General features: G+C 40.6%; 1 protein-coding gene across 11 annotated transcripts; it reads right to left on the reverse strand.

Annotated features, from left to right (window-relative positions):
* Nucleotides 1-42,654: 42,654 nt before the first annotated feature.
* Nucleotides 42,655-439,085, reverse strand: ARID1B (AT-rich interaction domain 1B). 11 transcript variants are annotated; one of them, XM_081035470.1, is made up of 23 exons: nucleotides 437,498-439,084; nucleotides 389,577-389,771; nucleotides 319,496-319,645; nucleotides 288,711-288,821; nucleotides 209,844-209,882; nucleotides 199,167-199,208; nucleotides 158,674-158,917; nucleotides 132,086-132,175; nucleotides 112,595-112,774; nucleotides 99,613-99,940; nucleotides 97,444-97,572; nucleotides 82,027-82,172; nucleotides 75,419-75,510; nucleotides 74,529-74,687; nucleotides 68,889-69,098; nucleotides 64,919-65,123; nucleotides 59,559-59,697; nucleotides 59,133-59,305; nucleotides 55,552-55,702; nucleotides 52,836-52,932; nucleotides 50,652-51,432; nucleotides 48,259-48,389; nucleotides 42,655-45,807 (listed from the first exon to the last, which is right to left on the reverse strand). In XM_081035470.1, the coding sequence occupies exons 1-23, from the start codon at nucleotides 439,061-439,063 to the stop codon at nucleotides 44,086-44,088; spliced, it is 7,080 nt and encodes a 2,359-aa protein (XP_080891596.1). In that variant the 5' UTR covers nucleotides 439,064-439,084; the 3' UTR covers nucleotides 42,655-44,085. The 11 variants fall into 11 exon arrangements, with proteins under 11 accessions (XP_080891596.1, XP_080891593.1, XP_080891603.1 ...); XM_081035467.1 differs by having other exon boundaries at nucleotides 75,419-75,528; XM_081035477.1 differs by lacking the exon at nucleotides 74,529-74,687 and having other exon boundaries at nucleotides 437,498-439,085.
* Between the last annotated feature and the right edge of the window lie 128,458 nt (nucleotides 439,086-567,543).

Here is a 567,543-nt window from a genome sequence, read left to right on the forward strand (position 1 = left end):
CTGCCCCTTGCCTCCCACCCCAGTGTGGTTGGAAGACGTCATCCCTTCCTCCCACATCCCAAGCTAGATGCCAGGGAGAGGCAGGCAACGAGCCCAGAAAACCCCCAATTCCTCATCCTCTTGTCCTTTCACTGATTCTAAGACACTCATTGAATAAAATAGAGCAACAGACACTGCTTTTATTGGACCATCGTGTGGAATTTTTTGGGACATCATTTCCAAACTGAGTTCCCCAGTGTCAATAGGTGTTACATGAAAAAATTATTCTTGTCATAAGTAAGTTTGGGAAATTTACAGGTGAATTTGCATCAGGACTTCTCTGAATCTTTAATATAAGGTGCTTTGTGTATCTTACAAAAGGGATAAGGTACACCGGTCTTTCAAATGAATGTTTCCATTTTTAAAGTGGTGTTTTGTGGAACACCTTGGAAGAAGTTTCTGGAATACTTTTTGTCCTGGATACACAGCACATGGTTTTCAGCCACTTGAACGTCCTAAAGGCAGTTTCTCATCCTTAAGAAAAAGGTGGGAAGATTGAGGAGCTAGCCCTCTGTGTTTCTACCAGGCCCAAACCAGTTTTCTTTGAAAAGGGAAACAATTTTGTTATTTTTTTTCAATTTTGTACCTATTCAATGACCTACAGGGGGTTTGGCTTCAAGAGCGAGGATGATGGTCCTGAGTTCTCCAGCCTGGGGGGGAAGGAGGGGACCCCAGGTCAGTCTGCACCTTGCCTGGTGGCAGACACGCTTGTGCCTTTCCATGCTGTGCTAGTATTTTGGCAGACATTCATTAGAGGTCAATAAAAATTAAATAAATGAAATGGGGCTTCACTGTGGAGACATTTCATTATTTCATTAAGCATACTATTGTGTCCAGGTGCTTTGCCAAATGGAGAGCTAGTTATGGGTTCATCTGACTCCTAACTGCTGGTAAAATAAGCAGGAGATTCATTCTTCTGATGTTCCTTTCTCTTTGTACAGCCCCCCCCAGACAGCTGCAGGAGAAGTAGCCACGATGGGCTGCCGGAAACGTTAACCTTCCATGTTTTCAAAAGGCAGATGGGATCTTCTAATCAATCTTTCTCTTGAAGGTTCTCCAGCCTGACTAGAATTAAGAGAAGGTGAGAGTGGCAGGTGAGGTAGTGGGGTGGGCAATGGGAGGAAGTGGGAACTCTCTGGGTCCTCCAGCTTGGCTAGGCTTTCAGAGCCCCTTGGGCCTCTGGAGCTATGGTCCAGAGTGGGGACTGCACTTTTGCATTATAAGCTTCCTGGAAAACATGGTAGGGGGACCCCACAACCTTTGGGAGATCTGTGCATTCATCTTCAGTCAAGCCCCACAAGGGTATAAAGTTCAAGGAGCTTCGAAGATGCAGAAAAGCAGTCAGTTCTGGCTGTGGTAGGGACCCAACAGTGAGCAGTGCTGTGGGCAGAGAGAGGGGGTCCTGTCTCGGTATCATGGGAATAGCTAATTTCAGTAAAGGGTCCAATGATAATAGAGATGCTCTTCAGAATAAACCCATACATAGATGGTCGGTCGATTTTCAACAGAAGTGCAAAGGCAATTTAATGGCAATTTAAAGGCAATTTAATGAAGGAAAGGATAATCTTTCCAATAAATGATGCTGGAACAACTGGACAGCCATATGTCAAAAAAAGAACCTCCATCTAAATCTCACATGATATACAAAAATTAACTCAAAATGCATCGTGGATCTCAATGTAAAGCCTTAAGCTATAAAACTTCTAGAAGAAAACATAAGTAAAAATTTTGTGACCTTGGTATAGGCCAAGTTTTTTAGCTATGACAAAAAATGCATGACTCACAAGAGAAAAAGAAAATGATAAATTGACCTTCATCAAGATTAAAAATGTCTACTTTTCAAAAGATATTAAAAGAACGAAAAGACAGGCGATAGACTGGGAGAAAATATTTATAAATTACCTAATTAAAATTTTGTTTATCGATTACTTAGTATTTGCCAAGTATTCTTACAGAGGTTTTACAAGTGATTATGCCATTCAACCTCTGAAGGAAGGTATTATGAGCCAGATTTTAGAGATGATTTAACCGGCCTTCAGAAAAGTTAAGTACTTGCCTAAGGTCACACAGCTAGGAAGTGGCAGAGTCAGGACTGAAGCTCAAGTTTGCCTGATATCAGTGCCTGTTCTATTCACTGCCTCCACCATCAGATCGGTCTCTTGGACACGCATATACACAGTCCTTGGGCAAGTATTGGTCTTGCCTCCATCCTATTTGTCCTTTATGTTTATGTAATGCTAAGAGATATGCTTCTGTAATTTCCAGTGGCTACTTTGTCTTTTCCCCAGCTTCCCGGCATATTATAAATACTTTCCAGGCATGGATTACAACTGCAGAATCATCCTCTTCTTCAGCAGCTTGGCCAGTCTCACTAACCCTACACAACAATCTAAAACAGGCTGAGTGACAACTCCAGCCCCGGACAAGGAAAGTGGCCCTGGCCTCAACCCCCTCAAGGCCTAAGTGTGGATGAATTTCATCTTGGATAATCTCTAGACCTTCAGGATTGGGGGTGCTTCAAACTCTGATCAGCTGTGAAAATGAGGCCACGTTTAAGGAACAGCATTGTGCTGTGCAAACGGCAGTCCATGCTCTTGGCAAGAAGAAAGACTTGGAACAGGCCACTGATGATTTTTAATTGGATGGGCCTCGTGGCTGTAACAAAAATCAATGTATTTCCGACCCGGCTGGCTGATCCGTCTTGGCTCTGCCGCTCTCCTCTCCATTGCACCCCCCACACCCACCCCTGCCCCCTCCCCCAGGCTCCTCTGGCAGCGGTAGTGGCCAGGGGAACAGATGCCCCAGGCTCCCACCCACAACCCTGCCCCAACTATAGGCCGGGGCCAGTGGGGGAGGGGTGGGGAGAATGGAGGGGCCTCGGGTTTGTGGGGGGGAAGAAGGTGGTATGCGAGGGGGCGGAGGACACAGGTAAATGTGGGGTGCAGGTGGGTGCTGGGTGCAGAAAGGTACCAGGTGTACAGGGTTGCAGGGCTCACTGGCGACGGGGGCCTTGCGGAGGGGCCGGTTAGCGCCCACAGCCTCTCTGCGTGGAGGGTCTGACTTCCGAGGACAGTGCAGATCCCTGCTGAGAATCTGCCACAGCCGGAGGGCCCAGACCCACAGCAGGGGATGGTGAGACGGGGAGCTTTTCATGCTTTTGTTTCTGGCGGGAGTCCCCACTGTGAGATATTAAAACTAAAACAACAGAACTTCACCTCCTGGAGGTCCATGAGGAGCACAGCTCCTCTCCCAGCGGGCAGCTGCTCAGGGTCATTGGGGAGATGACATTATTGGCTGCTTTTCCTTTGTTTTTGTTTTTGCTGGGGGGAGAAGGGGTGGGGCGGGGCAGGAGACTGTGAACAAAGTGGATGAGACAACTGCTCTATGGAGCATTTAATTTTTTTTTCTCTCATTCACGATGATGCAATGAGGAAAGAGTAGAATGACTGTATGCTCGCATTATTGAACCTGGTTTAAAGATTTTTCTCAAGAATGACAATGGCATGGCATCTCTTGGTGTCTGGGAGATGTAGACAGAATGGTCCCTTCTGTCTGTGAGCCTGGAGGGGACCCAAGGCCTGGAGAGCAGGTCCGCCTTCTCAGGAGAGGCCTCAGGGCAGTAACAGCAGCAGGCAGACCCGGTGGGGCCAGGCCTGGCCGCACACAGCAGATGCCGGGCGTGCACAACTGCAGCGGGCAGGGCAGGGCTCGGCACAAGGGAACCCACCAGTGAGCGGCTAGCACTTCAAGTGATGAGTTTTTTGAGGATTTTTGAAAGTCGCTTCTAAACCACAGTACAGCCCCACAGGAAAGAAAAGGGGAAATTCTCTGTAGCATCTGGGGGTTTGCTGCCTGCCATGCCTGTGAATTGTGCCAAGCTGCCACTTTGCTTTCCTAACTGAAAAAGTCCCGGTTTCACATTCAATACCATCAAAAATAATTTAAAACACTTTATGGTGAGCCTAATTACAGTTCCTAATCTTTGTATTGGGTGGGTGTTTAACACACACACACACACACACACACACACACACACACACACACCTGAAGAAGAAAGCTCCGAAGGCATACACCCCCCATCCCCACCGGAAACCTTTGAGCCTGAATCTGGAAGACACCACTGATAGCTACATTATGAGCCCCAGGAAGCTTTGCTTGTAGGCTGGGTTGCATTTCCTACAAAGCTTTTGCTTTTCAGCCACACAAGCTATTTCTCTCTCCAGGCATTGCTTTTGTGGAAATTTATCATATTTTTTCCCTCAGTCCAGAAGTGAATTTTTTTTTAAATTGAAGAAAATCCTTTAAGCTGTTTTGGACTTATTCAAGCATGTAAAAAGGGTATTGTCCACCCATAGTACAGATGCTTAGTATGTTCTCAGATAGCCCAAATAGTTTGACTTTAAAACTTTGAATTGGGCCTCTTTATGTAGCATCTAAAAAAGGTGCCGTTTATGAAGGAAAATACTGCCATGAAATAAAGGATATGGGGAGTAAGTAATCCTGCTGGTTATAGTAATAGATGGAGATTCATAAATCTTAGCTTCTATTCTTGGCTCTAGGAAGAATTTGTGTTCACTGCATTTAGCACGTGGAGGCAACAGGGAGATAGACTCAAGAACTTGAATTTGAAGGAAATAAGATCTTTCTGTAAAAGTTAAATTATGAACTCCATACATAAGAAACAGAGCAAACATGTCCAAAGCCACCTTAAAAACACACACCAATTTTCAAGTCACATTGGGGTCAATCGGGGTCTCAGGGGAGAGTCACAGAGGCAGCTGCTGGTAGCTTATACCCAAGCTCCAGGAAAGGGGCAGAGCACAGGGCAGGGAATGGGGGTACCTCTGGGCCAAGTACTGGAGCATTGTGGGAAGCAGCAGAGTGTCCCTGGCCAGCTGGGATTTCCAACTCTTGCTCTGCCATTTTCTAGCTGAGTGACCTTGAGCCATATTAGCCTTTTTTGGGAAAATGGAGACAACTGTACTCACCTTGCAGAGTCGAAGGAGAAAATACTAAAATGTATATAAATTACTTATCAGGGTCGTGGTAGTGAGCGTTGGGGTGATGTTGGCTGTGGTAGTAATGGTGGGAGTGTCTATGGTGGTGGTCACAGTCATGGTGGGAATGACTACGGTGGTGGTCGTCACAGTCATGGTGAGAGTGTCTATTATGGTGGACACAGTCATGGTGGGAGTGACTATGGTGGTGGTGGAGATGGTAGTAGCTGTAGGCCTATCCTCAATGTGGAAATGGTCTGGCTGGGCTCACAGAGCCTGGTGCCATTAACACTGCCCACTAGCCAAAGACACCAGGAATGCACGAGTATTTGAACAAAGCTGGGTTTTTTGGTATTTGTTGCCAGAAGAGTGACTGAACACAATAGAGAACTTAGCGATGGTGTCGCAGTGAGAGTGTGGTACAAGCACTGATAGGACTTGCGCTCTGGACTGGGTGTCAGAACATTGGAATTTGGGATGATTGGTCATCACTTATGTAGGAGGGGGAGGAGTGGCGAGAAGCTAAGGCCGTGATTGGAAAGAAGTGGTTGTCATTCATACTAGGCGGGAGGGAGAGATGTGGGGTCATTTGTGGTTTAAACAGTGTGCTTGGTTTTTTTGTCTGTGTTCAAATACTGTTTTTGTCTCTCTGCATCCCGGCCACAGAGTGACCTTGTTCAGTGCTGATGTTCAGTGAAACTGCGTTTATTCAACAAAAAAACACCCCAGCCTCGCTGTGAGTGCCAGGCCAGCTCCAGCTGACAGCTGCCAGGGCTGCTTTTGTCTCACCATCTAGCCCCCGGCTCCTTGCTCCAGTTCATCGCTCACCAACTACTCCTTTGATTATAACTGGGATTCCCACAAACGGGGCCTGCAGGGGACATTTGTGGTCACACAGATCTGAGTACTCCAGGTCCCTGCGGTAAGATTAATGTTGAACCATATGAAATTGCCACTCTTGTGGGTCAAAAGCACTCAAATATCGGCAGTTTCACACAATTGAGCCTAACTCCTTCTCACTGTAGGTTAGCGAATTCTCCTTCTGGAGGCCACAGCTGACTCCTGTGAACCCACCGTGAGAGGAAGGACTGTCTCTGGGTATGAACAATTTGGGGTTTCCGATCCTTTGAGGCAGGCAGAGTTTAACCCTAAACCACACCCAAATGATTGAGGTCCTAATGAGGTCCTTTGAGAGAACTCTAGATGGTTCCCTATGGTACCTTCTTCAGCTTATCAGAGGGAATCTGCCTCCATGTAAATGTCCACCATGTCAGTGAATTGATTAACTCACCCAGTTTCAAAACGACTGACCAAGCCTTTGCCCAGGCTTAGGCAGAGTCCACCTTTCCACGTCAAGGGATTGGGTCAGTGGCGGTGGGCGCATGAGGGAAAACAAATGAGAAAAGTCAAGACACAACCACCTGTGGCCAGGGCTTAGAACCAACATTTAACTTGGAAGTGACTAGAATCCACCAAGGAAACCACCCCGGGCAACATAAGCTGCCCAAATGCAAACCACACACCCACTTCCCATGCCCGTGACTTGTCCCCAAGCCCTATTATGACCTCAGTAAAGTTCTAGGGGTGACTGCTGCCTTAATGGATACCTTTCCCTGGCAAGAATCATGGAGCACCTGAGACGGTTAACACAATCAGGTGTACAAAACCACCTGTACTTCGAATGGCACTATCATAAGGGCACTTGCTGAGCCAAGAACGGAAGTAGGGGCGACAGTTTTCCAGCTTCTGCCAGGCTGGGCTGTCCCCACTGGCTTGGGCACTTCTGGCCAGTACTAGTTATCCTTCAGCATGTTGGGGCAGCTGCGATAACAGCCCAGGGTGAGCATGTACCTTTCTGAGCCCAAGTTTGGGGAACAGGAGTATATTAGACACTGTGGCTGCTGTTGCTAATTACCACGACCATGTGGCTTAAAACAACAGAATTGTACTCTCTCATGGTTCAGAGGCCGGAAGACCAAAATCAAAGCAGGGGACCAGGGCGAAAAATCTGTTCCATGTTTCTCCCCCAGCTGCTGGTGGCTACTGGCCAGCCTTGGTTCTTTGGCTTGTAGCCACATCATTCCATCTCTGCTTCTGGCGTCACATGGCCTCCTCCTGTCCTGTGTCTTCTGTCGCAATCTCCCTCTGCCTCTCTCTTATAAGGATACTTCTCATTGGATTTGGTGCCCACTCAAATCATCTAGGGTGCTCTCCTCATCTCAAGACCCTTAATTATATCAGCACAAACCCTTTTCCCAAATAAGGTAACATTCACAGGTTCGGGAGATTAGGACACGGGCACATCTTGTGTGGTCCAGCATTCCGTGCACCACAGGGAGCTGGGAGCAGCCCGCTTCCCTTGCAAGGACCTCTGTGCCCTGGCTCTTCCTTAATGACCCGATGAACATCCCTCAACTGGGCTGGGACTTCATGAACACCCCGGCCTTCTCCAGAGGCAGGTGACTTTGTCCTCATCCCCCCCTGGAAGCCACAGGCACTGGAAGCAGTGCCTCCCTGACGTGGCCAGGATCACCTTTGTAAACCTGCCTGTCTGGCTTCCTTCCCTCCCACCTTCCTTCTCCAGCCCATGAGGACCGTCTGCAAGGTGCTGGGGATGCAGAGAGGGGGACCCAGACCACCTGTGTGGACCCACAGTCTGGAGAGGCAGACAATGCCCCTCCCCTGGGGTTGAGGATACACACATCATGCCCTCGCCCCATCATCCTGACAGATACACGCCGAGGGTGCTCCTGACCTCTGGAATGGCTCCTCGTTCCCTCGACAGTGACTAAGCACCTCTCAGCCACTGCTCCAGCCATTCACGTAAGCGCCGGTGCGGCCTGGATGTCCTGTTCTCCTGGAATGCCCAGGCTGTCCACACAGGCACTGATTTAAGCTACAGTATCACTTGCTTCCAAGTTTATGAGGCAATAAACAGCCCCCGCATATTGATGACCACCAAGGTGTTTGCTCAGCACATTTGCTGTGCGCATTTATTACGAGTGCCTGCTTTAAAGCAAATGAAACTGCAACTATTTTCATTTCCTTTGGTCGGCCATGCCCCTCCCCCAACAGTTGTCTTAATCTGTTTGATCCCTGGTCCCTCTTCCCTTGGCACAGGGACACAGTCCCGTGACCAGCTGAGCCACATGCCTGGTTGCTGAAAACTCACTATCCTCATTCCTTTGGGTCTTGGGGAGCCTCAAAGGGCCCCAACTCATTGCTGGGAGGGCCTTGGAAGTAGGGGGTCATTTTTCTGAGAGCCCCACCCTTGAGGCCTCCTGTCCGGTCTTGTCTCTCCTCCCTGGAGAAGAACATACATGGTAATAATAGAACCTAGCAACTGCTAGCATCCACTCCCCGGGTAGCATAACACACCAAATAAAATTCCTTTTCATCTTGAGGAGCTGGACGCTACAAGGCTGGGCTGCTAGTTCATAAAGATGAATCTTCAGAGCATTTACTAGCTGGAATGCCCCACGAATCCAAACTGGTTTATGTATAAAATATTAGGAAGGTTCGGAGGAGGTGGCGACGCCGGGCAAGATTGATTGCAAATTTTGTGCCAACTGAGCAGTTCCGTGCATGCCAACCAGCGAGAACAACACTTGAAAAATGTATTAGATTATCCAGAACACCACGCTGATTTATAGGCAAGGTAATCCCCATCTCGCCATCCATTTCTGTAATAGAGAGAGATTAGGGCGATAGTGGCACTTCGTTGGGATTTTCCAGCTCAGTCCCCACCCCCAACAGCCCCCAAACCCACAATGAATCATGCAGTAAACTCAAGAGTCAGCACTTTTAACTGGACATTCTGATGTGGAGGGTTTTGAGATCTGAAGCATTTCTGAGTTTGGAATGAAAACTGACTGGATGGGGAATTTATTTTTAAAAATCGAATAATATTGATTGCTTAAAATCACAGTTTCCTAGTGAGAGAGAGTAGGTACGTTCCCCAGGAGCCCTTAGACTGGGTTTTAAACCTGAGGTATATTTGGAGCAACCAGGTGGCTCACTTCCACAGGCACCTCATGTGATCGTTGCCAGTGGTCCCATCTGGACAGAACTGTGGCTCCAAGCACATGGCATTTGGGGCCACCTGAATCAGGAAGAACAAAGCCAGAGCCTGCCTTGAGAAGATGACATGCATTCTTACCTCTGCCACTGATCATTTGTCTATTCAGTAGATGTTAGCCAACACCCAGTATATCGCACTATTGCACACAGGAGATACCAAATATGGCAGCCCCCCTCTGCTGTCTCCTAAGGGTTTTGTGAGACATTGGAGGAAGCAAATCAGGGGCCCTGCCCTCCAGAGCCTTACAATACTGGCTGGGGCTGGGGCACAGGAATCATGAATGAGTAAATACAACGTATGCAGCAAGTTCACAAATTAAATGAATAAGAACTAGCATCTTGTTGAGTCAGGGGTGAGAGAGAGAAACCAAGAACTCCTGGGTATGGGTGAGGGGTGCTTGAAGAGACTTTTCTTTCTGTGCAGAGGGCTGCAGGGAAGCACTGGACATGAGAAGTTGTCTGAGTAGACGTGGCCCATCCACAGGGCCAATATTTTCTGCCTCTGGAAGAATCATGACCCCTAAAAGCTGTTTTCCAAAAGCCCTCTCTTCCAGGGAAATCTCATTCCCAAGTTCATTGCTCTAAGAAATAGTTTAGGGAACTCTCATCTTTTCTTTTAGCTTTTGCACATGCTCAAGGTCAACACTGTTCTAGGACCCCTTGGCAGCTCTAGAAACTCTCCAGCAAAATCACCTGTGCCCAAGCAGGGCTAGAGAGCCTGCCTCTGTACACATCCACTTCATCAACAGATAGATCTCTCAGGCCTGGGAGGAGGTGATGCTCCTGGGGGTGAGAAAAGAGTAAAATCCCACCACCCTGAACCAGCTGCCATAGCTGCATGGGTGAGGGTGGTTCCTGCCCACAGAGCTGACTACAGGAGAGGGACAGGATGACTGCTCTTGGGGGTGACCAACTGTATAGGACTATATGAGATAGGCATATTAGGCACTAATGCTCATGGCACAGACAGTAGGCACAGTCACCAGAAAAGTTAGGTGATAACACTGAGATCCAATTTCTGAAAGAGAGCTTGAGTGGTGACTGGCATCATTACCATCAGTACCATCATCACCACCATCATTCCCAATATATTCCATCACTATCATCAGCAACAGCACCATCACCACCATCACATTACTATCATCAGTACCATCACCACCACCACCACCACCATCTCATCACTGTCCTCACCACCATCACCACCACCACCATCACCACCATCACCACCATCACCACCATCACATCACTGTCATCACCACCATCACCACCATCACCATCACCACCACCACCATCACCACCATCACCATCACCACCATCACCATCACCACCATCACCATCACCACCATCACCATCACCACCATCACCACCACCACCACCACCACCATCACCACCATCACCATCACCACCATCACCACCACCACCACCATCTCATCACTGTCCTCACCACCATCACCACCATCACCACCATCACAATCACCACCATCACCACCATCACATCACTGTCATCACCACCATCACCACCATCACCATCACCACCACCATCACCACCATCACCACCACCACCATCACCACCATCACCACCATCACCATCACCACCATCACCACCATCACCATCACCACCATCACCACCATCACCACCATCACCATCACCACCACACCATCACCATGTTTTCTTGCAGGTACCTGTAGGCCAGGCCCTTTGCTAAGTACTTTGCATGTATCTAGATCAATCCTCACAACAACCCAATGACTGAGTAGCCACTATGATCCCATTTTATAGATGAGGGCATTGAAGATTAAAGAGATCACCCAGATAATAAGTGGCAGAGCAGGAATTCAAGCCCCTGAGGCCTGACCCCCAAAGCCTGAGCATTCACCATATACCAAAGTTTCTTGAAGGTTTGACCTGGAGATGTTAGAAAGATAATCACTCTAGGCTATAGGCAAGCTGCAGGTATAACAAGCATGGGAATTTGCTACATTAATTTGTTCTCTGTATCATTCATTCATTCACTCTCCACTGATCCGGGTAGAGATGGCATGAAGAGGTAGAAGTAGTCCCTCCCTGAAAGAGCTGAGCCATGGCCTTTCAGGAGCCAAATACGGCCCTTGCCTGGGAGGAACACAAAGGTCCCATGTGTCACTTCTTCACTCTGAGAGGCACCAGGGGACCAGGTACAGGAAGTTTCAGCATCCTTCACCCAATGCCTCCTTTCTCTTCTCTTCCCACCATTAGCACTTAAAAAAAAAAAAAAATCTACCCACACAAAACAAAACCCCAATCCATCTTGCCAAAGACATTATCCCTTAGATTTAAAATCCTGTGTAATTCACGAGATATGTAATTCACGTGTGTGCATTTAAACCATCAAAGTGCTTCTAAAAGAGGTACTTGAAATCTTTGGAGCTTTGGGAACTTGAAAAGCTCTGTCTTTGAACCATGGGACTCACACACTTGCCAGGATAGAGACAGTGAAACCCCGAAGGCTGGGCTTGAGATTTAAAACCCTGACATTTCACTTTACAAAGCTCATCGTTAACATCCTCTTCCAGTTAGGACCCCGGGCGCGTAGGGAACTCCCACAGCGTGGCGCGCCTCTCCCGGGGGCTAGAGAAGCAGCCCACGGCGCCCCCTCGGGGACCCCCTGGCGTTGCTCAGCTTGCAGCAGCAGAGGATCCACCCCAGGGCCCCCCGCGAGTCCTGCCCAGGCACCCGCCTTGGCCACCAGGTGGGGCGACACATGTCCGGGACAGAAGTTGCCGTTTCTAAAGGCACCAAAGCGTCACGGAGAGTGCACGCGTCAGTGGGACAAACGCCGCCAAATGTGACGTCAGACTGGTTTGAAACGCGGATTCCGGTGTGTTCTCCCAGCGTGGCTGGATGATGGACCCGGGGCGGCCCCGAATCTGCGCGTGACCAGCAGTAGCCCCCTCCCCCTACGCGCGCACACGGGCACGGGTGGGGCCTGGGCTCACCCAGGCGTGGGACCCCGGCTCCGCGCCCGCTGTGCACTGCGCCCCTGCTCGGGTCCCCGTAAAGCCGAGCGCTTGGAGGAGCAACGGGAGGCGCGGTGGGCGCGCGCGTTGGTGCCAGTGGCGGAGAGGTACCTGTAGTTACACGCAGGGCCGTGGCTCAGGGGGCAGCTCCGTGGCGGGTGGGGTGGGCGCCAGACCCCGGACTCTGCCCAGATCCTTCTCCCCCCCCCCGCTGTACCCCCCTATGCCCCCCACCCGTGCCCAGAAGAGAAGGTACGACTGGTGTTCATCACGCAGCCCACAGGCACCGAAGCTGGGCCTGCTCCCTGGGGGCTGCTGGCCTATGGCCTCTGGTCCCTGGAATCCCGAAGCCCCCCACCCCAGCCACTTTCACACCGTTGAGCAGGGACGTTTGACGCCCTTTCCCACCTTCTGCTCTGCTCAGGACCAGCCTGTGCCCTGCCCCCCAGGCGGCAGGACTCCAGGGTTAGCGACATCTGAGGAACAATGCGTGGCCTGCAGCGCAGCCTGCGCCTAACCAGGAGGGCATCGGCCCGGGGACACATCACCTACCGCCTTCCTCTTCAGTGCTTGGCAGAGTCCTGTTTTCTTCTGGTAACTGAAGGCGGTGGGGGCATTGGTGTAGCCCTCTCCCGGAAGCTGCCTGGCGGGCATGTCTGTCCTCCAGGCTCTGCTCCTGGCTCTACTCAAAGCCATCAGTTAGAAGCTTCCAAGTGCTGAGGAATGCTTTTAGAAAAAAAACATTTTTTTTTTTTTGTTACATTTGAGCAGTGGCATACAATGTTAAATCCTGGGGCTTTGGGTTGCCTTCCAGAGAAATAAAGAAAGCCAAAGTTGATGTGACCAAGTTAAAACTGCCAGGGAGAGGGTGCTGGTCCATGCCCACTGCCTGCTGGTCTCCCCCACCCACCCTCCTGGCCTGCTTTTGCTTGGCTCACCCAACTTCCCTACCACGTCTGAGTGTTTCCCCCGGCACCCTGTTCTTGCCACCAGCAACCTAAGTGGCTCCCAGGTTACCACCCCCAGGTCTGAGTCCTCACCATACCCTTTCCTGGTGACTTCCGCCGTCTTCCATGACTGTTTGGGGAAATTCACCCTGCTGAAAAGGAAGGAAAGCGTCTCTCCTTTCACAGCCCCATCTTTCCAATTTCCTCACTACTTGCAGTGACTACAGCCCCCACACACTCCACCATCAAACACATTTGACCTAGGTTGACCTAGCACATCTTTCTCTCCCACGCTGCTCTAACACCAAATTCAGTCTGATCCACATCCTGCCAATCTTCACCTTGTATGACCGCTCAAATCCACATAATGTTCAAGAAAGGTTGAGTATTGAAGGTCAACAGTGAGAGGAAGGGTAATCCAGGAAAGGGAAGAGCATACAAAAAAGCAAGGGGCAGCATGGGCACCAGTGTTGGGAACCAGCCAGTGGACTGGAGGCCCCTGTTGGGGGGCTCACCGGGCTGCCTGGCCTTTGCCTCAGTGGTTTGGTAACCAACACATCCCTTCTAGTCCTCTGCCCTTCAAAAACCTCCTTTCTCAGCCGTCCTTACATGTATCCAACAGCCCTTGCAGACCAGCTCTATCTTCTGTCCCCATCACTTCTTGGGGAACAATGAGCTTCTGAAGTCCCTCTCCCAGGTGTCAGCCCGACTTCCTGTGCACACACCTGAACAAACTCCAGCTCCCCTGTGCAACTCAAGCCTGCGTCCCCCTTAGCCTTTGGAGGCTGGGATCAGGCCACTGCCTTTCAGGACAAAAGAGGTCCAACCAATCTCTTCCACCTCAGCGTCTCCTCAAAATCTCCTCAGACAGGCAGTTTTCCCACCCCTACCCCCCATCTGAACCCACATCTGGACCTTGACTCCTCAGAGATTGCTTTCATGGAGTAACAGGGTTAGTGTTGCTGAACCAGAAGTTGGGACGCCAGGCAGGAAACGCGAGCTCTGGTGGCCTATTCGTGAAGAACATTTACATTAGTTTCATAAAACAATAGCAATCCCACTGAGAACATGACCACTGCCAACTGCACACAGCAAGGCCTCTTCTTAGAACAAGTCTGGAGAAAGTCCTGGCTGGGCGGTATGTTTTTATCTAAGCTTGTGTTCATGGGGAATAGCACAGCATCTGCCAATGCAAGGGGCCACATATGACAATCCAAGATCTAAGAATTTCCATGAGCCCAGAAATCTTTACTATGTGCCTGTTGATATGTTTCCAATTAAATACAGAGGTTTTGGTAGTAGCCTCCAGCCTTCTAACAAATCACCCAGAAATGGAGAGATTTGACCTGGGAATGTGGGTTCTCCCTTCACCATGGAAACGGGTATTGCAACTACATTGAAGTAAAGCCAGTTGTTGACCAGATCAAGAACTGGTTTTGAGAAGATGGTCCTGGCAGGTTTACCCCTGCCATCAGTGCCTGCCTCGCCTGGCTTCGTTCTTCTTCCCAGCCTATGAGGTGAAGGCTGGGAAGTTCTGTAAGTTGTCTAGGGCTTTCTCTGGGGTTTCCTGAGGGAGCTCCTCCTCCCAACCCCCCAGGTGGAGAAACAAGAGGTTCAAAGATGGATCCTCAAACTGGAGCCTGCATCCCACCCCTTCGTGGATGTGATGCTGGACAAGTCCATTCCTTCTGAGCCTGTTTCCTCAGTGAAGGGAGGAAGAATAACCCAGCCTGGCCCACAATGTCACACGTTTAAAGGGGATAAGGTACGTGAGAGTGATGTGTAAATTATAAAGTGCTGTACAAATATCAATTATTATTGTAGTACTTCACTTCCCCACAGTCCCTTGGGCCTGGAATATGAGCCAGTAACTTACAGAGTAACAAGAATAATGATGAATGATTCTGAAATCCTTACTTCTGTGAGGAGCAATATATCATATGCAGTATTGAATTCGGTCCTCAGTCTATCCTATCAGGAGAGATACCATTGGTGTCTCCATTTAGAGAAGGAGCAGAGGGCTCAAACGCTGGCTTGTCACAGGGGATCGGGGTGGCCAGTCAGACAACTTAGACTTGGTCACTGTTTGGAGAGAAGCCACCTTTCCATAGCTGTGTCCTAACACTGACACATAGCACATGTGTGTGGCACATGCGTGTCCAGTCCCCATTTGGGCTCTCTTGTACCCTGGGCCCTCACTGGGCCAGCAAGAATTGCCCTGTCCAGTGTAGAGGCCGAAGTTCATGCTAAGAAGTCCGGTTCACCAGCCGGAAACAAGACCCAGCTCCAGGTGGCTGAAAGGACACGTGGATAGACAAGGGGTCTCTCAGGTCAGGTGACCTGTCTCTGAGGTATCTTCTGACATTGACCAAAATGATCACCAGGGAGCAATGCCCCTCTCCAAGCCACCCTACGCCTGGCCTTTGGAGTGCAGAGTCCTGGAGTCCCAGCTTGGGCCAGAGGCCCCTCTGTACACCCCTTTGGTACACCCCTCAGTTTACTGCCATCCAAGGATTGGGGATGAGGGGCCTGGAAAATGTCATAGACACTCCCTGCCCTTAATTCGGCAGTGGAACCAGACTGCTATTGCACACCAGACACTCTCCTTCATCTCTGGATCCAGCCCTCTCACCGCCATACTGTAGTCCTCTCTGTGTGTCGTCTGGCCACCCACAAGGTACCTGCTTCTGACGCCAACTTGGGTGGTGCAGGCCCCATCCAGTCAATGCTGCTCTCTATTAATAAAGAGAGCCCCCTCCCTTCCCGAGCTCCTGTCACACCCACCCGGGGCCGAGGCCAAACTGCCCTTCAGGTACACAAAAGTTGGGCCAAGGAAGCTCTCCTCAGTCCAAGGAGATGCCAGCTCTCTGACGCCTTCCCAGGTGCACGGAAAATTCTCCTCTGACCAAATGCAGCTCCGTGAAAGCAGCCGCGAGGCTCGCCACTGTGTGGAGTGTGACGCTTTTAAAGCAAAACCCACCTGCCCCTCAGGCAGGCACTCAATCAGATGCACGTGACTTGGGCTAGCTCAGAGAAGAGGGTCGGCAATGTTGATAACAAGGCACTCAGAGTCCACTTCTTCAGCTGAATGAATTTTTGTAGCTAATTCTGGCTGCCGAATGTCTTCATTTAAAATATACATATACATGTATTTTGTTCAGTATTTTAATTAGGCCCAAAGGAACATACTTTCGAATTTTGGTACACTTCATTTGTTATATTAATGAAAAGCCACTTTAAATCAAGTTTCACGTTGATATTTCATTATGTATGCTGCTCTCACACATCTCTAAAAGAGATTTACGTTACAGGTGGTAACCACAAATACTGGCGGTGGACATGCTGTTAATTTAAAATGCAAAGTTTTCTTCCGAAGTGCAGCAAAAATATAAGGTTATATTCCTCCAGTGCAGCTAACTTCCCTATAAAATGGCTGCACCTCGAATTCCAAGTAGAAACCCTCCCCACCCCCTTGGGAAGCCAGCCTCCAGTCTGTTGGCTCTGCTGTTCACGCCAAGACTTACAGGTCTGAAGACAGAAGTTCAACATAGGGTCAAAGCCCAGATGAAAGGGATCAGCTGCTGACATTGACCGTTAGGCTTCAGCAACTGGGAAGGAAAGGATTTGGGGACTTGGGGACCTTTGTGTCCTGGAACTGCTACGCTGTGGGCTTGACTGTGTCTCATGCCATCTACACACACACACACACTCACATGTATACATGTACACACACAGGCAGGCACACACATACACATGCACACACGCATGCAGGCACACATGTACACACTCACATGTACAGACATGTGTACACATGAACACATACGTGCACACACATGTACATGTGCCGCTGTACTCACATGCACGTGTGTACACACTCATGCACACATCCACACACATGCACACACATGTGCATACACAAGCACACACGTGTGTACACATATGTACACACATGTGTACACAGTGACACACACTCACATGTATGCACACACACTCAGTGATGGTGATTTCATGCATGGTCCTACTCCCCCAACAATGTGGATGGTCTCAAAGGTGCTCTTGGCCTTGCCCTTGGCTGCTGCTGAATGTTTCTATGTTCCAGGCACTGTGCCAAGCATGTTAGCCATATGCCATCTCAGTGAACACACACTGCTGTGCTGTGACGGAGATGGCGCTGCCCCATCCCCATGTGGCAGAGGAGAAAACTGAGACTCACATGGCTGTGGAACTAAGATTTGAGGCCACCACTGACCACCATGTCCCAATGAGGGACAGCAGGTTCTGTTGGGGACAGCCATCCCGGTCCCTGCTGTTGGGATACTGTGACATAAAACTGGGTTGAGTCACTAAAGGCCAGTGCATTAAGGCACAGTCCCATGTAAGGAGGGTGAGTCAAGCTCCCTTCACCACTGGCCAGTGACATTTAGCCTCAAAAACTAGCTCCCTTTTAGACACAGGCTCCTGCACTAAGTCTTACTTCAGGGCTTACGAGCAATTTGTTCTAATCAGGAAGACGATTTTTCTGGACTGCTGAGAATCCTGGGGCACATGATCTAACTCTGAGTCCCTTTCCTTACCTTTCAGGTGAAGGAGGTGAAAAGGAGGACAGTTGTGATAGAAACTCCAATCAGTGGCCCTCGGTGCGTACAGCACTTCGACAGACATCACCTCACTGCACCCTCACGACGACACTACACCAAGGTGTTATTATTAGTCTGTTTTACAGTTCTCAGAGAAGTCAAGTGACATGCCCCAAATCACACGGCAGAGGTGGGTGTCATTGGAGAGCAAAGGAGCCCGCGGAAACCCAAGCTCTCTGCGGACGGACACCTGGGTTTTGTAACTTTCCTAGTGACACTTGGGGTGGGGGGTAGGGGGAACCTAATTGACTTTTGAACGTCTTACAATGGAAAATAGGGATTTCAGACAATATTCTGCTTCTTAATTTTTTAAGAGAACTTTTAAATGTACAGGCAAGAATGCTGGTATTTGGCATCATATGCACTGAAACGGCCTCTTAATAGAAAGTTAAGATGAAAAGGCAGTTTAGTGACTGAAGGAGTTCCACACAAGGCCTAGAATTCATATTTGACCTGACTTTGAAAATCATAATTATTAATAGTAACACACGAGAGCTATAATTTGTTGAGCACCTTCTCATTGTGGCCAGGTTTATCATGTCATCCATTCAAGTTTTACCTACCTGCCTGCTGGTCCCTCCACAGTCACCCTGGCCTGCTTGACTGGGGGTCATGTCAAACTCTTTCCCACCTCAGGGCCTTTGCACATGCTATTCCACCTGCCAGGAATGTTCACCCCTGGGCTTTGCATATGGAAGCTCCTTCTCGTGCTCTGGGACTCAGGGAGCCCTTCTCTAACCATCCGTGGACCCCGCAGGACACTCTCCCAGAGCACTGGCTTTATCTTCCCAGCACCCACCAGAATCCTGGAATGATGTCGTCTCCATATTTGCTTAGTTGTTTTCTTTCTTTCCCACTTATGGTTGTCAGATAAAATACAATATACCCAGTTAAATCTGAGTTTCAAAAATGGGCAGAGGACCTGAACAGACACTTCTCCCAAGACGACATACAGACGGCCAACAGATATATGAAAAAGTGCTCAACTTCACTAGTTAGTACGGAAATACACATCAAATCTACAATGAGATACCACCTCACACGTTAGAATGGTTATCATCAATAAGACAAATAATAACAAATGTTAGAGATGACGTGGAGAAAAAGGAACCCTCACACACTGTTGGTGGGAATGTAAATTGGTGCAGCCGTTATGGAAAACAGTATGGAGGTTCCTCAAAAAATTAAGAATAGAATTACCATACAACTCAGCAATCCCTCTCCTGGGTATCTACCCCCAAAATATGAAAGCATTTACCTGTAAAGATGTATGCACTCTGATGTTCATTGCAGCTTTATTTACGGTGGCCAAGACATGGAAACAACCACAGTGTCCTTCCATAGATGAATGGATAAAGAAGTTGTGGTATATATACACAATGGAATGCTATTCGGCCATAAGAAAAGACGAAATAGTGCCATTTGTGACAACATGGATGGATCTTGAGATTATTATGCTAAGTGAAATAAGTCGGACAGAAAAAGTCAACAGCCATATGATTTCACTGATATGTGGGATATAAAACTGAACGCAACAAAGGAACAAGACAAACAAAGAAACAAAAACTCATAGACACAGACAAGAGTTTAGTGGTTACCAGAGGGCAAGGGGGAAGGGGAGGTGGCAGATGAGGGAAAAAGGGACACATATATGGTGATGTATTATAGAAATGTACACTTAAACCTATCTAATTTTATTAACCAATGTCACCCCAATAAATTTAATAAGAATTTTTGAGTTTCAGGTAAATAACAAATTTTGATACTTACGCTAAAAAAATTCTTTGTTTGCCTGAAATTCAAATCTAACTGGGTATCTTGTATATTCATTTGCTAATTGTGGTGACTCTATTCCCACCAGCCCAAAGGCTACATGAAGAAAGAGGCAATTTGGCCCAACCACATATTCCCAGGGTCCAGCTCACAGTAGGTGCTCAGGAGTTATTTACTGAACACACCTACCAAGAGGCTGTCTGGCGATTCCAACTGGGAGTCGCCAACACCACAGCCCATGCCCTTTATTCTGGATGGTGTGCAGGCCAGTGTCATCCCCCATTAGGCCATGGTGTCACCATCCACACACAGCATATTAACATCCCCCCACCCCGACATCAATCCCAGTCTCCACTGTCAAGAGATTGGGGTCCAGAGCAGATCAGGAAAGATTCAAGTAAACCATCTTTGAGATACTCAAAACTGGACAGAAAACAAGAGAACTGGTATGTGTGTGGGGGGTAAATCTTAGGAGATGAAACTAGACCCTCAGTGTGTGTTGGGGACTTGGGGGAAGAGGAGCTGTGTGTTTGATGGGGGTGTGAGCAGGCAGGGAGGAGACAAGAGGCAGCGGGCATGACCTTGTAGAACAGTATATCCATTAGAGGTGCTGTCACCATGGAGACCAGACAAATGGCGAGCCAACCCAGGGAGGCAGGAATGAGGGCTGTAGGGACAGATGTTCAAGGAGGGCCAGAATTAAATATACATAACATTGCTGAGTGAAGACTCAGAGGTTTCCGGTAACTTCCCAGATACCCAAGGGAGATGTGCAATGAGGGGAGGGGGAAGAATTGCACCAGGAGGCCCTCAGCTGTGACGTGGAAGGCAGGAGGAGTGAAGAAAAGTTCGAGACCATTCTCAGGTGGCATCTGAGCTAGATGTTCAGGAGACGACATCTCCTGATACACAGAACAATCCGTAGGGTAAGTGCCCTTCCTTGGTTTGGGGACAGACACAGAGACTCCGACAGTTACTGCTGGGAGTGGGAACAGCCCCCCACACCACAGCCCTGTCAGCCCCTCCCATTTCGAGTTCCCCAGTCGGGGAGCCCGATGAGAGAGAGCCTTGTGGGAAACACCAGCAAATCTGGGACCATCCCATACTTGGTCCGTCTGACCCTCAAATCCCTCTGAAGTAGAGACATGGGAGGGAGCAGCCGCTTCGTGCAGCTGAAGGAGCAGGCACAGAGCAGTGAACCTCCCCTCCCCCCGTCTTAGCATGTCTTCTGATTATCCCACGCGTGGCAGTGCCCTGGGTGACAACTTGCCAACTTCCTAGGGCCCAACCCCCACCAACCCCTCCTCCTTCTCCAGGCTGGTTGAGCCCACCCGGACAGCTGAGGCTGAAAGTGCTAGATACTCAGTGTCCGGGGCTCCTTGAAGCCAGAGGTGGGCATGCAATGTGGGTCTGCCAGCGATGGAGGTCTGCTGGAGGCTTCTGGAAAGAAGGTCCTCCTGATGAAAAGAGACAGAGAACCCTTTCCCTCACCTTCTCCTTCTCTCTCTGGATGAAGTGAAGGCCAGAGCCTTGGCTGTGTGGAGTGAAAGGGTGGAGGGGCCTGGTCCTCCAGGACCTCAGCGAGTTGGAGAACCCGCTCTGGATCAACTTCTCCAGAATGTACCACCTGTGAGGAGAACAGGCCTGAGCACTGGAGGGGCAGGCAGTGCTCTGGGGGGCTGAATGCCCCAGCCTGCATGGTGACCTCACCTCACTGCCCACCATGTGCCTGTGTCCAGTCAGGGAAACAGGATCCCCACTCCTGGGAGTACTTCAGAGAGTAAGAATTTTGTGCAGACACCAGAGGGCTGAGAGAACAGAGGAGACCACGGCGGGTATCCAGAGCCCAGGAGCTTGGACCCGGGGCAGGTTACGGGATGGGCCATGCTGCTGAGATACTTCCCTGAGGAACCAAACATAGGAAGAGAGTCTGGGCTCTCATCCTCCATCCCAGTCCCCTGCTCCCCACTCTGTCCCCACCCCCTATCCTGCCAAGGGGGCTGGCAACACTAGGGCTGCAAACTCACAGCAGGAGAAGCCTGGGTGGGCCATGTTGCAGGGGATCAAACCCTCTCCATGTGCGTGCCTGGGACGCTCCAGCTGTCGAGGGCAGAATGACAGCCCCTGCCTGAGGTTGTGGGGCACGCGCTGCATGTGCATAAAACTCTTCCTACAGTGAGTGCCTCCAGAGTGGGCCCGGAGCGGCGAGCAGCTACCAATGAAAAACCCCACATCAGTAAACATGCCCAGAGCAGACCTCTGATCCCTTTGCCCCAAGACCTTTCTTTCTCTGGACCCCATGGCTTGCCAAGGTAGGTCCAGGTCCTTAGGGGCCTGCTGCCCTTCCCACTGTGATGCCCTTGCCCTCTCCAGCCTCATCCTGGCCCGCCGCCGCCAGCTCCTACTTTAGGGTCCTGCCTGATGGGCTCCTCACACCTACCCCCAGGAGCTGCCTCCACCTTTGCCCAGAGAAGTCCTGCCTTGTCTTTGGACTCCTTCCCGAATGCCACATCCTTGAAGAGGCTCTCTTGGTCCTATCAACCATGAACAGACTCCTCCTCATCTTACCCCACCTTCCTGGGTTGCCCCCCACCTTCCTGGGTCTCCTGTGGTCCCTCCAAAACCACAGGCTCTGCAAAGCTCCATCTGACCCCCAGCCCCACTTTCCCTCTGGCCTGACATCACCTCCTCCGAGAAGCCCTCCCTGATACACCAACCTGGGAACCTCTCGTTACCCTCAGTCTTTCCCCTTGATAATATGTATTCCCATTTGTAATTGTTTTTTTTCATTTGTCTTTTTGATCACTGTCTGTCTCCTCCATGTCATTGAGGTGCCCTGAGGGCAGCATCCAAGAAGGTTTGTTCCCACTACATACATAGCTCCTGGTTCACAGTAGATACCTATCATCCATGCACCTGCCTACCCATTATATTCTAGGTGCCATGTCTATAATACGTGATACATGTAATATGTACGCTACAAATGTATAAATAATAAATGATTGAGTTGCTCCTTGGACTCCCAGATCACTTTGCTTTAGTCTCTCATTGTATTTTGTCATGATTATAATTATTTGACTAATTGTCCTACTTATTACTGAACACACACCAGCTAGACCAGAAGCTGATCTTCTCTCCGTGTCCACTGTCTGGCGTGGCCCTGGCAGGTGCTGAGTCGCGCCCTGCTGACCTGACCTCAACACTGGGACCCCTCGGGTTTTTCCGTTCTGATTCACAGGCAACAGGGGAGGAAGACAAATTACTGAGCTCCTGCCATTCCGGGCACTGAGCAAAGAACGCCACAAACATTACCTCATTGACTCCAGACCCAGACACATTGAAGTCCCCAGTCACAGATGAGGACACTGGTCGTGAAGGTTTAATTTGCTTGAGGTCTTTCTGACTCCAAAGCAGCCTCCCACCCCAATTTATGCACATGGAAAACTGGAAAACTGGGTTTTCTTAAATTTAAAGAATTATTAAATAGAGCTCTTTAGGAATCGTGGCAAGAGTCTTAGGTGCTGACAATCCTGAAGATTCATAATAATGTGTGTTTGTAAAGTTACCTCTCACTCTGAAAGAATTCGCCCTCCACATCCTGTCTGGCCCTTCCCGGAGCCCCTGGCTCTCCTGCTCCCCGCACCCACAGCCTGCAGCTCTCTGAGAAGAACCTACTTCTTCCCATACTCGGAAATCTGGGAGCTGCCTCTTGGTATCTAAAAGGTACACTTTGTCTGCTGTGACTCTGAGCCTGACCTGAGACATCCGACTTCAGATCCCACATTCAGGAGGCTCGTCTCGGGACCGAGAAGGCCAGGACTGGGACCTGGGCCCGGGGTGAGGGCCTAGGTGCTCGCAGGCCAGCACTTGTGAGCCCTCATGCATGCTCGCAATTACAAAGGCGCTCCATCCGCCATCTTCAGCTGAAAACAACAGAAAACTAATGCATGTCAGCCGCTCACTTCTACAGCTCCGGGTAAGTAAGGAAAATGACAGCATTGCAGGAGTGTCTCGGTTTTTCTCTGTCACTAGCAGCCACCACCCCACACCGGCCTGCAGCCTTGATTTCACTTGTCACAACAAAACAGCTGTTCTCCTGTCCTCGGAGAACACTGGCCAGGGAGAAGTAGCAGGAGCTCCCCAGGCCTGAGGGCCGTTGCCTTAGTGTGTCACTGGTGAGTGTGCGCATGCACACACGTGTGCATGGGGGAGGGGTGAGTGTATTAGGCAGGTTAATGGGTCAATTCTTAGGCCATGTTTTTCTGCTGGCCGTGGCGTGTACTTTGAAAAAGCAGTGCAGTGAGTTCTGCTCCCACAAGAACTCCTATTTTAGGAGATTTTGACCCCAGGCCCTGAGATCCACAAATGGCCAGTGGGAGAAAATTCTTCCTGAAGAAACCCCATTCCAAGAAGGGAACCGGCCTTTGCAGGCCAGCTTCCCAGCGCCGACAAGGCTTGACGTGACCCGGCAGGAGGTGTAATGAGGCTCCACCCAGAGCTGCTGGAAGCTAATGACACGCTTGCAAGTGGACTGAATGTCAGTGGGCAGCTGCCTCCGAGAAGTCCACGCAGAGGCAATGTCTGAAAGGAAGAGAGAGCGAAAGAACCGGGAGTGGTTCTGCACACGGAACGACAACTCACATTTGCTGTAGAAAAATACGAATTAAAAGAACCAAATAAAATTAGGTAACCCCACCGTTTAGTGATGGAACTTGTTAATATTTTGAAGGATGTGCTCCCAGATTGCATAGTCTGTGTGGGTATGTGTACCTGCGTGTGTGTCTGAAAGGGCTTTCTTTGTTCTGGAACCTACTTCTCTTACTTAACAAATTCTTCCATGTTGCATTTATATCCACATCCGAGCCCATCGTGGGCATTTGTCATTATTTCCTCAGCCGATAAGTGGGGGAGATGGACCCCCATTACGCATTTCTGTGGCAGTTCGAACGGCCCACACCCAGGTACCTGGAGTGAGACCAGACACGTTAGTCCTCACCCTTTCCTGGGGAGGGACTGGCTCCCACTCACACCTGGGAGCCTGAAGAGCAGCCTGACTTGATGATTCAAGTGTGAAACTCAACCCTGGCAGATATTGGAAGTTCAGGTTTTCCTGGACTTATGCTAATGGTTTAGAGACCTGGGTAGGCTGCTGATGAGGGAAGGGTAACAAGAGGAAGATTTGAGTTCTTTGAAATGACCTTGGAGTCAAGAGGTCATTTAGTCCAAGGGATTCATTTTGCAGATGGACTGAGGTCAAATTCACAAGACTTAGAGAGGAAAAAAGTGACAGAATTTTTTTTTAAATGACTATAACTCATACAGATTCAATTTTTATAAAAAAATTAATGTTCTGGTGGAAAAATCAACAAAGGATACAAATAGACATTTTCCAAAAGGCAAAATATAAATCTTGCTGGCAAAGAAATGAAAATGAAATGACAAAGGGTTTTTTTTGTCAATTAAATTTTTGGGGGAAAGATACTCAGTGCTGGCTGGGTTCAAGGAGCTAGACCTTTCTGTCCACTTCTATTGGACATGATGTCCCCAGAGTAAACCGTGGCCATATGTCCAAATAGCTTTAAATATAGTCATCTCATTTGATACACTGTTTCTACAGGAATCTATCCTAGGAATTTATCTTAATGAATTAATTAAAGACAGTCACAAAGATTTACCATCTAGGATATTCATTGCAGCATTTTTTTATGATGGTGAAAATCTGGAAAAGACATAAATGTCCAACAATAGGGGATCGGTGAAATAAATGGAGCCCAAAGCAGCCACTAAGATTCAAATTTTAGAAAAATTAATGACGTGAAAAGCCTCATGATATAATTTTAAAATTTGCTTACAAAATTGAACACTTTATTAAAGTGGACATTTATGGATTCCAGAATTACAGGTAATTTTTATTTTAAATATTTAGCTCTATGTTCCCATACTTTTGAAAATGTCTACAGTGGACATACTTTTAACCTCTTATTTTAGGAAAAGGACACAGAAGGGAGGTTGGATTGTGGAGGGTGGATGCAGGGAGTGAAGGAAGTAAATATTTGTGAGATCCTTTGCTAACTGCCATTCCCCATTAACCAGTAGCTTGGTCCACACTGTTCTCTGCAGCCCCCAAGCCCCACAGTGCCAGGCACTGATTTGGTGGCCCTGGGCTCTGGACCCAGGAGTTTAGCCTGTTGGGGGACCCTCCAGGACAAGACAGTGGTGTTGAAGGCCAAGGGCAGCCTGCAGGCCCACTTGCAACTGTTTCAAGTAATAAGGAGACAACTACATGGATTTGGTTGTTTTTTGGCACCCAGTGCCTCTGCCACATTTCCACACTTTTCATTCCAGGGACATTCTGAAGCTTTATTCTCCCAGTGTCCTAACTCCCTGTCCCCTATTCTGACCTGGGAGAGGTGAGTGGGAAGTACTTCCCACTTCTCTACTTCCTCCTGACACCGCCCTCCCTTCCTGACAGGCCAGCTTTCAGGTCTTGGGGTCTTTCCACCAGCCTGTTCCAAAGAAGCAGGAGCACTGAGCCTGGAGCAAGGGGATGGGTGGGGCTCATCAGGCACAAGACATGGAAAGATGAAGAGAAGGTGGCAGCAAAGACACAGAAGAGAAGACGGAAGCCCTGCAATGGAGTCCGACACTCCAGAGAGGTACCTAGCCCCACAGACACGTCCGCCGAAGTCCAGGTGACCAGGAGCTAACAACCCCTCTCCGCGTGGGTGTGGTGACCACTGGGAAGGCTGCACATGGGAAGATGGCAACAGTCGGTGGAAAGAGGCTGCAGAAAGGGTGCATCTGCAGTAAGGCGCAAGCTGGCAGCCTGGTTGTTGGCACTTCCGCTTGTCCCCATTCGATGCCACTCCTAGGAAGTGGATAGGGACCACACCGAAAAGAATTAGAGAAAGAAATTCAGGAACCAAATTCTCCCCAAGTCTAAATTGCGTTACAAACGAGAGGAAATAAACACATCTGCCCTATTAGAAGTATGTTCCTCAAAGGAAATCCTGCGGCGTTCGTTCTGCGGGGACAAAACTCAGGCACGTGGCCACGTTAACCGAAGCTGCTCTGTGCCAGGCGCTCTTCCAGGCTCCGAAGGCCTGGCAGTGGGTGAAACACACCCAGTTCTTGCCCCCCATGTAGCGCTGGGGACATAAATGCAAAATTGGACAGTGTGGTGAAGAGTAAGGGTGAGTGTTGGAAGGGAATGTTGTCATAGAGAGAGGACCTGGAAAGGGGGAGGAAATGTGCCCCTGAGAGATGGGGAGCCGGTAGTCTGGTCGGCTGGGGGTGGGGAGCTGCCAGGCCACAGGCGCAGGAAGCAGCCTGGCCCGTCCCAGGGAGGGGAGCTGCTCCTTACCTGGCTTTTGCCTGTTTCCAGTGGCGTCCATTTGAAGCCAACTACCGGTTCAGTTCTGGAGAAAGTTCCAGCAAAGGGCCCTTGATTGCCCTCTGGAAGGCTAATTAGTCCCAGGAACAGAGCGTCTGTGGGGCCTGCGGGACAGGGGAGCCGTCAGCCAGCACAAATGGGAGAGACAGCATGGGGCTGCCTTCTAATGGCTTTTTGAAGGTTGCTCTGCATTTGATTGACAAATGCCATATGTCCCAGTGCTCAGGGCTTTGCGTCTCCTCTGAGCGCTCTCTCCCTCACCTCTAAAACAAGTTCCTCTTTGCTTTGATTTCACACATACGACTTTACAGTCATTGTTCAGTAAAGGCGGGAAATGCACTAGTCTTAACACCCCGTCCCATGCAGGGTCACTACCTGCTCCCTCCCCTACAGACTGCTGCCAAATCCCCCATCCCTGTGGAGGGCAGAGGGTGGTCAGGGAGGAGCCCTTGCCCCTGCAAGGCACTGCCCCCCTGCTGGAGGAGCTGTGAGTATAGGCCCCAGAAATCCCAAGGGCTCCCAGACTCAGGTGGCTGAAAGCCGGAGGATGGAACAGTTGCCTGGGCCTTGAATAGCCAGCGGCAGAGGGAGTGTGCTGGGCTTCAGGCTCAGGAGACCACCAGACCCCGGTCCATGGGGGCTGCCCCACACCTTCAGCTCCACCATCTCCTGAGCAGGGGCCCCAGCTCCCAGGGAGCACGGAGGAAAGGGCTTTGCCATGCTTCACCCATGTCCTCGAGCTGGAATGTCCCCTTTCTTCCTCATCTCATCATAGCTGACCACAGCCACGACAGCCCTCCGTCCTCATCCTCAGCCCCGCTGACCTTTTCTCCAGGCAATTCTGGAAACGTCTAATTGCTTTTATCAGTCTCTCTCCGAGACACACATTAGAAATCACAAATCGCATTTCCTCACTTAGCTCTGTGGGCTGGAGAGGCTTTGCTGGGAGGACGCGGTGACTCCCGAAGGGTAACTGGGCGAGCGGTGGTGGGGCAGGAAAATTAGAAGCCGGCAAAGCTGCCAGGGAACACAAGTGACAGGCCATCACCGTGCTCTAATGACCACCTGAACGCTTGCTTCACTTGGTCAAAAACAACATCCTCATCCTGCACGACACTCCAACACCTGTTTGACCCTATGTGTCCTTCAGATGCCGTCTTGACTCACTGTCACTGAGGCAGAGTCTTTCTGTTCTTCTGGACCCCCATCCATCCCCAAACAACTTGCTTTCCCCCCACATTAGGGAACCTCGTTTTGTCTGTTGTCATGCACTGTGCACCCCGAACCACCACCACTACCCATTCCACCTGCCCAGTGGAGTCCCAGCGCCCTCAGAAGGCTTATTACTCCGAGGAGCCGTCTGAAACATCAGCAGAGACCATGTTTCATCTGGCCCTACTGCCCTGCGGCACAATGAGGCCTGTCACCATCTGCCATCTGCTGAACCTCGAGAGCCACGTGGACAGCGACAGCCACAGGACGGCAGAGGACAGGGACATGCAGAAGCACACGACACTCACAGTCTGCTCTGCCTCCTCAACAGGTGAGTCCACTGGCCAGTCCCTCGATGGCTGAGGCCTCAGCGAGATTCCAGCAGGAAGGCCTGCGTGGGGACTGGTCCCGGGCCATGGCTGGTGGGTTCTCAGCTGCCACCCGACCGTGGTCCCCATGCATTGTCTGAGTCTGGTGTTCTTTTTGTGAGCCACTTCATATCCTTCTAATGAACCCCATTTCTGCTTGAATTAACTCATGCTGGTTTCTGTTGTTGGCAACCAAGGGCCCTGGCTGCAATGGCAGCTCCTCCCAGGGTGACTGAAAGCATCCATGGCGGGCTGGGGGAGGACTTGGCGCCCTGGGAAGAGCATCTAAGTGTAGGCGTCCTGCTGCTGCCCTCAGCTGGCTCCCTCCAGTGCTGAGCAGGCTCCCAGCCCCGGGTGCACTATCGCGGTTTTCCTGCTAGCGGGTACTGTCGCATTTCTGTTTTTTTCAGGATGCTGACGACTCATGACTCATGGACACTGATGGGATCCTCTTTATTTTCTGCACAAAGGTTGCACCCATCACCTGCCTCCACATACCAGTGAGTGTCACTGACAGGGGCTTTCTGGGTCTGATCAGGGGCCTGAGGCCCTCCCTGGTAACCCGTCTGTACGTCTACCTTCTCTGCGCGGGGCCTGCCCATTGTGGCCACCACATCAGGGCCCAGAGAACCGCTGTCCCCAGACAGATCCTGCTCACTTCCAGGGGCTGGAAGGAGGGTCCTTTGTTCTGGGGGAAGCTCATAGGGGGCCACAGGATACCATCGAGGAAAGAGGAAACACTGCTTTTTGCCTTTCAATAGTGGAATCAACAAATGAACAAGAAGCTAATGAGAAAACAAACTTATAACTACGACTTGGTGTTTTCCCGGTCTCTAACTGTACTTCTTTTGGTGACAATGTCCTTGGAGGACCTTCATATTTCCACAGCGTTGTGCCTTTGATTCCCAGGGTCCCCGCAAACACTCCCTGCACAGCCCCGTGCAGAAGAACCCCAGCTCCCTCACTCAGGACTCAGGTCAGGAAATGGGGTGCCGACGTGCGACCCTGCAGCTGTGGAAATGCTCAGAATCCCGTGTCTGACTCCCTTCACTGAGGAAGAACAAGGTGTGGGGCCTGGGGCTGCATGGCCGTCCATGGAGCAGCAGCCCGAGAAAGCAGGAGGCCCCAGACCCCACGAAGACCCTCCACCCCAATTCTGTGAGGGTGCCACTGGGGCCAGACTGGAAAAACAGTGCACATGACCCATTATCTCAATGAGGATTTGAAGCCACAGGCAGGAGGGTACATCGTGACACGCAAGAGATGCTGCAATAGGGGCTGGCCCGGTGGCTCAGGTGGTTAGAGCTCCATGCTCCTAACTCCGAAGGCTGCCGGTTCGATTCCCACATGGGCCAGTGGGCTCTCAACCACAAGGTTGCCAGATCAATTCCTTGAGTCTCTCAAGGGATGGTAGGCAGCGCCCTCTGCAACTAGCAATGGCAACTGGACCTGGAGGTGAGCTGCGCCCTCCACAACTAAGATTGAAAGGACAACAACTTGACTTGAAAAAAAGTCCTGGAAGTACATACCATTCCCCAGTAAAGTCCTGTTCCCCTTCCCCAATAAAAAATCTTAAAAAAAAAAAAAAGAGATGCTGCAATAGACCACGTGAGTTTCAGACATGAAGACCTGTTTCTCACCCCCCTCCAAACCCTGTAGGAATGCCAAAGTACATATAATGGTGATATGGTATATGGAAAATAAAGGAAGAATGCCACCGAGTTGGAAACGTGGCCTCATTGCCATAGTTGTGAGGCAGACGTGGCTGTGAGACAGCCTGCCACTCCACATGGGCTGAGAGAGACCCCGCCTACGGGTCCCCAACAGGATCTCGGGGACTCCACGCTGGGAGCAGGGCTGGGAGCGAGGCAGGACAATGCCTGTCGGAAGGGCTTAGTTTTGCATCAGAGTAAGCGGCTAGCATTTACCCTGGCCACTAGATTCTTCCTGGAGGAGGCACTTGTCACCAGGAGCAGGGCCCTTGTCCCTGGGAGGGCCACTGGGTGACCCTTTCCAGTTGTGAGGCAAGTAGGTGCCCTTGGTTCTAAGCCGCGGTGACTAACAGGCCACTTTGCCCAAGACGTGGGATTTTCAGAGCTAACTTCAGGAAGTCCGGGCAAGCTGGGACTAGCTGGCCACCTTCTCTGGAGGGAGAAGTGTCCCAGGACTCGCCCTCCCCCGAACCTGACAGAGCTACTCCTTTCCCACACCTCGGGCTGCTGGGGAGACTGGGCCACGAGCCTCCTGAGGTGGGAGCGGCACACAGAGGCCTCCCATTTAGATTTCCTGTGACTAAGACACATCTAATGGACTGAGGTCATTTGTGAGGAAGCACCTCGGGTGTCCCCTGAGACTGGTCCCTTGGGAGGGAGGGAGAAAAGGGAGGAGGGAGGGAGGGGTGAGGACTGGTGCCCTGGGACAGCCGGGGCCTGGGGGCTGCAGGGAGTCCCGGCTCCAGACTCCATGGGGTGGAGTGGAGGGAAGAGCCGTGAACTCAGGGCCCAGGGGCCCAGCATAAACAGTCATTATCTGAAAATACAGGAGGCCTCAAGCCTTGGGGGCGCGGAGTTGGAGGCCCAGCGCCTGCAGACTAACTAACAGAGAAGGACCTGGGAGGGAAAATACATATTTTCACCACTATGAACATTTAAAAATATAGCATATACACATTGTACCAATGTCAGGTTCCTGGTTTTGATATTGTATATGGTTATCTGAGATGTAACCATCGGGGAAAACTGGTGAAGGGTACATGGGACCTCTCCGCACTATTTGTGCAATTTCCTGTGGGTCTAGAATTACTTCAAAATTCAAAAGCCTTCAAAAACGATACGGGATAAAAATTTTTTAAATAAAAACCTAGCCACACCCTAAGTCACAAAAAGTTAACTCCCACAAATTACAAAAGGGAAAAATAAGTTGGGACATCATTTTGTACCCCAGGCCATTGGAGCAGAACTGCAGGTTGCCCAGGAGCTGGCCAGGGGCCGGGCTTGGGGGCAGAAGGGCTGTAGGGAATCCACTACTGCTCCGCTGGCCTTGCAGGGCCCCACGCTGGTGCTCATCCCCAGGCCTAATGTGAAAAGGACACTATGACCAGTAAAGTGGGGACATTTCCATGAGGGCCGCTCACGGAGGTGACTGTGCCTATTAGAGAAGAGCTGTAGCGCTCCAGCCAACACACACACGGACACACACTGACACACTCACATACACGGACACATGCACACTCACACACACACCGATACACATACAGACACACACTCAGACACACACAGACACACACACACCCCATGCTGCTCAGCCACCTCACCTCCATGGAGCGCACTTATTATTTATTGTGGAACCCTCCACTCCAGTGTAGGGGACCAGGGCAGGCCCGAAAGTTACCAGCAAAAAGCAAATTTCCACAAATGGCCTCAAGAAACACACCCAAAGTGCCAAACACAGAATGGACCAGACTTTGTTACTTTGTCGCTTACACCCTCACTTCCACCCTCACTTCCGTCCTCTGCTTCAGGGACCACGGAGCCTCCAGTGAAACAACATTAAAATACAGCAACTGTGAGTTTCCTCTTTCCTCCTTTACTCCTTGCTTTAATACAATCTCCAACAAAATCCATCTCCAATCTAAAAGGTTATGGAGAAAAATAATTGGACATATAAAAGATTCAGAAACCTACAATAAGGCGGCTTATGTGAGCAAGTATTTTTCTGTGAAATTGATTTTCTCCAAGAAAAGGAAAGCTTTATATTCTCAAAGAGACTAGGGAAGAAATCGCATCTATGAAAAGAGCACCATCTGAAATTTTTAAAGTATTGTTTTTAGAAGTAAAACATTAATTCCTCCCTTTCTTAGCACCCCTGAAGCACAAATAGCATATTGGATATTACAGAAAGTCAAACTAATACCTCCAGAAATGCTCTGAGCACTCAGAAGAAAACATAAAGAGGTGAAAATTATGAATCACAAGGAAGGTAAGAAAAAGGGAAGAACACAGTATTTGTTGACGAACCTACACAACAGGGATTCCAGAAGGAAATAATGGAGCCGAGGAGAAGAAATAATAGAAGAGAAACGATCAAATATAGAAATCACATAAGCTACATTCCATGACAATAATGCAAGAGAACGAAAGATTACCAGCAAAGAGAAGCATGGAGGGTAACAATGAAACCACCTTCAAGCTAAAAGAAAGTCGCCCAAGTCACTGTGGGGAGGAGAGGAGGGAATACCGCCATCGCAGGGTCGGAGCCACGGCCACACAGCCGTCAGTGCCGAGGAGTGTTCTCATCAGAACATCGGCAACTTGCATGTGTTTTACAAAATTAAGTGGCAATGAAAATACATATTCCAATGAGGAAGTAGGAAAATAAAGAGCAAAACAACCTGGAGGAAAGAAAGAGGAAGGAGAAGCTCAGAGACTCCTGAGTGAGCAAGGAGCACAGTAAGTGATCCCGGCAGCTTGTCACCTAGCTGTGACAAGGCGGTCGAGGAGAGAGAACCCACCGGATGTCCCCAGATAGGAGGCCAGACAGGAGCAAGGAGGTGGCGAGCAGCCTGTGGAAGGGTAGACGAGGACAAGGAAGGAGTGGCCCTGCGGGGCGCTTGTCTAATGGGAACGCACATATGGGAATAGCTTCCAAAAGGAAGTCACTTTTGTCCATCTTCACTTTTGTCCGTACTCTTGTTGAGACAAACCCGACTCCTAGGCCATGAGCAAATGGCCATGGTGGGTGGTGGCCATGGTGTCCTTTCTTAGAGGGGACAGGCAGGCTTTTGGGGACACCAGGCCACAGCATGCCTGCAGTGGCTGGTTGGTGGGTTGTCCACAGGCCATCCCTGAGCCCCTCCCCCACTGTGGCTGTGTTACATATGGAGCAGGTGAGGGGCATGTAAACCTAGGTGCTCACCTTGGAACGCTCCTTTAGCGTGGAGAGGTTGGTCTTGAGGCACTGGTGGCCACGAGAAGGGACCTGGAGAGAAATATAGGGCCAACAGGAAGGAAGCTGGCAGTCCAAAGGAGACATACACTGGCACATGCCACTGCTGCTTGAGATGAAATCTGTGTCTCCAGAATCCTGCGTTGCTGGGCAACGCAGGATACAGGCACTGTGGATCTATCTAATGCCCCAATTTCTAGGTTTGTCTCACTGACTTAAGACGTGTGGCCTTAAGACCTATGGTTTTAAGGTCTCGTTTCCATCTCCAGGTTGGACGTCTTAACAGAGTTAAGCAGGGTGGAGCACAGACTCCCGTTCTTCTCCCAATAGCCAGGGCATCTTGGAGACCCTGTGTGGCGCTCACTGTCCCCCTCAAAGGCCCAGCCAGCTCCCCACACTTCTGGATTCTTAGTAGCTAAGGTCACTGCCCAGAATGCAGCCTCAAACATGGTGCCAGAGGACAACTCCCACGGTAAAAACACTGTGAATATTGATACATGTTATTTCCTTGATCTGATGATTTTTGAAGAGCAAACTAGGATAATTTTTGCCTGCAGCAGAAGAGACAAGACTGCTGGTCCTACAGGACCTCCCTGGGCCGCTGATAAGCTATAAGTTTCGGGCATCCCCAAGATGGAAATTTGGCCTTAACCTTTTTTTCTGAGGAGCGTCTTAAAGGGACTGTTCTGGACATAGCCTTGAGGTTCCTTCACAGCAGGTCTGAAGGTGCTGAGGGACGTTCCCCTCCCCAAGTGAAACTGCCCTCTCCATGCTCTTGATCTCTTCCTCGCCAAAATGCGTGGACACAGTGCTGTGGCCTACCCACGGGCAGGGCCCACAGCTGTGGACACGGCCGATTTCTGTGCTCTTGAAGTGCCCTCTCCCTGCCTGGATGTCCCCCCACCTGGGGGTTCTCCCATATTCTCTCCTCTTCCTCTCAGCCTTTCCTTTCAATGCTCTTGTTCTGAATTCTGAGCCTGGCTCTCAGATCCCCTCAGGGGACCCTCCTATGCTCACCCCCTCTATGCAGATGACAGCGAGGTCTGCACTGCAGCCTAAATTAGGTTTTTGATTCCAGACCCCTGTGTCCATCTGCCCACTCACTATCTCCCCTAGGGCGCTCCATAAGTGCCACAGACTCAAAGCGCCCCTCGGCAGCTGTAACAAAACAACACAAACATATCATCTTGTTGTGTGTGCTGGAAGTCAGAACAGGGCTTGCGTGGCTAAAACCCAGGTGTCACCAGGGCTGCGTTCCTCTTGAAGGCTCTAGGGGAGAGTGGTGCGTAGCCTTTCTCCAGCTTCCAGATGCTGTCCACATTCCTTGGCTCAGGGCCCCTTCCTCCATCTCCAGGGCATCTCTTGGGCCACCCCTCTGTGTCACACACAGACCCCTCTTCTGTCTCCCTCTTCTGCTTTTAAGGGCCTTGTGCTTACCTCAGGCCCACCTGGGTGATTCGGGGTAACCTCCCTATCCTAAGGTCAGCTGGGAGCAGCCTTCATCTCCTTCTGCCAGCAGCTTAACATGTCTGCAGGTCCTGGACATTTTTAGGGCCACTGTTCTGTCGACCAGACCACCTGCCCAAAGCTTATAGCTGGGTCCCCAGATTTGCCTGCTCAACTACTGTCAACACCATTCTGAGGGACGCCGCCAGGGTCTGACTCTCCCCTGTCCTGTGTCCACCCCATCACTAGAATCTACCTTCCTAATAACCCTCGAATCTGTCCCATCTTTTAAAGGCTGCTAATCCTTCTTTAGCTGAAGGCCACTGCTCTCATCCAGGCCTCGGTGCTCCTTGTGTGAATACTGCCAGCGCCCTGATGGTTTTCAGCCTCCAGTTTCACTCCTCAGACTCCCATGTCTTTCTAACCTGGGGAGCTGATTACACTGCTCCCTTGTTTAAACCTTTCAGCAGCACCAAGGCCAACTTTCTTCAGAGGAACACAGGGCTTTTGGGGTCTTGTCCTCACTTACGTCACCAGTCTCATCTATGGCACTCTATGCTACTCCTCCTTCAGACCACTTCCAAACCTGTAATTGAACAATTCTGGATTTTTTTTAGATCCAGAATGCCCAGAGATCTTCCGTAAGTCTCTCCCACATGAGCCTACTGCCTCAGAGAGAATGCCTTCTCCTTTCCTTAGCCCCATTCCAGTTCCGGCAGTCTCCTATAGGAAGCCCTCCCAGGTTGCCTCCTCCAAGCTGGGCTGGGCTCCTCTCCTGTATCCTCTGCCCACATGTCTGCCAAACGCATCACACTGAACAGTTCTTATCAGCTGATGTGTGTGGCCTCCATTAGGCATGTGACGGCACTCGGTATTTGTTTTTGGAATGAGACGTGCTGTGGTTTAGTACATGCCCATTTCACGCTAGATGATGTGCTTAGGCTTTGACCACTGTTATAACTCTGATGGGAATGACACATAGGCGTAGTTGCAGTGGGGTCTCGCTGTCTCTGGGAGAACACAAAGAACCCTGCTGGCCTGGACAGTGGGGTGGGGTCTGAGGCAGCACCCTGCAGGGCCTTGCACCCCTCACCCCCGTGGCCGGTACAGAGCTGGGTCATGCCCCTCCCCATGCCCTTGCTGGGGTAGGATGGTCAGGAGCTCTCAGTCCTGGAGTGGATGTGGACCTTTCCCAAGGGTGATGGGAGCCTGTGAAATCCCCCCACAGGGCTCCACCAGAGTTTGATTTCATATGTGCTTTTGAGAAAATAGCAAACAACAGACTTCTCACTTCCACAAGGAACCGAGGCAGGAGGCTATGAGGACAGTGCTCTCCAAAAGTATGAGTTCAATTCCCTGGGTAGGTACAAGACCGTGAAAACAACTTACTGGCACTTATGAATCTCACCTGTAAGGTGAGATTATTTAACAACAATTTTTTAACAACAATAAACAATAAGATTGTTTAACAACAATTTTTAACAGCAACCCTCAAAGACAGCTTCTGGGTGGGTGGAAAGAGATGCCACTTCATAAGATTTGATTGCTCAGTACTCCAAGCCCCCGAAGTAATATTGAATTTAATTTCTGAAAACAAGGCCCACCAAGATGAAATTCTACTAATTAACAAAAGCTGATTTTTTTTTTCGAGATGCATTCCAATCTATTTTGCACCAAAGCAGACATCAAACGGCAAATGTGGGGAGAAGGGATTGCACATAAAAAATTGGCTGAGAGAGACCTTCACTCTAAGTTCCCCTTTGGAATTGAAACTCATCTCGATAAATCACTATGGCTCCTGGTCACCAAGAGTCTTCTCCCTTCAGATCTTATGGCCAACAGAAGTAGTGGCCATATGCTCACACCATTTGCTGAAAAAGACACTGAACCAACCAAATAAGCACTGCACATATGGGTAAATGTTGTTTTATCATGCTAGAAAGATATTCATCTTAATTGTGTAGAAGATATGCCATTTTTCTTCCCCACGAACAAATAATCTCTCATATTAGACCCACATTTTTAAAGCTAGGACCCAAACTTAAGCAACTGATGTCCTCCCCACATGTCCCTTGTCACTTGTCATTCCTCAGGTGTCCTGAGTCACAATGGGTGACTAAAACGTGAAACAATAAAGAAAATATTATGAAAGTGACACCTCAAATGCTGTCTTGCAGGACCACCAAAGAGGTCAGTTATTCAGTAGAATATCTAAGAGCCCCCAAGCCAGCAAAGCTTCCCAGAGACCCTAAGAAAGCTCAGGCCTGAAGGTTATGCTGATCCCTATCGGACAGGCCCGTTTCCTGGGTGGTCATTATTTCAATTTTAAAACCTAGTTGGAGTTTGGGTAACTCCAATTTCTTGTCAGTACAGTTGACCCTTGAACAATGCTGGAGTTAGGGGTGCTGCCCGCCATCCGCCACACAATCAAAAATCCGCTTAACTTTTGACTGCCCCAAACCTTGAGTTGTCCCTCAGTATCTGTGGGGCATTGGTTCCAGGACGCCCTGTGAATATGAAGTCCGCAGCTGCCCCAGTCCCCTGGATAAAATGACACAACACAATGCATACAGTTGGCCCTCCACATCCAACCACAGATTGAAAACAGGACAGGGATTTACTGAAAAAATCCTCATAGAAGTGGACCTGCGCAGTTTAAACCTGTGTTGTTCAAGCGTCAACTGTATCATCTACGAATACGAAAGCCCATTACTTTTTAAAGAAATTTAAATTCCAGTACAAGTTTTGTGGTGTATTTGAAGGTTCTGGAGGGCAGAAAATGTGGCTGACACGTCTTGGGAATCTCAGTCCTTAGCAGAGTATCTGTGTCTCGTAGGGACACAGTGATGAATTGCTCACAGGGGGTCACATAACATTTGAGCGTGAGAATGAGAAGGGAGGTCCAAGGAAGGCTTGGATGACAGAGACGCACGCATGACACGGCTGCTCACTCCAGGGAGTGGGTGATAATTCTGTCTGCACCTCAACACGAAACAAACATGCTCCTAGGGACGATGAAGATAAAGAGGTAAGGAGACTCTCAGAACTAAAACAAGGACAGAGCATTCACAGACTTCCCTGATTTTGGTTTAAATTTGGACTGTGTTCCTGTTAACAGAGGCACAGATGTAAACATGTGACATTACGTTTCAATGATGAGATTTCACAAAAGATGTCCCCCCCCCTCCATTCTGTGGCCAATGTACACCATGGCCTCTGTTTTAAAAGCTTCTGTCTCCTCTGGATTTTGCGTCAAGTTGAAAACATTTCTTAGGCAAATACACATTCTTGGAAAGGGGACATCTCAGCTTGGTTGCAACTACTTTGAGTGTCAGCCTCTGCTTCTGTTTTTGGAGCCCGTATGTTATGTTCTAGACCAAGGCTTCTACGAAGAACAACTACTGGCTGTGAAATTCTCTCAAGTGCAAAAACCATCCCACTGTCAAGTGATCCCACTTACCAGGAAGCAGTGTTGTAAATGCTGTCAGTTCTTGCCCGAAAGGTGGCTTTTGTTGAAACAAGGATATCTTCAGGGAACTGAATCCAAGTTTAGGTTCCTGAAGCCTTTGGGAAAACCTCCAGTTTGTGGAACATACAGATCCTGGGCCAGCCCAATACCCAGTTTATGCAGAAGATGAAAGCTGAGCTTATTTACCTGACCTGAAGCTCACCCGGAAATGAAGAACATCCTGAAGGCCACTTCTACAGCCCTCAGAAATATGGCTGATCTCCAGCTAAGTATGAAGACTGAAGTCCTTCTCCTCTAGGGAAGCTCTGCTGTGTGCGTCAGATGAAAAGGAATAGCAAATAAGACATTGTGAGTGGCTACCTGCCATAGTTCACCCCTGAAAAATGTTGCTAGCCATTTTTTTTTAAGAAGTGCAGGACAGGATGTTTATTGCATGACTGTATTCCAGAGCTATGCTTCCCCAGGCCTGCAAAATGAAAGGGGAGGGCTCCCACCACCTCTGGACGTCCAACATCCCCAAACTGACATTCAACAGAGAAATTATGCAGAATCACTCTTGGGGCTAAATGCAGGCAATCAATAGACTAAGACTTCATGGCTTTTACTAGAAAACCAAAAACGACAAAAAAGTCACACAAACTGTGTGACTGGTTATGAAAATGGAAAGCTATTCTTGTAGGCCAGATTGAAAAATTACACGAAATACTCTTTCGAGCAGTGAGCAAAGTGTGTGTGTATGTTTAGGATTACTGTACAGAAATCACTGAAGTTACAAGGTCTTTATAGAGTTATCCTATTTAATCCTCAGCAACCCTGAGGTAGGTGGTTCCCCCATTATTATAGGTGAGGAAACAGGTTCAAGGAATTTAAGTACCTTGCTGAAGGCTTGGGATAGCAAGAGAAGGTTCCAGGATCTCTCCCTCAGTGAGGACATCTTAATTTCAGTTTACGGAATAAGAATACACTGTGGATAAGCAGGGGACTCAGATGTTTAGAAGTCAGGCACGATCTTTGGCTCACGCAGGTATTTCCCAAAGGTCTGTAGCATGTTTACAGGATTGAAAAAAAAAAAAGTTCCGCACCTATGTAAGTCAGAAAATGCTTGGGATAAATGGGCTTCTTTTCTGCAGGATTTCTGAGTCATCTTTAATATAACATGGATTACAGAAGGCTAAGGGAAGAATATGTAAGGCATTTTCTTTTTGAGCTCGCTTCTGTTTCTTAGAATATACTTTGGAATAAGCCGGGGTAAAACTTCAAGTCCCTGACATCAAATCTAGGAAGAAAAATGAGTCTCCTAATTTTGGGACACATGAATGGTCTTCCCCCAACGTCCCCCCCGGAAGTTTCATACATTTAAATCCCAAAGGGAATGAACTTGGTAAACGAACTTCGGCATCTGAGAGGCCTGCATGACTTGGATCATCATCAAACACAAGCAGGACTGGAAGTCAGTGAAAGATGCAACTCAGTGACAGGAAATGGGCATGGGCACATGTGACGCTTTGGGGGACTTAGGAACAAAAGGGCCTTGAATAAGGTCTTCTCGTGCACTTCAGCCAGTTCCTGAATTTCCCAGGGCTTATCATGTAACCTGGGATCACTGGGCACCCTTGGCTACTGTCATTGCTTTTCTCTCCACTCCAGAACACACGAGCAGCTCCTGAGACAAGGAGCAGGAAAGGAACCCAAAGCTTTAGCATCACGTGTTAGAGTGGGGTGGGGCCTGCGACCACGTGTTAGAGGGGGGTGGGGCCTGAGACCACGTGTTAGAGTGGGGTGGGGCCCGAGACCACGTGTTAGAGTGGGGTGGGGCCTGCGACCACGTGTTAGAGGGGGGTGGGGCCTGCGACCACGTGTTAGAGTGGGGTGGGGCCTGCGACCACGTGTTAGAGTGGGGTGGGGCCTGCGACCACGTGTTAGAGTGGGGTGGGGCCTCAGAGACTGTTCACCCCAGCACGTTTCACCGGGCACACAGATGAGCTTACCGATCAGGCTGCAGCTCAGACTTGACTGAGTGTTTTTGATTTTCAGTCCAGAGGGCTTCTCCCCGCACCTGGACTCACTCAGCTAGAACCTCCCGTTATTTTAGTCAACAAAGTGCACTAGGGGTTTTCAATGTATAAACAGTCTATCGGGAAGCAGTTTATTTCTGTAATCGTCTGGCATGAAAGACTACAATGTAATTGAAACAGGGTCTTTTTTCATTAAGGATCCCGGAGCACCGCAGAACCAGCTTGGCACATAGTATGTGCTCCATACTCCACTGAATTCATGAATAAGGGGACTCGCTAGTAGGTTACATGCTATCGCCAAAAATATTTATTGGCGTTTCTAAAAGCTTGTTTGTGAAGTTCTCTGGGGGTGCTGCAGGGGGCAGGGGAGGGCAGGGACTGTCAGGCAGCTGGGCCTCAGCTCTCCAGTTAAAGACGTGAAACAAAACTCAGCAAGAAGAAAAACGGGTTGTTTGGCTCATTTATAATAGTTTCTCTGCTTCCTCGCAGGTGAACAGATATGGGAATTGGTACATGGGGTTTGATAGGAAATGAAAGATTTCCAACAGTTTTTAAATGGATGGATTTCAGGGCAAAGGCCATCTTCTTTTCATAAGAGGTAGTTAATAGCTTTACATTGTATCATCAAGCCGCCAATACCCCCCTTTAAAAAACCATCCTCTATTATCACTTTAAAAAAAAAAACAGCTTAACTAGTTTTTGAATAGGTCACACTCACCAATAAAAACGGATTCTGTATCATTCTCAACCTCAAACAAACATTTGAATAGTTTTTTCTGAGCACATGCCACCCAGTATCTCTTGTGACATCAAAAAAATTCACTCAAATACCAACAGATTCAACTTTATAGCACCATTCCAAAATACTAAACTTTCTTCGCACCTTTATTTTAATCTTTTTTTTTGTACACATTTAAAGTATGGGCATCCTGTAAATTTCTGAAAAGCCTCATAGGAAAAAAAAACAACTAATTTTTAGGACAAAGCAATAACTCAGTTTGTAGGCAAGATGATCTCAGGTGAGCTGTGAGTTCTTCATGGGCTTCTGTCGTCTTGATTCTGGGGTGAGAAATGGAGAAAGGATGCTAACGTCTTCCTGGATTATTCTAGAGTTACGTTGCATGTCAGTATGTAAAAACGTGTTGCTCAATGGTCAGACTCTAGGTATCGATTACAACTCAACCATGACAAGAACAGTCTTTTGTAATGCTTTTACTCTTTTGATTGACAAATGATCTGGAATATTAGATAACTTCAAAGTCTGTATACACCTTTTATTCATACTCTGTAAGAGAGAAATTCGAATAATATTGAATTCCCTCTTACAAATCTCCGTATTTGAAGCTTGGAGCACTAAAATCTGTTCTTAGCAAGCAGTTAAGAGTTCAAGTAGAAATATAATGGGTTTTTAATTCAACATATATTTGGCTGCATTGTTATGTAAGAAGACTGACTAATGTGGGAGTTGATAGATGATGAGGCTGCTTGCAGAAAAAAATGGTTTCCTCGTGACACTAGTGAGTCACGTTTCCCACTCTGATCATACGTGCGTGCTCTGGTCTAACTCTTCCGTGTGCACCTGGGTAACAGGTAGGCGAAAGGACTTGGAGTTTCTGAGTATGCTGTGATCGGTTGGGTGGTGTAAAGAGGTAGAGTCAGGAGGGTGTCCACTAACAGCTTCATTCTGCAGCAGTTTCAAAGAAAGTGATTGTTCCACGGTAACAGTCAATGACCCAGGAAGAAAGAGTTTAAATTAGAAATGCCTAGTATTAAAAAGCTACTGTGTACCAGGTAGGAAGGAATATGAGAATATTAATATGCCCTGAAATAGAAATAATCACTTTGCACTATGTACACCACATACAATATAACATATTCTTTTTAACATTGCACAATATAAATATTATACACGGTGGAGTAAACTAAATGCAAAATAACTTTGAGGCACACAGAAGAAACATGGACTAGATTGAACTCTGATTAAAATGAAAATGGGGTTAGTAAAAGGCAGAGTTTTACAATGTCAGGTCAGTGAGCTCTTGAGGTCTTACCTCACGGGCTAGCAGCCACCTTCCATATATACTGAAAATTCTCACACCTCAGTGTCGTTACAGTTGATTGCTTCAATCAACTAATTAGCTAAATAATTTGAGAAAATCAAACTGTTGCTCCCCACTCTAAAGTAGGTGACCCTAAAAGTCCCTCCCGACCTCAGGATTTTGTAACGAGGGACTGTTAGTAGTTGGCTGTACTTCCCCTATATCTTGTAAATAACTTGTTACTATGAAACCGCTTTAAGGAAACTAGAACAGTATTCAAGAACACCCATCACAGTGCTTAACAAGATTTAATGTACATTTATTCTTAACATGTGGAACATATAAAGATTTTATACTGAATAAATGATATTCATTAAGCCAGAGGAAAAGGAGGAATTTACATCAAGTTTTTTTCTTTTTTTTTAAACTACATTATCTTGAAATACAAATGTGGATTCTCATCACTGAAAAATCTTTGAAGTTGTGTTTCTTCCTTTTAGTTGTATTTTTCTTTTTTTTGACTGTACTGGTAACCATTTTCTAAATCAATCCATATGCAGCCATTTCCACACCTGATTCATGAAGCAAATTGTGATCAGCTGCTCTCCCGAAATAGAGCATGACTTTATACATACAGAAACTTGTACATTACCCTCTTTTTTTTGTGTTTTTTTTTTGTATTTTTTCTTTTTTTTTCTTTTTTGGAGATATGGCCCTAATGAAAAAATATATAAAATAAAAATAAAAAATTATTTAAAATCTACCATCACTTCGTAGTTACCACATCATGAAAAAGAAACTAAAAACTTTGTACTAAAAAAAAAAAAAAAAAAAAAAAAAAAAAGAAAAAAGAAAAGAAAAAAATGAGGGTATGTTTAATGTACAACTTCTATATACATCACAGCCCATAGGCAGTAAAAAAAATATTTAAAAAATGATTAAAGGAATTGTGAAGAACTGTCATGTGGAAGGTCAAAAGACAGACAGCAGACATGACGGTAGTGGTGAGGAAGCAATTTCCGTTGATCGTTGTCAGGTATGTATTTTCAATCTTAACTTAAAAACAAACAGAAAAAAAAAAACCAAAGAAAAAAAACAAACATTTTTGCTCCTAGCCTAATGTAACCATTTTCCTGTGGAGAAACCAGTATCATTTCAGTTTGACTACTGACTGACACACCTCCTTGAGCCCCTATACCTACATCTCTAGAAGTTTCTATTGCACAGAGCTTTGGGCGATGGGATACAGTTTTTATTTCATTATCTGAAGAATAACATGCCTAGGAAATTGATAATTTTTCACCTTTTTGCCTCAGTGTGGTGAACTTTTTCCATCTTAGCATGTTTTGCCACATCTTTTTTCTTTAAAGTCAATTCGCTTCCCAAAAAATGCAATACAACATGGAAAAGAACATTAAAAAGAAAATCTGTGAAAAACAAAAAGTGACCTTTGAATGCATTAGACAGCAACTTTGGTTAAAAAACAAAACAAAACAAAACAAAACAAAAAACCCCAAACAGATGTACTTATACACACAGACAGCAAATATTAATTTCATAACTGTTCGAATTAATTATTTCTTTAATTCCCAATTGGTAAATAGTGAATGGGGCAGAGGAGCAAAGATTTTCTTTTCCTTCTTCCTACGCTGGATAAACAAGAACAGAAAACAGCCAGTTATACGGGAGCCTCTAGTCTTCACTCTCACATGCTGCCTTCTCACGGATGTCATAACTGCCCGATCTGAAACAGTACATCACAGATGACAGACGCGACCAGAGAGTTCAGGACGGCCGATATCGAGATGTCCAGCAACCGACCCTCGTGCAGCAGGAACTCTGAGCGGTTCTCGTCCACCCTGGCCATGGCCAGCAGGGCCTTGGCCGCCCTGCACATCATGTCCACGCTGGGCGGTTCCAGAGGCAGGGGCTGCATGTGCATGAGACTGTGCTGGCTCTGCTGGTACTGGGCCATCGTGACCCCGTCCTCTAGGAAGCTTATCAAGTTTCCAATGCTTCCTTTTTGCACAGCTATTGCCCGTGCTGCCAGCGTGTCCCCTTGGGCAAGGTTCGATAAAAGCGCCATGGACATTTCTCGACAGACTGGGTTTTTGCGATCCCCAACGTACCTAACTAACGTGGCATAGAATTTCTCCTGACGGCTAAACGGAGGCGTGGCCAAGATCAGGTCCACATTATTGTCCTGGATACTGAGTTTACAGAGGGTCTCCAGCACAAGTCTCTGAGGCGACAGGACAGAGTTGGGCCCCACAGTTGGGAAGGGGTCTTGTGCCTCTGCAGACGGGCACACCATCCAGTGCAGCAAGCCATCCAGGATGGGCAAGCAGATGCTTTCCGTGTACGCCGACAAGTCTAGCTGCCCGGAGATGTTGGCTAACGTGACCAACGTGTTATCCCGTAAGACCTCCAGACAGTCCCACCACCACTCGTCTTTGCTGCAGGCCACCCCCTTGTCCTCGTCTTCCTCTTTCTCATAGGTTTGTGGCGCTCGTTTTCTCTCGGGATGCTGGTGGTGAAGGAGAATGAGCTTCCCCAGGATGAGCACCAAGCCTGGATGTTTGGACATCTCGGCGTCGTTGCCAGGCACAAAAGACAAGCTCCGCACAATGTTGGACACACAGATGCAGCGCTTCGCCAGCGAGTCTTGCCAGTGCGCGATGGTGCAGAGCGGGGTCTCGTCCCGGCTCCGTGGCTCGTCCTCCAGCAGCCGGATGTTCCGGTGGCTCTTGGCCTGGTGTATGCCGAAGGGAAACTTGCTGCTTTCAGCGGGGGCGCCCGGGTTCGCGTCCTCGGGCAGTGCCCCTGGCCGGGCCGACAGGACGTCATCAATGGTTGCAATGATGCTCTTCTCTTGCTGTTCTTCTGAATCCCCTTTTCCTTCTTGCTCTTTCTTTCGGCCTGTGGAGCTTAAAGGGGGAGGAGGACGCCTGCGCGGAGGAATTTCCATCTTGCTCTCAAAGTGAGTCTGGATGTGCTCGGTGGTGTCGCCCCCACCCAGCTGCCAGTGCAGAAGTCCGCTGCTGAACTCTTGAACACGCCCCAGCTTGTCAGATCGGTCGACAACAAACAGGTTGTTCTTTTTGACTATCTTGATTGGCAGCTTGTCGAACTTGCTGGCTTGCCTGGGCTTCTCCTTTGGATCTGCAGTGGCCTCGGGAGGAGTCAAGGCCGTGCTGCTCCTCTCCTCCGTGTCTGCCTTTCTGCTGTCTTCCTCCTCGTCCTCGTCCTCGTCCTCCTCCTCAATACATTCAGCATCTTCGTCCTCTTTCCCAGAATCGTCGGCCAAGGACTGGCTGTCACTTCTCGTCATTGCATTGTGGTCAAGTGCTTTTTGGCTGGGGTCTCCCACTTCATATTCCATAAGAATTCCAAAAATGTCAATCAGGCATTTTCTAAAGTACTCTACTAAAAGTTCGAGAAATCCAGACAACTAGAGAGGAGGAGAAGGAGAACAAAAACAGGTACAATGTCATAACATCAGAAATGACTGAGAAGGGTAAAAATCCTGGGTGCTCGTAATACGTTTTTATGGTGACTTTCACACATTTTCATTCATTTCTGGCTAGGCCAAAGAAGAGAAACCACATTCAGTTAGAACTATCTTCCTAAATTTTTCACTATTAACTAAACCAACATTTACCATGTTTCTTATTTGCTGCTTACTTTCCTACTCTATCAATATGAGAACTTACCTGTTATTTTCACATTTTTAAGATTATCACTGAGGGAGTGCTTTGCGGTTCTTCACCTTTTTTCCTGACTTAGATACAATGCATTCGTTATCAGGAGAGCAGGAACGTGGATTTATAGACTCCTTCACCCAAAGTGAAACTGTTTTCTCTCACTTATTTGAGACTTTGCCTACCTGGATTGTTACGGTTACTATTATTAAAACTTTATGGTTATTTTTGTCTCAGGTGTCATAAGTCCCTCTAATTTATGTTCTCCATATGTCGTTGGGAGAAGATAATTTCAGCAACGTAGTAGCTCATAAACACAGAAAATTGAAAACCGATAAATTTCGTCCCTGATAAATGGATTAGAATGTTTCATAGAATGCAGTCTTACATATCAGTTATTCACTGTTCTAGCCGAAAGACAAAAGCCAGGATGAGAACCAGTTTTGTTTCTTTTAAGCAAATGTTTGTATCAACAAAACCAACATGCTCCTTGATTTGCAACTGCTCAGTTCCCTTCCCCACTGCCCTCACCGGCCCATCTAGGGAAAAGGATCAGTACATAAAAAAGGATTCTTTAATGATAATGTTACAGAAATCGACCATACTTTCATACCTTGCTGTCAGGTTCCTGAGTTGGAAACAATTACTAAGTAAAGGGAAACCCAAGGGGCAACCAGAAGTCCTTGTGTTTGGTACGCAGGGACGATTTTTCAAACGCAGGTATGCAAACTTCACTTTTGCCCGAGGGCAAGGGAAGAGGGAGAGCTGCTGAAGCAATTCTGGTTATGACAACGTGTGATCGACAGCAGTTCACCTCACATAAGGATAATTATTCTAGCAAAGATGGTATACATTTTCCTGATACTTATTTTCTGTTAAAATAGACTTCATGCCATGTTTATGACCTTATTAACACACTTCCTATCAACTGTAAAACTATCTTTCTGGGCTCCGATGAAGATTTAAATGAGAGAAGAAAGAGGATGGGGAGGATTCTGGTCCTATTTCTATAGAAGCAGGAATGACATGTTTGGGTTTGTTTTTTCCCCCACCCAAAGCAGAGAGTTGTTCATACACAGCAAGGAAAATGTTTTCACATTTTTGTGCCTAAATATTTCTCTGAAAGTCTGTAGCCCAGTTGACTCTCGGGCACTTTTCCTAATTCTCAGCTCCCCCTTCTCTTTTAGCTATTATGCTGGAAGCTGCTCTACACCTAGCACTGAACAAAGGAAGGATTTAAGCTCTTTCAAAGTAGTGGGCTTTTAAACGACAGCTTCAAAATATTCTGAGAGGCAGAGATGGGAGGGAATGTACCACGCAGTGAGTTTGGTCGTGAGTTCATGACTATTTCAGCTGAATGACAGGTACATGGAGATTCACTAAATGGTGTTCTCCACTTGTATATACAGCTGACCCTTGAACAACATGGGTTTGAACTGTGCAGGCCTAATTATACATGGATTTTTCTCAGTAAATACTGTACTGTTTTGATCTGTGGTGATGGAGTCCTTGGATGCGGAGGGCCGACTGTATGAACTACACCATTTTATGTAGGGGACTGGGGCATCCGTGGATTTGGGTATGTCCTGGGGTCCTGGAACCAAGTCTCCATGGATACTGAGGGACAGCTTAAGTTTTTGGGGGACTCAAAAGGAAGTTTTCAACTGCGCGGGCCCCTGCGTTGTTCAAGGGTCAATTGTATATGTGTAGTATATATTTTTTATAGCATAAAAATTTTTTTAACTTTCACATTTTTTTCAATTAAAAGAAAGATGTGAGGTCCCCTTGGCAAGAAGAGTTATGTTCCATTGCAGCCCACTGCATTTCCAACACTGACTACAGACCAACTTTACGTGACATTTGAATTAATTCCCAGTGGCCTGCTAATATTCATGCTAAGCAGCAATTTAATTTTACTACTATCATCTATTACACACACACACACACACAACATGTGCGCGTGCGTGCATAACTGTTTTCTTATGGGAAATATAGGTATGTGTATAATTATACTAAAGACTGAAATGAATTATTATTCTAGACTAAATTCTTGGACAACCATCCATTGATTGATATTGGTTTATAACAACTACAATGATAAAAAGTGTCATACGTCAAGTGCTGGGCATTAGTTCAAGTATCGTGAGCTACTTAATTTTCTTACTTTAATTTGGTTCTCAGGGGGATGGGTGCTGGCTTACCTGGGAGAGATTGAATGTAGCGACAGTGCTGTCATCATATAGAAGAATATTAATAGTGTCCAAAGCCCAAGTACTTTCAGCCAAAAGACCTGACTTCAGGGACATCATCACACGCCATGCCTCTGGAGTAACTAAAAATGGGGAAGGAACAAGGATATACTATTAACTCTATGAACGAAGAATAGAAAATAAAGGAACAAGAAAAAAGAAGTGGAGTGTTGAGTTAAATACCAATTTTAAATAAATATTCTGGGGAATCGTTAAACACCATCATTTCCCGATTTTAAGTAAGGTGATAGCTATATTAAGAAACTTTGCTTGTTTAACATCTTTTTACATTGTTGTTTAAACATGAGCCAAAGTGGTTCCAGAGGTGGGAGTGGTTAAGCACAAAGGGTCCTTTCTTATCTCCAGTTTCTTTCTTTTACCCCCTAATAGAGCCTGTAATGATGATGCATCAGAGTTTTGATAACTGAGTCAAACCAAAAAACAGTATTTGTCTTCTTCTGCCTGCTCCATTTACAAATGTCTCAACGTGGCATCTTCGGAAGGTTGGCAAGTATGCAGACTATAAGCAAAAATTAATTCCTAAACAGCACTTCTCAGACACAGAGTCTTGGTTTTCCCATGCTGTCCTCTTCTATTTCTGAGCTCCGCCCCTCAGCACTTGCTGTTGACAAATATTAGCAACTTTGATGGTTCAGATTTTTCAAGAGCATGGCTTGAGCCAGGGGATGGGAAATAGAAGGGCTGTACTTTAGTATTCCCCATTCCTGTTACTGAAGAAGACAGAGTGATTAGATAAACCATTTGCAAGATTTGCAATAAGATGGGGCTAGAAGAGGCGCATGATGTGTTGAAAATTTCGGTGGAAGCTGTCTCAGGAAACTGGTGGGAGCTCAGGCTGTGAACAGACATGTGCAATCAGACCTCACCCGAGCACCAGAAAACACCAGATGCCAAACAGTAATCTCGTGTTGGGAGGGGACCGTGGGTTACCACCTTTATTTTAATTTCATCTACTTCTTAAATTTCCTAAGATAGGCATATAATACTTTTATAATAGAAAAAGCAGACTTTCTTTTTAAAATAAGGAACATAAATTTTCCTAGGCTAAAGACAAACACTGGTATAGTGTACTAAGAAATTCTATAAAAATTTAAATGTTTATTTAAACATATACGTACACACAAAGACGTATATGTTTTTACATCTATTTCCATATATAAAATGGTACTCAGCGTCTGTATCTCTTTCTTACCCCCAGCACCCCTCTTGAGATAAAACACCTTAATTTTTTCCCTCCCTTTCTCTCTATATCTCCTTAATGTCCAATGATATAAAACATATTTTAATATCTTTAATTTTCTAATTACTGGAAATTATTTCATGTAAACAGTTTTGAGAATTTTGAGAATGATTTTTTATATGATCGAGATCTGTAATTCCGTTGTGATATTAAAAGTCCTTCAAAAATCAAGCAGAGAAATCATGCAGACAGTCCGTGTATCTGATCAGTACTCAGACCACCCCAAATAGGGTGAATAAGCGGCATCAGTATTCAGCTGAGAGAGTTCCTTGGCCCGGATCTATCTACCAGTGCTGTACGGGCCGCATCAATTCTATAGATCATATCACATCAAATTCCACATACCATATCACCCATCTATCTACCAATCATACTCAGGCTTCTCCCTTTTCCCAAGGAAACTCATTGTCCGTATGTACCGTGTTTCCCCGAAAATAAGACCTAGCCAGAGAATCAGCTCTAATGTGTCTTTGGGAGCAAAAATTAATATAAGACCCGGTCTTATTTTACTGTAAGATACATTATACTTATTATATTATATTAATTATATTATATTATGTAAGACCCGATCTTATAGTAAAATAAGACCGGGTCTTATATAAATTTTTGCTCCAAAAGACGCATTAGGGCTGACTGTCCGGCTAGGTCTTATTTTCGGGGAAACACGGTATGTTGCTACCAAAGTTACAGACTGGCTTGCCTTCAACTGTTCTCAGGCCACCTCAGCGTTTCCTGAGCCTCCCAGATACTGTTACTCATGCGCTGCAAAAAGGAAGTGCTTGGTCAAGATCAGATTTTTAAGCCCCAAACTAGTCCACAGTCGCTGATTCGTTGGTTTCTCACCTGGAGCTCTACTCTCTCACACTAATAACACTCACGTGTGAAAACACCACTTAAATTCACGCTCTTCTCTGGCACTGTTTTTAAATTCAGATTAGTGGCTTCCAACTACTGCTCCTTACAAAATCGTAAGTCATAAGAATTTCATACCTTTGAGATGAACAGGAATTGCATCTAAACTACAATTAAAATTCTAGGTCACAACTGGAATTCATTTCGGGAGCAAAGCCTCGGGAACGCTTACCGATGTCCTTTGAGGTAATCTTTCGCCTTTGTTTCAGGACTGGCTGGGATGCTTCCACGGAGCCAGGAGGAAAGGTAATCTCCCTTCTGATGGGCGGGGGCTGGGGGGGCGGGCCGGCGACCTGGGACGTGGGCACGGAGGGCATGACCTTCTGCATCTTCATGGACGGCAGAAAGGGGGACTTGCTGGGAGACATGCGGCTCTCCAGCGAGCGCTGGAAGGAGGCGGGGCTGGGCGCCCTGGAGATGTGGTTTGGCAGTGAGGGCGGCGTCTGGTAGGACGCCTGCGGCGGGCGCGTGATGGGCTGCATGGGGGCTGACGAGGTCATGTAAGGCTGCCGCTGGCTGACGTGAGAAGGCCACTGGCTCTCGTGATTTATCCTTTGATCAGGTACCATCATGTCATCCGTGCGGCTCATGCCTGGATACGGAGGTGCCTGGGCAGGGCCGCCGGGGCCCTGCCGGTTCTGGTAGGGGTAAGGCATATCATTGCGCGTCGCCCACATGCTCTGCGGAGGCCCCTCGCCCGAGGACGACGGCATGGGAGCGCCCATCATGGGGGGCAGCGCGTGCGGCTGTATCTGCCCCGGGCCCTGCATCCTCTCTCTGGTGTAGGGGTACGGGTACTGCCCCTGGATGGGCCTCCTCTCGGGTCCCGAGTAGGAACTCCCGTACTGGTTGTACACCTCCTGCTGCTGGCTGCCGTACTGCACGTTGTACATGTCCCCCTCGTGGCGTTTGGCTGGAGGCCCGTACATGCCGTCCATATGGCGTCTGTAATTCTGAAATTCACGGAAAGACAGGTCATACCGATGTGCTTTCACAGGTATAGCCACGCACGTAAATTAGGCAAAATCGTCATCACCTGGAGCATGTTCATTTCAAAACGAGTACGGGAAATTCCTCTAACAACTGAGGACCAACAACTCATGAATTCTACTTCGGTATTGTACAATGCCATGCCATGTACCCCAAAGAGGGCTTCCCAGGTTTACTTTCACGTGCTTGAAAGTTTCTGTGGAAAAAACAAAGCTCCTCTCCTGGTACTTGCCAGAGCTGCCACACTGGGGGGTAATGGCTTTGGTGACCACCATGCAGGCAGTGGTAATGGGCTTGCAGCTGCACTAGGCTGACCTCAGGGAGTAGAAGGATCAACCTCGGCGGAATGACTGAGCATTCTGAGGGCCAGCCTGAAAGGTTCCTGCATGAAACAGAATTCTTAGGCCTAATTCACAGAAAAGCCAACAAAACATCTGGCTCCTCAGACTGGACCCGTGCTTCCGTGACACCCACATCGATGGCCCTCGGCCCAACTCCCAGCTTGTCCAGGCCAGACTCTCCCGGCTTCTGAAGACAGAGCTGGGCGCAGCCCCTGCCACCACACTCTGCTCTTCTGGACACCAGGGGCCCAGGCCTGATCAGGAGGGAGTCGTCTGACCGCAGTAAGGTATTGATGTGTGACTCAGTGTTCTCCCACTTTCCTTGAAAATTGTTTAAGATCAGTTGGTTTAATAATACAATTCCCTGTACATACATGCACCAGTAAAATTAAATAGATGTTTAAAACCCCCTCTATTTTACAAGAGATCTTAGACATGGGAGTTATTTAGAAATAGCATTCCTGTGTCTGAAAAGCCACAGTGTGACGTGCAGTTCTCTGCATAAGTGGTGACTGGAAGGTGCAAGCTCAGCATCTCTGAGCTGCCATGCCTGTGAGAACCAGCAAACGCCGATGGAAACAGTCCAGACGTGCAGTCACTAATATCTGATCTCTGAAAAGCCAATCAGTGTTCACTGCTAGCCTAAGACATTTTAGGTTGGTTTTCTACATATCCTCTTTAAAACATAGTGACACATTTCTGTTCTAAAATGGAGTTGGATGTGATAGTACACACAACAGACATGCATTTAAAATATACTGAACTTGGGCTTGTTATTATTTACAAGGGTGCATGTCCTTAACTTCTCACATTATCTTTGTTTCCAAACACCATCTAGCAAGCTATTTTTAATTCGCTGACTTCAAAATCCTGTGAATATTTTCTAGCATAAAAAAAAACACATTGTGGTGGTCCAGTAAATGCTAATCATTTTTGTTATACTTCCTAAAACTCTTCAGAAATAACACAGTACAAGTTGGGGTTTTAAATAGAAAGCACAGAGGCACGCCCGCTCGCCAACTCACCGGCTGCTGTGGATACAGGCCAGGCTGGTGTCCTGCATATGGCGGCTGTCCTGACGCAGGGCCTTGGCCTGGGTACTGCTGCCCGTAAGGTTCATGCCTAGAACGAGGCATTCAGAGAACACTTCATTGACAAAAGACCTCAGGCCAAGAGAGAAACGAACAGTCTATTTCCTGAAACTCTACACCCTCAACAGCTTTTTCTATTTTTCACCTTACACAACTTCCAGGAGGCACTCTGAGTGCAGTGACAATGTAACTTTGAGCTGAAGGGATGGGAACACCCACTTTGGGAACGGCGCCAATCTCCTGGTTAGTAGGTGTGAGAGGAGTCCCGGCCGGACCAACTGGAACCCTCTGCCTTTGGGGAGAGGCCCCACCCATCCACGGAAGCGTGCCCAGCGAGTGTCATACAAGACTGTGATGTGACGTATTAATGAAGGCAAGGAACGACGAAAAGAGTCTAAGAATCAAAGCAGTATTTTCAGGAGTACCCAAACATGGACAGGTAATAGTGGGAAATGTTTCTACTTCTCACTTTTTCATTCTGAATATAAAGTGTTCAGTTCCAAATTTACCCATGATACTGAGTTGGCTAATTGTATACATGTACTACTCAAAATTTCAAGGTCCTGTGACCCTAAAAGGCTAGAGAAAAGAATAACAGTGATGATTTAAATGTACTCCTATTAGATCTCAAAATGGGAATGAACAATACATTTGCTTTTTCAACTGCACCGAGGAATTATAAATACCATAAAAAATAGCATGTTTAAAAAACAATAGATTTGAAAATTTTAAAAATAAACTGGTTTAGTTAGTATATTGATTTTACAGGAAAGAGAGTACTTGGACTGAATATATTCCTAAACTGGTCAGGAAATGAGAATAAGTAATAAAATAAATGAATTTTTTGAATATAACATGTAAAACAGACACAGGAGAACTTTTTGCTAATGACACTGATATCTAGAAGGAAGGTGAAAGGAGGAAAGAAATAAAATTGTTATGCTTAAAATTTAAGCTGAACAAGTAATACTTTTCAGAAGGGAAAACTTAGTAATAAGGTAAACCCCTCTCTCTAATGTGGTAGAGCCAAGATGACTTTTAAACCCAGGTCAAGTAATGTTCTAGAAAGCATTCTAGAAAAACAGAAAAGTACATTTGCTTGGGGTCCTTTAAGAATCTGTGTCTTAGGATGACTGCTCTCCTTCTAATCTCATAAGCCAATACAAACAAACAAACACACACAGTAGCTTTTCCTGGACCCTCAAAACCAACCCAAATCTAAGTAAAACCCTTGCTCCAGTGCACTAAACCTTACACAGAGGTTAACTGGTTAATGGAGATATCACAAATAAATATTCACCACACTTCCTCAGGGTAAGAATTGGAAGTCTGGATTTTTAAATCATTATCAGAAAGTACCACACGCCGTGGGCATGTGATGGCTGTATAATCCCAAGAACCAGGCTCATAGAAAAATGCCAGAAACAAAATTTATTTGGCAAAACAGTGATTTTTCAAACTCTTCCCCCTTTCTATTAAACCAGGCACTACTTAACCTTTGCACTATTTAACCGCTTCCTGTGAGCCAGTCAGTGGGCTGATGACAGGGCGCCATGCTGACCCAGGTGGTCTCTGGGGAACACGTCCCACTGGAGGGTGAAGGAAATGACCGAAACCTTCCCTATCCTAAGGCACGTCAACGTGGCTACAGCTAGAAAAAGAGCCTTCGATTGCGCCATTTTTGTTTTCTTTACAAATCACCAATATTATACCAAAGCTTTGCTCCTGAGCACTTATCTTTTTGGATGTAAAGAACATACTGACCCGGAGAAGGGGCTTTGTAGCAAGTTCTGAACTGGGGCAGAGCTGTGGGGTCTTCTCCACGGGAAGAAACCTACCCAAGCCACCATTTTGGGAAGCAGTTTTCTGTTACCTCTCAGAGACATTTCAGTGACTGTCCTTCTTTCTTATTAAAAATAAACCTGGGTCGCTACTGCAACATGACTTGACGTTTTACTGTCCAGATGTTGTCCTGTGAAGAAGCCCCAGTGAAGCCCGTGCTCTGGCTGTTCTGGAAGGTGCTTACTAAGGAGCAAAATGTTCTTGATAAAATGTGCACGGGGAGGAGAGGAAATGTCTCAAGAAATACCTAGAAGAACTTTCCACAAACTCATGACAACCCGAGTCCTGTGTGGCCACCACCACACAGACCTTTCCTCAGGGAAGAAGTGCAGGTGGCAGGATCAGAGGTGGTGCTGGGCACCCGAGAGTTCTCGGAAGATGCTAAGATGAGCCACGCGTGGAAGCTGCAGGTGTGTCTCAGTGTGGTGACAGAGAGCCTCTGAGTGCTGCGAGGACCGCTGTTACATGGGACAGTCCTGGCACTTGAGTTCTTAGGTGAGTTCTTGAGTTCTTCTCTTGGGAAGACAACTTGCCACGACGGCCTGGCCCCAGCATATTTCTAATTGAAGCTTTTGGGCATTTATTTATTAAGAAAACACTGCTGCACCTGGCTGCCTGGGGACAATGTCCTTGTCCGTGGTCCTGTTATGGCCACCAGCTGAAGGCAGCCACCTGACACTCAGAGTCCTTAGTAACTCCAGCAGGAAAGAAGATACTGCATGTCATCAACTACCAGGGCTCAGAAACATGTTGGGGGGAAAGCACAGTTTCTAGCAAATAGTTTCGTCTTCAGCTTAGCAGAACTCACCTTCGATCATAACTGGTTCCATAGGGAAACTGCTGCCGCTGCCCCATGCCCAGACTGGACATGGCTCCGGAGGAACTTTGGTTGTACATGTCCTGCATGCTGCTACCGGCCATCTGTCCTTGCGTCATGAAGGGCTCACTACTCCCAGGCACTGCAACATTTTAAACAACACACAAAAGGAAGCATTTTCAAAAACCCAAGGGCCCAAACATCCCTTTCTAGTCATTTCTGTTATCCTTCATATGGCAGACACATATGTATCGTATCCTTAATATGACTGACAATAATACGAATGAAAGAGTATCAGGTCTGGAGTCAAGATGCGCCCTGTGGGAGCAGATCTCTAAGATGGATCCCAAGAGCCCCGCACCCCACGTGCACGCCTTGTATAAGCCCCTCCCTTTGCGTGTGGGTAGAAACCCTGAGTATGATGGGATATCGCTCCCATATTATGTTCTTTCACATGGCAATGGGATTTCACAGATGTTAACTAGTTACTCATCAGCTGACTGTGAGTGAACCAAAAGAGAGATTATCCAGGTTTGTCCTTTAAATTTGGATCTAAAGGTCAGAGGTGGACTAAGTCAGAGATCCCCAACTGCTCGTCCTGAAGAAGCACCGCCTGGCAGTGGAGAGGGCCATGTATTAGGAAGGGTGGTAGCCTCTAGTGGCTGCGAAGGCCCCCAGATGACAGTCAACAAGACAACAGGACCTCCTCCCACAACCGAAGGAGGCGAATACTGCCGAAAGCCTGAACAGACTGAGAAGAGGACCCCAAGCTTCTGAGGAGATGGTGTCCTGGCTGACACCTTGATGTCTACTGTGTGAGCTTGGAGCCGAGACCCCACCGGAACTGTGAGATCATGAATTTATATTGTTTTAAGCTGCTAAGTTTGTGGTCATTTGTTATGCAGTAAATTGAAGATGAACCCGGTCCTAGATCCCTGGGTAAGTTAGTACACTTCTGAGTTTATTTCCCTGTCTATAAAATGAGGTTGGTTAACACCACCTCATGGAATGACGGGGAGGAAGAAACAAAATACACTTACAAAGTCCGTTCCCTTCCCTTACAGGAGAAAGAAAGTGAAACCCTTAACATAAACACTCATTCCCTGACTCACTCCAAAATCAGGATAAAGAAAATCACTAGGGAGTTAGCAACAGCTCGAGAATGGATGCGATTCAACTATTTCTAGCGGGTCGAGCAGCAGTTAGGTGGAATATGCAAGTTAGCATCAGCTCAGAGCCTGAAGGAAACTGGGTCAAGCCCAGAAACTAGCCTGTAGGCAAATTACACATTTTAATGCAAATCTTAATTGACACAGTACTACCTCCTTCACCCTACGCAGGTCACTTTTACGTTACACGAGGCAAAGCAGATTACAATTTTGTGAGCTGATCAATGTGTTAGGCAGTGAGAGAAGTGCAAATAGTGAAGCCCAGTAATGGTAGAAGGTGCTTTGCGTTGCGATGTGCTTTGACATACTTGATCATTTGATCTCCATCAACCTGCGGTAGAACCAGTTTGATGTTACTTTTCCATTTTATAGATGTAAAAACAGAGACAGACAGAAATTAAAGGGGGAAAAGTTAAATTGTATAAGTCCCCAATACACAAAGAGTTCCTAAAAATCAATATGAAATTTGACTGACAACCAAATTAGAAAATGGGCAAACACATAAATGAATATTCACAGAAAAAAGAAAAAGAAATGGGTGATAACTATAGGAAAAGATGTGTGACCTCACTAATAATTAAAGAAATCCAAGTTAAAGCAATTACAAAGCCTTTTTTTCCTCCCAGTCTGATTGGCAAACATTAGAAGGACTGGTAACACTCAGTTCTCAGTATGGGGAGAGCACCCACGCACTCTTCGAATGCTCGTGGTAAGAGTATTAAATGGGTATAACCTTTGCCAGCACCCGAACCAGCAGGCTGTGCTTTGGCGATGCCCTACAGAGGCACATCTGTGGGCATTCAGACTGTGACGGCTCCTCCCACATGAGAGTGGGCTGTGACCAGCTGTGACCAATGGGGCACTGGCAAATGTGGGGCAGCCCAGGCTTGTAGGCGCTTGTCAGCTTGGAGTGCCCCACCTTGAGACCCATCCAGTGTCATGAGGTGCCCAAGAAGCTCCATAGAAAGGCTCCACGGAGGAGGCCTCCGGGTAACAGCTCCAGCTAAGCTCTCAGTAGGGCCTCCAGATGACACCAGCCATTCAGGTGACATCCCAGCTCCAGCAGAGCTCTCAGTCAGGCCCCCGAGATAAGGGCAGCTGCCTTAGTCAGTGTCCCAGTGACAACACACGGAGTGAAGAGCCAGCCTGCACACTGCAGAACAGTGCACAGAACAGCTCAGCAGAGCACGCAGGCAGACAGCGGGGCCGAGGGGCCCGTGGCTCCGCAGTCTTAGGCTGGGCGTTCAGTGACGGCCCCACCACACGGTGGGTCACAGCGATGGCAGCAGCAGTGACAAGGACAAAGAGCAAGGTTTCCACTGATGTCGGTCATTAAATAGAAAACCAGAGTACCACCAAGTTCACTGACAGAGTAAGATGAACTGAGGGCTGGAAAGCTTTATTGTAACGGACAGGACTGTGAGAGAATCTGTCTCCTGTGGGTTTTCTGTTTATCTGCTTTAATATGCTACTAAACATACCAACATTGTAAGTTGGGTGAGCTGAAATATACGGGAAATGTGAGACGGAACTTCCTTCTGAGCCAGTGTGTCATTCACACGGTTGACGAAAACAAGTTGTACAGCTGCCTAGTGCCTAGCAAGGTAATCCGCAATCATCCCTCATCCCCCCAAATTTATCTTCGTAATAAGAAAAACGAGGCACAAGGAGACAAAAGACACACAACTCCCGCCATCTAACATAGCATGTAGGGAGAATCCTGGAATGGTTCACAATAATTTTTGAAGCCAGATTCCAAATACTGCTAATTATTTTTCCATGTTATTATTGTCATACTTTCAGAGTCTAAAAATGTGATACAACCACCAACAGCACTAACAAAATGTTCTTTCCAGCACTAAGAAAAATAGCTGCCTCCAACATTCACAAAGCTTTTGAATTTCTGCGTTTATGGATTTATTGCATGTTCTGCAAAATCTCTACTTGGAATAAGCAGCTCTGAAGCTTTCGAAAGGAAAAAGTATAGATTATATTGCTTTATGTAACAAATAAATCTGAAATGTCACACTATACGAAATAGTTTGTGGTTAAATTTACTTTTTGTTTGTTCCCCGCAAGGTCTGCTTTGCCACCACACTCCCCATCACCACCAGGTGCCAGCCTGTGCTGTGCAGCTGAGGGCTCGCTTACTGTGCCAGTCACCCTTCCATGGGCTTCATGACCATTAACGCAATTAATCCTCATGACAGCCTTTGGGCAGGTCCCATTAGTATCCCCATTTCTAGATGAGGAAACCGAGGCACAGAGATGCTAAGTACTTTCCCCAAGGCCAGAAATTTAACAGATCAGGAGCTGGGACTCAAATATGTCTCAAACACACAAGTGAATCAGTGTGGGCTGGCAGAGAGAAGAACGCCTGCACACAAGTCCCTCTGCGTTTACCTTTTCTCATCCCACCAAAGGGGTCCTTGTTGGGCTCATAGGGCATCCTGCCCATCACGTCTGGCATGCTGATGCCCTGCTGGTACGGGGCGCTTGGAGTCATGGAGTTCCGTTTTGGGAACGACGCGTCACTCGCGTCTGAGAATGGGTCGTGCACACTGACTGTACTGCTTCTGAGGAGATGAGAAAAAGAAAGCCAAATGATACAGCAGGAGTTACCTTCAAACACTTATTCAGAAAATATGCCAATCCTGAAATGTGTAAATGTAAAAACTATACAGTGTAAATTACATGAATAAAACTAGTAGTAATCAACATTTGGAAACTTACTAGGGAATACCATTTCTTTATTCTATAAAGTATCCTCCAGAAAATTAAGATAGACAAATCTGATTTTATATGGCTCACACATGTCTTTTAACATACCTTCCACCTTGCATTGGGGTCATCTGTCCATGAGGGGTGGAGGCTGGAGTAGGTGGCTTCAGGTCACCTGGAACCTCTGCCATCGAATTACTGCCAGTTGATTGGGGGGTCTGTGGACCTTGCAAGGATCCTGAATTAGCTGATAATAGTAAGTACCAAGAGAAAAATGGTGAAAAAACCAGAGGTTATCAAAGTTAAGGTCAGCCTTGCTAGTTATTAATACAAAAAAAGAAAAGACACCATCTTATTAGAAATAGCAACAATATCCATTGCTGGTAATGATGTAGTAAATCAGTTGCTCTTACATTTTTTTATAGAGGTATAATGGACATATAATATTATACTAATTTCAGGTGTACAATGCAATAATTTGGTATTTGTATATACTGCAAAATGATCACCATAAGTCCAGTTAACATTTGTCACCATACATAATTACATTTTTTTCCTTGTGAGAACTACCTTACATTGTTTATAGTGAAAAATCAGAAGTTCAGTAAACTATTAGGAAACATATTTCATTTGTGAGCTGTAAAACATATTTATACCTTTTGACTGGGTAATTGCTTTCCTGGGTATTTATCCCAAGAAAATAATCTAATGTAAAGAAAGTTTTAGGCAGAACAATGTTTATTTCAGCGTTGTTTATAATGTCAATAATCTAAATGTCTGAGAATAGGAAAAATAGGATGAAAATTTTGGTATATCAATTTGATGGACTATTGTGTTGTTTTAGAAAAAATTAGAAAAATTAGTTCTGGTCTTAAGCAATGAGCAGTGTTTAAGTTGAAAAGCAGTGATACAAACTAATAATGAGCTTTATATTATATTACAGTGCTTTCTCAACACCTGGATGTGTTTATGCTGTTATTAGTAGTGCCTTTTGCAGCTATGAAATCAGATTTGTTATTACAAATACAATACTCGTTTGGAGTTCTTTAATGTCATTATCAGAGTTCTAAGTCTTGGCTTTAACGATAATTACATTATAATAAAAGAGCTCAAATTGAGCAGATCTTTTCAAATCTTAAGTGAGATTATTGAGAAAAAAAAAAAAATCAACTTCCCCTTATAGGAAAAACTAGTATTTTAAGGGTTTCTGCTCTATCACTGATCACAGTCCTTAACATGTTAGGTGTAATAGATATTGGTTTCATTTATTGATTACTTATTGAATAAATAATGTGCTTACTATATTGTAGGTTCTTTTCTGTGCCTGGATTCCACGCAGGAATCCCTGCCTTCATGCAGTTTACAATAAATACTTTCAGAACTGTATCAAATGGCAGAATTATGGGCTGCTTGTAAGTAATACTATTGTGTATGTTACTCTCTATAGTTCCTGTCCCATGCAGTCTCCAAGGCTCATGACAGTGACCACCATCCACACTGTACTTTAGAGGAACCTGAGTTAAACGGATCACCAGAGATTAGAATGTACTATAAAGGAGTCAGAAATGCAACGGGTCAATATCCCTTCTACTCAGAAAGCCTCAGACAGCTGCACTTGGCCATCTCTCACGAGATCGGGCCTGCCCAGCTCTGGCCTGGTCGGGAATGGGTGCCGATGACTGGCCAATGGGGCTGTGTATCTGTATGACGCCGCCCCTGGTTGCCTAGGATGAACTGACTCAGGCAAGTTATCAGAAACAGTAGCAAGACTTACTTTTAATGTGGGTATCTTTTCAGAGGTAGATATTAAAAAAACAAACAAAAACCTTACTAACTCAGGCTTATAAAACCAAATTTTGGTGAAGGCCTAGAAATGCATATTAAAAAAGTAAATGTAATAAAAGAAAAAAGTAGAGCCTTTTATTAATATATAAGGACAATCCTATAGACATGACTGCCCCATAGAGCTGGCAGGGGAAATAACTGGCATCTATCTAGGGCATCTAAGCCAACGGCCGGCCAGCACGGCGGCCTGCAAGGCTTCCCTGGAAACATGGCTCACAAGGCTGTGATTTCAGAATGACCCTTGTTTACAAGTATTCACATTTACAACTCATAAAAAAAAAAAAAAAAAAAGAAGAAAAAATTCTTCCCTGTTGCCAGAGTTTCTTCCTTTCAGGAAAAAAATGCGACCTCTTAAAGCTCCATTAATAGCAAAGGCTGGCACTCTCTCTAGGATATCCCTACCTTTTGCCAGAAGCTACAAATGTATACTCGAAAGTAAACAATGGAAAGGTTATTGAAGGTTAAGTACATTCACACACTTCAGACTGTACAGCCAGACTCCTAGCTGGGAAGATAATTTACACAGCACGAACCTGGTGCCCTAGTTCTGGCTGGGGTTGTGGGAAGTATGGTGGGGAGAAGGAAGAATAGCTGATCTGTCCCAGGTCTGCAGTGACTAGAGGTCACCCAGAGGGCACCTTTGTTTATAACCCAAGCCCTTTTCTCATTTATCTTCCACTGAGGATTCCCTAGTTGGATCCATGACAGGTTTTGTGACATCACCTGTCAGCTAATAATAGAAGCGCAGTCAGCCACCTGCCAGCAAAGATGGATGGGTTTTTGGTTACAGACTTACTAATTGAATGTGGAGCTTTCCTGCCCCTCCCCTCCCCCACTCTAGTTTACAGGCTGCCCAGGCCACCTGGGGAGGTGATTCCAGAGGCTGTTCATGAAAACTCCACAAACTAAAATTTTAGAGTTTTATTATAACGAGATCCCCACTGGCACCGGAAAGGTGCACCTGTACCCTTGCTCAGGTTTCATCTGGGGGCCTTCTTCTGCTGACTGGGGCAATCTGGATCTCTGTGTGAGAAACCACACAGCCAGTCCACGATGAAGACCCTGATCTACCTTAAAGGGCTGAGGGTGTACAGCTCAGACTCCTAGCGGACAGGGCGGACAGAATTGAACATCACATCCACAGGAGACAAATCAAAAGGGGGATACAGATGGATGACTTGGAATGCTCTCAGAACACAGCCAAACGATCTAAGGATTTAAGTTGGTTCAGAGTGACCATTAACAAAAACAAGCTGGAATATTTCACAGGAATATTGTAATTTAGTTTGCCTGAATGTGCGGGTAAGAAATAAACTACAATTATGTTCTTATGGGAAAACTGACTTCAAAGAACACAAATTTTGGCGGAAAATTAGCTTTTAAAAATGTTGTCGTTATGTGACCCCTGAAATGGCAAATTGTCGGGAATAATTTTTTTCCCCTTCTTTGACAATAAAAACGTTTCAGACATAATTTCCTTAATGATGACTCTGGAATCGGAGAGTACACTGGTTCATGGGCACTGGGGAAACTCTTGGATACGGACTGATGTGCCTCACTACCCCACTGACCCTCCTCGCGTCCGTCTGTCTTGCTGAGCAGTATGTCTTGAGCAGTGCACAGAACACGGATGACGAGCAGACCAGCCCCTGTGCACGCTGGGAGATGCCTCCTGGGCCATGCGCTGACTGAACAGCTAAGCTCGGGAAGCTTTCCTCCACTGCCGCCTGCTTCCTAGGACTTCAGCTCCATTTGGGCCACGGAGAAAAATGGATTATCACAAGTGCACCTGCGATCCAAGCCCTTTTGTGCAGTTAAAACGATAATGCTGCCATAAAGACGGCAGTTTAAAAAGGAAAAAGCTGACTGTTAAGAGAACGGGCCTGTGCTTTCTGCGGGATCTGTACCTCAGCGGGATTTCCTGTCCTGAAGCTGACGCACACTGGGAGAGCTATTCTCCACACACAAGTGTAGGCCATTCAGTGACACGAGTTCTTTCCTGGCAAATAAAATACACCTTTAGATCTTTGCAGACGTCGCCACTTTGGTCCCAACACCCCACTGGGTTTTTATTTTGGAAAAATAGTTTCAGAGCTGTTCATAGGCAGCTTGTTTTACTCTGTGAATGTAATGTTGTGGGATTTTTAAAATTAGATTTCACAGTTTTTCAGGCCCACCATAACTGGCAAATGCTTCAGATATTTAAGGGTGGGGTTAGAGAGGAAGATTTCTACTTGTACTTAGAACTGACAGATGTCAGTCTGGGTATATTCATGACTAGTGCATGTCGGGCCTAAAAAGTATTTATGTGCGATCCTTGATTAGCGACCTTAGGTGTCAGCATTGCCTTCCAGAGAGCAGCTAAACTAAAATGAAGAACAACTTTTTTCTTTGGCTTATAAATACCATCCTCTATGTGTTCACATCTTACCTGTTATAGAGGTATTTCAAATACAGGCAGATGAGTAAGTGGGTACAGGCTAACTCTGAAGCCGGATAGCCTGAAGCAAGCCCAGCTCTTCCACTATCAGTGTGACTTTGGGCAGGTGACTAAGATTTTATGGGCCTTAGTTTTCTTATGGATTTTAAAAGTGTCTGCATCACAGGTCTGATGTGAAGATGAAATGATAAAGCACTTAGAAAAGTGCTTGGCACATTAAGTGCTCAGGAAATATTGGCAATTAGCTACATGATTTTATCCGTCAAGAGGCCTGTGCAATGGGAAGTGGTAGCCCCACCTTATGTGCAGGACAGATGGGTAAGTGACGACCATCACAGGGCTTGGAAGTAGCCAGAAACAGACAAGAGAACAGCAAAAGTGAACTCGAGTGAGTTCACCACTCAAAACTAAGGATGATGCAAATTTCTTCTCATCTCTAGTATTGTATTTATCAGAATGTAATGACTTAGTAATTTCAAATTTGAAGCACTAACAGTAGAACAAAGGCTAGCAGGAGAACTGAAAGAATGGCAGGGCCTCCAGCAGTTGAGTGGAGAGACAAGACAGAAAGCAGGATCAAACTTGGTTTTGCTTATGAGAGTTTAGGTGACTCGCCTGCCATTATTCCTGAGACTCCTGGTCTCCAGGTCAAAGCGATGGACTCCCCTGTCTCAGAAACGTGGCTGTACGGACTTTACCATGACAGTGTGCTGAATACCCTGAGTGGGCAGGGCACATTAAAAATGAAGTCCCAATTCCATTTGACTAGCATATAAATTTGAGCGACGCCGACAGAGGCTGAGCCAACTGCAGTGTGTTCCTTTCCAGGAGTGCAAAAGAACTAGCACAGCTTACTGGGGTACTTATTTTGACAGAATTAGATGGAATATTTCAAAATACCTTGGAATAAAGGTAGATAGCTCAGAATTCCAAAGTCCGTTTTGCCTAAAGAAAATAAAGCTAAAGAGTGGTGTCTTCAAAGTGCTGACCAGAAAGGGTAGTAGGCCCAATTTTATTCCCTCTTTCCCTAGGCACTGCCAACGAGGGTGGTCCAAATAAACAGACAACACATAACACCCCTTGCTCTGGAAGACCCGGCGTTCTGTGTGCTTGGCTGTGGAGAGGCCTCCCCAGAACCTGGCATGGCTGGTGCGGGTGCCCTGGCTGCAGTGCTCCCACTTACCAGGAGATGGCGGCTGCAGCTTGGGCTGCTTCTTGGTCTCCCCGGTGCTGAAGACTTCCGGCGGGGGCTCCTCCCCGCGCTCGATCTTGCACTCAAAGGCAAACAGGTACTGGATATACTGCTTTTTCAGGGAGCTCGCTGCACTGCTTGAAGTGCCAACGTTGAGGTTGGTTGCCAGTTCACGCCACTTCTTGTTTTTATTAACCTAGCAAAAAAAAGAAAAAGAAAATGGCAGGTTCATTGGTTTGCAGCAAAGTGGCTTGTTTAAAGCCAGGAGACAAAAAAAGCGCTTAATGTCTTGGTTTTCTTTTTTTTCATTTGCCTCTTTTAACTAATGCTCATTACTCCCACTCAGTCCTGCAAAGGCAGCATTTACAGTTATAAAACCATTAAGGAGCCTGCTGATAGCTACATAAAAGGCATTGCTCGTGTTGAGATTCTTCTGCCTGGTGCGTCTTCTAACGCCTTGCACTCTTCCAGAGCCGGTGCTGCTTAGAGGTGGAGATTTATCTCAGGAAATGTACACTCTGGCTCACACTCTCCCCGTCCCACCTCTAATTAGAAAAAAAAAAAGGCATCTAAAAACTAATTTAAAACACAGTAACAGAACTATTTTTGCAATTTAAGTGTTTGAGTCTTGATATGAAAAACAATGCTTTCTTCCGACTGCCACCAGCTCCCAGAATGATGAGCCTGTAATTCCAGCCACGTCCATCCTCTCACGTGAGGCTTTCTTGTGCTGCTGGGCAAAGACGACACTCGGTACAAAGGCTAACGAGGCCTCTGTCCAAATGACACCAATGTAAATGCCAGCAAAGCTACCAGCTGACCTACCTGGCAGGCACCTGGGGCTTATGAAGTGGCAGACACACATGGGACAATCCAGGGTTCCCACGTACACGTAGGCTGGAAAGAATACTTATTGCAAAAAAGAAAAGAGAAAAACAAATCCTGAAATGTTACATATGGATTTTAGGCATTATTTGAACCTTTGGATTCCCACTTGGGAACAGAGTTACGAAAGGTTAAACTACATGAATGAAATGTGAAGACCTGCAAATACTGGGGAATATTTTGCCTTTAGATACGTCCTGTGTTCAAAAACATGGTAAGGGTTAAGGAGACAAGTGGTTTTTAATGAAATGTTAATTTTTTGGATTCAAACTTTCTCACAAAGCTCTTTCTATCCATTTACTTAATACTAAATGGTGCAGGATAAGCAAACTACAGAACGCTCACGAAAATGATTGATGCCACTTTGGCACTTAATGCCAGCCTGCAACAAGCAGGCCTGTGGATTGCTTCAGAAATTACACAGAACGCTGCCTGGGAAAAATAAGGCCTGAAGTTCAATATGTGTGGTTGCAGCACCTGCTCCAACCACATCTGATGGTCACCAGTTAGATGGGTCTGAGTGACAAATGCCAAGTGGCCCCACTGCAAATCGCAGCTACATTCAAGCATTGCTCATTAGCTAAGCTAGCAGAGACTCACTTGCAGACCCAGCGTGGTACTGCACACAGCTGAGAGTCAGAGTACGGTATCCAAACAATCTTACAATTCTGTCTGTGATGAGCGGCGCCCAATTGTTTAGTATCCTGGGGAATCTAAAAAAATCTATGTCAGGGTCTAGGTACAGAGGGGAGAGATTAGGGTCCAGGTGCAGAGGGGAGAGGTCAGGAGTCCAGGTGCAGAGGGGAGAAATCAGGGGTCCAGGTGCAGAGGGGAGGGGTCAGGGGCCCAGGTGCAGAGGGGAGAGGTCAGGGGTCCAGGTGCAGAGGGGAAAAGTCAAGGGTCTAGGTACAGAGGGAGAATGGTCAGGGGCCCAGGAGCAGAAGGGAGAGGTCAGGTATCAGGTATAGAAGGGAAAGGTCAAGGGTACAGGCAGAGGGGACAGGTCAGAGGCCCAGGTGCAGAGGGGAGAGGTCCGGGGTCCAGGTGCAGAGGGGAGAGGTCAGGGGTCCAGGTGCAGAGGGGGAGAGGTCAGGGGTCCAGGTGCAGAGGGGAAAAGTCAAGGGTCTAGGTACAGAGGGGGAATGGTCAGGGGCCCAGGAGCAGAAGGGAGAGGTCAGGTATCAGGTATAGAAGGGAAAGGTCAAGGGTACAGGCAGAGGGGACAGGTCAGAGGCCCAGGTGCAGAGGGGAGAGGTCCGGGGTCCAGGTGCAGAGGGGAGAGGTCAGGGGCCCAGGAGCAGAGGGGACAAGTCAGGCGTCCAGGTGCAGAGGGGAGAGGTCGGGGGCCCAGGTGCAGAGGGGAGAGGTCAGGAGCCCAGGTGCAGAGGGGAGAGGTCAGGGGTTCAGCTGCAGAGGGGAGAGGTCAGGGGTCCAGGTGCAGAGGGGAGAGGTCAGGGGCCCAGGAGCAGAGGGGACAAGTCAGGCGTCCAGGTGCAGAGGGGAGAGGTCGGGGGCCCAGGTGCAGAGGGGAGAGGTCAGGGGCCCAGGTGCAGAGGGGAGAGGTCAGGGGTCCAGGTGTGGAGGGGAGAGGTCAGGGGCTCAGGTGCACAGGGGACAGGTCAGGCGTCCAGGTGCGGAGGGGAGAGGTCAGGAGCCCAGGTGCAGAGGGGAGGGGTCAGGGGTCCAGGTGCGGAGGGGAGAGGTCAGGGGCCCAGGTGCGGAGAGGAGAGGTCAGGAGCCCAGGTGCAGAGGGGAGAGGTCAGGGGCCCAGGTGCGGAGAGGAGAGGTCAGGAGCCCAGGTGCAGGGGGGAGGCATGCATCTTGCTCTCTCCCTTTGCTGACCACCGCTCACACTTGGTCTGCAGTGTTTGATTCATTATCAAATTACGCAAAGTCTTGAATCAGCTCCGATTGTTTCAGTTTAGGTCTCAGGTCCATGGTTGGGTGGAGCACCTCAGGGAGGACAGAGCACACAGCCCTCTCCTGCACCCCCGGAGCTGCAGAGCACTGAGACCAGGATGGGCCCTGGGTAATACTTGGGGTTAGATGGCTTGTCCTTGGGTAGTTAGTGACCTGCACCACCAGGGTGGAATGCAGGGTGCCTCACTGTGTATTAGACCCCCTGGGGCCCAGAGTGGCTCCCTTCATTGACTTGGGTGGGAGCCCAGGTGTGAACAGGTTTTCACAGCTTGCAAGTGACTCTAATGCACAGCTGGACCTGAGAACTGCTGGTAGGTGGGAAGAGCACAAGTTTTGGAAGCAGACCTGGCCCTGCCCCCTACCCTGAGAGTCCCTGGGCCACAACACCAGTTTCCTCATCTTTACTTTGGGGGCAGGCGACTCCTGCATGCAGTGAACACCTGCCCCGGTGCCCTTGCGGTACCCTTTCCCATCCCCACTGCAGCACACACTCACCAACTGGACACCATACTCAAGGCAGGGCTAGGACTAGGGTGAGGAAAGTATGGCCTCGAGGCTACCACATTTAAGGGGCCCTCACTCTGAGAGTCAGGTACCTGCACAGCCCTGAAAACAAGCGCCTCCTGGAACTCTGCGCCCCAGGAGCCAGCTGCCCCACTGTAGTCCCAGCCCTGCGAAAAATGAGCACTGACCGCCTTGTTGCACAAGAGGTCAGGGGTCCAGGTGCAGTTTTACAAGTATGACAGCTTTCTTGGTAAATTGCTTGGGACAGAGGTAAACTGTGGATTTGACTTGTATCTGATCCAGACTATTGATTTAGTCATGTGCAAAACACTTCTGGAGTATTCCACAGGATTCCACAGAATTCTACAGCTGTCAGGGACCCTCAAGAGAAATCTAGCCCAAGTGTCTCACTTTACAGATGAGGACTGAGGTCCATATAAATGACCTGTCAAGGTCATACTGTGAATTGGCTGCAAAGCCAGGGTCCTCAGCCCCAGCACTCTGCCCCTCCCCAACATGGACTCCGGTACAGGTGACTTTCTCACAGGCTTAGCTTTTTCTTTGTGAGAACAGTGAGTCTACATATTCATGGAAACTTGATGTGAGAGTTCCCCGGTAACGTCTCCTTGTTCACGTGCTTATTCCATCTCACCTGTGCCAAACCGCCAATCTCTTTGACGCAGACATAGAGCCGGAACAGATCCAGGGGCTTCTTGCCCACTGCAGGCAGACTTGTGACAGGAGAGCCTCTCTCTTCCATGAAGGTAAGGTAGCGGTCAACCCACAGCTTTCTCTCTGGCTCATTCCCCAACTCATACACCTTTGTGATCTTTTCTCCAGTGGTGGTGGATGAGCTGGACTTCTAAAGCCCAGAAGGGGCATTTGGAGATGGGGCAGGGGTGGGCAGAGGGAAAGGGAAGAAGGTAAGAAAAAAGTAATGAGCTACCAAGTACAAAAGGAGGAGAAATTTAAAAACTACTGCTATCACACAACAATTAGGAATGAAGGCTACTAGTTCAGGCACAAACTATACATTTCTTAATTAAGAATTTACTTTGACTTTAAATACAGGCCCAAACTCCCTCTTTTATATACTTAAAAAACAAAACCCCAAATCTTTTTCACTTTATTGATATAATAAGCGTTGAATCCCAGAAGGCAAGGTTCCAATGACGACTCACGTCATGTTTAAAAATAAAAGATGTTAGCTCATAAAATATCACAGTGCACTTAAAATTTCACACGTGGTATTACAGAGCCCAAAAAACTATATGGACCCTACTTTTCCTTGTCAAAATAGTGGCTACTGTGTGTCTTCACTGAAACTCTAAATTGTATGGAGGAACAGCAAATGCATGGTACTTGCTGAAAAATAAAAGATACGTCATATATCACAGGAACTAGTGGTGTGGGCCCTGTGCTCATTCGAGAGCTTTATACATTCATGGACAGCTAAAGCTGTGGCATTTACTCACGATGACGGGCTTTCCCTCCTTAAGAGGTCTTGAACTTCTCTGTCAGGGTGAGGGGCAATTAGATAATTATTTTAATAGCTTTCTTAGGCAGCCATGCTTTAAACATGAACATGTGCTATTTCATACGCCCAGCCTATCTATGGATAAATATATACATTTACTTTATGCACATGGGTTTATGGGCCCATGTGGTTTTTACTGATGCTCTAATTCTTGGTCTTTTATTTTTCTAACTCTATTTGATATTAAAATGTCAAAAGTTGCTGTTTCTGCACATTTGACGCCCACCATCTGGATTACGTGATCTGGGAAGGGAACACTTTTAGTTCCAAACAGCCCAACTGTATTATTTTCTCTTTCTTTTATGTCTCTGTATTTGTGGCAATATTTGTGTACTTGTAGTATTTGCAACTCTGGGGTTATTGTACAAAATCACTTCTGCAGTCCCCATACAATGTCTTTGGAACAGTAATTTACTTCACTTACTCATGTTTACTTACTCGGTTGTCATCTGCAATGGCTAGCCATTATTTGAGATGGAGTTTTTCTTAACTCTTTTCCATTATATCTAGCTTAATGTAATTTTAAACATATTGCTGAAATTCTGGGGGTTAAACATGATTGCCATTGAGGTTTGATGCTACCTTATTGAGCAAGATCTTGATCCCCAATAAAAGTAGGGCCTGAGAAAGGATGCCTGAAAACAAAACCAACGAAGCTGGTGAATGGCAGCGTTCCCTCCAATTAACATGTAATTCTCCAAGCTGTTTTTGCTGAAATTTTAAGCTTTCAGCTTCAGAATTATTCAGGCATAGAGTCTTTACATCAAATCTATAAAAATGGATGATGCAGTTTATGTAAATAAAAAAATGTAGACTGGAAGGATAAAAAAATAGTGTGATCTTTTAGAATAAGTTTTTAACTTTTATTTTCCTATTCTTATTATAACCAAGGAATATTTGACTAGGAGAAGAAACGCTTCTAACACATTGTACGCCACATTCTCCTACTGATAATAGTTCAGGAGCTTTGTCATCATTAATAGGGTACTTATTAATAGGAAGTTTTGAAACGCTAGTATTGAATTTTTTTTCTTTTGGGGAGGTCCTCTAAAAAAGTGGATCCAATATTTTAAAAAAATGAAAATTTGTAATAAGGACACAAGCAAAAAAGCATTCTTACCTAAAAAAATAAAAAAACAACCTCCAGCTTACGTTTCATTTATGGAAAATTGAAAAAGTTTCAGATTTGATTGAAGGATAAGAGAAATAAAAGCAATCATTCCCATTTAAAATTGCTGAGTAGCTCTACCAACATCCTAAACCTAAGACTCGACTGCCGTGTCTGGCCCGGTCCTCTCCAAACCCAAATTGGGGAAGGAAGGGCTCTGGAAGAAGTTGCTCGTGACCCGAGCAGTGAGGGCCTGAGAGTTTGTTACGAAAGGAGTGGGTTCTCCTAACCTGAAACAGGCCTAAAATAATGGTTTAGTTTGACTGTACATATTTTAACTTATCTTTCTCTGTTAAATGAACTTCAGTTTAACTTCTGCATATCTCAATTTGTTCTTTTAAAATGAGAAAAACTTAATGAAGATAATAGTTTTTAATAGAATCATTTTATTTTTCATAGTTTTTGGAGCTTCAAAAAAGCATTTTTATGGAGCCGTATGCGGGAAAATGCATCTCAATGAAAAGAAAGCGGTCGGGCCTCAGTTTATGTGTTAGGTCCTAGAAGAGGCCCCCACAGTGCCTGCTCCCCTTCTCTAAGCCTCAATGCAGGCTTTATCTGCCCTTGGCGGCACTTGGCTCCACGGTGGACAGAAGCCTGTGTTTTGCGTGGGGTTACAGCTTCCACAACCAGGGTTCCTGCTGATCTGGAAATACCAACAGTGGGTGTACGCCGAAGGTACTCAGGTACTCGGTAGGTAGATATTTGTTCTATGAAGGGATACTTAAATGGACGAAAAAGGTCTGAGAAGTCTAGCACCATCCAAATAAGAATGAACAACTGATTAAAATATAATATAAAAAGGATTTCTGTGAGCAAGGTGCTCAGTGAATGTGGACACTATCTAATAAGACTGAAAGCTGCGAGGGGATCGTGCCCATGGCTGGCATTTAACATCTGCATTCCCTGTCTGCCTTTAGGTTGGCTTCCTAGCCGATCACCAGTTAGTATTTGGGTGTCTGAACACAGAAACAGGACATGAAGAGAAACAACAGCCTCAGGAAATAAAGAGTATGCACTCTATCAGGCTCAATGCAGACCTTTCTTGTTCAGACATTAGCTATGATGTGACCTTTGGATAAAAGTCTTACACACTCTACCCATTGACAATGGGCAAACTAGCCCTGCAGCAAGATGGGTTAACTTTTCTTGTATTGTTTCCGTGTTGTGAAAATTGTATCCCACTGCATGAAACTGTCATGGAGGCAAGAAAAAGGAATGGAGATTGCTGAAAAATTATAGCAAGACATTATTATAGTGCCACAAATGTGTTCCTTGCATGAAATTTAATTAAGCCCGTAAGTATGTTTTCCTCAAGTCTTTTAGGCACATTTACATTTCAGCAGTCTTTACCATATGCCCAGTAATATGTGTACGTGCAAATGTTTATTTTTATTTGAGAATGTTTTGTAACAACACAGTGTTGGTCCATAACATGATGTCAAAGCAAAGAGCATCTTCATTATTTAGTTCATCTCAGGCCTGCTATTAGGTAGCCTTTGTTAGGGAGACTTTTAAGAGCAATTTTAAGTACAAATTGACATTCTATCTCAGAAAGAGCAGTTAAATATTCCTAAATTGTATGTATCTGCAGTGATTTGATAGCAGAGATAATCTGAGGTCCTTCATTACAATCTCCTTTGGTTCCTTTCTTGAATTAGCCTCGCATTCCAGAGAATGGCTGTTTTCTCAATATAGAGCAATCATCTAACCTTTTCCACTACTTGGAAGCACAGCTTCTCTTGTCTTTACCTACCAGTGGAGCCAGAGTTTGCTTGTAAATTCTTAAAATGGTTACAGTACAGGAAGAGATAACATATGTAGAAGTATTTAGGAAAAAGAAAAGTAACGTGCAATTTTTTAAAGTGTAACTGTATAATAATCAGAAAATTAATTCAGTTTACTTTTTCCTTATATTTAAGTGGAAAGTGGGGTTTATGCAACTACTAAGTTAAAATACAATAAAGATTCATTTTTTTATTATTCAGAAATTATCAAGGTGGAACGTGAAAACATAATATAGTCTACTAGTAGTTTTTGTTTTTAATAACTTATCAGTCTTATTATCTTAAAATTTTAAAGATTTTCAACCTCTAATATTTTTCCCTCTGAGCCAACATACAAATGTTTTTGAAGAGTTGTAATTTGAGTTCTACCTGTTAACTTGAGAGTATTACTGATTCAAACATGCTTTTCTTACGATTAAAATAAAACCAAACCAAACCAGGGTACATTATGGGGAAAGCCCCGCAATGCTGGCTGCCTTCTGAGACTCAAAGCAGACAATACAAAGGTATCAGAATTAAGGAGCTGCATTCTCCCTTCCCATTAGTTCTGCTTAACCCATCCTAGACACATTTTTCATTTCATCTTGGTTTGTTTCAAAAGTGAAACATATGTCTACAGAGAAGGTACCAGTGAATGTCTGCCCTTTCTTCCTCTGAAAAGGAAAATGCTGGTTAGACTAGAGTTCCACATGAGTTTTACAAACATTTACTGGAACCACCAACTCTGCAAACTATCTGCTTAAAGCGGTGAATGGATAATTAATAGCAGCCTCCTTTTGGGGTTTTGACTAGATTGCCAGACTCTGCACTTAAAGAGTCTTCTTCTCTCCAACTTCTTTTCCTGAGCCATGCTCTCCAACACATTGTCTTACAAAAATTAGAGTGTTAATTAAGTCTTCTTGGCAAGTAATTGCATGTTAAGGTTTTTTTTTTTCTTTAAAAGATCTTTTGATTCCCTATATGAATGTAAAATAAAGGTTACTACAGTGCCGTTCCTCTTTTTTTAATGGCACAGAATTAATTTCTTTAGTAGGAAAACAAAGGCTCTACAGGCAGAAGAACATAAAGGCTAAAATAATTATCTTATATATACATTATCATTTTTGTTTTTTATATGTCATATGGAAAGCAACACTTAATTTCATCAAGATTATCAGCAGTCTTGTGCAGGATATAATTTTTCATCTCAATGGATTCTAATGTAGGCATACATTATTAACCTAAAAACAGCATTCCAAATAGTTATAAGCACTAACATTTCCAAACTTTTCTGTTAATTTCTGACAAGTGGATTGAAACAAAGCAGGGCTGATATTATGCTCAACCGTGCCCAGAGTGTAATATTTATATTTTCAGGTAGGCAGTTTTGAAATAAGATGTTTCAGATAAAACAGTCCATGAAAGATTTAGGCCAGAGGCCAAACTTGTCATTTACTCTGTGGCTGCTATTAGTTCCCATGTAAATGGAGAAGTAACTCGTTTTAAATTTCTTAAGTGCACAATGGATTAGACATTTAAACAAAGTCACTGTGTGAAGGAGTTTGGACCCAGTAACACAATCGCATGCTTGGTACAGAGGTGCTTCTTTATATAGCGGTTTCATTACCAGAAATCAACTTCTATGATGCACATAAACTTTACTCATTTTGTTACTTATATAATCATAAAGAAATCCCTTTCATGGATAAATTACTGAAGAAAAAGTCTTATAAAACAAATAAATAAGCAAGCATTAACGTAGAATTAATTATCAAAAAACCCCAAAAAAACAAAAAAAAACACAAAAAAACCAGAGCCACTTACAGGGCTTGATGGAGTCTTTGGCCAGCCTGGGCTGCTAATGCTATCACTTTCATCTCCATGAAATGAGGAGATGCTAGCAGAGCTGGGGGACATTGGGGAGGGGACTGGCAGGTTGCCGGGGGTTGGGGGCTGAGAAATACCCTGAGAGCTGTAGCTATCCTGTGGTAGAGGAATAAAAAAAAAAAAAATATTGACAACGGTAGGGCAAACTTTATTTAAAATAACAAAAAGTACATCCAGTTTAACAGACTAACTTTTATATATAATAGATATATATAAAAACATGTACAAACACACACACAAACACACACACATATAAAGGTATTAAAACAACATTCTTAATTAGTATAATTTGGTAAGTTTGCTGGATGCTGGATAAGGCCACTAAGCCACCATGCTTACTTCAAGCTTACATGGAATGCTAAGCATGGGTTACCCCTTATGAAAGAAAGAAAGAAAAAAAAAAGCTGTTCACCTTATTTATCAAATAAGGCAGGAAAGCAAAATATTAAGTATGTTGTTGTTGCTGAGGCGGCCAAAACAGGAAGCTATAAACTGAAGGCAGAGAAAATGGCTGCAAGTTTCAAAACCAGGCAAGATCCCTTACTTCTCCCCACCCCCAAAGCATTTCTCTTAGGTGGGTCTTGTCCCTCCACCCCTCTCCCACAACCGTGAGTTAATGCCATCAGAACTAGTAACTTTCAGATCCACACCATGAGGGGGGTGGGGAAAGAAAGAAAGACTACAAACACATGGCACAAAATGAAGGCATGCAGAGAGAAGAAACCAAATGGGAAAAAAAAGTGTCGGCCAACACCAGTGAATAGAGAACAACATGGCAGCTTTAGCAAGGCAGACCCCACACTGCGTGCAGAGGAGAAAGGAAATACCTTCGCCTTGCTCTCAGGCTGTGGAGTTCCTTCTTCTTTACCGTCTGCTTTGAGAGGCAGGGGCAATTTGGATTCACCAGGAGACATCATATCTGCAAGACCCATAGATGCTAATCGAAAACAGGAGAAAGAGTTTAGGATTATACATGTGATTCATCAGGCTGTGCTCCTGCTAACACAAGTTACTGGGTGATGCATGGGGCACTTGAATTTCCCTTGAAGAAAAGAAAAAAGAAATTGTAACTCAGCACCCTAATTTCTGAAATCTAAATAGCATGACATTTTGGGACCCCTTCTTAATCTTAAAAAAAAAAAGAAAAAAATCATTTACTCAAGACCCAAACCACTGAAAGTCAACTTACAGCAGTTAAATATACAGCAAACAGTTATAATATAGTAAGTGACAAGTGGACATAAGCCCAATGTTTAAATTGCTCATCAGGTGTTGAAAGCAAATGCTGGATGTGTATCTTTTTTACCTGGTGACTAGAGGATTTAGTGCTTTCTTAATTTCCTAAATGCACATTACCCATAGTTTGCAAAAATAATTTGATATTTTATATTGTTTCATTTGAAAATCTTATCTACTGCATGTGGCCTAGTCTATAATAATGAAAGACAATCGTACCACATAACTTCAAAAACAATAATCAAAAGTAAGTTTTGAAGGAAAAGATTTCTAATTATTTTGCAATGGGCTGGTTTCCTTTCAGCCTGGTGCATTGTGTATGTTTATCAATTCTCAACCACAGCTCAAATGCCCAGGTCACATACCCACACCAGCTCAAGGGTCAACCTGACAATCCCAGGCAAAACTCACGTTCTATCTCCAGGCTCAGAAACTCGATCAAGTTCATCTAAGCTTCGGAACGAAAACTTCACCAACGAACAACTGACCTATACACATTTACTGCAAATACTAGTAGATACTTTCAAGTTAAAAATATGGCTTTAGATTTCTTTTTAAAGGAAGAACAAGGCTACAGTAGGGACTCAGTGTAGATATCAGGGGAATAACAGCTGAATGTCTATGGGGCCCCACTGTGAAAACCACATGCACAACACTGGGGTGTGAGCACGGCACAAGCAGATGTGCGAGGAGTCGGCGTGAGGAGAGATGGCAGTAGGAAAGGAAGAGGGGAGAGAATTACGAGCCTTAGAAATGAGTGGAGACCAGAAAACATGCCTACTTCCAAATCAAATAAACCTGAGGTTTTATGAATGGGACCCGGTTTACATTCTGCAAATGAAAGTGCTGGCCCAAATGAGGCGTCGGTACAAATGGGGCATGATGTGCTGGAGAAAAAGAGCAGCTTCAGAAAAGGCCCCATAGATTGCCCACTACAAAATGATTATTGCTCATATTCATGTATTACTATGTTTTAGAAAATGATTAGTTTTAATTACAGCAGTGAGAGAGTGAGCAGGGCTCTGGCGAATTTGCTGGCAAGCTTTGTGGTGCTAATTTGCTAATATCGTTAGCATCACTGCAGGTTGAGACCAGAGGTCCTGCCAAGAGCCACCCTGCCACGTGCCCATGAGTTGACAACGGCACGCTCAATGGCGCGCTCTGAAACGCCTGCATTTTCCACGGCCACAGTGGCTTGTTTTCAAAGCCCATTTGCAGCCCAGTCAGCCCTTGAAGTCATTACCACACACACAAATCATAATTGGGATGTTTTTCTTTTTCTTTTTTTTTCCAAATTACTTTCAATACTTAGACTTTAAGAACTGGAACAAAAAGCTTTTTCAAGTGATGCAGCTGCACAGAAAAATCTATTGGGATCAGCTAAAAATGCGGTTATTTTTGTGAATGTGTGAAACCTCAGAGAAGCAGCTGAGAGAGATTACACGAAGAAGACCGCCTTGTTGCTTTCGTGCGGTTTTATCTCTGGGGTCTAGTGAGATATGAACTGGTAAAGCTGTATGTTAAGAAAGACCCTTTTTAGAAGAATAGAAGGGAAAAAAAGCAGGACGAGTGTGGAAAAGGGGGCTTATTCATGAAAGTCCATACGTCCTCGCTGGTTATTCAGAGTAGGTTCAAAGGAATGACAGCCACACAATTCTAGAGGAAATGGCAAGGTCATGGACACGTGGCTTCTGTTAAGTCCTGCTTCTCCAAAGATTACAACAAATAGTTTTCTCAGCATGTATCATAAATCATGCTTAAATATATTTGAAAGAAAATAGCAATATCCTTTTTCATGCATCAAATGTGTTAATGTGCACAAAAGTAATTTTTAAGCATAAAGAGCTAGGTCAATATGTGTTATGATAATTAATGATGATAATTTACACTGATTTAAAAATCAGACTTAGACGAATATAAGCATATATGCTGGTCTGAAATCCCCCAAACTTCTTCATTCTCTGTTATATATTTTATTTATTTATTTATTTTTTAAATTATATTTTATTACAGGGAAGAGTGCGAACGCAGTCCCCCACTACCACAAATTATGCAGTCGAGTTTCCCCCATTTGGGGAAATCGCAGGGGTGAGCACATCCGGAGTGCAATGGATAAGCCTCGCCCTGGGAAAACCACCTTTGTGATCATGATATCTCCCCTGCCAGGTAAGCATCTCTGTTATATATTTTAAAGAGGGCATTTGGGTTATGCAAATTCAAAAACTTTGCATTGCTTTATTATCTTGAGAGATAAATAAGAACAGGATTTAGAGTAATAGTTTTTCTTAGTACTCCTGCCTCACAATGCAAATTTTATTTTACAAAATGGATCATAAGGGCTTTCCTTCCTATGGCTTTTACTCCCTTTGGTTGAAATGCTTATTTTTGACTTCGTAGCAGAATTCTCCACGAACCACTGCAGAGAGCCACATGCCTCCCAGGGCAGTGACACTCCAGGGGCACTATTTTCTTCTCCTTTCCCAGAAGGAAAAGACCACTACTTTCTTAAGGACGTGTTAAACTGAGGCACTGATCTTTCTCCTACTGACACCAGTAATCAGTGTGTAAAGTTCAGGCCAAGAAGGGGCAGTACTGAGTCTGACTGTGGCGGGTGGGGGTTACTGTAAATACCCAGCATGCACTAGCCTCTGGCTTCACCATAGAAATTTAAGAGCTAGAATGATTTCTTAAAGTAAGTGTGGGTCAAGGTCCTAAGGCAGCTATTTCACTGTGGATCTAATATATTCCAAAAGAACATAAAGAACATATGGTGCGAGTAAAACTGAACTGAAACATTCATTCCTACTCTCCCAACTTCCTTTACTAAGTCTCCTTACAAGGCTGCAGAATCATTCCCAGAAGATGGTAAAACAAGACCAGAAAAGCACAAACAGTTCTTTTCTTTTCATGGTAGATAATATGCCATACTCTGCAAAATATTTTATTCCTTGTTTTTGAAAACACAAAAGGGCCTATCTCTGGGTATACATCTGTAGATATTCATGGCTATTTTTATATGTGGCAAATATATAAAGAACACTGTTAACATAACACATACAAGGTAATGAGAAAAGCTCAGGAGAAACACTTCTCTCTACTTAGAGCAGCAAGGCTTTGAAAGAATCCCAGAAAGTTCCCTATGCTGATGCACCTGGGGGGGGGGGGAGTGCAAGTGAGAGACACGACCCCATCATTCCATCACAGTCCCCTCCCCACTCAGCAGTCCCAAAGACACATGCAGCCTGAGGAAAAGCAGCATATTTGCTGAGCATCACTGCTTCACGGAAAGCAACTACTCTCTCTTGTGAGTTGGACTGATGCTCCCAAGAAAGCTCAGCTACTTACGCAGCCACCGATACGTGTGGTATAACTCAGCGTACATTTTCCCCAGTTTAAGAGAGATGGTTTTCATAGTTTATCAAGTCTTTTGTAGTTTTTGGGGGGCAGGACAGCAATTCACCTAAAATCATTAACTTAATCAAACAAAAAAGCCAACAATAGTTATAAGCTACCTAGACAACCAGGAACAATAGTGCTAAAGATCCCAAACTTCCTTTGTGAAGGATCCTAAAATCTCAAGACAGAAAACAGCTATCCGTCTGGCAGATTTATATTCTAAGCATAGTTTTGTAAACCTTTTTTTTTAATTTCAAAACAGCAAATTATTTGGTAAATGGCTAATGCCACACAAAGCTGGCAGCAGTTCTGCTAGGAGGCTGTTGAGCAAAACACCTCTGCCCTGGTGGGTGTGAGGCTTTAGCCTCACCTGAGAATCACCTCAGGAGTCTGTCAGCAATGACGGTTCTCGGGGTATCTCCCGCACCACAGCTCCTGGGGGGCAGCCCCAGGAGTCTGTAGTTCTCATGAGCATTGCAGGCAACTAACAGCTGGCTCTCGATTTCTGAGAACCCTGAAGGAAGGTGTTGATGCTGTGGCATTGACAGGACATTGCTGGGCTGGCAGAAAGACCCGCGACTGGACTCTGACGCGCTCTGTGTGGAGGGGGCCTGGCCCCACAGCCTGCGGCGGCTCATTTCCTCCCTGTAGGTTATGCTGATGGAAATGCCCCCCACACTGTACACTTCCGCTGAGGCAAACTCAGCCCTGCACGAAGGTATGTTTTCTGACATCAGATGTCTTCTTTAAGATGATGGTTTTATGCTCAGACTGATGAATATTATAAAAGAAAACATAAATAAGTACTATGTAACTAACAATACAAGTATCACATGGGGTGCATTTAACAAGGTTATACAGGGCTTATAATTTTGCCCATAGTAATACGTAATTCTAATCTTTTAATCCAAATAATTTTTTTGAAAAAAACCTCTAAAGGAAAAAAATCCCCACAGACTACCATCCTACTTCCCTAGCATTTTCAGTGAAGAAATAGTTGTCACATTCATACTCGCACTGACTCCATTTAAATAATTACTTGCTCACTGAAGCTTGTAGCGATTTGTCACTACACAGGAGGACGTTTTCTGGCCCTGTACACTGTCTACAGCACAACTGCTGGAACTCAGTGAAGAGGATGCTGGCTGCCAGGGGCGTCAGCTGCTAAGTGAGGCTCAGCAAATCCCACTGCCAGCCCGGCCATCGTTTGTATTATCTTCACTTTTTCCAAAAGTATCCCTGGTTGGAGAAAATGCTTTGCTGTCATCACTGGAAATTTATCTCCATGGGTCCAAACCATGGAGACTGATGTAATGATGATCCAAGCCATTTCTGGCCCATCCCTAGAAAAGCTAAGTGGACACCTTCAGGCCCAATCTCTCACTGGGAGCTCACTGTCCCACTCTGGGTTCTTCTGTCATTCCCGTTTCCTTCAGAGACCACGCCAGTTCTAGCAGAGGCACGTGCACTCATCAGCAGATACACAGTGAATGCTAAGTCGTCAATATTCCTTGGATGTGCTGCGTGATTACTTTCTATCAGGTAGCATTTGACTTAATAAAGCTGAAATAAAATCATATAAATGTGCAGAAAAAATTTTGATAAATGTTTAAATTATTAAAAATTCAATGTTTCAAAATGCACAATGCAATAAAAAAAATACTACTAGTCTGTACAAAAGGCTGTGAGGATAAATGGCCTTTCATTGAAAAGATTTCCCCAGTATGAAATAACAAATAGCTGAATTATCTGAATAATAATAATAAAAAAAAACCCCTCTCTGTGAATCTCCATTAAATTGGTTATTTCTTAGGGACACATAAATCTTCTTATGCAGGGCACGGTGCCATCTATTTGTTGTGGGTTATTTTTGTGGCTCTGGAGTCCAAGGGAAAAAGGGAAAAATGAGTATTGCTAATAGTAGGTGAAAATTTATTGTGTCGTTTCAATGCTCTGAAGTAATTTCATTTCAGCAAGCCAGACGAAACACATAATGTCATAACCCAAACACGCTATTACCTGGGACAGTGCTGGAAAGGGAAGGGGAAGCTGCTTCTAGCTAATAGACTGTTCAAAAGCTTGACAATTTTCATTGCAAATGTGAAAACGCCCACCTCCCTGGATGAATGACCACCTGCTTAACATCAGGACGGACCATGATTTATTTAAAAACTTTCATTTGCACTAGTAGTTTCTAGTTTTAACTCTTCCACAAACTTTTAAAGAGAAGTAATCAGGGAAAGGCACTATGAAATTAGATGCTAGAAACTAGTACTCGGAAGCTCAGACAGGCTACAAGCCCAGCCTCTAGCTGTCTCTTCTGCTGACAAACAATAGCTTTGAGGTGGACTTTCAAAGATGGAGAGGTTAGGAAGGCAGAGAAAAGAGAGAACAAAAAAAAGTAAAAAAAGGAACAGGCCTCTAACTCCACAATGTTTTTCTAACACATAAAGCATCACAGGACACGCTCTGGCTACTCACAGATCTGTATTAAGTCAAGGAGAGACTCCTACCCCAAAGTGGCATCTATCACTCTAACAGGGAAGAGAAAGCAACAGGTCGGTTGAATTACTGACCTTTATGTAAAAAACAATTATGTAAAAAACAATAAAGTGTAAGGTAACCCTCAAGTCTTCAAACAGTTGGCTGAGCAAGTTTCCAAGAAGCAGAAAAGCAGTATTTTCCCCTTTTCACCAAACGGTCCAATTGCTTGACTTGCTCTTGTACTTTCAGCGCTGCTCGCCTAAGGGGAGAAGAGGGAGAGGCGGGGCTGCTCTCAGAAGCCCAGAGCCGCCAAGGTTACCTGTGGAGCTGTTCACCATGTTGGGTGTCATGCTGTAGGGCGGTGCCTGGGTGTTCATGAGCCCCGAGTTGTTGTTCATGGGCTGGCTGTAGGGAGAGCTGGAAGCCATAAGTCCACTCTGATTCATGCCCGGGAAACTGCCTTGCCTGTATAGAGAGAAAGCACACGCATACGGATACTGACCACGCACATTATAGTTTGTTTTGACTGGGAGTCATTTCTCACAATGCATTTAGGCAAGGGGTGGGGCCAGTATTTCTCATATTTTCCTTAAAATAATTTATTTCCTGGAGAGAGAGGCTGAACTCTTATTGCTTGGTAATTACTTAATATACTTGTACTATGAAAAAATTCCAGATAATGTAAATTCCAGAAATAAATTACATGTTTTAAAGCATGTCAAGTGTTCCAGGTTATGATTTATATAAAGAAATATAAGCGAGAAAGGTGGAACTTGAAATAAGAACAGGAATTACAAAAGCAAGCAAAATTAATTTCTAATGTTTAAAAAGATCTGACTCTATTAACATTAGCATCCTCACATCAAAAAAACAGAAGTCCAGAAATGAAAAAAAAATAAGCAGTGTGGGAATACTTAAAAAAAAAAATTCATTGACTTAAATTTTCTGATACAATGAATATGGGAGAAAGCATTCCCAAATCCCCTTCAACCCTATTATTTAACCTTCTGAAATTAGATGCTATTAAAACATACCAGTTTCCCTATTTAAAATTACACAGTAAACATTGGGCTTCTACCTTTTTTTGTAGCAGTTCATCTGTGCCAGGAAGGAAAGGGCGCTAGACTGGCTGTCAGTGTCCCTAACAGGCTCCCGCCCTAACAGGCCCACCCTTCCCCACTGCCATGCAGACTCAGGAACCTAACTTTTGGTGGCTTCATTTGGTTCGTTTTGTGTCTATACATAGAAACAAAGCTCTTCACTCTTGCAAAGCGGCAAAGGGCACTCTTTGGTTTGAAGGTGAAAACTGTCACACAGTGTCATTTCTCTAACGGCAGGTAATGGCGGGGTGGGGCGGGGGCGAGATTTAAACAGCAAGGCGGTTTTATTCTCCCAGGAAAATTACAGAAAGGAAGACGATGGCAGTGTGGCAAAATCTTGAAAGTCGAGCTTGACTACCACATAGCAGTCAAGCTTGGCTTATCTGCGCAGTAACTTTAAAAAACTTTTCAAAGTCTTGGCTGCTAATGTTTATTATTAAGAGTAAAGCTAATGGGAAGGGTGAAAATCCAGATACTTTGCTTATCTGTCCAAATTAATTATGATTACAGCCCCCTCCACCGCCACTAAACTATCATTTGGTGGCTCTTAATGGATAATAGTAGAAAATTTTAAAGAGATTCTTTAAAGGATTAACATAAGTCATTAATAAAAATGTAATATACTATTCTTTTTGTGTAGGTATTTTCAGTGGGTTCAACTTTTTTGCTTGTAGAAAAAGTTCAAACATGGTCTGTTTGAAAAGTCAAAGTATCAAAGGTTTGAGTGTTTTTCTTTTAAGTATTATACAAACCATTCAGGGAAATTCTGTACAAACAAACACTTGATGGCTTGGAAAGAACATTCTAGAAGGTTGAAAGACTAATGGTGTGAGTGTGGCTCTGGGAGAGGGGAGTGCTAGTTCACCCTTGAATGCTCCACTCACTGAGATTCCACTCTGAAAAACACCAGGCTGCTGAATCAGAGCTGTAATACCCACTGCAATTCATTAAGGATGGATCTGAGATCATCCAATGGCTTCTGATTAACCTCAGATCGTACATCCTTATAAATACATTGCCCAGCAACTGTACACACATTCCTGTACGGTTAGGATTGTAACATGAGCCTGTGGATAGCTGGCATTACCTCAGACATTCAGGTTTGTTGAGATGTTTTCATTCAAATGAAAGACTAGTAGCATTTATGGAACTGTTTGAAAAGAGAACAAATGGCAACTGTTGGAACAGTTCTCTCAGTTTCTCAGCAGATAAAGCACAGAAGAGCACCCTTAACTTACGAACAGGCAGTGTTTTCTGGGGACTACTTCTGAGGTAGCCATTGCTTCCAAATCTCAGCCCACTTTGCCCTGTCCTTCAAGATGCAGACCACGGGCCACTTCCTCCATGCAACCCATCCCCATGCTCCACTGGGGAGCTCTGCCTTCTGCAGGCTCTGCTTTCATAGCACTTTGCTCTCTTTTGTGTCCTGAAACAATTTAGGTGCATGTTTTGGCCCTTCCAGGTTGTGTGTGGACGCCCCTGACAGGAGCGACTGAACACATGACGGAAACTACAAAATACGTTTTAACTAAATCGATAGAGGACATTTTTATCACTGTACATAGGAATTATGAAAGATGGCCACCTTTTAAAGCTTCCACCAAATTCAGTTTCACATGCAGTGTAACTAACATGTGTGTGAAATTAACAGTTCTTTAAGCACAGTTGTTTATATAACAAGGTAGAAATGAGACTCAGAATATAAAATCTACCAGGCAGATGGTCAGATGAAGTAACCTCAAAGACCACATCTAACTCTAATCTATGATTTCTCTCCCAAGTCTGCACTGTCCATCTTCAATCACCATAAGATGACGAAGGTACACCTTAAAGAGGTTTTTAAGAATACCCTTAAAATAACAAAAAATATAAAGGATGACAGATTTGTGTGTTGGATGTCTGTTGCTGGTTACAATGGTCCTCAGTGAAACTGCATCTATAGTTTTCAAGAGTCTAGTTAAAAAGTGAGGGGTCTTAACTCTGTCACTAGCCACATTTTCCACTGTCACTAGGATCTGGGAGCAAATCACGCTGGCTTTCTGGGTCTCAGTTTTTATATACAAACATGGAGGGACTGTTAATAATTTTAACATTACTACTTTATGAAGAACCTACAAATATGCCTGGCACCATTTCTAGGCACTTCACACATTTAATTTTTAAATTCCTGGAGGAGGGTAGGTGGAATTATGCTCATGTACAAAAAAAATAAAATAAAATAAAGATCAGAAAGATTAAATAACTTGCAGAAAGACACACAGCCAACAAGTGGCAGAAACAGAACTCCCCAAGACTGCTTTCAGTCCATTGTCCTATACTGTTTTCTCTAAGGGCCCTCACACTGCTAACACTGGATGAGACAAAGTGTAATGACATACAGCAGCCTACTGTATACCTTTCTATTTGTCTACCGGATTCATCTTTGGTGGGAGAAAGCTGACAGATCAGAACGGTGGTTTCCCTCTGAGCTTCCTGGAGGGCACCCTTTGGCGAGATGGACTCAGTGAGAGGTGGTGGAAGTAAATAAAATAGCACCCTGGGCAACTGCTTCTGGAAAGGAGTTCATCCTGTGTGCTGCAAGCCTCTGGGGTATCCAAGTGGGGAATGCAGGGCATGTGTGGCCATGAGCACAGCCCCTGGCCGCCTGGCTAAAGTGGGAGAGAGCTAGTCTTTCATCACCGCAGAAGAAATCCTATTTATTATTGCTTTGGAAATTACTGGCAAGACGACTGGTAATTTTGAACAAGCAAGATAGGCTTAATACTAAACAAGAGTTTTCAATGCGCTGCTGAATTTTAGAAATCGAGGCAATTCGTATTGTGGAAGGAAACGTGAGACAGCCGCCTCTATGATTAAGCCGAGCACTCCCACTTACCCTGGTGCATCTACCGTAAAAGGATTTCTGTGGCTCACAACAAAAAGCTTATTTGGTTGGGCTGCCTACCCTTCCTGGGACCACAGCAACCTCGGAAGTCGGTGCCTTTTCAGAGGCAGCACTCACCGACTGCTAAACCCATTCTGACCACAGTGACATTCGAAGGCTCCAAATAGAAGTTGGAGAGCAAAGAAGTCAATCGCTAGACATTTTTTTTTTTCAAAAGGAAACAAGAGCAGGCAGAACAGAACAAAACACCACCAGGCAAAGATACAAACGGAAACAAGGGAAACATTTTCGATATAAATAAGACCCTACCAAAAGGGAAGTGGTAGCTGGAAGAGCAACGTGCCCTACCTTGACCTCTGGGTTTGTGACTCACTAGGGGTTTCTAGTGGGTCTATGGACTGAGGTCATTTTTGTTACAAATTACTGCTGTCCTGATGCCACACATTCTTAGCCTGCAATGGCTGTGGCAATGAATGCCCTATCACATCCCGAGAGGGAATTCGATAGACACTTAAAGGGAACGTTTTGTTGTGGTTATGCTGCTAAGGTACCTCTTGGGCTGTGCCCAGTGAAAATCACTGTGGCAGGTGGTGCCACAAATCACAGGGTGCTGACCAGCGGGCCTGCGCTTACTGGGGCCGGGGCCCACTGGGGAATGGCCAGGCACCATTCCCTCATGTCAAAGCATCACATGCGGGCGTGTCATATAGACATGCGGAGCTGCAGAATAACCAGAAGAACGGTATTTAAATCAGTCTTCGGTGGGGACTAGATGTGTTTAAGATCTGTCATTCAGTGACAAAACCCCCGTTATTGTAACGAGAGTAATTCAGAAGTGGGGCTGCACATGCATTTCCCTCAAGCGATTCTGGTCCTGCATTTCAATACACACACACACACACACACACACACACACACACACACGTAATTTTTATAGGTTCTCCTTTAGTCACTTTGGGAATTTCTTAAACATCATCTGCCAACAAAGGGCTGGCTTGGGGGAAAAAAACCCAGAAACAAACACCAATTTTAAAGTGATAATTTCCAGTGCTCCACTGTGAAGGCAGAAAGTGGAATACATCTTTCCAGTACACTCTGAATTTAGCAGTTTAAATATCAGTATGAAATCCATTTCTAAATATCTTGTTTTTAAGTCAACTGCAATAAAATTTAAAAGTCTGTACATGACTGTGGTACTTTAAAAGAATATTTAGGCCATATGTTTTTAGCAATACCATTATTTTGTTCTCAACAGTGATAGACAAGGAGTGTGAAATACACATCCTGAAAATGAATGGATTTCTGATACAGCTCTTTGGAGAAGAGGATGGACAGACAGAAGAAATACTTTGGAAATAGACACCCACGTGAGTGAAGCCTCTCTGTGCAAGTCCCAGGGGCAGACACACAGAAAGAAGTTCTGCTCTGAAGAGCTCTAGCATGTCCACTGAAAATATCATCCATACGTTCCAAACGAACATAAAAATGTGTGCTTTATTTGAAAACTGTATATGATTGCCACGTATATGTATGTTTTTCTCTACATGGACTGTCATTATAGATGTAGTTTTGAGTTATGAAAGCAGAAAAGATTACTGACTCACTAGGTATATTAGGCTACCCCTGAGATTTGGGGGCACTTTCCCACTTCAACCCAACAGTTATCAGAACCAGGAACCTTTGAAAAGCCCCATTCCGGTAGTCGCTTCTTGGAGAACTCCAATTGTCTATATAACACTACACAAGACGCCCTACTTTAAATGTTGTATAAACACAAAGTATTTTCATGTCTATGTGTCCAGCAACACTTTCGACCTAAGTTACAGGGTGACTCTTCGAAAGCAGTACCAAGAAGGACAAATGCAGCTGAGATTATTTTACATCTGCTATCTGAAGAGGGAAAAACAACTCCTGTGTCTCCAAAACAACACGGTTAAAACAGAAAAGAAGGCTGCCCCAGCCCTGGCCCATTGTTGGAGTGGTGATTCCATCAGTTGGCCTGCAAACACAAATGCATCAGCAATTCTGGGGCAAAATCATGTTATAGTTTCAACAAGCTGGTTGCTCTGGGTAGATCCTGTGCAAGGAAAGTAGCTTCATATGATTCAACCAAAGACAAAGAACACATACAGAGCCAATGACTTAAAATTTACAGGTTTGTATAAAAACGCACAGCCACATGCTATTAAAACAAACCAACTACTGCACCCCTTTCAATCAGGGAGACATGTTAGAAATAACTAAAATGAATTAGAAATACCTTCCATTTGGTTGCTGGTTCCAACCATTTGTTCAAGATAGGTGTTTTAAGATAAGTGTGGGAGGAGAGGGGGAAAGGAGGAGCATAGTAGTTGTCAAACACAAACAAACAAAGTCAAATAAATAACCAGAGCAGTGAGGGTCAAATGACGCCCAGATTGTGGGTAAAGGGGAAGTGCCTGTGCTGTGGGGCTTCTAACTCTGAGGAAGGGATGCTGGCCCCTCCACCCATTACTGCAGATGAGATGTGAGGGACAGAAAGGGGAGTCGGTCAGGTAAGGAGGAAAGGAGGGGGCCTGTGGGTATCCAGGAGCAGAGGACGGCTGGTGGGAAGAGAGGCAGACTAGTAAGAAATGAGAGTGGGGTGGGGGAACCCCAGGTTCTGTGAGGTTTTGTCTATATCCTAAGAGAAAGAGGTTGAGACGAGGTGTTCTTAGGAGAAATGGCATAGAGATTTGTGCATTGTTCTCTGACTGTACTGGAGGCCTGAGGAACGAAGGTCAGCGCACAGGTTGTGTGGCTAGTCCGACAGTCCAGGTAAGAGACAACAGGGCCCTGGAACCAGGACTTGGTGATGAGTGAGACTCTGTGGGGAAAGGAAAGGTGCACCAAGATGGCTCCTGGGTGTCTGTCCGGCTGCACAAGAGGATGGATGGTGGGCCGTCACTGAGAAAACACCGGACAGATCATGAGTTTGGCTTGGGGCGTGTTACCTGATGTGCCCCTCAGTTCCCAAAAGGCAACGTCATGGAGACAGCTGGAGGGACCAGTCTAGAAAGTAGAGAGGAGTCCTTTAGTTCACCTTCCCTCCCTATGCAGGAAGGCCTTTGTAATACTGAGTCTTTTCTCTAAGGTCTCCCCTCCTGTGAACATGACCTTTCCAATGCAGCCCGGTTCCTTAAAGAAAGCTGATGTGTGTAGACTGCCAGCAACAACGCTACAGCAAAATTTGCCATTTTCTACCTAGAAATTAGTAACTGTCCAAACCCTTCAGTAATCGATACATGTAAGTCTTATTTTTTCCCTTTAACAACGGGCAAAGGGGAATGTTATTTTTCAACAGCACTGTGACAAAGGCCCTTTCGACAGGGGCCACAGTTCCCTCAGCATGGTCCCGAGAACGGTCTCTTCGTGGATACATTTAGCGGATCACTCTCCAGAGAACTGCTCCCTGGCCTGTCTTCACCACTGGCCTCTGTAACGTGGTGTTGCTCACAGGGCTTCTCGGTGACTAGAGACATTTCTTCCGGTTGTCTCCACTGTTCTCCACAGAGCTGTATTTTCACCCCTGCATCTTGGTGAAGCTATTTCCACCACGCACTGAGGAATACTGCATAGTCCATCCAGGGTTTCTTAAGAGCCTACAACACCAGAAACATGTTTTCCTTTCCGTTAACTACTTCTTGAACACTTCTCAGAGGGTCCCAACCTGTGATCAGCTCTGCTCCTGGCCTTGTTGCTAAAATGGCACCTGGTGTGCAATTTTAAGATTTAGTACTTGCTTTTCACCTTGATGCAGGTATCCGGTTTGAGCTGTTCCTAAAGCAGCTGACTGCTCGTCACCTTCTCTCTCAAAGCAACCAGGAGAACAAATAGAGCTCAGGGTTTTGAAGTGAAAGATTTCCTTGTCAGCGTATGAAGAGATTGTAGAAAGTGTCTGGCTGCTTGAATTTCGGTAATTGATAATTAAGAATGTTCTCTTCATCTTGAAGGTGGTTTTGGTTTGTTAAGCCCATTGTTCTATAATTATAAATGATTTACTGGCAATTATACAAAATAAATTCAAAGTTTCCCTTTTGAAGATGCTTCATTCAGAGATTTTGACGTCAGCACTTCCCAGGTGACGCCCAGCACTCCGGTACCTCAGGGCAGGGCGCCAATGAAAGCCACAGGGACAACAGTGGGTCCCCAAGCCTGTCTTTTCCCTGCAGGAGGTGACCCCAGAACTTTGTGGGTTCTGGTACACGGAGCTTCCCACTGGCCTCTGCCAAGATGCAAATGGCGCACTTCCTGGTCTGGTGAAAACGATAGCCACTGTCCCGCACAGAAGAAAAATGAGTAGTCACTGACATCCTCCACAGAAAGAAAAAAGTGTCCCCTTTTAATTGCCTTAAAGATCTTTATTTAAAAAAACGTTTATCTTGAGATCATAATGCCATTAAAAAAAGAGCCCCAGTAATTTACAAGGAGGGCCATTCCTTTTCAGTGATGGGAACACCCACCGTTCCCACCAGGACATCCCCTTCTGGGTACAAGGGATAAGGGAGAGAGGGACCTGACCAGGGAAATGGGTCTTCTTCGAGGTACAGGCACCTCAGACATGGCGAGCAGATCAGCTCGACAAATACTGAGCTAAGTAGCAGCCAATCTAAGTGATGTGTTGGGAGTGAGATAATTAAGAATGCACAGATCTCTAGGCATTCATGGGCTTCTTGTACTTTAACGGACCCGTCTCGGCTGAAAAAAACTCCAAAAGAACAGATTTGGGGTCTTGAGATCTCCATCTCATATATTTCACCACAGGAATATTTTGGAAAACCCTTTAACAAAGAATGTGGTAGTCCAGGGTTATAGTGCCAGGAAATATATTAATGTAGTCATTTCTAACTTAAAAAAAAAAATCCTCCTAAAATTCTTATACATTTCCTGAGCTAAATGTGGCCTTCGGACACAGAGTTACTTAATTTAAGCAAAACACTGTTCAAAGTTAGGGTAAAAATGTTGCAGGAAAGTCCTGAAAACTGAGCAAAAACAGTTCTTTATGTCCTCAGTCACCGTGCCCTGAGAAGCAGGAGGGGCAGGACCCAGCAAGTTCTTACCTGGTGAGTATTTCACAATCAAAGGCAACCCAGCAACAGTTAACTTTCAAAGCAAGGAACAAAACCTTTATAGCTGTTTGGTTTGGTGTTTTAATCTATGTAATCGAAGTCGAGTTCAAAATAAGAATGAAGGACAAGATTAACATGAGCTGTAGGGAGCTGCTACCGTGTTTCCCCAAAAATAAGACCTAGCTGGACCATCAGCTCTAATGCGTCTTTTGGAGCAAAGATTAATGTAAGACCTGGTATATTATGTTATATTATATTATGTTATGTTATGTTATATTATATTATATTAGACCCAGTCTTATAGTAAAATAAGACTGGGTCTTATATTAATTTTTGCTCCGAAAGACGCATTAGAGCTGATGGTCCAGCTAGGTCTTATTTTTGGGGAAAACACGGTACCTGCTAAGAGGCCCAATGAGCAGCCAGAGAAGCCAGGCCTCACCTGTGATCTTCACGTGTGCACCCCCAACACTCCCCAAACCCCCAGGCTGGGGGAGATGAAGAAGCAGATCACAGCCTCTGTAGCACTGATAAACTGTTCCTGCCACCTTTGGTCCTGAGCACTGCTGAGGTGACCAGATTTCAGACTGGGAACAACTCAGCACATCCGGTATTGGCCTGAACGCCTTGCAGGTTGGCGGTGAGGCCAATGCTACTTACTACCTGTGAGGTATGTGATTTCCACAGTTCTGCGCTTTAATGACTGGCTGGGCTGTGTAGCTGATGTTTTTCCGGTGATGGGTGGACTATACTTTTGAATCTAGATATGACGGCCCCAGTTTGTCTGGTGTGAGGGTGTGGGTACGTGGGGGCAGAGATGTTAGGAGGGCTGTGAGTGAGACGTGAAGAAAAGTGGACTAGACAAGTCAACAGGGCACTCTGTCCACTGAGGGGAGACTCACCTGGTTAGTAAGAGCCCCGACCCAACCACAGGTATTGTGAAGTATCACGATAGTAAGGGCAGTTCCCGGCTGTGAGGAGCAGACCGGAACAAGGACTGAAGACATTGTGAGTGAAGAAGGCAGGTGCAGGCATGGTTGGGAACCTGGAATATTTCAGTCTAAGGAGGATGCTGACGTCTGAGAAGATGTGAACAGGCAGAAAGTGAGAGGGGCTTCTGGAGGAAAACTGCCATGAGTAAGAGAATGCCAGAGCTGAGCTCCTCCTAATTCTACCCACTGTCCACAGCTCTAGTCCAGCATTTTCCTCATTCAGTGTCCATCTGGAAAGGCATAGACAACGGGGTCTCCGAGTTGGCATAGTGCTGCCCCTTCCCTCTCTGCCTTTCTCTAGCACTCTTCAGAAGCAGGAACCCCAAGTGCCGGTCCTCAGATGTGTCCTGTCCTTCACCAGAACCACCCAGGGCTTTATGAAAACCATGGGCCTATAAGCCTCTCCCTCCCACGGTGGGTGTGAGGCTGTGTGTGTGTTTACAAAATCTCAAGGTAATAGTCGGTCACTTAGGGAACATCACAGACTCTAGCCCACTAAGAGCTGGCTGTACATTTTATACTTTGATCAGTGTTTTACTATTGTTTTCTTATTTGAAGACTGAAAAAATGTACTTTATGGCGGCCCTAATAATTCTATAATTCTGAAAGACTTGATCAAAATCATAATCTTAAAATACCAACATAACATTCATTTAAATTCTAAATTTAGAGGAGAAAAAGGCCTAAAAATTAAAGCACAGGATTTAGATGATAATGCAGAGGCTTACATTTAACTGTAGAAATAAGAACACTATTTAAGCCTTTGAAATCTTTCTCTCCATCTTTCAGTAACATGACTTTTCAAATCATAGCTATTATTTTAAAACCTAATTGTCCAAAATCCAAAGGGCTGAATTCTTTCTTAATACAAAACTCTCACATCCCTTCCGGCCCACGGACCCCACTCTAACTCGACACAGAAGTTCTCGTCTCTTCTCTCCGACATTTGAATGCATGATCTCCATCAATGTATTTCCACACCAGTGGCTCCTGGCCCATCAGCAGAACTGCGTGACACTGGCTTCAGAGGAAAATAATAGAGAAAAAGTGCCTTGTTGGCAAACAGCAACAGGGAGATGAATTATAAATACATCAGTAAAGAACAGTTGCTGGAGGTGTGTGTGGGGTGCACACGAGGCTATGTACCCAAAGGAAGACAGACCCACTGGGGTTTGTAAGTGGAGCTGGTTTGTTTCAAGCAGAGGAAGACCACCCTTCAAACTCTTACAAAACATCCAGCCACGTCAACATCAATATAGCCGGGTTGCTACTGAACCAGCTACCTAATGGCTAAGACTCCATGGAATGTAATTTGCCCTGTTAGAGTGGCTAAGATTCAAAAATAATGTGAATTAACATCCTCAATCTCCTGTTTTACTAAACACAAAAACATTTTAAAACTAACTTCAGTTATCCTAGTTTTTGGTATGACAGAAAGAATTAAAATCCAAGTGTCCAGATTTGGGGTTGTGATATTCTGCATAAAAATTCCCTTCGAGGCAAGCATATGAAGACTTTTCAAACAGACTCATTTTTGCTCAAAACTAAGAAGTCAAAGAGTTTTTCTTCTTGTGACGTTCATTTAGTCAGGGTGAAGTCTTTTGGGGACAGCAAGACGACGACAGATAGCGCTTGTATCAGCACTGGCAGGTGTCTGCATTTATCCGGGTACAAATGCCGACGTTTTTTTCTCTCTGCACGGCTCAGAAGCCTTAGTGTAATAGCTACACCCCAGTCACAAGAACGAATGCAAAATGCTAAAGTGGGCAACCGAAGGATGACAAGGACAGAAATTCAAACCCATCTGTGTGCCATCAATTAAACTGTTGCTTCATCTCAGAAGGTGAGATACGGTTCCAGAAACAAACCACCTCTGCCGTGTGCCAAGTCTAACTGGGAATGTGTGAAATTTCCTTTTAGGTGAAACAAAGGCTGAGCTTACGGGAAAAAAACCAGAGCGCAACCTAAGGAGTAGGATCTCCACTGAGACGCTGGTTAATACTTGGTTTCTAATAGTAGAATTGCCTTTAGACATGAGAGAAAACTAAAATTAAGAGATTTTTTTTTAAAGGGAAATCACAGCGATAGCACTGAGTAGCAGGAAGGGCAGTGGGACCCAGAGGCAAGGCCGGCTCTGCTCTGTGACAAGTGATCCTGAGTGGGCAATGTCACAGGTCGCAGCTTCCTCCACCATCACCTCCAGGGGTAGGCACTGGATGACATCCAAAGCCGCCCCCCAGCTCTGGGAAATGACACCAGAGTAGGTGACTTCATTCCTGTTACATAGACAGAAGTTGCTATTCCCTCTCAGGCATGAAGGAAAGAAGGCATGCTGAAATAAATTCTATTAATCTACAATTGAAACTACATCCTCTTGGAACCTATTCTTATGACAATATTATTATCTTAAAGATCTGTGCCAGAACATTGGCATAAGCCAGCTCCAGGCCTCCAAGACTTGACTGAAGCAGATACAGAGTCGGTGCTGGGGGTGGCAGATCAAGGTACCAAAACCCACTCTGGCCTGACAACCTAGGGCTGGCCAGGCCTCCTGTAAGTTCACTGAAGTCACACATCAGACTTGGAACTCATCTCCAGGGAAACTGTCTGGAAAACTGAAATATCCAAATCCACACATCATGTATATTTAGCAAAGGTGTCAATTATTGAACACTTCCAGCTGCCACCCTGCAGCACACTACATGACAGAGAGAAATTTATTTCATGTGTGTATGTACATGTGTGTGTTTTAAGCATAAAGGTCACTGATAATGGATTTGGTCATGCAAAGCTATCATCACACTCTGTATTTGTAGGCTGGGATTCATGCTGATACTTTTTTAGGAAGCAGCAGCTAAAGTCTTTCCTGAACTTCTGGCTGACTTTGGATCTCTATGCTCAGACGACGTGTCAGAACCCTTCCGACATGACGCTGCATACTGGGCTGAAGACGAAAGTCATTAGCCATCCCTGAACTAGGCTTTTAGTAAGATCACCCAGTGTTTCTAACGCACTATTTCTCATCACTTCAAAGGAATATTACAGTCACTAGAAATGCTTTACACACGGCAATGCATTTTCTGAGTAAAAAATCTATCACTGTGTCTGGGGCGGGGTCCTGGACAAATATAAATTGTTAATTTCAAATAATTGGATATTATTACTCAGCTAATCTACCCGAACCATAAGACTTACTACATTCTATTGCAAATCCTCGTATAATCAAAATAAGGGATTCCTTTGTTGAAAAGGTGAAAAATACAAAACAATTCATCTCTATGTTCCTTATTCAGTGCAGCGGGTGGGTTTTATTGTTGGAGTGCCACTCTAAAAAAAGGACTTAGTAAAACTGCTTCAAACCAGTTACACCTGTGTGCTTTTTCTGTGTATTATGTTCAACTGGCTGAGAAAGCCAGAACATACTGGCCACAATCCTGCATTTTACAGCGAACTTTCTGTTTCTAATTGCACACACACTCTTTCTCAATCACTATTTTCGTCATTGATTTGTGTTTTTCAGATTCGTTCACAGGCTCTAGCCCCTTTGGGATTCTGACCTGAGAAAGAAGTCATTATAACAAATTGTGAACAGTTTTTCTGAAAGACTTGAACCACTTCTTTCTTTCCAAAAGAGAAAGTGACACTAGCGAACTGGCTTTGCAAATTGCCAACTTAACTTAAACCTGACAGAGCTATCAATGGGCAAAGAAAACAAAAACAAAAACAAAACACAGGAGTTTGTTGCAATGAGCTGTTACGTCAAGCAAAAGCATGTTGAAAACCAAACTTAACCCACAGCATTAAAACATATACTATACATGTTTCCTCACATTCAAGTTTCTGCTTAAAAAAAAAAAAAAGGGCACAACAGGTTATGTATGTTGCAAAGTGCAAAGGAAGGAAGATTCCAAACAGAAATAAAACTTTCTTTTCTTTCTTTTTTAGAAAGAGCACTGTAGACATAAAAGACAAAATTCAGAGCTCACAGGGGAAGGGCTGCAAAGATGAGCCTTTGCCAAGTGTGCTGTATAAGATTTACATAGAAATGCCAACATCTTTCTTTTTCTTATTTTTAATTAAGGAGGAGGTGTTGTCTTCTAAGGAAGCTATCTGGATGCTGCTGGCTGAAACGCAGATTTGATCTTCTCGTGCTGGTTAGCTAACATTGATTTTCTGCCCCAGTGGAAGAGATTTTACTCTGATGCATGCCATTTAAATTCATTTTACACAGCTGCTTAATGTGGCTTGGCAAGGCCCAGCCAAACCAGCTTTGTGGGTCTAAATAGGACTCCTGAGTTGGTAAAGGACAGATCCTATGGATTAGCAGCTGATAAATGCTTTTCTCCCCACCACTGCTATCTTCCTACTGACTCATGAAGTGACCTTGAAGGCAGCACAAGAAAGGGAAAAAGAGGAAAAGCCCATTTTCTCCAAATAAGGATGTTCACCTAATTCTCTATTTGTTATTTCATTTTTAGGGTTATGTTTATAGAATTCTGTATTTGTTGGTCCACATTTAGAACCATGTTTACAGGATTTTAGAACTCTCAATTGCAAAATTATCATTTACTCTGCTGTCTACATAAATGTACAGAGTGTAAAACTATTAAAAAGCTCTCCGTGTCATGCATTCATAACAAGTAGGGAAAGCACAGTTCTATAAGCTTAGCCTTTAAACAAACCTAGTTGACTGCTCCCTTTTTTATTTTAACCAAGAATGTGGTATGTTTCTACTGAGACTACCTACGGAACATGATTCAATCTACATAGGATAATTGTTTACTATGTAGTAACTATGATTGTTACTGTGTGCAAAACGGTATCAATCATCATACTTTTGCTTAGTAAATCACTCGGTAATCACATACTTTAAGCACATTCACTAACGTCCAAGGTGACAGCCTGATATTCCATAGGCTTTTAAGAAGGACGAGACACACTTTTTGTTGCTGTATGTAATTCCTGTGTTGTCATTGATAGGAATATGGCAGGCAACACTGTGTTTGGAAAGAAAATTCTGTGTTGGATTATTTGGTTGTATTTTCCTGGTGACTTCAATGTGCTAAACCTCATTGGATGGAGGAAATAATGGCAATCTGTGGCACAGACGTTTGTTCAGTGACGCCGTAATGGAACCCCCGACACGTCCTGTTAATAACCCAAGTCACGTGGCCTGCAGTGAGCCCCTGCACTCTGACTGCAGGGGTGCTTAGGAGCAGGTCATTGGAGTGGCAGGAGTGACAGTAAGTCATAACGGTGCTACACAATACAAGTTCCTGGACAACAAACACGACGACAACAACGGGGGAAAGGACACCAGGGTAGGGGACTTGATGACTGTCACGCAGATTAAAGCTTTTATTCCCTCTCAGGCACAAAGGAAAGAAGGCATGCCGAAAGCCATGCAGAGACGATAGGTGTGGGGGTCAGCATGCAGGCTGCTACCGAACTACCACAGTACAGTACCATTAATAAGACTGAAAAGCAAAACAACAAACAGAAAACCCGAAACAAACAAAAATAAACAACAAGATAACCCCCTTGGAGATGGATTTCCTTTTAGGTCTTTCACTGTCTTGTTCTGGGTGTTACTTTTGCAGCCAGGTGGCACGTTTATTAACAGTTTAAAAAACGCCCAGGCCCCGCAGCGAGTCAGGGTACGTGGCTACCTACCCGTACTGGTCAGGCTGGTGCATCATGGGAGCCTGAGAGTTGCCATAGTTGGGGTGCTGGGAAGAAAACATGGGGCGTCCGCCAGCCCCAGACTGGCTGGGATAAGCAGGCGACCTAATGTGTGGTGGCCTAAAGCAGAACAGAAGAACAACTTCTTTGGATTTGTTCTGTAGAGAAGTCTGAATCCCCCTGTCCATTCTGCCATTTCCACACGTAGGCGTGCAGGGCTACAGAACGTGTCATAATACTCCGTATCACGCAGCTGCCTGGGAGTGGGACTGGCTAACATTCCTTAAACAAAAAATAATGCTGTGGAACAGGGCAAAGGAGAGAGCAGAGTAAGATTCTCAGATTGAATCTCAGTTCACGGTTCTGAAGAACAGCTTTGACTCTGGTAAAAGCCAAAAAATATACAGTCTCCATTTAAATTCCTGGAGAGCTCAAAAGGGCAGTATGTGAAAGTATGGCTTCGGAATGGTCTCCTGGTTACAAAGAGACAATGAAAATGCATGGAGGTGTATTTATATGTTAATTTATATAAAATGATATATAAACTGATTCAGAAAGGGGGCATAGCAAGACTTTTTAATCAAAACCTCTATGGTTATCTTCTTCTCAGATCACTATCCAAAGCTTCATGTCAAATTCAATCAAGTACTTTCTACTTAAAAAGAAAATAATTTGTGCTCTATGAGTTGCAACAATAGGCAATTCATTTAAACCTAAATTAGAACTTCAATTGGACTAGCCAAACCAGTCTTCACAGACAGGTTTATTAAAACATTCCCTAAAGTCCACCGACGTTCAGGTTAGAGGTATAGGGCTGGGGTTCAGAAGATTCTAAGTGTATTGTAGAAGAGAGGGAGGGGTAGGGAGAGAGAGGGAGAGAGTGAGAGGAAGGGAAAGAGGTGGGGGGGAGACGGAGGAAGAGAGGGAATGAAGGAGGGGGAGAAGGGGAAGGAAAAGGAGAGGGGGGAGGGGGGGAGAGAAAGAAAGAGAGAGAGAGAGAGAGAGAGAGAGAGAGAGAGAGAGAGAGGACAGGGGGAGAGAGGGGAGGGAGGAAAGGAGAGAGAGAGGTAGGTAGGGAGGGAGAGAGGGAGAGGGAGGGGGGAGATAGAGAGAGATAAGACAGGGAGATAGAAAGAATGACTGATTTTCATTTTGATTACTCAAGGGAAATGTTTTATTATTTGGAGAAGACTGAAGGGGTCCCTAAAATTCCCAAAATAGCAGCTTCAGAGGAAAAGTAACAAAGGGACACATTTAAACACACACACACACACACACACACACACACACACACACACACACACACAGAGCTTTTATTTCCCTTTGAAAAAATCAGAATCTTCTCTCTTCAAGATACCATATCGCCATACATATCTTTCAGTGTGCTTTGTTTTAAAACGTATTTTAACGTATGTTAAACATAAAACATACTAACATGTGCTTCTTTCAAAACACATTCACTTCGGTCTCATAGATTTTTAATTCAGTATGTTATTTTTATGCAGGTCAAGTGTTTACTTTAAGAATTAGTTTTTTAAAAATCAGGATTAAAAATCAGGATTAAAAACAAGTAATTGAGGATAAAGCCTTCCTCTAGCAACTTAAACTTTCTGAAATATTATCTTTGCTCTATTAACCACATTTTGTTTTGGACAGAGAGAGGTATGCCCAGAAAAGTAAAACATAAGAATATGAAGTATATAAATCTCACACAGATACATTTAGACAAACACACACAATACACATATGTGCATATACAAAGTTTCTGGTTTATAAAGATTTTTATGGTGGGGTAGTAAAAGGGGAAGTTCTTTTCTAGTGTTTTAGGGTTTAACTAGTGTTTAGGCTATAGAATTTCCTGCCCAAACCTTGCTGTTTCAAATGGAACCACACGGAGCCTCCCTGTGCCAAGGGCCTGGGTTGCTGGTGACAATGACAACTCACAGCCACTACAAATAACGGTCCACAACTGACTGGCACATCACTCAGATTCCTTCCTCGATGTCTCAGAGAACAAGGTCTGTGATTTACTTTCCTGAGCTTTATGGCCAAGCAAAATGCCCCTCAACTGCTGTGCACCCACGTGACTCAGGGGCGACGCAGCCCTGAGCAGCACGTGCTCACATGTCCACACACAGACCGCCCGCCCCGACGGCATACCTGCTTTGTGCTGAGTTTGCAGCGGCCTGCATCACTGCGGCGGCTGCCTCCTGTGCCTTACGGTTCACGGTTGGCATTGGTGGCCCCATTCCTGGCCCGCCCTGCTGAGACATGCCAGGAGAACTGGGGGTCATGCTGCTCATATTTCCAGGAAACGGTCTGTTCTGCATCCCAGCCGATGGCATTCGTCCCAGGGGCACAGCACCACATGGCTGGCTTGGCCCTTGTCCATGCATCTGGTTGTTGGCATTGATGCCCATGCCAGGCCCCGGGCCGCTGTAGCTTGCACTGGGCACCCCAGTATACGTTGGGGGCCTGGAGTAGTTACCTAAATAAAAAGCAAACACAAATTAAAGGCTTTTAATTAACTAAAAGCTACTTAATATCTGGACTTGTGAAACCATTCACTGGAAATATGTTTCGTCCACCAATGTGATCAACACACAGTATTAGTCATTATCGCTCTTAACCCTTCCCCTGGTGCTGCTGGTGGGGCTGGCAGTCTCCAGTATGCTCTCTCTGTGCGCTGCGAAGGCAAGAGCTGCACAGGGCACTACAACTCGGAGGGGAAATCCCGGCTGGGGATGGACACGACTGCAGAACAGGCCAGGGTGCTAGCTGGCACTGAATGCTGCTGCAATACACCCAACACCTCACCCTTACACTTAACCAAAGTAATTGTTTCAGTCCCCGGTACTTAGCAAGCACCGCTTGAGGTTGTACCCTTACATCACTACCACACTCAACAGTTATGATGATGGCCTCAGATAGGTAGTGTGTGAGACCCCATGCACGTATGGTCGGACTCAGCCTTCCCAGTCCCATAGGAGGCGTCACGCCAGAACTCCACATTAGTCCAGCACAGTCAGTTTTACCCGGGTGTTGGGAACACTTTTTTTCTGCTTGAGCACCAGATCAAGTGGCCGGTTTGTGCTTGGTGCCATGTCTTATGAAATACAGTTCAAGCATTAGCATGACACTGAGCACAGTGAGATGGTGGCACTTGTGAAGCAGGCATAGCCTGAGACTGAGATGGGAAACCACATCACACCTCCCGTCCTGCTCACACTGGGACACACACGTATGGAGTAGAATGGCAGCTATGATGGCCCACACTGTTCAATAGCTTTTCTTCCTCATTCCACACCTTTTATTTTGATTGAGTGTACATAAATTAAAGGCACACATAATGCCATTCGAGTACTAATCGCTGCTCCCCACTGTGAGCGAGACACTGGGCTAAGTGCTTTGCATCAGCAATTTCCTTCCTTTCTCCAATAACCATATGAGATATAGATATGACCATGATTCCATTTACAAATGAAGACAACCAACAGCTAGTAGGTTAGGATTCAAGCTCAGCCAAACTGACTCCGGAACTCATGTAATTAACCAATAAAATATGCTGCCTTCTGTTGAAATAAATGTAGAAAGTCAAGTGTTTGTAGACTGTGGGTGTTTCTTAATCCGTCCTCACTACTTTCTGGAAGAATCTCCTCATCCATGTAACATAACAGTTCTAGGCACAGGGCATATAGAGTTAAACACCATCCGATTCCTGCGCTCAAGCTCACCATCTGTGTGTATGTGTGCGTGTGTGTGCGTGTGGTGTGGAGTAGCAGGGGTAAGACAAGAACAAATACAAAAGCAAAACAAAAGACGATGCACTGCAAAAAGCAAGAAAACTAAGAGCAAGTGTGCTCTGGGTGTGGGAAGCAGGGGGTCTCCAGTGTCAGGGCGTTAGCAAAGTTTCCTTGAATAAAGCCGCCCCCTTGGGCTGCAACCTCAGGAGTCCGTGTGCGGCAAGCTCTGGGACCTGGGGGGCTGGAGCTGAGTGAAGCCTCCACATTTACGGACTGTATGACCTCAGGTAAGTTGTTTTAATCTTTGTTTCATTCTCTTCTTTGTAAAACAAAGATAATCCTCTCTAATATTGTCTACGTGTAGAGTTGTTGGGGTTAAATGATATACGCGTAACATATGCAAAGTATCTCAAACGGTGTCAAAACGGTAGGGGTCTCATTGTGGATGGGAAGGCAGAGGTCTGGAGAGAGCATGTATGGGAGAGGCCATGGTCAAGGGCAGAGGGCCAGAGGGCACAGCGATTCAAGATGAAGTCCCTGGTGAGCTTTGTGTGGCTGTGTGGTGGGCACAGAGGGCAGGGGCCGATTCAGCAGGGACTTTCTATCAGGCGTCCAAGCTTGGGGTTCCCTCTGCAGATGAGGAGCTTCTCCAGGTTCTCCAGCAGACATTGGATTTGAGTAGTAAGAACAATAAAAGCAGATACTTGCTATGCGCAATGTGCTTAGCTCAGTCCCAGGTTCTTTGTAGTAACTCATTTAACCCTGACATCAAGCCTAAGAGGTCCCTATCCATGAGCATCCTCATTTTAGAGATAAGGAACCTCACGCACAGGATACTGAATAGCTTGTCCCAAGGTCACAGGGCTAATAAGTGGAGGAGCCAGGGTTAGCACCCGGCAGTCTGTACAGTTCAGAGTCCAAGGACACAACTACTGTGCAGCTTTCTCAAGTGCTTAAGGGAGAACCGCACACTCACAAAACAATATCATCAGAATCAGAAAGCCAGGCTTTCTTCAGTCCACACACATAAAGCAGCATCACCTGCAAATCTGAAAGCATTCCACAGACTTTTCAACACTGACTGGCAGCTTACTTTGTTAGGTGCATTACGGGTACTTTCTTACTTGGTTGTCACTGTCCACATAGGTCATGGGCTAGTACACTATAAAGGGCCGGACTATCTCTGTCACAGCTAAATGGCCACTGCGCCCGAATGTGGCCAGAGACACTACAGACACAATGGGACTGCCCATGTTCCAATAAAGCTTTATTTACAAACACAGGTGGTGGGCCAATGTGCATAATCTGCTGACCCCTGCGACAGACCAATCTTGGGACAAGCTCATAAAGTGCTCCAACAGCACAGAAAGTGACTAGCTAAAGCCAGCAGCTTCTTTGACCCTGAATATCCTCCGGAAGGCGAAAGAAAGGGAGAAGAGGAACGAATACAAATGAGGCACTGGCAGGAACTGGAAAGTGGAGGGAAAACAAAAGGGAACAGAAGGAAAGAACCAGAGAAATATGACATAAACTCTCAGGTGCCACTGAGGTGCATGTGAGTCCCTTTTGCAGCCAGCTCCTCAAACTTAAACTGCTTTTCCACAGAGATACTCTACTTTGCAGAAATAATCAACCTTACAGTGTTTCAAGTAAAAGGTAAAAAACGCTCACTGTTTACCAATTTTAACATTCTTTGTAAAAATTAAGTTGCTTCTGAATCTCCCTTCCCACGGGACCACACGTAAGGTCCCCGGCTGTCTTCCCATTGCACCATCTTGGTGGAAAGGGCACCTTATGCTTCTCTGGGTTAGGAGGGACACAGAGCGGCGGGCAGGTTGCTCGGCCCTGCCTCTGCCCCCGCGTCCTCAATGCACCAGATGTTAGAACATGTGTCTCTCTGTGTGAGCCGAATGGACTCCTCCCCCACCTGACCCCATATGCCCTCAAACCCAGATTATCTGATGACATCAGTGAAATCTAGTGCTTCTTTTTGGCTCTTGCTTTTATTAAAAATAAATAAACTCACAGTTTGAATGCAAATGAAAAGAATCCACATATTCATACTATTACTCTGCAGCTAGTTTCCACCCTCCCCCAACACTCATTTGGTGACTCATTTGGTAAGAAACTATATGCAGTGAAAACATATGTGCTCGTTGCTTTCGAAGGAAATGAAATGTCACTTTAATCTTGTTTTAGAAAACAAGCACTTAGACATGGTTATTGCAGACTATGCCCACAATGCAGTTCCGCTACAGAAGAAGGTTCCTGATTTTGTTGAACTCTGTTCATAGCTGGAGTAGAACTGCTTACAGTTGGAACTAGGAAATACTGTCACTCTGGGTGCTTGCAATTTAGGTTTAACTGGCAGTCAGGGGTTGTATTTTAACGAATACAAAGGAAAGAAACGACCGAGGTGTTCAGTTACCCTGTATCCATCCTTCTCATTCGCATTATGTACTAAAGAGAGAAGGGCTATGTTTCAATAGCTTTGCTCAATTCAGCAGCTGATCTTCATCTCCAACACTATGTAATGGGGTGGAGCATGCATTAGAGCACAGCCCCCCACCCCCAACCCACCCCATAGACACGCATGCACGCACACACACATGCCACCAGGCAGAAAGGCCCACTGAGTGCGGGGCTTCCAATCTACTTTTCCTCCATCAGTTGGGCTGACCCAGGAATTGGCACTCAAAAGCACAAGTCAAGGGAATATGTTCTAATTACAGAGGCCTCTATTTGGTAGAAGAAATTCAAAGTCCCCTTTCTTCTCCTGGAAACTTTAAAGACGTTCCTCATTAAACTCAAATGCCCAGATAAAATGATTTCTAAAGGCTTTAAATGGCTTAAGAGGCAGCAAAGAATAAAGCCCGGGCTCTCGAATGTGGGTGTGAATACTGGTTCTGACACTTGCAGGCAGCAAGGCCCTTTCTGAGCATCAGTTTTGCCACCTGTAAAGTAACCATAGTGGGAAATAGGCAGAAAGTGACCAGGACAGTGGCCAGCACAGTTACCCGATACATGATATCTCCTGTCACGATCAACAATCACAATGTTATCAATAACCATTGATATAATCTTTCCCCCAGAATCTTTTAAAAATGTGTGGAAGGAGTGAAAAATGACTCATGCTCCCCACCCCCAATTCTCTGCCTACTCGATAACATATCTTTCTCCCCCAAATAAACAAAAACCAAATATGTAAGCCAAGCCAAACACGAGAAGAAAAGCCAGGGATGAGAAGTGCAATCTTATTTCCATGTTTCTCTAATAGATTAGTAATTTGTTGGCACTAGCTTGGACGCAAAGCAGATGGATCCAGCATTAAGCACAAAGGCAGCAGATGCTGGGCCAGCCTACCTCAGCTGGACGGGCCTTGCAGCCAAGTCCAAGAGCCCACAGTTTTCAAGTGGGTTCATCTTGGCACACCAGCTTTGGAAAATTGGTCACCAAATGAATTCAGATTTCAACCCACCAGGAGTTACATTCAAGCACCGGAGAGAGAAAGCAGGAGCTAGACTCTGTTCACGTCACCGTCATTATTTTAAAAGGATGGCAAGTAATTCTATCCCCGATTCTACAATATTTAAATTTGCTAGTTACAACCAATATTCCAAGCTTACTGCTTTTATTGAACTATTAAATGTTTCCACTCACATAGGAAATTTTGCTTCTCAGTCTCAATCATTCAACAATTACTTATGAACAGGAAACATTCTGTATTATTCCTCCATGCTGTGGAGGGTAAAAATGGTGTACAAATCATGGAATAGATACTTTAATCTGGGTGGGAAAAAATAAATGGATAATTAGCTATATATCATGATAAACATATTTGTAAATTAGCTAAACAGGCATTTATCTTGTTTAGCCAAAGACGTTCACCTCTTTTTATAGCCACCTACTACATAATATTATTTTAAGTCAGGTTTATTGAGTTAGAATTCATACACAAAAACAACCACATCCAGTCCTATAATCACCAGCACAGTCAAGACATGGGGCATTTCTATTATGACAAGAAGCTCCCATTCTGTGGTCAATGTCACCCCCCCGCCCCCCCGCGGTAGCCACCGATCTGATTTCTGCTCCTACAGTCCCGCCTTCTCCACAACGTCATATAAATAGAGTCACACGGTTATAGTCTTTTGTGTCTGGCTCCTTTCACTTAGCATCATGCTTTTGAAATTCATCCATATTGTTGCACATCAGTAGTTTGTTCCCTTTGTTGCTGAATAGTATCCCATTCTGTGGACAGTTGGGTTGTTTCCAGTTTTTGGCAATTATGAATAAAGCCGCTAACATTTGCACACAAGTCTTTGTGTGGACATATGTTTCATTTCTCTTGGAAAAACCCTAGGAATGAGAGTGCTGGATTGTACAGTAAGTGCATATTTAACTTTAGAAGAAACTCCACCAAAAAACGCATGAGTTCTAATTGCTCTGCACCCTTGACATTGCCAATTAAAAACATCTTAGCCATTTCAATAGGTATGTAGTGGGTATCACGGTGGCTTTAATTCTCATTTTCCTAATGACCAATGATTTTGAGCATTTCTCACATGCTTCTCTGCAGGTTACCAATTTAAGCAAGATCTTTAAAACAGAAGTTGTATTTCAAAAATCTTCCAACTCTACCTTCCTACCCAGAGTGATCACACAATGCTGCTCCATTGTGTGAGGTAAGCTGACTTACCTCAAGTAAAGGCATTAAATCCTACTACTTGTGGAAATAGAGATCATTTGTTCTTGAGCTGATATATAAGACACCATTATTTTTCATAGGTCAACAAGCATTTCAAAAAGTCTTCAAAATGTAAAAGTAATAGTATTACACAAAGCTTGTAAAAGAGGGGGAAAAATCCCTATTACCTTACAGTATGACTTTAGCATTTCACTTTTGGTAGTTTTTTCCTACATATGTTACAAAAGTTAACTCCTTTACAAAGTTAATTATATAGTAATGCAAGCTGAATGAAGAAAACATAAAGAGACAAGAATGATCCTTCGTTTCACTTCCCAAAGATAATTCTTAGCACAGTCGCCATCCAGCATCAAGGCAGGGTCAGGAAAGTGCACCAGTGTCTTTGGAATACTTTGTCTTCATCATTTCAGGAATCGTTCTTAAGGCCTTCTTACATGCCAGCTATGTGCTAATGACTGGGGACCCTGCTTACTTACATTCTGGTGACATCAGACAAGCAAATAAATAAATCTAGACAATGTCATGTGGTGCTAAGTACAATGAAGAAAAACACAGCAGGGAGAACTTATACAGAATGGTGAGCGAAGGTCCCTGAGGTGACTGAGGAGAGCCACTCTGGGGAAGCGAGCTGTGTGCGTGTCAGCTGCCACTCTGGCAGCAGAGGCGGATCCTCGGAGAAACAATCATCACCAAAACTGACATCATACACTGGCCGAGGGGACATATGTGCCCAGTCAGATGCCAGGATCTGACTTCAGGGCAGTGAGTGAGGAAGAGGGCACAGGCCCCCAAGGAGCAGGGGTATAACTGTCTGCTGCATGTGTGACCTTCGGAAAGCCACTTGTCACTCCAAAGGTCAGTTTCCTCATCTGCAAAAAGGGTAAAATACAGGATTATCTCAAGCGATTGCTGTGGGGAAAAACTGATACTAACAGTCACTGATGTTGGACAGGGCTAATGAATAGATAAGACTGTGTCAAGGAAGAAACACATAGTGTTCCAATATTAATGAGACAACTTTTTAATCTGTGAAATTATCTTTTTACTATAAATTGTGTCATGTGCCAAATTTTACTTTCATGATTCAACTTTATTTCTCAAAATACAAGAAAAGCATCGACATGACAAATGTAAAAAGCTATTAACCCAATAGCCAGATTTAGTATAAAACAGTAGCAGCGTCTCTATGGTAAAAAAGGAAGGCGTCTCAGAGTCACCCTTGTCACACAGTGCGGGAGGACCTGTGTCCTCCCGTCCCCATCAGCGTCGCTGGGGGCTGCCCAGCCCCACAGAGACTGCAGGGCAACGGCGCCCCCTGGAGGGAGGCCTCTGATTTGCTTCCTGGCCACCGCCTAACAGAAGTTGGAGGAACCCTTCTGAAAGGACACTTCGTACATTTTGTAAATTGTGATTCCATAGGTCATTTCTTTTCAAACAAACGTTTGAAAAAATGGCAGAGCTATGAGACCCAGGACAAGGCTCCCTACTAAGATGACACTGAAGCTGCATGTCCACATCCTGTGTGCCTGCACTGCTGGCCAGCGCTGTGAAGACCGAGACCTGTAGTAGAGTGAAGTCCACCGGCTGCTGAAATGCCACGCCGTGCCTAGTCTTCGGTGAGGGGAGCGAATGCTAGCACCCTTGAGTGCTGCTGACTTGAGTCAGCAATATCAACTGACTATTTAAAATAATTAGCTTCATGCTAGTCAAAATTAAAATTGCTTTATGTTTGTACTTTTTCCTTCCTTTTCTAAATTTTAAGTTGATATGTACTTTGAATTTTCTTTATTTCTTTCCTAATTCCCAGGTTTTGATAAACTCATGTTTATCAGTCTGTCAAAAATTCATGCTTAAATCTTATAACTTGAAGGCTAGATTTGAGCGTGAAAAGACTGCTTTAACTACCTTTTGCTATAAAATGATCCACTTCAATTTATTTTTTCTAATATTAGCAAGCTGGAGATTCAGCATATTTCTTTAACAACAAAGTGGTACAGAATGTGGAATTAATAACATTTGCCTAGCACTGTCAACTTAACCATAAAGTAAGGTTAAGGTAATAGGAAACTGTAAACACATCAAGTGTATTGCAACCCATTTTAAGGAAAAGATGAAATGCGTAAGCTGAGGAGGGAGTGAGCTGCAGCAGCCATTGGAAAGCCAAAGGCCAACATCTTGTCAATCAGCGGCAGGATGGGGGTTGGGGGAGGGTCAGTCTACGTGGCAGACACACCTCACTGGTGCAGAAGAGAGGCCGAATTTAGCTGAATTAAATAATAAGACTGAAGTCCTGGACTTACAAGAGCCGAGACTGAAATCCTGGGTCATGGTGACACTGAGGTTGTCACGGGCCTCTAAGGTACTCTCTAGTAACTAGTCAGTCGCCAAAGAGTGACATTTATATATTGTTCCTCTTGAATTGAAACAGCTGTAAGATTATTAATGTGAAATTCACTTTTTTAGAACTGCATTCATTTCAATGAGGTATCATTTAAAGTTTGCCTTTGCTGAATTTTTGAGAAACATTATTTTAATGACGGGAGAAGGAAGATTTCAGATGACACCTAATTTATTTTAGAGAAAAAAACCTCTAACTTGTCTGAAAAATACCTTTCACCATGTAATTTAGAAATAAAAGGCTTATCAGACTCACCTACTTAGAAGCTCCTTGTTTCCTAAGAGACGCATTGTACAAATTAAGGCATAAAACCAGGGCTGCGTCAGTGTACAAACTGTGCAGCTGTACGTGGTGCTCCACATTCTGTTGCACAAGTGTTGACAACTGGGGGGAATCTAGGCTCAGATTTAGTGTCAGTTGCCGAAGGTAAAACCACTTGCTCATAAGCAAACTAAGGCTAGACCTTCATTTTTTACAATTAGTGACGAATATACAAACAATATTTGCAGACAGTATGGCAGACACTGTTCTAGAGTACACGGAAACAAATAAGACAGGGCTTTTCCTTAAGAAATATAAAGGCTATCAAGATGAAATTGATTTCAGCTCTCATCTTCCTATACAAATTCATTTGTTAATAATTAACATGTCAATTACATAATTTCTTTCTTTTATAAAAGCAAGTCCCCATGGCTCTCTCTACTTGCAAATGCTTTGTAATGGTAGCTATTAAATGTGCTTGCTCGAAGGTAGAAAAGTACTATTTCATAAAATATATTGTAATTAAACATTCTTACACATTTAGATTGGCTTTATCCCATTTGTATATTTAATAATTCAGATTTTACAATATTAATATACATTTCTAAAAATTTCCCTTTCTTAACTTCATAGGAGTTTTTTTTCTTAATCTCTAGTATTGTTGATTTATTTCTAAAATGTTCCTTTTCCTTGAAGACGAGTAGTTTGTCTTGTTTCCCTAGTGGGTCATGGAATGAATGAACCAGTGAGAAGGGGAATATCTAAGGCATGGGAAATGACACACCAATGACTATGTGAGTGGCCTCTGACACCTCCCTCAGTTTGAACCCTGGCTCTGCCACTTATTAGCTGTGGGACCGTGGACAAACTACTTAACCTGCTCATTTGCAAAATGGAGATGATATCATGGGCTTCCCATTAATTAAAAAAATGAGCAAGTTTGCCTGAATTTGAATGCTGGCATGAGCACTGTGTATCCTGGCAAAGTTGTTTACCTGTTGTATGCCTCAGTTTCTTCGTCAGCACAGTGGAGTCATAACAGTACCTGTCATATAGGACGTTGTGAGGATTAAAGGTGTTAACGTGTGAAAAACACTCAGAACAGGACCCAGGTCACAGTAATATTTAATTAATGTTCGATGTTATTACTAAACAATTTTGGAGAAGCTGTTCCTGACAATAAAATGGTTAGCAAAAAGAGATTGTGAAGTATTTTCCCCTGAGATGTCTTCAGAACAAAACTAACCCAGAAGAAAGGCATCTAGTCAGAAACAGAAACAGAAGATGAGACTGATGACGTCTGTGGGTCACTGAACAAGTGATTCTTTCTAGAGATGGTAAAACGTGTAACACAAAGACACAAGCTGAATATTTTACCTATAATTTGAGTAGTTAAAAGAAAGAAGGAAAAAAAACACTTAATTTGGGTCCCTGTTTAAAAGGATCAACAAAGAGAGAAATGTGAAAGAAAGAACGTTTATTGAACTGAGCCATACACATGTAAGCGTAATTTCCTGTCATTTGGTGTTTTTCAAGGAGAGGACAATACAAAGAGGGAAGGTGAACGATTTTGAACACAGAGAGCACCAGGACACTGATTTGAAGCACACAGCTCATGGGGCCAGTGAAAGAACCCAGGAAGGTACACACCTCACAGTGGAATGTGCTGCAGATGTCACCTGGGAGAAGTTCAGGTCCGCAAACATTTTCTTTCAAAGTTAGAAAGTGCCAAGTACGGCAATTATCATCCTTATTTTAAACTGTTTCTAATACCAACCTAAACTCAGTATTGATGCCTTAGAAAAACTTCAAAACAAAAATCCTTATCTCTACAACTAAAATGTTATGTGGCAGATCCAGCGGGCTACACTTACGTCAGAAGCTCCAGAGTTGGAGGAAAATTTAGACTCATAGAACATTAGAATTAGAAGCAAATTCTGAGGTAACATAACCGAATCTTCTCCTCTTCTAGAGGAAAAGTAATTCCCTGAGAGTAAGCAACCGTCTAGGGACACAGCAATTTGTATGAGAACCCTCATGGGTTCAGAACTCTTAAATTAAGAATCTTAACCATCAGCAATTCCGGAAAACTGAGGGTTTTATTCAAAAAAGAAATCCATTCTATAGAAATACCCTCTCTGTGATTAACTCCTGTAGCGTAAGAGCTTCTTCCCTCGTTGTTTACAAAAGACACATCAGATAGTCTGAGGCTCTTCTCCCCTTATTATGAGAACAGGGAAGTGTGAAGTTGCAAGGGTGAATTATTTCAGAGTAGAGAGACAGAGACCAACTTTGAAAATTCCATGAAGCCCTGTGAGTTTTAATGGTTAAGTCCTAGACCTTCAGGAACCCCCAGTTCTGAGGACAAAGTTCTGACCTTGTCCCCAGTTACATTCTGAGCAAAAGCCCCCATTTTTTGTGCCCATCACAACTTATAAACTGTTTTCCAGCCTTCACTAAAGTTTTCTTCTCTTCATGACAGCCAAAGAAACCCAGTTCTGCTACATGTCACAACTATCTGGGGCTGACAGGGAACGGGGCAGACTGTTAGTGTCAAGTGGGACTCATTAGTCAATTCCTAGGGCTCACGGGGATTAACAACATGGAAAACCATTTATGATGCGGTATGAAGAGAATCAAGCAAAAGGCAACGTCTACATCCACTCTGACTCTACGCATGGACAGAGGCAGGATGGGACCACGTACAAAGTGTTATGTTTGGGTGTTCTAATACAGTTTTCCTAACAACAGAAATAGCTGGAATGTAATATAACAAAGCTGTGCAAGGCAAGGAAATGACGCTACTTCTAGTACTGAAGGTGCTTACATTCCTTCAGAAAGAGATCTTTCAAACTAAACAAGATAACTCAATTTTCACACTGCAAAGCATAATACTGTAAAACAGAAGGAAAGCTTTCTTTCCAGGTAAAAAGCTGAGAAGGTGCCTGGGCCTCCTGGTAGAATCGTCTGGCCTTGTAGCTACTTACTCAATGGCTGGAGAGGCTTCAGAAGCTTCAAAAAAGATGGTTGTGAAACAGATGCAAAGGCCTCTGGGAAATAATAAGGCTTTACCACAGCAGACCTGACTTTGCTGTGGAGACACTAAACAGTTTACTACAGCTTCGTAGCGGGAATTCATTATTTTCACTTGGAATATTCCTGGTATTTTCAGAGTGAGGAAACTCTGGGAATTGTGCCAGATTATCTCATTCTCTCTAAATTAATGTCTAATTTAAATAAACAAAATATAAAGAAGGTGCTAAATTCAAACACATTATTGCCAAAAGTGACTTAGGAAAAACTATATATGAATACATATATATCAGGTTAAAAACCTTGATAAAAGAAGTCTACATGTATATGACAAAACACACATCGACTTTCCAGGAAGGCAGAATGTAAAAGGTGCCTTTTGGGCATGGTTCCACTTATTTTTCTACACTTGCCGTATTTTCCTGTTTAAAAGACATGTCCATTTCAGGCTGTACCATCTTCTAAGAGTATAACTCGTAATGACTGGGAAAATTAGAACTACTATTTACCTGATATAGCATTTTGGAGACAAACTGGGAGGAGATTTGATGGGATGACATCTTTCTGAATAGTGAGCATGGTATTGTAAAGATAATTATAGAGAGGGAGGGGGCAAAATCAGAATTCAACATAATGAAACTGAAGTTTTAAATAAAACTTTTTGAGGACAAGACTTGTGTCTTTTTCTCAATAAGCATTTAGAACTGTATTATAGAAACAAGGATTTATTCCTTTATTACTAATCCACGTATGAAGAGCACTTACCACAGTGTCTGATGCATGAATGCTTAATGAAGAATTGCTATAATTATTTTTCCCATCATTGTGGGCAACTAAAGGACTGTGGGTTTGAATTAACCTCACAAAGCTGTCAGGTAGCAAATAATGGGATATTTAAAGATGTTTATAATACTAACATCTTGAAGGACTAACATATTAAAATTTCTATGACCTACTGCAATACATTTTGGAAGAATTAAAAAAAAATTTTTTTTTTACCTTGTGGTCCATACTGGCTCATCTGTGGACCGTAAGTCCCACTGGAGTTACTCTGCTGAAAGCTACTGATTCCAGGATGCATCTGGCCTCCAGGAGAAGGATGAGGCGACATGGATGGTCCTGTCTGTTGAGGTCCATATTGAGACATCTGAGGGTTTCTTTGTGTGCCTGCCATAAAACCTACGTGGGAAATAAATGGAAATATATAAATGCAGGTGACAAAAATGGACATGGAACTGTGTGGAAGGCGGGTGGGGAAAAGGTTGATGCTGTGAGATTCCCCTAAAGAAACAGCTAAAGACATCTCAAACCCAGTGTGGAGGACTTTGGAGAGCCCCTTAGGACTACCCAAGTCCTAACTCTGAACTCTCATTAGAGAGTTCCCGGGAATCCAATGGATCAAGGACTTGAACTAGGGAAAGGAGAAGAGGAAGAAAAAGTAAGTATCCTTATAGACGAGGTCCCTACAGAAATCAATAGTGAGAGCTAGGACCTCCTTTACTGCAAACCCTCCATTCTTGCCAGGATGGACATGGGGTACACGGCCCCTCAGAGCATGCTTGCTCACTTCCTGATCTCTGGGATGCATGTCTCTGGTCACTGAAATATCCTATCCCTCTCTCAAGCCCAGGCCAACACCCAGCTTTCTTCTGCTCATAACTGTTTTTCTCCCCTCTGATCTCCCGGAACAATGACTGTTCACCTTGACTCCTAAACAGTGCTGCAGACCTATGAGTCCCTGATTCAGACCCTCCCTTACAGGTAAACTGTAAACAACAGGAGGGTTTGATGCGTATTCTGTTGTTCTGCCCATGGTCTTCCCATCTGTACCAATGACAACACCACTCACCCAAATGCTCACGTCAGAAACACTGCCGCCATGATTCTTTCCTCCCTCCCTTATTTCCTATGTGTGTCATCATAACAGATCATACTGCAGAACATCCTGTTGCCTCTAATTCTGAAACGTATCTTGAGCTGCTCCTCTTCTCCTCCATTTTCATGTCTACAAATGCCTAGCCCTGGCCACTGCCTTCTTTTCCCACACACTTTTCCCTCTTTAACGCGTTAGAGAGGTCTAACTCATCTCTCTCTCTGCCTCACCCTCCATTTTGTTCCTTTTGGTTCACATTTCACAAACTTGCCAGAATTACCTTTCAGGAATAAAAAAAAGAATTTAGAGCATATCTTTCCCTTGCACAAACCCTTCCCCGCTTGCCCCGATACTGGGAGTAAAATGCAAACACTGGACTGTGGCGTCTGTGGTTGTGTGTGGTATGGCGTCGCTCCCATCACTGTAACCTCATCGGCTATGGGTTTTCCCCTCCTCACTACACTGGTAAGGCCGCTGGCTTTCTGACAGCTCCTAGAAGACGTCTTCTTTCCTTCAACAAAGCCTTGTCCTCTCTGTTCTCCTTCTTAGATAGATGCTCCTCCACTTTCCAGTTCCTTTCCATCCTCCGGGTCAGGTCCGCCTCCCCTGACGGGCCACTGACTGCCAGGAGCTGGCAGTGGCCCTGCCCCTTGTCATTTCTTACTCATTTTTCTTCACAGCACTTTTCATAACATGTCTGATTTTACTTTGGGTTCACTTATCATCTATCTTCCCCACTAAAACACGAGCCTCACGATGGCAAGAGTTCCATCTAGTGCATCCTCAGTGCCCAGCGGACGGGTTGGCACAGGTAGGTATCGAAAACTACTTTGAGCTATCAAAATAGAAGCATGTAAAAGGAGCTACGAAGTACTCATTTAGACAAATCAAGACATGCATCTAAGAAAAAGCTAACATCGCTAAACCACCATACTAACAAAGGGCAGTTGGAAAACCAGCTCTGAGAACCCAGGAGTGTGGGTTGGTGAGAGGCCCCGTGTGTCAGGTGAAGGCATCAGTGCACGGAGGGTGCTGAGAGGAGCCGGCTTCTGCCTACTCCAGAGGACAACCCGGAGCAGAAGCTTCCAGAGAGAGTCTATTGGAAGGGTAAGGTAAAAAGGGAGGGTAAGAAGACACCTGGCTCCAAGGTCAGCTCAAATTTAGGGGGTTACATGGGACAGGGCAATTAAAAAGTGATTTACATCTCAGTAAGAAAAAAAAAAAGATCTTTTAACATTGCTTCTGTCTAAAGAGATAGACATAAAAGTACGTAGCGCTGTTCCTTATTATCCTATTTCATTTATTCACAAAGATAAGCCTTAGGAAATTGGGCTCAATTGGCAGCTTCCAGATATAAATCAGCATAGAAAGTGTTTGCTTTTTCAAATCTGAAAACAAACAAAGTCAGAGCACTAAAATTACTATAAATGAGTGCATCTTAAAATGTTACATGAAATATTTATCTAAGCTTTACTACAAAATTCTCAAGAGCTCCATATAGAGTCCTGTTTAATAAAAAGCATGTTTCAATTCCATATAGATTATGTGGGTTTTTCTTTTTTTCGGAGAATGACTGCTTTCTTCTTCATTAGTGAAGGAAAATACAGGTCCTTTAATTAGCATGAAATTTCACTTCAACCATGAAAGGGCCCATGCGGAAGGATTTAGAACCTCTGATAACATAGTTTGTCCTTAAGTTACTGTTGCCTCTGGGACACTCACTATAGGCTTAAGGTTTGTTCAAACGAGTTCTAAGATTCTTACTTGGGCACATTACTTCTGACTGTTCACTCAGTCCTTACAAATATACATGTCATGTTCCGCTTGAAGTATCTCACTGATCACTGGCATTATGCAGAAAGTCAAGTATGCGAAAAGACTCCAAAGAGGTTGAATGTTAAAAGCTAATCCAAATGAAATGTGTCACAGCATCAAATTCCACATCTCAGGGACAAGGTTATATGGGGTTTGGAATTTACCTCCTTCTATAGAAATTAAAATCGGAAAGCTGATTTTTTTACCTCATGCTTTTGCAATGGCACCACTTCCATGAGCTTCCTGAAATCTTGGTTTGTATTTTCAGTTAGGTGCACTCCTTCCCAGATATTCCCCAAGACAATGAAAGGAGAAGGTGACAAAATTCCCCTCTTTTCTGAGCTACTATCATCTAATGGCAGCCAATTGGGAGCAAAAGGCCTAAAAAAGACTAAATTATAGTTTTGTTTGTGTTACCAGCTCAGAATCTGATAGGGAAAACAGACATGTAAATAAATATAGTGCATTGTGTACTGATCAAATTAGCTGTGTGACCTTAGGCAAATCAAAATGTATCAGAGCTTCAGTTTCCACATCTTAAAATGAAGCTGTAAGTAAGATCAACTGAGATAGCACAAAAGTTCTGTAACCTGTAAAGTGCTGTATAAGAGATAATGATGACAATTTTCTGGTTTATAAGCCGCCATGAATATCTTTTAACTTCTGAATACCTTACACATTCAGATGCAGTTTTCAGCTAGAATGAACAAGCTAGTTACTTCTACATTTGTTTTAAATGTAACTATGTAGAGTCTTTGTTACCCCAGTGCTCATGTAACCGTGTATGAATCCTGAAAGGGTAGAACAGTATATCCCCATCTCCTACCACTGAATTCCCCTCACCAAAGGCAAATTGTGTTTTAGTATATCCGTTCAGAGATATTTCATAATTTGTGTTTGATTCTGTATTTCTCTTGTCACAAGTAAAGCTGAACATTTCATTTAATCGCTGGAGCTGTTTTTATTTCCTTTTCTAGAAAGGATATCATTTGCTGATTGTTCTGTTGGTGACTCTGTGTGTTAACTGGGAAGTATTTCGTCTTGCAGATACAGCTCCTATTACCAGACCGTCGTAGGTCTCTGAAGCTCTTGTATCTGCAGTCCTGTCTTTCAGCCTGATTTACTGGCATAGGCCATACACTGTGTTGGCAGGAAAGTGATGGGATCTGACTTGCACTTTTGAAAGCTAATTCTACTGTAACATGCAGCATGAAGAAAGGACTGGAGGAGACTAAGGCTAAAGGTTAGAAGACCAGTTGACAGGTAGGTAAATTGATGCATAGTATATAATCACAATTAAATGCCCAGAGTAATCCCACTAAAAAAGCACTCGTTATGAATATAACCATATTTTTAAAAGCTTATTGAATATCATAATCTAAACAAACTGACGTAAAGTTAGAAGATAGAAGTTCGTTTAACAAGAAGTATTTCCACTTTTCACCCTAAAGATAAAAACTCTGCATGTCTATTATTGTTTCCTCATCTGTAAAATGGGGAAAGCTGTATCTACTTCATACGGTCGTTGTGGGGATTAAATGAGGTAAGACATGCAAGAAATTATAGCACTGTCTGGCTCACAGTAAGTTTTCAATAATTATTAGCTATTACTCTTATTACATATTCAAAAAAGGGAAGCAAATGAGGCAGGATGGCAGAACAGCAAGGGCGTGAGGCTCGGCTGTGGTCTTGGCCTTCCGTGTTTGCTGTGCAGAATGCAGCACCTAACTTAACCTTTCTGGCCTTGGTTTCCTCTGTTCAATGGGGAGAAGGAAGACATACAGTATTTGTACGGGACTGTTCTAGCTCTAATTTTTTATGATTCTGGTGTAAACAATTTTTTCCTAGAAAAATCAAATTCAGATCTGTAATTTCTACGTATATTTATTTGGAGGAATTCCTTGTGTTGTTTTAACCTTTATTTTGAATGAAATAAATTAAAAATGTTTCCAAAATAAAATTTCAATAAAAAATCTTCCATATTTATGGTGACATTTATTTGATTGTATTTCGCTTCTTTAAGAAAATTATTATAAAGTGTCAGCTTGTGACATAGTTTGTGAATAGAAAAACTGACAGCTGAGTGAGTCAACCTGCTTTTTAAAAAAGGTATAAAATTTTTCTAGTTACAAGCCATCTGAGTTATGAAAACCAAACTTTACTAGAAAGGAAATTCAGAAAATATAAAATGAATTGCCTACATATTATAGACGTATGGTGAACTACTAGATGTATTATGGAATTATATACCCCAAGTAAGTATCTAGCATGGAAAATTCAAACTTTGGGAAAAAGTACTGATTTAAATGATTATTATTTACATTATATAAAGGACTTACCAAAAAATCCATATGAAAATATGATTTATATATTTTATCCGTAACATAAATCCATAGAAGATTTATATAAATGGATATACTATTTTTGAGTCCTTTATTACATGTGCATACAATCACAAACATTTGTACTAACACATTCCAAATGAATCACATTTCTGATATGAAAAATGAGAGCTTCCCTTTAAGACAAAGAGAGCAAAAGCTACATTCTCAGAGAAACTAGGAAACACACACACACAGGCGTCTGTGGGAGTGAGAGGCCGTGTGGGTCCAGGGGTTCTCTTGTACGAAACAGTACCTGCACTTCCTGTCCTGGCTTACAAGATCGTTCTGACAGTCAGATACGGAAAACATATGCAAAAGTGCTTTTCTAAGCTGGAAAACACCATGGAAATGCTATACAAAGCCATTACTATTGCCTTTTTAGTGATGCCACGAGCCTTTCATTCACTGTGTGAGTTCTGATGTAAGCTATCATACTGGTAACTCAATCCATAATAATGTTACCCGGTCTTCTGCCAGCATGTCCCAATTTTACTCTGGCTCTATTGGAACTATGGTAAGAGAGCATTGAAGAAAAGGAAAAGATGTGATCACCATCCTGGAAGAACTAAAATTTATTTGAATAGAAACTAAAACCTATCAATAGGGAACAATGATAAACCAAAACTACAAAGCATTGGACCAGGCACCAGGCACAGGGCTGAGATAGAAACAATGAGCCAATTAATGTCTGCCCTCGTGGAGCTAATTCCAGCAAGTAACTACAAGTAGTGTGTGATGAGTACAAGAAAACTAAAGTACAGGTGCTAGGAGGATATAAGAGGACCCAATTCAGCCTGCGGACAAAGGTTTCCTTGAAAACGTCCTCCTTAAGCTGAGACCTCAACTATGTGTAGGGATGACCCAGACAACTCCTTTAACTAGATAGCTTCTGAGATCCGACTAAGACTAGCAAAGTAGATGTCACAATGTATACTCTTGGAAGCGAAAGTTCCTGCGTTCACCCAAATCCTGGCAGGCACTGGGGCACCCTTTTACTTGGTTAGCTTTTATCAATCGTTAGTTTAACATTTTACCCCTTTCTCAAAGGCCTCCTCTAGCCCAGATGCTAAATGCCAACAAACAACAGGAAAATGCAGCATCACTTCTTACAACGTCCTGCCCTCTCACCGACAAACATCTACAGCCATGCCCCATCCTAAGGATTTTCCTCCTGTCAGAAGAGAAAATAAAAGAAAATCTTTTCCTTGTATCCAAGGTCAGCGCCTTCACTTAGTGCTATGAATCCCCATCCTGGAAGAACTTTCTCCTCTCTCCAGGGATGTGTCAATAGTATTTGTTCAAGAACTACTCACTGACTCTTGATCGCTTAACAGAATGAAGTTCAAACTTACTACCCCAGCATAATAAAGTCTTTTCAAAATCTGGCCCCGCCTATTTCTCCAGCCTCATCATGGCGCACCCACAGCGCTCCCATCGCTCAGACACTCTTACCTCCTTGCAGGCACCAGGTTGCTGTAGACCTGCAAGTCTCCGTGCATTCATTCACTTAACAAAGATTTACTGACTACTTCTCACGTTCCGGGCAATGTGCTAGTCATTGGTCTAATAACAGTTGACCTTTCATGAGCATATATTATGTGCCAATAGCTTTGTTCATTATTAGCTCATTTAAATTTCAAAACAACTATGAAGACATTGAAGCCCACAGAGGTTAATTTGCTGAGGCAACTATCAAACATTTTGTTTACCACAATTCGTAGTTAAGAACTATATTTTCTATGATGATTCAATGTGTATATGTGAGTATATGTTTATATATTCACATGTGGCATTCATACATGAACACTGCATGTTTCACATAACAATTGTGCAATGCACTTTGATATTTTATTCTTTGTTTTGAATTAAAAAACCCACTAGTGGGAGGCACAGTCTGAAAACAGAATGTAAGACTGTCCTCTACTGAAAGTCCACTGCTCCTGTCTTTTCTGACTTTGCCTCCTGAGACCCCCACGGCAGTCCCCAGCCTTCCGGAAAAGCAGACACCTTCATCTGCTTGGGAATCGCCACATGACCGGGGAAAGGAAAGCAGCTATTTGAGGAAGGAACAACTGACAGCTGACAGCCCAACATATCAGAAAATACAAGGCGTTGGTGTTACAGTGGTGAGCATAGCTGCCTTGCAACAGACCAGAAATACGGTTATTTCTATCACCCAAATATCTGCCGAATGCATCTGCTCTGGCCATCTCCACTGGCACTGCAAATTCAAATTCTGGATTCACCACTTATGGTTAGGTGACTTCAGCTAGTTAATAGTTATGTCTAAGTTACCTTTTCTGAAAATTGTGGATGACAACTGAGCCTGCCTCATAAGATTAAATGAGAAAATGGCACATGAAGCATACCGCTCAGTGCTGCACACAGAAGAGAGGCTCAGTAAGTGATAACTGTTAGTATTCATATTATTTTTCTTATAACCTACCATTTATTTCCTGTCTAAATGACTCCAAGTTTCCAAGCTAGCCTCCCTTGCCAGGCTCCCCTATAAACCAGTTACCATGGTAAAGACAGAAAGGGCTGCGACTGCCTGGACCGTGTGGTTAATTCCCCGAGGTGACGAGGCGGAAGCTGTGAGCCTCCTGGCAAATGGCCCCGTGGCGCTGCCCAGGCGGCACGCAGCCCTGTGTTGCTGTGCTAGGCCTGCCAGCCCCACACCTCCGCCACCACAGCCACAGATAGCTGGTAGGGAGCTTTCCTCGCTCAGTTGACTATCCAGAAACCAGTGCCCTTTTCCAGATAGCTAATTCCAGAAATAATTGGCTGACCATGTTATTTGGCTCAGAAAAGCTAAGCTTGTCAGTGTCAGGCCACACACCCAGCGACTACAGTGCTGATTAGTTGTGAGTGGTGTAAGGCCCAGTGTACATCCTTCCTGATCTGGCAGAATCCCTGGGGTTTGCCTATTAAGAAAGAGAGAGGAAGAGAGGGAGGGACAGAGGGAGAGAGGGAGGAAGGGAGGGAGAAATCAGGATTCCTGTCAAGAGCATGAACAGACTCTCAATGTAAAAGCAAGGGTCTTGACTTTTGGTTACCACTGGATCACAAGCACCTACAACACCTAGCTTGATCAACATTAATGCAATGGATGAATCAATCCATTAGGGTTCTTTGTAGGGTTTAAAGGGAGATAGAGTCTGAAGTAAGATTATTCTCTTTCCAGCTATAAACACTCAAGTTGCTGGCCCAGGAGAAAGGAGTCCTGCTCTTTGGCTGGGGGCTTGTCACAGAGCTACGGAGCTCGTGTGGTAACAGCCCCGTCTTGGCCAGGCTTGTTTCGACCACCTAGTAAGAGGGTAATAACTTGCCTTAAAGTGTATTCCAAAGTCACATAGTGTTAATTTAGATATTTAATTATAATTTGATACTTTTTTTGAATGCTATTTTCTATGTATCCAATAGCTACAGGCAGGACTGGTGGGGTTGCCAGGACCTCACCTGGAGTCACTGAGTCTGCAGCTAAGGACTGTTTGCTTTAGGATCATTCGCCCATGGATATTTATATTAGTACCAATGGAAAATTCCTAGACAAACAATCTATTCTTACTACACAGCAGTACAAGCCATGTTACGTCAAGTTAGGGAAAATGCTGCTTCAATCCCTGCTATAGAGACCTATGTCGAACACTAAGCCAATGGCTTTCTTTTCTCATTTTTTTAAAATCCTTTCTTTAAAAATGCAAAATTACTATCTTGGAAAACTGGTCTAAGAGAGAATTAGCATTTCTAAAATATTTATCTGTATTATTATTACATAAGTGAGGTTTCAGGAACTTTCAAATATTTTCTTCAGCACTGTACTGTTTGTAGTTTATTAAGTGGATACTTTTCCCATTAAAAAAATGCTATATCATTATCTTATTTACAAAAAAGAGAAAATTCTCATAGAAAAGAAAGATCCAGTGCTACTGTCTAAACCTCAGCAGATAAAAAAACCACATTAAAAGTAGTTGATTTATGTAGTCATTATAAACAAATCTCATTTTCTATATAGGAGATGAAACGAACGCAGAATATTTTTATGCAGGAGGAGTGAAGAAAAATTCTTTACTGGACAAGACAGAGACAGAGTTTACCTTTAGAAGTACTTCAAAAACTCTCAAAAGTAGAACGAAATTATATTTAACTGAAAAGCACACTTCGGCCTTACAGGCAATTTGGGGTGACATACAGGAAAACAGACAGGAAAGCTCCATGGATCCAAATGGGCGATGACAGGTTGTCACAGCTCCCAAACAGTCACTGATGGATTTAAGAACCAGCCAATGAAAACACATCCCTGAGTTGAAAGGCAGTAGAAAACTGATTTAGAAGTCAAATAAGGAAGGAAACAAAAACAAGAAATTTCAGAAAATGAAAGTGGAAGGCATTGTAACATGGGTCTTTGTCTCCAACTGTGTATCGTTTTCCTTTTCACACGAGGCAACCAATTCTGCAACAGAAGCACTAGAAACTTTAACTGCTGTTGAAAAAATAGAGTTAAGCACGAAGCCCAAACCATGGCTCACCTACCCATGAAAGAGAAAACAGCAAAGAAAGAGCAAGAGTGCCCAGGCTAATGCAGGCGAGCAAGAGAGTAGAGAAGCAATTACAGAAAAATGTGATTTCTCCATTAGAGGTGCGTCTGCAGCTGGCAGAGCTCCAGCACCATCAGGACATCAACAAAACACCCAAGCTTCCAGCAACCACCAAAAAAGCAAAGCACGTGTTTCCTTTGGCACACGGACAATTTATTTCCATGTTGGCATCTGTTAAAAATTCACGGAATAACCGCCTTGTTTCTTCAAGCCAGTTCAGTGAAAGCTGTTCCCCCACGTGTGAAATAATGGTCATGCACACACCACCTCAGCTGAGAGTTTCGGGCTGCAAAGACAGGCAGAGTGATTTCTCATCACAAATAGGTGTCAGGGTCCCATTTGGAGAGAAAAATTGATTTTAAAGAATATTCTGGTTACATTTTAATATCTCCAGTGTTTATTTGCCTGCCTGCTTCTCTTCACGATGTGAACTGCTCTGAGGAAGCGGAAACTAATGACCCGTGCGAGGCTGTAACCCAGGCCCCCCAGAGCTCTCACAGCTGTGCTATCAGGTCAGCTGGCAGAACAGCTCCGTCTCCCTTTCCTGCCACCATGGCTCCCGACATTTGGAGGCACAGACGATGCATCTAAGTTGTCCCCATCCACCCCCACAAAACCCTCTCAGCTACTGCCATCATCTATCATTGGGAAAATGAGAGTCAGGGGAGGGATCAGACTGATTACCCAGATGGTATGTGGGGGCAAAATATCTGGCCTTTCCTTGCACAAATCTTGTGAGTTTTAGCTGCAAAAGTCCACATCAGTGCTGAGAGCAAAGACAACTGCACGCATGTCACTATGCGCTGGAAGAAGCAAAGAAACGACTTTCTCAGGCTTTCAACCAGGCCCTCCCCTGAGTCACTTGTGCCTGATGCTTATGATTAATATTTGCCCAGTGCCTTGCAATTTATAACTTCCGGATACATCTGATTCATGGAACAAATCCATGGGATGCTCGGATCCTCACTTTATATACGAGGAAGCAGAAAGTTAATTAATTTAATCGTCCAAGGTCACAAAACTAGTTAGTGGTAAACCTAGATATTTTGGTTCCAAATTTCTTGAAGATTAAAATGAGGAAAAGCCTGTACTATATGAGACAAGGGAATTTTGAGACGGAACAAGGCCACACGGACCTCATCCTCACAGAGCTCTAGTTGGGGAGGGAGCTCAACTGTTCATCCCAGCAGTGGGTCCCGAGTACTACGAGATGGGGTGTGCGGGTGCCCGGCCCATGGGGCCACACTGAGACCATTCATTTATTCACTCGGCAAATACAGACTCAATAGGTGCCAGGCCATTGAGGACATGAAGGATTAGTAAAGATAGGCAAGGGGACCCCATGTTGGGGTAGAGATGTGGGTGGCAAAAGGGTTGGAAGAGGTTCAGTGTGACGGGAGACTATGTGAGACAGTGGTGTAATGGCAAGGGGGACCGGAAAGGGAGGCTGGGGTGAGATAAGGAAAGGCCTCAGAACCAAGCAAATTAGGACAGCCTTTCTCCAAAGGCAAAGGGAGCTGTTGGAGGCTTTATGAAGGGCATGACATGGTCTTATCAGTCTTTGGGAAAGACCATCTGGATGCAGCATGGAAAACAGACTGTACAGGAACAAAGCTGAGGCAGGAAGAATAGCTGGGAGGTTGCTGAAGGTACATAGGTGGCCTGGGCTAGGGTACTGGCAGTGGGTACCAAGATAGGGGACGTGTGGAAAACATCACAGGAAACCATCACATCAGAATGTGATGACTACTGGGGGGCAGATGGGGGAGAAGAACGCATCAAGCATGTCTCCAGCTTTCCGAATCAGGAAACAGGCAGACAATGGTCTTTCCCTGAGATACAGGTCCATAATGCACAGAAGAAAACACACTGTTATAAAGATCACTCAACGTACAACGTTGAAGTTACCTAAGATCCAGACGTTCTCAAATACTTTCACTGAAGAATAATGAGCCAATTACAAATGAGTGTTAACTACTAAAAATATGGTTAAGTTGGCAATTCAAAAAAAAAATACTGCATATAACAAAGCTAACAAAACTATGCTTCTTTTAAAATATTCTAAAATTTAGACCGATGATTCCTCAACGAATAAAGATCGACTTTTATTGTATGTGATATTTGTTTTCCCAGCTTTTTAGTGACTAGATGTCTGGATAGTAGAGTTAATAGGAATTTAATGATAACTCTAATACAAGTCTTATACTGTTATTTCCTTCATTATTGACTAGCTTTGGCGTGGTCCATCATCCAGCCCAGAGTTCTGAAGCTGAAGAAATTAGAAACGGCTTCCCAGATATTCTCTCTTGTATATAACCTCCCATTTGAGTTCATTTTCATCTGTCACGGATTATAAAAAAAGAGATCCTCAATTAAGAGCAGAGGCTAAATTAATTGCATCTGGGGGAGGGGGCGGACTCATTAATGCCTCAGCACATTGATCTACTACACACACAGCAATACATGAGGAACGTGATGTATTTTCTCTTTTGACAATACCCTTATGCTGCAAAGCAGCATCATTTTATATTTAGTGTGCTTACAATATAAATAAAAACACCTTTGTATAAAAGGGTAATTAGAAAGGTAGACTAGGAGAACATTTTTTGACAACCAGTATACCCTATGAATTATTTCACCATCTGCAGATTTACTATCATACTTAAAACTGAGAGAATCCAATAGAAAGAGAAACAAAGTAATTTCTGTAGTTTGTGAAAACATAAAAAAAAGGTTAAATCCTAATTCTAACTCCTTAACAATTATCCTGGTGGCCTCCTTCATTTTTGTACCAACTTAATCTGTTCTTGACCATTAAGGAGTTAGATCAATTAAGATAGTCAAAATAATTTTTAAACTATCAAAACCAATTTTTCCTGTAAATATCACTATGAAACCTCTAGGAGCATTAAGATGTTTTCACAAATTTTACTTATTTTCATCTAAATATTCCTGGTCATAAAGAGCATGGTTGCGTGGGGCCTGGGGGTAGGCGGAGGTGGCCCTTGGACAATTCATTTAGGGCCAGGCTCCAGGTGTGAGGACTCCAGCTCAGACTGGCACAGTGTCTGTCTGCTTGTAGACACACGTCTGGGAGGCATGGAGGGCAGAAGTGGTACCGTCAATCTGGTACAAGACCAAAATGCCAACAGAGTTTTAACAGAGAGAAAACACATTGCCAAAGAAAATGACCTACATGGTAAACCAAAAGAAGACTTATTAATATGGTAAGCCTTCCTAATGTAAGAATAAGTACCGTGGTTCCCCGAAAATAAGACCTAGCCGGACCATCAGCTCTAATGCGTCTTTTGGAGCAAAGATTAATGTAAGACCTCGTATTATATTATATTATATTATATTATATTATATTATATTATGTCATGTTATATTATATTATATTATGTTATATTATATTATATTAATTATATATTGTTATTGTATTATACCGGATCTTATATAAGACCGGTCTTATATTAAAACAAGACTGGGTCTTATATTAAAACAAGACCGGGTCTTATATTAATTTTTGCTCTAAAAGACACATGAGAGCTGATGGTCCGGCTAGGTCTTATTTTCGGGGAAACATGGTATTTTCCTCTTTGGCTGTTCTGTGTTCTAAAATGATTTGAAACTTCTGAATGGGTGTAAAGCTGAATTATTTTCCATCGTCTGGCTTAATCTTTGTTGCGCGTCTATCGTACACGAGACTGTTGGACACACAGGGATGCAGAGCACAAACGAGATTCGCTCCTGCCCCCACGAGCTTGGTCTAATGTGTAGTGAGACTCTGCACTGATTTTAAGAGGTCACTTTGCTCTTGGCATTAACTAAGAGAAAGATTTACCCTAAGCAAACAGAATGCCTAGAAATTTGAGAAGGAGGTCTACTTAGACTTTGAAAAGAGGCTAAAAATACAACATTAAAGAGTGAGAATAAAATTATACCAAGGCAGTTACCATTTGGGATTAATAGAAGCAAAAATACAAGAACAATGAAGACATGTTCTAGTCGATCGACCCACATTAACACATGTAAGTTTGAAATCTCATATTTTTGAAGTACAGAAATTCTGATTTACCTTTTGTGTAGTGTGTGTGCGTGCACACACACACATGTACATGCCTGAACCCACCCCATCTGATACACACTTTTTCTGGATAATGTCACTATATTTATAAAAATGGAGCTACTGATAAATATCACTGTGAAGCTCATATTCCAAACATGAGAGTGCTGCCATTCTTCTGAAACACAGCTGTCAAGAGCTAAGTTTGGTTTAAATACTTGAGGGGTATAAAACTGCAAAATTTTGTAATTTTTCTCTGTGTTCTGCATCTACCGAGTAAAACACATGACTCGTCTGGCTTGTCTGATGTTGATCCCACAGTAAGAGCCGATTCGCAATCAGGTACAGTGAGCCTGTATGCTTCCACTGCTACTTTGTTTAAACAGGAGAGAGAGAAGAAAGGAGGCTGTTAGGTAGGTGGACAAGAATGAAGGTTGGGGTGGGGGGCTCTTCAATAATTCTGGCACATTTCACCCAGGGTACCCTCTGTACAGACCTGGCGGTCACAGAATGGTGCACGGAAGTGCCTCCAGCTACAGAAGGCATCCCTGGCACACCACGGTCCTGCAGCAGCGTCGGTTCTGTTTGCAATCCGTGTCCACAAGGGAAAGTTCTTAGTGACTCTGCTTTCGTGTATCTCAAGGACTAATTAAATCCTCATTACTACCTTCTAATTATTCAAACACTATGGGATTACACTAAGGAAGTGCCTGCCGGGGCGCCAGATGAAAAGGGTTAAATAACCCAAGTTGATTTTGAGAATCCAGATCTAGCTCAGACCTTCAGAAAACCATCGGCATTGACATGAATATTTAACTAGACACCACTGTGAAAATTAAAAGGGAATTCAATTAAAAGGTTTTCAAAAAATTAATTCTGACCTCTCTACATCTGCCCAAATAAATAAGCCCTCTTGAAACGTTTTCACCTAATTGTTAATCCAATAAACTAGAAGGGCATTTGTGAGGTTCATTAAGCTTAACATTTTACAGGGGTTAAAAATGGGATCATTTTGATGTTAATAATAATTATACAAATTTATCCACTCAGATGATTATTCCATATTCGCTCCAAGCCCTCTTGGAACAAAATCAACAACAACATATTCATAAGCCATTTCCTATTGCTCTTTGCAAATTTTAAGATATATGTACCGTGTTTCCCCAAAAATAAGATGTAGCTGGACCATCAGCTCCTAATGTGTCTTTTGGAACAAAAATTAATATAGTACCTGGTCTTATTTTACGACCAGGTCTTATAATATAATATAATAATAATATAATAATAATATAATACAATACAATACAATACAATACAATACTTGGTCTTAAATTAATTTTTGCTCCATAAGACACATTGGAGCTGATGGTCTGGCTAGGTCTTATTTTTGGGGAAACACAGTATATTAAAGATTAAGAAATAAGGATGGGGTGGCCAGTTAACTCAGTTGGTTAGAGTGCAGTGCTCATAACACCAACATCACAGGTTCGATTCCCGCATGGACCAGTGAGCTGCACCATCCACAACTAGATGAAAACAACAGCTTGCCTTGGAGCTGACAGGTCCTGGAAAAACACACTGTTCTCCAATATTTCCTAATAAAAATTTCAAAAAAAAAAAAAAGAAGAAGAAAGAAAGAAACGAGAGGATAAAACTAATCTAAACTTGTTAGCTACAATTTTCTTGTAAAATTTATTTCAGTATTTTAGGATTTTCTGAACTGTTCTTCCAATGCTTAGGTAGCACAATTTATACTACTTGATTTTTTTTGTTTTTTGGTGAGGTGCTTTAATAGCAATTCTGTATGTCTTTATATGAGGTCTACAGAGAAAGTTTAGTTTAAAATAGAAACCAACGGCAAATGTGTTACAGAACACTAAACTGAAGTTTTGTCCTTTTTTCTTTTAAAGACATCAGGAATGAAGAAGTTAAGCCCAAAGAATTTGAACTAATTGTCTTTTTAAGTTAGTAAGAAGTACCAGCATTCATATAAAATGCAAACAGGAGAGTATTAAATCAAGAGTACTCAATCCTCCATATGGGAAAGTAGATGAAAAAATAGAGGAGCCAATACTACGTAAGAATAAAGAGGTCAGTAAATATCTAAAGTGTGTCCTTTCTTTTTGCAACCAAGATGGCGGTACTCGTATTTACTTGCACATATACTTTTATAGATGAAAAATATAAAATGACAGAAACTCAGTTATTTCTGACTATACATAATGTGCGGAAATAGATTTGTGACTGATGTCCTTTGACAAACTCAATCTAGAACCTCCAGAGGAGGACGTTAAACTGCAGATGGGGCTGGGGGTGGGGAAACTACAGGGCCACGAGCCATCTGGGCCGTGCACTGACTCTGTACTCAACCTTGGGAAGAGGAGGTGCCTTTGCAGTTGCCAGTGTGACTCAGACCCTAGGACAGACTCAGGTCTGCAGAATTCTAAACAGAGTGCACAATTTTTCAATAAATGAATTCTTCCTGATTGAGGATACAAGGACCAAGCAGGAAGGAACGATGGCAGAACCAAGTTCAGCTTCTTGGGCCTGGAGGGACCTAGGCTCTAGAGTTGTATGTCAGACGCCCCATGAGGACTCTGAGGAGTACCCAGAAAACTGCATCTCTAAATAGGAGTAGGCTGCATCTCTTGCTTTGTGTAGTTAGTTGTCTCTGGGCAAGAGTGTTTCTAGATTCTCCGACATTAAAGAAAATCTATCTCCTATGGATATGTTAAAGAAAATGTGTGTATTTGTGGAATATTTCTTAATCTTTTTATTAAAAAAAATAAGTGCAAAAGGAACTAACTATTCAATTTGGTGATTCTAGCACTGAGCAGTACAGAAGCTATGTTCTTTTCTATTAAGGTTCATGGTTTCTGACAAAGAATATATTTTTTTAAATAAGATGCTAACTCACCAATTTATTTTTTCCTCTCTGCTTCTTTCATCACTTCCCTAAATAAGGGGGGAGATAAATCAATTGCAAAGGTATAAATGAAGTTAAATTAAATTTCAAAACATGGGAGTCAATACTGGAGAATTTTCTAGCAAGTATTTTCTTAGATCTACTTTGCACTGTAGGCATTGTTGGTACACATCCAATGATGGTAAAAACAAAGAAGAAAAGTGTTATTATTGTACCAAAGCATTGGAACGACTGTGTCATTTGCCATTAAAACATCTGATCAAATGTCATTAGGACCTAACATTCCTTCCTAGGTTTTAACAAATAACACAGCCATTTAAAAAAATTCTTGCTACCCAACTTTTAAGGAAAGTTAGCAAAGCCTCATCTAAAACTCTTTCTGAAATATGAAGTTTTCCTTTTCGGGGGGTTGCCCAACCAACAAAAGGCACACAAAGGAGGCACATAATGTCTCTCGCACACTCTTTCAGAGAAAGTTTGGGAACGTGTTAGTAAATTTAGATTTAGCAAATTATAAAATTTATATTTGCTATTTGAAGGGCATAGTCTTTATAACTACACAGATTGTTATGTATCCATTATGTGACCAAAACCACACTACATATAATAAAGATAATCAGAGGGAAAAAAGAACAAACTCATCACCATAGTAGTTTCCACATAGTGACATCATAGGACTACCCTAGATTTTGCCATGCAAACATTCATCTTCATTTAAGTTAAAAGTTTAACTATGATTTCTCATCCTTGACATTTGGTTTTCTACATTTTCAAATTTGTTAAACATGTTATCAGTTGGAAGGGGTTGGGGAAGATGTTGTTGGAAGATATGGGAGGAATTTCTCTTATAAGTTCTTAGTGATAAAGGTTAGACTTGTAGTACTTTCAAATAAGGCACGTCTTATCCTTTAGTGCTTGCAAAAGAAGCAGAATTCTCCCAGTGGGATGAGGTACAGGGTCATGGTGCGGGTTAAATGAAATAACACACACCTTCCTCTTAGCTCTGGGTCTGGCCTGAGCAGGCTTTCAGTGCAGGATAATTGCTTTAGTCCTTTTTTCTCTACTCCCCTGACTCAGCAACACATGTAGGTGAAACCCACGGTCAGGAAAGGGAGCTTGGGGAGAATACCCCTTGCATGCTCTCCACGGACTTCTGTAATGCCTTCCAGATGACCAGCACCACATGAGGATTAACACAAAACAAGCAATCTATCTATAATAAAGAGGATGTGAGGTACAAGACTGATGTATAGGAGGTCACAGGGAAAAGTTTAGAGAAACAAATGCACACATCGCACAATTAGTCTCGTTAGAAAGCAGTGGTTCTCAAAGTATGGCCCTCAGATCAGCAGCATCAGCAATACCTGCAAACCTGTCAGCACTGTAGCTTTTCAGTGTCCCACCGCAGACCTACTGACTCAGAAGTCTGGGCTGTGCCCTAGCAATCTCTCTGAACACGCTCTCCCAGGGATTCTTGTGCACCCTAAACTTTGAAAACCATCAGCTATTCCATTATTAAAACATACTGCGGTTTCTTGATATGGGAATGAAAGTATTAACTATACATTAAATTATAATAAAAAAGTTACATATGTAAAGGTGCTAGGAAATGAAAATTTCATTTTATTTCTAGTAAACATTTCATTTCAACAGAAATGATGTGTAGAGCAGGTTAATCTATCTTTCCACCGGCATTACTTTGTAAATACTGTGGTACTGAGTTTTTGACACGCAAAATAACTAAAACCTTCTACTTCTAATAGAAGCAAGTCATCATCTGTATAAATCATACAGAAATAATTATAAACATTCGGAGTCAGAAACCTTTAATACCAGCTATCAAGCTACCGATTTCTGTCTTCTGGGCGAGTGTGAGAGCAGAAGGGGGGAGTGAAGAAAAGTGGCATCTTTCGTGGGTGGGATGGGCAACCCGACTCTCAGGCAATGAAGAGTGACCTGGCACAACATTAGATGGTGCAGAAGGCTTGTAAACCCTGGTCTACACTAACCTGGATTAAAATCGCTACACCACCACCAACAAACGGACCTTGACTACCAAAAGGGAGAAAGAAGACAGAGGTAAACAAATGAAGGCAGAAGGCAATAATATTTGGAGGTCAACATGCAGAATGGAGCTGAAGGTCAAAAGGGTTTGTAGATGTGGGCCAACCGGAATGTTCAAGGGCTTCAGGAAAAGCCCAAGTTCTTTTTTTCTGGCTCTGGCACTAAGTCGCTTCTGAGAATGAAGAAGTCCTAAAAAGAACCTCTACGATCCTCAGTTTCTTTATTATAAATCGAGGTGACTGGACTCCATGATCTTTCAAGTCCGCTCCAGTTCTAAAATCCTACAATTTTATAACACAAGGTCTAACTATGTTTAAATTTTTCTAACTGTGTTTAAATTTTTAATATTAAATATCATGGAACAAATAATTGATCAAAACAGCTAGACATACATACACACACTCTAACAGTTTACTTCACTAGAACCAATATCCAAATTGAATCATTAAGAATCATATTTACACAGCTAGATCAAATATCAGGCTACAGTCATGTATGAACTATGCTTCATGGTTCTATGTGGACATATGTATTCTTTGAGTCTTGAACTGTGCTTTGGTAAAACTTCACCCAATCTGCAAGAATGCATCCTTCTTTTCCATATTTGTTGTTACATGTAGGTTCTTGTTTATTTCATTCATCTGATGAGGAAACATAATATCCTTTAAAAAATTACTTATAAGGATATGCATAGGTCAGCAAATTCATATCAGTCTCATAGACTCAACACACAAAGGTATGTAAGATACAAGTTGCAGACTTACCTCTTTCTTGTGGCATTGGTGACTGGCTCAAGGCAGGATGGGAACTAGATTCCGACTGGCTCCCGGGTGGCTGAGGAGGCATCTGACTGCCTGTAAAACACAGGAGGGAAAGCTTTTGCATGAATACTGCAATTGTGCAAAATAAAGACATAGTTACATGTATTTCATCTTTATTTTCACAAATATGGCCTCTACACAGAAAAAGACATAGCTCAAAAAGCATGATATTTCACTGTGTGTGTGTGTGTGTGTGTGTGTGTGTGTGTGTGTGTAAACGAAGACGAAACATGCATAAACATATTTAGCAAACGACCTCCAAAAAAGTTCAGTTTCTTACTGGATGAGTTCCCAAACTCACAGATAAATCAATGAGTAGCTGAAACCCCCTGACACACACCTCTTTAACGCATTAACAAAATCCAAGACTGATGAGCTGCACCCATCCTGCTGAGTTTGAGCTAGTCCCGGAGTGGGCAGGCACGCACAGTGACCCCCAACTTTTTCATTGTTAATATTTGTTCAACGTAGTAATAGCAACTGATGTATAAAAAAATTATTATTAATCAGATTCAACATAAACTTATGAGAAGACCTCTATTAAAAACATAAAACATCATAGGACTATAAAATGTAGTTTATGTTAGGACTAAAGAAATATTATTCTGCATCTCTTTTGATCTTTACTGCTAATAAAGCAATAGCACAGATTTAGCAACTATTTGATTTCCATTTATTTAATGTGTGCTCAATTTGTTCTTTCAAACTATAATGTAAGCTTCTTGAAAGAGGAATCATGTCTTTTACTCCTTTAATCCTTCTAGTAGCACAACAAATGTTTAATAAATCTTGGTTATTTAATGGCCCTTAATCTAATATGAATTAAAGGAAAAGATACTTATTATTTTACTAATTAAAGAGAGACAATGAGTCATGTGAAGGAAGGAGACAGGATTTTGAAATTTAAGAATCATCAGAGGTACTTTGAGATCTCAACTCATTTTCTGGCTCAGACGTTCAGACGCATTTCTAAGACTAAAAATAAAGAATAAAAAAAGGCAGTTGAACTTAGCACAGTCCTTAAGGCACACGCTCCCATGGCATAGGGACTGGCTATTTTATCTTCTAACTTCTCCCTTTGCTTAAAATGAGTTAGAAAGACAGAAATATACACACATACAGACAGACAGACAGACATGTATCTCCCTGTGTAGCCCTCCGGTGTAGAGTCCGTGATCATGTCAGAACAAGCTAATAACTGCTTTGACACCACAGGACCTACTCCTCCACAGTTTCGTATATTACATTTGAGTAGAGAAGGAAGTTAATGTGCTGAAGATTAGCACCGATTCAACCTGGTGAAGGTCGTGATGCAGAGCCCGGTGTTACACACTGCACAACAACCCTTTCGCAGTTCTGCGTCGCGCCATCTCTGTGAGGCCAGGCAGCCCCTGAACAACCCAGCAGGAGCTCGGTCCCCAGAGTCTCTGAGGACCGTCACTCATGCTAATTCTAATAACGGTGACAGCCAGAGAGGCAGGGAGATCATTTTCCATTTAGAAAACAGCTAGAAATCGTTGTTAAAATGTAACTATAAAAATTCTCAAATTGTTTTTGAGAGTTTAGGCTTCTCACATTGAAAAAAGAATGGAAAACTTATGTGTTTCTGAGTGCTCCGCGGTTCAACGGCCACTCTTTCTCAGCGAAAGTGAAAACCAAGACCTGAATTGATAGACACTGAGAAACGCTGCACTGCGAAACCACTAGGAGTCATTCCCCCAGATTCCAGCCACAGCTAGGGGATAAAGGAACCAGACAAACAGCACAGGATTGGTTTAACCAGCCTTTTACTCCTTGGTATTTGTAGTAAATGAGCATTACCAGCAACTCATTCAATGTAACATAAAAACCACTTAACATGCTGGATGAAAACAATCTGAAGGGCAAACACTGGTCTTCGACTTGGCAACAGATACACAAAAGTGGCTGTGTCCCCTCAGGGCCCCGTGTTTCCTATGGAACACCCTAAGGCCCCAGTCTACAGTCCATTTAGAAATTTAAAGCACTCTGCAGTCAAATCCTGACTTTTAAAAATGTCACTGGGGAATCAACTGCACTAAGACAGGAAGTGCTTACATTATAAAGATTGTTTCTGCATGACAGGCTGGATTCATAGGCTCATGACAGTAAAAACAAACAGTAATTCTCCTTACACAGGACTCCACCACTTATACTATGTACGCCCTAGGCACTGCTCTTACATGCAACATTTCTGCTAAAACACAAAGGCTCTGAGAAACCCATCTCTTGAATTCATAAAATACTGCCACATCCAAGCAGCACTACTAGTTGTTTGGTGCAATTCTAACAGATATCTCGCTAAAGCAATGAGAAAATTCAGTTATTAAATCCACCACTTAAAGAAACAATCAAGAAACTTTTCATGATAAAGACAGATTTGCCCAAACTGTTCTCAATTCTCCATGTGCTTTTACCGCCGTCTTTCCAGCGACAGTTTCAGTTATTAAGACATAACTTCATCCACCATAAGCACAGTCATAGCAGGTGATGACTCAGAAAACATTTTGACAAACACAGTACGGAAGACTCATTTGTGGCCAACGTCCATCTGAAGATGACCGTTCAGAGCCCTTTGAACCAACTGAATCAAGTAAAGACCTTCGAAACCATAGACTTTTATATGATTTATGTTTGTCAGAAGTAAAATGTCCTAAGCAAAGTTTGGTAATTATTTTAAAATATTGCCATACATAGTAAACAAACCAACTTCATGAATAGGCTTTAACATTAAAACTGAGTTTTTAAACAAAGCCCATGTTTTCCCTTCATCTATGTCTTTAATGACATTAAGTACAATGGAAAAAAACTACAACTGGAAAAACCTATGTTGGGAGTGAGAATAAATTTTACCACTTTACACCTATGTATTTGTTCTTCAATAACCACTTTTTATTTTTGATGCTCAGCACAAGTCTATACTATGATTTTTTATATATAAAAACAACTTATTTTTCATTTGTTTTAGACTTCAAGTTGTAAAACCAGAACAAGGAGTCCCCTGAGATCCCTTAGCCCACCTCCCCTAGTGTTCACATCTTATATAACCATAATATAATTAACATGAAGAACTTACCAGGGTATAATATTATTAGGTAAAGATCTTATTTTAATTACACCAAATTTTCCACTTAATGTCTGTTTTTCTGTTCTAGGATCTCACGTGGCTCTTAGGTGTCATCTCTCCTTAGTCTCCTCCAGTCATTAAAGACTCACAGTTTTCCTTTCTTCCTATGACCTTGACACTTTTTGAAGAGTGTTCCTCAATTTAGTTCAGTCTGGTATTTTTTCATCATTGTAATGAGGTTATTCATTTTGGGAAGTGCACCACAAATGTGTCACGTCCTTCTTGGTTCACTCTGTCTAGGGGTACGTTTCGTTTCTGGTGGTTTACTTTACTTACACAGGTAAAGCTGGTGTCTACCAAGTTCCTCCAATATAGTTACTATTTTGCTTCTTGTAGTTGGTTAAGCCTCTTAGGGGAGATATTTGAGCTGCAAATCCGTCTCCTCAAACCTGCACCCACTAATTCTTGCATCCCTAGAGAATCTTGTCTGCAACATTTATTATAGTGGTGTTTGCCAATGGTGAGTCTTTCCTTTCTTCTTTCCTTCCACATTTGTTAATGAGAGTCAATTGTGAGGAAGCACTCTCTCTTCTTCCCCATTTGTGTGTGTATTTATTAGACTATTTCTATGTATCTACCTGGACTCACTCTAGCAGACACGTTATACGATGACCTCCCGTGAGTCAGTCTTGTGTAATCTCCACTGAGGGCAGAACCTGTGACTTGGTTTCTAATCAAAGAATGTAAGAAAAATACAAATATGTTATATGGCAATATTAAAGGGATTTTGCAGGTGTGATTTTGCAAGTCCTCAATCACTGACTCTGAAATAACCAAAAGGGAGACGATCCTGGGTCGGCCTGAGTTTAAGAGGACTTGGGCCTTTGCTGAGCTGACAGATGCCCGATGGCCTCAACCAAGCCAGCTTCCCGGATGTGAACTGAGCCACACGGCAGGGACAGGCAGCCTCCGGCACCTGAGGGCCTCACTCTACAACCACAGGAAGTGAATTCTTCCAGTGACCTAAATGAGACCGGATCAGATTCTTCCCTAGCTGAGCCTCCAGATGGGACCAGGGACCATCCAGCACTTTGCAGCCTTGTGAGACCCTGAGCAGAGGACCCAGCTGAGCTGTGTGTGCCTGGACTCCTGGCCATGGAATCTGTGAGATAATCAATGGGTGTTGTTTTAAGCTGCTGAATTTTCAGTAATTTCTTATAAGAATACACTCATGGATATTTATTTTATTCTATGGATTCAAAGCCAACGTTGACATTATTTTGTTGCTCAAATTGTTTCAGTTTTGGCCATTAGAAGCTCCTCCAAATCTTTATATTTTTGGAACCATAGGTTGCTCCAGACTCATCTTCTGTTTTTTTTTTTTTCAGCCGCAGCCCCATAATCAACCACTTCTCCTAGGAGCCATGGTTTTTCTGTCTACATGGTTTTTGTATTGGAGAATGGCTTAAGATCTGAGCACTAGATCTGCTCATTATTCCTGGGATGTTATTGCTCCTAAGCCCTCTCTGTGAACAGAAAAGGGAATACATGTATGTACATTAACACACACACACACACATCTGTATTTCCGTATTAGTGTATGTGTGTGTAACCATGAGCTTATGCAGATACCTCTAATTCTAGTCCAAAACTAGAGGGTATATTTTGCCTTCTCTCTTTCCTTATTTATAACTTCTTTCTCCACGGGTAAGAAGCCCAATTCTCATTATTTAAATCAATTTTACTTATTTGTTCAATTTTATTATGTACACAAAGTAATTTCGGAACTACTAACCTATAACCTTGTGAAAAACACAGAGTGATTTGTTAGGGCTTGTATTCCCTCCACATCCCAACTGGTTTTAATTGTTTTGATTTTTTTAGGGCATGTGAAATACTTCTATGGTTCTAAAGGTGAGAGTTCTACAAAAAAGATCTCCTCATCCCTGCTTCGGCTATTCCCATTTCTCCTTTCCACCCCTTTCCCATCTGCCCTCTATAAACCAATTTCCTTAGACTTTGTGTATTGTTCCTATATATTTTTTTTGCATAAATGAGAAGATATCTGTTTATTCTCTAATATTATCTTGTTTCTTACATGAAGGGTAGCATATCCTAGATACGTTTTGGGCTCCCCCCCACCACCTAACAGCATGTCCTAGGAAGTATTCCCTATCAGTTTATAACATTCTCATTTTTAAAATAGGTCTTAGCACTCCTTTGTGTGTGTGTGTTCCAGTTTGTTCAACCACTCTCCTATGGATAGGCATTTCAGTTGTTTCCAATTTTTGCCTGCGTATATTTGTATTGTTTGATGTCTATCTTTAGGGTCAATTCCTTAAAGTGGGATTGTTGGGTCGAAAGTTAATGCATTTCCAAATTTCCCTCAATGAAGCTCTGAAGCAATTTACATTCTCACTGGCAATGTTTGACCTGTCTCATATGTGAGAAATGGTATCAGATATTTTCGAGTTTGTATTCCTCTAATTCTGAGTGAGTTTGACTACTCTTTCACGTTTGAGGGCTGTTTTTATATCTCTTCTGGTAAACTGTTTGCTCATGTCTTTCCCCAAATATTTTAATCTGGGTTTTCAGTCCTTTGTCCTGAAATTTTAAAAAATTCTTTATATATTGGAATGCTAGCCCTCTGCCTATGGTATAAATTGTGACTATTTTCTCCTAGTTTCTCACTTGTCTTTAGATTTTGTTTATACTATAAAATTTGTAATGGCATTTATAAAAAAAGTAGTCAAATTTATCAATCTTTATTTTTTTTTTGTCTCTGTATTTTGAGTCCTAGTTAGAAAGCTCTTCTCTGCACCAAGGTTAAAGAGAAATTCACTCCAGTTTTCTTCAAGTATGCGCATGGTTTCATCTTAATCTACTGGAAGTTTATTTTTGTGTGTGGTACGTGATATAGATCTAATTTGATCTTTTACGATGAAAACTTATAAGATCTATTCTCACAGCATGTTTTAATGTCTGGTAAGGCTAGCCCCCAAACCTCCACCCCACTTTTTTCAGTGTTTTCTGGCAGATTTGTTCTTTCTATATCAACTTTAGCAGCAAGTTGTCTATATAAAACAGCTTATTGACATTTTCAGTCATTACACTGATAATTCTAAATTAACTGAGGGAGAATTGATGATTGTCGAGTTTCTCCTTTTCAAGAATAGGACATGCCTTTCATTTGTACAAATCTTTCGTTTCTTTCGGATACATAGAAGTTTTGTACATTTTATGTTGTTTATTCCTAAGCATTTAATCTTTGCTATTACAAGTGAGATTTTCTCTACTAGTATGTCTTTTAAGTTTATTGTTTGTGTAGAGGAGGCTATTGCTTTTGTATATTAATTTTATATCTTGTTGCTACTGCACTGAATTATTTTACAGTTTCAATGGATGTGCCATTGATTCTCTGGGGTTTCCCGGTTTCACTACTACATCACCTGTCAGTAGAGACAGTGTTATTTCTCCTATTACCATCCTACGCCTCACAGTTCTCTGACTGTGCTGGCCAACACCTCTAGAACATTGTTGTATATGGCGGAGACAGTCAGCATCCTTGTCTTGTTTCTATCTCAGTGGAAATGTCTCTACTGGTTTTTCCACTACATGTGAGTACGATACTGGCTTTAAAACGAAGCTATATACGTTTTACTATGTTGAGAAAGTTCCCTCAATTGCTATTTCTGTGGGTTTTCTTTTTTTTTTTATTTTATCATGATTGGGTATTGAACTTTATTAAAGGTGATAATATTTTTCCTAAAATCCACTTATATATTATATAATATTAATAGTGTCGTTAATATTGAACCAACCTTGCCTTCCTAGAATAAATCTCACTTTGCCATGGTGTGTTATTTTCTTAACGTACTGTTGGATTTTATTTTCTATTTTCTTCTTAAGTTTTACACTATGATAGGTTTTGAGGGAAATTTTTCTAATTAAAAATAGCTTTTAAGAACAGGAAACAACCAAAATGTCCTTCGATAGATGAATGGATAAAGAAGTTGTGGTATATATACACAATGGAATACTATTCGGCGTTAAGGAAAGATGATATAGGAGCATTTGTGACAACATGGATGGATCTTGAAAGTACAATGCTAAGTGAAATAAGTCAGACAGAAAAAGCAGAGAACCCTATGATTTCACTGATATGTGGTATATAAACCAAAAAGAATAAGACAAACAAATGAGAAAGAAAAACTCATAGACACAGACAATAATTTAATGGTTACCAGAGGGTAAGGGGGTGGGGGGTGGGTGATGAGGGTAAAGGGGATCAAATATATGGCGATGGAAGGAGAACTGACTCTGGGTGGTGAACACACAATGGGATTTATAGATGATGTAATACAGAATTGTACACCTGAAATCTATGTAAATTTACTAACAATTGTCACCCCAATAAATTTAATAAAAAAAAAAGAACTGATAAAGATTATCATCAAACTAAATATTTTAAGTAACAAAACATGGGGATTTTAGTATATAACAATTGGGTGTAAGTAGGCTAATATGTATAGTTTGGTAAATTAGTACACATCCAGTAAAGTAAAACTTCTAGCAGATGAACAAACATGAATGTATTATAGCTTGGCATACTTCATAGAGCAAGATGTGTGGGCAGTCAGTATTAACAAGTGCACTTTTATATTTCTTAGAGGTAACACAGTCTTATCACTCCCCCGCGGTTCTTACTTTAGTTCTCTGTTTACTGTTGGTCTCATCTCACTACAATGTAAGTTCCATGAGTACAGAAAATTGTCTGTATTGTTCCGTTATATCCCCCAAACCTGACATACAGTAAGCATTCAATAAATATTTGTTGAATAAACAAATGTGTGGTTGATTAATCTAGAAACCAAGCCCAGACTAACAGTTAACTAAACCTTTATAAGTTACCAGTAATCAAATAGTTTTATCTTATTATTCTAGATGAGGAAATAGGCAAACATTTATGTAAACTGCCAGATAGTAAATATTTTAAGCTTTGCAGGCCATATGTTCTCTGTCGCAACTATGCAACTCAGCTGTTGTAGTGCAAAAGCAGCCATAGGCAATACATAAACAAAATAGCATGAATAAAACTTTATTTACAAAGCAGGTGGCGAGCTGGATTTGGCCCAAAGGTGGTAGTTTGCTGACCCCTATTCTAAATGATAGTATCAGTAAAGAAACATTCAGGGACACTTGCTCAAAAAGTCAATAAACATTAAACGGTATTTATTAACGACATATAAACCTGACACACTCCCCCATATTTAATAACTATCAGTAATAACTATCAGTAACAATTTGGTTTGCTTCCTCTTCAAAGCAGAACTAGTGCTGGATTTCTCAGTGTTTAATGCAAACACAGTGCTAAGACTTAAACGGCAAGTGCATTTAGCAGGTACATTTTTAGTTAATTGACTACTTGTAGTTTTATTTTTCCCAACTTTTTGTGGACAGACCGAACCAAACTTATCAGAGCTACTGATCTGATGCAATCATGTAAGTTATACTCTCACACTGCTGTGTTGGGGTAGCAGAAAATAAAGATGAGATGAATAGCATTTCCAGATTAACCCTTTATTGAGGCTAAACTTCCCTGAGTTAATGCCTTTCGAAATCACTACAGCATACAACTACAGAAACCCAATTAAGAACAAAAACACTAACTGAACTACAAGAGCCTCTGGCAAACAAATCATTTATCCCCATCTAAATAATATTGTGCTATCTCTACATAGTACTAAGAGGGAAAGAAATACGCAGAATTTCCGTTTTCAAAAGTTGTAGTTGCCAGGCCAAAAAGCATTTCTTCCCTTCACACTGTTTCAGCAAAAAATAACAATCAGCTAACCCAGTATGGATTTAGTCATCCAAGATGAAATAGTGATATAATTAATCAGAATGGCATATCTCGCATTTGAATGACAGATACTACTTGATCTCAATTTTACTACCAGAAATCTATTCTCCCCTTCCAACTTTAGTACATTAGCTGACATTGGGCAAAAGTAGATAAAGAGAATGCAACATCTGGAATGCTTATTTATTTGTCTCACGAATTCTCACATAGAGATGGTTTCACTTGAATGCAAAAAATGAAGTAAAAACCACTGAGTACTTACTACATAAGTACAAGGCAATGTCCTAAATGATATTCCTCCATTAGAAATTCAAGAGGATTGGCTTCTTAAAGTTAGCATGAAATGATATGTTAAAGCAGAGAAACCTGGACAATTTTGTTGGCCAATCTTCCTCAGTAAGGATCCTTGGGGTGCTTGGGAATCATGAGGTGCTTAGTGACAAAGACTTGGGTGTTATTCATAAATTCCTTGAAATTAACAAGAGCAAGACAGGTTTATTGTTAGAAAAGCAAGGTCTATGAATTCACATGAATGAAATTGCTAGCTGTGGTTGCTCTTGAATTTTGAGAAGAAATAAAGAACACTTCTAGTCACTTTATTAATAACTCTACTATGATCCAGTTCTTTCCCTGTAATGCTGCTACAAAAATCAATATATATTTCATAATTTTTAGCAATTAGCAATTGAACTATTCTTCTACTCTTTAAGAATTCTCAGTGGTGTCACTAACGTTAGTGAGGAGTTAAAGAAAAACTGCTGTAGGAGTTATTGCTACGAATTACACACACATCACGACCAAATCAACTTTCATCTTGCATTTCCCTTTGACTGCATCCAAAACTAAGGCATTGGGTCGCTTTGTTCCAATGTGTCGTCATGCTTTCTTCATATTATGGAAATCAGTTCTGTGTCAAATCTTTACAGTAGAATATGGGTTTCACCTGTCACAGTCTGACTTTACAGATCTTCTAGAAGATATATTTCTTATAAGCTGCCAATCCCACTAGTAAGAGCACTATAACTTCTTCCCTTGGACTGCATTCAGGGGAGTTATTTCTTTAATTTATGAAACACGAATTACTGGTTAGGACCTTTCCTTCCACGGTAAGTGACCATGACAAGTGACACACATGACTGTCAGTGGGCTGCATGCTGGACTCCGTATCTGCAGAAATCTTTGAACATCTTACCTAAGACAGTATCCACACCAGAGTGTGGGGGAGACAGTGCAGCTATGCAATCCAGGCAGCAGGGGCTTCACTGGTCATTTTTTTAGTGAACTTTAAATACCAACCTAACACCCAATGGCAACGGTGTAGGTGAAAAACGAGTTTTCAATAACTGATCCATTCACTGAATGTCCAAGTCTTGGGCATTTATTTAGATGAATTAGAAAGGAAACTTTAATATGCTCCAAAGCAGACATTTAAACTACAGAGTCTGCTCCAGTTCCAGCTTAGTGGTTACAGTTAACACTTTATCTCAAGTAACTGAATGTGGATTTACAATACTTACTATTATGTGCTGTGTTTTAAATAGGCTCTCACTCTTACCAGAGGTGCTGTACTGGGGTATGGAGAGTGGGAGAGGCAGCTGTGAATAGGCTGTCAACACAATTCTTTATTGTGAACTAACCCTACCTCAAGTTAGAGCAGTACAAAACGGAAAGTAACGCTCCCCAGAACCCGTACCCTCCAACGGGAACACAGAAGCGTAACAACATGGTCCCCACCTTGGAGTTAGTCTGAGCCTTGGAACACAAGCCCTTCCATGTCCTATGGCTCAAATGCTCATTCATAATAGCGTTAGATTTTCCAAAAAGCTTACCTGAGATAATGCAATTTGTTGACGTGCCACTGGCCCCTAAGTGTAGATAAATCACCACTGCAGTGGCCTATCTGACATGTGTACTGCGGAGCCGTTAAGGGAGTGTGGGAACTGCCGAGCTGCCTTGAACGAGACAGAACCCTTACAGGAGGCAGAGGTCTTCATTCTACACAAACACTTAAACACCTGCTGGATCGCTCTTTTAAATTATTCCCCCTACTGCAGTCTGAGGGTCTCGAGTCTCTTTATTAACCTCACTGCTAGAGTCCAAGACAGAGTAGCTGCAAAGGCCTATCAGCTGCCAAGTGAAAAACCAAAGCGAATATGGGGCATTCTATTTAAGAATTATGCCTTACAGAGGTTGTACTATGAATATTTTGGGTTTTTTTTGTTTGCTTTTATTACAAAAACCAACTTATTATAACATTATTTCATCTAGCCCACTGGATTCAAGCCAGAATTTTTCCAGTTGTCCTCTTTTATTAATTAAATATATTAAAGTTACCAAATGTGTTTCATATGGAAGTCAGTCTAACAGTCAGATTACCTGAAACTCATTAAAGACCTTTTGGGAAGATACTTTTCTATAGAGAACTCAAGGCAAGAAACTTAAAAGGCTCTCACAAGGCACTCAGCAAGTCAAGTCAGGGAATATTTCAACTTTACTGCTGAGGTCACTACAAGCTTTGACTGAAAAGATAAACCAGAGTCCAAAATTTGTATACGGGAAGATTCTCAGCTTTAGAACATAATGTGCTTGGTGAGGACATTCCTAAGTGACCTGGGAGAAGTGGGGAAGGTAGGTAGCGTCTCTGCTTTGCTGAGGCCTACCTCCCATCCTGCCCTACAGCTGCTGATGGGCGGGCGCGAGCAACATGGCCGAACCTGGCTCACCACCCTGTCCCAGCACCCTTTACTTCACATGTTCTTACTCCAATAACTCTGGGGAAGTGAATAAAAACATTTTCTCTTTGGGAAAAAAAGCCACTAAATAAAAGACGAAACTTTAGTGTAGTTTATAAGCTTTTGTTAACTTTAAGTGTGACGGCATGCATAGGAAATAGGTCTTATGACGCAAAGTGTGATTTGGTTGGAAGCAGGAGCTGCTTTCATCTTTGGGAATCTTGACGGTCTCAGGTCTTCCTCATGAATGCTGGAGAGGCACTAAATATATAAACCACCACACTGAAAATCTGTTGTCTATATTCAGCATATCTCATAAACACACACCATGTTCAATAGCTTTAAAGCTCAGGTGTACAACCCAGAGTTCTTCGGGGGAGTAACGTGTGTCTTACATAACACGGCTTACCTGCCCTCCACTGGAAGTCTAGATGCATAGCTCTCTGTCCTCTATAAGAGCGGAAGGTTCTGAACGTCACTTAGGCAGAAACTGCAGGATAGCTCCCAGCTAAATCTGTTCTAATCTTTGCTCTGATGTGAGAGGCGGGGAGGGGAAGCCAAATAGAGCAGGCAGTTTATATTTCTCTCACTAGGACAAATTAATAAAAACAAAACCTAATTTCCCCCCACTCTAACCTATTCTTATTCCTCCCTCAATATTTTTCCTCTTTCTAAGATTCCTTTTGTGTTTGAGAAGCTTAATATTTGGCTGCCTTCAGAAGAAATGGGTATAGTGACAGATGAAAGACTTGTATTCACTGTATAATTCAGAATAAGGGGAAAAAATCGACTGCTGTGCATTTAAGATTCTAACAACCTTGCAATTTTGTATAGTCGTTTCCCCCACCCGTTCTTTTGAAGAAATCTGCTTTTATTCTGTTAATAACTAACCACAGTTGCAGCAGCATGGATCCGATTAGCAGTTCTTACAGTACAAAGGGGAGAGGGAAAAAAGCTGTGAACAGGGTTGCCAATTTGTCCACCTGGGCCCCCAGGAGAAAGATTAGATGAGGTGCCTGCCTGCCCCCTTTTTTCACTTGATCGCTGCTCCGCACTGCCTAACAGAGACAGGCCTTTTTAAAGCCAAGGCAGTTTCATTCCTTTAATAAAAGTTTCACTCGCCTCCATCCTCGCGTTACAAATTTCTCATTCTGGGTCCCAACATGTCATGACAACTCTCGCTCTAAACATGAGCAGTTATGGCAAGCAGTACTCGCTTGGAATCATTTTGCATCTACAGTAGAAACACACAGAGAAGTGCTTGTATGCCCTGCAGGGATGAGGGCATGCTTTCCAGACGAAGTGGTACCCATGGTCAGTCAGTCCACGGGCATTTCTGTGCTGCTTCTGGATGCGAGATAAGGCAGGAAAAGATACACAGTTTGGGAATGAAATGCTGGAATGTGAGAAAAATAGCACAGAATATATAACTGTGGGACCAACACATAAAATACTGGCATTATAGGCAAGGTGGTTGCTATATATTTTCTATTAAGATACAGAATTGTCAATTTATGCACTAAAATATTATTTTTAAAGGCTTTAAAAATTCACTTATTTGTAATTACACTAAATATTGAGAGCTTATTTTTGTGATAAAACTTTAGACCTTTAAGTCTTTGGTATAAAACGACTTTTAAAAGTAGAGGCAGAAGAAAATAAAGAAAAAGAATAAGAAAAAAAGGCAAAGAGACAGAAAGCTAAAGCACTGTATTATGCCAAAAAATTGAAAGCAGCAGTCCAAGCAAGGGTTCTACCTGAAATCCCTATGTTCTAAGAGGTCGAGTCAACACTTCCTTACTTTATCATTTTAATTTAAAGGTATCAGGGTGGCCAACGCGGGAGGCTGTAGTGATGCTTTCAGGGTTTCTCTTAGGAGCAGAGTGGGGCCAGGACCTGGCCTGGCTGCCGGCCAAGCGAGGCGCTGGGAGCCAAAGGCAGAAGGGGCCAGGTGGGCTGAGCCCAAGTCACACGAGCCTGTGACGTGCAGGGGGCCATCTGAAAGTGCAGGATACAGGCTGTGGCAACATGACAGGAAGAAGACATTCTGGACCACGGCCTCATATATTCCTTATCAATTCTATCAATTCTTTTATATCAGATTTTAAGTAAATGTTCAGCAAGTATACTTTTGAAATGTATCATTTTCATGAATACATGTTTTTATCTTCTTCAATTTGTCACTTTCATGTATCTAGAGCATATTACTCATGTGTTGCTGAAGCGCAAATCCCAGTCATTTGCTAATAGCTCACCACCCCATGTTATCTAGCAAGTGCTGACACTGGCTACTTGGAAAATGGGAATATTATCTGGGTAATGACAAAACTCTCCGCACAGCCAACCTGTTCTTAATTTACCATTTTCTTTGAAGACAGGGTTAGTTATTAATAAGACATTTATTAAAAATAGCGAAATAATGAATATATTGGATATTAAACAGCTCCAGAATTTTGCACCAATATTTATGTGACACCATTTTTGTGTGTGATGGATTAGACTCGGGCAGGGACTACACATGAAGAAATGTGGATCAGACTGACAGCATCAGACTAGGACCATTATTTCAGGTTCTGTTTTAGGGGCAAAGGAAGTAAAATGATCTGTCATAGCCGATTCTCCTTCAGGAGGAAGGGAATTAGAATGATCCCATAAATTGTGAAACAAAATGGCAGAAAGATGGCTCCCAGCCCGCAAAAGAAAGGTTATATAAGTAATCAATTTTAGAACTTTATTTTCTTGGGTTCTTGTTTATTCCCAGAGAACTGTGAGCTCTTTAATTTGGCCACCATTATGGACTGCCGCTTACTCGCCAGGCATTGTTCTTGGCACCAGGAATGAAAAGGAAGCAATGCTCACTGTCCTGCAGAGGCTCCTGGGCCAGGTGGAGGGCAGCTGGACTCCCCGGTATGCAGAGACTTTGCAGAGGGAAAGACACTGGACTTGGGTCTTGAGAAATAAGCAGGAGTTTGCCAGGCCAGCAAGGGGAGGGATGGATATTCCAGGCAAAAGGAATTCAGCTCCACGAGCAAAGATCTGACACAAAGTGATGACTGATAGTGCTGAAAACAGCGAATACTAAATGAGTTCCCTTTGTCCACTTCTAAAGCAAAGCAATGATAAAAAAAACAACACAAAAAAACAAAAAAACACGCAAAAAACTGTACACTCAGGTTCAGCTCTCTAAAAATATCTTTGTCTTTTTTTATGCACAATTTAAATGATTCTTAGATTTTGAGTGAAATGAACTTAAAAGAACACTTGTGGAAACAGGGGATTTATTACTAACTGATTAGGCCTAAGAATGTAACAGTTATTTTATCACAGCAAGTTTTCCCGTGACATTAAAATTTCAATCGAACCACAACCTATTTATACAAAGCTAAGAAAAAATGGCAATAAATGCTGCCCTAAAAAAGCAAACAAATTAGCCATTTATCCCTAAATTTTTCTATGACTTATACATACATGATCATGACTGGGAACACAAGCTCCCTTTTAAAACATGCCCTTGGAACACTTCACGGGAAGTGTTAACTTGTATTGGACACAGTTGGTCTCGTCCATATCTAGAAATACTTTCTTTGCTTGGCTTCTGGAGTGCCACTCTCCCTGGTTTCTCCCCTACACCACTGGCTGTCCCTTTTCCTGGTTTCTACATCTTTGAGTGCTCAAGGGTTCAGTCCTCAGAATCCCTCTCTCAGTATTTCCCAACCTTGGCCAAACATGACAATCACCTAAGAGCTTCTGAGAAATCCTGATGGAGTGTGTCAGTGACCAGAGAGGTCAGCAGCACTGGGGGGACGGAGCGCCAGTCCTTGTTCAGGACGTTTTGCGCAGCCACTGCTGACAACCACTGACCTTCACTCATTCCCTAGGTCAGTGGTGCCCGGACTAGCAATTTCAGCAGCAACTACCATGTTTCCCCCAAAATAAGACCTAGCTGGACCATCAGCTCTAATGTGTCGTTTGGAGCAAAAATTAATATAAGACCCGGTCTTATTTTACTATAATATAAGACCAGGTCTTATGTTAGATAAGACCTGGTCTTATATTCCAAAACACACATTAGAGCTGATTGTCCAGCTACATCTTATTTTCGGGGAAACATGGTAGTAATTACTGGAAATGTAAATTCTCCAGCCCCACCTTGAAGCTACTGAATCAGAAACTGGGTGTGGGGCCCAGCCATCTAGGCTTTCCGAAGCCCTGCAGGTTAATATGATGCAGGCTGGGTACCCTAGGTGATTTCATCTAGAATGCAATGGCTCACCAACTTGCTTCTCCACCCGAGATCTCTACTCCGAGTCCATACTCTTCTTATAACTAGCTGCCGAATCAAAATCTCCATATGGATGCCTGGTAGGCATCTCAAATGTAACATGTTTTAAACCAAACTCTTGATTCCCCCTTCAAGAATGGGCTGCTTCCTTCGTCTTCCACTGTACACAACTACCACTTACCAATTTCTTAGACCAAAACCCTTCTGTCTCCACTACTGCTACCCACACATCCAGCCAGGACCAACGCCCCCCCAGGTACAGCAGGAGCCTCCCAACACATCTCCCTGTTTCCTGTCTGGCCCCCACAGTACACTCTCCATTCGGCGCCAGAATGTCCTTTTAGAGCCTAAACTGGATCATACCATTCCCTGCCTTCACTACCTCCCAATGGCTTCCCATCACACGTAAATTACTAAATCCTAATCATAACCTTCAAAGCTCTATGGACACTGGCCCTTGGTTACCCTCTAATCTGTCTATCCAGTCTGTCTCCATCTCCCCTTCCCCACCATACTCCAGGCCCAGTGATGCCCCTGTGTGTCCCCCGCCCTGCACACCAAACACATTACTGATTCAGGCCCTTTGTACTTGCATTTGCTCTGCCTGGGTACCTCTCTCCCAGACACTCTCATGGCATGCTTCTGCCCTTCATTCGCTGAGTCTACACTTCAAGTATCAATTTCTAAGAGGCACCTTCCCTAATCACTGCTCTCTAAAGAAGCAACCTGATGTTCTTTTCCCTAACAATAAAATACTTATTTGCTTATTTCCTGTCTTTCCCACTAGAATTTAAATTTCATGAGGACAGGGCCCTTTGTCATTTATGCCTAGTGTATTTTCCTCAGTTCTTAGAAACAAGCATGCAGCATAATATGCATTAAGTACTTTGCTCAATTAATGAATGAAAGAAGAGAACAGTAAATTAAGGAATAAAAATGAACAATAAGGGTAGTTGGCCTTCCGCAGGAAATCACCTGATTTATCCAACAGCAAAAGTGCAACATGTTACTTAAAAAAATCAGTGAATTAATACATTTGGCAAGCTCAGCAAGGTCATATAGCTGGCATTCAGCTATAAGCATCTGATGCAGTTTGCAAGTACAAACTCCTATGTCACTTTCTGTTTGAAAGGGAGAATATCAACATTAACAATCCTTGGTTCTATCATTTATAAACATGCATATGTGGATTATTAAAGATTAATGCATTTTAGGATTGGTGTCGGCATTCCGTTTGTCTCATGCCGAAACCAATTCTGTTCTTCATTAGTCAATGACAACCCTTATCACCCTGTTATGGAGAGAAATCAAAGGTACAAGTGTGTGAATTGAGAATAAGCGATGAAACTGATTAGTAAGAGACATAACGGCTATAATCAATCAACACATCATAACCATCCCGGCTCCAGGGTTATCCGAAGATAGGGAAATACACACAACCTTCTCTGTAAAACAGTTTTGTTCCATTCACAACCGCTACTTAGTCCCTTTAGAATATACAGTAACACACATCAGAAGCTTGGGAAATCAACTTTAGGAACATCTTGACTGTAAGTACTATTTATTTGATCACCATTTTCCAAATGATTTTTGAAATTCTCACGTCTATGTTAAAATCTGTTCCCTACAGCTTTTGTACCCCTCCATTCCAAGCCGTCCTCTGAAGTGCAGACAGAAAATACAGCAGGCCAATGCCGGTAGCACTGCAGCAGTGGGGCGCACTGTGGATTCAAGGAGCAACGCCAGTCTGCTCAGCTCAGGACAGGACAACACACAGTAAGCAGGGAGTGTGAAGAGCGTCCTCAGTGAATGGTGCAAACACGATGGGAGAAGGGGGTGTGGACAGCTGCATCAGTAAACACGTCAGTCACTGCTCATCCCACAGAGCAAGAACAAGGCACAAATACTGCCTTGGAGACGCAGGCTTTCCTCTATTTTCACATGCAGAAGACCAAAGAAAGGGAATGGAAAACGAGAGGGGAGTTTAAACTGAACTGCATAACTTAATTGTGACTAAGAGGGGTGCAAAACCAACTGGGATGGGTTATTTTGATAAAATTCTAATGTTTTCTTATTTCTGAATGTGGGGGAAGGAGAAGTGGAAAAGGCTTAGTTGGAAAATTGTTGGAATGGAAGAACTGAAAAGATTTCTGCCTTTGAACAAAAGAAGAAATACTCCTTCCCCAATGATCAGAATACCATACCGGGTGTGCAGCAATGGGGAACCTGCCCTCTAGAAACAGCAGGGGAACGTTCATACCCAAAGTACGATGTTTCTATAACCAGGATCCTGGTCTGAATTTTAAATGAGGATCGTAAAGGGCGAGGCGCTAATAACTAATACCTAAACCATGCAGAGCTGCAATCACATCTTTGTAAAAGACAAAATATATTGTTGCGTTCTGAAGTGTCGCTAAGCATCATTTGGAAAGGATCTGCAATTACAGTTTCATATAACATACAAATATTTTACTTTGTAAGGGAAAAAAATACTGGCTGAAGTTCTCTTTGGTTTGTAGAACTGCTGAATTGATGTTTTCTGGGCTGCCACGGATGTATCAATGGCATTTTGTGTTTAAGAATTTTTTTCCTGCTCAGCTGCCAATAAGCAGCATGCATCTTCCTTGCAACAAGCTGTTGCAGGATTTCTACTTCACTAGAAGCCAAAAAGGAACACTTGATAGATGTTTTAAAATAAGATTACCAGGTAGTGTGACTGCAGACTTTCAAAAAAAAGACTGTCATTGCATGCAGTGCCATTTCAGAGAATCTACTGAAGCTGGCGTGGCAGGAAACTGGTTTAGAACCAAGTGCATGCAGAAACAAATTCATCATTTTACCCTGAGTTTTATTGAGCAAGGAGATTATAAAGTGGAACATTTAATCATTTAGGATGGGTTAGGCTTGACCCGTAAGACTTCAAAAAATCCAAGGGGGATGGATTAAAAAAATAGAGAAATACCGGTTTACATCCTCCGGTGTTCATTTTACAGGTACTAATCTTGACAAATTAGACCAGGAACTATCATTTCCTCTCTCTGAAATCCTTCCTGTTCACTCCAACCTATGACTAACTCCTACCTCCAATTCATTTTTCTCTTTCCCATTCCAGCCTCCTTCCAGAATCTGCTTGTCTGAATGTCAAATTAAGCAAGAAAATTAGCTTTTTGACGAGCATATCTTCTTGTTTGTATCTGCAGCTATATCTGCTCCTATAGAAAGAAGCCTACTTGCTCTCACTCACTAAGGAGAGGCTAAACTGGGGGAGCACTTACATAGAACACCCCCAAACATACCACAGTGCTGCCCAGAGAGACATTTTCCACTAGTTATTTAATCTAGTATGTGCCACCTGTTTTGGAATTCGTTCTCTTGGTGTCTAAGATTTTCCTGAGAGGTAAGAGGTCATTATGGCTGGTTGGTATGCTGGATGCGTCGCTCACCATCCAGGAACCGACATGATAAAGCTCCAGAGAATCGGGCTTCACTGTAGAGTGATGCTTTAGGAATGTGGAAGGGCTATCTCTGGCAAAGCCATTTCTACACGCTTTAAAACCTGTGGTCCTTTTCAGAGGACAGAAACTGACTTGCCAGGTATGAGTCTGCGTGAGAAAGGGGCCCAGAGTGCCTGGTGCTGCGGACGGTGGGGGGCCTGTGGAAACCATTTCTGTCTGGAAGGCAAGTGTGCAGAGCTTCTCATGGGGGACGACGCTCCAGCTGACCGGAGAGGGAAGGAACGGAGAGCTTCAGGGGGAGGGAGGCCGGAATAGAAAAAGATCAGTGCGATGAGGGCAGCTCTTGAAAGATTAATGAAAGACTTCTCCACCTCACCCTCCTTCCTGTGGTTTCTCAGCTCCTAAACTGCCCTATCCCTTACCCTTACTCTCCTTCGTCCAGCACTCAGTCTGGGGTGGTGTGAGGTGGGAGGTGAGACACCTCAAACAGCAAAGCCCATCAAACTTAAAGAGAGGGAGTTTTTCTTTCGTATTTGATGAAACTTTATTTTTGTCCATGATGGCTACACAAATGTCATCGATGAGAATAAACTCTTAGTACTGTGCAGGGTAAGGCACAGCTGCGAAGCATGTCTCTTCTCTTCATGGCAACAGTAATGTGTCGCGAATACCTCATTTTGTACCTTTGGTCCTAATCTATTGTAATCAACAGTCCTGCTGTCACATGAAAGTGACCTGACTCCACCTAAAACTGGACTTGGTACAAATGTCAAATGCTGAAAAACAGAATGGGGGGAAAAATTCTGTTCAGGAATTTGCAGTTGCTATCCTTAGATCTCTGTTAACAAAACTGATAAACTACGCTCAGCAGTCTGAACATTTAAAGTTTTTATAAATAAAAATCTTCGTCAGGCGATGAACAGTTAATGTGTGCCCCATCAGCGCCCCCCAGCGCATGTTCACCCTACTTAATATTTAAACACTGTGGCTGCTTACAGCACATGGAGGAAAAAGCTGACAAAAGCCTTTGGCCAATAAAATAAAAACTAAAAAAAAAACCCTTCGGCTTATTTACATTTTTGCTTTGTTAGTAAACTGGAATGGTTTGTTAGTTGGCTCTGGAGGCAAGACAAGTGAAATGAACATCCACCAACTCTCCGGGCCGCAGCGATGCCTTCTGATGTGCTGCGTCAGCTTCCACTGTGTGTCAGGACGAGCCAGGCCCAGGGTGAGACCCACACAGTACATTCAAGACCCAACCGCTTATTCTCCTGAAGCCACACTAAGCCACTCTAGGATGTAATGCAGGAAGCAGCAAAAGTACAATGTGATGAGATAAGTTATTAGAAGTGAAACAAAATGTTTAATATCATACATTTCGGAATAAACTGCACCCGACATTAGATTTTCTTGATCTAAATGTATATGTATATACATGCACAGCACCAATTAAAAAGATGGAGATATTTCATTTCTTTCTCTAAATATAAATATATCAATATAAAGGAGGGAGAAGAGAAAACAGGAAAATGTATAATGGCACTCGGGGCAGATGTAGCGTATACATTTCTGTTCTCAAATGCTTGTTTAGCTTAAACAACCAGGGCTGAATTCTTTACCTTCTAACTACAGATAGGGTGATGCTGGAGCTCAGTAATGTGCAAATGAAAGAAGAGAATCCATGTGGCTACTTCCCATAGAAAACTTCCATCCTGCTTTGCCACAAGGCAGGAAGGAAAAGCCCAGTTAGTTAGGGATGTGCCAGTGTATCACAGTAGTTGTTCCCATGACACTCACAATGTTTGTGAGCAGCATGATAGGAGGGCACATGTGCAGTGGGTGGAGAAACCGTTTGACAGGCAAGACACAGAGTCAGCCATTCGGGATGCTTTACTGGGCTTTGTTTATCTAGCTCTGGGAGACTTCTCATTAGCTGTCAATTTCATTTACCAGGGCAGAGATGGAGAAAAATGATTGCTCTTTTTAAACAAACCCTGGGAAAGCAACACTGGGAAGAACCCCCAACAACATTCTGGCTTTACCTCATCCCGGCTATCAGCTACACAACAGCTGCGCATTTGAACAATGACTTACTGGAGAGACAATGATTGAAAGAGCCAATCTGTGACACACGGAGAGGCAGTAGCAAGATACCGTGGGAGGTAATGGGAGAGAAGTGAGGTCAGGAAAAACAAGTTAGGCTGGGAATGAGAGGAAGGGAGGGAAGAAAAGAAAGCAAAAGGCTATATACAGAAAAATAAAGAGAAATTCCAAACAGATGTTCCTAAAGCAGCAGTCTTAGTAACTTTCCATGGGTGGGAAACCATGCAATTTCTCCCTGATATTTTTATTTCATTGGTATACACTCAGAAACAAATGACGATAAACTGTAAATTATCTTAGGGTCTAATGTACAAATTAACAAAATTTCAACATGAGGACTAGAGATGAAAAAAGGAGGAGGTGAGATTATGAAATGGGCCTAATTATTCTCTACGGGAAGGTGTCTTTGCATTTAGTTAAATAAAAAAAACCAAAAAAATCAACTTTATAAACGTCTCTCAAGTGTGGTTCTATTAGCTATGACCAAGTTCACAGAAATACATTAAAAAACAAACAAGCAAAAAAGAAGGGCATATAAACTAGGTGGAGGGAAACAGAAGACAAAAATTTTTTCAACGAAAACCTGCATGATTGTAAACAAATCCCCTTAATATAACACCATATAAAATTTATGATGAGCATCTATGAACAAACATTTTAACGAGTATGTTTGACTGTCCCTTGGCTGTGCTATAGTAGGAACGGAGTGGAGAAATAGGTAGTACGGGACTCAAACCACGCACAATGATGACCAAGAGGCCCAGGACAGCGTTCCTTGGTATGGTTCAAGAAAGGGTTCCCCTTCGCCAGGAGCAGCCCGAGGTTTGCTCCCATTTACCGCTCAGGTCCCTGTCCCTGTTCAATGAGCAACCTGCTCAACCTCACGTGCAGCCCTAGCTAGAGCCACTGACAGGGAGGCCGTGGTCTGGTTGTTGTCTCAATACATGCAAAACGTGTGAGGATTCTGAACTGCGTCTGCTAGGAAACTTTATGCTAGACGGCCTGCCTAGTAGCACCTCACACAGAAATCAATTTGCCCACGATCTGAGTGAAGCAAAGATTTAGCTTCCTGTCCTCCCCTTATCTTCTGGTCTCCTCTTAAGCTTCTCAGAACTGAAACTCCAAGAAGAGCAACCTCTGATCTATCTTTTATCCAAGTTAGAAGAAAAATGGATTCCACTTGGTGAAAATATACTCTGCTTCTACAATTAGCTCTAGCGAGTCTGCTGAATAACCTCAGTAAACACAGCAAATTATCACTGCAAATTTCACATACAGTAGTCTTCCCTTGTCCGTGGTTTTGCTCTCCACGGTTTCAGTTACCCGTGGTCAACCGTGGTTTGAAAATATTAAATGGAAAACTCCACACAGAAACAATTCATAAGTTTTAAATTGTGTGCCATTCTGAGTAGCGTGCTTAAATCTTGTGCCACCCTGCTCTGTCCCACCCAGGAAGCAAATCATCCCTTAGTCCTGTGTCTCCACGCTGTAGACGCTCCCATTAGTCACTTAGTAGCTGGTTATCAGATCAACTGTTGCGATATCCCAGTGCTTGTGTTTAAATAACCCTTATTTTACTTAATAGTGGACCCAAAGTGCAAGGGTAGTGATGCTGGTATCACTACCCTTGTATGCCTAAGAGAAGCTGGAAAGTGCTTCCTTTAAGTGAAAAGGTACGTATGCACAGGAAAAAACATAGTGTACAAAGGATTTGGCATTATCTGCAGGCATCCACTGGGGGTTGTGGAATGCGTCTCCCGTGGACAAAAGGAGACTGCTATACACATCTTCTGAACTGCCCAAGGCAACCACTGGATTGAGAATCAGAAGACTGCCGTCTGGACAGTGATGACCCAGGACAAGTGCCCAGGTCCAGTGTGAACAGTAACAATAACCCTAATCACAACAATAGTTAGTTAACACGCACTGAATGCTTCCCATGTACCTGCCACATGTGTATTAACCTTGTAGTCTTTCCAGTAAACCTCTGAGATGTGGTTATTATCTTTACAGATGCAGAGACTGAGGCACAGAGAGGCTCAGAGGCCTGACCAAGGTTACACAGCTGGTAAGTGGCTATATGATGAGGAGGTGAGATCAGATGATTACAGAAGTCCAAACAGCTCAATGCCATTTGTAACTCCACTTGGGAGAAAGGTGAACAAATGCCCAAACTGCTTATCAAATTTTTTAAGAGGTTAGCCCTCTCAGAATAACACTAACATTAAGAAACGTTCTATTTGCCACGTTTTACATAATTCTATTACTATACAGCTTTCCACTCCACAAAGAGAGTTATGGATTTACCTGAACAGCATGCCTCCAAAACAAGTGGACGTTTACTGTGTAATTTCTTCTCCGTATTCAATTTCACTGAATGGTTTTATCAAGTACCATGTAGACATCCCGTAGGTACAGCGGAACTGACTTGGAATGGTGAAACGAAAATGTAGGCCCTTGGCAGTTAGCACGTCTGACACAAGCTTAAAAGATACACTATATGCTTTAAACAGCATTTCCAAGAAATCTGAACACTTTCTATTAAAAACTCACGTTCCCGAAAAGTCAGCAGAGAGAAACACATCCAGGTCCTCCCTCAGTTACTGTGAAGGATGGGCCTCATTTGTGATGGTGGTAATAGGTCCTGTGGAGCGAAATCCACTGACCAACTTCACCTTGCACAAAACACAACTAAGCACCGGACGCCGGGCCCAATTCCCTCAACTGACCTAGCTACCTCCTCTGTAAGATGTGACAGCACGTGGCCAAAGTGAGCTCTTTGGTTGCATTATGAGTTCTCTACCACATCAAAATCCAAACAGTGAAATAAAAGTTATAAAATCCCCATCTGGAATTATAAACACATGTATGAAAATCATCAGATTCTGAACTACCCATGTCAGGGATATTAAATGAAAAACTGTAATATCTTTATGCCTCAGAAAAGTTTTCATTTAGGTTATTAAGAAAAGTCCTTGTGATCTAATTCAGAAAGGAGTGAATTATCTTTTTATCAAATACAACATTTTACATATGACTTTCCAATGTTTAGGTAGGTGATGCCTCAAAATCCATCTGAACACCAAAAATTGTCTAAGGAATTCAGAAATATAGAGGAGTCAGAGCTTTAAAAATGCTCAAAGCAGGTAAATCCAGGTTTTATTACAATTACTATGAGGACAAATAGTTTTGGAAGAACAGTAACATCAAGATGACTTAATCACTAAATACCAAATATTTGAAGGTGATCAGGTCATGAGGGTGGAACCCTGATGAATGCAGTACCCTTATAAAAGACCCGGAGAAATCCCTCATCCCTTCCCCCATGTGAGGACACAACAAGAAGATGGCTGTCTGTGAACCAGGAAGTGGGCTCTCCGTGGGTACTGAAACTGCCAGGGCCTAGATCGTAGGCTTAGCCTCCGAAACTGCGAGGCATACATTGCTGTTGTTTATAAGCCAACATATTACCTTAATCAACATGCATTAAAATTATAGCTATATCCAAAATATGGATGAATTTCAGAAATGCAACATTCTGTCAAGAAAGTAATTGCAGAAGGCCACATACAGCATGTGATTGGGGTGACCATATTTCCTGATTTGCACAGCATCTTCCTGGATTGCACCTGTTGTCCCACTGTAATTATTAACAGCAACCTTACATGCTCAAAAGTGTCTCAGTTTGGATGATAAATTATATAGTCATTCTAAATATGATATGTTTCTATAAAGCTCAAAACTAAATAAAACTAACAATATATACTCTAGGAATGAATGTAATGCATTTCTTTAAAACCGCCCCCCCCAAAAAAACCCCCACAAAAAACAAAAAGAAGGATTAAAAAAATATTCAGAGAGTATCTGAGGCAGAGGGAAGTACAGGGCTGAACGTAATGCAAAACACTCAGGTAGATGCAATATACCAGTGACAACACTCCAGTTAAACAGACGCTGGGCTCATGGGTGAGTCCTCATTTGATAGTTATGTTTCATAATTAGCATGTTACACATGTATATATACTTTATACATACATGTGTAAAGTATATATATTTATATATGTGAAGAATATATGTGTATGGGATGTTTATATACACCCCATATCTAAACATTTTTTTTAAATATAAAAGGTATAAAATGGTAAAAAGGGGCAGAACTCCATCATGCTTTCAAGATAATAGAAAAAAAAACTATCAGAAAATTTATCAGTAATTCAATGTCAATTCTGATAGGTTAGTAAAAAGCACTTTCTGGAATCCACCCATATGGTGTTAGCAAAATTTACACAGAAAAAAATTATATCTAGTTTGCTGACAAAGGAAAGCTAGTTGCTTGGTGGGTCTGAATAGATGAAGTTTGACCTAAGAAAGATGAATGAGGATGAGGCAACTGACCAATAAAAAGTAATAATGCCAAGTACACAATAAAGGAAGCAGAAGGTACAGAAGTAGTATGACTACTGAAACAGCTGAACGCAAGAGTTAACTGGAACATAAAATTCTTGTATCAAAATTAGGTGATGTTTGTATTAGTAACAAGGCCTTGAACGCATGCTGGCAAATTAAGACACTGATAACTATAAATACTAAAACTATTTAAGAAAATAACTGCCATGGTAGAAATTAAATAGAACCATAAAATCTAAGGCCAACAGTAGTCGACAATCTCACCTTGGCGGCACTTAACAGAGGCTCTTATTTAACAGAATCATTACAAAAAATATGCTAGGGGAAAATAATTTTCTGGAATATGTTAAGGTAAACGTGCAAACTGAAGCTATCAGGAGTGGTGATTTCATTAACGGGGTTATATTCACAGTTGAGTATTTTTAGGAACTGGAACTTTTGTATGCATTGGTGTTAATTCATAAAGTTATGCTCCTGATACATGGTCCCATAACTAGATTTTTACATAACAAAAAAAAAGGTAATGGAGCGTATGTTGCTACTGAGGTACACTGGATCGGTCTTTACTACAGAGCAAAACTATAACGATTAAGAAAGTAAGTACCTGGAATACTTGCAGGAGAAATTGGGCCAGATCGTGACTGGTTGCTTCCTACAGGAGAGCCGACAGGAGAAGGTGATGGTCCCCCAGGGATGCTGGAGAGATGGGGGGATGCGTGTGGGGAGAAAGGTGACTGAGCTGGGTTGCTCTGATCCCCTTGGCTGCTCGTGGACCCGGATGCACTGACCGCTGAGCTCAGAGCTGCTTCCGTTCCCGTGGGGAGGTCATCAATGGAGCCAGACAGGTCCTGTGAAAGAAAGAAACAGCGTGTATTTATAGAGTCACACATGTTTGGACCAATATAAAGAAAGAAATAGCGTATATTTATAGAGTAACACATGATTGGACCAATACCTGACCAAAAGACGATTTGCAAGTCAGAACAACACCCCCTTCAACAATGATGTTTTTCTGGGTAACACCCAAAATTCAGAACATATCCACTTGTTATTAGAAAACTTTAATGAGGTCTCTCATAACTTGAACCCGTAAGATCTGATCTATGCCTAAAAAGTGAGTACAGTTGTACTACATAAAACCATCCTACAGCTTAACTTTAAGCTGTCAGCTCCTAGTCCAACAAAGCATTCAAAGGGCCACAGGAAACAACAGTGTTGGTGGTGACTTACCATCTGAATGGAATGTCTGATTCTTATTTTTTAATTCTATTAAACTTATTGGGGTGACATTTGTTAATAAGATTATTTAGGTTTCAAGTGTACAATCTATAATAAGATACATTATCTGTGAACACCACATTGGGTGTTCACCTCCCAAAGTCAAGTGTCTTTCTGTCACCATATACTTGACCCCATGTTACCACCTCTACTCCCTCCCATCCCCTTCCCTTTGGTAACCACCATACTGTTGTCTGTGTCTATGAGTCTGTTTGCTTGTGTCTTATTCATTTGTTGCTTTCTGTTTTATATCCCATATATGAGTGAAATCATATGGTTCTTAAAGTTTCTGTGTTTGAGAATATCATGCTAAGCGAAATAAGTCAGAAAAGGAACGCCTGATTCTTAAATGATCAATTCCATAAATGAAAACTACAGGCTTTGGATCCTTTTAACTAGAAGTCAACTTTGGAAGACTGCTTGAATTTCAAACTAGGATATTCTAATACAATAGCAGTCAAAATTTTAAACAAACCTTGTGGTGTAAAACTCTTACATTTTAAGCAATTGCAAAAGTGCTATTATAACAAAATAGTGGTATGCATATTTTTATATGATATTGTAAAAATAAATCCCTTTGGAGTTATGTTGGTAGAAATGAATCCTTATGTTATACCTTACTTTTATAACAATTTTAAGCTAACCAAACAACTTTTAGTGCCACCTAATTTGATCACATCACCCTGCGAGGCAGTTATTAAAATTCCCACTTGACAGGTAAGAAACTGAGGCTCAGAGAATCAAAGTTATTGTTGAAGGTTACCCTACTGAGGACAGATTGTATCTGCTAAAGATGATGAAGGAAAGATCAGAAGAGAAAGAAGGAAACTGTCTTCGGCACACTCATCCAAGTGAGAGGCGGGCAGAGCCGTAGTTTGGTTTTCCTCTGTGTGGTGGCACTGGGCCTGGCAGAGGCCACCACCCAGGTGCTCAGCAAATCAGTGCTGGCCTGCTGTAATGACTCCCAGGTCACTGAGCCTGCAAATCCAGTGCAGGACGAGAGCCAGGTATGGAATGAGTCCTAAAGGCTGAGTTCTAGTATACAAGGTATTTGTCTTGATAATCTAGGATCAAGTACTGCAGAATGAGATCAGAACTACTAACATCTACAAAGCATCTTTCACCCAAACGGACACCCTCCATTTACTCAATTTTATTAGTGTTTAATTTTACTTCTCTGCTTACTACTGGACTTTCTAAGAAAAGGGCTTTGAAAACAAGTGGAGGAAAGACGCTTAGGATTTGAAGAATGAATCTAGAGCAGGAAGTACAAAAGGGGCCAGGTAGAGCAGGGCTGGTTACAGAGTACCCCAAAATGTCACAGAACAAGTTCAGGATTAAAATCCTAGTCTCCTGCAAAGTTTATCTATTAATCATCTGTTATATAATTAAGTCATTTTTTTTAACATCAAAATTTCCAATAACTAAAAAATACGTTCTGAAGAATAGTTGATGAAAATCTCCCAAAAAGATGTTTTCAAAAAACAGAAATTTCTTACACTAAAAAGAGTAACATCTTTCTGAATAGAGAGTAATCTTCAAAGCCATATAATTGAGCTTATAGATAACAGTAACAGGGTAGATTGAAAATACCCTAAGAAAGGTTATCATTAAATCTCTAAAATGGGGATAAACTGAATCGTATCTTCAGAATTCAGAGAAAAACTACATAAATATTTCTACTCAAGACACATGGCATGCATGATTTTGCACACATTCAGCTGGTAAAACGTATTTAACTTGAAGGCTAGAATAGCTAGATTCAGACTTTTGATCTGAACACAATTTGTGAAGCCCGGTAGACACAGGGGAAGGTTATTAAGCAAGTAACATGCTGCATACAATGTAAAAGTATTCACACTTCAGCAATCAAGGCAATTATCTGAGATCCTGGAAACAAAACTTAAGCTAATAGATGTGCACACATGTACTCAAACTGAAGTCCCTCCCACCCCAGGCTCAATGGCTGGCTTCTCACTGTGCTTAGCCTCAGAGCTGGGGTGGGTGTGGAACACCTCTTAAGTACCCACCCCCAAGGAATGCCCTTCCTACCCAGATGTAGCCAATTCATAAAGTGCAAAGAGACACCCCTGCATGGCTCTTTAAATCAGGGCATTGCAAGCTGCTGGCTAAAATTGGACCCCACCTGACTCTGCTCCACTCACCAAACAAACATTTTTAAATGACTCAAAAAAGAAAAAATCAAGAGTAATATTTTTGATACTTGAAAAATATCTGAAATTCAAAGTTTGGTGTCCGTAATGTTTTACTGGAACACAGCTACAGCCATAAAGAGATACACTCTCTAATATCTAATGAATGTGTATCACCAATAAATAGAGTCAATCAGACAAAAATCAGTTGGAAGGAAATGCTTTATGTGCTTCTTCAGAGAAAAAAAATTGGTTGATAACTACATATAAAGCCATTATCTTCTGTTATACTACATATGGAATTAAACACAGAAAAGACAATATAGATGCAATTTTTAAAAAATCATTATTTGAAGTTAAATAACTTGATGCAAATCTTTCTTCATAAAAAAATAAATTGCTACGTTGAGATTTTTTAAATTCTCTGCATGACCTATAAATTCCTTCCCTGTCCTCCCTTAAAATTCCACGTTATGGTTGAAAAAGTGACACGGATGGGTGTTAAGAGAGCTTCATTCAAGCTGCAAAGGCATGAAAAACATTTCTGTTATTCAACAAGCTGATCAAGGAAGTATCAAGAGAAACATATAAAAACGGTGGCTTTCTTAGTGTTCACATGTCATCAGAATTTCAGTGCTGACTAGACCTCAGTGAAACAGAAGAGTAATAAAAAGATATAATTTCTATATTACTGTTATAGACACGTAACTTTTATATGTAAATTATAGCGAAATATTCTTCCCCTGCAGATGCTTAAGGAAGCCGTATGTATAGCTATCTTAAAACATGTTAATAAAAGAAGTTCAACAGTGGTTTAAACATTCAGCCTAGTTAACAAAGAAGCCCTGTAACTAATACTCCTCTAGAGGACAATTTAGTCAGCAGGGCACCAACTCTATTCTTCTTTTATAAGTACTATCAGACCTATGATGCCTGTAAAGAACAGAGACCTTACTGCATCTCATTCGAACCAAGGCACCTTCAAGCTACAGTGCTTCCATTTATCTTGCTGGAAAGCTGGCAGGTAAGGTAATTGCAGGGAGAACTCTTTTAAGGGGCTGGAGTCCCCCTGCGCACAGCGTTCCTTACATCCTTCCTCTCTATTGATGGAGGGCCCGGTAAGGCAATGGCTTCCTGGGCTCATGCATAGTCAATTCAGTATTTTGCCATGACAATTTGATTTGGCAAAATCTCACTATTAAGTTGGGTTTTCAATGTCTGACATCACTCAGAATACGGAATACTCTCCAGCACACCAAAAATAATACATAACTCCTATCAATGGTTCATTTATTATTAGAAAATCAGTGCCTTAAAAAAAAAAAAGGTTGTTTTACTTTAAAACTTAATTTAAATGAAAGTTCCCTGCAAAGACTTTTCTCTGTAACCATTATCCATCCCTCCACCCTCTGACCGTGGAAAATTTTCATTCAACTCAAGTGACAAGTAGAAGAGACTTCAGCGCGCTTAGAATGAAACGCCACCGGGAGCAATAACAGTGCTATCAGACTCTGACAAGAGAAACACTTATGAATTAACACAGAGCAGAAATATGTTCCTGATTCAATACAATGGGATAGGGTCGGGCAGGGCAGTGACAGAGGAACGTATGTGGGAACACGCCACCAGGAAGGAACACAGAAGAGTTTTTAGAGATCTACATATATACAACGGAGGTGCCAAAAAAATGTACACAAGTGGACACTTTGGTCAACGTTGCTCAAGCAGTAGTTCGCCGTCATCAGAAGTGTCTGGACGCTGATGGTAACCACTATGAGCACCTCTTGTCATTGCAGAAGTCAAACGTGACTTGTATTCATCTTTTGTTATCGGTATATATTGAGTATTACAATTATAATAGTTTTTTCCTGTCTTAAAATGTGTCTACAGTTTTTGGCGTCCTCTGTATATATAAAATAGACACAACATTAAGTATAAACATTCTCTCATATCTACATATTGTATGTGATCCTCCCTAAAAATATTTACATTCATATATATGACTTACTACCTCCAAAGACATCTTTGGTTTTGATGGTATTCAATTGGTCTAGTGAGTTAGCATATTAAACGATAGAACCAGTCACTGCTGGGGGTATCTTACTGCCCCAAAGAACTGGGAATAAGTTAGAAAATTTTACTCCCTTGCTTAATTAAATAAGTGGGCTTTTTAAAAAGCAAATCAACATCAATACAATTAGTTGATGGTATTGGATCAGTCACTGACAGAGAATTGCAAAGCACGGCACACATTGGGGCATCTCTTCCTCAGGAGCGCCCCAAGAGAGCACAAGGATAAACACTGAATTAGAAACAGAGGAGATATTCCAATCAATGAGACCAGTTTAGGTCTCTTGTTTAAGGATTTTAATAGGATACAGTTAATGATTTCTCCCTGTGACTTCCCAGGGGTTTGAAGCTCAGGTTAAAATGCCAGTTCAATGATCTTTAGAAAAGTCGCTCAGTTCTCTTCAAAACAGAAATAGTGTCTCTTATCCTTTTTAGAATAGTAAGTATGACTTTCAGGCATGTAGCTTGTTTTTCTCTCTCCACCTAGACCTAACTTTCAGGCAGGGATTCCTTGTGCCAGGTGTGGTGCTAAAGAGAGGACAGATTAAACTGGTCACTGGTGAATGGCACTGAATTTATAAGCTCTAGAGTAAAATACAGCTGCAAACACTATCAAAAGCAAGCCAACACACGCAAATGTTTCTAAATATTTATCACAAACGCTCTACTGAAAACTATTGACTTCATATTAAAATTTAGCAGTGAATGTTCAGCTCTCTGTTTCCAGTTACCATCCCGGAGACTAAGCACCCAGTCTCATTAGGTGCTTAGCTCTTTAGAAACACATGGTAAAATCACTTCATACCTTCCAGCCTTATTTCAGAACTACCATTTTGGACATGTGATACAAATGCACCTTGAAACTGATAATAGAATTGAGCCAATAATTTGACTGACATAGATACACAAAAGGAAAAACCTCACAATGACTGTTTAATTTCCATGATGTCTGTAGGCTTCTTTTCAGCATGTATGTATGTATGTGTAGTAAATAGTGTATTTCAAGACACCCACAAAAGTCCCTGCTCCTTGCATTTGTCTAGACGGCAAATGAGTTAAAAGCTTAAACTTCCTGTTTAAATAAAAAAACATGCAAACGCACAGACAGACAGACTCCATGAAGAAAATCTTTTGAAGCCCTAATTTGGCCGTAAGACACCTTCTTTCAAAGATGCTTTATATGTAATTATACATATCTTATTTTCTATTTAAACATATGCAAATAACAAATATTTAGCTCTTCATTATAGATGACAATATATGCAAGGCATAGCCTTAAGATGTATGAGGTCAACTGGAAAAAAAAGTTTCATGTTAATTTAAAAAGTCATAAGCTCCACAAATGACAATCTCATATGCAAAGACAGGATGACACAAGGAAAACCAATCAGTCAAAATTCGTCTTAAGTGAGGTAGTCAAGAACTACTTTTTGGGGAAATGACTTTCACCTGATTCACTTGCGTTCTTCCTCCAGCAAACATCCCAGTATGGGTGACTCTCATGTTAAGGGGACAATTAAAGGACAATCAGCTAGACTGATACTTTACAAAAGTAGGATTCAGAGTCAAACATACACTATCGCAAGCAAAAGTTGTTAATAATGGCTATATTCCCTCTGATTTTTAAAAATCAGCACCTAAACTAAAAGCTAGCCTCAAAGGTCCTTGAGTTAAGTCAAGTAATATGAAATGTGCTGCCATTCTAAATTTAGAAGTGGTAAACAGTGTAAGTATGAAATATGCATCATGTAAGGGAATTCTTTCCCATTGCACAGGCCTCAGGGGGATCCTAAATTACCCTGTTTTTGAACTCTGCCCAGGGAGCCTCTGCTCTTCCAGTGTTCACAACAGTGTGGAGACGTTATGTAGGCCAGGAAGAACCACAGACCCTTTACCACAGATGGGCAGTCTTGAGCTTCAAAACAATTTGGTAAGAAAATTTATTTATAGTTTCCTTTTGGTTGTATGGAATTTGGGATTAACTTTCATCTGGAACTAACATGACCCTACTGGGTTATACTCCTAGGACAACCCTCACAAATGCTCACGATGACGACGGTCGTGGGGATTTTAGCAACAACTGCGGCTACCTGTGCTTTAGCACCTTTTAAGTGCCAAGGTTACTGGGCACATCTCCTTACAGGAGGAAACTACAGCTCCCGTTAGCTCCAGTCCCTGGGTCCCACCAGCCCAAATGGTTGTTAAACAATGTCACTGTCCAGTGTAGACAAGACCCTTCCTGACATCAGATCAAGGCCCAAGTCAGTGCTGAGAACACCAGCAAGACTCACACGTGAATAACTGCTGGCTCTTTATGGTATTTTAAAGAAGATACTTATTAATACAAATTTCAGACTACTGGTGAAATTAAAGCTGTATAATTAAGTGAGAATGTTGAATAATCTGGGGAGAGATATTTGCACTGCGTGTTACCCTTCAGAGGGCATGCCCTATCAAACGAAAGTTTGCAGATGGAGCCATGGGATGGGTGGGTGGGTGGGAGGAGGTGGAAAAGAAGGTAGAGAGGAGTTTTCACATGTGGACAACATCTTATATTTAAGTTGGCCTGAAATATGTGACTTTGGACACTTCAATGTCCTTCTTTTGTGGAGTGTCAATGAAGAGACAAACAGCTAAACAGATGACTTCTAATAAAAAGAAATTATCTGAGGAGGGTGAATTAGTAAGGGTGTGGAAGACAGAACAGCATGTCTACAGCCACCACACGTGTCCCCAGGGGCTGCTGTCTGAGCTGGGCCCAGGCTAGGAGCGAAGGTGTGTGTTTTGGACGGGTGGAGGGCAGGAGAAAGGAGGCCCAGAGAACACTGTGTGAAGGCAGGAAGAGCTGTGGGAGGGCATGCCACTCAGGGAGCTAGAAAACAGGCGGGTGGGAGGAGGAGGCTGTAGCGGCCGCCTGAGGGCAGCTGGGAACGACCTCCTGTGCCAGGCCAAGGGTCACAGGTTTATACCTTTAGGAAGGAGGCAGCCCACAGAAGTCGAAAACGTTTTAATATTACCAGAGAAGGAAAACAGAGGCAGTGGGTGCCAAATAAGAAATGTTAAACATTGCAAAGGAAATAAAAACTCGTTTTCAAGTGTGTATGAACAAAGAATGCTTTAAACATGATTAAAATTACTTTTGATAGTAGTGTGCTTTCTAGATTGCAATTATTTCATGAGTCTACATATGATCCTACTCATTTCAGTTGTATGTAAGAATTAATGGATAAAATGAGGTGAAGGATATATATATGTATATATATAGTACCCTTAAAATAGCACAACAGTGTCTAAACACTAATTAGGAGTAACATTTCCTGCTAACAGGTTATATTCTTTATCTATTCTACTCCAAAACCGCCAGTGATGACTCCTGAGACACGCACTTATCAAGAGGAATACCAGCTAATGACACGCCAGAGGAGGGATACAAGTTTATGGGTTGGTGCTTTACAAATATCAATGCCAGGTATGAAACTATAAGTATGACTGGACCGTGTGCTCTGAAAGCAAATTGACAAGCTAACAAGATCTGTAAATATGTGAGATTTAGAGTTTGTCTAAACCTTACCAGTTTTTATTGCTGAAAGCGTATCGTAAATCTTTATAATAGAAAAGCAATCAACACCACCTTTTGCATCTTTCATGGTAAAAGAAAAACAAAAAAACTGTTTAGCTTAGAAAGTACAATGCTTAGCACGTAAAAATTCTGAAAATAAAACTTAAAAATGAAAAGGCAGGAATCCTCAGGAGACATTTATTTCTTCAGTATGTAGCAATGATTTAAAATAGTAAGACCTATATAGGAACTGCAAATAAATTAGCAACCTCAAAAATACAAAACCATAAAAACATACAACTCACAAATTATACTGAGTCTACACGGAATAAAGGGAAGTTTTATTTGTAGAACAATACTAAAACTTTGTTATTTTGACATTTCCCCTAGTCACATGAACCATCTGAACACACATACTTGTTCTACATCTTTCACTGGAATTTTAAAAACTTTTTATTTTGAAATGACTTTGGATTTACACAAAAGTGGCAAAGACCGTACTAACTGTCCTGACAAACCCTATGCCCAGCTTCCCTTAATGTTAACATTTTACATAATGACTAAGGCACATTTATCAAACCTATGAAATTGACATCAGTACAACACTATTATTGAAATTACAGACACTTCATATTTTACCTATTTTTTCAGTAATGTCTTTTTTTGTTCCAGGATCCAACCCAGGATACCATGTTACATTTATTCATGGTATCGCCTTAGTCTACTCCAGTCTGCAATGCTTTCTCAAATATCTCCTTGTTTTTCACAACCTTGACACATGTAGAATGTACTTCAATTTGTGTTGTTGTTTTCTCATCGTTAGGCTGGGGTTATAGATTTGGGGGAAGAATACCACAGAAGCGAAGTGTCCTTTACACAGCACCGTTATCATGTGATACCAACAGGACTTATTACTGTGTTTCCCCGAAAATAAGACCTAGCCGGACCATTAGCTCTAACGTGTCTTTTGCAAAAATTAATAAAATAAGACCGGGTCTTATATAAGACCGGGTATAATATAATATAATATAATATAATATAATATAATATAATATATTATACCAGGTCATTTATAAGACTGGGTATAATATAATAAATGTAACATAACATAAGACTGGGTCTTATATTAATTTTTGCTCCAGAAGACACATTAGAGCTGATGGTCCAGCTCAGTCTTATTTTTGGGGAAACATGGTAGAGGTGGTATTAACTTTGGTCATGTGGTTAAGATGGTTTCTACCAGTTTTCATCACTGTCAAGTTACTTTTTTCCCCTTCCCCTACTCTACTCATGAGAAAGGGAGGGGAATTAAGCTCCACCTCCTAGAGGAGGAATATCAAAGAATTTGTGGAAATTAAAACCATCTTAAATCCATACAGCAATTAATAAATATTTGGGGGAATATATGAAGCTACGCTGTTTAGCCTGCTAATTTTAGTATTTATCAGTGGATCTTGCCTGCAGCATTACTCTGGTGTTCAAATGTTGATTTTCTGTTTCCTTCACCCCTTCAACATTTATTATTTGGAATTCTTCTGTAAGGAAGAGCTGTCCTGCTTTCATTCATTTTTACATGGTCAAGACAATTATTTCCCTTACATTTTTTTGTCTTTGGTGCAACCTAAGTTCCTTTATAAGATGATTAGGTGATACCCTTATCAACACTAAATGATAATGATACTTCCAACTGAGACGCCATGATTATAAAACATTGGAGAAAGATATGTATTTCCCACATAGCTAGTGGTAATATAACTTAATATAGCCACTTCGGACAACAATCTGTAAGCATCTCCTACAGAGGAAGCAGCATTTACCTTATGACCCACAAAGTCCACTCCTAAGTTTGCTGCCTGGCACATGTACAGAAGGAGACACATACAAGCATAGAAGCATTGTTTCAGTATTATAACAGCAAAAACACTAGGGACAATCTAATTTTCCAGCAATATAAAATAGACATGTATTCAGAAAATAGGATACTACAGCAGGAAACTGAATGAGCTAGAACTAAAATTTATATGAATCTCATTAACAATGTTGATAGAAAACAAACAAAACCCCTAATGCAGCAGTATGTCACTAACGCAGGAGAGAAGGCACAAGACAGGAGTGGACCATAAACACGGTCATATAAAATAAGAAAGTCTAGGGCAGTCGCAGGAAGCAAAGACAAGAGACAATGAGAGTGAGAGCAACACTGTGGATTAGCAGGGAGATGGGGAAACAAGAGAGAGTAGAACAACTTCCCGGTCCACACCACCTTCCCGACAGCCAACAGGCTACCATGGCACCTACAGCCCAAGTGACCAGGTCTAACCGGAAATGAACCCTCACACTGTTCACTCCAGGAAGCCTTACTTCCCTCCTAGAGTCTTCGGTAATATCTGGGTAAGGTCTTCCCCGACACCAGCCACCAGACTGAGCTGCAAAGTCCCTTCCTCCATGATCCCACGTCAAATTTATGTACTACAGAACTTCTCGTGTTGAGTTTTAATGAATTGCTGCCATCCGCCACCGTGCAAACTCTGGAGGAAGACGCCTTATATTCAAACCCAGCTTTGCCACTTATGAATGGACCGTGGGAAGAACCTTTCTGTTCTTCACTTTCCTCATCTGTAGGATGGGCAACTATGAGTCCCTGCCGAAAAGAGTTGGTGTGGAGTTCAGTGAGAAATGATAAAGAAAAGGAGCAGTACAGTACGATCTCAGTTAAGTGTGAGCTATTATCATGATAACCACGGGGGAGGCTGTGGGACGGAGCCCTGTGGAACTGGTGACAGTGCGGAGAGCACGGGTATCAAGAGGGAGCACTGAGACAGTGAAGAAGAAGGGAAATCTGAACTGCCCTTGTTTTCCTAATCCCAGTGGATACTGACAAAGGCTCTGCAGGGTCTGTTGGGAACAAGTCAAGGAAGAGGTAAGAATTCTGTTAAGAACAGAACCCCAGACAGCAGCAACCAAAAGAGAAAAGAAATTCTGCGTGAAAGGGGCAGGGTCCCCCGCTGCTTTTTTCAGGTGACCTAGCTGGATCAATCATTCACAAGCTCTTTCATAAGACAAGGACTGCTGCACTGTTTATGAACACAGGTTTTCAACAATATTTCTATCAATGAAATGATAACAAATATTCTATTACTGGAAAGCAGCCAACAGCAGAATGATAAGAAAAACACCCCAAATTACTCACTATTTAAGAATCACAAGTAAAATGTTACCCCAGAGAGACCATTATGCTCTAGTAAAAAGAGTGCCGGATGGAAGCTTGGTGCTGTCATTCACCAGCTGTGGACAAGACAATCTAACCTTTTATTCAGTTGTAAAATGGGGATTATAATGCTTATTTTGTCAATGGGGCAATATAATGAATAAAGCAAGTGATATGGAAACGTTGGAAGACATCACTTTTTAAATATAAGATGATATTGCTTCCTGATGCTAAGTTATGTATTACACACTTCAAATCATGCTTATTTTAAAGAATAAGTTAGAAATAAAATAGAATAACAGTGAAATAACTACTAAGGCCACATCAATTTAAATCACAATTTGCTTTCTTAATGCATATCTCCCTTTATAATACTGCCAGGAAAATATGAAAACAAGAGTTATTTCATTGCTTCAGTATTAAAAAATTTGAAGACAGTTTAAAATTATCTTGTTAAAAATAGAAATAGTTTAATGGCTACAATATACAAAAAGCTGAATTTTTTATATTTTCATAGAAATCATTTTTAAGACTTCTGAGTTCTTTAGAAAAAAGTAGGGAATGCAGAAATTCTTTACGATTAGCCTGACTAGATTACAGATAGAAATGTTTTTCAGTTTATAGTTAAACACGAAATTCAACACATTCAATACTTCCCAAAAGTCAAACTTAAAAATATGCATTTTTCTTATTTTCAGTTATGATTCACAGACTACTTAGATAAGAGGTTTTCAAAATGAGTTGTTTTTCATCTTTGTACAAGGGCAGCTGGTCACTTAACACCTCAAGTGCCAGCACTTGAGTGCAGTTTTACATAATAATTTTCCCTAAGAGCATGTAACCATCTTATAACATATTACTTCAAATACTACTTCTCATAAGGAGGTGGTCATAAACCTCTTCAGGGTTTCCAACAGAAACTTTCAACACCAATGATGATGATGATGATGATGATGATGTGATCAATAAAGGCCTGAGTTAGGTCTTGATGTCCAGCCTGTTTCACACTGAACCACACGACCTCTCGACAGAGTCCTGTGTGCCACGCAAGGGTATCACGGTACCTCACACTTACAAGGCACTGCCTTACTGCTCGGAGCATGTTCCCAGGCCCACAAGTGGAATCAAGTTTTCACCGATGACTGCTTTAGTCCACTATACGGCGGCTTGGAGGAGGCATAAACAACTGAGGTACAGGATTCCAGACAATGGAAGGGGAAAATTTACTTTTCTTGTGCCTTCTGAAACCTTTGAACAGGGAGACCTCAGGAACCTGACTCGCAAGCCCATCACTTTGCTGAGTTCCTCTCTATCGCAGTAAGTCTTAAGTTTCAAAATAAATTGGACTTAAGCTGGTTATCAATCTGAAATCCCTAGAAAGTGCCGTGAAGTCTCCTTCCGAATCTCTGCGTCTTACTCCCCTCCTCTAATGAAACCTGCTTTTAAAATGCATTCATTATATGTTCTTTTTTTTTTTTTGTAACATTGGTATTGGATCGGAACAGCATTCTTTTCTTTACTGGGGGTGGGGAGAGCGGTTACAACGCCTCTGGGCGCTGGAGCCACACAGCTAATTCCAACCCTAGCTCCCCTTTGACCAACACCAAGGACCTGGGCAAAGGAGCCCATAAGCCTCCATTTCTCATCTGTATGTGTTATGGCGACAATAAAAGTAATGACCTCACAATGTTGTTGGGAGAATTAAATGAGTTGCTGTACCTAAATCACTAAGCATGATGCCTTGTACCAGATAAGTGCTCATTAAATATTTACTGTAATGTAGGTTTACAGAGATAACGGAGCAGATAAAAGCAAGAGTTCTGGAGCAGGAATAGCCTGAAACCAATTCCTGGCTCCATCACTTCTTTCCCAATCTTAGGCCAGTTACTTAACCTCACTAAGTCACAGATTCACCAACCTAAAATGGGGAAAATATTACTCACACCATGGTAAGGATTAAATAAAATTATGAAGAAGTAGTAAGCATACAATTAGTGTTTAGTACAGTTGCTATGTATATAAATGTCTACATACATACCTATCAGACATATAGCTTGATTTCTTAACACTGTTTATAATGTAAAATACATTAGGAGCACAGGATAAAGAATTTGTAAATGTCTTAGAAAAATATCTCATTTATAAAGATGGACGAGTAAATAGGAGGGCATGAATGCATGCTCCCATTAACAAATATTTACCAGATAATCAGGTAGTGGCCAGCGAGTACAATAATGATTGTTAACATAACTACTTAAGAGCCTCTGGCACTTCTATAAAGTCAGTGTGACCAATTATAAACAGTGTATGCCAAAGAGAGTACTGACTGGAAAAGGTCAGCAACCCTCGAAGCCTTTGTTCAGATCTGCTCCATCACTTCCTACTGGCGTGAATGAGGCAAGTGAATTCATACCCCAAAGCCTCACCACCGATAAAGTGGGTCTGTCTCAAAGAAGCTGAGAGAACAAAATGAGTTTAATAAAGAATCCATTTAATAAATATTACCCAACATAATTTTGATTTTTATTGTCACAAAGTATGCAGATAGATTTAAAACAAGAACACTAGACGTTAAAAAGGCAAAACAAAATTAGAAACCAACTAAACGTCAATTTAATAGTGAGCTATTTAAAAAGATATAATAATTATTAAAAATAATGTCATTTTTATTGAAAAGATTATCGAGTGAAAATCAGGTAACAGCGAACATCACGATCGCCTTTACGTAAAATAGTATAAAATATCACATGAACATATATACTTACGTGTACATATAAAATATACGCATGTGCATGTATTTTTTTAATGCATAAGAGGTATCAACTGATGCTCAATAAAATTTTAGCCGTGGTTAACTCTGGTGATTGGATGTGGGAGGATTTTCTCTTCTTTATATACTTGAGCAGTTATTTTAACAAATGCTGAAGACTTTTTGTAAAAGAAATAAAACAAAAGGGTACCTTGGAGATTTTAAGAGTCTTTAACACAAAACCATAGCACAACTTGATGAACAGCATATTAACTATGTCCACTCGAAGGCAAACATAAATGAACTTTAAAAAAAGCCCTTTCAAAAGATGTAGAACACTAACAGCAGTCACGTGAAATCATGAGTATTTTCAGAACACATGTTACAACAACACAAACATATATGGTAATGAAACGACAACACAAAGTGGACAAATACAAAACTATGCTCATATGCATAGTTTTCACATTTTATTAGGCTAAGATTTTTAATAAAACTTTCCTCACGGTTTCCATTAGCAAGTCTGTACATACTTAAGGTGGCTGAGAAAACTTAAAAAATCAGAATTGATGTAAACAGAACAAAGCAACAATATAAATACTGATATTAACAGTATGGCCTTGTGACATAGCGAGTCCCAGCCCAACAATCCAACGCTCTCAAACTGACGCACATTCAGCCAAGAGACACAGGTACTTCTAGCTCTGGATCCTACCGAGCTTCCTCTCCACAGTAGCTGGCACAGTGAACCCAAAGTCCCTCCGAAGAAACAGAAGACACCTGCCTATCAATTCTTTAAATAGAATCTAATATAAATTGTTACTACCCTGCTTCCCTGAAAATAAGACCTAGCCAGACCATCAGCTCTAATTCGTCTTTTGAAGCAAAAATTAATAAAGACACGGCGTTATATTAATACTATATTATACTATATTATACCTGGTCTTAAAGTAAGACCGGGTCTTATATTAATCTTTGCTCCAAAAGACGCATTAGAACTGATGGTCTGGCTAGGTCTTATTTTCAGGGAAACACGGTATGTCATTGTTGCAACACTGAAGCAACAGAACCAATTGCTGGAAATACTGAATTCCACCGCTTTAGGTAAATGTAAGTTCCTGTGCGCTAAGTAATTCCACATGGAACACTGCCGTCAAGGGCCTCGTTTTAAGACTTACATGTTCAACATTATCAATTTTCTTGTACTTCCAAAGAAAATGACAATTTTTAACATAATTCTTTGTGAATTGATGCTTTTAAATTTCCTGTTTCATTTGGGTATTGTAGAAGAAAGCAAACAAGCCAGAGTAAACAGGGACTTAAAACATCGAAATGGACTTCAAATAATAACCAGAGGATTATAAAATTATAACCTCAGGTACAGTTGCTGTACGGAGCTCACTTAGCTCCTAGAGAACGCGGTATGACTCCATGATCTCTCCTCCACAGAATCTACCTGTCTCTTCTGGCCTTTCCAGGGCCTGTCCTCTTCTGAATTTTCCCCAACACTGCTAAGTAGATAAGACATTGTAGTAAAGGAAAAGACGGATTTGGGCTCTGAGAATAAAAGCAATGCATTTTTAAAGGCATGTATGTAAAGATTGGTGAGAACTACTTATGAATTAAATAAAGGAGGAGTAAAGGAAAATGCAAAAGGACAACACGCAGAGCAATCTGTTCTGAGCTGAATGAGGGCCAGTGTGCGGCCTCGAGGCGCGGCAGGATTTCTCTGTACAGTGCCAAACTCCACCAGTATTGTTATGGTTAGAAAGGAATTTCTCACAAGAGCTAACAAAGGCAGAAGGTCATAAATAAACCCAGCAGGATTGCCTTGTCAGTTCTCATTATTAGCGCTGCAGGCATTTGCTTTTCTATGGGCTCTTCACAGGTTCATTTAAGTGTAAGAGTTCCTCCTCAAAAATTCACATACTCATAAATAAAAACGGTTCTTCATCTAGCAAAAAAAAATATATACTTACAAAGTAAGTAAGAAAATAAGTAAGCAAGGAAATCAACAAAAGGGCAGAGGCCAAGCAAACGCAGGGCTCAGGCTTGCCTCTGGGAGAACAGGAATGCCTTAACTCAGGCCTTCGCACCCAGCAGCGATGGCGGGCGGGGTGTCTGCTCTGTCCCTGCAACAAAGGTCTGCAGAATTCTATCCGGGCAGGAAATGGAGCTGAGCTCCTAAACGGATGCTGACATGCATTATAAACTGAGGACAGCACAGCTGTGTGATCATTACTGCAATTAGGAAGTGACCGTTAGTGTTAACTTTATTTTAGTGAAGATTTTTAAACAGTAACAACAAAAAGAGGTACAATTCTATTAATGATAGGAAGAGATGCTGCTTTTTAGCTATTAAAAAATTAGGAAGGTATTACTGGTCTTTAGAGATGGACACTACATTCCACATCAGGCACGTGTCTGAGCTCTTATCAGTGTCTCTTAATAGAACAGAATTAGTTTTATAATATATAAAAATAAGATGCAAATCTCAATTCTTTCTCAATTTTATGTCTCTGTATTCTAAGAGGAGTAGAGGATATAAAATTTCCAATTATTCCAATACAGATATTAGTTAAAAGGAGAAAAGATCTGAGAAACTTGATTTCATTTACTGCTACCTTAAAACAAAAATGTACTTTTCTTCAGCAACATGAAAGACATACTTCATGGTGCCATCTATTTTCTTTAAAAAAGAAAAACAAATTAATATTTTAAAATACTATAGCTCAGTATTCTTTAAAACAAATAATAAACGTCAGAAAACAAAACAGAAAATAAAAATCCTTAGTGATGCCAGAGTCAGAGCTAACTAAATTCTAACATTTTGACACATTTCCTTCTAGTCTTTTTTCTTAAATGTAGCAAAAGAGCATACCTTTAAAAGCATAATATCTACGCAAAAATAAATGGGGCATCAATGGACCTACTTGCCATACTCTATCAAGAAAATGAACATTTTGTTTCGCAGATGATTTTCAGTTTTATAATTTATACATTTTTGATGTAATTATAAATTTAAAAAATATAATGAGTGTCCACGTTATCCCCCTGAAGAGAACAATGAAAGAGTCCAAGAGAACAATGCTGTTCTCACAGGCTAGGATGCTGGAACAGCGTTTTGTGTAGTTACTTAGTCACAGAAACTGGGCTAGCATAGCAGGTGCTGGTGTGTGTGTCACAAAAAAAAGTACATTTGCATAATTCCTTGTCCTGGGCTTGCAGCCTTTCATTACCTGCTACTCATGATTATTAGGGTCAAGCTGATGTTGAATTCTTCACAGAGAAAATTCTCCATGTTTGCTTCAGATACTGGCAATTGGTCTATGTTCTCAGCATTCAAGCAGGATTGACCTTGAATAACAACATTATGGTATAGGGAACATGAATAAATACTGAAAAGAGGGGAGTTTAAATGTCCAAGAGAGCTAAGAAACTGACATAGGCCTTACTTTTTACGATGGTGGGGAAACGTGGGTTTTTCTAGAGAACATTTCTGAAACAGCTAATTAACTGCATCAACTGCAGCCTATACAAGAAGTCTGTGGAGTTCAATTTGCAATAGGCTGCAAACATCATATTACATTTCTTGATTAGTAGCTTTAAATCGGGTAGCCCATGATTGACAAAGTTAGGCCATAAAAAGTCCTTAAGAACTTCCTACTGAATATGTCCTCAACAGTAAGGAATAGTCAAAACAAAGTTCCTGACACTGACATGAATTGCATATAAAAAATAAAATGAGCTATTTTTAAACCTCAATAGCTAAGCTATGCTAGGATTAACCAAACTATATCACACCAACTTTTAGAGTTGTTTAGCAGATGTTAATGGGGCTCCCACCCATATTTCAGGTAGAAACATGCTAGAAGATAAACATTAGAACATGGGGAGAGCGATAAAATAAATATGTCATGGGAATGTAACGTACAGCATGGTAAGCGTAATTAATAATACTTTATTGTATATTTGGAAGTTGCTAACAGATCTTAAAAGAGTTTATCACACAAAAAAATTATGTAAATGTATGGTGCGACTGTTAACTAGATTTATTGTGATCATTTCACAGCTTATACAAATATCAAATGATTATGTTGTACACCTGAAACTAATAGGTTATAAGTTGATTATATTATATTTAAATTAAAAAAAAATACAAAGAAAACCCAAAAAAGTGGGGAGAGCAAAGTTTGACTGCCTTGGAAGAGAAACACGATGAATTGTTAGGAATGGCACAGATGTTTCAGAAGTAAAACAAAGCACAAGAAACATTTAGTACCATCCTGTGCTTTTCGAACGCACAACTGAGGTCCAGAGAAGCTAAATTATTTCTATCAAAGATATGCACAGGTTGTATGGACACGGATTACACGAGAATGCAGTTTCCTAAGTATTTTCTTTAATATTAGCATTGATACTGATAGCCTTATCTGACAGTTCAAGGAAGGAGGGAGGGAGGGAGGGAGGGGGAGAGGGGAAGAGAAGGACAGAGGAGAGGGGGGAGAGAGAGAGAGAGAGAGAGAGAGAGAGAGAGAGAGAGAGGAGAGAGAGAACCTATGAGAGCACACATTTATCTACTTCACTGCATTTTCCAATAGTTATCGTTTCACATTATGTATCTAGGCACATGAGTATCTCAAAATCTCGTTTCATTTAGTAAATAAGAACATGACCTTGTAAGTGATAAAAGAAGCAACATGCAAAACCATACAGCGGAGATGTCCCACGGTGGACAACAGCAGGACAATTTAATAGATTTTTTGGCAATTGAAAACAGATCTTCTATTTTCTCATTTCTATCCTTTGGTGTGTCTCACACAGCGTTTTTCCTACTTGTCCAATTTCCTGGATGTGTACATGTGTTCACTCCATCTCCTTGTGGGTGAGTCACAACAGCTGTCACACGCAGGCCTACAGAGCAAGAGGCCATAATGTGGTACAGCGGAGGACAGCAAACTCCCAGAGCCACAGACACAATACCCGCGTCCCGATCCGGGCACCATGCCCACCTCCAACACAGCAAAGGAATTCATCACTAAATTCAGGGGGAATCCAAACAGCAATAAGGAAAACGTATTTTATCACTGAAACTGACAAAGCATCTGATATTTTCATTCTGTCTGCTGACGACCCACAGGATTCACAGGAGTGAAATACAAGAGAAGCAACTTGTGCAGCCCGACTGTTTTGTGAAGTCATACTCCATGAAGTACACCATCTGTGATCTTGCACAGTTCTCAGCCTACAATGGATCCCCAGTGCAATTTGCTATGATAAATAGTTTATTTTATAGAGTTTTGAGTTTTGAAGTATCTGTAATAGTTTTCGGTCTTAAACATATGGGGTACAGCACACAAACTGAATTTGAATTCCTGGGAACAGTGGAATTAACCGTACCTACGGAAAAGCCGGCCATGTGTAATACACAATTACATATAGTAGGACACAAACACAGAAGAAAAAGGGGAATGAAAGAAAGAAAATGGGAGAAAGTAACAAATGACAAGAAAATATAAGCATGGCATCATATGCATAAGAAGTGTTTAGTTTCTGGATGAATGGATGACTAGGTCAATGGCTACATGTGGGAGATACAAGAAGAAAAGGAGACAAAGTTTTGGGCAGATCGGACACATAGTAAACATTATTAAAGATCTTAACCTATCACTGCTAAACTAAACAGTATGGAAAACTCGACATACACACTTGGGCAGGAAAAAAAGTGGCCTTCTGGGCAGATGCAGCCCCACAGAGCCACGGACTCCTGTGCAAGAAAACTGCAGCCCTTTTCCAGGAATGCGGGGAGCAGGGAGACTCTGCCTTGGCCGAGGGTACCTGGTGGGTTCCAAACCCATTTGTGTCCTCCGAGGAGAGCACCAGGTACTCGGTGACAGGGACCCTCCTGGCACCACAGGCAAGCACTGCTTACCTGGTAAGTGAGGAGGAGTAAAGGCTAGCGGTCAGGGCTTTGTGGTGTGACCTTGGTCCACTTCTAATTTCTGCTATTTACTAGCCATTCAGTTTTATACACATAGACTCTCTGAGGCCTCAATTTTTTGAGTAAACAGGTAAAAGTGTTGTTAACCTTACGTTTATAATGCTATAAAAGAAAGGACTTGGAACAATTCTTGGCAAATAGTGAGAGACCATTAAATGACAGCTATTATTACCTTTTTATCCAAACCATTTGTTACGTAAGCCTGACAGCTGTCTCATTAAGTAGGAATGGCTAAATGCATTTATGCATAAGGAAACAGGTCTCAGAGGGTGAGGCGGTCGGACCATGGTTCCAGTCCAGTCTCTGACTTTCAAAGTCCACACTATGTCCACTACTCTAATCCATGTTTTTCTTCTTGTTACTATTCCTACTCCATGCCAAACAAAGGAAAAGACAAAATAAAACCCAGGGTAAAAGAAAACGTGGTTACTCTATCAATGTTTCCAGAAGGTTCCTGGTTTTTCTAGACTGAAAATCATTAATAATCCAAATCTATCTTCTACCTCTCCAAGCAAAAAATTCTTAATTTTGCTTTGATGGAAAATGAAAATCTTCCCCAATGCTTCCGGGTCCTCCAAGGGAAAGAAAGTAGCAAAATACCACCACCCATGTGCTAACCTGAGGACTAAATGTGATCCCTTCTTTGGAATAAAAGACAACCTTGAATCCAGATATAAGCTACCTGTTAAAGACCATAATAACATCCTGCAAGCAGGATGGCTTTTTGGCCTAAAAATGTCATTAAAATTAAAACTTCCTTCATTTAGATAGTCAGATATTTAATGAAAGATATTTTAAAACTACTATGCATTATTTGTCAGGAGATAATTTGAAATTCTGAGATTATACGCAGTCCCCAGAAAATAGTAATTATGTAAGAAAGGATAGCAGAAACAAAGTTAAAAAGAATTGAACTGTAACTTCCTTCTTTTCTGTAGTTCTTAAAAGGTAACTGTTGAGTAATTCATTTCCAATGCAAAGGAAAGAATACTTTTGTGACATCCATCAATTTTAGAATTTCTTTTAATAACTATATGAAAAAGTAAAAACTGATATTGATGTAAATTCCTTGAATAAGGTTTGCTGTTTTCTTCGTACAAAACTTTTAAACATTTTAAAGTAGAGAGATAATATTGTTTTCTGTAGCGAGACTAAAACATGGCTTAGTGTTTTAGTCGCCACTGATTCTTTGAAATATCACTGACTTATTCAGGACATGTTACCCTTGGTATGGGCTGAGGGATGGATAGAATAATGGTGTAGAAGAGGTACAAGAGCACTTCCGGAGTCCAGGGGGGGGTTGAACTGTGATTATACAAGTACGTTCATGTGAGGAAGTGTATCAAGCCACACACTTAAAATCTGTGCACTTTGCTGTATTTATGTTATATTTCTACACTATTTACAGTCAAAAAATCAACTTCTAGACAATTACTCCATAGTCATTTATCATGATGTAGCAGAAAAAAGCAAACAAGAGAACACAAACCAGCCATCTCCAGGCTCCTTGCAGCCCTACCTCACCCGGATATGACAGCTCAGCACTAACATAGGCCACACTCTCCTTCAGTATGCTCCCTGAATCCACCACTTGCGTTTAGAAAAGCAGGAGTCCAGTTTAAATGGAAGTTCCTCTGGGTAGGTAACATTTGACCTCTGACCCCACTACCACAATTGTTGCCATTCTCCAGTGACTTGCCTGCAGGGTTCATTTACCAGTTCTGGGTCATGAACTGCCCATGAAGTCTAGAGTCTATGGAAGCAGTGCTTGATGCATTTGAAAACAACTGAACCCGAAAGACACGTTTCATCAATCAGAGACGGTTTTTTAATATAAAGTAAAAGGAATATAAACCACAGTATTGTCATCATTTACATGAACAAATTCACAGGCATAAACGTATGAAAAGATACATCCCGATTAAAGTACAGAACTAATAATATCCAAAGCTAAAATAGTTCTAATTTTAAATAAAGGACAATTTATTACCTTTGGTGTATTGTATTTGAGAGCACTTTCCATTTGTCTCACAGATTTTCCCCTAAGTTTTCATGAATTTGAACTCCCTTTAACCTACATTCCTCTGGACTGGGTCCAACACGGTTACAGTGGATTGGATAGGGACTCAGAGAAGCACATTTCCACAAATATGATAAAATGCTGCTTTAGTAATCTTTTTTGCTTAAACTACTTTATTCCTTTCACACATACTTAACTAGAACTATTTGCAAGTAACGTCTCTGTTAATTTACACTGACTTTAGTGGAGTATAGATAAGTTGGTGCAAAGGCTTTTTTTGGACTTGAAGGTAATCTTTCAGAATTGAATTCAGTTCTTAATAAAGAACAAAAGACATGTAATTCCCTCTAGTGGTGTTTATTTGTACAGAAAAGGAAGGAAAGAGAGAAGATGCCAAAAAAGAAAAAAGGGAAGGAGAGTGAGAGCTCAAAATGGTAGAGGAAGAAAAGGAGAGAAGCGGAAGACGAGGTTATAGCGAAAGTTGGAGAAGTGCACTCAGGAGGCAGGGACTTAACACCAGAGGTTAGATTATGCCTGGGTCACAGCTCTACGGTGCATTTCATTCCAACTGTTTGGGTGAGGATGAGGGGACAGTGGGGCATGACCCTCTTCAGGATACTCAGGAGCTAAGGAAGCATTTAGAAGTTGTTCCTATGAATCCAGCCGAGCCCTGTACATTTCCCACTTGACTAACTTTGGATTGGTTCCAAGTACTCATGAATGAGAAGATCTGGAAGAGCAAAAATTAAAACAAATGATATTTTTTACTGTGAGCAACAATACACTCAAAACACGGAAGAAATGCTAAGAAGAATGTTTCTACATTGTTAGAAACACACACCAGAGCCTCTAAATGTTTAATTTTCCTCTTTAGTATTATAGATGAACACAGCTAAACAAGCTTTTTGGAGAAATGTGTCAGATTCCCAATGTTTATAAATACGTGAAAATGATTATTATTCTTCAACAGATATATGTAAAGTTACCTTGAACAGCAAGGTCAATTCCTAGGCTAGCCGTACTTGCCTATAACCAGACAGTTATACTGGTCTAACTCAAGAAAAACTTTATCAATCAAACAAGGGGCCAATCACAGAGGTTCTACAAGATAAAGTTGAAAATGGGAGGAATCCAGGCCAACGGTTAGCAAAGGTAACTCTATGGAACGTCCACTGTGGACATGGAGGTATCCAGCTATCCCTGTCTGATACTACAAAACATACAAAATGTGTCACCATCCTACATTTGGATGCCATACTCACAAAGCGACCTCTTCCTGCCTAAGTCCGCCAGCAGGAAAACCACTGCCTTGCCAAGCGGGGTGGTCAGTGAGTCTTCTCCAGAGAGACAGCTCATCCACTGCTTGGTATCCTCCTACTTAAACTGCTTTCCGAGCCTCGCAGGATAGAGAATCAGACCCTGGACCCAAAAACATATGCAAGGTAATGTCACCCTGCGATGAATCCTGAAGAACTAAAACTCTCCTTGGTAACTCCCTGGCCATGTGCAAGTTCTAGCAGGAACAAGTGGTTAGGTCTACTCCTGGTATTAATTCTGTACATAAATAATGACAGGGAGTCTGACTTATTAGAAGTACATTTGATAACAGTTTTTACCTTTTATTTTGTTAACATACACACTTTATAAGTTAATACATTGCTCTTCCATAGACTCTATTGTCACAATAAAAGAGAATTCAATGTACTTTGTACAAGAAACTCACTAATAGCACAACCATCTAAAAAAGTCTCTAACAGAAAACAAATCAGTCTCTGTGATTACCATGCTGGTGATGCAGAAAAAGCACTGGCTTTTTATTACTAGGCACGTGACCTCTATCAGCTATCTAACCCCTGAGCCTATTTCGGCATTTGTAAAAGTGCATTATACCACCTGCCTCTTAAGGTAGTGTATAAAAGAAAAAGCACATGTAAAGTACTTTTCAAGGTGTCTGGCATTGCATGTTGCTCATAAATGTTAGTTCTCTCCCCATTTCTACCCTTATCCAGTATTTCATGCTGGCATGAAAAAACACGAGGGATGGCTCATTCACCTGTACCAGCTGACAGTCTTGGGCACCTGAGTGTAATCTGTTAAGATTCAAAAACGTAAAAGAAGGAAGAGCCACCATATCAAATATTCTCTATAGTCTTCAAACTCTAGAATGAGGGTGGTCCAGCTGGACCTGTCTGTCCTCATTCTGAAATGAAACTTATTTCTTTAAAATATACTTTAAAACATTATCAGATTAAGAGATGCTTTGTATAAAATGACAAACATCATGGAAGGAACAAGATGAGAATCCTGATCAGACACTGTTATCAGTTGCGCACAGTACCCCTTCACGTACTTTCTATGAATGTGGCAGAAAAAGCTCTAAAACCAAGCTCGTGTCTATAGTAACTGACAGCAATTAGAAGAAGGAAACAGAAATGGAGCAAGCACAACAGCAACAGAAAGCAAAAGCACCGAATGGTGTGGTTCCATACTTGGAAAAGGAGTGTCAATTCACCATGATTGCTTTGCAAACATCTGGGTATCTCCAAAAAGTGACAGTGCACGTGGGCTAGCTTTAGCTCCTTTCATATTTACTATCTCACTTTTCCCACTGCAAAGTCAGCGTGTATTAGCTGCTGGAAAAATTTACTATGGTGTCTATCTCAAAAATATTTTCCCACCTACAACTCATTGCTGGTTCGGGAAGACTATAGCATAAACACTTCAATTTAATTGTCCTTAATTGAATTGTCTGCAAGGCAACAAACAGATTTTATATGCTGTGAACAAGTGTAAAGGGTTTAACCAGCTATCTTTTCAATTTGGGGATTATCATGGAAGGACTTGGAGAGAGCAGATATTCTGTATGGATGGGTTAGCGTTATCAGATAAAATATAGGATGGCAGTTAAATTTGTATTTCAGATAAACAACAAATAACTTGTTAGTATTAAGCATGTGCCATGCAATATTTGGAATATACTTATACTAAAATTTTAGTCATTGTTTCTTTGAAATTCAAATTTAACTGGGTGATCTGTGTTTATTGTTGTTCTATTTTGTTTTGTTTTCTGAATCTGAAAACCCTTGGACAGATGGATGGAAAAAGTCATGGCAACCTGGGCTCAAAACCTGAGCCCAATGCCTGGCCTCACCACTGTGCGAAGTGAGGCTGCTGACTTAACCCCTAGGCCCCTCCGTGTCATTCTCTATGAACGGGGGATGAGACCTGCCACTGCTGCCTTGCAGGTTGACATGAGACTCAAATAACAATAATATTACGTTAGCTGCAAACACATGGAGTTTATTACATGCTAGGTACTATTCTAAGTGCTTTACAGGAGGAATTCTCTCAATCTTTACAACTTTTTGAGGTATTTACTATTATTACTCCCACTTAAAATTTTACTATGATACATTCTATTCAAACAGCTAACAATGTAAATTCAAACACAGCTAGGCTCGAGTCTATGCTCTTAATTTACTTCTGTAAAAATAAAAATATGATAAATATATGTGAAAAGATACACAAATAGGAGATGTTCTTACTACTATTAAAGAATTAGAAGGAATAAGATTAGGTAAAAATAGGTAAGATTGTCTCAGTTGGAGGACAGCCTGAGTAGAGCTACAGGAGGAAAAGAGACCCACCCTTCTGCTGTCCAGAGGTTTCCGCAGCAGGGGACGCTGGGAGTTCCACGCTAACATTTTCAAGAAGGCTAAGAATGAAAAGGGCCAGCGACTCCATGGGGAAGAGGCTGTAAAATATCATTTATGAGCTAACTAACCATAGATGGAGAAAATTAACCTTGCTGTGGACAAAGAATTTGTAGAGATGGAAAGGAAGGACAGAACTCAGAGAAGCTCAGAAGAGCCAACTGGCAGGGGGTTAAGGGCTAACTCAAAAATGTGTAAAATAAGCTAGTACATACTTATGACCATCTCAGGACTGTAAATCTATGCTAAGGCGGCACGGTGGCGCCACTGAATGGGATAAGAAAATGAGAGAAATGTAAAAACAAATATTTCTGTTTTTGCCTTAAAGATATTAAAATGCTTTTAAAATAAGTTTAAGTCTGTATTTGTAACTAGGTTGAAACTTTGTGTGTGTGAATTTGTTTTTAATGAAAAGCACTGTTTAAGAAAAATTACTACCGAAACAACTGAATATCGGAAAATGCTGTTTTTTTTCTTCCAGTTTGACCACAGACCTCAGGATTTTTACATTTATTAATCAGAGTATACAACGTATGTGTTCATATAGAGTATTTGGTAAATAATTCTTTACTCCAGACAATTTTCAATCTCAGAAGATACACGCATGCATACTATACCCTATTATAAAGCAAAAATTGAACATTTTCTGCTTTGACATCACAGTTGTTTCTGAATCTAAAGCTGACATGTACGATACATAATTCACCTTAAGAACTGTTTTCATCAACTGATGGGTTGTCTTTACGATGTGCTTATCAGTGTTCTGTTTAGTGTTAGTATCTAGACAAGGAGTTGGCAGCAAAGTTGCTGCTTCACTAATTACATTCTTTTCTAAAAGTTCACCCTGCCTGGGTGTCCAGGTAATTGCAATTAAGTCAGGAATCTGGTAATTAGAAATTCAAGTGCCCTGCCAGGAATAATACACATCCTCTTGATGTGCTGCCCACAAGACCTAATTCACTTGGAAAAGACAGACGCTGATGTGAAGTGGCGGTGTAGATGTTGATTAAGCCACAAGCACTGAAATAAATTTCTCCCCTCACTGTTCTCCCTAAAACCAAATGCATTATATTATCTCATTTAAACTCCTACAAATCATTTGGTAGATCTGGAAATGCACAGGCAAAAGCACAATCACTAATATCCAAAAAGGTTGCTTATTTTCTCACAAAATCTTTCCAAGACAGGGAGGGGAGTTCCAGGCCATTAGGTCTAGCCAGGCAGCAGAGTCGGGGTATGAAGAAAATTTAGGGTCACTTGTATCTTGCTAATCATTATGTCCCCAGGCTTTCCACAGGGCCTAGCCCACTGAAAGTAATAACTTGACTGAACAAGTCTTAGAACCTGTTAACACTCTAATCCCAGAAAACTTTTTGTAACATAAACATTTCTTTCACTTACCAATGTGACTTATTTCCATTAAATGAATCAGATTCTGTCTTCAACCAAATCTCATATGTTACAGTGTACTACTGAATATTTACAAACAAATTCACTAAATAATGAAGGCTTTAGGAAGGAGAGCAAAAACAAATGCATAACTTTTAACCTATCTCTTTAAAAAGCAGTGACTTAGTTTGGCTGATTCTTTTATCTAAACCATTTTCTAGGTAATGGAGTAATTTCACCAATTTCTTTTATATTGGACACCACATAAATCTATTATATAATAAGCTACTATAAATGATAATGTAAAACTTTCATTTATACAATTTACTATTTTCCAAGCACTCACATTTTCTTATTTGATTCTAAAAAGCTAAAGATACACAACTAATCAATATCTTTTTAATATTTAGTCTTTCTTACGGCAAGAGATATTGTTGACACATAATTTTTTTTTTTTTTTTTAACGCAAAACCATGTTTCTAAGTTGCAGCGCCTTTGGTTATAGCTCATTATGTTCAAACATGAGACATCCAGGCCAGGTGTCTAGGACGCTGCGACCTCTCTCCCACAAAAGTCACCAGCCCTAGTCAAAGCATCTCCTCACACCTGCCTGTCTGATGCTCCTCTCCTGTTCCATGGCACTAAGTCTACTGCCCTTCAAAGCCGTCTCACCCCAGATCACACTGCACTTCCCCCTTATGGAGTCTTGTGTCACAGTAACCATTGCACGCTTGTCCTGTGCCACATGGCCCCATTTCTCCAACTGCACTGGAAACTCAATGAGGGCTGGAACCACGTCTCACTCATCCTGGTGTCCTCATGACCCAGCACAGGGTGGCTGAGACAAGAATGTGTGTGCAATAGCTGTCTGCTCTCAGATCACAAGGCCTGCTCCTATCAAACACCACCACATCATCAAAAAGAGTGGCCTTCAGAGTGGCAGGAAATAAACAGCCTAGCACAGGGATCAAGATAAAGTAGTCTCTAAGAGATAGTTGCAGATAATACCTTAGAAGAGAGCCTGCTGTCATTCAGGAGGCATCTGAGCATATCTTAACTTCCTAACCCTACTGGAAGCACAGTGAGGGTTAGGGTAGAGAAAGCCATGGGATCAGATAGGACAGTGACATTGCCGCTTTAGCTTGCATGTAGGTAAGTGCTTGTCCTGCCATTCTACGCCACTGCTTTTCTTAAATTCTGTATAGTTCATCTCGTAGTCACACATTCCCCGCAAAAGTACGAAACCATAAAATATTCCATTAAACTTCAAAAATTCTACAAAAGAAACAAATTAGTAATTTTCATGCCAACATCAGTAATTCCTCTGTAATTAAAAAAAACTATCCCATCCCTGTTATGGAACGTATTGTTGGTATCAACAACCTTTCTAAAATTAATGTTTCTAAACTTTTATTTGATTCTAGAATCAAGTGTGGTAAATATTTATTACTTTTTAAAATTAAAATATTTGTCTATTTTCAAAATGAGGGGAAATTTAAAACATCACTAGATTTGCTTCACATCTGCCTATTTAAGTTGTTGGCTCAATGGAATTCCTCCACAAAAGGACTCAAAACAAGTACAGAGAAATCCTATTTAAAATACATTATTTTTCTCTTATTCTGAAAGAATCGGTGTTGGCAAAGATAAATTCAAAATACTATTATGTGGGTACATAATTTTAAGAAGTAAAATTGAGTTAAAAAAAGACAAAAGACAGTTTGGATTTTTTTATACATCATATTATATCTGGGGTTAATCCACAGAACTTGTTATATATATATGTGTGTGTGTATATATATATATATATATATATATATATATACACACACACACACATAAATATATACATATATAATTTTTTTTAAGTTTATTGGGGTGAAAATCCCATTGTGTGTTCACCACCCAGAGTCAGTTCTCCTTCTATCACCATATATTTGATCCCCCTTACCCTCATCTCCCAACCCCTATAATTTCTTTAAAAATTGATACAAAACTGAATTTCATAAGCAAAGTTTCTCTTGATATATTCCAAAAATAGTCAAATTTCAATCTCAAAATGATGATTTTAAAAATTGTTAAGAAATATTTTTTCTTAGTACTTCAAGTCTATAAAACTAACCAGAATTGCTGGAAACTTCATTTTCTATAATTGGCATGACTGTGAAGATTCCTGAGCTCTTAACCAAACATATCTAGAAGAAGGAAGAAGAAACTGAGATTATGAAACCTTCTTGAGAAGCCCGGGAAGCAGCAACACAGAGCATTCTCCAGCTCCCAGAATGGAATGGACGGCACAGTAAGTCTCCAGTGAGAAATTCCTTCTCCTGCGCTAGAACAAAGCCTCAGGAGCTGTACAACAACATGAGATGGACAGCTCTGCTATAGGTGCTCATCATTTATTTTCAATGTTGTCAGCCAAATACGTTCTATTATATCCCACTTTCATTTTTCCAGACTGCTTTTTTTCCCTTTTTTTTTTTTTTAAAGAAAAAGTTAAGGACACTTTTAGTTCATGTAGAGAAAACCTTTTCATCCCTAAAATCTGACAGCAAATGTGAATCAAACACTGGGAGGCAGAATTCTAAGATGGCCCCCAGGGTTCTCTGGTCTACGCACTCTGCATTATTCCCTCTCCTTGAGTTAAGACTGTGAATGTGACAAATAACGCTCCTGCAATTATGTTATATTACAGGGCAGGAGGTTTGTGAAGATGTAATTAAGGTCTCTAAGCAGCTGATTTTGAATTACTAAAAGATTGTCTGGGTGGGCCTGACCTAATCAGGTCATCCCTTAGGAGAGGTCTGAAGCCAATCTCCTGCCAGCACAGTGTTGTGGAGAGGGCTACGTGGCAGGGAATGGCCATGGTTGACGTCCAGCAAGAAAGTGAAATTCTCAGAACTAGAGTCACAAAAAGGTGAATTCTGACAGCAAACACTGAGCTTGGAAGAGGACACAGTAGTATGGCAGGAGCTTGTTGAGACCACAGCCCCAACAATATCTGGATCTCAATCTTGTGAGACACTCATCTGAAGACCCAGTGACTGGACTGCTGACCCAGGGAAACTGTGAGATAATGAAGAGATGTGGTTTTAAGGTTCTAAATTGGTGGCAAATTTGTTATTCAGCAGTAGAAAAGGAACACATTAGCAACTTCCATTTCCTTTCAAATCTAACCAGAGGGTATCTGTAAGATTCTTGAATTTTGCTTTTTTCAAATGTTAGTTTTCTATCTTTATCAAGAGTATTATAATTAAATTTAAGAAAGACAAAAAGACTGCAAGGAGATACTACAGTGAACATTAAGGCTTGAAATTAAAGGTAATTATTTACATTTATGTTTTCTTCTTAAAGCAAAATAATCGAGCAGCTGTTCCCTAGGGTACTTTGGGCAAGTTCTTCAGGTGAATTTACATGACAAAGACAAACAAAAAACAGTACTTTACCAAAACCGTAAAATAAGATAGTTAAACTAATGATTATTCTCTAGTAAATTGATTAATGACCCATATGTTTTGTAGTGGCACATTATTAGTAGTCACTTGTTATTTCTTAAGGAGACAGCAGAGGGAAGGCAGTATAAATGGCACCATGTGCAGAACCGCGCCGACCTGCCCTCGATGTACTCCCAAAGCCCTGGGTCACCTCCCCACACCTGCCGCAGGTGAGTGTGGAGGAGGCAGCTCTCTGGGGAGTCCTCCTACTCCTGCTCCTGCCAGGTGAGGTACATGCTTCCCAACAGGTCGTTGTGTTTCCGTCTAGGCACATTTATGCTACACATTCTTCCAGTTTTAAAACCTAATAAAATATTGAACCAAGTGATGTACAAATGTGAAAGGAGGGGTGTTGGAAACAACCCTCCTACACAAAAGATGAATGAACTGCTAAAACATCACTAAGAATTGGGCGTGGCTGTCTGTGATAACTGTAAAAGATGGCTGGAGAAGGTGTACACATAAATGTACACTTGTATGTTTTGTGTTAAAATAAAATGTATAATGTATGTACCCTTTTTAAATGATTTGTTTGAACCACTTAACCACCCACACCTGCGTCTAGTATGAGTGCCATCTAGTAAGTAGCCAATTACACTGAGAGAAAGCGATCAGCTCCAACAAAACTTATTTGAGTAGCAGAGTGCAGTCTCTGTCTGCGGCTGACACCCATTCCAACAGGCATGCTTCGTTCTAGACAGGTCCATTACCATTCAATAAGCTGGTTGGAAGCTATTCCCTGATAAATTCATCTATCCTGGAGAGTCATACGGGCTCCGAGAAGCTGGACTGTAGGGCGATGATTCAACAATGTGTGAGGGTCATTTTCTTCATTTTCAAAATTACAACTTCTGTTATTCAACCTGTATTCTCACTGCTTCAGGTACAAGACCAAACAGCACAGCTGGGGACAACACTTTCCCACATCATTACGTGGTAAAGTATGCTGTGCCTGAAAGCTGACAATGTGTGCAAGGCCTCAGACTTCAGTTTGTAACAGTCCATTTCTGCAAACTACTGTTCTGACTGAATTTTCAAAAGAATTACCTATTAGATACACAAAACCAAAACAAAAGCGTAACATTAACATCAAATCATATCAATAACTATGCAGAGAACCACAGAGTACACTTTTGTGAAATACACATACAAGATTATGTATGGCTGTGACAAAAGGAAACAATATGAAACAAAAAATACCACCCTTTCCTTAATTTTCCCCCCATAAAAATACCAATAACTAAGTGTGTGGCATATGAGGACGGTACCACTGATCTGCCTTGGATCCTGTCACTCAAGAATTGTCTGTATACTCTCTCCCCAATTATATTATTATATTCTCCTAGTGTTATAAATATTCATTCTTTTCCTTGCCTTCCTCTAGCTGCATTAATTGACAGATACACAGGCACGGAATCTAGATGCCTCTAAGCCAACACTCAAAAGATACAAAGCATGAAATCCAGAATTGTTGCGTATTACATTTCCGTATAAACTAGAATTCAGTATAAGAGATAACAAATCACAAATACTGTCACCTCAAATAAAAACAATTTCTTTAACAATTTTTTTGCTTAATATGAGAATCTGTTGTATATTCTTTCCGATTAGTATTGACTGAACTCCAAACTGCATTTTTCATTAAAATTTAAACTGATAAAGCAAGCTACCTGGATCTAGTTTCCTTGTGCTCATTTCTAGCTGCTGCTTCAGTTTAAGGCACATTTTCCTTTATTTCACTTTTCCACAAGCCATAAAAAAACTCATTTCTAATTCATCCGTTCGTTCAGCTTAACCTCTCTTCTCAGCAATTAAAGCACTAAGCGCATCCCTCATCTATCACACAGCCAGCTAAATAATGCACCGCGTCCCCCGCTCATCTTTTATCATCCCAAATGACAGGTATTAGCATATCTCCCCAGTCAATTACAGTGCAGCAGAATAATCACAGCATAATTGGGCGAAAGCCACTCTAATCACCAACCCTGCAAACTCGCAGAATAAAAACTGAGTGGCAGTTCAGACAGGCCTTGCTCTTGTCCCTGACTCTAGCCAACAAGCCTGGCAGATCTCCATTTCCTTCCTTTTCAAACTTATCCTTTTATAGAGGTCAACTTACCCATTCGATCCATGTTTTAAAAAAAAGAATATATACATACATGTACATGGGTTGGAACTATTTACAACCTGCATATACATGTGTTGCACTAATACCTGTGTTTCTAGATGTTTGCACTTATTATTAAATAGCACATAATGAAAAATTCCACTGTTCAGAAAACAAAAAGGCATTTCACGACTCCCACGTCATTAGACGTTCTATTTCATGGCTCATATTAAGGTAAAACAAAATATTAAATTTTTTATAAAGGTTACTCATTTACTATCAAAATTGAAGCCCTTCAAATGTCTACAGGATGAAGATATCTTCTGTATCGTAAAAATCAGGATTCCTCTACTTCTTTACACATTATTCATTTATTACAGGAAATGTATTTTTAATGGAATATCTGTTGTTATTCTTATACTGCAGTAGCATACAATATATTTTTTTTAATTATGGTGATATTAAGTACAGGTTAACATGTAACAGAAGCTTATACTTTTGTAAGGGATTAAAAAACAATAAGACAAAATAGGAATGTAATGTGAGAAACTTAGACAAAGAAATTCCAAACTTAAGATACAATAAATATATTTTTTTTCATTCTGAGAAAGGTAAGGAAATTTGTTTGAAATTACTTTTAGAATACTTTTTATGAGTTTATTGACTTTACCATATTTAATGTGTAACGCCCTATGTAGGCCTATATCCAATTCCCATTTAATAATATTGATTCATTTAATACTCCATTCTTCACCTTCGCCCCCTCAATGACACACAAAAAAATCATTCTGAAGTGAAAATTTAATTTGGGAAAGAGTGGACTGAGGTTAAGGGGAATTTCTTTAAAAAACATATATGATTTCTTACAAAGCAGACAAGTAAGTGCTTTAAACTGTCATGTGTAGGTACAAGAAAATGAAATTTTCCCTAAGATTTCATTTATTCTATCTCGATCACGTGCAGCACGAGTCATACTGTTCCCTGTACTTCCTTCTCCTACCACATGTTTGTCACTCCTTTTCCAGAGGAAGTCCACGCCTAAGGTGTGCTCTGGCCTGGAGACAGAAGGCTTCTTCCGCTCAGCCAGAGGAAGTGTCACCACAGCTGGGCAAAGTGAACAGCAAGTCTTGGTGACCTGGCACACTGCGACACACAATGACTGCACGGCCGCTTTGGTGATGCCAAATGAATAAATTACATGGCAAAACCTTCTGCTTCGTGATTCAATAGCAGCCACGAAACCAAGGAAAGTATAAAAATATGCCATTATTGCAACAAAGCAAAGAAGATACGACATTCATTATTTTATTATTTAGAATTTTGTGAAAATTTCAACCACAACTGTGTCGGACAATTCAGTCCTTCAATACACACAAAGACTCTAAGGCAATTATACAACATCAAAAAGCCAACTGTCAAAAGACCAGAGAAAAAGCAGAATTTAGACTCAACAAATAGTCTCCCAGACTTTTTCTTGCTTCCAAATCCTGTTATTTTAAAATTATAATATGAAATGTTTTATTTGCATTATTACTTCAGGAACTCTGCATGTATTTTTCTTGGCATATCTTTGCAAATGTACCCACAGGATACATTACTTCAGTTGTAAAATGGTAATTTTATTGCTTATTGGGGAATATCTGCTACAAGTATTTATCAGTGATACATCTGGTATGCAAGTATTAATTCAACAGGTTTTTCTTCTCAGATCTGATTTATAAAAATCATCTCCTAATGTATTCTTTAATTCATATAAATGTTCTAGTTGGCTTTAAGCATCTTGCAACATATTGGCTCTTTCAACACTAGTCAGTTTGACATTCTCAGCTAACTTGCAAAAATTGACATGGCTTGGGTAAAAGCCAGATTTCAGGCAGTAGGAGGGGAGGAGGAGGGTTTTCACCATCTGAAGAAACAAAACTGGCTTCAAAATCTGGCATTGGAGAGAACCTAAACCACACGCAATGAGAAGCATCCTTCATCCTCCCTGGAATAATTTCCTTGCTCTTTCCCAACAAATCTTAAGCAGCTTGATGTTTATTAATACGGTCACAGTAACTCTATGCTAAGGCATTTTATAGGCGAGCCCAGAAACATGCCTCTAATAATTTGTGCACATCCCAAATGAACAGGTGTTTGAGGGAGGGAATAAGAAGAATATATGCATTTTTATTATTACTAGAAAATTAAGTCCTTGAAAAATAGGGCCAAAATAATGTCCTCAGGAAAAAAATGGGGTCAATCGAACTCCAGAATATACCTGTAAATAAGCTTTCTTTCAGCATACTTCCTCCCTCCCTTAAAAAGATCATTTGAGATCCACAGCCCCTGAGGCCATGTTTAATTCCTATCTTTTTCTACAAAAGAAAACAATGTCAGTCTGACAAAAGGCATGAATTGTACTGTATTATGCTGCCCTCCACGCACTTGGTTATATAATTTGGGCAAACATTTCTGGACAAAAATATACTTACTAGATCTAGTGAGCAACGCCACGCAGTCAGGAAATCCATCTAAAAAGTCTGCCATCTACTATTATCTGACAAAGCATTTGGTCGAGAAGAAACGGAGCTCCTGCCACACGAAGAACCACTGGGTCATGATAAAGTATTTCTGACTTTTCATATAATGTTCTGGAAAGATCATTTTTATAGGGGTATGTGGCTTACTGGGCACTTTCATGCCAGTTACCCTCCACAAACATCTTGTGATCGCCTAATACTTCAAACTGTACACATACTCATTCCAAATGGGATAAACAGCTTTTAAAGAAAAACAGCGTTTCACTATCGAATATAGATCTAAAATGATGTAGGAGAGCCGAAATGCATTGAATTGAACCACATGGAATCGCCAACACCAGACCGTTTGGAGCTGTAAAAACCACAATTCTGTGAGATTCCCTCGGATGCCTGGCTCCAGTGCTGGGAGCACTAGTGACTGGCACTGCTATAATTCTGTAGAAAGGGCACCTGTCTGGGGTACAGACACTTGGATATTGGTTCTACTTTGCCACGAAATTGGGCCTAACATAAGTCACATTACCTCCCTTAGCCTTAATCGTTGTGAAGAAAGAAACTGAAATTAATATGTTGGGTTACTTTTCCTCTTTGAGAAAAATGATTAACAAAAAACTGACCCATGAATCAAAGGGTCTAGAATTAGTCCCAGCAGCTCTAAAGGAAATTAGTAAAGGAGACTAGAGACAGTAGAAAATAAAATTCCCATACATTGTCTCTCTTTTGAAAAATTTTGCCTGTTTTTATTTCATGGAAAAATTTGTTTGTGGACAAAAATATTTATACTTTTCCCAAGATGATGAGAATAGCTTAGACTAGTAAACACTAGCAGGAAGAAATCAGAAGAATAAATAAGGATAGAATTGAAGGTTTGACCTAATAAATCTATGAAAACCTGTAGCATTCGAGGGCTGAAAACAACCTTAATGATAACAAGAAATCAATTTCCCAACCTTGTATTAGGACAAAGTAAATAGGTCTGGTCACTTCCAGTCAAGCAGTCCTAATTACAAAAGAGCAGGAGAAAATTGCTGTTCCATATTTAATCCAAATTCAGAAATTAGGGAAGACCCCAACCACTCCCCAGTAACACTTCCTCATGGCATTCGAGACCTCTCACCAGTAATTCGGCATCTCTTTCTCTCTTCATGGCATATGCTTTGTGCCTTCACAGTCTCTGTCTTTTCTAAATTTTATATTCATGTATTCTCTAAAGACACAGTTGAAAAAGAAGCTAAAGTAGCCTTTAAAAAGATAATTAAACATGACAAGCAAAACGGCATCAAAATATTACCGGGGAATATAAATAAAACATTTCCCCCAAATCTTTCCTAAATAAGAATAAAGCAGATTTGTTTTAAAGTCAAACATGTAAGTGTCTGAACCACCAGCAGATGGCAGAAGGAGAGGATGGGAAATTCTCTAACAAAAGAAGAAAACTCAACATGGATTCCCAACCACGACTTGAGAACTGCTGTGGATTTTTTTTCTCCTCAAATCTTTCTTTCACAGAAGAACAGAAAATTATTTTGCTTTATCAATGTACAGTCTATTATTTTAACTGCAATTCAATCACTGAAACAGTAAAGAATATCCTTATTTTTTTACTTCTCTAAGGATTTCTAACAGATTTTCATTAATAAAAATTTTTACTACAAACATAAATCCTTTATACTATAAAAAGTAATATGAGTTGATAAGATTATGAACTTCAAAAAGAAAATGTTTGCTAGTTTCATTTCAATGACATTGTTACCTTAAATATAGTTTCACGTAAGTTATATTCACACCCACTTAGAGAGTTTAGACAAATAAATTCCCTAGAACACACATCCTGGTAAGAAGAGTTAAGAAAAACCAGAGTTAATGTAGCTTTACGAGAGAAAAAAAATGTGTTTCTCAAAAGAAGATGAATGCATGCTTTCATTGGTTACATTAATAAAAGGAAAAACATTTTAACAGGTAGAATCTTATTATGCAAGACTAAACATTCTAAATTTGAAATACTATATTGATAGCCCCCAGATAAATCAATGAATGAATGAACCATTACAAGACCCCACCAGAAAGACCCCTAATTTCATGAGCCTGTTTAAAACCTTTCAACTCTCAAAATCCAATGAGACATGCCAACTCTGTGTATTTTTTATTTTTACTGAACAGAACATCTCTTGTTTTGTATTACTTTACTAGAACAGCAAATTCCTTGTTCTCATGTACCTGCTTTAATCCTCATGTTTTTCTATCAATTAAAAAAAATAGACTGTTCCAATTGTGATGTGTATTACCGTGTTTCTCCAAAAATAAGACCTAGTTGGACAATCAGCTTTAATGCACCTTTTGGAGCAAAAATTAATAAGACCCAGTATTATATTACAATGTTATGTTATGTTTTATATTATATATCATGTTGTTATGTTATGTTACGTTACTTTACATTACATTACTTCCATTATATTCCCGGGGGAAACACGGTATGTTAAAATGTCTTGTGTCATATGAACACTTGGAATCTCTACTTTCTAGGCTAGCTCTGGCCAAGCTGTATTGGAAGTGTTCTATCCATACACTGTGCCTCCATGGTAGCCACTAGCAGCGAATGACAGACATGAAATCAATGACTTCACCTGCACAACTTGGTTACCAAAGATACTTAACAGTGAGATTAATTGGGCCCAACTGGTTGTCGGTGTCAACCAGAACCATTCAACTACCCAACAAGCATTAACAATGAATGTCTTTCCTTCAGTTGGCTTCTGCAGAGCTACAACATAAAATGCCAGGCTAATACATTACCCCAGACAACAGGAGATCAGGGAGAAAATCCCAGAATAGGAAAAAACGCAGTAGTAATATGTTATCACAGGTTTTTTTGCTTTTAGTAACCACAATTGTTACACCATCTATAGTAATCAGCAATTCTTATTTACTGTGAACCAAGTCAAGTCAATACGGATATAAAAAGATGAACAACATGGAGTCTCTAAATGCAAATCTTGCTCGGGGGAAAGAACATGCCACATAATGCAGCTGGGCCAGGCCATATCATGCTGTTTTCTATATACAAAAGAAAAGAGAAACAAGTTGGCAGAAGAGAAATCCCAAATAAGTTGCAAAGCAGCAGGTGTTGCATGAACTCAGAGAATGAGAGCTCAGATGTCTGCAATACTGAGGGAAGACATCATGGAGGGCGAGGAGTATGAAATGAGTATGGAGGGTAGGGGGAACCTGAAATGCAATGAGAGGCTGGGAAAGCATGCCAGGAAAGGTCAGGCTCAGAAGGGGGTTAGGGGCTCAGTACAGTTATAAGACTATGCTAATTGGGGGTGAGAGGACCAGTAGGAATTTTGATGTTATTTTTCACTAAGGTATTTATTCAACTGAGATATGGATAAAAAGTTATACATAAGAGTAAACAAATTTAGTACTTGCTTTAAAATCTTATTTTTAGATGTTTTAAGCTTAAACTTTTCTCTAAAATAACAATCAATTTTAGGTGCCTAAACCAAATACTAAACATTATTGCCAAAGAGGATAAAAAGTAATATTAAACATTAAGAGGAAATACTAAATATTTTAATTTAAATGTTAAGAGGAAAAATAATGAGACTAAAGTCCTTAAGTCTAGTCCCATCTCTGCTGGTAATGACCTTGAGAACCAAGGCTCCTCTGGCCTTCAAGCTCCCTCATCTCTAACATGGAGGAAGGCTAGACCAAAGGATCCTGAAGATTTCTTGCAGGGATGAAATTTTAGGACTCTAGGAAAATGTAGTTTCAGGAAAAGGCAGAAAGAGGAAAAATGTAGGAGGGAAGAGACAAAATATATAATGGGTCCTGCAACAGAGTTGCATATTAAGGTCTCACTAAGTTTAATATGCTGTCCTAGGATTTGGTTTAAAAGATGGGGGTGGAGGGGCCAGGTGTGCACTCTCCTTCCAGGCGAATTTACCTATTTATAAGGCCTATACCTACCAACTGACTGTGAGCAACGTAAGGGCAGGAGCTGGGATTTAATTTGGTTGTGACTGGAACACAGGGATTCAATAAATATTTAAAGCAGGGATAATGACTAAATTATCCCTGAATGAAGCTAGTTACAAACCCCAAACAACACTCTGATAACATTCAGCGGTTGTATTTCAGTACCCCCAAACTGGCTGGGGAGATGTGGAATTTCAGTAAATCCTGTTCCACGGCCATTTCAAAGTTAAAAGTCAATTACTACTAAATGAAACCCTGTGTTTCTTGTACTATTTCTCATATCCTCCACAACAAAGAAAGAAGATAAAGAAAATGCTACCATGGTCTAATCTTCTTTTTTCCTTTCTTCACTCCCTCTCCCCCTCCGGTTCAAGCCGTTGTTTCTCAGTCCAGTGTGTAGGACACAGCTCCCTGGTCCACGCTGGTATTAGGAGCCTTGCGCTCCCAGGGGCTGAGACAGCCGGTCACCGGTCATCGGTCGGCCGCTCACAGCAGCTCACGGCAGCTCTCGCCGGCTGCCGGCCACTCATGCTGACTGCCAGCCACTCACGCTGGCCACCAGCCACTCCTGGCAGCCCACAGCAGCCCATGGCAGCACAGTGCCAGGGAGTTCACAATCTTAGCTACAGAGGACGCAGCTCACTGGCCCATGTGGGAATCGAACCGGCGACGTCGGCATTAGGAGCACAGCACTCCACCCACCTGAGCCACTTGTGTCTAATCTTAGTAGAAGGGAAATCCTAAACTCTGGAAGATTTTAGAACCTCAACGTTTGATAAACAAGGCCTGTTGAGCCTTCCAATCCACCTAGGGGAGCTGGTGAAACCTGCACAATAAGCTACATCAGACTACACACCTTGAGTCCAAAGGCGGTATCCTCCGAGGTCAGGACTTCAACCTGAAATCATAAGGAAAAAAATGATTTAGGCACTATCAGAGAGCTTCTTTGAGTCTAGCCACAGACACCAGAGCACAGGCATGGCCTGGAACTAAGAGTTCTCAGAAAACCGGCATTCAATTCACGTTAGGTGTCGAGAGAGAGAGATCTAAGAGTCTCTTCAAGAGCAGGGTACAAATCCGGGTCCCTGTCCCGGATTCTAGCTTTATAACTGGGCAAGCTTCTATCAAATTAACACATTTGCCATCATGCTGAAGTAGTGGTATAAGATCCTTAAAATGATCCAGAAAGTTAGGAGAATCATCCTTCTCATTTAGATCAGAAGGTGCTGCATAGACGTTTTGATCTTTCGCTGACAGACAGCGAAGGGAAAGTTATGCTTCGTAAAGCAGTTTCATCACACTTGTGAAGGAGCTAGTCATTTCTTGTCCTGCTCACATCACAGTGGGTAGTCCTCAGTCCCTGGAATGTTGCAGAGCAAGAGTTCCTGAAAGCAATACTCAGGGAAAGGCAGACAGCGTCTAAGCAACAAGTTGTGAAATGATGGCAAAACTTCAAAATTGCCTGTCAGTCTTATGCATTAGAAGACAGAGCTCATTAACATGACTTTTTAAAGCTACACGGAACGAGACGTGTATTGATAATTACTATTTTTTAAACATAATTATTCAGTCTGGTATAAAGCTTTTAACTGACTAGTACAAAGTACCTATATGATGGAAAAGAACAAGGAAAGAAGGCAACAGAACAAATACGAATATTTTTTGAGTGTCTGGGGAAGACAGTGGGGGTGGGGCAGTAACAGACTAGCTGGCTTCACTGTTAGTTTTAAACCTTTTAAAATTAGGCATTTGTAGTAGGTGTTTTAGGTGGAAGGCACATAGGCCTATCCAATGTATCTTGGTATGACAGAATTGGACTCTTCTCTTGGGAGAAGAAAATACAGAAAGGAAGATCATTTCAGTAAGAGTACCATCCAGTACGAAAGTAAAGGGGTCAAAAAACAAATAAGGAACAAATTATATTCTCAACTGCTTTACAGAAAGCGAGGCTCACCCACCACCTGGTTCCTGACAGAGACTGCCTGGCGCACTACACAAGAGAAACGCATGATTAAGTATTGAGACGACGAGCAGCCTCACTGGGATGAAAACCATATGCTGCTGATACCAAATGTGACTTTAGGCTAAAAGTGAAATGTCAATCAACGACAGCACAAAATCATTGTAAAATTCACTGACAGCATTTCTGTTGATACTTTGTTTTCCAAAGCTAATTGTCAGATTTAGAAACAAGATCTTATTATAGACATTTTAAGAGAAAAAAATAACAAGTTACTTGCAATTTAAACACGTGAATTTCCTAAAGTCCTGCCTTCCACAACAATAGGTTACTAAGCTCCAATATCTTGGCGTTGGAGTTTCTAATCAACATTGCAGATTTTAGTTAATGGGAAAGCACAGACAACTTCTCTATAAACACTGTGACATTTAGGCCTGAATTACACACACAGACCATATCTGCATACCTCAGTGTTAGGTACATTCATTCTTGATGTGATATTTTAATACACATACAGATATTTTAAAAATATAACTACAAATCTGCAAAATCATCTCCAGAGTGAGTTCTGCATTTACTCAATGTATTGTAAAAAGACAACGTAGCACGAAAATTCAATAGTAAGTAGAAATCTGTTTAAAGATACAGCTTTACTGACTTAACAGCTTGAGATGACATCACACCCAAGCTTCCCAGAGGAATATGGGGACTTCCCAGGTGGCCATGGCAGTGGCTAAGGACAAAAACAGACCTTGGCAGAGGACGGAAGTGAATTTCAAAAGGTCAGCCTCACCCTCCACCCCAGATTCTATCTCCAGCAGGGCTCAAAGAGGTGTTTTGAAATTCTTAAGTATTAATCAACTGAATTAAAGTAACTTTAAAAAATTATGTTTTGTTCAAAACCACTATGGTTTAAATACATGTGCACTCTAGTTCAGTATCTTTCATATTTTGTTTCTGTAAAATTTTAATCTCGATACCTACAGAAAAACAGCTGATTTTAAAAACATGAAGTTAACCTCAATTTAATAAAAATGAAAGATCAATGTCACAGAAAGGTTTTCATGTTGGATCTAAGAGCATTTTTACCTAAGTTGGAAGGAATCCCCCTCTAGTGGGAGTAAGGGAGTATTTCAACCTTCACACATAATTTACAGGTATAAGTCATTCAGCTTAACTATCAACAGAAATCTGTTAAGCTTTTGTTCATTTTGCCCTAAATTTGAATCTTTAAAAAAAAAAAATAAGTATTTTATATTTCATAAGCCAAAAACACCTGTAATTCCTATATACAAATTAGAAGTTGATTTGTATTTATCTGATAGGATTTTAATTATTAGTCAACCAACACCACCAAATTTGATTTGGCTATAAAGTAGTCGCAATTTTAAGTTAAAACAAAAATGTACAACTGGAAAAAATCAGTATATTCTCAGTGGAAAGATGTACTAACACGGTGGGAGGGCAGAATGCTGCCAGGGCCCATTTACCTGAGCCATCACCAAGCCTGTCTGGATATTTACTACCTGCAATGAATGCCCTGTGCTTAGGGCTGTAAGAGAGAAAAGTGATGCGTTTCACTGAGGTATTGACACCTAGGTGAACTGTACCTAACTGTATCTAAACATTCATTTAGAAAATGAATTCAAATTCAGAAATGAGCAGAGGAGATTATTAACGGTGTTGTCTGTTCTTTTTAAACTTCAGTTTGGGGAGATTTAAAACTGACAGTTTTATAAAATCATCAAGAAAAAAAGGTCAGGGGCGGACGGATGGCTCAGTTTGTTAGAGCATGAGCTCTTAACAACAAGGTTGCTGGTTCAGTGCCCACATGGGATGGTGGGCTATGCCCCCCACCCTGCAACGAAAGATTGAAAACAGCAACTATACTTGGAGCTGAGCTGCGCCCTCCACAACTAGATTAAAGGACAACGACTTGGAGCTGATGGGCCCTGGAGAAACACACTGTTCCCCAATATTCCCCAATAAAATAAAATAAACAAACAAACACAAAAACCAAAAACCAAAACCCTGCGTTTGGACTCTAAGAAGAAAAAAGAAAAAAGGTCACAGGTTTTATGAAACATAAAATTCAGACATAATAAACAATGCTCTCCTTCTCCTTCTCCACACAAGCAAAGATAACTGAATACCCTGGTGAGAGGCAAACCTGACCTCAGTGGTGAGAGGAGTTGTCAGGTCCTTGGGTACAAGGTGTGAGATGTGTGTGTAGGCTAACAAAGCCTTATCTTGGACTTAGGAAGTCTCTAGCAAATCACGCTTGCTCCAAATGATGCTACAAGCAACACTTTATCACACAAATACTGAAAAAGATTTCATTTGTAGAAAACTTCTAAAATCACTATAAAAGTTCAATCCAAGTAGTTCAACAACAGCTAAGCCATTCACAGTTCTTTCAATCCACTCAAGAACAAAAACCATCATTTGGCTTCTCTCTCTCTCAATTACTCTAATAAGCCTACCTTGGCCAAAATTAAAACAAACCACTTTAATTTCCAATCATTCCATTAAGAAAATCAGGGAAATGTGAATTAATGCATTTGGAAGTAAAACTTTTAAAAATCATTTTCAAAGTCCTTTTTACTTTTACCTCTAAAGCAGAGAATACTAATATCTTGCAGCAAAATTATGTCCTATTTTAATAAATTTTTTTTTCTAATATCAGGATCATACTGTCACAAAAAGTGAGAAATGATAATTTATCATCATATATAAAGAATCTTATTAATAATTAAAGGAATGTAAATAAAAACTCCCAACATTCTTATGTTTTTCTCACAACACATTAGTAAAGATTAAAAATTTTGATGATTACAATGTTGAAAAAGGTGTGGGAAATCTCTGAAACCATAGCCTTGCACTGATGATGAGAACTTACATTAGAACAAGTGCAAGCTGGCAGTACCCATCACAATGCACACTCACATGATTCAGTGTTAACCCACCAAGTCCACTAATATTCAAGTGCAAAACTAAAAGATTTATAAAACTGTTTACCAGAGTTGTTTGTAACAGTAAAAAGCTGAAACCAAATGTCCATCAACCAAATGTCCATCAACGAGAGGGTTTAATAAATGATCATGCAGCCAAGCAATACAATATTATGCTGCTGCTAACAAGGAGGCAAATCTGTGTGTGTGGATAAGGAGAGATTTCGATGCCATTACATTATATGAAAGAATCAGAACATTTACAGAGTAACCTAACATTGGTGTTTTAAGAAAAGTAGGGTACGGTAGGTATACTTGTACTCAAATGTTTGATATAGACAGACCACTTCTGGAAAGATATTCAAGAAACACATAACTGATTATCTCAAGGGGGAAACTTATTTTTCATTGCATTTACAATGTAAGAATTTTTTTGGCCAAGTGTATGTGCTTCTTGCTCAATTAAAAGTAATTAGTTAACAAAATAAGCCAACAATAATTTTAAAATATTGCTAAATGTCAACAGTAGTCATTGACATGAAAGTAAACATCTTATCTTTCAAGATGGTAAAGGTAAAAAACGGAGTAGTCAATACTTGTGTGTATAAGCAGATTCCGGGACACTTGGCCTGGGTACGTCAGTGAGAACAACCCCAGAAAACAATTTCCCACATCAGTAGCCCCAAACATATTCATGCCCATTTACTCAGTAATCAATTTGCTAGAGAAAGAAATCTTTGTGACTTAATTTGTCACCAACTACTTCTACACTAAGTATTTGTACTACATCATTATTTGAAATGACAGACAGATCAGAAAAATGTACAAAAATAGGGAATGGTTAAATAAAGCATAGTATATTTATATGCTAGATCATTACATAATCATACAAACTCAGTTTTCAGGAAATATAATATAGGAAAATGCTTATAACATTTCAAGTTTTAAAAGTAGAATAAAAAACAGAAATTCAATGTTATAAATATTCAAATCTGTTCATTTGTTTCCTCCATGCCTTCTAGAATAAGTGCCATTCTGGAAAACGTCTTCCCCACTCCAGGATTTTTGAAATACCCATTCATGTTTTCTTTTAACACATTTGACTATATTATTTTTACGTTTAAATATTTGATCCATCTATAACTTATTTTGAAATAACAAGAGAAGAGGTGACTCAGTTTTAATTTTCCATTTGAATAACTGTGATACAGAATAATCCCTTACTTTCTCCAGTAACCAGAAATACCATGTCTTCATCATAATTAAACATTCAAATGATATAAATTTTGCCTCCGATTCCAGGTAGGGATGGAAAAGCAAAATTACCGCGAGGTATTCAACTCAACGGGAGATGGGAGTAAAAGGGAGGAGATTGAGAATAATCAACAAGAACCTGATGGAATTTGCAGTCACAACATTTGTCCACAAGTGAACTACTAAGAATTCGGATGCTCTCGGGAAAAACAGTTTTTGCCTAAATAATTCGAAAGGCCTAAAACACTATTTTACTTACAAAAACTGCTGTGTCTGCTGTCTGCTTTGGTTGGGCCAAAAAGATCACTATAACAACTAGAAGCAATTCACTGAAGCAGTTTCACCTACATTAAGGAGAAGCAGATTCATAAATGAATGGCACAAAACCATGTCCCAGTATTTGTGACAATTGAAACTGCAGGACAAGCCCCTCCCCTAGTCTCTCCCCCTACAGCTCACACTGAGTTTCAAAGTTTTAACTATAGCAAGCAAGTTGTTTTGTCTTTTTATTATTATTGTTATTTCTTACTGCTAATATTACCATTATCCTACTTTGTTATCCATTAAAAAAAAATAAACACTTAAAAAAACATGTAAAACCTTGCCAGCATTCTTCTCTTACTTACTAATTCTCCTCATTCTCCTTATTAGGACGTACACGCCACATGACAGCTCAAGGACACAGCTTGCTGAAACTGCTCAGCGTTTGCTCAGCTGGTAACAGAACACACAAGGATCTTCTCCGTTAAATGCTACTGTGCAGAACAACCATTCTCTCAATGAATTTAAAATAACTAAAATCTTGTCCCTATATGAGGCACCAGTAAGCATTAGGAACAATGATAAATTTCATCTATACAACCAAAAAGCATTTCTGTTAATACCTTGTATTTCATTTCAAGACAAACAATGGCTATGTGCTAATTATGCACTTCACTAGTGTGTTGCTCACATTCTCTTCTATACTAGGATGTCTTCATATCCGAGGCTATTTGACTTAAAACAAAGGTTGTCATCATTGTGGTCGCACTCCTCTTTCTCACTATGTTCTCCAGCTGAGAGAGGACACCCTGACTTAATGACACGGCTGAGAGAAAAGACACCTTGAGGGCAGAACAGTGTGCAAAAACAGCCACCACTCTGCAATGCCTTTATAGCCCCTTCCGTCAAAAGATGGAGTCTACTTCTCTGCTCCTTTCCTCTGGGCTGGACATAGGATTCGCTTGGCCAGTAGAATGCAGCAACAGGAATCAGCTGTACCACTTCCAAGTCTAAGGTTCAAGCGTCAAGGCATACTTCTAATTATCCTCTTGAAAGTCAACTGGCCACCATGTGAACAAGCCCAGGCTAGCTGGAGAGGAGACATATGGTTCTGTCACCACATCACCTTAGCCAAGAGCCAGTCAACTCCCAGAAGTCGAGCCACTTAGGTGAACAGAAGATTGAAAAAGAGGGGAGCCTAGCAGAAACCGGAACTACCCAGTCCGTCCCCGGCCAAACTGTCATACTGTAGGGCTGTGAGCTACATACATGGTGGTTGTTCTGAGCACTAAGTGATGGGTTGGTCTGTGGCATAGCAAAAGCTGACTGACACATTGTACAGCTTTAAATAAAAGAACTGGAGATGTCCTACATTCACCTGCAGGTAAAAACACTGAGACTAAAGGCAGTTCTGAAAGCACTTATAGTAACTACATAGCCAAGCCCCTCCTCCATCTCCACTCCCTATTTGAAACTTTCCAAGACCATACAGTCTATCTCAGTTCTTTACTATGGCCCACAAGGAGCTACAGTGTGGCTCCTGCTTGCCTCACTGATCCCTTCCTACTGTGTACAATGTTTCAGCTGCACTGGCTTTCTCTCCATTCCTCAAAATGACTCCCCCTCACCTCAGGACCTTTGCACTTGCTGTCCCATTCTCTTGGAACACTGTGCTACCACACTTTCCTATTACTGCTCTCTTCTCATCACTCACACCTCTGTTTAAAGGTTGCCTCCACACAGCCCCTCTCCCTCTCTTGTATTACTACCTGAAATTTGCTTGTTTATCCCCTTACTAAAATGTAAACTCCATAACAGCAGGGACCAATCTCATTCACGGTTGTATGTTTCTTACCTAGAAGAGTGCCTGGAATAGAGTAGGGGCTCAATAAATAACTGTTGAATGAGTAAGTGTGTATGAATGAATGTTGAGGACCGTTAACACCATAACGTATAAATATATGTTTATTAACCCATTTGACACAGCTCATCATGCCACAGTTATAGATGTAACAAGATGTAAAACACGCTCCACCTGTTGTAACCATGGAAGTCAGTCTTATGTACCATTTCGCTGATGATATACACACATGCATTACATACAAGTGTTTTAAAAAAACAAAACCCAGTTTTGCTATATTAATGATATATGTGCACTCAATGCATTTGTCTCTCTAGCCGAGAGGAAAGTTTAAATTCCTTTAAAAAGATTAGGTTTTTTAACGTTATGGCAATGGAGGAAGTATGTTGCTCAGATAGATCTTTTCTCCCTTTTTTCCTGAATTAAATAATAATGATTCATTTAGAATGTACTGTACCAAGGAATGACTACAGTAAATATTTTATAAAGAACACATACAGTTCACAGTCCTTCCAAAGTCAAGTTTTTAAAAGGCAATTTCAATAGATTCGCGCTCTGCATCTCGGCTGCTTGACTACAGCTCAGAGGCAGATGTAAGAGGCCCCTTCACAGGCTGCGGGTCCTTACTGTGAAGGAGGCTAGTGGGCGTACATCGTACAGAACACCACTAGCACTGAGGAGGCTAATCCCATGTCTTCTTGCTCCCAGTACCACACCTATTCCACAGATGGTCTCCTGAAGACAAAGTGGGAGAGGAGCCCAAGTGTAAGCCCGTCGGCTACACAGTTGTCCATGTGGGGGCACTCAGAATGCCCGAAAGAAATCACATGTATAAAAATTCATCATTTGTACACTTCTGGTGTTTATCCAGAAATACGGGGTATGGAATTATGAAAAATATAGACCAATATGTATGGATGGATTGATGATTTCATTTGTTTTTTTCCTAACTCAACCATGTATGTACAAATAATATAAATTTGTAAACAAAACTTTTGAAAACAGATTAGACTTTTAATAAAAGCAACGCTTTCATATTTACCTTTAGCTCTTCCCGTAAATCATATTTTATTAAAGCAGAAAGTATATTATGGTAAAACACTAATTATTCATTACATCATCACTTCTGTGTGATTGCTTTTTCTTTATTCAAGTTAACATCTGTTTCATATTAAGATTTTCTATACTTATTCAGAAGTTCTAAAAGGTTGACGAAGGAAAATATAAAAGTTATAGGAGTCCACACAGTTCAAAGGCTTAAAACTTTTCAATATTTGGTACGTGGAATTTTACCTAAAGTTTATAAAAATTACGATAATACTGTTATCTCATCTTCCATTGCGTCATATACATTGTCAGTTGTTATAATTCAATGCTATTTTAAGCAGTACTTCCCTCTATACCCAAGTATCTACTCATTCGTATGTAGAATGATATACGAAGTTTACCAAATTTACTATATTTATACTATATTCACAAATTTACTATATTATAGTCCAATTAATTCAAATGCTCTAGAAACATAAGCCAGTCATATAAAACTGGTTTTTTAATTTTAATTACATTTCATAAAGAGGAAAATTTCGTATTTTAAAAAGAACTGGAAAAATCTACTAAGATAATAAAATTTGAAAATTTAGTTCAAGTACTATCTGGCCATACGTGCTTAACCCCTTCTCCTGCCCACCATTAAGGTCCGCTCAGAAAAGCAAACTGCAAGTTGTTATACACCGTTAGGCAGCAGAGTTACTGTGGACAGGCTGTGGAGACCCGCAGGTAAAGGCTACGTGAAGTTATCACCCTGTCTAAGGGTAGAAGTTACAACAAAGATGACTTTAACTATTAGATGAGAAGGAAAAGGTGTTTTAAAACAGAAATATTTTTAGATCAACAAATTACACTTCTATTACTGCCCCCAAATGGCTGTTTGCACAGTACTAATTTGATTCCGAGCCATTGATTTCTTTTTCTGCTGCTCTCTCCCCTGTCCACACGTCGCTGGCCCCCCAGCTATCACCAGGGTCTGCACGAAAGAAAAATGACAGATGAAAAAACTTCTGTTTTACCCTAAAATACTTCTAACCAAAACATACTGATTTTAAAAACACTGAAATAGTGGTTACAATCAGACTTTTACGACAGTGCACCTTTAAAGCCTTTCAAAGTTTAAATTAAATTGCTTAGGACTATTTTGATTACCAACTGTAACAGAAAGACAACTCAGTAAAAGAGAGAAAAAGAATATGAGGTCAGTTACATTTAAATTTAACCATAAACCTTTACCTTTTGGCTTAAAACTGATTCTTGTTTTAGATGGGACTTATTTTGAAGAATCTATTTGTTTAAGTAAACTAGTAACTGCAAAACTAAGACGTCCCAGGAAGGCAGCCGCTTGTCACTTCTCATAGTTCTTTAAAGTGCTCGCTCTTCTTCCAAAGCACCTAAACTGACTCCACACCAATCATGTGGCCTCCTTCGTTTTCTCACATAAACTGTTTAAGATTAGTCTTATCTAATGGCAACAATAACGAAAATTTTAAACCAAGAGTGTAAGTATGTGAGGAAACTGAAGCTAGTACAGGAAGTTCTGGAAGAGGCAAATTAAGAAAAAAGTTGATGTTTTCAAGGCAAATAACTGTCAGCATATCACTATTCCATTCTGCCCGTCTTTCTCTCTCCAAAATAAGCATATATTCTTTAAAAAAAAAAAAAAGAAGAAGAAGAAAGAAAAGGCTGTACAAGAAAAAGAGGAAGTCTTCAAAGACAAGTACTAGTTGTGTGAAAAAATTTTGCTACTGAGTTTCTTTTAATGCCATTTTGAGTTTAAAATTGTTCAGTATCAATCTTCTAGAATAAAGGGCCATAAACGCCTTGCCTCTAAAGGCGTTTAGAGTCTTGTAGAGTCGAAAAATATCAGTAATTCAAGAGATGGGCGTTTTAGTACAGAAAATAGGAAGATAATTACACTCATCTGCTCACTTGAGAGCTGGGTGCCTGTGGACACACGAAGCTAAGGTTAGACTGGAAGTAATGAACAGAAACCTGAAACGGCATGACTACGGAACTAAGAATGGCCCCAAGGAGAAGGCAGACGCCACACTTCTTAGGACACTCATCTGTAACTGCTTTATTAAGAAAAACCACTACCTATCAAGGGGCATGTCTTGACATGAAATAATAAAGTCGCTTTTTAAAATGTTAGTGACATGATTACAGTACCCCCCCCCAAAAAAAAAAATAAATTACCAAGGAGGAACTCTCTGCTTCCACATAGACAACAGTATTCTATGGCAAAAGAAAATAGGAGTTAAAAACATGGGATTCAAATACGAGAACTGATTTTTAAAACATAATCTATTGCAACAAAATAATGCAACCCCTTTAGTAAGAGTTTGGCAGTTTCTGATAAGGTAAAAGTAGTCTCAACACATGATCCAGAAAGACACTTCCAGGGATTTACCCCACGAATGAAATGAAAACACGTTCACATGGGAACCCGCACGAGAAGGTTTATAGAGGCTTTATTCGTAATTGTCAAAAACTGCAAACAACCCAAATATCTATCAAGTGGTGAATGGACAAACATAACATGGACCACATCCATACGACAGAAAACTAGTCATCAACAAAAAAGGAATTAATTACCAATATAAGCAACTACATGAGTTATTAAGTAAAAGAAACAAGATTCAAGAGGCTATCTACTATGTGATTCTATTTCTTCGACATTCTGGAAAAAGCAAAACTATAAGGAAAGAAAACAACAGTGGTTGGCAGGAGCTGGGTATAGAGGGAGGGGCTGACTATAAAGGGTCAAGGAGAAGGTGCTGGGACTGAGGCTAACGCTGCGTGAGAAACGTTCTAAGGTTCTATTAGAACACTATTTTTTACATATTATCCTGTTTTGCATTTCACCACATAGTAATCCATAGTACTCTGAAAATGTTAGCTTTTCTAAATATACAGACTAGAATTAAAACAATATTCCATAGTTTCTCATGTTAAAAATGCCTTTGATTTTCATTGTACAGTATATCTTTTGTTCTGTTTTGATAAGATGTTCTAGATCATAAAGTTGAAATTTTCAGTTGATTTCTAGAGATTTCCTGTGTGACTTGGGCATTGCTAGTTTTCTACGGGGGCCAGGGGGTTGGGATTTTTTGGTTAGAAAGTTGAACAACTATAGGTTGTGTTTTGAAGATAGAAAGGGATTACGTGTCTAATGAAAATCTTTGTTATTTAATATAATTGCATATAAATTTGAACTTCAACACGAAAACCAGAAAATCAACATAAAACCAAACTACCGTCAAAACTAAAAGTAGTATATACACGTTGAGACATGAAAATATTACACAACCTTCAAATCAAAACTACAGCAACATTAAAGTAGTATGTGCACGTTAAGACAAGAAAATATTATACAACCTTCAGATCTGAAGCATGACGCTTACCTCTTTCTTCATAATAGTGCCTTCACTTAATGCTCAGAAAGTTTTAAGTTCAATTTTTAAAATACAAATCTTAAAAAACAAACAAAACTCTTACAGGATCACATATTTACGTATCATTCATTGGTAAGTCAGTCCCAATAACTCCAAGAGATGTATGAGGAAATTCAGTTACTGAGCTTATACCATGAAACTACTTTATACTTAGAAAGTAGCAGAAAGCTTGAAATACAGTCTGAAGGTTGAAAAACCGGATTTTTGGTCTGAAACGTCTAGTCTCAGGACGCCCTTTTAACACTTCTAAGTTAAGTCACTTGATTTTGTTCACAGAAATTCTTTACAGCTTTTTAAACAAAAATGAGGTTTCTGAAATAAACAACATACAGCCAAACTGAAAAAGAAACTAGGTCCTTGGCAGTAACATTTATGTCATGTTTTACCAGGAGTTTATAAACAACTCTGGCCAAGGATTTCCAGTGGATTAAATGTTTGCCTAGACCAGTGGTTCTCAACCCTGAACAATTTTGCATGCATTCTCCTCCCCAACCCAGGGGACATCTGGCAATTTTTAGAGACATTTTTGGTCATCACAGTTGGGGGGTAGGGTAAGGTCTGCTCCTGGTACCTAGTGGGCAAATACAACAATGCACAGGATAGCTTCTTTACAACAATGAATTATCGGGCCCAAAATGGCAATGGTACCAAAGCCAAGAAACCCTAGTCTAGATATGGGAAGTCCCAACTACAAATATTCACAAGTGTAAGCACATGAAGACTTGATTCAAATCTTTTTATCCATAGAAATACAGTGTTTGGGATGAAAGGCAGCTCAACTGCTGCAACAGTTAAACTGGGTATCACTGTGTACATGGTGCAAAGGCTATAGAACCAGGTTCCACAAAGCAGAACTACTGAAGTAAAATGCTGCAAAACAAAGTTTTCCTCCAAAAAGAAGCTCTCTAGTTCAGTGACAACTCTGCACAGGTGGATAAGTCTACCTTTATGAAATGTGAGCTCACTGCTATATTTTATTTTTAAAAGGGAGGGTGGGGAGTTTTACCAATTACTATAATTAATATACAAATTCACTATTTAAAAAATAGGGAACTGGGTAAAAGTGGAAAGTAAATAAATCTCTGAGATCACTAACACCTGTTAACACATGTGTATGCATGTGTTTTCATGTGTATCTTATCTACAATCTAAATGCAAAATTAGTCCAATCAGATACCAACTCAAAATCTCATTTGAATCTATTATTTACTTCAAGATTCACTCTGAAAAAACCTGGGGGAGCGCAGGACTCTCATACTCACTAGGTATTTGGTAGGCAAAGTACAACTTCAGAACTTGCCACAAACCAGGCCAAGGCCCAGAGCAAACAGAAACTGTCTTGAAGAGAGTGGGCATAAAAGGCAGTCCAAACTGGTATGTCTTATGCTAAACACTTAGTTGGGTTACGATTTTAAAATCCAAGACTTTCTGGATAACATTGGAATGGTGACTCCTAAGTAAAGCCTGACGTACCTGTAAGTTCAAATGCATTTTCACCAATGGGCTTGGGGGGTGCCCACATAACCATAGAATATACTGGGAGGATGAGAAGTGGAATTGCTGTTTATTCAATTCATGTGATACTGTTTTCAAATTCCATCAGCTTATGTCAAAGTTTGTTCTGTTTTCTAATTACTATACAAGTATCATTTCTGAAATACACGGCCTTTCCATCAATTCAGTATTTACAGAGCTAAGGAGTTAAGAGCTCGTCAATGCCAAACTCAATGACTTGAATCAATTTTACCACTATTACACAGATTGTAGCTCAAAACCTAAAAAGAGCTGCCTAACCTTGGCCCACTGACAGTCACCAGTGACAGTTTATCCTAATACTGCATGTGCTCTTTGCACTCACACTAATGTGAGGAGGGGAGTGCAGTAGTGTGCACCTTGGTGTGTGACTCACCCTTTTTAACAAAACACTCAAACAAATAAGGATTTAACTTAATTTAAAATGGAACTGGTAAGTGTCATAAGGGAGCAGTAACAATCAGGTTAGAAATGTTGCTACTGTAATCTATCGTTTTTATAAAATTCCTCATTTGTATATATGTCACAGTTGAAAATATTACACGTATTCATCTATACAGGTAAAATTATAACATTATAAGGCATAAAGGTAAACAGAAGTACATTAATATTCAGAACTCCTATTCAAGGCCATTTTTCTATATTCCTCAAACCACTAATTTCTTAGATTCTCCCTCTACATCAATACTGATTAACTCAAAACTACATTCCCATAACAGATCCTCTATCCAATTTCCAGGACTCCAAAATAAAGTTGATTTGCGTGATAGAGAGGAAATAGAACTCCCCTACTTAATAGTAAGTTATTTACATAAGCAGGATCAACAGAGTAAATAAAGACTTTAAAAATTATATAGCCCACAGAGTACAATAAAAGAAGTTTAAAAACCAACTAGCCACAGTTGATTACTACTAGTTGGATTAAATGTATGTCTTAGCTAATCTATAGTTTTGTGTCTTTACCTAACTTGAAAATGTCAAAGGTGTCTGGATTGCAACATTCTCCTTAAAACTCCTACAGGAGACCAATGAGAATACCCAATGATCCCAAAGTCTTCACGTCAGAGAAAGGCTGAAAAGCAGAAGGCACTATTACCAAAAGACTCTTTAGCATTTAATTAAGAACAAGAAAGCACGGGCAGGAGAAAAAACTTCACAAGCTTAGACTTTTCTCAGCTGTAAAAAAAAAAAAAAAAAAAAAATGCTGTGAGTTGGTTTTCCCGCCAAGGAAGGTTGATGATGCTGTACTTGGCTCCAAGACGCACTTATTACACAAATGGAAACCTGTCTAAGCAGCCCCAGCCTGAGTCGGTCCGGCTCCTGGCAACTCTGCCCAGGAAGCCGCCAAAGGAGGCGGCAGCCCCGCCTCTTAGCCGGCCCCGCCCCTCAGCCTCCAGCCGAGAGTCCTCCCCCCAAGCCTGGGCTTCCAGCTCCGGCTCAGCCCCGCCCGCCAACCCCGCCCCTCCCCCAGCGCTGCAAGGCCCCGCCCAATGTCTGAGCCCGGGCCGAGCTCGGGCCCCGCCCCTCCCCCGCCAGCCCCGCCCTGTTATTGTCCGCGGGGTTGCGCTGCGGCCCCACCTCCCTCCCTTCGCCCTCTGCCACCTGTAGTGCCCCGTACTGGGGGCCAGCGCCCCGCCCCTGCCAGCGCCCCGCCCCCGCCCCTGCAGCGCCCCGCCCCCGCCGCGCCCCGCCCCTCGCCCACAGGCGGCGGCTCCGCCCAGCATTTGGCGCCCGGCCTCCACATAGGCCCTGCGCCCTTCCTCCCCAGCTTTCCGTGTTTTCCACCATCAAGCACGCGCTTTAATTACGCAAAACGAGTTGCAGCTCAGCCAGCCCTGGAAGTTGGGCGGTGGTGCTTCTTTTGGGGCGGCGGCGAAGGGGTGAAAAGAGATGAACCAAAATGAGTAGGGGGGGACAACACGCAGATTTTGCGGAGCCAAAGGGAAGAGGAGGTTAGGGGGCAAATGAAGCCATTTCGGGTGGGACTAGGGCTAAAAGCGGCACAGGGAAAACGCTCCTGGCCTTTGTCAGTCCGGCGGGTTGTTTCATTTCATGTTCAGCTGTGTCAGCAGAAACTTTACAAAACCATGTTGGACAGGGCATCCGGCACCCCCGGCCTAGGCGCCAATTCTCCGGCTCGCAGCGAGCCGCAGCGGAGGCGGCCAGAGCTCCCACCCCCGGGAAGAAGGGCCCGCGTGCCTCGCAGCCCCGGGAAAATGGCCACGCGGCCCCGGTGCGCGGCCCGGGAGGAAGGACCCGCCCCCGCCCCGCGCCCCTCCCACGCACAGCCCGGGGGGGCGGGGCGGAGGCTGCCTGCCGGGAACCGGGCGGGGGGCGGGAGCGCCGGCTGCCGCGCGCTTTGTTGCACAACCTCGGCCCACGCAGCCCCAGCGGCTCCGGCTCCTCCGAGGCGGCTCCTCCATGGCGCCTCCGAGCAGAAACTCCTTCGCGATTCCCGGGGTTCTAGGCTCCGGGGGAGTTTGTGGACTTGCTTAATCATTCACCCCTCCATCCCCATTTCAGGTTTATTTTTTATACTTTTTTTCCTAAATACTTGTCTGTTTCTAATTGAGTGCCAAATCAAATCAATGGATGTGTACATTGTTGAACATAAGGTCTTGGTTATGAAAAGAAAAAAAAAAGCAGAGTTGTGTTAATGTACAGAAAAAGGAAAAGTTAATATTAAGGTTGGCGGATAGAAAGGGGTCATCTCTCCTTCAAATATTCGATACTCTCCAAAGCCAGTCTCCGGCAACGAATAAAAATAGATTAACTGTTACGATGATGAATGATTAACTCAGAAGCTGACAGGCAGGCAAGCAAAGAAAGACAAGCAGGAGGGAAGCAAGCTAGAGCGAAAGCCACAGAGAGAAGCAGAGTCCGGCCAGCCCGAGGAAGAGGGCCATGCAGGGAGGGGCAATGAGCCCGCACTGGCCAGCGGCTGGCTGTGTCTGAAAGGTCGGCCTTAGCACGCCTTTGAGGGCAGATGTTACAATTTGGAGGAAATTCTTAAATAGAATTTTAAATCACAACTGTGTAACATTTTGAATCAATTTGAGCAAGAGAAATGGCTAAAATCAGGCTTCGTTGTTTATAAGATACCATTTCTCCTTCAGTCCTACCTACTGTTACAGTACTGACAAAATAACAGAAAAACATGCGTGGTGGCATATACTCCAAGAATTCAAAGATTATAAATCCTTATTCAAAAATTTAAAGTTTGGGTTCATAAAAAACCGCTTATGAAATTTATTTTAGATCAAAGCTTTTTAGGTCCCACTTTACAATTACATTGTTATACAACATTTTCCCAATAAAAAGATGAGCCCATGTATATTTTATAGCTTAACTTTAAATTACATCCCTTATGCAATGTTGAACTTATATCAGGGTGTAAAAGAATAACACGTACAATGCTATAAGCAAGGTTTAAAAACAAGAATAAGGAGAACTATTCAAATCCATTTTAGGTCAATTCTTCATCAGCAAAGGAATGTTTTACCGTTAACTTATATTCATCTCACTTATTTTCTGAATATTACTAATTTTCCTAGAAACATACTTTGCTAAATGGTTTTCGATTTTTTCAAGGTTTTTTAAAGCCATAAATAATTGACAATTTCTCAGAAGCAAATTTGTTATACGGATACTCCTCAACCCACGATGGGGTTCCGAGTCTACCTTAAACGTGCTCAGAACACGTATCCCCCCAAAACGCTGGCAACACAGTAACGCTGTAGAGTATTGGTTATTCATCCTTAGCATCACAGGGCTGACTGGGAGCTGCGGCTTGTTTCCCCTCACTGCCCAGCGTCGGGAAAGGCTATCACCGAGTGTATCTCTAGCTCCAGAAAAGATTAAAATATAAAATTTGAAATATGGTTTCTACTGAATGCCTATGGCTGTTATACCACCATGAAGTAAAAAAATTGTAAGTGTAAATCAGGGGCCATCTGTATATGCACTACTCCCTCTTTCTCCTCCTGTCCCTCTCACAGCTACTTTTTGCTTTTTAGCCCTCCAAATTGTGTTAACTGGTATGTATGTATGTATGTATGTACATATGTACATATTTCTGCATGTATGCATGCTTGTTTAAGGGACCTAATGAGATTTTCAGATGGTTCTAGTTCTAATAAGATGAAGGCTGTAATGAGAATAGTCACGATGACAGACCCCAGGTTTCAACGTGGTGGACTGAATAAAAGCATGGTTATGACCTTAACTAGGACCTAATAAGTTTGGTTTGGGACTGTTTACTTTGACATGTTTGTGGTACACCCAAGGAGGAGATTGCCAGCTGGCAGTGGGAGGCAGAGGTCAGGGTACCCGTACCAAAGGCTACAGAATGTGGAGTCATGGGCAATTCAATGATAGTTGAGTTCATGGGAGTGGATGACTGAGCTTATTATAGAAAAGCATGTGGAATGAGATAAGAATAGAGCCTAAAACAGAACCTTCATGAGTTCCAACATGTAAAGGACAAGTTCCTCCCTGCTCTGATGGAAACAGCAGCCACTAAGCTAGAAATGTTAGGATTCTGGAATAGTTTTTTCTCCATATCCAGGAAGAAATCGATTTTAAGAGCTTGAACTCAGGCAAGATTACTGAATTTAAAGCCTCCAAGCACTGCAGGCAAGTTTCTTAGCATCTCTGTACCTCAGCTGCCTCATGTGTAAAGTAAGTACAATGATGACAGTAGATGGTTGTTAGGAGAATTAAATAGCACTTACAAAGAGTTTGCTTTGATCATCATCCAGTTATTCCCTAAATCGTTTTTCAGATTCATCCTAGCATCCATTCCTGTAACCACTGCCTCAGTTGAGGTCCTTATCTCTCCTTTTAAACCCTAGAATACTGTGAAACTGGTTTCCGTGACATCGCGCTCTTTCCCACCCATTATCTTTCACAGTACCCCAGCGTTGTCTTCAGCAAACACAGGTTTGAATACAGTCAAGTGCCACCTAACAATATTTTGGTCACTGATTGGTAGCATACATGACAGTGGTCCCATAAGATTACAGTGGATTATAAGCAAAAAGTTTGTTTGCAATTTTGAAAGAAAAGGCTGGCCTCAAGTATACCGCTGAATTTGCGGCTAGCTCTGGCTGGTTTAAATAGACAAGCAGGCTCAGCATGCTGTCTGCCGGCCTTGTGCCCGCCCTTGGCTAGGGCCAAGCCTGGAGTTGGAGAGGAAATGAGAGAAGAGGGCGGGCAGGAGGGAGCACAGGAGCCTGCTCCACCCACCAGAGCTGGCACACACAGGTGCACTCATGCACACTAAGTCACTTCCCTTCCCTCCATTTCTCTTTTATCTTTCTCCTCCCAGACCTGTTCCTGTCTCTCTGCTCTTACTTCCTCTCTCTCCTCGGCCTCCTTTTATTATTTCTCCTTTATCTCTCTGAATCTCTGTAGATCTCTGCTCTCTTTCTCTCTCCCTTCTTTCTTCTTCCCTCCCTCCTCCAGACTTGTATTCTCCCTCCCCAGGGTGCCTCCCTCCACAGCTCCCCCAAAGCATGAGCATAAGTCCACACTTTATCTTTTATACTGTATTTTTACTGCACCTTTTCTATGTTTAAATGTGTTTAGTTACATAAATATTTACCATCGTGTCCAGCTGCCTACAGTAGTCAGCACAGTGACAGGCTGAATGGGTTTGCGGCGTCGGAGCAATATGCTGTGCCGTAGAGCCTGGGTGTGTAGTGTGTAGACCACATAGGTTTGTGTAAGTACCTCTGTGATGTTTGCACAACGACGAAATCACGTAAGATGCATTTCTCAGAAGGTATCCCTGTCATGAAGAGATTCATGACTCTTGTCACTCTACTCAAAATCCTTCAGAATATCAAGAGTTGGGTGGAGACTCCTGACCTTGGGATAAGGGGCCCTGAGGACCTGTTTCTGATCTGCCTTTTGTCTCCTTGCTCTCATTCTTTAATCACCCTCCTTGGTGACATGTGTGCTGAACCTACCATATTTTTCCACGCCTTTATTCATACTGAGACCTTCATTTTCCCTACCATTATCCTTTTTGGAGTCCCCGTCCTCTCCCCCCCCCGGGGAAAAGCTGGTCGACAAATCGGCTCCTTGAACTCAGGTGGTTGGTAGTATGCTCTGTCACTTTGTGGAAATGATTCATTGTGGAGAACAGAAAACAGTTTCTATCTCGGGATTCGGGAACGGGAAAGCAAAAATCTTCCTGAGAACGGGCGGGAATTCCCGCCCAGAAACCCTAATTTGGACGAATCCTAAATCTTTTTCTTCATTTTCTCCCCTTGAGCTGCAGGACTGACCGGACCTTTTCAACTACAGTCTCATAAAGATGGCCCTCAAAAACCTTGAATTAGGCAAGTCAAAGGCAGAACTGATTTCCTCTTATCACTCCACTGATGTCAAACCAACTTCTGTATTCTCTTTGTTCAGTTAATGACAAACTACCAATCTGCCTAGCTCGAAACTTTGGAATTTGCCCATGTCTTTTTATATTGTTCCAGTTAGAAATCATACTGCTGTCCTCTGTATCTCCGTCATTTCTGCCTTAAATTCAGTCTCCCAAGAACTCCTTATTCTTCGAGACACAGTTCAAATTTAATTTCACAAACACCTTCTGTGTACCTATCATGTGCCAACCATTGTGTGCCAACACTGGATGTTAAAGACGCCTATAGTATCAAATGGCACCTTTTCCTTCCCAATCCAATATCTGTCAGGTGAGCCAGCTCCTCAAAATACTGAATTATAATGAGCTAATTGTTTGTTTTCTACTTTAGCTTGCACGTTCCTAGAAGACGGAGAATGATATATTTTGCTATTTATCTTTTTATTCCTGGCACAATACAGAGACAACACAGTGTTTAGTATACTGAAGATAATCGATGAATTCTGTGGAATAAATGAAATGTAAATTAGGCTTATTACCCTTTAGTTTACAAAGCAGACCTAACTGTTCCACTTGTGATGCCATCTAAAGGTTCTCATTTAACTAAAAGCTAATCTTTTCCTCAAATTTGGAATTCAGATGATCACCCTTCTACCAAAAAGCTGTTAGATTCCATGAAGTTAGAACATCATCCCACACTGTATTGCACAAGGTAACTGTTAGACATTTAGAAATTCTCATGTGAAGTTTTACACTTATAAAGCCTACCAACTGTACTGGGTAAGATGGGGGAAGGGGAGTTTATATCCATAGCAATGTAATTACGAATAATTTTTAACCTGGTCAGTCAGTACAGAAAGACCATCTGTTCCCATGTAATCTAGCAGGACCCAAGTTACCAGTGATTCATAGTAATACTTCCCCTTAGTTTACATCTCTTGCAATGACTAATTTACTAACTATACCAATCAGAGTCATAGAAAGAATTGAAACTTAAGTTTAGCGAACTTATCCTGGGAGGAAATTTCACGAAAGTATCAAGTGAGTTCCCAGAATTGATTGTGGAAGGCCATGATTGGAAAAGAGGTAAGAAAGAGGGGAGACGCGTCACAACAGTAAGAACCTACCCAGAATGTCATCAACAGCATTTCCAGTAATGGACACACAGTGCTTCCAATACTGCCGGACTCCTGACTTCTTTGTGCTTTAATCCAGCAAGAGCTTACGGCCGGCCAAGCCTTAGTCACACATCCCTCCACAGCTTCTAAGATCTGGTCTCCTTGGGATTCAGTAGTGGAAAATACAATGCTGTTTTCACCAAGTTTCATCCTTGGGGGACTGCTCGCCGAAGAAAGCAGGTTTACATACTGAGCCATTAAAAACAAACGAACAAATCCAGCAAATATTCAATACTAGCATCAAAAATACCAAGATGCTCAAAGGTTTTTTTGAGTGCATTAGCAATGCACAAAGTCAAAGTCAAAGCATTGATCTCAAGCACGGCACCGAGTGTAGGATTCCTCCAGTGCTGGCCTGTGTTACTGAATACACCCAGGTGGCTGGCTCCTTTAATTGATTTGCACTTGTCACTTCTAGTCTGTTCAGGTATGCCACTGAATTCCCTTTGTGCTGACATCCACTTTGGCTATGGTGCTGCAAGTTTCTAGTCAGTACAGAAAACAGTAAGTTTATGAGATTGTGTACAACCTTCAATACACGCTCACCCCAAACTCTCGTGCGCTGTTTAATGTGCATGTTGGCTACCAGGCTCTGTTCTACTCAGAACAGAAAGCACTGAGATTCTGGGCCCGTGACAAATACCGTCCTCAGTGACCGTTACGTAACCTGGAAAGTAAGCGCCTTGAGACCAACCGAATGAAGCAGATATAAAGCAGTGCAGTGCTCCTGGCATTTACTTGTTAGCTTTAGGCTGAACTGAGGCCTCAGTTCAGGGCACAACAGCTCTGGTATTGACTGCTTTTCCTGCTAGCGCTCCACGTGAAATGCATAATGCTGAGTCAATACACTTCAGAAAGTACTGGATCTAAATGTTAGGGAACAGAGTTGCTGGCTCCCAGGATCATCTCAGCAGACAAGTAACTTAAGCTGAGATCACACTTTGGAGGCTCTGACTAGCTCTACAAGGTTACAGCATACTGTCGGCAATGTTAGAACAGTAAGATGACTACTTCCGAAGCTTCAGACCCTATTTAAAAACACAATCTTTTACGGTTTTCTATCACACTCTACTTGGGAACATTTGTTGCTTTCATTGGTATTTTGCAGGGATATTTGTAGACTTGAAAGGAATACTGGATATTAAGAGAGTACTTCTTATTTCATAGATGAGGGAAAATGCAAGCCTAGTAGGTTAAACCATTTGTTTAAGGCCACAAACATAGTTATTTGAGAAAAATCAGATTAAAACTCAGGTCTACTGACCCTAGGTGAGGGCTATATCTTCCAATGATGTCTTGTATTTACATTTGGTGAGACCTAGCTACAAACTGAAGAATCTTTAGGCGAGAGTCAGTCAGTGACCACCAAGGCCAGTTGTGTATGTGGAGCCTGTCCACACAGGGTGCCCGCAGTTAGCCTCCAATAAATCTTTCTATGCACCAAAGTGTATCCGCTATTTAAGGGACCGTTCCTGGTTTCTACCCATCTGCTGAGAATGGGAAAGCCCTCATGATCTGCTCCATCTTGCCTCTCCAGTATTCCCCAAACTGCCTGTGTGGAGTTCCTCAACCTACACCACCTCTCTGGGAATCAAGGTATCACCACCAACTGATGACAAAGAGAGCCCCTGCCTAGATGGTGCTGGTACGCTTCCACCCAGTACAGAATCCCCGACATTCTTGAAAACTGTTATTCCTTAAAATTTTACTTTGGGGTACATTTCTTGAAGGCCAGCTCTTAAAACTAAGTGAACTAGCCTCTTTCCAGCCTGGCTCAGCCTGCAACCCTTTCCCCTGGGACCTACTTTATGTAGGATAATTTGAAACCCAGTATCTCCCTGTCTTCACTTCTTAGAACACTACATCTCTTTCAAATATATTCATATTATATATTGATTCTTACTCTACAGAATGCACCAACAAGAAGAAATGAGGTTACACTGTAACAAGGAAAATAGATTAAATATGAGAAAAGCAGCAAGGGTTGATCAATTAATGAATTTAACTGAAAAAGCTAAAAATAGGGGTTGGGGGAAAGTCATAGATTTATAGGAACCTTTAAAAAAATCACATGATGTACTACACTGATGTTTGGACCTCATTTCCAGAGATTCTGCTTTAATTGATCTTGAGTGTGTCCTGGGTATGAGGGGTTTTTAAAGTTCCCAGGTCATGCTAATTTTCAAGAATCATTGCCAAATGTAAATGAATTTGGTTGGAAAATGTTCTAGACCTTCATTATCCAAAGAAATATAAGCCAACAATATGATGCACATAGATAACTGTAAATTTTCTAGGAGCCATATTAAGAGTTTTAAAAAGAAGTTAAATTAACTTTAATAATATATTTTATTTGAGTCAATATATACATACCTTTTCAGCATGTAATCAATATAAATATATTAATGAGATAGTTTACATTCTTTTTTTTCATACCAATGTGCTTCACCAGACCTACGATTACTGGGAACTTTTACAAAATTAAACCTTTGCATTTGTGTGCAGAGCAGTGAATAGAAACATCTGGGCACAGAAGGTAGTGCATTCTGAGTGAGAGACTGGCTCCAAGGGCAACCAAGAGTCTCCTGTGGCTGTGGGGAAATCTTACACTGCAGTGTCCTCAGAATTAGCAGATTTGGGTTATAGGAAATTCAATGTCACATGCCACTGCTCCCCAACCCCCAAATTCCCAACCTCTTGAGAACTGGTACCCTAACGAACAGTATCCTTCAAATAAAGCAATGAAGTACTATACATACCCAATGTTTTTATCCCCTAGATGGGGAACCAGTGGCACCCCATATGGGCACTGATGGTACAGTGTAAAGGCTCTTTTCTTTCTATATATAGAAGTGAAATTGTGTCTCACAAATGCTTCAGGCCTCAACAGAAGTGATGGTGACTCAAAGATATTCTGAGGCGTCACATTTCTGTCACAGGGGAATGTAACTGCTACCAGTTCTGCTAGCCAGGGCTTCTAAATCTCTGGAATCATCTCTCAGGCTGGCTGTTCTGCAATAAAATACAAGATCTAGGAATCGAGCTTTACCATAAGCACACGTGCGGGTACTCTACACTCCTCTCCATACACCTTCCCCTACTTCTCTCTTAACAAAAGAATTGCCTCTCAGAAAGAGGGACAACCACAGATTAACAAAAAAACCACAAAAAGGAAGTATCACTGATACTCATTTTTAAAAGACTACCTGAAGAGCTGAGAGGAAACCTGTTTTTAGAAAGAATATGGAGCTTTAAAGTGAAGCAAACATGGTTTGGATTCTGCCTCCACCATTGGGCAGCTGTGGGGCCCTAGACTGGGCAACCTCTTGCAACATGGAGTTTCTAATGTGTGAAATACACAAAACCATACCTTTGTCTGCGGAGTTGTTGTGAGCACTATACATAATAAGAAAAAAAAAACAGCAAAAGGCCAGACCGAAGTAGTGCTCAATAAATAAGACCAATTATTAAATTTTCAAAGTAGGGGACAGAAAGAGATTAAATAAAAGAATATAAGCGGCATCCCAGTGATAATTATTACTGAAAACCACCATATCTGTAAGCCACCTGCATTTCCATTTTATCAAAAACACCCACTCCATACGGTGAGCACCTAACAACCCCGAATATGTCAGTCATCCCTCCGGGACTCAGAAATCTGACCCAAAGAGAAGTAAGGCCTCGGGAACTTCACTCCCCATTAATCTGGAAGGCACTTGGATATAAAGGTTTTCTAAGTTGATCTATACTATAAATGAATTAAGAGGTTTTAAACTACTTAAGATTAAAAACTTGATTGCATTGTTTATAGATTTTTCATAATCACAAATAGGTCTAATGATATTTTTAAAAGCCCTCAGATGCTTTAGTTGAGAACGGTTTATTTAGTTTTTGTAAGACTGCTGTCTGACCAGCAGGGCCCCACTCTAGTGTCTCTCCCCCGTTCTTTACTGTTCTGTAATTTTTTCACCCTTTTTATTCCTTCAGTGGTTTCCCTGAAATATTGCCATATATATTTAATCAAACAAAAAAATCTCCCTTTTTGGATAGTGAAAGGACTTTGGTTGTAATCTCCCTCGTTTTAGCTTATTCTTGTTGAATAATATTTTACTTCTTTTAATTCCATAAATGAGACTCAATCATTATTTTATATCATGTTGCTTGGCTTTACCTATTTTGTATCTTCTGCTTACTATTCCATCTTGGACATTCTTGCTGGGATACTTTTTCTTTTTCTTGAATTACTTCTTCCAGAAGTTCCCTTAGAGGAACTGAAGAGGTTTTTCAGTGATTAAACTCCCTCAGTTATTTATCTCAAAATTTTTTCTTTTTATCATAACTCTTTAATAGTACTTGCAATAATTTTTCTAAATTCCTACTTCTTCTGGATTCCACAATACTACAGAATTAGCTAGTCTTCAAACTACTTCTTCAAAGGTAACCTGCTCTTTTTCTCTGGCTACTTTCAGGACTTTGTCTTTGATGTTCTACAGTTAAGGTAAGTCTAGGCATATATTTCCTATTTAAACTTGGAGTGCACTGTTTCCTGGATCTGTCAATTCCTTATTTCCATAAATTCTGAGAACTATACCTTTTGAAATATGCAACACAGGTTATCAACCAAGATACGACAGTAGAGAAAGACAACAGACAAATTTTATGGTACTACCTACGTGTTTAATTTCATTTGTAATAAAAGACAAATTATCTGAAAACATCCATATTAACACCTCACAAAAATAAATAAAACACAACTACAATTAAACGATGGACCATAATATCTATAGTGATATGGATGTTCATGAAGCATAGTTCATAAAAGACCACTCTGATGGCAGATAATGTTTTCCTTAAAGACTTCTAAATGAATTTATATTTCATTTTATTTTATACTTCATCATAAAAGTTCCCACAGCACAAAACAATGCAATGTTTCACACCTATTAAGCTCTCTTTTCAACTTTTCTACTTAGTTCATCTTAACTAATCAAACCACAACCACTACATAATTTGTTCTTGGCTCTAACTGCTGACTAAAGGTATAAAATTCACATGGAAGGGAATGATTGACAGAACTTTAATACCTTTTCCACAATTAATTAGAGCTCAAGGGAACTGCAAAATGCTCAAATAGCTAGAGAACTGTCTTATAATTGTGTTCATTTTTCCAATTCTTTAAACATCAATAACATATACATTCTCAATGATAAGAAAACAAAAATTTTGAACAAGCCTAGACACCTGCACCACAATCAAAAGGAAACAAGAAACTAGAACAAATGAAATGGAGAATGGTTACCCTGTTCACTTTTGCCCATTTAATACTTTCCCCCCAAAACAAAATTTAGAAAAACACACATCGTAAAAAAGAGACGGAAACTTGGCGGTATCCTGGCCTCTGGCCCTTCTTCAAGCTGTTGTTAACCAGGGGCAAGTAAACACTGGTTCTTCCCTCTGTTCCTTTGTTCCAAAGGCAAACCACTAAACTCACTAAAAGGGTGGTATTGCTGATCACAATCTACAAATTGACTGCAGAGCCAGAAAGAGTGAAGTAGCAATTTCACAGCGAAGAACAAGAGGTCATACCTACTTCCTTACAGTGAAAGGTTAACCCCTCTGAGGAAAGAGTTTTCACTTTCACGTATGTACAGTATCTCCATTTAGATAATTTACAGAAGTTGTTTTGTTTAAAAACTTATAGGATGCCTTGCTGCATTCGAATACAGTTATTTTTATAGGCAATGAGGCTGAAACATATAAATGTTTACAAAACTAGAGACAGCAGTCTAGAATCTCTACCTATTCACAGGTACCCAAAGACCGGGGTGGGGGAGGGAGTGGGAGATTGAAAATAGGAGTTGAAATCAGTGAATTCTCAATGTGAGTGTGATCACTTTAGATCCAAACAGTTCGCTGTATTTCATTTTAGAGGTTCCTTTATTTCAGGATTCTGTAACACCCCTTATATGAGAAAGGATAAGAATTATCAAAAGACTGCTTCATAAATTACAAAGAATAGCCCCTCACAATCTTTTGGAGAACTATGGCAAACAGGCTGGCTACGTTACATCATATTCTTTGCTCAAGAGGTAGATCAAAACATAGGCTGTGCAAGCATATGGCCTGTATCCAAATCCTGGCACCCTGGGTATTGAGCCAAGAGTCATTTAACCGCTCTGTGCCTCATTTCCCACCTCTGCAAACAGGTATGACAGAAAGAAGTAACAGTATCATACGGCTGCTGTGAGGGATTAAACAAATTGATACATGTGAAGCACACAGAAAAGTATGTTAACTAAAAGTAACATCATTAGCAAATACACATTAATTAAACACCTGAAGTGCTAAAGCATTTTACTTCATTGTCAACAGTGAAGTTTATGAGATGTTTTTGGTGCTGGCACAGATAATGCTTTTATATCTAAGGTAGTGACAGGCAATAAACACTTGTTGAGTGAAACTATATAGACAGACAACCCACTCCAGAAACTGCAGTGTCTCCAACCAGTCCTTTCACCTAAGAGAAACCTATTTTCCATATTTCATGCTGTCATCTAATTTAGGGCCAATTTTTCAACTCTCATGTCTATTTCCTAATTGGCCTCCCTGCCTCTAGTCATCTCATTCGGATCATAAGATTAGCTGTTGTGAGAGTTGCTAACATCTGCTAGGCCCGTGCACACCACTTTTCTCACACTCAGTGGCACCACACCACCTACCTGTTCAACCCATTCCTTTCCCTGCCTCTCACTCCCCGGATGTACCCTCTCTTTTAGTCAAAACCGAACTGCAGTCATCCCTTGGTCCCATGGGGGACTGCTGTTGGAACTCTCCTCAGACACCAAACTCCACAGATGCTCAAGTCCCTTAAATAAAATGCCGTACAGCAATGTGTGCACCATGAGTCTTCCAACGATGTCTTGCACGGTTTCCTATCTACAACCAACACCTGTGAACACTACCGCCTCTGAACGTGACAGCCCCTTCAGCTCACTGACAGGCAGTTCTTTCCTCTCACAAACCCTGTATAAAGAGGAGTGACCGGTATTCACAAATAAGCCTAAAATCTAAATAAACCTGATTTCATTGTTATACTGTTGAGTGAATCACTGACCTTCGTCAAGACCGTCTATATCTAAATTACGGTCTCTCTTTTTTTTTTTATTGGGGAATATTGGGGCATAGAGTGTTTCTCCAGGGCCCATCAGCTCCAAGTCATTGTCCTTCACTCTAGTTGTGGAGGGCGCAGCTCAGCTCCAAATCCAGTTGCTGCTTTCGATCTTTAGTTGCGGAGGGCGCAGCCCACCATCCCAAGCGGGAATAGAAGAAGCAACCTTGTTGTTAAGAGCTCGCACTCTTACCAACTGAGCCATCCAGACACCCCTCCAGCAGCTCAGCGGCAGCTCGTTGTCTTCAATCTAGTTGTGGGGGGCACAGATAACTGGCACATGTGGGAATCGAACCTACAGCCCTGTTGTTCAGAGCTCACACTCTAACCAACTGAGCCATCCGGCCACCCTAAGCTATATTCTTAAACACAATGAAGAAACCCAAACATCCTAATACAGGAGGCAGCATAGTTATTACCAGGCACAGGGGTGCCAGAGTCAAACTAGAACCTGTCACCTCCCAGCACTCACCCATTTACAAACTGTGGGATCTTAGGCAAGTCACTGAAAGAATGGCCAGAAAAAGACACCCGCTGTCATCTGGGAGAGGCTCCCAGAATATAGAGAAATGGGCATCAAGACTGCTAAGTCAGGAATGCTTGGTAAGATTTCTCACAGTCTCCCACCCAGCTCAAAAGGCACACATTGCCTAAAATCCTTCCAGGTAATAACAGGGGCTGCAGGAATGAAAACTCACTGTCACAGCCACTGGGCATCTGTAATGCAGGGACTCATCTCCCGTTCCCCGCACAAGAACGCAGGATACGGTGAGGCCAAAAAGGAACACCCATGGAGCCATAGATAGGGGAGTCATACCACTATATTCTCGCTGGCAGCTGGGCTGGAGACACGAGAAGCAGGTACTGCAACCTGCTGTTCACTTCTCTGCCAACCAACAAACCCCCCAGCACAGCCACGGCAGTTATATTAGTGGCCGATGGCTAACCGGTAACAGCTGATGGCCAACCAGCCACAGCGGATGGCCATCTAATAACCAATCACATGGAATAACGTTTCCGCATGAGACCGAGAGCCTGGAAACTGCTCTCCGGGACTCTGTGCCCACACTCCACCCTTCCAGAGTCTCGCCTCACAATCTACGCGACAAGTGTCTTCCACGAGGGACCCTATGTCAAGAACCCAGCTCACAAGAAAAAGTTTCAGTCCAGTTCAAGTAATGTCCCAGGAGGTATGTGGGGACAAAGCCCCAAAAAGCAGTTTCCAGGCTCTCGGCCTCACATAGAAAGGTGCTGGCTCGGGTAGTAAATGGCCATCAACTGTAATCAGATGGCCGTTAGCTGTGGCTAGTTGGCCGTCAGCTGTAACCCGTAAGCCACTGGCCACTAATATAACTGCCGCGGCTACGCTAGCAGGAAAAAAAAATGGGGGCTAGCAAGAAGATGGTGGCTGGCAAGAGTGGATTGCAGAGAGGCGGATGCTGCCAGAGAGAATATAGTGATATGACTCCCCTACCTATGGCTCTGTGGATGTTCCTTTTTGGCCTCACCATGTCCTGTGTTCTTATGTGGGGAGTGGGACCAGAGACACCGCAGGCCACCCCGCACGACAGGGTATCCCTTGATGTCCACCTACTTCCTGGGCACGGCCAGGGTTCTCAGGGCGCTGTGCTGGACAAATTGTGGCTCACAGCCAAGGTGCTTACAGATTCTCGCTGGCAGCTGGGAGAGACACAGGAAGCAAACATGCGTCTGCACCCCCACAAGGGGTCTTCCTGCACCACAGTCTCGCTGGTGGCTGCGTGACACACAGGAAGCAAACATGCGTCAGTTCTACTACATGGTGGTACGTTTCTAAGCAAACAGTCAAGCGGTCCATCAAATCAGACATGGAAGGCAATACCCCATAGTGCACAGTCATTCGCCAGGGCTGTGCGCCGGCTCTACAACGTGTGCCCTCCCTGTAGGGCGAGGGCTCCAAGTCCTCCCCAACCTGGGGCTGAGGGATGACCCTGATCTCACCTGCATCCTCCTCCCAGGATGCAGCAAGTGTTTCCTCCTAGGACTACAAGTCCCGCGTCTGAGCTGCCTCAATAAGCACTTCCCAGCCCACATGGCTGCAACGACCTTCGTTTTCTTCGGCCTATGCTGGTTGGAGAACCGTCCACAGGGGTCCAGTTCTCTGGCAGTTGCACGGCTTTTTCTATGCTGGCCGGAGAGCCATCCACACCTTCCCACCCCTCCACGGGGGTCCAACTGCTGAGAACAGTGGCCACCCAGCCCCACACACTGTGTGGAGGCCACATGTCTTCCTGCCTAGAGTCAGACATCATTCCTACCTGGCTGGAGTCCTGCTCGCCGCGCCAGATACCCAAGCAGGTGGTGGCCCCGGTGCAAGATGTCCACAACTCTTGGAGCCCACGGCAGCAGCAGACTACCAAAAAGCAGATGACAGCTGCTATGGCCAATAGGGCTGAGTGCCATCTGGAGACTTGAGAGGACCACCAATTCACGGAGGGGTCACGTTTCTCCCAGGCAGATCGCGTTTCCTGCTCCCGGTGCTGCTCCTCATGGGCTTCCCAAGACTGAGTGTCCACACGCACAAACTGCTCCACCGCCCTTCAGAGAGCTTTGGCCGGCACCATACCCTGCTCGCTGCGCCATGTGTCATGCGGGGTCTCTGGTCCTGCTCCCCGCACAAGAACGCAGGATATGGTGAGACCAAAAAGGAACAACAACGGAGCCATAGATAGGGGAGTCATACCACTATATTTTCGCTGGTAGCTGGGTTGGAGACACAGGAAACAGTCTGCTGTCTGCTTCTCTGCCAACCAACCAATGCCCCAGCGTAGCCATGGCAGTTATATTAGTGGCCAACGGCTAACCGGTAACAGCTGATGGCCAACCTGCCACAGCGGACAGCCATCTGATAACAGCTGATGGCCATCTAATAACCGAGCCAGCACCTTTCCATGTGACGCCGAGAGCCTGGAAACTGCTCTTCGGGACTCTGTCCCCACACCATCCTCATCAGGAAATTTTACCTGAGTTAAGTTAAACAGATCAGGGTACAAATCCAGGTTTGCTCACGGGATTTCTAACCTCTCCAACGGACTAGATTATTGCCCCTGATTCCTGAGCATTCACTCTATTTCCCAACCCCTCCACTATACCATAGCCGAGTGCCAGCCAGGGATTTATTACAAAGATCAGGGTAGGGAGGGACTAAGCCCAACCTGGCACTGCTACCAAGAAACAAAACAAAAGCAAGCAAGCAAATCACCACCACAAAAACATCATCAAATGTGATTCCCAGGGGAGACCCTGGGCTCCAACACCTCCCCTATGCCTGCACACCCCCAGGGCGATGGGGCGTGACCTCTCACTGCAGCCTGCTCCACTCCTCAGTCTCCCCTATTCCTTGTGTACAATACTGTTTCTTTGCCTTTTTAAACACCACTTTTCATCCCTCACTGCAGTCACCTGTGTGGGATTGGACTTACTGATGCTAATTAGACTATAAATCAAAACAGGTTCCTGCTTTTCATATGAGCATGCCAGAGCAGAGCCTTTGAACATGGTAACGAGTAACTGGGGGATGAGTGAATGAGTTTGGATAATCCTTAATAGCATCTAGGTTAAAAAGAAAGAAAAGATGACATGTGGTATCTAGAACAGTGGAATTCATAGAGACAGAAAGTAAAGTGCCAGGGGCTTGGGGTAGGGGGTAATGGAGGGTCAGTCCTTAACAGGAAAAGAGTTTCAGTATAAGTAAATAAAAAAAGTCGTGGAGATGGACGGTGGCAATGGTTGAAGGATAATGTGAACGTCCGTGATGCTACAGAACTATACAATTTAAAATGGTTAAAAAACAGTAAGTCACGTGTACTTTACCACAATTAAAAAGAAAAAGAAATAGCAAAGGAAGGAAGTGAGAGGAAAAAGAGAGAGGGAGAGCAGAAGGGAGGATGAAAAGAAAAATAAATATAACTAATATATCTCTTGTTAGTAATACTTATTTCCCAAATTAAAATGTTTTAATAAGCTCTTTGTGTAATTTAAATTTATTTTTTTCTCAACCAGGTCCTCCCTTAACTATTGCTGCAAAAGTTCTCTTGGAACGTCTAATATAGAGATGTTCCAGAAATTCTTCCTTGCAATTCTCTTCTTAAAATAATGTTATTACTCATTACTTATAATTCTCTACTTTCCTTTTATCTTACACTCCAGATCGTAAAGCTCTTCTCTAGAATATCATTCTAAAACAAATCTATAACACAAGCTAAATGGTTCATTTCAAATTAAACAAACTTCCAAAATGTACTGAAACCATTAATGTGTGCTTTAAAAGGTCAGGCTTTCGCGTCCCTCAAGTCGTTGACTCCAGTCTGGCAGCAATCTTCAATATTTATTTTAAAAATGTAAGAACAGAATAAACATATTCTGGAATTCTTTTTTCTTCATTACGAAAGTAATACAAGTGCAAACACATAAATTTAGAAAACTGAGAAAAATTACTAAATCCTTAAACTTAACATTAAATAAACATTTTCCAACTTCCTGAAAATTTTAACCACCATTATCTTTAATTATATAAAATTTCCATTGGAGGGAATGTGTGAAAAGTCATTAAACTCAGCCCCTTCTACAAGTCCTTTAGGTACTTGGCAGTTTTTCACCAGTCTAAATAAGACAACAAGAAACTTGTCTTGTGCACACAGCTCTTCCTGCCCCCAATATTTTTGCATTATTTCCTTAGGACAGATTCTCAGAAGTGGAACTAAAGTTAAAGGAGAGAGCATTTCTCTGCTGCGGGAAAACCGTGTGTGTGTGAGTCGGTACGTACACATGCGCCCACAATACACAGCATTTTTCTGTAGATAATTTGTAACATTTCCTTTTATACAATAAATTAGGATTATTTAAACATGGAAAAAGATTAAAAATTTCTGGTAAAGGGACCTCGTTGTGAATGAAGTCTTTTTCCATTCTGAAATGAAAACATTCAGTTCAGAAATTGTAGCTGTGTGCTAAAAGCCTCTTCATAGAAGAGATAACAGCACAGGCTCCTCTGTAGTTTATTAAAAATATTACATGTTACTGAGTAGTTTCAACAAACTAAAATATTTTTCATTCTGGTTACACATTTCTTATCTTTCCAGTGTTAAAAGAATTTGCAGAAGTTTCCAAATTATTAATAATTGAAATAAATAAAAACTTTGTGTTTATCAGTAACTAGCTTACTTACTAAGAATACGTATTATCCCGGACGTACCCAAAGGATGACTGCTTTATCAGAACTGAAAGTGGCACTCCTCTGCAATAGCAGTCATCCCGAATCTGGGCTTGCCTTATTGGAAAACAGCAGTTTGGAAAGAGGCAAAAAGGGAAATCTACCATAATTACTGAAGAAACCAACACCCTCCCCCAAATGCTTTACAATGGTGAGAAAACATGAGACCATCATTCCACATCTACACAGAATGCTAAATATCAAGCACATAATTATATGCAAAAGAAAAATTAGGACAAAAATCTAAAGTTATGTTATTACTCTACAATATGAAAATGCACAATATTTATTTTCAGTATGTCTTTGGTTCATAGTATGCAGGACATTTTTCATATACTTTACTGTTCTCATAGCCCTATCACACACAGACACAAAACACATCTCCACTTGTAACTAAGAAAAGTTTCTAGAGGCAAAGCAGCCCAACATTTCCATCTCGCGTAACAGGAACTCTCAAACGATGACTCCTTCTGTAAGAACCAAGGAATAAGACTCCAGCTCTGCCTCTCTCTCTAGTCCCCTAGGAGCTATTTCCAGGTTTGCCTCACCATTCCAATGTCAGGGTCTTTTCCTTCGCTATTCCCTCTTTTTGGAACGCTGTAACCTTGGATCTTTGTAAAGCTGGCTCTTTGTCCTTCGGATTTTTAGCTTAAAGGTTTATTTCCTTTGAGAGGTCTTCCCTTACCATGCAACATAAATCAGCCACCTGCTTACTCACTTTCATGTGGTCATATCTAACTGCAAGCACAGCAATCATTACTTCCTGACATTTCTCTGGGTATCTTATTTGTGTACCCCATCTTCCTCCACTGGAAAACAAACTCCCTAAGAGCAGCAACTGAGCTGCTCTTTTCCCATCTGCGTTGCTAGTGCCACATTTCGCAGCAGGCCGTAAGCACCTGCCGGGAATCCCGACAGCCCTCGGTGCGGCTCAGGAGTATTTGTATGCTCACAAGCAGCCAACAGGAAATACCACAACCAAATACAGGTTTCCCTCCACTATCCGAAAGCAGAGCCTACCAGTGAAGCGTTTTGTAAACGGAAACGGCGTAAAACAATTACCAAATATCTATACGGAAAAAAATTTAGAGCATTCCCAGACCACCAAATAACCTACTGAATCTACCAAGCAACAGAGAACAAAAACAGCACTAACATACAGTAAAAGCAGGGGCCACAGAAGAAGTAGACACAAAGCACAGAGGCTCAGACCCAGCTGGAGCTCTGAGGGGCAGTGCTGAGTGGACCCCTCGGGCAGGAGCTTGGCGGGACCACTCCTGCTGCAGGGCGGTGCTGCCTCTACAAGGCTCCCCGTCAAACAAACGCTGAACGCTATTTTCACTTTTCACCTGTTTACACAGAAGCTAAAATCCTCTTTGGATTTCTTCCAGTTAGGGAAAGCAGGTACTAGTGTTGGTCTTTTCTAAATGTGAGGTGGCAGAGGCAAACTTGAGAAAAGCAGAGGGGGAAACCTATATCCTGGTTCCTGCTCGCTCCTTCGACTCGCTGCTTCCAGCATCCGTGTGTATGAAACCCAGGGCAGAAATAAAGGACTGTCCTGAAGCCCCACCCCAGAGCTACTGTCTCTAGTATTTGCTGATTGAGACAATAATGAAGGCGAAAACATGGGAACGACAGTAAATGTACCTTGATTGTACTCATGTGCCAGGTTCAGACACGGGCTCCTGAGACCTTTACAAAAGCACTACTAGACCGGTAGTACTCTGTAGATGAGGAAATTCTAACTCAGAGAAATTAAGAATCCTCTCCAATGTCACACAGCTAGTTAGTTGCATGGTTGGGCTCTACCTGACTGCAATTACATGCTCTTAACTACCATATCCCAGCGATAAATGGGTAAAGTGAAGCTTCTCAATGCAGCCCTAATATACTGGTCATTACTTCCTGCATTTGAACAGCACACAGTACCTGTAAGCACAGAATACGTGATGCATTCCGTCTCCACACAGGTGCGTGCTTTGGGCCCTCCACACTGCGCCTCCTGGGTTGGAAGTTACAGGAATTCTGTGGACACGCCCCATGAAGCTGACAGTATCACTGAAGAGAGGAAAATGCTTGCCCTCTCCCAGCCCCAATTTCTTCCAACTGCTCTGCTGAATAACTTGGAACACATTCTCACACCACTCAAGCTTGCTGTGAGTGCACAGCAATCTTTTCTAAAGAGCCATATTCCACCACAGTTAGAGGTAAAGAATGTTCTTTTCTTCTTTATCAGGCAGAGTAAATACAGTTTGGAGTTATTATTTTGTCACAAAATACAAGATCGGAGAAAACGCAGTGGTGGATTTTTTTACTCTACAGTTAAACACACCAAACTTGTAAGTACTGTGTTGCTTCTATCAGTTTCCTGAATCAACAACTGAGAATGAGATAGCAAACCCCTCTCCTCGGGATGAGTCCAGACAGTGTCAGAACAGACTGTGGAGTCAGACAACTCTGCATTCCCACCATTCTTTGCTCCTGCAACCCCTTGAACTTTTCTCAACTTCTTTCGAAAGAGACAGAGATTGGGAAAGGAAGTGAAAACAGAAAGCTAGTTCCAGGTCAACTACACATTCACTCACAAGCATATCCAGAGCTGCTTTTCTGTCCATACCCAGAAGCAAAGTTGGAAAAATTACCACATTGCATTGGACCTGTAATCCATACTGTCTAGTATTCTGTGACCAACTGGATCACCAAGTGACAGTCTCCAAGATGACATGGTTGCTTTAAGCATTAAACTGAAAAATGTAGGAATATACCCCAAAATGTTTTCCTACGTGAATTTATTCACACCCATTATATTAAAATTTATGAAGACTTTGCTAATATTCGCATTTTCAGATAAATGATTTCCTGGGATAATGATGTCTTTATGTTTCCAGTTTATTTTGTGTAAAATAAAAGATTTTCAAAAATCTTTCAGAAATAGTATACTTAAGAGTCAAATAACTTCATTTTCAATTTTCAATAAGACTCATTAGGTATTAAAATTCATTTCTTTATGTTAATGTAAACAAATGAAAAATTACAGAAATGATGGGGGGAGGTGGTTCTTGAGTGGTACATGGAAACAACAGTCTAAAAGAAGTTAAAATACATGTGTTTAACTCTCAGCTCTACTACTTGCCATCTGAACTTTGTAAATAAGATTTTTTTCTTCATCTGTTTTCTGTTATACAGAAGAAAAAAAATGCCTGCCACGTTTGCCTCTTGGTAATTGTAAATATTTAATAAGATAATAAGGCAAAACATTCTAAAAGCTATAAAATGCTATACGATGATGACGAGAATGAATTGTATCTTGATACTAAAGTAAAAGGCATGCCAAAAGTATAATCACAAGCCCTCGCCATTTACAAAATAGGAAACAGATTAAAGTGTTGGTAGGATTCTTACACAGAACAAGAGAGGAATCTGTAATACAAACATAAACTTGAATGGTTTTGAGGTGCACACCTTGTGTTCAATCCTTAAGTTTTGTCAGAGGGAAAAAAATCATGTTTATACAAATAATTAGTGTAATATGCATAGAAAATCACAACTTTTGAGACCAATTTTACACCTATTTTGGTGTTTCCCACAGACTACATCAATTCACATGTGCTTGTGAAAACAACAGATTCAAAATGAACTCCCTGGAGACTGAGATTATTGAAAATGTATCTGTCCTTAGTAACGCTAATCATCCAGTCTATTGGGCCAACTTTACCATATCGCATTCTATTAATGACATGGTTCTTTCTCCCCCTCCCAACATCCCATATCACCCTATTTTCACCGTGGTTCTTCAGTCACTGTAATAAATTATCAGCGTTATCCACGAATATGGCCAGTACAGGCAGAAGTGCGGATTTAAAATAAAAAAAAATCAATCAGGAGGCTGATTTGATTTGGACAGTAACGCCATTGTGAAACTACATTTCCAATTCACAAAATTTATTAACACTATGCAGCAAAATCTAATTTAATATGAGGCACTGACAAGGCTTAAAATTCAGTTGCTAAAAAAATCCCACAAAAAATCCTTGGTAAAACTTCCAAAAAGCAAAATGCAGCATAACAGTAATAGCCACAGCCTTAACACCCTCTATCTCTAAAATATACCACAATTTACAAAACACTCTTAACAGTTTATTTTGACTTGTGATTTATTTTGATTCCCCCAAACAATTCTCTGGGGCAGAAACCCCCACTTCACAGAGAACCAGCCGAGGCCCAGAGATGTGAAGCGTGAGGCCCAGCTTACAGGTGAAAGGAGGACAGAGGCAGGACTCAGGCTTCGGCTCCAAGGCTCAGCGCACTTTCACTGTATTATCCAGTCCCTGACCGGGTACCACGAAGGTGGTGGGTTGTTATTGATGGGTTTGCAAGATTGCCTTTCTGAGGCTTTGGGGCAATCTTACAATCTTAGGAAGACACCCACCCCGATTGCAGGAAAAGACGTCTGCCCAGGGTGTCGTCAGCCCTGCAGACACTCCTTATAGCCTCCTCTCGTACCACCTGCCGAGAACAGTATCAGCATCCAGACTGTTGGGTAGCCTACTCCTCATCATCCAAGCTTCTGGACAAAATTAAGGAAAATTTTTATGAATATGAGCTATTCCTGTTATTCACACAGGGCCTGAGTATGATGCGTGGTTAAAGGATTTAGTCCCGACTTTGGAAGAACTTAAAGATTTAGGGGAGCTTAACAAATATTAAGCGTTCCAACTGATATGGAACACTCATGGGAGAGAGACCTCCATCCCATTGCCCAAGTGAATTCTTCTACCATTTGGGGTTCCAGATTTAGTAATATGTCCTGTGTCATGTGTCGCATGCAATACATGGTGCATACTTATACTAAACAATTATCCATTGCTTATCTGAAATTCAAATTTAACTGGCTGTCCTGTATTTTATCAGGCCGCCCTACTTCCACATCAGTGACACAGTAAGAACCCAACACTTGGTTGGCAGCAGATTCTCCAAGGAATCTGGTGACTGCTGAATAGTAGCTGGTACAGCATTAACCATAACTTAATCCTCTACCACTCTGTCACAAAGTGTGTCTTCACAAGAACTCTGCACTAGCCACGTAAGTAAAAAACTCCAAAAGGCTCCAAAAGGTAGTTGAGTGGCAGGTTCCGGGACCTGGTGCCAAGTCACTGTTCATTTCTGAGTACAGTGCCCTGAGCGTGGCACAAAGCGATCATATATCATTCACTAGCATATATTATTATCGATGTAACGTAGCTGCTCTATCAGTTACAGGACTCCCACCTGAAACCCCAAGCCCACAAGAACAGGGCACAGACACCTCCTCTGGCACTTTGTTGGGGGTCTTTGGAGTTCAGTAACCTCCTGTATGCGCAATCCAACACAGCAGAGGGGTGTCACAGGGAGGCCCACTGCCAAGTCCGTCTATCCTGACTTTTTCTCTACCCTTCGGTCACCCGGCCATGGCTGGGCAAGGTGAGGACTCAGGCTCAGGGTGAAAGAATCTCTCCAAGCAACTCCCGAGAGAGAGATGAACAGATGGAGAGAAACACAGAAGATGAAGCTGTCTTCTGTCTCTTAAAAGCCATGGGGTCTCGGACAGGTTATTAAACTTCACCGACGCTTGAGGGACTGGTCTGAGGATTAGAGATAGAGCACGTAAGGTGACCCAGACAGGTAACAGGGATAGTAGTCGTTAGAAATAATGGCATGTAGCTATCCTTACTCAATCACTTCACACACACACACACACACACACACACAAAATTTTTTTAAAGCTGTTTCTTATTATCCAAGTCTGAGGACTGGGTTTTCACTTGGGAAAAGCCTTTTGTGAATGTGTTTTTTCTGTTTGTGTGTTTGTTTAAATATCATTTCCTCCTTGGGGGGGAGTACATCAATAATGATACCTCAGGAACTCTTCTGTGCACATCCCTAAACAATGAAACGGTATTCTTTGGAGTCAAACTGCTGATACTGTATGTTTTAAGGTTTCAAACACACTGGAACCTTCTGCATTAAGACTACCTACCACCTACGTGTATAATCAGGTCTGTTATTTAAAGAGAATGTGGACCAACATACATGATGAGCAGAGTTCTAGTATTGATGATAACATAAACAAATGAGCTGTTCAATTTCCTTCAAGTCAACTGACTCATGAAAGAAAAAATAATTTGAGTAAGTCTCTACTTCCACTGTCACTTGTCAAACATTGTCAAATAATACTTTTGAGAAAAGCAAACACAGAAATCCACGTTAAGAAAATATCCCGAAGTGAAAATGTGCATTTCCACACATCAGACAGACTTCACGTTCTCCCCAGTTCCTGCTGTTACGGTACAATGCCTTTCATCAGCCTGGACATAACAGTAAATATTGATTTTATAATTTGAATAAGTGTCATTCAATAATTATATTAGCTAGTCACTAAATATTTAATACAGTATATATTTTACAAAGAGGTACTATCTGGAATTTGCATTTGATTTTAGAAATTTTAGAATGTATTGTCCATATGTTTACTAACAAAAATTCAAGTTAATCATTACAAGTAAATAGATTGTTTCAATAAAAAACAAGACTATTTTGTTTCTAGCTTTTATGAAAGAGCAATGGTTCCTACCTACACTATCAAAGGGATAACTATTATTTCTACGGCATTCAAAATAATTTGAAAGTTGGGATAATTATATTAAACAGCTTTGGCACTACTTCATGATGGCTGCTCTGAAGAATCTGTATTTTAGAGATATTTTTAAAATATAGTAGGGCCTTAAAGGTCTAAAATATTTTATCCCCAAGCATCACGTCCATCTCCAAACTAATATAAAATGAAGTCTCACAAACATCTCACAAAATACCGTAGGAAATAAATGTTTGTGGGCCAGAATTACCACACTGCACATCTAACAGAATACTTATGATAAAAACCTGAAGATATGAGTAAATTTGCCCTATCCTGTGTTACAGTAAGAATTACCACCATTGAGTAGATCTAACACTACCCTGTGGCCTCAAATGGTTAAACTTAAAAGATGAAGATACCAGCCTCTACAGGAGGCATTTGGAGACCTATTATTAAGATCTGCCTTTTAATTCACTGAGTATTATTTTCTTAACCATGGATACTTTTTTAATCCAAAACATAAACTTGGCCACAAAAGAACGACACTGAGTTGCTGCTCTCTACCATCTTTTCCGGCTGGTGGCTCACTCAAGTCCTATCCCTGGCTACAGACCTTTGTGTCACTGCATCGTTGTGATGCCCGTAAGCCTAATGGGACTCTGCAGCTAGGCCAACTCGCCAAGGTCCAGTGGCCTCGGAGCAGGAAACAGGCTGTGTGTGGTCTGCAGGCCACGACAGCTTTTGTGAGTTTTATCAGCATGCAGGCCCAACAGAGAGGAGCCCGTTCTGAACACCTCCCGCTCCAGAAGGTAAGGCCCTCCTGCTAGCCTTCTGCCCTGTTCACTGAGCTCCTTTACCAGGAAGGAACACAGAAAATTCACAAAGAGGTACAACAAATCAAAATCACTCACTCAGAACACAGCTGGAGAGTCACTGAAAAGAAACTAACCATCTTCTATATTCAAAGACTGTAAAGATAACACAAAAGTAATTGGCTTTTCATTTTTATTATGATTATGAATTTTTTACAATTATAAACAAGTTAGAAAGGGCATTTACATCACGAGATGTTAACATGTAACACTTTCTTTTAACATGAGGTTTCCCCTCAAACCTGCAAACTTAGAAATGAGCAAGAGGAACGGGCATTGTACCAAACGGCTTTCCCAAGTGAAGGGTTACCCAAACACACACTCGTATGCTTGTGTTTATATCTATAGAAATTTTAACTATTTATGCAAAAATCCAAAAGCTAAATGTAAACTTAGTGCAATTTACATTTATACTGTATCTTGTATAGTTATTACCGTGTTTCCCTGAAAATAAGACCTAGCCAGACCATCAGCTCTAACGTGTCTTTTGGAGTAAAAATTAATATAAGACCCGGTATTATATTACATTACATTACATTATGCCTAGGATTATATTTATCTTATTATATTATTATATTATATTATACCCAGCCTTATATCATATTAAAATAAGTCCCAGTCATATATTATATTAAAATAAGACCGGGTCTTATATTAATTTTTGCTCCAAAAGACTCATTAGAGCTGATGGTCGAGCTAGGTCTTATTTTCAGGGAAACACAGTATATGCTATATATATTATTACATATACACATATATACAGTATATACACCACATACTATGCATGAACTATTTCTACTGTGGAAAGAAAATTAAAATTAAAAATAAGAATCTATGTTCAAGGTTATTGTTCATAACAAGAGATAGAGCTTTGTAACTGTTGACCGTTTTAAATATTGTTTTCTTTGTTATTTAATTAGGATTACAACTTTGTTACATATCTTGACAATTTTCAATATTAAGAATTTAAAAATCTACACTTGAACAAACATGTTGACACTTGAGAAGCACATTAAGGTACACAATAAAGAGCAGTTTACAAATACTGCATCCAATTCCAATAGAACTTCTGAAGTACCAAAAATGTTTGGGGCAAAAAAGTCAGGACATTTAGAATAATTACTGTTAATGAAAACATTAAGTTCCAATTTTTCCCTATTAAAATAACTTAAACATCAGTATCCTGACAATGTAGTCAAGAAAATGTCCTTTAAATTTTTGAAATTCAAGACAGATATAAGAAAAATATAAAAACTTTTGCCCTTAACATTTCTAATTCTAAATTGGTGCGATAGCATGGACAATCTTAGATGAATATATGGATGGATCCCCATTTTCTTACGAATACCCTAAAATACAGGCCAGCACAGTAAGTTCTGTGGGGCCACACTGCCAGGGTCCACATTCTGTCCCCGCCATTTGTGCCAGCCATGCAACCCAGTCAAGTGCTGCTCCTCAGAGCCTGAACACAAAAGGGGACTAATGACAGACCCCAAAAGGAATGCTGTAAAATTTAAATGAGCTAATACCTGCAAAATGCTTGAGAAAGTGCCTGGCTCCTCAGTATACCCTCAATCAATGTTAGTTAGTTGTTGTTACCATTACAGTTGTAATTATTAATCATCTTGGCTGTGAAATATGATTAGCCATGAAAAGCCATTTATGGTTCGTAATTGGCTGGTTATGTACCATAAATTGGCTGGTTCGTAAGTGCAGTAGAGCAAAAACATAAAATAAAACAGAAAGCTAAGGAAATCTGCCTTGCTGGCTATCCAGTCCGCTGCCTAACGCAGTAGACTAAGTTCTCCAAGGATACAGGCCCACTGTATTCCCATTCGCTCTCCCCAGGGCCTGGCCAGAAAGCACGTGCTCTTCAAGTGCTCACTGAAGCCGAGTTAAATAAATACTTTTTGTATAAGAAATCTTACATTACTCTCTGTAAAGTCAAAAATCAAATTAATTGGCAAGAATTATACCAAAGGGATAAACTACAAGCTTAGATGCCTCTGATTAACTATTGATGGCTATTTCTCATCACTCCTGCACATGGCAGCTGTGGAAAGGGTTCCCATCACATGGGAAATAACCGCAAAACAAACACTGCTACTTCCCCAGCTATTGCCACCCCCTCTCGTGACTGAGCACTTTTTCTGTGTGCACTCTAATACAGGAATGGCAAACATTATCCCACTGGCTCCTCTCAGGAGCCCTAAGATATGGGTTAGCGTCTCCATTTTACAGATGAGGAAACAGGTTTAGAGGTGTTAAGTAAACCGGCCTATCAAGTGGGCCAACTGGGATTAAAACCCAACAGTCCACTATCAGTAAAACATTACAATTTCTTCAGTTTACGCACTGGCTTTGTGTAGTACAGCTATGATAGCTTCCTGTACCTTTCAGTTGTTGACGATCAACGTGCATTTTCTCGTGACTGTCGAAATAGATCATTATCTTTTTTCTTGCTTGGGATCTTCATAACTTAAAAAGACGTACTCTTCACTTCACCTTGACCTCCAGGATACAAGATGATCCTCTATCTGAACCACCATCACTATGAATTCCTGCCCCCAGCAGAGCTAAGAAAGACACGTAGGAGCACAGAATCGGCATGGTGCCCTGACCTGGAGGGTTTGCAGAGCACATGGGATAGAAGATAATGGGTAAGAGAATCAGAGTAATGATGACAAAATGTGATACACAATGGCCAAGAAGTGAAATTCAAAGAGAGGAAAGAACTGGGAGAAACTGCAACAATTCAGAGGTCTCCACGTCATAACAGCAGGGAAAGGGAGCGAGAGGACCATAAAGCCAACAGAACTATGTCAGATCCCTATGGCAGCATGGCTCTTATGTGGACATGGGTCCAAGCCACTGGTGCAGAATACATGAGCAAAAAAAGAAGAACTTCCCCCTACTTTTATGGCACAGTTCCCTGAGTATCAGAACGCACATGTCTAACTGACATTAATATTGGTTATTGTTCTCTAATGGAGGTGGCGGTGGGGTTAATGGCTCTAGAACTGGCCAATCAAGGATAAACCGCCTCCAAATGCATAGGAACAAAGAAGTAAAACATCCATCTCCCATTCTATCAGAGGGTTCCATATGTTGAAGTGTGTTCAAAATGACTGAAGCACGTGGCAGCAGCCCAGTGAACCAAAGACAGATCAGTTATGTTGAATGCAGGAACTAACAAGCAACTAAGCTTGCAAATGCACGCGCGCGCGCGCACACACACACACACACACACACACAGAACCCACCAGAACTGGCAGTTGCAGAGCTCCTGCTGCAGTCCCTGACCACTTGCTAGTACACCCATTCACTTTCTGGTAGAAACAAGAGAATGTGCTGCCCACATTTCAACTAGGGAATAGCTGGCCAGAAGGCAGCCATGAAAGGACTCCACGGGTGCGTCTGCCATTCGCCCCCCTGCCCCCACTGCTGTTGGCCATGGAGCCCCTAGATAAGCAGAGCAGGGAGCAAACTGTGCACATCACAAGTGCCACGTGCGAATGGGATGAAGGGAGCACAAAATGTGAGCCACTCACGTAATGCAACAGATGCTCTCCTTTGAGGTTCTACACGAATTGGGCACCTGCAAATTAAGTCATGGGCCCAACAGTTGACATTATTTGACACATTATCAGTTAGTTTTGGATTCTATTCCCTAGTGCTCCCTTCTTACTCTTCAAGTTCCCACTCTTTAGTGAATCTACAGCTAAATCCTTGGGCAATAATCCCTCCACCTTCAGCCCAAAATTGTGTCCTACAAATCCAGATTTCCCATAGATCAGATCAGAAGGAAATAGATAAAAATATTAGCTGTAACTGTCTTACTGGGATGGAAGAAAGGCAAGTATTTCCACCCCATCTTTATATTTTTCACAAATTACTTACAATAAGCAGCCTGTTTGTGTTTCAATCCTGTTTACCACTTTTACTACTGTTATGCTGAGAGTTGTTTCCTTCGAAAGTGGCAGCACTGGCCTTCAAAAAAGCTGGCTGCAGTCTTTGATAATAATAGTAATAGCAACACCTAGCATTTACTGAGTACTTACTGTGTGTCAAGCAATGTTCTAAGTGCATTACATGTTCATCTCAACCTAAGATACAGGTACTATTGTCCCATTTGACTGGCAAGGAAACCAAAGCACAAACTAAGCAGACAATTTGCCCAGGTGAGTGACAGAGCCAAATGCAAACCCGAGAGCCTTCACCACCAGTCCTGGCTATGTCTTCTGTGGGTGACATTTGTCTATAGGAGGTTTACTTTGAATGATCTTAGAGATTATTAGTCATCTAAACTTTGCAAAGTTAAAAACCTCTCTATTAAACAGAAATTAGAACTGAAATAAAATTATGTATTTAATAAATATTTGTCATGAATCTGAGAGAGGGGCAGTCCTCTCTTAATGAGTGGAAATACAATGCCATCCCAGACAGGTGTTACTGGCTTAACTATTAAGGGGATGAGAGGAGGGTCGGCCTGGCTACCCAAACCGGCCCTGAAGCCTAGACACAAGAGGGTAGATGAGTAATTCAAATGCAAATATAACTGAAAGGAAGGGCAGCTGAGCCTCCCTAAATCTCTTCCTCACCAGTGTGAATCTTGACAGATCAAAGACAAAGCCTTCCAAGAAGTAGAAATTTGGCAGAAATTGTTTAAAATTGACAGAAAAAAAAAAGCAGGAGGTAAGAATACTAATACTGAAAGTTACCCAGTGCAATGGGACAGCTGATTCAAGGCAAACTGGGCAGGGCACAAATTTCTAAGGATGACTGGGCCAGTATCAGGCCACTTAGGTCTGAGTTCTCTTGCAGAATTAAGTTTTGTAGCAATGTGCAGATGTTTAAGCTTTATTATCAATATGGTTCATGTTTTCAGGCTATAAAAATATATTTAATTAAACCCAGTATGTGTATAAAAGTTTTAATAATAAAAAAGACAGAGATTCAAGTCATGGTAGTTCTTCATATCTATAAAAAGAAAAACACTTTAATGAATAGGAAGCTGAACACTAAAGTAAATTGACAAAAAATAAACAGCCAATGTAATATAAAAACATGAGCTAACTGAGGTCGTTAATGTCAGTTAAATGGCAAATGATCCATTACAACCAATGTTGAATGTGTCAATTAAATATGAGCAGACAGTCTTGCAATTTGAATTTAAAGATTTACTTTTACTTCTTCCAGATTCATAGTCTTTCGAACATGAACAATTTCTCTGAATTAACAACTTGCCTTTACACTCTAAATACAAGCTGTACATAAGAAGACCTTAACAATTATGTTCATGAAAGCAGAGGAGAGTATTACATTTAGAAAAGGGTCAATCCAAAAAGTATTATCAATTTCAAATCATTTAATTTTTACAGAACGATGACGCTATATTTTCACTATTATTTGCTTCTCTTTTCTTCAAGAACTACTGTCAATAAGATGTATGCTATGAAATGCACTTAAGAACTACAACTGAAAGAATCTTAAACTGTTTAAAGTACGTGGAAGCTTTCTTTTCATAAGAACTATAAAAAAATAAAGCAGTTTTTAATAATAGCCTACTCTTTTGGTAATAATGTTTTTGCTCGCAAAGCATTTCTTTCTGAAATACACTCCGTTTATCCTGAGCGAAATTTTCTGATTCCTTTCCAGCCCTATATTGAAGCTTCCCCCACAACGGCGTGGCCCTGGCACCTGCGCCCTCCATCCACTGCCTCACACCCTGCAACTTCCTCCCACTCACACAGCGCTGCTTTCCCTGGCTGTACTTTTGTTTTCCAGTAACATCAAATCATTACAGCATATCCCTCAAAAATCCCCAATAAGCCAACAGACACCAAACAGGTCCAAGGAGATCCAAATCTCAATCTGGAAAATAACTGCTTTGGGGCATTTTTCATTTCTCCAGAATGTCCTTTCTTCCACAGTGATGTTCAGGTACCTTAAAAGAGCACTGGGGGACAAAAATCAAAAATCTAAAAATTGTATTTTGAGAAGAGATTTAAATAGGAATGTGAAGAGACACGAAAGGAAGTTGAAAAGAGAATCCATTTCCAAGCTAGTACACTAAGGGGCCCCTGTCCCACGGCTTACTCCTGCTCCTGGAGCTCTGCCACACCACAGCTGTAGCACAACCATGCTACACGTTCTCCTGTCTCTAAGCTTCTGCCCTGACACCCAGTGAAGAGATGACCAGCCGGTCCCCAGCTGCTCCCCCCCCTCCGTCCTCCCAACTCCAGCCAGTGTCTTGTCTGCAGCCATGTGACAGACGCCTAGTCAAAATTTCACACTTCCTGAATTCCTGACCCAAAGAAATGGGGGTGCGAGATAGTAAAATGATTGTTTTAATAAAATGAAGTTTTGAGGCGATTTGTTAACTGAAACAGTATTACTAACAATACATGCAGATGGGAAATCATATGGAGGCATAAGAAACAATTGAGCAGAGAGAAGGCAGGCCAATCAGAAATATCCGAGGGGCATAGGAAATAGGATATCAATAAGGGGCAAAGCAAGATGGCCTATATAATCCAGAAAGCTCAGGAATTGAGGATCATCAGATTAAAATCAGGGGAATTAAGTGAAAGTCTGTAAAAACCAAAGCATCAGACCACTACCATCCCTATTCCATTAGGAAAGAGAGGTTCTCTGTAGACAGGGACTGGAAATGCTCAGGGCTCCCAGGAAGGGGACGGCTTGTGAAATGGGGCTAAGCCATAATCAGAGTCATTACTGAACACTGAGAACTTAAACCCCTTTCTCTCCGTAGTTCAGCTCCAGAATGTCAGCAGCCAGGCTTAAAATCACTCACCATCTTTCCAAGCAGAAAACTATAGGTACCTTCTCTGGAGAAAATAAACTGCTCCAGAGGAAAGAGTTTCACATGTCAACCTGAGGAAGTCCCCAACGACAAAGCTGGCAGATAACATCAGGACCCTGAAGAGATGCCTACCGGTCCACAAGCCCAGCTCACACTGAGAGCTTCCAATCAGCATTTAGTGTTTCACCCTTAAAAATGAACACTTCTGAATAAAGCCTTTGGCATAACTTTTAAAAAGAGAGAAATTCAGAAGAAACAGAGATAATGCAAGGAATAGAAGAAACATTTAAAGCCTAACATTTATTTCAATGAGGAAAAAAGGATATCGCATCCATGAAAGAAATATAGAAGGCTATAATGAGGAATGAAATAGAAAGAAAAACACTTTGAAATAAAAAAATATAAAGAGAAAAATAATAGTCAGGTTGGAAGATAAAGTCAAAGTAATCTCTTAAACAGAAAACAATAAAGGAATGGAAAAATCAGTAAAAGAAAGATCAATCAATTCAGTATCCAAATGTAACCAACCGGAGTTTCAGAATGAGAAAGCAGGGAGAGAAAAAAAGTATATAAATATTACAAGATAACTGCCCAGAAATAAAGAACAGCACAAACTTAGTGCCCAGCACAATTTAGAACCCAAAACAAAGACCCACAGAAACGCAAACACACAGTGAAAATCTTAATAGCAGCAGGGGTAGAGAAGGGGAGGAGGTCACATATAAAGAAAGGGTCACGCATCAAAATGGCAGCAACATGGAAAGTCTGAAGGCAGGAACACTAGAAGTTAGAAGGTATATTTTTTAAAGTCTTAGAGAAAATTACTTCCATCCTATATTACTCTAGCCTAGCCAAACAAACTATTCAAATGTGAGAGTGTAAGTAAAGGTATTTTTAAAAACACAAAGTCTAAAAAATTTACTTCCTATTCACACTTTCTCATGAAGGTACTGAAGGATGTGTACAATCAAATGATAAATGATTTAGGAAACAGCAGATCTATCCATATATAAGAGGCACAGAGAAGAGTCAGCACAAAAAAATGAAAGGGGGATCCCAGGAGAGGGTTGTACACAGAAATAAAGAACAGTACAACCTTAGTTAGGTAACCACCACTGCAAAAACTGGGGTAGGAGACATCCAGAAAGTATGTCTATTAGGAAAAAAATGTAATTGAAAAAAATTATCTGACAGCTATGACATGAAAAACTACTGTTGAGCTATTGGACAGTGGTGAAAGAACTAATCAGATTTAAAAAAAAAAAAAAGTCATGAGAAATGAATGAGGCAAACTTTAACTCCCAGCAAAACTAAAAGTTATCCAAAAAAGGAAATGTAATTCTAGTATAGTGAAATACTTATATCAGTAATGAACAAAGTTAAAAAGATTTAGTAATGAAAACAGTAAAATGGTCTTAACCTAAAATTGAGATGTGATTATATTGGGAGGACGGTGAAGGGTAGGAAACTGAGGGTATAAAGCAATACAATCCTCATTAAATAATGCCAAATGGAAGAATTTAAAAGATAACACACATTAATGATTGTATGAATGTGTGGATTTTAAAAAGAAACACAGATATAAAAAGGCAGTTTCATTTGATTTTTTTAATATCACCTATAAAGTAGGTACACACACTTCTAAACTTTGTCTATTTTTAAAAACTTAGATTACCTGGGTTACAAGTTATCCTCGGAGGAAGGAACATATGTGCCTTTAACCTGTTGGTTTTCTAATGCTTGATTCTTACGTTTGACAAGAAGGCAGAGACTCTCCATTTCCTAATTGAGTTAACTGGGCCATTAATACCTCCCATTCCCACTTTACTACTACCCTCCCCCTCAAAAACAATCACTGCCCCTGTCCATCCACAGGTGATGTGACTACCTGGGCAATCTTAGAGGAAGAGGACGGCGCCTTCCAGCAGTCCGGGTCGTGCTGGTACCACACACAGGATTAGACAAGGGGGGGCAGGGTGCTTACTAGAAGTCCCAAGAAATGAGATACTTTCAGTTTTTTGCTAAGTCACAAATTAAACAGAGTGGTTACACTCAACTGCCAAGACAACAAGAGACCTATATTGAAATGTAAGTATCAAAATAAATACTGAATAGATTTATCATGAAACTGTTTTATCCAGTGAATGAAAATGACTTAAATTCTGAGATCCTTCCTAAAATAATGAAAGAGAGCTAAAAACTATGTATTCTTCTCTGTGTGCTGCAAGCTAAAAATCTCAGTTCCGGGTACTTGGAAAACCACAGCTCCCTCTGCAATGTACAGGCTCCACGCGGCGGCACCGGCCGGCCTGCTGTCTCCGGGGCACAGCGACCCCCGGCCCTCGCAGGGCCACCTCCAGGGCCTCAGTGACAGCAGAGATTACTATATGGCATCATTTCACCTAGTTCCTTCGCCACTAAACCAGACCCCTCCTCCAGGGAAAGCCACGAATCTGATCCGGATCCCCAGTAATTAGCACACTACCTGACACACAGAAAGGAGCCCAGTAATTCTTTTCCAGATATACTAATCAAATTATACCACTGTGATTATGGGCCTAAGCATTACAAGAAATTCTGCTGATGGTTTAACAAGAAATACTCAACTTCTACAGATACTTTCTCCAGTCTTTTAACTTGGATGGTTAAAAAAATAAAATAAAAAAGGAAGGCCATGCTGCAATCAATGTTTTTAAAGGAAGAACCAACTGACTAAAAATAATCCATGTTAGTATTTCATGCAAATCTCTACTGTTCCTGGACTACTGCCAAGCTCAAACTCAGGCAGAGCAAGTAGTAATTTCCAATACCCTTAACAGCCAATGAAACTAGCAGCACGTGCCTTCCCCCCAGCCTCCCACACCTGTCACTGGGGTTGGTCATCTCTCCCTGTGGCAGGATATGGAGAGTTTACAGCTGACTTAGTTCATCTACCAGCATATTCTGTATGAGAGAAACTGGACTCACCAGAACCTGACCTAGAAATGATAAGTTTCCAACGAGGTATTTCAGCAGTTAGACAGGTATTTTATTATAATATGACACAATATATAATTGTCTTTGCAAAGTTGGGATTCCTGTCAACTGAGAATTTTCAAATGATTGCGTAACCCGATAAATATGGAAACAGCATTCACAGAACTACAAAATAGATAAGTAAAATTCTTCAATCACGATTCGGGTAACATTATCAACAATACTAGTACTTTCAGGATTATTTGTTTTACAAACCGAGACATAAGCACTGAAGACATTTGAATCTTTGATTCATTAAGCAATTCAACAGCATTAAAAATGGGCTTATTACTTTTAACTGGAAAAATGTAAATACATTATATGTATACTTGAATCAGCTGCCATCTGGAGAGAACAAGACAAATTTGGAACAAACAAAATAACAGTTTAACTTTGCTATCATAAGGAAGCCTGAAAAAAATATGTAGCTAGAAAAAGTAATACATTTAAATGTATCCTACTAGAAGGTAAAAGTTATGTTTCTACAAAGAAAATGGTTCTTTCTACACTAAAAAAACAAACATTAAATTATCTTTTGAATTATATTAATGGAAATATTTTTACCATGGAACTAAATGGGATTTTAAGTAAAGAGCCACCTATTGAAAAAGTGAAAATAACTTCTTACACAGTGACACACAACAGCCTCTAATGATTTGTATCACACAAGAACAAAGTTATTTTATGGTGATGATATGGATTCTATACCATGTACTGAGACTTCCATATTTCTGTATTAAAAAATTACACTGATGTCTAGCACCACGCTCAGTGACACTCAGAAGCATTAACAAACCTTACTGAAGATACCTTCCTCTTAATACCAGTGATGAAGAAATCTACACTTTTCCTTACCTTTAAACTACTACTCCAATGTCCACTTCTGTCACAGATTGCATTTACTCTCCCCTCTTTAAAACAATGGACAAAGTACGTAATGTAACAATTTTCATGACAGTGAACATCAGGCAACAAAGACAGTTGAGCCTGAGAAACAGGGAAAAACAAGGGGGAGCCCGACTGCCCAGCTTACCGCCCAGAGGGAGCTTCCAGCCGCAGTGCAGGCAGGGGAAAGCAGGTAGTCTGGATGTCTTTCCCTCAGTTGAGGAATGGAGCTGGGAGGCCGAGGGGGCCAAGAGGGCTGATGTTCACAGGGAAGAGTAAAGAAAAGGAGAAAGCTACAGAGAGAGAGGTTCTGGATATTAACAGTCTTCCCTCCAGGACAGAGCAGAGTAATGTCCAGCCCATGTGTATGAAGAAACAATCTGAGGGTGGGGAAAGAACCACCGGCAAGAACTGGAAAGAATAAGCCTCAGGACAAACCCAGAAGAGTTCCTGTTCCTAAGCAGAGAGGGAAAACTGCATAGAACACTTGGAAGGAATTTGCCTCAAAAGGGGGACAAAATTAGTGCTAAATACCACTCTGGTCCCACCAATCAGAGTTTAAACATAAGGCCAAAAAGGATCAAGCTGTTTCTAACTAAGGTAACTGGGTCCCACACCAAAGCTCAAGGACGTTTATACACATGCGTACATACAAGCAGGCATATCTTCATCTAGTACTCAACAAGGTAAAGTTCACCATGTCTGGCACCCAATCAAAAATTATCAGAAATACAAAGAAGCATGAAAATATGACCCATAACCAAGAGAAAAATCCATACATTGAAATACACACAAAAATGACAAAGATGTTCAAATTGGTAGGCAAGAATACTCAAACAGTTACAACTGTATTCCAACTGGTCAAAACGGGAGATAAAAAAGTGCACATCTTTAAATCAGAGATATGGAAACTATACGAAACAACCCAAATGGTCCTTCTAGAGATGAAAACTATAATGTCTGATATGAAGAATACATTGGATGTATTTAACGGCAGATTAAACAACACACAAGAAGACTCCTAAACCTGAAAATGAAGATACAGAAAGAAAAAAAAAAAAAACACAGATAAAAAAGGAAGTCTAATATATACGTACTTGATGCTACAGAAACCGGGGGTGGGGAAGAAGAAGAGACAGAAAAAAATATTTGGGGGAAAGAAAATGGCTGCCAAACTTCTAAATATAATGAACTATAAATTCAGATCCAAAACAGGCAATGACCTCCAAGCAAAAGACACACAAAGAAAAACACCACCATACAACCATACATATGACTACAGTCATATTGTAATCAAATAGCCTAAAACCAATAATAGAGAAAATTTTAAGAGGAACCAGGGGAAAAAAATCCTAATTATATAAAAAAACAACAAAAATAGAAAAACTTCTTATCAGAAACAATGAAAACCAGAAGACAGTGGAGCAAACATCTTAAAAGTACTGAAACAAAAATATTGTTAAACTAAAATTCTATTATTGAGTGAAAACATCTTTCAAACATGAAGCAATCACAAATTTCACACAAAAGCACAAGTGATTAAAAAAATGATAAATTTGACTTCAGCAAAATTAAAGGCTTTTCTTTTGCTTCAAAAGACACCTCTAAGAAAGTGAAAAGATAAGCCACAGACTATGAGAAAATACCTGCCAATCATATTAAACAACTTGGACCCAGGACATGTAAAAAACTCTTAAAACTCAGTAATAAGAAAACAAAATAATCCAATTAAAAACTTCGCACAAGTTCTGAATAGCTTTTTCACCAAAGAAGGTATACAAATGGTTGACGCACACGGAAAAGATGCTGAGCGTCATTGTGACCAGGGAAATGCCAGTGAAAACCCAATCACTTCCATAAGGATGGCTACAATGAAGAGACAGAAGGCAAATGGTGGTGAGGATGTAGAGAAGAACACTGCTGGTAGGAATACAAAATGGGACAGCACCAGCTTGGCAGTTCCTTAAATTGTTAGAAATATACCCCACGTCCTTCTAGTAGTAAATAGGTAACTACTCAAAAGAAATGAAACCATGACGTCTACAGAAAGACTTACATGTGACTGTGACGGGCAGAACCGTTCCTAATAACTGAAAAGAGAAACAACCCAAAGTCGATAAGTAAAATGAATAGTAGGCAATTAAATCTCTGACGACAACAGCAGAGGGGCCGGGAGGAGACGGAAGTGTACGGCTGGAAGGTTAGTATACGCTCTGCTCTCTGTGAGGACACGAGCTGAGGGGCAGGCTTTGGTAAGTGACACGGTGTCTGAAACCTAAAGCAACAGCTAAAACAATACAACAAAATACGGCAAATACATTCTATTGTTCCAAGTGATGCTTCCCACTGAGTGAAAACAAATGTGCGAAATCTAACAAAAGGTAAGCTAAAAGATGGGAGACTGCCACAGGTGCTTTCTCTTGGCTTTTTAAATATCTGAATGTCACTGACATAAGCATCTGTCTTGTGTGAAGAAGACGGCAGAAAATGGTATTTGGGGTGGGTTTCTATTCTGTGCTGTTTTCAAGGAACAATTTAACCTTTATCTTCTCCAATCTTAGGCAAAATTGCAACACTTCCGTCTCTACCTCCACACAATTAGCCTTTCATGTACATTAACCAAACAAGATTATTTACTATAAAACTATCTGAAAACATAATTCAGCATGTTTTAAAATTCAGTGCAAAAGGAAGAGTCAATAATGTTCCCCTGTGAGAAACTAAGAAGTATGAGAAATGATTCTAGGACTCATATGGCTTGGTTATTACAATGTTTATGAAGCTAAAGCCCCCAGAAGGGTTTATGTTTCAAAATCCTCAACTGTACTCATTCTGAACTTGTTTAGATAGCACATCTTCATTCAGATTGTTAAAAAAACAAACAAAGTTTGCATAGATATCACTGAAATATACCCACAGCAGAAATTCAAAACTACATCACAGTTTTTACTTCACTCCTCTCCACATCCTCTTGTTTTTTATTCTCCTAAAATCCTGGACACTGTCAGTCCGTGAATGAATAAAATGATTTTTTTAAGTCAGGTGCCCTTTGGGAAATCACATCTAAATTAGCCCGGCAAATGTTGTAGAAAAATGCTTCACAAAGAAAAACTTTTGAGATACATAACGAATTTCTATTCAGGTCACATAAAAACTAACCAGAACAGGAGAGATATTTGGGGGTTGGAAAAACAACAAAAAGGTATAGACCAAAACACACTTATTCATGATAGCCATTAATATATATATCTTAGTATTTCCTATTTGTCGATTTATCATCGGAGTAAAAAATGTCACTAAATCACTATGAAGGAATTTTAAATAAATCAGATGTTGTTACTATTGAGATAAACTAGTAAATCAAACTGAACCAAAAATATGGTAGGGGCCTCATTCAAGAAAAATAAACCAGTGGAATGGTTTTGGAGATTTAAAAATATAAACTAAATGGAATATTCTTTATTCATTTCATGCGCCTTTAGCCTCTATTTAATAATGGAAATTCTGTGGTGCTTAAAACACTAAATTCCTTTTAAATCAACAATAAAAAAAATTGGTTGCTTTGTATAAAAGTAAAAATATATATGCAGGAAGAAGAGCAACTTAGAAACTCACTAATAAAATAAACCTACATATCCTATTAAAACGCATTTTAAATTTATTTATAGGAAACAATAAAGCATAGAATTTGAGAACCAGAAAGGATATTAAAGATCATTTAGTTGGAGCTTTATTACACGAAGTTGGAAACTACATTCGCTTACACCACCACTGTTCAAAAGAACTTGCTGTGACAAGAGAAACCATCAATATCTGTGCTGTCCAACACGATAGCCACTAACCACGTGTAGCTATTGAACTTTAAATTCATTAAAATGAAATAAAACTTAAAACTCAGTTCCTTAGTCGCATTTCAAGTGCTCAGTAGTCACATACTTGACAGCTACAGAACTGCAGAGCACAAAGCCTTACACAACACTAACAATCACAGCGATCAGGAAGTCACTCCTTTCTATGATTTTCCTACCCACTTCAAAAGAATTAAAATACAAAGAAATTCCTGAAAGTATGAAATGCCTTTTTAATGGAATTTTTTTACCAGAATTCCTAGGCTAACAGTTGGGTGGGTGCTCTGTTAGAAGACCATTCGTTTTAAAGAAGGATCTCTGAATTGTAACCTATGCCATTTCTAATTTCTATAGGTTCCCCCGGCTAGATCCAGTTGGACAAGAGGAGACTGCTGTAATGCAAGTGCCCACCTGAATCCCAAAGATTACCCAGGCCAGACCAAGGGCCGGCCTGAAGTAAGAGAAAGACAGCCTCCCATTTCAATAAACACGGGTCGGAGAGGCAGCTCCGCTTGGAGTACTGAATTCAAACTCTGGGACCCAAGTTTACCTTTACATGCTTACTTAAATATGTTAATCGCCCACTGGTAACTAAAGAAAAGTTCTTATCAAGGTGACACGATCTCATTAAAATGTTCTTAATAAAGCAGATTTGCACAATGTTATACTCAGAGAGGCAAAAGTGAGGGCACTGGGTGAAGTGGGCATCTCATGTCAGCTGTCGTCCTTGCTGGTGCTGTGACACTGAAAAACCACTGGGTGCCCCTGGCCTGCGGCTGCCCCCACCCCACCCACCACCTGCAAACTAAGGTTACCAGCCTGGACCCTTTACTTCTCATTTCTGACGGTTAGTCCATCGCACATCGTAAGTGCTCGGTAAACATTTGAGAACTGCTGTTGTTGACTACATGGATATTGGTTAACGTTCCTTCTAGAATTTCAATCTTCTAATTTTCATTTAGGAATTCTGGACGAAATCTCTTGTCAAATGAATATAAAGAATTGTTTTAGCCTTTTTGTGTACTGGTTTTGAACTCTGAAGTTCAGAATTCTATGAACTAAGGAATGTCCTTCCTAGACTTCTAAGATGGCCCCCAAGACCCCTGGCTCCTGCTGTGCATACCGTATTATAATCCTCTCCCCGTGATTATACTGACAATTAAGTTACATGACATGACAAAGGTCACGCACTCTGCAGATGAAATTAAGGTCCCTAATCGGTTGACTCTGAATTAATCAAAAGAGAGGTTATCCTGGGTGGGCCTGACCTAATCAGGAGAGCTCTTTACAGCCAGAGAGACTCTCTCAGCTGGCCTTGAAGAAGCAAGCTGCTCTGAGTTCTACTCGTATGGCTGCAATGAAATAAATTCTGCCAACAACCACATGAGCTTGGAAGAAGACTCCAAGCCTCAGATGAGACCCCAGCCTGACTGATAAGCTGAGCAAAGGACTCAGGTATGCCATGCCCAGATTCCTGATCCATGGAAACTATGAAATATAAATATGGGTGTTGTTTTAAGCCTCTAAGTTAGTGGTAATTAATTACACAGCAATAAAAGCTAACACATTCCCAAGCTCATCCACTGTCTACTGTTTGATATATCTCATTCAGAAATTTTCTCTGGACATAGGTACACACACTTCTCTCAACCACTCTATGTTACATAATACCACATGTTATTATCCCCATTTTAAAGATAAGGAACTTGAGGCTAACTGACATGGAAATAAACTAAGTCCTACTGCAGGAAGGCATTAGCGAGCTCATGTCATCTTCTATCAGTAAGGATGGGCGGCTCATTTCGCTTGTGACAAAATTATAATTTTTTCAAGATTACAAAGTAAAAGCAGAAACAGGAATATCTGAATTCAAGTCTATTTGAATGCAAAGCCCAAAAATCCCACCACTTTTTCAGTTTTTATTCTCTGATAATTACTGTTAATTAGAAATAAATTTCTGAAAACTTCATCAAGAGTGCATTTCAGGATACATGACGGTGAAGGAGGGTAGCAGTAAACTCTGTCGTTTGTGTGACTAGCATCAGAACTCCGCTGGCTAAGGAAACCAGCAGTACTGAGAAACATCAGAACCCAGAGAAAATCAGAGATCTACACTTCCACATAAAATACAAACTGGGGCAAAACTATTTTTCTCCACTCGAAATCCAGGAGTAAGCAGGGAGGATGGTCAAAGCAGAGCTGAGAGACAGCCGGGTCCTGCATATGATGGGGCACTCGCTCGGGTCACAAACATCGAATGTTGTTAATTCAGCGTGAGCAAGACATAAATACAATGCACAATACACAGGGGATAAGAGCAAAACCCACTGAGGCAGCAGAAGGCAAAAGGCACCCCAAATGTTCTATCATGTCAGTACAGAGAGGGAATACAAGAGAGGTAACAACAAACAATACAGAGCGGAATGTTGTACCATTAGCTACAAGCAGCTGTCTTATACCCCAAAAGGATCTCTTTCCAATGCTATTTACTAATCACAAAGATTTGGCAGTATTTATCAAATAGGATTAAAATAGTTTAGAACAAATTGTTGTTAATATTCCAAAATTTAAAACATCATAGCAGAATTACTAAGCAATCTTGATTAAAATAGTTACACATATTTCAAGTGAAATAGAATACAATTTCAAACTTTTTTAAAATAAAATATTCAAAAGTAACGTTCTAAAAATTGAAAGCTTTTATTCCTAGTAATTAAACATAATATTCTATATAATGTATACATTCTAGAGTTTGCTTATTGATACAGAAAGGATAAACATTAATTTTCTTTACATTGTCTGAGCTGCTTTTACGTAGGTTCGTCTTTTACCATAATGAAAAGGCGTTACATAGTGAAAACTAAGCAAGACAAAAGAAAACTAAATTGAAATTATTGTGCCTTCTAAGTTATCAGACAATGTACTTTTTTTAGAAAATCAGAATATAGTACTGAAGTATGTTTTTAAATTTCTATTATAATAAATGTTCCAGAATCTAAGATCCCCTGGCCAAATAAATCTCACATACATTAAGTCACACATCTGTAGTTAGATATTAATAGTTATAAAACTAGTGCCATTGGAATAAGGCTGAAAAAGGTTAATTAAATTGGCTTATGGGGAACTACTATATGTAAAGTAATTATTGTATTATTATGAGACCTTAAATTTTTCCCTGACATCTCTTTTTAATAAATGCAGAAAATTCTGGCTCACTATACCGACCATGTGAATTTAGTAGCTTAAACAAAGTTAATACAGACTACATTCCTTTCTCCAGCTGGCTGTCTTAAAACATACACCAGCACTCAACTCAGGGTGAGAACCTACCGTGTAAATCCGACATCACAGTACAACCACCCAGCACCCACCCTTGGGCTGGAAAGAGACACAATTTTATCCTAGACTAACGAATGTGTTCTGAATAAAGATTTGCATTCACACTGAATATTACCTGGATAATTTTGTTGACAAACACAAAATCAACGGAGATATTAATAGCAGGGTACACTTATACTCAGTGTCCATTCTTGAAATAATTTATAAATAAATGACACACTCAGGTTCATCTCTAAGTCAACTTGTTTGGAACCTAGAAATGCATTTTCCACAAATACACTAAGTTGAAGTTAAATTTCTCAAAAACTTCAACATATAAATAGAACCAACGTTACCAGAAGCTAACTATGCTTACAACAGTGTTTTTCTCAGGAGCAAAAGTCACCCAGCTTCGTGCCGAGGCCCATCCCCCACCTGTCTTGAGTCCCCTCACAGGCTGTAGGAAGAGACCTGCTTGCAGGTGCCACCATTCCTTCACTCCAAGCAACCAGAACAAAATCTCAAGCCAGAGTAACCATTAACAATAAAAATGACCTACCATTTACTGAGGTGCAGGATGAGCACATCTCAACTAATCCTAACAATAATCCTATGAAGAAGGAACTTTTATTCCCCATCTTCAGCAAAACAAACAGGTAATAAGAAAAGTCAAATAAATTGCTCAGGTCACAAAGCTAGAAGTGCTGGTACTGAGATTCAAACTGAAATCCAACAAAAGAGCATATACACTGCCTACACCTTAAAGGCAAAATTAAATAAGTCTAACCTGGAAATTCTCAAAACAAAGATTATTGAATTTTTTTTGCAAGATCCATAATAAACCTCCAAATGTACATTTAAATATGACTTTTGGATAATCAAGCTGTAGAACAACAAAAAATTTTCACTGTTCACAAACTCCCCCCAAAGATAATTAGCGACCTATAATTTTACATTAGGTTCCAAAATTTCAAACTTGTATTTAATATAAAAGAGGTGGAAAAGGAGACTATTAAACATTATTGGTTGGTGCAAAAGTAATTGCGATTTAAAAGGTTAAAAATAATTGCAAAAACTGCAATTATTTTTGCACCAATCTAATATATTTCTATTACAAAAACTTTTTTCCTAAATTGAAATCACTAGGTTTTATTTTAAACTTTATTCTAAGCTTTCTACAATTATTAACATACATTAGTACATTGAAGTGCAAATTTAGTTGATTCCATTAACTCCTGCAAAACTGGACAAAACAGCGTCGGAATTAGCAACAGTCATTTTTCTTAAACAACACACACTTTCCACACTATTAAGATAAAGTAAAGGGAGATTGAGCAAGAAAGATAGCTGCTTTAGAAAAACAAGCCTCACCTAGATGAACAGAAGCGCCTCTGTGAAGGGTGGAAAACACTGGTCTCATATTCTTAACAGGGACAAGCCAGACAAAATTTAGAAAATAAACTATGCAGTCACGTTCAATATAAGAATCAGCAAAGTAATGGCAAGGAATGTACTGCTGAATTATGTTATTACTTTGAACCTTAAAAAATATTTAAAAAATAAAAACAAATTCTTGATCACAGCTGCTCTATGCAAAACACACACACACACACACAAACAGGAAATAACTGAATTTCAAACTGCTGATAACTGATGTCTACCACATGGGGTATAAAATACATATGCAGATGTATATGCAATGAAATAAATTACTTATGAAATATTCATTTGAAAAGTAATTAAGTCTTCCAATTGAAAAAGTAACCTTTCACAACATAAAACTCATCATGTAGTTTCGAAATTAACACATTCTTCTGTCCTCTGGTGCTTATTACAATTCATTTAGCACCTCCTCTACATTGATACTTGGATTCTTCAGATATTTTTCATTTCCTAAAAGCTAAAATAAAACAGAACCAAAGAATGCTTCTCCCCAAATATCCAAAACAGAACCTATACAGACCACGTACACAAGACATAAATACAATCTTAGTAAATATTCCCAAAATTTTTATGAAAAATAAATCCTTTTCAAATTAGAGAATCCATACTTCAATTGAGGTTAGTTAAGCTGTTTTTTAAAAAGGAAACTTTGAAAATGTATCCTCTGTCTTGCAAAATCAATAATTCCAAACTTGTAATTTTTACGTATAGAAAGACATACAAGTACAGGCACACAACATTCTTTGGCCTGAGTACACACATAAGATTATATTATCATAAAAAAATTTAAAACTACAAATCTCTCAAATAATCCTGTCTTAATTCTCCCTACACAAAGTATCAAATTAGCCTGTCTGTTGTCTCAGCATGTATGCATGAAGAGATTTATTTATTTATTTATATTTTTGGTCAGGGGAAGAAATTAGCAGGATTTTAGGCTTCAATGGCCAAAACAGACTACTAGCTTCCATTTGGCTATTAGTCAAATAAGCAGAGTGGTCTCTAACGTGTCACCAACAGATAGCAATAAATTCTCAAAATGAGACTCAGTGCCTGCTTTTCTCATGTGGGAGGGAATGAGAAACGCTGATTCAGCGTATGCAGTACACCCATTCAAGTCACACACTACTGACGTCAGAGAGAGCCGTGACAGGTCCTAGTCTCCAGGAGCCAAAGGTCAAGAGATGACTTAATAAGGCATGCAGCTGAGTCCAGGATAAGGCCAAGGTGGGGGGAGGGAGGACTAGCGACAACACTCCCCATAACTGAAGCCAAAATGCAGGATCTTTGTGACTGCTTCCAAGAGTAACAGAAGAGATTCTGCAATTGAAACAAAAATTCTTGTGTGCAAGAATTTCTCATTCAAGTGTTATTAAGCAGTTTCTTTCCATACCTGGCCAACACGTATGCATTCTAAAGAAAAAGAGAACAGAAAATCGGTTCAGAATCCTGACTCACGCCATGCCTGGTTTATGCTATAGATTATCTGTCATCTCTCTCAGACCTCTAGCTCACAAACATATTCAAATTTTCTGTTTTCAAGATAAACACGATACAATTTCTGTAAACAAGGAGCATCTCAAATATATCAAGAGGAAATGTTTTTGAGGAATCTTATTTGTTCGTTTTACAAACTCTTCCATGGTTTTGATTTAAAGTAGCATTTGATCCTTCTTAGTTAAATGCTACTCAGAATTATTTTTTAATGTCTAAGTATCATTCTGAACACTAAAGAAAAGAAGGCAACTCAAAAATGCAATGCTTACTTACACAGTATATTTAGGTTTAACATTTTCTTAAATGGGCTTATTCCGTATGGATGCTATGCAATCATTTAAAATAGTGATATACAACTATATTGGATAGAAAATTATGTTAAGTTTTCTAAGCAGGTTATAAACAGTACATAGATGATATGACTCTGCTTTTCTAAAACAAATGAATTATCCGTGAATATACACTGAGAAAAAAAATCTAAGAAGATACAGAAAATAGTAATCTCAACTTTATAATGAATATATATTACCTATGTGATTAGAAAAACCAATACAGTTATTTTAAGAGAGAAAACTTATCACTGAGCAGTAGGTTTCTTTCTTATTTCCAAATCTAACTATACGTTCCTTAGTAGATGCAAGAATGCAACACAAAATGTAAATAAAACAGATTGATTTTTAAACCACTAAAACAAACAGAATCTATCAAAATAAGTTCTGTCAACTACACAATACTTCTAAAGAAACTGACAGAGGAACAGTTTTCTGAAAAACTGCTTTCTAAAAATAAAAAATAAGAACGAAATTAAGAAACACTGAGAGGTATTTTACACTGGTTTTATTTAGAAATTTTAGAAATAACTGCTTAAAGACAACAAAGGTGAAAAAAGGACATCTGAATTTACTGCTGAATTGTCATTTACCCTTTCAAACTATTTTTAAAGAATATATATGTATATATTAAATTATTCTATGAAATAAATCAGTGCATCCATTCTTTCTAGCAAAAATAGGGTAGATGATATAGTGGAGTTGACTTATTTAAGAAGAAAGAATCGGCAGACTGTTCCTCTCACGTGACGTTTCTTATTTTATTTCAGAATACATAGTACACAGAAATAGTACGAATTTTCTTTTTAAAATACATTCCTCAACAAATACAACAAAATACATTCCTCAGTCATGTAAGATCCGAGTTTTTCCTCAGTCTCTTGTGCCCATTTACTTCTGGTTGAAGAAACAAGCAGCAAATACTACCTGTGCACAGATTTCACATTCAACGGGAGGTAAAAGCTAGGCATCCAGTGACTCTGTCCTTCAGCCTAATTCCAAGCATTCCAATAAAACAGGTCACCAGGCTTCTCTCAAGAGGTCACTCGAGTGGTGACCCATATACATGGGTAAGTGCAGGTGAAGGGCCAGGCGCATGTGCTGGTGAACAGCTCCACACCTGCACAACGCAGGGTGACCCAGACGAGGACAGAGGCGTGGGGGTGCAATACTTGCCGACAGGCACCAGCCAGAAAGCCACTGAAGGGCCGGAGCTGATGCTGTACACAGGAAGTCGCCTCAGCTCCACGAGTAAGAGCCAGTCACAGTTCTCTAACTCAGCATTTCATTTCACAACCTCCCAAAAATGCCTTTACTGGTGATTTCTTTCATTTCACTCTGCAAAATATACACCTTAGGTTGTGTGGAATACCATCATATTTTAAAAGTGTAGTTTGGCTTGGAATCTGACAGTGAAAAAAAGCTGATTAAACGTAAAAACTACTGTAGTACCTGGTTTCCACTCGATAGCCCTGATGTCATGGGCACTCCCCCCCCCCACACACACACACACACACTACCCCGAGAGCATGCATTCCACTTGTTTACGAGCTTGAGAAGTGAGCAAAAGATGTCTGCAAAACGGAGGGACTTGGGGTTTCTTCCTTTCTTTTTTAATTTTCTAAGAGGTTGATTTCTTTCCTTTTCTTGAGAACACATAAAACTTCAAATTTAGAAATCAATGTTCCATTTTACAACTATTTATTTGTTGCTTTTTAACAACGTAAAAATGTGGCCCACTTTGCAATGGTTTTTCAAAATGGCACCCTGAACTATACAGGAAAATAGAGCTCTGCTCTCCAGACTTTCTGGTGCTCTGTTTCGTAAAGTATTCAGAGACTAATTCTGCTTCTTCACTGAACAAAATCACCCCTCTAAATTCAAGCCTTTAATAAAATAGAGAACATTGTATGCCTAAAATTCTAAAACCCTGTAACTTTGCTAAATCCAAATCCAATTGTAGTTTCCCACTTTTTTTTCTGAGAATAATTTGGGGCTCTCCCTCATTTGACAACTGCCCTTTAAGTACATAAAAAAATAAATACAAAGACTAGCCGTGAAACTACTGCTTTAATTTTTAAGGCTTTAGCAAATAGCTGCACTATGGAAACTGACTCAAAGGAACGCACACCCAAACTCATTCAAACTAAACACATTTGCTCATAAACAAACATAGTACCTTTAAGGGGAACACTTTGCCAATAAAACAAAGTTTATGCACATTATTTCTTGCTGGTTGACTAATATAATTACCAAATGAAAATATAATTTTAGCTTAGTATAAACTAGGATAAATTATTTTAAGAACAATAATTCCATTATATCAATGCACAAGGGAACTTACTATGAGTCAATAAAGGACATCTGTCATACAAACAGAGGCCACAGCACACATGTACAAAGCCTAATTCCCTATCAGAACACAGAAATTTGTTTTATTTTTAAGCAAAGAAATTTAGGAATTGTACAGGAAAATGAAATATTGATTTTAAAAAATCATAACAACAATTTAGGACGAACGTAGTGTTCTCAAGCATAACTCAAGAAGTGGACAATCTTCAAAGACAATTCTGAATGAAAACTTAACCAGGAAACACAGGCAGCCACAGACAAACCAGAAATAGACGCATGGTGTGCAGACTTCTCACCTGCCAGTGATTGATTAAAGAAGGGCATGGGTTGAAGGGAAAGAAAAGTCATTTCAACTCAACTCTTTCGAAAAGTACGCTGTTTCCATCCTGTGTTGAGAAAACGAAATGCTCTTCGTAACAAGCCAAAGTGACCTAACTCTCTTTAAATGCACTTTATGTCAACAAAAAGTTATAACAAGGAGAAAGCATTATTCACACACACACACACCCCCACCCCACCCCACAGCACCCGCCACTCCCATTCTAAGCTCACAGGTCAGAGCTTCCACAGCAGAAACAAAACCTTCATGGCCATATGTCTCAAATGTATCTGTTACACCACTTTCCACTTTTAACAGTACTCTCCCAGATTTCAGTCAACTAAACTACATACAAAGAAAACTATAGCAGGACAAAGCTAAAGCTTCAAATAGTATTTATTTATTTACGGGGGGGGGGGGGAGGTGAGGAAGGATCCATATTTTTAAAACTAATGATATATTTAAAAACTAACTCAGACGATGTAGTCAACAACTAACTCTATAAACCGTTACACTTTCTTCCTAAAGACATCTGTTAAAATTTTAGTAAACTGCTAACATTTTATTGAAAATATCTTGATAAAAAGACATTACATCCAACTTTTTAAAAGGTATTAAGAACAAAACCCTATATACACTGTAACAACAAATAACTCAAATTAGTCAAGACCTTTTTCAACAGAATAAAGTAAAGGTCATTTTCTTGCTTTCACCCTTCATGAACAATAGACTAAAAACCAGAAGATTATACTCAACCATTAAAAAAGAACACAAGTATTCCTACTAATAGAAGTAAGAATTCCATTTGCATAGCATCTTTCCTATGCAAATCCCACAGACTCATTTAATAACCATCCTATAATCTTATTAACAAAAGTATTATAATTAAACAGTCCTTGGGGTTTTGTGTTTAGTTTGAGGCACATGTAAGTAGTTAATGATTTTACTGAACTGAAAATTCCAGATAACAACCAAGTTGGAAGAAAGGGGCGGGGATTCTTTTTTTTCCTTACCTTGACAAATACTGGGCTTCATTAGTAAACCAACACCCGTCACTCCCACCTTCATCATCTTGTATGCTTTGCTTCATTAACTGGACTACAATCGCTCCTTGGTTTTAACAGAGCTTTTTTAATCGAAATTACCCAGATTACTGACTTTTCCAAAGAGAGGGGTGAGGAGGGGACTATTATTTCTCAAATGAAAAAAAGAGAAATCTAGATTGTAATTTAAAAGAATGATTATTCAAAAGAAATACTGAAGACATTGGAAGACATTTAAATATCCCACAACAAGATGCGTAAATGTACACGGCAATAACATATTAATATATTTGCTGAAACACGCTTCATAATCTTACGAACTCTGTATTGTTTTATCTTCCTTCAAACCAGGAATGTATCCATCATAATAGCGCACTACAAAGACTCAAGCATTGCTTAGTAAAGTGAATTGATAAATTCCCCTTCTCCCATCATAAATAAAGCAAATTAGGTTTATAGACGGAATGAGTAAGAACAACTGGCAATAATAACCCATCCATCTACTTTTGATGCTGAAGTATATGGTGTGCCACACAATCAAACAAATATTGAGAAATTATTATTACTCATTCCTAATGGTTTTCCTCCTCTTTAAAGGATGGGGCAGTAAACATTTTAAAAATAAAATGATGTTCCCAGGTGTGGGATAATGACTATGAAAAACAGTAGGATTTAACCTTTTGGTATCAGGAAACACTGACTGTACTATGACTGTGAAAATGCAGTGTTTCGTGAAATGCATGCAGACAACGAGCAAAAGCTGAACTTTGAAGGCGGTGACAAGTGAATCAGAAATCCCGAAACATATTATTCAAACTACCCAACTACATTATTTTGAATGTAAAATACAGTTCTTACAAAAATTCTAAACATGCAGAGCACTAAAAAAAGTGAATGAAGTGACTACTCTTAGATGGAAAGGGAAGGCAGGGCCACGTGCAAATTCCCTAACAGAGCACAGAGCACGATCCAGTTGTCGGGAAACTTGGGAGGAGAGTAGTATGGACTCAGCACCAGTCTCTCATGTCCATCGTCATCTCTATCCTCACCTGGCAAATGAGGAAACAGGCCTTAAAAGGTCAAGTCAGATCATTCCTATGCTGCCCTGATATCGCCGCCTACTTTCATGCTCTAAATATGAAATTATCTGAGACTCATGGGAGAAAACATCTCTTGATGCCCTTTACAATTAAACAAAAGGGAAAAATCCTAACTATCAGTAGACACCACCTGTATGCATTCAAGAGAAATTATTTACAACACCACAGGCTCAACCATAAGCTATTTCTCAGACATGTCACCTAAGTTATGAGAAAGATGCCAAATGATAAGCCTTAAGACATTTTACACTCCATATCCTAGAGCTCCAGCTCACACCTGCACAGTGGGGTGGGCAGGCAGAATCCTGGAACTCCACAGGACACACTGCTCCCCGTGGGTCATACCATTCCTTGACCTAGAACGACTGCCAGGGGTCCTGACGTCTCACAGCGGAAGCTGACTTTGACATTGGTGTGTAGGCGGGAGAGAGGTGGGAGCAACCAAAAGACACCCGTAAGGTAGTTACTCTGTAATAACTACGGACTTCTAGCAAATATAGGTAATCAGAAGGTCAGAGAAATAGGAAGCAGAAAGACATGTAAGCACCTCTGCTTTCTAACATCTAAAACATTCACTCACTGAACATACAATTATCCTTATTCCTGAAATCTTGGTTTTCAGCCAATGTGCCAACACCCCACAACAGATAAACTTTACATTTACAATATACATGTACCTTCAATCTCCCATACACGTGTTTAAACGCTAGTTCAGAATGCATTGCAAATCAATGATTTATATGCCAAGAACTTGAAAGCCTTAATTTAAGCACATTGCTATTTTCAACAAAATCCACTTTGCAGTAAAAACATGACTACACAGGATCCATAATCTAGGTCTGCACTGTCCTATATGGTAGCTATTAGCCCAACGTGGCTATGTAAATGTAATTAAAATTTAAAATTCAACTGCTCACACTGGCCATATTTCAAGCGCTACACAGAACATATGGTGAGTGGCTAACATGTTGAACAACACAGATATGGAGTATTTTCCTACTGCACACAGCTCGACTACACAATGCTGACCTAGAATACCTAGAGTCCCTGTAAGATAACTTCTGCTACAAATGCTGTAAACAGCAATATTCAGCAACCAAAATTCACTCATACATTTTTCTCTTGGGGGAAGACGCAAAATTCACTTAATGACAATCACACTAAGTGTGTCATTGGAGTGACTCCATTCTCCTGGTTAGCAAGTCACCAGTAAACGGGGGGCCTACTGATGATGAAGGAAAAAGAACACTGTCCCTAGAGACAGGCTCCAGAGGATTATTTCCCACCTGCTGCCCCAGAACCAGCACCGTCGGAAGCACGTTTTTCCCCAATCTGTAACACTTGGTGCCAAATTTTAAATTTGTAAGTGCTCCGCCTCCCAGATATCTAGCTCCAGAATTGGAGCCCTGGCCTCTGCAGAGAGAAGGTATGGATGTGGGAGCGGTGGAGAAGGCTTATTACAAGTCCAGCAGAAACTGTGTGTTAGTCCTCCATGAATACAGGAAAAGACCTGGCACCCATTTAAAAAATGAACGTCTTTTGTGTGAGTGACCCCCTGGCGCAGCCTTCCCTCCCCTCTCCCAGGTACTGCTGCGCAGGGAGGCAAAGCCCCTTGTACTGCAGAAGCGGGTGCCCTGCGTTCTTCCCCAGATCCAGGCCCCCAGGGCACGTCTTCCCCGAGGTTTGGATCCTTATAAAAGACTACGCCAGTTTTAACTTCCCTAGTACCCAGCATCCCCAGTCCTGGATGGATAGAGAGTAAAGCACAGGGCATGTCAGATACACAGATGAATGCAGAGGAATGTGAGGAAGGAAGGACAGGAGGAAGGACAGGAGGCCCCTACATCCACTCCCTGCTGTTCCAGGAATCATCCGGACAGAACAGGCTATGGGCTTCTGTGACCAACAGTCTAATTACCTGAAATATTAGGCCCCTCAAATGGGACCATGTCATATCTAAGATCCAACATCTGGGAGGAAGGCGGTACCTTCTGCCTTGGACCCATGACATTTAGGCTGTTTCTAGGGCCCTTCAGAGGATGGATACAGGTTCCGCTACCTCTTCTTGATGCTTACCTTGGCTTCTCCTTCTGGATATAAGGGAAAAGCCAATAAATTGCCACTGGAAGCAGTGATGAACTGGCTTACAAAGTAGATTTTCTTCTCTAAGAAAACTTAGGTTTGATGAAGATAAAATTATCTCAATGGCAAATTATGCATAACTTTCAATATTACAAAACCTTTATATGTATTATTTCATTGGAAAAGTCATGTATAATCCACAATGAATACTTTTGAAAAACAGCACTGTAACATACATAATAAGACTGTAGTCCTAATTGTTCTGGAAACCCAGCCTCTGACCAAGTACATGTTTGGTTAATGTGTGACATAGGGTCTGCAGCGTGTACCAGCAGCTCTAGATTTATTACACCTAGAAGCATGGCCAAAACCAGAACGGCAAAATGCTCTGCATTTAGTCTTTTTAATTTTTTTATTTGAGGAACAAGTATGAAATACAAATTTACAGATGATACAAGAGTCAGAATTATACTAAATACTATGTATGCTAGATTCAGGATCCAAATACATATTATCCAGCTTGAACAATGGCCCGAAACAAGTAAGACAGCACACGGTAAGGGAGAATGTGAAAACTGCACTTGGGTTCAGGTACAGGATGGACGAGACCTAAGCCTTAGAAGCAGTTCCCATCAGTGCTAGAGTGCAATGCAGTTGCTATAAAGCCTAGCCCCTTAGCATCATGATGTCCAGAACAAATAGGGTGCCAGGCTGACTCAGCCATACCTTTGGAGTATTCAGTTTAGTTGTTGATTCATATCTGCAGGTGCTTATACAAAATGAAGTTCATCAAAGAATTAAGAATAGGGTAGTAGAGAGACCTGAAACCACATAATGGGGAAAACAGTTAAAGGAACTAGTTAGCTTAGTAAAAACCCAGGGAAAATGAAAACTATTTTCAAATATCTGAACAGCCATGAAACAGAAGAGGGATTCAGATTTATCTCGCATGGTTTAAGAAAGCAGAAGTAGAACACAATCCAAGAAAACAGTTCAAGTTATGGGAAGGAAGAATTTTCTAACAATTTAAACTACAGGAATAAAATACCTTTATGAAGTAGTGAGTTCCTTATCACTAGGCATTCAAAATGATATTTTAGAAGCAATTCATATATCAGGTAAGGAGGGTCATGTATATATTACATGAACTTTTGATTCACCATTATTCTAACGACAAAATAATCAAGAATCAACAACTCATATGTATACATAAGCAACTGGTCTCAGACCAAACAGATTTAATAAAATGAGAGACTATTACTTCAGAAGTTACATGAACTAAAACCTTTTCTTTTCAAAATATCCCATAGTTCCCTACAACTGTAAACAGTCTTTCCTCTAATATGGCATGTGAGGGTACAGTACAAGAGAGGGGGGGCTAAACAGAAACTTGAAACAAAAGAAACATTTTAAAATAAAGTTGCTGCTGTAATTCAACTCACATACACACACTGCATTTTTGAGTATTTTAAATGCTTAGTTCTTTAGAACTTAGTCTCCTTTGGAATTGTGCAAGATGGAGCAGATAATGGGTTAAATCCAAAAAACAAAAGAGCAACAGAGCAAATCTGACTGCATGTTTGAAAAAGCCTATAAAATGTTACAAGCAAAACAGGAAAGCCTGTGTTAATAATGCATAAACTAAAAGAGAAAAAAAGCTACCCATTTAATGGAATAATGCTTTTATCCTTGCAGTTAAAATGAAATAAACCATGACTATTAATCTAGTAAGACCATGTAAAAATGTAATTTTTAAACATTTACTAAAAGGGGACAGTTCAGTAACCACTCTGAAAATCAAGGCCTGTGTACAGCAGCGTTTAAACGCTAAATACCAATCTCCTGTGTGGACGCCATTACCCACCCTGTCGCCATAGCAACACTAACAGTATGCCTGACTTCAAAGACAAAGATGTAATTTCAGACTTCCAGCAGCCAGAGGGAGCGGTAAGAATATTCTACCCAGGCGGTGTCAGCTGATGATAAATTATAAAAATATCCAGGAAGGTTATGAGGCAGACTGTACCACATATTCCGTATTCCTGGGGGAAGACTTACATTAGCCAAACACACTGGGAGACAGCAGAAGTAAAACAAAAAGTAAACAAGGAAGAATCTCAATGGAATCCGATTTTTTTTCCCTAAAATTACGTGGTACAGAGTCCCGCCTTTCTTTTCTCTTGTTCCCAGGAGAAAATAAAAATAGCTTCTACCATCCCTTTTCTCCTTCAAATTAAGAGTGGCTGAAGATGTGCATGGCTGTTCTAAGGGGCTTGCAAAACCACCTCTGTAACTGCTACTCCTACATTAGGGAAACTCTGGCATTTGTCAGAAATTGTTTTAAGCACAAGCAACCATCTAAGGGAGCAAAATCGATCTGTGCCCCTCCACCACCGGAGAGCAGCTGCCCTAACTCTTGGAGCTTTATGCCAACTACCCAACCTAACCCCAACAAACCCAAGATATTTTTGAAGCCCGCTGAAGGGAAAACACTGAAAAACAATTTGCCAATTTACAGGTTTTTGTGTCTTAAAAATGAAACTCATAAATGAATAAAGCTGACATAGTGCTGTTTCATGATTTTGCAGCTGAACAGTTTTTAAAAGCACAAGCCCTATAGTTGAGAGAGCCACAAAATTCTGAGTTAAGTCATTTTCCTAGAAGTAATGAAATACAAAATGTTGACGTTATAAGCTTTTTGAAGGTTTTCTATGAGGAGGAACTACCAAATTACTAAGACTTGCTTTTACTGGAAGGAAGTTGTAAATGACTAGACTGGCCGAGAAATGAACAGAAGTAGTTTTACTACATGTTATTGTTTAATTAGAATATGTTAAATTCTTTTTGTTGAATTCTGTCTTATAATTTGGGACTGAAAAAAGTCCAATTCCCTTATAACAACAGAGCAAAATACAGCTGCCCCTTTTCAGCAGATCTGAAGAATTCGCTCTGTTCCCCTTCGCCCCAAAGGTCTGAGAGGCCTAAAGAAAAAGCAGTTGTGGATTCAAATCAGGGTTGGTGTCAAGATCCTTGCCCCCAACTGGGTCGCTGGCCTTTTGTCCACACCCACTCGCTCCAAAGTAAAAGGCACAGCAATCAAAATACTGCCAGATTCTTAAGTTTCTTCCATGGATAGTTAGTGGTGGGGGGAGGTGGAGGGCTACGGGGGTGGGGGGTGGAAGGAGGTGAGGGAATAACATCAAATTTGGCCTTTAACGTTCCTCCCCACTAAAGCTCTGAAAGGCGCTAGATGGATTAGGGATGTACCCATTTTCTTCTGAGTAACACATCTCTAATTTTATAATGCACTCAAGTCAAGAGGTACAAGAAAAATAAATCACATAAATTTTGCCTCAAGATATAAACTGCAACAGTTATATATAGAGTGCCAAAAAATGTATACACATTTTAAAGAAAGTACTGCTTCAGCACGCTGACCGAAGTGTCCATTTGTCTACATTTTTTGGGCAGCCCCTGTCTGGTATTCAGTCATTAATGGAATGTTTGCATTGTAAAATTTCGGCTATCACCTGTCTCACCAATTACTCTTGATCGCAAATTTTACAACCCAGATTAGCAATCATGTCCCATAAAAACATACAACAGAAAAATGCCAAATTATGAAACAAATTTGTCACCTATCCCTCAAAACAAAGAAAAATATGTATGAAAGATACTCTTTACAACGGAACTATGTCCGTACTAAGTGACTTTTCATCCTGCTACATATATTATGCTTAAAAAACAATTATTTAAAAAAATTACTGTGAAATGAAAACACTCTCAATAAACTACTCTTTTGGACAGAATTGCTGGTTTTATAATTTTGACAGTTTAGCAAGTTATAAATAGCCATTCATTCATTCATTCATTCATTCATTCACATGTCAGAATGCCTAATTTAGGCCCTGGATAATCATCCCAGAAAATATGAAAAAAGTTCTTTAACACTATAAAAAACCCATATTCTGGCATCATTATTCATTATTTTCATAGGAGTATTTTATATTTCCTTTATAGAGTATTACTTTTTATAAATAATAGAAGAAAAATAATAGTCTTTCCTTCAGAAATTATGTTTTCACTTTATGTTAATAATTACATTACCTCAATTTCTCCTTCTGCCTTGGTAGTCAGGGAGGCAGCCCTAAATTTAATAGTGATTCATGGTACTGTATCATCATGGTTTGCTTGCTTCTCCCTTCATAAAACATTTTTTCAAAATTTGTATTCCACTTTGAGCAGTCTCAATTTATATAAATGTTTACCTGTAGGTCAATTCAAATCCTCTTTAGAAACACGTTGATTATAAATTCTATATGAAATCATAGGAAATGAAAACGTTCTGTCACAATGGGACTCTTTCAGTTAAACGTGGCCATTGGTATACTTAAAAATAATCAAATTTATTTATAATTCACGGGGATACATGTTGAAAAATACATCATCCAAGCTGTTCTTAAACATGTTGTAGATGAAGAAATCTATATTCTTAAATTTTATTAAAAATCATTAAATTATAATTTCTAGGTCATACCTTATATTAGAATGCCACAGGATTAAAAAAAATCAGTTAGGGAGGCTAAAAAAATGCATTAATTACATTAAACTTTATATATTTTTATTGTTAATGAGAAACTCGGTTTGTAGGCAAATTCAAAAGTAAAACTGGTGATGATGAATATAATGCACAAAGGAGGTAACAGAATAATTAATAAAAATGTTGGGAAAAGTAAAATGTCAATCTATTTACAATTGTAAAGTCATATTCTTTTCCTCTATAATTTGTCCAGATGCGGTTTTACTAGCTAGCCCTGCTTGCTAAATATAGTTGACTTATTAAATAATATTTTTCAAAAGTCCCCTATTTGGGATATATAGTTTAAACACCCATAAATACAACTGTCTAAAAGAGTGACAATAAAAAACCAGGACAAGATACCTCCAAGGAGTTTCCCCTTTCAAAGTACCACCTGACTTACAATAGCATATTTATTGAACGCCATCTAATCAACTGGGATGAAAAAAGACAGAATTCAAAAAGGTGTATTTCCCATATTAATATTAATATTTAGGCAGGCCTCCCTTGGCTGGTTTGCTCTCTCTCTCTCTCTCTCTCCCCCTCTCTCTCTGACGTAAATGGATATCTTATTTTCCCTGATTCACCACCTTTAGTCTCCCACTAAAGAAGTGACATAAGTCACAGCTGGTTTTTCTTGGACAACCAATGTGGTTCACATGGTTATCAGTCTGAGAAATCTGAAAACCCATTGCAAAATCTAAGGAGTTTATCTAAAGCAGACTTCACTGCAAGCAAAGTAGATTTCTATCCATATCTTTGCTTATGCCTTCTTTTCCTTTTCTCTGTCTTCTTTTAGGTGATTTCACTACTCACTGATAATATCACAAGTTGGAAAGAGCAAGGGAAAAGTAAATTCCAATCACCGCAGCCATTTAGTTAACTACACAAGTCTGACAATGATGGGAATGCAGACGAGTGACCAGCATTACATTATTGCAATATCAATATATTTCAATTGTCTACACTCTACATCTGTAATTTTTCATAATTAGTTATCCATGAGATGAATCCTGTAGGATTTTGCCTCTACATCCCACCTCCACCTTCCCCCAATAATTTAGTCTGCGGTACTTAAACCAAAAATGGCAGCATAGTATTGGGGAAGTGGTTTTGAATTACAATGTACGTTAATGAAGTTTTCTTACGTTCGTGTTTTTCTGTTATGTGGTAAATAAAAATAAAGAATACAAAATCAAAATGAATACAGGAGAATCCCAGTGTATTCACACCAGTATACTCTGTCCAAAGAGGTTGGTGGTACCGGGGTTCAAAAAGAGTAATAGCAGAGGAGTCAATGAAGTTTTAGCCAAGCGTCAGCAGCCACAATCCCCGTGGCTACCCTGTCTCTAGTCTGGGTCTGCCCGTCCTTAGGAAAGGAAGTCTGGGTCTTGGGAGGACTGGTGGACTGGCAAGCCTAACAGGTCCTCACAGCTAAATGCAGTTTCAAAGGAGAAGGAGGGCAGACAAAAGGTGAGAACTTGTTGAGCACTTATGTATATGGCAAGTACTACACAAAAGGTTTATATATGTTATATCTCATAATGCAAAGGAGTAACAGGAAGTATACAGGCAGGAAAACTAAAGTGACAGTACACGTGACTGCTCAGTCAACATAACGTGCGTATTTACCGTGTTTCTCCGAAAATAAGACCTAGCCGGACCATCAGCTCTAATGCGTCTCTTGGAGCAAAAATTAATATAAGAGCCAGTATATATTATACATATTATGTTATGTTATATTTGTTATGTTATGTTATGTTATGTTATGTTATGTTATGTTATTTTAACCGGGTCTTATATTAATTTTTGCTCCAAAAGACGCATTAGAGCTGATGGTCCAGGTAGGTCTTATTTTCAGGGAAACATGGTACATACAGTTTTCAAAATCTGATACACCCAAAAAGGGAAAAAATTATATCAAAGTGGCTATAACTTTAATACCTTGCTTTTGTCCCTATAACAGAAAGTGAAAAGTCAGGAAAAAAGTAGCAAAAATAATAAAATCCCTCATGAAGTCACTCAACAAAGCTACCATGATCGTTACTCTACCAAGCCAAGTATTCACCAAAGTGCTGGGAGGCAGAGTTCTCCTTCCACTAAACCACTAGTAAGGATCGTACCTGACTAAATGCCACTTGAATGTCTGGTATAAAAGGCTTAACATAAACTTTATACAGCCATCACTGCTCTTCTACTTTCGGATACTCAAGACTTCCACAAATGGGCAAAATATTTCTGTGAAATTACACATGCTGGAAGTATGAATTTTGCAGATTCTATAGATGGTTCTCTGAAGGTTAAATGAGAAAATATGTTAAAGTATTTTAAATAACAGGCATCCTGAATACAGATATGTTCTCTTGATATTTTTAATGTTGAGATGTGTTATAGGAAGAACAACACTAATAAGTTAGTGAAATAATTCAAATTTTATTATTTTATTCCTACATCTAATATAAAAATCTTAAACATAAGGGGGCAATCAATAAACGATTGTTAAATGTAATTGAACTTTCTATGTAAAGTGAAATCTTGTGCCTTAATTGAAGATGTCAACATTTGGGCATTCTAGCGACGGAAAACGTAAGTGTAGTAACTATGAAAAGCAAAAACACTTGGGGAAATTTGAACACATTTGCATTTATCCAAGGATGATTTGAATCAAAATTGACAAAACAGTTTTATTTAAAAGAAGAGAAAGTCTTAGGTTTGACAACTACAGTTTACAACGACACTGAGGTGTGTTCAGGGTACGTGCACGCAGGCAGCTGCTCTAATAAAACGAGCACGAGATTAACTCTTAACTCCGTGTCCGTTGAATTTTTAAGCACGTTTCCTGCCATTTTTGCATCTGAATTTTCACATCTGGGAATTAGGGCTTAAAAAACCTGAATCAAATTAAATACTGAAAAATACACACATATTAAAAACTCATTAATATTAAACCTTTGCTCTGTATGTAGGCAATGAAATGACAGTGTTTTAAAAACCTGGGGGGAAAAGAGGGGAGGGGCTTGATTTAAAAAAAAGAGAGAGAGAGAGAGAGAGAGAGAGAGAGAGAGAGAGAGAGAGAGAGAGAGAGAGAGTTTGCCTTCAGATTTCATGGTAATCTCCCTGAGGCCCTTCTTTCTCTGCTGGGATTTGAAAGTATCACAGAAACTCATGGCGCTCAAAGGGATAAGCCATTTCTACAAAATAAAGGAGAACGTCTTTCAAAAATAGCTTGTTAAAACCAAATTCCCCGCCACCTCCCACAGTCACATACACTCAAAAAAAAAAAAAGATTAAATTTGTATAATAGACTCACAAACACATAAATTCAAAATAAGTTTCAGAAAAGTAGAAATAATGAGATAAAATTAAATTAGGAATGCTCCTCTGAAATGAACTGGTACAAGAACAAAGTCTAAATCATTCAAGAGTATACAAACGAAACAATATAAAGTAACCTGTCCCTATCCAAGGAAAGGAACATAATGGGATACCCTATCCTAAAAGAAAAGAAAATGACCAGACATGAATCCCAATCGAACTATATAGTTTCATTTGTTTCTTTAGACGGCACTGTTGTCTCACCTCGAGTGAGAAAGACTGGAACTGTTCAGTTTATACAAACTCTGATAAAATCAGTCTTCAAACCATCTCCAAGAATTTAAATGAAATGAAAAATTATGGCTATCATTTTTTCACTAGCAATTCCTGTTTCACTAGCAATTCCTGTTTTACCTCTTATATAGATAACTAGACCAAAAAACATGACTTTAGTAGCAAAAATGTTTTGTTTTCTTTTAGAAGTTTTCGAATTCAAGCAAAGTTATTCAGGACTTGCTTTTGAACCTCAAAATCTCTGGGTATTTTTTTCCCCCTAAACCAACTGCCCACCACCAGACTCCCTGCTTGTCACCAGCAGGACCACACCTCCTGCTCACTCTGCTTAAAAACTTTAAAAGTATCATTCATCCCTCCCTTCATTTCACCATTTTTTACCTCTGCATTCTCACTATCACCCTTTTTTAATAATGTGACTCACCCTCATTAGTGAAATAATAATAGCCTCCGAGGTTGTCTCCCTGCCTCCAGTGGAAACAAAGGCATCGTGAAAAGGAAGGCTTTACATAAAGAAAAGGCCTGGTAGTCCCAGACATCAAAAATAAAAGAATGGGGTGGAATCTGGTGTTGAACAGGCAAAACAGATGTGAGAAAGTCCTGTCTTTAAAGTTCATGCATTTTACACCTAAGATATTATCTAAGACCCTTACTCTGGCCATATTTATTCTTCTTTTACTAGTAGTTTTCAGTGTTAATTAACTGCAATTTTCATTTATATGAAACAAGACATTTTTAAATGGCGCCCAATTTGCTATTATATATAATAAATGTTATTATTTTGAAGCCAAATTTTCTCCAGATACAGATAATTACAAAAGAACCACCAAATATTTCAAGGTCATCAGAGGGTGTTAACTGGTTCACTGCACTCAATCGCCCATATCCATGGGAAAAAACAAAACAAATGAAGATTCCTATTTACATCAGAAAATTTTAAGCAACACAGAGAGTATCAGTTTCAAGGCACAAGTGTCAGATGGGGCCAGGACACTGCTGTGCTGTCCCATCACTCGGGGCATCAGGCTCACACATTCTAGCTACTTGGAGAGAAGAGCTCAGCTGTGGATCAGGTGTAGCTTGTGCCACTGCCTCAATCACACTGTTTTGCGCTTTGACAGAAAGAGGAATAAAAAGTAAGAAGTAAGGCTTGTTAACATACCCCTCTATCTAAATCCAACTAGTGAGCTTCAAAGATTTTTACAAAAAAAAGAAAAGACACACAAAATGTAGACACGCAGGGGACATTATCTATGAAACTCGCTTCAGGTCATTAAAACAAATGGCACTTTTCATGTCTGAGTCGCTTATATTTCCACTCGTGGTAAATCTCAGTTTAAAAAGTGTAGAGTTACTCAGCTACTTTATAGTATACAGATGTAAACCTCCAGTGTTCCTTCCACAGGCGTGAAATTAAAACCGAGTAAAAACTATCTCCACAGGGTTCCCCCTGGTCCAGTGGGAAAAAGTATTAAAGGCAGGATTTCACTGTCTTGCAGCTTCCTTATTTGTCTTTTCTACGTGCCCCCTGAACCCCCCTTCAGGAGGTGGTCATAAAGACACCTGGTCTCTGTATAGCTGACCCTTGAACAACATGGGCTTTGAACAGTGCAGGCCCACTTATATGTGACATATGCATATTTTTCAACAATACATACAGTCCTGTCAATGTATTTTCCTTATGATTTTCCAAACATTTTTTTCTCTAGCTTACGTCACTGTAATAATACAGTACATAACACATACACAAAACATGTGTCAATCAACTGCTTATGTTATTGGTCAGGCTTCCAGTCCACAGGAGGCTATTAGTTAAGTTTTGGGGGAATCGACAATTACACATGGATTTTTTACTGTGCAGGTGCCCCTAATCCCACATTGTTCAAAGGTCAACTGTACTTTTCTACTTTTCACTTGATTCTTTCCCCTTCTCCCTGGACTTCTCCCTGGACACTCAGATACATAAGGCTCCCAAATGAATCACATGGGGGAGAAGGGGAGCTCTGCAATCTCTGAGATGTTAGAAATAGAGGCAGAGTACACAGGAAGGCCCGTGGCTATCCCATGGCCTGTATAATAAGGCTACATACTCAGTTAGGCAACCCCAAACCCCTACATATGTTCCAAAGCAAATGGCACCCAAGAAGGAGAGGGAGAGCAGCAAGGGCATACATGAACCATCCACTAAAGATTTCAAGGTGGCTGCACTGCTCACATTCAAGTTCTTCATGAAGGCAGAGAGTTCCCTTTTATATCGGTGATTTTTCTTATATAATGACAACGGCCTGTAACCTAACACTTAGCGAAGGAGTTACGGCATGCTCTGAGATGGCTGCCTCTGACATGCATTTTTTCAGAAAAGGACATGAAGGTCCTGAGACGTTCCAGGAATTGCTCAAGACCAGAACTGAAGCAGAGACTTAGCGCGTGCACAATCAGCATCATCGTTATCGTTAGAACAGCTCTCCTGGTCAGAATGTACTATTCAGTCAAAACAAAGTCATCGATCCTTCCATATAACCATGATCAGCTGTTCGTTTTCACTTTTGTGAGAAGGAGAAAAAGGCAAGTGACATAAACTACTTCCAACTAATTATGCTTATAATGATCTGATAGTAAATAATACTACTTAAATATTTATGTCATTCCGTCTAATAAACACGTACTATTTAAACCAAGAGAACTCTAGAAAATTAGCTATCAATAAGAGAATGCCAAACTTTATGTATTTAATTATAGAATCAATGTTCTCACGTGTACTGAACGTGGACAGAATGTATACACGCACACATACAGATTCCACTGCCATGGAATATACTCTGGACACTTCAAAAAATTCAACTGATAGCCTGATAATGAAATGAAGTGAAAAGATACACACATCACAATCTAACATTGGATAAAATTTAGGTCCTGTAGAAAGAGACAATAATAGTACCTGGAAGCTTCTTTTTTTTTTTTTTAACAGAATGCGTTATGCAGAAAAATAGTTGAGAAAGCTTAGTCACTTTTTTTGTGGCTTAAAGCTTTTTTCCCCCCTCTTTTATTCCAGGCTTAAACAAAGTTCAGTGGGGCATCAAACTGCCTGTTTTAAATTACAGTCTGTATTTTAAAATAGAATGCATGCACGGCATGTTTCTGAAGCTAGGGGGTGGGAGTGTTATTCACGGAAAATTGAAGGCTTGTTGAGTCAATAATCTTCTTTCACACAGTAACAATTTTCAGCTAAAATTTCTTGACCCAAACAAAGGAAAACAAGACCATTCAGTTATTTTACAACAATTTAGAGAAGGCAAAAGAAAAAGATGAGAAAGAGAGAGGCACCTCTAAAATCCCACACTGTGAGGGAAGAATAGAAGTTTTTCCTCTCACGTAAGAACCTTCTCTACATATATTTATTTCCTCTCCTAAAGTGACAGTTCTTTGTTTTTCAGCAATGGTATTTGAAGGCAATGCTAGCATCGTCTCACGGGCCTGTGTTAAAAATAAACACTGCAGAAAGAAGGATTCTTGTGGTAGCATTCACGATGTTTGTCAACCATTTCCAGCTCTCCAGTAGGAATGCACTTCCTGCGCCCTTATGATTGGTAGTGACTAATTCTGGCATGTGAGTTAGGAGTAATGAATCCCTTGCACACCAGTGAAAGACCCTCCAGAGCGCTGCTTTCTCTCTGGGACAGGGGCTGCCAATGTTCAAGTCAGTGGCTGCTCTGTCCGTCGGTGTCCTTGAGTTACTACAATGAGCTGAAACCCTTCTGCAAGCTATGTTGTCCATGTAACAAGAACAAAGAATATACTTTTGTTGTTTTAAGCCTCTGAGAAGGTCTCTTTGTTACTGTAGAATAACCTAGCCTACCCTAACTGATACAACTCTAACAGATACCCTTAGAGGCTCCCATGCAGACAGGTGTCTATGTCACACCCAGCAGCCTGGTACAAGTTTGACATGTGAACCAGCAAATCCCTACAGGATACAATGCCAGGTCACGATGATGCCTTCACCTAGACCCTTGCTATTTACCAGAAAGTCAGAAGTCAGGTCCAGAAGAGGTGACACAATTGGAACTCTTGCCAAAGACCCAAGATACAGAAAAATTAAGTATCCCCTCAATCTCCAACACGTGATTTTCCAAGCTATTTCAGGTATAACTGAGCACATCACATCTTGAATTCAGATGCCACGACAGCAGCAAGAATAAATACGCATTCTGGAACTTTTCCTCCCAGAAGCCACTGCTTCATCGCACGCACACCCAGCCCTCTTCACGGGGCTGCTGGGGATATTTCTATTTAAGAATAAAATCAGTGGATTTTTCTTTCCCCCCTAGAGGTACAAGTTAGCATGTTTCTTTCAGACTTAGATAAAATAGAATATTTCAGATAATCTACAAAACAACTTTTAAAGGATTCTGATGATAATTTAATATTACCTTGGTTCATCATAATTTGAATTTACATATATATACATGTACATACATACATGTGTATATATAAATATATATAAATACACATACAAATATATATAAATTAGACAACATGAGTGCATATTTACTATTCTCATTGTTTCTGCTTTTCTATTACAACTACTCTCGTTTCTGTTTTCTTTTTAATCTTTGTTAATATGGAAACATATTTTTTGTACTTGAATTTATATAAGACATGGAACGTTTGTTCTTTTATTTCACCTGCCATTATTTCATGAATTCTCTTCTCTATTTCTACATAGTCTTCACAGATTTTCTCCTATTTTCACTGGAATAACTTTCATTAGGTTGAAATTCCACTGGGTTAAATGATGTGAAATTACCATTTATAGGTCAAAAATGGTCAAACAGACTATTAAATCAACACGACAAAATTTTCTTAACTACTCTTCAATGGTTGAACATGCTAATTATTTACACATTTTAACCCCAGAATAAATTTGCTTTAAATCTCTTTATGCATTTATTTTAAAATCTGTTTTCTTAGTATATATTCCCAGATATGGGATTGCTGCCTAAAATGTTTATTCTTCCCTTTATTCCTCTCTGGTGAACTCCTGTGTATACAATGAGATCCAACCCAAATGGTCCTTTACCAGGGAAGACATCCAGTATTCCCCCAGGCTTTCTATGAAACACTGCGTTTTCTGAAGTACTAACTGTTCCACAGATCCTGAAATTTTTAGTTTGCCAGTTTGCTTTCTACAGTCTCTGAGCTCCTAAACTGATAGTTAATAGTAAAAATAGTTACCTCCAGACCAAAAGAAAATTAAACACAATTAAGCAGTCCACATATGCTACTATGAGCTCCTGCTAGTTACATATCTCTTATTATAAAAACAGATGTGTGCCTTCAATTACCTACAAAGTGGAAACCTGTAAATTAAAATCTATTTTCCACCTAAGTTGAGTAAATACCATGTTTCCCTGAAAATAAGATCTAGCTGGACAATCAGCTCTAATGCATCTTTCGGAGCAAAAATTAATATAAGACCTGGAATTATATTATATTATATTCAGTATTATATTATATCGGTATTATATTATATATTATATTATATATTATAATTATATTACATAAGACCCGGTCTTATAGTAAAATAAGACCGGGTCTTACATTGATTTTTGCTCCAAAAAACACATTAGAGCTGATGGTCCAGCTAGGTCTTATTTTCGGGGAAACACGGTATAATGTAAAGTGCACTGGACGCCTTAGAATGGCCATGCCTGTGTGATCAGAAGGAAGCCCTCTGACTCCCCCAGATACCAGCAAATAGGAGGGACACTGAGGAAAGGAGGAAGGAGGCTTCCTAGCTCAATATGCCAAGCACTGCTGTTTGTAGAAACAGAAACAGCAGGTTAGGATGAGAAAAATACCGCAAGCTTCAGTGGCTTTTTCATTCTAGCATAAAAATTATTAAAATTAGAAATTGCAGGAGCTACAATGCTAACAAATTCCCAGGCAAGAATTCCTCTCACACACTGCTCTTCGTGGATTATACTAAAAGCCCAACAGTATTGCTCTCCTCTTGGTGCCCAGAGAGAGACCCTCTCGTGAGAGGCTTATGTCCAGGTGTGGCTCTGTGTCTATCTGAACACAGACGTGGGAGCTGCATCCTGCCCAGCCTGCAGAGCCACACAGAAGGCCCCATGGCCTCACCTAAGTCAAAACCTTCCAGTGCCACATTTGTTATGGCCAAAGTGTATGCTGACTTTCCTATTAGCCAGGAATATCTGCATTTATCATCCCTAACTTAATGAGCCTCATTTATCAACTATAGATCATAGTTATCCTTCTATTATCAAAACCAATATCCTGCAAATCAGTTATGTTTCAGCCACTCTTCAGCTCCAATTTTGTCTAGTGCCTATTTTTTATAGTACTTCTTCATTAATTTTTTTGGAATTGACAGTCCCATAAAATGGGTTGAAATTCATTTCCCCCATATATTAAATGGAAAGCTTCAGAATATTATGTGAAAAAGTTTTTCAGGGTATATGCTTAGTTAAAATGTGTTTTTAAAAACTAAATGAATTTTTTAAAATAACACATTGCCACCAAGCAAATATCTCAGCTATAATGAATTTAGAATTATCCATTTATTTTAACAGGACTGAAGATCTCAATTTAGAAATACTTTGCACACAAACATTGATTTATTTAAAAGCAAACTATACTTCTTTTTAAATATTAATTTACTCAAACTTTCCATTTATTTAGCCTGCCTTTACCTGGAAGAAATCCAAACTGGTGAGATTTTACTGAATATTCATTTGCAGAACAAGTATGTAAGTGGAAGACTGTTTTGAAAGAGGGAGAAACATTCCTTCCCACTCCCTACTACTTTTTTACCTTGTTCAGGTATTACCCTCTATATTCAAAATGACTACCAATATCACAAAAATTCTCCGGGGAATAAAATTATATAACTTCACATCTTAAAGAATATTCCATATTGTTAAACAAACATCTGTCACAGTCACTATCACTTTTCCTAAATTAGGACTTTCAAGTAAGGTCTGGAGGTGTTTCTTTCAAACTTAATCCAAAAAGAATTGAGGTCTCCGTATAGAATAGACCAGTGACTAAAATTACATTTGAGAATATGGTAAATCCGAGATAAGAAAGGGAAGTATTGTACGGTCCGTTTAAAATCTCTCCACGATATCAAAATGTGTCTCCGTTTCGAAACTATGCCAGTGATTCACGGTATCTACAGACGCATTACCTGCCAACGGGCCACCCTTCAGAGACTCTCCTGCTCCCTTCACAGGGGTGCTCATGGTTTACAACCTCCGTAACCCCAAAACTCAACACACTCTAACACCATACAGAGAACACAGACAACAAACAGCTTACGTCTTCAGGTGCACACATGGATTATTCATGCTTGAACACCAACATAAGGGGACAACAGATTAGATTTCTCTATTATTAACTTACAATTTTTTAAATGTTCAAAATGATTTGAGAAGGATCAATCAACAAAGAGAGCTACATTTTTAACCTTTTAAGGACAATCATTTAAATCAAGTTCAAGATAAACATAAAAAAACGTTTGGAAAGAGTCCATTCTGCAGTCATGCATCTAATTCTTTCCTGGCAGATCTTAACTTTTGCAAGAACCTACCAACTAACAGGTTAAGAGCATCGTAATTTGTATTTCTTGTTGGGTTGAGAACTTAGTAAAAAGCAAAATCCAATTAATAAACACGTCACCTAGCTTTTTCCAACAGTTTCCAATGGTTCACAGGAACTGTATTACCAAATCTACACACTACAAATGTCCCTATTAACCTATCACCAATATTCATATATGCTTCCAAAGTACATGACCTTTCACCCCTATGCAACATAAATGTTATTAAAGACTACAAAACCAAAACGCACACAGAGTATTCTTTTTCAGTTAAGGCATATCATTGTACGCTCTGCTGCTAATAAACGACCACCAAAGAATATTCTTGGTAATAACATTTTCCAACCATTCTCTTTCTGGCTTCCAATATCCTGTTTAACACCCTCTATTTCAAAGAACAACCAGCATTTACTACCTCTTTCCTTTCACAAAGGGCCAAAAAAACATATGTTTTATCTAAACCTCAATATTTCCTTCTAATTGCAAACTCAACAAAAGTGCCATAAGCACTATTCCACAGGACAGTTAGGCTTTTTTACTAAACTGGTTAAGATCAAAACCTTTTCATGTCAACCACTTTAGATATTTCCTATTTAAGGAAGAAAGGGTCACAAAGAGGGTTTTAATGACCTGATGGGCCTTTCAAAGGCTATTAGAACATGACTGCTCATATTCTGTATCTTAGGTAAACAGAGTAATGGACCTGCTATTTGAAATACAACTGATGGCAGGCCTCTCTGAAGAATAAAACAAATGAGTTATTTCTAAACTGAAGAATATTTAACAACTCTTCAGATCCCTGGAGGATAAAGCACTATTTGCTTAGAACAAGGAAGAAGAAGAAAAAAAAATCAAGCCTTTGTCATGTTTACTTCTTTTTATACAGGTTTATAAACATTTTATTAACAACATATCTATGTATGCTATATTTACTGAAATTATTATTACTGTTTCTGTCAATTTATATTTTACAATTAAAAAACATGTATTATTAAGAAGGAATGTCTCTACGCTTTTAGCTTAATGATCCAAAAGTGCCCAATTCTCCTTCCCTTAAAGCTTAAGTTCGCCAAGTTAAAACCCAAGTGCAATTTTACTATAAAAGAAGACGTTTGTAAGAAGAAAGTCACATGGCCGATACAAAGAACACACCGATAATCCATTTGTATCTGTAGTGCACAGAGAACAGCCTCTGCTGGTGTCAATTCAATACCTTGGAAAAGATCCTTTAAGAAATTAAAAGAAAATTTTCAAACTGGAGGAAGAATGTATTTAAAAGTTTTTACATAAATTCTATGAGGAAAATACTTACTGAATAAAACATAATACTCTGAAAAAATTCTAGTCTAATAGGGGCCAACACAGCTATAAAAATAACTGCAGTAAAAGGGTAAATACTACATTCCACAAGAGATGAAAATAAAAGACTGAACAACAAGTACATTAAATTATATTTGGGGGGCTATCTTAGAATGAAAATTGAGATGTACTCAATGTTTATAAAAGAAAGGAGTTAAGTTTATAGCACTTTTTAGACCTTTCCACTGTTTATTTTGTTTAAATGCCGGCTTCGTATCATATCAATATGAGAAGTAGAAAAAGAAACACAAAATACACTCAAATTTTAAGTGATAATATTCCCAGGAGACAGAGTTCTTCAAACTAATTTTTATATCACATGCTATATGCTAAGATTTGTTAACAATGGTAATACGAAGGGTATGTAATACGTAAGCTAATGTATGTTAACAGCAGTATGATTAAGAGGTTTAGAAATAAATGGACATTATTTAGGAAGATTTGTTCTGAGATTAGGTCTGAGTGCATTAAGTGAAAAGTAAATGTTACTGGCCATAGGCCCAAGGCAACAGAGGACAAGTATTAATTTATCAGTCATTTGCTTTACGTGGATGATCTGAAGATGTAAGTCAGCTGGAAAACATAACTGCATTAGGTACCGAAGATCACCAAGAATTTGCTGGCGTGCAAATACAGACAAAGATCAGATCAAACAACGGTGAGAGGGCAGTTTACTGAGGGATCAAAGCATAGATCTGCATAAGGATGTTGGAAAGGCCCTGAATTCTTGTAATGGAAAGTTAACTGTGGGACGAACGTGTGCTAAAGAAAATATCACACACGTAGAGCAACATTACAAAATCTATCTCACAAGCAAAAAGTTTGAGAAATAACTACTTGAAAAGGTTCCTCCTTAGAGTCACATATAAAATGGATAAAGACTTACTAATTATACTTTAGAATCACTACACCACATTTTAAAAAATGTACAGGTAATGCCCACAATTTCCTTAGTTCCAAATTACAAAACTAGAGATTATAAATATGATGTATTGTCTTTAACCTTAAATAAAAAGAAAATATATCATTGACACCTAAAAGGAAAAAACGCAACATAAATCTACAAAAGACCCAAGAGCAAATTCAGATGTGAAAACAAATTCAGTTTCACAGTACCTTCAGTATCAAATCAGCCAATTTAGAGAGCTGAAATAGTTAATAAAAGTAACACTAAAAATATTACAGCCATACAGAATACAAATAAATCTTTCCCCCAAACTAGAATTACCTTAATTGTGTACAGCATACTGATGTAGCATTCACATAAGTAAAAATGTATTTGTATACTTCATATAGAAACTTTCTACACAAACAAAGCCTGTTGAAAGAAAAGTGGTGGACTACCATTCATTTAAACAAGCCAATTTTCATCTTCCAGATTGGGGGCTGGGGAGGTTAGGCACACCAGCTGATCTGTGGTTTGTCCCTCGTTCAGTGACTGGTGCTTCTATATACTCGCCATAAAACCTGGAAACTTTGCCTTTTTAAAAAAACATTACTGAAATGTTATTGAGTCAATCAGCATCTTATTTATCTGTGAGTTACAAAAAAACAGAAAGAAAATACCAATTAGGGCATTTCTGTTTTTCAATAGTTTCTTAAGAAAATTTATATTATGAGCAAACATAAATCCTCTTGAAAAGCAGATAAGGTAAAGATTAAGGAAGAAAGTAAGCCATTATGTGACATATATACAAAGAGAACAATTCAGGAAAATTTAAAGTACTGATGAATATATTGACTCACTTCTTAAAACAGATCAACTTAAAAAGCGCCATCCCAGAGCAGAACTCTTCAGTCAGTTTTCTGGAACTACCACACTTCATTTCCTCCCTAATTATGCTAGTTAGCTGAATGTCCACTACCCATTCCAATGCAGAGCCATGAAAAGCAGCAGAGCCTACTGAGTGACACCAAAGTTCCAATGGATATGAAAAAAGCAGTACAATGCAAACTATTGTGGTAGCTACACAGAAAATCTGTATCATACATAACAAAATTTCCAACATATATGATAGTATACATCACCAGCCAATGACAAACCTACAAAGTTAGGCTTTTCTTAAAACACTAAATATCTGGTGGAAGAAAAGTGGAATTCATTGTCCATATGCTTTCCAGGAGTCAATTTAAATTTCTAAAACCATGAGCCAATTTCCACATATTCAGCAAATGTTCCCTTTATCAATAGTGTTTACATACACATACACACACACACACACACTCACTCACTCACTCACCCACCAAAGCGGTGAATTATCTGCTAAAGAAAAAAAGCTTACAGCATAAAATACAGACTCCATCACTTTTTTCATTCTTTTAAAAACCAAATAACTAGACAATAAATACTCTACCGTGACTAAAAACATGACCACAATAAATTTCACCCACCTTCCACCACAGAAATAAAAGCTGTAAAAATTAGTTTCAAAAACATGTGCATCAAATTAAAAAAGATACTGGATCTCCTGTAGCCATCACTTACCTCCTTCTCTAAGGCTACATACAAGTTGAAAATGGGTATAGCGTGCATGCCAAATGTCATGTATAAGATTCATTACAAATGCTTATTCTCAAGTGTTCAGAAGTAATATAATAAATCTTACTCAATGTGAACATATTTAATACCGTGGTTAGCCTAAACTCCCATCTTAAATAAAATTTCTTAATAGAGATTAAGCAATAACAATAATTCTTCAAATAAAAATATTTTAACAAGAAAATATAAAATTGTGCACAGATGTATTCTTTTAGTTTATAAGGAAAACCTCATTTAAATTAGGTTGCCTATTAAAAAGGCAAATCAAGCACAGATGAACTATTTATGAGCACCAATGATACCCTACAATACAGCCACTACTCTATTCAATATGTATCTCAACCACCATACAGTATTCACTGATGGAAATACTTATAAGGTGCTTTTTCCAATTTTAAACTAAAATATTTTCTTTTGGGTGAAAAAAGATTGGATGATCTCTCATTACATAAAGTCCCAGAAGAAATTCAAACTACCACCAGATGGTTTCTCTCATTCATACCCATTGCCGAGCGGGAATTCCTTCATGTTTGACACATATAGACACCTTTCTTTGGTTTGAATCACTACCAGAAAGCATCAGGCTAAACAGAGTGCAACTGGACTACAGAAACACCTTTCTGCAACAAAACCCATCAGACAAATAAAACCTTCCAACTGGACTCAAGAGACATACCTACAAATGAACTAAATGTACCCAACACTACATAGCTCCTAAGAATGAAGCCCTAAAAAGAAATAAATCACAAATACATCTGAAATCTAGAAACTTCTCTCCTAAAGCCTTAATATAATTTAGAACAAACAAACAATAGCTTGTTTTTAAAGTCTTTAACTCATGTCTTACTGGTAAACTTGATGGTCTTTCTTGTTGTATCAAGTTCAAGTCTTCATGGTTAGGTTTTCCAGGAGCCAGAGGAGGTTGAGACCTAGTTCCATAGCCTTCCTGAGACAGGTCCTAAACAAACACAAACACAAAGTATTACTTCATAAAGATCTCAATGAGTTATAAGCTTCTACAAAAACCTAGTGAAAGCTTATTACAAACTACCGATTCATGTTACATTTCAGCAGACATATACAATATATTATAGTTCTTTTAAAAAATACTTTACCAAAAGCAAAACAAAGACAAAAAAATAGTGAATTATCAAGAGCAAAATATACATATAATTAATAATTAAACTTATTATGGAACCATACAAATCAAAGACTGTGTTTGAGCTTTGCAGGAAAAGATGAAGAAGGAGGTCACCTACAACCAAACTCCTTGTATTTTTCCCCCCAAAATGTCTTTTAAACCAAAGCAAACCAAAAGCTCATTTTATTGTTTGATTCTGATTTGGGTTGAACTGCCTTTAATATTAAGTTGAAAATGTTAAAATAATTAATCAAAACTTTATTATCAACTGACTTTTAATATGCCCTCTCAGTAACCCACAAAACAACATAATTATTAAGCTCATAGTATCCTGGGATTTCTACAAAACCAATAAACACTATGTATAGAATTCCATATGTTCACGTGGCATAGTTTCCAGAGACCCACAATAAAGAATAAAACAGCGGTGGGGAACAAAACACACCCCCAAAACCTGCTGAGGTACCCAAAACTTATTATTAACATAGCCTTTCTGGCATCGTGTTGAACACTTTTCCAGGATGTATTCTGCATGGTTTCAGTATTGTGCTGAAATAGAGTTATACAAACCAAATACCACACCACAGCAACTTACTATATACCAGATCTCTAGCTGTTTAACCAGGTACACTCAGCTACTAACCATTCTAGCGCAATTTACACCCCAAGTCACACTGCAGGACCGAATGTGAAATACTTATTATAGCATGTCTTAATTGGCACTCAAAGTTGAAGAACAGGTTTCTGATTGGAGAGGAAAAAAGAATGGAAAATATCACTTAAAAATAAAATTCTCTCCCTTTTCCTCTCAGTTTAAATAAGTGTTAGAATTAAAGAAATATGATATACAAGTTCTAGTCCTGCTAAATCCTCAAACTATTACTTTATGAACTAACGTTTATTTAAAAAATAACGTTTATTAATTGAAACCCTATAAAAAGCATCTGCTGCCCCACCCCTTTCTCACACAGTATACACTTAAAATTACGTGGCTCCTTAGGCCAAAAGCCTGGACCAATAGCTAGGACTACAAACTAACAAGCTGTACAAGCTGGATTGAACTAGCCTAGCGTTTGGTGTGACCTACCTTTGACAGGTGCTAAGTAAAGAGCACACCAACAATCCAGCATTTCCCAAGCAACCCTACAGAGAGCGAGAGCCAGAGCCAGAGAGAGAGAGAGAGAGAGAGAGAGAGAGAGAGAGAGAGAGAGAGAGAGAGAGGCAGAGAGAGGCAGAGAGAGGCAGAGACACAGAGAGAGCGCGAATGATACTAACAGTACTGTATAACGCCCAGTCAGTAGTATACTTTCGCAAGAGATTTAAATCTCCGTTGTCTAGGTTTTTATCTTAAAAGAGGTGAGGTCTCAGTGAGCACATTCAGTACTTCAAGGGGCAGCTAGTTCTTCAATCTGGTTGCCAGTAGAGGGTAACTATTAGGCTGCAGAGGACAAAAGCCAAGGCTGAAAGATTATTACCACTCTCACCGCCCCTGCCCCCCACACCGAGTTTCTCCCGGATCCCAGACTTCCACTTTTCACGCGGGCTTCCCGCTGGGTGCCCTGCAGGGTCTTTTAGATTAACAGCAAGGATTTCAAATCAAGTAGGGCACAAGGCCTCCATTCAGGGGCCGTCACCCTGTTACAAAACCCCCACAAAGGTGCAGGACGGCAGCACAATAGGCAAACAAATGAGCAGAGCCCGCCTGCTCCTCAAACACAGGCGTGTGCAAGCTCAGTGAGTACAGTTTACGGGTGGGCGGTGCTCAGGTGCTGTTTTAAGTAAACTTCAGTTAAGAAACAGGAACAGGCTCACAGGCCCTATGCTTATTATTAGCCTTTTACATTTCCTTTTATTTTCTCTTTGCAGCTAAATGACCCGGTTTTTAAAAGAGCTGAAAAAGCCCACCACAACTACAGTGAGCATACATGTCAATTTGGGTGCTGTCCCTCTAAAATAAGCAACACTGGACTAACAGACTACGAAAGCCCTCAGAAAATTTCACTATGACTTTACATTTCACTTTTTAAGGCTTTAAAGGTTCAAAATAAGTAGATTCCACCAAAGTCTCAAACACTATACTAGTCCTAACCACAGAGGCTTTCAATTATTAAATACAGCTGAAAACAAAACCAAAACAAAATTTAGTGAGAATCGCTGAAAAGGGGACTTGTTCTGCCTCAGTTTATGTTTGAATATAAGGATTAATTTAACTGAGAGAACATCCAGAAAAGGTACCAAGTTTTAACCCAAAACAATCATCATCTATAGGTATATTACTTACACTGGGACTATAAAATCTATGCTTGGCAGCTTAAATAAAGTTATAAAAGTTATACCTCATAACAAACCTGAGCTTTTCCCCTTCAGAGCTATATTTACGTTCTGGTATGTACTTATTTTCACCTCAAGAAGAGTAAAGCAGGAATAACAAATTTAATAGATAATAAGAGGGCAATGTCAGCATCAGAACTATGTTCAACATCACATTTTATAAACAAACAACTAAGCACAGCTTTACATTTCTAAATCATCACCGCCATCTTCGGTTATTTACAAGTTTAAACCAGTGAACACAAGCTTGTACACCAGTTTACACACACAAAGTATTCCTTCATTCATACGCCATATATATACAAAGCCATGACTGTTTAAAAGCATATCATACTGTGATAATACAGGTAACCTCCACTTTTCCAAAGTTCACTTTACGCCACTTCACTTTTACAAAAGACCAACATTTGTACCTGTTTTCGCCAACTAAAAGAAATCTGAAGAGGTCTTTCACTGTTGCCAAAAACAGTGAAAATAACGTTGAGCGTTTGTTGTGCAGCGAGGCATTACACAGGCAGCACGCACCCCGCACCCCGAGCAAGGAGAGTGGCCCCACCAAGTTCCTGCCCCTCGAGCAGTACTCAGCATCTCAGCATCATCCCCCAGAGCTTGCATGGCGCCTGTGAGCACCTGTGCTTTATCTTTAGCAAGACGTGTCTTAAGGGGATCACTTCTTCGCTTTACACTATTTCGGCTTAGGAGAGGTTCCCTGGGAAAACTCTGCTTTTGGACAGCGGGGGAAACCGGTACCGCACTGCAGAAGAAACACACAGGGCAATGTGGTTTACCCCTTCAAGGTTTTTTATCAGTGTTCATTTTCTTCATCTCACCCACAAACTTTTAACCATTGATGGATTCTGGTTATAACCTTCTTTACGTTATGAGTCAAAGGTAAAAAGGGAGACGGACACACAAACAACAAAAGTGTGAAAAGAGCTTGGGGAAGGGTGCGTACACGTTTGTTTCAGAAGTTTTCACTTGGGTGTTTCTTTTAACAAATGTCAGTCAGGACCACTCCCTTTGCTGGGTAAAACCTCTGACAGTGTGAAGCATGACCGCAAGGGAAACCCTAGTGTCCCTCGTACATTGCAAGGAAGGATAATAAGATCAAAACTGTCGCATGGATCTAAGTGTGAAGGCCAAGGTCATGAGTGCTTCTGTTTTCATTTATAATGAAATGTATTCAGTACTAATGGCATACGAGACTTGGAAGAAAATATAGAATCAAATGTCAAGGACTCTTAAAAAATTAAAAAGGGAAAATATTGCATGGCATGAGTTCGAAAGATACAATGAGACAAAGGACGAAAAGGAAGATTGCCGTGTCCTTCCCAGAACCCCCTCCACAAATGTTAACTGCTGACAACTGTCTGATGTATTACCTAGTATAGACACGAATTTAAATCCTCTTTCCTTTAAACACAACTGGGACATTTTGCTGTACGTGGCATATTTCTGGTCCCTTAACAACATATTGCAGCACTCATCCTATATCTGCATCTAAACATCTACTGTATCTTTTTTTTATGCTACGGGTATTACATCACTTGTCAGTGCTGTGACTTACTTAGTCAGTCCCCTAGCGGTGAACATTTAGGTCATCCCGCCTTCCCTGACTTCGTACTGCGCTGTGACAGACATCCTTTTGCAGACATCTTCATGGGAAATGTTTTGGTAACATAAAACCTCCACATTTCTGCCATTTCTGCCAAACGGCTGGTACATTTCAAATTTTGATAGAAATTGGTCAAATGCTCTTAAAGGAAGTGTCAGTGTACACTCACAGTCCATCATTTTGGAACAAAGTGTTACTGAAGGTTTACCTTATTATTATAATATGCCTAAGACATTATAAAAAGCAGCAAACCCAGGGCAGAGAAGTGATGGGAGGATTGGTAGACAGTAACCAAAAATCAGAAACAAACACACACAAAAAAACAAGAATTTAACAAATGGCAGTGGCACTAAGAGGTCGGGGACTAAGTCCAGAAGCTGGCGAAAACTTACTGTCTTCATATTAGGTGGATGCAAAAGGTTAAAATTGCAAAAACCACAGTTACTTTTGCACCAACCTAACAGTCCTGAAGAGAGCTTCGCATCTGAAACAAAAAGCTCCAGACAGCCACCCGGGCTTCTGGAGCAGGAACACGTGATGATTCTTGTTATTTAAGAAAGGTTTTTCCAGTAATTAAACGAAGTACAGATGTGCCAGAAAAAGGAAGATGGCTCCTTTTACTGCTGCAACAATCCAGAGTGAGGTGACGGGGATCTGAGTAGCCTTAGAACAACAGCCGGCAACATCGAGGTCAGAATCATTTTCTTGCTCCTTTTCTCTCCCTACTTTCGATAAAGTCCTGTCATCAATTCCAACCACTAACAGGGAGCAGAAATGTTCCTGCCAAACAAGGTATGTGGCAGAGCAGGAGGATGGTATCTCGTCCACAAAGGACACGCCTGATAGCTGCACAGCGTTGCCACGGTCACGGGAAATCATCACTCTGCTCAAGAAACTTAGCGTGCTACTGCCCACTCCGTGTTCAGTTTGTAGTTAAATACATTTAAAATATCCTTTCCAAAGGAACGCAATATAAAACTATAATAACCACTTCAAGAATGGCACAGTCACCCCCCTGCCTCCTCAGAACGCCCCAGTGGGAATGTTATTAACAAGGACAGGAGCAGGCAGGGCTCGGTGGCAGGTACTGTGCACAGTCCCTCCACACAACAGTGCTGGGACAGACTAGAACCATAGACTAGAACAGTGCTAGAACCATCCTGTTTTTCACCCTGAGGAAACAAAACCTCCAGTAACTCAACTCGCATGGCTAGTGTGTGAGCCCATGCTGGTATCTCAGCATGATGAACCCACCTTCCTTTCTATCCTAACTGTACGTCAGAAACAACTGGAATTGTCATACTACTTCTAAATGATAAGGATTTAATGTAATTTTAGCTTGTTAAAGGAATTATCCTAGGCTTCCATATACCTTCTTAAATTCCCCTTTCAAAAATTAAGTATTTTATACGTGGGATACTTCCGAAATATTCAATTATAATATCATGAATCACAAATATTAAAATAAAAAATTCCCACAAAATCGAACAGAAGGCCACTCTCCTTATCACTCTTTATCAAATCTTTATTTAAAGTGCACAGGCTGATAGAAAGCCAGGTCTGCCAGCCTTCGCCGATTACGTTTGTTTACGGCTAGTCCGCTGGTTCCTCCTCTGCCTGCCCCTTAAAAGCTGGGTCCGACCCTCAGATCTCCAAAGACTCCACACTGACCCCAGATGCTGACGATTCCCAAATCTCTACTTCTAAAAAGTGGACGCTTTACCAAACCCAGTCCATCCCCGCCCCCTTCCCGTGCCAGCCACTTTTCTTGGGCACTTTCCACCACAGCCTCTTGCCCACGGTACTCCAGAGCTTGGGCTGGTACAGAGGAGCTCACCCAACTTCCTCCCGCAGCCACGCCAGCTCCACCTTGTTCTCCCCTGGGGGCGATGCAAGTCCTCACCTTCACCCCTCAGCTTCCCGCGGGCCCCACTGGACACAAGTCTGCATGTGCAGGCCTCTCGGTCTCAGTTGTGGTCCCAAGTGGATGTCCTTCCTTCTGCGTTTGAAAAGCATTTGGCTGTCCTCAAACTCCTGCTAGAAATGAACTCTGCCATCCCACAAAACAACCACCTCACACCGATGATGATCGACTCCTCTTAAAGAATTTACAACGCTGCATTTTAATTGTTCGTGTATCTTCTGAACTAGATTCTCACTTCCTCTTGGGATCCTGGTGCCACACACCAACAGGTACTAAGTAAGAGCCTGGTGAATGACTGACGCAATGGCTTCTAGGAGCTCACACTTAGAATCAGACACAGCAACACAAAAATAAATGTATGAGGGCAAACATAAAACTGAACAAAACTTAGGCCCGTGTCCAAGAATATTTATCATGTTAACAGCTACACTGCCTGGTAGCAATGTGCTACAAAACACAGTTTGTTGTTTGTTACTGGCAGTCTTAAGGCAAAAAGATGACTGCAAAGGAATGCAGTAAAAAAAATAAACTGGAAAAGAAGACGGAGGGAAAAGGCTGCAAGCATCAGTGGTGCCATCAAAAAAAGGGGGAAAATCCAGACATTCTCCTGCTCCTCATGAACACTCCAGAGATGAAATATTCCTGTCACAACTAATTGATAAGAAGCTTGATAAAGCCTGTATATCTAACTACCAATTTATAGGAAATGAAAAGGACCGAGGGACACATTAAACCAAAGCTAATCAATCAGCAAATCCCAAATTGTGGGGATCTCTACTAGACAAGTGACCTAGTTTCTTCAACAGATAAGTGAAATAGAAAAAACGAAAGGAGAGAGGGACAGACGGAGACAGAGGAAAATCCTAGAAACGAAAAGGTATAAAAAAATTAATTGTAAGACGGGCTTTTTCTGGATCTTGATTCAAACTACCCCGTAATGTGAGTTAAACAAAAACATTTCTTCCACTTGAGACTACCAGAAATTTGAACACTGAATAACTGTATAAAAAAAATTGTATTTTAAATGGGATAACTATATCATGTTTATGTTTCTTTTTAAAGCCCTTTAGCTTTTAGAGATATACTAAAACATTTACAGATCAAACGATACAATGTCTGGATTTACTTTAAAATAGTCTTGAGGGTGGAAGGTGAGAGCAGAGATACAACAAGACTGGTCATATAACTGCTGAAAGCTGAGTGGTGGGGCCACGGGGATCCCCTCTACATGTGTTTATGCTTGAAATGTTTCATTTAAACAAAAAAAAAAGTTAATGATATGAAAGACAAACTCAGGAACCCACTGAGGCTGTGGTGACTCTATCTTTCACCTCCAAGACTACAAGAAATTCCTAATCAGTCCCCTCGCCTTCCACCTCCTCTCACGCAAGAAAATTCACTAAGCATAGAACATTTAATCTTTCACATATTCTTAACCCTCCCACATTTTATCTTTAACATGTCTGCTTACTGTTTAATAATAACAACTGTCATTTAAAAAAACGTCCCCCCAGGGCGGCTGGATGGCTCAGTTGGTTAGAGTGCAAGCTCTTAACAGGGTTGCCAGTGCGAGTGCCACAGGGGACAATGAGCCTCACCTCCACAACTACATTGAAGACAACGAGCTGCCACTGAGCTTCCAGAGGGGCGGCCGATGGCTCCGTTGGTTAGAGCACCAGCTCACAACAACAAGGTTGCCGGTTCAATTCCCACATGGGATGGTGCGCTGCCCCCTCCTCCAAGACACGCCTCTCCCCCCCCCACCTGCCCGCAACTAGATGGAAAACAGCTCCTGGACTTGGAGCTGAGCAGCGCCCTCCACAACGAGACTGAAGGACGACTTGGAACTGGTGGGCCCTGGAGAAACACACTATTCCCCACCCCTCAAAAAAGTGTCCCTCCATAATCTTAACTAACTAAACCTTGCCAGTTTCATTTTTTCCCTGGATCCCCAGGTAAAACCTGCCCTTACTGTTGACTCAGTGATCCTTTCTCAATCTCATCTCTTGATCAAGCTGTCCTGAGCACAGCTCCAGCGGCAGTCCTTCCCTACATCTAACACACTTACCCTTATCTTGGTAGTCTGCATTCCCACCAACAGGGTATGAGGGTTCCTTTTTCTGCACAGCCTCTCCAGCACTTGTTACTATTTGTCTTATTGATGAAAGCCATTCTAACTGGGGTGAGGTGATATCTCATTGTGGTTTTCATTTGCATTTCTCTGATGATTAGTGATGTTGAGCATTTTTTCACATGTCTATTGGCCATTTGTATGTCTTCTATGGAGAAATGTCTCTTCAGGTCCTCTGCCTATTTTTTAACTGGGTTAAAAATGTTTCTTTTTTTTCTGTTGTTGAGTTGTCCTTGTATATTTTGGATATTAGCCCCTTATCAGAGGAGGCATTGTTTGTAAAAATCTTCTCCCATTAGGTTGGTTGCCTCTTTATTTTGTTGATGGTTTCTTTTGCTGTTCAGAAGCTTTTAAGTTTGATATAGTCTCACTCATTTATTTTAGCTTTTATTTCCCTTGCTCTTTGGGGTCAAATTCATAAAATGCTCTTTGAACCCAAGGTCCTTAAGTTTAGTTCCTATGTTTTCTTCTATACATTTTATTGCTTCAGGTCTTATGTTCAGTTCTTTGATTGATTTTGCGTTAATTTTGGTACACGGTGACAGACAGCACGTGGCTTTCCAAATCTTCCAGCACCATTTATTAAAGAGGTTGTCTTTTCTCCATTGTATGTTTTTGGCTTCTTTGTCAAAAATTATCTGTCCATATTTATGTGGGTTTATTTCTTGGTTCTCGATTCTAGTCCATTGGTCTGTTTTTCTGCCAATACCATACTGTTTTGATTATTGTAGCCCTGTAGTACAAGCTGAAGTCAGGATGTATGACACCTCCAGTACTGTTCTTTTTTCTTAGGATTGCTTTGGTAATTTGGGGTCTTTTGTGGTTCTATAGAAATCTGATGATTTTTTGTTTTATTACTTTAAAAAATGGCATTGGGATTTTGATGGGGATTGCATTAAATCTGTATATTGCTTTGGTAATAGGGCCATTTTAACCATGTTGATTCTTCTGATCCATGAACACAGAATATCTTTCCATTTCTTTGTGTCTTCTTCAGTTTCTTTTAAAAATGTCTTATAGTTTTCAGCATATAGGTCCTTCACATCCTTGGTTAAGTTTATTCCTAGGTATTTTATTCTTTTGATTGCAATTGCAAAAGGAATTGGGTTTTTTTTTTATTTCTTTTTCTGAGATTTCATTGTTAGTATATAGGAATGCAACTGACTTTTGTACGTTGATTTTGTAGCCACCAACTTTACTGTATTCATTTATTGTTTCTAGTAGTATTTTGGTGGAGTCTTTAGGGTTTTCTATATATAGCATCATGTCATCTGCAAGGAGTGATAATTTAATATCTTCATTCCCAATTTGGATGCCTTTTATTTCTTTCTCTTGCCTGATGGCTCTGGCGAGGACTTCCAACACTATGTTGAAAAGCAGAGGTGATAGGGGACAGACATTTTCTTACTGATGAGTCTCTTAATTATTGATGGCAGATTCCTCACTATATTGTAGTTTGCCATCAACAAGAATGTCACTATGGCACGGGACTTACGAGGATTCATGAGGCTGCAGCAGCACCTACGACTGAAGCAAAGATGAACCAAGAGGACCTTTCTGGAGAGCAGAAAGGTCACCCCACCAAGAAAGCAGCTGTCACCACTGTGCTAATCAAGTTAGGATCCCAGAGGCCAACACTTTGGCATCAACACTTAAGAAAAGCTTTCTATTTTTTTTTCTGTCTGTTTTCCCAAGCACTTCTCCCTAAACTATCAGATGGCCCAGAGTGGGAAAGAAAGCCAGCCACATGGTTGCCTAAAATCACATTTCCTGAAATATCAAAGAGAAATATGGAGGTACTAAAGAGCTAGGGACTCCAGTAATTAAGATTTTTAATAGATTATTTTAATAAACTCACAAATCTAAATGAGCCACAGTAAACGTTCAGCTATGCTTTTTGTAATATACACGCACAGAAACAGAAAAAAAAATCCCAGCTCTGTAACTTATTACCTAAAGAATTACTTTCCTCATCCATAAAACCAAGATATAGGGACTTACCTCCCAAAGTTGTATTAATGATTAAAGGAGAGACTACATTTAAGCCACTGAAATATGCCTGGAACATTTAACTGTTCCATACGTATCACCTATGACTCTTGATATACTTAAAACCACACTTAAGAATGAGAATCAAAATTGTCATTCAACCTCTGGGACTTTATCTTGTGGCTGTGATGCTGATGATGGCAATGATGATGACAGCAGCAGCTAACAATTATCCAGCACTTACTGTTTGACAGCACTCTCTGAAGTGCTTTACTCACTGAATAAAGTCTTTTTGTCTAGACATCAACCCCAGGGAATAAGTACATTTTACAGATGAAGAAACTGAGGCACAGAGCTTGAATAACTTACCCAATGTCACTCAGTTGGCAAGTGGTGGAGTTGGGATGGGAACCAATATATTCTTTCTCCAGAGTCCATGCATGTAACTACTTTCCCACTCTCCCTTACATTGGACAAGAACTAATCTGAACTCTATCCCATAGCTGATAAATTTCACCCTGAGGCTGGGGTTCAGGAATCTAAATTTTTAATAAACTTCCCAGATTTGCTTGTAAAGTTTGAGAACTGTGACTAAAGATAGTGTGGTACTTTTATTAAAAGTTTGATAATTAAGATATTGCTACAAGGTAGGGTTTTAGGTACAATGCCATTACCCAGTATCTACAGTGAGAAATGTAACTGTCTCATTAATAAGGTCTAGTTCACCAGACCCTCCTGGTTGTGAAATAGGTACCTGAGTCTACCTACCCCAGTGAGGTCGGCAATGGCCCTGCTTGTCTTACTGTGGTTACAGCAACAGCTCAGAAAGCTCTGACGTGAAATGACACTGGCATCTCACACTCTGGGGGATGACTTACTGCCAAAACCCAAACCCCTGACTCCCCAGACCAGGGAGTGGACCAACCCTGGCACGCGAGCCAGAGACCTGGGCTCTGGGACTGAACCTTAAATTTAGGGCCAAATTCTTAACCTGGAGTGAAAGTGATTTGAAAACTCCCCTGAAATTAAAGCAAATTTTGTGTAATGCATATATTTTTCTGGGAAGAGGATCTTCATCTTTTACCAAATTCTCAAAGACCTTAAAACAGCTAATGGTCAAGAACTAACAGGGACAGTGATATAAAAAATGGAATTCACCAGAATTGAGAAGATAATTTCATAAAGATTTAAAAACTAGATTAGCTACAAATAACTGCATTCGATAGTATAATCTTTATCTAAATAACTGAAATAAGAATATAAATAGTAAAGAATTTCCAAATACAGGTGGTATCTGCCTGTACTACATATCTGCATTAAAAGCCCAGTTTGCCTAAGTAATTCTAGTGTAAAAAGTTCCCTAGACAAGACAGCTTGTATTACTATATGCATTCTTTCATTAAAGGAATAGCATGAGGGATAGCAACCTGTTGAAACAGAATTTATGAAACCCATATGCTGTAGAAACAGGTAGACAGTTTGTTTTTGCCAATGAGAGTGAAGTAAGGTGCCAGAAAAATCTTGCCTCAAGCCAATTCTGCCAACCCATCCCTAAAGCTGTATAGGGAATCACTTTTTAAAAGTGGTCTGACTTCCCACTTTTGCCTTTGGAGTAAAAGCTATTAACGAAAGAACCGTAGGAAAAGAAGAAAGATGGCTAGATTAAACATAGTAACAGAAAAAAAAATAACAGAAGACAACAAAAGCTCACAAGCTATAGAAGATTTTGTTGTTTTGCACTGTATCACCAAAGCTTTCAAAATGCAAGAAGCAAAAAGGATCTGTTGATTTTTTTATCATGAGCATATGACTTTAATAACTTTCAAAAAGAGGTTAAAATGATCATCTAATCTATGAAATTAATTCTCTCATTCCCCATTCCAGCCTTCATTTTCAGAGTATAGAGTATGAGGAAAAAAAGCTACTTAAAAGAAATTAGCATCCAATTCCTATCATCTTTACTAATCTTCAGTGGAAGTAAACAGGCGCTAGGCCACCACAGTCAGGCATTACCGGAATGACCACTCAGGGGTATTACTAGTAAATGTTGTAATATCGATGGGTCACACTAAAGAAAGAATGGAAAGCACTGCTTAGTATTCCTGCACTCCAGTGGCTCCCAACTTTGGAGTTCATGGCAACTGCATGTAGAGTTAAATGCAGATTCTCAGGTCCCCCCAAACCCCCAGAGAACAGTTTTGGAGTAAGAGAACTTACTAGAGCTATGGCTCCAGGTGATTCTAATACAGATAATCCCCCCTTTGTTTCTCTTTAGAAAACCACAGTTCTACACTTATCCACTGGCCTTGCCTTACCCTACTTCTCGATCTCTACCCTTCCTTCACCTCCCAAGGCTAATGCAGAGACACAAATCCATTTCTCTCCCCAAAAGTCCAGCATTTTGAGGAAAAAAAGCTAGTAAACTGAGGCTGGTTCCGTTATCCTTCCAGGAAAAAAAAAAGGGTGTTCACTGCCCACACTAGCAAATTCTATAAGTAGCACTATGTTTCAAACATCTGCAAATAATCTTCCGGAATACAATATACATAGAGTTTGTTACTCTAAGAATTTTTAAAAGCAAATAAATTGATGAAGAACTTTTATGTGGCATACAAAGTTATGTTTTACTTTACCTTCCATACGTTAACAAATTGAAATGAGCATTTAAAGACAAATGAAGATAGTTGAGACTAGCAAAAAATGCAGTGGGGGGTAAATTCCCCAACTTCCCTTGTGTCAGAATTTAAATATCAAGGAAGGAGGACTGTACAAAATAGTATTAACCTTCGAGGTATAAACCTCAAAGACAGTTTTAATTGCACGTTCTATTCTATCCTCAACTTCATTCCTCCATACCAGTGGGGTGGGGGTCAGGGGAGATCACTGGATCAAAAAGGAAAGGAAGTGGAAGGGGCACAAAGAGAGCCATAGGCAGGTGCGAGCCCTGGCTCCCCATAGCACCCACTCCTACAAGGGTGAGGCTTCCCCCTCCACCAGCTGCATCTGGGCAACCAAAAGCTAGAGGACAAGTCCCAAGTGCACCCATGTGTCACATATCTGGTCCAATTCCAAGCTCCATCTCTAGTGAAGGGGGGACTTGCAAAGGGGGTTGAAAGTTCACATACTATTACAGCTGTGTTAGAAACACAAGGAAGGGTGTGGAGCTTGGCTAATTTTTAAACTAAATCCTGCTAATGTGTTTGAAGTTTTTCTTCAACTTTTAATAAAACATATCTTAAACAACATAAGATATTTCTCTTCTGTGACCAGCTGACTTGATGTTCCGCACATTTCTAAACGTGCCCGATACTCAGCTAAGCAGAAGCCCGACAGCGTCTGAGCCCGCCAGGCTCCAGGCCCAGGCTACTCACACATTCCGCTGCCAGGGGCTTCCAGGCTGCTCTTCTCAGGAGCAACCTTCCATCGCCTTCTTAAAGTAAATTAAGTGTTAAAAATATTGTTATTATTATATAATTCCTCACTTCCTGTTTTTGTTTTCCTTTGAAACAGAAAAATTTGTTTTACTATTTTAAACATGAAAATGAATGGCTTTATCAAATTATAATCCAATGCAGTTATTCCCAATTATAATCCAAAACACAGAAACAGTAACTATTGAAAGTTTTCCATCAGAGAGTCAAAACTGCTTTATGACTGGACGAGATCTGTACCAAATCTGAGGATTTTTATCTTGGGTTTCTCCACTCCCATGAAACAAAAGCAAAGGCCAGGCAGACACAGTTGCAGCTGACTAAATCACTAAATTTCTCCAGCAATAGAAAACAACAACAAAACATTCATGTCAAATGACCTTCCAGCATTTTCAAAATGTTTTTCTTCATTCTTCAGTAGTTTTTCTATTTACTTATTTAAGAAGCTTTCTGGAATAACAAGAAGCAAAACACACACACACACACGAATACACACACACGCACACACACACACAAAACTGACTATTCTGTATGAATTGAAACTGCTAAAGCAGCAAATTAGTGCTGAGATTTTAATATACTACTCTGTCTCCCAAGGGACAACTACAGCAGCAGAAAGGAAGGTCTCCACTTTCTCGGACCGGTCCTCCCACCTCTGCTAGCCCTAGCCAAGAGCCCACCATGCAGGCTGATCCCACAGACAGACCCTAGCACCACCTTGGAGCTCCCAGGAGTGGCTCTAGCCAAGTCCTCGAGAGTGGCTCTAGCCAAGTCCTCGACGCCGTTAAGTGGTTACTCAAGAAAACAACCAGAAATCAGTCTAGGAGCGGGCCTTGCTCAGACCTGAAAGTAAGTTACAAGTTCTCTCCTTAGATGCTCACAAGCTCTTTAAACTTAAAAGAAAATTCCCCCTAGCGATGGTTCAAAGCCTAAGACAACTGCAAATAGGGTTAACAAGAAGAAAGGAGGAGATTCAAAATTCAAATATTACCCAGGGCTTCACTAGTAATCTCCTTTAAAACAAAGAATAATCTTTATCAATCTACATTCCAAAAGTTTTTATTATCAAGTTAATTAACAGACTCCAGTGTTAGTATCTGAATGCTGAGCAATTAATGGCAACGAACTATAAATGCCCTTGTCTTTGCTGTTATAACAAATCTTATAAAACAGATGATATGAGCACGTCAGTGATTTAACACAGGCCTTCTACGGTTATTTTTCCCCAAAAGCTGCAGAATAAGGAGCGGCTTATAAATTAACATTCTGTCACAGAAATAAGAAGAAACATAGGTTAGGATAATTAAATAACAACAGCAATAGAGAACTGTAATGCTACAGTGGATCCACAAAATTGTGCTTAACATAACTTCTTCAGTGACTTATTTGGGTGGCACGTTATTAAAAGGGATTTTACGCTTATGCTCCAATGCCACCTCCTTTTCAAACGATGCCCATTTGCCAAATATTTTGTTTACTACATCTTCTTTTGAAATTGCTGACCACAAAGATATCTAAATAAAGCAGTATTTTAGAAAATATACATTAAATACTTGTGCCTACCGACTCATATATTGACACAGAAGTCTACTTGGTTCAACTGTTCAGGAATCCACTGTTACCCATGGCCTGCCAAGCTACAACTATTTTCTGTTAAAAAAAATAATTAAACAATAACCTTGTATCTCATTTTCAATCACTGAGGAAAAGCAATGTAAGTGACCAATTCCAAGCGTAATTGATATGTTCTTTCTAAATGCCCTTGACTATTTAACCAATCTTTTCATCTAGTTCAGGGCCATTGAGGCTTAGGCATTATCTCTTATTTTCACTAACAAAGAGCTGGTCCTATCCCTGATCCTTTCTTCTTCTCTTGCCAGCAAACTCGTACTCATCCTTCAAGACCTCCGCTGAGGCACTTTTACCAACACCCAGTCGCAGCTCACAAAGCCACCTCCCCCACTGTCCTGCCCACAGTGACTCTGCTCGACTGGGAGCTCCTTCTGGTCCAACACCAAGTCCAATTAATCACTCGGTTCCCGGCATGTAAAATACTCCCAACTCCAAAGAGGTTCAGTAAGTGGTTTATGCTTCTCTTTTGCTTTTCCTAACTGGTCTATCTTCTGCGCTTTTCCCAATAAACCTAAAGTTAAGAGAATAAAAAGATAAAGTTATACCTCGAGAAGAATATATTCATAATACCCAATATTTCTCTCAGAATCTGAGATAATTCTATCAGCTGGAAAAACAACTATACCTAAAAAAGGCAAAGTTTGAAGTTCTCTTGCTGCTTTATACTAGGGTTTTTAAAAAATCCATCCTGATATATATTTCTTTCCTCTTTAAATAAATTGGGACTCATGTGAATGGAGTTACCTCCTACAAATGTTCTCTAAGGAAAGATTTTTCTGGCTATGAAAACAGTGTAGTTTCAAGCCATAAAATTCCTGCCAACTGTCACCGTCCTGGAAATGGAGCTGAATCGGCAGAGGACCACTGTCAATGGGAAGGTATTAACAGACAGTCGGGTTTCCACACGAGGCAGCTCCCTTCAGGTCACTTGATTCAGGAACACTGCCCTTCATACCTAACAGCTGTATCCGTTAGGAGGCAGTGGGTGGAAGGTCCTGGAGAAATGTGAGCCACAACAGAAAACAGGATCTCTGCTCCAGCATCTCACGAGAGTGGATCTGAGGCAGAACAGGAATTACAGGTAAAAGGGAAAGGCTATGAGTCTATAGGTACAAGGAAGAAAGAGAGTAGAAGGTAATGAGAGTTTCCTAAGAGAGGAACCAGGAAACAAACCTGCACATAATACTTTATGGCCCAAAAACGATCACATGGAAGGCAAGCGGAAACTAAAATAAAACAAAAAAATAAAAACTTTTGGCACTAAAGGTTTTCCCTATGTACAAAAATATTAAATGTTTAGTAAAATAGTTTGAGGAAGTAAGCTAGGAGTTAAAAACACTTTAGAATGGAAGCAACTTCTTCAAATACCTATTCTTTGCTTTAAAGTCTTAAAAAATTAATACTTTCCTAAAGAAGAAAATGTCAGGGTGCTGAGTACATACAAAGCTTGGTGAACGTGAAGTGCATTTTCCTGGCCATTCTACACCAGGAAAAACCAACCAGGCCTATCCTTACGCTGTAGTTCTATTTCTTCTGCCCCCTGAAGTGAGCAGCACAGAAGAGAAACACATGGGAATGAAGCAACAATAAGAATTTGTGATACTTAAAGAGACTCTGACTCAACAGTCAACCAAAAAATTACAAATGTCCAACTGTGTACTTCTCTTCTTTCATGAAATCAAATTTGTTATCTAGTCAGTCAATGACCACAGATTCTATATCTAATTCAGAATTCTGTGAGGTCTCTTTAACATTGTTGGGGCTTAAAAAAAAATATGTATAATCCTTATTAGAAATAAAATAACTTAAAATAAGAACCATTGGAAAATAAATATTAAAATGTACTTACGTGAGATGGTTGGGGTTATCATTTGTTAAAACCTGGAGAAGAATTTGGGAAAATACACCAAGTCTTTAAAAAGCGCCTGTTCTATCACCCAGAAATTTGACTTGCATTGTTTATAGAAGGTAACATTTGCTGTGCGAATCCACACATAAAGCACAAACGCGTCAGCTATAAAATGTTCAACAAAGCACTGTCTGCGATATCAAAAGAAATTATAAAACCTAAATAGCCTGCAGTAAATGTTTGTCTTCTTCAACACTGTAAAGTCTGTTTACTAAATGCCAGCAAATGATATATATACACACACACACAGTTTTTTCCTATACACCCATATATATCTATGATAAAGTTTAATTTATAAATTAAGCATAGGAAGAGATTAATAACTAAACATAAACTAGAAGAATTGTAACAATATATAACAATGTACTGCAATGAAAATTATATAAATGTGGTCTCTCTCTCACTCACAATTTCTTTTTATACTGCACTCACCTTTTCACTCAAAGGAAGCACTTCAGGACTTCTCTATGTCATACATGGATTGCCAGCATCACTAGTCTTACACTTCAGAGCCATTACTAAGTAAAGTAAGTATTACCTGAACACAAGCACAGCGATACAGGACAATCAATCTGACCACCAGGGTGGCTACTAAGTGACAAAAGGGCAGGTAGCATCTCCAGCATGGAGACACTGGACAAAGGGATGATTCTCGCCTTGGGCGGGACAGAGAGCGGGATGGTGAGAGATTTCATCACGCTACTTAAACCCAATTTAAAACTTATGTATTACTTATTTCTGGAATTTTCTATTTAATATTTTCAGACCACAGTTGACCATGGGTTAACTAAAACCACGGGAAGCTAAACTGTAGATAAGGGTGGGCAAAAAAATCTGCAAAAAAATTTTTTTGAGTAAGTCAACAATAATATTCTACTTTATGCCAAGCCTTGACCTTGGTACTGGGGACACAATGACAAAACAACATCTTTCCTCTTATAAAGCTTATATTCTAATGGGGGAGCCACAGACAATAGAAAACAAAACAAGTATATGTCACATAGCGATTGCAGCTATGGAGAAAACAAAAGCACAGTAATGTGACCAGCGCAGGAAGACGGGGTGGGGAGTTGCTATGCTTCATGCAGAGTGGTCTGGGAAGGCTTGCCTGATGTGGTATCATTTGAGCAGACTTCCAGGTAGTACGTCTTCCTTGGAAGACTTCCAAGGGAAAAACCTGCAGGTATCTGGGAGAAGAGCATTCCAAGCAGAGGGAACAAGTACAGATCCCTGAGATGAGTGCCTGACGTCTGAGAAACACCGAGGACGGGTTTGGAAGGGGTTGCACAACTGGTAGGATACAGTAGTCACTGGAAAGCCTATGGCTGCGAAATGCCGGGAGTGGGAAAGCGCACTGGAGTACCAATTAGGAGCAACTGGAACAGCGCGAGTAAGAGACCAGGATGCCTGACCCAAGGAGCAAGCCACAGAACTAGTAAGATGGACTCAGATTCTGAATAGAATTGGGAGTTCAAATGGCTTGAAAGAAGAGTCAAGGAAGACTTCAAAATTTCTGGCCAAAGTGTCAGGAAGGACTAAAATGGAGGAAAATATAGAAGAGGTTTGTGGAAGAAAGAGTGAGAGTCAAGAAATCTTGCTTTGAATACACTGGCTTTCAAAGCCTGTTGAGATATTCATTTAGAGGTGCTGAATAGGAGCAGGGTATACAGACACACAGAGGGTGCCAAAAATAAATGTATACACATTTTAAGAAAGGAAAACACTGTATTAAAATTGTAATACTCAGTATATGAGGTAGGACAATTAAGTGCACGAACTCATCCTAGAAAAAGTGCCACATGCCTCATTGCTGAATATCACTGCGGTCACCTGCGAAGTCCTCCCCTTGGGAAGCTATGCACCGACACCAGCACCTAGTCGCACCTTCAAAGCAATTTTGGAACTCTTTTCCTGGAATGGCCATCAGAGCTGTCATCATATTACCCTTGATGTCCTGAATGTCATCAAAATATCTTCCTTTCAATATTTCCTTTATCTTCAGGTAAAGAAAGAAGTCATTGGGGGCCAGATCAGGTGAGTAGGGAGGGTGTTCCAATACAGTTATTTGTTTACTGGCTAAAATGTCCCTCACAGACAGTGCCGTGTGAGCTGGTGCATTGTCATGATACAAGAGCCATGAATTGTTGGTGAAAATTTCAAGTCGTCTAAGTTTTACATGCAGCCTTTTCAGCACTTCCAAGTAGTAAACTTGGTTAACTGTTTGTCCAGTTGGTACAAATTCATAATGAATAATCCCTCTGATATCAAAAAAGGTTAGCGACATCGTTGCTAACAAGTTCGCAAACTTAATTGTCCAACCTCCTATACCGATAACAAAAGATGAATACAAGTCATGTGTATACATTTTTTTGGCACCCCCGGTATATATAATGGAGGAGAGACGTGTAAACTGCAGAAACATTTGAAAGCATTTGAAAGTTATAAGCCTCTAGACGATATTCAAAGCTCTGAGATAGAATGAGATCACACAGGGAAGGTGTGTAAAGACCAAAGGGAAGAGGCTCCAACACTGACCACAGACCAACATTTAAAGGTCAGGGAGATAAAGAAAAAGCAGCAAAGGAGAGCAAGGAGTGGCCAGCGGGCAGAAGGAAAGGCAGCAGAGTGGTGTCCCAGGAATCAAGCAAGGACAGTGCTTCAAGGAGGAAGAGACCAGTGCCTGAATCAAATGCTCCTGACAGGTGATAAGGAGGAATGACAACCGCCTGTTGGATTTTATAAAAGGGAGAACACCGGTGGCTTTAAAAAGAGCTGTTTCAGTAGTTTGGCTGAAATAAAGCTGCATGGAGTAAATTCCAGGGGAAACAGTAAATGCTGCCCCTATTTCTAAAGAGAAATAGGCTGGTGGTTTGGGTCAAGAAAGGGAGTTTTTTTTTGTTTTCTTTTGGGTTTTATTAAGTAAGAGAAATGACAGGCATGTTGACATGCTGGATTCTAATGAGAATGATAGAAAGGGAAATTGACGGAGCGGTGAGAAGGGACTTAGGAAAGCTACGACTGGAGGGAACGCCTTACACAGGAACACGTAGATTTCAACAGAGTCCACCAGGGGAGGCAGACTGTACATATGTACGTTCTCCTGACTGCTTGAATTTCTTCAGTGAAATAGGAGGCCGCATCACCAGCTGACAGTGGGGAGTGTGGGGTTTGAAGACAGGGATGTGAAATAGCCCCAGGGAAAGTGCAGTGACACACAGGGCAAAGGTTATCTGAAGTTAGTGGCCGTGAATTGAAAGGAATAACAGTCTTCCTTCTCTCCTTGTACCCCACTCCACTGGAGTAGGTGGGGGGATGGATTTCATCAGGGTTGCTTGGGTAGGTGTGTAAGATGGGGAGGGCAGAGGGCAGCACAATGTATTTACGAGTCTGTGCAAAGGAAAAAACAGTATATGCAGAGGAATAATTATAGCAACAGCTTAGGGATTAGCTGGGTGTTTCACAGAGTTTCAAGAACCGTGCCACCATTTTAGATTACTCTGATCAACAGAAACATTTAGATTATCTAATCTGCTATCCTGCTGGAACTGGTAATTTCTTACATTTTATAATTCATTCATGCAGCATCCTTTACCCAATACATTACAATATTATATATATTACATGTTTATTATAGACAATTTAGAAGATGCAGATAAGGCAAAAAAAAAAAGCTAACATTCTTACTAATTTTTACCATGTGTTTACTTTATTCACAAATTTAGGGTATTTTCACACTTTAGGGTAATTTACCCTTTCTGTTAAACAGCTCCGTGAATATGTTATTTTAAAAGTTCTATATTTTCATTTTATATATTTACTGCTGGATGGTAAGAAGCCCCATGGGTTCAAATTCCTGCTCCTGATTTTTAGTTGCTCATGCAACAACATATTTTTTCACTCTCATTTGTACCAGTGGAGTTCATGGTTATTACACACGTGGGTGGTAAGCCTCTATTTCACAAGTCTTCTAGTATATGATGTAGACATTTACTTAGGAAAAACACAACATTTTATAAATGACTTTCTATCCTTCACATTACATTTAAAGCATTATACTGACGCTTAAAATTCTGTATATAAAACGTAACTCACGTATGAATTTTATTTCAAAAAAAATTAGGAAGCATGTAACTTATGTATGTTGGTAAGATTTCAAGGGAGCAGTTGTCCCGAGGATAAGGCAATGTGAAGAAACCAGTGGCTGTAGTGGAGGAATGCTAGATTGTCCCTTCAGCAACCGTCACGAACGTATGAGAGAGATGGAGCCCACCGATAATCATGTCCCATACTACTTTAAAAAAATCCCAACGTTCATTTAGACTTAAAAACAAAACCATACAAAATGCTAATTAGTCTGAGCCTAGAACCCAATTCCATTTTGCACATAAGAACAAAGTATTCATAAAATAATTTTATTACAGATGAAATTTTCCAGGAATAAAACTATCGTGTATATTGAGGGAAGATTGTACTTTGATTCTTTCAGTCTCTGACCAAGAGCTGCTCACTCTCTTAAAAGACATCCCCACTGACAACCTGCTGACAACATGAGTTGGTGGTATGACACTCCTGTATCAGTCTCATTTTGTAGCTGTCAAGTCCAGTCATCCCACATACTCATATACGTGTAAGTATCTATTCATAGGTCTTCTAACGTAGTCATGCCTGAGCATTTCCTTAAATATTCAATATTTTACTATATGCTACTTTCCTGTCACTTTTCCATATACAGTTTGTGCATTATTCTGACTTGGTTGAAATTTTGTGTAGGTAACCTATATTACCTATGAATTTTGTGTAGGTAAAATATTCTCTCTGAATTTTATTTCAAAAGAATAAAGGAGGCATTAAAAAAGTTTCATTATAAAATGGGAATGTACTGTCTATAGGTTGTAAATTATCTTTTATATTACATGTTTATATACTTTTAAACTACATAAGGGATGTCAAGTTAACAAGTAGAAAATATCAAGAGAGCATCAATTTCACCAGTATGGCAGGTTAGAGTATCTAATCTCAGTGTCTACTGATTTAAAAATCTAAAATATTGAATAAAATGCCTTTTTAAATGGATCACAGACTTGGCATGAATGTGAATGATGTAATAAGCATGAATGAAACAAGAAATGTACAGAAAGTAAACCAAGAACATGGAAAGTAAGTGCAGTAGAAGCTGACTTTTACTATGGGTTGTAACTTTCCATTCGATGACTACACAGGGAGAGGGAAAGGGGACATAACATAGGTTTTGCCAAAAGGGAATAAAACCTGAGATAGTACCTCTCACATAAATCAGGGATTAAGAAGGGCTATACTAATCATTTAAGAGCATGAAAACCCACTAAAGAGAAAAGAGAAATGCTTGTCTTGAACTTAATACTCAGAAGTAGGAGGAATTAAAAAAATGCTCCTATGAGAATTAGCAACCACAGGCTAACCATCACCTGGCTTTCTGGTCAAAATTAACACTTCATGGTGTGGTCTGCTAAACCTCACAGAGAAAATTCCATTTCAAATGGCCCCCGAGGCATGAGCAACTGGATCCACTGATCACTCTTGCCACCATTGTGGGACGACAAAACATTATGTTTATCTTGAAGTAATACACTCATAGTGTCGCTTATGGAGGACTCGAACCAGGGCAGTCAGTCATGATGTGTAATGAGACATCCAAACAGCGGCTTAAAGCCACCAGCATGTGTGATGCTCACAGGTTTTGTGGGTGAGGAATTTGGACGGAGTGCAAATGGCAAGGCTTGTCTTCACGACTCTGCAGCCTCCGCTTCTGTGGAAGGCAGCCGACAGTCGCCGGAAAAGCTGGCGCTACAACCAGTTAGAGCCTCTTCACTGAAAGGGAGGGTCACAGACCCCTCCTTTCAACAGGCAGAGTGCCCTAAATGTTGGGGACATGATTTACCACAACCACAAACAAAAATGTTTAACCTTCAAGCCTTCAGAACTAACTTGCAATTTATAGGAAACAGAGGGACTACTGAACGAGTTAAGCCACATCAGGAGAAAACAATCGGCCAGAGCCATTTCACAGGACAAATGACTCAGTTTTTAAACATGCCAACCACATGAATGGGAATGGGAGGAAGAGAGAACCGCTCTAGATTAAACAAACTAAATCACTGTATTAACCTTTCTTGAATTCTGCTTGAAACAAACTCATTATAAAGCCTTTCTAGGGACAAGTAGGGATATCTGACTATGACAAGGTTAGTAAATGGAAATAATTATGGCATGTGAATGCTCATTACATCATTCCATTTATCAGCATATTAAGAATTTTTTAATAATAAAACTTTACAAAATAAAACACAAAGTACAGTTCTAGATTACTAGTGCCCATAGGCAATATGGCAAAAGCATATACCAATTATTCTGAGGAATCAGAACATAAACCCAGGCCTCAATAAAACTATCTTCAAAAAACAAAGAAAGAAGAGAAATACGAAAATCCTTAGAACTAAAAAGAGAACATAAATAATGCATATCAAAATTTGAAAAATTCAGCCAAAGCAGTAATTAAGAGGAAAATTTTTAGTCTTATACTTGACTTCATCAGACAAAAACTTTCAAATAAGCTAAGCATTCAATCACGTGATTGAAAATAATTTTTAAAAAAGAACAGCAAAATGAATATCAGTAAAACAGAAAGGAAGACACAATCAAAGTATGAATAAAATTGAAATAAACTTTTAAAAAAACGTGGTAGAGAGGACAACGACCAAAGTTGCTTTGGAAAGGTGAACCACTGGGCAAGGTTAATCAAGAATAAAAGAAAAAAGAAAAAGAAACATCATGAGTTAAAATACTTTACCTCTCGATATTATAGAAATTAAAGTAATAAAGACTACTAAGAACGTTATATTATTAAACTTGAAAAGCCGAAGGAAATGGATAAACTCCTAATATATAAGGATATATAAGGAAAACACCAACTCAAGAAAAAACTGATTACCTGGATATGCCTATACTCACAAAAAAATAAGATCAAAAATCAAAAATCAAAAAAGGAACCCTCATACACTGTTGGTGGGAATGCAGACTGGTGCAGCCGTTATGGAAGGCAGTGTGGAGGTCTCTCAAGAAATTACAAATAGAATTACCATATGACCCAGCAATCGCTCTCCTGGGTATCTACCAAAAAAATCTGAAAGCATTCCTCTATAGAGACACGTGTACTCCAATGTTCATTGCAGCTTTGTTTACGGTGGCCAAGACATGGAAACAACCAAAATGTCCTTCGATAGATGAATGGATAAAGAAGTTGTGGTATATATACACAATGGAATACTATTCCGCGTTAAGGAAAGATGATATAGGAGCATTTGTGACAACATGGATGGATCTTGAGAGTATAATGCTAAGTGAAATAAGTCAGACAGACAAAGCAGAGAACCCTATGATTTCACTGATATGTGGTATATAAACCAAAAAGAACAAGACAAACAAATGAGAAAGAAAAACTCATAGACACAGACAATAATTTAGTGGTTACCAGAGGGTAAGGGGGTGGGGGGTGGGTGATGAGGGTAAAGGGGATCAAATATATGGTGATGGAAGGAGAACTGACTCTGGGTGGTGAACACACAATGGGATTTATAGACGATGTAATACAGAATTGTACACCTGAAATCTATGTAAATTTACTAACAATTGTCACCCCAATAAATTTAATTAAAAAAAAAAAAGAAGAAGACAGGAAAAGGGAGAAAACAGAACAAACAACAGATGTGATAAATAAAAAAGAAATAGCAAGAAAAAAAATCAAAAATCAGGAATGGGACAAAAGCTAAACATCAAGGGCTACACAATCTTTTATGGCTTTACAGACACTTCTACCAAATATTTTAAAAATACGTAATTCCAAACTTTATCATAAACTATTCCAGTAAATTTAAAAAGGGATTAGTCTCCAATTCATTTTACAAAACTCCATAATATAAAAACCAAAACCTCACAGGATAATTACAGCTCAATCTCATTCGCGAACACTGATTCAAGAAACCTAAATCAATGTCAGCAAACTGAACTCAGTGATGTACAAAAAGGTAAATCATATCATGAGCTAGGTTTATACCAGAATGCATGTTTGGTTTAAAAATCAAACATACATCATTTACCCCAATAACAGATTGTAAGAGAAAAACAAAGTGATCATCTCAACAGGTATAAAAAGACACATAAGATAAAATCCAGCATTGGTTCATGATAAAAGCTCTTAGCAAACTAGAAAAAAAAAAGGCAACATCCTTGCCCAACAGTGGACAGCCACAAAAAAAAGGGGGAGGGGGTAAACATAATTAATGGTGAAATGCTGAAAGCCTTTTAAATCAGAGAGAATACAAGCATGGACAGTTCTTTTAAATAGTACATTGGAGAAGCTAGTCTGTAGAAAGGCAAAAAAAGGAAAAGAGTGATTTTTTTTTAAAGCTATTTTTTTTTAACTGAGAAAACTTAAGAGAATCTACAAAGGATAGAGTTAATAGAATTAACAAGAACTTAACCGGTCACTAGCTAAAAATATTAGCATACAAAGTTCATTTATATACACCAGTAGCAATGAGAAAATAGCATTTTAAAAGCAATTTATACAGCAAATATATAAGGTATATAGCAATAATTCTAACAAAAAAAGTACAACAGCTCTTTTTAAAGAATGTTATGAAAGAAATTAAAAACTACCTAAACAAACGAAGAAACAGAGAGAGATGTCATTCGTGAAGAAGAACGATGGATGGTGGAATGAGAATGTGGGAAGAAAAAGGAAACCGGACATGAGAACGAACCAACTGAAGCATCCTCACAACACACAGCCAGTGCTAAAAGCAGAGTTGGACTAAGTCACTTTTTGACAACAAAACGAGTAACCATCCACCTCTCCTGTCTTTTTCTAAGTGGCAGATGCTTCTCTCCCAATGACAACTGGTCCCACTTCAATCCTCCTGTCTCATGGATAAAAATTAAGACATAATCACCAAATACCCCAGCTTTTTGAGAGCAGCCAATCCAGGATGGAACCTCCACTTTCCTAATCCCTCTTAGAACCATCCAGCACTCGTCCCAACCCTAGAAACCCCCACACCTCACAGCTTCCCATGATGCGCGTGAGACCCTCAAGAGTGCATTCTCCTTGCCCGCACAGCCCAAGCTTCGTAAGTCAAACTTGTTTCATTACAAGTGTGTTCCTGGTCTGTGGTTGGTGGGCTTCCACAAGGCAAAAATTGTTGAAATGTGGAATTTCTTTTTGTTCTACTGCTACTCTTATAAATATCATCCATTTCACAGAAAAAGATATAATGAAAAATATAGATCCCATTGTAACAACAGCAAAAAAGGATTAAATTCGTAGGAAAAAGCATGGTAAGAAAAGAAAAGTATATGAAAAGATAAGCAAACACAAATAGGCAAGAAAACTCTGGGAGGGAAAAAAAGACTAATGAATTTAATGAGGATACACTAATCCTACCAGATACTAAAAAATAATAAAAACAGTGCTGGTGCATTAATAGGATCCATTAAAAAAAACAAAAACAGAATAACCCTACACACTGTACCTAAGAGAATGTAGCAACTAATAAAAATGGCATTTCCAATCAACTGGAAAAGGTAACTTAATAGTTAATTTTATGTGTCACCTTGGAGTGTTTTGTGATGAAATTAACATTTAAATCAGTGACTTTAAATAGACTGCTCTCCATAATGTAGGTTTACCTCATCCAACCAGTGAAGGCCTGAAAAGAGCAAAAAGACCAGCCTGGCCAAGCAAGAGGGAATTCTCCAGCAGACTGCCTTTGGACTTCACCTTCACACGGGCTCTCCTGGTTCTCCCTTCTGCCAGCCTTTGGACTAGATCTGGAACATTGGCTCTCCCAAGGCGCCAGCATGCCAGCCCACACTGTGGATTTTGGACTTGCCTGCCTCCATAGTTACATTAGTCAGTTCTTTATAATAAATCTTTTTATTCTAACTAATTAGATGTGTAAACATATACTGGATGTGTATACATATGCATATCCTATTGGTTCTGTGTCTCTGGAGAGTCCTAATGAAATAGCCTACACAAGGAATGGTACTTAAACAACCAAAGGGCCATCTAGAAAAAGACAATGAAATTTGGATTATACCTCTCTCCATTGATTAGAATAAGTGAAATGTAAAAAGTGAATCTATGAAAATACTATAACATGGGAGAGTTCCTTTGTACTCCCACTGAAAATAAAATCCAAAGATCATAAAAGATTGGTAATTTTGATTACATAACTTTTTTTAAATTTAAAAACCTCTCTGCATGACCAAAACAAAAAATGTACCATAATTAATGTCAAAAGACAAATGACCAGATGGGGGGCAGGCGGGGGGGGGGGGGGGTAGGGAGGGTACTAATTCTAATCACAAAGGTTCAGTATCCCTAATATATAAAGAGTTTTTATAAATCAATTTTTAAATGACCAACAACTCAAAATTTAAAGACAAAAAGACATGAGTTTACAGTCCAGAAAAAAAGGAAATGTAAACACTTTAAACCATCACTCATAACAAGATAAATGCAAATTAAAACTACATTATGAGGTTGGCAAAAATCCAGAAACTTCTTAAAACTCCGCTGTTGGTACATGTGTAAAGAAACAGGAACTCTCACACATCAATGGCGGAAGTATAAATGAGTACAACCCCTACGAGGAACAATCTGGCAATATTTACCAAAATTATAACTGCATGTACACATTGACACAGTAGTGTGACTTCTAGGAATTTATCCTACACATACGCTTGCACATTTATGAAATGGCACATATTCAAAGTTTATCATGGTGGTATTATCTAAGTTGCAAATAACTAAAAATAATCTAAAAGCTCACCAAAATTTATCTGGCTAAATATATAAAAAATGGAATGACGCTATAAAAAAGAATGAAGGATTGCTTTTGGAAAGATTTATAGAAAATATATTTTAGTGAGTGAGGGAGGGGTGACAAAGAACAGAAGAGTACATATAGCATGTTGCAGCCTGCCACCATTCGGGTGAAAAATAATTTACGGTATTTTGCTACTTTGTATAAAGAAACTCCAGAAAGACATACCATAAACTAATAAAGTGGTTATCTGGCAAAGGGTGAGGTGAGTGGTGAATTAGGAAGCACTGCGATGGAAGACTTAACTACATCCTCTTTAATTTTGAAACAATGAATGTATTGCTTATTCAAAACATTACACATTTTAAAATGTTAAGGACACAAGTGAAGTATCTTAATGGAACCCTAAAATTACCTTTTGTATCCATCACATTGACAAAAGACACAAAGTAATTTTGCTGATGGATTCCCTAATATAAAATCTATGTATGCTTTGTACGCTTTGTCCAAACAAAAGGAAAGTCTGCACGAAGGAATGTTTTGTCTGTTGTGAAAAACTGACTTATTACATTAAACACAGTTGAGCTTCTTTGGTTTTTAAATGTACGTGAAATAAGTATTACAAATTCTTATTAAAATTCAGCTTGATTTTGAAAATATTCTATTGCTTATTTTTACTTCGTTTTGGGATAGATTTGGTGGAATTATTCTGCTTTTGTAGATGCTAGTTCTATCTAAAATACAAGATCTTGTTTCCTAGGGAAACTTTTTAAATCAATCTGAAAAAACTGTTCCTGTCAAAGGAGACCCTCTGATGAGGCAGTCTAAATGTCTCTCCAACTTCCACTTTTTCGTCTTATAAAGCGTGTAATGAATTGAGAAAAAACTTAAGACAGTATGAAGAGTATGACACAAGAAAATATTCCCAACATACTTTGAGGAATATTTGGTTTTCCTCAGAATATACAAAACCCAAAATAATTACGTTAAAGAGTCATGGTTATATAGTATGTCCTGCCACATAATTTTATTGTATTCAAATCAATAAAATAATAGTAGTATCAATCAAAGCATAAAATAGACCTAAACTAAGCTCATTAAAATGCTATTCATTAAAATATTCTACCTGTAGTATGCTTTAAATATTTAAATGTGACGGATATTAAATAACTAATTGCCATGTGGTAGAAGTCACAGTGACCGCTTCATAAAGGAAGTAAATTTTGAGCTTGGTCTTAAAGGAAATGACAGGCACACAGAATCCTTAATCAAACTGGTTTTACAATCAGATTCATTTTAGCACACCAAAGTAAAATGGGTAATTTCTCTATCGAGTCCTTAAATTGTAAGCACATGACAAAACATTCCATGTCTACAGAGAAGTTCAATAAGGCTCTGAAGGCCCTTGAAAAGCCTATACCTTTATATATCATAAACCCAGATACCAGTCTCTCACACTTAAAAAGAAATAAGGGGTTTTTATTTTTCCCAAATTTTAATAAAAGACTAAACCAAGTAACTCTGAAATAATGTACATTCCTACCTCTATAAATCCCTTTATACAATACCAAAGTTTTGAAATCATACATGCAAAAGACAGGATTTAACATGTTTTAACCTATTTTAAGTCAAAAGTGCCCTTTAGGAGACTCAATTAAAAGTTATATGGGGAAAGATTCCAATGAACCCAAGATAATACTTAAGAAATCACCAGAATTGATTAAAATTAAGTTTCATATAGTTAGACAGTTTGTTCAGCATCAACAACCTCTTCAAAATGTGCAAGAAGTACCTTAAAAACTACATAGTCCATGTCAGTCTCTTCCCCACACCTCCCCCACACAGAAAAGAACGGAGAAAGGAAAAGGTACAATCGCAAGTTACATTACAATGCTGTCACTGGAAGTGCTATCCAAGTTTCAGCTGGATTCAAAGTAAGGGAACCTAGCTCACAACGCCTTTTAATATCACTCAATGACAGTCTCTAAAACAAGATGAAACTGAATCATCTTACCAAATGCATATTTACTATTTTTGTACAAGTCAGGGAAGCTGAAATATATATCCCAATTACCTCCCAGAGTTACTTAATGAGGCTAATTTAAACTAGAAACTGCTTAATATACTTAAAGTACACGATTCCCTTTAGTATTTTAATATATTGTAATTGAAGTGATTATCTGTTTATAAGCTACTTTAAGAAGAATAACTGCCAAAGGCAACAATGTTTTGATATAGTGGCACTTACCATTAAAACAAAAACTAAAAAAGCTCAAGATAAAAATACCATGAATGTGCCAACTAGCAAAGATTAAATGATCAATAAAACCATTTTCCTGAATAAGCCTCAAAGTGACAGAGCACTTTCTTGAAAGATTCAGAACACAAATGACAAAGAACATGAAAGGACTGACATTTTCTGCTGTCACTATCCAGGAATGTAAGAAGCTATTAAACTAGTCATTCTTCCTACCCTTCAATCTCAAACATCCATCCATAAACAAACAAACATATGAAGAGTTCAGATTAGGTTACAGTCTTGCATTTTCTCAAACTTTTTTTCTCAATGAAAACAAGATTTTTAAAATGGAACAGGAGGCCATTTCAAAGCCCATCGGGCCCTTGAGGACAGAAGAGAGACGTGGGCATCAGAGCGGGCCTCACCTGCTGCGGCTGGTACCTCTGCTGGGACTGGGACGGCAGGTACTGAGCCTGGGGCGGAAGGTGCGGGGGCTGCGGCTGCTGGTTGTAATAAGGCTGCTGGCCCTGCTGGCAGTACCCACTCACACCTTGCTGTCCATACTGAGGGGGCATCTGTCAAAAAGTCAGGCAAAGAAAGAGAGAAAGTCAGAAAGTGAAATCCAATGAAATCAAACATGGTTTCAATTCAGCAACATGAAGAGGGTTCTTCGCTAAGCAACTGAATTCAATATTTTTAATAATCTCTCCCTTACATAAATCGACATACTGCCTTCTATTCCTATGCTATCAATGAGGTCAAAAGATAATTTGACTTTGCTTTAAAAAATAACATTTTATCAGATATCAAATACTGATTACATAAAAACCCAGTGTGTGTATATGTGTGTGTGTGTGTGTGGGGGGCTCTTAATACTGACATTAAACAATAGTCTCTGCTAAGAAAGTCAAAGAAGCACTATGATAATCCATTCTCATGCAACACTCACAATGAAAATGAACTCCAGCAACCCAAGTTCAGTAACGAATATTTTGTAGAATGTCTGTCTGTGGTTTGGGTGCACGTACAGGGTGCTGTTTGTTTCAGCTAAGGTCAGAACTGCCCAGTTACATTTGCAGCACACACCGCAGCAGTTATATTAGCAATTCCACCGACTACTTTTGCTAAAAAGAAACATTGCTTTACAATCAAAAGAAACACCTGTAGAAAATAATACTGTGACTATCAAACAATATACGCATCAATATGAGTTCTTGAAGGAAGGATATGCATATGTAATACAAGGATAGTATTTTACCAGTTGGTAAAACAGGTAATGATGCAAAGCAAAGTCTACTGCACTGCAAAAACTAAAGACACAAACATAAATATGGCCTAGAAGGAGTCTTCTGCATCTCTAATTCACATGAACCTAAATATCCTGGAAATCAGTGTGTAAAGGAAAGTACTTCTTCATGCAGTAAGTACACCATTGATAATTTTTTTTTCAAACAAGAAATCTATTGGCTTTTTTTTTTCTAATTGGAAGAGAGACCAGGAGAAGACAAACAAAATATCAGGATGGCAAAAATCACTGGAGAGAAGCGAGTGGTGGAGTTAATAACACAATATGGTCCATTTGGGAACGCCAAGAGCTTGAGCCCCGTAAGCCCACACACTTAAGAATTCAGTGATCAGTCCAGATACACACTTCAAAAACAAATTCAGTATAAATACTGAATGAAGAAAAAAGGACAATATTAAATACTCTGCCTCTAAAACCAATTAGCACAGCAATTCGTAACACATATAATGAAGTAAAAGGGAAAAAAGACAAAACGTTATAAAGTTCATATTCCTTTTGACCCAATTGAAATTCTTTTCGAGATTTGTAAGCAATGATCACAAAATATTTGGCTACAATGGCCCACAAATCCCTCTCATTATAGACCCTCAGTTAGTAGAAGAGCAGACAAGTTTGTATTGAAAATCATTTAACAGCTCAGTTGAATTCTTTGCTTGTATTTATTTTACAGCTTGGTATCTCAAAATGAATGTATGTCCCTGCCATAAGCCAAGCCAAAGCATTTCCATAAAATACAACTCCACATGCTAGAATACCATACACTAACTACCACAACACACATCCTTCCGTTCAACACCCATATGTTAGATTTGATATCTAATACTCTATTTCACACAAGCATCTTTGCAGTTGGATTCGAAGCAGTTAGGATAACACTTTTGCCAGTGTTAAAATGGCTGTAAAGCTCAGTCAACACAGCAGCAACTCCCCTCTGAATTGCACAGTAATATGTTTACTTTCTGGTTTACAGAAACCCTTACACACAACATGGAAGTGTTGTTGGGGGTGGGGGGCGGGGCGCGCTCTGTTTCTAAGCAAAACAACAGGACATATTACAGGCATCTACTAACACTACAGGAGTCACCAATGTACTAGAATCTTTATCTATTTCAGCTCTGAAAAGCTTTGGGGCAGGTTGGGGTGCAGGGGAGGCAGACTCAGAGGCAGGTAGGGCGGGGAGAGTACAAGCCAATGTCCAATGGAGGCAAGCAAAATGTGCAGAACACGGCAAACCTCAGAGGGGGAGCCATCAAACACCTCTGCTTGGGGGACGTTCTTACCATCTTCCACAATAAAAAGCCTCTTCGCTGTCCTTTCAGATCCGTGCTCTATCCACCGGGTACCCACCTAACAGGCACCTCACACTGTGACTGACAACGCAGCACAACGGGCCGTCGGGGAGCCCTAGCCTCTCGTGCCCATCATCTGGTCCCCTGTCCTTAATGGGAGCCATGTAAGACAGAGAACACTAACTCCACTTCAGCTGAAGAGTCTTGGGGCTAGAAACATAAAATCTAAACCCAAGTCCTATCGTCCTTCAGTTGTGCAAATATGGTCAATAACGATATTTGTCTTACATCTCCATCTGGACAATGGGGCTACCTTATCTGTTAATTCATATGAATATTATAACCAGCAACATAATAATCCTACTCAAAATTCTACACAGATGCTACTATTACTTATTAAACTACAAGGTGCCGTTTTAGATCTAAAATATTAATTATTTCTAAAGTTTTACCTTTAAAAACCATTAAATACAATACCTCAGCTGTCTGGAATCAAAACCTAATTCTTTAATGACCAATATTGTTTTTGTTTTAATCAATTTAGATGCAGGGCTTTCAAAGATCTATTATATGCTTTTCTGAAATCTTAAAACAAATAATCATTATTACGAAACAGAAAGCGACAGGCCCCAGAGCCCACTGCTGCATGCTGTCTGCACACATCGGAGCACAGCTCTGCTCTGCGAGCTGTCTTCTCACATGCCATCAGGGCACTCAGCCATTGCTCGTCACCCTGATCTCAACCCTCACTGGAATCTGCTGAGGACTCAGAAACCCACTACGTTGCTAAAATTATGAAGGCCCAGGGGACCCATCCATGAGGGAAGTACTTGAGCTTTAATTGCCTTAAGTTTTGTGAAATCAATTTTGGCTACTGAAAGTCTTTTTGTTGATCTCTTAGCTCTCAACCATATTCAGGGTAAATAAGATAACCAGATCGTTAGATGCAAGTGAAATTTAACCAAGTTACCGAGTACCAGGAACTAAGCACTGAGCGTTGAGGATACAAAGCCTGTCTAGCTCGCATGCCACCCCTCCCCTGACCAGCCTAACAAACGGGGCAGAGCCCCACCCACCATTCTCATGCCAGTTCCAATTTTATTTCACCACAGGGGAGATGATCTGATTTAGTTAGTGAACCCCTTAATTATGCGTTCCTGTGTACTGTCTGTCCTCACCACCAGACTGTAAGCCCCCACACTCAGGGTCTGCTTCCTACTGACCTGCTACCGCCCGTCAGTAGGTGTTTGTTGAATGAATGAATGCTGTTCGACAGATTACTAAATCAAGCTGTTATTCTGTAAAATGTTAAAGTAACGAAGGGACACATTACACAGTAGAAATTACTTGTACCAGCCAAATCTTGGGTACTGTGGCTCCATCCAACAAACGACAGTCCCAAACGCCACAGTAACAGCAGCGCCCCCTGCGAGGACCAGCTAACCTTTGAGGCCTCAATGCCCAGCAAATGCCCAGGACCTTTGGTTTGCTTTGAATAAAACGAATATCACTAAACTAAATGGGAATCTCCAGAAAATTCCTGGGATCAGAGCTTTTCCGTTTATTTAAAATCAAGAACTTATTTCACTCACTTCTAAATAAAGAAGATCTTAAAGTGGAGCGTGAACACACACAATAGCAAAAAATTTATTCCAATTTTCAAAAAACTGATTGCTTTCAAACATCACTGGAGAGAGAAAGGATTCATTTACATTAAGTATTTATTTGAGGGAACGACTCTGATACAGGATTTGAGTAGTGACTTTCGCATTTTTTTTTTTTTTTTTTTTTTTAGATTTTATTGGGGAAGGGGAACAGGACTTTATTGGGGAACAGTGTGTACTTCCAGGACTTTTTTCCAAGTCAAGTTGTCCTTTCAATCTTAGTTGTGGAGGGCGCCATTCAGCTTCAAGTTGTCCTTTCAGTCTCAGTCGTGGAGGACGCAGCTCAGCTCCAGGTCCAGTTGCAGATGAAACCGGCAACCTTCTGGTTGAGAGCCCACTGGCCCATGTGGGAATCGAACCTGCAGCCTTCGGAGTTAGGAACACAGAGCTCTAACCGCCTGAGCCACCGGGCCGGCCCCGACTTTCGCATTTCTTAAATGTGAAAGGTGCAGGACTTCAGGCCCCATTTCTCATTTCACCTTACCTTGAACTTTTTGCTCATACTTCAAAATTGAAGAAATGATCCAGGTTTAGCTTCTTCCTGTTTTTTATTTCTGAAGAAGTTTTAGAAAGCAGTTTCCCCACTAAGTTTAAAGATGCACTGACTTCTGACCCAGCGATATCCCTTGTAAATATGTGCGCGTACCCATGAACATTCACGTGTCTCCCAGGAAGGATGTTCGATGTAATACAGTTGACAAGAGCCAGAAAGAGGACACAATGGAACTCCAACACAGTAGGTATGTGGAAAAAATAGATTTCGCTATGGTCATACACTGGAATTCTATACAGTATTAAGGGGGGAGGGGGGTGAGTAAGACCCACATATCGTAACCATTCTAATTTTAGTAATATAATGCTGAATTTCAAAAGAAAGTAACCAAAGGTTAATGCAGTGTAATACTATTCATATACATTTTAATAGACAAAAATAGTAGTACATATTGTTTATGAATGCACTATATAGTAAAAGTATAAAAATCTGCTATGAATAGGAAATATATGACACTCTCCTGGAAGGGTAAAAAGGAAAAGATGAGGTGGAGCTTCAACCTTGCATTTTTTCCCTTAAAAAAAAAAAAAAGAGAGATGAAGCGAATGTGACAAAATGTTAACAAAACCTACTCTTGGTGCAGTGACAGCGTCTGTTACCTTTCGTCTGTACTTGTACACACAGGGCGGGAGGGAGCCCTGAGAGGGCCTGAGAGGAAAGGGTCTTGCTCTGCGGCTTGGGTGCGCGGTCCACCAGGACTTTGTTCCGGACACCCATCCCTGACTACTACGCCAGGTGCCCTAATCTGTTCCAGAACTTTCGCCTGGGGCAGGACTAAACCAAAGACTTCATTATGGTCTTCTAAATTTCCTGTTGATTGGTAAATCTCTGGCAGGAAAGACTTTATGCCAACATTTCTCTATGGCTCCTGCAAGGGACACTGATCTGGCAAGTTATTAACTCACAGAAATGAGGTCTATAGTCCTAAATGTTTAGGAAGTACACATACTATAAAGATAAAACATACTAACACATTCAAGGATCTGTGAAATCCTTAAAAAGAAACTCATTCACCTTTAAATTTGAGGTTTCTCAAACTTGTCTGATCACAAGCACCCACCACACCCACTGGGGTGGCAATTCCACAGAAGCTGGAGCCGTGGCGGTTTAGCTCCTTGTACTCAGACTCCCGACCTGCAGTAAACTCTCAATGGTTATGTGTTGACTGAATCTCCTGGAAGAAGTATATGACTCACCTGCTATACACCACACACTACTGACATACAAATGTAAGGGCTTTTTGCCTTGAGCTACATCCTGGTCCAGTGCAACGTTCTATCTCCACAAAGGCTCATAAAACCACTTGAAACACTTTGATGTGAGCCTGGAAATTATGAAAATTATTCCATTATGAAATATTGAAAATATACCTTAATTTCTATTATGGATTTGTCACCTCTGGATTATCTAAATCTATTTACATTATCAGTGTGTCCCTCCTTTTGGAGGCAAACAATTTAAGATCAAAAGAAATACTTTATGCACTGTCCTAAACTTACCACAGCCATCTTTAATAGAGGGAAAACTCCCCACTTCTGAATTCTAACAAACTAATCTTCAACTATGTAATGGAATGAGCACTTTTCTCCGTATCTTCAGCTTTCCAGATTAAAGACCTACTGTTCTTTTCTTATTGTGGTAAAATACACGTAACATAAAAGGTACCATTTTAACTATTTCTTAAGTGTATAGTTTAGTGGCATTCAGTAGATTCACATTGTTGTGCAACCGTCACCACTCCATCTCCAGAACCTCACCATCCTAAACTGAAACTCCATACCCATTACACTGTAACCCCCTATTCCCTTCCTCCACCCCAACCCCTTCTGGTAACCACCATTCTGCTGTCTCTATGAATCTGGTTCTTCCAGGTACCTCATGTAAGTATAATCATACAATATTTGTCCTTTTGTTTCCGGCTGATTTCACTTGGCATGCCTTCAAGATGCATTCGTGTTATAGCATAAGAATTTAATTTTCTTTTTAAGACTGAAAAATATTACATCGTAAGTATATACCACATTTCTTTTTTAATCTAGTCATCCATTGTGGACACTTGGATTGTTTTTAACTTTTGGTTATTATGAATAAATCTGCTATGTAAATGGGCATACAAATATACGTTCAAGTCTACACTTTCACTTCTTTCATATATCACCCCAGAAATGGAACTGCTGATCATACGGTAGTTCTGTTTAATTTTTTGAGAAACCGCCATACTGTTTTTCACAGTGGTTGCACCATTTTACATTCTGACCAGCAGTTCACAAGGGTTCTAAGTTCTCCACACCCTTGACAAGACTTACTATTTGTTTGTTTTTGTAATAGCCATCCTAGTGGGTGTGAAGTGGTATCATACTCATTATGTGTCTTATTTTCATTTCCCTAATGATTAGTGAATCTTTTCACAAGCTGATCAGTCATCTGTTTATCTTATTTGGAAAAATGTATTCAAATCCTTGGCCCATTTTTTAATACAGTTGATTTGCTTTTTGTTTTAACAGAGTTGTTTGCTTTTTGTTGTTGAATTACAGGAGTGCTTTATGTATCCCGGCTATTAATCCCTATGTGATATATGATTTGCAAATATTTTCTCCTATTCTTTGGGTAGCCTTTTCATCCTCTTGCTAGTGTCCTTTGATGCATAAAAGTTTTTAATTTTGATGTAGTCCAATTTACCTACCTTTTGTTGCCTGCATATTTGGTTCCACATCCAAGAAATTGCTGTTAAATCCAATGTCATGAAGCATTACCCTATATTTTCTTCTAAGAGTTTTACAGCTTTAGCTCTTATGTTTAGGTGTGTGATTCATATTGAGTTAATTTTTGTATATAGCATAAGGTAAGGATCCAACTTCTTTGAAAAGACCTCTTGTTCTTACTCTACAGAATTTTTCACATCAGCTTCAAATCCTTTTGTTCTAAGGAGCACAGCTTGGCTTGGTATCTACATTTCCTTCAAGAACTATATATAATGTATACACATTCAACACACTGTATAATCTGCTTATGTGAAGTTCAAAAACAGGCAAAATTAATTTACAGTGACAGCAATCACAACAGTGGTTGTGGGATATTGTGACTGACTAGAAAGAGGCATGAGAAAACTTCCTGAGAGTGATGAAAATATCTGTATATTAATTGGGGTGGTGGTTTCATGGGTATACATATTTACCAAAATGCATCAAACTGTACACTTAAGATCTGAGCATTTTATTGTATGTAAATTAGAACTTTAAAAATATTAGCAGAATATGTATAGACAATAACAAAGGTAGTAGCTAAATTTTCACATTTTTTATATGTTTACATTAAAACCATTCCAGTCTTATGCCTAGAGTAAATTTCCTGTTTGATAAATTATGACTGTTTCTAGATGCTTCACAGGGAGTTTTCATATTTTTACTTTACATAATCCAAAGTATTACATAGCAATTGGGCATACTGAAATAATCATGGTGGGGATATAAATTCAAATATCTAAGGCAAGTCATACTTTGCATGGAAACGACAGCCCTTTAACTCAGAATTCTATTTTTGATAATTGATCTTTAAAAAATATGAAACAAGTATATAAAAGATTATGTGCAGCAAGAAGCTCACTGCACCCCCATGGTAGCACTACCACTCAAAAATAAGAAACAGCCTAAATGTCTTTCAATGGGGATTGGCAAAAAGAAAAGGGGGGGGGGTTCAATAAAATAGCCTAGAGCTGTTAAAATTAATGAATCGCATTGTGGGTAATATGTATTTAACAGCAAGAAAGTCTGTCTGTGGATTATTGAGGTAGGACTTATGGGGTAGCAGATTATAAAACAATATATACAGTATGATGCTATTTTTGAATATGAAAATCTGTTTATGTGTGATTTGTGAGTAAAGAATTAATAGCCTAGAAGAATACACACCAAAATGTTATCTTTCATTTCTCAAACCAACTCAGTGTTTTTCATGAATCTAGTACAAAATGCAATTTATTTTGGATTATTTATTGATGTCTTTCTAAGCTTTATCAAAAAGTATATTATAATCATTTGTGTTTAACAGCAGAAACCTCCTTAATTTTATTTGTTGGTTTTTCATCATAAGTTTGAATCCCTCCAGGTAAATTCTACAAAATGAAAAGGCACAAAAGCATAGGAAAAAAATCGTAAAATCACAACAGCTACACTTTAGTCATTACTGTGGCAAATTCTTCTGGCTTCCAATTTCACAGAAAGATCAAACGCTATTTTTCATCCATAAGAGACAGACTGAAAATTCCCCACAGCCAGGAATTCAGATGCTAGTGGTTGAACCAACTGCGTGAGGAAATTTTATGATGTCAACATATCCAGTCAAAAACAATGTGCTAGTCAGACAATAATTTAGTGGTTACCAGAGGGTAAGGGGGTGGGGGGTGGGTGATGAGGGTAAAGGGGATCAAATATATGGTGATGGAAGGAGAACTGACTCTGGGTGGTGAACACACAATGGGATTTATAGACGATGTAATACAGAATTGTACACCTGAAATCTATGTAAATTTACTAACAATTGTCACCCCAATAAAATTAATTAAAAAAAAAAAAAAAAAAAAAACAATGTGCTAGAATGTAATAAAGTTTACAAGGTCAAGATCCTACAACTGTTCCCCAATCTGCAGTCCCTTAAGCTAAGTTCCCAAATGAGACTTCTAAACAATTTAGGATTGTGTGTTGTTTTTTTTCCATTCTTGTTTTAAAAAAGAAAAATCTTATCCTTAAGCTTGACTAAGGGGGGGTGGGGAGGCACTACACAATTTCCTGAAATTACTCCTTCACGCTTGAAAAATGAGAAACAACATCAACATATTGAGTGCTTATTATATGCATTGTTACACTAAAGCTAAATTCCTTCAAATTCTGTCCAGCTTCCCTTAAGTAACAGAAAAAAGACAACCAAGGATTGAAGGACTTGGCAAAGCATTCAGGGGTCAAACAGTGTCTTTACTCCAGAACATGCTTGGTGACCAACAAGCCAAGCAAGTCACACGGCTCACATTGCTATGGAACCCACTTCTATTTTCATTGATGGCCTTGTTCCTATCAGGTAATTTCCAGGCCACAAATATTGCTATTGTTTTACAGACTGAAAAATAACCAACATATCTGGCTAACCTTCTCCTTTAGCTTAAAAATCTGTAACTCATATCATAAAATAAATTCACGTTTTGATTTGTGAAATGTAGTTGAGAAGTTCTCATTCGTCATCAGTACTTAAGTCCTTTTACATAAATTTGTTTTCTAACACTTCCTTAACAGGTACAGACAATATAAGATTGTATAAACATAAGTAACAGGGACAATAATATACAAATAATCTCTCTCTGATTTCTTTACAATTAATTGCTTACAAAATTTCACTGCTTATTCGAAGTCCAACAGCTCTATATTTAGCAAATCACAGCTTAAGCGAATACTAGGTCAGACCAATGTTCTGAATGGTCGTGGGAACTAAATGGTAGTTCCTCTCATGACCTCAATTTCCAAAACTCAGGGATCCGTCCTGAGCAGCCTTTATTTCTTCCTCATAATCATTATCATTCTATTACCCATGAATTTATTTATACCCTTCTTAAATTAATTTATATTTCTAGTTCATGCTACCTCTTGAGGGTAACAAGTTCTGGAACATTATTATCCATTTTGTAAAGTGGTACAGCCTTAAGTTTTCATAAAATTAACTCCAAGCTCCAAGGAGTGCCCCCTAATGTCAGTACTTAGAATCTGATTAGCAAATGTATGGTCAACCAATGCAAACCAAAGCCTTTATTCTACCAGATCAAATATTCTTTGTCAACTGCTATCTATCCTATAATGTCCCTTGATTATTTTCATTGGCTTATGTAAACTGCTTTCAGCCTGTTAGTCTTTATTTTGGAATAGCGACTAAAATAGCATGAATGATTCCAAAGGCACAGCAAGCACAGCTATACACAAAAGTAAGATTACTTTTCTAGTTACTTTGAAAAAGAAACCTCTAGTGCACATTTTGTATTCTCCTCCACCTCCTAACTGCAGCTGTTTTCACCTTTCCGTCCAGGTCAGCCAATTAGGGGAAGTTTTGTTTAAGTATTCATAAAATGCAGGCATTCACTGGCAGTAAAATGCTTCCCTCATTTACAACCAGTGTTGAACTAAAGTCTTACTGTACACAAAATTAACACACAAGTGTATAATTGTAGTTTTATGCTCAAGTGCCCTAATTACGCACTCTAAAACACTTTCTTCCCAAGGATCCACTGAGGGCATTCGATATCACAGCTCTATAAAGGCTACATTGTGCTTTTTGATAAAACAGAAGTATTACAGGAAAAAAATGCAGCTTCAGAAAGAAAATAGGTGTGAAGTACGCAAGACGATAAATCTCATTCTAAAAATTTTAGCTAAAAAAAGGAATATATTTTCAATGTATATAAATTTGGTGGGGGGAGGGTGCCTAAGAACAAAAGATTGTTCATTTATACTGCCTATCCTTGAAGAGAGCCAGTATATAAAAACAACTGATCTAAAATATTTCATAAGTCATCACAGGGGAGAAAATTTCCCTGTGAGTCCCCATGCCTTATTTATATAATAATAAGCAGGAAAAAAATATTAACAGTGAAAGAAGCCACGCTTATTTCTAATGTGGCAGCTTTGACATCTAGGCTACCAGCATTTACATTTAAAACAAAACGAAAACTAAGTATTTTCCTTACCAAACAGTCATTTTGAAATTAGAGAACACTAACCAGGAAGGGCATCAAGGTGACTTGTTCTATGTCCGTGGAGGTGACAGTACGTGCAGAAAGAAACGCAGGGCTGTGAAGGCAATCTATAGTAATAAATAGGTCACTTCTGCTCACAGAAGCAACATTTTCCTAGAAAAAGCTACTTGAAAATAAAAAACAAATAAAATAACGGCACAGGCCTATACTGCTCCAGCCAAGAAACTGCTTTCCCAAGAAAAGAGTCACAAGTGGTGGCATGTATTTAGTAACAAATACACTGCACTGGAAAACAATTTGGAGCTCCAGCTTTCCTCTTATTGCCCAAACTGCTACAGGTAGTTTTGAATCAGTGAATATAATCATTGAGTTGTTTCCATTTTTTTAAAAAGTCTTCACAGAAAAGATTACAAAATAAAAATCAAAACAGCACAACAGTACCTCACACATTAGAGCGGCAGGGTTGTCTAATGAGGCTTTAAAATAAGTGACAGGCTACAGTATTTGCATGTTTTAAAAAACCACCCAGTTGGTGTGCACATGGCAAGGTAAAAATACTCAGCAAGTACAACTGATGGGAACTGTGGAAGGAGCTTCTTGCCTAGCAGCCCTTTTGGCCAGAGAGTTCTATTTTTGTAAAGCACAAAAAGAGGAGCCAAGAGCTTTACCACTTTCCTATATAAACCCAGCTGCCAAAATGGATGTGCCAAAGGGGAATTTCAGAGAATTTTGAAGAGATAACCTTTGCTGAGGCTGCAATGTCAACTTTGTAAGTGCATGACTGGAACATGTGTGGTGAATGCTAGATTGAAAAGACTGTTCTATCTGAGATAACTATGGAGTGGGGGAAAACAGAGAAAACAGGGATTTACCAGAATAAGATTTTAAAACAGCCAATGAAGAGACAAGCAGTAACTGGTATCTTCTATGGAGGGGGAACATGATGGGAGAGAGGCCATTTGTGGCAGGCTCTTTCTGCCTTGGGGCTTTTATACCATGTATGTCAATTCCGTGTGTGTGTGTGTGTGTGTGAGTGTGTGTGATTTTTTTTAAATATAGCTTTAAAGTTGTTTATTTTTTAATAAAAGACTCAAAGGGTGGAACTATATGATTGTAGTATTACCAACAATCTATAGCTCACCCTTTGAGGGTGAGGGAACTAGCTGCTTCTATATTCTTTGTGTATCTTTTTTATTCTTGGGGAGGGGGAATGATTTAGGGAGGCAGGGAAGGAGGGAGGGAGGAAGAGAATGATTTTTATTTTGGTAACTGAGTTGATGAAATGTAAGTAAAAACCCACCAAGCCCCTCAAAAGTGGGAATTTCAAACACTATACTGTGTTAAACACGATGCTTTAAAAATATACAGTCTAAGTGTTCAATATACAGTCTAAGTGTTCAATCAGGTATTTTTAAGGGAGAAACATACTCGTTAATCTATCCATCCACCTCTAAATCTAAATGATGTATATGGAGAAAAACAATAGCGATGGTGACACAAAAGGGTCAGACCTCTCCACATACCACGGCCAAGACCCCAACTCGGCTATGAAAGTCTTCCTCGGAGACTGAGAATGTAAGGACAGCCCGCCCCAGGGAAGAACAGCGTGGGGACCTTTCCTGGCCGCCTCCGGAATGGAGGCACTGATACTGGCTCGGGCTAGGGCGGCGGCTGCAGGCATTGTCCTGTGCTTCCCAGGGACAGAACAGGCTTCAAATGAGCATCACTAGCTTTGCTTGGGGGGGGCGGGGAGAGGCTGACTTTCAGAATATACTCATAACAAATAATGAGGAGTGGGAATAAAGGAGGCCCTTTGCATTAGAAGATGTTTCTACCACTAACCCCGTCTCCCTCACAAGGCAGTGATTTCTCCCCTAACCCAAAACGCAAAGGTAAGACTGAAGGAAATACACTCGTATATGCACATCAGTGGTTGGAAAACTGACTCCTTGCATTTTATTCCCTGGATCATAGTCTGAGTTGGGGGTGTGGGGTGGGGTAGTGCTCAAAAATATATCCAACACATATCTGGATCAATCAAGCTATTGTTTGAAACTGAAAATACACATCCATTCCCCATCCTCTGAAGGCTAAGCCTAATTACACTTTATTGCGAGTTACTTTATCACGCACTATTAGAACTGGTAGAGATTTCAGAGATCACTGGCTCACCTCTCTCTCCTTATTAAGATCAAGGGTTAGGAAACCCGCACAATTTAACCCAGCTAGAGTCACAAATAGGACTCAGTTCTCTCTGCACCTGCCCCCTACCCCCGTGCACACTCACTCTCGTGACATCAGGCACTGAGCATAGGGACTGGCAGCCCGTGTAAGTGAAGCATGGAGGAGAGGTTATGAATGGACACTCGAGCTGCGACAGGAGCACAGGACAGTTTGGAGACCTTGCTCTGTGCTAGGAGAGAGTAGTGGTGTGAGAACAGACAGCTGGGGAGCTCGAGAACGTAAGGGAAGTGGCAGGAGTGGAAAGGGGTTGAAAAAACGGAGATAGGTGAGTAAAAACAACAATGGCTGTAAGTGAAAAATGTACACAATTTTTTTAAGTTTTAAAAACTAAAATTTAAAAACATAGGTGGTTTAAGTTAATGTAGAAAATATTACGATATAAAATTTCTACCAACACAGACACCATATAATCAAGGCTAGAGCAGGAAGGGGGGAGTATCTTCATTTTGAGTCATTTAGCACATAAATTTAACTTACATAATAAACTTGTGATATTGGGTGACAATTTAAAGAGGAGTCCATTATGTGGTTGAGGCAGTATGAGGAAACGACGCTTTGGATAAAATATCAAAGCTCTTGAAATACAAATATATTTCAAAGTAAATGTTTATATTAAAAAAGAGAAAATGATTTAATTATTTCCCCTAAGAAAATCTGCAATTTTTTCTTATTTCACCAAACTGAACAACATCTGCCAAATATTCCCAAAAGATGGTCAGGAACAAATATAGGATGTTGACATTTAAAAATTATTAATAGAAATATACCTGAGGGCGGACAGAAGAAGATTTACTTCATGTACAATTCTCAGTAAATTAAAAGTATCATGTCTTTCTTCTGTCTCCTCTACTTATATTAACAAATCATTAAAAGTAGGAATTCTAACCTACTCATTATGAAAATTAACAAATGGTCATCAGATCCTAATTATCCATCAAAACTATACTTTAACACAGACGTAACCTCAGGTTGTCCACTCTAAGCACCCATGCAGGTAAGTCATTAGACTTTGGGGAAACACGCAAGTCATTTAACTGCTTTGCTACAACGTGAAGGAGTATAAAATAATTGTCCTACGTACGGTATAATCCTCCAGCCCAGTGAGACAAATAAGGACAACTGGGCCAAAATATTTCTAGTTAGACCATATTTTAATTCTACTTTAACTATAAGAAAATTTCTTACGTACCATTAAAATGAAAAGGCCAGGTTTCAAACACATCCCACAAGGATTTTCACTTGGATGGATCCTTTAAAAGATGTGCCGTACATTTAGGGAAGTGGGCATGATTTCCAACTACTCATTTGATGGATTTAGTCTCCTTCCAAGAATACTGCTCTCAAGATCAGTGAAGCCGTCAGAGCAGCAATGAGACAAGGAACACCGAGGTCAGCAGGGCTCTCCTCACCTCAAGACACGTATGAGGAACTGGTGACAGACGGCCCTATTTTCTAACCAGAGATGCTATATTCAATAATCACTTCAAACCCGCAGCACTTTCTTACTGCCAGAGAAACAAAACAGCAACACTAGTATCTGGTCATTTGATGTTCCTAAAACCTCTTTCCAATGTCCTCCACTCCCTGTACTGGTGGGAGCCTAATAAACCTAGAAATTCCACCACCCACTTAGCAGACTACAATCCCTCCATATGTCCAGGATAAATCAAGTGTTAGGGTGCCCCATCCTTCACAGGTCCTCCCACACGGAACTCCCCATCTGCAGAGGGGTGTCCCTGGCGACTGCCTTCATTGCAGGCTCCTTGTGGGGTTGTGCTCAGGAGCAGCGCTGCTTAGGTGGCCAGGCCACGTTGTGAAGCTGGTAAATCAAGTAACTGTGCCTTCGATTCTCCATCAGGTTGTCCTGCAAACAGACAACATTCTAATTCTACTTTATCTTCACTGCAAAAAAGCAAAACAAACAAACAAACAAAAACACCCAGTTCTCACCTTTCCATTAGAAGAAAAAAGGGTAGGGAACCACAGGAACTTAAAAGTATTGAAGGTTAATCAGAGCAATGGCTTTCAAATGTTTGATTCCAAATCAAAAGACGAATTATGGTTTATATCACAGCCTTGAATACACAACAACACGCTTACTACATGTGAGACACTCACATTTTCTTTATGTTCAAATTCTTTCCCTTTTAAAAAAAGTTCTGGTTGCAGCCTCATACTTTGCTTTCATGCTCCAACTAATGAATCACAATGAACAGTTTTAAAACACTGCATTCGAGGATGAGTTTTTCAGAGCATCTCAGGGAAAACTGTTTCGAGCGATACTACACCCGAATAAATCAGTGTCGATGGATATTGGTTCCTGAAGTTCCTCTCCCCTCCCTACAGTTGCCAGCGAGACACAATGGCACTGCCAGAGAAAGAGAAGCACTGCTGGAGCAGCTCAACACGAGACAACTGCAAAACCGAGACAACTGCAAAACCGAGAGGCGCACACCTCACAGAGCAGGCAAACAACCCTGAGCAGCCCCAGGAAGGAGTCGGCAGTCAACGCAAGAAAGGGCAGAGGTGAAGCTGGGGGGTCCGTCAGGTCACAGTCCTGAGCTGAGAATCAGAGTAAGGCTGTGCTGTGGTGAGCAAGGGGCAAGTGCTGGATGGTGGGCATCAACGTTTCAGTGGCAGAAAAGAAATGAAAAGTATGGAATGAACTGAATTTCAGAGGAGACAAAGCAAGGACAGTGAGATGGGAGTAAATTTTAAAATGAAAGACAGTGAAGAGGAAGGGATAGGACTACTTTTGATTTTCTGCATAGATCCCAAAAGAAGAAAAGTAACCCATCGCCGGGACAAGGTACCATGTGTGTCCCGCGGTGGGGAGAGCACAGAGGACCCCAACTGTGACACTGATGACCACCACGTCCCTGGGGTAACTCTGAGGTTTATATGAAACATTCAGGCAAACAATCTCTGTGGAAGAACCACTTGGAAAAAAAATGATGACTCCTTCTACCTGAGATTTGCAATAATGCTGCTAAGAAGAATGAAGACAGCTAGATATAACCGAGAAGTTCAATGCTCATGAGAAAGGTCGCTTCGGTAGAGGCACTGGGTGACGACACGCTGGGCGTCTCACGAGAGCCCCCCCGCCAGCCAACACAGGGAACAGAAGAAAGTGAAGGCTGCTGTGGTCACTGAGTTTGCAGCCTTAGAAAGCACGCTCCTGAGTTCACACTCGCTCACCTCAGGTTCCCCCGTCCTCTTATCAGACCCTCACTCTGTTGGCTGCCGCGAGGCCTCGATAGGAAATCCCCCAGGCCACCAACTACAGTACAAGGTTCATCAGCTCTGACTCTTCTCAGAATGAGTTACTGCAGTAAAACCAGACAGACCTCATCGTCATGATATGTTACCCCTAAAAGATAACATTTGTGATAATATCAGCACTTCCTATTTACAGAGCGCTTTTAAACTTTTTAAACTATGTTCATACAGATGATCTCATTTAACTCCAAGACAATCCTATGAAAAGGGGTAGAATTAGTCTTCTTTCACAGAGAGGAACGTCAAAATGTCTTAAGTATTTCTGGTCTCCTGATTCACACAAACCACAGAATTTAAAGAGAAAGGTATGGCAAGGCTCCCTTATAGTTGGTATCTCTATCTACGCTTTGTTTTCCCAAGTGGATTTCAATCTTCTCTGAATTTTTCAATATATCACATGTATTGATTCAACATTTTATTGAGCAATAAAGTTTCAAGAGGATCATCCCAGGCCCCACAGAATATACAAATATGAGTAAGATAGGCAGCTTACAAGCAGAATAGAGAGATAACACGTGTTTACAACTCAGAATAAACAGGGAGATTTTGAGCAGTAACAGAGAAGCACAGCAGAAAAGGGAGCAGGCAAATTCCACTGGAGGAGTTGGGGAAACGAGTCCCGGAACATTTGGAAATGCTGTTCAGACCTGAATTCCTGGACCTTGGCCTGGAGGGAGGGCTGGTTCTCATTGGGCAGACAGAGGACAGAGAAGTGGAATCTCAGTTGAGTAACAGAAACCCGGTTGGGAAAGACAGGAACATTTTAAGGGAAGAAGGAAAAGTTTGGTCCAGTGTGAGGTAATGATAGAGAAAAATTCTGACTAATTTCCAAGGCCACACTATCCATACAGCAGACGCTTAAAAAAATACTGGCTGTATGAATGGTTAACTCTGTATAATTTGGTACATTTTATTTTAAAACACAAACAGATGAGTTACCACTCAAGTTAATGACTTATAGTTAATTCTCAAACACCAGCTGTGGATTGCCGGTAGGAAAATGTTAAGCCCATTGAGAGCTCGCCCCTAACCACACAATTTCAGGGTGCAGCTTCCGTTACCATCCGTGTTAGCCCAGCTCAGCCACCGGCAGGGAGGTCGACATCCTGCTCTCTGAAATCAAACACACACTCTAAAACCATGTAGTAATTTTTAAGGAATATCTCCCATTTGGCATTATTGCTCTAACTGCTCCCCTTTCATCGACATGAACCAACACTGACCATACCCCCACTGGCTAGCACTTAGACGAAAGTTCCAATATGGGTGACAGAGGCAAGTCGAGTGCTGCGGGACAAGGCCCCAGTCCTGAGTCTGAAGGGAGAGTGGTACAGACCTGGAGATGACCCTGCACACGTGCAGACATTAAGAAAAGGAGCTTGAATGTGTTACAGATGATGTTACATGTGTATATGTATGTACACACGTGAATGGATATGCATGCAAACATATTCATTTATTTCAAAAAGAAAACTACTAAAGTTACCCAATGTCTTCACATTTCTTCTGGTATGTTACAAATTTCAAATCGGACACAGCAAAACATTCCAGGACCACACGGCAGACCTCAGTGGGTCCAGACCAGCCCTGGTCCTCAGTAGCAGCAATCAGCCTGCTGAGGGGAGAAGGGCGGCGCCCAGAGGCTGCTGCAGACCTCACAGCCAGGGTAGGTGGCGGCAGCGTGAGGGGCTGGGGGTGGCAGATGTGCGCCAGTCACAAGTCACCAGGCTGAGCTGTGGAAAGTCCTGCAGGCCCAGGTCACCACACTGTGCCAGTGCAGTCAAACACCAGCGACTGCACGTGCAATCCCTTCTAACCTCTGTCAAACCACCAGACCTGTACACATGCACTTCTAAACCACAGTCTTTAGCCTCCTTTTTCCCTGCATTAGAAATAGGAGAAAATGACTATACACCCTATTGTTAACTTAAAACGTGTTTGCTATACAGAGTTAACTCATATTTTCTAAAATAAAAGTTTAATAACCACCATCCACCAAAAACCATCAGTGTTTTTCTCTTATGCAAATTTTTCACAACACACTTTGTAAATAATTATAAAATTTTCTTAATCTATATAAAGCATTGCGTTTAACACTTTCAACACTGCAGCAGCTTGTGGGCGACCCTCTGAATGCTCTGGAGTGAGCTCGTCTCAAACACAATCACAGCACGTCCCCCTAGTTGTTCCTCATGCCATCACCAGTATCCTGTTCCTACCTCCTGCCTTCTCCCTCCTGTCACATCCCTCTTTCCATCTGACCGTCCTACTAGTGACAGTCATTCTTCACTTCGAGGTATCTCCCCCGACACCTCCAGGAAATCTCTCTTCACCATCACCTTCTCTCCTCTACCTTTCTAACTTGCAGCCTGGGCCTGTCCTCCCAGTAACATTGGCCTGCACTCTCTTACCACCGGGGCCCCCACCTCACCTCGCAGCTCAAATACATATGGGGAAGGAGGGGGAGGAGGAGCCCCCAGCAGGACCCCAGCAGGACCAGCTTCTAAACTCTCCTAACTTTGGAAGGTTTCTCAGCTAGTGACAGTTTGCCACCTGCCGCTGCAGAGGGTTTGAGATTTTTATATTGCTGCTGTTTTTGCTTTGTTTTCCAACCACCACTATGAAAGAGTTGACTGAGTTTTCCTACAAGATGCGCCTGCCACTAGTCTGAAAAACAGGAAACACACCCCTCTGCATGTACGTAACACGCATGTTATCATGTTTCTATCTTAACAGCAGGAGTGGGTGTCATACTTCATAAAAACAGTAAGATATAAGCCCTCTATCCCTTAACAGAAAAACTTCTTAAAATTCTTAAGAATTTGCATGTGATTAATATGATACAAACAAATCAACTAAAACACCTCTTACACTACTTGTTTTGAGGCAGCCAATTCCCAAAACGTATTTCCCACTGACGAATCTTTTCAACTGCTCACCTACCTGGCTTCTGTAGCAATCCACCAGGGCTCCACAAACACACGACTCCCGGAGGGAGACTGCACAGGCTTCGTCTGCTGCACTCATCTGCCAGAGCGCAGAGCTGTGAGGCACAGCCCCAGAAGTGCTGGTAAGTCCCACTGTCTAATGCACAGATACAGTTTCCATAATTTTTATTGCTGTACTGCACAGCTGAATGGCTGTCACGCTACTGCCAAAGTACAGGTTCCACTTGAATGACATATGGCATCAGTCAACCACAGCATTAAACAACACAAGCAGACAGAACAAGAATACAAAATGCCCACCAGCCCTGGCAGAACCAGGTGGGCTGGCCCTCATCTCTGTCCGTGGAAGAGGTTCGGTGCGAGTGTGCCTGCTGTGAGCACACCTTGCTGAGACCCTGCAGCTGGGCACGGTGCCCTGCAGGCTGGGGCAGTGGGCACAGGCTGCGTGCACTCTGGAGTCAGAGCGTGGGGTCAGGCTCCAGTGGTGCCCGTAACAGCTGCAAGTCCTTCACTCCTTATAAAATGGTATTACAGCACCCCTTCCAGCTCACTGAATGAGAGGGTGTTGTGTAAACTTCCTGAATGGTCAACCACTGTGTAAATAATCACATGATAATAACACTTATCTCACCAGTAACAACTTCCGGAAGCACACGCAGGCCAGGACGTACATACAGCAGCAGTGTGGTGGACACCCGCCCGCCCTCTGGCTGCCCGGCCTATGAACACGCTCTCAGTATTGGGGTAACTCCTCGAAACCTAGGAGTCTGATAGAAGGCAGTGATATGGTGATTTATAGGAAGAAATTATTTTTGGTCTTTGTCCTCCTAGCTCCTAAAATCCATGAAATTTCTAAGTGATGAGAGGCAGAAAGGTGTCTTTTGTTATGTTAATGAGTGACTTTCTTACCCAAGGATGGGGGCTGGTTGTGAGAACCAACCTCATGATGAGAGGGTTGGAAATTTCTATCCCATCGCCCCGACCCCAACCTCAGGGACAGAAGAGGGCCTGGAGGTTGAATCCATGGCCAATGGCCAGTGCTTTAATCAATCATGCCTATGTATTGAAGCCTCCTTAAAAACTCAAAAAGATGGTGTTTGGAAAGCTCCCAGGTTGGTGAACATGTGGAGATTCAGGGAGAGGCGTGCTCAGAGCGTGGAAGCTCCCCACCCTTTTCCACATACCTTGCCCTGCGTACCGCTTCCATCTGGCTGCTCCTGAGTTACACCTTTCTATAATAAACTGGTGACTTCCTAAGTACAATATTCCTCTGAGTTCTGTGAGCTGCTCCAGCAAATTAAACCAAAGGAAGAGGGTCCTTGAAATCTCTGGATCTATAGCCAGTCAGACAACCTGGACTTATGATTGGCATCTAAAGTGGGGGTGGGCAGGCGTCTTGTAGGACTAGGCCTTAACCTGTGGGAGCTGATGTTATCTCCGGGTACATAGTGTCAGAATTGAGTTCAACTTTAGGATAGCCAACTGATGTCTGAGAATGCTTAGTGGTGTGGAAAAATTGCACATCCATTGTATCCAGTGTCAGAATTGTAGAGGCCAACTCTGCCTCCAAATAGAGGGGTTGAAAATGCAGACCCCTGCTTTCCCAAACTCACCAGAAATCAGGTGTTGGCACGTCAGCCAGGATCAGGCACTGAAATGCACATATGCTGGTCTTTGATTCATTGAGTAACACAGAGAAACAGGAACAGGAGGCTATTTCCTGGCAGTAACCCACAACTTCATGTGTGTGTCACATGTGTTAGCAGGACAGCAGTAGGGGCGATGAGGGAGGACAACGGTGGCGTCACAGGCTAAGTGACAGTGGACGCCTTCTCTGTCCTTGTGACCCCGTTTGGCTACTTCCCCGCAGCGTGGTCTCCCCTGTGCCTGCCCTGCTTGCTGGCCCAGTTCTTCAGCCTCCCTGGCAATTCTGTGAGCTTCCCCATGGCCCACCTATACTTCCTTTTTTCCTTGAACTGGCTGGACTTGGTTTTCATCGCTTTTGACTAAGAATTCTGGCTGATTCAAGCAGTTTCTTTCTCAAATGGAAGGAAAAACAGAGAAACTACAGAACTTCATAATGTGCAGCAAAGCAGAGCAAAACCGGAAGACAGAACGTGATACACAAACGTCACGATACACAGGACAAAGGACAATCACTTGATCAAGTCTATGGGACCAGAGCAAGAACAGAACCGAGTCCCTCAGAAAACTTTAGGTGATGCATCAAAAGTCAAGAATGAGCATGGGTATGTGAGAAGGCCCACAGGTCACACGAAACAAGATTTCAGAGGCAGGCAGTTCTAATGCATGGAGTGAAGATCACAAGTTCAGTGGTGGGTATGCTCAGCATCAACCAAGAATTTGAATACAGGGAGAACAGTGTTAATTAAGTTGAAGTTGACCAGATGTAGATGGGGGCCAGTGGGTAAAGAAGATTTCGCAGAGAAAGTATAATAACATCTGAAGCAAACAACGAAGGAGAAGGCGGAATGGGTAATTTCAGGGGACAGTATGACAAAGTGTGGAGGGACACTCTGTATAGTGTATTCTTAAACTGCAAATATTTCAGGAAACTGGTGCATAGAAGTAGGAAGGAGGGCTGGCAGGACATAGGGTTGAAAAGGAAGGCAGGAGTCAGTTCAGAAGGATAACAAGTTTAGATTTTATGTTTAATAGGAATTCATTAAAGAATTGTATGCAGGAGAGTAACATATAAGATTTACATTTTATTTTACCAAGATTACTCTGAAAGCTCCATGTGAAGCAATCATTAAACTAAAACTGATTCTTAACCATTTGGGATGCATAATCCTTTTGAGAATATAATTACCCGAAAAATGCATGTAAACATACACATGAAATTCTTAATATTTAATTCCAAAGAGTCCTCAGCCTCCCGAAGTCCTGTGAACACGCAGCGGGTCCAGAAGCAGGAGCGAAACAACTGGCAAAGACATTGGGGAAAGGATACTGCAATTGCCCACACCAGTGATGGCAAAGAACTGAAATAAGGTGACGGCTATGAAGAGAGAGAGAACAGGAACGGTTGCAGGAATTGATGATCAGCTGGACGTAGGGAGTGAGGGAGGAACAGCAAGGATGGTTTCCGGGACGACCTAAGTTACTGAACAGTACCTACCATACTTTTATGGGGGAGAATGACGGACTAGGGGAAAGAAAAGCGAGCGGGATACTCAGCAGTGAGCTTCCAAAGACACCGCGGGTGGAGACGCCCAGCTGGCCATGGGAAATCAGTGTCAAGCTGACCAGGCTGTGGTCCAGGCCAGTCACTGGACGAACACGGAGCAGCAGAGGCTCCACGACCCATCGAGACGGGGCAGGGTCGAGAGGATACGAGCCAGGCCAGCGACCACAGGGGGAAGTCAGGACTCAGGTGAAGTCCACAGGCCGCAAGGGGCTCAGAGGAAGGGGCAGAACCCCCATAGCATCATTTTCCGTACGGAAATACAACATACTGGTCTGTGCACGGGATTCATCGGCACGGGCACATCAGTGCCATCTGCTCTAAAAACATAGAACCTGGATAAAGTTCTTTCAATAACGCTGGTTGGTGGCTAGCAAGTACAATAAGGAAATCAACAGCATTAACCAGAGATACAATTCTCAATCTTTTCGAAGCCCTGACCTCAAAAAGGATAGTGTGTACAAATAAAACATTTTTAAGTATGTTTTTTGAATACCCATAGAATTTGGAATATTCAACAGTACATTTCCATAACACTACAAATCTAGAAAATAATTTTCAACCTCTTTTCAGGAAAGCATTTCTTTCAACAGAAGTATTTAGCATGTTACATAAACATGTTATTCAGAGAAATGTACAACATAGGGGATTTTCATCACATTTACTGCATTTGTTAGCCAAAATGTAGCACTTTTGTAATCACCAACTGAGCTGCAGTAAAACCTCTATAATATTAAACAACAACAAAACATGGCAGTTAGCCATCCTTCTATTAAGAAAAAGAAAACATTCTCAATAAGTACGGCTTTCTTTGTGACTTTTTTCCCTAAGAAACTCATTTTAAACACTAGCTCACTGGCAAAAGCATGATACTGTTTAAATTTGGACAGAGTCTGACATCTTTACTTTGTGAAGAGTTGGTGGAAGAAAGACTAACAATTTTAAAGTTCTATTATTCTCACACTAAAATACAGAACATGAAATAAAAATAATAAAAATATTAATCCAGACTATAATTCATCTGGTCATATATCTCCTTTGCACCTCACTCAGCTGTTATCATTGAGTATTATAAATACAATTAATTTTGAATAAATGTCAGATGGTTCTATACTTTACTAGGGAACAAAATATAGATGTCACTACTAGGATTAAAAGATGGACATATGAAGAAAGTTTATGGCACTCAGTTAACAATTTGCAAAGCTCTGAAATCTGACCATATAGTACATACTCGCAATCATTTCCTAAGAAACTATGAACGCTTTCCTTCTACATAATGGATTTTCTGCCATATAACATACTGTAGTGCAATGGTACTTAATGCCAATTTAATAAAGGAATAAGGGAATAATGAATAAATGGTTAACAGTCTCAAATATTTCTCTGGATACTACTTTTGATCTATACCCTCAAATAGGCAATTTGAAGATACACTGCTTTCAAAGTACACTGTAAATTTTAGCAGGTAAAAGGAGATATTATATGTCAATTAAATTTAAATATTTAATTGATCAGTTACTACAAGTAGGGTATCCTACTTTACACCCCAGTGATGAAGTCAAGTTATGGGTCCTGCTCTTAAGAACCATAAAGGAGCACAGGACCAGTACTCAAATTACCACACGTCAAGATTCAACATGCTATGACCAAGATGAAATATGCTCAAAGCACATTCTAGAAAGAGACAAGCGAGAGTAGAGTTTAGCTTTGAGAAGTGGCCAGAGTGTCTGCAGAGATAAGTAGGTAAAGAGACAAGAACTTCCAAACCAAAACTACTGGCACAATAAAAAGTGTGGGGCATATTTAAGAAGGCAGGGTTTGTGTGAGAGGGGCATGAGAGACAAGGACAGAGGGGGTGAGAGAAGGTGGGAGGTCCCGCGAAAGGGAGAAGTGGCACTGAAAAGGCTATGAGAAGTCGGTAAGAATGATCTAGCAAGTGACAGGAGGAGGAAATGTCCTCTCAGTCTGCAGGTCTACTATATGCGGGTCACCACACCCCGATACTAGGCCCTGAGCCGTGGTGTTTCTCTCAACAACCTGATGAGGTAGACAGTACCATCCTCGCTCTACAGATGAAGAGACCGAGGCTGCCCAGGTGAGTAATCCCCACATCACGTACCTAACAAATAAACAAGTGACCGGGGAAATTAATGCCTACTCTAATGCATTAAAATGAGATAAACTTGAGAAGTTAACCAATTCAGGAAATGAGGGCAACATCAAGTATGCCTCTACGGGATTGCCCCCACGGGGCTGGGGATACCACTGTTAAAAGAAATGGTCAGATAAGATGGAGGAGTAGCTGTTTCTGAGGAGGTCTGAGAAACTCCTCAGCAGACAGTTGCAGACAAGCCTGGAGCTGGGAGATAGGTTAGGGCTGGAGACTCAGAGGGAGGAGAACCAGCCTTAAAGAGATAGCGGAAGCTAACCAAGTGCCTGAGACTATCAGTGGAGCGACCTTACAGGGACAAGAGGCTTGAAGACCAGGCTTATCCTTCAGGATACAATCAGGCAAACACATCTAAGTTAAGAAAAATCCTCCAAGAGCTTCAGGTTTTACAGTAAAGCCTTGTACAAGATTCCACTGCCTCTGCTAAATAATTTGCATCGGGTATCATCACTCAGTCTGCAAACCAACTGTAAACACACAGACTGGACCGAAGCAGATGGTTTGTAGGTTTCAAATGTACAGTTCTACATCTTCACTGGCGTGTGTTCATATTCTCACTTATCCTGGAAACCTCTTTCTCCCTTTCAAAAATTGTTCTCTCATTTTTACATCAGAGTTCACAAAAATATTCATTTGTAAATTTTTAAGTTTAAAATAATAAAAATAGACTAGTATTAGTTACCCTCTTCTCAAAGTATGATAATTTGCTCACAAGAAGAAAGTTTCCTAAGAGAAAAGAATAAGTTCAAAGTAAAATTCAACTCAAGATACTGATGTCACTTTGAACTTATAAAATATCTCAGTATCTTGAGTTGAACTATTATTCAATTACAGTGACAAAACATTATATACAAGTAGCCTAACCCAGAACTTTCTGATTATTAATCTACAAGTTAGTTTTACATGGATACCAAAATTTGTGCCCTGCCCCCTAGGTTCCCTGAGGGCCTCCAATTCGTCAGGCGTTGTGTGAGGTGTCAGGAACAAAGACATGAGAAGCCAAGCTCCCTAGCATCCAATGTGCTTAGAATCCAATAGGGAAATAAAATTCCAATGGCATTTCTGATAGAAATAAAAATAGTTATCTTAAATTTGTATGGAACTATCAAAGACCCCAAACAGCCACAACAATCTTGAGAAAGAACAACAAAGCTAGAGTCCTCACCCTTCCTAATTTCAAACTATATTACAAAACTACAGTAATCAAACAGCATCGTACTGGCATAAAACAGGCACATAAATCAGTAATCAAAACAGCATGGTACTGGCATAAAACAGGCACAAAAAAACAGAAAGCCTAGAAATAAACCCACACATATACATATGGTAAACTAGTTTTTGACAAGGGCACCAAGAATACAACTTGGTGTATTGTGTATGAATACAACAATAGGAAAATAGGAAAAATTGGACATCCATATGCAAAAGAGTAAAAGTGAACCTGCATCTTATATCATACACAAAAATTAACTCGAAATGGATTAAAGACTTAAATGTAAGACCTAATACCTAATACCGTAAAACTCCTAGAAGAAAACACAGGGAAAAACTCCTTGACACTGGTCTTGGCAATGATTTCTTGGATAAGACACCAAAAGCAAAGGCAACAAAATAAAAAAATAAACAAGTGGGACTACATCAAACTAAAGAGCTTCTGCACAGCAAAGGAAACAAATTCAAAAGGCAACCTATCAAATGGGAGAAAATATTTGCAGATAATCATATATGATAAGGGGTTAATATCCAAAACATGTAAAAAAAACTTATACAACTCAATAGCAAAAAAACACACACAAATAATCTGATTAAAAATGGACAGAGGTCCTGAATAGACATTTCTCCAAAGAAGACATACAGGTATGCCATCAGGTACATGAAAAGGTGTTCAACACCACTAACCGTCATGTGAATGCAAATCAAAACCACAATGAGATACCATGTTTCCCTGAAAATAAGACCTACCTGGAAAATAAACCCTAGCATGATTTTTCGGGATGACAATCCCTGAACATAAGCCTAAATGCGTCTTTTGGAGCAAACCTTAATAAAAGACCAGGTCTTATTTTCGAAGAAACACAGTATCAGGTTACACCTGTTAGGATAGCGATTATCAAAAAGATAAGAGATAACAAATGTTGGGGAGGATTTGAGAAAAGTGAAACCTGATACACTGTTGGTGGGAATGAAAATTGGTACAGCCACCATGGAAAAGAGTATGGAGGTTCCTCAATGAATTAAAAATAGAACTACAATGTGATCCAGCAATCCCACTCCTGGGTACATATCCGAAAGAAATGAAATCAGGATCTTCAAGAAATATCTGTACTTCTATGTCCCCTGCAGCTTTATTTTCACAATAATCAAGATATGGAAACAGCCTAAACGTCCTTAAATAGATGGATTTTAAAAAAAACTATACAAAAAAACATACACACATACTGGACTATTATTCAGGCATTAAAAACAGAAGGAAATCCTGCCATTTGCAACAACATGAAGGAGCCTGGAAGTGAAATAAGCAAGAGAAAGAAAGACAAATACTGTATGATATCTCTTAAATGTGGAACCTTAAAAGAAAGCAAAAAGCCAGTTACACAGAAACAGAGAACAGAATAGTGGTTGCCAAGGGTGGGGAGAGGGGGAAATGAGGAGATGTACAAAAGGTACAAACTTTCAGTTACAAGAGATAGTTCTGAGGATTTAACGTCCATCATAGTGACTACAGTTCATAATACAGTATTGTTGTGTAGTGAAAGTTGCTGAGCAGAGCTTACGCCCTCTCACCCTGTGCGTGAGCGCACGCGCACACATACACACACACACACAAATTAACTATGTCAGGTGATGTGAATTATCTTGAACTTGGTGATCTTTCCACAATATATATGTATATCAAACCACTACAGTGAATACTTTAAATATATACAATTATATTTTTTATATATTCCTCAATGAAGTTGGGAGGGAAAAGAAAGAAAGTACTACAGTGGAAGAAGGGGAGAAAAAGAAACACTAAGCGCCCGGTGTATCAGTGCCACCCTGGAGCTCAGCCTACAGTTGCGGAGGGAAAGGCTGAAGGAGGAAGGAAGAGTCAAGGAAGGCTTTCCTAAGCAGAGCCGTCCCAGAGTAAGAAAAGCTGTGCGTCACTCAGTAAGAGCGGGTAGTAGGGTCGGAGTTCAGGCAAGAAACAGCATGTACAAAAGCCAAGAAACAAGAGGATGTGGAAGGATACCACACCAGTAGGTTCGCGAAACATCAACAGCATGGCAACTGCAGTTGAGGAGGGGAGCTCAAGTGTCCTTGTTATTTCCTAAATACCTATTTGCCTCTTATTCAAGTCTCCTAGAGGGCTATCTTGCTGAATGGAAATGACGAGTGAACGTTTACGAAGCTGTAAAACCAGACAGACCGGGCACTGATGGGTTAATCAGATCAGCTCTGATTCCATGAAAAGATGAAATGGGGGAAGGAGCATTTATGAAGCACTTAGTAGCAGGTCCTAGGCTACCTGTTTTACACATGACATCTCATTTACTAATCACAACTCTCCTCTAATAAGGAGGAAATGATACAGACTGTGTCAGACGCTTAGTCAAGACCATTGACCGTGAGAAGCAGCTGCTGCTTAAATCGTGTTATTCCACACAGACTCTGCTCCCTCCTCCCCCAATACAGGACTTGAGAATCATGTCTTCGTACCACACTATATAAGCAGCTATTCATTTATTATTTTTTTAACTCTGACAACATAGAGAAAAACAGAAAGAAAAACTAAATTTTCCAGTATACATAAGCCATTCAAACACTAAGACACCATCAGAAAAAAAAGCACACTGCGATTCCTCAAGCAGGAAAAAAGAAATGACTGTTCTGGTAACTCCTCATGAGCCCAGTCCCAGGTGGCCTGGAAGGTTCTGGCATCGTCACACATGGGACACTGCACCTGTGTGACAATGCTCCCCTCAGCTCAGTCACACAGGTGAGACGACAGAGACACTGGCTATCCATGCAGTCACACAGGGTCCCAAAGACCACACGCAAGCAAGAGCATGTAGGAAGAAAAAGATATTCTCACACCAGAGTATGGCCTTCCACGTGGCGCCTAAAAATCATCAATCAATCACAGAAGTCGGATAAAACAGGAATTCAGAAACACAGTGTTGGAGTCAGTCAGATCAGGTTCTAATCTTGGTTCTGTCACTTCATTATGTGACCTTGAGCAACTTAACCACTCTAAGTCTTAGTTCCCCATGGAAGTCAGGCCTTCTCCACTGCTCCCTATAGAATGTTCAAACTTGTCGAAGAGATCTGATTTCCATTCTGTCACAGACCATTTTTTATACCGTCCACTGCATAAGTAAACAAGACCATTCGGTGGGGTTCCTTCAACATCCTATCACTGCCTTCATTTACCAAACATTTATTTAATGCCTCCTACATGTCAGGCCTACGCAAGCTAGGCGCTAAGAAACGCAAAGGGAGAATAAGCCATGTTCCCCAAAAGTTTCATTTCCTACACCAGACACTAGTTATTTGGGCGTATATGTAAGGAACACCGGCTGCACAATAAAGAAGTAACTATGAAAGCAGTCTTAGTTTCAAGCCTATTTGTACATCTTCGTCAATCTTTCTTTTCTCAGATAATGACAAGAAATTTTAAAAATCACTAAGGTTTTAGTTACAAAGCTTAATGAGATAAGCACTAAAAGTTCTTTCAGGCACAATGCTAGGAAATCCAAAGGTTCTAGATATAACCAAACAAGAATGAATATCACAAATACCAAACAAGGTTCAAACTTTATGTGATGGTTGCTTGTCAGATGTTGTTAGGGAATTTTTGAATAGAGAATCATACTGTTGCAAGATGGTGAAGGTTTAGTAAAATATTCTAACTCTCATTAGGTCTAAGGATCAGTACGATTTTAAAAAACATTTAAACATATACATAATGTTCAAAGTGTTCAAGTACAAATACTTAGCAGTTCTTTTCCCTATTCATGGGGATATACGCTAACACGTTAAGCATCGTTTAAAAAGTATTTCTATTTTCTCAGCAAAACCCAGAATCCTCATTTTTCCACCAGAAGTTCTAAGTTACCAAACAGATTCGGTCTTCTAACAGGACTTAATTCAAAGCAAGCTCTTCCAAATACACGGCCACAAAAGCATAAAAAACTTTTTAAACTACAGATATACAAAAGATAGTGAATGAAATTTAACCTAGATAATTTGTTAAATGGCAAATATATTGCTCCATGATATCCTAAGCCATGAAGTTAGGATATTTCCAGGTGACCTTGGCCTCTGACACCAGGTTGGATGCATGGCGTTCAAGGTCAGGCAGAGTCTATCTAGAAAGAGCCATGAGAACCCTGAATGGAGCTCCCTGCCAGTCCTATCTCTTAACACAGACCAGAAGTGGGGCTCAGAACTGAGACTTGCTATCACAGTATAAATGTATCTAGGAGAGAGAGAGAGAGAGAGAGAGAGGGAGAGAGGGAGAGAGAGGGAGAGAGAGGGAGAGAGAGGGAGAGAGAGGGAGAGAGAGGGAGAGAGAGGGAGAGAGAGGGAGAGAGAGGGAGAGAGAGGGAGAGAGAGGGAGAGAGAGGGAGAGAGAGGGAGAGAGAGAGAGAGAGAGAGAGAGAGAGAGAGAGAGAGAGAGATTTACTGAAATTCCCAGTGAAACAGTAAGCTCTCTCCAGCCTCTCCCATTGTCGCCCCACAGAATGCAGAATGATCATTTTCATTAACAACGGGAGACGAGGACAGGGCATTTCAGCCACTACTTTCCAACGTCCTCAAAGCCACTGTAATCCAGGGTGTGTGAAGAGCAAAGGTAGAGTGACAGGAGAAGCAGAGTCCTGACACCGCAAGACTGGCAGGATGATGACTCCAGGAAAGGTAGACAACGTCCTGACTATCTCTGGCCTATCCCACTCCCATTGATCCCTGCTGTGTAGGGAACATTTCCCAGGGAAATCAGTAATAGCTGTAATTATCAACTGCTCTATCTTGTTACTATAAATATTAAAACATTATTGGAAAAGGTATTTAAATATGCATTTTCAACAATTGTCTAAATTTCTTAAGTGTGATTTTACTACTTGTTCTCAAAACCAATTCTCCCCCATAGGAATGCATCTTTTTTTTTTTTTTAAGAAATCTCAATGGGCACATAAAATTTGATATAAAGAAATTCACTCTGTAGCTCACTCTAGACTAATCTATCTCTTCACATGTTATGACATCTGAATGAACTCTTGGTGGCTTCCACTTGCATGCCTGTAAACCTAGTACATTAGCGAGAAGAAAAATACCATAAAATTAAGTCTTTGTATGTCCCTACCCCTTAGAATAGTTAATGTGTCACTGACACTTTTCTACTTTAATTCTCTATTTTCAGATAAAATAAATCAGTGCAGACTAACAGCTTAAAAATTTATTAATTAGAGTATAAAAATCATTAATATTTATAGGACAGTTGTACTCTTCAAAGTTTTTCTTCAAATGATAGAGATTTTTCATCCAAAATGTACAAATTTCAAATAAATAAATACTATTATTCACTTTTTATAGCCAGATGCTGATGCAAAGAAAGATAAATGAACTATACAAAAAAAAAAAAGAAGACAACCTATGAGAGAGACATACAAAATATTTTTTTAAGTTTCTTGTCTTTATAAGCATTATCATTAGAGAAAATAGCTAAATTTGTTAAATCTGAGAATTTGGCCACTTCTGACACAAATTTGAATATAGATTTCCAAATCTTTAAATTCCTCTTAAAAAAAAAATACATACCCAGTACATCAATTAAAATGAAGTCAAAGTTTCAACTGATAACACAGATAATATAATGCATTCAAGGAGAAAAGACTAAATTCATTTTTTAAATCTTAAATGTTTTATAAACCATCAAATGTCTCTCCCTCAACCACTTAAAATTAGATACCCCAAATAAAGCTAGATATCCCAATAATCACTACTTTTCACTAGTCTGTGGCGTCTTTTATTTTATAATAATTTTGCTCAATCCCTTTGAGTTGTTTCAATTCCACGATAAAACAGAAAATTTCATATTTAAAAGCTGTCTCTAAATCCCAGTTGTATAGAGACATCATTTATACTCCTGAATGGTTTTGTGTATGAATATCTATTGTTCTGTTTTGTTTCCTTAAAGCCTTTCAGCATTTCTTTTCTAAAGTCATTTCTATTTCTTCATCATACAATGTTTAGATCCCTAATATTTATCTGAATGTTATATGATACAATAGAAGCACCCAGTACGTCAGTGATCAAAACTAAAGAAATACCATTTTCTCCAGGGAGAAAGAAGAGTGAGTACATTTTTTTTTTAAAGTTACAAATAGTAAAGAATGTGTGGAAAACTGACCCAAAGTAATACATCAGGTATTCATTCATGGGTCGGTATTGACACAACCAGTCATTCCGCAGCTTGCTACACCAATGTTCTCATATGGAGCTTATTGGGAATGAAATGACCCCCACCCTCAGCTGTTAGTAGGAAGAAGACCAGTGACTGTAAAGCACTGTGACAGTCGCACCCACAGCAGCAACACTCAACAGCAGTGAACACTTGATCACTGATGCAGCCACCCATCATGGACATTAATTTCTGAAACAAACGTTTGTGTTTTTGTCTACTTGTCTTTTTAGAAAAGATTATTTGATGCGTAGAGCAGTTGTATTTTGGACTCAAATGAACAGAGTGAGATTTAAGGGGAGGGCCTGTGAAGAGGAGACAGGGATCTGCTACAGTACTTCTGAGATAAAATGCTATTTTTTAAAAAGTCACACTAAAAGTAGACAGATACTTTCTTATTCTTCATCTGAAAAGACACTTACAAGACCCTAAAGGAAAAATAAAAGTATTCCAAAGCATTATTTTTAAACTTCAAAATAATACATTCAGATACTTTTCACATATAACCAAAATGGCGGGGGAAAATGGTATTTCTCATAATGATACCATCCAGGAACTTTTTAGCACATTCAGCTAAGGAATCAAACCAATAAATGCAATAAAAGAGCTAGATCGGCTTTCCATAGGAAGCAGGGTGCTCATACCTCCCACACCGTTTAGATGAGGAAGCTTACATTCTTCACAGCTACGCCCATGGCAATGGATTCCCAGCAGACACTCTTCCATGCTTTTCCAGTCCCCCTGCACAGTGAGGAGTCATCTCTGGGAATCCGCTTCCAGCTGCCATGCATGCACCTGCTGGGCAGGCCCCAGGGCATGGGGCCTTGCTGGGATAGCACCAGGTTTCCACCAGTCCCCAGCTGCCAATTGCTCTTCCACAAACTGCTCCATGAAGGCACCTCACACCACCTGAAAACGTGCATTTGAACATCCTCTAAGATAATGTCCTTTGTTACTCTTTACTACGTCCAGAAATGTCACTTGTACATCTTTTGTTGGTCATCAAGGATCAAAGCTGTCCAGAGTGTGCAATAAGTAGCAGAAGAGAGGCCACAGAACATTCTACAGGCCCTAGCACGGCAAGGAGGCTGAGAGTGCTTGCGGGACGGTGCGCTGAGGCTTGTGGGAGGAGCATGCAGCCTCACACACCCCTCTCCTGGGCTGACGGCACGCTGTAGCTCGGAGCAGGAAGACACAGCAAGTGGGCCGTGATGGATAAGGATAGGTACACTTACCCATACGTACGTGTGCACACACGTTTTTAAAGGAAAATATTACTGAAACAAACACCATTATAACAAGTCAGCACTGTGCCAAGCCATGTTGAATGAATGGGGTATTCACGCACAGGGAAAGACTGGTCCCAAGACATTTTCAGATTTCTGTGCAGAAAATAAAATGCACTAAATCATTTAAATGAACTGACTTCCACACTGCTTGCAAAATCGTCTCTGTTTTCAAGTTGCAAACAGTATAAACCACTCAGAAGAGATCCCAGAGTGAAGACAGTTCTCCTAGCTGTTAATTACATTTTAATGTTGGTAACAATTCTGTTTATGTATTGGACAGACTGTAACCCACAGCTATGTACATATTCACATAAATTACAAAGGTATTTATAAAGTAGAACACATGGGTCAGACCTACAAATGTAGTAAATGTAGCCAAACTGTTTAATTTTATGACTTACATATTTACAACCAAAAGAGAGACTCTGGATAAACATGGCAGATTCAGCGCTTACATCTAATATCATTCCCTCCTAAAAACAAAAACAACAGTACAGTTTGCTTTTCATTTGCTTTTTGTTTGTTTGTTTTATTTTTAAAACAAACCCACAAGTACAGGAACAACAGCAACAAAATTTTGGATGCTAGAAACAGATGGACAAGTAGTAACTGACTTAGGCAACACAGTTGACAAGGCAGAATCTTCAAAAGGCTCAGAATTTGGTGGAACCAGATACCTCTGAGAGGAGAGTGGTGGTGGTGGGGGGGGAACAGAAGGAGGATGGTGGTGCTGAGGGACCGAAGGATGAGAAGAGGGAGTGAGCTGGAGCCTAAAACAAGAAAAAGCAGACGAAGCAGCACCTCTCCCATTAAGCACAGCACCTCCCAGAGATGTACTCCCAAAAGGGGGAACAAGGCGCTCTCCAGAACCACTGCTACAGAAGTGCTGGGGCAGCACCTACTCAATGCTGAGATCCCTCACACAACCCTGTCAACAGCCCTCTCGCCGTGGGAAAGCTGAGGCCAGCCAATAGGAAAGACCTAAATATATACTGGGGTAGGAGCGGGGGGCGGGGGGGGTCCCAAATTCCCCTAAACAACCCCCCAGGTACTCCACAGTAGATCTTATGATCAGCAAGCCCTGCTATAGCATGCGGAGGAACAAGGATTACTGGTAGCTGAGGAAAGCCTTCAACATGAAAAGAGAGACCAAAACAAGCAGAAAAAGACAAATTAGAAGACAATGAAATGAAGCAAAACCAAGTACAATCATTAATATCTGAAAGAGATGAAAGAACATAATCAACCCTGCAACAAAACAGAATTCGATTAAAACCAAATAAAATGAATTAAGGCAAGGAAGAAGGAAGGAGGAGAAAGGAAAAAGGGGGGATGGGAGGGGCGGTACTTTGAGAGGACTAGGAAGAGCCTTGGAAATTGAAACTGTAATAGAATGAAGAACGCTTTAGAAATGGAGACAAAAAGAAAATGACATAGAAAACAGTAGAAAAGATGAAGTTGTAAGTACAGTAAGTCCAGTATCACATGACTGAAGTTCTAGAAAGGGAGGACCGTAAAATTGAGGAGGGAACGAACATGAAAGAAATAATTCAAGAGATTTCCCATGATTGAGAGAGTGCTCAGGGCAGTGGATAAAAAGAGCCCTAGATGAAGCTTAAGGACACTGGGGAAAAAGGTCCTACCTAGAAACATCAGAAAGTGAGTGTAGAGACAGAGTATGTGGAGGGGTCACATGCAAAGAGCAGGAAGCAAGAACGGCTTCAGACTTCACAACAGCAGCTGCTTCGAAATTCTGAAGGACCTAAAACTTTCATAATGTCATTAGCCAATGTCACCCCAATACATTTTTTTTTTAATTCTGAAGGAAGATGATTTCCAGAATTTGATTCCCAATCTTTAAGTCAAGTCTGTGGATAAAATAAAGACATGTGCAGACATGCAAGCTCTTAAAATTTACTTCCCTGCACCATTCCTGAGAAAGCTACTGGAGGAAAGCTAGTTTTACTGGAGAAAGCTAGTTTTGGCTGCACCAAAACTAGAAAGACTCAGAATCCAGGAAATCAAAGATCCAATGCAAAACAGGAAAGAGACTGGAGTGAAACTCCAAGATGACCATAAAGGTGAGCATCAGACACAGAAGGTATGGAGAGGCTGGAGCAAGCCAGAGGCTGCAGCAGAGATTCCTCTAGAAGATAAAATTGATAACATACTGTTGGATCTGAACATCTTACAACAAAAGATGGACAGTTACAACTGATATTAAAAAAATCTAAAGTGCAATGAGTGGTAAGTACATGTACAAAATTAAAGAAAAAACAATTATGATCTCCAAGAAAAACAAAGCACTGCACAGCAAGAGAAAATAGCAGTTCACAACGTGGCTCATCTCTGAATAGAGTTTCCCCAGCCTCAATAATGTAAATAGGGCAGTGGTCAAACCGAAAATCACAACAAATATGTATCAGGAGGATGAGCGGATATGCAGGATTCATGCTTGTGGTGAGGACAGGGTGAGAAAGGAGAATTAAATCGTCATCTTCCAGGGGAAATCAACAGTCAAGCTTAAAACTGAAGGTAGCAATACAAGTACATTATTCAAAAATATGGAGGCATCCTCCAAGAATCAGCTAAGAGAGTTCAAAGTGGTTACCTCTGGAGCAGTGAAAGGAGGGAAACAGGGCAAATCTTATAGAACCATTGACTTTGTAAAACATTTACATCTATAACCTTGATACAAATAAGAACTTTTTAAAAACTAGGCTAAAAGATTAAAGACACTAACGGAAAAGAATTACAGTACCATAAGCTAAAAAATTTTAAAGCCATACCTTATATATTACCATTACTTAGAATCAAGCTAAAAGCCCAAAGGAGGCATTGAGGGTGTATTCACTGCTCAAAGCACACTTCTGAAAGACAAGATAACAATTTGTCAGAGCGTGTCCTCTCCTTATCTCCCTCAGAGGGCTGCAAGATTATTAATCTTTGCAACACAAAGAAGTGCAAAACTACAATTCCCAGTATACCCTGCAGCCCATTCAATTACTTTAAGTACATGAGGCTTTGCTATGAGGGAGAAGATTAATTTTAAGAAAATACAGAACCAGTTCTCACAAGCCATTTCTAGCCCACTATGTTCTACAGACATAATTTTTCCACTCTCTACTTGAAGAAAGGATAGAAAACATATCATCTGTTAAGGGGTGAACACTATTTTTTACTTACTTCAATGAACAATTTCAAGATGATGGCACTGAAAGACTCGAAACACAGAATGCTCAAGCTAGAAAGGAACTAAGAGGTCACGGAACCTGTCCTCCCCTCTGCTTGCCCCATGCATCCAATGTTGCAGATGAAGAACCCAGGGTTCAACCACAATGCTCAGGAGCGGGGTGTAGCACCACGGAGGTCAGAATAACTCACGTATCCATTCAACAACTGAAAACATGTTTCTGGCGACTCTTACATGGAAGTAGAACACAGAATGGGGGTATTCAGCTCCTGCTTTATACTCTCAGTAAGTCACTTAACATTTGAATTTGCTTCAGTTTCCCCGTCTGTAAAATAAAAATACAACTCTCCTATATTTCATAAGAAAATTTATGAGACTGGAGTTTCTTTCAGATTCCTAAAGGAAAAAGAAATACAAATACTCTCTCTACTCTCTCAAGTGAACACAACAAACACAATCACCTTAACGCAATACACCGAAAATCAAACTCATCAGCCAGCTCCTCAAAACTTGCCTCTCCTTCAATATTCAGGCTCCTAGTTTAACGGGTCCAAAATCTTCTCCATTCCCAACCAGGGAACCTGAAGTTACCCAAGACTCCTTCTCCTCTCCCATCCTGCACCTTCTTACCTCAATACAATAACCTCCATGCCCTACCTAGCTTACCTTCTATGTAGATTTAAAGCTAACTATCTGAGTTCCTTCAGGTTATAACAGAAATACCACAAACGGGGCGGCTTATAGACAACAGAAGCTGATTTCTCATAGTTCTGGAAGCTGAGCGGTCCAAGATCAAGGCACCCCACTTCCTGCTTCAGTCTCCCCACAGCCCTCTCCTGGTAGAAGGAGCAAGGGAGCTGCCTGGGGTCTCTTTTGGAAGGGCACTAAGCCCACTCAGGGGTGCTCCACCCTCATGGCCTACTCACCTCCCAAAGGCCCCACATCCTTACACCATCACACTGGGGGTTAGGTTTCCACACATGAATTTGGGGGGAACACAAACATTCTGCCCCACCCCCTTCCCGTTTCATCCTGACCACGCTATACTGATCCACTGGGGTCCTACTTTATTCTGGTTTTCGTGTGGCCAGACTCGGAACAGGTCGTTTCCTACCCTCCAGGTTCTTTCCCTTTAAACCCTCTTCCCCACCAAGCAGTAGCAGAATAGATCCAGTAGAATGCTAATCTCAAAGGGCCTCCTCCTCTTCCTCCTTAGAACTAGGAAGGCTCCATACTGCTTACAGGACTCAAGTGGAGCTTCCCAACTTGGCAGAGTTCTCCATGACCTGCTCCAGTAGCATCTCAAGCAACTTGCGTGCAACTACGTGCAGGACCCTACAACAGGCAAGACTGGCTGCCGCCATACACCACTCCCCACACCCAGCCCCCATGCGATTCTTTTGCTTGACACACAAGTCCCACCTTCTTTATAAAATGACTCTTCCTCATATTTTTAATAATGTTCTTTTCAATTACAGTTGACATACATTATATTAGTTTCAGGGGTACAACATAGTGATTAGGCATTTATATATCTTACAAGGTGATCGTCCCAATAAATCTAGTACCACACATAGTTATTACATTATTCACTGTATTCCTTAGGCTGTACTTTACACCCCTAAGACTATTTTGTAATTGTCAATTTGTACTTCTTAATCCCTTCCCCTTTTTTACCACCACCCCAACCCTATTCCCATTGGGCAACCGTCAAATATTCTCGGTATCTATGAGTTTGTTTGTTTTGTTTATTTTGTTCTTTAGATTCCACAAATAAGTGAAATCATATGACATCTGTCTTTCTTTGTCTGACTTACTCCACTCAGCACAATACAGTCTAAGTCCATCCACATTGTTGCAGGTGGCAAGGTTCCATTCTTTTTTATGGTTGAGGAATATTCCATCGTATACATGGCCCACCGACTCTTTATCCATTCATCCATCCACAGACACCCAGGCTGCCTCCTCCTGTGGTCATCGTGAACAGTGCTGCCATGAACATATGGATACATCTGTCCCCTCCAAGCAGCGTTTTGGGTTTCTTCAGATAAATACCCAGAGGTGGGATTACTGGGCCCTTCTTTGTCTCTTGTTATAGCCTTTGTTTTAAAGTAATTTTGTCTGGTATACGTATTGCTATCCTAACTTTCTTTGTTTTGTTTCCATTTTCATGAAATACCTTTTTCCACAACTTCGCAGTCCACATTCACTGCCTGCTTCCCTTTCTTCATTCACAACTTAAACCAGTGCAATTCAAGCTGTACCATCAAACCACAGTAAGTACACACACACATATATACGTGTGTGTGTGGGGGGGGTCACTTTTTAATCCTTATTCCCGATCTCTTTTCGCAGCATACAACATTGCTGGCCACTCGCTACTCCTTTCCAATGGCCCCACACCTCTCTTTCATGACATAATTCTTTTCTGATATTCCTCTTACTGCTCTGCCCTCTTTATTGTATTCTCTTACTGTTTCCTCATTTTCCATTCACCCCTTCACTGCTTGGGGTTCCAAGCTTTGTCCCCAGCCTCCTTCTCTTTTCTACTCCTTAGGTAATGCACATCTTTTCCTATGGCTTCTACTATGGACCTACCATTGTGATCTCAACTCAGGTTACACAGTGTCCAAAACCCACCTCAGAACGATTAAAAAACTCTTTGGGGATGGACTCGCCATGGACACTTGGGTCAAGTTCCCCGGGTGATTCTAAATGGATGCCGGGACGCGGAACCACTGAGCCTCACAGTAACTTTAGAATACTCCTACCGTGCTTCCCCGAAAACAAGTCCTGGCCGGACCATCGGCTCTGATGCGTCTTTTGGAGCAAAGATTAATATAAGATCTAGAAATATAATACCACTTCTGGGTATTTATCTGAAGAAACTCAAAACTCATTTTACTATAATATAAGACCAAGTCTTATATAATAAATACAATACAATACAATACAATATAATACCGGGTCTTACATTAATTTTTGCTCCTAAACGCGCATTAGAGCTGATGGTCCAGCTAGGTCTTATTTTCAGGGAAACACGGTAGAACCTTAAATTTCTACCTTTAACATCCACAACTCCCCTTCCCTGTATTTCCAACTGCAAACTGAACACTTCCGTTTCCTGAAGACGTCGCCATAAAGCCACCACTACCTTTCCTCAGACCTGCTCCTGCTCCTGGATTCCTTTATCTCTACACTGACACCGACCAAACGGCCACGCCGCACACTTGAGAACCATCTTCTCCCAGGGACGTACCTGCTACTCACTGACAAGACCCGCGTATGCAACCTACTAAACGCACCTGAGGCCAGGTCCCACCCTTCAAACCCCAGTAGGGTAACTTCCTCGTCATCCCCTTTCTTCCAGGTTCCTTGTCGGCTACTCTCCACACTGCCAGCAACCACCTTTCTAGATCACTGATTTCATAGTGTTTCCTTGGGTTAAAGCTTCCCATAAAAACAGAAAGTGCTCCTATTTACACATGGTAAAGTTCAAGTTCCTTAGAATGATACATAAGACCATTCACACTCACAACCTCTCTCTAACCTACTTTCCCAATACAAACATCTATCACATTCTCTAACATCTTTAGCCCTGTGAGAATCAGATTACTCTTCATCAACATACAAGTTTAGGGTTATAAGCATTGGATCTACTATTTCCACTAGAATACCAGACACACAGACAGACACACTCCTGTTATTCTCATTAAACCCGGTTCACGTTACCTACGCTTCTCACTACGGCTTTCTTAGCCTCAGTGCCCTCACCTGTGATTGCCACAGCTCTCTTTACCTACCTCTATGATCGTAATTACCACACGATTTAACGTTATTGACACACCTACTCTCTGGCTCTCCAATTGTTCTCTAAAATACATCTTTTCCAAAACAAGTTTTTGTTACACTAGAGAAATTATAAAATGTTAGTTGCACAAAAGACAAATACCACAGCACAAATGGCGTGCTTAAACAGACCACAGGCTTTTTCTAAAAATACACTGTCATAGGCTAGGAAACAGCAAAAACAAAAACAAAAAGATTTCTTTCTAATTATGACAAGTATACAATGCTATTCCTCAAAAATTATTGATATCCTGACTAAATATCTTTTGTGGGAATTACTGAAGACTCCATTAAATGGAAGTTAAAACCCTCATTTTGCTAACTGAAGACTGAAGTTCCTTTCTTCTGTCATAACCATCCCTAAGTAAATGAGAGGGTGAAACTACTGTCTTCAGCTTGGTGTGGATGTTACACAATTAACTTGCAGGCAGATCAAAATTTACAGCTCTGGACTCCAGTAATACTATCATTGTATCTTACTACCTTTTTATTGGCATAAATCCCATTTTTTAATGGTCTCCTTATTCCCAACTATTAGAAATTATTGGCAGTTTACACTAACAGGCTCCGTCATGTTTCATTTCCAAATCCCATTGTGGCCACTCCAATCAAAGCCAAAATAGATCAATTTTTAAGATTAAAAAGAGATATTAAAAATAAATTATGCAAGCAATCCAAAATCCTTCTGATATTATCTATGATAAATTCTGAACATCAAGTAAAATTGTAAAGATCTAGTAAATCATTAAGTCGATGCTATACCAACTTCAGAAAATGAAACTTGAGAATACAGCTTTAAAAATGTGTAAGAAAGCCAGTTCTGCACAAGAAAATATATCCAGAAGTATAGGTGTTTTTATTCATATTCATCTCACTTATGCAACTAATTTACTAGGCAGGGAGGGGAAATTCTAAAGGCTTTCAGGGTTTATCAGAGTCTCAAATTTACATCAGTGCCGTGCCCCACCTTTTCAGATTAAAGTCCCTCCCTGCGCCCCCTCCCCCACTGTAAAAATCAGATTCAGACCAAATGGCTGAAACAACTCCTGCTGCATGCACTTATGTAACTAGACAAGAAGGGTGTGAAAGTTTGAATGAAAATATTAGAAGTGACAGCTTTCCACCTTAGTCTTTCTGTGCCCTCTCCAAACGGCACAGACAGATGGTAATTTTCAAGCACATTTAGACCAGGCTTGGAAGGACAACTCAGTGATGAAGAAATAACTGCACATGCAAAAAACCACATGTTTTGCAACCTGCAGTTTTTAATCTAGAAAAGCTTTAGTACCAGTTAACACAAACGGAAAAGCTGCCACACACATGGCTCCATATAAAATGCTGGTGTATAAATTATAAAATAAATTTTTAACAGTTTCCTTTTCACATTTGCACTACACCATGCCAGTAAACACTGGAATGTTTAAGGAAAAAAAAATAAATAAAACTAAAATCTAAAAATTATGTAAGCCACCAAACAAGGAATACCAACCCTTGGACAGGAGGACCGGAGAACTCTTCCCTGCTCTCAATTGCTTCATGGCCAAAGAATCAGGCGACGGGTGGCAATGCCAATGGCATGGACACCAGTATTGCTCTCCAACGTAATGTCACATCAGGTTTAAGGCCAAAGTTTAAAGGGAAACAGCAAAGGAATAAACTAGACACTGATTCATCTGTATTTTAAATGCAGAACTGACCACAACACTGGTTAAATAACAGAAAGCTATTTGCCGTTCTTTCTCTTCAAACCAAACTAAAAAGAAAATGAAAGCAGTTCCAGAACAGGTGACCAGAATTGTCACGGCTTTTTAGCCCCTCCCTCAAATCCAGCTCCACCCTGAATTTCCAGTTCAAGTATAATAGAAATTACAGGAAAGCGCCCTCCTTTGCACTGACAGCCCATGGAGCAAATAAATAACAATGGTCCCAGCAGGAGGGCCTGGCGGAACCCCCACACCAGAAGTTTGGACTCAGACCAAGGCCACACCAGGGCCTCTGTTTCTACCCACTGGGCCACCTGTCCTTTAATTTCAAGTGGCTTATGGCTGGCATTTAAGCTTCCCAAGGGCTATATGCTGCCTCTACTCAGGGACTAGCTAGGGTTCTGACACTCTCCTACAATTGTGGGTAACAGAAAAAGAGAGAACACGGTTTTGTCCTCAAAAAACCTAGGTTCGGCTTTTGCCACTTCAAAACTGTATAACCCTGGGAACGTTACTTAACCTAAGCCTCGATTTCCTCATCTAGAAAATGGTAATACTCCCAGTACTATTTAACAGGACTACTATGAGGTTAAAGAGAGATTACTGATTTAAAAGCACTTAGCAAACCGTACAAATCTTACTAAGTTGATGTTCTAATTGTGACACTTCACACAAGCCCAGGGCAGAAATAGTTTCCCTCAATCAGAGATGCCACCACAAGACACTAAAAATTCAACCATAGGCCCTTCTGGGCCATTCACCTTGGAGTAAACGGTGAAGTCAAAGACCCCTCCTAACCTCAGAGCAAGTACTTCAAACTGTCAACTGTTCCGTTTAGATATAGCATCAAGCATTTTTCTATTATAGCTTTTCCTGGAAGTTTCTTCCCCTTACATTTATGCTATAGTTTCAACAAAATGATTTGACGCATTTTATAATTAAGCAATGTGTTTTTAAGTAATGGGGGTTATTAGACCTAAGTATTTTTAAAAGTTGACGTTTATTTTTGTGTGAGAACACACACACACACACACACACACACACGCAACGCAGTAAGGAGGATATAATGTGTACGTGTATATATGTACACCTGCAAACAAGTATGGGTGTAAAAAGGCCGGCCAAACGTGAGCACCCCATGACTAGGCCCAGCGGCTGGCGCTGGGGAGGCAGCACACCTCAGTGGTTAAGAGTCTGCAGCAGCACCAGCTACATTCAATTCCAGCTTCTCCACTACAAGCACTGGGCAAAGTTATTTAATCTCGCTGTGCCTTAGTTTCCTCATCTGTAAAATGAGATAACAGTATATACCTCATAGAACTGCCATAAAGTGAAATGAGTTAATGTATATAAAATGCTAAAACCAGCATGTGGTACCCAGTGGGGAATTAGAAGTGTTTACATTATTGTCATCAAATGTATCCTAAAAAATGTACGCGTTGTGCCCATCATATTCACATGTACGTATGGTCCCATACATCCACACAGGGGCATGTATGTCAGCACACACTCCTTTCCACGTGGCACATGCAGTGAGTTCATGTGGGTTAACACGAGGCAGACAGCACACAGACTGTCACCCTGTGTCAGGCACTGTTCTAAGAGCTCCAAACTTAAGAACACGTTTAATCCTCACAACATCACAAAGAAATTGAGGTCCAGAAAGAGAACAGAACCCACTATTTTATCCACTACCTACAACCAGTTTACATGAATACAGTTATAATTACAACACGTGAAAATACCAGGTTACATGACCGAAAGTTTTCCTTATAAATTGGATACTAAAGAACAAACCACTATAGTCATTATTTTCATATTAGTAGCTTCAACAGTTGTCTTTTCATAAAAGTGCTGTAGCATCTCTAAGGATCCTGTGAATAAGAGTAACCAGCTGGTTCCTATATTCCAGAGCTCATTTCTCTGCTATAAATCAGCAGATTATATATCCCCATCTCTTACTGTGGGATTGTAAACAGCAGCAGTGTGTACATGTACACACACACACACACACACACACACACACACAGGCTTAGGGCTCTATTCGGAACAGTGGATTGTTTTTGACGAACTTAAGATTTCATTGTTTTAACTAGTTTTCACATAGCTAACTTACTGCTTGGCTTGATTATTAATATCTTCATGTAATTATAAAATGATTATTTTATAACTTTTATCAGACAAACTTCCTAAAACGTGATTTTGTCAAAACAGAGAAACTGAAAGTAAAAGTAAATATGTAGTTTAATGAAATGATTATTCACTTGTGAAATAAATACCAATTAAACCAGGACAACATGTGAAACACACAAAAGTGAAGAAACAGGTCTGCTCTACTTTGTGTAACACAGTCACATGCTTCTATTTTAACATACACACTCCACAAAACAGCCTATATCCTACAGAATATAAACCTGTAGGTACTTGTACAGAAAAGTATTTTTGTAGCTAAGGTTCACTCTCAGTGTAAATTCTGGTTTAATTCCCAGCTTTTGAAAATCAGAAAGCAATTTCCTTATTCACTTCCTTTTAAAGTATCACCCCATCCATAGCCCCTGAAAATTTACTGCTAATTCTAAATAATAATTTAGATAATATTACAAGCTTGTTCTTCCAAAATTGGACATTATTCTCAATCTCTCTGACCTAGGTTCATACACCCTCCCCTTGGTGTTAAATTAAGCTGACCCTGGTGACGTCATTACTGCTTGGATTCTACCTTTAACACATATTCCATTCCCTATGAGAAGCATCCACCCCACCCCAACTGCCCGAGCTAGTAGTTTATCACAAAAGCCTTATCAAAAAGCCCAAGTGGGCAAAAACCATCTAGCCGTTAACTAGAAGTTAACAGGACAAAGCAATAAAAGAAACAGAAGCCCAAGTTACCACCTAACACATTTTGTTCAATTATTCTGATGATCATGTTTTTGTTTTAATTATTTATGGTAATTATAGCAGTTAATGTGCTATAATATTTTCGCAACAGAAGTGAACTGTCAATAGAATAAAACCTTCCCAAATCTTTCAATTGTTTCATCTGTGCCCATCACACTCAAACACAACAACCAGATCCCATCTCGTTAGCTGATTTCCAGAGTCTGAAATAATGCACCTTAACTGGATCACGGAGAAAGCAGCAGTGGTCCTCAATCACTTACATCAAGAAGATCTAAAGCACAGGGAACAGTCTAGATTTCCTCAGTCCTGAGACAATTTTGTCAATTCTGAGGTCTGCCCCCAACACCTGCCTTGGGCCTGAAGATGCTAGAAGGAATGAATGCTCTGCTACTTCAGCACAGCAGCCTAACACCTGCCTCCTACCCTCCCAATGGGGCTTGCTAAACTGCCTCAGGTATGGGTGGTAAAAAAATTTCCTGAATTCCACAGAAAATTCCCAAATAGAAATCAATAATCAGTCAAGCCCAAACAAAATAGCCATTTTCAAGTTCATTTTAGCTCACCATGGCAATTGTGCTCAATCCTTAGCCCCCCCAAAAAGGGAGGGGAAATAGAGTATACACATTAGCTAGCTTTGGTTCGTAGAAGAAAATTGTTAATGTTATAATTCATAACTCACTGAATAATCACATTTTGTGAAAACATTCATAACAATGTTTTCACACACAAAAAAAGATATGGTTTTCCATGGCTTCTACTGGTAAATTCTTTGTAAGCATCGTCTCATTTAACCCTCATAAAAACCTACGGAGGCAGGTACTAGTATTGTCAGACCCATCTTCCAGAAGCAGAAACCCTCTCTTAGAGGTTAAGGCTGAACTTTGGGAGTTCAAAAGCAAACAGGAGGGAGTGTCTGTGTCCTAAGAATGACACAACACAAGGGGAACAATCGTGCTGGCAAATCAGACATTTCTTTCCGGCAAATGGCCTCAATGAAAGAAGGAAAAAGCAGGCTTCTAGCAGGCTCCAGCTGTGCCCTACCTCAACCCGCAGGGTGGCCCAGAGGTAAACCAAGGCCTGGGAAGGAAGCTTGGACCCTAGATTGACCAAAGTGACCTACCATTAGGGCCCATTCTCATGCCCAGGGTGGAAATAAAGCTCATTCTTAGGTCAATCCTAGGACTCTGAATTTTAAAAATGACAAGATGGTCTCAAGGAGTATACCAAAGTATTCTAAATCACTTTCACACAGACGGTCACCTAGTCTCACAACACACTGCGATACAGGCTGAGTTAAGGGCTATAATTCCAGTGTGTTAATTAAGACGTAAAGCACAGGGCTAAGCCTGGAATTCTGAAGTTCTAATTCCTAATCCAGTCGTTAAGCTCTCTGAGATTCTAAAGTACCAGCCTATGCCATGGTCCTGGTAATTCCATCAGGCAAACAGATGGCCTGTGTACAAATGATGCCCAGCCCCTTCTGCAAGGTAGCATTTTAAGTTTCTCGGCTTTCTCCCTCCAGTCAGCATTATAACGGGACGCTAACCTCACAGCAAGCTCACGAAGGCATGAGGAAGGTTTGGGTTTCCAGCCTAAGTGTATTTGGTAAACCTCTCTTCCTTTGGTCCCCCAATTAACTGGGGGAGGGAAACACATTAAGCATAAAAACTGAACCATAAATGAAAAGAAAGAATCGTGTCTGTGGGAACACGAATAATTGTATCTGAAAGCTCTGCAACACAGTAAAGCACAGCTCAGAGGCACAGGAATGTTTAAGTCATTAGCTATTAATAGAGCCAAAGAGTCGATTGTTGTAATTAAATCATAGTTTAATCTTCTGTAAAATCCTCTGAGTTAGTGTTGACATGTTTCCTTGTGGTCAGTTTTGGAAAAACATCTGCTAATGGTAAAGTTTTGGGCTCAGAGGGGGGAAAATTACATCCTTCTGGTTGGAAAAGGGTCATAGTCTTAGGGGACTAATATAAAAACATCGTATTAATAAAAACATTTTATAAAAACATAATATTAATAAAACCCAATCACTGGCTCTTAAGTTTTTTTTAAGTTGAAAGAGACTTAAACACAGAAACAAACTAAATTTATGAAGGCTACTGCAAAATTGAACAGACTATTCTGATTCAAAGTTCCTTGTGTTTATGCCCGAGACAGAGTAGAAATATAACTTTCCCCTATTAGGAAGGAAATATGTCAATAACAAGTATGACTGAAAGTGTCCCTTTTCTAGATCAACCTAACGCTCAGAGATAACAATACCTCTATAATACCGTTAAAAAAATAAGAGACTGATTCCCACTCCATAGCGGCCTTTTTACTGCCAATTTTGCTAAAGACCATTTAGCTAGCTATATTCAAGCCTGTAATTTTTTAAAAAGCCAAATCAGCTCTGAACCTGTGCTGGGCTTTTTCATTATTTTAGTGCCTACATGAAGCACTCGATCAATAAATATTCAAACAAATTAACTGAGTAAGAAGTTTACTGTACTTAGTCATTTGAATGCTTGAAGTAGTAATTTTAACAATCCTTGCAAAATTCCATGTTACGTTGTGCAGGCACAATTCAAATCCACTCCTGACACCCTACAGCTATAAATTATCTCTAGAGCTTGAAAGTGAAAGATGGGCCAGGTCTGAAATAGCTAACAGTTGGACAGCTCCAGCTTAGAGAAGGCAAACCCTACAATAACTCAGCTCCAGAGCCTTCAGAAGGAGTCTAATTCATTGTCCAAAAAACATGGGGGGAAAATCCCTTCCAAAAAACATTCTTCTACAAAAAGTATACTCTCTACTGCTATTTCTTAAATATACAATTAAATATGGGAATCTCAAAAGCAAACCAGAAAACAGAAGCTGCAAAAAATAACAAGGAACACGTTGAACGCTGCATGACTGCATGGCATTTGGAGAACAAAGAGGGTATGTGTCCCCGTCCAAGTCAGAAGTTCTGGATCCCCTTTCCAGGCTTCGTGAAGACCTGGGAACAGCCGTTACTGCTGGAGGGGACTCTGGCACAGAGAGCGCTCAGGTAAGCAGCCTTTCCATAGGCAACAGGAGCACTCAAAGGCCAGCACTTGTCCACTCCAATGTGGTAAGAAATAATGTGACCATACAGAACATGGATAAAAGAGTGCCCAATACTGTTAACAAATATTTCTTGAAGAAATACACAAAGTTCTAGGCATTCATACAACATACTGTTGACCAGCTGTCATCTCTGGGTGGAAGGATTGTGGGGAAGTTTTTATGTCTTTACGCTTTTTACATTATCTGGACATTTAACAGAAAACACCTATCATGTCTCCTATCAGGAAAAAAAAGCCATTTTCCTTTTTAATGTTTGAATACAATATGACTTGAAAGAAGGGACAAAAGTAAGATCAGTATCTGTTTTCAACCAGGGGAGGGGAGGACAAAAGAGGGGAAGGGAAAAAGAGAGGAGAGGGGAGGGGAGAAGAGGAAAATGTTGCAATGTTGCAAGGACTGCAACAAAATTACTTACCTGTATGCGACTCAGAAGGGTATTTATTGTTGGTAAATTTAACTATACAATTATTTCTATCCAGGAGAAATCCTAAAATGATATTAGGCCTAACTTTAATTTTCAGAGAGAAAAAATATTTAAAGGTCTTGTGCATTAAATATTTATCTGTGGAATTATACTAATTACAATGAGCAGTCACTCTATGATTATCAAAAATGACTATACTTTAAGTTTAGTGTAATGGCTTACCATAGTGTTTAATTTACCCAATTCTACCTTAGATTACTTTTCACCCCTTGAAGCGTGTAAATCCCCAGCTGCCTGAGGACAGAAACTTTCTCACACTTTCCTGAGCACTTTGCATAGAACAGTGCTCAAGAAATTGCGGACCAATGGACATTATCTTTCTAGACTTTAATTGAGCTCTCATTTTGAATACAAAGTCATAGAGAACTCAAAGAATAAGATCAAAGAAGTTTCATAATATACAGTATAGATCATAAAACAGGAAGAAATGTTCGCACCAGACTATGTTTATCGTTTTATTAATCATTTATTATAAAATGCAAGCAAAATTTAAAAACTGTAAAACTCATTTTGTGTTTCAACTGCAGATCAAAGACTAAATGAGATAACTAAATGACAAAAAATTCCATTTCCACACAAAAATTAATCCTGAGAGATTTTCTGCACAAAATTGTATTTTACCTAGAGTCCCACTTTTTATTTAATACTTTTTATAAAGCAGAAGACCAGCCCAAGTTGAATTTATTGGTTTTGATTGTTTTCCTCCCATTACAAGAAAAGTAACCCTGACTCTTTGACCCTCCAATTGTACTTCTAGGAATTTGTCTTATAGAAATACTTTCACAAGGATACGACTATAAGAGAGCATTCTTTGCAACATCACTTGTCACAGTTAAATACTGGAATCAACCCAAATAGTTCTCAATCAGGAATTTGATTAAATAAATGACAACATATCCATACAAAAGAATACTGTGCAGCATTATCTAAATACGGATTAAAAAAATATGTAGAAAATGGCTGAGCTATATATTAAGCAAAGAAAGCAAGTTGCAGAAGAATATGTGTAATATTACATCATTTTAAAACTATTTAGAAGTACATATCCCCGACTTGTTATCTCTGAAATTTCATAGGACTTTTTAACCTTTTACTTTCTGCAGTAATTATTTCAAAAAATTTTAAAATCGTTTACAAGTAGTACTTCATAATCAGGAAGAAGAAAAAAAAGAACTATTCTCCCATCCCCCTACAATGTAAAGTTCATCGTTTCCCTAGGAATAGAGCAGATCCCATTGTAGTCATATGTACCTCATTTATTAAAAAATAATACCACGGGCAACAAGATTTGGAAACGGTCCTGATTCATGCAACCTATTAGTACCCCCTTGAAGATATGAACACAGAGGACATTAAAAATAGGATTGTTTTTAAGGATTTCCCATCCTACAAAATTAGAAATTCACAATATGAATTTACAAAATCCACTCATATTTTATAAACAGTTCCTCCAAAAGAAAAGTATTTACAGTTTCTTGTGAGAATTCCGTCTGAATAAGAATGCTGTAGCCTAAAATCACGAGAACTGCTATAATAAAAATATGTAAGTTCATACTGACCAGTAAAAAAGGGTCTCCAATCTAATCATAAAAAATTGTCCCAGCATTCTCAGGATTTCACACCAGTGTCCCATCTTCTCTATTTTCCGAGGGGAAAAAAAATTCAAAATGGGAGCTCAGTAATTTTGTGTAGTGTGTAAACTGGTACAGTTCTTTGCCCATCCACTTAGACACAAGTAAGCAAGACATTCTCTCCCGGTGACAGGCAACTAGCCCTGGGTTAAGTAACTATGTGCTAAAACGTGCCCAGCGCTACCTGTTCAAAGACAGCCGTGAAAAGATGCTTCAAGTTCTGACAGATACCACTTTCTGCCAAAACATCCACAGAGTATTAGAAAAAAGCCAGCAGTGATGTTTCAGCAAACCTGGTCTCAAAAAGGTGCTCTCATGCATTTTTAATCCTCAAGAAAAAGTGAACAATTGTCCTTCAATCATCAGTGTCAGGGCAATGACATGGTTCCCCTTCCTTAGGGTCCACACAAACTGGTACAAGTGGCTTACCAACTACGCTACTTAAGAGCTTTTAAAAAAAACACAAAACTAAACAAAGAACTTTCCCCCTTCCCAAAAGCCATGCAAATATTTGCCTTTTTCTCCTTCCATCAAGTGGTGAGTAAGAGAGGAGGGAGGAAATTAATGTGATTATCTGCTCTTCAGGACAAAAAAACATACAAAGACAGTAAGAGTTTACAGAAAGGGGTGTTTCAATTTTGACTCTTCTAAACCACGGAAATGCAGAAGCTTCTATGAATTAAGTAACATTCCGCTATTTAACATCTTTAAATCTTAGCAGTGGGTCACACATCATGACTGACAAAGGGTATGGCCTGAAAATTACTTTTAAGGAAAATTCTGTAACATCATTCCATCACTTCACCAAATTCCTTACCAGTGTCTAATAACAAAACAATGTATCAATGGCTTTTAGGACTTGAATCTTATGGTTTCAGAGCATAAAACAGCATCTGGGAAAGAAGGTAGGGAGAAAAGAGATAAAAATGTTGTCTAGGTGTTGTTAGGAGAGAAGAGGGAAGAACTCTGGAAATAAATAAAACCTAAGCAACAATTCAGAATAAAAATTAGCATGCATAATGCCAAAGAAATTCTGGACATAATTTAGGGAAAATGCCACTGGACACAGAAGACCAAAAATGAAGACTAAATGTCCCCACGTTGTTGCCATTTAATAAACATGTTTCTCTAGAAATCTGGTGCTCAATCAGTTAGTTCAAGTCTATGTATGCACTTAGGCAGTCAAGTTTCTCCCTAGCAGATGGTAAACAGGCTTCAAATATAACGGGAAAATTTACTTCAAGTTGTCTCCTTGGTTAGTTTAACAAACATCTTCCCAAAAGCTATGAGAGAGGGGGTTGGCATCAGATTCCATTTGTATTTCATTTAGGATAACAGAGCTAAGACAGGATGGCGGCGAAGACCCTGCCCACAGGGCCACTCTGCACCCCCCCCTTAGAGCTAAGCTCCATTCCCAGGCCAGACAAGGCTATAAAAAGCCTGGCCTCTGGCCAGCTGGCAAGACCACACACCGGGTATTTTTAACTTAAGGGGCCTGAGGACCAGGCCAACACCATGGCACCAGAATGTTCGGGGAAGAATAACAACCGCTAGCCAGGCTGGGGGTCTCTCTATAAAGCTTTCTCCTGAGTTATCCTAATTACGGATCCCTGTCCTAATAGTGAGGGAGACATAAAAAGATAACATTTGTGAAAGCTGATAAAAGTGGGCCCCGATTTCACTGGGAGAGAGCATGATCCCTTTAAAAGACCATATGTATAGTTACATAAACAGCAACGTGAACACTAAACACTGGCCAAACAAATTGGACTCTTATTTTTTATTCCTGACAGATAAGGCTACAAACTTGACTTTTGTTATAATTACTCTAACAGTTTGCTGTTGTTGTTCTTAGTTTCACACTGGTCTTGGCACTGGGCCACACATGCGGACAGCATGAAGCTGCTCCTCAGATAAAACTCAAACACGGCGAGACCACAAATGAGTGCTAAGCGCTGAAGAATTATGCCACTACAGTTAGTGGAATTTTCTGGGTACGTAAGTCCTAACCAGGAAGCTCTTTTAGTTTCACCCCTAGTGTTAAACATTACATGCAAACCCTGGTAAATATGTCTGCCTTAAATGAACACTGTTCCATCTTTTTTGGAGTGCTGCAGGGTCTTCAAAGTCTGTCATGACTCTTACTCCCAATTTTGAAAACAGAGGTGCCTGGTGACAGCAGAAGGGGAAGGCAGGCAGGGGGGCTTCCAGTGCAGTAATCCTCCTTCACTGCTTTATTTACTGGCTTCCTCGGAAGGCTTCCAGAGCGCAGGGGGGACACTGAGCTGCTCTCAGCGTTTGGCAACCGGTTGGTAGAGCACACAAAAATGTCATAGCCCAGAAATCTTTCAGATTAAACGTAAGCTTCAAATTTTTTACCTAACTTGCTCGTTTCTTATCCTGAAAGCAAAGGGCAACCAGAAAAATGTTATCTGCTTATCGATTTGCATTAATAATTTTATTACAGAGTGTATGCACACCCAGTGTATCCTTAAAATTTAAACCACTAGGATCATCTTTGATGTAAATACCATTAAAATGTCTACGCTCACATTCAATTAATCTTTTTTTTTCTTTCTTCATATTATTTCTCTCAATTGGACTCTTCTCTCAAGTTCCCCTTCCCTGGGGAACTCTCAACCAGACAAGGGCACAGATTTCTCCTCTGGATGGATGGTAGGGAGCCTCATGGGCCTTCCTACTTCCGACCTCCCCTGCTCTGTCCTAAACACAGCTGGGGAGATCATTTTCCCCTGAGCAGCACTTCCTGAGTTCCATGAGGCTTTTCCTGGCTAATCTAAACAAAGGCCACCCCCGCCTCATGCAGCCTCCACAGGCCCAGGCACCCTGCCAACCAGGGGACACTCCAGTGATGCTGTTCACTGCATTTATTCATGGCTTTATTCTTAGTCTACAAATTCCTTGAGCCACACTTAAAAGTCTAGAGTATTACCAGGTAGCACACTGTGAAAACCTTATAAGCAGGCAACAGGTTGGTTAGAAAAACTGCTTTATTAAATGTCTTTGTAGAGAGTTCCAGCGAAGGTGTCTGATTCAATGCTCATGTTTATCTCTATTTCCTCATAGAACCCCGTTAAAATAATAGGAAGGGACATTTTTTAAGTATGAACCCAGAAAGACAACAAAAACATAAGATGAGATGATAACAGGTAAGAGAGGTCAAAACAATGTTGGAAGAAAAAGAAGTTGATAGACAAGTGATAATTAAAGTTTTAATTTGTTCTAGGTGAGAGGATAAGAAGCAAGCTAATTAAAGCTCAGAACCCCAAAGACTGAGGAATCAGATGGCAGGGGGCTGGGTGAAATGTCTGCAAGGAGTAATTCAGAACCCCCCTTCCCAATCCTCACCCCAATCCTGCCAGAAGTCAAAAGAATTACCACCTGGAGAGACTAGCAATAGAGAGGAGTCAATGGAAAAGAGAAGATTAAATGGAAATATATATATATGTATATTTCCATTTAATATATTTCCATAAATATATTTATATTTATATATTTTTTCTTTTTTTCCCCCACGTTCAGCCTCCAGATGCTGATTTCCTCTCTAGATGAGTTCCTGGGGGAAGGGTAGGTGTAGATAAAAACATCTGAGGGTCTTCAAGCAAAATGACCTAATCCCCTCTCCGCCATCCAAACCCATCTGTGGACACGCCTGTCCAAGTACACAGTTTCCATCAGTTCTTAGCTTTGTGTTCAGATATACCTAACATATCAATAGAAAGCCATAATTCACCAGACATTTCAATAAAGCTCCCAACAGGAAAAAACAGTGAAGGGTAATGACAGTAAGACTCAAAGGAAACGCAGACAAGGAATACTACACAGCAAGTCTTCAAAAACAAAGATCCTAAAATGGTTCTCAGAGAGATAAAATAAGAATAAGACGGTGTATATAAAAATAGGATTTAGTCAATAAAAGCTAGTTTGTGAAAAATGATACTATGAAAACAGAAATAAAAAATTCACCAGCACAGTAGGAAAATAAACTATTTACCAGGAAATAGAACAAAAAGACAAAGATTAAAAAAAGGGATAGAAGAAAAGGCTTAAAAAATTAAGAATTAGTCTAGAATTTCTAATAACCAACCAATGAGAATTCAAGATCATAAAAGCAAAGGAAATCAAGATGAGGAAATTATCAAAGAAATGATACTTTTCTCCTCCAAAACATTTCCAGAATTGAGTTCCACACTGGATGGGTCCAGCAAAATGAAAAGAAAAAGGCCAACTCCAGGGTTCATCAATATTTCCGAAATCAGAAATAAAAAGTTTCTAAAGTCACCAGAGATGAAAAACAGATGACGTATAAAGGATGAGGCCCAGGCCTTCTTAACAGAAATACTTGCAATTCACATAAGAACAATGTAATGAATACTAATAAAAATGCTTCAAAAATGAAATAATGGAAGGGGAAATACATGAAGGAAAAAAAATCTTATTCACATATAGTGAATTAAATAGATCTGATTAACAGAAGCAAGCATTCTATTACCTTTCCTTTTATACTGAAAAAGATATACAGTAAATGTATGCAATTTTGTGTAACAAGAAAAAAACGCCCTAAAATATGTTATCGGGGCAATAGTTACAGATAAAACTGGCAATAATCAAAAAAATTGGAAAGAAGTGCAGTTTTTCACATTCCTGTTTATAAAAGCAGAGATCAGAGACTAACGTAAAAGTCAACTAGTAAGCTCTTTTAAGGAGGGAAATAAACAATGTTTAGATTTTTATTCAAAATTTGACTTCTTTATACATTTCCATATCATCATAGTTAAAAACACCAGAATAGAAGTTCAGAGTATTGATTATATTGTCTGAATATTACTTTAGATTTTTGGCAGGTTCCTATTTCTGAAAGCAAAACCCATGAGCAATGCAGAATGCAAAAGTGAGTTGAGTATTCATTCTTGAGGAATAAATGTAACTGCCACAGAGGTGGTGTAATTGTGTGATGTAGGAACAGTTTTGCATAATCTCTGAGGTAGAAGAAAATAAGGTTAATAAAAATCACAGGCCATTTTAAAAGGATCTACCTATTAAAACAATGTGCATAGACACGCTGGATCTCTGGCCCCTCTGGATACATGAACAGATCAGCAATTCTCTCCATTCTGGAAGCCTAAGTATAGAGAGACAGTTTCTATTCTTAAAAATCAAACAAGATCCAGCCAGCCTTCAAACAGAAGCCCTGTTGCTTTCTGAACTGATTCATCAAAGCACTAAAATGGGCAAAGATGAAAGGAAAATTTGGAGACACAAGAAGAAAAAAAAAAGATTCTATGCTTCTGCAAACTTTAAATGTGAAAATTCTATAAAATTCACCAAAAAAAAAAACCCTTTAAAGTCCGACTGAACTGAAAAGCACCCCCACTTTCTTCTCCCAGACCCAGCGAACTTCTACTCCCAGATCCAGGCCTAATGTCAGGTACCCCAGGAAGCCATCTCCCTACCCCACACACCTGCAGTTGTTCTCAGGGTATGTTCCACATACAGCTCTTTACTACAGGTCTCAGCACACCGTCTTCTAAGCACCTACATACCTGTCTTTCCCTGAGTGCACTTTGAGCTTCCTTACAGTGAACAAGACCTTTAATGGTCTTAAAGGTCTTTAAGACCATTGAAGACCTTAATAATATTCTGTTAATTCAATAAACCAAAATCACAGCAAATCAAATGAATGTATGAGATAATAGTATTATCTGAACAAAAAAGACCAATTTTGAAAATCCAGTAGGGATCTGCCATATTTAGAATCAGTTTGTATTCACACATATAAGTGTGACACTCTGTTCCACTTCCCCCCTTCCTCTCCAGACCCAGGGAAGTGTCCCTCCACGTGGCCATAGCAGCGGGGTAAACATCAATACCTGCACTCACTACACACTGCTCAACTCACCTCTCCGCAGAGCATCTAGGGAACAGAGACCTGGTTATTGTCACTTCTATATTCCCCAATGACTAGGACAACAGAACACACAGCAGACCTTCAATATATGTGTCATGAGATAAACTAGAAGTGAGTACACTCAACTCACAGTATGAGTTGTTTTTCTTTGAAGTGAATCACTTTCAAATAATTTTATTTTAAAAGAAAACTTTGTGTTTACTACCATAAATAGAAAACCCATATTACTTGCCATAAATAGACGATAACACAAAAATAAATACTATGAAGACAACACAGTGTGATTCCATTCCCCTGGGATACTGGTACCTGCCCAAGGCTCTTAGACTAGGTCTGTCCTTTAGAAAATGAAGGGAGGGCAGGAGGGGTGTGAAGTGTTAGGTTGGTGTTAGGGCGCACATCCATTCATAAGAAAGACAAGCAGAAGAGGATTCTTACTACAAGGGTCAGTGTTATTTAATGCTGAGTCTACGTGCCACCAAAATGGTCCTGCCTAACAGCAGCGGACGTGTGGCACCCCCTGGAAACACTGGACTGGATGGTCTTTAACGGTGCACTACCTAACGGGAAACCAGAACTCTCTCCTACTGCTTGCAGGACCTCAGACAAGCTACCTAACCTGTCTCCCCAGAGTAAGTAATTGCCTACCACACAGATTTGGTGAGAATTACATAAAATGATATATGTAAAGCATTGTTAGGATACCCTGGTGCTTAGCAGAATGTCAGTAACTACCATACAATGTTAAAATCCCATAATTCTAATGTAAGACAGTACATTTGCTGTAGAAAACAGTTTGGCAGTTCCTTAACGAGTTGAAACAGAATTACTATATGACCTAGCAATTCCACTCCTAGGTACATACCCAAAAGAACTGAAAACAGGTATTCAAACAAATACTTGTACACAAATGTTGATAATAGCACTAATCACATTAGCTAAAAAGTGGAAGCAATCCAAATGTCCATCAGCAGAAAACTGGACAAACCAAACGTGGTCTATCCACACAATGGAATAACATTCTGCCAAAAAAAGGAATGGAGCACTGACACACGCTACCACAGGGATGAACCGTGGAAACACTATGCTAAGTGAAAGAAGCCGGCCACAAAAAAATCACACTATATGATTCCATTTATATGAAATAGCCAGAATAGTTAAATCCATAGAGAAAAAAAGCAGCTTAGTGATTGCCAGGAGCTGGGGAAGGAGGAAACATGAAAGGCGTGTTTAATAGGTACAGGGTGTCATTAGGGTATAATGGAAATGTTTTGGAACTAGATAGATGCGATGGTTCCATAACACTATGAAAGTACTAAATGTCACTGAATTGTACACTTTAAATTATTAATTTTATGTTAAATGAATTTCACTTCAATTAAAAAAAACTGCTCTGATTCTAGGTGCAATTGACATAGTAAGTAACATTCAATTTTTGACTTTGTAAAAGGTCACAAAGGACTTCCCATGAAACTAATATTCAACGTCAAAATGAGGCTAATTTAATTATAATCAGTCTTATTATTCAAAAACTCAAATAAGTTCTAGTCTCTGGGATGCGAAGCATTCCAGTTTTACCAGCACTGGAAACTAGCACGGGCCCAGAGTTAAAGTGCAAAGGATCTGAAATCCTTCTCTGCCATGGAGTGCGCACGTAACCTTGAACAACCTGATAAACCTCCCTGGCCTCAGTTTCCTCATCTGTAACTGTGGATCGTAACACCTACTCCAGAAAGCCACCATGAGGACTGAGTGAGTTAATCCATGTAAGGCAGTAAAATAGTGTCTGACACAGAATAAGCCCTTAATAAACACTAGCTATTATTATTATTATTCATAAAACAGAGATAAATGAAAGAGTGGCAAGGATTTAATGAGAATATCCATGTGAAAGTACCTAGTGTAACACCTGGCACCACAACTGTTATCATCATTATCACCCAGTGACAATCTCTCATATTTTACAAATAAGAAGATGGGCCCAGGAAGATGGCGATGACAATGGGCAGAAGGCAGACAAGGAGGCAACAGCTACACCAAGATGCTCAATTCCTACAGCTCCTTACAGGGAAAATTATTAACAACCCACTGAAAAATGGGCAGAGGACCTGAAGAGACATTTCTCCAAAGAGGACTTACAAATGGCAAATAGACATATGAAAAAATGCTCAACATCACTAATCATCAGAGAAATGCAAATAAAAACCACAATGAGATATCACCTCACCCCAGTCAGAATGGCTATCATCATCAAGACAAATAGTAATAAGTGTTGGAGAGGCTGTGGAGAAAAAGGAACTCTCATACACTGTTGGTGGGAATGCAGACTGGTGCAGCCGCTATGGAAGGCAGTGTGGAGGTTCCTCAAAAAATTACGAATAGAATTACCATATGACCCAGCAATCCCTCTCCTGAGTATCTACCCAAAAAATCTGAAAACATTTATCCATAAAGATATATGTGCTCCAAGGTTCACTGCAGCGTTGTTTACGGTGGCCAAGACATGGGAGCAACCAAAATGTCCTTCGATAGATGAATGGATAAAGAAGTTGTGGTATATATACACAATGGAATACTATTCGGCCATAAGAAAAGATGATATAGGAACATTTGTGACAACATGGATGGATCTTGAGAGTATAATGCTAAGCGAAATAAGTCAGACAGAAAAAGCAGAGAACCCTATGATTTCACTGATATGTGGTATATAAACCAAAATCAACAAAAGAACAAGACAAACAAATGAAGGAACAAAAACTCATAGACACAGACAATACTTTAGGGGTTACCAGAGGGTAAGGGTGGAGGGGGCCTCTAAAAGAGGGTAAATGGGGTCTAATACACAGTGATGGAAAGAGAACTGACTCTGGGTGGTGAACACACAATGTGAGATACAGATAATGTATTAGAGAACTGTACGTCTGAAATCTATGTAACTTTACTAACAATTATCACCCAATAAACTTTAATTTAAAAAGGGGGGGGGGAATTATTATCTATAGTATGTCTTCAACTAGAATAAAGCACACAGGGATAACTTTTAAAAATTCGATCTAAATTACATTTCTTTACTCCTAGGAATAGCCATGACCTCTGTGTCTGGAAACAAGCGACAGTGCAGTGTAGACATAATTGCAACAGTTCCAAGTCTCTGTCTACAATATAGCCTTTCGAAAAGCTAAGCTTTAGAGAGGTGCTTTGATTCCATAAAGCATGTGAAAATAATCTGCTAAGAATGGGTTCAACTTATCAGTTTCACTTACGGAAAATGGAAATGTCACATTTAAGGTTTTCTTTCCTATGAATAAATAAAAGCAAGTTTTACACAGTTCCAATATAAGTGTGGATGTAAAATATTTCTGCACTAGAGGTTTGAAGCCCATTTCACAGCTCCATACCACCACCAGGCATGGCAGAGCTCTGTCTACACTGTGAAGAAATTCTCTCCCCTCTGGAAGTAAACCCAACTCCTAAGCCCCTCCCGGAACTACCTGTTTTCTGTGAATGCATCCTAACAATTTGGGAAGTTTTCCTCAGTAAGCACTGTCAATGACGGGGGTTAAGATGAAGATCTGAGCTCATCACACTTATGCCAAATGCAATTCAGCTGTTGATCTAGAATCTTTGCTCACCTCCCCTACGTAGTATATTACACTCAATATAAGTCAGAGGAACGTCACTGGCCCTGAAGCAGCAGCTGTCTCCAATTTATTCAGTGGGGTTAGTACAAGAGAGAAGTATCACAGGCCCCCACCACAACACACATTGGAATAAGCAACAACAATCTCTCAGGTACCGGGAATTCCTTAGGAATCTAAAAGCAGGGTAACAAGTAAGGTCAAGTGGCTGTCAGCAGGCTTCCTGCCAAATCTGCAGGAGCTGGGCACTAGAGTTCAACTGGAAACTATGAGAGCAGTGGTGAAGGAGCCCGCCTCTCAGCCAAGCACAGGTGGCAGACACGCGGCTAAAACGCCCGACCTTTCTGCACCGGGTGCCTCAGACTTCACTGGCCAGTCCACAGTTGTGCAAATTCTTCCCTCCGTTTGTTTGGAAGTGTTTATGGAGTGCCTTGTACTGTTCTAGATGGACGGCAGCAGGGCAAAACCAAGTCCCTACAGTTGAGAACTTACGTCCTAATAGGGTGGTGAGTGCCAAGCAGGAAATAAAACGGCAAGGGGTGGGTGGGGGTGCGATTTTACCTAAGTCAGAGGAGACACCGCAAATTCACATGTGCACAGAAACCTGAAAGAAGTGAGAGAACAAGCCCTACAAAGACAGGGCCGAGAACCTTCCAGGCAGAAGGAGGAACACACACTGAAGTACAGAGGGAGGGGTGGGCAAGGGGGTGGAGATGTGGGGGTGGAGCCTCAGAGACTGCGAGTGAAGTGGAGAGTCACAGGAGCAGTGCCATGGCCTGACATACACCCTCTAAAGGACCTTTCTGGGTGCTCCGCTGAAAACAGACTGGGGTGCAGCAAAAGTCAGGAGTCCACTGTGGTAAGCAAATGGGAGACGGTGGGGTCTGGCCCAGGGTGGCCAGGACGTGGTGACAAGTACTCAGTTTCTGGATATATTCTGAAGAAAGCAGCAATGAGATTATCTAGCAGACTGAAAGGTTGAGGGGAAAAAGACTGGAGTTTGGGCTTCGGCAAGCAGACGATGGAGCTGCCATTTTATTGAGACAAGAAGACTAGAGGCAGAGAAGTTGGTAATAAAAACTTTCCACACAAGAGAAACTTTGGAACTGTCAAGAATAATTCTGTGTTCCCTACAAAGATTTATAACCCAAAAGCTCTACCTCTAAAATTTAGAATCCAGACCTCAATCCGCAGCATCCCTTGCAGCTAGGGTGCATTCAGAGGACTTCAGTTCTCAGTTAGACAGCCATAGCTGACTTTGATTTGGGAACCAAGCACCCAGCATGTTGCTGACTTCTCATTCTCCACTCTGTACCTATCACTCTCATGACCTGCTCTACATGTGGAATAAGACGTCCTTGAACTGCCATTCTGGGAATTCCTCTAAGTGTGCTGTGATACATCTGATGTCAGGACAATGACGTCACTGGGTTATTCTTTCCACAGCTCAGCCAGAGACATCAGTAGAGAAGGAAGGCAGTTCCCCCTGGCAGCCCAAGAGACTTGGAGGGGAATCTGGTCTTTCCTCTTCTCTCCAACTATCAAAATTTGAACCAACTACTGAGGAATAAGATCCTCTCACCTCGATGACCCCTGATAAATGTCACAGGACTCAGAATTAGGAAGAAGGAAAGCCTTACATATCTGTATGAAGCCCAGAACATTGAGGAGAACCTCCAAAGACAGAAAACACTTAAGATACCTAGATAATATTGGGATATCTGAAAATTTCGTGGGAAATTTCAAGCTAACATAGTAATTAAAAGAACGCGAAGTCACCTTTTTGGCTGACCCTTTTAAGGAAGCATTCATACAGCCCATAGGCCAACAATTATTCTGACCCTTTCCTTTTCCCCAGTTCTCTCTGGAAGCAATGATGATGTTGATTAGAAAGGAACATGTAATCCTTGTAGCTGGGAAACCGTCCTGCATGGCTGTCTGTTTTCCTCATGTATCTCAAATTGGAGTTCCCCTCCCAGCAGACATTTCTTCAAAGCCCTGCTTGGGACCAGTTACTACAACTATCCAGCTAGTTTTTCTCAGTCTCAAGACCAGTATTGTAAAAATTACCTCCACAGAGATAAATTTTTGCATTTTAATTCTAATACTTTCATTTCCTGCTATTATTAGTCTTAACCTTTGTTTCTGAATGTTTGATGTTTTCTAGAACTTGACCTGGGTCCTTGCCTTTGACTAACCCTGAAGAGCCAAGTCCTCTGCTTTGGTAGTTATTTTTTTATTTAAAAAGTATTCTCTTAATAATTCAATACCAATAATGGGAGACTAATTTGGTTAATTCTTTAGAATACTGTCTGTTTTCTAGATTAAACCTACTTTTTTCTAGAAGATGGGAAGCTGGGTAACTCCTGTTGTTTAGACAATTACAAAACTTTGGTTTGGGGCTATGTTGGTAGGCAAGGGATTTTTGTGTTATACATACACAATACCCATACTCAGTTCGCAGCTTCAGAATTTCCAGGAAATTTCTAACACCTGGCTCCATGTGGGGAGTTCCCGGACTGAGCAAGCCCCCCAACACCAGTGAGGCGTCCACACAGCCACCCCGAGAGAAGCAAGGCTACTTCTTTCTTGTGTTTTTCCCCTTGTAATTCCCTTCTTCCCTTCATGCTCCCGCCATCTTCTTTCTCTTCTCCCTCTCTGCTAAAAGTGTCTTGCTGATTTCATTCACAACCACAGATTGACCTTTCAAAGTTACTTTTCAAAATTACAAGGGCAAATGGCCTTAATAAATTTGTTGCATATAAAAATAACCAAACTGCCAAGAAGAACTTTTTACCATAAAAATGTAACTTTCTTCTACTAACATAAAAGAAAAAACTTCCTTTACCCTGAGGGAAAAAAACCTGTTTTAAAATACTAAAACAAACAAAGCCATCCAACTCCCTCCCCTATGTGGAGTTAAAGAGGAGTGAATGTAATGGCACAGAACATGAATCTGAAAACATTTCTATTCAGAGTTCATTGTTCAGTTTATCCCAATGTTGTACAGTATACACTTATTTTCAGAACGACTTAGAAAGTAAGAATGTATAAAATGAGTAGGTAATTACTGGATCTCTCTTTGTTCCCTTTTGCGACTCCAAGTAAAGGTAGTAGCATCTCAACCTGAAAGTTTTCTGCATACTAAAAATGACAGATTACATTGGACATATCTAACACACACTAGAAATTCAAAAGAGGTTATCGAAGAAAACTTTCAGTTTAAAAAAATAAAATTAAAAATTAGAAAAAAACCTTATTGCACCGATTGCAACAATTTGATAATCTTTGAAGAAGATACAGCTCTTTCCCCTTTAAAAAGAATTTTAAAGAATTTGTGCTAGTAGTTGTATTAATACAACTTGCCAAGCATCACCCATAAATTTCAGAACACTTTATTTGAAATGACAAGATTCTAAAATCCAAAACTAAAATGAAAAGACATTCACTTACTATTATTTTCAAGGGAAAATCCAAGCTAGGAGATCTTGGAATTAAATTGTCTTCATTGGCAGACGAGCATAGTGAGGTCCAGATTTTTCCACTATCACACACAGATTAAGCATTAATCAGCAAGGATTAAACTGTCCAAACTCGTGGTGTGGGCACATTTCATCCCTTTAGGGCAGAGGTGAGTTTCTGACTCACGGGGGAGGGCCCAGAACCAGCTGCCAGCGGGCGAGAGGCTGCTGGTTAAGAACCTGCTCTCGGGTCCTTATTTACTGGTCTATCTTACTGACACCTGGTTGTTAACCCCCACTGCTCAAGAGTCACCTGTGGAGCTCAGAAAAAGCCAGAGGAAGGCCTTTACATTCAGATGTCATTGATAGGGCATGAGTCCCTGCAGTTTTTAAGGCACCCCAGGAGATTCTAACATTCAGCAAAGCTTGACAACCATTGGCCTAAGATACACCACTTGGTTACTTGAACTTTCAATTTATCTTCTGGAATTGTTTTTCAAGGAACACTGAAGGAATATGGTTAGTTGATTTTACTGATATCAGCTGTTAGCTTGATTTGAATTGTTTAAATTTTAACATAAATATCACACTTAATGTTTCTTTGGTGAAAGCAAATAAACCAAATTTATTTCAAATATACTCAAGTAATCCTAATGGTACCTAAAATACATACTTGAGATTTATGTGTCAAAAATAAAAATAACAGAAAAGTTTAACAGATATTTTAGCTTGAAAGTCTATATAGGTAAAATACATTGAATTCATATGTAAATGAAAAAAAAAAACAGTATAAGCTACCAGCAGAGAATAGGCACTGTATACTAACATTATCTTTAGAATATCTAGAACAATGGAAATGTTCAGATAAAAAAATATATCAAAATAAACTTTGTAATATAAAAGTAGCTTTCCAAACTATAAAGCAATCATCTAATATTTTCTCATTAAACTTTCAAGTATAGAGCCTGTCTTTTCTCATTTTTAGGAAAAAAGATTTTAAACTGTATACGTATTTAACTTGAAATGTGATCTCTTCTAATACATCTCTACTAAGAATGTCACACCGAGGCTTCAAAATGTTTAAACCCAACTCAAATATAAAAAGTATTCCAGAAATCTAAATTTAACGAAGAAGGTAAAAATTACCATATCCACAAATCTTTTCAAAAATATTTTCTTGGTACAAAACTCCATCAACAGGGAACTTTGGCGTCAAAAACAGTAGCATCTGCTACCTAGTTGGAAGCAGAGATGTGAGGTGTAAATGTGTTTTGTTGGAAAACCGTAAATATCTTCACGTTCACTGATGAAGAACAACTGAGGAAATCAAGACAAAATGCGGCCAACAAAAGGCCATTATTTCCACAAATCTGCATCTGCTGAAAGGACTCCAAACATTTCAGGTGTACAACCAAAGCAGCTTGGCTGCAAGTCTCTATGTACAGAACGTGCATATATAAAAATGCTGTAAACAATGAAAGAAATCTCACAGCATTCAGTTTTACTGGCCAAAATGTTTACCTTCATTTTATTGATTTGTTTGTTTCTATTGTATGTATGTCTATACACAGGTAAAACACACATTTAACATATTATTTATACACATATACAGATATATTTCATTATACTAGAATACCACTGTCACACAAATGTTCTGTTTTATATTCTTGTGTGTGAGCGAGTGTGTGCACACACGGTGCAGGTGGGTGTCTTTGAGTGAACATAAACTATCAAAAAATTAAGTGTGAATGTGAAACAGACACTAGGCACCCATTTCTTCTCCATTACGATAAGTCAAGCTTTCCTTTCTCATCCCATCACACCCAATCACGCTCCTTAAAAATAGGAAGTCTATGCTCTTATTAGAGAAAACTGAAATTAAGCCCTGACTTTAGATTCACATTTAACATTCAAAGACAGTATAAACAAATATTTCATGTCAAAAAACTCCGGATTTAAGTCTTAATTTAACCAGTCCTCCTCTCCCCATTCATCCTTACTTTTCAGAGACATTGCTCAAACTATATCAAAACATAACTTTAATTATAAAAGTAACAGGTGGGAATCCTCGAACTTGCTTGGCTACCTTAATAACCCCAAAGAAAACATTTATTTTAGCCAAACAATTGTAATGTTTGTCTCCCTTTAGAAACACTTGCTGCCAAAATAAATATTTACATTGAAGAAAGTGTTTTGGCTGTTAAGATGGTACCCAATAAAATGCTTATGTTCTGAAATAAATATTTTACTCAAAAAACACAAAGCACAATAGACATATCCAAAGGGTGTAGAGATAAATAAAAGGCACAAATTAAAAATATCTATTGATTTTTAAAGTCTGTTTCAAAAGAACCTCAGTTTTTAATTCAGTTTTATTTGGACTGAAAGTGTTTAGTTCAGATGCCTCACCTTAACAAAAATACCTAATTTATATTTAATTTTGTCATGCTGTCTTTCAAAACAACAATTATATTCCCTATTCTTGTTGTTGTAAAGGTTTTCACACACAGATGTTGTTAAAAACTAAAGCAGTCATGTTTTCCCATTAATTATATAACAAATGCTCTCATGAACGTAAATCTCTCACTTTGCCCTCTTTCGCTTTCCCTGGTTTTATAGTAATGCCAACAGGCATCAGATTATACAAACATCGGCAACAAGGTAAGAATAGTTAAAATATCAAGCCAATAACCCTTGATAACACAGAAAAAATCTCAAACTACATAATCTGCTTGACACAAATAAATATATCTTTGCTTCTGAAGCCTATTTCTCCTGGGTGTTATTTTGTTTATATGAAAACTCTTTTTTAAAGCAAGTCAGCACAGGTCTATGTGTACATTTATGATCACAAAGGACAAGAAACATGAAACAAAACGTTTGCTCGCCACTTCCCTGATCCAGCAAAGGCTACTTCAGTGTGTACGTTTTTTAAAATATCCGAAAAACTCAGCAAGAGTCAGGTTCTAGTAACCTTAAAGATTATACATCCTCTGTGTAGCTTTGTATTAGATAAAAATCAACCAGTGTGCTTCTGTTAACCATCCCCAGGTTTGAATTCTAGGAGCCTACAGGCAGAACATTCTCCACAGAGGCATAGAAAATTCATTTCCCCTCTCAGCTCAATAAAAACCCAAGCAGACTAGTTTTGGGGGCACTGTGCAAAACTAATCTGTTTAGTCATGTATTTGCCTGATGATGTGGGAGAATCAGCAAGTGAAAGACCACAAATCTAGTTCCAGTTAATAAATACCAAAATAATATACTATTATCACGTTATGCTTCAAAGACCCAGTCATGAATATATTTCAAAAATAAAATTATCACCATACAAATCAAGAATCACCAGGTTAACACTAAAATCAAACACTCAGTGGCCAGTTCCTCCTGACTTTCAGAGACAAAAAGTAAGCAGTGATACTATGCATGTTAAGTTTCATATAAGCACTGCAGTTCTTTCTAACAGAACACTCATTTAAAATTCCTATCACAGAAGTGGAATGCCAGCCAGAAATCAAACTGTGACCCCTGAGCCAAAGACAACTTACCACTCAGCTGGTAAGTGGGCAACTCAATTTACAGACTTGAATTCCTGCATTTTAATCCTTTGCAGAAATATATGAGCAATATTAAATGAACTGGATTCAGCTCATTAGAGGTTCACAAACCAAACACAGAAAGCTTTGGAGGCCGTCCAAAGCAAAGTCATGCCTAGGTGGTGATGTCCAGTCAATAAAAAACTCAATGTCATCATCATCTTTCAACTTTTTCCCTGAAGAACACTAGCAGCCATGACTACAATGGTAGACCAGTTACATCAATACTAGGAGAAGACAGGACCAGCAGCCAACCACTGTGCCAGAACGTTATTTATAATTATCCAAAGTTTATAATTATCCAAAATTCACAAACAAAGCAAGTCTCTGAAAATTCCTCACCAAGGAATACAGACTAAAGCTAACAGAATAAATGTGCTCTACCAACCTTCTTTTTTTTTGCCGCTTCAAAGCTATTAATTGCCTACACCTAACGGATCACCTGAACTTGCTGTGCTAAAGGCTGTGTGACCCCTTTAAATGTTGACACACATTCAAAAATGCATTCAAATTATGGTTAGCCTTTTAGATTTCAAAACAAGATACTATATTTCAAGGCTGTATTATAACTACTGAAAAAGTGAAAAATCAATAAAGATTATTTAGGACTCTCAATTATGATGAACTCAGTAAGAAAGTTTGACATTTTATAGCCAGGGCATTCAGTTTCTAACCAGATACACTATTTCCATTTCAATCATCAGAAAGATAATTGCCTAATTAGAATCAGGCATTTCTCTTGGTTAGCAGTAAAATATCTAACCTAAAACCTTAATTAAAAATTTGCTGAACTACTTGGTGGGTAATCTTCATCAATTTATCCCTTCGAAGAAATCTAAGAGTTACTTGATTTTAAAAGTTTATGAGAGCCACAGGGATTAAATAAAACCAAAAAGCTAAGAACACTGAGGTTACTCTATGTATTTGTAGTATGTCCTCTACTTTGAGCCTTAAGCAGGGAAAGAAGAAAATAATGGGGGAACAATTCCTAGGTAATCATTCTTCACACACCTTTCCCCTCGTTAGATTCCCACTTTGGGATTGCACACTAAACCAATATCAAAAGCTTCTAAGACTCTAACTCATTTAGACAAAAAGATAAAGCAGCATTCAGCAGCTTGCCATGAATAGCACCTTCTAAAACAAGTTTCAAGTTTTACACCAGGAAAATATGGTAGAAAGGAAGGTGCAGAAACATGGAGTGACCAGCATCTACTTCTCTCCACTGGTCCTGTTATTTCTCACTACTTTCCTGCCTCTACTCTCTTCCTGTGGCCTGAGTATCATACAGAACTATCATCCCCCAATGCAATCAGCTATAGAGTAGACTTAGGGTTTCAGCAACTAGCTGTCTGGGCTTTCCTCCCTTCAACTAAGTGCATATTAGCTTTAACACTAAAAAAAAGAAGAGACAGAAAATTACAACTCTCACGTTACTTTTCAATCCTTTACAGATGATCTCTCTCTCACAATTAGCAGCGTTAACTAAAGATTTTTACTCCAGATAGTAAAATATTGCTGGAAGAATGAAGTAATGTTGAAAAAATTAAGAGTGCAATTAAGCATGTGCTGCTAGACTCCTGAGTGGCCATCTTTAATAAAAAGGGGTGAGAACGTCCGACGATAATAAAGGCCGTGTAAGGAACCAACAGCACAGAATCAAAGGCTGAGCTACTTCTCTTTCCCTACAACCACTTGAAAATAAAAATATCGCCCAAGGAGGAACAAAGATAAATTGGAAAGACAATATTCAGTCTCTAGAAGAAAAGGCTCCGACGCAACTTATTCATGAACTTTTAGTACACAGCTATGCAGCATATAAAGTATGACAAACATATCCTTCTCCTCATCCACTTTACAGAGAAGAAAAGTTCTATCCAATTTTTTCACTTCCACACATGATTTTTCATCAAACACAGGGAAGAATTTCCCGAGAGGAAGTACTGTGGAACCCTGGAATCGGTTACTGGCAACCCTATGGAAACACCTACCCTGTAGGCAGTGAACTGTCCAGGGCGTTGCCTGGTGCACACCCCGGGGGTGTGAGGCGGGGGTGGGAACTGATAAATAAGCCTTCTGGTGTTCCTAGTAACTACCCTAACAAGTCCAAGTCTAATTTACTCCTTTCCAAAGTCCATGCTTCCTCAGGCCAACATAACAAGGATACACTCTCCAGTATCCAAGAGACTGTGTATAGGTTTACAGGTAGATGGTCGTTTCAGGTAACTCCAACTATTTGATTCTAGAGAAAAATACTGGGTCTCTTTTTTTTTTAAAAAAAAAACAGGAAGTCTTTTTTGTTTAAGTAAAAACAGAAAACTCATCTAAATCTAAGAAAACAGATACATATCAAATCCTCTTATATGAAACACAGAAACTTTTTTCAAAACCTACAAAACAAATATGTTAAGGAACAAAAGCAAAATAACATTTTGGGAGACTGAAAAAAAATTTAGGTTGATGCCATCTTCATAAGAAAGACCTTTAAATAACTTAAAACTTCGCCTTAAGAAGTCTATTCACAGCTAAAAAGCTGACACAGTCTGACACCAGAAATGTTAGAAAGCCAAATTCACTTTGTGGCTTAGATCTATATAATTTGCTGCAAAATGATGACACAGTACATCTTTCAAATACGGCTGGTAACACTGGCCTTTTACCAAACAGGTATTTTGTCCACTTTGCTCTAAGAAGTTCACTTTTCCTTCTTTAAAGGGGGGGGTTGGGGAAAATCTACCTGTAATTATTTGAAGAAACTGAAAATTCAAAGAAAACAGAAAAACAGTGAAATGCCCCCTAATTCTCTCAACACCAATCTTAAGTAGACAGTAAAAGATCAAACTATGGCCAATTAAAGGAGAGAGATGGGGAGTAGTAAAAGCTAGCACCAACCTGCTGCTGTGGGTACTGCATTCCGCCCATGGCCCCTGGGGTCCGACCCTGGATGCCAATTGGATACCGCTGTGGGCCTGGGGGGCCGTAGGAACCTCCCGGGTAAGGGCTGCTCTGCTGAGGCTGAGAATGAGGGTTACTCCCCATCCCATACAACTGAGGTCTCTTCATCACCATGGGATCCATTGGGTTGCCCTGTGAAAGAATAAACGAAGAAGTATGCTTATTAAATCATTATTACAAAGGCAGAAAGTTTGTTGTGCTGATACATACATTAAAAGCACAACTATCCTGCTGAAAATATTAGAAACAATGATCTAACAAATAAAAACCCAGAAGAACATTAAGAAAAAAACCTAGGTGGATATAAGACATTTTATTTTTTTACTTTTAGGAAGGTTTTAACAATTAAGAAAGATCTGGAGTAAACAACATAAGATTTTGCATCCTAAGCAGAGAGAACATACCTGCATCTAAAAGTGTACTATGCATGCAGAAAAAGCATGACAGGAAATGTCACCCAGCTCATTTTAGCTTACTACTAGTAATAAAAGCAAAGTACACTGAACAGTTAAAAACACTTTCTGACTTCAAAGTATTCTTGGAACAACTACTTGATTTTAGACCTGAGTCTGCAAGTCCTTATCAAACATTAATGCACCTGAGTGCTCATTAGAAAGTGAAAGGATAGATTTTAGATAATACATAGTGTCTGGGGTAAAAATTTTCAAAGATCACTAGTGCGCGTGAATAAGCAAGCACCAGACTATGAGCCACAAGCCACCTTGCCAGTGTAAGTAAGCATCTTACCAAACATGACCAGTTCAAAACTAGACTTTGGCTTTTATTTTTGGCTTTAGTGAGTCAGCCCATGGGCCTCACGGCCAAGGCCATTGGGGAGAGCCAGAACAGGAGCTCCAGCCTGGTCTTTCATGCCCTGGTACTTGGAAGGGGTAGGGTGGTGGGGAAGTCCCTCTCCACAGTGCTAAGAGGCCTGCAGCATTCATGCAACAGGTCAGTCGGGTCCTGGGTACTTCCTTCCTTCCTTCGCTTCTTATTTCCTTCCTTCCTGTTTTCCCTCCCTCCTTCCATCCCTCCCTCCCTCGTTCCCTCCCTCTCCTCTTCCTCTTCCTTCCTTCTTTTCTTCCAAAACCATTTATTGATCGCTGTGTGTGCCAAACTATCAATGTTCACACTGAGTACATACATGGGGATTCTCAGGACAAACAGGAAGACTCCAAGTTCAAGGTGGGGAGGGGCAGAGCGTAGAACACCATAAAGCAGAAGAAACAGCCTAAAGCCCAGGCTCAGAGATGAGCTGCCTGGTGTGTATGAGGGAACATAAGCAGTTTAGATCCAAATGAAGCAGGAATTTGCAGAGAAGCTGAAGCAGGCAGAAACCAGTACATGGGTGAGCCTTCTATGTCATTTTAAAGGCTTAAGATTGTACCTTGGGGATAAACCACTGGGTGCTTTAACAGAGAGTTGTAGTCAGATCCACCTCTCAGACAGGAGCCAGGGTGGGCTGCCACAGCAGGCAGGTGACCTGAGGTCTTGACCTGATAGCAGTGGTGGAAGGAAGCAAACTAAGATTCAAGTAACAGGATGGAAACACAGCTCGACTTGGAAAATGGCTGAGTGACGGAAGATGGGAATCAAGGGTGGCTTAACTGACGGTAAGACACCAACGGAGACTGAGCATGCAGGGGCAGAAGCAGACCGACCCTTCCGGGAAGTGGGAGCCTTCAGTATTCTACACATTAAACTTGAGGTTCCTGTAAGAGATCCAGGTGCAAGTACCAGAAGGAAGAGACACAATGAGCTTCCAGCTTGGGGAGTCAGGTTTGACCTAGAATAATAAATAGGGACGCCAGCAAATAGAGGATATATGCTCCTGGAGAGCAGTGATTTTTTTTTTTGTTTTACTTGCTATTATTTCTCTGGGACATAAGTCAAACTGCACATGGCACATAATAAATGTTCAATAAATACTGAATAAATTAATCAATGGGAAGCATGTAAAAACTTTAGAATTTTATCCAGGAAGAATATATGAAAAGAGAACAATGGGTAGAGGACAAAATTCTAGAAAATATCACCATTTAAAAGAGAAGGAAGAAAAACATCCCACAAAGAGGCCAAAAGAAGAGTGAGAAAAAGGCAGTCAGTGTGGTGTTATGAAAGAGAAGGGAGTCATGTGTAGCAACCAAAGAAGCATGCCCAGTGCGGCCCAGGTGTCCAACAGGTGCGGGCTAAAAGCTCTTGTTATACTTGGTAACTAGGAGGTCACTGCTTGCACTTGGCAAGGGCAGTCTCATCACAGAGGTCAGGGTAGACACTGGGGCACGAACGAGACGCGAGAGAGGGGAGCCATGAGTACTGACCCCAAACTCAAGCTGAGGAAGCAACATGAACTGCCGGTCCTCAGGGGGTCAAATATATGGTGATGGAAGGAGAACTGACTCTGGGTGGTGAGCACACAATGGGATATATAGATGATGTTTTACAGAATTGTACACCTGAAATCTATGTAATTTTACTAACCATTGTCATCCCAATAAATTTAATTTAAAATTTTACTTAGAATAAATTGATGAATAAGAAAAAGAAAAGAACTGCCAGTCCTCCCTCTCACCAACGCCCCACCCCAAGGATACATGCCGTCTTTGCCCTTCTTCCTTCTCAGCGTCACTCTGGCGCTCATTTTAGTAACTTGATTAGTCCACTCACCATACATTTACTAAATATCTACTGTGTGCACTGTGCCAGGCCCTGGGGGCATAAAAACAAATGTCCGGGGCTGTCCTGGAGAGGCGACAACTCACTGGAGAAGCCAGGCTGGACAAAGATTTCAGTGGCCTGCAGGAGACACCCTGCCTGGGCGCACAGGCCCTGCGCGGGGGCAGCACCTCAGGCGGTCTGCGATGGGTTGGAACAAAGCCTTCCTGTGAGAAATACCTGAGCTCAGACTGGAGGGCTTCATGGGCCTTTGCCAGGAATTGACATCACCTAAATGAAAATATGTGCAGGCCAAACAGTTCTGCTCAAAAGTCACAATTTCATGGAATGTTAACTGTTACTTTCAACAGTCAAGAAAAACTTTGTACTTAACAATTCTTTGACAGAATTGCTCAAACAATATACTGATGTCACACAACACGTTCTGACTTCACAATTCCACATACAAACATATATATTGATAGATAATACCGTAATGACACTAAAATTGAGGACTAAGAATTATGTTTCCCCAGAATGATTTAAATTAATTAGAACTTATGACTAAAAAAGCAAATTCTAATTATTTTATACACTTTGTTTCAAAGATAAAATAAAACTTTCTATGGAAGTGTGAAAATCAAGGTCGAGTTGGTAATTTTAAATCGGCAGAGTGAATGCATGGCCTACAGAGAAGCTGAGTAAATCTGATTTCAGGCTGAATTTCCAATCCGGGGCTCTGTGGCCGCCCTATCTTCACATTCAATCTGGATAAGCCAGGGCATAGGAAAGGTCTATTTATTTCACTTTAAATAATGCACAACTAAAATTGGCTTAATTAAAGCAGAGATTAAAAATAGGAAAATGATTGGAATGTCTACATTTTAATGTTATGGATAACAGTGCAGCAAATTCATCTTATCAGTGACTAAAATTGTTTTGTAATATCTGTCTCATCACTGCCATAAAGTCTCACAGTCCTACTGAAAAATCAGTTAATTTAAACCCATGTCAAAAATGTTAGCTTAACCCTGAGATTTCTGAAAATCGAAAGCATGAAATACACAGATTATCTGTACCTCTCAAAATGCATCAAATACCTTCCAGTGAGAATTCAGATATGAAAACAGATACTTATACAGTGCAAATTATTTAACTTTAACCTTCTCTCCTATGGCTTGTTATTAAATATTCATCCAGAATCCAAATTCATCCCGCTGTGTACGCTTGCTATTTTTAACATTAAATATGTACAATTGCAGGATCTCAAACCCTGCTTTTTGCTAGCATCGCCTTAAAGAAACCAAAGACCAAATGAAATCTAACACTTTTCCCAAAAAACAGAAAGGCCAAGGTGCTTCTCATATGCACATTTGACCCAAAACAATTTTCTATTTTTATCGTCGACCCTTGTGTTGGTGTATTCCTGAGAATCGCCTTGTTCATTGCCCACATGAAATGTATGCTGTATGAAGGCATCATCCACATTAAGAACAGTCCTCAAATACTTCTCTCAGTGTATCATTCCAAACATGTCTTTCCTTTCTAGATACCATTCCACAACTGCTGCAGTTTGAGCTTCAATTACGTAAAACGAAACAAGTACTTTGAAGGCTATACTATGAACCACCCACTTTTAAAGAGCTCTTAATATAACTAGTCTGCCTTAAATTACTCGGCTTCTGACGCAATTTTATTCCTTGAGTAGAATTCCTTTATTATTTCTTGTAACTTCTCCTTATTTTTTCAAATAAGCTTTTGGATGCATCTGTATTAGTATTAGATATACAACACACACACCCCTATGTATGATGAGTTATACATCACACACACACACGCACACACCCTTTCCTGGTTCTCCCTTTGGGAAGCGACCACTGCTGCCTGTATTCTCCAAAAGCCTCAGAAGGTTTCCCATCCCTAGGACTACTAAATAGGGAGGAGTACAATGTATATTTTTAAAATATATATTTGAATATGGATTCTAGACATATTAGGTAGCACAGTTAGGCTGTATTATACATTTAAAAGGTTTTCAGAGGCTTGCCTGGGAATTCAACTACCCTTTGAAAGATTATCCAAGTTAAAGAACAACTCACGAATATCCTTAATATACTTTGTATGTAATACTTGATGCTTTTTATACTTAGATACCCCTTCATTACTACTCTTTCAGAGTATGCCTACACACATATTTATAATACTTATCTATGTAATTGTATTTACTCCTAAATATCAACTTAAGAAGATAATTTATTAGTAGTTTCTTTATGAATATATTTCATAATGTTTTTCAGTCTAATTCCTTAAACCACAAACTGAAGAAAGGCATTACAAAAACCCACAGAAAGAAAAACTATCACATCTTCTTGATCTGTAATCATATCTATATATCTGGATTAAGCCAAAGCTCAGAGAAACTTTCCCCTATTGAATCATTATCTGGGAAAATGTCTGTCTTAGCACTGACTAAAGAAACTTTTGAAGTCATAGTTCATTGCCTATAAAACGGCAACGACAACAAAAGAAACTCAATGTGAATAAAAGAAACTCAATGTGAATAAATGAGTATTTGAACTCGCTGGTATAAAACAGTGGAACAACTCTTTCTGAACGACAATCTGACAATAAGCTGTAAACGAAAGCTTTAAAACTTCTATCTCTTCCAACTCTAATACTCTCTCTCAAATGGGGCAGGGGTGCTATTCACCCAAATGTACCCACAGCTACATGGTTTCTAACACTGAGGGGAGACAGCTTGGCCTTGGGGGAAGGCATGGGCTTTGAATTCAGAGTGGATGCATGCACCCCTCTGCCCACCACTTACCACCACAGTGTAACCGGGACACACTGCTTGTTTCTTAGTTTGCTAACTCACTAAATGGGAGAAATGATAGGTACCTCGCAACTGTGAAAACTGAATTAGTAAGAACTACAAAGGATCTCAGAGCCACTTATCAATTGTTTGAAGAAGAAAACTGAAACTCCCCAAGTAGTCAATGATTATAGAATATGTGAACGAGCCAATCAGCATAGAGGGATACGCAGAGACCTGGAAAAGTACATATAAAAAACAGTGTCAACTGTTTAAGAGTGATGTTCATGAATTACAGCTTTGTGAAAAGGAGGCTGATAATGATCAGAGCCAGCCAGAGTGACCTGTAATTAGTGGCTGTCATATCATGAAGCAATCTATGTTTACTTTTCTGTGATGATGTCTAAATATAACTCTAAAATGCCTCTGGTTTTTTCCCAGGCATGCTGCAAACATTACTATAGCTTTCTGTGGGGTGGGGGTGGATGGGACACAGCTGTCCCGCCTTGGTCCTCCTCCTCCCTGCACCCAAACTCCCATTTACAGCACAAACAGGCAGGGAAGAGCTGCTAGTCCTTCTGGGGACGTTCCTGCTCCTCGCTCACTCAAATCTTGGTTCAAGATTATAGAACTTCGCCCTTCACACAGCCCAGGGACTCTACGTACACGTATGGGACCTGCCTTGGATCTCGCCCATGCTTCTTGGAACAGACTTCTGAGTTGCCTTATATCGTTATTTAACTCATGTACTATGTTTCCCACTTTTCATGTGTCATTTCTCACCTCCCAAGTAAACTAAAATGGCAGTGTTCATGCTTTGCATGGTTTTATGCTTAGCATGTAGCACAAATGACGTACTGTGGTGATTCACCTGGGGAATGAGGACTCATCACACAAAGCAAACAATTCTCAAAAGTAAAACGGAAAAATCACTAACCAATTTCTCCATTAATTCTATATATTCATGCAGAGACACATGCAAAGTCGATGATAATATAAAAACGCAACAGTCATAGTCAAGTTCTTCTCCTAATGGCATTAAAATCAGTTTAAGTCAAAAATAGGTACAGGGCACCAGAGACTCTCCCCTCATTTGACAAAGACTGCGTATTCCTCTTCAAGCCAGAAAATACCCCGATTCTCAGTTACCACTGTCACCACTACCACAGAATGCAATTACCAAAGAAACGTTCTCCCAGACCACGTGAGGGAGGCTGGGAGTTGTGGGGAACAGCCCGCGCCACAGAACTAGTGCAGAGCTGAGGCTAGAACACAAGTTTCCTGACTCGGGTCCAGTTCCCTCTGCTGTATCATGCATCGTGGATAATCATGAGACAGGTAGGAAAAAATGCAATCCAACACCTGAAACCATTGTTTCCTGCTTGTACTAATGACAAAATAGTACCTGTTTATTAAGACTTGTACTAAAGTACTGGAACTTTAAATTTGGGTTATCAACACGCTATTCAGTTCTTCTTTTGTCAGCACAGGAATATTTACCACATTCTACAACGGTATAGGAAGGAGCAAGTGGAATTCTAAGGTAATAGAGAACAACAGAAAAGCCTGTTTGTTGTTAGCTCTCAGAACCATCAATTACTAGTGCCTCCAACCATGTTGCGGGCAGACACCTCACCATACTGACAAGGAGAGAGAACCAGCGCCAATATTTTCATTTGGGTTTTGATTTTGGTTTTCTTAAGGCAAGTTACAAAGACCCACAGAATGAAATCTCAAGGAAGTGGGCAGGAGCCGAGAAAAAAATTTTTTGTAAAAATGGGATTATAGGCGATTTTTATTTGTGCAGTTTTTATCTGAAATAAACATGTTTTGATATACAACTTTAAATGAAGTTTGTTTTTCATATATACATTATTGTTAAACAAGAGTAGAAAACATATTTTTCCCAACTACATTTTAAATTTTATCTTGCATCTAAAATATCACTGGATTTTTATTTTTCAGAATTAAAATTAGCCATAAAATATTAACATGTTGTTACCTATGTATAATGTAACTTCCATAAACTACCAATAAAAAGTAACAATCAAGAGCTGTGATTCTTAACTCTTAAGGATACTCTAAAAATGCACCCATGATGTATATACATCCCAATTTCAGCATATAGAGTCAGAGGTTCATGGACTATTCTCTAGAAAGCCATGTAACGACCCTCCTGACCTGCACTGAAACTGGTCCAGTACTGACCACTGTCTGCAAACATTTCCAAAGCACGTTAATACGTTTTCATTTCATCACAACTCTTAAAGACACCCTGACAAAGGGTTCAGCACTGAAGCACAGCATCTCAGAACTGAAAAGACCCTCACTGGTTCATACATGATATATGCATTATCTCCTAAAAGTGTCTACAACCATGAATGTTATGAATTTCTTCCTGCTATCTAACAGAAATCTATTCCTTGTTATTTACACCCATTTGCTTTACTTTGGTCCTTTTGTGCATATTTGAAGACAGCTGTACCTACTTCCGTTTTCTGAGCACAATATGCCAATTCCTCGTCCCCTTACACAAAAGGTATTGTGGGGAGGAACTTGCTTCCTTTTTTCCAGATCCTACGTTAGCATTAATGCTGCCTCACCTCTCTGTGCTACTTGGGCAGCCCCGTTACACCATGGTCCATCCCATCAGCTATGAATAAATCCTACCGCCTGTAACACAGTTGGTTAGTTGATGCAAGTGGTAAAAGTTTGTCTTTGTTTGTTTCTTTGCTTATTCTCATTTTGCTTATTTCTAGTCACCGTTCTAGCCTGACAGCTAACATACTGACTGCATTTCTTACCTTGATGTCAACCACCAATTAAATCAGCATGCCATTTCATTCATGTTTTCATTCCCATTGCTAATAAAAATATTGAAGAGGTCAAGGGAAAGGACAGAGCCTTGGGCTTAGCACTAGCGCCATTCATGAAGACTGACACAAACCGACACATCAGTATTCCTGGAGGAAGAGCTTCCTTAGCCACCTTAGAAAACCCCTTCCCCGGCCCACACACTCCTCCCACTCACTGACACTTGATAGCAACCACGAGGCCACATCTGCCTTTCGGTGACAATCTCTTGACACTTCAAATTCCTCCATCTTTTCTAATATATGAAATAAATAGTCCGAACTTTAAGAAAACACTCAGAATTCAAAACCAAAAAATACAAGGGAAAGACAGGGAGTTTGGAGCCAGACACTCCTGGGTGTGAATCCTGCCTATACTACTTATCCGCCACATAAACTTAGGCTCCACATTTACTATGGTACAGTTATGTTCACCTGTTGTGTTGCTGAGGGATTAAATGTGGTACCATAGTAAGAGACTGATCACAGAGTAAGGATTGATCACATAGTAAGAGATTCCTAAATCCTTTTTTTCCCCTTAACAAATTAGCGAATTGAAGTCAGAGCAAAATCACTCAATAATTTAATCTATTTATTTTCTTGTCTCCCCAGCACACTGTTAATTAAAGGTGGAAATTTGGTCTTACTCATCTTTGCATACCTAGCACTTAGTGCAATGCCTGGCATGATTAATATTTGCGGAACAGAAAAAGCAATGACTTCCTCAACACCACATAGCCATTCTCGAACTAGAATATGGGCCTCTAAACAGCCAGTGGGTACAAGAAGTAAAGAACTTCACTGCAGACAAAGCTACACTTTCACAAGTTCATATAAGCCACAGCTTCCATTACCTCCTCGTGCCTGAGTCCCCCAAACGTGGCTCTCCTGACTGGTTTCTCTCAGCCCCAGAGCTCTAGATCCAAACTGCCACCAAACAGTCCTGCCTGGATGCCCAGCATCCTCCCCCACCTGTTCTGGTCTCATTAAAAACCCACCACCACCCCACCACCCCACCCCCCCGCCTCCCCCCCCAGGGATGTACAAGAGCCCAGGGGCGCATTCGGACACCTCCTCCTCCCTCTCCAGCACAGCCAACACCTCACCAAGCCAGCAGGATCCCCCACTGCTGCCCGCAGGAAATCTCCCCCTCACACCATACTGGCCTCCACAGGGGCTCTGGAAAAACCACGCGCTTTCCCACCACTGGGCCTTCACTAAGCTGTTCCCTCCACATAGAAGGAGCTCTGCTCTCCTTCCGCGTTCAGTGCTACCGCACTGCCCTCAGAGCAGCCCTCCCTGAACCCCAGCCTGAGGCAGGGTCCCCCTCAGAAAGCACTGCACTTTTCCTTCATCGCAGTCATGAAAGTCTACACGAATATTTATTTGTGTGACTACTTGATAAATGTCAGTCTCCCCAACTAGACTCTCCCACAGGAATAGGAACAGCGAAGTGAAGAAGACAAATATTAAATCTATTTATAGCTATCACCTAGGTGTCACAGAGCAAGTTCTAAACATGGGGCTGTTTTGGTTCCCTGGTTTTTGCCCGATTTTTATAAATTGCCAAAAATTTATTATTTGCCTAATCCCCCAAGTGCTGCAGCTTGTAAGTCAATTCAATGAGTGAATTCCTATCTGCCTGAACTATACTTTAAAATTTAATTTAGTAAATGTAATAATTTTATGAACAAACCAAAGCATATATACTTTTTTTATTATTTCAAGAGTAAATTAGATCTAAAAGGAATATCAAAATAGTAATGGAATATATTTCTATTTTCTCTCAGACTTGTTATTATTCTTACCACCCCCCCAAAAGAACTGTAAAACTATTATCACAGCTTTAACAATTTCTAAAATTTACATTTCTAAGTAGAGAATACCATTCATATGCATATGTCACTACTGACAACCTAGCAGCGGGCTCTTAAGAAAGAGAAATAATACGGTGTATTTTCCTGTGTAAATACAGATTTAAATCAAGAAGAAAAGCTCTCGTGAGAATAAGTCCAATCTCACCCCCACCACTTTCAGGGGTGTGACACTAAAGAAAGTCACCACCTAAGTTCTCTGCCTCTCGGTTAACTCCTCTGTACAGAAGAACACGGCCACTGTCACTAGCGAGTTGTTACGGAATTGGAGATACTCAAGCTCTTGGCACACGACCGGCTTTCGATAGGGACAGATTTTATCATTATCATTATCATTATTATTATTATTATTATTAGATGGAGGCAAAACTCCAGAATAATCACGAGGAGGCATGGCCACCCTCCACCCCTCCGCTAACGTGCATAAGACGACATAGCAAATCAATCCTCACGTTCGTTTTCCTGAAGTCCACAAGGCCTCAGAATCTTTCACCCTGTGATCACAGGCACCACTACCAATGACCAGATTTTGCAAATAAACATAAACCAATCTGCTATCTCTAGTACAATGGGAAGAGCATAAAGTCTGACCCTCGGAGGACCTGGGTTCTCATCAGCCAGGAAATGTTGGGTAAATTATTCCACTGCTCTAAGCCTCTCTTTTCCCATTTTTCAAGTGATGGTAATACCTCTTCCTCAAAGAGATAATCATTCTAAAGTTGTGTGGTGGGTGATTTGCTGAATAAACAGCAAAGATGTATCAGAGCGGTACCCAAGGACAAACAGAGAAGTCGCTGATTTCCCCAGCAATCTCCAGGGCTGCCATTAAACCTCTTTCAAACTATTTTAATTTTTCTAAGTTAACAACTTTAAAACTGCATCAAAGAAAATGCCAATAAAAATACGAACGTTACCAACTGACTTAACCTGTGTCTGGACAAAGAGTGCCTGCCACGCTGACACACAGGCTACCAGCCCCTAATGTACAAATGCTTGTCAGAGACACAGACCTCTTCAAGATCTACTTTATAGGAGCCAAACTAAGTGAAAGCATATGCTGTCTCTTACTGTAATGTGATTGTTCAAAGAAAAAAACAGTCAACGTGACTAATATATAGCCAAATTTTATAGACTGAAAAAGATAGGGCCCCTAAATGCAACATGACAGGCCCAGGCAGGATGCTGCACTGAAGGAACGATCACCACACAGATGTGATTAGGCCAGTGCGCAGAATCAGAATACGGACCGCAGCACTGTCAGGTATACAGACTGACAGTGATCACTGTACTCGGGCGTGGAAGCGGAACCTGGTTCCTAGGAAATACACTAGGACACATGAAGGAGTATGGGGGCAGGAAGATACAACCTACTCTCAATGAGTCTGAGAAATTACACTGTAGATAGGTAGGTGGGTAAACAGATAAAGCAAACATAGCAAAATGTTAAAAACTGACATCAGTAAAAGCTATATGGGATTTTTCTGTACTATTCTTACACCTTCCCTATAAATTTGAAATGTTTTCAAAATAAAAGCTAAAGAGAGGACAAAAAGGAAAGACAAGGCTAACTGAAAATAATCCCTACACCTCATGTCTGCAAGGGGGTCTGCAGTTCCCCAGAACTAAAAACCACCAGTGACCCAAAGATAGTGCAGTTGGGTCAACGGGGCTTCCCGAAAGCTTAAAACCTGAAGGGATGAAGCAGTGTGGGAAGAAAAATAGGGGGAAAGACACATGGAAACTGGACGAGTCAAAAATAAATAAATAAATAAAACCTAGGAGAAAGAGCACACAGAAAAAAAAGAAGTGTAGGCAATAAGGTGCAAGAGGGGAAGGGAGACAAAGGTTGCAGTACTTTTCCTAAAAGTACTGATGTTGGCAAAATACATACTGAATATATATTTTTAAATACATTTTTTAAAGAATCTTAGGAAGCTTCCACTGCACAAAAAACAATTTTTTTAGTTAAAAAAAAAAAAAAAGATCTTCTGATTAAAACCCTGCTCTGGTGGAGACCCTTTCCCACAAATCATCTTTTCAGTCTATCACCCTCAAACCTCAAGATGTAATGAGGCTTCTGGCCCCTCGGGGTTTCTTACTAGGCGTTTTAAAATATCTCAAACCAGCCCTTAAAAATGTGCCATCTTTTAACCCAGAACGCTCCCTGATTTGTTTTTATAAGTTTCAAAAAGTGCTTTTATAACTGCCACTTCTCACATGTGACCCTTGCTCCTTCCCCGGCCCCACGAAAGACTAAGAGACCTGCTCCCCTCTAGCAGCACTCCAAGAACGGGCGGCCATAGACTGTTGGTCAGGTTCCAGGTTCTCTGCTTTAAAGTAAAGAAAACAACTACCCAGATGAAAACACATACGGGATTTTTAAATCTCAGTACAAATAAAAAAGTGAATTATTCCAAAACTGTGGTTGACAAAGCTTCAGTTGAAAGGAGAGGGTTCAGAAGTGACCAATCAGCCAGAAGTTTAAGTGCGTGCTTGCTGTGGCAGATAAAGCCTAACTTTCCTATCACCCGCCATAGGCCCGCAGGAAGCCTTGCTACAGGAGAGTGGGGTCAAGTACACAGACTCCGGAGTTAAATCGCCCTGGCCTGCATCCCAGCTTACTACTTACTGTGTGATCGTACACAGATCACACCAATTCTCTGAACTACACCTTCCTCTGAAAAGGTAGAATAATAATAGCACTGACCTCATAGCATTATTATAATTAATAAATAGCATACCGTGTTTCCCCCCAAATAAGACCCGGTCTTATATTAATTTTTGCTCCAAAAGATGTATTAGGGCTTATGTTCAAAGGATGTCATCCTGAAAAATCATGCGAGGGCTTATTTTCCGGTTAGGTCCTATTTTCGGGGCAACACAGTAGTAGATACAAACCCTCAGAACAGTGCCTGGCACGTAGTAAGTGATCAATTAAGTGTTAGGAATTATTATTACTACTGGGCAATTTCACTCCTTTGAGCCTCATACTTCCTCACACGTAAAGCGAGGGACTAAGAGATGCACTCTTAATGTCCCTTCCTGTTCTAGGATTCTATAATTCTACAATCATCCCTCTTCCCTGCAAGAACTTCCAACTGTCATGGTTAAGTATCAAAAGGAATGTGGACTATTAGAGATATTTCTCCTTTCTGACTCATTCTTTGACCAGAAATCTTAACAATAAACTGCCCTGAAGGTCAAAAGGTAGTGAGACGGCTATAAAGGGGTCTAAAGAATTCAAAACCTACAAGTTCAACATCCAAATAATCAAAGCTGACCTTAGGGTGACGTGCCTGTAGGCCTTCGGCCACAATGAACCTGGACAGCCCTCTTGCACACCACCGTGCCGACCACCAAGGCATCTAATGCATCTCCTTCAAGAATGCCCTTGCACCCCAAATGCCTCTGGCTACCTCTAAACTGAGAAAGCTCTTCCTGACCCCACAAAATACCACTAGATAAAGTATTCTGCCTGCTCAGGACTCCCACCATATACTGTGACTCTCTTATTTAGTATATATTAAACATCATAACCTATTTCAACTCTGCATATGTTGGTCTCTCTCATCAGTGAGCTCCTTAAATTCTCCTTAATAGGAGAATTCCTCATTATTCTCCGAATAGCCCCAACTTCTCATACAGTGGACAATTACTGTTGCTATTGTTTCAATAATAAAAAAAACAAAATGAAGGAAACTCAAGTGCATCTTCACTGTTACCTCTCCGAGCCATTCTCTTCTAAATAATATCATACTACTATCCTAGATGTGTCAATTATAAGTAATAAAAACTGTGAAACCTGATTCCAAGTCTGGCTCGTCACAGGCACTTAATAAATGTCTGGAATATGAATGTGAGAAAGACATCCAGCTGTGTCTCTTATTCCAAGAGCGACTTCTCCTGGATTCCAATACAATGCTCCACGCAGGCATCTTTTATTTCCAAGCTATAATGTCACCTTCTCATAATGTCATTGCTAATATTCTTAAAACATTATTTCCCAAACTATGTTTATAGCTGTTCCTGTAATTAAGAATGGAAAATGTCTATAAAGCAATGCCACTCTTTAAGATTCATAATATATGTTAGCATAAGAAAAGACTAAAATGTGCTTCACAGAGAAAACACCGGTTCAACTTGGTTGTACATGGACCTGTCTGGGCAAGTTTTTTAAGTAGAACACAGGAAAACATAAACTAGGATGATATAAACATGTGATAATGCATTCCATTTCCATTGTTAGCTAGGCTATCCAGTGTGCGTGCGTGCGCATGCAGTGCATGACTTCTACCCCAGTTAGTGTGAGAGGTAACTGCTTAGCTTCCTGTAGATTGTTAGATACAGCTGGATAGTAAGAGCAACAAGGTCTGCTGGTCATAGAGTCTCAGCATTTATAGCAAATTATTAATCAAGTTCCACCTGAAACAATTTGTGAAATTGATTTTAATCACTGGGCCTCTCATGTGAAGCTTTGTATAATCAGCATTTCATTTACAAAATTAATTGCCTGATTGATTCTCAGGAGGCAGTTGCTGTCATTACCCTGCTGTCATAACTTCTGAGTAGGGTGTCACAACATGAAAGTCTGATAGTAAGAAAAGCACTGCTATTTTAAAAATAGGTGGGGGGAGAAAAGGAATAAAGAAGGAAAACCAAAGTTATGTTATCCCCTTCAGCCTGAAAGACAGTTGAAATTGTTTCATGCTAATTACGCTCTATATCAATAACCTTCTGCTAAATTAATTAACATACAAATCTAGGGTTCAGGGCATGAAGGAGTTTTACTATATTAAAATAGTAACTAGAAGGTAAAAGCATGAATTCACCACTAGAGTGAAATTTTAACCTATGTTACAAAACATATACCTTAATATATGATATTCAGGTAAAGAGCAGCACTGTATCAGACTGGCAGACTACTGCTAACCATTTCAATTTCGCATACTCTGACTTTCTTACACTTTCTAATTTAAAAAGGCATGACAAGAAATTTTAGGAGTTTATGACTGATACCAAAATATATGCATATTAAGCGTACCAAAAACATACATAAGCATACATTACTCAGTCTTTCAAAAATATTTTAGTATCTATTATTGTGAGATAAACACACTTTTATATTTAATTCATTGCTCACTATTTAATATTTAATAGTCTACTGGTAATTGATAGTTCTTCATCTGAAAATTTGTCATCACAATAAATTAACAAAAATTAGGCTAAATTTCTGTGTTAAAAAAAGGAAAAAAAAGGTAAGATGAATACAGAACAAGAGAGCAAAGAGGGAATTTTTTCTAAGTATCATTAAAAGTGAGACCTCATTACCTGTATCGTCTCATTTACAAAGAGACTCATTTGCCTTCTCAGAAAGAATGCCCAATCTTGCAAAATCCCCTAAATCTCGCCCCCTCCAAGTTGCATTTCCCACATGCTCCACATTCTATGAAAGTAGGGTTGACCACACAAAGCCAAGTCATTTTCAAAGGCATAAAGTATCTCCATAGGATAAAGGGGACTCACTTAAAACAATCTCTATTCAATGTGTCACTTTGAATTTAAAAGAGGCCTTCTCTGGAGACCAAATGTAATTTACCTTCTTTTCAGTACACTAAATTTTGATTCCTATGTACAGCCAATGAATTCCTTTGAAAAGAACAATCACCTCATAAATTTGTTCTATTATCTTGTGACCAAAGGTATTTTGTTTGCTAGCGTGACACTGGGACACTGTACCCACAGCCATGCTGACGGCTAACATGACAAATTCATGGGTAGAGGGAGTAATGGCAACATCTATCCAGCACATGCACCTTGGGATGGGGGAGCTTTGGAGGGCGGGCCCCTCCTTGACCTGTTGGCCACATTTTACTCCCCTGCAGAAAAAGAGCAACGGTCTCCAATTTTTACTGGGCTCCCAGGAATGCCCTCGGTATTGGTAAGGTAATGTCTACAAAGTACTGTAAGTTCTGGAAAGAAAGGCATTATGCAAGCATAATGCCTGCCTAGCATCAGTTCCTAAGCTACACACACTGTAACTGTTTTGGAAAATAGGAATCACAAATTCGAAAGCATTATCAATTTAACACCTTCATTACAAAAGAAGCAAATAAAGGGATGATGAATTCTCTTACACATTGTTCAAAGGGGGTGGAGACTTCACATAAACATTGAATGCTAGCATCATTAACCTGTAACAGAATTCTAACAGTACAGAAACGGTTTAGGGTAGTAATTCTCAGGAGTGAAAATGGTTGGATGCTACATAAATAGGAAGGGGGGTAGCATGAGGATGCAATTGAACATGTATATTCAGAATTTTAATTATCTATTTGGAAAAGGGGGGAAGTATTGTTTTTATAACATACCATGTGAAAGTAGAGCTTGATAAAATAATCCCAGTTTTTAAGAATTTCCAGGAAAAGTCTAGTATCTGTCTTTTTGAGGGAGGTGATGAACAGGGAGCTAGTCTTTTGTGAGGATATATTTGAATGCTGGAAGACGTGTGAGAAAATTTACATTTATCAAAAAGAGGTATGAGGCAGCCGGCCCGGTGGCTCAAGTGGTTAGAGCTCCATGCTCCTAACTCCCAAGGCTGCCGGTTCGATTCCCACATGGGCCAGTGGGCTCTCAACCACAAGGTTGCCAGTTCAATTCCTCGAGTCCCGCAAGGGATGGTGGGCTCTGCCCCCTGCAACTAAGATTGAACACAGCACCTTGAGCTGAGCTCCCGGATGGCTCAGTTGGTTGGAACATGTCCTCTCAACCACAAGGTTGCCAGTTCGACGCCCGCAAAGGAAGGTGGGCTGCGCCCCCTGCAACTAGCAACGGCAACCGGACCTGGAGCTGAGCTGCGCCCTCCACATCTAAGACTGAAAGGACAACAACTTGAAGCTCAACGGCACCCTCCACAACTAAGATTGAAAGGACAACAACTTGACTTGGAAAAAGTCCTGGAAGTACACACTGTTCCCCAATAAAAAAAAAAGGAGGAGGTATGAGTGGGGTGGCCAGATCGCTCAGTTGGTTAGAGCACAAGCACTTAACAACAAGGTAGCCGATCGATTCCCACAGGGGCCAGGTGAGCTGCGCCCTCCACAACCAGATTGAAAACAAGCTGCCACTGAGCTTCCGGAGGGGCACCGGGAGGCTCAGTTGGTTAGAGCGCGAGCGCTCAACAACAAGGTTGCTGGTTCTATTCCCACATGGGATGGTGGGGTGCTCCCCCTGCAATGTGACTAAGATTGAAAACAGCCAACTGGACTTGGAGCTGGGTTGCGCCTTCCACAACTAGATTGTAGGACAACGACTTGACTTGGAACTGATAGGCCCTGGAAAAAACACTGTTCCCCAACATTCCCCAATTAAAAAAAAAAAAGGAGGCGTGAATTAGAAAAGATTAAGAAACAAAGATATACAAGTTACCTCAGAGGCCATATCTATTCATTCATTGAACATTGTTTAAACCGAAGAAATATTATGTGCAAGGCATTATGAAAGATGAGTAGATGGGTTAAGATGGTTCTTGACTTTAAGAAACATACACTATAATAGAGGAAATAAGAGATGTATATAAATAATTCAAGGCATAAATAAGCCACAGGACAGAGGAAAATAAAGTCCTATGAGAGTTCACCTGAGGGTAATCACTTTTGGTTGAAAGAATTCACGGGGAATTTATCATTTAATGTGGATAATAAAAGAAGAAGGTACACAAAAATATTGAACCACAAGTAGAATAACAGACACCATTTAATGAGTGCCTTCAGTGAGCTGTGCAGTTTGCCAGATGCTTTACAAATGACATAACCATCCTAACAAAAATCCTGCAAACCACTGTTTTTAGTTGAAGGAAGTCATCTCCTAGATTAGGTAACTTGCCCCAAGGTCACACTACAATATGATGGAGTCAGGATTTTCCCACGTCTGACTGATGCTTGTTGGAGAAGAAGTCTGTAACTTAACTGCCTTTAGGTTCCTTTCCAAGCCACTCCAATTAATATCCCTTGATATGAACAAACTGTGAATAGAAGACTCTTTTAACCGACTTGTGTCTCCATAAATGTCTTATGTTGAAGCCCTAACCCTAGTGTGGATGTATTTGAGCTCATAAGCAGGTAATCAAGGTTAAATGGGGTGATAAGGGTGGGCCCTAATTTGATAGAACTGGTGTCCTTATAAGATGAGAGGCCAGGGTATTTGTTCTCCCATGTTCTCTCCGCCCTCCCCCTGTCCCAGTGCCCCTGCACACGCAAAGAAAAAGTCATGTGAGCACACAGCAAGGTGTACAAACCAAGAAAAGGGGCCTCATAATGAAACCTTCCTTGCTGTCACCTTGACCTTGGAAATCAGAACTCCAAAACTGTAAGAAATAAATTTCTGTCGTTTAGGCCACCAGTCTACAGTGTTTTATACGGCAATCTGAGCAGATTGGGGGGGGGGGGGGGGAATCAGCACTCTTCTCATTACTCTGTGAAATACAGAGTACATACTCTGTGACCACATGTAGGCTTCTCAGAGGGCTCCCTGGGAATCCTGTTCCTTTTGTGTAATCCTCTCCTCTTGAGTGTGAGCAAGACCTAGGACTTGTACCCTACCAAGAGAATATAGCAAAGATGAAGGGATTTTGCAGATGTAATTAAATCCCTAACCAGTTGGCTTCAAGTTAATCAAAAAAGAGTCTCCTGAATGGGCCTGACATAATCAGATGAGCCTTTTAAAAGAAGGTCGAGACTTTCCCAGAAGTTAGAGACTCCAGGAGAAGAGATCCTCTCTGTTGGTGGCACTGAAGAAGCAAACTGCTACGAATTCTACAGCCACAGGAAACGAATTCTGCCCACAACTGAGGAAGCCTTCCCTAGTCGAGCCCCCAGATGAGAATGCAGCCCCGTGGACTCCATGATGGCGGCCTCTGAGACCCGGAGCGGAGGACACGGTAAGACGTGCCTGGACTCCTGACTCACAGAAACTCTGAGACAGTATATATGTGTTGTTTTAAGCCACCCAATTTTAATGCAGTAAACGGAAACAAATCCACAACTTAGTAAAAACATTATACTTTCCACATAGGTCCTCCACACTCAAATGCGCAAGCAAATTGCTGCTCTGAACATCTTCCCATGTGGGACCTGCTGCTGCTCAAAACAATGGTGTTGGTGCGCCAATATTTTCACTGGCAGGAAGCCTGCAAACATGCAGCCCCAGATGTTACTGGGGGCTCTTTACTTTCCCATTTCTGGGCAAACCCTTACTCACCCTTCAAACCTGGACTCTAGGATCACCTTCCTTGTCAAGTTTGTCTTGAAATCATCAGACAGAATAAAAACTGTCTCTTCTGTGGTCTCAAAGACCTTCAAAGAAAATTCTATTATAAAATTTTGAAGGTTTGGCTGCAATTTTCGGTTTGCTTATCTCCTAAACAACAAGACAGGTTACAAAGATAGAGGGAAACACCCTTCACGTTATAATAGAGATAGAACAGGGGCAAGAATTCAGCTCTAGTTCACCAGCTAGAGAACCTGAAATGGTGCAAGTTACTCAACTTCTCTAGGCCTCAAATGCCTCATTTTTAAAACAGAATAGTTTGCAAGTGGATACTCAGTTTTTAAACCCAGAACCTAACACAGTATCTGTCTGCAGAGTAAATAAATATTGCAATTAAAATATACTTGAAAAGTCAACCTAAATTCTAACTGAAAAAACAGAAGTACCAGCAATGATACCAATAATAAAATGGGTACAAAACTGTTAATTGAAAATGAAATTGGTGGTTAAATTAATGGCAACTATTTCATAGGGTAGTACGCACATATACACTGACAAGGGATAGCAATGATTTAAAACAGGAGTTGTTCACTTCTCATTGCCCAGAGGCCTATGAAGCAGGGCCCTGTCCCCTGCCACTCTTCATCTCACTCCTAAATGCCCTTCCTTGACTATCAGCCCAGCGGGTTCCGGTGATTACTTAAATCCTCAAGTGTAAGGGCTGCATCCCGTTGCCCTTTTCATGCTATCTGACCATGGAAACAACGCTGACCATCTCCAAATAGCTGGCCCCGCCAAGGGTGCCAAATTTAAGAGACCACGTCACAGCTCGAGCCAGCTCCATTGTCAGGTTGGCCTCAGCTCAAGTGATTTGAGAAAGCTATTTCTGAATCAGTTTTGAATGAACCAATAAACTTAAGAGGAAAGGTAGTTGTTCTCCCCTCTTCATTTTTAAGTGAGACAAATTTTTAAATGCGCTTTGACAATGGCGGTACAGAAGCCTCAGGTTTACCCACACTTATCTAAAAGCTGTATCTAACCTAGCAATTCTGTATAATGCAATTGATTCACCAGTATCATTTTACAATTCTGATTAGGTTTCTCTAAAATCCTGTTTATTAAATTGCTTCCTTTAAGCATGCACAGTTACTAATTTGTTTCCAACTAAATCAGGTATCATATGAAAAGATTACACTGCAACAGTGAAAGAGCACTCCAGGGATTATGTTTCATTTAGATTTCAAAATTAAAATAGAGCTAAAATTTTACAACTGTAAAATTTCTTTTTAAAAAGAAAGGCAGCTTAATTTAAAAACATAGGTTTCTGGATCAGTCAAATGTCAATACCCCATTATAACAGCCTCGTACAAAACGACCATATCATTCACAAAGCACATGAAGCAAAGACCAAAAGACTCACTGTGGGTCTCATGTGCCGATTTCTTCACAGTCAGGAGACCAGTCATGGCGTGGCACGCTTCGGCGTCCAAAGCCAAACACACTGAGCCTTTATGAGTCAGCTCCATGCACAGAATCGGCAATGTAGAGGAGGCCAAAAATAAGATGGCCAAAGCTTTATTAGAGGAGGTTACTGGCGTTTTACTTTATAAATAACAGCCAGTCAAGTGAGTAAATCAGATATGATGGGGGGAAAATCTCCAAAAACGAGTATTTCAGAGATTTGCTCAGCCATGTGAGTTTGATTAACTTTAATTAGTCACACAGATAAAACAAACTCATATGTAGAAACCTTAAGATATTTCTCCCCAAAGTCCAATGAAATAAAAGTCCTTAACACTATTTGTAACCAAAGATTTTAGTGCCTCTAAATGTTTCCTAACTTTTTTCAAGTTTCTTTCCCCTCACCCAGCAGAACCAAGAGCAGAAGAGAGCAGGATATTCATTTATGTTTTAAAATCAGATCAACAAGTAACAAATTTGTACAACTAATGAATAAATCCTTATTAACAAACAATACAGATGTTTTTATTTTCAATTTTCATATTTGCATAGAGATTAGAAAAAGAGTTCGTTAACTATGGAGATTTAGTGTAGTTAAAATACTTTTCTAAAACTTAAAGCTGAAACTGAGAAAAACTAGGTATAAAATAGAATGAAGGAGAAAAAATATGGTTCCAAGGAAATCTGTGTTAGGAGGACCACAAGAGTGTGTGAGTGTGTGTGTGTGTGTGTGGAGAGAGGGAGAGAGAGAGAGAGAGAGAGAGAGAGAGAGAGAGAGAGAGAGAGAGAGAGTTGGTTCACGGTCAGTTTAGGCCAGAGCCCAAGCTCACAAGAACACCACATGACAGACTGCCAAGAATACAATAAAGACTCCTTTTTTTCCAAGAGATTTGAATTACAAAGTTATGGCCTACATTTGACCAGGATGTCCTAGTACCAGACCTAAAAAAGAATGAGAACCTCGAAGTACTTCAGGTTGTGTATTACACACTACATGTTCTCCTTTCTGTTCTTCTCCTTCTTATTTGTGAGCTAACTTAGACACCGTGAAAACAACTTCAGGAAAAAAATCCAGCTGATGCTTTCCAAATAGGAAATACTCTCATCTTCTCTCAATGACTTCTGAAATTTCAATTACTGAATTCGATTATTTGAGATGTCTTTCTGCTTCCGCTTTGGGATACAATAGGGTCAAAGCATCAAAGGCAACACATCTTAGAGATGCAGAGCCTGTATCTTTATAACATACTCCATGCAACAAACTTTGCTATGAACAGCACACCGTGACACAGGAGGGCTAGGACGCATCGGAGGGAGTCAGAACAGGAAGTGACGTGGGCTCTGCCTGAACACCCTGTGGTGATCCTTCCAGGAAAATCCTCTTGGCCTCAGGAGACCGTGACATTCTGAAATGATTCAGCAGTCCACAGGAGAAACTACATTGTGGTTTGTTGTCAATTGTTCAATGACTGCTTAGACAATAATAAGAGATTCTCTCTCCCCCCTGCCCCGACACACAAAATGACCCAAAGGAAAAAAGCAGGACACTGTGATGTGTCCAAGAGCAGCTTCAATGGGGAAAAGGCCAGTCGGAGAACAGGTGTAGTATGATCTTATTTATGGATGTTTATGTTTATATAATTGCATATGTTCATATGCAGTATTCTTAAAGAAAAATACATTTAACTTTAATAGTACATACTTCTGGAATGGAGAAGCAGTAAAGGGGAATTTAAATAGTGTACATGTTTCTGCCAGTGTTTGAACATTTTATATGAGAATGTATTCATTTATTTTTTTTTAATTTATTGGGGTGACAATTGTTAATGAAATTATATAATTTCAGGTGTACAATTCTGTATTACATCGTCTATAAATCCCATTGTGTGTTCACGACCCAGAGTCAGTTCTCCTTCCATCACCATATATTTGATCCCCCTTACCCTCATCTCCCTCCCCCCACCCTGAGAATGTATTCATGTACTGCACTTCTGTAATTTTTTTAAATCTTCAAAATAAAACTCATAACTATGGAGAAATTAAGAAATTGACAGAGTGCCTAGAACATGAAGAAATTCAATTAAATGACAGTAAAAAAAAAAAAATTAAGTGACTGTCGCCAGTAAAAAATAAAATAAAAAAGATCACTGGACGGAGAATCAAGCAGCTCGTTTATTATGTACAAACTCTTTTGCTTGTGGGGTGCACAACTTGGGGCGATCCAGTTACTCCCTCTGGACCTGTGTCTCATCAGACAGCCGTAAAATCTACCCAGCCCCATGGTAGCTCAGCGCTGCTACTTGAGATCTCAGAGAATACAGAGTTGTGTAAATAAAGACAGCTAATGGGGGTGGGGGCAGATCTGGTTGGAACTTGAAATGGAAAAGTGTATTCTGTCTGCATCATGATTTAAACCAGGGGTTGGCCAACTCCGGCCTGTAGGCCAAATCGGGCCCACCACCTGTTTGTGTAGGACTAGTGTACTAAAAATGCTTTTCACATTTTTAAATACTAGATGGGGAAAAAAAGCAAAAGAAGAGGAAGGAGTGTCTCACAACACGAGAAATGATCTGTAACTCTCAGCGTGCAGAGTATTACGGGCCCACAGCCTCCGTCTTCATTCACGGACTTCCAATGGTTCCTTTAGTGCTACATCAGCAGAGCCCAGCAGTTGAAGCAAAGACCACGCCCGTGACGCCTAACATGTTTACTACCCGGTCCTTTACAGGAAAAGTTTGCTGCCCTTGACCTCAGCCTAATGTCTCTATAGGTTGAAGAATGACCGTGTACACTGCAGAGACAGTGAGCAGCACAAAAGCTCCAATCTGGAGCCTAAACCTTGGTTTGAATCCAAGTTGTGCCCTTACCCTGCGCTTCGGCGTCTGCGTATGTAAAACAGGGATATTAACCAAACTTCACTAAATTATTGTGAGGACAAGATAAGAATAGCACTTTGGGAATTATTAAATTATCTCCCAAATTGTTATAATTAAGTAAACTCAAACAATCCCCATTGAAACTTTGGTTGAAAATGTGATGCGAAAAAGTCTGTGAAATGTATTTTTATGTGAACTGGGCTTTCAGAAGAAAGGCCAAATGGGGAGCAGGAACCCCTCCAATCCAGCTCTGATGAAAGTATGCGAGCCACCGACAGAACCTGTTCTCCCTAGCTGACTGCCACATTAAGAAGGCAGTGTCCCAACTTCAGAAATTAAAAGTATTTTTTGAAGACTGTAAGCCTTTGTTTTCTAAACGCGTTAAAGTTTTGTTTAGATGTCCTGTGTATGTGTTTATCATTTACTGAAGACCTAGACCGTGTACCCTCACAGCAGTTCTCTAACTCCCCATTTTAGTGGTAAGGACACAGAAGCTTAACAAGGTTCATGGTGAAGATTTTGGAGCCCAGGGTTGAACCTAATTTAGTGAACGTAATGGAAACAAAGTGGCCATGACATACATTAGCAATGACCTTTCTGACTGGCAAATAATCACAGCACAAGGTTTCAAAGTTGCAAAATGTATGTTTTTCCCACTTTTTCTTTGCATGCAGGTATGCAAAATAAGAAAATAAAAACAAAGATGTCCTTTGGATAGAAAATTTTTTTTCTGGTAGGAGCTCTAGGAGAAGAGTATTCCTACAGGCAAATCAACCTGCCCTTGGACAAAGCGTAAACCCGCTACTTTCCTCAATAATGGCAATGGTAATGACAGCAGCCAATACTTAGAAAACACATTCTATATGCTTTATATACACTACCTCATTTAATCCTCAAAGCAACCCAGCCATCTTTTATTACCTCCATCTCACCAATAATAAGTGGCAGATGCATATAGTTACAATAAATTATTGGTTAAACAGTTAAACATCAGTGAGTAAAGTACAGAACTTTAGCAAGATATTTGCGTATGTTAAACTCTTATTCGAATTACATGTCTCTTTATAAATACTGGCAATTAGTAATACTGCCTAATCTCAAAAATTCAGTTTTAGGAGGAAAAAAACCAGGGACACTGAGATAAAAAGGGCCAAATATTTAATACACATAACAAAACTTAACAAGAGACACACAGGACAAATTTTATATTAAGCCCACGTATGGCAGGACATGGAATTTGAAGCTTATAAACTGATCCATGCAGTGTGAGCAGCTGAGGAGGGACAGGAAGAACTGGATCAAGAAAAGGAAACGGGGTGGGGGGGTGGGGGAGAGAAAAAGACAAAATGAAAGCAAGAAAGAGCATACCACGCATGAGAGCAAAAGAATACACTTGAAGGAGTCAGCGGGAGGGGAAATCATAAATAAACGCAAAAACAAAAGCAAAGATAAGTCTAGGTGAACATGAGACAGATATGCACACAGAAGGATGAAGGTGATTGATAGGTAGGTAGGTAGACAGACAGACAGCTCAAAGATGAGAGTAAATCAAAAGGAAGGGGAAGGAAAATATTTTGGTTCCTCTTAAAAGGCAAGCAGCAATCTTTGCAAGACCCATCACTCCTCTCTGTGTGAAAACTCACAGAAAATATACATGCATTTCTATTACCTAGATTTATAAATGTGGACTGCATTCTATAAAGAAAATGTTGGCTCTTAAATCTTCATTGAAAGGCTTAATAAACGTACAAAATCACACACTTAAAAAACTCAAATACCTCTGCATACTGGAGTCAGTTCCAATAAGTCAGTCTGATAAAAAGGAAACACGGTTGCTTGGAAGCTATATAATTAATTTATTATACTCCTTACATATACCTATAGCTACAGAGGTAAGGATAAAAACAGTGGTCTTACACATACACCCATCAGAAACAAGCAGATGGAAAGACACAAACGTAGTATCAGCTGTATTACTGTCATAGGATTGCGAGTTTCTCTATTTTCCACTCCTGTGGTTATGTTAAAGGCGTACGCACACATAAATACACACGACACATAATTGTGAACTTCTATGTACACATACACTTGTATTTCTCTTTGTTTATCAGATGCTAAAACTACTTAGAAATATAAAAAAATAACATACTTAGCCGCAGAAAAACAAGGCCAATGCATACTCTCTCTTTATTTATTTAAAACTTCTCCCCTCACACTCTGTAGGGAACATCTATTTTCACTCTTCTCTGATCTATGTTTGAAATTAAAAGGCCCAGTGGGCTAGAAGAGCTGTAACCTTCTGTTTGTTATTTCTCAATAAGTTCTAGGAACCTAAAGAGAAGCTGCAACGTGAAAAGAGAAAGCAGAGAAGTCAGAAATATCACGTGCCACCTAGTAAACCTCTGGCCATCCCTTAAATTGACTTTTGATATTCTAAAAGTAAAAAAAGTCCATGATTGAACACTTCATTATCTGTCAGTTCAAGTAGTAGTATGCAAACAATCAAATCCTAAATCCTAAAAGGGGTATATTATTCAGAAGAGAATGACAAAGAGTGAATGAATAGAGAAGTATATAGGCATAAAGAACCACTGACATACTTTACACATAATCAAGCTTTCAGAAACACTAAGAATTTATTTTTGCTTCATTTAATGATGTGAAGTAAAATGTTTGCAAACAGAAAGTTTATTTCTTCTAATCCATAGCCTATAGTAATTCTTAATTATTCTTCATCACAACACTGTAATCTAACACTTTCAGGACGGCTGTGATGTTTCTGACATAGATTTAGGTCCTCTAGTGAAGACAAGCTGTGAAAAATCAGGTAAGAGAAGAGGAGAAAGGTGCCGTTTACACATTTATCTGCTCGGCTCACACCTTGGGTAGAACATCACCGGCCAGTTAAACATTCAGTACTGCAATAATTTTGTCACCATCCTTTTGACAATTTGTTTCACGCCTCATTTGCCATGAAGAGTTAAAACATTTTAGTCAACCTTGAGAAAACAATTCGATTTTTTTCCAGAGCAAAATGCATAACCTATTCCATCCAACTACCAGGCCACTGGTTAAAGTTCAAACTATGACACAGATAGAAATCAAGTGTTTTCCTTCAAACGTTGCAAAAGAAAACACTAACCAGTCATACATTTATTTTCAGTGGGTACGAAACAAAATCAAGTAAAACAGACTTCCACATGCTTGGTTCCAAATTGCTGCCACATTTCCCCTTCTATTAAAAAAAAGTGGACAACACAGATACCCTCCCTGTTCCTACTATCCTCAGAAGACATGGCCGGAGCCTGGATAGAACATGGCCATGAAACAGAAAGAAAGAATTTCTTATAGTATTGTTGTTTTATTGGTGTTTTCAATCATTTTAATTTTGGATCACCACAAACATTTGTACAGAAACACAGTTTCAAAAGTAATGATTATTCAAGATGCTTTATTATTTACAGCCTTCCAAAATTTAAGTAGCTCATGTTCTCTACTCACTGAGAACACTGCATAGTAATTGTATGTTTAAACCGTTTTAAATCTCACAAGATGGAACTAGTCTCTGGAGCAGCACTGTCCAATAAAACTTTCTACACTGATGGGACGTTCTCTTCTGTGTTACATTTGTACTTTTTTTTATAAGTGCTAAAAGCACTTAAGATATGGCTAGTACACTGCAGACTGAAGTTTCAATTTTACTTAATTTTAATAGCCGCATGTGGCCAGTGGTTACCATACTAGACAGAGCAGTTCTTCTAAAGGGTACATGTAACGCTCAAAAGGCTTTCTGCTGGAAAGAGACCTTTCAGTCATTACGTGTCCTGATGCTGAGTTTTCGCTTTAGGAAGGGGGAATGATAATGAACACTAAGCCAAGTATAAAGATAAGCTTCACATTCTCATCAAAACACACACACACACACACACACACACACACAATACATTGTAGTTCAAATCTGCTTCCTAACTGTTGGGGCAGAACGAACATGTACTATTAAAATCTCTGCCACGGAGAAAAGGGGGTACTAGTGGACACCTCAGAACCATGTCTCCTAGGACACTGGGAAGAAGGTAGTCTCACCTGCTGGCTGGGGGGCGTACCACCCACTACGTGGCTCCTGGGAGGATTGTACTTTTTCTCTTTCTAACCAAATGAAAGGCCCTCAGTGGGAAGTGGGTATCTTTCTTCATCAACTCTTCGAATACCCTCATAGAATATCAAATGATGAGAATGCAAGCAATAAAAATAAAAATGCTATTGTGCCAGTTCCCACAATATAAATCCAGTCTGCTGGTCTACCTCTACTCATGCTAGTCCCTGCGGAGAGGAAATACAATACAATGTCTGAGAAGGTGATGGAGTCAGAATGCCTGGGTTCATCTCGTGCCTATGCCACTTCCAAGATAAGTGTCTTAGGTGTATCTAGACCGAGCCTTTGTTTACTCATTTGTACAATGGGTACAATAACAGTCTTTACTTCATAGATAATGAATTGATGGTCCTTAGCACAGTAACCCCCAATAATTGGTCAATAAAGTGTGTTATATTACTAATTATTCAATATGTAAGATTTCAGTACAATACAAAAATAAGTGATTTCCCTTTGAGATTCCAGGCACCATCAGGGAATCTGACCTATAATTTGTAATGCGTGAAAGGGGATGTGTATGTGAGTTGTAATTTAAAAAATGGTTTCATTATAAACAGACAGTAGAAATGTACCTGTATTAAATTAACAATTTTAACATCAAAGAATAACTTACAACAAAGCAAACTGTTACAGAATTGCCAAGTTTTTAGTGGCCAATCCTGAATGCCAGCTCTCAGACACAAGTTTTTGGAGGGGATAATGAGAAAATGTAACAACTTTTACTCCTACTGACTACCGCCTTAGCCTAAGATTTTTGGCACAGAAGTGGCAATAACCCAAGCTAATTCCCCAAATGCAATAATCTCTGTTTTAAGAAGTCTCTCCAGACATTCAAAGATGTCTCCCTCAGCCCAGCTAACTCACTACTTCATGTTCACAATCCAGTGTACCAAAGACATCAAGAGCACCCAAAATTACTGGTAGTCCGACACATTACAAAACTTATTTTCTGCAAATGGTGTAACGAATCTTTATAAAAATGTGGCTCCTTCCTCTCAGCCTACAAATCTACTGGGATAACCTCCACCCTTAACAAAGAAAAAAGGCAGCATGGGCTTTGGAGTTAATTTCAATGAGGTGGACTCCTGGGGCCATCACTTAATGGCCTTGGTCAAAACAATGCCTGCCCCTCTCATCCTACGTGTCCTTAGAATCTATAAAACGGGAACAGCGAAACCTGACACACAGGAATGTTACAAGGATTACATCAGAGAACTCCTATAACAGGTGCGGTCCCTCAGGGGCAAGCACCGTGTCCTGACACACGACAGACACTGCATCAGGCACTGTGAGGCAAGAAGAAAAAGGCCCCTTCCGTGTCACCCGAGGAGCCCCTGGTCCAATAGGAGAAGAAAAACAGCCAACTGACATTTGAGGGAGCACTTTTGCACAGCACCGGGGCATAAACAAGGCGCACAGCAAACGTGAGTTCTCTACCCCCCTTCACTTAAATTAAAAAACTTTTTAAACAAAAAAACCCCACTCTGCTTCCAAACATCTCAAAGCCTTTCTCGTTTCCCACTCACTCCTCAGCAGCTTACCTCCTTCCTGAGTGCTCTTCCCAAGGTCACCAACGACCAAGAAACCAAGCTGTGCTCCCACTTACCTGGACTCTCCTCAGTGCTCACCACAGCTGCGCATGTCTGTCTTCCAGAAACCTCTGTCCTCTGTGGCTTCTGTGGAACTCTCCCACATTTTCCATCGCCTTTTCTGGCTCTTTGGCTGGCTCCTTTTTCACTCCTTAAATGTTGGTGCTCCCAAAACTCAGCACCCCTCTCTTCTCCACACACATGCTCCCAAAGGCAAACTCATGAACCCCACTGTCCACTGACACCTCATGCTGAGAACACACACTTACATCCTGGGCCCAAGTCCCCCTCCTCTTCTCCAGATCCCCATTTCCTACCGGCCCACGAGCAGCTCCATTTAGCTGTCTGGAACACATCTCCAACCGCACATGCCTATTACTCAACATACACGATGATTAAAAAGCAACTGAACACCTTCAAAGTTCCGGTGCCACATGCCTTCTCCCTGTGGAATGACACCCAGACTGCCTGCACCCTGTCCCCTCTCAGACTGGAGGAAACAAAGGCAGCACTAGGGTTGCCATTCGCCCTTGCAACCTCTGACAGTGAAAATGCCACATCTGGTGTCTGTCCTGTGATACAAGAGGAGCGTGCTGAGCACTGATTTGAAAGATTACAGAAATAAGTGTGATAGCACCTTTATAAACTGATCTTTATTACATATACATCTACAGCCTCATTACTAAACAACCAATATCTGAAAGTATTCAATTCTTTTGAATTCCCCGGTGCTGTTATCCTACTATAAAGGGTACCACCCCTTTGCAGATGGGTGGTTCTGTTATGTCTGGAATTAAATGTCACTGGAAGGTAACCCTTATGAAAGGAGGGGCTGGGTTTTATTCATTGTATCCACCACACAGTAGGTGCTGAATAGATATCAATAGCTCCTCCTTGAAGGAGTCAAGTCTATAAAGAAACACAGTATCTAGCAATGAATTGTTGGCAATCAGCTTAGGTTTCCCACCCACCCCCAACCCACTCTTCTTTCCCAGGATCTGCTGGGGTACAAAAGGTTTCCCTCAAAATGTCCCGGTAGTGCTATACTCATTGTTTCTCCTACAGATTGGTGTCCAAGGCTCTCAAGACACCAGGACATGTATGGCTTGGCTTGCTTTTCACCCGATTCCCTCGCCAGGTCATGGGGCACTGGCCAGCGCAGCTTATTTCCTCCCGATGGCAGAACTTGCTGCATCTCAACCCTCTGCCTCTATGAGCCCCTCGCTTCTAACCTGCTGCCCCATAGCTGCTCGGCTAACTTCTCCGAGTTGTATTTATAATGTGGCAAAAAGGAAAGTCACCACGGAGAATCAAACAACTATCATCTGTGCTTGAAAAGGGAGGGAATGGCTTTATTCTTCTCCGACACAGTTAAATTCATGAGCATTGTGCCAGTTATTTTCTTAGGGCTTTTAGAACTGTTTCAGAATGTTAAGATTGCACTGTGGAAAATCATAGCACTGGATGAATGATACGTTACTACAGAAATTCTCTGGAAGGACTAACACAGGTAGAGAGGTCTTAGCTTTCTAGGCAAAAGACAACTTTTGTCATAATGAACAAGATTAAAGTGTGACTGATAAGACACTGAAGATGCTCATTCCCTTCATAAGTGTAAAGAACCAAACACAATTAAAGGTCCGTTCTTACAGAAAATAACTGTCCTGTGACATACAGCAACAGACTTAAAAAAAAAAAAAATTACCAGTTTTGTTTTTTTTCTTCCTGAGCATTCTTAAAAATACTGTTAACTCATTTGCCTAAGATGGCTAACATGCAGTCAGCATTAACTTCAAAAACTATAAATCCATGATTACTCCGGTAGTGATTATTACTGAATAAAGCAAAATCAAATATTTTTATAAAATAGAAAACAAGAGAGGAAAGCCTTCATTTAATTCTAAGCTAAAAACAGCGTATGGAGCTATGTCATTTGGACACATTCTTGGCCTCAGATTGAGGAACAAGCAGGAGGTGAGGAAAACACAAGTTGAAAACCCAGGAAAGAAATACAGAGAGAGCCAGTACTGTGAGCAATCCCACTGCTCAAACACTCCTGCAGTACTGGTTAAATGGAATTTAACTTACATCGCTTGTCTATGACAAGATTATGAGCCAAACTGACTTTTTTTTTAAAAGCTGTGAGATTTGGTTTTCGACAAATTTTAAAAGAGGAATAATTTGGGTCATAAAAGGGGAATTTCCCAGGATTGTACCTTACTGTTAGACATAACTGGGAGAAGACCACTAAAAGGGTCTCAAGGCCCATCCCAACATCCTTCAGCCTGGCCAGCCAAGAAGTTCCTCAGGGAAGTAAAGCAACAAAGCGAAACAGGGCTTCCCACTGGGGTACCTTCCCAACACCACTGAACCTGATTCCAGAATGGTCATGTGGCACAGCAAAGACAGAAATAGTCAGGACAATACATCATGACACAACCTGGCCAAAGAATTGGAGGACTTCAGCTTTCACATTTCTTCTTTTAACGATGCATTTAACATCTTGATTATTTTAAGAGATGTTAATTTGGGGGTTTGTCTTACAACTTTCACCACCACAGTAGTTCACTCTGGGGATATAATGAACATTGAATTTTATTTTGTTGGTTTCTTACTCTAAAATGATCTCTTCCAGCTGCCTATATTCTCCACTCTCTCCAATCTTCTAATCCCTAATTGTCACTTGTTCTCTCTTCATACTTTTTGGACTTACCATTTCTGGGCTCATAACACCAAGTGACCTTGAGACATTGTCCAGTCCATTCATCCATTTTCTTATCCCGAACTATTAAGCCATATGCTGTGCTAGACACTTTTGTAGATGCTGACCCATCCTCTCCCCAACCCAGAAACTTCAGTCACAGCCACACTTAACCCCAAACAGAAGAAAATCTATGCTCCTTTTTAAACATCAACAAACTATTTCACATCCTCCCTTTATGACTCAACTCAAACCAACGACCCAGATGGCGGGGCAGAGATTCCCCAGCAGGGGGATGTAAACGAGTGTTCAGTGACACTATGAGAAAAATCCAATAGCCACCTCCCTGCCCTTGGAGCACAGACCTTCTCCTCGTTGTCTGGTATGACTATAAAGCCAAAATACACTAAAATCTCCTCAACTATGAGAATACAATTCTGCGTGTCTTAACAATAACAAGTCTGTCTATTTCAATGTTACCTCTAGTTCATCACTGACTTCTGTGGGAGGCAGAAAGGGGGGTGCACAGGCCATCCACAGCCTGACAGTGCCCGAGTCCCTGAGAGGAGGGCCTTGGGGACCTTGTCTTCCTCCCTGGGAGATTCTAATGCGCAACCAGGCTTGAGAACCACTCCTTTCGTAGTAGCCACAGAACATGGGCTTTAGCATCGGACACACCTGGGTATGGAAGAAATTTCTTAATTCTACCAGTTCTTCTATAAAATAGGGAGACTACCATGCAAAACTGTTGAAAAGATCACAATTAACATGTGCAATGTATATGAAAAAAAATTCAACATCACTAATTATTAGTGAAATGCAAAGCAAAACCACAATGAGCTATCACCTCACACCTCTCAGAATGGCTATTACCAAAGAAACAAATGACAAGTGCAGGAAAGAACGTGGACAAAAGAGAACCCTGGTGCACTGTTGGTGGGACCATAGATTGGTACAGCCGCTGTAGAAAATATGAAGGATCCTTAACCTTTTCACTGCATTAATTGATTTCAAGTTTGTTCTCCAAACTGTATCAAAAATCTACAGAAAATAATTACTATAGTATTGATATTTTTAAGTAAATACAGTTAAGGTGCTACATTTTATTAAAATAAATGATTAAAGTATAAAAATTTCCAATTGTTATTCATTCTTGAAAAACACAAAAATATAGAAAAATGTACATCTGCTTTCCTAAACTTCCTTTCTGGAACACTGAGCTCGTGGGATAAAGTCGAACGCTGCAGTCAGCAGCCTGGAAATGGCATTCGACTACAGTCGAACGAACGTCACACAGAAAATGTTAAAAAATTAAGAACAGAACTATCATATGATTCAGCAATTCCTCTTATGGGTATTTATCTAATGAATATAAAACACTATCTTGAAAAGATATCTGCACCCCTGTATTCACAGCAGCATTATTTACAACAGCCAAGATATGGAAACCACCTAATTGTCCATAGATGATCGGATGAAGGAAATGTGACACACACACCACACACACACACACACAGCCAAAAAAAGTACACACATTTTAAGAAAGGAAAAAACTGTATTAAAATTGTAATACAATGAATGACATTCATAGCTTTCATTTGATTAACGTCATCTTTTGAGCGAATGTCATACTACACATTGCTTCGGAATTAACTTCGAAAACTAATACACAGATAACATCTCTTAAAATGTGTACACATTTTTTGGCACCCCTGGTGTTTGTGTGTGTGTGCACACACACATATATATATATACACACATGCATGTACACACATATATACACATACATATATACACGTATAATGGAATACTACTCAGCCATTAAAAAAGATGAAACATTGCCATTTGCAACAACTGAATTTTGAAAGTATTATGCTAAGTGAAATAAGTCAGACAGAAAAGGATAAAAACCATATCACTTCAATAACATATGGAATATGAAACAAAAAGGAACAAACTAACAAACAAAAACAACCTCATAGATACAAACAACAGAATGGTATTTTCCAGAGGGGACGAGGGCTGGGAGGAGGGCAAAATGGGTAACGGGGGTCAAATATATGGTAACAAATGGAAACTAGACGTTTGGTGGTGAGCAATACACAGATATCAAATTATAATGTTGTATACCTGAAATTTATATAATGTTACTAACCAATGTTACCTCAATAAAAAATGTAATTAAAATAATGACATACCCTTAAAAAAATACATGCAATGTGCCTGGCACACATAGTAGGTGCTCAATAACAGGTGTTATTATTACTGTTATTGCTTTTATTATATCACGGTTATTTAGGGCTTTTCTAAAACTCTTTCTCTGAACCTGCATTTCTTTGAGAGGCCAAGAATGGAAAGCAATGTGTTTGTAAGAGGTTTACCAATAACTCCTGACTAGAACGAGAGGCCAATCTCATCTGCCCCCACATAACAGTCTTTTACAGGACACCCTTTAAAAGAAAAAAATCACTCAAAGTTTGCCTCCTGACTGACTAGCACCTTAACATTTCTCCAGCCCCATCTGGACCCAGCTGGCCGCTCTCCCAAGAGGGCCTGTGTGCTCTTGTCCACTGTGACCTTAATCACGTACCTGCCTTGCTCCTCCTCCAACTGCAAAATTACTCTGTCTGCTCAGGTGAGGGCCACTCCTCCTCACCTCCACCCTTGCATTAACCTAACGTTGTGGGCCAACTTGCTGCTCTATCTTCCCAATTGTACATCCAGATGCTGTAAGACGTTAGTCCTGCCATCAGTGCATGCCTGTCCGCCACACCTTATGTCCGCCACATTAACAGAAAGCGTGCAGCCCCCATGTCTGCATGCTCATGACCACGTTTCCCATTTGCTGGTCGTCCTCATATGGAGCAGAAATGTCTTCCTCAAGTCAAGGAATAATTTCCCTTCCCTCTTAGTCTACTGTTTCCACTCGGCCTACTCCCACACAGACGTCCTCTTCTGCACCCCACAGAAAGAGCGAGCTATCTCCACGCCTCCCACAGAGCCCAGACCGCATGCTCTGAGCCATCGTGTTTCACAAGCTCTAAGGTACCCAGGGAAGGCTCAGCTTTGAAAGGCAAAAATTCAAAAAGCACTCATCAACTTCCGACTGCCCTAACCATCCCCTCCTTTTGTTAAGAAACTAGTTGGAGTACCACTTCACACCATTATTCTTCTCTATACTGTCACATCAACCAAATCAAGTGTCATGTCTATTATTTATACTGAATTTTAATTTCAAGTATGTTTACCAACAAAGCAAAGATTAATATTCTTTAAAAACTGGTTTTGTCTAATAAAAATCCCAAAACTCACTATTCGATAATCACTTTTATTAATCACTATAAAACTGAGTAAGAAAGCTCACATGAGTAAAGCTATCTCTGTTAAGTGTAAGTTCATCTGAAAATTTAAGGGCAAAGACAAGAAACATGCTGATTCTTCCAGGTACAGGTGGTACCCTTTATCTCTCCAACTTGCCAATGACTTCTACTTTTGAAAGGCTCATCTAAATTAAATGTATTTAAACCCATGTTTGCCCACAATATTAAAATTAGTTAATTCTCAGGTAGTATTAAAAAATAAACAAAAATTCAAAAAAGATTTCAAAAATTTAGGTTGGAAAGGAAGAGAAACAGTAGAGTCAAAGCTAATTAGAAATGCCCACATTAACAATGTCCTTTTTAAGGACATTGTTCCAAAACGCCTACATTTCTCTCTCTGTGTTGCGTTTTTCATCTCCTTCACATCAGCACATTATCCATACCCGGAATATTCATCCTCAACAAGGCAGAAAGCCTGCCTGCCTCCCTGTGTTATCTGTCCGCGTTCCATTGGAATCCAATTTCCTTGCATTACCTCTGCCCAGGTCAGGGATGAATGGCTGTCAAATTCCCAGTGGAATTAAAAAAAAAAAAAAAAAGAAACCTTTCTTCCTGAGGCAGCAAGTTTCAATTCACAGAGCACATGGCTAATCTACATATGTGAAGGTCACGGCACTTCAGTCAAAGAGGTTAAGAATGGAACAGCTCACGTAAGGGGTTGTCTTAAACATCTTGGCATGATGCCCAACAAGTAAGATTGTTGAGAAGCAATAGATAACTTCTGGCAGCAGCAAGGGGGAAATATTTTGATCATGTGATGCCGCACACACTACCTAGTCTAGTTCATGTGTGAAACTTTGAGAGTCCCCTAAAAAACACCACACACGCAAATCAAATCCAGATTTCAGCGTGCCTGGGTTAGCTATGCTGGTACACCTCCCTCTTCACAAAACACATTTCTAGATGCACTGAGAATAAAACATCAACATATTGACAATCAGTTGGCTCAAGTATCTTAACAGCTGATTACAACCTCTTGGTATTAGTTTTTCAATGAACCATGAAACTACTTTGACCAGGAAAGGGTACTGAGACTAAAAAAGCAACATTCCTTTATGTTATCTGAATACATACAACTGCCTTAAATAAAATTCACCTTTTTCCTCCATGCTTCTCTCTCCTCATTAATAATACGGTGATATGGAAAATTATAGGAGCTTAATGCACAATCAAAGACAAAACACAAAATTGCTTTTTGCAACCTATCTTCACTAATTAATTACAGAATAAAAGTAAAACACTACTACTTGCAAGCACTCACACTCCTAACATCTCAGTGGTGGAGGAGGGACAAAGTCTTGCCACACGGAACAGATACCAGACGAGAAACCAGGAGTGTGACAAAGCCCAGCTCTGGCTGCTGTGAGCCTGGCACCCGCCTGAGTGTTTTCTCTAGTCAGCCAAATGAAATTAAAGGGAGTTGGCACTAAGAGGGGGGAAAGGGAAGATTTTTGAACACAGCAAAATCATAACAAATGTGACTACAATGTTTAAAACTTTCAACAGTTAAAATAATGAGCTACATGTTTACTATATGAAGAACATTATTAGAAGCAAAGATCCACTTCACCAATTTGAAAGTTGTCTGCCTACCACCAATTTCCTTCAGCTCAAAATTTAGATTGTTTTTGAGGCCAGAGTTACTCAATCCATATTTCTAATTAAATAGGACAGTAAATCAAATAAAAATATCCCACAAACTATCTTATGTATTTAATCACCAATATTCACTCAGTAATCTAAGAACATGCCTCTCCAATAAACTATGACAACATAAGGCTTAGCAATTCACCAATATTCTCTGAATATCTTTCTCTCTGGTATTGTGCCCCTACACCAAGGGCACTAAATGTTTGTTGATGGTGGTGAAATTCAATGTTCCAATTATTGATCTTTAGAATTTATTTTTCCTTTCCAGTCAAAAAAATATATAGCTGTAAAAATATTGGAAAACTACAAGAGACATTTTAGAAATGTGATGAAAATGTGATCAGTTGCTCCATAACTTACTTTTCCTAAACACTCGGCAAGGTAAAGACACATCAGGCAACAAAAAAGTGAAACATCTAGATTAGAGGTAAGCTTCAAGTATTAACCTCTTTGCTCTGAGAGGGAAAATTAATAGGCTTTTAAATCAACTACTACAGAACCACAACTAAATCATTTTCATTTCTGACCCATGAGAAGGTACAGTCCTTTGTTACTGTATGAAAACGTCCATTTCCTCGCCAGTGTACTGTAGTGTACTAGTAGTATAACCTCACAACAACTGCGTAAGTCAAGTACTCTTTCCCATCCCTTTAGAAATGAGGGAACTACAAACCTCAGAGAGGTGAAGTAACTCGCCTGAGGTCACACAGGTGGTAAATGTCCCATCTTCCAGGTTCTCTAACCTGCACACCTTTGGTTCTTGCCCATATCTGCTTCCAGCGCCACGCCTCTTCACTTGAAGTTCTGCTGGTCAGGGCTCGCTGACTAGAGCGGATTTGCACAGCCTTCCTACTCCTACCCCCACCCCAATCTAGTCTCTGCGAGGTGTCCCTCTAACATCAAAACTTTTCCCACCTAAACTGTTCTCACTATCTTGTGTTCACTTGTTCTTAGCCACTGCATTGTCAATTTGTCAAGGTCCAGGCCCTAGTCAGAGGGACCTGTCAACAAACACAGGACCAGCCACACAGTAGGCTCTCCACAAACATCTGTCTGAGGCCCCAGCTCTCGTTATGACCAGACAAATCTATAGTCACAAAGCCATGGCATACAGAAGTCTGATCAATGTGGTGAAAGTAAATGAGCTGAATTTTGATGTCTTCATGCTAATGATACTACAAAGTAATTTCTTTAGCAGAAAAATCACCCTAGGATACCCAAAACAAAATCCAAATTAAGATCAATTTCTCATCAATGTCATAGCACCTAAGAACAATCTCCAAGTCCACTGACCTTCCACATAAAATAGTGAAACACCAACTGAACAGATTTCCCTGAAACTGACACTGGAAATGTATGATACACTCATCAGGAAATTTTCAGTTTGAATACATTAACTACTCTTCAGAGTTCTTAGATGACGCACTTTGAGGGGTATAGTCTTTCTGGATAGAACTGCAGAACTATAATGCAGCCGTTCATTTTAATTTCCACTTACTTAAACACAGGAGCCTATGATAATTCACCAGGGAAAATTATGGATCATCTGTTATATTTGCTCTTTGTATCTTATGCACCAAATGGTACTCAGTAAGAATTTGTTCATAATAGAATTCAATATTGTCCCTGATACTTTTTTATAAATCTCAGTATAAAAATGTAAAAAAAAAAAATTGTTCTTCTCTATGTATTTGAGGCATGCCTTTGGCATTCTCAAATTTGACATTCCCTGTTCTGAGTATTTGAGAGCAGCCCCAGTAAATTATGGTCTTGCTAAAGCACCAAATCTGAATCACACATGCAGTGAAGTGAAGTAGATACAGAAGCAAGTTACTTAACTAATGAGAGACTACAAGTCCACCATCCAGAATCCCAAGGCCAGTTTCAAAGCTTTGAAACTTTGTCCCTTTGCAAAAAGTACTTTCCCTAAAAGCCAGTCTATTTTTTTGCAGATCTTCAAAGTGGAAAGTCTAAGTGTAAGAAACGAATGATTCTTGGCCAGAGAACACCATTTACTAATTAATATTAAGGATGGAATAGTAAATGGGGCAGCAGCTTGCTGCAATGACATCAGTGCAGCGTAGGCGCTATTGGTAAACCAAAGCCAAGTCATGGAACTGTTTACAAGAGTCCCAATCAGCACAAAACTACATTTTGTGAGGGAAATTACAGTGGAATTCACGAAGTCTGTGTATTTGCACAGGTCTCAGTTTATATTCACTGAACATGTCTGGGAGCTAGTATAGTTTAATAAGCTATTCAGTGGCGCATAGCTAATGAGGCACTATTTTTTTTTTTTAATTCAAAGCAGCAGAGTATTTTGCAGCTGGGAGGGACTAGGGGTCACCTGATTGATGGAGGCAGGGACTTGTCCTCAACCACACCCTGAAGTGGGGCAGATCCAGGTAGAGAACAAGAACCCATGTCCCCCTCACTACACCAGTGGGAAGGCAGGTGGGGAAAGAAGACGGGCCAGTAGAGAGGCCACAGGATTTACAGCAATGACCTCAGCAACAACCCTGCCCAGTAGGCAATATTCCAGATAAGGAAACTGAGCCCCTAACCCATCTCAGAGAAAATGGGTGCTGAAGTCTATAAATGAATAAAGATCTGACCAATCCCAACCCCAGATCTTTCCATTACATCAAGATGCCTTGTAATACATTCGTATTCTCTCCTAACTCCTCATAATACTAACAGAATAAACTAATATACAACAAACATTCCAGTTCCCTTAGAAATATGTCTGTTTTTTTTTCGGAAAGATACTTGCTCAGCAGTACAGTAGCAATGTTTTACATTTCTATTTCCAAGGTCATTTATAATTCATTGCGTAAAGTGAATTTATTATAAAAAATACAAACTAGAAGCAGAAAATTTAAAGGATACTAAAAAGGGTTTATAGCTTTATATACATATATGGTCACTGAATCTTAAATTTTGCTTCTTGAAATTTCAGAAATTAGATACCAAATTCTAGACAAAGTTTATAATTACCCATCATTTCAAAATACGGCTATGAAGTATGGTCAGTGCTTGAATTTCTAAGATGCTCATCACAAAAAGGAACAGGAGATACTAAGAATCTGGAACAGCCTCCACTAATCATCAATGCCTCGCTTTCTGAAAGGTTTATTTCAGGACCCAGAAGCAGTAGCTGAATTTACTCTTCAACCAGCATACATTATCTAAACAGTTACCAAAAATACTCCAGCAATCTAAGTATCTTCCTAAATCTGAGCAGACTGTTTTTAACTTTTTTTCCAAGAGCCCATGAAATGTAGCAAACTGAGAAGAGGAAAAAGGACCACACTGTATAAATTCCAAAGTGATTGTATTTCCCTTCTGTTAGTTATTATTCTCTCTGGTGGATCTATATTTTGTTCTGGCACAAAGCCAGTAATTGATTAGCAGAAATGGAAAAAGAGTCACTATCTCATATCAGCTATATCACAACAATCTACAATTATTTATTTTGCCAAAATCCACTCCCCCACCCAAAACTAAGCAGGCCAACAGACAGCTGACCCACATGGTTGCTATATGTATTTGCATTTTTGTTTAAATGAGCCAGTCCTAAGTCAGCGATGCCAAAACACCATGCCCAGGTACAGTGGGAGCAGGCGTTGCCAGTATCCCTCTGCCTGAACCGCATACAAGAGCAGCAGCAATCCCCAAATCCTGGCTGGCATCTGTGTCTGGCACAAGGCTGATTAAGAAAATGGGTGCTCAATAAATATTTGCCATTGGTCCTTTGGAGTAGATATTTATCTAACATACACCTCACAGCATACACAAATGCTAACTGCTTACCCCTTAAATAACTGTTGCTGCCCAGAAGTTCTTAAATGACAGTTCATCTTCTCTGTGCCCTCTGTGGAATCCAGCATTAAAGTATGTAAATGACCATGTAAACATGCAACTATGCAGATCAGCATCCGTGGCAGCTAAAACACAATTCCAAGATTTTACACACGAAAAAAAAGCCTGTTCACAAGAAAGATTAAGATACTAAGAAGTATCCCTTTGCAGCTGCCTCTAAAATATAATTAAAAGGCCAATCATCTTCATTTAGGAATTTTCCCACATACTAAGAATTTTTGCAGTTTTGCAGAGGACTACAAATTAAAGACATAAGGGGGGGGAGCACAAAATTTGGCGCTCAGAACACTGTGAAAAAGAAGTCAGCATCACGTGGATTGGTTGTTTGCTCTGCGTTGGGGTGGTGGGATGATGTCCCAGAACTTAAAACGCAAATAGAAAAAAATAATTATCATTGTAAATGATTTTCATTATAGTAAGAAGATAAAACCAATCATTTTAAAAAGAGGCTAAAATGCAAAAGATGAGAGAAATAAGAGAAAAATGATCACAAGAACAGTTCATTTCCATTCCTTATTATCTAACAAAGTCCCAGGTTTCTCTCAACAAAGTACCCCAAACCTTTAAGCAGAAAGGCTTCAAAAAGTTACTTTTAAACTTTTAATGACAGAACTGACTGACAATGAAACAACTAACCTACACAACACACATTTCCAAATAGATAGAAGCTGGGTGGATTACTCCAATGTTAGAATTGGGAGGAACAGACTAAAGACAAATAAACAAAAACCACCATAATTTTGGAGGAGGAATTTACTAATAAACTATGAAGTGGCAAGAGTAATGGTTATAAAAATAAGATTATTTTGCTTACAACACACATTAACACCTAACAATTTTTAAGTTTGACATGAAGAAGAAGAAGAAAAAAACAAATATTTTTACTTCAGTTTGGGAAGATGAAAAAGTTCTAGAAATAGATGGAGTGATGGCTGCACAACAATGTGAATGTACTTAATGCCACTGAACTGTACACCAAAAAATGGTTAAAATAGTAAATTTTATGTTATGTATATTTACCACAATAAAAAAATACACACATAGTTTCTTTACATATATAGTCTAGGATTTTCTTCTGGATTTCATCAAATATGGCTTCCCCTTCCAGAGACACCTAATAAGCAATGACTTCTTGTGTGGTTCTCAAGTTTCATCTTTCATCAGGCCCAAAGGAGACACTGAGAAGTAGCTCCTATGGAGGATGGTTAGCAAAGGCCAAATCTAGTTCAATTGTAAAAGACCGTCTTGCTATGACATCCAGATTCTGCTGCCACCTACCTAAGAATATCTATTGCTAAACCAGATATGCTTAAGATTTTAGGGCTTTAGTCTTTTTCCTAGCAATAAATTAATTTCATCATTAGTTCATCTGTCAAACTCAACAAGCTTGTAATATTTGTGGCATTGACCCATTCAGAAGTGAGTTTGAAAACTGCCTACTGGAGCCTATTCAAATAAGTAAATCTAAGGAAATAGGTTTCTTAGAATTACTCCAAGTTAGACTTTGAAAATGTTTACTAAAAACTTACTGGGGAAACACATATTTTCACTTTGATAAATTCACTCAGTCACTCAATTAACGTGAATTGTTAAGTTAAATGATAGTATACATATATCAACAATAAGTTGATATATGTATGCTATAAGTAAAACTATAGTATACGTATATCAACAAGTCCATTCATTCTGATGTTAGCATAAGGCAAAATAAGTGGACATTTAATGACACCTAAATGGTTTTCCATGAAATTTCTAAGAGAAAAAGTCACTAAAGTATACCAAGTTTTTAGATCAAAATTAATTCATTCAATCACCCAATTAAGCCAAAAGGGGCCACTTAGTCTTTTATAAATAAACAGCCTCCAAACTGGAAAAAGCAATATTGTATAACAGATCTACATTTATGATACATAAACATATCCTTGGTGGACGATTAGTTTTGCCTGGTACTTCTCCCCCACACCACAGGGAACCAGGTCTTGGGATTACTCAGCCTCACGCATGCATATACAGCAAGTGTGGCTCTATTTCATATATCCAGAGAATCTGCACAAATCTCCTGATAAAGAAAAAACACCTGTGAAAAGGCATGAGCCTGAAAACTACCCCATTCCAAAAAGGCCTGTGACATGGATTTGGGCCCTTAAGTATAAACAGCATTGTCAAATGTCATTAAAATTTTGTAACATCCATTTTCAAAATCTAAGTACTGCAAAAAAAAAAAAATGGAATGAGTTTTATTAATACTCATTTTGCGCCTCCATAAATCAGTTGCTTTAAGCAACACACAACAGTTCTTTCAAACATAAAATATACGCCTCGAATTTACAAATCTACACACAGTTCAAAATGAAAGTGACACAAGTTGAATATTAGTTCCTTTTCCACAAACACGGACGGATCAAAGCACACAGATCCATTAACTGATCAGTGTCAGCCTAGTGTGGTGAGAAAAGCCTCTATCATTTATTTTAGGACAGTGGGCAACAACCTAATATAGTTTCCTATGCCAAAATTTACATCTCCAAATCAGTCTTCCAGTAAGTAGCAAAATTTCACAAACTCCCAACAAATGTTAATCAAACCACTCTCTTCCAAGGAGAGGACAGGGTTAAATAAATGAAATGATAATCTTTTCGGTTTGGCTGTCATATTGGTATTTATCCTACGGAAATAAGTATGTTCCTGTTACATCAGAAGTCACATTTTTAGGTACACCCTGCCCTGAACTATAAAGTAATAAAGTCCATTAGTAAGAAATAGAACTGAAAACTCAATCCCATTCTATTACACCTATCCTTTTAAAAATGTGTCTGTGTCTAATAAAATTACCAAATGAGTTTATATTAGGTTTTCCCCTACATTTCTTACATTTTTAAAAGCGGTTCTCAAACCAGAATTAATGCTATTTTTATATGACAGTGAAGACATTATTCTCTCAATTCTAATGAAGGAACAGAATATTTAGAGAGTAGGTACACACTTCTGATACTATGACACTGGGAAAATGGAACAAGTATAAAAAAAGCTTTGCCAAAAATTCATTCCTAAATAAAGATCAAAACCAAAGAAAAGAGAGATTAAGGTTCCTCATTATAGACCCAAGGTAAGAATATGTTTTTCCCTGGAATATACTTATTGATTCCATGTTAATATAAATGTAAATTTAAGTGATAGCTGTCTTAGAGAGCAGTCGCCACTAAAAAAAAAAACTGTCAAAAGTACACAGAAATCAGGATCTCCAATGAAAATAGTTTTAAACCATGCATAATTTCATGCCAGATAACCTAGGAAAACAGAAAATTGTACACATTTTTGTTATATTTTCTTTGTTGTTTAAATGATAGGCCTTTTCTATGAACCACAGTTGCCAATTTCACATCTCCTGACGACAGAGCAGCCAGCCAGCCATACCTCGGCAAATATATAAATTTAGGCCACAAAAATTTCTTTATGAGATTTAAAATATCAGATAGGGTGAGATTTAAAATATCAGATAGTGTAAGATATCATTGGGAGGGGAAGTAGGAAGTCCATGTTATGCTATAATGTATCTTATACAAAATTTAAGGTAATCAGGAATCAGTCTTGAACTTCCTGCTTTGTAAGCCAGCTAATCACTTTTCTTTTAATGGTAAATAAGGTTCTTTTTATTATTGTGTTATATTCTATAAAACTAAAGTTAAAATAGCATTAACAGAATTCAGCATAAATGTGGACATTATAAAATCTTAGTTATATGAGTAGACTTCGTTATTCCTTTTGAAACCATTATATCTGAACACTTTATCTCAAAAAAATGCAAAACTATCATAAAATGGCTTACTTCACTTTTCAAAAAGACCCTCCCCTTACAATACATGCATATATTTTGTTCCTAATTACAAAAACATTGGCCACCCAATATAAACCATTTCCTAATATCAAAAATGAAACTAAATGTGTTAAAAGCCACAAAAAATTTCATCATTTAACAACGTGATTTAATAGGATTTTATGACCTATAGTTATGAAGTAATTTAATATTTTGTACAAATGACTGTTTCTTAGTACAATTACCATAACAAATACTAAATAATACTAACGTTCCAAAAAGAAAAAATATAAAGAATACACATTCCACATGTTATACGGTAAAGTACCTAAAAGAAATCTGTGAATCTAGGTCATATGCCTATCATTTTTCTTCCCCCTCAAAAATAAAAAAGCTATTCCCAAGGGTCACACTGAGGACATAATGGATTCACTCATTCCAAGAAAACAAAATACTTAAAATGATTGGTACCATTAAGAAATAATACTCTAAAGTAACACGGACCTACATCTGCCTCTGTCATCCTTTCAGTTTACAAAGATGTGAATGCTAAACTGTCCCTTTAAAAGCAAGCTGACGAAGCAAATCGTTTTAAAATTAATTACATGGATTTATTTACATAAGGTTTCTGTATGTTTTTACTTGTGAGAATCAAAACTAAAAATTGAAATTGCAAGTTTTCTATCAATAATAGGAAAATATATATTATCATTAAAAGTAAAACTTCACTAACTAAAGATTTGAAAGCAGTGGACACAAACGTCCTCAGCCCTGGGAGTCACATGATTATCTGTTAAATTCAGTCCTTCACTGACTCAGACAAGTCTTTCCTCTAAGATATGATTATTATTAAAATACACCTTCCTAAATAAATGAGCTGAGTAGAAAAATACATTACAAACACTGTTATTCCTTTCAAACAGATTAAAAATATAAAACCTTTCACAGCATGAAGATGTCTATGAAAAACATTATTTGGAAGAAACACACCCAACATAACTTGAATGTAATATAGTTTCCCTAATTCATTGTGTAAACAGTTCAAATAAGGCTCACATTAGCTAATCTAACAAAATAATCAAGGGGGAAAAAGGTTCTTGGGGCATTTCTGTATTCTCCAAATCAGAAGCAAATATAAAATGACTTTTAGTATTTCACAAGACTATCCATTTTTTCCTTTTAACTAATTGTTGTCCGCAAACATTATACAGTGTTCTCCATGTTTTTTAAATATAATGTCAATTCTAACTAAAACATCTCATCCATAAACAAAATGGTCAGAATTGTTAAAAACAAATGACTAGAAATACAGCTTTAAAATTGTTATAAAGCTAATTAAATTTCACTGAAAGGTATTGTTGTATATCAGAATCTTGAAATTTTTAATAGTATAACTTTTAAATTTATAATAAACTGTCTGATGACATAATTCAAATTTTTTATAGTTTAATCTATAAAGAGTATTTTTATAAAAGCTTAACAAACCCCAAAATTGGTAAAAAAAAAATCCTTTAATTATCTTCTAACTGCCATATCCTCACTCTACAATTAAGGGCTGTGACACATGCAATGTCCATGTTCGGATTATCAAAGATCTGAATTTTGTCAATGCCGAATACTGGACACCAGTGTACCGTTTTCGTGTTCTTCAATTCTCTTACTAATAAATATGATTCACAATAATTGAAGCTTTAAATAACATTCGACCTTACATCTGCTTGCAATAGAGCTCAGTTATTATTTGTGGCAAGAATTTTGTGACTGTACTGCTCAGCACTATTTACATCAGCAGTGCTAAATGCCCAATGGTGAGAGGGGAGCCAATCAGATGGCAGATTAGATGTCAACTCAGAGGCAGCTGTCTGGAGACTATTACAGCCAGTTTACCTCCACAATTCAAATTCCAAACCTTGCAAAGGAGATCAAGTCAGTCTTTAGGCTCAGCCTACGAGCAAGAAGCGGCGAGGGTGCAGGACACTTCCTCGTACCGCCGCGGGACGTGGGTGACAGCAAATTAAAGAAAACCCTTATAAATCCTACCCAAAACGATCCATGTTCACTGACCTGCTGTTTTCCCGGACTTGCTGAATAAAACGTATGCCACATCCATGATCAAAATAAGTTCAACGTAAGCGGACTGTGTTCCTTTACCATAGCCTATCCGTTGAAGGTGACTCCTTCCCAGCAGCCCGTAAGCCAAATAATGGATTTCCTGGCTCTTCTTGGGAACGAATCGATATATTTTAGAATATCTCACCTCACTCACAGCGTCGTACATTTGGGCACCATTGTGGCCAGTAAATATTCCAACTCCGAGCCCGCATCGACTTATCTCGGAATGGCTGGGCATAACTACGAAAAGCACACCCGGGCACCACACAGCTACCCTAGCTTTCCTGCCTTCACCTTGGAAGCCGAAAGGGAACGTGGTGTGGCTGGGGGTCGGACCAAGTTCCTCGTTCCTTTCCATGCTGACTGTTGGCGCTCCCCGAGAAGCCGAGGTCAACGTGCCTGCCCAGCCCGAGGCGGCCGGGGCGTCCCCGGCGCCCGCCCGCCCGCCCGCCCGGCGGCGCATCCCCGACCCCGGCCCCGCGGCCCGGGCCTGGGGCGGGGCGGGGTGGCGAGGCGGCTGCTCGGCCGCCGGCAGTGCCCGCGCCCGGCCCGGCCCGGCCCTCGGCCAGACCCCTCGCCAGGCTTCCGGGCCGCGCGCTCCGACCCCGCGCGCTCCCCAGCCTCGGAGGGAGGCGTCCGCCACTGAAAATGGCTTGGGGCGCCTCGCCCCCACCGCCCCCGGCAGCGGACGCAGAAAAAGTACGCGGAGAGAAAGAAACTAGGGCTCGCGGCGCGCGCCGAGGCCGCGGCGGAAGCAGGCCCGGCCGGCGCGGGGGTTACCTGGGATCGGCCCATGGCGGGGCCGGGGGTGCCGGGACTCATCGCCGGGTGGCTCCTTTGTTGCGCGGCCGCCCAGGCCGGGCTGGCGGCGGCGTACTGGGCGCCCAGGTCCTTGCCCAAGCCCATGCCCGCGGCCGCCTGCTGGCCGCCCGCCGCCGCCCCCGCCGCCGCCGCCTGGGACTGGGGCTGCGACGGCGGCGGCGGCGGCGCGCTGGGGCTGCTGTAGTCGGGGTAGCTGCCGCCGTAGCTCCTCATCATGGGGCTGGGCGACGTGAGCAGCTGGTTGAGGGTCGGGGTGGCCCCCGACGGGTGCTGGTTCTGCCCGGCGAAGCGCTGGAAGCCCCCCGCCGCCGCGCCGGCGGCCGCCTTGCTGAGGCTCGCGGCCCCGCCGCCCCCGGGGCCCATCATCATGCCGCCGCCCTGCTGCCGGGGGGAGCTCAGCACCCCGTACCCCGAGGACGAGCCCCCATAGCCGCCGCCGCCGCCGCCGCCGCCTCCTGCTGCTGCTGCTGCCGCCGCCGCCGCGGCCGCCGCCGCCACAGCTCCCGCTCCCGCTCCCGCTCCTCCTCCTCCTCCTCCTCCTCCTCCTCCTCCGCTGCCTCCTCCTCCTCCGCCGCCGCCGCCGCCGCCGCCGCCCGCGCCGGGCCGGCTGTAGCCCGGATAATGGTTGTACTGGCTGTTGGGGTACCCTTCGTGGGAGTTCTGCAGGGGGTCCATGCTGTTGGGGGCTCCGGCGGCGGCTGAGGCGGAGTGCATCATCCCCATCCCGGGGCTTTGTTGTCCGCCATGTTGATCAAAGCAAGGCCCAGCGCGGCCGCCGGGGCCGCCGCTAGCAGGGGCAGCGCTGCCATAGTAATTATTAAACTCCGAGACGGCTGCGGGGCCGCCGCCGCCGCCCCCGGGCACGGCCACCGGCGGCGGCTGCGCGCCCAGGGTGCCCAGGCCCGGGTGCTCGTACCGGCCGCACGCCGGCTCCCCCATCTTGGGCGGTGCGTCGTCCTCGTCGCCCGGCTTGCTCAGCAGAGGCTGGCCAGGGGGGTCGGCCTGGCTGCCCGCGGCACTGTCCTTGGCGCCTCCATGTTGCGGCTGCTCCATGTCGGGACCGGGCTGAGCCCCGCCGCCGCCCGCGTTGCCGAGGCTGCTGTTGCTGGAAATGGGATGTTGTTGCTGCTGCTGCTGCTGCTGCTGTTGCTGCTGCTGCTGCTGCTGTTGCTGTTGCTGCTGCTGCTGCTGCTGGAACTGGTTTAGCTGCTGCTGTAATGCGTGGTGGTGGTGGTGGAGGTGGTGGGCATGGTGGTGCTGGTGGTGGGCATGGTGGTGCTGGTGGTGCTGCTGGTGGGGCGGTGCGGAGGGGGCTTCGCCAACGGTTTTCAGTTTGTGGTTGGGGAGCAGCCCCGTCTCCATGGCCGAGCTCGGGCCCGACGAGGAGGAAGAGGAGGACGCCGCGGAGGAGGAGGAGGACAGCGCGGCGGCGCTTCCACCCTCCTTGAGAGCCGCCTCGGATCCGCCGCTCTTGGCGCTGTTAGTGCTGGCGGCGGCGGCCGCCGCGCTCGAGTTATGGGCCATGTTCAGTTCGTGACGGGGGTGCAGGGGGTGGTGGTGCACACTGTTCGGGCTGCCGCTGTCGCCGCCGCCGCCGCCCCCCAGCGTGGGTCCGGGTGCCGCCGCCGCCGCGCCGCGCGCCCCCGTCTCCAGGTCCCGGGCCCCGGGCGCCGGCCGCGGCCCGGGGGGCGCCCGCCGCTCGCCGCTGCCCGCCCGCGCCCGCGCCGCCGCTGCCGCTGTCGCCCGCGCGGCCATGATCGCCGCGGCGTGGCGAGGCCGGGCGGGGGGCGGGGGGAGACAATAAAACCCACTTTTTAGTCCGCGGCCCCTCCTGTGCGCATCCACACGCCCCGACGGGGATCGAGTGAGCCCCCTCCCCCTCCACAGGCCCCGCCGGAGCCGAACCGGGAGTCACGCCTTACGGTCTGGGCCTGTTCCCGCTGTGTGATTTCACGGTGAAAGTTTTGAGTTCAGGTTTAAATGAAACTTTTCTCTTTTCCTCTCTAACCCGGATATGGGTAAACACACGACTGGTTGAGCCTATTGGGCCCAGCATGGCAGGAGAGGGAGCCGAGCGAGCCCGAGCAACTATTATCCACTTCTCTCTGATTACTCGTGTGCACTCGCAAAACGCGGACTGGACTCGGTGGGCCGCCGCCGCCCGCCGGGCCCTGCGCCCGCCGCCCGCCCGCCCGCCTGGGCGCAGCCTCCCGGGCCCTAGGGCTCGGGCCGGCTCCGCAGGCGCCCGGAGCGCGGCGGCGTGGGGCGGACGAAGGCTGCACTTTCCCCCTCGTGCCTCCGTCTCCTTGCCAACCGGGCGTTCGCGTGTTTGTTTTCACGTCTAAAAGGAACGATACAAAGGTGGAAAACGAGTCTGACGAGCAGACAAAAGAGGGAGAAGGGCTGGGGAACAAAGTTGTCTGTTGGCCTCAAAGGTTACGTACGAGGAGCCGACGGAGAAAGAAAATATTTGGGCAATCGGTGCAAAAGGACTGTCTCTCCCAGGAGTTACGTAATTTTTCAGTGTTAGCCTCTGTACCTTGATTTCGGGCCATCAGCATAATTCCCACTTCTTCAAACTGCAAAATTAGGAGAGTTTAAGTGATCCTTAGCCGCATTCGAAGAGCACTGTGCCCTGTACACAGCAAGTACTCAATTAATGCTTATGATTGACTGCACCTGCCCCAAAGATGATGTTGATATAACTATATTTTAAGCGTCCTTATATATGTATGTAGGCTTATCAGTGAACACTCAAAGTATTCCCAAAGGAGCGTCTTTCCTACAATGCACTTGTCCTCTCTAAAAGGAAAGTATGAAGAGTGGTGTGTTATGCTCCAAACAACTTACACATGGAAATTTAACGGTCATAAATAGCAACAGCTAAGGTTTATCCCATAACTTCATAAACCTATATGATGCTTTTCACCATATTTCAGAGGTTAATGTGCTCAATTAACCCTCTTGACTCATACTCGTTTCTAGGCAATTTGAAACAAAACTAAAAGAAATACATGTTATGTTTTATAAACATAAGATCAAACAATATAAATTAGTCATATCTAATCCTAGAGTAGAAATGTTTCATACTTTGTTCTTTAAAAAATACTATCTATTGTTTTATCACTTTATGATGTCTTAAGTGTTTTTATTGTTAATTTATCACCTAGTAACACCTTGAATTGCTTCAATAGCAGGAATTCTTAACCTCAGCAATGGCTCAGTTGTACTAGTGTGGACTCAGTTTTCGTGGAGAGAAAGCATTTGAAACCAGAGCTTTGATGAGGTCACCCTAGCTGAAATATATGTGATTTTAGTAGAATGTAGTTTTCCAAAATGATTGCATTCTTCAGCTTTTCAAAAGACTATTTTAGTTTATTTCAAGTACAGTAGTTATTTTTGTTTGCTTGACCAAGTGTCAATATGTTATGTGACTAAATAGAAAAGGATAGATGGGAAAAACAGGTGACTAATGGGGGGAGGGAATCAAATGCACACCCAAGGGTCATTAAATAGAGTATAGAAACAACAAATTGCAGTTCTATGCAAGCAGCTGGAAAACAGGGTTATATTATCCTGTGTAAGAGAATAACAGAACTGTAAGATGAATTCATGCCAAATCATTCATCAGTTTTTGCCAAGAGAATACTACATCTTTGTCAGTGGGCCTTTTTGACATTTTTATTCTGGATTTTCTCCCTTTATATATTCAAATACAGTACATACTAATTATACACATATATGTATATATCTATATAATACTACATAAGTTGAATTTTTAAGTTTTTCATATGCAAATATAAATATACGTTTTGTGTATGTGTGTATATACATATATTCTAAAATCAATTACATTATGTATGCATTTAGACATTTATAGTCAAACTAAATATATGCATACAATCATAACAGTACATTTTTTCAAACCAGTAAAATATATCCAAGTCAATTCATACAAGTGTAACCATATTTCTGGCTTATTTTAAAAACTAATTCTAAAAGGGAAAATAAGTCACCAAGTTCAGTTCTGGCCCATTTCTTAAAAATATTTCATATAAAAAACTGAAACCAAAAAAAAGTGTATGTAAGTCAAAATCTCTTTTAATTCCATTTGCTTCAGCAAGTCATCTAGAAGATTGGAACCAAGAGGCTATGCAATAGAGGCCCCAGCACAATGAAATCAGTCTGCTATAAAAGGAGACACATGCCAGTTTCTCCTCCCCAATGGCAGATGCCACACCCTAAAGCAGACAGAAGGCACTGCAGTCTGTAAGAGAAGCACAACACAAAGCCGGCAGGACTTGGTTTTGTCTTTTAAACCACAAAGACTGCTAAAATACCTTGTTAAAAGCATCTTGCTGAGGATATTCAACCTATACTTTTCAAACACACCTCAGGAAAACAAAATCAAAGCCTCTTACAGTTTCATTTAAAAATCCAGGACTTAATAAACAAAACGGCAATTATTGGGGGCCTGTCAGAAAGTGATGAAATAGGTTCACATTTCACAAAAGCACATTGTGAACTATAGATCATGATTTTTACTGTGTGGCTGGCTTCAATAATCATATATGGCAATTCAACATTTATTTTTTAATTAAAAAAAAAAGGTAGTAAAAATCACCGCGCGTATTTTTCGTAATAAATTCCTTATTTTTACACCTCTTGACTAAACTTCAAATCACGATGACAACTTTAATAAGTTACTCCAGGCCACAAGAAGCCGCAGAGGTGAAGGGCCGGAAGCTGCCGAGTGGCGGTGCCTACAGCGGACCTCCCACCCACAGGTTGCCCCACGCCCTCGTGTTCAGCCAGAGGATTATCCGTTGTTTTGCTAAACATTACTTTTGGCTACAAAAAGGGTTTGCGGTTTGTTTGTTTTTAATTATATGAAAAATTAATATTCAAATACTGCTGCTTTTTAAAAAGTTTTAGGGCAACTTGCCTGTTGGACTTGCCCACTTGAAGAGGATTGAGCCAGATGATAGTTTAAGAATGCCACAGTTCTGTTCTTTTTGCCTCATCAGAGCCCATCATACTATTTGTTTTCAGATTAGTCCCCTTTTACTATTATGGTTATTTATTCGATAACTGAAACTATCACGATTCACTACCCATCATATTTCTCAGTATGCTTTACATAATTTGGAAGCAATTTAGAATAAAGCCCTGTCAAGGTTTTACAAATAAGAACTATTAAAGAATAAGGCTTTGGATACTTGCTTTCCTTTTAGATTTATGAAATGCGATGAATGGAGCTAATGGGATTTCCCTACTGATCTTGGTCAGGCACTTTAAAAAGCACTAAACAATTGTCCTTTTCACTTCTCTGATTTAGACTTTAGCAGTGAATAACTGAGTTAGTGCAAAATACAGGATATACATTTGATTGGAAACAATTATGCATATTAACAGTGGCCCATAAGTTTGGGATGCAAAACAACTAGGATTTGAAAAAGATCTAGGCAACAGTAATTTTAAAAATTGGGGACTGACGATCAGTAGCACTATTGTACTTAGAGAGAATATGACAGTGGGGATAATAAAACTGAATGGGGAAAAACTACACTTACAAAAAAAATTATCTAGAATCTATAACATGCCCTGAGAATAAAAAAGATAAGTACTACCTTGATCCTGTTCTCAATAGGGGAGATAACCAATTACCCTAAAACGTAAAGGCTGCCCTGAAACATCATGAAGGACTTGGCCAGTCAAGGAGCAGGCTCCGACTTCCCACCCAACAGCTTTCCCTGTGGCTGTGTCTTGTTGGCTGCCATCAGTGGGCACTTCCCTGCAATCTTCAACCTCAGATGGCTCTAACATGACCCTGGGAACCTACCATTGTTGGAGCTAGACTTCCAGAACCTTAAGTCAAAGTTAACGTTAGACTATTACAATTTCTCTCCAAAATCCCCAGAAAGATAGCAACACCAGTGAAATAAATGAAGAAACACCTTACTACATTTTAGAACATTGTACTTTTTATCTTCTACCAGACTGTCCACATTTTGAATAATGTGTAATAAATATTTTTATTATAGCCTAGTTGAGAAATGTTCTGTAACTTAGACAAATGTGTGTTCAATGGCATTTCTTTCATTTTCTTCCCAGTATTGTCCTCATTCGTTTTGCCATCATCAGAATCACTTATTGAGTACCTATTAGTGTATTTCAATATTCTCTCCTCTATCATGTCATATAGTCACCTGTTCAGCTTCTGTCACTGATAACCTGCTGCATGGATAAAGGCACCTTATAGATAACTCCACTCTAGTTTCTCAGAAACATTAAACTTGGAAAGTAAACATATTTGAGGTCATGTATAATAATACAAAGGGAAGTCATTTGGAGCGCTAGTCACCTCAATTTTCTGGAAGGATTTCAGTGACTTATCTGAGGGCGTTCTGGGTTTTTTTCATGTGATTAATTGCTCCATAGTACACATAAACTTCTAAAATAAAATTACTTTTCAAGCACAATAAATTGCAAACAACAATAACTTGTGTGTCGATGTATTACATTCATGATTTTTATTTCACCCAGCTTATTTTCAACTGCTTTATCCCTAATTTATTAAGAGAATCCATGGGCACCTTTACCAGTAAATTATTGACAGCTGTTGATTATTCTAGTAAGGAGCAAAGGATTTGGTTAGATGCTTGGTTAAATGGCAATTTCATTGAGGCATTTGCTTATCGATTCCTCTAAAAATGCCCAAGTTGTTAAACATAAATAATTTTTTCTTTCCCGAACTTAAAGGAAATTTCCACCTTGTGACACGTAACTATAGGACTTAAAATTTAGTGGGCTGTATCTGCATCTCTGACCCTCAGATGTCTCTAAAGCCGTACTTCTCTCCGTGGTACTGGTGACCTGCTTCCTCGTGGATCATGTGTGAAAGGCTTCCCTTCCAAAGCATAACCCACAAGGGGCAGCCGGGAAGGTGGCCTCCCGATTCATCCATTCTGTCCTGCGCAAGGCTCTGGCCACAACAGTGAGAAATAAAAAGGAACTTTCCACACGGAGTGTACCTGCTAGGCATTAATCAAATGATCACACTAATAAATGTGTCGTTGTGCAGAGATGACATGCTCTGAAGGAAAGATACAGAATTCTATGAGGGAAATAAACGCAGAAGCCGGACGTAGGCTGGGGCCTGAGGGAAGGCTTCCCTGAGGAAATGTGGCGTGGGCTGAAAAGTGAGGAGAAACCAACCAGGGAAAGAAGGGAAGGGTGTCCCGGGCAGCAGGAGGCCTGACGAGCTGAGGAGCAGGGTGGGGCAGGCAGCCTGGAAAGGCTGTGGAGGTGGGGGGCCACCAGGCCAGGCCCAGCAGGCCCAATTCAATCCGGGCTTGTCTTCCAAGAGCAGTGCAGAGTAACTGCAGCACTTGAGCAGGGGCTGACAGGCTCGGATCTGGGTTGTCACAGGAGCCGACTGCCTGCTGGGAAGAGAGGTGGAGCCAGAGCCGACCGGAATTAGGATGGGGATCAGGTCCCAGGAGGCCAGGCTCCAGCCTCAGGCCACATGAAGTCCTGGCCATCTTCATTTATTGAGGCTCCCAGTATATTATTACATTAAGAAATAATAAAAAAGGATCATAAAATTAATTTATTTTAATGTTTACCTTTTTAAAAATGTATTCTACCTCAGAAATACAATTGCAAGTGTGCTTTTCACAGAATAACTCTAAGATTTATTTATCTTTAATTAATTCATATGCCCTACAGGCTGTGTGGTCTGTAAATAGATCGTAAATTTAAAAACAAATAATATGATGAACATCTTTTCATCTAGTCACTGTATCTCTAGGACTAAATGTATAACCTTACTTGGCAATAACACCAAAGTCTAAATTTGAGACTTTGAAAATGGCTCTCCTCGTTATCTGTCATGAAGAAGCATAGTCCAAGTGAGAGATGAGAGATGGAGGTCGGTGGGGGCAAGAGGGGCCACAAGGACGGAGTCCACCACTTAGGAGTGTGCAGATTGTTCACTGCCCAAGGCTCCCAGCCAAGGAGATGAGTGGGGGCTGCAGTAAGTGGGGCCAGAACCTTACTTGCCATTCATTGAGTCCTGGCACAGGACTGAGTCCGCTGAAAGATGGGGGTCTTTTTCTAATTTGCACAAAGCACCATGCATGCTTGCAGTGGCCCTCTCTGGGAGAGACGGCAAGGTGATAACATGCAAGGACTTGGTCATAGATTAGACATGGGGGTGAGGAAATGGAAGGATCAAGGTCTTGCCTCTCCCTTCATTTTCCTTCCACCTTTTCCTAGCCCAAACCAATGTATGAAGCAGCTGGAAACCAGCTTTTATCTCTATCATCCCATCCCCTCCACCCTATCTGTCCTACCCAGTTTTTCTCTATCCCGCTCTCCCCACACTATCACTGCTCCAAGAAGCAAACTCTGCTCATAATAGAATCTCAGACCTAAAGACGGCTTAGATGTTTTAAGAAGCTGAGGGCAACTCCTCAAATCCATATAGTGTGAATATTGTGTGGCCTGAGAGCCTTCTCTCTTGCCTTTGGGAGATGATCCGTGGAAAACTCTTTGAAACAAATGAACCCAATGAGTCAAGACAACCAACCCATGAGTTACAACTAGCCCCCTTCCAAGGGCTTCCTCTTTGCCCAGCACCAGGGGTGTCATATTTGTTGTCACTGACCTGACGGAGGCCTCTGTACGGTCAGTGTGTCTGTCCGTCCCCTGGACTTAGGCAGTGTGGCTGCCCTGTTCCTTTCCATTTGCCACAATGCAGAGCTATCGTTTGCAGTCCTTGGAAGGGGGCATGGGAAGAAAGCAGAAGCCTGGGCTGGAAAATGCCTGGGCTTGGGCAGTGTCCCTATTTAGCAACAAGACTTGGCTTTTGGCCACCTTTCCACAGGTGCAAACCTTAGGGCAAAGCACCTCACATGTCTGCAGGAGGAAAGGAGCAGGCGGTGCTCTCAGTGTTTGGAGCACCTCACACACCCCTTTCACTCAGTTCCCTATTCAGGGATAGACCATAGTCTAGAAAAGGGGAAACCTCAGGTCGAAGTAGTTGTATTTAATCAATAAACCAAGCCACATGGAGGCTGCTTTGAGTTTTATAACCATTATTACTCAACTTTTACTGTGTTTATCTTGTGCCCAGCACTTTGCATACACAGGGCAGAAAAGCAAGCTGCCTAACCCAACATCTGTTCTCCTCACCTCACCTTTAGTAATAGAAGCCCCAATTTTTAATTGGGCACATGACCACCTGTTAAAAAAAAAAAAAAGTCTACATTTCCTGGATCCCTTGCAGGTAGGTGTGTCCATGTCCATGTGTTTAAAGGGAGCTGCGGTGCTGGCTTCGTTACTATCTGGACTTGGTTAATGAGAGAGAAAAATAAACTGTTAAAGCTACTGATTTTTTTTTTTTTTGCTTCGTTTTATTTTAGGGTTTTTCTTTTTCTTTTCTTTTTTTTAAGTAGGAAACAAAATGTAATCCTAACTCGTAGAATGCATTATGGTTTCTCATATAATTTTCACAACAACTATTTGAGAGTTCAGTAAACCTCTCAAGCCTTGATTTCCTCCTGTATAAAACCCAGAAAATAATAGCACCTACATCACTGGGCTTCTGAGGATTAAATGAAATATCCCTGCAAAGCTCTGAGCACAGTGCCAGGCACAAAGTATTTGATACAATTCTTTATTAAGGACATTACATCTCTCTCGCTGGCTTATCGATTTCTGGAGGACAATGTCCCTAGCTTCCATTTCTCTTACAATCTTCCACAAGGCCTAGAACAATCCTGCACCCACACAGTGGCCTTGAAGCACTTAATTGTCAAGAAAACTTTGTGGCTGAACACAAACGTGCAAATAAAATGACATGTGTTTTCAAATTGTTTCAATGCAGAGAATTGATGATGATGTGGCTTAAACAACCATCACTTTTTATGTGGCTACTCATTTAAAATAAAGACAGGATTCCTAATTTCTTCTTTTATTGGCTTCAAAGGTGTAGGTAATTTTTCTTAAAACGTCCGTTCTACCTACCATGTTTCCCCAAAAATAAGATGTATCCAGACCATCAGCTCTAATGCATCTTTTGGAGCAATAATTAATATAAGATCCGGTCATCATATTATAAGACCCGGTCTTATATTATAGTAAAATAAGACCGAGTCTTATTTTAATTTTTGCTCCAAAAGACTTATTAGAGCTGATGGTCCGGCTAGGTCTTATTTTTAGGGAAACACGGTATTAGGGTAAATAAGTTAAGTTCTGAGCTATGTTCAGAGGGCGACTTCTCTCAGAAGCTGTCTGATTTCCCATTTTCCACTCTAGGTAAGACTTTCATGGTTCTTGTTGGCTAAAGGAACATCGTGTGGGCATGGGATTTGTAACTGAAGAGAGTTGCAACGTTGTTTTGAACTTATTTAAAGCTGGGGCACATCGCAGTAAGTCTTGCTCTGTGCTAGTAGAGCATGGCACTTGTTTATAAACAATGTGATTATTAAAGCTAATTCTGTGAAATTGGTTGCCCACTGACCTCAACAGAAACAATGCAAATATTCACCCTTTTCCAAAGCATAGTAAAAACTCCTGTGGTTCTTGAAACTAGACCAAGAATACACATGGAAAAGCCTGTGGATTATTTTAAGTGAACTTATTTTTTTAAATCTCATTAACTTTTCACATATGCTGTTTATTTTTTACATCCTGCACAGGCTGAAAAATTAAAATAGACCAGGCCACCGTATTTCATTTGGGGACATTATAAGCATGACATACACAAACTCTGGGGAGTTCAGAGAAAAACAAAGATGACTAAGGGGGCTTTTTAAGATGACTTATGAGAAAAGATTTTTAAAGCTCTGTACTATACGTTCCTTAGCTAAGCAACGCAGGAGGTGAGCCGGAAAACTGTTTGCCACCACATGAGAAGGGTGTCACCACCTGGGGCCTCCTGATCTATAAAAATTGGAGTGACATCCAGTTCAACATTTACGGGCTGTGTAAGTTTTCACTATTTTCTTAACTTTATTGTGTAGCAGGATGTATGTGTAACACTAAGTATCTACCATAAATGATTTTTTTATTAGTAAGAATTAAATGAGAGAGTATATGTAAAACATATAACATTTCCTGGGATTAAATAGGTAAGGGGTGTGTGTGTGTGTGTGTGTGTGTGCACGCGCACGCGCGCACATGTGTGTGTTTTAGTTTCTAAATGGAATAGATGTCAGATATACTTCACTCAACCCCAAACATTTCTCCTGCTACCTAATTAAAAATTTCCCATTAAAGATTTATGGATTTATTCCTTTCTCTAAAGGCTTTGAACCCTGTCAAAATGCAAACATGCTTCTAATGAGTAATACCTTAAGCTTTTATCAGTCATTTACACCTTATTATGAATATATTTTGCATCCCTTCCTGCAGGCCTGCTTTGATGAGGAAGAGGAGATGTGCAGCAGAGAGAAGATGAGATGAAGCAGGAATGACTTCAGTGAACGGGCAGGCTGCAATGCTGGGGATAAGCTCTGTTTACTGCACAATATCCCCACAGAAACAGCCCTATATGTTAATGGTGAGAGTGTGGAAAGGAAAACACACCTAACTATTGAAAACTATTTTTCTTTCCATCCAAACATTTCAGGCTTGTGGATGGATCCTCACTCCATTTCCTAAAGGCTTGAATCTCAGGATTTGTCATTGCTGTGTTACAGCTGACCCTCGGTAGCTCAAGCTAGGCATTGACCTGGGCGAGGGGAAGTAGGGGAATGCAGACTGGGGGTGCTTTTCCAGGCCAAGTCATCTCATGATCCCGTGGCTGGGTAGGACAGTGGACCACGTGGGGTGTCATTTACTTTGGAGGTGATAATGAAGTGCAGTGAATCCTCCACCATCCAAGAATGCTGGTACTAAGACTGGAGGGAAGGAAGAAGTCAAGGGAACAGGTGGCCTCCAGGACCCCCACTCTGCTCATGGGACCATGTGGGTCCCTTTAGATGCATGACAAACATGGGTGGGTACATGGAGTTGAGAATTTGCCTCATCGAGGGTAGGTGCATTGGAGACCAAAGAAGGAAAAAAGAAACTAGAAGGGAAGGGGAGCGGGAGAAGGGAGGGATGGGAGGAGAAGAATAACAGACTTCTAGAGACAGATAGATACACTGTTACTAGAAACATCACTAGTCTGGAAAAAACAATGTTGCAAATTGTAATTTATCCTTTGACACATTTATCATTAACTAGGCTAAACCATCTTACTAATGTGAGATAATTCATGGGAGTCATAAAAATTTTAGTTTCATGGTTAAAACTGGCTGACTTTCCATGGATAAATTCCCTGGACAGTGGATCCACCTGCCTCCGTTTTATTTCATAATCCCTACCATATTCTGATCTCTAACCTGACCACTGGAGAAGTTTCATCTATGATTTCTAATGAGCTTTTTCCTTCTAGGAAAACCCTCTTGTCTTTTCTTTGCTTTCTGTTTCAATCAATTAGGAAATATATATATTGAAAACTGAAGCATGGTGTTCCATGACTCTCATTCTACTCCTGCTTATGAAAGCTGGGGTGGGAGGTCTATTTAGATCAGCTAAGGTCTTGTAAATGCCAAGTAAGAATGAAAAGACTAAGGGGTGTGGGCAGGATAGGAGTTTCAAGGACATATGACAGAGTCTTTGACCTGAGAGAAGCACATACTGCCAGAGACTTCAACTTCCTTCCTTACCTACAAAAAGAGGCACATGGACCAGCGGCTCTGAAGGCTATTTTTCTCTTCCTCTGACTCCTCTGAGACCATTCTAGCCCGAAGCTGCTTCTATGCTTTCTCTTTTCCTTCACCAGTTTCTCTTCCTCCTAGCCATCAGCCCCTGTGGCCAGCCAGCTCACTGTGGTGACCCTGCGGACAGCCCTGCCCTGGTCAAGGTGGCATCCTTTCTGCCCTGATACATGTTTGCCTGTTCCTCTCTGTGCCTTTGTGCAAATCATTCCCCTGAATGTCCAGCTACTTCCTTTAGTGTCTGGCTCACTACTTGCCTGCTCTGATAAACCCCATTTCTAATTCCTTTCCATACCAGGTTCTCTTATACTTCTCTGCCCCTACACTGGCTACTTTCTATGCTCTTTCCCACTGCTTGGTCAAAAGCTACTATCTTTCAAAAGTCAGCCCAACTGCCACTCCCTTTATGAAGCCTTCCTGATCACAGTTCCCACACACCTAGTGGAATAGTCACCTCTGAGTTATGAAACCAACTCGTGGACATCACTGTTTTAGCCCTTATTATGTTGTATGTATATGTATTATATTGTATGTATATGTATTATATTGTATGTATCTGAGTGCTCCAGGAAGGCACCCGGCATTTTGTATATCCAGGGCCAACGTAAGACCTGGTCCCCCATTAGCATTTGTTGAATAAATGAATGACCTCTGCAAGCAGCGTGATAATAAGGCATGGGACCAATATGGCTGAAACATTCGAGCTTCTCAGACCCTCCCTGAGCAGCCCTGAAGTCCCTACGCATGAGATGTATCCTTAGTAATCGATCCATTGTTTTAAGGATGTTAAACCAAATCCTTCTCATGTCAAGACATTGGCAGTGATTTCAGAAGATCACCTGTGAGAACCATATTACAGCAAGACAAGAGCCAGCCACTCTGCTTACCTGCAGGCACTTCGCGGGTGGCTGGTGCAGGAATGAGAAAGTGAGACAACCTCCTGCCTGCAAAATAACATTCTGCTCTTGGGGCTCAAGGACATCTGACAGCATGAAATTCTTGGGATCCCTACTTAGCAAATGGGGAATTTTGCCTTGGACATCATGAAAGCAAAGTTCTCCGGTCCACGTACCAAGAATCAAAGATCTAGAAACAGCGATCATGATGCCCCCCTTACTTTTAGCTAACAGTGTGGGGGAAGATGTCTGGAACAACATGGGCAGAAGAACACTTCTGCGGAGAGCAGCTTACATAGAACTTTTGACTAGTATGAAGAAAGACTTCATGACCACTATACACTTAGGATTGTTTAAAAGGTGCTACAACTGAAATGTACTATTGCAAAATCTTTTTCACTAGACTTCCAAAGGGTTCAAGATTATTAAAATTATCAGATATAGATATTCAATATTTCTTTGTGCTACCAAAAAAGTTATTCGCATGATTGATCTAAAACAAGGCTAATTATAGCTGAGTTGAGAAATATTTTCCAGATACGCTGGTTCAGCTTCTAATTTTTTTATATTCAAGGATAAGGTGCTAGCTCTATGAGACGTGCAATCTCAGTATTATATTATTCTGTCAGGATATGATTTCATTTATTTGTTTTGAAAAGGTTTACATTGAAAAGTTTTAAATTGAAAAGTTTTTCCCCAAAATACTGTCTGCCAAAGGCTTCTGTCAGCTAAAGGAAAAGTGGAAGCAAGACTTCCTGTGTATACCTTTCTATATAGTTTTGACTTTTGGATTGTAAATATATGTTCAAAAATAAATAACACTAAAGCTGAAAAATGTCCATTCATTTTCCCCAGCAGGTGTAGACACCTCTGGCTCAAGGAGCAGTCATCAGCTAATTGGGTGGAGTAGATTTCAAAACCTCTGGCCAGCTGCTATAGACTGGACATCCATTCCCCTTTGCTGCTGGTTTTCCAGGTATGTGCTGTGCCTCGTAGCTAAGATCACACTTTATGTTGCCCCCTTGGTTCCTGGGATTGGGTACCAGCCCTGAATCCTGCCTGTCACTCTGTCCTTCTGGGCCAGCCAGGAGCTCTGCTGTGCTCCTCCCACTATGGCAGTTTTTATCCTTCCCCCCTCCTTTGGCACTGCAGTCTGGTCCCTCAACTTTTGGCTCATTGTTGACAATGGTATTTGATGCTGCCTGCCTGCCTGAATCACCAGTACTGGAGTAACTGCAAAAACAGTGACAGCCAACAGTAAAGGAGTGCTTGGTGTGTGACGGGCAGGGTGCACAGAGATTCTATGAGGTAGGAACATAAGGGTAAGATCTTGAAAAAAAGTAGAGTAAAATGACTTGCTTAAACTCATGCAACCGGTAAATAGAGAATCTGGGATTGAACTCAGGTATGTCTGACTCTAAAATGGGGGTAGGGGCTAGGGGTCTCAAGCTAGTCCACTTTTTAGGCAAGTTCTGTGGCCAGTGGCCATGCTCTCCAAATCCCACGTGAAGCCTGAACCACTGTGCCCCTCCTCATTTCCCAGGCTCAATTTGCTTCTGTAGTTTCTGCCCAACTCAACTGATGGGTCAAACTCCAAAGTCAGACACTGCCAGGCTATTATTCTATGCTACTATAGTTACTGTTTCACCCAAACCACACATAGGTATCATTTCCTTAGTTCTCCTGGCTTGGGACTACCAATAATTGGTAATGGGAAATGCTAAATTTATAAAGAAATATATTTACATTTCGTAAGAATTTCTTAGATTTTATTCTTCCTTTCCTCATTTTCTCCCCTCCTTCCTTTTTTCCTTCCTTCTTTTTTCTTTCCTTCTATAAGAAAAACTGAAAATTCTTATAAGGTCTTAGAAAAGCTGTAACATCTAGAAAATAGATGTTTATATTCTATTGAAAGTCTACTGTGATAAACTGTCTTACACATTTTGTTATACTGGCAATCTTTTGTTCTATACAGAATTTGTTTTAATAAACTGTATTATAAAGGCTTTCTGAAGGAAGCAGGGATAATGAGGGAAATGTTCAGACAATATACTGGGTGAAGTTTTAATGTGATACTTGTGGGGAATATTTTCTATTTTCCCTCCACTTTAGAATTAGATTTTTAAAAACCCTCAAATTGAAAAAATTTCAGTACATACATATTGGCAAATCATTTAGAGAAAAACATTATTTGTGCCTCAATAATTTAGAATTAATGATCCTTTGAATAGGGACAAAGCTTAAAGTAAATGTATTCATTGAAAGAGTAACAGAGGATTAAAAATCAGGCACAGACACTCCCCCTACATGCCCAATGGTCTCCCTCATACATACGTATAAGCTCTCATACCCCCAGATAGACACAGAAACAAATATCATTAGAAAATTGAGAACACATTTAAACAGTACCAGTCCATCAAACTCAAAGATACTTGAACTTAACAGTAACTAGTAAATATAAGGATTGAGGAGAAGAGATGGGAATGAGAAATACTTTTCTATGCAGAAGCGTAAAACAACTAATATAGATGTTTAAGCATAAACCAACTAATATATGTGTTTATTATACAACATAGGACCTTTCGTCATTGACACCATTTGTTGTTCTATTTACTGCATTTACTTAAAGAAATTTAAAAAAGACATCAAAAATATCCACGCGTTAGACTAACTTAGATTCATTTCCATCATTTAGTCTGAATTGGTGACGTTCCACTATAATGAATTTTAAAGTCAAATATGAAATGATTTAGAACTTTGTGTGACCTCTCCCCCTGCTTAACATAGACAATTGAGAATAAAATGACGTCTGAACTATACGGTAATATGATACCCTAATCCAGCTTTCATTAAACTTCCTTTTTAAAATTGAAATTATTTTATACTAGTTCCAAATAACAAAATTTTTTTTATATTCGTTGTACAAAGTCCAAACAATAAAAGTAAGGCTTTAATAGAAAATTAAAATCATCTGTAATCCCACTCAATGGAGGATATTTATTTAAATGCAGATTTCATTTGGGTGTAAATCAAGACTTCTTCTGTAACTTCTGGTTCCAGCAACCTGAGGACTGAGGCAGGCACCCTCCTGCAATAAACACGTAGATATTTTGGATGAAATATAATAAAATAAAATAAATTGCTAATACACAAATATGTTGTGTTTTTAAAAGTAGATACTTAAGCCAAGAAGGAGGAAAGGGAAGTTCTCTTGGAGCTACAGCAATAAGGTTGAGCTGATGGAAGCAGCACCTAAAGAATGAGAGTTGGGGTATAAACCTCACACGGAAACATGGAAATAAAAGATGCCATTGGGTCCACTCAAGGTGCATATCTGGAAGTAAGAAGTTGAATTAAGGGAAAACTCTTGCAAAGTTTCTTAGTCCACAAAAATGGAACTCCAGAAAGGAAAGAAAGCAAAGAATCTTGCAATATTCAAGGCTTCAAGTATGAAGGAAAAAGAAACATCTCTTCTGAGAAATTAAAACCCCAAGCCTGAGGGTACGATCAAATTTTACACTGGCCTTATAGCACAAGAATTCTCAGCTGATACACTAACAGAAAATTGGGGCAAGAAAAAGCAAATTTGGTCAAGGCCCCGGGAAACTCTGGGACCCTTGCAAAACCAAATGAAAACCCACACTACAGGGCAAATCCATAATCTCTGGTATACAGAGCTCCCATAGGAAAGACCACCACTGCTTAGCATGAGCTCACAATAAAAATTTGCAAACCATACAAGAAAAATGAGGAAGAATCAAAGGATTCAATAATCAACAAAATTAGTGCCCAAAGAACTATAGATAATTGAACACTCTGAAAGAGACTATAAACATTACTATGTGTACAATGATTAAAGAGGTAAAAGAAGGAATTGAAATAATAATGGAACAAAAGGAAAATATGAGCAGAGAATAAGCAGATTTGAAATAGGACCAAATTTGACTTCTGGAAATAAAAGATTATTTATTCAAATTAAAAACTCAGTGAATAGTTAAATTATCACGTAAAATAGTCAGCTGAAAACAGGTATGAATAAATCACCCATAATGCAATGCAAAAATAACAAGATGTTAATATGAAAGAGAGGTTATGAGATGTGGAAGACAGATGAGAAGTTGCAATGTACTTCCAAGGGCCATTCCAGAAAGAAAGTTGTAGACATTCAAAGAGATAATGGGGGAAGAACCACGCTGCTACAATTCACATATTGTATGATTGTTTTATAGAGAAAACCCAAAATTATCCATAGAGAAATTATTAGAATTAATAAGAGAATTTAGCAAGATAAATGCAAATCCATAAACATTTTTCTGGAAATTTGCATTGTTTTCTTCTACATTTTCAATCATATTAGCATAAAGTTTATGAAAAGCATTTCTTTACCTTTTTAATCCCTGTTAAAACATCTGAATTTGACACTTTTATCAATTTAATATTTATTTGTGCCTTTTCTTTTTCCTTGACTAGTTTGACCAGAGTTTATCTATTTTGTTACTTTTCAAAGAACAACATTTTACCTTCCTTGAGCCTCTCCATATTTAATATGATTTCTGTTTAATTTACCTATTGTTTATATAATTGTTATTTAATTGGTTTCTGCTCTTATCTTTATAGTGTTTTTTATTCTACTTCCTTTGTGGTTTTTCTGTTATTATTTCTTTTACTTTCAAATTTAGAAACATAACTACTTAATTTTCAGCCTTTAAATATTAAGGCTATAAATTTCTCTCAGAATACCATTTTGCTGCACCCCACAATATATCTTTTATATAACAAGTGAGATGGGAGATCAGAACATATACATATAAATACAAACACTGATAAGATACATAAGATAATTAGAATATATACCACTTCATCGCATCATATACAAAAATCAACACTAGTTAAATTAATGAGCCATAAGTGAAACACAAAATTATAAAAATTTTAGAAGTCAATATGGAGTACTTTTATGATATCAGAAATATAAACTTTGTCTTAAACAAGAAATCAAAATTGAAAACCACAGAGGAAATATTGACAAATTTGGCTACATTAAAATTGACAATGTCCATTCATCAAAAGATACCATAATGAGAAAGAAATGACCAGCCACAAACTAGGAGGAGATATTTGCTAAATATATAATTATCAAGGGATTAGTACCCTGATTATGTAAAAAATATTCACAAATCAATAAGAAAAAGGCAAACCAATAAAAAAGGGGGGGGGGTCAAAAGAATTACACATGCATTTGATAGAGAAGAAAACATAAATGGTCAATGAGCATATAAAATGTCACTCAATCTCAATACCAATCATAGAAATACAAATTAATTCTACTATGACTTAGCATCACATACCCACAAAATCGTCGTATATTAAGTTTAAAACTATCATGCATTGACAGGGGTGTAGGAGCAAGGCAATCTCCCATATGGTACTGAAGGGAGTGTGAATTAGTACAATCACTTTGGAAACCAATTTTGCTTTATGTAGATGCCTGTACTCTATGACCTAGCAATTCCACTCCTAGGTATAAATTCTACAGAAATCATCCTGTTCCAGGAAGCATTTATGAAAGTGCTTAAAGCAGCACTATGCCCACTACTAACAATGAGAAACCAACCAAAGTCCATGGACAGTAAGTGGAATGAATAAAATGTGGGTGACGGAATACTGCAGAGTACCGAGCAAGAGTAAATGACAGCTATACTCAATGACATAGTAGAATCTCAGGAACATAATTTTGAGTAGAAAAAACAAATTGAAGAACATATATAGCATTAGTCCACAGATACATTTTAAAACACGCATAGCAATGTATTTTCTTTATGAAACGACAAAGAAATGGTAAATGCAAGTGGATTGGGGGCCCACATTGGGGTACTTAAAAGTAAAGGTGTTGCTCTTTTTGTTCTTTTCCTATGTTCAATGGTGAGTACATAAGTGTTGTAGTATTATTCTTGTTTTGTTTTGTTTTCCATTATTCTTTACACTGTACTTGTATTTTTAAGGTGTTGTTTTGTGTCTGCTCAGGCCTTATTAAAAACAATTTAAAAGATAAAATGCTGAAAAATGACACTTTCCCAGGACTGAAAAAGGACATCTGTCCTCAGACTCTAGCACACCTCAGGCCTCGCAGGTTAAAGACAAATGCAAACCTAGACAGACGAGTGAAACTACAGAGCACAAAAGATGGAGGAAAGACAGGGAGAACAGACACATCATCCTCAAAGGAAAAAGTACATTTCTCTGCAGCAATGGCAAATTCCAGAAGTGAAATAACAAGTCTAAGTGCTGAAAGGGGAGAAAATCCCAAATAGAGTTTTTTTACCCAGCCAAGCTTCATTCCAGAGCAAGAGCTGAATAATGACCCCATCAGAGTTTACCATTAACAGACCTTCACTGAAAGAACTACTAAAAGATGAACTTGATTAAGAAGGAAAATGGGCCCAGAAAAAAGACTTGGGGAACAAGGAGCATAGGTAAGCAAAGAAATTGGCAAATATTTTGGTAAAACTGAAAAACAAGGGTGGATCATTGTTTAGTGGGACCTAAATCTTTCACAATTTGGGGAACCCTTTCTAAGGAAAGTATTAATAGAAAATTAGGAACAAAAGTTTACATTTCCTTAGAATAAGAATAGGAATAACAACAAATAAAAATTTAAATTGTAACTAAATGCTACAAAACCTCACAAAATCCAGGAATACAATATACCTTTTTAATTATAATTTCACCTCCTCTATAATACATTTTATTCCCTACATTTTTTTGGCTGCATACTCTTTGCTCACCTCTTGATGTGAAAATGAATTTTAAATATCACCCTCTATAAAGAAGTATAAAGGTAAAACATTCTTTTAACATACGTGGTCAAAATTTGTTCATTTTTAAAAATCCGTCCGAGTTTAGAAACGTTTATTTAACTTCACATGCGTTATCGGCATTGGGGGGCGACTTCAGATGACCTCAGCCCTTTGGTCTCACTGGCACAGCCAGCTGATCAAGGTGGCTGGGTTTCACCACACCCAGTCTCCCTCCCACCCCCTACCTCGCCCGGGCAGTTCTCAGCAGCGCTGAGTGGAGCTGTGTCTCAGATTCTTCTCTTCGAGGAAGATGCTGCAGCTCCAAGGGGTCCTCGCAGAGCAGGCTGTCACTGGGGACTATTGCCCAAGGCCCATGCCCTTTCCTACAGCCCCAAGACCACCGCCAGGGTGAGAAATACCACCTAGCAGGACTCCATCCCTCCAATTCTCCTGGGGCTGCTGCTTCCTCCTGGTTTCAGAGCCCTGGGGGGATCCATCAAGTTAAAGGCCCTGAAGCTGAAACATAAACTTCCCGGTAAATCAGCCGTCAGCAGAGGCTATAGAAAACAGTATTAACAAAACAGCAATAATCGTAATAATTGTTAGAGGAGCAATTACTTCCCACTCATACTCGTATGCTCAGAGAAAGGAAAAAAGTTTCACTGCAAGCTCCGCAAGTGAGGTATATCTTAACTTCTTTCTGTCCCCTTAATCATTCCCCCTAAAGTCAGAAGAATTGGAAAGTTTAGGAGGAAGACCTCAACATGCTTGGCTCGGCCCTTTCAGATCTGCCTGCCCCCAGAGAAGGAACATTCTGGTCTGCCTGTGTCCAGGTGGTGAGCGACCAGCCTGATTAGGGAGACCTGCTGTTGTCTCACCCGTGCCATCGGGGGAGAAATCTATCTAATTCAGAAATAAAGTATCAGCAAGCCCATCTGGCCACAGATCTAAAATCACTGTCTACAATCAACTTTCTCTAAAATAAAGCTAATATTGTATTTTGATTTTCAATCTCATTCCTGCCTCTCTCCCCCCTTTTTTCCTCCATTTTGATTCTGAATTTCAGAGAAAAAGAGAAATGCTATGTATGGGATACCCTACAATCCTAATAATAAAGGCTAATTTGAGGAAAATTTAAAAAAATAGGTGAAACTCATAAACTAGACAATATACGTGAGAAAAGAGAAAACAGCTACTGATTAACTTTTAGTCCTTCTTAAATGTGGCATATTCAAAATTTAAGGATAACCTCTCCATGAAATAGAATATCTTCCAAAACACCGGAGGGGAAAAAGAAGAACAAACTCAATTAATCCAATAGGAAGCAGAAACAAAAAAATCTAATAGCAAGAAAAAATATGGAAATAAAAAACATAAAATGAAACGGTATAAATAAATCCAATTATTAGCAATACTAATAAATGTAAACATTAAATTCCCCTGTTAAAAAATAGAGATTACATGAATATAAATATAAATTCTTTCTGTATGGCCTCCCCAAGTTTGAAATACGATTCTGGGAAAAATATTCCAGGTAAAGACTAAAAAAGTAAAGGTAGAAAGGCAATACTGATTAGAAGAAATAGAACTTGAGGCAATAGCATTAGGTATAAAAAGGCCATTATTTACTGATAAAAAGAACAGTCACCAAGAAAATGTATGCACCCAAAAACATAACCTCAAAAATATAGAGCAACAAATAATGATACATATCAAAAGAATTATTAAATCCTCCAATCATGACGGGTATTTTTAACACACATCTTGCAGAAACTGGTTTAGAAAGCCTACAAATAATTAATTATGTTGAACAACATAATTAAAAAGCTCATTCTAACGGATATATACAGAATCCTGCCCCCAATAATTAGGGAAAGCAGATAATTACCAGAGAGTGACCACCATGCAGTCACAACAAATACCAAAGTATTCATTACATATCAATGCAATATAGTCACAAATTTTAAAACCAACAAGATCACTTAGAAATTCTATCAATTTAGAAACTAAAAAGCACTTCAAGATGAATAGATGGATGGATGGATGGATGGATGGATGGATGGATGGATGGATGGATGGATGATGGATGGATGGATGGATGGATGATGGGTGGATGGATGGAAGGATGGATGGATGGATGGATGGATGGATGGATGGATGATGGATGGATGGATGGATGGATGATGGGTGGATGGATGGAAGGATGGATGGATGGATGGATGGATGGATGGATGGACACATAAATAAGACACATAAAGTATATGCAAGGGCAATGAGATAGATAAATAATAGATGATAGGATCATACTATAAAAATAATTTCATGAACTGCTTTTGTCATTTAATAATAGATTGTGCGTATCTTTTCATGTTAATAATTATAGATCCATATCAACATTTTAACAATTGTATAGTATCTCATTGTCTGAATTTATTTGTACCATAATTTATTTGTTGTTGAACCATTTATGAGTCAACATTTTGGTTACGTGGCAGAAACTGCAGGTTGACCCCTAACATTCCTTCTTCTCTTCTTCCTTAGTAACAAGATTGTTTTTAGCTGGGCAGGTGCCTTTTGGAATAAAGGCTTATTACCCAGTTTCCTTTGCAGTTAGGTGTGGCCATGTGACCAAACTGAAATGTTATGTTCAACTTACAGGAACTATCCTTAAAAAGATCAACCATTGATGAAACCTACGTAACTTTACTAACCATTGTCACCCCAATAAACTTTAATTTAAAAAAATAAAGAAAGAAAGAAGAAGAACTGTGCTTTTCTCCTCCTTCCTGCTGTCTAGAGTATGGATGAGATACTTAGAGACCAAAAAACTATCTTGGACCACTAGGTAAAATCTTCATATTGAAGGGACTATAGACAAAATAGAGGGAACCTGGGTTACTGTTGATCACGGAGTTACAGTATTAGCCATGGATTGCTTATCTTGGGACTTTATTACATGGCAGGAAAATAAATTCCTACTTTATTTAAGCTATTATTATTTGGGATTTTCCTAAATAACACATATTTTCCCAAATATTTTAGGAAAATAATGATCAGCTGTTATAAGCATTTTTTATGCATATATTTTCCTGTGTTGTCTAATAAAATGTATAAATCATGGGATATATCCTTTTAAAGACTTTTGAGATGTATTGCCAAATTTCACTCTATGAGATTGTACAACATTATACTTCCACCAGCAGTGCATAAAAATGCTCTATTTTTTGCATATCCATTCCAACACTAGGTATCATTCTTTTCAATCTTTGCGAATCAGATAGACGTTTTTGATTACTAGGATGGTAAAACAGTTTTAAAAATTTGTTTGCCATTTGTGTTTATCCTTTTTTTTATGTTGCTTTTTAAAAGTTCCTTGCCCATTTTTCTATCAAGGCATTCTTTTTCTGATTGTTAAAAAGACTGTATGTCGAATATTTAACTCTTTGCCCTACCTCTTATTTTTCTTTAGTCAGTTTCTTATTGTTAAACATTGTTTATAGTATCTTTATGAAGAATTTAAAAACTTTATCAGGATTTCTCTTCTTTATTTTCAGTCTTTAGCTTCATTTTTAGAAAGTCCTGTCTTCTTATAAATCATGGAACTATTTGCTTATAATATGTACCAATACTTTTATATGTTGTTTTGTTTTTATTTGACTTACTTTGAAATTGTTAATCCATCTGGTATTTATTTTGTTATATAGTAGGGATCCAAATTTTTATTTTTCCAAGGGGTTAATCAAATACTTCAACCTTTATTGAATAAGTCATCCCTTATCCCCTGATACAAAGTGCTGTCTCTAGAAAGAACTAAGTTCTCCTTTAGAACTCTCAGTTATGTTCTGTTGATCTACGTATCTATTACACTACCAGTGCCACAGCTTTAATTATTTTACCTTTTAAATATTGGTATAATTTTGGTTTATATACCACATATCAGTGAAATCATATGGTTCTCTGCTTTTTCTGTCTGACTTATTTCACTTAACCTTATACTCTCAAGAGCCACCAAAAACAACAAAAGAACAAGACAAACAAATGAGAAACAAAAACTCGTAGACACAGATAATAGTTTAGTGTTTACCAGAGGGTAAGGGGGATCAAATATATGGTGATGGAAGGAGAACTGACGCTGGGTGGTGAGCACACAATGGGATTTATAGATGATGTAATACAGAATTGTACACCTGAAATCTATGTAATTTTACTAACAAATGTCACCCCAATAAATTTAAAAAAATATATTGGTATAATAACTAATATGATATATCCTCCCTAATAAATTTTTAAAATTTTACTTAAGATGAATTTTTATTTTATTAATATTAATATTTTAATAAAATAATAAACATGTAGATCTATAATAATTGGGGCTTGTATTTGAATTTCATTATAGCTTTAGGTTGATTTGTAAATATTTGATACTTTTTCATTATTAACTCATCAATATGGTATTGATGACCCATCAATATGATACTTCTTTTAATTTTTAAACTAAGGCACTTTGATGTTTTTCTGAGATATTATCATACCCTTTGAAATTAACGAGGTCATGAAGCCTCTTGTAAATGTTATCATTTTGGTGAGCGTGAGAAAGTCATAAAAGCAGCCTTTGCCTCCAATGTGCTTATATTCCACTAGAGATAATTAAAACTGCAGTAAATTGACATGAAGTTGTGTAAAACAGAAATAAAACTCTCTGTAAGTTCTTATTGTAAATATGGTGCTCTGTACTTCCATCCTGCAAAGCTGGCTGGGATGACAAATGACAAGAGCAGAATGAGACTGATCCGGGATTGTAAAGGAGAAGGTGAAAGTCACTGTAGATGCCACAGGCAGTATGTGGGCTGCAGAAAGCAGATTATGAGGCAGATTCATGTGTATTCCAGGCTGGCAAAGATAATATGAATATACAATAATTTTTTAAAGGGAAGTTAGGGAAAAAAGAACCAATTATTAGAAGACCTTTCAACATGGATCAGCAATATGGATTTTACGTGAGCAAAAATTTGGACCTATTATAGTTTCTGAAAATGGATCTGAAAAATCAGAATGGTACTTATGGAAGATAATTGCTGCAATGAGCATACGAGTTTGGATAAAAGGTAATTAATAGTTTGCTTAGGGAATTGGTACAATAACTTATTGTGGAATTTATTTACTCAGTAATTTTTACAGAATATTACTCACTATGTGCCTAGCATTGTGTCAGCTTTAAAACAACTTTGCAGCCAAAAATCTATTTTTACAAGGCCTTCATGACAGATGTCTAATGACACCACTTACAAAGAGGGATACATTCCCCAGGTACTTCTGTACTTTGTTCAACAGAAATTTAACTGCCCAAGTGGATGTGTGATTGATGTTATTAAATGATTAATGCAGCAAACTCTCTACTTTCTCCTCTGCAGCAGAAATCTCCATTTAACCCCTTGGGATATGTAAGTGCCTCGTTTCTTAAGAAACTACAGTGAGATTAGGGAGAAGGGAGGGCTGCAGTTAGGAAGAGGGCAGTTTAATCCATCCTCCTCCTTATTGAAAAGCAGCTTCAACTAAGGTACTGCCTACTAAAATAAACTTTAACCTAAAAGGAGTTTGCAAAAAAAATTAATCAAATGAGAAAGTAAGAGGAATAAATAAAACAGCTATTAGAAAAACCTATTTGTCTTCTGGTTGTTTTTTTTTTTTTTTCAGTGCATTGAGTCCAATTACAGAAAATCTCACTGATGTAGGTATTTCTAAGTGTATCACAGTTGCTTTTCAGTCTGCAAAAGCCATTTTCCTGTAGCATGAATATTTTTTTGTCTACATATAACTGATGTCTATATGATGTGAAGCAAAATACTTTTGCTTCTGGTTGTTCCTGCTAGAATTGGAAGAGTTATGTGAATTGGACGTCTCCTACAAAAGACAACTTAAAATACTTGCTTCATGTTGTGCCTTAATTCCTCTCTACTGTTCCTTACTTGTAATTAATAGCTGCTGCATGAGACAGTTTGAGAGGAAAAAGACAAAGTGCCACATATAAGCATAGGTTCTTTATAAAACCACATTTAAGTTTTGTTTTCCAGCACACTTCCCCCTCAGACCTGGGTTGCACATGTCCCTAAGCGGCTTCTTCTGACCTGGGGAGCACATTTATCTCTTTAGTCAACCATTAAAGGAGAGTCTCCCCAGCAGGGGTGCCATGAGGGAGAAAAGAGAAAAAGGGACTGGTGTGATATGCCTACTCTTGTTTCTGTTCTTGGAAAAAGCCTACATGTTGTGTTTCCCAGAAGATTTAGGGAAAATTAAAACAAAATATTTAATATAGGTAAAAATGACTTGCATTAGCTATACATTTTTATAAGAAAAATATGTGTTCATGGCACAAGGAAACAGAAATAAATAAAACAGAATGACGACGATGACAAAACCAAAAAGAAAGAAAGAAAATAAATGATCCAGGACAGAATATGTACAAAGCAAAAATACTTCTTACTCTCCCACTTCCCAGTGTTGTTCCCAGGGCATATACATAAAATATTTATTTATTTTAGACAAACAGGACTATCTTACATAGATTCTCCAACTTGCTTGTTTTTTGCACAAAACAATTTATCTGGATTTCTTTGTAGTAGCACCTATAGGTCTATTTCCTTGCTTTAAAAATCTGCATGCAAGCACTGAGGTGCCGTAACATGCAAGAGAACCAGATTCTAACTCATGGGCCTTCAGGTGGTTTTTGGCCACTTACAAATAATGTGGTAATGATTATTCTTGTTCATTCCTGTAAAAAAACTATTGGATAAATTTCTAAATGGAATTGGAAGATCAAAGGATATATTTAAATTTAAAAGTAACATTTATATGTTAAAGTTTAAATACATTCTGACAAATTGCTCTCTAAAAGGTTGTATCAATTTATACTCCTACTGATGGTACCTGACACTGCAAATTTCCCACACCCACAACAAATACTTTCTTTCCTGGAAACATGAAAGAGGAAAATTCACTTCTCAATTTTAGAAGTTTTCATTTCTTCAATTATAGCTGAGCGTGAACTTTGTGTATGTTTATCAATCATTTTTTCCCTGCAAACAAATTGTTTATTGTTTTTAAATAGACTTGTTTACCTTTTTATTGATATGAAAGAACAGTTGGATATTAGGACATTAACACCTTGTTACACATATTAAAGATGTTTTCCAAAAAAGTATGATAAACATTCTATTTAAAAAAGATATTTCCAGTTTTAGCAGTAGACCCCTTAGCCAGGGTGAATTTGATTTAAAATCATTTCTATTTAAATCTCTCACTAGAGAATCTGGATTTAATCAATTTTCCAAAGTGCATTCTTCTATTTGATTTCACCTTAAGATAGTTGTTTGATATAACTTTAGTACATAGTCATTATCTCAAAGATACATTTACGTTTCAGAAAGAAGAAAAATTAGGAAAGAACAATGAAAAGTCAAAGAATAATGATGACCATCTTCATGTCTCATGGAAACTTTAGAACAAAGTATATTAAGAATGTAAGGCATAGAACATTCATGAGGATCTCAAGCCTCGCTCAGAACTATATCCTTAATTACTTTGTCAAATTTTAAAAATAATTTCTATTGCAATTCTCTCTTTGGAGTGTATCTTCATAAAATGAATCCTGGTGTCTGGGGACGAGAGGAAGAACGCAAGGATAAGGGACGTTCAATGGGGGTGTAGGGTGGAATGTAATCCCTCGTGACGCCACCACAAACCTTTAGTACATCTTTAAGGATATTGGTCTGATTATATTTCTTGTGGAAGCCAGTGAATAGAAAGAGTTTACATCAAGTTTGCAGAAACAGCACAACAGAGAACAGACACCTCAGTTACATACACCAACAAAAAGGAAAAAAAGAAAGCTACTGGGTCTCTGCAATACTTCTCATGATACAGTGTCCTGTCTATCTGGAACAGCAACCAGAATTCACTACAAACGTGCTCAGAGATGAAATTCTCCCAAAGCAGACCTTTATGGGTGATACATTAAAGAAATTACATGAACATAATCCTCAATAGAATTTTAGGTCTTAAGGGAGTCTAAAGTTAAAATTATCATGTTTTCTAAGTCAATTAACAAATTTTTTGTGCAAAAAATATTTTAAATTCTTAAGTCTACTTAATTTTCAGTCAGATTTTAAAGGAAAAATAAGTTTTTCTATCTACACTGTCTCTGCTCCACTATCAGACTGTTCTTAAATTAATTAAACAACAAATCCATTATAACATGTATCTAATATTTAATATCAGTGGGAAAATACTGTCTTCAAGCTCTTCAATCCTTTATGTCAGTAGTTTTCCTCTATAAGGCTGTACTCACTGAGCTTACTTGAATGAAATCTATATGCTGTGAAAGAAAGTGAAATCACTTGGCAAGAAATCTCTGATTCCAGCAGTATTTATTGATTTGCAAATTGGTAATTGATCTGCACACTAGTTAAGGATGTTATAAAGTCATCTTTGATTTATATCACCAAGAGGGAGAAATTAGATGACGAGAGAATATATGTGAAAGCACTTTGTAAAGTACCAACAAAATACACATAGTCCTTTAGTATTAAGTCAGACAGAAGCTAAAAAAATAGCCTCAGGAATAGCCATGAGGCAAAGGAAAATTATTTCCTTATGAAACCAGAATTATAAATAATGATAAATAATTAGGGACAAATACATTAAAAACTCCCTTTCTTGCATATATTGAAATGATGAAATAGTTAAAAAGATTCAATTTATGTTTTACTATATTTTTGTATCATTCAGACTTTATTGATACTATGGTCATTTTCATTTTCCTAGCAGCTATTATTTTGTTTTTAATTTCTAATTTTACTGAATTATGATCAAAAAATATGTTCTATATGAAACCAATTTTTTTGTTGTTCTCATTTACTGAGATTTCCTTTGTGGAACTCGTAGAATGGCTTGATTTTTCTCAAAGTAGACATATACTTGTTTTTGTTTTACCTGTTTGGGAATCAGTGTTCTTCAATTTTCAGACTCTTGTATTCCATTATAGAAAATTCTTATTGATTTTCTTCTTGAATATTCCCCATTTCCCATTTTCTACTCTCACCCTATGTATTTCTGAGACATATTAGATGTATGTTGGACCTTCTCATTTTGTTTCCACATCTCTGAACTACTCTTTCATCTCGTCTATCTCTTTCTCTCTGTACTTCATTCTACGTAATTTTCTGTATGCATGTCTTCCAGTTTGCTAATTTTTGCTTTGTATGTGTTTAAAATGCTATTTAATCTATGCAGTAAGATTTTAATGACTATAATTTTCAGTTCTAGACCTTTCATTTGTTTTTTATTCAATTTGCCTATTCTTTATTTCCATGGTATGCAATTGTTTCATTATGTTTTCAATTCTTTAAAATCTCTTCATTCATTTTATTTATAGTGGTACCTCGGTTTTCGAACATAATCCTTTCTGTAAGACCGTTCGAGTTCTGAAATTTTCGAAAACCAAGGTGCGGTTTCCCCATAGGAAGTAATGCAAAATGGATTATTCTGTTCCGGACCTTTAAAATCAACCCCTAAAACTGCAAGTTTAGCATGAATTTTACTATCTAATGATACCATAGTTTCATAAAATTTATGACATTCGTAAACTGAAATGTTCATCAACGGAGACGTTTGAAGACGTTCGAAAACCGAGGTACCACCACCGTATTTTAGAGTGTCTTTGATTTTGTTCTGTTTTCTGCACTTGTTTTGGTACTAATTTTCTTGATTTTTTTTCTCTGATGACTCTCCATTATGGTAGTGTTCCTCATGTAGTTTATAACACTTTGTTGCTGTTTGTTTGTTGTGAATTCATCTTCAATGAGTTCAGTTTTTTTCAGAGAGAGGCTTTGCTAAGGACTGAATTGTGTCCTCCCTCCCCCAAAATGCGTATGCTGAAGTTCTAACCCCCATTGTGACTTTTAAAGAAGTAATTAACATGAAATGAGGTCATAAGGGGGGGCCCTAATCCACTATGACTAGTGTCTTTAGGAGAAGTGGAAGAAACACCAGAGATGCATGCACATCACCTTGATCTTGGACTTTAAGTCTCCAAACTATGAGAAAACAAATTCCGTTACTTAAATTCTGTTACTTTAGCCAACCAGTCTGTGGCATTTTGTTATGGCAGCCCTAGTAGACTATTACAGCTTCTGACCCCTGGGTTGTGAAAGTGACCTCACAGAGTGTTTTTGCATTTGCTTATATAAGATTCCTATGGGTTTCAAGGCTCTGGACTATTATTATGCTAACTTACTGCCTTAGAGAGTTCTTCCAAGAAACTGGACTTAGGGTTAGATTTCTAAGCAAATAGTGTAAATTTAGACATCTCAATATGTGGCCTAGGCTGGTGGCAATTTCTCTAAGATGACGTCCCTTCCCTGGCCTGGGACCACTCTAGGGTTCAACAATAGCAAACGTCCTTATGCTCCTTCTACAGACCAATAATTGAAGATTTTCTAGCTCTCCTGAGGCTCTAGGCTTTCTGCGGGGCACTGGGTTTGGCTTCTCTATCCAGTGAGTCTAAGAACTCATCTCCTGTCCCTGACTCTGCCTTCTGCCATGCCCATCCTCATCCCCGAAGGCCTTTCTCCAGGGCTAAAGACCCCACGGGTCCCTGGAGCCTCAGCTCGCATTTATGGCTTTGGCTTTGGTTTCTTGCTTTGTTTCTAACATCTGGGGAGTTTGTTGTTTCATTTTGTCCATCACTTCCAGGAATTTTAGTAGGAAGGGAGTCTTTCCAAATCATATTTGTCCACCATGTTCACTTTCTCATTGTATGTACCAGAAGGTATAGATGTTTTTCTAACATGTTAGAAGTAAATTTGCCTTCACAGAGTAGAATTATGTGAGTTAGTAGAAAGTAAATTCATCACAACTATTTTTTAAAAGGTTGTGTTGTGGGTAGGAGAATAAATTAATTGTAGAATAAATAACTTTCAATAATGTGATGAAACTACCATCAGGGACCTTATTTCCAGACTTGATATCAATGTGATATGTATGTATGTGTATATATATATATATATATATATATATATATATATATATACTTGTGGTTTCAGAGATAACAAATGTAAAAAAGAAAATTGTATATATAAATTAGACGCTGAAAAGCAAGAAAAAGTCTTCATCTTTGTGCTTGTATTATAAAGTCACTGATACCTTCATTGACCTTTAATGCACTGCTATGGACTGAATTGTGTTCCCCAAAATTCATATGTTGAAGTTCTAACCCAATGTGATGGCATTTGGAGAGAGGGCTTTTGGAGATAATTAGGCTTAGAGAATTCAAGAGTTTAGGGCCCTCTTGGTGGGATTAGCAGTTTTATATGAAGAGGAAGAGAGACAGCGCGCTCTCAGCCATTTGAGGACAATGCAAACCAGGCAGAGAGCTCTCACCAGGAACCAAATCAGCCAGTACCTGGATCTTAGACTCCCCAGCCTCCAAAACTAAGAAGTAAATGTCTGTTGCGTAAGCCATTCAATCTACAGTATTTTGTCAATAGCAGCCTGAGAAGACTAATGTATGTACATACTGTCCATCCAGCTATAATTTGATTTCCTACCATCTGTTTTTCAGATTTATGCTGTCCCTGCCTCCTTACCAGATAAGTAATAAATGATAGTTTATGATAACCCAAATTTAGAATATTTAATATGCAGTCAAGTTTTTGAAATTCATTTTCCCCATTTAAAGCTCTCCTGACTCAAATGTTCTCCCTCTCATTCAGCTATCTGAGGTTTGATTAAGATTAACGCATTCAAGAGCCCACAAGACCAGACTTCAGGCTGGGGAGTGTCAGATGATCTTACCAGTATGGAACCTCCTATCAGCAGCATTTCCTGGGCATTGAATGGGTAACATGTGCTTGCTGGGAGATCTCTGCAGTGTTCTGCGCTCCCTTAACAACTTGGTTTGTAGGAGGATGAAGGAGGAGAAGCATAATGCTCTCTCTTACTAAGGCACCATGAATTCAAGTAATGAAGTCTACTGCACAGAAAGAATATTTCCATGTTTTCTAATAGTCTTCTAATAACTATGACCACAAGGAAGGGAGCGATTGACAGAGGCTATGAACGAAGCTCCAGTAGGAACCAGGAAACTTTCTGCCTTTGCAGCCTGTTCCATTACAGCTTCAACCTTAGCCATAATTCCAGTTGTCTTTAAAAGAGTCCTTGAAACTTTAAATTGGCTCATTTTCTTCATTCCCATTGGCAAAGCAAGTGGTTTGGGTATTGTTACCCCAATGCCATTTAATTTCCTGAAACTATGACGAACCAAGGCATACTGTGTTTGTGCAAATTTCTTTTTATGGGGTCTGGGGTCTGCCTTCTCCACGGTGGTCCTGAATCACTAGCATGGGCATCTCTTGGGGGCTTCTCCAATGCAGCATGTTGGGACCCACCCCAAAGCGACCAAATCAGAATCTGCAGTTTATCGAGATCCCCGGGGGACACATATGCACACTCAAGTTTGAGAGGCACTTGTTTAGAATATTATGCTCTCCACCTGATAGTTAGGCCTCAAGAACAAGATAAAGGTTTTCTCATAAACCTACCTAATGTGGCATTTTGATAGGCTATGAACAATTAGGAATCATAGTAGGGTCTCTTTTTCCACATATAAGAAAACCTAATATTTAAGTCTATAAATGAATCAGAGAAATTGTTTCCATTTTGATTTAGTATGAATGCGATCTTGCTCACAACTCCTAAATTGAAAGCAAAGAACTGTTTCCTTTCAGGTTAATGGGTTTCCCCTCATCAAGCTGTCCTTCTTTCATGTAATCTAGACTTGCCTCCACTTATTTATTTTTTTTATAACTGTTCTTTTTAATAGGATTATTCATCCTTCCAATTTTAACAGCAATTAGACTCACCTCACGGTGCGTCATGCCAACTCAATCTGCGACTGTCAGAGTAGGGTGATCTTAGTCTTGTCTCAGTAACAAACCTTGACAACCAAAACAAAGCAGCAGGCAAAATTCATGACAAGAATTAACAATAAAGGATCACAGATGACACGAACTTCTTGAACATGATGGTTGCCTCAGTCTAGTCTATCCACATGGAAATAGTGGTGTTCACTGATGACACTGTGACACAGTCCTAAATTGTATTTTTCAGAAAAGTTTTTAGAGAAGACTATTTAAAAGCCTTAGAAACATTCACATTCTCTTTCCAATTCTAAATCTATTTAATTTTATTGGAAAACATTTACATAGCTCATCAGCAGACTCTCTAGTATTGAGTAATATTTAGCATGCTGTAATCATGGGAAGGAGAGATTTAGATTAAATGCTGCTTTTTATTACTATTCAATCATCATAAGTTGTTCCACTTTTTATCTTTTTAGTCAACAGTTTTCAAAGGTGGGAAAATATCTTCATTTACAGACATACCTATATTTATCTCCTATTATATTTTCCATTAGTGTCTACATGAGATTTATTCCTGGTGATTCCCAACAAAGTAAATGTGAATCTCCTAACACCAGATGCTAATAATAAAGACAAATGCACCCTATCTTTTAGAGATGTTACGAGAATAAATTAGATAATATTTACAGGGGAATTTGACCTCACTAGAGATAGTATATAAATGAAATGTAAAAAAAAAAAAAAAAAAAAAAAAAAAAAAAAAAAAAGAGTTAAAGAACAAAAAAATTCATTCAATTGTAGCCAGATTGACTTGACAGCGTCAAATTATGTTCTGAGTACAGAAAATAGGCTTACTAATAGTGAGTCTGCAGCCCGTGGATAAATGCCAAACACTGACAATGACTTCCAGGTCTGGGCTGAAACCTCTGGCATCAGCTTGGATATGTGCAAAGTGAGAGCTTCGTCTTTTTCTACATGTCTACATTTATTATACTTTGAATACTGATGAAGCTTTGCATAGGCTGGAGTAAATTATCAAAATTATTTTAAACCTTTTTCTACATTTAGTAACATATAAGGTTTGTTACTAAAATAAACAGAATTTTTGCCAGAGGTAACACATACTCCTCCACACAAACTCTTTTTACATTTATATTATCTAGAACCAACAATGAGCTTTTAGCAGGACAATGGACAAAGAGGGAATCCTACTTATTACATATCAAAAGGCAAAGTTGTCCTCACAGGTGTGGGGAAACCAGCATATTTTTTAAATGGGATTAATTGTGGGACACAGGAAAGTCACCCAATCCCATATATTTTCAACATCCAGGCACATTGCCCCAGAGTCTACCATTTAAAAATCTTCTGAGTTAAGGGAAGTGGCTGCATATTTTTGGAAAAGGAAAGATTAAAAATTGTAGGATGATGAAGACATTCAACAATGTAATAAACTAGCACTTACTGCATACCTACTATGTGCCGGGCACACTTCTAAGTGTTTTATCAGAACTATCTCATTTAATTCCCAGTTTAACCCTATGAAATAGGTACTATTATTATCCCAATGTTACAGATGTGGAAAAAGCCTGCCCAAGATTTACAGGCTACAAATGGCCTACCTGGACCCTGACAGGCTGACTCTAGTGTCCATACTCAAAACCAACATGTTTTCCTATAAGTGTAGGACTTCGCACCATACAATATATTACTGTAAAACATGAGACAAACAGTACTTTGCAACCTTTGATACAACAAAAACAGTGAAAACTGAAAGTTTTCAGATTGTGTTTGAGCAATTGTTGTATTTTTCTAGAAATGCCAAGATTTTAATATTAGGGCAGCCTCCACCTTTCCATTTCAGAGGACTCATGAACAGCAAGCATTCATTGTACAATCTTACTGTGTTGAAATTGCTCACCAAGAACGACGCATTAGGGAGGGGCAATCAAGATGGCACAGTAGGTAAACGCTGTGTTTACCTTCTCTCACAACCACATCAAAATTACAACTAATCTACAAAATAACCATTATTCACAATCGCCTAACATCAAGCTGAACTGAAGACTTACAACTAAGGACTTGCAGAAAAAGCCACCTCCAGACTGGTAGGAAGGGCAGAGACGCGGAACGGGCTGGTCCCACACCCGTGTGTGACCATTAAAGATCCGGAGGACTATTCTGAACATAGGGGTCCCCCCATCCCCTAAAGGAGTGAGAGGTCTCAGCCCTACCCCAGCCCAGGGTTCCAATGCTGAGGAGAGAAGTTCCCATAATTTTTGGTTGTGAAAACCAGAGGAGATTGTGACTGAGTAAGACAGAGCGCAGTGGCACTCACGGGGGCTCCTCTGAAAGGGACTGCACTGTGGACTTACCCACCAATGGAATCACTGTCTCTGAGGTCCAGTGCGGGGGCAGCAGCTGGAAAGGCAGCAGGGACAAATGGTGGGGAATTGAGTTGTCTGGCTTGGGATAGGGGCTGGAGAGGCAGCTTTCTCCTGGACAGGGGAGGTGGTGGAGGCCATTGTTTCCTTCCCGGTGCATGAATGCAGGTGGCCGCCATTTCTGAGTCTCTGGTATTTGTTCGCCACACCCTGGCAATTTGAGACCTGGCCCAGCCCAACTTTGGGGCACCCCGAGGCTGCTTTCAGTGGCTGCTTGCCTTGGCTCAAGCTGCACTTTCCTAGGGTCTCTCAAAGGTTCACAGAACCCAGACAAGTAGTATCTGGCTTGCGCATGTCCTGTACCTCTGGCTGAGCAGCCCTAAGCCGGCACTAGCAACAGCCAGCCTTGGTTCGCCGCTTGGTCTCTCAAGGCAGTTCCAAACACAGCACAGGTGGCAGACATCTGTGAATTTCTTTCTGGCTCCCTCTAGGTGGCCCCGGGTGGGGCACAGGCTGTGGTTGAAGTAGACATACAGCGGAACCCCTCCAAGGTGGTCCTGGGGCTGGCACCCCCAGCGGCCAGCTTCAAAACAAGCGGGAACATCACCTAGCTGTCTTCAAGTACGACACACCCAAAGGGCAGATTGGGCAGGCACCGGAGCCCTGCTGAGGCCAATCCTGCTCCATAGGATCAGCCCCTGCCCAACAACCCTTCCACTGTAGTCAAGGCTAGTCCTTACAACCAGTGAGCCCAAGGGTCAGTCCCTCCCATTGATGTGCAATTATCAACCAAGGCTCAACCATAAGAGGAGGGCACACACAACCCACACAAGGGACATACCTGGAGTGAGTGGCTCAGGTGACCAGAAAGACTGTGCTACTTAACCCCACAGCACACCTACTACATAAAGCCACTCTACTAGGACTGGAAGACATAGCAGCCCTACCTAATACATAGAAACAAACACAGGGAGGCAGTCAAAACGGGGAGACAAATAAACATGTCCCAAACGAAAGAACAGAACAAAGCTCCAGAAAAAGAACTAAGCGAATAGAGATAAGCAGTCTATCAGATGCAGAGTTCCAAACACTGGTTCTAAGAATGCTCAATGATGTCATAAAAATGGAGATGGAAACCATGAAAGAGAAACAGTCAGAAATAAAGTATACAATAATGGAAACAAAGAATATATTACAGGGAATCACCAGTAGATTAGATGAAGCAGAGGATCCAACCAGCAATGTAGAAGATAAGGTAGCAGAAAACACCCAACCAGAAAAGAAAAAAGAATCCAAAAATTTGAGAAGACTTTAAGGGGGCCTCTGGGACAACACCAAGCATACCAACATTCACATTATAGGGGTACCAGAAGGAGAAGAGAAAGAACAAGGACTTGAAAACCCATTTTAAAAAATAATGACAGAAAACTTCCCTAACCTGGTGAAGGAAATGGACATACAACCCAGGAAGCACAGAGAGTCCCAAACAAGATAAACCCAAAGAGCCCACACCAAGACACATCATAATTAAAATGTCAAAGGTTAAATACAGAGATAATCTTAAAAGCAGCAAGAGAAAGGCTGTTTAGTTAGTTACCTACAAGGGAGCCCCCATAAGACCATCAGCTGATTTCTCAACAGAAACTTTGCAGGCAAGAAGGGAGTGGCAGGAAATATTCCAAGTGATGAGAAGCAACAATATACAACCAAGATTGCCCTACCCAGCAAGGCTGTCATTTGGAATTGAAGGACAGATACGCAGCTTCCCAAACAAGAAAAGGCTGAAGGAGTTCACCACCAAACCAGTATTACAAGGACTCTTAGAGGGACTTCTTTAAGATGGGAGGGGGGGTTAAGAAGGGGTGAGAAAGAAAGGGATTAAGAAGAACAAATTCGGTGTTATACAGTAGTCATGGGGATGTAGGTTATAACATAAGGAATATAGTCAACAATATTGTAATAACTAGGTATGGTGCCAGATAGGTACTAGATCTATTAGGGTAAGAGATGGGAATGGGGTGGGGTCAAGGTGAAAAAGATGACGGTATTAAGAAATACAAATTGGTAGTAAATACAGTATGGGGAATATAATCAACAGTGTTGTAAAGATCGTGTAAGGTGCCAGATGGGCACTGGACTTATCAGAGGGATCACGTCATAGACCGTGTAGATGCCTGACCAATGCGCTGTACACCTGAAGAGCTGAAGGAGAATAATACTGAATGTCAACTATAACTAAATATATAGGTGTATATATAATCACGGGATGTGGAGCACAACATCGGGAAGATAATCGGTGGTATTGTAACAGCTATATAAGATGTCAGACGGGTAGCAGCTTGGGGGATGGGTTATCACTTCATGAGGGGTTTAAATGTCTATTATGTTGCTTTGTGCACCTGAAACTAATAAAAAAAGTGAAAAATGAAAAAAAAAAAAGAATGAAGCACTAGGTAACACGCTAAAAGGATAGCTCTCTTGTGGAGCCAACAGCTGATTTTTGGGTGGAAATGAGAAATGCAGCAAGGGAATGAATTTAGAGATGGAAATATCAAAAGACTTACAATAGTACTCATATACTGTGAGTAACAACTATCTACTACATTATTACTAACTTCTGTAGTAAGAGGCTACTATGGATCTTAGAATGTAGAACAGACTCTTGATACATACCATGTACAAAGGGCCTTAAAAACTGTCCTCTAATGGAAGTGCTGTACATGTTTTTTGTTTTGTTTTATCCCATAAAACATATGGTTTTTAGAAAGAAATAAAGTGATAGCCCAGTCTCCCTGCTCCTAACAGAACACTGTAATATGGTTAAGTACAAACCTTTCCATAGCAACAGACATTGTGTACAGACATGAGCCCTATGTATCTCCCTTGAAGAAAGCTTTAAGGTTATAACAGACAAATTTGAAATAAAGCCCATGATCCCGTCACCCTGAAGCCTGCTTCCCCAAGGAGCTCAAGAAAGGATACATTGACAAATGACTCACCATGGCTTCCTACAGCTCATGTCTTTGCCTTCTTTTTTCTTCAAATGGCACTTCAGCCTTAATAGTTACAAAGGTTTCAAGAGAGAGGACTAGCACCACCTGAAAAAGAAAGGCCAAAAATCCAATACAATCATGGTTTTCCAGAAGTTCAGCACTGGGCTTATTGAATAGCATTGGGGTAGTGGTTTTTCTACTTTGAGACCAAACACATTCATTCCTGCCACCCTATGCTGTTTTGTTTAGTGCTTTTCCACTCTATGAATATTATGTAGACACTGGCTACCTGTTTAGCTGTAATGCTAAACGGGCATTTTTACATAGGGGGAAAGGTAACTTTGGGGATGACATCTTGAAATGTTTTCATAAGCTCATATAAAAAACATGATATTAGGCAATTAGAAGTAGTGGCTAAAGCAGGGGCAAACTGGGCTTCTGTGTATGCAAACTGTTATTAGTTTCCCAAAACACTTGCCCGTGCAGAGTGGACACCTCCCTTTGCTCACCCTAATTAGGTAGGAGGCACTGCCTGGGGCCAGAGAGTAATCTACTCACTATTGTCTCCATGTGGGGAGAAGTGAACGCTCTGTGCAGCTACCGTTGTGCTTTGTTTTTAACATGCGGAACTAGGCTTGCAGACGCTATTGATTATGCTTAGGAGAGAGGAAGTTAATGATATGTTGTGAGTACATGTACTATATTTCATCCCTATTCAGGTTTTAAACAGCACCCTCCTCCAAATAGTCTACTCTAAAGGTTGCATGCTGAAAAGGGAAACAGATGGTCCAGTTTTATATTTCTTTTCCTTTAGAATTTCTTATGCTGCTCAGGGACCTTGGTCTTCTGGGATCTCAAATTATATTTCAGCCCATCATATGTCTATCAGGGTTGATACTAAGATGGTATGTAAGAATTATTCAAAATCCACATGGCCGCAGTCTTTGCTGGTTCTTAGTATGCTATGTGCTGTTCATTTTAATTGAAAATATTCTAAAAGCCAGATTGATGTGTTTTCTATCCCCCTAAAATAGAAACAGGTTCTGGGCTCATAATTGAGCACTCATAAGCCCCTTCTTCTTATTAACATGCCCTCTCTAATTTGTGCCTCTGTTTGCACAATATAAATGGCCTTTAACAGCCCTTCATTCATACAATAGTCTCACTAACCCAAAGAAAATTAGTAGCAGGCAAAAGCCTATTTTTACTGACACAGAGACAAAAATGCTAATTACCTTAAAATATTCTCAAGTGTATATATTTGGCATCCTTCCAGGCGAGGCTCAAAAGTTTTTTTCCCCTGTTATTTACTATTTATAGGGGAAGTTGTTTTTGTTTTACATTCAGGCATATACCTAAGTTTATATTTATAATTTCAAATCCTTTATTTTGAGTCCAGAGTACTGAGACAAGTTAGTTAACGAGTTGTTAGGCAGACAGGAAAGATCCCTGGTGAAATAAGCAAAAGGCAACCATATCCTGAAACTCCAGGTTCTGGAATGTCTCCTTCACTCCAGGACAAAGATATGAGAACGCGCCTTGAGGTTAATAAATTATCTCATAAATCCCTTTTGGCCGACAAAGGAGCAGATCTGATAGATAGGAATGGGTTCGTGAATCCCTTCAGGGCGGGCAAACAGGACAAACCTGATGGATGAATTCCATTGGAAGGTGCCAGCCCCTTCCCCAAGCAGGTAAGGGAAGGTATAAAAATAAGAACTTTTGCCTCAGTCACTGTGCAGCCCTGTTTGGGAGCCCCTCCTGCTCGGAAACTCTGACCCTTTACTTTCAATAAATTATCCTCTTTTAAAAAACACTCCTCACCTCTCCTTGGTCCTTGTTTCCATTCTTCAGTCCCACAAGACACAATCCCGGCACTCACAAAGAAAATATCCTATATCATTTGGGGGCACGTCCGGGATTGAAGGAGAGGTAAATATTATCTGTACCTTTCTACTTGCCCACCTCCGGGCCTTCATCAGTTTTGTCTCTTTCTCCTGTCACACAAATATTGGGTCTCCATCAGCCATTTAAAAGCGACTAGCATGGCCTCCGACCTTAAGCCACAGAGGGAAAGGCTTTGCAGAAGGGCTCTCTCTGGTTGATCCCCTCTGGCACTGAGCAGGAACAATGTCAGCCACAGTCCAACTGCCTTTTCTCTTGCTTTCTCTCTCGGTGGAGTAAAGTCCAAAGACAGCATGCAGTTGAGGTGGATGGCCCTTGGCAGCAATTGCGGGACTCTGATCGTAGCTACTCTTGGTGTGTCCCAAAGGCTCCCTAGGTCTTCCCCCAGCCCGACTGCCCGTAAGGGTGCCAGCAGGATGACTCCTGTGTCTCTGCTATTCTTTCATCCTGTCACTATCTCTTCTCAGCTTTTGAGACACTGGTCTGGGATCTCTTCCCCGCGAGACCTCTGTAACACTCCCTGCGGACCTCAAGACATCTTAAGGTAAGAACATGAATCTCTCCCTCTATAGGATGTCTCTTGTCACTCAGGATAAGGTTTACTGGCATTTAACACTCCCTCTCATATCATCCCCTCTGTTCTTCCTCAATCTCACTGTACTCCTCTGGGGACCACGTGCAGCTTCTCTGCTGCCTGGCTCCGCCCCTAGCGCGGCTGCAGGAGCACGGCCCACTTGGCCAGGCCACCGCAGCCACTGCCAGGCCATCTCAGCCACCGCCAGGCAAAGTTTTTAAGGAGGACCAATATATTCTGGACTCACTTTTCCTTAAGGAAACAGCCTTGTCCGAAGTCTTTCGGGGCTTCAGATATCTCTTTTTGTCCCCCCTCACATATTGGGCTTGAGGGCCTCCTTCCACTCCCTCTTCCCTAGGCCATATGCCTTCCCTACAAGCTTTAAGTATGTACTCCCTCCTTTACTACCTTTATTCAGAAGGCCGCCATTATTTGGATCATGCCGTCAATTTTCAGGATGCCCAGAGTCGAGCCATACATCCTTCCACTTTAAAGCACCTCGTTATCGGCCACAGCCTTTATTGGCCTGCGGGCCAGCGCCAGACATTCAGGTGGGGACACACACACGAATTTGGGTAGGCGCTCACCTGAGGCATGGGCTGGGCCACCCAGATAAATGCGAATAATCCTGGCGGCCGTGTCTCCCCACCCACCTGGGAACTGGTCGCTTGGTGTCCGTGGCCCACGTTTTCTAGGGGATGCCCTAGAACAAGTTGTGGGAGATGAATTGCAAAGGGACGCCTTTCTGTTCTTCCTCCCTTTCAGATGGGCAATCAGCCCTCACGTGCCTTCACCCCCCTGAATTGCATCTTGAAACATTGGGACAAATTTGACCTTAGACTTTGAAGTAGTAGTGCCTGGTTTTCTTTTGTTCAGAGGTTTGGCCTAACTACTCATTGAAGATGGGGAGACTTGGCCTTCTGAGGGAAGTATTAATTACAATACTATCATACAGCTAGACCTGTTTTGCAGACAGGAGGGCAAGTGGTCAGAAGTTCCGTATGTTCAGGCTTTTATTGCCCTGAGGGACAACCCAGATCTCTGTAAGAAATGTAGAGTTGACCTGGCTCTTTTGGCTGTGATCTCTTGCCTCCCTCCTCCTAAGGAGACCCCTTCTAAGGGGACTCCTCCTAAAGAGACTCCTTCTAGGGAGACTCCTTCTAAGGAGACTCCTCCTAAAGGGACTCCTCCAAAGGAACCTCCGGTGGGATCCTCCTCTCCTGAGGAGGTCCCTTCAACAAACCCCCAGTCAAGGGATTGTCCCAAAACTTTATATCCTGCTCTTCCTCCGGAGCCAGTTCCTGCCCCAGCTCCTTCTGATTGTCCTCCATATCCAGGACCTCCTGTACAGAAGTGCCCCCAGTATAGAGTAAATCTCCTTCCCTTACAAGAGATGCCAGGAAGAGAATTTAGGCCTGCCAGGGTTCAAGTCCCTTTTTCCTTACAAGATCTCAGACAAATAAAGGGGGATCTAGGGAAGTTTTCAGATGACCCTGACAAATACATAGAAGCTTTCCAAAATTTAACTCAGGTCTCTGAGCTCTCCGAGAGATGTTATGTTAATCCCAAATCAGACTCTCGCAGTTCTGAAAGGCAAGCAGCCTTGCAAGCTGCTGAAAAGTTTGGAGATGATCAGTTCCTAGCGTATCATGAGGAACAGGCAGGACGGGATTTCACTCGGGAACTCTTCCCTACAGGGACGCAGACAGTACCCACTGATGATCCACAATGGGGTCCTGATACAGCCATGGGACATTAGCAGAGAAGACACTTTCTGGCATGCATTTTAGAGGGACTGAGGAGAACAAGGGTCAAACCCATCAATTATTCAAAACTATACTATTAGCTAGAATTCAGAAGAGAATCCCTGAGCCTTTTTAGAAAGGCTCAGGGAGGCCTTAATTAAAAATACTCCGATAGGGCCAGACACCCCTGGAGGGGAAATTCTTTTAAAAGGCAAATTTATAACTCAGGCTACCCCAGATATTCACAGAAAATTACAAAAATTGGCTATTGGTGCTGAAGTCACCTTGGACCAACTACTCAAGGTGGCCAACACCGTCTTTTACAATCGGGACCAAGAGGAAGCCCAGGACAAGGAGAGGAAAATAAGAAAAAAGACAGAAATACTAGTGGATGCCTTACAGGGTATCTGGGGAAAGGGAAGGTCTGACTGCCACCAATGTGGACAGTCTGGTCACTGGTGAAGGGAATGCCCATGGCAACCGGAGCCGACTCGGAGATCTCCGCAGCCCTGTCCCATCTGTAAAGGGGATCACTGGGAGTCAGACTGTCCCTGGAGGCCTCCACCCCCGAGGCCAGTCTCATTCAGTCACATTCCCACTCGGGACTGATGGAGCCCGGGGCTTCTACCACTGGCTCCCTTGTCCCATCTAACCATTGGGACCCCCGAGCCCTGGGTAATCCTGCAAATAGAATGAAAGCCTATTGATTTCTTCTAGATACAGGAGCCACATTCTCTGTCCTCCTCTCCAATCAAGGGATGCTCTCCAATCGACATGTTACAGTCTGCAGAGTCACAGGCAATCCAATTACTAAATATTTTTCCCAGCCCTTAGGCTGCATACGGGGTGACCTAATGTTTTCTCACTCATTCTTCATCATGCCAGAAAGTCCTACTCCTCTATTAGGAAGAGACATCATGACAGCGACGGGAACTATTGTTCTCCTAGCCCCTGGAAGTATTCCTAGCTGCCTCCCAGTAACAGAAACCAACATCAACTCTGATGTTTAGGCATCACAAGGGACAATTGGTTGTGCCTTAATGGCCACTCCAGTCCACATTCACCTTTATTTCCTTGCGGGGAAACAATACCCTCTGAAACCGGAGGCACAGAAAGGACTAATCCATGTCATTAACAGTCTCAAACGACAAGGGCTCCTTAGAGAATGCGACAGCCCTTGCAACACCCCCATCTTAGGTGGTCCCAAACCAAACGGAGAATGGAGATTAGTTTGAGACCTCCAGGCCATTAACGAGGCAGTTATTCCTCTACACCCTAAAGTTCCAAATCCTTACACGCTCTCAGCCCAAATACCTGAAATAGCCAAATGGTTCACGGTGTTAGATTTAAAAGATGCCTTTTTCTGTATACCCTGTGCACCCTGACTCACAATATCTCTTTGCCTTTGAGGACCCTAAAAGCCAGATTTCACAGCTCACTTCCCTCAGGGGTTTAGAGATAGCCCCCACCTCTTTGGACAGGCCCTCTCTAAGGACCTGTCAGATTTTTTCTATAACAGCTGTACTCTTTTACAATATATTGATGATCTTTTATTGTGTGCTCCATCTGAAGACCTCAACAGCCAAGGCACTACTGCCCTTTTAAATTTTCTAGCCTCTAAGGGTTACAAGGCCCAAAGGTGTCAGACTTCTGTCAAATACCTTGGGCTAATTATCTCTGAAGGGACGAGGGCCCTAGGGGAGGACAGAATTCGTCCCATCTCCATGTATCCCCTAACTAAGACCCCGAAACAATTAGGGGCCTTCCTGGGCATCACTGGCTATTGCTGTCTATGGACCCAGGGTACAGAGAAACGGCCTGTCCCCTTTACCACCTAATTAAAGATACTCAAACTGCAAATACTCATCTGCTACTTTGGAGCTGAGGCAGAACAAGCTTTTAGCCTTTTAAAACAAGCACTATTAAGTGCCCCAGCCGTAAGCCTTCCTACAGGAAAATCCTTTCATTTATATATAACAGAAAGAAAGGGAATGGCTTTAGGAGTCCTAATGCAACCCAGAGGACCCTCACAGCAACCAGAGATTATTTAAGTAAAGAACTAGACCTGTAGCACTTGGCTGGCCAGCTTGCCTCCAGGCCATAGCTGTGGCTGCCCTCCAGGTTTCTGAAGCCACCAAGCTTACAATAGGACAGGACTTAATCATCTTTGCCCCCCATCACATTCAAGGACTTTTTAATACTGACAGTAGTCACTGGCTCACAGATAGCCACTCCTGCAGTACCAAGCTCTTTTACTGGAAGGTCTAGTGGCTCAAATATGGACCTGTTCTTCTCTCAGTCCAGCCCCATTCCTCCCTGAGGCGGGAGAAGAGCTGATACATGACTGCCAGCAAGTTTTACTACAAACCTATGCTGCTAGACCAGACTTACGAGACACACCCCTAGACAATCCATCACTTTTTCCTGATGGGAGCTCTTTTGTAGAAAATGGCATACGAGAGGCTGGATATGCTGTAGTTCCTCTACAGAATATCTTAGAAAACACAAGCCTTCCCTCTGGGGCCAGCACACAACTGGCTGAGCTAATATCTCTCACCCAAACACTAGAACTTAGTAAAGGAAAAAGAGGCATAACTCTGGCTAATCAATATGTTAATTTCACTAGCTGCTCCAACCAGTAATCTTTCAGGTGGTAACAGTTTAAACTGGAGCTCTACCACCTCTGTGAGTTCTAATGCACATGTCAAATTGCCGGCTAGATGGTTTCTCATTTGTGGGAAGACAACCTCCCAGTTTACAGCACCGGGGGACCCTGCTCTCTCGGGAGATTAACTGTCTTCTTACCCCAAAAGCCTCATGAGGTTAAACATCACAATAAACTTACTTTGGACTCCAGCTGTAACAGCGATATACATTTATTCAGCCCCGCTATTTATGTATCCTTATCTCTTTTTGTAGTACCTGCTATAACCATTGCTTTAAATGTAAAGATTAGTCGAATAACTACCTCAATAACAAAGGCCCTCAACACTACCTCACAGGCTATCCATACCATGAGACAAGAGTTAGGACAGGTCAGAGAAGCAGTTCTCAAAAACAGAGTTGCCATAGATGATCTACCTCTAGGATGTAAAAAGTTTAAAGGGTTATGCTGTTTCAATCTCTGATAATTCACAGTTAATTAAAGACAAACTTCAACAAATTTATAATATAGTTTCCAATATTAAACTAAAAACAAGATTCTTCAGCCTAGATTTTTCCTTCCTTACTTCCTGGCTTCCCAGTTTAACGGGACTTACAGAAAGTTTTCTTTTTTCTTTTATCCATCTTTATAGGTATTACCTCATGCTGTTGCCTACAATGCGTCGCAGCTTCCAGACTACCCACTGGTTGGCTATGACAGCCTACAAGACAACAACATCCTCATCTGGACTTGTTCACTTACCGGGGACCCATAGATAGGCCTCTGGACAAGCCCTAGCTGCTGGTCTCTTTCTACACCCCTCCCCAGCCTGAACCAGTCAGAGTGGTCATAGCGCCTATTCTCTAACGGCAGTTAGGATTACGTCTTCAGCGCGGGGATTGAAACAGGTTAGTTAGCATGTTGCTAGGTAGATAGGGAGGTCCCTGGTGAAATAAGCAAAAGGCAACCATATCCTGAAACTCCAGGTTCTGGAATGTCTCCTTCACTCCAGGACAAAGATATGAGAACACACCTTGAGGTTAATAAATTATCTCATAAATCCCTTTTGGCCGGACAAAGGAGCAGATCTGATAGATAGGAATGGGTTTGTGAATCCCTTCAGGATGGGCAAACAGGACAAACCTGATGGATGCATTCCATTAGAAGGTGCCAGATCCCTTCCCCAAGCAGGTAAGTGAAGGTACAAAAGTAAGAACTTTTGCCTCAGTCAGGGAGTACCCCCATTCAGGACCCCTCCCGCTCGGGAGCTCTGACCCTTTGCTTTCAATAAACTATCCTCTGTTTTAAAAAAACTCCTCACCTCTCCTTGGTCCGTGTTTCCATTCTTCGGTCTCACAAGACACGATCCCAGCACTCAGAAAGAAAATACCCTACATCAGTACTGGTGATAGGTAGCATTGGTTTGCTTTCTACTTACTCGTGCGTACTCTTGAGAGCATGGTCCATTTTGACTAATTATGGTTTTGCTATTTTTGTTAAGGCACTTAGGGACACTTGCAGAAAAAAAGGAATGCCTAAAAATGTGAACTTATTTTATTTAGACATATTAATTACAATAAAATAGTAATTTTTCCCCACAGAATCCCTTTTAATTTTTCTCTGATAACTAAATTTGTTTGCCCAAGTTTATACTCTGAAGCACTTCCTTTCAAAAATGGTTTTAAAACTGAAACCTCTGATGTACAAAATAATAAAGAAACAAAATTCAATGCAAATTACTAAATTATGACATCAGTTGTGCTGACGATATTTACATAAAGATGAGCTTTTTATCATTTATGCAACAAATATTTATTAAGGATACATTATTTGCAGAGTATTTTGCCAGGCCTGGCTTATAAAAAAATAAATAAGGTAAAAAGGCTCATCTTCTTGTGGGAGTTTAAAAATCAAGTTTGGAGAAAGTGTCCACTGATGGATAAATGGATAAAGAAAATGTCACACACACACACACACACACACACACACACACAAAATAGAGTATTATTCAGCCATAAAAAGAAGGAAATCTTGCCATTTGTGACAACATGGATGGCCCTTGAGGACATTATGCTAAGTGGAATGAGTCAGACAGAGAAACACAAATACTGTATGGTCTCACTTATATGTGGAATCTCAAAAGGAAAAAAAACGGGGGCTCATGGATATAGATATCAGTATGGTGGTTGACAGAGGTGGGGGTGTGTGAGTGGGATAGGTAAAATGAGTGAAGGGGGTCAAAAATACAAACTTCTAGTTATAAAATAAATAAGTCATGGGACTGTAATGTACAGTGTGGTGACGATAGTTAATAATACTTTATTGCATGTTGGAAAGTTGCTAAGAGAATGGATCTTAAAAGTTGTCATCATAAGAAAAACAAAAAACTTTGTACCTATGTATGATGATGGATGTTAACTAGACTTATTGTGGTGACCATTTTGCAATATATACAAATACCAATTCATTATGTTGCACATTGGAAACTAATATGTCACATGTCAATTATACCTCAATAAAAAAATGTTAAATCAAGTTTGGAGAAAAAGATGTATTCACACTAAAAGTTAAATAACAGTATAGAAGTTTAGAAACAGGGGAAGACAACAGAATATAAGAGGCCACAAGTCAGTGTAAGGTAAAGTGGTAATTAATGGTTAAAAAAACAAGTGGTGTCCAACTCAATAATAAGGCAATCAACGCAGTTTTTAAAAATAAGCAACAGATTTGAATGGACATTTCAACAAAGAAGATACACTAAAAGCTAACAAGCACGTGAAAAGATGCTCAACATCATTAGTCATTAGGGAAATGCAAATCAAACAGCAACAAGATACCACTACACACCCCCTAGGATGGCTATAATCAAAAAGATGGACAATATCAAGTGGTGGCGAGGATGTGGAGGAACTGGAACCCCCAGTTTCTGCTGATGGAAATATAAAATGCTATAGCCACTCCGGATAACTGATGGACATTTTTGTAAAAAGTAAAACATAAACTTATCATGAAACCCAACAATTCACTCCTACGAATCTACTCAAGAGAAATGAAAACATATGTCCCAACAGAGATACCCTTGTACATATGTAAATGTTCATGGCAGCATTATTCATAATCGCCCCAAACTCAATACAACACACATGTCTATCAACTGATAAATGGATAAACTAAATGTGGTACACTCATACAATGGAATACTAGTCAGCAATAAAAAGGAACCAAGTGCTGATATGTGTTACAACATGGATGAATCTCAAAAACATACGCTAAATGAAAGAAGCCAGATGCAAGACCACATTTGCACGATTCCATTTATATGAAACGTCCAGAAAAGGCAATTTTATAGAGACAGTAAGCACATCAGTGATTTATTGGGGCTGGAGATAAAAGTGATTAACTGTAAATGGGCATGAGGGAACTTTTTGAGATCATGGAAATGCTTTAAAACTGGCTTCTACTGATGGCCGCACAACTGTATATATTTACTAAAAATCAATAAGATGTATACTGACAATGAGTGGATTTTACGATATTTAAAGTATACCTCAGTAAAGCTGTTAAATAAAAAAAAACAGTGTCACGTATTTTCATAGGAATGGGTCAAAGTAGTCACCTGAACTTTTCAATGCTGACATGTAATTCAAACATGTATCTATATCAACAGAAATGAATAATCACAGTCTGTAATGTCCCTTCCAATTTTCAAATTTATTTGTTCTTCACACCAACCCTATGAAGTGGGGTGAGCAAGTATCATGTAATATATAACAAGCACTTTTCTTTTTCCTTTTAGCTTTGTTCTGAGGAAACCTTAAATACTGTATATAGGTCATATAATTTAAAAATCCATCCTGGATAATGTAATCTGAATAAACTGGATCATAGCATTATCATTGCTCCAAGTACCCAATGCTTTTGCAAAGCCCAGTACCCTCCAGTTGCCAAACTTTACTAGACAAGAGGTAAATCCCCAGCTGGAGACTCATTACAGGTTGCTATCGACAGACTTGGCCAAGCGACCTCACCTACAGACCTGCCCTTTGTCTCCCTGCCTCACTGAAGCCAGCGGTGGTTACTCACTGCAATGCATGCATTTAGAAATACTGAAATGCAAATACTTGTCTAGACAATGAGGTACACAACCACTAACATTATAGGAGCTAATACTCCCCGGCAGAAACAAAGCTGCCAAAATGCCAAAGATGGAAACTAGTGTATTAATTTGGTGCATAGCAAATCCTTCTGTAGTATTTCTCTAGAAAGCTCAAAAGGAACTTAAACAAACAATTCCAACTTAGCCTGAAGAAGAGAATGACGTTTAAAGAAATATGACTTATAAAATTGTCAATTATGTAATTTGAAAATGTATGTGGCATATGCACAAATACACTTAGACTAGTTAAAAATCACACGAACCTCCCTTATTTTGATAATATATATACAAGACAGGACAAACTCACAGTCCTTTGCATCCAGCCCGAGGTTTAATGCCCTGGGTCTATGAGAAAGTCAGCCTCTGGGATAATCTCTTCCCTACCTTCTGCTCACAGCGTAAGGTATGAAAGGAGCTCTCAGAGGTGGAAGGTCATTTTTCCACAGCAAAGTTTTAGCCTTCCCATCTCTGCCTCATAGTTTCTAATTTGTCTCCGTATATGCTTACGCGACATGCTTCCCAAAGAAGCATGAATGCTCTGTGAACCTTAGTATTCTTTGTCTCCCTGTATGATCTCCGGAAATCATTTAGCAGGGCACAGGTGTCGCTTAAGGACGCTTCTGTGATCTTCGATCTAACACAAGCCGTACTTCTTAACTATGACTGAAATATGAATCCGACTGGGTTACTATAAACAAATGTAGAAATAGTCAAATGATTTCAGTTAATTTTGATATTTCCAATTTGTAAGAATTTCATATTAATTTATATAATACAATACATAGAATATTGGAAAAAGCATGTGACTCAGGCAAGAGAATTGTGTTCTGGAATGCACCCCTGTAATCGTGGTGAAGTCCCTCAACTTCCAGGACCTCAGCGTTCTCAACTGAAAAGAAGAAAGAAAATCAGGGTTTTTGAATGAAATAGTCTCTAAAGTCCTAATCATAATTTGACAATCATTTCTTGAGATGCTACTGTTATTCTACAAGACAGAAATATGGATCTAAATATTGTATTTTGGCCTAACACGCTCTCTGGCATTTTCTGTGCTATTATGATTAAAAAAAAAAACAAAAAACCTTAAAATTTGAAACTTAGACACAGAATCCATTTGTGCTATCATAAAATGCCACAAAACTTACAGCTTGAGAGTAAGAACGATTTTTTAAAAAGGAACCAGATATTAACTGAATGATATTTCACAAACACACACATAAACACATATACATACAATTGCAAGGAATGTCTTCTCAAACTCTGCCTTTTATATATTTTCTTTTTAGTAAGTCTTACTACTACTTACTTACTTACTACTTACTTACTTACTACTTACTTACTACTGCACTGGCTTTCACACTTCCTAGAGCCCCAGTGAACACTCAAAGGTGCTTTTGTGGCCCTTGCGAGGGTTGAAAGAACGAAATCTGTTCTTCCAGTGCCCCCTTAACACCTCTGTTTTTATCTGTTTTATTTATTTGGCTTCTATTTAATATTTTGTTTGGAAAAGAGTCCTTGGACAAATGCAGTCTGAAAAGTACCGCACTGTATAATATAAAAGATTTTGCTTAAATACTGAAATATTCAAATGCACTTTAAAAAAGTATTTTGTTATTATACATACCACTTCAAATATGTCATCTTACAAGTTGTTCCAGCAAAAACCAAAGGTTAGAAAATAATTTTCCATTTATAGTCTTTCCTAAGGCTATAAATGACAGTGCTATATTTAATTTTAGAGTCCTTGTACAAATCATCAAATACTTTAATAACTATACAAATATTAATATTTGATTCAAGGGAATCTCCCAAGTTACGGTATAATCAGAACTCTGGATGGATAGGTTGCTAAATGGAAAAATCCTGTTTGGACAGTGGTAAGAGAAGGGAGAGTGTTTAATGAAACAAGTTTGATAGTCTTATCATCATAAAGTTGATTGATATTTGGTGCAATTTACTCTTTGCCAGAAAGAATTTTGAGAAAAGGAACAATCAGTAACTTAGATTAATCCTCTATGTTTCCTCTACCGTGAAATTCTTCTAACTATTATTCTGTGAATGGCCCCTTGCTCTGCTGGTTATAACAAATTCTTTTTTGCACCACAATGTAAGGAATTAAAAGTTGGATTTTAGTTTTATTTTTTTTAAGGACTGAGTCAATGTTGATTTGTAAGGGTGTAAGTCAAAGAGTACCCCACTCTGAATATCATTGACTTTCTAAATTCATTCAGAGAGCATAACAGGAGTAAACACAAAACATAATCTTTGTGTCATTTTCCCTAGGACTTTGAATCTATTTACCACCAGATAGGTTCTATGTTACTGAGAGACTTGGTGAAATAAAGGATAAATTATTTCAGCCAAAGGATTTTCTCATTTCAGTACCTTAAAAGTCTGTCTTTTCCCCCATAGTAATAGATGGATTTAGAGTCCTCTGTCAAATGCTTCGGGGACCACTGAGATAAAGTGTGACAAAAATGACCACTATATTGGAATAAAATAGAAAGGGGTCCTTTCCTCTATGCAGGACACCCACTAGTAAATAACAGGAGGTGGGAAAGCAGCTGGTATCGCCATGAAGATCCCTGGAGGATATCCTGGAGATCCACGTGGGAGGGACGGAGTCATTTCTCTGCTGTTTTTCAAACCCCATGGAGCTGACAGCGCGATATCCTCATCAATTTGGGCTGTGCTCTCTTGGGTCTGACTTCCAGTAGGTTTGGATCACCATACAAAGCAGAGTGAGAAAGATTTCCTTTATCTTTGATAAGTAGTTCACTTTCTCTTTTTGTTTTCTTCCCGCAAGACAGCCTCTGTTTTTCCTAAGTTCCACTCTAATGAAAAGGCAGGCATTAATAAAATCAACAAGCTCATTCCAGAGCGGGCTCAGCCTTCTACAGGTCACACACTCCCACCACCTTTTGTTGTTGTTGGGAACCTGATTGGAGTGGGCAGATCTTACAGAACAGGATTTTGGTGTGATGGTGGGGCCATGCCAGGGGTTTGAAGTGAAGCTACTGTAAGCTACCTTCCTTCTGTTGCTCTAAGCTCCCTTCCTGTCTTGACCCTGGGGAAAGTCAGCACAACCTGGAAAATTACACCAAATGGCATCTCTGCAGACGGATTCAAAAGCATGTTAGTTGCTACAGCCGCAGGAGATTTGCAGGTAGACAGGCTCAGAGAACAAACAGGAATTGCTGACGATCCCCAACACTATAATTTTAAAAGGCATCTTAGAAAGAAACAACTATTTTGCCGGAAATGTAAAAACATTACAGAGCTAGGACAAAATGATTCCACATACAGATAAGGGAAAGAGAGAACAGTAAGAATTAATTGCTTTCTTTGAATCAACTTAGATTTGTGCAGAATGTTCATTTTGACTATATTGTATCACTTTAATCCTAATGACTATTCGAGTTGGTGGCAAAGCTCTGAAGCATTACTTCTCTTTGCCTAGGAGCTGAGGGGGTGGAGGTAAGGGGGTGAGGGGAGTGAAGAAGAGGCATGGGAAGTCTACCGCCCAGAATTTCTATTGACCTCTTTCCTCCTTCATGTCCTAGCCAGAAATACTAGGTTGGGATGCTTTGTGCATCAAGACTTGCACAACAAAGGCAGGTCACCACCGCATAGCTCTGGTGACAAGCTTGCAGGATTGCTCCAGAGACTCTGGCAGATGCCGCAGAGGAGAAAGTTCCACAAACAAACCCTGGATCCCTCCACCCAGGTCTCGTTACACCTGGTTTCTCAAGAGCAGATTGCTTAGCCAACCTTAATAATCCCAGAGGAACGCCAGGGTGGGAGGCTGGAGTCCAACTACCTTCGCCCTAATTTATCGGGAGCTTTAAAAGTAGAAAATAAAACTTTGAACTGAACGCGTCTAAAGCTTTATGATTCAGGTGTGCTACGTGCCTTCAGGGGCACCAAAGATCACTGAAGTTAAAGTGACAAAAAAAAAAAAAAAAAAAAAAACACCGCCAAAAAAATTCTGTGAGCTGCAGAACAGAAAAGCGTGTCTAGACCCGACCCGGCTGGTTCTCCTACCATGTTAACTTGGCAGGAGGAGTAGAAGTCCTGGCCCTGCCCTCTCCTTTTCTGATGGGTAGGATTTCCCCTACTTACAGCCCTTTAATACTCCCTCCTCTCCAGCCTTCCAGAGTCTAGAAGAAAGTGACCTTGTGGAGAAGGGAGTAGAAAGAAGAGGGAGAGAATACTAGAAGGAAGTGAAAATGGCTTGTGAGAAATGTTTGCAGAGAAAAATACAGTATCTCTCTATATCTTTGGGGGATGGTTCCAGGCCCCTGTGGATAGGGAAATCTGAGGACGTTAAGTCCCTTATATAAGATGGTGTAGTATTTGTATATAACCTATGCACATCTTCCGGGAACTTTAAATCATATCTAGATTACTTAGAATAATACTTAACACAATGTAAATGCTGTGTAAATAGTTGTGATGCTGTTTTGTTTAGGGAATAATGACAAGAAAAAAAGTCTGGACAAGTTCAGTACAGACAAAACCATCAGAGGCCTAACTACACAGCAACAGCAAAACAGTTTTCCCGCAAATATTTTTAATGGGAGGTTGGCTGAATCCTCCAGTGCCGCACTCTCAGAGGTATGGAGGGCTGGAGGGCCGACTGTATTAGGTCAAGGGTGAAGTCACTTCTAATTTATATAGTACTGAAACGTGGTGTTTAAGTAGCTAGGTGGGCAATAGCTAGTCTGCATGACTGTATCCAAAGAGCATGGCCTGCTAAGCCCTTTTTCTTAGGAGGCAGATATTAATAGCAACCCATTCAGCCATGTGAGGACGCAGTGAGTTCATTTCTGCAGTGAGTTCATTTCTGCGGAAGTGCCTAGCATGATGCCGTCATAGTAAGATAAATTTAATTCTGAAACTAAGAACCCACTGTTATTTAAGAGAAAGCGATTTAGTGATATTTCACGTTTGATGTCGGCCTTTTAGTTACCTGGAACACCAGGCCCAAATGGAAAAAGCGGTTTTTGGCCTAGCCAAAGGGGAGGCGGACATCTCTCCTTCGCCCTGGAAAGTCCAAGCTTCCAGGCTTTTGCAGAGGTCCACCTTTCTCATCTCCCTAGGGAAGGCCTGCAGCAAGGGCTGCCTTTCTGTCATTCCTTCCGGGCTGGATTTGCCTACCAGCACTTCCCTTCGGAAGAAGGGGCAAGTGTTAGCAACTCGTACCACCTCACGTGTCAGTTTGTGTGTCTGTGGTTGTGTGTGTGTTAGAACGTGTGTGTCTTGTGTGTAGTGAGTGTGTGTGTGAGAGAGAGAGTGTGTGTGTGTGTGTGTGTGTGTGTGTTGGGGGTGGGGCAAGGTTGGGGCTGGGAAATTACCTAATTCCTTAGAGGTCCTTATTAGCCACGCAGACACACTCAGTGCACAGTATGGAGGCCTGGCACGTGCCGGTAGGATGCGGGCGCTTTCACAGACCCGTCCCGAGTATCGCCCGGCCCTGCTCAGGCCAGTCATCCTCCCGTAAGCCGACAGAACTGGTTTCTCTCCTCCCAAGCCCCTCCCCGGCCTGGAGAGCGGTTACGTGGGGGGAGGGCTGAGGAACAGGCCAGCGGCCCCACCCGGCCCCGCCCCTCGTGCCCCGCCCCGCCCCCAGGCCCGCCCCGCCCCCGCCCCGCCCCGCCCCCTCGTGCCCCGCCCCGCCCCCAGGCCCGCCCCGCCCCCGCCCCGCCCCCGCAGCCCCGCCTCTTTCCAGAGGAAGCGTCTAGAACGCGAGGCCCCGGTTCGCGGACGCCGGCTGCGTCTGCCCCGGGGTGTGTGGTGTGTAAACAGCATTGTTGTCAATCATGTCGCGTCTGTGAGTTTCAGCAGCCTCCCGGTGGATTCTTTGGTAAAAGGAGAATCTTTTCAATAGGAGCTTACTCACCCGTCGTGTATACCTGTATTCATTTCTGAGTTCTGTAACCTCTTCCAGCTTCACTCCCAGTTTCTGTCTTCACTCCTTTCGGATGATTCTTTCCGCCCTGGGAATCCTACTTTTCCCACACGCTGGAATTGCGGAGATCATGTGGTCAGGTGGTAGAATTCACCAGTTTTCAAAACAAAAGCTTTTAACCCAAAGATTTTGGTGGATGGGTAACTGAGAGGACGAGAACCTCCCCAGACTTTCCAGCCTTCAGGACAGAATGCTGGTCCTTGCAAATTGCCTTTGATTCTTGCTCAGCTGGGGTCCTCACCCCGGGTGTCCCCCCTTGGGACAGGTCGCCCCTATTTCTCGTGGAGGAGACAGCTATATTTCACCAGGGATGGAGTGATTTATGTGCACAATTTAAAGAGTGTTTTGGTGCTCTGAGGAATGCAAAATGCAGCATGACTTGACGGTACAATATACTTAGGGGAAAGTGTGGAATGCACTGAATGTTTTCTTTTCTTTTAAAGCTAGTTTAAATCTAGTTCAGTTATGAGACTGTTTAACCATGTGCTAATGTGTAATTCTGCCTCTGACAAGCCTGAAAGCAGGGCTTAGTCACCGAGGGGTTTTCTGAGCCATAGATTTCCGCCTAAATTGAGAATACGATAAAACGACTACTACACTTTTTACAGAGTCAGTGCCTTTCTTTATCCCCTTCTTTTAAATGTATATATTTTAATGTGTGTGGAGGTGGGCATATGTTTTAATATTTTCCCCAGTGGAGAGGGTGGATTTTAAACAAAACTGAGTAATGATAAGAAAATATTCTTATTAAAAATCATTTCTGTTTTTGCAGAAATTAAATAATTCTGGTTTGGAAATCTTGTTTTTGCCAAGAATAATGATTTTAAATATTTTAAAATAATTAGTCCAAAAGTCCATGATTACACCTTCGATTAATTGCATTTTTCGAGATACACTTAATTTATATTTTTTATTTCATGATCTGTGTACCATTTTATTGTGAAACATTTCATGCAAACAAAAATACCTACAGATAATTATATATCAAACATCTGTACTATTCATCCCAGTGAATTTAAAGCTGCCCCTCTCCCCACGTGTCCCCTTCTTAATCTCATTTCCTTTTCTCACATGCCAGAGATAACATTTACCCTGCATTTAATGTTTATCATTCCCATGTGTTAAAATATTTCCTCCACATATGTATATACACATAAACAATATATTGTGGTATTTTGCATGTTTTAAACCTTTATATAAGTAGTATACTGTAATTTCTAGATACATCTCTCCACATGATGTTTCTATGATATGCCGCCTGCATTACAATATCTCTGCTTCCTTTTAACTGCTGCCTAGATATCCACTGTCTAGATATCCATCCTTCTGTTGGATGTAGGTTGTTGATACTTTTTCTCTATTATAAACAATGTTGCTATGAGCCTTCCGGTGTATATTTTCTTGTGCACATGTGAAGACTTCACCCAGTAGTGGAAATATTTCAGGATTTTAATACAATCTGTGACTTTATTAGATGCTGCCTAAATGCTCTCCAGAGTCACCAGTTGTGCAGTTTCACTGTAGAAATATGAGAAAATACGGATTATAGATGAGAAAAAAAAAGGAAATATCATTCCCCATCTCTCTAGCCATAGAAATCTACTTATAACTTAAAAATAATGTTTTTAGTATATAAATTTAAATGTTCAGGTGTGTTCTTCTGTACGCACACACACACACACACACACACACATTTTGTTTAGGAATAGATCATTTGGGATGTATGTTATGCAAACCAACTTTACTAAATACATGTAATCATTTTCATCATTTTTACCTATTGAGATATCTCCCCCTAAAACCAATTTGTATGAATTTCTGTCGTTTTAGGTCCTCATCAACATTTGCTATTGACTGCAAATTTTCGCTAATCTGATGGGATGTGAAATGATACCTCAGTTTTTAATTTGCATTTTCCTGATTATTTGAGGTTGAATTTATGAGACCATTCTTTGTTTTCCCCCTTTTAGTGAAATGTCTGTTCATTTCTTTTACCCATTTAAAAAATTGGTTTGTTTGTCTTAAAAGCTTTTCTTTTCGAGACAGAAGCTGGCATGACAGATTCTTACGGCAACCTCTAGTTACTCAATGGCTCGGCATTGCAAGTAAATGGCCCATGGAGAATGAAGCTGAAAATACAGGAACGCTTTCCTAAAAGTGATTACTTGGAAATTTGGAATTCAAAGGTAGAAATGAAGCATACAGCTTCATGCTGAATAGCAAAATATACCAATACTTATAAAATTTCCCAAGAAATGTAACAGAAATAGCAGCAGTGCTATATTTAAGTGAGAGAGAGGAGTTGAATTCTGTGTCCTATTTCCCACCTGTCCTATTTCTGGGCGTTGAAATCTAAGGAGGATGGTTGTAGGAATGAGCTCCAAGTACTTCTGCCTTTGTACCTGTCCTGTAGACAGTGAGTGGACTTCAGTCATTAGTGCTTCAAGTCACTCCATTTTCACCAGTACTAAGCACAGAAAATCAATAGTGGATCATTTAATAATGCTCCAAAGACTTGAAAAGAGCCTAAGAGAGGTTTAAACCAAAATAAAAGAACTTCAGAGTAAGATGTTCCTATATTTGTTATTTTCCTTTGCCTTAAAAAGACCTATTTGTAGCCGTGTACCCCTGTTGCTAGAATGGAATTCCACCTAGGCTGTTAATCCAGATTTTTCAGATAGGACAGAAGATAAGGTGTGTCGGCTGATTCATGTGGCAGTATAAGAAAATTGGAGAAGAAAATAAGTATGATTAATCACTTTGCTGCACACGAATGTTAAGATTTGTAAAGTACAAATCACTTTACAGTGATTTATAGCATTTTCTGTTTCTTATTTAAATTACTATGGAAAACAGAACTATTCTTATAGTTGGGGTAAAATGTACAATTTCCTACACTGTCTCATTATCTTCGAGTCTTGGATGCTATTTCTAAGATTGCAAATGTAAGATACGGAAAAAGAAGCTATTGTGTTTCATTACTATTGGGTCCATTCAGATAATGTTTCCTTTAAAAATGACTTTAACACTATACCTTGATTGGGATTGGTGTATAGGTGCATCAAAAAGAATAGAATTGTATATGTAAAATATGTGCATTTTATAATATGTAAATTATACCTTAAAAAAAAGAGAATTGAAATGACTTTTCAGAATCAACTTTCTGGCTGGAGTAACAGAGATCATATCAGCTGGTAATATTCAAAGTATTCTTGGAACCCTCCTGGAGTCAGTGAAGGGTCTTCAGGACTAGCCCAGGATGTCATGTCTGGTGGTCTTGGTGTCTGGGTGGAAATTTTTGTCATCACTTTGAGAAAAGACAAAAGATTAGAGGCTATTTTTTAGCTGCCTTGACTTAACAATAAAAACCACGAGCACAATTTCCCACTGATACTGCCCCCATCGCCAGCTTGAATTAAATTGGAAGAGATACAATTCTGTCCCACTTTCTCTTGACTCTAGCCAAGATAAGGGATGCCAACTATCTGGAATATTGTGGGAAGAGGAAATGTAGAAAGCTATCGTGTTTAAAGTTTATACCAGTTCACTTTGCATCCAACCCTTTGCCTTAGTGAGAAGCAGGGAACAAATAGGTAAAAGTAGGTGAATGGTTTAGAGTTCTGCAGCTGACTTCCCCCTCCTCCTTCCATTTCTCCCCTTTACCTCCTTCTCCTCCCCATTCTCCTTCTCTTCAGAATTATGGCAAACTACCGTGGTGGAGGAAGCTCCTGGACTCCAGGCTTTTTGAATTGTAAATATCTCAAGGGACTTGTACCATTTGCAGTTTTTCATCCAGATGTTTGCACACCAACACGTTGAAGAACCCATCGTCTAGTGTACCATTTTGCCTTCAGAATGAGATTTTATATTGTGTGTCAACTGTAATTAAATATATGGGCAGAGGGTGCCAAAAAAATGTATACACATTTTAAGAGAGGAAAACTGCATTAAAATCGTAACACTCAACATATACCAATAACAAAAGATGAATACAAGTCACGTTTGACTTCTGCAGTTACAAGAGGTGCTCAAAGTGGTTCCCATCAGTGTCCAGACACTACTGATTTTGTCAACTGCTTGAGCAACGTTGACAAAAGTGTATACATTTTTTTGGCACCTCCGGTATGCATGTAGTCACTGGAGGTGGAGTATAGCATAAGGAAGACAGTGGTATTATATTAGGTTGGTACAAAAGTAATTACAGTTTTTGCAATTCTTAACCTTTTAAACCGCAATTACTTTTGCACCAACCTAATAACAGTTATATAAATTGTCAGAGGGTTAGTAGCTTCGGGAAAGGGGGGTTATCACTTTGTGATTGGTGTAAATGTCTATTATGTTGCTTTGTACCCCTGAAACTAATTTAAAAAATAGAAAAAAAAAGAATATACAATTAGAAAAAATATTTTATTAGTGAAATCATTACTTGTAAATATTTCAGGGAAATAAGACTCTTCTAAAATATGTGCACTACCCTCTATCAAGTGTTAAAAAAATCATTAAAATCACATAATCCTTCCTTCCCTCTAATATCAATCTTTTTTTTGCTAATTAAATTCATTTTCTCTCTCAGCAAAACTCGGCAGTTAGAATGCTAATGCCAATTCCAGTAACTGAAGACAAACTGTTATTAAATCATCTTCCATAGTTCTTACTTCCTACTTATTCTTGCTAGATCTGTTTCTCTGTACTTTTTAATTTGTTGAGGGGGCAGTTGTCTTGTGTTGCCTGTTTGTGTAGAATTATTCTTGGATTGAATAGCTCATCATTTTTCTTTCCTTTTTTTTTTTGTTTCACAGTATAGAAAAACCATGTGACAGTATGTTGAAGCCCCTTTGTACCTGTTTTTAATTTCAGTCTCCTCCTTTTCCCTTCAAAGGTAGCCACTATTCTGAAATCAGTGACCATCTTTACTATCCTTGTTTTTATGTATATGTTTTCATATATATCTGTTCATTAACAATATTTCATGTTGAGTCATGTTTCAAAATATACGTTTATATTTGTATAATGTATGTATTACTCAACATTATGTTTTTAGATTTTCTGTTTAAAATTTATTTAATTTTTGTACTTGTGATGTTTTTCTATCCCCACTCATTTCCTGTCTATTGGATTGTCAGTATCTCAAGTTCTTGTTTTTTTAATTTCCCTCTTTCTCTTTTAGTTTGTAAATTATGTTTCTACTTCTTTACTATTTATTCTCATAAATTCTTAACAGAATGTAAAATTAATTAATATCTCTGTTCTCCTCTGAACTAACACAAGACCTTCACACTCTTAAACTCAGATCTTCCTTTGCAGTTCCCATGTTATTGACTGGTACCGTTGAGTTACCTTATTTTTAAAATCCCTTCAAATTAGTCATCAATATTTATAGTAAATCATTACTTAATTTTGACATTATGTTTAACAATTTCTTTATTCATCCTTGTTTTGCTCTTCATTGCTTCCTTCCAGAATCTATTGTTTTTCTTACTGAAATAAACCCTATAGTAGATCTTTCAGGAAAGGTCATTGAGTGGCAAACTCTCAATCTTTGTTGGTTTGAAATGTCTAGTTCACTCTCTGTTTGGAATAAAAATTTAGCTGGGTATAGAATTCTAGGGTAAGAATTATTTTTCCTTAGCAGCATAAAGATGCCATTCATTTCCCACAGACCTCTATAATGACTAATGGCAAGTTTGATGGTCGTCTAGTTGGATATTTTTTGTTTGTTTTTAGGCATCTGCTTTGGTTACTTTTAAGATTTTTCTCCCTGTTGACATTCTGAAGTTTCACCATAGTGTATTAAATTGTGAATTTTAAAAATTATACTGCTAAGGTGTTTGCATACTTCTGAAATCTGAAGACTCATTTTACGTTTTACCTTAGTTCTGGAAAACTCAGGTATTATTTTCTTAAGTATGGTCTCTTTCCTTATTTCTCTGCTCTTTGTTTTGTCCGGAATTTCTACTTGATATGTAACTTGAATCTTCTTGATCTATGTTCCATAGCACTCAAGTTCAATTTCATAGTTTTTCTGTCTTGCATTCTGAGAAATTTCCTCCAATCTATCTTCTGGTGTATGGATTCTTTCTTCATATTTTGTCTTATTTATTCAATCCTCTGTTCATTGAGTTTTTAATTTTAGTAACTACGTTTTTCATTTACAGAGACTCAATTTGGTTCTGTTTCAAGGTTGTTTACTCTGTTTTCATATATTTTTTATTATGGTTTCTATGCTTTTGTTTATATCTTTAGTCATGTTATAGTTATCATAGTCTCTTTCGGAGTGTTTTTTTTATACTCAGTTTTCTAAGTGCTGATTCTTCCTACTGCTGTATTTGTTGATACACCTCACCATAGTTTATTTTCATGGACCTTGTAATTTTTGACCGTGAACTTATATTTATTCCTTCTTTCTTTTCTTCTTTCTTTCCTTCCTTCCTTCCTTCCTTGGGAATGTAAGTGTTCTCAAGGAGTGAATGCACATTTATATTGCTACAGCTCTAGAGGTTTCAACTGTTCTTGCTTGAGTTTTTAGTTAATTTAATGTCTCAATTTAGGATTCTTAAGTCCGGCAAGCAGTGTAAATTCAGACCCCATACACACATGTATCTCAGGTCTGGAGTTTCCATTTCTCAAAGATGTTCTTCTCCCTTGCAAGTTCCCAGGCATACCATCTATCACTTAGGCATGCAACCAAACCATGATATAATGGTTTTGTTTTTCTAAAATAACAAGAATGTTGGAAGTAGGCAGAGCAGGGAAGAAATACTATCATCCATGCCCTTTTCCTCAAGTTCCCTATGACTTCCTGCTCCTTGATTTTCAAGGAGTAGCTTTTCTCCTTCTGTCTATTTCATGGTGGCAAGTTGACCATTCCACTTTCAGCCTCATAGCCACTGTCCAGGTAGGAAAGGGAGAAGGAAGCAACAGGGTGGAAGGGATGGATGGCCCACAGATCAAGAAGACCAAACTTTCCCAGAAATCCCAGCGTAAGTCTTGTTGTCTAGAATTGTATCACATGGTCATCCTCAGTTGCAAGGGAGATGACCTGTGCAGCTTCTGCTTAACATCTTGACTTTGATACTTCTCTTCATTTGTGCCACTGGAGATTTCCTTCCCCTTCTATCAAAGTTGGTTGCTAAAATACATTTTTAGTGGTTTTAAGTAATCTATAATTGTTATGCATACTGAATACCTACAGTGTACATTGGTGAACAGAGTCAATATTAGTGGGGCTGTTGAAACTGCCCCCCTTTTTTCCCCTCAGACCTTTTGGAAGTTCAGAATTAGCACAGGCTCTGTTCTATTTCTCCAGCTTCAAATATCCACATTGGGGATCCCCCCCAGAAAAGCATTGCATTTGATTTGGAAAGCAGTTCTAAGACCTGTCGCTGGGAACGCAATGCTCAAAGTATGTAGGAGAGGGAGGGGAAGACTGGCTCGGCTATTCCTTAGCCTTTAATTAATTACCCTGATTATTTGCTCCACTGTCCACTTAAGCTCTCTATACCTCCTGAGCTTAGGGAAGAATGTCTCCCATCTCCATAGCAGCCTTCACCAGTGGGTGTTTCCGTTTGTGATTTCCTTTGGCTTATCTATCAGTAGGAATCCATCTGCTTTCTTGTCTTTGCTAAATTTGTCAAATTTTCTAATTGGCTGTTGGCACTCTTTCTTGTTTAAGCACTATTATGGAAGCATCAGTTTTTGTGTGTCATGATTTCAGTGGGATTTGGGAAAGGAGGCTAAGTAAATGTTTATACGCATTTGCAGCCTTGAACCAAAAGCTCCAGATATGTGGTCATGCACCCTATTTGCTCAGTACTATACTTGGCACTAAGAAAGACAAGAGAATACAGTATAACACCTAATCCTTAGTGCCAATGGTGTGCTGCAGCCAGCCTGCTCCAACTCCAAGAGCCAATTGTTAAAAATTTCAGCAATTCTATGAGTTGGTTGACTTTGCTTTGGTATCTCGAAATCGACCGTGGTAGGAGTGTTCATACCACTGAAATCAGCACACATTAAAATTCAGCTCCCTCCACACTTTGAGAGCTGGTTGCTAAACATTTACTAGCACACCAGTAGTCTTTACCCTTGTTCAACTTGAGATATATACTGATAGAATATACATACTGAATAGAAGATATATACTGAAGAAAAAGTAAAAGTCCAAGTTTGATAGCCATCAAGTGCTAAACAGAATAGTACAGATACTCCAACTGCTAAGGAATTCAGACGGCAGAAATCGGTGTTGACTGCAATAGTTAAGGAAGCCTGGCAAGGCAGCAGCAGTGCAAACAGGGCATTACTGCTCTGGGGAGGGGAAAGGGTGGACTCTGAGGACGGAGTTTGAATTCTAGCTCTTTCACATACTTCTGCATGACCTGGGAGAATTGCTCAATCTCTCTAGTAAGCATAATGGCCGTCACCATTGTGGGTAAGCACTGTGGTAGACGCTTTCCGTAGGTGAAGTTAATCCTTAGTTTCATTCTCTGCAAAATGTTGCTTACCTGGAAGGGTTATTCTGAGTAGTCAGTGAGGTAATTCATGTAAAGAGCATGGCATAGTAAATTTTCCATAAAATTGTTTTTTACTGGCAAAGTTCTTATAGAGGGTAAGCAGTTACTATTATACATGCAGAGTTTTTTCTACTGGGCCATGAAAGATGGTGAGATCTGGTTATGTGAATGGGCTAGCAGAGGGCATTACAGCCCAAGGAGAGGTGAGTACCAAAGCATAGAGGAAAGGCAAGTAGGAGTCAACACGCTGGTTCTGATGCTAGCCTGAGGAAAGCGAAGTGTACTTTGGGGAGTAGGTACAACAATTAAGTGAATTCAATGGGGTCAGATTGTGGCAAGGCGTTTGTTCTAAGTAGAGAACTATATTTCATGTATGGGAACTAGGGAGCCATTGTAAGTTCTGGGAAGGGCAGAGAAATGAGTAAAACAAGATTTTAGGAATAGGATTCTAGCAGACAGGTTCTTATGCAAAATGAGTTCCAGGTGGTTAGAAGGGGCAGAAGCCAGAGGCATGAGGTGGCGGAAATGGGTGAGGACGAGAAGATCAGATCTGAGAGAGAGTTCAAAAGAGGGCTTCATACAGCAAAGAATTTTGTAAAAAGACAAAAAGAATCAGATTGTTTTATAAATGAATAAGCTAGAAATAGTAGTCATAGTATTTGTAAGAGCAATCTGAACCAGAAATTAAGAAAATAGGAAAGATTCTTTTTTATCCCCTCCCTCCAAAAAAACCTAATTTAAAAGATGTATATATATATATATATATATACACACACACACATATATATATACATATATATATACACATATATATAATTTTTATTCAGTGGAAAGCTTTTTTTCCTTTTTTTTTTTTTTACTACATTGCATGTGGTTTGGGGTACTTTCTTTTAATTAAATTAATGTAGATAAACTTTCTGAGTTTGTTTAACTTTATAAGTGAATATTATGGCATCTGTAGTTAATCCTATTTTCCTAAGTATCCATAAAATGATGTTAAATAATGGTTTTACATGGTTTGGGACTATATTTTTTTCTTAACCTCTGCTGAGGGTGGAAAAAGGGGGGCAGGACGTGCTACCGTGTAGATGCCGGGAGCCTGTTAGTGAGTGTTCGTGAGCGTCTGTGGGCGGGACCGCACAGAAGACTGAGCCTCTTGCGTGGATGCCCCGCACAAAGCACCCAGATCCTGCCTCACTCTTGTTCTTGTGTGACAGCCAGCAGGGACACCGGAGGGCTGTGTGTGTGGCACCACACCAGCCATACTTCTGCCTCATCATTCTGGTAACAGCCAGCTTTGGTAAAGGTCTCCAGTGACCTTCATGTGGCTAAACCCAATGGAGATATTTTGTCCTCCTCTTTCTGGAGTACTGAGAAGCTGTGACACTTAATCACTCCACCTTTTTGAAAAAACACTTTTCTTTTGACTTCACAGACACCATAGTTCTCTTCTCTGGCTGGTTCTTCTTATTAAGAGTAAGTTTGTCACCCACATGTTAAATTTTGGAGCTTCACAACACTTAGTCCTACAAATCTCCCCCCCACCCTTTTACTCTTTTTTTTTTTTTAAAACAACCAACAACTCTTTTTTGGGGGGGGGGGGCTGGAGAAGGGGAACAGCACTTTATTGGGGAACAGTGTGTACTTCCAGGACTTTTTCCAAGTCAAGTTGTCCTTTCAATCTTAGTTGTGGAGGGCACAGCTCAGCTCCAGGTCCAGTTGCCGTTGCTAGTTGCAGAGGGCGCAGCCCACCATCCCTTGTGGGACTCAAGAAGTTGAACCGGCAACCTTATGGTTGAGAGCCCACTGACCCATGTGGGAATCGAACCGGCAGTTTTTGGAGTTAGGAGCATGGAGATCTAACCGCCTGAGCCACCCGGCCAGCCCCTTTGACTCTTTACTCTCTACCTAGCAAACTCACAGCTAGCATTATATGCCAGTGACTACTAAGTTTATATCTCTAACCTGAGCTTTCCTTTGAGTTCCAGACCTGCAGCCCACTACCCACTCACCAGCACTTGGCTATCTCAAAGGCGCCTTAGATTCAACAAGTTCCAAACTAACCTCATGATCTTTTTCCTCAAGAATTGTCCTCCTTTAGTTTTACCCATTTCATCATAAGTTATCAGAGTCCATCTGAAGCCTCGCCAGAAACTTAGGCATCATCCCCACCACCCCCATTTCTCCATCCCTTTCTCCTACCAAAGATCCAAATCTGTCACCAAGCCCTGAAAATGTTGCCTGCTAAATAGCTTTTGGATATATGTACATATTTGTGTTCCAGTGTTTACCATTGTCCAATTGACTATCATCCCTACTTGGATCAACGTAATAACTGCCTAACTTGTTTTCCAGAATCTACTTTGGTTTCTTTTCAGTCTACTTTCTGATCAGTATTACTCATCTTTTCAAAACACAAATTTGGTCATGTTTCCTCAGGCCCCATTAAACTCTTTGTATCTGTCAGAATAAGTTAGGTAATACTGTAGTAACAAAACAACCCCAGAAATCTTGTAAGTTTTCAACATCAGCACTTTATTGCTGGTTCACAGCATGTCTGTAGCTTTACTCCGGGGAAATTTCACTTCAAAATGCTCACTGATGAAGCATCTCTATGTGGAACATTGCTGGACATGGCAGCGGTGACCACAATGGAAGAGAAAGTGTGACCCACATGCTGGCTCTTAAAGTTTCTGCCTGGAAGGGACACACATCACTGCTGCCCACATTTTAGTGGCCAAAGCAGGTGACAAAAATCTCTCCGGAGTTCAGTAGGGAGTCATGCATAGTCTTTCCACAGGGAGGAAACTGGAGCAAGTGAAGCCAGAATATTTGATGACCAGGCATAGAATTTACCACCCCCTTCAGTGATTTCCTGTTGTTTTGAGGATAAAATCCAAAACCCTTGCCAGGCCTACAAGGGTGCTGCTGATGTTCTGTCTGCTGAACTCTCCAACTTGACTTCTCACCTTTCTATCCTGCAGTCTCTGTACTCTAACTGCACTATTCTCTCGTTCTTTTAACTTGCCTTACACACACTCCTTTCAGGATTCTTGAACATGCTGATCCCTCTGTCTAGTTTTTTGTCTATCCTCCTCTGCCCCTTTGATTCCACTATTTCTTCATGTCTCAGCTCAGTCATCACTTCTTCACAGGAACCTTCCTTGGACCCCCAGACCCGCTCAGGGTCCTTTGCAATATGCTTGCATAAAATGGTGTTCTTTTCCTTCAGAGCACTTACCTGAGCTTCTAATTCCCAATCCATTAGTGTGATTAGAGGATGAATATCTGTTTTCCCTGCCTTGACTCTGAGATCCATGAGAACAAGAACCATCTCGTTTTGCTCATCATTTTATAGACAGCACACTGCACAGTGCTCTAAACAGAGCTGATCTGCAGGGAGAGTTGATTGAATACGTGAAGGAGAAGGAAGTTGAAATGCCTAGAAGAACCAAAGGGAGAAATAAGTATTTTTAAGTTGGGGAACTCAAATGGAACAAGTGAAAAAGCGATACGTGTATGAAGGGCTTCCATGGAGTTATAATAATTACTATGAAACATTATAATAATTACTATGAAACAACATTTTTCAGAAGAAGAGTTACACTACATTCAAATCGTTAAATGAGGTTGTTTGAAGCAGGAGCACCTAGATGAGTCCCTAAAAAATGGGGTAGATTTTTATAGATGGATGGACAGGAAGAAATGCAATGAATATGACGACCTCACACTCTAGATCTTCTGAGAGTTTTGATTTCAGATAAAACCATAGTTCTGCATGTATGGCCATAATTGTCAGAGTGAGTGCCCCGCATTTTGGTTTGAAATATGGTCAGTGTGGACGTGAACAAGTGTATGGAAGTGAAATAGGAGATGGCTAAGCAATGAGTCAAGTGCACTGGTGTTTAATCAGAGCACCGAATGGGGGTGGGTGGGGCATCAGGTATGGACATCTTCCATCATGCAATCACCAACTGTCTCTATGTTTTACTGTCCTTCACTTAACAGGAGTCTCACTTTAAGAAAATCTAATGTCTGGCGTCTACATGGTGGAATTACAAAGCCAATGAAATGGGACTGTAGGCATGATAGAAGGGTACCGATTCCTGTTATCCTCATTATACTAGAAAATTCCATGCATTTAACTGTATTCATAAATACTAAGTTTTCTTCTCAGTAGTATGTCTAATCTCACTTAGGCCTCCCTTTTAGAATTCCACAGATTTCTATCGTCCTCCTAAGTCTGCAATATTATCACTAAATTAAAATTAAATTAAAATTAAAATCTGAAAAAAAATATGTAACTTCTTTTTTTGTCCCCTGTCACACTACTGTTCCTTTTAGTTGATTCAGCTGTCAACTGCAGCCCAGAGCAGCTCTGAACACATGGGCATATAATTCATTATAGTTCAGACAGGGCCTCTCTCTCAGCCATTAACACATTCATTTAAACATGTTTCTGAAAAACATTTAAAAACCACCTTGTTGCATTGGTCTGTGCTCATAAAAAGATCAAGCTGGAACTCATAAACATAGCTAATATCTTAATAGATCAATATGCTTATGAAGTGTATTTAGTTTTGTTTTTGATTTTGTACTCCCCCCAAATTGTCTTTGAGTTGGTGAGAATGGCAGCCTCCCCAGAGCAGAAGGGAAATGAAAAGCTTGGGTGTTTAGGTGAATGATTTTGCATTCTGGATTTGGATGAATTATAAAAGTCAGTGATTCTTCCAGGGACCTCTCCAATTTGACCATGAAATCACATGATATTAAGAAAACGCTGTAACAATTGTGCTAGTTGAAATGATGGACAAAGTACATATAACTGGTTGAAGACAACATTTTAGTGTGAATTCACACAGTCAAGTTTGACCTAAACAAAGAGTGTTTTTGCTTTTATATAGATGAATCACAGACGACAATCTATGCAATACATTTTGATTTATTACTATTTTACAACTTTTTTTTTTAGCTTGGTCAATCAAATCATTGATTCAAAACATTTGTTGAGTACCTGCATTGTGCAAGACCGTATTTACCATGTTACGCAATCTTCTCATTTTATAATTTATTCTTTCTCATTCTCTTCCTCCTCACCCCCTTCCTTTTTTCTTTCTCCAGAGCCTCTTAATCTTCCTGCTCATATTTGTCTTGATTTTTTTCTTTACTTTTTTTATTATATGGATGTGAAAATTTCCCATAAAATTTATTTTTTTCCCCTGCTTTGTCCCTCTTGGAAAGAATTATCCTTCAACTGGAAAAGTGGAAGATATCCACCAATTTTAAACATAAAAATAATTATGCAAATATATAATATGTTGTTTCCTCAGTTGTTAAGAAATAGTGAATTCAGTCATTTATTTAGTATGTGTTCTTGCTTTTTAGGGAATTTCTGTCCACGTTGAGAACCACCTGTCTTGCGTTCCATACTCGGTGGACTAACAAAGACAAAGCAGCTTAGTTAAGAGTTAAATAATTTCAGCAACTACGAAAATCTTCAAGAAAGCATGGCCAACATTCTCTGTGTTTACATTGGTACTGGTCTTAATGGAATGCTGTTAACTCAACCTAAAGCTATGCTTTTTAAAACAATTCAAGTTTAAGGGCATCCTGTTTATAACCAATCATGTTCCAGGCCTATTGCAAAGTATTTGCAATAACAATACAAACTGGCATGTAAGTTAGAACTCACCCTGGGCGGCTGAAATGTACACGATTAGCCTGGGATTTGCTTATGTCATAGCATTGAGAAGTACAACTTCCTGATCAAGTGCAATTCACATTTCACAATTCTAGTAATTGATGTCCATGGGTACACCATTACATTATTATTAAATCCAATTGCTTTGCAATTAACCCAATATGACACCTATACAAATGATTCAAATAAAGAGCTTCATGTTTCACAGGAGACAATCAATAAAGTGAAATCACAGCTATTGACAATGCCAGCAATTTGCCTTGTTAGTTCTACATTTTTCTCAGGTCGAGGTTGCTATTCCCTAACTCTCAGCTGTCGGCCATGCCCATACCTCACAAAAACGTAATATTCCAACACATTTGGCCATTCCTAACCCATCCTAGCTGCGTCGTGAAAAGTTATGACCAATCTGGGATGTACTAAGTCGTAAACTTCCCTTCTCTGCTCCCAAAATGGAATTAAGGCTTTTTTCCCCAGGAAAGACACTTTCATGATGAAAAAAAATAGTTGCATTTGTTGATAGATAAAGGAAGTTATTAGAAATAAAATCAAATTCTTGCTCTTCCCCGTGCACAAATCTTTCACAATTAAGAGGTGTGAAAGCAAAACCAGATCATAATAGCATCTTTCCCAGCTACTGTTGTTCTGTAGCTTTATTAGCTCCATTTTCATTAAGTAAGAGAACTGCACAGTTGTAACCTTGATCACAACCAACCGTTTGCAAAAATGTTACAATCCTCATATCACCTTTTGGCAGATTTTGCCTGTGTGTTTGTCTTCCAGACAACTCGGTGGAAGCAATCAGCTCTCCCTTGAGAGCAGGGACTGTGTACTTCGTTCAGAGATCGGATAGACTTGTGTACAGACATTCAATAGGTGTTTGTTGACAGCCTATTTGAGTACTGCCTTGTTAAAACCTCGTAACTCCTTATTTTAAGTTGACCTTATGGAGCATTTAGGACAGGTGCCCACCACAAATGTATCTTTTCCATGTCTTTTATATACTTGTTTCCAAACAGACACCGGGGCAAGTCATTCTCCTCCTGAAGCCACTCTCATTTCCTGAAATGGGGAGACTAGAACATTAAGTATGTAAAATGTCTTTCTTTTTAAACATACAGTGTGGATGATTGTAAACAATGACTTAATACTCTCAGCAGAGTCTGTTGTCCAATGAATAACACTGTATATACAAAAAGGTGATGAAGCTGTTCAGTTTGAAATTTCTCCCTAGCCAGGGAGGAAACCATGGGGGTGAATCATGGTTTTCGTGATGACTGTCCTGGGGAAGCTAAATTGGGAAGCCACAGGTTAAAAAAGGATCAGGAAGTGAATCCTCAACAGGAATGCAGTGATCATAAGCTCCCAGAAGGCACCAGACGCCCCCTTCCGCAACTCACACCGGGGCAAAAGCCTGCAGGAGAGCTCCTGGATGTTCACCCTCCCCCACCCCCACCCCAGAGAGAACCTCCGAAAGCAGAGGAAACCCAACACAACAAGTAAAGTTACCCATGCTCTGAGAAAAGAAACAAGACTTCTTGTTGGGGGAAGGGAGATAAATGGCTGCCTGAAAAGAGGAACACAAGTGCAGGCACTCACTCATGTGAAAGAAATTCATTGAAGAGCAATTGGATTAGACATGGAGACTTACATGGAGGACGCTAAGGAAGAGGAGCGTGTAAGAGACAGTAAGGATGGACATCAGTTATTTGCTACAAAACTAAAAAGCACTGGGGACGTAAGATACAGTGTTAAATGGAAAAATGGGCCCCTAAATTGTAATTAAACCATGATTGCAGTTATGTAAATATGTGTGCTATGGACAAAGAATGGGAACACAGAAAACCTCACCTAGTTACTTAAGGTAGTGTGTTTCTTTTTTCCGTTGTTTGAATTGGGTGGGTGTAGATGTGAGGGCAGGGAAGGGGAGAGACTATACACAGAGTCTAATAGTAAGAAGGCTACACAAGGGATCAGGAAGCCCCGTGTTTACGTTTCACGTGCCACGCCAGCTGTGAACTTAACCTCTCTGAGCTTCAGTGTCCTTACACAGAAAGTGGGAGTAATAACACCTACCCTGCACTAATGGGGTAGTGAAAACACTTTGTAAACCTGAAGTTTTTTAGGAGACTGTGAGCAGTTAAGATCAGAGTGCGACATAGACCAGAGACTTCAAAATCCAGAACTCAAGAAGTTATCTTGCGTCTCTTTTTCCAGCTGTCCCTGTAGGAGCTGGACAGCATGTGCTACCTTATTTAATTGCACAACGTAGACAATACAAACACCTACTGGTCTCCAACTAATTGTTTTACCCACCAGGTTTCCCAGTCCCATGTATAGAATAATTTCCATTTGAAATGATTTGAAATGTCCCCTTTGTCATATACCTGAGTTGATTTCTGAACTCTACTGTTTTGTCTACGGCCATACCACCCTGAACGCGCCCGATCTCGTCTGAACTCTACTGTTTTACTGCTCACCATTTTGTTTTGATTTTTGTGTAGCTTTATAATACTTTTAATGTGTAAGCCAAAATGTTATAGTTTTTCTTAATAATTTTATAGTTTTTCTTTCTTAATAAGATACGGGTAGAGTGGGAGCTATTACGGAAGATTACCATACTTGGGCGCAAGGAAGTAAGGAACCAGCCCAACAGTGCAGTCTTAGGGGACACTTTGAATCAGAGAAAGCTTGGTTCAAATCCTGGTTTATTACTTACCGCCGGGGTGACCCACCCGACATGACTTAATCTCTCTGACCTCTCTCCTCATCTGTAAGCGAGGGTAATAACACCTGCCTGAAAGGGTTGTGTGGATCAAAGGACTAAGTGAACTGGTTTCCCTAGCGCCGTACCATGCCCGGCACACAGCTGCTTCTGTTCTTCCCTTCCGTTGTGTGCACTCCCAGTGATGAGGACGTGGCTTCCCTTCTCAGGTTTCCTTGCATCTGCACAAAAGGGAGAAGAGCCAAGAACTGTCACCCACCTCTACTCAGCATTCTGAGGGCTTGTTTCACTGTACAGAGACATATGATACCTGTGTAGTGAGGAAACAGGATTTCAGTTGTACATATGTATTTGCTGCTCCCTGAAGGTGGTGAGGCAGGAGGTAGGCGTGTGCTGTAATTCATAGAATGCACTGTCATTATACAGCCAAGAACTTGGGACATCAACCAGATAGAGACAGCAGGCAGTACCTTCCCGTCAGGCCCTGAGGGGAATGGAACCGGAGAAAGGGGGAACGGCCCAAGGAGAGGAGAACAGGGTAGGGAACAGGTGAAAAAGAAGGGGTCTCTCTTTTCTGCTCTGACAAGTTTGGATTTTAAGTGATTTGGGGGCAGAGATCATATCTATTACCTCCTTTTTTGTAGTTTCTACAAGAGTATTGAAACTATTTACAATATTTGATGATTAGAGAGAAGAAATGTCACATAGGGCCTCAGAGTAACCCTGTCTCCGAGAGTGGCCAGAATGAGTTTTGGAGGCAGCCTCTGTCTTCTCTCCCTGGGATGCGATGGATGGAGTCTGATCATAATTAGTTTGAACAGAGACCTGACGTGATGTGATAGACTCTTGGCCATTCAACTGAAGTAGAACCAGCCAGCCAGCTTGGACAAAAATCATCTCACTTCTCCCTCACCATTGGCTTTAGAACAAGTCAAATCCAGTTAAAAAGTATTTATTGAGTGATTTTGTGCCTAGTGCTGTAAAAGGTATACAAAAGAAGGACCATGTCTGAAGTTTGCTGTCTGAGTTGGACAGACAGGAAATATAATAACATAATAATAGGCACCATCTGTTGAGCCCTGACTTAGGTCATACACTGAGTTATGCGCCCTGTGTGCATTATCTCCAATTCATGAATTCTTTCCACAAATGTTTCTTGAGTGCCTATTATGTGCCAGGCAATCTAGTTGCTGGGAATACCACAGGCCACAAGGGACAGAAGGCCCCTGCCTTTGGGGCACCTACATTTTAATGCGTATAAGCAAGTGAGGATAATATTGTTTCAGGCAGTGATACATGCTATGAAAAATAGCAAAGCAGGGTGAAGGCACAGAGAGGGATTCGGGTGAATGTCGGGGAAGATAGGACCTAGAGGGACAGAGGGAGCTATGTACAGCCCAGAAGATGAGTGTCGAAGGTGAGATGAGCTTGGTCTACTCAAGGCCCAGTGTGGCTGGGAGGGGGAGAAGGAGGAAGATGGGCAAAAGAGTAGAGACAGGCAAATGGCTAAGCCACACAGGGCCTTGCGGGAAATGATAAGCATTTCAGGTTTCATTCTGAGGACAAAGGGAGGTTCTCAGGAAAGATTGCGCAGCACTAAGTACATTCATATTGTGTAACCATCACACCATCCATGTCTAGGATATTTTTCATCTTGCAAAACCGAAGCTCTGTACTCATGCAATCACATCGTGTAACAATATTAATATTCAACATAACAATAATATTAAACAATAACTCTGCATTCCTCTCTCCTTCCAGCCCCTGAAAACCATCCTTCTACTTTCTGTCTCTGTGACTTTGACGACTCCATATGAACATAGTGTTTGTCTTTTTGTAACTGGCTTATTGCACTCAGCATAATGTCTTCAAGGTACATCCATGTTGTGGCATGTGGCAGAATTTCCTTTTTTAAGGCTGAATAATACTCCATTGTGTGTATGCACTACATTTTATTTATCTGTTCTTCTGTTGATGGGCATATGTGTTGCTTCCACCTTAGAGCTATTATGAATAATGCTGTGAACATTGCTGTAAAAATATCTGTGTGAATCCCTGCTTTCCATCTTTTGGGTATGCACCCAGACATGGAATTACTGGGTCATATGGTAATTCTATTTTTAATGTTTTGAGGAACTGCCATACCATTTTCTACAGCAGCTTCACCATTTTATATTCCTAGTAGCATTGCACAGGGTTCCAGTTTCTCCACATCCTTGCCAACACTTCTTTTCTTTATTCATTCTCTCTCTCTCTCTCAATAATAGCCATCCTAAGGGTGTGAAGTGGTATTTCATTGTGGTTTAGGACCATGCATTTTTCATGCCACCATACTGTCTCTCAGAAAGGATTCCAAGATTGCCAGCATGTATCCAATCCTACCATTCCATTTGTGGGTGGAAATAGTGACAATACTTGGTAAAGACCCAAGCTCAGTTATTTTCCCTGGATGAACAGTGAGCTAAAAAGGACACATCCTGAATATCCCCTAAGATATCCAGACACCTAAAGAACAATACAAAATTTGGCACCGTATACTGAATCAATCTTTAAAAGTTTTGCTCAAGAACCCTACAATAGTTTAGAAACCTATGCTCTTCTTTGCACATTTAAAAGTTGGTATTTATAATGTTATCATAAATTTAAATAGTTACAAAAATATAATTTCTAGCATATTGTAAATATTGACATTTTTAAATAAAATTGTTAAATCACTACTGAGTTACATCAAATAGTTACATCACTATTTTAAATGTATCCAAATGGAATCAATCTATAACAGTTTGTTACTAACCATCATTCATTTTAGAAATACACAAACAAGCTCATCTTAACAAGCAGAAATTGCATATTGTTCTGTTTTCTCTTTGAAATTTTAGTTTCATCTACTTCCCCTTCAGAATTTTATGTGAACATATTTATAATTGAACATCTTTTACTGTGTATCACATCATACTTTTATCATATCATATCATATACATATCAAACATGTGTACAAAAATGAAAATTTATACACATTAAAAGCCTGGTAACCCTAGGCTTTAAGTGTTTTCTAGATTGAGTTATCATTACCTATATTACACAATTGAAACAACCTGAATGAATAGAAAATTTTGATAAATGCTAACATAAAAAATAAAGTTTTATTGGAAGTTTATTTCTTAATATAGTAGATGATACTGTCCTTTTTTCAAACATTATATTATTGTAGATAAGTATTACTTATTGCTAGAATGACAAGGTGTTTAGCATCTATTCAATTTCTATTTTCCATGTTTTTAGAGATAAAAATTACTTGTTCTTATAAATAAGAAGATGGGAATGGAAAAAGTTTTACTATATAAATGTCCTTCAATTTTGGGACCTCCTTCTGACTTAAGTTGCCCCAAATCACGTGGTTAAATACTAGTTTTAGTGCTCTGTCAGCTGACAACTTTACTATTTCCTTCTTCAATTTCTTTGAAAGCAAGATATTAGAAACCACCTGACTTGCAAAGGATTTGTTTCCCAATCTGTTATGGGTCAAGTTTTATTCCCTCCAAATTCATACATTACTGTCCTAAGCCCCAGTACCCTCAAATATGTCCTTATTTGAAAATTATGTCATTGCAGATATAGTTAGTGAAGATGAGGTCATTAGGGTGGACCCTGATTCACTATGACTGGTATCTTCATAAAAGGGAACTTTGGACACAGAGACAGACATGCACAGAGAGAAGATGATGTGAAGACACTTGGAAAAGACAGCCATGGACAAGCCAAAGGGAGAGACTTGGAGAGAGAGCCTTCCCTCACAGCCCTCCAAAGGAACGAATTCTGCCCGCACCTTGAATTTGGACATCTAGCCTCCGGAACTGTGAGATAATAAATTTCTTTTGTTTAAGCCACTCATTTGTGGTACTTTCTTATGGCAACTCTAGCAGATTAACAGACAATTCTTAGAGCCATGCACCTCCCCAACACTTACCCCACGGTTTTCAATTTTTCCTGTATGTGGTGCCCAGGAGGGTTTTTAAACCTCAGAACAGCAGTTCACCCCAATAATACTGGGAATGAGAGGGGACACCTTTCTTTTGTAAAGTGAGGGAAGAGCAGTTCAAAGGGGGGCAGGGAGGCTTAATAAAAAGCAGGTATTAAATATAAAGACTTGCATGTTACTTTCTTTCAAAATATCCTTGTTCAAGTCTCCTTTGGAAAGTCTTAGCCCCAGAGGAATAGGGTACCTGTTCTGAAGACTGTGTGCAAACTGTAGAAAACCTACTGCAATTCAGGGATGTGGAGAAACCTTTGTAGGCTGGAGGTGTTGATGACATTTTCAAGGAGGATCTGACATCTGCCTTGTGTGTCGAATTTTGATTTGTGGCAGGGAGAAGGAAAGGCATTGCAGCCAGGACGGAGGCAACTTGGGAATGGACCTCCAACTAAACTGAAGAGTTAGTAGAGTAGGACCAGCCCACAGAAGACCTGCACTTGCCCCCGGAGCTTGTATTAGGCACTAGAGACTTTTGTGTGAGCAAGTGACATGAAAAAAGGATGCTTAGAAAGTTTCACGGGACGTCAATACAGAGAATGAGAGGTTGTGTGCAGACCTAGGAGGCAGGAAGCAACCTAGGGGTGTGCTGGTTAAAGCATGGGTCTGTGTAATCCGCTGGAAATGGAGAGGTTGCTGTTGTTGGTTGTGATGGAAATTGAAATCGCGTGCATATGTTATGGTTAAATTGTATGCTTACTGCTGGATATTTTCATTTCAGAATGTCTGCCCATCTAACTGCCTGCCCAGAACTAACTCCCTGCCTTTCTTCTCCTTTGCCGCTGCCTTCTGTGTCGCTAGAATACTTAAAGTCTCGAAAGACTGTACGCCTTTCAGTTTGTCAAGTAGAGGTACAATAGGGGCAACATTTCTCTAAGGCTTGGCTGATCCTTTCATTGTAAGGACAAAATGAGTAAATGTAGGGGAAAACACTTGGTTAACTGTAAAGTACCCTGCAAATGTAAAGATATGACTATTCATTACTCGTTACTGTTATTGTTGCACTCTTTCTTATTGTTACTCTTTCTTAGAGGGAGTGAAGAGGTTTTCTGAAGCCCTCATTTCACATTAGCCTTGAGTAACTGAAATCCAGGTAATAGAGGAACTATTGTGCGTTGCCTGAGAATTCCACTGGGCTTGCATCCCTTTCCAAATTGGGAAGGTGCTACAGAGCCCCTCTGGGGAGAAGAGCCACTCTTCACACTTCTTCCGGGTCCTCTGAGCTGTCTGGCCTTATGCCCAAACACCCTCAAAGGACTGTTCATTTTCTGTCAGCGTCATGAGCCTTGCTGATTAGCAACAGAAACAAAGCTTTCCTATACCCCAAAAACTGGAGAAATAGGTGGTCACTATTCTTATTGGTGGTCACATTCATCTGAGCGACTCTCCATTTGTGACCCTGTGACCCTTGTGGTGTTCTGAACCCCTCAGAGGACCCTCGTGGCTGTCAAGGTAGAGACATGACCTGCTCGCCACGTGGTCGCTGACTCTGCTAGGACGTCACATTTGGCATTTCTTCCAGGGATGGAAAGGAGATTATCAATAATATTTGAGTGAGTTTTCTTACCTATAATCCACTCTGCCATCTCTAATTCATGTGTAAATAAGTACCTTAGGTTACATGGCTGCAGCAAAAACATATCCAATGGTAGAAAGACCATGTGGAAGCATCAACTGATCCCCTCGGCACTGATGTCTGCTCCCATTTAATAGATGGGGAAAATAAGCCATGTGGTGAGATTATAATAGTCCCGATCATTTCATGCGTACTTACTAGGTGCCAGGTACAGGGCCAAGCACTTTAAATATTAACTTGTTTTCACTACCAATTTATGGAGTGGGAAGATTGACATCTACGTTTTACAGGTGAGAAAATGGAAACTTGGAGAGGTAAGTAACTTTCCCAAGGTCACAAAATGAGTTAAGTGGCTGTGTCAGTCAGCATGGGTTAAATTAGGCTTTGTAACAAACAGCCCCCTGAAACTTAGCACCTTATAACAACAAAGGTTTATTCCTCAATCACGCTACATGTCTATGGAGGGGCACTGGAGGCTCTGCTCCTACTCAGTCTGGGATTTGGGCAGATAGAGCAGCCACTACCTGGGAATGGCTGACAGATAAAGTGCTCACTGGTGACACATGTTCTTTCTGTTCATTTTGTTGGCCAAACACTGTCACATGGCCAGTCCTAACTTCACGTGGGTAAGGAAGTACAATCTTACCATCTGCGAGGAAGATTTGTAGACAGCTCTAATGACCACCAGTGTGACAGAGGGATGATCTGACAAGGAAGCCCCCATGAGAGCTTCTACTCACTGAGTACCTCCTGGGGCCTAGGAGTGGTACTAAGCGTTTTGCAGATATTATCTCCAGTTCTCACATCAACCCTGTTAGGTAGATACTATTATTATCTTCATTTCATAGATGAAGTAATTGAGCCCTGAAGGGTCTTGAGCCAGATGTGACAGGGAATTAAAAAAATGGCACCTTGTACAGCCCTCAGGTCAGCCTGACTCCTGAGACTGTCTTCTTTCCATTTGCCATGAGGATTTCCAGTGCCAGAGGTCACTTCAGTATCGGAAGAAAAGAACCACACATGTTTTAAAAAGATTAAAACATGTTTAATGAAAAAGGTAATCATTGCTCATTGTTAAAATTTAGACAATACTTATAGGTATGGATGAGAAAGTAAAAATATGACTAATAATTAAAACTTCTAGAGAGAACCACTGCTAACATTCTAGCTAGATATGTCCTTCCAGACATGCTGACTTGTAATTTGCTTCTTCACATAACAATATATTATGAACATCTTTCTAATAAATACACTTCATTTTTAATGGCGGCATAGTATTCTATTGACTGCTCCAATTTAGTCAGAATTCCTTGGTGATGAACATTTATCTTGTTTTCAATGTATCACTATTCTGTTGTTTTGAGTTCCATTTCTTGCTTAATAGTGATATATCTTTTCCTATTTTTTATAACTCATTCATGCCTTCACAGATGAAAAACATTGTAATGGTGAAAAATCCTTAATCAAAACATTAGTTCCATTTTTACCTTTTTTCTCTCCTTTTCCATAGAGAACCACCCCCCTTAAATACTATTAAAATGTTTTTGTTCCCAGAATCATAAGCCAGTTTATTGTTTCATACAATTTTTCTGAAATCCCTCTATAAATTGCTCTCCTTATTTTTCTTCTCTTGACTTTTTTTGGTATATCCATTCCATACTCCTCGTTTTATTTTATATCTGCATGACCATATTCTAGAACTATTAAATACCATGTTTTGTGCTTTTGCTGGCTGTCACCCGTGTGGTGAGCCTTTTCACTGCCTTCCACCTCTGACCCCCTACCTTCCTTTTCTATGCCCCCAAGTACAGATGCCCCACGTTCCCATCCATTGCACATTCCCTCTTTTGCTCGCGCTGTTTTCTCAGTCTGGAATGGCCTTTGCTATCATCTATGGTTGGTCTTCAGAATCCAGCTCAAACGGGTGCTCTCTCAGGAAACCTCTCAACCCTCAGCCAAAATTAATTGTTCTTTCCTCCGTCCTTCACAGCGCTTTACTATTACCTCCGATATGCACTCATTTAGAAAAGCATTTATTCAGCGCCTATGGTGTGGAGGGCTGGGACAGATACAAAGAACAAACCTCGGTACCCACTGTCTAGGAATCTAAGCCCCCTGGGGAGTTGGAGACCTAAACACCTAACTTCGATGCAGTGTGGCAAACGCGGAAATGCAGGTAGGTGTCAGGCGCCTTGCGAACCACACGGCCCGGACAGCAGTGGTTAACTTGTATTTGATGCCTGTTTTCCCTTAATAAAAAGTCAAGCTCCTGGGGTAAGACCCATTTTTAAATTCCCCTTGTGATCCCGGCCGCCTGTGCCGCGGTACTTCGTGGATAGTAAGCACCCATCCCGCTTCCTTATCTTACTGACAAATGTCGCAGGTGTGCTCTTGGTTAGGGACCAGTGCGTGGACACCAGGCACGGGTCCAAACCCATTACCCGTATTTCCCGGAGCCAGTCCACTTTTCACATCTTTCTTTCTCCCCTGAAATGGATGCACATTCCTCTCCAGATTTAGAATAGGAGTAATGACTATTTCACGAAAGCCTGGAAAATATGACTTTTCCAGAAATGGTTGAGGTCGGTTAAAGATCTTCAGGTTCCTGGCAACTGTAGGACGGGCTGTGCCTTAACTGGACGCGTCTCCTCCGAGGCCCGATGGGGACTGTCGCAGGGGCCTGGCCAGCGGCACCCCTCGCCCGCAGGCCGGGCGCGAGATCCCGGAGCAGGGCCTCCCCGGCGGCGCGCGCCCTCCGAGCCAGCCGGGCCGCTCTGGCTCCCGTCGCGGCCGCCGCGCCGCCCCGACCCCGTCCGCGCCCGGCTCCGGCCCGGGATTTGCGGCCCGCCCACCGCCGCGCTCGCCGAGCAGGGAGCTGGCGCCGCGGAGGCCGCCGCGGCCCGGGGCGTGGGGGCCGGCCGCGCACGCGCGCCTGCTGGGTGTTGGGTCCCGGCGCCCCAGCTCCGCGCGTCCGGAACCGCCCGGCCCGGACCCCGCGCCGGCAGGGGCTCCTTCCCCCGCCCGTGTCCTCTCCCCGCGGCCGGGAAGGAACATTCCTGGCCCTCCCCGCCCGTCCCCGCTCCTCCCCCGCCGCGTGTTTTCCGCCCCAGTAAAGATCGTGCCACGCAAATAGGCCTCGAATGCCCTTTGCCGAACGGGCGGGAGGGCACGGGGCGCGCAGCGCGAGCGGGCCATTTTCAGGGAGCGTCTCCGGAGCCGCCGCAAGTCCCGTTTTCCCTCCCGAGTGGAAGGTGTGGGGGGCGGGGGCGGCCCGGGGGCCGCTTCCAACGGCTACACACGCTCGCAGAGTTGTCGGTAAAATCAAACTGACGTCAGCCCCGGGGAAAAAGACAGGTCTCTTTTGTTCTCCTGGTCCCCCCGCGCCCCCGCCCTGCGACTCGCCTGCGATCAAAGGCAAAAAACATTTTTTTTGGATGGGGGGGGGGGAAGACAAAAAAAAGGAAAATAAATTACAATGCAAAGAGATATCTTCCATTAGAGCTCCTGCCCGGGCGCTGGGAAGGCTTAATGAATGCATCGAGCCTTTTGATCACCCTCGCCCGGTGGGGTTCAGGAGTGCCGGAAGGTTAGTTGCATATCCTGTGGCTGATCTGAAATTCGATCAGCAGAGGGGGCCAAGAAAAGAAAAGCATTTTAATGGGAATCAATAGAGGATCATAGGTCCTGGAAGGAAATACAGGTTGATTAAAAATGCCACAACATTAAAAAATGTTCACGACTGGTTTAAAAAAAAAAAAGAAAAAACTGTGTGTGTGTGTGGGAGAGAGAGAGAGAGAGAGAGAGAGAGAAGAGGAGAGGGAGGAGGGGGGAAAAAACCCTTAGCAATCTATTTTCTGTGTGTGTTGCTGCCAGAGAGGCAGTCAGCAGACCAACAGTTTGTGTAATGCTTCAAGCTACAGCGGGCAAATTTAAAGCTGTAGGCTCAGAACAACATAATAAATACTTACTGAAGATGCATTTCTATTTCTAATTGGGGCTCTGTCATGCATAATCCAAAACACCTAGGGCTGCAGTAGAGAGGCACCAGGGGACAAATAAGATGTACGGTGACTCAAGTTCTTAAAACTAAACTCTCGGCCTTTTAACACTTGAGAACAAAAACATATACACCTACTTTTAAAAAACAATCAAACATTAAACTTCCAGCTTTTAAAGACACCACCAACTTAGATTGTCTGAAACTTTTAAAAAGATGTGATCTAAAAAAACAACAAGAAGCTGATACCTGTGCGTGTGAGGGGAAGGGTAGGGTGGTAAGGTAGTGGTAGGTAGCATATTGATTGGGTTACAGAGTGGAAAGTTGTTGCCCTGTGGGTAGAGAAAGTGATCAACAAAGTGATAAAAACGGTTAAGAGTTATATGGCTGGCTACCTACTACAGTGGGAAAGGGGCAAAGGCCTTTTAAAACCCACTCTTTAACCCCAAAACACAAGTATACACCTTGTCTGCAGGGCCTTTCGAAGAGGAATCAATAGCATTCAAATGTTTACACATCTAACAAAGTTCCTTCATTATCATGAGGGAACTCAAATAGCAAGGGTGGTAGTACCTTCCTTTCAAAAGCCTTTTAGAGGCGCCTCAGTGGGCCCCTGCATTCTGGTCCTCACCCTTACCCCTGTCTTCAATATCCTCACCTTTCCTTTCAACCTGTCCGAAGAGCAAGGAGGTTTTTCAGGGCAATTTACCTTGGACATTCCCAGTATTTAATTTCAATAGTTTGGATAAAGCAGGATCTGTCAAAATTGAGATTTCCTTGTTCAACCCAACTCTCCCTTCAATGTTTTCTGGCTCTGCTAGATTATAAAATCCTCGAAAAAGGGGATTTATCTGTCTCGCTCATATTTCCAGCAGTGCTCCTGGGAACAAAACCTTGCACCTAGGAAGTAGAGAGAGATGACAGATAATAGTGGCAGATCACACATTGATGATGCTCTGAAATCCATTGAGAGAGGAAAACTATTGCTGGGTAATTTCAGACAAGTGACTTTCCTCTTCTGAGTTTCAGATGAGGGACGCTTATACCTACCTACCAGGGCTTTTGTGAACGGAATAATGTGTGTAAAGCACATTGTGTAATAATCGGGGATATTTAGAAAGTTTTTCCTTCTCCAAAGATATTCCCACCCAGGATCCATGCCTCCTTTCTTCACACTCTTGTGTAGTCCCTGCCTGGAATCTAGGCTGCAGCTGCAGTGACACTCTATGACTTTCAAAGCCAGATCGGAAGAATCTTGTTCCTTCTATACCTGGGTCTCACGGAATGATCCCCTTGGGACACTCTCTCAGGATCCAGCTGCATTCTTCGAGAAGCATGCGGAGGCCAGGTTAGCTGTAGTGTACAGCTTGAAAGCATGCAACTGCACGTAGCAAACTATTACGTCCTGGCATAGCAATGAGTATTGAATCATCTGTTGTTAAATGAAAATATTACTTATTTTTTATAACATGCACTGAAGAGCGGGGAAAGCTATCTAGGGTTTGAGCTGGTCTTTGCTCATAAGGAAATTTTTCTTCTTCAGCTTCTTTCTGGTGTAGTTCTACCTTTCCCAGGATTTTCACATTGCTAGAGTCCAGGAGGATACATTTCTACCAGTTTAGGAGCCATGAACACGAGCAGATCTGGTGTCTTTATTTATTTTGGTATCTATAATACCGAACCATCACTTGTGACTATACAGTCTTCCAAGTGTAATACAGTCAGTGCCTTTGGTCACTGGTTGAGAGTAAACAATGGTTTTCCTGTGTAAGGAATGGAGCTTGGGCGTGGCCCCCTTTTCTCTGAAATCGGCTACATCTACCATGCGCTTCATTTCCCAGGGCTAGAGCGGTTACCAGAGGCTCCTTTTCCATCATGTGAATTCTGCAGGACGGTATGAGAGAGGGGAAGAGGAGGTGTGGGCAGGAAATCAATTGAGGCTCACAAATAAGTAACATACAGCTTAATTTGTACTTAAAATATTTTTTGTGATTTTTCTTTTTACTACAAAAAGTGATTTACTACAAAAAGGTTAAGTAGATTTTTTTTTTTTTTTTAAATAAAAAGCTTTTCTGGTCTAGTTGACATATATATACCCATAATGAGGCCGGTGAAAAACATTTTTCAGGAACCAGTGGGTTAGCTACTACTCTTCACAGCTCTTCGCAGATCCTTCAAAATTGTGCTCTGAATGTGACAATTACCACAACCTGCTAGAATGGAAATTGCTTTCCGGAATGCACCAGTTGGGAAGTGTAGTAACTTCTTATAAGCTGCTGGCCAAAGTTGTATCCTACCCCTTGCTGCCATCTCTGGCTTCATCTTCACAGTGGCTTATCTTCACTTCCATCAAATCGGCAGGGCCCCAGTGAGTGTCTTTGGGGTTGAGCCTGGCTCTTGAAATGTGGCCCTTGTCATAAGCTTGGAAAGGGTGTATCATTCATTTAGTTCTTCATTCATTCATTCATTCATTCAACACAGCTCTATTATCTGTCTACTGTGGGCGAAACACTGTGTTAGGGCCTGGGTTCTAATTGAGCAAGACTCAGTTGTAGCCTTCCACCAGCTTCCAGCCTTGTTGGACAGACCCCGTAGGTCAATAGGTCTTAATCAGATATATGTTGATAGTCAAACAAGAGTGTTTTTGAAACTCCAAGAATAGCAATCAGGGAATGAACAAGGAACAAGCCTCAGAGTGTCTGACCTGGGAAAATGGCAGGGAAAAAAAATCAGGTGAAGGCTGGGGCAGAGGGAAATGCATTTAAAAAGGAGACTGGAAACTCAACTATTGGAGATACTATTCCATGGAGGTTACTAATTTTGCCCTGGGGTCTGTAAAGACATCTAGACATGTAGATGTTTAAGCTAGTCCTGATTTTTAAAAAAATAAAATAAAATTGAACAGTGGTTAAGGTAAGACATCATCACTGTTACCTTTGAAGCTATGGACTGTTTTTTCAGGCTAAATGTGCCCACTTTCACTTATGTCTCTCAGCAATGGCTTCTCTTGAATGTGACTGACCCTCCTAAACAGTGTTTCATCTGAATTAGTGGTCGTAGTTGCCATTTTGGAAAAGGGATTTTTTTCTTCTACTCTTATGGTTATTATACGTCAATGTCACTGTTAATGTTGATGATGTTCTATAACATTAGTTGCTGTCTTTCGTACCTACAAACATTCTGAGCGGTTTTGCAATGATCACCACCATCCATCTCCAACAACTCCCTGTTCTGTCTTTCCTCCATCCCCTGGAATATCCCATGTTACTCTGACTCTATGAATTTGACTACTCACGTAGTCATTTTACATTTTAAGCTTTTTGGCAGAATGGCTGTCAGACGTGAAATGGTGCTAGAGAAGGATTTTACAAGATGCATTGCTGAAAGTTTTAAAAATATATTTAAGTGTTCTGCACACAGATTTTTAATTTTCCATGAATATGAATTTATGGCTGGCTATATCAACGTGTTTCAAGTCATCATCCATGGGTCAAAACTTTTAGCAGGATAAAGGCTATTGAACAATTAGAATGGCAGAAAGGTACTACAAATTAAGTCATGAGATTCTATCTCTTAATTTGATTGGATCTTCCTCCTATATGTAAAATTAAGTGTCCACCACCTAAAACAACTTTATTCAACATTCCTCAGCACAACTTTGTTATTAGCTCTCTTAATGTATGAAAGAAGATGATTAATATTATGATGTATTTTTTATAATCTCTCATTTTACACATTTCTGAAGATAATGAAAATAACATTTTATCTCACTCACAAATATCTGAGAAATTACACTTTGTACTCTAATGTATAAAATTTTCTTAATTTACACAGTAAAAGTGACTCTGGGAAATAAAGATCAGAAGCTGTAGCTCACATTGTCCCAATCCTTTGTAAAAAATATATTACACTGTACGATTACAGGCATACACTTAGATTATAAATAACTTTATTGCCAGGTTATCCATGTGAAAATTTAATTAATAAAAATTATACATTGCCATAAAAATCATCTCCATAATGGCAAAATTTAGGCTTTTACAGCTTTCTGCTTTCAATATGATGTCATCTTTGCCAGAATGATTTGAAAAAGGCCTTTACTCCTAGAATTCATTTCTTTATAGGAATTCCAGTGCTTAGGTTGCAATAAAGACAGGAGAACCTCATTAATTTTCACTTTGCTAATCCATAAACCCTATAATTTCCACAAAAATTCCTCAGCAATATCATTTTACTTCACAGGAAACATTTTATAGCTGGGACCTCTAGGCAATCTCAAATCACTAAGAATTCATTACTTTTGCCAAATATACTACAGGCCATTCACTAGCTGACTATCCTAAAGTATTATGACTCAACTACATTTATCTAAATAAACTAGTAAAGCAGATATCATGATTACAAATTCAGATATTAAAAAAATCACATAATTCCACACGTAAAAATATATATTATATGGTAGATTGTTACTATAATGGCGCCCAAATGAATTATACTTCCTTGTATTCATGTCCCTTTGCACCTTCGATCAAGACATGCAGTACATTTTTCCATCCTTTGGCTATGGGTTGGCCTTGTGATTTGATTTGACCAATGGAATACGGCAGAAGTGACATTGGCTATCTTCTGAGCTAGGCCTCTAGAGGCTTTGGAGCTTCCACTTTTGCTCTCGTAACTCTGAGACTACCATACTGTGACTAAGCCCAAGATGGAAGACCTTCTCGTGAGAAAGGCCAGGTGAGGCCACCCAACCTGCAAGTTGAGTGTAGCCCAGGAAAGACTGGCAGAAGAACTCCCAAGCCAATCCACAAAGTCATGAGAAATAATTAATTGTGACTGTTTGAAACCACTAAGTTTGGGAGTGCTTTGTTGTGCAGTAATAAGTAATTGATACAAACATCGGTATCTGGCAGTGGGTGCAATTGTAGCAAACCCCTAAAACACGTGGCATTGGCTTTGGGACAGGGTGGCAGGTGGAGGCTGAAAGAGCAGCAAGGAATTTGTTAGCAGAAGCTGGCAGAGCAATGAGTAAGTTGTCACTGGAGGCTGGAAAGGAGTGACCCCTGTTGCATCAGGGGCACAATGACACATAGTAACTGGGAAGATAGACAGAGTGCCTAATGAACTTATGAACTTGGACGGGGCAAAATGTGCCCATTGGCTCTCTCTTTTTTTAACCTGAGATGAGAGAGAAATGGACAAAAGAATGAAATGTTTAGTTTATAATTAGAATTTGCAGGGGATGGAGGAGAGTCAGGTTAGAATATAAAAGTATTTCACATTTCTAGTATTTCTAGTCAGCAAAATATTCTCAAAATAAGAAGTGGCCTCAAGGTAAACATTGAATCAAGAGTGTGGCCATAAGATCTTTGCTGAGACTTTGGAAGAATTTAAGGAGGTGACTAAGTAACCCTCTCAGCCAGACAAAATGGCTTCTAAAAATCCTAAGGATATTACCTCACAGAAACTTGATGCCTCTAAAGAGTTATGTCTTCAAAGGAATTATGGATGTGCCTTTTGCGCTTAGAGAGAAACACACTTAAATTCATGGGAAATCCAGTTTTCTGAGTCATTGTATTCACGAGAGCACTGTCAGAAAGGGGGAGAGACTTCAAAACGAAACAGAGGGCTCTGGGCTCCCAACTTTCTATGGGCAGAAAGAAGACTAAGAAACTTTTTGGCTGCAAACATGGGCCATTTCTTGTGATAAAGGGGAAGTGGTGTTTCAAATGCTGAGGGAACCACTTCTAGGGAGCACAGTTGGTCCCCAATAAAGGAGCATTCCCTGTTTCCAGAAGAGGAGGTGAGAAACATGTGCCCAGCTGCATTTCAGAATTGTTGTGGACCAGTGACAGTTCTGTGCCTCTTCCCTCCTCCCCCTTTTAAATAGGATTATCTGTCTCAGTTATCTTATCCTATCCTTCTGTTGTATATTAGGTATGTGGGGCAGGAAATTGTCTTTTTAGGTCACAAATCTCTAGATGAAGAGGAGCCACAACAAAGAGCTGCTCCTCAGTAGCATCTTGGGTCTGGACTTGGTCTGCAGGAGATCCCGGGCTCTGAGCTGATGCTGGGATTGGATGACACTTTGGGGATTTCGCATGGGTGGGAGATGTTAGTCACTGGGGCTGAAGGGAAGACTGTGATGCAAAAGTGTGCACAATAATGGTCTTTAGTGAATCATGTCTTGTGTTCGTGCCTTTTTGCATGTGACTTTGCTCCTCCTCCCATCAAGAGGAGGAGCTCCATGAATCTAGGCTGGCCTGAAGACTTTCTCTGACCCCTGGAATGTAGCAGACCCGACATGGTACAACTTCAGAGGCTAGGGCTTCAGAGGCTTTGGAGCCTCTGCTCTTGTTGTCTTGGACAGCTGAGATCACCCTGCTGTGAAAAAGTCCAGCGTAAAGACCATGACAGAAAGAGAGAGAGAGAGAGGCTCAGTCATCTCAGCTGAGCCCTGGTTCCAGCTGGTCCACCAATGAATATGGTTGTACGAGTCTGTCCAAGTGAGAGCGCCAAGATCTGCTTGGCCAACCCACAGAATCATGAGAAATCATAAATTGTTGTTTTGAGCCACCAGGATTTAGGGTGATTTGTTGGACAGCAGTAGATAACTGATAATTAGAATTCAGATTGGTGTGACTAAAGGATTTCCTTAATGATTTTGCTTGCTTGTACGGTAGTAGTGAAGCTCCTCTCTGTGTGGCTTAGGTGGCAGTGTCATTTCCTTGACTGCTGATGCTATATATAGAGAACCCTAAAGACTCCACCAAAAAGCTATTAGAAACAATCAATGAATACAGTACAGTTGCTGGCTGCAAAATCAACGTACAAAAGTCCATTGCATTCCTATATACTAACAATGAAATCTCAGAAAGAGAAATACAAAAAACAATTCCTTTTGCAATTGCACCAAAAAGAATAAAATACCTAGGAATAAACTTAACCAAGGATGTGAAGGACCTATATGCTGAAAACTATAAGACATTTTTGAAAGAAATTGAAGAAGACACAAAGAAATGGAAAGACATTCCACGCTCATGGATTAGAAGAATCAACATAGTTAAAATGGCCATATTACCCAAAGCAATATACAGATTTAATGCAATCCCCATCAAAATCCCAATGGCATTTTTTAAAGAAATAGAACAAAAAAATCATCAGATTTGTTTGGAACCACAATAGACCCCGAATAGCCAAAGCAATCTTAAGAAAAAAGAACAATACTGGAGGTATTGCACTCCCTGACTTTAGTTTGTACTACAGGGCTACAATAATCAAAACAGCATGGTATTGGCAGAAAAACAGACACATTGACTAATGGAATAGAATTGAGAACCCAGAAATAAAACCACATAAATATGTACAGACAATTTTTAACAAAGGAGCTAAAAACATACAATGGAGGAAAGACAGCCTTTTCAATAAATGGTGCTGGGAGAACTGGATAGTCAGGTGCAAAAGAATGAAACTGGGCTGCTGTCTGTCACCATGTACCAAAATTAATTCAAAATGGATCAAAGACTTAAGCATCAGACCTGACACAATATACTTCATAGAAGAAAACATAGGTACTAAACTTATGGACCTTGGGTCCAAAGAGCATTTTATGAATTTGACTCCAAAGGCAATGGAAGTAAAAGCTAAAATAAACAAATGGGACTATATGAAACGTAAAAGCTTCTGCACAGAAAAAGAAACCGTTGACAAAATAAAGAGGCAACCAACTGAATGGGAGAAGATTTTTGCAAACAGTGCCTCCGATAAGGGGCTAATATCCAAAATATACAAGGAACTCACGAAGCTCAACAACAACAACAAAAAAACAACCCAATTGAAAAATGGGCAGACAACCTGAAGAGACATTTCTCCAAAGAGGATATGCAAATGGCAAATAGACTTATGAAAAAATGCTCAACATCACTAATCATCAGAGAAATGCAAATAAAAACCACAATGAGATATCACCTCATCCCAGTCAGAATGGCTATCATCAACAAGACAAATAGTAACAAGTGTTGGAGAGGCTGTGGAGAAAAAGCAACCCTCATACACTGTTGGTGGGAATGCAGACTGGTGCAACCGTTATGGAAGGCAGTGTGGAGGTTCCTCAAAAAATTACGAATAGAATTACCATATGACCCAGCAATCCCTCTCCTGGGTATCTACCCCAAAAATTTGAAAACATTTATACATAAAGATATGTGTGCTCCAATGTTCATTGCAGCTTTGTTTACTGTGGCCAAGACATGGAAACAACCAAAATGTCTTCCGATAGATGAATGGATAAAGAAGTAGTGGTACATATACACAATGGAATACTATTCAGCCGTAAGAAAAGATGAAATAGGACCATTTGTGACAACAAGAATGGATCTTGAGAGTGTAATGATAAGCGAAATAAGTCAGATAGAAAAAGCGGAGAACCATATGATTTCACTGATATGTGGTATATAAACCAAAAACAACAAAAGAACAAGACAAACAAATGAGAAACAAAAACTCATAGACACAGACAATAGTTTAGTGGTTACCAGAGGGTAAGGGGGTGCGGGGTGGGAGATGAGGGTAAGGGGGATCAAATATATGGTGATGGAAGGAGAACTGACTCTGGGTGGTGAACACACAATGGGATATATAGATGATGTAATACAGAATTATACACCTGAAATCTGTGTAATTTCACTAACAATTGTCACCCCTATAAATAAATAAAACAGAATAAAGCTGTTATAAACATCTGTGTGGGTGGGTTTTTATGAGGACATATTTTCACTTCACTTGGATAAATGCAAGGAGCATGATTGCTAGATGTTTTGGTAAGAGTATGTGTGATTTTATTAGAAATTGCCAAACTATTTTCCAAAATGGCCATATCATTTTTGCATTTCTATCAGCACGAGCTCCACATTCTCACCAGAATTTCATGTTGCCAGGTTTGGATTTGACCATTCTAATAGGTGTGTAATGGAATCTAATTTTTGTTTTAATTTGCCTTTCCCTGATGACATATTATGTGGAACATTTTAGTCAGTCATATACTGACTTGGCATCTGTATATCTTCTTTGGTGAGGTGTTTGACCATTTTTAAAAATTGGGTTGTTCATTTTCTTATTGTTGAGTTTTAAGTGTTGTTTGTATATTTTGGATCAGCCGATTACCAGATGTGTCTTTTGCAAATATTTTCTCCCAGTCTGTGGCTTGTTATCTCATTCTCTTGAGATTGTCTTTTACAGAGAAGAAAATTTTAATTTAATGAAGTCCAACTTATCAGTTATTTCTCTCATGGATCCTGCCTTTGGTGTTGTACGTAAAAAGTCATTGCCATACCAAGGTCATCTAGGTTTTCTCCCATGTTATCTTATAATAGTTTTATAGTTTTGCATTTTACATTTAAGGTCTATGATGTATTTTGAGTTAATTTTTGTGAAGGGTGTAAAGATGGTGTCTAGATTCTTTTGCTCAGTTGTTCCAGTACAATTTGTTAAAAAGATTGTTTTTGCTCCATTATATTCCTTTGCTCCTTTGTCAAAGATCAGTTGACTATATTTATGTGGGTTCCTTTCTAGACTGTCTATTCTGTTCCATCAATCTATCCATCTCTTGTTTCACCAATATCACACTATATCAATTACTGTAGTTTTACAGTAAGTCTTGAAGTCAAATAGTGTCAGTCCTCCAACTTTGTTCTTTTCTTTCAATATTGTGTTGGCTATTTTGGATCTTTTGCCTCTCCATGTAAATTTTAATATCCACAAATTAAGTTGCTGGGATTTTGATTGAGATTGCTTTGACTCTATAGATCAAGTTGGAAAGAACTGATATCTTGACAATATTGAGTCTTTCTATCCATGAACATGGAATATCTCTCCATTTATTTAGTTCTTTTTTTAATTTTATTCATCAGATTTTTGTAGTTTTCCTCATATAAATCTTATACAATTTTGTTTGATTTATACCTAAACATTTTATTTTTTTGAATGCTAATTAAATGATATTGTGTTTTTAATTTTAAAATTCACTTGTTCATTGTTGGTATATAGGAAAGCAATTGATTTTTGCATATTGACCTTATACCCTGCAACCTTGCTACAATTGCTTATTAATTCCAGGAGTTTTTAAAAAATTAGTTCTTTAGGATTTTCTATGTAAATGATCATGTCATCTGAGACCAAAGATAATTTTATTTCTTTCTTCCCAATCTGTATCCCTTTTATTCACCTTTTCTTGTCTTATTGCATTATCTAGTAATTATAGTATGATGTTGAAAAGCAATGGTGATGGGGACACTCTTGCCTTGTCTTGATCTTTGTGGGAAAGCTTTGAATTTTTCACCATTCAGTATAATGTTAGCTGTTATGTTATTTTGTAGACATTCTTCATCAAGTGAAGGAAGTTCCCCTCTCTTCCTAGATTACTGAGAGGTTTTTTTTTTTTCATGAATGGGTGTTGGATTTTGTCATCACCATCTATTAAAATGATCATGTAATTTTTCTTTTTTAGCTGGTTGATGTGATGAACTATATTAATTGATTTTCAAGTGTTGAAACTATATGAACTATATTAATTGATTTTCAAGTATTGAAACTATATGAACTATATTAATTGATTTTCAAGTTTGCATACCTGGGATAAAGCCCACTTGGATGTGGTGTATAATTCTTCTTTTATATTGTTGGATTTGATTTGATAATATTTTGCTGAGGATTTTTACACGTATGTTCATGAGAGATATTGGTCTGTTTTTTTCTTTTCTTGTAATATCCCCGTCCAATTTTGGTATTAGGGTAATACTGGACCCATAGAAAGAGTTAGAAAGGATTACTTCTGCTTCTTTCTTTTGGAAGAGATTGTAGAGAAATGGTATAATTTATTCCTTCAATGTTTGGTAGAATTCACTGGTGAACCAATCTTGGCCTGGTGCTTTCTCTTTTGGAAAGTCATTAATTACTGATTCAATTTCTTTAGTAGAGATATGCCTGCTTAGATCTTCTGTTTCTTCTTGGGCAAGTTTTGACAGATTGTGTCTTTTAGGAAATTGGTAATTTCATCTAGGTTATCAAATTTTGGGGCATAGAGTGTTCATAACATTCCTCTATTACCTTTTTAATGTCCATGGAATCTGTAGTGATGTTGTCACTTTCATTTCTGATATTAGTAATTTATATCTCCTCTCTTTTTTTTCTTAGCGTGGCTAGAGACTTATTAATTTTATTGATCTTTTCAAAGAACCACTTTTTTGATTTGCTATTGTTTTCTTTTGACTTTCTGTTTTCAATTTCATTGATTTCTGCTCTAATTATTATTTCTTTTCTATTGCTTATTTTGGATTCAATTTGTTCTTCTTTTTCCAGTTTCCTTAGGTGCAAACTTACATTGTTGATTTCAAGGTTTTCTTTTTTTCTAGCATATGCTTTCAATGCTATAAATTTCCCTCTAAGCACTGCCTTCACTTCATCCCACAGATTTCAATAAGTTATATTTTCATTTTCATTTAGGTCAAAATATTTTAAAACTTCTCTTAATACTTCTTTTTGACCCATGTGTTATTTAGGAGTGTGTTGCGTAATCTCCATGTAGTTTGGAATTTTCCATCTATGAGTATCTTTCTTTTATTGATTTCTAGTTTGATTACATGTGGTCTGAGAGCATTCATTGTATGATTTTTATTATTTAAAATTTTTTAGGGTGTGTTTTATGGTTCAGTATGTGGTGTATCTTGATGACTGTTCCAAGTGAGCTTGAGAAGAATGTGCACTCTGCTGTTGTTTGATAAAGTAGTCTATAGATGTCAATTATATCCAGTTGATTTAAGGTGCAGTGGATATCTACAATGTCCTTCTTGATTTTCTGCCTGCTGGTTCTATGCATTTCTGATAAAGAGGTGTTAATGTCTCCAACTATAGTAGTGGATTTATCTATTTCTTCTTGCAGTTCTATCAGTTTTCCCTCACATATTTTGATGCTCTATTGTTAGACACATACACATTAGGAATTGTTATGTCTTCTTGGAGAATTGAATTTTTCTTGTTATGTATTGCCCTTCTTTATCTCTGATAAATTTCTTTGCTCTGAAGTCTGCTCTGTCTGGAATTAGTATAGTCACTCCTACTTTCTTTTGATTCGTGTTGGCATGGTGTATCTTTCTCCGTCTGTTTACCTTTAACCTATATGTGTCTTTATATTTAAAGTGGGTTTCTTTTGGACAACATATAGTTGGGTCTTGTTTTTTTATCCATTCTGACAATTTCTGTCTTTTAAATAGTATATTGACATTTGACATAGTTACTGACACTTGGATGAATATTTACCATCTTTATTAATGTTTTCTATTTGTTGCCCTTGCTCTTTGTTTCTGTTTTTGACTTCCACACTTTTTATGTGTTTTGTGGTTTTAATCGAGCATTTTATGTGATTACATTTTCTCTTCCTTCTAAACATAACAATTATACTTTTGAAAAACTTTTTTTAGTGTTTTCCCTAGAGTTTGTTATATTCATTTACCACAATCCAGATCTATTTTCAAATAACACTATACTACTTCATGGGTAGTACAAATACTTTAAATACAATATTCCCAATTCTTCCCTCTTATCTCTTATATCATTGCTGCCATTTATTTCACTTATTCATAACCATACATAATCTAGTACATTTTTGCTATTATTTTGAACAAACCGTTATCTGTCAGATCAATTAGGAATAAGGAAAACAGAATTATTAAAAAGCCTCCATTCATTCATTACCCAGCACTCTTCCATTGTTTATGTAGACATGAGTTTCTGATCTATATAATTTTCCTTTTCTTTGAAGAACTTCTTTTAACATTTCTTCAAGGCAGAGCTGCTGGCAACAAATTTCCTCAATTTTTGATTGTCTGAGACAGTCTATATTTCTCCTTCACTTTTGAAGGATAATTTCACAGATTATAGAATTCTAGATTGGTTAAATTATTTTCTTAACATTTTAAATATTTCATTCCACTTCATTCTTGTGCACATGGTTTCTGAGAATTTATCTTTGCTTCTCTGTAGGTAAAGTGTTTTCTTTAAAGGTTTCTCTTTATCTTTGACTTTACAAACTTTGAATATGATATGCCTAGAAATAGTTTTTTTTTCTTTTTTAAGATTTTATTGGGGAAGGGGAACAGGACTTTATTGGGGAACAGTGTGTACTTCAAGGATTTTTTTCCAAGTCAAGTTGTTGTCCTTTCAATTGTAGTTGTGGAGGGCACAGCTCAGCTCCAGGTCCAGTTGCCATTCTTAGTTGCAGGGGCGCAGCCCACCATTCCTTGCGGGAGTTGAGGAGTCGAACCGACAACCTTGTGGTTGAGAGGGCGCACTCCAACCAACTGAGCCATCCAGGAGCTCAGCGGCAGCTCAGCTCAATGTGCTGTGTTCAATCTTAGTTGCAGGAGGTGCAGCTTATCATCCCTTGAGGGAGTCCAGGAGTCTAACAGGCAACCTTGTGGTTGGGAGCCCACTGGCCCATGTGGGAATCGAATCAGCAGCCTTCGGCGTTAGGAACATGGAGCTCCAACTGCCTGAGCCACCGGGCCGGCCCTATAGGCTTCTTTTTTGTGGTTGAAGGCAAGAGCTGGGGGAGCACTTATTCTGCTTGGTGTTGAGATTCATGGATTATGTGGTTTGGTGCCTGACCTTAATTTTGGGAAATTTGTAATAATAATTGCTTCAAATCTGACTTCTGTTTCTTTTTCTTTTCTGTGGGGACAGAGCCAGGAGTGGTCTCCAGGCTCTTGCCCTCACGTGGAAAGGTGCTCACTCGGGTAGTAAATGGCCATCAACTGTGATTGGATGGCCATCAGCTGTGGCTAGTTGGCTGTCAGCTTTAACCAGTGAGCCATTGGACACTAATTTAACTGCCGTGGCTACGCTAGCAGAAAATGGGGGCTAGCAAGAAGATGGTAGCTGAGCTAGCAAGCGCGGGTTGCAGCTAGCAAGTGAGGTTGGTTGGCAGAGAGAAGTGGATGGCAGGTTGCGGATAGTGTGGCTCCTACTTCCTGTGTCTCCAACCCAGCTGCCAGAGAGACTATAGTGGTATGACTCCCCTATCTATGGCTCCATGGGTGTTACTTTTTGGCCTCACCATGTCCTGAGTTCTTATGTGGGGAGTGGGAGCTGAGACCCTGCAGGCCACCCCGCATGACACCCATTGTGCATATGTTACACTTTTGTAGTTGTCCCATAGTTTTTGGATATTCTCTTTTGTTTTAATTCTGTGTTTTTTCTCTTTGCTTTCCAGTTTTTATTATTATACCCTCAGGCCATGTGCAATGATTAATGAGCCCATCAAAGGCATTCTTCATTTCTGTTACAGTGTTTTTGATACCTAGCATTTCTTTTTTATTCTTTCTTAGAATTTTCATTTCTCTGTTTATATCATCTGTTCTTTCATGTTGTATACATTTTTCATTAAATCTCTTAGCATATTTATCATAGTTTAAAAAACTTTTTGGTTTGGTAATTCTAACATTCCTGCCATATCTGAGTCTGGCTCTGATGCTTGTTCAACCTCTCTAAACTCTGTTTTTGCCTTTTAGTATGTCTTATAATTTTTTGTTGCTCTTGAAAGTTGGACATGATATATTGGGTAAAAGGAATGTAGTAAATAGGCATTTAGAAATGAGGTTATAAGGTGTGTGGAGAGGGGAAGTGTTCCATATGTTTCATTTCTTTTTGGTGAGCCTGTGCCTCTTGACTATGAACTTCACCAGGACACCTCAGCTCCCCCCCGCCCCCCCTTAAATGAGACACAATAGCTGGAGGTATCTGGAGGTGGCTACTTCCCTTTTCCCAGTTTGGCTCTGACAAAACCCTGATTGGTTAGGTTCTGGTAAAATAGTTTCTCCTGAGGGCAGGCCTTGTTAAGAACGGAGTTGTCTGGTGTGTTTCAAAATGATTACTTTCCCCCTTCCCCTGCTGGTAGCAATGGGATTGTTCTCTTATATTCACTATGCGGATCTGGTTGAGCTCTTGGAGGAGAACTCACAATGTGGATTGACCCTTATGACTGGCTCCCCCTGGAGTTATCAACTTTGAGATTTGTCCACACTGAGCTTTCAGCAATTCCTCAATTACAGATCAGGTTTTCCTATTCTGGCTCTGTTTCCTGTGGTGGTTTCTGTTCACGTATGTTGCCTGAGGTATGTTGTGATTCTCTCTATTTTCTTGTATGTCTCTCCAATTTTGGGCACAGTGGTTTACCATGTGATCTCATTTCTTTGGTGGACCTAAGAACTGTCAATTTTTCAGTTTGTTTAGCTTTTTATTTGTTAGAACAGAGTGGTGACTTTAAGTCCCTTCTACGTTGGACTGAAAACTGGAAGTCCTCCTTATTATAATAACTTTTTGACCTTGATAAATAATTATTCTGGACCTCAATGTCCTCATCTGTAAATGAAGGTTATGTAATCCTTATGTGGCATGGTTGTCATGTGAATTAAATCAGATAATATATGTAAATCTCCTGGTAGAGGTGCTTGATAAGTGGCAGCTGTAGATGGGGTAATGTCTCTGAAGCTCATCATCTCATTTGGGCAGGCCTACAGCACTGGACACTTGGCCCATGCTCTCTCCTCAATGCACTTTTACCATCATTATCAAGCTCCACTCTTTCCTGGGTTATTGGGGTGGGGGAGGGCATGTCCCTCCTACAATAAGAGTGACTCGACAACTTATTATTTGTGGCATCAACTTCTGCTAAACCACTATCATGAGCCAATCATCCCATGTGGGCAGGAAGGCAGGAGCGCCCTCCCATTGGACCAAAGGCTTCAGGTTAACTATGAATCTAAGCGGCAGAGGAACAAATAGTGACAAGGCAGCAGCAAACCATGGAATAATTTATGGAGCATGGAAAAGACTCCTGAGTTTCCTGTTGGTATTTAAGCCACATTCTAAGGCTCAGAGAACAATCACTGTCAGCTGCATTATCTTTGAATACAAAGGACAACAAAGTATAATACAGCCTGCTGTTCAGTCCACCATTCTTGTTGGTAACATTTTCAATTTTTTATTTTTCTCACTACTTGACAATATCATGATTTCTTCCTCCAGGGGATGAAACTACAGGCCCCTGCCTATTTCCCTGCTTGGCTATTATTTGAGGCTCTATTATAAGCCTCTGGCAGACTGCAGACACATAAACCTTTTCTTTTTTAAGGCTACACGCATGGTACTCGGTTTCCATTTATCTTTCTTCCACTCAGGTCACGGATGGTGCTGGGGACAGACCCTAAGATCTCACTAATCTTGAGAATTAGGTTGAGGTTTTAGAGCTCGTGATTGTAGAGTCAAATCATGCAGACATGGCAAAGCTGTCCCTGCCAAGTGCCCCAATTATCTGAATTAAAAACATGGTGCCTGATTCCAAGCTGTGGGCTCATTCCAAAAGCTGCTATGTGTTCTGGCATCATTTAAGTCTTAGGTCATCACAGTTTAAAATACAGTTTTGCCTTCTCCCGTTAACACCTAATAATAAGACCCTATGTCGTTTTGGAAAAGCACTGTCAATATTATGGTATTTTTTATTTGGAAAATGAAAAAAAGAAAAAAAAAAAGAAAACTGACTATTTCCTCCTAAACAAGCTAGGGGGCAAGTAGTGTTCAGGGAGCAGATTTAGTGTTCAGATTAATATTACATGATTTTTAAGTGAAAGTATCTTTCAAGATAAAGATGCATTTAAAAAATTGAGGTTGTGTATTTAGCTGTGGTTTGTTGTTTGCATTGCAACTTTAATGACCTGCAGTGTGTGATTTTGTGCTTATCAGAGACAGCATGGGTTAACAAAGGTTGAAAAGACTATGGTAGTTTTCAGTTTTATTACAAATTCACCGCTCATTTAAAGCAATGGTTACTGTCCAGGTCTTCTTTGAGAGAGAAGCCAAGGAGCAGGCAGAAAAACACAGCACACTGGAAAACTCTGCTCTATAAATTGATTTGACCAACTTTCTGGATCTGAAAGGAATTGGAAGGGAGCTCTGGTGCTGTAGAGACACAGGGCAGTCTGGGGCACCAAGCTGGGGACGTTTTGTGCTGCCCCTCTATCCACCATGCCCTGTAGGTCGGCTTTTGTTTTAAGTAGTCACTGAGTGGGTGAGGGGTGGCCCTCGCTGGTGCTGCAGCCTGTGGTGCTCCTAAGTGGCAGTGACAGCTCATTCAGCTGTAGTGTGACCTTTGGGGGGACGTCTGCCACCGGCCCACTTGAGAGCATCTCAGACTTTCAGGCCACAGGCTCCTTGCCTATAAAACAAGGGAATTGGATGATTGTAAGGTCTCTTTCTATTCTGAAATGCGATGACTGTATGAAATTAAGAACATTTGACCTAATAAGTGGGACTGAAAACCTTCTGGGTGTGTGCATGAGAAAGGAATGGATTGTATTACAGATAATACGATAAGACACTCCTTTTAGTTATAGTCCTGCCTTTTCTCTCCATCTTGAAGGGTTTCTTACTCCGTTCTACTACGTGCTCTGTTCTGAGTCGATTCAGAAACTTTAATGGAAGAAATGACTAACATGAATAACCCAAGCAGGACAAGGCCGTGTCTAATTCTCTGTGGCTCAGTGCTATAGACCAGAATTGAGAGCAAAAGGTAACATCTTTCACGTTTTTGTGCAGATTTCACCTTGTCAATGAGGCCCAGGCTGACCACATTCTTACTCTTTCATCTTAACCCGCTGCTGCTCCCCCTAGTCTTTCTCATCACCCTAACCCTGCTCTCCTTTCTTTTGGGCATGTCGGCCTTTGCAGTAAGGGTGTGGGGTGACCTATAAAAGGCGAGGTTGCCTTAGCTGATAGGTGCATGACTGTCCTTTCCAGGAATCGCTTGGCACATTTGTTGTTTGTTTTTGTTTTTAAGGATGAGCAGTTCAGAGTGGCCCATGTGGGGATCGAATTGGCAACCTTGGTGTTATCAGCAACACATTCTAACAAACTGAGCTAACTAGCCACCCCCTAAAGAGGCCATTATGATGGTAACTGAACTTTTTACTTTGGACAGTAAGACATCACTGTTGACTTAATCTTGTGGCTTCCTTTCAATCCAGAGCAAGCCTTTGTTAGAGATGGTTCCTAACACCCAGCAACAGCTGTTCACAGTGCATCCTGAGGGTCCTGCCGAGTAAAGTGAGGTTGGTGCTGAAGTAATCTGAGAGATTGTCTAATCTGGTGTTTGTTCCCCAATGGTGGCTGCATGTTAGGATCCCCTGGGGAGCTTTTAAAAAATACTAGGGTTTTGACCTCTGCCCCTCCCCCCAAATTCTAACTTAATTGGTCTGGGAAGGAGGGGCCCTGGCCCCACCGTTGGTTTACAAGTTCCCCAGATGATTCTAATATGCAGCCAGGGTTAAAGCCCCCAACTTTATTTACCTCCCTCATTTTATTCATGAGGAAACCCAGGCCCAGAGAAATCAAGTGACTTGTCTAGAAGTGACAGGCTGTTATTCCCTTCAGAAATACATCAGAAGAGCTGCAAAGAATTTCTCTGGGTTGACAATTTTCAGTTGGCCTGATTCTGTGGTGAATTAAATTAAAGTAGGCTAGATAATTAAGTCATAGATACAGACCAAATACTGCATTAGAGAAGTGGAAAGGACCTAGCTAGCTGATGGGAAGACTGGTGCTAAAGGCTACAGACGTCTGTATCATAGGGAGCTAGCATGTCATGGAGACCACAAATTCATAATGCAAAGCCTACCAACGGACCACTAATAAAAGGGTTCAAAATGATTGACACTGCAGTGTCACAAAAGGGACTTGTCCTGGCTTTGTTGTTCTGTGGAAAGACTTAGTTGCAGAGCCCATTGTCTTGCCATGCTTTGCTCTGGGTGTCCCAGTACTGTCAGCCTGGGGGTGCTTTATCCCCTTCACCAGAGACCTTTCTGAGTTTGGTCTTTCACTCGGGGCCGTGCCGTTGCATTAAAGAAGCCAAGTCTTCTTTATTCTGCTGGGTGCTCACAATCATGCCAGGAAAAAGGAATGGACAGGATACCTTTGCTACCAATCTGCTGTTCTCAGACAGACACATTGTGGAAGAAACAGTTGTCACTGACACTTAGGATGATGACTGAAGCTCCAACAGACCCCTCTAATCTAGTCAGTGATGGTTAAAAAAGTAGACTCCAGGTGACTTGCAAAATTAAAGGCTGAAGACTCTAGAGAACTCAGAGGGTCAGGGAGGCCTACTCCCAATGTTCTTTCCTTCTAGAGCTACTGGGACACCAAGAGTGGCTCCGTCTTAAAGCCAGGCAGATGTGGAGCTGGGCATCTTTGTTCCAGCATCTTTGTTATCATTCTCTGCTTTTGCAGCTCCTGGGTCCTTTGGCTTCTCTGTGGGAAGAGACTGTGGTATCCCTGTTGAAGGTAGCTGCCCTAAAAGAGAGCTGTGGTCAGTGGTTAGCACCATCAATATTTCACACCACCTGGAGGATATTGAATGTGGAAAAGATAAACAAGAGGTTGTTTCTTGGGTAGAGGGATTCATTGAAGAAACATTTATCAAGTTCTTAACTTTACACTGTGCTAATCTTGAGGAGAGGGCAGTGATTGATTTAGATGTAACCAGAAAAAAAAAATCAAAAGCAACGTGCAGGACAGGAGAGAATACCATGTTTCCCTCAAAATAAGACCTTACCCGGAAAATAAGACCCAGTTAAGATCACAAGCCAGACAGACACATTTAGTACATTATGACGATGTTCCAGAAGAGATGACATGACTGTACTTGAATAAATGTAAATTGTTGTACATGAAAAAATAAGACATCCCCTGAAAATATGCCCTAATGTGTCTTTTGGAGCAAAAATTAATATAAGACCTGGTCTTATTTTTGGGGAAACAACATGGTAAATATCTTTCTCCTTTTCTGCTTGTGGATATAATTATCGGGGAAAGGTCGCCCTGTCTAAGAATTTGATCTGGCCCTAAGAACACATGAATTACAGCTTCATAGTTACATATTTTTTTTGTGAAGGTGAGGGAAAATTAGGGAAAGGTGACTACCATTTCTATAAGAGAATTCTAGGATAGAGCATCCCTGTTTTCAGAGAGCTGATAGTCTAATGGAAGGCTGCTATCTACCTCCAAAAATCACATGGATTTGAGCTTGAGTTGCATTTCTAGCAATGGAAGGTAAGACTGTGCAAATAAAATTATTAGTATTTTGTGACTGGTTAAATGTGGGAAGAGAAGAGAAAGGTGGAGTTAAGGATGTCTGACGTTCCAAGTCTGATTGACACCAGGACCCTTTATCCCCCGATGAATTTGGTAGTCTCATTGGATGGCAGCAGTTCCCACTGTTATACCTGGCCCGCAGAGAAAAGTCACCATGGAGCTTTTCAACGATGCCGGGGCTTCCTCATCAACTCATGTCTCACAGCCTTGATGGAGGGAGGGCCCTGAACCCTCCTGGCAGGCATAGTTAGGGAGGGGAGAACAGGTCTTGACTAACGAGTCCATTCTATAATTCTGGTCCTCTCAGTCTCCGGATATCTTCCTTTAAAAATTTCCATGGAAGTTTTGGCATTTCAACGTCATTCAGTATAGGCCACTTTTGTTTCTATGTTTCAGGAGACCAAGAAACAAACTTTTAGAATCACTACCAGCTACTCATGTTAACACATTGAATCCAGAATCTCCACTCAGTGCACCCATATCAACACATTTGGCTCAATCTGACATATTCCTTCCACCTAATCAATACCCTTAGGAATCATTCCTATAAATGTTTCTCAGATGCTGTTGGTGAAATATGTATAATAATGACGTGGTTTTAACATAAGCGATCCTACCAGATTGTGAATTCAATTTGCTCTGTGATTCAGCCTTCCTTAGGATTTGATTTCCTCCCCCACCCCGAAAATCTTGGCTACAGGAAACCAATGCTCCTTTTGGGCAATCCTAGAAGCTTGGTGGTCTTTCTTCAGGCCTCAAACTGGGAATTAGAGTCCCAAATTCATTATTTTCTTTTGCTAAGTTCTCTAGTACTCGCAAAAGCGGCCAACTCCATTACACTCTTTATTTTCACTAAAATCTATTATACTAGCAATTGCTTGATCACAGAGCCGTGTCTTCTAGACACTTGATTACAGATGTTAAAGGGGACAAGGGGACACTTTAGTGACCATTTTGCTGTTATGCCAGAGACTACCAGTGTCCTCTGTCACTACTGACAGGATCATCAATGCCCTTAAATCTAATCATATTAGAGAACCAATTCTGCATAAACCAGTTCCAAGTCAAAGACTACTTCTTTAAGGTTCTTTTTCCCCAGAACCAGTTCCAGTACCAATATCTACATCAAACAGGGTTTGGTCAGAGAAGCAGAACCACTGGGAGTGGCCTGCAGAAGGGATTTCTCACAGCAATTGGACCAGATGGAGGAGTCTGTAGAAGGCTGTTGCTTCTGTGTCTAATGGGGGCCAGAAGTTGGGAAGGAAAATCGGATATGAGCAGGGAGAACTGAGGACAAACTGGATCCCATGAAGAGGAAATTAACCCACAGGGACAAACTGTAACCTACATCTGTCTCTCACCACCTCCAACCTTGAAGACACAGGTGACCTGCAGAAGCCAGGTCTTTTCTCATGGAGCCACACATTTGCTTGGTCCTGGACTCAAAGAAGTTAAAGGAGGAGATCCCACAAGAGGAGGGGCTATGTGTCCAAGGGACCCCATACCTACATATGGAGCCACCAGGTCCTGGGCCCTCCAGCAACTTCTATCAGAGCATAAGCCTGCTGTTTCACGTCTGCCCTACAAATTTCATGCAGATTTCTCTGAGTGGCCAGCCCTCACCTGGAAGTATGCAAGTTAGGAAATTCTGGGACTTGTAGTTCAACTTTACCATGTTGTCACATTGCAAAACATCCATAGGAGAGAAGTTTGTTAGGGTGTGAGCTTTGCAATACACTTGAGTGCGTGGGAGGTGAGGAAGCAGGCAGCAATTATAGCCTGCATTTTCAGCATGTATAGACAGAGAAGAGAGAACTGGAGGGAAGTGTTTCCCAAACTTGCCCAAGCACACCATTCCCACGCTTTGTCTCACACCTGCTAAGTGGATATCCAGGGAAAAGTGCCTGGGAATCTGTATAATTTAAAAGGGCCCTGGTGGCTTTTAGGGCTGACAAAATTTTGCAAACCTTGTTATTAAGAAGGGCTGGATAAAAGGAAGGTTTTACATTTTTATTCATTAATTTATTGTATTTATGAAGATCAGAGGGTAGTGCAGCTTTGTAGGCAGCGGAAGAGACTGGAGTAGGACAGACAAAGGTGAGATGGGTTACTTGTTGAGGCTGGGGGTTCAGCTTTGGGATGGAGGAATAACATCTGTTTGGCTGAAACAGAAGAAAAAAGCAAGAGGGGAGATACATTGAACTGTTGAGGTGAAGGTGGAAGAGGTGAAGGAGATTGATACAGGAAGGCCTCAAATTCCTCAGTAAAGTGGGGAGCAAATAAGTCTGATGGGGGTGACGTGGGTGGTGAACAGGATTCTGACCAGAGGGATAAGACTGGAGTCACCTGGGAACTGGTGAAAATGGAGAAGCCAGAAGCTGAGCATGCCCTTGTGAGTGGAGGTGGACCCAACCTGGGTGGTTTCTCAGAGTCTGTGGTGGGCTCAAATTGGTTCAAAAATCTATGGAATGTCCTGGATAGTGGGCACAATTTTAGGAGGTTGATTTCCTAGCATTAAGTTACATATTGTATTGTTCTAACATAGGTTTCATTAACTTTTCACGCAAGCCTAATTTCCTTTCTATATTCTTTACCCTTTGGCATTTGCTAAATACAAAAGAATTGACAGTTGGGGATATCCTCATGCTATTTATTATCTTGGCAGCATTGATGGAGTTCAACTAAGTTGGATTTTGGAATTTGGGTTTAGAAATCCATTAAGTTTTTCTGGCTGTTTCTAGAGGCATGGCATTTAGAGGCCAATTGGCATAGTAGTTAGAGAAGTGGACCGTGGGGTCTGATCAGCTGGGTGCAAATCTCAACTCTGATATTGCCGGCTGGCTTACCTTGGGTAGGCTTTCACCCTAAGTGTCTCTATCCTCATCTGTAAGTGCGGTGTAATACCACCTATGCCAAAGGGAAATTGCTGTCAGATAATTTGGGAATGGTCAAGGGAGACTTAGGAATTAGTTGAGTCTGGATCTGGTTTTAAAACTCATCCATTTGGGGTCTTGTAAAGAAGTTACCTGGTGGATTTGGCATCTTTTATCTGACTTTCCAATATTCAGCATTCTTCTTGGGCAGGACGGTTTTAATAATACAGGTTCTCCTTCTCTCGATCTTCTGTTGCCTTGGTTTCTCTCCTGTTATTTTCCATCATACCGGGCAGACCAGGGAGCCACTTAGCACAATCATCTTCTGCCACCGGAAGCACTACCTGGGAGAGTGCCTCTCCCCTCTTGGCCTCTGTGAGCTCCAGGCCATGACTGCTCTCACTCCTGCCTGTTCAGGCCTCTTCAGTGTTTAAACTTTGCAAAAAATGGATGTGGGAACAGGCACCGCACAGGTGACCTTGGCGAGGTCTCCTGAGTCTGGAGAATACAGCGCCCTCTAGAGGGCGAGAGCTGTGGCGGTCTCCTTGTTACCGCTTATTCCCACCCTGGGTTTCTCACGGTAACATCAGTCTCTTTGATAGGAAACAAAGGCAGGGCAATGGGGGAGGAGGGTAGAGAGAAGATGAGGGGATAATTTATCTTAGCATTCTTGTTTCTCAAAGCCAAGAGTCTGTTCCTGTGCTCCTAGGAAGACAGAGAGGATAGCAGTGACAAATCCTGGCTGCTCATATGTATGGAACCACATGGGTATTCACACCACAACTCACCTGTGTGATGGAGATAAGAGGATTTTATTAGTTTGGAATTAATTTGGAATTAACCGTTTGTCTTAGTGATGAGTCATCTTTTTTTCCTGGAGGACAGGGAGGCTGTGAGGAATATTTTATGCATTGTAAGGAGTCTAACCTCTGCTGAATTGAAGAAGAAAAACCTAGAAACCCAGTGGTTGTAAGAGTTCCCTTCTCCCAGAGGCTGGTGACATCCACGTGTGGAGTACTTTTGATTAGATCTGCTGTTTTGCCCATGGCAGTTATCCATAAAAACACTCTTTTCCTATATACATCATTCGAGCCTCGAAACACGATGCAGTTGCTTCTTTCTTTTTTTCATCAAAGCCAAACAGGATGGTGTTTTTCCTTAGTAAAACCCCCCTCCTTTTTGGCTCCATGCCTGGCTCTTCCCAAGGTGCTTGGAAAGAAAAGAAAAAAAACCAGAATCATTTCCTTTTGTTCTTGACAGATTCATGGGTGGAGGGAGAACGGGGTGGTTTTTGGTTTGAAACAGAATGGTGTTCAGTTTTAAAAAATGGTGTTCATTAACCCTCTTTGGGTGATACTGCCCTTTAGTTGCAGGTTCTTTTTCCTTTTTCTTTTTTTCCCCATGTGTCTTTGAATGCCCAGCACCAGCAGAGTGCTGGGCACATAGTCGGTGTCTGGTAAGTTAGAAGACAGAATGCTGAGATACCAGATCCTATGTTGTACATAGGGACACTCACATGTAAGCCAAGTACCTATTAATATACATGTAAATTAAACACATTTGTGGCTATACTTCTCTACTGCCAAGCTTTATTCATGGTGTGCTGTGGCATAAATCAGTCTTGACTTAGCACCACCCTAACCAAGAGTTATGGAAGAGCAAGAAAATCAAACCCATGCTTCCTTAATGATAGCATTGGTTTGAAAGTAGTTATTGAACTGTAGCTTCTCCTTATTTGTCTTTCTGTCCATCCATATATCCATGTGTCCAATCTAGTCAAGAGTTCAGATATACAGGCAGAAATACGGGGCCTCTAATGCCACACATAAGAATCTGAATCGGCGTGAATCTTTGTGGTTGGGGTCCATTTCCAGCACCAGGTAGAACCAAACCAGAGTCCAGGGAATAAGACCTTTCAGCAAGATAGCTTTGCTACTATCATTATGTACAAAAAAGGATACGCTTTCACAAAGCTATTTTATGAAATTGGGAAAATAAAAGTAAAAAAAATAGGCTGGAAAAAGTGACTACCATCTTACACACTTCTTAAGAGGAAAATTCCTCCTGTTCTCCCTCCCAGTGCAGACCTGCTGCCTTAGAGGAAAAGCCCGTTAAAAGAACGGATTTGTGTGTGGAACAAGGTCATGCACTTATTGGCTTTCTGCTGCACAGCATCAATACAGCAGACGAGGAGAATCCGTTTGCTTTCACTGTAGCCTTGGACTGTGTGCAAGCCTGCAGCCCATATATATTCTCTAATGCTGCCAGTGCCAAAGTACAGACAAACCCAGAGGCAGGGTGTTCAAGATGAGAGGAGAATAGCCAAGTGTTTGTTGTCAGAAATAAACATGTTACCTGGAAATATCATTCTACTCTGAGCCATCAGTGACGGTGGCGATGGGCCGCCTGGACCAAGTGTCTCTGAAGCTTCCATAGATAGACCACTTCCTGACTGTTTCTCTAATTCTCCCTTCTCTTCTGCACCAATCTGTACAACCACTGTAGCCTGACTAATATTATTAATCGTCTTTGTGCTGTTCCTGCTACAACTATTACGAACACGGTAACACTTCATTTATCCAGCATCATCAGGGATGAGCTGTTCCACATAACCACGTTTTCCAGCTGACTGAACTCCACTTCAAATTTAGTTTGTTTTTGTCATTTTTAAATAGCAATCTTTCTAAAATGCTTTAAAGACCTGTTTTCTTCAATAGCTTCCACGAGCATGATGTAAGCTTATCTCAGTGATGTTGGGGGCATTTTTATACGTATCGATTTTGCTGTGCTATACAATGGGGTTGCCCCTAAAGCCCTTCTGGCCTACTGTGCACCCTAGGACTGCACAGTTATACTGGATGGCTCAAACCTGCTGCTCATTCTGAGTTAGTGCAAATTGCTTTTCTCTGTCTCGACTTCCTCATCTGTAAGAGCGAGAGAGAGCAGTGCCTACCTTGTTGGGCTGATGTGAGAATGAAATGAAATAATGTATGTGAATCTTAGCACGGAGTGGGGCACGTGGAACGTATTCAGTATATGTTACCCATTCATTTTATTTTATTTTTTTAATTTAAAAAAAATTAAAAAATTATTTTTCAATTATAGTTGACTTACAATATTAGTTTCAGGTGTACAGCATAGTGATTAGATGTTTATATACCTTTGGAAGCGCTCACCCCAGTAAATCTAGTACCCATCTCATACCACACATAGTTATTACAATATTATTGACTACATTCCCTAGGCTGTACTTTACATCCCCGTGACTATTTTTATAACTGGCAATTTGTATTTCTGAATCCCTTTCAACTTTTCTACCTGTCCCCCTGGCTCCCTTCCCATCTTAGCCATTCTTACTTTAAGTGAGGGGTTATAATAGTCATAACCACTACAACAATAAAGAAGGAATTGGCACATGTGCATAGGACAGTTGAAAGACTTCCCAGTATTTTCTCCGACACATGTCATTTACTCCTTACCTGATAGTGCTGCCTGGCTGAGCAGGACAGGTATAAACCCATGAAAGCCTGGGACTGGAACAGCCTTCCTCAGCTCGCTTCTCCCTCCAGAACATTGTCCCAAACACTGATCCCTTGTCTTTTGCCAGTGCAAGCTGATGTTGCTCAGAAAATCTTCCTTCCTCTTTTGTCCCAACTTGTGTTTGACCCAACCTGCATTAGCATCTCCTCATCCCCATATGCTCAGGTTGCTGTATGGCAATTTCCCTGTATAGCTGGGTTGTTTGTCAGGTGTTCTTAGAAGTGAATGTGATCTCCAACCCCTGGGCTTAATCAAGTCCGGGCATCTAAAAGCCCATCTTTCTGGACATGTTGGTCTGGGATGGATAGAATGGGAAAGACAAGGACAGATTTGTAATTAGCCCATAGGGGAGGGGAAAGCAGAGTCTAGCATGTACTAAGGGCTCCATAGAAGTGGAAGTGGAGTGGGCGCTATGGCTCTGAGGGACGAGCCATCTCCATCCACGTGTGGAGACTCCCTGGGACGAGGCAGTTGGTGGCACTGCTGCTGAGTTGGTGGACAGAGCTGGGGAGGAACTGCACCTCCACTGTGTGGGCAGCAGCGGGCCATGCTCGGCAGTGCCCACTGTTAAGCCCCTGGAAATCATCGTGGGCTTTCTTCGGCCCTGCACTCACTACCATGTCCGTCCTTGGTCCTCTTGGAGGTGTCTGCCTCCATTCTCTAAAGGTCCACTCCTCATTCCTGAGCCATATCCTTGAATACACACTTGGTGGTTAAAGCTGACTCTATATCCAGAAGTAGAGCCCAGTTTCTTAACTTCCAAGTAGACTCTGCGTTTAGTCATCTTGGGAGCATCTTTCCATTCCATTTGGTCTGCCACCAGCCGGGAGCACTGGTCTGGCTTTGTTCCCAGCATGCTCCCTGGGCTCCTCCCACGAACTGCCCTTTCTTTGCTGAGAGATGCCCTTGTTCCCCAGAGCTGAGGAGTGACACACAGCAGCCCAGTGCCTGAGTTTTGCATGATTCCTCTCGGAGGTGGCCTTCCTGGGCTGTATTGCTACTGCTTTGCAATAGGAAAATAACTAAGAGAATAACAATTTTAACTAACAATAAGAGAAGGGCTTTCTTTCATGTACTATCTTACATAACAAATGTTGTTTCTGAAAAGTCTGTAATTGAAATGGTGTAAATAGAATCATGTTCAAAGGGAGCAAGGCCAGTTGTTCACAAACTTATTCAGGTGGCAGCATACCTGGAAGTCTCTCTCCATGCTCCTTCCAATAGAAACCCATGATAAGGAGACATATCCATCAGATCATATGAGCCAGGACCACTTTCTCAATAGGAGATATGATTGTGCCATGTAAGTACAATATAAAATCACCAGCATAAAACCTTTGGCAAACACCAGGCTGTCAAAAGTGACGTGATGGCTTCTTTCTGAGAGTTTTCTTTAATAGCTGTTTAGTACTTGCTTACTTGCTTTGTTGTCAGCTCTCCCTTCTGAGCAGGTTAATGGCACAAGCACTAGGTGTTTAAGAAAACCGTATGGGAGACAAAATTAGAATGGTTAAAATGATATCCACTCGCCTGTTTTCCTATGCATTGGCAATTTTGCCATTAATTTTTTTTTCAGTTTTAGTGGCCAGTTTTGTTTAATTTATGGACAGTGCTGTGTGACACCTTGTTTTACAAATTTCTGCTGTAAGAGGACTCACTGCAAAGAATTTTATGTAAACTGAAGACTAATTTTGAAATGCAAATCATAACCTTTGGTTTTTCAGTTTTGTGAGTTTGAATGTGTGTGTGTGTGTGTGTGTGTGTGTGTGTGTGTGTGTGTGTGTATTCTTCCCCCTTAATTCATAACATCAGAGAGGAGTTCCTTTATAAAATAACCTTGAACCTCTGATATGTAGTTCAATTTATTTGATTATAGTGGAATACCAATTTAAGAGACATCTTAAACTACAGCACAATGTGTTTCCCAGAAAGCTACTAACTACTCAAATGAGCACCATCTGGGGTGTTTTCTGAAAAACAGATTTGCAGGGCATACCTGAGGCCTGCTGACTGAGAATCTTTGGAAGGGAGTCTAGGAATCTTCCTTTTAAGCAATAGTTTGTGTGATTCTCATCTCCCCTGAAGTTTGAGAACCACTGGTATGGTATTTGAGAGGGCAGTCTCTGAAGTCAAATTCTGCCTCTACCACTGAATTGGCCTGTGGCAAATTACTACTTCAGTCTTACTTTTCCTCTTCTGTAAAATGGGGACAAGTAGGCATATCTACCTTGTAGGATTGCTATGAGGATTACATGTCATAAAATCTGAGAATCATGGATGCAGACTGTGTGGCTCACAACAAGGGCTTAATAAGTGGTAGATGTTACTATGGCCTAGACTGTAATTCTTAATAATAATGATTTAGGTAAGACATCTTTCAATTATGTGGACATGTGGGTGCTAACATGTAATTTATACTACTGACTGCACAATGTACACTGTAAGCACATGTGCTATTAGCGTGGGTATAGGTGTCGAGGCTACGATAAGATGACTTTTGGAGGAACAATTCGATTGGGATGTTCTATGTTGGTCCACAATGTCTAATTAGGTTTGAATAGGTTTATGAGAACAGGGTTCCTAGGTGTTGGGTTGAACTCCCACTGTGGGGGGCCTTGCTGGCAAAGGGTTGCAGTATGCTTGGTCTCGTGATCTTTGGTTCTGTAAAAAGAAATTTCCGTGAAAGGGAGCCGCAAAGGGAGAAGAAAGTAAAGTGTTTGGGGGTAAGTAGCTGGCAGCTAACGGTGATAGTCGTGATATCCCTTCCTTCCTATCAAATCTCTGCATCCCCTCACCCTTTTTAATACGATGCAATTTTTACAGAAAAGGGTAAGCTTTTCCCTCTTCAAATCTCCCCTTCATACTTTTCTTAGGTTTTCATTGCTTTAATCTTTACAGGGATCATGTATTTACTGGCTTTTTAAAAGGGAAATTTGTCCTTGATTCTAAATATCTTGTTCATATGTAGACTGAATGCTTGCTACAACTACCACCTCTGCATGCATGATGTGAGGTTTACATTTACTTTCCCTCAAAACCACGTCATTTTCTGCAACTTTTCCTGAGGCAGTAACTATATTTTGATATAGTTGGTAACTGTATTTTGATACTACTTACCAACCACCAAATAGACGGCCCTGACAAATGATTACTGAAAATAGAAACTAAAAATGGGCAAGCGCTTTCTTTCACTTTCAGGCTGTTTAGCTCAGTTGTAGCCAATCTTTTTTCTTTTGATTTTGTGACTGTCTATTAAAAAGAGCATACAATGTACATGCATGTGATACACACACGTGTGCATACATAATTCTATTGTACATATCATGAAACATATGTAAAATACAAACTAGGAAACACAAAATAAATGATACTTTAATTTTTTAATAAATAATATTTTAAGCATAAATTTATTTGATCTTATTTTAACGGTTGTGGTGGTTAATTTTATGTGTCAACTTGATGGGGACATGGAGTGCCCAGATATCTGGTTAAACATTATTTTGAGTGTATCTGTGAGGGTGTTTCTGGATGAAATGAAATTTGGATTGGGTGGGGAAATAAGGAGAGGTTAATAAAAGGGTACAAACTTAAGATAAATAAGGTCTGAGGATATACTATATAACTTGGTAACTATAATTGATAATGTATTGTAGAATTGAAACTTGCTAAGAGAATAGAACCTAAATGGTCTCACTTTCCCGCCCCAAAAGGTAAATATGTGAGGTGATGGATGTGTTCACTCAATGGGGTGGGGGGAATCCTTTCACAATGTATATGTGTATCAAATCACATAGTACACATTAAATATCTTACAATTTTGTAAGTATACTTCAATAAAGCAGAAAAAAACCAAAAACCAAGAAAATAAATTAAAAATTGACTTGGTAAACTGAATAAGGCAGATTGCTCTTCCCAATGTGCATGTATGGGGAGCTCATCAAAATTGTTGGAGGCCTAAATAGAGCAAAAAGTAGGTAAGAGAGAATTCGCTGTCTGTCTGATTGATTACATTCCTAGGTAGGAGGGATGTAAATCATTAGGGGTCAGAGGGTAGACTATGGTAGGTAGCCTCCAAAGTGGCCCCCAGTGATAAGTGCCTCCTGGCATTCAAGCTTGTTCCACCTCCTCCCATTTACATCAGGATTGGTTTTTGTGACCATCAGACCAAGGTAGAAGTGATGGTGTGTGACTTTGAGGGTAGGCCATAGAAGATTTTGCCACTTTGGCCTATTCTCTTGGATCACTCAGCTTGGTGGAAGCCAGCTGCTATGTCACGAGTGGACTTGAGGAGCCTAATAAAGAGGTCCACAGGGTGAGGAATTGAGACCTTGTTCCAACAGCCAGCACCACTTGCTAGTCAAGTGAGCAAGCCATTTAGGAAGTGGCTCTCCCAAGCCCTAATGAAGCCTTCAGATGACTGTGTCCCTGGTCAATATCTTGACTACAACCTCTGGTAAGACCCTAAGCCAGAATTACCTGGATAAGCTGCACCAAATTTCTGACCAACAGAACTGTGTGAGATGCTAAATATTTATTATAGTTTCATGTCTCTACGTTTTGGGGTAATTTGTTACACAGCAATAAACAACTAATACAGATTTGAATATTTTTGTGGACTGCTTTTCAGATATGAGGAACTTTTCATTGTTTTTGTTTTTTGACTAACAATATTGATCCTATGAGTTGGGGAAGTGTTGATTCTGCCATTTTTATCTTATTCATTTGTGCTTGTGTTATTGGTGTTGTGTTCCATCTGAGGATTCTTTGTAGAAATCTTTTAAGCCACTTGCCAGTATATGTGTTACACCCATACTGTAACATGTTACAATACACTGAGAGGGAATGAAAGAGTGAGGACCCACTGTCAACACTGCTATATTTTGGGATGCCCCTTCTTCCCTCATCGTTCCTTTCATTCCGTCCGTGAACTTGCTCTGACATAGGATTCAATGAGAACACCAATGTCAACCTCTACATTAAATACGAATAGATAAACTTATTTCAGGTTTTTTGCGTGTGTGTGTGTGTGTGTGTGTGTGTGACAAAAAACATAAACAAAAGTCTTGATACTTTCTCCTACAACCCAAGGCTCATCTTGGATTCAATCCACTTTGGAGATCACTGTTTTAGAACAGGGGTTGGCAGACTACTGCCTGTTTTTGTAAATGCAGTGTTATTAGAACACAACCACACTCACTCGTTTATGTATTATCTTTGGCTGCTTTCGCGACAGTGGCAGAGTTGAGCAATTGCAACAGAGATGGTGTGATCTTCAAAGCCTAAACCGTTTACTATCTGGCCCTTTACAGCAGAAGGTTGTCACCTTTACTTTAGAAAATGGATGGAGCTTGAGGGGTCCCAGATGTCTAGAACAGAGATTGTACTCAATTCGTTGGTTCATGCAGACAGGGGCAACATGAAGTATAAAAGTCACCCATGGACTTCTGAGAGCATGTATTTCTATGTCTGCCCCTGGCAGGATAATTCTGGCTGGGGCTCAGGATCTGGCTTTGATTCTCCCAAACAGACTGTCTCCTAGAATTCAGTTACAACTTGAACTTTAAAGGAACCAACAGCGATCTGGCAGTGCATGAAACTGGGTGTATCTGTACCACGGCATCTTAATTACTATGTGCGATAGGAAGCATATAGCCTTTCTTTCTACCTGTGTTTGTCCTAAACCATCACCCAAGGCTTCTGCTCCTTTTTTTTTTTTTTTGTCTCAGAGCCTTTGTCCTTGCTTCTCCTTGTCCTTCGATGGTTCTTCTCTCAGATCTTGGTGTGGTTGGTGTCTTCTCATCCGAACTCAGCTCACATGCCATCTCTTGAGAGGGACCTATTCTGAACATTCAACCTAAGGTGGCCCCACTGACACCCTATTACTCTCTGTGTTATTGTCCAGTACTAATTTTTTCATTGTACTTATCAAAATATCTGAAATTATTATATTTATGCCTCCTTATTGTCACCTGGACAACAAACTATGAGATCGAAAGAAGCAGAAGAGGAGGGACCATGTCTGCCTTATTCATAACTGTATCTCCAGGGCTTAGAACACTAAAAGTTTGACTATTTGAGAATGAACAGGAGGGATGCCTGGTGGTATTTTGTTTCTGGTTGTAAAATTGGTGTTGCATCATGGCTCACAAATCATGCAATTGGCTGGTTAAGGGTTCAGGCCCAAATAAAACATGTTGCTTTTCTTTTTTGCTCTGGATTCAGCAGTAGTATCAATCAGACCAGTGTTTGCTCCATGAAATGATTTTTTTTTTTTAAAGAAAATGATAATGACAGTATATTTGATCATTTCTACAATTCCTATTTGTTTCTTTTTAATGCTACCTCTTCTTTCTCCCTCCCCAACCTCTTTTCTTATGTGTTCTTTCGTTATAGTTTATAAATAATCTTTTACATCTTTGGCAGGAATATTTGCTTTACGTACTCTCAGATTATTCTGTTGTCTATATCTTTTGGAGAACAGATTTTTCCATTTGCTGCCCCTGCTCACTATCCCATGGTGACGTGTTTCTCCATGTTTGTCATCTTTGAATGTGAGCTCATCGTTAGCAGGGATTGTTCCCTGGTGCTCTCATCTAGATAGTCTTGTTTTCCATTGCCCTCTTGGGGCCTAGAGGGTTTCAGTAGTTCCGCAACACGTTTTTTTATTCCCCAGTGTTCAATTGTGGAAAGGTACACAGAACATAAAAGTTACTAATTTAATCATGTCTATAGTTCAGTTGTGTTAAGTATATTCACCTTGTTGTTTAACTCAGAACTTTTTCATCTTGTGGAACTGAAACTCTATGCCCATTAAACAACGTCTCCCCATTTCATCCCCATCCCCAACCCCTGGCAACCCCCGCTCTATTTTCTGTTTCTATGAGTTTGGCTACTCTAGGTACCTCATATGAGTGGAGTCATACGGCATTTATCTTTTTGTGATTGGCTTATTTCACTTATCATAATGTCCTCTAGGTTCATCCCTATTGTAACCTGTCAGATTTTTCTTCCTTTGTAGGGCTGATTAATATTTCTTGTACTTACATACCACATTTTTTTTTTTTTATTCATTTACCTGTTGATGAACATTTGGTTGCTTCCACGTTTTGGCTATTGTGAATAATGCTGCCATGACTGTAGGTGGGGAAATATCTATTTGAGATCCTGTTTTCAATTCTTTAGGATAAATACAAGGAAGTAGAATTGCTGCACCGGTGTACCTATAAATTTCTCAGTCACAGAGTACAGATCTATACAGAAGGCATCCCAGTTCCAACTTCCTATGGCTGCCCTAAACTGATGGCATCTTCTTTGCTGAGTATCTAAATTCAGTGTCATAGTCCAGGCAAAGCTTCATGGCTCGCAGTTTCATACAGGAGCCTAGTTTCTTCTCTCTGCCTTGCATGGGCCCGAGGTTTTGTCTGTTGTCCCTGTGTAGTTGTTAAAACTCAAGTCCCCAGCCTACTAGTATGTTTCTGTTTATAATACCCCTGTCATCTGTTTGGCTTCAGCTCCCACTCACTCCTTTGAGTTGGTCTTCATTTCTGACATCTGGGGATTTCCTTTCCTTGCTTATGAGTTCGGCTACGCGTTAAAAAGAGAGTTTATGCAGCATTTTCATGTGTTTGGAGTGTGTGTGTGTGTGTGTGTGTGTGTGTGTGTGTGTGTGCGCGCGCGCGCATGTGTGAGTCCTTTCAGGTCAGCTTGGCCTGCGGTGCCAATAGATATTTATTCATTTAATATTTTTGAGCATTTATGGCTTGCAAAATGATAAGCCTAAAATGACTAAATAGTAAATCTTCTGAACTCCTGCAACTAGGGAAGAAGTTTAATCATAATACACAAAATGGCAAGGTAGAGATGTTGCTGTTCAATTGGGGCAGTGGAATCCATTTAGTTTGGACCCAAATGGAAGGATTTTCTTCCTGCCAAAGCTGCAGAATTGGCTCCTCCTCAGGCTGCACTGTTGTGGAGAAGACAGGGGCAGAGCACAGGGATGGTAGGCCAGGACTCTGAGCACGGGCGGTCCAGAGCAGGCCTGGAACACCACACACCGGAGAGGCAGGAAGCCATCCTGCCTCAGTAAGGACAGGCTGTCATTTTTATGATGTGAACTGAAGGATAGCCCAGGTGTGTAGAGGTGGCATTGTTAATCAGTATTTAAATATACATCTAGCAAGCACAGCAGCAAAGACTGAGCATTTTCTGCGAATAAGAATAAGGGCAATGAGACAAGGAAGGTCTACCCCTGAATGACTTGACATTGGAAAGGAAATGCAGTGGACACACAGTCGAGGATTAGTAGAATTTGGAACATGCAAGGAAAGGGAAATGTGGACCAGACCAGAAGAGATCCTTTTATTACCTCTATTGTTATTATTATTATTGACGTTACCTATATTGGTTAAAGGTTTTGAACAATTTCTTATTGAGCAGTGATTAGAAGTTTCTACCACAGCATCATTATGGAGCATTTCTAGCTTGTATATAATATTATGTATAATGTTGCCAAAATTATCTGAACAGCAAAATATATATGATACTCATTTTATTCACCAACAATTTATGTTTTTGTGCCACTTATTTGGAATTTAAAAAGCACTTTTAGATATTGCAATAGGTAGATACTTGAACTAAGAGGGTCTTATCCAACTTTGCAAGCTAGTTCTACTGCTCAGAGTATACAAAGCCAGGAAAGAAACCATTCCATAGAACATTATTTAATAAGCTTGCTTCCAGTGAATTACTAATAATTACTGTATATACTAATAGTAATTCACCCAGCAACCCGGTGAGGTAAATATCGTCATCCGCTTTTTTTTAGCTGAGAAACTGAAGCGTAGAGAGATTGTGTAATTTGCTCAAGATCATACCGGTGAATGGAGAAGGGGATTTGGTCATAGAAAAACAAGTAGGATTTTTTTTCTTAAGAGTTTTTATCGTGAATGGGTGTGGAATTTTTTCAAATGCTTTTTTTGTGAGCTGATTGATGTGATTACATGACTTTCTTCTTTAGGCTGTTAATATTGTGGATTACATTGATTGATATTTGAACATTCACCTGGCCTGGCGTCCCCAAGATAAACCCCACGTGATCATGCTATATAAAGTTTTATATGTATTGCTGAATTTCTGTTAGCTAATATTTTGTTAAGGATTTTTACAACTATATTCACGAAGAATATTGGTCTGAAATTTTCTTGTACTCGCTTTTTCTTGTTTGGGTGTTAAGGTAATATTAGTTTTATAAAATACATTGACAAATGTCTGTCTTCTATTTTTTGAAAGAGATTATGTGAAATTGGTTTTAATTCATGTTTAAATGTTTAATACAAATTATCTGGGCCTTCAGATTTCTTTTTTGGAAAATCAAAAATTGTGAATTCAATTTCCTGAATAGTTATAGGGCTATCCAAATTATCACTTAATAGTAGTTGTGGTAGTTTGTATTTTTTGAGGAAGTGTTCCATTCATTTAAGTTGTCAAATTGATGGCTATAGAGTTGTTTTCCTTTGTTATCTTTATTGAGTCTTTCTATTTTTTTCATTTATTTCAAGCATGATTATAGCTGCTTGTTGAAACTCTTATTATGGCTACTTTAAAATCATTGTCAGATGATTCTAATGTCTCTGTCATCTTGGTGTTGCCATCTATTGATTGTCTTTTTTTCATTCAGTTTGAGTTCATTCTGGTTTCGGGGATGATGAGTTATTTTAAATTGAAACCTGGACATATTCATACTATGCTATGAGACTTGGGATCTTATTTAACCTCGTTTTTGCTGAATTCTTTGCCTCAGTGCTGCTCAGCGTGGGTAGGAGCGCTGGCTCCCCACCTGGTCTCTACTGACAACACTGGATGGGGGTTGGGTGCGTGGGTGGGCTTGATGATCAGCTGTTGGGGATGACCGTCCTGAACTCCTTATTTGGTCTTCTCTGATGCCACCCTGATGGGGGTTTTGGGTTCCTCCTTACAGCCTCATAAGGGTGGAGAACGTCTAAGCTCCTACTTCTCTTTTGCTGGCATGGGTGGGGCCACAGTTTTCTCGTGGTGTTTGGCTGGAGTAGAGAGGTTATCTAAATGTTTTCTGTCTTGTTAAACTGTCCCTTTTCTGGTCTTTTGGTTAGAGAGTGCAGGCTTTTGTTGGTACATTTTTTTGTCTGTACCTATTGACATTTCAAGGTTGCAAGCTTCCCAGTCCTAGGTCTGGGATAAATGAGGCAAAAAGAGAACCCAGGGTCCACTGTGTGGATCCTCAAGTCCCAAGGTCCCTAGTTGGCCTGACTCCTTCTTTCCACTTTTCAGAGTCTTCTATTTGATATATAGATATATGTATATATATAATATATAATAAATATATGAATAATATATAAAATAACAAATGTATTAATAATATAAATATAATAACTATATAAATAATATATAAAACATAAATATATTAATAATGTAAATGTAATAAATATATTAATAATAAATGTATATTTACTAAGATTATGTATCTATTGTTGCCCAGGGTTTTTAGTTGTAATTAGAAGGAGGAATAGGAAAAGTATATCTACTCTATCTTCCTGGTAGATGATTAAAAAAAAATTAAACTGTGTAATTTTCTCTGATTATTAAAATACTATAAGCTTATTAAAGTCCTGATAACACAGAAAGGCTGAGAGTGAAAGTAATAATTGGGCTGGAATTTGGTAAAGGAAAAAAAACACAGGCAGGGGTATGGGATGAGCAAAGCTTCTCTTCCTTTTGCTACAACTTTAGACACTCCGTCCACATTTTTCTTGTAACTAAATTTTTCAATTAAAAAGAAAAAGTACAGAAGGACTTTCTTGTAAGAAAACCTGAGACTTGTAGAATTGGATTGACAAAGTGAGTAAAGCAGGAGGTGACTCTGAGTTTACTCTGAATCACACAGTGCTTCTCAGGAACTCATGGGCTTTGTAAAGGCAACTCATCATATTTTCACTTGATATCGACTTTGGGTTTTTGGCCCAAATGTAATTCCCATAAATAAGGCCAGTAAAGCCTCATTTAGGAAGTACTTTGCTACACTTGATTGTGGATCAAATCATTTCCCACATATACTCCCTGATATATGCCTTGAATAACACAACCTATGAAGCAAATATTCTTGCATTCTGACACCAGTGTCATAATAGGGTTCTACTGAATTATTAGTAAAGAACATTTTCAGTGAGATCTCCAGCCTTGGACGCAAACGGCAGTCAGGCATTAATGTTTTCTCATTAGCATCATCATACTGAGTGTTACTGTAATGGCATTCTCATGTTACACAACATTGGGGCCAAAATGAGATTTTCCTAAAAGAGGCCTACTTGCTGAGTTAGCCCCAGCAATTTCACACCATTTCCCTCATGCCTCTGTTTCAGCCAACATTTTCCTATCTTGTTTTATCTTTCTGCAAGAAATAACTACAACATGAATGACAATTTTAACTATATGGTAAAGGGGTTATTTAAAAACCAGAATACACATTTTTGATAGGCAAGTTGAAGTGGGGAAGAGCAGATAGCCCAGTCACCAAAGGATAAAAATCTATACTCATCTTAAAAGCAAAACAGCACAGAATTTTTTGTCTATTTTTCTATAAAAGAAAACCATTGTACTTCCGTTCCTGGCCATGTCAACAGTGACGGTCTCCTCACCCCCCCAACCCCCACCATTTTTCCAAGCATTGATTGTTGACTTCCCCTGACACCCCATCACAACCCATTAGTACTGAAAACTGACAAGCCCAGCTGCAACAGCAAAAAGGCAAGTTTGAAAGAAAATACGGAAAGCGCAGGCAAAGCGTGGCTCTTAGGACCCACGTCAGCTCCAAATGAAACAACTCCCTCTCCTCGCCCCACGGCACCTTGGTGAAATCAGCTAAGTCAGCAAATTTTCTTCAATCCAGACGCCAAGGTCTGGAGGAATCAAGGAGGAGGATCGTTTTTATTTTTACTTTCATTTTCAAAGGAATTTGGGTTGAGGACTATGAAAACAGAGTTGGCTGAAGTGCTTCTGCTGATAATGCTAATATGTATTATGTCTCCTTTCAGGTGCAAGCGTTTCAGATGTTAGTGGCTCAGCAGTACTGAGCTTCTGAAGGCCACACTTGAAACCCTGGCACTTCTTAAATTATGAGTTTTCTTTTCTTTTCTTTTTTTTTTTTATACTCGGCAGAGTTATACGGCGTGTGTGTCCCCAGAGCTATGGTAATGGTAAGAGCAAGCATTCCTGGTGATTGTACAGTTGATTGCCCAGGGGAAAAAAATGACAACTCCACATTTCCAATAGACCTTGTATTTGCAGAGATGGAAGTTCAAGCAAGGGCAGCCAACTTGTCAAAATTTTAAGAGCCAAGACCACACAAGTTGAATCTAACTTTAGTTAAAAGGCTGGATGCAAGGTTTGTAGAGTCAAAGCCCAAGAGATGATGGGGAGGTAACTGAACAAATAACGGCCATCATCTGTCTAGGTGAAAACCTAGCTTCAAATGATCCTGAGTCAAGAATATGTAAGAACAAAGAGCCAAAGAAAGAAGCAGCATTGAGCAGGAGTTCACGTGTCCTCGCCCCCTGTGGAGCACGGAGAGGATGCCGGGACCAAGAGTGGGCAGTAGCGATTACGATCCGCCTCAGGAATAGGCCCCTGAAAGCACATGATTTAGCACCATTCTTGCCAGGTGTGGACAGCTTTAGAAGGAGAACAAGAACAGGTCCCTCAAGTGAGTTTTATGGCCCCCTGCACCATTGAGCCTGGGTATACTTGGGGATATCCACTTCCCCCTTCACCACTGACCCTGTTTTGTGTCTTATCAAGCTGCTGATGTCTTTCTTGCTGGTCCAGAACCCCTAGGAGAGGTCTAGGAAGTCTAGAGTGTCAGCCACCTCTGGTCCTGTGGTTCTGACTTCACTGAGCGCCTGCCACCCCAACAGCTGGTGGCCTATGAACGCTCCCTGGTTTCCCACCAGCCTGTCATACCCTCTTCCTCTAGCAAAGATGCAGCCTGTGGCAGAGAGAGGTCCTCAGGGAAATTCTAGTGATTCTAGGCTACCGGCTTCCTTTACGAATGCCCCCTCCGTCCCCCCCCTCGTCCCCTTCCCCCGCCTTGTTTCATGTGACAGGGTGGATGCTGGAACCCTGTTAGAGGGAGCTCTTCTGTGAGGACCACGCAGATATCAACCTTGACTGGGATGCAGAGCCACGGCTAACATCCAACCTGTGAAACCTGGAGATTGACCTTTGGCTCAGCCTTCAGCTCTGAACCAGCCATTTCATCTGTGGGAGTCTGAGGAGACCTGTCCTTGCCCTGTCCTGGGTCCTTCAGTTACGGCCTTGCGCCTTATAATAAAAACCCATCAGTGACTCCGCACCTCGTTCTTGTCCCATCTCCAGCATGTGCAGGGCTTACCCTTTCTGCCTAGTTCCATGCCAGCTCCTAGAGCTGGGCACTTGGGTTCTGTCTGTCCTGTGAGGTCACAGTCCCAGGTGATTTTTCATTACGCAGTAAAACACTTCCTGGCACACACAGTTTTCCTTACAGCGATAGTAAAGTCTCTTGATTTGTTTTCATCATGTCATACCCCACAAAGCTTGAAGGGACTCAACTCCATATGAATCACTCTAAAGCTCTTTTGTGATCTTGAGCATTGGTCCCACCTCCCAACTGCCTTCCAGTGGCCTGGACCCTGCTCATCAGCTCTCCACCATCCCTTCACGTTCCCCACTGTGTGTGTGTGTGTGTGGCCTTCTGGTTATCATACACTGCCATTATAATAATGAGAGCTGCAACTATTGAGCACCTCCCATATGCTGGACACTGCAAGTTGCTTTACACAGGTTATTAAGTCCTGTGAGGAGATCACTGTGGAAAGGTCCAGGATTGTGCTAGACCATGCCCAGTGTGTGGCCGAGTCCCCAGACCTCGGCTGTCATCTGAACATAAGGCCTTTTTGCTTCTCCCCTCAGGAGAATGCCTCATACCTCGACACCATTTAAAATCTACCTATAATCAGACTCATTCGCCCCTAAAAACCTCCCTGAATACTTTAGCATTTCATTTTTTATAAATACTATTTAATGCCTATTGCTTTATCATTGAGAGTATGATGTATAGCTTTTGTCTTCATCTGATAGTAAGGTATAGCTTAGGTTTGATTTGTGGTTTATGAGACGAAATAGTGGCCAGTAAAATTTTCAAAGGGTCATATTACCTATAATTTTTAGTGGATTTCAAAACATGTTTGCACATGACTAGAGGTTAGGGAAATATATAATTTTGTTGAATTTTACACATCAAACATCACCTAAACCTGTAGTTAATTATATATATATGAATTATTTGTATGCAAATATGTACTTATATGTAATAAGAATATATATCTATATTGATATATAGTTATCTCTCCCTATATATTTGTCTACTTGTATTTGTATACATGTCTTCTCTCCACTCCTACACCCTTGATTGTAAATTACCTGAAGACTGAGCCCATTTATAATTTGAACTAGAGGTACAATGAAGATGAGATTTCAGCTTGCACAAGAGATATCCATGATAAAACAGACATCAGCATGGGCACTTTTGAGGCTGGTTTATGTATTTACTGTGCATAATCAGGTATTTTGATTTGATTTGTGAAATAACTGTTTTTGCAAAGTTGTAAGTAAATACAGTCTCATTTAAAATGTACTGAAAGGAAAGACAAATGGCTAATTAACATGAAAAATGTTCAAATGTATGAGTATCAAAGAAATGTAAATTAAAAGGACATTGAGACATTTTTCTTTCTTTTTAAATCTTTTTAAAAAAAATTTATTGGGGTGACAATTGTTAGTAAAATTACATAGATTTGAGGTGTACAATTCTGTATTACATTATCTATAAATCCCACTGTGTGTTCACCACCCAGAGTCAGTTCTCCTTCCATCACCATATATTTGATCCCCCTTACCCTCATCTCCCACCCTCCCCACCCCCCTTACCCTCTGGTAACCACTAAACTATTGTCTGTGTTTATGAGTTTTTGTTTCTCATTTGTTTGTCTCGTTCTTTTGTTGTTTTTGGTTTATATACCACATATCAGTGAAATCATATGGTTCTCTGCTTTTTCTGACTTATTTCGCTTAGCATTATACTCTCAAGATCCATCCATGTTGTCACAAATGTTCCTGTATCATCTTTTCTTACTGCCGAATAGTATTCCATTGTGTATATATACCACAACTTCTTTATCCATTCATCTATAGAAGGGCATTTTGGTTGTTTCCATGTCTTGGCCACCGTAAACAAAGCTGCAATGAACATTGGAGCACACGTGTCTTTATGTATAAATGTTTTCAGATTTTTTGGGTAGATACCCAGGAGAGGGATAGCTGGGGCATGTGAATGAAACTGGACTGCTATCTGTTACCATGTACCAAAATTGATTCAAAATGGATCAAAGACTTAAGCATAAGACCTGACACAATAAACTGCATAGAAGAAAACATAGGTACTAAACTTATGGACCTTGGGTTCAAAGAGTATTTATAAATGAGACTTTTTTTAATCTATCAAATTGGCAAATTTAAGAGTGTTACACTCAGTTTGAGAGGATGAACATTTGACAATATGTATACGTATATATGTATTTTTAAATGTTCGTATCTATTGTCTTAGTAATGTAATTTCTAGGACTTTATCCTAAGGAAATATTGAAATATTTATGATGTAACATTATGTATAGTAGGTACAAATTGAAACAACAAAATATTTATAATAGCGGAGTAAGGAAATTATGGTAAATCACTATGATATATATAACACATAGACATATATAATAGAATATTATTTACATATTTTATATATTTACTAAGTATTATATATTTGAATATTATATAGACATTATATATATAAAGACATGGGAAAGTGTGTATAATATAGTAAATGAAAAAAAGGCAAGTTCTAACCCTGTATATTACATTAGTCCCATAATCTTATAAAGAAATATGTTTATAAGTATGTATAGAAAAAACACTAGAAATAAACGTAGCAAAATGTTGAATGTTGTTTGTAGTGTGTTAATGTTGATTTTTACTCTTTTTTGTGTGTATGTGTTTCCAAAGTTATATAAGAGTAAGCCTATTTGTAAGAATCCCAAATACAACAATACAACAATAATGGCCTTCAGGCAAGATGTCAAAATGACTAGATGTGGAAACTTGTCTTCTATTGTGCACATACAGGAATTAGGGACAACATATAAACAAAAGTTATAACTGCATAGCTGTGCTAACGGCAGGGAGCAAATCTCCTAGGACCAGCAGATATCAGAGTCCCGAAGCAGTGAGGTTGGCTGAGGCTGAAGCCGGTGGGAGGTGGGCATGAAGGAAGTGAATTTGGGATGGAAGATTTCAAGGTGGGAGGGCAACAGAACTTGAGTGAGTGTTGAGTCTTGCTTGAGGCTCCTGTCATGAAGCCAGAACTGGGAGTGTGCTTCCATGCCTGCGATTGGAAGCTGAAAAAATTCCAACCAGTCCATGTAGAGTTTCAGCAGGTAACAAGCTGCTCACTTGTGGCAGAAGGTGGAAGCAAGGGACCTACATGACTGGGAGGTGGACCAAGTGCTGTCCTGGCTTGGGGTTAGGAACCGTGAAGACCTAGCAGGGTGAGGTTGTGCTTCTGAGCTGCAGACCTCCTAGGAGCTAGCTGAGGGATTCCACCACCATGGGGAGGGAAAGGCCTCCTCTACTAGTTTGGATTGATTTTAGCAGCAAGTACTTGTGGGCTAAACCATACAGACATTTACTATCTTTCTTAATAAGAAGAACTGGAGGCCGGCTGACTCAGGTTGGCCTAGTAGCTCAACAGTGCCAGTAAGGATCCAAGCTCTCGCTTTCTTCTTCCTGCTGAGTTTGCTGCTTAATTGTTGTATGATAGCTGTACACATAGAATCTACATGATCTCTTATTAGGCAGAACTGGGTCACATGACCTCCCCTTGGCTCCTGGGAGGTTGGGAAATCTGATGTGTGGCAAAGGGAAAATTGGACTTAGACCAATCAGATCTATTGGCTAGACACACGGCTATTCAAGACAAAATTGGGTGTCATTAGCAAAGAAGGACAGAGGGAATGACTGTTAGGTAGGCAACTCCCATGCAGTATGAACTCTCAAACAAAGTTGGAAGAACTCACACCTGGGAAACTATAACTAATAGAGGAACATGAAAATTACTTTAAAATAAATAAATTACAACCTTTAATAAAACTACAAAACATGAATTAAGTAAGCAATTATGTCAAGAATAGATGGATATAAATAAAACTGAGTCAAAAATCTTGGAAATAAAAAATATATACTCGTTGAAATAAAAAAGCAACCCCTATACATGAACTAGTGAATTGGATATAGTTGAAGAAAGTGAGGTGGAAGCCATAACTTTGCAAGTCACCTGGAAAGCAGTATCAAGAGATAAAGAAAGGTAAAATATGGAAATTTAAGAGAGACATGGAGGGTAAGTTGGGAAATTATGTTGTTACTAACAGGTATTCTTAAAAGACATGGCAAGAATGGAGGAGAAGCAGTATTTAAAAATATAATGGCTAAGATTTTTCTAGAATTAAAGGTTGACATAAATTCTGGAATGAAAGGGCATCTTAATTGTTAGGCAGAGCAAAAAATCCCACCACCAACAAAAAACTAACATTTAGATAGATCTTAGTGAAATTACAGAATGGCAAGAATAAAGAGATAAATTGAAAGATATCAGAGAGTAATACGGATTACTTATAAAGGAACAGCTATCGCACTGATAGCAGATTTTTCATCAGCAACATGAGATATCAAATGATGGAATAATACCTTAAAAGTGCTGAGGGAGAACAACTGCCGAGCTAGATTTCTACATCTGGCTAAATCCTCTTTTCAGAATAGGTGTAAAATACAAAAAAACAAAAATCAAACCAAAACAAAAACCCCACAAAGAACAGAAAAAAAGGCAAAAATAAGTAAAACAAAATAGAAAAGCTAAAACTATGAAACTATATAAAACTAGAATAAAACATAGCATAAAATTGTGTTGACCATATGAAAGACAAACGTTTCTCAGATGGCACACAAATAAGCATGAACATAAAATTTAAAAAAAATTGATAAATAGAACTTTATCAAAATTAAAAACTTTTGCTCTCCAAAAGATACCATTAAGAAAAAGAAAAGTTGGAGGATGAAAGAAAATATTTGCTACACATATTTCCAACAAAGGGCTCGTATCCAGAATGTATAAAGAACTCTTATAATTCAATAATAAAAGAGATAAAAAACCCAATACAAAATAGTAAAAATGATTTGAACAAATATTATTAAAAAGAAGATACATGAATGGCCAATAAACACATGAAAAGATGCTTAATATGATTAACCATCAGGGAAATACCAAAATTAAACACAATGAGAAGCCACAATTTACTCACAGAAGAGCTAAAAGAACAATAGTGACAATACCAAGGGTTGGTTATTTAACCAAAAGAAATTAAAACAGATGTCCACACTAATATTTATATATAGAATATGTATATTTATATAATGTAATATTTATATACTAATTATATACAGAAATGTTCATAGCAGACTTAATCACAATAGCCAAAACCTGGAAATAACCCCAAATATCCATCAGATGGCAAATAGATAAACAATATGTGGCATATCCAATATGTGGAATATTACTCAGCAGTAACAAGGAACAGATTACGGACACAGCAACATGGATAAATCTCTAAATCATGCTCAATGAAAGAAGTCAGAATACAAAAGAGTTTGTACCATAGTTTTCCATTTACAGACACTGTAACTTTATAGTTACATAAAGTAGATCTGTGGGTGGCTGGGGCAGATACGGACTGCAAAGGGATGGACAAAAATCTTTTGGAGGTGATGGAAATATCTATAGCTTGATTGTAGTGGGGGTGTTATGAGTATTTACATCTAATGAAACCCATCTAAATGGATGCAGTCTTTTTATATGTAAATTATCCCTAAATAAATGCGATAAGGAAGAAAACGACATTTTCAGACATACAAATATAAAGAGAGTTGAAATTTGAAGTCTTGATAAACATGTAAAATACTTTGGATGAAAGCCAATGAATCCAAAAGGCAAGAATATATTGTAAAAAACGTAATGCTTCAATAAAAAAAAAAAAAGGCTTTGAGGGTCTCATAACCCTAGGTGAATCTGTATAACAAGACCAACTAGTAAAACTCAATCTTTCTAACTTACAACATTTTTTTATAAAATTTTCAAATGCATAAAAATAGAAAAATTGGTATAAGGAACTTCCAAATAATCTAAAAAAATCCATACTTTCCTGCATTAAGCTTGCAGAATTAGGCAATACCTGTACTTGTTAATCATTAAACAGCATTCTGTGTTTTACAAAGGTTATTTCCTCTGTGCTCTCTCAGAATGATGAAGAAAAATCATTTTGCTTATTTGTAATATTTAAGAAATGTGAATGATAATTAAAGGATCAAGAATGCAAAATGGTTTTGTGCTCAAGACCAGAAATCATATTATAAACATAATTGCAAAAGGCTTCCGTAGTGCATACAACCTTCAAGTAAAGATTTCTTGGACATTGATTTCATAAACTTCTATGTAGCGGAGCTCAAATTCTTTGTTTATTGAGCAAGTACTATTTGCCAGGCACTGAAAGCAGTAGACTTAGGGAATGACAAATTTGAATAAGGCTTGGTCTTAACCCTAGAGGAGCCTATAGTTCTCCGAGAACTCTACTCCATTACCTTACGTTTCCTGCCATATTGATAGGGAGATGGGATGAATATGGCTCCTCTTCTTTTATTCAAATATAAGCAGAGGTTGTGGATATCTCTGAGTTGGCAAACACTTAGGACACGCACATGATCCCTTGGACTACTCCCCTTTTCTCAATTTGCTCCTAAACCCCAATTTCCCAAAACGTGGTTTTAATTTTATTTTAAGAGAGTCAGAGGAGGGAAAAGTAAACAGTATTCTATCATTCCTGGCGCATACACTGTCTTACTCCTGCAAATTTATGAATAAATGCACAGCATCTCGTGGGTGAGCAATGGTTGTCCTCATGGCAATTTGTAACGAAATAATGTCATAAATCATGAGGGAGTGGCCAGCGCCCCAAATAAAATATCTGTGGCTTCAAACTACAAACATCTCATGTGTTAAGACGTGTCCTATTTATTCCAATCACAGAAAGAACTATAAGGAAACCAGGAGAAAAAACGGTTTTATCACCTCTGGTCTGCCACATTCCCTATCAATTGGTAATAAACACACCTAAGTTACTTCATTACGATGTGATAGATTGTAACAGCAGCTCTGAAGGTCCATTATATAAATCATTTAAATAGAGATTCAGACAATTTGAAAAATCCCCATTAATTACCAGAAAGTGAGTAACAATAACTTCAACGAAGTTCAGTTTACCCTGCGCTTGTGAATATAGACACTTTAAAATGCAGATTATGTCCCAATGGAGCAGAGTAGCTCATTAGTCATGTTGACTCTTTTTATTTTTTCATTTTGATGGAATGGGAATTGTTGAACTAATAGGTTATAATTGATCTTTTACAGTGAAGAGGCTGTAGTGTATTTAGCTCAACATATTGCCTGAGATTGTTGATAGTCTGTCCATATTTTCAGATACACCCAGAGTTGATCACATAAGGAACACTTCTGGAGTGCTGAGTACTGCAAAGGAGATGCAAAATACTTAGTCCCTTGTCTGGAAGGTGAGGGGAGGACCCCCCCACTCTTTCCAGTGTATGGAATATCTTTCGACAGAAGTATGGAATATCTTTAAAATATCTTTAAACAGGAATGGTACATAGTGTAGCCTCAATACTGGTAAGAGATTTACAAGTATGTGATCCCATTTGTTGAAAAAACTGTCCTTTCCCCATTGAATGGTCTTGGCACCCTTATTGAAAAACGAGTTGACCTTATATGTGAGTGTTTATTTTGGGGCTCTCTTCTATTCCATTGTTCTCTATATTTGTCCTTATGCCAGTACCACACTTTTAAGTACTGTAACTTTGTAGTAAGTTTTGAA

The sequence above is a fragment of the Rhinolophus hipposideros genome (genome assembly GCF_964194185.1).
Source record: "Rhinolophus hipposideros genome assembly, chromosome: 3".
In the NCBI taxonomy this organism is placed as follows: domain Eukaryota; kingdom Metazoa; phylum Chordata; class Mammalia; order Chiroptera; family Rhinolophidae; genus Rhinolophus; species Rhinolophus hipposideros.

Coding starts and splice junctions, on each gene's coding strand:
- ARID1B (XM_081035467.1), bottom strand. CDS start 439,063: ATGGCCCATAACTCGAGCGCGGCGGCCGCCGCCGCCAGCACTAACAGC. Junction 209,883..288,710: donor AAAGACCATCAAGTTTACCA/GTAAGACATGAG, acceptor CTTTTGCCATAG/AATACTGTTGTCTATGTGGA. Junction 55,703..59,132: donor CTTTGGTGGGATGAGAAAAG/GTAAACGCAGAG, acceptor AAAATGTTGCAG/TGCCTGGGAGTAGTGAGCCC.